The sequence below is a fragment of the Cyanistes caeruleus genome, chromosome 4 (genome assembly GCF_971803275.1).
Source record: "Cyanistes caeruleus chromosome 4, bCyaCae1.hap1.1, whole genome shotgun sequence".
Lineage (NCBI taxonomy): Eukaryota > Metazoa > Chordata > Aves > Passeriformes > Paridae > Cyanistes > Cyanistes caeruleus.
This window is the reverse complement of record NC_141704.1, coordinates 77,578,304-78,078,702: the sequence shown is the minus strand read 5'-3', so window position 1 is coordinate 78,078,702 and position 500,399 is coordinate 77,578,304. Positions and strand designations below refer to the sequence as shown.

The following is a 500,399-nucleotide window of genomic DNA, read 5'->3' as shown; positions in this document are numbered from 1 at the left end:
GAGCTAATGTGATCACTTGATTGAGAGAGCTGCAGCTTTCAGAGAAGAGCAGACTGGAAGATTTGTGAGTAATGAAGGCTGATAGAAGATTCAGAAAGTCAGTTCAGTTTGGATCAACTCCTGAAATCTTGGCTATGGGTAGGTCAGTAGTTCTGAGGTAATGTCATTATTGCTGAAAACCCCCCTTTAGACAACAAAAGGGAAGTGCAAAAGTAACGAGAAAAGGATGTTAAACACAGGTGTTTAAAGTGTATATAACATTTATCAGGAACTCAATTTGAAACAATTTATATATGTATTTATTTGTAATCGAGCCATTTCAAAACACAAAGTTGATTGGCTGCCTTTCAGAAAAAAAAGGTATTTTCTTTACTAGTGCCCCCTATGGACCTGCTTAGGGAGCTCTAGTGAATAAAATCTACACTTTCAACTAGTAAAGAAAAGAGCACATTGATTGCTCTTTCTTCAGGCTTTCACTCTGGAGCTTTTTATCACATTGATGAGTAGTAATTAAAAAAATAAATAAGTTGAGGGAAATTGAAGGAATGTTGGTTTTTCATGCTTTGAAAAATGTGGCATTTTAAGTCAGATTGCAACAGAAGAAGACAAGGAAATTAAGATCTTCCAAGAGATTTTCCTTCTCAGCCGTGCTTGTGCATGGTGTTACAGTGAAATTCCCTAAACTAGGCTGATTGCATACATTGGATTGACTGAAGGCTTTTATAATTTAGTGTAAAAGTCAAGGACACTATGCACTATTCTCCACACTTTCTCAACTCTTTCTGCCACCTCATGTATATTCTGGCCTTTAAGGACACCCTTTCTATAGCTAGTGCTTTGTAGTATGTAAATGTTTCAGCAGGTAGATGAAGTCTTTGGGCAACAAGTCAATAAAACTTGCTGTGAATCTGCACATTTTCTATTGCATTCAACTTTTATGCTTCCAGAGTGAAGATGATTAACTTTTAAAAAGTTTGGAGAACTTGACTTTAAACATTGTTGACAGTTTCAGGAATCATTGGGCAGCCTGACATAATGTTATTTATGATGAGAGTGCTGTCAGCACAGATCAGGAGTGATACCAGAGAGAAATGTAAGGCAATATTTTTGTTATAGGTTGTGGGGATTTAGCTGTGTGACTTCTATTAATAATGGGAGTTCTGCAGCTAATTTCCCAAGCATCATCTCCCCCCAAATTTGCTGAAGACATGCCCTGTAGTGTAGCTTGAATGAAATTTTATGTTGGTTGTTGTTTGGACATTGAAGATCATCACATCTGAGCAGTCACTCTGCTTCCAGTTTCCTTCAGGTGCTGCCAAAGAGCAAGTAGGGAATTAGTTGTGCTTTAACCCCAGCTGGCAACTAAACACTGCACAGGCTCCCATTCCCCTTCCAGTGGAATTGGGAAGGGTAAAAGTGAGAAAACTCATGAGCTGAGATAATAACAGTTTAATAAGTGAATTAAAGTAAAACAATCAATTGCTTAAAAAGAAAAGTAACAGAAAGAGATAAAAATAAACCCCAAGAAAAACAAGAGATGCAAATAAAAAGCAATTGCTCACCACCAACCAAATGATGCCTGGTATGTTCCTCAGCCTTTGGCCAACTTTCCTCCAGATGTCCTGGTTGTGTCCTCTCCCAGCTTCTTGTGCACCTCCAGCCCCTTTCCTGGCGGGACAGTGTGAAGAACTGACAAGTCCTTCACTTAGGTAAACACTGCTTAGCAAGAACTAAAACTTCAGTGTGTTATCAATGCTACTCTCAGCCTAAATCCAAAACACAGCAGTGTACTCACCAAGAAGAGAATTAACTCCATCCCAGCCCAAACCGGGACAGAACTGCTGTGGTGGATGGAGGGAGGATTTTGTGGTTTGCCATCTCTGTCACTTTCTGTGCATTTAAAGATCAGCAGATAACCCCTGTCTGCCAACAAAGGACATTGGGCAGATCTGACCTATTGGTGTTTATACACAGCAGGACTGGTCCATCAGGATTCTGTCCCCCACACCATAGTTGCACAGTTCCATTTGACAGAATTTCTGAGTGAGTTTCTGTTTGGACCTTCCTTTTCCTGGGCTATATATTTTTGCTGAGTCTCCAGCATATTGAATTGTATCTTGCTTCTGATGATGCAAATGTTATTGATAACTGGCCTGGAAAAGTCAACATGAGCGAAATGAAGAGATGATCTACTCAGCAATCATTTTCTTTCTCTCCAGCCAACCACTCTCCATGATTATGCAATGCTTGGGACATTAGGCAAAGGAGAGGGCATTTTGTGTGAGGAGTACCTCTGTGCTGTCATTCCTGGTTTTGTACATGGGTCAGGGAGGGAATGATCAGCAAACCTCAGTAATCAGGGCAATCCACAGTAAAATGTCTGAATTTTCAATTAGTTTATTTCTATTCCTCTTTAGAGCCTGTAGAAATGCAGGGACTTTGGGAACTTCTTTCTCCAGCAGCAGTGTGGAAGAAACAAAGAAGTGAAACAAGTTTAAAAATATTTTGTAACTGCCATTGCATACCTGAGTTAGTGTATTTCCATGGCAGAAACAGCCATGCCATAAAACCATGGTTGTGCCATTAGAGAGCTCACTTGTCTGGCTGTACATCTCAGTGGTGAATAAAGCCATTGGTGTTGACTAGAAACCCAGCCCAGCAAGGAGGTCCTCATGCTCATTGTCTTCAAATGTAAACTGGTTTTTTTTAGGACAAGACCATATCTCTGTGTTTGTAAACTGTGCATTATTTTGTGATCACTAATGTAATAGAAATAGTAAAAATGACATTTTCAGATTTTTTATGGCCACTAAGTGTTTTCTGTCTGTGTCCATAATTATTTTTTTCTTTTCCATACATTTTTTCTCATTACATTTTGATGCAATTTGGGAAGGGGGAGAATACAGGAAGCAGAATGTAGTAAACCATCAAAATCTGTGCTGAAAATGTTTGCATGCTTCTACTGAAAGATCTTACATCTTAATTTTAACTCACAGCTTCAATCCACTCTTGTTTCTGTTTGCCTTTAAAGTATTTCCAGTCATTGTATACTTATAAAATAATTAGCATACTTCAGAAACTACTGTTTTTGTAAAGCCAAGGTTTCTATGGTATGAATTTTTCCCAGCTGTGCTAAAACACTCTTGAAATTAACATTAGCTTGATGAGATTTATATGGGACTTAGTAAACAGGAACAGCCTTTGTGCTGAAGTTACCTCAGCACTTCCCAGTGCAACCTGAGTTTCCATTTGATTGCTTTGGCTGCCCCCACACCTGTTGCAGTGCTGTTTATTGTACATAATTTCAGGGGTTTGCAACCCTATTAGATTCAAATTTAAGATATTTGAATTATTTTCTCCTAGAGCGTTTGGAGTTTTTTTGTTTGTTTTTTTTCCCCCCCTTAATATCATTATGCAGATTTCCTTTCTTTTAAAGCAATTTGTTAGACTCCCTGGCTATTACTGATGTCAGTTACCTTCGTTTTTGTATGCACATCTCTTAAATATTTCATTGAGGCTTGATCTTGGAACGTCCAGAGTAGTTCCATGATTAAATATGAGTGAGTGTTTTGTAGGACCTTCAGTGGGAGCCCTGTAGCAGAGCCAGGATGAGCTCTGGGCTAAGGACTGCCACTCAGTACTTCTGACAGCCAGAGAATCACCTCCTGCTCCTCCTCCACCCTCACTTCACTACAGAGTGGATGTGGGAACATTTGTGTCCCTTTCTGCAATTTTCTTTGGTTAATCAACCGATGCTTGAAGAATTCTGTGAATTCTTATAGAGAAGTGCATATTTGACTTTGTTTATGGGTGCTTATAAGCATGCAAAGTATTTATTTATTCCAATTTGATGGGGTGATAGTCCCAGCTTGACTGCAGATGTACTGCAAAATGACTGAAAAACCCCTTTTTAATGCATCAGACACTGTAATGTGCAATCCATGTCCTACCCTTTAAACTCTTACGATGCTAAAACTTGGAATCGCTGCAGAATGCCAGGTAAAACTCATATTTTCATATAAGAGTTTAAGACAGTTATACATCTTTATGCTGATTATGAACAGTTCCAGCCTCTGTGGCAAATGTTTTAATTTACAAAACTTCTGAGACAAACTTGAACTGTTTTTAAAAATGCAAATACAAAGGAGCTTGGTGTTCTTCAAATGCTTCTCCCCAGGGTAAGGCTGGGTAACCATTGATCCTTAAAAAACAGAAGTGTGGCTTCCAAGCCTGCACTGTGTCACGGGATCAGCCACAAGGGCACACCATCACAAGGTCTGAAAGCAATCTAAATCTGGCATTACCAGGTGTCTTTGGGATTCTAACACACGCTTAGCCCTATTCTGACACGGCACACAGCGCTGGGACTCCTGACAGAACTCTGCCGTCTCCTGTCTGTGAGCTTCTCCTCTCTGTGGCTCTGCTTCTCTGTGATAAAAGTGCTGAGGATCCTGGCCAGAGAAGGATTTTCTCCCCCAGCTCTTGGGGGCAAGGTCCCAGCCCCCCAGCAACAATGTGTGTCACAAGCAGAGGAACTGACTTGGAATCCCTTTTATGTTTTTATGCTCAAGGAGAGCTGGGATTCTGACTCGTTAAAGGCTGAAGCAGCGCGTGCATTTCTTTTGAGTACTTTGTTGTGGCCTGTTCAGCTGATCAGTTTTCCTGGGTGTATGAGAAAATGGTATGATAGAGTCTGACTGCATAAAGGCCCAGGGCTATGGTGTTTAGCTTGTTATATTGCTTCTCATAATATAGTTTCGCTCCTGTCTTGATGAACAAACTGCCAAAAGAGCCTTAAGTGTCAGGAGACATTCTCAAATTTCATGTACCTGGTTTTAATCCTATTAGCTAGCAGCAAACTAAAATTCCTGACTTTATTTTGGTTAGTGTCCAGGGGATAAAGAGAATGATTCTTCCACCTACACCACACAGGGCTACATGACAAGGTTTGTGTTCTGTAGGGTTTTCTTCCCTCTGGCAGAACACTGGTGTTGTACATGAATTAATTCTTTAGCCTTGGATGGGTTTTTTGGGTCTGGGTGATGATGTGATATTTGCAGGCAATTTTGGGTGGTTAATCCACTTGCAATTACTGCACTCAAACTGGATGCATCTTCCCCCGAGACCAAAAGATAACCTGCAAAAAAATCTGCTTATATTAATTCCAAGTGAACATGAGGGTCTTTGTAATAAATACAAGATACAATGCATTAGGCACTAAGGGTTTCCTGTTGTTGACTATACCCTGCTCAGCATTTGTTCCCTTCCTGCTGCCATCCTAATTACCAAATTTATGCAGATATTTACTGAAGTTTATCCAGGTACATAGAGCACTGAGGTGTGTGAGTTTATATTGTGGAGTGACTTGCTTAGTGTCTCTTGCTGAGGACTTGGTGACACAGATTCCTTGTACCACATATATTCATTTCCTTTATGCTTTTAGCACAACTTGTATTGAGCTACTAATTCAATAGATATTAATGGTTTTAATCTGGCTATGAAAAGCACACACATAAGGCAAGTTTTTAGTCTTCAGTTCATATTGGTGTACATGAAAGATAACCCCCACAGGGGTTCTGTCTACAAGCACTAAGGACTTCTCAGAGGAAAATGTACTGACAGATCTCAGGTCAATACCATAATCATCCCTCACAGAGATTGATTCCAGACATACCGTAGGTAATGGATATATTTTTGTTCTGTTGGGATTTATGTCACTTTGTGGTCCAATTGTGCTAGACATTTTGTCCATCAAAGTGGGAGCATCTACACAGAGCAATAAAATAACAGCTTGTCTCCTTGGATCTAACAAATAAAATAAAAAAACCCCACAAAAATACTTTCTGATCATTCAGGCTTTTCCAGATCTGTAGCACTACAAAAAATTTATTGCAGTAGTGTTTATTGGCAAAAGTTGGCTGCTCGTAGCTTCCTGGATTCTGGAAAATGGTGATAGTTTTACCTGGCCCCTTTCTGATGTCTTCCCCTCCTTCTTCTGTACCACAGTGCATTGCACATTGCTACAGAGCAGCTGCAGGAATCTAATAGTGTGACCAAAAAAAAAAAAAAAAAGAAAAAGGCAAACTGCTGGCATGAAAATAAACTTCTCAAAGTGTTAGGTCTGAAGTTAAAGATCTTGTGTGGCCTTCATGCCTCTGGATGTAGTGTAGGGGATGTCCTTGGGAAAAGTCAGTCTTCTGTCTGGCAGGAGAATGGCAGAGAGATCTGTGAGTATTTATGGGGCTGGATAAAATAAGAGATTGAAAATTGGATGGATTTGGGTATGAACTCAGTCACAGCTCAAATTCTTGCCTTGTCATTCCTTGCTATCAACACGTCCCATGCTTTCCTTTAACCTCTTTCCTTCTGCGTTTCCATTTTGACTTCTTCCAGCATCCACCTCTGCATGGCAGGTCCTCTTCCTCTTTCCCTGCTTCTTTCTGTCTCCCTCATTTTCTCCAAGGAAGATCCATTTTGTTGCTATTCTTATCTAGCCAGCAGGAAGACGTGCTTCCAGTGCTGGAAGTTACTCTGGCTGTGGAGCCATTTGATCTGGCCCATGGAGGTATCCAGGAGAAACACTTGGTATGTTGACACAATAAGATGAAGTTATCATGATGGCTCTTCAGAATCACTGGCTGATTTGACTGTGCTTACTATCCCTGCAGTTTTGGGTGAAAAGCAGACCAGTGTGTCTGGGGAGTAAAGCTGCAGCCTGTAGCCTGGACTGTGTGCTCCTAAAAAACCCCATAATTTTACACAAACACAGTGAGATAGTTAGCCATCGTAGAAGGTAACATGTTAGTGATCTGTGATAATTTTCTGAGGATCTTAAACATCCAGGCAACTTGTAGAAAGTCTTCACTTGTTAAATCAGAACTTTTTAGGCAAGGATAATGTATTTTTAATTGTAAATATTCCCTGATAGTAGCCAGATATCCAAGTAAAATATACATATGTGGTATATTGTAAATAGAGCAAATACTACTTGTGAAATAATTTTCCTCTGCTTCAAAGAAATAACATCAATGCTTGAACAGGCTAATGAACTGAGCTCCAGGGACCAAGTTCTCTGTCCATTGACAGAGCTGTTATACCACACTCAGCAGCAAAGTTCAGCCACTACAGAAATGCCCTGATTTTATGATGGATTTCTGATACCTTTACATAGGTAGCTCTCAGTGTGATTCATTTCTTGGCCCATTTAGTTATTTGGACAAAATCAGGCTTTTCAGGCCCAATCCTGAATATGATTTGCTGAATGTTGCAAACCAGCAACTGTCCTATTGAAATACTACTCAGAATAGTGATGTATTGCTTTGGTACATTTCCCTGATCTAGGAGTATTCTTAGCCAAGCTTGCTCCCAGTCCTGTCACTTGTGCAAGATAGTTTCAAGAAAAGAGCAAAAGCTGCAGCTGAATGCTGTGTCACATCTTAATTTCTAGTACAAGCCGTGTTTCTTTTTCTCAGTCCTGAAAAAAAAGATCTGAATCATTTGAACAGAGGGAATATCTAATTAATGTAATATCAATAGGTAATACAAATCCCTAAATGGTGCCAACTGCAAATTCCTGCTTCTTTTGATGTGTTACTTAGGCATAATTTCATTTCAGCTGGAAAAAAAGGGAAAGGGTCAAATTGTGCCCTTACAGGCAAATCCAAAGGCAACATTTACATCTAAATATACAATTAGGTCATAACAAATCACTTGATCAGTCAGTGAGCTGCCTGATCTTTTCTGCCTGGCAATCAAAGGGCAGATTCTGATACCATTTTGGTAAGTAGCCAAATTGGTTCCATCTACATGAACAGATTCACAGGAACTTTAATGTGAAGGAACTTCTTAACTCACATTTCATACATGCATGAAAGCCTGTGGCTCCCTTCTAACTTGAGTTCTCAGATCTGAGTATTGAAAAAGTGCTCGAGTCCTGGCAGCCCACAGAGCTTCATGTGGATATGAAAAGTAGCTGGGACTGCAGCCCCCAGCAGTAACACCTTACATCATAAAAAAAAAAAAAAAAAGATGTAGATGATTTATCCCCCAAATTCCCACAGTTATTTTGAACAGCTCCCAGTTCCAGCTGCACTTCCAGGGAGTTTCCATAATTCTGTTGACTCTTCTGTCAGTTGCTGACTCTCCAGCTGTTGACAGTGACTTTCTCCTCTAGTACCCATCCAAACCAGAACCTCATAGTACATTTTAAATACTTTCTTAATTGCTCTTTCATGCTACTCTGACACAGAACTCCAGTGAGGGCAATCAGAAAACCAAGGCTTCTTATCCTCATAAACCTCCCGGCGTGCCAGCTACTACTCTGCTATGTATTGCTTTAAAATTTACAATGTTTTATAATCTGTTCAGCTGCATGGTCTCCTGTGATCTGCAAACATTAAATATTTACGTTAAAAATCTAATGCACATCACAGGAATAAGAGAGGCATGTTAAGCCCTCACAGAGCTAATTGCATGAAGTGGTTGGGAAACCTTGGAGAGTGTAATAACCACAAAGACTTTCCTCCTGACTTTTCTTTGGGACCAAGTGGATTGTCCAGACTTAGAGCACTGTGCATGCAAAGTAGGTACAAAATATTAGCTGTGTAAAGAGTTGCCTGCTGTGTCAGTGGACTTGGCCTGTGCTGGTAGGATCTACAGGAATTTAGCTGGAAATCAGGATGTCTTGCCTGGCCCATTGAGGTCACAGGGATTGCTTCTCCTGAGTAACACTGCCACTTTTTTTTTTAATTGGAAGGGTCAACTTCTGGAGCATAACATTTATTAAAATAGGCAAATATTGCTACAAAGTGAGTGCTCTAAAGGGCAGTGAAAATATATGGCATCCTCAATTTCCTACCTTTCCCTTCCCGATGCAATCCATTACGTGGTATTGCACATTGGCTGGTATTTCCACATTTTTATTGTATTAGCCATCTCTCTGGTTGAGATAAACTTCATATAATGCTTTTCAAATGTGATGCTCTTGATCTGGTACATTTTATATCTATTGTGCATTGGCCACTGACCTGCCATCATTCAGCTCAAATGCCTCAGTGCCCTTTCCATCCATTTTTGTTTTCTCTGTGTGCGCTGAGAATGGGATTTAAAGCAATGTGCCAGTGATTAAACAATTACTCTGTCCTGCCTCTTTCATATCAACAATTTGAAAGAGAAAAAAGCCAGCTATTCTTTTGTGTGTTTGACTGTGGCCTCAAGCTTTGAATCTAGTCTATGGCAAAGTGGTGTATGCTTAAAAAATAATAATAATATTGTAACACATGCGGCCTTTTCATTTCTATTTGGGGACCTTTAACCATCCTAAAACAAAGAGAGCAATTTAATGCAGACTCTGATAATATAATCTTTGGTCACCTTTTAATTAATAAACACGAAAAGCCGGAAATTGCATAGATCTTCCAAACTATATAATGGCAGCAATGGGAACTCATTTTCAAAGACAATTTTAAGGGTATTTGAAGGTGAACATTACTATTTAGGAAAAGGGATGGGGTGACCAGCTGCCAATTAGCAGTCAGTTGTATTTGGGCTAGGAGTGCAGGGCACTGATATTGTACTGCTCTTCATGTTAGCAGCTGTTTTATGCTCTGTAAGAACTAAGTGGTAGGAGAAGTTTATAACTGAACTGAAGGGAAGCACAGGGTAGCTGACTTCCCTACCAAGTTGGAAGAAGGATTGGCTGGGAGCCTGAGACATGTCTGGTGTATGTCTTCTCTTTGTCTCCACAGACCTCACTGAAGGGTACTGCTTCTCCATCTGCTCGCTGTGGAGGCAAAGGCATAATCCCTGCTACTGGAGCTCATATCAGGATATGCACTGCCCTTTTGGTTGCTGTTAGAATAATCATTCCAAGTGGATGAGAGTCCACAGAGACTGCATGTTGTTTATGAGACTCCAGGGCTTTTGTTTTGTTTCCGGTATTTCTGGACTCCATAGCAGCTCTGCTTCTTGAGAAGACCTGTTCCCAGACTTTCCCTTTGTGGGAATAAGGGAGGGAGGACACAAGGAAAAGCAGGATGGCTGTGACACTGGAAATTATTTCCCATTGCTTTTGCATTTCTCTCTTGTACGAACTTGCAATTGCATATGCAATGTGTAACCCAGACAGAGCTTAGGTCCTGGTATTTTGACAAATACAAGTTTAGTGCAGGTTCCTGCTTTGAGGTAAAACACACAGAGGATCTGCAATGCGACTAGGAAAAGTAGAAGCACTGTTTCAGTTTAAACAATTCTGAAGAAAGGATGTTCAACAGCATTAACTGGAATATCAAATGCTGATTATGATTATCAGGGTAACTTGTCCCTTAACAATGGCAGTACTGTAAGGCTTGTTGTATTTCCTATTACAGGTAATCAGTGTTTTCCCATGTGCCAAAAAAGATGGCACTTTAAGTTGTGAATATCTTGCAAAACTCGGCAAAAAAGTATTTACATCCAGTTTTTAAGTGCTTCAAAATTTCTGTTCATTCTTATCACTGAATTCTTCAAACTACACAACAGAAAATCCATCACAGTCCATCTAATTGGACAAGTAGTAACCTAAAGTGTGATCTTTGCATCATAAAGCTCTTCTTTTGATCTGGAATGGGAGAGCTGGTGCCTTTTCCTATCATGGCCCGAAGAGGATCAATTCCATGCACTATTAGGGAAGCAGATGAAGAGGTCTTGAATACACAACTAGTAAAATACTTGTTGCCAGTTTTTCACCTTTCCAAAACAGATATGTTGAGTTTGAATCCATCCATTGACCAAAGCTGTGAGGTTTGCACACAGGGAAGGTTTGCCTTGTGTCAAAGCTGATCACCTCAAGTGGGCCATCAGTGACCCACCAACCCTCTGTAAAATGTGGGATAAATGAGGCTTTGTTTGTAAAATAAGCAGGAATATTCTCTGGTGACTGTATTTGCCAGTTGGTTTCAAAGTAAATACCTTTACAATTCATTATATTAGACTAAATGACCAATCCTTAAGGAGATTTAAGATTATATCCATCTTTGGGGCACCCAAAATAAGAAGATATGCTAGAGCAAGTCCAGAGAAGAGCAACTAAGCTGATCACAGGACTGAGAGCACCTCTCCAAGGAGACCAGCTGAGAGAGTTGGGGTTGTTCAGCCTGGCAGTGGAAGGGTCCAAGAAGACCCTAAAGGGGCTACAAGAAATCTAGAGAGGGACTTTTTGCAAGGGCCTGTAGTGAAAATACAAAGGGGAATGGCTTCCAGCTAGCAGAGAGTGGGTAAAGATTGGATATTAGGAAGAAAATCTTTCCTGTGAGGGTGGGGAGGCCCTGGCAAAGGGTGCCCAGAGAAGCTGTGGCTGCTCCTGGATCCCTGGAAGTGTCCAAGGCCAGGTTGGATGGGGCTCTGAGCAACGGGGACAATGCAAGTTGTCCCTGCCCAGGGCAAGGTATTTGGAATTCAATGATGTTCAAGGCTGCCTCCAACCCAAACTCTTCATTGATTCTGTGATTTAAATTCCTGAATTCTACTAATTTTGGTGGAATTTAACACCTGACACAGTGTTAGCGTGGGTTTCTAAGTGACTATGGTGTTGATACTTATAGTACAGGTTTCATTTCAAATGGGAGGTTGTTCTCTGCCTGGGAAGAATGAAAAATAACAACTGAGTAAACCCAAAGGAGGTGCTCCTACAAGAACATCATCCACTCCCACTAAAAAAGAGGATGCTTTATGTCTCACAGCCTTGAGTTGAAAGTGTTTCCCAGATATTCAGGAGTGTGATTGGTTCAGCTGCTGATGGAATATAGAAGTGAAGATATCATGGAACTGAATGGAAAGGCACAATGAGCTGAAGGGAAATGCCCTATCAATTGGAAGTAGCAGGCACAATTCAAAACCTAGATTTATCCCAGCAGTGTATCTCCTGGTACTACCTGCATTCCCACTGGTGAATTGGCAAGAACACATCCCAGAGTAATCCATTTGTAAGCATCTTTTCTGAAGTGAAAAAAAGAGCAGTTAATGCATATGCAGAAAGGAAAATATTCTTATCTCATTAACAGACTTTCTTTAAGCTTGCTAAGATTAGAATACTTAGTTATTTCAAATTGGTAAAACATGCATTCATTATAAACATGATTATAATGATAACTTTGTAGATAATAATCAATTATTTAAATATGAATTATTTCCCTACATTAGAATCATGTTTTCAGCTATAATCACCTTGGGTGTTCAATTCCTGCCTCCTTTACAGCACCTCTGGCTGCATGTGGAACATTAACTGTTTGCTTCCAGACATAGGCCAGGAGAATGCCAGATACAGGAACAAAATTTACTGTGTCATCCTCACCAACAATTTAAACATGTGCCTCCTTTAGACTTTCTTAGGTGGGAAAAAAAAAATCCATGCAAATGGCCATCTTAACTCACAATTTCCCCCCCCTTTCATTTTCATGAAAAGCTTGCAGAAATGCACCAGGAGCAATGCTCATGGGATAAGTAAATAAAAAACTGATGTCCTGGCTGTTTGGAAACACATGCAGTCATCCATTTTTAATAGGAATTCTGGGAAGATTAGCACCCTGCAACAAGAGCTTCATTTATGGTGTTGCCAGGCTTAGTGGCACAATCAGCTCTCCTGGCTGGAATATGCTCCTTAACTCCAGATGAGAATTTAAGCAAGTCCTTCCTTCTCCTCGTGGTGTGGAGAAAATCCACCTTGAAATATTAGCTCTCCTGAGCATGTGTAACATGCTAAACATTTGTAAGATAGACTATTCACAACATTTATGTGCAGCCAGTGGAATTTAATCTCTTTTATTTCTTGCTCCAAGTCTTGTCAGTTGTTTCTCCCCATTCTTTAGTAGTCTCTTTAATATGGTTTGCACATACTTAATATATTCCCTCTGAGGTTCTCAGCACACTTCCAAGAGCTACTTTTGCCTTGCTATGACTCTGCAGCATATCTAGAATGTAATAGCACTATAATATACCTTTTTTATAGATATATAAACTGAAATATTGGGAAGTTAAATGATTTGCTGGTAGTTACGTTCAGAGTCAATGATTGGAAGGAAAGAATTCACAGAACTGGACTATCAATATCCTGGTTTAACCTCCAGACACAGTGGTGCAATTCATCTCACCTAACTTCAGCTGCCTTTAAAGTAGGTGTTGTGGCAAAATGAGTTACCTCTTCTTTCTTCCTGGCCAAAGCAGAGATGCAACTCACGAAATCCTTTAGTAGTTACTTAGGAGGTGTCAAATTAATTCTGCCCTGTGAGATGCCACGTCTCTCTGCTAACTATGAATGGAGCCTAGCTCTGATATTAACAGCTATGCTGAAGATGTGTAGTATTAGGTGAGACAGATCCCATCCAAGCTTCCCTTCCCATAAATTTTAATTTTGAGTGCTAAGTGGCTCTTTATCAAGGTTTCAAGAAGAATACTTTGGCAATAAGATTAATTAAATACTTAAAAGGGAAAACTTGGCTGCTACCAGATTTAGCCCAGGAAGAAAAGATTTACTGTCACAGAGCAGTGAGCTGCGTTTGGGGAGAGGAAGAATTTTGGAGCGAAGTTTTTGGCAAGATGGGTCAGCGCCTAAGTTACTCAGGGAGGTTCATCTGGAATTTTAAAATGTGCTTAAGCACTACGTCTGTAAGCAGTTTTGGATGCTACAGAGTGATTGTCTAGTTACATTTGAAGGCATTTTTTAGAATCTTGTCTGTAGCTCGCCGGGCCTGGAGGGTCTGGCCAGTTGCTACCTCGGGATCCTCGGTGAGACAGCTGCAGGAGTGTGATGAATAAAAGAGAGATGGGCATGGTTTAGTGACCCTGAAAGTAAAGCTTTAATCACAAAACAACAAACACACAATCCAAACAACAGTATAAGGTGCACCAAAAAGGCCAGGGTAGAAAGTAATCTGTACGAGGTAGATTGAGGGCAAGGTTTGAGGGGAAGGAACCGATAAGAACCAGGGATTAGGAATATGCAAAATAACGCACCGAATTTTAACCAATAACAACAAAGAAACCATAGAACTTTCTAGCAACATTTACATACACCTATTCAGGGGGCAGTGTGGGTACTATTTTACTCTCCATGACTAAGGGGATTTTCCCTACGGCCTTAAGTCAGAGTTTTCATCAACCCCAACATCTGTCCCCAGGTACTTCAGAAAAAACCAAAAAAAATCTATGGACATCATAAGGGAGGTTGAGCAAGAGAAATTCATATTTCAGAGGGGGAGTTAAACATACTAGAGAAACGGTACTGCATTTGGGCCCAGTGATTTATATGCTTGTAGGGATTAATAACTTCTTTACTTCATAACTTCTTCATAGCACAGCTGTGTCTCTCAGCCTGCACTCTCAGCTTTCAGAGTAGCAGTGACAGCCCTGGCCACAAGTCTATTACTGCAGGAGGTGAAATGGTGCAGTTGAGCCATTCCCAAGCAATAATCCAGAAAACAGTGGTTGTCTGCAAAGCTTGACAGAGAGGTGTATGAAGTTGTTGAAACTCTGGCTGGACTGATAGTTTGTCTTAATATCTGAAATAACTTGTTAGGTCTCTGTGAGACCACTGTGTAGTAATCTTGAGCAAATGTATTTCATTATTTCCATACTGCCACAGTCTAACTGCTGCCTCTTAACTTGCCAAATGCCTGGGGCAGGAACTATGATTTTTCATAGTAGCAGCTACCATCCACTGGTGGCTGAGGTTCCTAGGCACTACCATTTTAACAGTTCTGTTCTGATAATTGCATAGGTAAAGAGGCAGATGCTCAAAATTTCATATATTCCTAGGTGGCTTACTGAATTGCAGGAATACAGAGGCAAAGAAAAGAGGCAGGGTGGGGGAAAGGAAGGAAGGGGAGGAAGGGAAGAGAGTTAGTATGTATTTTTTTCATTTTTTTTAACAGTGTCAATCCCTAAAAATAGGCACTCATCTTTAGAAAGTCCAGGATTCGAGCAGAGTTGAGAAGGATCCTATGCTGATGTCTGAAAATGTTTCTAATGGAATTTGGCTTGTTTTAACAGAATACAATGATAGGTGTGTTTTATGGTGGGCTGGGAAAAGAAGGTAAGAATTTAATTATGAATATCTTTGTAAATAGACCATTTATCATCATGATGGATATGAAGTCAAAAACATGGCAGAGCTGGCAAGCACATTCCTTAAGTGAATCTAACCTGAACTTAATAAAGAAATGCCAAACTAACTGCAGAACACTATTCTGCCAAGATCCAGGCTCCAGTCAATCATCCTGCCAGGTGACACTTTGTTTAATGCTGGGACAATATATCACTAACAATCTCAGCTGCTACCAGCTCAGCAGAATTAGACTATTTACTGAACAAAAGCCAGGGAAGTACTGCCAGTGGCACAGAAGCTGGAGCTGCTGCTATTCTTAGAGGAGTGTGAACCACAGCCAGCATGGAAAAGGAAGTAGGAAGAAGGGAAGCAGACAGCCCTGCTCTTAGATACCCCGAAGAAGACCTGGTGGCAGCTCTATCAGTTGCATTGCTACTGAGTTTGGCTGGAAGGTGTAAAACTGAGGAGAGCAAAGTTCCGTGCTCGTACGGCTCCGCGGGCTGACAGCAGTGCCGCTGGTTATGCGCGCAGTTTGTAAGCCTTCCAAACATGACAGCTACTCACTAAAGATCTGAAAGAGGTGGGATGACTCTTCTCCCCTTTTACAGTTTTTTGAATGAAAGAGTAGGGATGGTAGTTTTTATGTCTCAGTTAAGCTCGGAAAGCTGCCTTGCCAAAAACCTCAGAAAATTACTGTTTGTTTTCTCAAGCATCTTTAATTTTAAAATGTGCGGTTGCTTTCCATTATCTATCCTACTCTAACCACTGTGTTGTATTTATGTGTTTTTACTCTCTGACTAATGGAAAACGTTTGTCTGCTCCCGAAAGTGAAATAGGTATGTGAATTTGTATCAAGTGCAAGGGCATATGTGATATTTTAGGTGTTTCTTTTCTCTAAAATGTGCATTCAAGCACTGGAGTTGCCCACATTCTTATAGACAGAAATTCAAGAGTTAAAAATAAACTGGAACAACTGAGGAAGTTTGTATTTCCTATGACTTTGCAAGTTTCAGGGAATGTTAAATGCTATTTTTCCTTTGGTCCTTTACCTCCATGCTAGAATCAGTGCCCAGGGTGGATTATGGCTTTGAATTCTGGACAGATTTTTAAGGGTAGAAGCTACGAGCTGCCCACTTAAGGCATCAAAAGGTCAAATTATAGGATGGCACATAGGAAGGTGAGTGCAGGAGGCACCTCAGAGAAGCACCAGCTCCTCCTGAGATCCCGACTCCCCAGGAGCTCAGAGCTCCTGCCTCACACAGAGGCAAGACAGTGCCAATCAGCTGATTGGCAGCATGTCGCCTCTTTGAGAGGCAGCGTCTGTTGGCTCCTGCAAAGTTCCTGCCAGCATTCTTAAACTCTAATTTGGGAAAGAAAATTACAATCTGGCATATCCCTGTTGGAAGGTTGCCGACCCCTGCTCCAGACTCGGAGAACAGTGGGATGAGGCTCCCTTTGTTCCGTGCATCAGGAGTGGGCATCTGAACGTGGCTCCTGCACAAGGCTGCCTGGCCCCTCTGAAGACAGACAAGGCAATGGAGCTGTCCACGTATTGACAGTGAACAAATTGTCTCTGCCTATTGTTGCTGGATGAGCCACTAGGTAACCAGATTGATTTTATGATCCCTCACTGAGTGTTCAGGACTGGTGCTTGAAAAAGACATCTTTTATCTGTCAGCCAGTAAATCTCACATTGAGTTGCAAACATACTGGAGAGCTAGAATTCAGCAATACAATTTTTATGAATAGAAACATTTTCAGAATAGACACTCTCCTGAACACACAGTTGTTTTACAGGAATTAAAGAAGTCCTTATGCTGGATGGATAAGCCAACTCCAGATAAAATAAGAACCAGTCTATACTTTGATCTGCTGTTTGAACAGAACCATTTTGAAGAACTTAAAAAGTTCTTAGTTTTGTTGATCTTTTTGCCTTCTTCCTTGCTTTTCTCTTTCCAGGTTTAATTTGAAGCAAATGCTATACAATACAAGATAAGAGGCTTGTTTGGCCTGTTATTGACATGAAATCTATCAGATTTGCAACAAATGTTTTTTCTGGTTTATCAGCATTACTCAAGATCTTGGATGTTTGACATGCATACAAAGCAAAATGCTCTGTTGACCAAAATCCAAATACCACACCAAAGAACATGTCAGCTACACAGACCACCACCATGAGCCTCATCTTTTCAAAACAGCCATAAATCCCCAAGAAGGCAAACTAAGTATGAGCAAACCTTGATTTGATTTTTTTGATTTTTTTTTTCCTCAAATGAATGTTCACAACATTTCCAGGTCATCCAGTAAGTAGCATTCCATCACTTGCACCATCTCTGCCATTTTGTTAACAGATGATTGATGAGAGGACATCAGAGACAGGTGCAGAATATAGTTCCACTGAAATCCACTCCAGTCTGAACTTTTCTCTTGTTTTCTACGTTCCTTGCTGGGTATTAGAGAAGTCAATAACATACTAACAGACTCAAAGAAAATAGCCTCTCAATGAGAGAAATTGTGGCTATTGAAACAACAGTTTCACCAAAGATCCATTGGTAAGTTCTTGTAGCAATTCTGTGCACTTATGCACTAGTCTCTATTTTGAAAGTGCTGTAAAAAAATTAACTAGTCTTGGAAACCCCAAAAAATAACTACTGGCTGTTTTTTTTAGGATTGGGATGCTTAGTGCTGGGACCTTAAAGATCTGAAAGGAGCTGGACCAACAGTGGCATTGTGAATCGGGGAATTGCTGCCCTATGGTCACCTGTTTGAATTATTAGGCAGCTCATCTTTACCTCAGTGATGTTTTCTGTATCTAGAGATGACATGATGTGTATTTTTGGTGATGCATATTGAAATCAAAGAGTGTTCATTATGTAGTCACAATTGTTCAGAAATTTCTTTGAAGTGTTGTTTGAGAGAGAACCCTGATAATTCTGTGGTACTTAGTTCATGCACATAGTGCTGCTGTCTTATGTTGTCTTGGCTGACTGTGTTGTTTAACTGGACTGCAAAAAACATGCAGTGAGTCCTGTACATATCCTGGTGTGATTTGGCAGTAAAACTTAACAAAAATTAACTTTTGCCACTCCTTGAACATCTGAGTGGCTTTGGGCAGATATTAAAGTTGTAGCACACCTTTATATTTTTCAGAATCAAAGGCACTAATTCCAAGAGATTGCTAAATGCCAGATTCAAACTCTGGAGTTTACATGTATTTCCAGCCTGTTTCCTGTCAGGGAGTTTTATTCCAACCATATCCATTTTCTTTACACAGAGAATATCTTGTTCCCTTTAACTGGAGCTGCACTTAGGCTCAGATCTGCAAGTGTTTAATGTGAACAGTGACAGAGCCTAAGTGCCTAAATGAAATCTTGTGATCCCAAGAACCTCCTCTTAGGTTCTGTCTGCCCTGATTGTGCTGAAACTTCCCAATTGTGAGAGATCCTTAACTTAGAATAAAGTGCACTCAGAAGTGCTGCTTTCTTGGTTGAAATGAACAGCGTAGCACTTATCTGCCTCAAAGATCTCTCTGGATCCACAGATGAAGTGCTGCTCTGGGGGGGTTAGTCTCTCCTCTTGCCACAAGGGGATAAGGTTGTGTTTCCCACTTTTGAGGAGAGTGGCCCAGCCACCAGAGAGAAGGGGAGGCTGGGGCTGGTTGAGATCTGTAATTTTTTTAATGAAATTGTTCAAACTGGCCAGAAAGAATGAAAGAGTAATTTGGCTGCAAAAAGATATTTCTCTTCTAGCTTAATGAATTAGATAATGAAACAATTTTAATGCTTCATCCATGGTCATTTTCATGTAAAATGAAGAAAGAGGCCATGGAAGAGAGTGTGGAAAGTGGAGGGCCATCTTCTCAGTTGTGTATTTTACTTGCAGTGCTAGTAGATTGTCATTGTGCTCCTTGAATTTCCCATCAAAGCGTTCTTTGCACTTTGCACCAGTTTTTAGACAGACTTTGGGTAAGTAATTGCAGCTTCAGTACCTGGTGGTTGGAATAAGCCTTTGGGAACAGGAAGGCATGAGCTTGTAGCCTTGAGGCAGAGGAGGGCTGGCCCCAGCTTCTCCATTCCCTGTGTGTCCTCACTGAACGTCACAGTCGTGGAGCGTTTGGTGTGTGGGGCACGCACAGCCGTAGGCACTGCCCTCCCTCCTTCCTCCTCTGGCAGCACTGAGATGAACAAGGTGATCCCTTTTCTTCTCCTAAAAGCAGCAGCCTAATAAGGTCCAAAGGGACAGGATAGGTTTGAGCTGTGAGGTCCAAAGACAAGGAGCAGTCTCTTGGCAGCAGTGAATTCAAACACCAGTGGGGGTGGTATTTAAATTCTGTCCCCATGCTCTTTAATAAGCTTCCTTCCACAGATCAGACTGTATAATGTCTAAGACACCTAATACAGTGTATAGACAGCTTATGTGTGTAACTGGGTGTGTGTTCATGTATGAGTGCCATGTTCCCACTCTCATCTCCCTAAGAAAGATGCTCATGATGTTGATTTTTATTTACTGTAGGTACTGGGGGCTGTTGGGTAGGTTTTGTTTTGGGTGTGTGATGATGTAGGGCTCATTGTCAGGGTGCCAACAGGGCCTGGGGCTATGGGGGCTCCCCCCAGGTGGGCTGTGGGGTACATCCACAGAGCCAGGGTGTGGGGCTGGGCAGGTCTGGCAGGGCTGTGGGGAGCTGGAGCCTGGCCATGCTGTAGCATCCCTGGGACAAGGGCTGATGGCCCTGGGGCTGAAATGGGGTTCTGAGCCATGGGTAGGGTGGAGAGAGTCCTGGGGGTGGGCTCCAGGCCCTGGCACCTGTCTCCAGTCATTGAGTTAGACCTGATGGGCAGCAGCTCCACCAGATGAAAATGGTTAATTTCTTGCTGCTTTAAATTTTCTGAGCAGTCTAACGAGAGGTTTGCTTTCACATCCTTTGAGATTAGTCTTTATTTCAGACAATGCTTTCAACACTAAAAGGGTCATAAAAATAGACATTTCCTGAGAGCTTAGAAAGAAAAACTGTTAGTCTCCCATCCTTCTCCCTCCCCCAAATTATTTGATAATGGAATGGGAAGCTTTCCCATAATCTTTTGCTTGATTTTTTGCTAATATGAACCTGTCAAAGATCATGGCATTTCCTTACTGTGTGATGTGAAGCCAGCTGGAACCAAACAAGCCACCCACGTTTTTCATCATCTTTGTATTCTGATAGGAGCTACTGCTTAGCAGAAATGAGAAAATACCTGTTATTCCTTTCTTGCTGTCATGGTGGCCGCATTGAGGCTGTTTCCTCTTGGCTGAAGTGTGACTAAACCTGGATAAACGTGACCAGACCAAAAAGCAAAGGTTTTCTTCCTGGAACTAACACCGTACTTGTTGCTGATGGTGGAGGCAGGAATACAACAAAACCCACCAATGTTCCTGCACAACAGCCCACTTTATTGAGTGCTCAGTCCCCAAAGGCTGGGCCTGCTACCCATCAGTCCAAACTGGTCCAGTTACATAACCTACTGGTCACATTATATACTCAAGGTACTCATACAATAATTTATGCTTCAGTTATACAGTTAGGAGAAATTATAATCTTGAGGTCTTCTGGCCACCACAATAAGGCAGTTCAAGAGGAAAGGAAATTAAGAAATTACACTTTCCACTCACTGTCCCAAATAAATATTTGCTGAGATGAATAAGGAATGTTCCTCCTTTGGCTTGAAGGTACAGAGATTTGGGTCTGAAAAAAACCCCCTTCTTTTATCCTTAACCTTCTTTTCCTAAGGAAAGGAGAACTTTCATTGAGCACCTGGACCTGCTTACCAGAGAAAATGAGTAACTTCTGCTCTTATATGAATTGTACTCTTCTTAGCAAAAGCCATCTAAAGAATGGGCAGGCAGTGCAAAATACAGCTCCTCAGCCCCTTGGTTTCCAGGTCTGATGCCTCGGCAGCTGGAGGAAAGAATCTCTCCCATTTCACTTTCCCATTTCCACCTTCTCTCTTAGTCTATATTGCATCTGTTTTAATCATCAGTGTTCTGCATGTAACATCTCTCAAAGTCTAATCCATTGCTATGGACCCACCTAGTGACGGCTTTATAGATCCTTTATATTCATAAAGGCACTTTCTAAAATATTTTCATTATTTTTATTATGCTTGGGTGGTTTGGGTTTTTTTTAATTTTTGGTGTTGAAATATATCTCAATACCCAAACCTAACACTTTGAATACTTCCATCACTGAGAAAGCAATGATACTTATGTGGTTACATGTGAATAAATGCCTAAGTGCAAGGAGTGTGGTCACACTTTTCAGAAAATGACCACAAATACTATGTAAAGAATATCATGACAAGTAAGAATTGTCTGTACTCTGAGGAAGCTTTTATTCATTGGTATGGGAATGGAAGTGATCAGTCCAGTTTAGAATGATGCTGAGAGGCCTTCCAGTGCTCCTGGTCTGTGCTGGAGCCTGCTCAGGAGATGTTCTCAGCCTGAAACATCTCTAGGCACACCAACTGTAAAGAATTAGCAACATGCTATGGCTTTCAGAGATAATCTACTGCCTTTTGCTTTGTTCAGTGATATCTGTAACATTTTTGGACAGCCAGGAACAGCTCAGCAACACCTGACTTCAGCGACTGATGCTGAATATCTGACAACCTTGGACAGGTGCTCCTGGTTTATGCAGAGTGGTTATGTGTAGCCAGGCTAATGAAGCAAAAGTGCACAGGATTCACTGTTCATGTGGTGTGAGATCCAGTTCAGTGTATGTCCTGTGTCTGCTGCCTTTGGGCTGCCCATGGAGGTGGGAGCCTCCCTCCTGCCATTCCTTGGTGTTCTTTAACCTGAGAATCTGAGTACTCAAACAAACTCTTTCTCAGAGGCTTGCTCGCTGTACTCCTCCTCATTTAGTAAACTCCCTGTGTTATATTAATAACTGAATATTCACTCATGAGCATTCATTGTGGTACACAGATCTTGTGTGTAACAACCCTTAAAAATACAGTTCTAGGAGTTATTCCCTGACTGACTATCCTGTGTTTTAGGGATAGGTTGCAGGCCCTGTATGGACATTGGAGAGAGTGGCAGAGGTTGTGAATATTTACCAGTAATGAAACTGTGTTTGCAGGTAAAATTTCAGTGCAATGAGAAATTTTGTAAGGTTTATAAGAAATATGTCTTTATTTCAATTAAAAAGAAAAACCCAACCTGTATGGTTTCAATCAATACTGAAATTCTTTCATCCTGGTTTTATATGTTTTCTCTCATGCTTATCAAAATAATCAAGCCATGCACAGTAGCCACACAAAACTCTGTAGTCGAATTTGTAAATGCAAGTCACTGGATCATTTCAAAAAAACCCAGTATTTTTTCTTATATGGACTAATCCAACCATGTGCAGAGACTATCAAAACTCTTACATGGTACAAAATGTACATCTTGTACAATCCCTGGTCCAATTCCCAGTTGGAGGAACCTATAGTTCCCTCAGTTCTGGAGAGCTGATGCCATTTCATATCATCTTTAATATGGCAGACAGGCTCTGCTTTTCTGGATATCCTTGGTATCAATGCATGGTTAAAGTTCATTAACCCCCAAAGGCTTCCCAAGTCTGGAGTATGGACTTGGCTCCAAGTTGTTGGAAAACCTGATTTTCACAGCTCAGTATGCAGTATTAGGAGAGGAAATGTGGCATTGGAATAGGTATGGCCTAAAACTGGAGGACAACAGGAATATCACTGGCTAGAAACGTGGGAAAACCCCATTCAAAACAAGCTTATTGTTTTGGAATGTGCTGAAGTTACATGGAATAAATTCAGGTGTTTTCATGTCACATTTGTAAATATTTTTTCCCTCTGCACTGTAACACAGAATAATAGTTAAGGTTTTTTTTCCTTGCTACTGTAACACAGAATAATAGGTAAAAAGGGGGACAGGTTTGCTGAAAAATAAAATTATTTCCTGGTCATATTCAATTGTATAAGGCTTAAGAGGGAAATCTAACCTGTACCCATTCTTTTGCAATATTAAGGATTGGCTACTGTCAGAGAAAAAAGTGAAGGAAAAGCAGATGCTAAACTCATCAAATGAAGAGCAACAGAGCAGTGGGTAAAGTTGGACATATCAAAATGTGCGACTGGAAATTGATGATGAGCTCAAATAGGGCTGCTAACTTAATATGTATTCTTTCCTTTTAATATTGGCTTCTAACCTGTAAGGTTGGAGAAAGCCATTTTTCTGCTTCTCTTTAATTGAACAGTAGAATTGATGCTGAGAATTAGTCTAATGACTTTTCTTTCCTCACTTGATAAATTGGTTGAAATGGTAATAAAAAATAAAATTAGGAGACATATAGATGAGTGTTCTGATACAATAGCTATCCATCAACATAGCTTTTGTAGAGAAAAAATTATGCATAAAGATAATTGCTTGAGCTTGTCAACAAATAATAAAATAAAATCATTAGATTTTTTTTTTTTCCCCTTCAATGGCAGTTTTTGAAAAAGACCTTCACGAGGTTCTTGGATAGACTGGCTTCTATATGAGGAAAAAGCTGCAAGACTTTCTAGAGAAAAGTTAAATAATAAAATAGAAGTTTATTAAATAAAAGAAAGGGTGATCAGTTACTTTTTATTTTTTCAGTTATTATAATAATGAGTCAGTCAAATCAAACACACAAAATAGGAAACAGTCCTCTATGTAACTTATAATTTACTTTTGGCTGAGAAGTAACATGTATTTGGATTTATATACTTTTCTGAAGTAATAAAGCAGTTAAAGCATTCAGCAGGAGATGAGGGACAGGAATAAGTTTCCCCCCTCATTACAGAACACTTGTCCAGTCTGGGCCCACCTTGTTTGAAGTATCTAGGAGATAATTTAATGAAGAACTACTTTGATGCAGGCTGTACTTTGTGTCTGAGGCAGAGTCCTCACTTCAGTTCAGTGGTGATTTTTCAAACTAACATAAGAAAAAATTGCTTTTATTAAATGATGTACATTTTTTTCATGCAATGAAGCACAAATCCTGGCAATGTCATGTTTTTGTGGCCCTATGTGTCATGGCCCACAAATCACCCTAAAAGCTGTGATCTTTTTAGAGATTATAGGCACAAAGCTGTTTTTGTGCCAAATGCCTGTCCTGGCTGCATACAGCAGGTTTTAACATTGACTACAGTATTGGGACCCTTCTAAAAAATTTATAGCAAGTTGTAAAATAAATGAAAAAGTCAATGCCAGTTAAAAAAAAAATAAAATTAATGAATACAAAAAAACAAACAAAAAATCCCCACAAAAGCCCAAACAAACAAACAAACACCTGAAGAAGAAAAAGGTAGATGTCTCCTTTAGTTTTCCACCCAATTTGCACTTCTGGAAACACCTGCTGCCATTCTATTGCTAGCTCAGACTTCCTTAAGAAAACAAGTTGCAGCTGTGGCATTCTCACTTGTGAAATCCTTGCCCAGATTTTGAACCACATTGCTCTCAAGAAAGGGTAGTAGCCACATGCAAATGTTAAAAAGGTAAGTACAAAAGTGATTTCATTTCTTGAAAAAGTGTCAAAAGACTATCTTATATCTGATGTGGTGACATTACACTGTTTCTGCATTTTGATGTTTTTCTCTGTATGGCTCAGACTGTTAACATTCAGAAGTTGTCTAATTTATTTTATTTTATTTATTGGATGGGGTCAGGCACTTTGTAAATTATGGACTGAATTCTCAGTGAATCAAAATATTTAGGTTGCTTGTGTAGTTCAGTCCTTGGCATCATGTCACTAATTACTTTAACACAACTCTGAAATAATGACAAAAAGAAAATGAATTGAAAAGAAATAGAAATTAAACTTTGTACAACAAAACAAAAGCCACATTAGAAATAGAAAATGTTATTGAAAGCAAAAAGTGGGTGACCAAATGTGCAGTCTGGATTCAGTACAATGTTACATGGCAAGAGAAGAGACACTCAGCTCTGGATCTTCTCCAGGCAGAGGAAAATTTATGACATAAATTTTCTTTGATAAACATTCCTAAGAAGTTCTTTGTATTTTTATCTTAATGCATGTCTGTCTGTCTCAGTCCAGTGGTCTTTTTTTTTTTCCCTGTGTTTTTGTTTATTTTTTTTTTTACATCTCCTTTCTGATTCTTTTATATTCTGAATATACCTCAATGGCAACTGTTGAAGATCTGTCTTACAGGCTAATTGGTACTAGAAAGTAGTCAGCCCTGTACCTGGGTTGCATTAGGGCTTTTGAAGAGTGTCCCCAGATATTCCGATTTTCCCATATTTATGCTTCAGAGCTCTGTGGCAGTATTTTCTCCATTTTTCCTGTACAAGGTACAGAAGCATTCCCAGGGGCCTTTAGCATTCTGCCCTGGCAATGTTTCTAGGCTCTAGCTGTCCCATGTAATGAGAGATGAGAAGCAAGAGTTAAGCCTCCATAGAAATAGCAATAACAAGCCATTGGTCTGCTTTATGCTATGCTTATGTATTTATTTCTCTGTAATAGTGGCTGAATTGAAGTCTGTGTGCTGGAAGTAGGAGTTTAGATTTTTGCTTTTACTCAGAAGTGGAAAATCACTTATAAAACTTCATCAGAGCACCATTAGAGTAAATTAAGGGTTATGTATGCTTTTATAACTTTATAAATGCAATGTAACTCTACATACTCACTGATTGCTCTTCACTGTTTTAAGGTGTAAGACGGCAATGTGTTTTATATCTCCTTCCCTTGCATTTAATGTCATTAGAATCACCACTTAATTTAGAGTTTGATCTTCACAGTGACTTGTATAGTAAGTTAAATATCAATGGACTGCATTTAATAAACACTGATTTGTATTAATCTTGTTATAGACTGTATACATAATGTGGGGATCTCATGCATGGCATACAAGAAAGGAATGTATTTCCAAATTTGTTTTGAATTTGACATTTAAGTATTTCTATTTATGAAACATTTTCTAGATAGCAGTTATGTGAGTCCTTATTATTATACTGACTAAAAGAGAATAGAATAGATAAAGAGTTTACAGAATGTAGGAATGTTACCTCTTTTTGTGTTCCTTTGTCTAATTGCAATTGCAGTCAAAACTGTAAACTGGTTCAGATAGAGGATATTTCTTACAAAAGACCTGTTTCTTCACTGTTTCTCCAGTAAAAAGTGAGTAACAAATGGTAATATTATTTTTGAAGAACTTTATAATGCTACTTTTCATAATCCAGTGAGGCACATAAAATGGAGTGCATCCATGAATGAAACTCTGTTTGAGTAATGCACACTTGCAAGGAGTTCAGTCAGGTTAGCTCAGAGTGGCTGTAGTTCTGTGTTAAAAGTGTCACAAATGATGGTGATGGCACTACAAGCAAACCACTTCTAGTAAGGAGAGCAGACAGTCAATGTATGTGTGGGTGGGGAGAATTTGGATGGCAAACACCAGAGCAAACCTCATGACCACAAGAGAAAGGCTGGAATGCCTTCACCAAACACAGAGGACTGGGTGATGTGGACTATTCCAAAACACCCTTGCACTTCTACTTGCGTGTTGCTTGGTGATCACTGAAAGCAAACCTGTTTGTTTTAAACCCAATGTCCTTGGTCTTCAAGTTAGAGCAGACTAGAGTGGAAAAAGCAGTGATATTAGAAATACAGAGACAAAATGTGGTGACTGGTCTTGTTCAGTGGATCAGTCAAAAAAAAAGAGACAGAATTGTTGTTGTGGGAGCGATAAGAACATGGTGGCATAAGAATTGTGAGAGCTATGAAGAAAGGCCGAATGGGGCAAGCAAGACAGTCTCAATTTCAGTGCATTTGGAATCCCACTCGACAATAATTACCTACAAATAGATCAAAGTTGTGGTTTTAGGATACTCAGGCTCAGAAGTTTGTGTTGCTTGTAAAGTCTTGCAGAAGCACCAGGGAAGAAGGGAGCAATCTCCCTTTGCTAGGAGTCGGTTCTCTGTGGGAATGTGTTGGGGTCAGGGCTGTGGGTATTGTGGCAAGCATTTACATGTTCACAGCAGTCACTGGGAATGCCACTGAGGGAGAACATTCCTGCTGGCATTGTCACTGGGGAGGCTGAAGGTTGGATGGGCACTGATAGTAAACAGACCTGTCACTGAAAGGAATCGTCCCTGTGAGCGGGAAGGAGGCAGAGAAGGGACACTGGCCTAAGGTGAGGCTGTGGGCATCACTCAGGATGGGATGTTCTGTGCCAGATAACTACACTGAAAAAACAACCTTAAGAAAAAAAAAGACTGGGAGCAATAGGTTCCTATTTTAGTAACATTTTATGTTCAGAACCTTAATGAGGAACTGTAAATTTTAAATCCAGTTATCTTCTTAAGTAATTTCAATCACAGTTCCTATCCATGGGTATACTCTATTTTTATGACTTTTTTTTTTTCTAAATGGTCCTGGTTTTGTTTATTTTTTTTTTCAAGCTACTTCTGTGCAAACCAAGGATACTAAGATAAACAGTAAAGAGACCTTGTATGTAACTGAAAGTATACAGAAATAATAAAACAATAATAACCCCCAAAATAGAGAGGGGTGGGGGAGTGACACAGAACCCAGATTGTGCCATCACACTAATATTTCTCGGTTTTACGATTAAAAGTTACTTATTGCTAAAGTAGATATGTAATTTAATTTTAAATGTGTTTACATGTATTATTTTAATTTCTAAAAATCCCTACTTATAGTTTGCAAATATATTAATCTTGAGATTCCTTTACCCTGGCTGATTCAGAGTGCACAAGATAAAAGAGTGAGTTTCAACCTCCTTTAAAAAAATAAATAAGGACTTTATTGTAATATTCAGGGAAGTTAGAATTTAGATGAAGGTTCAGATTTCTTTTTAAGGATAGCATCAGTCCTTTTTTCACAGGGAGGGTTGCAGATGGTAGGGCCTTGCTAAAAGTGCAAGTGAATAACTGATAAATGAGGGCTTCCCACTTACAAATGAGATGGTTTTACTTTTCCTTGAAGAAATGCAGTAAATTGAAAAACTCTAAATAGCACAGAAATTTCAGTCCTCCAGACCGCCTTCTCCTTCTCAGATTTTGCTATACTATATTCAGCATTCAGTTTTGCCAACACTGAACATGCCTGATATGGCATTTACATTCTTTAAAAAAGGCATAGATTAGTTTTATTTCTAAGAGTTAACTTCTCCTCTTGACACATGTACTTAATTCCCATTAATGGAAATGGCAGCTAGGCATGCACACTGGAAGGAAAAATCTGTTCCTAAGCATATGATCCAAACTGCATTGTAGCTAAACATTTCCATGCTCTGAAGTAAGCACTCATTATTTGCAAGATATTTTTCATAATAAATGCATCCACCCCGCTCTATTCTCCCTCCACTCTCCCATAGTGTGTTGCAAAACACCCTTTCTTAGAAGTCTTACAGATTCATTCTTAATGCTGCAGTTGTTTTGAGTGTGTGCCTAAAAAAGAAAATCCATTTAGAATCTTCAGAGTTTTGCATATTTTCTGTGAGAATTTTCCAGTGAATCGTTCCATGGAACATCTTACATTGCCTTGGACTTCGCAGGTCTCTATTATGAAAACCTACAGTGAAGATACAAAAACCCAAAAAGCTCTTTTTTATCCCCCCCCCACCAGAACTTCCTTTACTTACAGTATTGCAGTATCTGCCAAAAGCAGATAGACTGAAGTGATATCGTTTAAAGATTAAAATATATATATATATATATATATATAATGTTTCATTTAAGGTTTTCCTTCTTCCAATATACTTGTCTAAAGATTTGAGGATTCTGCCTATGCAGTATTCCAGAGTTATAGTATTCCTAAATTGACCTGGGTGGGTAACTGATTTTTTTTTTTGGTTCACCTCTTGAAGAACCACAATAGCAAAAAAAACCAAAAAAAAACAGTTAAGCACAAAAATTCTCACAGGAGTTTATGATTTCAGTTGTATCCCTTTATCCAAATGAAAATCAGAGCTTTTTCATTTAGTTCAACCCAAATTGTCCTCTTTTACTGGGACTTTTTTTTGTTTTGGGCACTCCTTAAAGGAAGCAGATTCACTGAAATGCTAGGGGAATAGTAAGGGGGTTTTCATTTTTCTCATCATTTAAAGATATTTGTATCTGAATTCTCAGATTGAGAAGAAAGAATTGAGAGCATTAAATGTGTATGCTGGAGGTTGCAAGTGAGTTTTGGAACTACGACTCAGTAAAAAGGGGCACCAGAGCTTCCTATCACTAGTCAAAATTTGAACAAGATAAAATTTCTCATGTTAAAAACTGTACAATTGCATGTTACGCACATTTCCTTCTTTCTCAGTGGCTATTTATCCAAATTTCTCAGTTTTTCCACTTTCTGATGTGCTAGCAGACTTTGTGACAGGTCCTGGCAATTTCTAAAAAGCAAGCTAAAAGTTCATATGAAATGATTTTAGAAGGGTTTCAAGATCCCCTCAAACCGCTTAACTTGCCTTTTCTCCATCTTGCAGTTGCAGCTGAACTTATGAGAAAGTAATTTTATCAGGAAGTCTATATTTAACTGTCTATATTCCTATAATATATACACATACATATATATATATATTATCCATATAATCCAGTATAGTACAAGGATACTGTAATGCTGTATTACTACAACAGCAGGTTAGGGGTTTTTTTCCTCTTTGGACACCACTCTGTTTCCCCCCAGTCATCTGGGAGCGGTAGTTGCAGAAAACAGAATGAAGGTAATGGGGAAGAAGGTACCTAAGCACAAAATTCATTGGGGTAAAAGTAATTGTAAACTAGGTTAAGTAAAAGAAGAGTTCATGTCAGAACCATTCAGGGGAGAAACCTCTGTTTCCTTCCTTATTTCCATTTCCTCTCTCCTTCTCAGCTCTCCCTCTTGCTCAGTTAGATTAGTTTTCTCTCCCACACTTTTGTTTTTCTTTTTTTCTTCCTTTTCATATGGTTCTTTCTGCTTCTTCCTAGTCTAGCCCGTGTCTTCTATAATCCCTGATGTTGATGGTGGTTGCTTTTGGTTTCTAATCATATTAGCTGGGAGCCAGCAAACCAGGAGCCCCAGTGTGCTAGGGATAATACCAGCTTGGGGGAAGGGGGATGTGATCATTGTCCTAAAAAAGCTCAAATAGGAAATGATTGGGGAAAGGGGTAAATACATCAGGACAGACAAAGGAAGGACATGGTAGAAGAAGGGCAGTTGTGGAGTGGAGCTGAGTGTCCTTGGTGAAAGCATATGAGGTTAGAGCTGAATGGAGCTAACATGCAGTCAAAATACGGAATTCCTGTTCTATCCAAATGGCTGAGATTTATACTTCTTTTAATAAAAGGTGGTCTTAATTTTCTTCCAGATGTGGCTTCTGTGTAGCTTCACTCTGTAAACTTCTCCCAAGGCCAAGAGTGAGGAAATAGGGGAAGCAAAGCAAGAGCTGGGACAGAAGGAACAGCATTTATGGATGGGCAGTGGTGCATCAAGGGGAAAATGAAACACCAAGAAGAAGGGCCCTACAGAATGTGAATACAGAAATGAAGCATGTTTTAAACAAAACAGTAAAAGTAAAAAAAAATCTGGAGGAAAAAAGCTCAAATATATATATGTATATATGTTTCAGCAGCATAAGGGCTGTTGTGGACTGTGAGGCATGCGGGGTCTTTGTTTTTCATCCTTTTGCTGGAGTTGACTAACTGTGTCAACTTGGGCAAGATACTAAGCCTGCCTGCATCTCAGTTTCCTTATTTGAGGCCAAATTCTCTTACTAAGTAGCCTCCTACTCCACACAGAGATTTGCTGATTTGAATGGAGCCCCTGCAGAGCGAGATACTTTTCAATACAAATAAAGTTTTGGAATCGGCCCTAATTATATTTATTACCTGCAGAGGAGTAATGTGAGACTTAACATGGTTTGAGACCCTCAGATGAAAGAGAAAGTATTTGGAATTGTTCTTTTTAATCATCTGCTGCCTTTTCAAAGTCCACTTCACGGCTATCCTAAAAGGGATAGCTCCTAACAAACAAATGAAAAATCCTTGTAGGTATTAACAGGTTTGTCGGGCTCCGGTGGACGGACCTCTGTGGAAAACATAATTTGCTGGGGGCTAGGGAAGGAAGCTGGCTTACCCTGCCCCACAGTGAGGAGCCATTAGATCTCCCTCACGCCAGAAGTTGACAGATTGTGTGCGGCTCGGCTGTGCTGGTGGAAGGCAGGCTGGAGGCTGCCTTTGCAGATCCTCCTTTATGAACCAGAGCGACGGCACCTTGGCAAACTTGGCTGCGGCGCTTTGTTCCGTGCCTGGGCCGGGCGCTCCTCGGTGATGATGCGCACAAGTTGCGAGTGGGTTTGCTCCTCGTGATTAAAGCTAGCAGCCGACTTCCAGCTGATAATGCCTTTATACCAACACCGGACTGATTGGCCTCTGCATGAGCCTGCTGGTTTCTAACATATGCACTGAGAGCGAAAAGCAGCAAATTAAACAGTGTAGCTGTTGGATATTAAAAATAATAAGCTTTTCTATTTGGCGTTTTTCTTAAGCCAGCGGGCACGAAAACGTTGAAAGTTTTACGGATGCTCCGTGCAAATACGTGTACGTATTTCAAAAAGTAAACTTGCTGTCTCCGTGCCACTGGGAGGCAGGGATGAGAGGGGTGGCAATGGACCTAATGGAACTCTTGTGGGGTCAAAACCACGTGGGTTCTAAAGGCCCTTAATGTTGTCCAGCTGCAGATCAAGTGGGGGGAGAGAAGGGGGAAGAGAGAAAAGAATTAGGGCAGGGGAACTGGAAAGAATGGGTTATAGATAAGTGGTCCTGTGTGGGTGTTGTATGCACGTGTGTGTGAAAGAACAGGCAGCCCAAATTTTTTCTCTTTTTTTTTTTTCCCCTTTCCCCTGCCGCGGCTTCCAGCGAGTTGAGTGCCAGGCCGGACACGGCCGCGCACTGTGCTGGGGCATTGTGCGCTCCGCTTGCAGAGCAGCCCCGGCTGATCCCCGCGGCTCGGACGGGAACTGCCCCGCCGGGCGGGCTCGGGAGCAGCCCCTGCCTCCGCAGCCGAGAGGGATGCGGGTGTCCCCGGGGCGGGATGCGGGGCTGTCTCCGAGCCCCGTTACCTGCTCGCCTTCCTCGCCGGCCAGATTTTTATCTGGATAATTGAAGTGCGGCGGAGGCTGCGCTCCGCCAGCCGAGGGGCTCTGCAGCCGCGCCTCGTCCACCTTGTTATCAGGGGCTGTCTGGGCAAGGGAAATGAGAGGAAGCCACGACCGAGGGACTTCTGCTGCTCGCCCGGAGAGTGGGGGGGGGGGGAAAAGGAAGGGGGGGTGTGTGTGTGATTAAATAGAAAACGAGAAAAGCCCTAACAGATGAGCGGAAAGTTTATTTTTGTTGTTGTTTGAACATCCGTGTGTGTGCGTTCGTGTGCGCGCCCGCTGTTTTGGCATGTGGCTACCTTTTCCCTTGCACACAACGGGGCTGTTTGATGGAGTTTGGAGCCCAGGGAACTTTGGGTTTGTTGCCAGGACGGTTCGCAGCACTTTGTGGAAAGCAAGAGCTAACAGTGAGACCGACAGAGTGAGTGACAAGTTGTTTACAGGTTTCCTTGAAGGGGCCTCTGCTATATTTCAATCTGTCAAAGTTGCTTTTCTTCCCTCAGAACAATGCCTGATTGTTGTGTGGGGTGGGTTTTTTTTTTTTTTGGTGGTTTTTTTTTTTTTTTTTTTCCCTTTCCCCTACCCAAAGAGAGAGAGAGGGAGAGAGAAAGCGAGAGACCGGGAAGGGTGGGGGAAAGGAATGAAAATTCTTCGGAGCACAAATGCCTTTGGTAACATTTTTATGTGTTTAATCTCTTCTCCCCTATTTCAACTCCGAGAGTTGACAACTGTTTCAATTTAATCAGTCTGCTCTTGTTTTATCTTCTTTCTCCACTGATCTTCCTCAGCGTAGGGGATTTGCTCCTGGTTTGCCGGTTTAGGTGGATTGTCGGACCGCTTTTTGTTTTTTTTTTTCCCCTCCACCACCCCCCACCCACCCCACACCCCCCCCTCCTTATCCCCTCCACCCCTCCGCGTTTTTTTAGGACACTGAAGGAGTTGACTTTTCCCGTTTGGCGGCGGCGGGCGAGCAGAATTAAAAGGAAAGGACAGGCCCCCGGAGGTCGCGCAGCGCGGCGGGGGGAGCTGCGCGCTCATCCTGCTGCGAGCGCGCTGCCCCTTTAAGAGACTGGTCAAGGAGTCCTCGCTCAGAGCGAGCGAGCCGGGAGGGAGGGAGGGAGAGGGAGGGAGGGAGAGAGCGAGCGAGAGAGAGAGAGAGAGAGAAAATCAATCGGTTTAGAAGGTTTGGACTCACTTGACAGGTTCAGTTGGAGGCGACCATAGGTGGCTGCTGTGACAAAGGGAAATTGTGCTTTTCCAGCATGCTAACTGACCCTGATTTACCTCAGGAGTTTGAAAGGTGAGTCGAGTTGTTGAGGCGGGGTGTGTGTATGTGTGTGGGGGTGTCTCTTCCCTTTTTTTTTTTTTTTTTTTTTTTTTTTTGTTCTGTTTCGTGTTTTGTCTGTTATTGTATTCTTATTATTTTCACGGTTATTATTTTTTTTTTTAATTTTTTTTTTTTTTTTTTAATTTATCGGAGCACGGCCGTTCGCGCGCGTGTGCGCGGATGGGCAGAGCGGGCACACGGACACGCGGGGACGGGCGCGCAACTCCGGCGGCCGGGGAGCCGCTCTCCCCCCGCTCCCTTCCGCGGCTCCTCGGCTTCTCCAGCGCCGTGTCAGTGCCCGGGCTGGCGGCTGCAGCCGAGCCCCCGGCCCCCGGGCGGTGCGCCCGCGGCGCGCAGCTTTGTTCCGGGGCCGCAGAGGCTGCTGTGCTGTGTCCTCCTGCACACCCTGCCCGGCCCGCCGAGCCACCCTCCCGGGCACAGCCTCCCCGCTCCTGCCCGGGGACTCCCCGGAAAGCGCTCGGAGGATGCCCGGTGGCGGCCGGGCGGGGGGTTCAACTTCCAACCTCAGGCTCCCGTCAAACTTGGGAAGGCGCTCTGCCGAGCACATGACCTTTTGTTGATCTAGCAGGAGCTATTATTTTTAGGCAAGTTAACATCCCGGCCCTCCGTCAGGAGAACATCTTTCTGCCTGGGAAGGGGGGGGGGGGGGGGGGCTGAAAAAAAAAATAAAAAAACCCAAACAGAAAAAGAAAAGGAAAAAAAGTGAAACTCTTGCCTCCAAGTTTTGGCCGTCGCCTCTCGCGGAGTGTCAGGAGCGGGGTCTGGGTATGACGTAGATGTGCCCGTCTCCCCCTGCCCGAAACAGGAGCCTTCCCTACTTGGAATCAAGTTTTTGCTGTCACTAGTGATGGCTTGTGACCTCCGAGAGTTTAGTCCTTATTTCATATGATCTGGTTCTCCTAAGATGTTGGGAAGCGTTCTCTCAGGCGCTTGTACGTGCGTCCATTGATGGTCTCGCATCCCTCCCCTCCGGCTTCTTTTTTAAAGGTTATTAATAGCCCCTTGTGCGGCTGCAGTAAACAATCCAAACTTTCATTTCTAAGCGGTAAATGAAAGAATGCCAGGGTGCGCCTTACTGAGGTTTTTCTCATCTTCGTGAAAGCTACCTCCTGTATAAACATTTGGTTGTATCTGACTATGCAATACAAGCTAGGTGCTAGACCAGCTGGTTAAAAATATGCTAAGTCAAGCTGTTCATCGTTCAAACCTACTGAATTTGATAGTAAAGGCACAGAAAAGAAGGCAAGATAAAAACATTTTAAGTGGGCTGAGGAACACGCATGCAAAGGAAGGACAGGAAAGAACACTTGAATTAAAAGATCGGAGAAAATTAAAATTTGGAAATGCAGAAAAGAACTATTTTAACACTTTCAATCCTTGTTCTGAAACTAGAACGCTTCCTTACTAGAAAGTGAAATTGGCTTGGTTGCTCTGTTCCAAGGTCGTCTTTAATGCAGTTAATTTTCCAGACTTGGAATACTTGGCGTTTTCCTTTGGTTTGTTAGCATTACAATAATGGAACAAAATTGGTTTTGTTCACGTGCACTAAGTATTAACTTAGTTCAACTACCTGAGGAAACTGTTACTGTTTCTGATGTCAGATTTGATCTGGCATCATGATCATGTATTTGTCTTTTTCATGCAGTCGATAGATTCAAGTATTTCTTGTGTTTCCCTAAGTTTATACGTAGAAATTTATAAGCAAGCAATTTTGATTATTCTTTGAACTTTGGGATGAACACAATGCTTGTAAACTCTCTGAAGCAGAATGAAGTCCTTTCATTTTCCCTGCTGGGGGACTTCTTTTTTTTTAGCTGAAGTCTCTCTGTGTTATAAATACAGATATTTATATAAATTTTATATATAAACAAGTCATTTGGGGCAACCATCATCCTTAGAATGAGCTTCTCTATTTTCTTATTTTTTTTGCCCCTAGGCATGCGTTTTATTTTCAGAGATCCCAGCTTTGCTCTTGTAAACATTCTAGTTAAATAATCAATACGCTGCTCTCCTTTTGCCATGCAGATAATAGCAAGCAGTAGAAATGGGAAGCAATAAAAATGAACCTCAGGATATGCAATCTTTTTGAAAAAAAAAATATATTTTTTTTTGAAGAATTTTCCCTCTGCAGTTGAAATTGGGGATACAGACCGGTATCTTTGTTAATCATTACCATTTGTTTACATTGTGTGTGTTTGACTATAGTTACACACACACACACAGACCCAGACACTGTCCATGTAGTCCATGTGTGTTTGTCAGGGAACAGCCAGGAGGACACACTTTCTCTTGCACAGAACTCCTCAGACCCACAGATGCCTGCAGAGTTGACGTGTGTGTGTGTGTGTGTGTATGCACGATGCGCAGATCATTGTTTTTTAGATGTTTATGGCAGGTTCTTTTCTTGGATTCTCAGTCAGCACAGTTCTTGGAGCACATTTCTGCAGTCGCTTGGAGTCCAGCTTGTCGTATCTGCATGTCTCACTTCGGTTTTGTTACCATTATCCGTCTCCCACTATTTGTTTTTAAACTTGAATAGCAAATGACAAGGAGGTAAAGATTTGTCAGGCAAAGTTGTTTGCAGTTCAAATCTCAGAGCATCCCTGTGTCTCTCAGGAGGTTCCTCTTTCCCATTGTCTTTCCTGTGATGTTTCAATGTATCTCAGTAAACTGCAAACACTTGAGAAACTTTCAGTCACCCCAACGGAAGAGAGCTGAATTCAGGGCTTCTCTTCTGTGTCTGTGGCCATTAGCGGGGGGAATTTACGGTACACACTTAGAATGAAAATGATCCTCAGTATCAGACAAATAAACACTCATTAATTCATTCAGCATCATGGGTAAATTGCAGTAGGTTTGGTGAATCAACATGTATAATTAATTACCGTGCCAAAATGGTGAGGATTTTTGTCCTTTCCTAAGAAGTTCCTTGCACGCCTTTATTTCTGTTTGTGGTTGTTCAGCTCCTTGATTGAGAGGAGCATCAGAATGCGTACGGTGAGGGGGATGATGTTTGCAGCAATATTGTAGGGAGATATTATAACTGGAATCCACTCAGTGTGTTACGCAGGGAAAGCTTCTGGGATGTACTGTGTGAGCGCCTGTGGCACCCTGAATTGGCTCTAAAGGTCTTGAAAAGAATAAGTCTTATGTTGTTTGATTTCTCTCTCCCTTTTTTTCTCCCCCCCCTCTCTTTTTAAGTTGGGTCATTATACTTAAATGTATAACAAGTCTGGCCAAAATAGAAAGAAAGTTTACTTCAGTGAGGATAAGGTAGAGACAATGCAGCCGGAACCATCGCGGACAGCTGGGAAATTTACAGAATGATAAAAACTCAGAAATGCCCAACATAAAGTTTTAATGTCTTAATAAAATCTGATTAATGAAAAATAGATAAAGTGACTGCTTAACAATATCCCTAGTGTATGGAATGTTCTTAAGCCCAAATTAATTACTACATATTTGCATTTCTCTGTAGACTGAGAGAGAGGCTATGCTAGGCATCCAGACAGAGTGACATCCTTTCTCTTTTTCATTGTTTCCCTTACTTCTTTTTTCCATTTTTATTTTAACATGCCGGTTGAAGGTAAAGCGGTATGCAGTGCTTGTAGAAGGAGGATGGGTGGGTTAGTGCCACTGTAGGGAAAAAAAAGGCAGAGCTAGAAGAGACAAAAGGCATGGATGGGAGGTAGTGGGGATGGGAACAGTAGAACAAGTTCAACATTTGCAGTCACCGGCAGTGTGCTCTCGGAATGTTCTCTGTTCTAGTGAATAGCTTTTAGAAAGGAAAGGCTCAAGGATGTAAAGCAAGCCTCTGCTGGGAAGAAAAAAATATACTTAGCTGCTTTACTGCTGCACTGCACGAGTCATTTCAGACTCCCACTGAATTTATTTTGGGGTTGTACCAACACTGTCAAATGGAGAAGTCATTTTCTTAAAAGGAAACTTTGCGTATTCCTAAGTGCTTTTCTTAGCTAAAGTTACCCTAAAAGCTTTATTCTGCTGCATTTGCTGAGAATTTTGGAGAAAGAATAATACCTTTCTATTACTCGGCTTGCTCAGAATGATGTCCCACTCGCCTAAAATCTACCTGTAGAAGCAGATTCTTTCATTTAAAAGATTGCTTTACTATCAGGCTGAATAGCTTTTAACTTCATTGAGACATTTTGGGAAAAGAACTTCATTGCTTAATTTTGTGGTTCTAGGGATCTGGGATTTGAAGAATAAATAGAGTGCCAGCGTAAAGTTGCAGATACTAGTTTTTTGCAGTGACGAAAATTAACAGTTTTATTTCTCTGAGATAAGTCTAAAGGAATGAATGTGTTTGTAGACTGTTCATTAATGTCCTGTACGCACTAATTTAATTTGTTGTGCTTATGTTTGGCTAGGAAGAAGTTGACTGTTACAGATTACAGATTTTAATGAACATCTCAATAATTTACCAGTTGCTGAAATTGTGAACTAGCCTTGGAAGGCAAAAGCCCAAATGAGAGAGCTGATGAGTGACACACCAGCCTGCACAATTCGACTGTTGTATTCATTGCATTTGAATCAAATTGGGAGTTTGGCATTACTAATTCTGGGTGGCTGGCTCATCACATGCATTCAAGGAGTTAATTAAAACACACACAAACACATACACAGTCTCCCACCAAGCATCTTGCGGTGTTTATGTGCATAGTGTGTTTGATTGGTACCTTTACATAGGCGAGGAATTGTTTTTCCTTCTCTTTCTGTCCAGAGATCTTAAATATATAACTAGTTTACAAAATATTTACTACTTCTCAGGGAGCTTTAATGAGCATTTATGGCTTTATCATTTAGGAGGCACGGAGTATCTGGTTGAGTTACTTAAACGTGAAGCTCCCTGATAGGATAGGAATATGTGTCTGTGCAGTGTGATATATCTGTAGGTAGATGAAATACACTTTAAACAATATTTTTACAGGAAAAAAAGTGTCTCCTCTCAAGGTACAGTTACAGTTTCTTCACATGCTTTTCATACTAGACTTGAAATATAGGGTAACTTCATGTTTATGTGAGATACCTATGCCTTCTCAACTGTTGAAAAAGTCAGTCTGACATCCTCTTGACTTTCCATTTTTTTTTTATTTTTTTAATTTCTTGCTCAGGCCTGGTTATAGTATAAATAACTCATAAGTGGAAGGGTAAAAATGTTGTCGCGTTTTACCTGTACACACTGGAAATATTCAATGCCTGTGAATTCTGCTACTGTAGTCAAGAGAAAAGAAGTGCTCACAGCAATTGATCAATAGCTGTAGTGCTTCTCTGATGATGGCAAGGAGTTTGGTGTTTAACAAGTAGCATCCTTAAAAGCAAAGAGTGTTTCCCTCTTAAAGTTTCTATGGATTTTTATCAAATGTGGAAAATGTGCGAAGTCCTCTTCCTACAAAAGGTGAAATTATGTTTCATATGATTATGTTAAAACCCACAAGGCTGCAAAGTAAGCAAATCCTCATCAGATTACTGAATCACCCAAACCAGAACTTCTGGAACTTTTGAAATGGGCTGTTTTTCCCTGGAGCTTTGGGTGGCTCTCGCCAGCGGGCGAGGGCAAGCGCTTGTGGGGATTTATTGACGGCGTTTGTCCCGTTCCCATCTACTCCCACAGCCCCGTTGTCAAAACACCACCGCCATAAAGTTTTCTTCCACGCCCTTTGCCGAGGCTGATGGTGCTGTCCCAGCTCTCCCACACCCTCCAGAGGGGCTGCCTTGCTCCAAGTGGCCCTGCCTGGGCAGGGGGAGTCCAACGCGCTGTAGCCTCTGCTTGTGACCTCCGCACCGAGCCCTGCTGTGCCAGCTGGGAAACCAGGAGTCTCCAAAAGTTGTTCCCGAGCCCACATGTCCTTGTGACAGCGTGAAGTTCCGTGTAGTTGTTGGGAGACAGCAAATTTAGACAAGGTCCTGGAAGAATTTTAGTGAGCAAGCGCTGCTTGCAGGGGCCATGGGACTTGAAAAGAATGTGAGAAGTGAATGGAAATTGTGAGGTGTACAGTAGTAACTCAGAGAAGCTGCCTGTATTTTTTTAGGATAGGTGCAAAAATTTATTTATTAAATTGTTTTAAACAGACAGGGAAGGAAATGTTGAATTCCATTTGCTGGAATTATCAGATGTTAATATGAAGTTCAGGTGCTTCCCATGGTGTTGGGGGAGCTGTTTGTTTTGAAAGAAATCGGCAAACATTTTCCAACATTCTGGTTTTGATCTGGCTTGGCACTTCAACTTGTCCTTTTGTCACCTCGTGTAAAGGGAAAAAAAAAATAATAATTCCAACACGATGATATTATTTTTGACTTGTGGAACTCAGAGGTAAAGTGAAAATGAGGAAAAGCTTGCGGCTCGCTTTGGGAGTTTGAAATGGCGTTGACCTTGTTTCCCTTAAAAGTACTGTGGGATTAATCAGGTAACATTTCTCAATTCTCAAATTGTGTTTATATGTTGCTATTTTTTTAAAATTTATGTTTAGTGTTCCAGATTTCATTTTCATGCTGCTGTTTTTTTTTAAAGATCAAGTATTGAAATTCATTTTGGCATATGCTTTTTGAGATCTGTAATAATTTTATTTTATTTTGCCATGCAGTTCTGGTTTTGTGTTTTCTCAAGTTCATATGGACTGTCTTAAGTTTTTTGGATTTTGTTTTTTTTTCTAGGATGTGGGTGTCTGACTGCTATTTGACCTAAGCTACCATAAAATGTTGCCTTAGTGCTAATTTTCTTTGTGATTGTATTATAGTCTTATTACTACTCATTTGTTTCTGTCTTAACATAATTCTGTTACATTTTGGGGGCAAAAATATAATCAGAGTCAATTGATATTTCATTTTCTTCTGTGAATACTCAGAATTCTTTTTAGTGGTGAGAAACTGGTGGGAGAGGTAGGTGCTATTTTTGTAGTTAAGAGCATTGTCTACATCTAGTGTTCTTCATGGACCTTTGTAGCTCTAGAGAAAAAAAGCCCTAGGAATGTGGTTCATGTAAAGAGAAACCCGTACAGTTTGTTATCCTCTTGGTTTCTTTGGTGCTGGGCTTAATTGTTTTAAGAATGTGGGAATGAAAAAACTGACCCAAGTTTCATTGATTCATCTCAGAGGTTGGGCATGGCCGAAGTTCATGTATCTGACAGTGAGCTGGATTTACTTATTTACCATTGCCAGCTCAATAGATTACAGAAGACCAGAGTTAAAGAATATATTAATAGTTTGAAAGCATTTTTAAAGCTGTTACTCCATTGTTTTTTTTTTATTTTTAACCTTTGTTACGTGAAAATATTTCGCCCAAATTTTTTTGCCATTTGAAACAGCAAGCCTCCCAAAATCTGAGGAGTGTGTACCCATCCACACAGACCCATTTGTGTTTACCCTCTGTGGTTTGGAATGTCTCTCTGCTGGGGTGCCTTAAGAGACTACACTTCAGCAGAGTGTGGTTAAGCTAAAATTCAGCACAGTCTGAAAGACCAAAGTGCATCTCTGCACACCATTTTTATAAATTTGGAAGTGTTCCTTGATTTAAGAGAGAGAATGCTTAACGAAGGGCAAGAAGCATGTGGTGTCCCCTCACCTGTAGGGGTGGCCTGCCTGAGTCAGGACTAAAGCCCTTGAGCAGAGCTTTGTGCTGGGAGGGAGCTGTAATTCTGAGTGCTGTATTAGACTGCAGAGAAGTCTTCTGTTTCCAGATAAATTCCCTTAGTGTCCTCATTGCATTTACTTCGTAAAACAAGACTGAAAACATTTTCTCCCAAGAATTAGTCAGGTTTCTGTTCATAGGGTTTTATCCCTAAATTTCGATACCGTGGCCTCACCGGGGCAGAGGCTTCTTTGGATAGACATGAGATGTGTGGGAAGGTGATGGTTGGTAAGGGCGGAGGGAAGGATGTTCTTACCCATTTTGCATGTCTATTAACAAACTGGGTCATTTTGCTGTGTTGTATTTACATGACTTGTTCCTGGGCTGGTGTGAAATGTGAATCACCAAAACATGATGATTATTTAAAAAAAAAAAAAAAAAAAATAGGCTAAATGAAACATAACTGAAATAGAACTGAAAGGCTAAATGAAATCAAGTGAAAACAGAACATGCAACATTATTCTTTTGGTACAGTTTCCTTCTGCAGTTGCTGAGTAAAGCCAAATAGTTCTTTTTTTCCATGTCTGTTAAAAATATCTAGGCTTTTGAATTTGAATATAACAGGGACACGGAAAATACATTTCTCTCTTTAGGTTCAGGCTTTGATTTGTTTTTTGCTCCTGGGTTTTGGACAGTGAAGTAGAAATTTATGGTGTGTTTTAAAGACGCTACTGGTTCTCATCTTTGTCAGAACCCCAAGAACATCGAGCTGATTCTGGTTTTACAGCTGAGATTAGCATTTGGCAGAATTTCTCAGTGGAAGGCTTTCCTCCTTTGCTTGTGTTTTGTAAGTTTTGCTCACTTTTCCTGTTCTTGCTTAGAGTCTGAAATGAATTGTGTGACTCGGGAATGCCCATGAGGCGTTTGCATGAAATGCCAGGCAGAGTATAGGGAAAATGCTGTGCCACTCTCAAGTATGCCATGCATCTCTTTTATAGATAATCTTCATGTGTATTAGTGTCATTGATTTAGTGTGTTTTTGTAGAGTGCAAGCATCCTGAATCAGGACCCCATTATGCTTGTCACTGTACAAACACAAAAAAAGAAGGTTTCTTTCCATTCCACAGAGCAGCCTTTGTGCTTAGAGCTTAGAGTAATATAAATGTGTCTTTGTATGGGGAAAATTCAGAAACAGGGAGTAGGTAAGAGATCCCTAGCATGGTTCATGAATGAGATTTCAGTCCTGAAGCCATGCTTAACAATTTATAAATTGAGCAGTATATGTGTATGAGTACTCTCTCTCTGTTTTTTTTTTTTTTCCAGACACACGTATGTAGAAGTTGCTTTACTGTTAGAAGTACTGATATTATTAATAATAGATTCATACTTCCTATAAAGTCTTTTGATTAGGAATTCAGAGCATTTCGTAAGCATTGATATACAAATCATAAAGATTTCTGTGCTTTTTAGATTGAGAAGCACGATTATCCTCAACCTATAGATGAGTAAACTGAGGAATGCTGTCACAAAATCTTTTGCATGTGTGGGTTTAAAAAGTAGAGACACTGACTGATAGTCCTGTTTTTTATCCTCAAGACACTCTCCTTTTTACCTTCTTGAGATCCTTAGACCCGTAAATTACAGACTTCTCTCTGTCCAATTATAATTTCTAAAGGTCTCATTCTAGCAAGATGAACTATAGTATTCAAATCACTTAAGTATGTAAAATAGGGACTATGGAGTACAATTAATAAAATAAATTAAAGAAATGTTTTCAGCCACAGTTTTGTGGTTGAGGGCTGGGAGGGAATGCTGTGTGTAGACTCTCCAGCTACCTGAAGGTGCTTCTAAAGCACCTCCTTACCTGGAGCAAGTTTGGATAACAGGGGTCCGGCAGCAGTACCTGCTGTGTTTAAGCGCTAATTTGGGGAACAGCATGTGCTGAGAACAGGTAAACTTTGGTCCTGGAGAGCAGTTAACATCTTCAGCCATATGTAGCAGACCTGTCATGTGTTTTATAACCTAAGGACCAGGCATGAGGTGAGTCCAGGAAAAAATTGTTCACATGGAGAGTTTTAATGTGAGGAACAGACTCCACTGCAAGCAGCAATGTAGGCAGCCACAGTGAGCAAACCAACCAGCCTAAAAGCAGAAAACCCTGCTGCAGAACACAAAATGCATTGTGATTCTTATCCAGATATTTGACATAGGCTTTTTAAATGAGATCCAAAACGAAGGAAATGTTACAGGATTATTTAAGGGGAGGAATTATTCTCTTACGTTAAAAGTTCTTCTAATCTGTTTTAGTGTGGGTTTTTTTTTTTGTTGTTTCCAGCTGCACATCCAGTAAGAGTAGAGCTTATACTCTAATGAACATGGTGCTGAGGTCTGCAGGTAGCTTTACATCTAGCTTGTGTTGCATCCTTTACTACACGCTATTGAGAAAATGGGTATAAACTGAGGTACTCCTGGGTGGATTTGATCTCTGTTGCTTTTGAGTATCCTGACTAAGATGTTAAGTTTTTCTCTTTGATAAGCTTTTTAGGAGCGACATTACTTTCAAGATAATGGATTATGATCTGGCCAGTTCCATAGTGTTTCAGTTGTAGTTTTTCAGCAGTGTGTTCACAAAGGCCTGTTTTGTGATAGGGCCAGTCAAGGCATCCTTTAAAAAAGTGCCATTCATTCTGCGTAGCACTGGAGTTCAGTGTCAGGTCCTAAAAGTGTAGGCCTAATTAATTAATGTCCTGTTCAACTCTATGAAAAAGGCTGATATTCTTCAACTCAGTAACTACCACGATGGCATGAAATAGTGACTCATGAGGGGATCACTGAGCAGAATCCTGACTTTCCTTAATCTGCAGCAAACTTCCATGGGTTGCTATGCTGCCAGAGTTTCTAAAGCATCGGGGGAGATTTCTGCAGGCTTCAGCAAATCTGGAGATTTCAGGAGTTCTGTGTTGCTGTGCTTTGACGACAGGTTAACTATCTTTTTCTCCTAAACAACATGTATGCCTGGCAGATTAGAATGATCTGAATGCCCATGATGAAAATGTACCTGAATTATGCCAGAGCTAACATCTGGACCTTAGCAGACTTGGCACCGCACAGAAAATCAATCTTTGTTTTGAAATTGTGTGTTTCCTAAAGTACTAATTCCCAGTCATGGCCACCAAGGCCTATAGACAGACAGCTGCACAAAAATGCCTTCTTCCAAATATACATTTTGTTTGATAACCCCAGTTTTCAAAAGTGTGACCTCTGTTAATTTGTCACCAGGAAAATTATTGTTACCTGTTCACTGATTCCATGAGAAGCCCAGGCAGACAGCAGAGCCCCATGCTGGTAAGCATTTCTGGTTTTGCTGTTTGTGGCAATTAGAAATTGAGTGAGGTACTGCAGCTGAGGTGACGTGCATGGGTTGTCCAGTGTAGCAGGAACAGGTTCATCTTGTCTGGAACTGATTCCTCTAGAGTAGCTGAGCCTATCTTACATTTGCTTTTTAAATAAGCTAAATGGTTATCAGATAAGAAAGACAAAGTCTTTCTCTTAAAATTACCTGCAGAATTTCCTGCTCAGTGTTTCTTAGAAAGATGAGAACGAGATGAATGGAGTTTCTGCTGTTGTATTTGCATAGAATTTGATGTGGAAGCCTGTACTTTCAAAAGCCGCTATAAACACGTAGAGCGTAACAGAGCATTATTTTAAAAAGGAGATAAATACAATAGCTTTTTACATACATGTGCATACATACATTGAAAGGCCATCCAAAGCGCTGATACCAATTTAAGATGATGATCTTTTGCCTTAGTTGTACATCTGGGAGGTGTTAGCTGAACATTTTGTGGAGAGCTGTGAATACCTTAGTTGCCAGTTGTCTAAAGTGCAGCTAATGACTGCTTCAGTGCCAGTGTTTTGATGGCTAGAACCTAGGCCTGAATATAAATACAAAGAACTCCATCTAAAAAAAATGTGTGTGCGCACACACTTTTTATACAAAACAGATTTCAACCATCTGCTTGGCACTTAGCTTTGCAACTATAGGCTCTGATATGAAAGGGAGCACTGTCCACATTGTGAAGGGTATCACTTTCATTGGCACCTTAGAAAAATCCCAGCGTTTTAGAAAGCTTGTTTGTCCAGTGGTTTTCTTCAGTGGAATAATGAAAACAACACCCTTAGCCAAAATTTCCTATCTTTTCGTTATCATGTCTCTGATGGCTGCATCTCCCTTTCCCTCGCAAAAAATATGTTGCAGTGAGGAAAAGTTTCTGTTCTGCACCTCAGCATTTCCAAGTGTATCAGAGGAGCTCAGATGAGTGGCCCTTGGAACTGACACCCCAGATGGTTTATGACACTAAGCACTGTTTGCTTAGGAATACGTTGTATAGCAGAGTCTGTTGCCCAAGCACTGCAGAGCGTGTCAAATCAGCATGGAAGTTAATGGACCAAAAGCTCTTCTGAATTTAACACTTTCCCATTTGATCGGAATTTACAGGTTTAAATCAGGACCACAGTCTTTCTTCAGTGGTGCAGTGGTGGAAAGTGAAGTTAATGCCATAAATTACAGGAATATAATACAATCATTTTGATCCAATTAATCTGTTTAAAGGATGACTAAAACCGTTGGTAAAACTCTGTTTATTAAATACATAGCTATATAAAATAAATGTTGGAAGTTAGGAGATTTGGGTATGTGGGAATTTGGTACTCTGACCAGTTTGTGTTTTACCCTAAAGTTAAGCGGAGGAAAATCCACCGTACAAGAGAAATAAATAACCTGTGGAGCTTTCACTCTTTGTTAGCAATTGTCCTTAAAACATACAGGACAAAACAGTTTCTTCTTTCCTTTTCTTCTTTGAAAGTCCCTCTTTGGAAGGACTTGATAGTATTTTCCCTTAGGTGCACGTTTGGAAAAAGATGGCAAAAATGCAACCTCCTGTGTGTAACAAAGCCTCTGTGTTTGGCCATCCATTTAGTGCTGTGTTACATTAGTCCTGCATTGTTAACACCTTTGGACAGGGCTAAAGGTTCCTTGCTGCTGTGTCTGGAGAGCTGCTTATGTCAGTTCATGTTTCTGGATGCTTTCTTCAGTAAATGTGCTTCTGATTTATAGGTAGGGCTGCACTGTTTGCTTCCAAGATATCGGGTGGGTGAATGAAAGGACTGATTGATATTTACGTTCTCATTTTGTAAGAATTTAATTTTCTGTATGTTATGTGGTCTCAAGAAAGTTCTGCTTTAAACTATAACATTTTATTAGCCTGAGTCTGGCTTTTTGTGGAGAAGATCCGACTTGCTGAAAGACAGATAAAGTTGGATTTCTGTGGATAAAATGATGATAATATTGGAAACTTAAAAGCTTTTGCATAGTTTTAGTTGAATCATGTGTGGACAGCAAAAATCTGACTCTTTTAAAAAATGTGAAATAAGCCTTAAGAGTATTAATGTTTCCAGTCCCAGCAAGAGAATAGATTTGCAGCCCTCTCTATTATACCCATCCTTTTCTCTTCCTCAGCTGTTTCCCTTTCACATTCTCCCCACACGCAGTCAGACTTGCTTTCTACATTTTTATGAGGAGTCCTGTCATTTTCCCAGGTATCCCAGGTAGGGATTAAAACAATAAAGCTGTTAAGTTTAAGGAAATTCTGAGGCCCTTTAAATGATGATACAGATGGAAAGAAAGCCGGTTCTCCCACCACGGTGTCACCATGCCTCCCTATGGCAACTCTACTGGAGCTGCTTAACCATCTGATTAATGAAGCAGTTCTTCATGTTGCATGCCATAAAATGGGTTTCTTCAGGAGTGGGAAACAGCAGCCTATCTGCCATTGAGCATTAATGATTGCACAAGAATAAGCTCCTGTATTCAGGGATGGGGGAGAAGGAACTCTGTAAAAAAGCAGTTTTGAGTGAATTCATAATGAGACCTTTGCTGTTCAGCCTTCATGTTCTTTGAAATTTTAGAGGGGAATGTTTTCTTGACCAGTGTCAACAATTTGGTTATTTTTGTTGCTTCCCCTCCTCCCTTGAGGTAATACAATCGTATTTATTGTCAGTTTATTTTCTGTAGATTACTCTAGTCCTCTGTGGTTGGGAGGGAATTCTGGAGTGACTGCATGGCAAGGTAAATTAGAGATGGCAGTTGGTGGTGTGGGAGGAAGGGTTAGGAAAAGGAGGAGGCAGAGGGTAGGAGAATGCAGCTACAGTTTTTAAACAACTTCCCAATTGTCCCCCTTTTTATTAAAATTGTAGCTTTTTAAGCCAGACCCCTGAAATGTTTAATTTGATTTACACTGTTAAGGCTAAGTTTCCCCTGTGCTGTAAATACGAGATGAGCAAATATCTTGCCCTCTCCCTTCTTTTTTTTTTTTTTTTCTTCTCTTTTTCATTTATTCTTTCTTTTGCTTCCACCACTAAAATTCTAGTTGTCTCTTTCTGGTCTGTGTTGGTTTTAAAGAAACTGCTGCATTCCATCACCCTTCCCACTAAGCTCAGCCATCCAACCTATGGAAAGCTTGAGGTGGAGAGAGGATGGTTTTCAAGGAGAGGATGCTCTTGGTATGTCTGTGATTTTCAGTGGGTTTGGTGTTACCACTGGGTCACAGATACATCTGCATTAAAGCTGGGTGTGAATGACCGGGTTTAATGGTTGGACTGAGCTCTCTTTGTGACCTGTCTTTTCATAATCCCAAGTAAAACTGAGGTTTGCAATGTGCAGGTGCCAAATGGCAATGGAATATCAGCCTGCCAGTTCCTTTGACTGTAGCTCCAGTGTTTGAGGGAAGGCGAGGTCAGGCACGTGCCAGTGCAGGACTTTGGAAATCCCTTGGAGCATAAATGCTGTTTGTGTTTTAGGAAGCCCCAGATAGATAAGATTTGAAAGGCTTCAGAAAAAAGTTGTCTTCTACATTTCAAAGGCTACATAATGTAGCAATGGAGAATAAAGACACATGGACCTCTCTCTTTGAAGAAGATCATCTATTGCAACAAACCAAGGCTTTTTATGTTCTAAAGTTAGCCCAGAACAAGCATGCATAGTCTTCCTACCACTGTGGTGTCGTTGTTCACACGTCCTCTTACCCAATCTGATTTTTGGTCACAGGGTGTCCACATGTGTCCCCAACCAATCTCTGCCCCACTCATGAGGTGACCACAGCCCATTCTCTGCTTACATGACCAGTTCTTTACCTCGCTGCTAGCTGAACCTTTCCCAGGCTGCTTTCTGTTGCTCCCCAGAAGTGAACAGCATTTCTTATCTCCCAAAACATAACATCTGTACCTTCAAAGATTCTGATGTTATATTTAACACTGAAAGCAGGAGGAAGGGGTGAGCGTGTGTGTAGGAAGAGTACGTGATTTTCGTAAAGAAATAAAAAAACTGTTTGGGAAAGCATTGCACGTGAGCCAGCAATTACAAAGCATTTGGGAGTCCTTTTAGAATTGTGGGGCACTTTTAAGTGTTTTTAATAGTTTGGCTCGTGCATCCAGTCTCTCTGGAAATAGACCACTTCCTTGGATGGGTATTTTGGGGGAAAACGAGAGCGCATTTTTCCCTCTCCTTATTTTTATCTGTATGAAACATCAAAGTGAGTGCCTGAAATAAATTGTTTGCCATTTTTAAGCCCTAAATCAGGTGAAGTTCTGTAAAGCAAGACAAGTGCATTGTAACTGAGAACTGTCATACAGATGACTTGTTTTTCCCTTGAGATGAAAACAACCCAGGTGAGGAGGCTGTGTGTAGCACTAAGGCTGGGTCTTGTATTGTGCTTTTTAATTTTACAGACACTTAGGGAGAGTAACAGGTAAACGTTTAATTTCACCAGGCACCAGTTTTCAGCTCTTACAGACAGTTTTAGAAAAGAGAACGAGGTAATTCCAGGGAGCAGTGTTCACTTCTACCTCCAAAGCTTTTATTAGTGGCTCTTCAGCAGCTCTGGGTAGTGGGAACATCCCGGGAAGTTTGTTCTTCCTCTCCCTTTGCAATATCGTGGTGTGAATAAACAGAGGCTGTGCTTGTCACTCGGCCTCCTTGCACAAACCTCACATTCATGTGTGATCATGAGGCTCTGTCCAGCTCCCACTGAAAACAATTGTGAGACTCCCATTGACTTCGCTTGGGTGTTGGATTGGGCCCATTAGACGGGAAGAAAATAAAGTGCAAGTGTTGTTAACGATGCCTATTGATGCTTTTCCTGGCACAAAGTACTGCAGATAATTGTTTCTAGATGAAATGCAGTTGCATCTAAGTATTACATTTATTAGCTTTTCAAAGGAGGGATAACCAAAGTGGACATATGGGGTATTTGAAGTGTGATTGTGTGAGACTAAGATAATTTCAGGAGAATAGCTTAAGTCGCAGGATATGTGTGATGCCCTTTGTATACAAGATGTGGGATTGTGGAATTTATTTTGCATGCACTGGTTCTCACTGAGAGGGAATCCAGAATACAAATATATAGTCATATTTAGAATATATGAGGAGTGCAGCGTCGCTTCTGTAGACTTCAAGACCTGTTAATCAGGCCTGATAGTGATGTGATCTCTGGAAATACTTCAGTTAAGTAGGTTTAATCCTTATTAACAGTAAGTTGCTTGAAACCATTTTGGGTAAAGTCTGGGAAGGAATAGAGTAGATTGAACACATAAATAAAGCCCAGCCCTGTTAGGCTTTGAGTGACTTTGATTCCTTTGAAGTTCTGTAGGTTTTGGACTTGCTAAAGCAAAAGGCCACGAGCAAAAAGAATTTTCACCTCATCTTCAAATTTTTCTGCTGTAATTTTCAGTGTTATTTTCACATTAAAATGAGGCACTACTTACGTTTCTGGTCTAATTTAGGTGTTTCCCCAGCCTTCACCATGACTTGGTTAAGGCATGTGAGACAGGAAGATTAAACAGTCTGTTTTTCTAAAACCTTATTCTGGAGTGTTCAGGTTAAATGATGTATGCAGTTTCTCCAGGTTTTGGAATGTTTCCTGTTGACTTCAGTGTGATTTAGCTGTGGATGACTGTGATCCAGAGTCTCTTAATAACTCAGAGATAGGAGAGGGCAGTGCTTGTTTCAGTGCTTCCTTCTCATCCATCACGGGGGTGGAGGGAGGGAATGAAGTTACGGCTTTTGTCGCTACTGTTTTTTGGAAATGTTTTCAAAGAACTATTTTGGAAGATGATGGTGAGGTTGTTCCTACTATTTGCACTGCATTGCCAAAACATTGTACTCTTGTATGAGGTAATAGATGTGGTTTGTGGCGATATTATGAAAACATTGGTTTGTTATGATGATTGCAGAAAAAATCCCAACTACATGGTAACGTATTTGTTATATTTTATTGAAGTGAAACGTGGAAAATACAGCATAGCTTGGAGTCCCCTTGGAATGATTTCATGTTTCGGGAATGAAGAAGCAATTGTGAAACACTGAAATGGGTGTACATGACATCAGTTAAAGAGCAGATTTTGGGCCATTTAAGTATAGTTTAGGGTTTTTTTCTTATTGTTTGTGTTTCTTTCGGTGTGGGGTTGTTCAGGTTTTTTTAGTATCCCTCTTACATGTTAATTCAGTGCATGATGCACTTTTACATGGCTAATAATCCAAATTAGAATGCATATTTTTATTTTGTCCTGTGAAATACAGGCATTATCACCTAAAAGATAAAAAGATAACTGCTGCTGTTGTAGAGTAAGGAATAGAGACATGGTTAACACCTAACAAGTTATAGAGTGTAGTCACTCAAGGATGTCCAAGTAGGCAGATGGAAGCAAGAGGACCACAGACTCATTCCTCTCAACATTTAATCTTGAGGTAAGGCACTCAGAAAAGTAAACAGGAAGAGATTCATGCTGTTGCTTCACACACTCAAATTGGACAGGCTGAATTCCTTGGTTTCCCAGCTATGCTGACTGAGGGGGTTGAAATTATTTTTGATTTTTTGTTTTGGTTTGGTGTTTTGTTTCCTTTTTATTTACACAACCTGTTTTTGTTTCTTACTTGTTTTTATGCAATGGACATTACTAAGTCTGAAAATTTGAACCTTTTATTGATTTTTTATTTAGTTTACTAAGGGTATACGATTAAAGCAAGCCAGGGCACTTGAACATCCTAGGTGTATAAAACTGTTATCCTATTTGGAAAATTTTATATGCCTGCTAGGTGTGTGAATATTTAAGTTCTAAAACTCCACTTCATCTGCATTTGGGATCTTCCATGGTGTTCAGATAATCAAGTCAGAATCTCTAAGTGTTTAATTAGGAGTGATCTGCAAGAGAGCACCATTAGGTGCTCCAGGAAGGTGTTGTATATTTATATGAGGAATAAGGTGCTAAAAGAGGTGCACTGGAACAGTATAACACTGAACCAGCAAACCAGCACTGTTATTTGCTCCATCTTCCCTTTTTTTGTGTGACTTTTTTCATCTTTTTTATTGTACGCTGCAAAACACTAACATATTTATCACTCAGAGAGCTAAAACTTCTACAATATTTTCTTACTGCCTCTTGGTAATGACATGTCTCCTATAAAGCAAAGCAGGATCTACAGCAGAGATATAATGAATGACCCCAGTCAGTGACTGTGATGTGCAATTGATTTCTGTTTTTTTGAAAATATACCCTTAATAATTAGTCATTTGGCTGAACTACCCTATTCTTCTTTATATGAGTTGTGTACAGAAAGAGGCATGATACATGTTATTACTCATATAGCTGTGTCAATAATGATACAAGCTATATAGATGTGAAAAACAGACTAGAATAAATAATGGCAGAGAGCTGAACTAAAATATTTTCCTTTGGGTAAATAGTGGCACTTTTTGGTATGTTAAAAAACCACAATATCAGAACAATTACATTAAAAAAAAAAAATCTCAGAATATGTTATAATCAAGTCCATGGGATGCTTTTTCTGGGTGCCTCCTTTACCACTTTATATATAGTGATTTGACCAAACGTGCATTACATTTATTCTGTGAAGAAAGTGGTATTTGGGTTCATGTTCTGTTTGTACAGGAATGTCTTTTTATAATGTCATAGGTAATACCAGACTAGCAAAGTAGAACAGACTGACAAGGTGTGGGTTTGTGGAAAATCACCACAGATTAATCAAAAGGGAAATATTAGTAATTTATTTTCCTGATGTTGTCAAACTCAAAATTAAATGCCCAGAGTTTCTCTTGGAATCAGTGGTAGCTGGAAATGCTGAGATCTTTGCAGGGTTAGGCATCCTTCTCCTGTGCTTCAGAAGGTGCTGAAGTCAAAAAGAGCTTTTAACTCTTTGAGGTCATTTGGCCTCACTGTCACAGAATCACAGAATGGTTTGGGTTGGAAGGGACCCAGAAGATCATCTCATTCCAACCCCACTTCGAAAGACAGGGGTGCCACCTGCTAGATCTGGCTGCTCAGGGCTGCATCCAGCCTGGCCTTGAAGTATGAAATGCTTGTCCTTGGAACATCCATGGTCTTGTTGGGGAGTGAAAAGGGAAGAGAAGAAGGAATTGACACAGGAGGGAAGTGGGGATGGGATGGGACTGCTTACATGGGGGAACTTGCATGAGAGATGTGCTTTTTGTCTCGCTTTTTGAATTTTATATGGAAGGTGACATGATATTGGGCCCTTTGCTCTTGTTCTATTTTCACTTCTTTTGGGGTTTTTTGAGTCATGGCAGTGGGTCATTTAGAATTGCCTCATTTTGTGCTGTAACCAGGGTGAAGGGGAAGCTTAGATTGGCAATTTATAGGCTGGGGAGGGTGCTGCTGGAAGTATATAGGAATAGCAAAAATGAAGGAGAAAAGTGAAACAAAGATTGTTATAGCCTTTTTAAGGTGTATGGCTATAGACATTTTTAAGATTCATCACCAAGTGTAAAAAAGTGAGAGACCAAGGGAAATTATCCTGTTTATTTGATTAGGCCTTCCCTTGACTCTGTAAGCTATAATCATCTTTATGCTAGTTGTCTTTCAAAGTATAATTAGCCTGGAAGTGAATGTGGTTGGTGGGTGGTATGGCAAAGTATTTTTTCAGAAAAAAAATAAATAAGGAAAAAACGGGCTGCTGAGGAAAAGAAGTCTTGTGTAGCTTTCCATTTTTTTTTTTGGTTTGGACAGTGTGTGCATGTAACTCCAGAAACCAAAAATGTCCTGAGTGGAGGTCCAGGGAGACTTCACTAGGAACAGTGTAATTGGAACATGCCCCAGTTTATTATGATGATGGTAACGCTTTGTGCTTCTGTTGTGCCCCATGTGCTTTGGCCTCAAGGTGCTTTACAAATATTAAGGGATTAACTTGAGCAATGCAGCTGAAAAATAGGTATTATTACTGCCCCTCTTTGCAGTCCTGGGAATTGAAGTACCAAGGAGTGCAGCAGCCTGGCTGTGCTTTTGCCTGCAGAGAAGAACTCACGTTAGGTCACCCCACTGCAGCAAGAGGCTTGAATAGGTCAGGAGGAAAAGTTGGTTTCTGCAGACTCTTGAGTGTTTGCAGCTCTTCACTTCACTACATTCAGGTTGGACTTGGTAGACAGACTTGCAACCTTAGAGGGACAGGAGGCAAAATTGTAATTAATTCATCCCTAATTGGCATAGCAGTAAGTAATTCTGCTTAATCCATTCCTTGCTGTGAGGATGAAGTAAAGCTAAACATTTGAATTGTGGAGAGGACAAGGGGAAGAGGGGGAGTAGGCAGTGAAAGATGGACAGAGGCAGACATGTCTTAGCCACATGGTGAGAAATACCTATAAAAATAAGAGAGCTTTCTTATTTTCTCCTCAGATTGCCTCTTGACTTAATTAGGTGAAATGCAAAGAAATAGACAATTAATTTTTGAAAAAAATCACTAAATTTTCTCTTCCCCTTCTTGTCTTTCATTCGGTCCATGAGAGTCTCTGGAGTGTGAAATGTGAAGACACCAAATTGGAATTAATTTTGCTTTTTCATTTAACAGATTGTGTTACATTAACACCACACTATTGCCAAGCAGCAAACCTTTCTTTTCCTCAAATGTTAGCTACTAATACAGACTAAGAACTGCTGAAAGAATGGGTATACTGAAATGCTTTATTTAAGTTTCTCCTCCCTTGTGGCTCGAGTGGGCCCTGATTCTGCTAAGATGTATTCACATGAGCAGGCTCACCGAGTTCTCTTTTATTGCTTCCTGGCAAGTAAGCTGGATTCTATTTCATATAATGTGGCCCAAGTTAGAATTTCAAAGCTCACTCAATCCTCAGAGAGACCTTTGCAAGACTCTCTTCTCCTGTATCTAGACAGGCACTAAACACACTGAGGGCACAATTGAATTAATCAGGACTACTCATGTACAGAAAATCAACCAAGATTCTGTTTAAGAGATGACAACTTAGATATCATATTGTTCATTACCAGCCAAGGAATTGTTACTGCTCGTGTAACTGGATTATTAAATTGTTTACTGATGACAGATCTTGTTTCCCATTTTAAGCATACATTGAGAGTCGTGGTGTAGTTCTCCTAAAAGGAATTATCTATAAATCACGTCACTGGATTAATTTTATCTCCCTAAACTGTGTTTTACTTGCTCTTGTGCTTCTGGGCTTGTTCTTGATTATTTTCAGTCCTGGGAGTTGAACTTAGGATACGACAGGCAGTTCTCTGACTCTCATGTGTCCAGTGCTCGGGGCTGTTTAGTGAGGTGGTGCCATTTGACATTGCCCCTGTCCAGAGCAGAAGCACACCTTAATAGTTTGGATGGATTCCTTTGTTTCCTTTCCTCAAGATTAAAGTTTTTATAGCTCAACCTCCTGCAAGCAGCAGCAGCCCATTCACTGGCACCATCTCACTGATAAAAATACTATTCCCTTCTTTTTTACCAAATTTGTGTCTCATCTCTTTGTAAGGTTCTATTCCAATTCAGGCTTCCTGCCCTTTGAACAAGAAATTTCACGTATATTATTTAAAAGCTCCTGTGCTGCAACTGTAAACCTAAATTATTTCAATTTGAGATTATCTGAGCAAAACTGTCTTTAAGGGAAGGTGCTTCTTTCAGCTGTGGTACTGTTGTGTTTTTCCATCTTTATGACTGTAATCCCATTGCATTTGGAATTATCAGGACTCAATGTGGAGTTGTTACCAATGGACAGAGGTCATGAACCCAGTGAGCAGTCAGTCCTTTTAAATGTGAGCTAAACTCTTTTACTCTGTGTGTGTGTGTGTGTGTTGTGTGTGTTTTCAAGATGATGTGGCTGCACAGCTATAGAATTAGCCTGCATTTCAAATTTTACAAAACCAGAGAAATATATTGCAGTGCTACTGGAATTGCCATTCTCAAGTGTAAAAGGCTTCAGCTGCTGCTGAGTTATACCTACAACCCATGGTGGTGGCATTTCCCCTGTTTTAGGGTATTTTTACCTGTAGACCATTTTCAAGCTCAAGTAAACTGTATGTGTGTAACCATACAGCCTTCTGTGGATACTATTTCCAGACATTATATTTCTAAAAAATGTCATTACCTGCCCATATCTTCCATCTAATATTAATTATTTGCTTTCTTTTAACTTTAATATGACAATACACGATTAAGTGGCTGTCAGACTTGCAGTTTATTGTGGTCCTGCTTGGGATCCTCATTGTTTTTTAAAGTATTGTTTGTCAGATGTGTTTGGTCTCACTTAAGGTGAGAAGTGTGTGACATCCATGGCTGCTGCAGGAATGTTAGCTGTGACTGTCCATTAAATTAAATTAGGGAATTAGAGTAGGAACTGTGAGAATGTCAGATCTTGTACATTGGTCGCAGTATTTCCCAAAATCCTGAAAACTCTGTTTAGTGCATATACTCAGCAATTCTGGAGAACAGTTGGCAGAATATTTGCATCAAGGCTGATCTAGGTTTTGATGTGCAAACTCTTGTACAAAAAAGGTCCTGCTCTGATTCTGTGTGATGTGGACCTGAGGTGGTGAACACATGGTCTCCTGCAGAGTTCATTTTCACAAAGTCTGGAATGATCTTTTCAAATTTCTGCTGTTAGATTGTAAGCATTGACTTGCAGTAGAAGAAAATCATAAAACTGCAAAGGGAGAGATGAAGTTAGTGTATGTCAGCTAGAGTTTGGCAGTACAAAACAATGTGCTCTTTATTAAGCACAGTTGAATGGGTTTAAATTAATTGTAGCTGCTACTATACATGGGAGGGTATAGAATGTAAAATATATAGCATGGATAACAAATGCTTTCCTTTTGGTGGATAACTAATTTTTAAGCTGCCTGGAAAATGCAGTGGCTGGACAGAATTCAGTTAACAAGGCAGCCGCCTGCCCTGGAACTTTGCTGGGCTTAATAAGGGCTGATTACACAAGTGCAGTGACAACAATGGTAGATTTTCTGAGAAATGCATTATTTTCACAGTGCTACTGATGGAAGAAACGCTTAGTAGCAGCTGATAATTAATGATCAATTTGGAGATTATCACCAACAATTTACAAAGGTTGACTTTTCCTTTAGAAGTTCCTTTGGATAAACTAGATGGTAAATTACCTGCCTAAGGCTTTTACTTTACTTGTGCTAATAAGATGAAAATGAATATGTTTGAAGAGCTCTGAACTGAACTTTTCAGACTGCCTGATAATCCATACAACTCTTCTTTAAACATCTTAAGTGAGTGAGCAAATAGAGAGTATAATAAAATTGAAAACTGTCACGTGAGCACGTTACCACCCTGTCTAAGTAATGGGGCATGACAAATAAGAGGCGCTGCTGTAGAGTTCGTATTTTCATTTTATGGCATGCATTAAATATTTGATCATCAGCCAGCAGAGAGGAACAATTGGGCTAAGAGTATAATTTGCAAAGAGATGGCTGAGATTTAGGCTGTCACAGAGAACAGGATGGAGAACTTCCATATCTTAGTCCATGCTTCAGAGGTTTCTCTTTACTTTGTGGTGTGCAGACCACTTCAGACCTGGTTCTGTATATCCTCAGACTGGAAAAAGGAGTTAGTAATAAGTATTTACTTCAGAGGGGATAATAATCCTTACTTACTTCACAGGAGAAGGGAACGTGAAGAGTAATTAGTATTTGTAAGTGCTTTTAAGGATGATGAAAAGGGTAGTGCAAGTACAGAATGTTTGCTAATAAATTGTGTACAAGAAAGGAGTAAGATGAGGTTTATAGAGCCATGAAGGTGCTTGGAGACATAGATGGTCCCCCAGTCAGATTTACAGAAGTCTATAGGTATCTTAATATTTGAAACATATTTTAAATTCTCTTTAACAGCAAGACAAACTATGTTTTTGGCACTTTAATATCTTTTAAAATCTGGCTTGTGCTTTATATTCATATGATGTGGGGTGGGAAGGAGGTAGAGTGAAGTCAGCAGTGCAAAGGCTTGGTGGCAGCTGCACTTTGTGCTCATCCCCTGTAAAGCAAGTATGGAGATGGAGGATGAGAGAGAATAGAGGAGAAAGGTAAAAACCTTTGCATATCTGATGAGCTTTTGTAGAAGGGAGGGGTTTACAGACTGCTAAAAATGCCAGCCAGTGAAACTGGACAGTAGTGAAAAGGATGCAGTGACATTCTCCTGCTAAATGCTGGGTTTAGGGGTTTTCATTTATTTAGGGGCTTTCTGGGTTTGGGTTTGGATTTTTTTTTGGCTGGTTGGGTTTTTTTGGGGTGTGGGGTTGTTTTCTGTTGGGTTGTTTTTAAAATTTTGGTTGGGTTGTTTTGTTTCAATTATCACTGCCCAAAAAATAGGGTTGAATACATTTTAATGTAAATATACTAATTAGGTTAAAAAAACCCCATTATTATGTTCTATGGCCAGGACTCCATGTAGGAACTTCCTTGATAGTTGGACTCAATGAATCTTGTGTGTCCCTTCCCACTCAGAATATTGTGTGAAACTTAGTTCTGCAGTTTCAAAATGCAGTAGCTGATGAGAGAACTTAATTTTTGTCATCACTTAAGTGTCAGTGCACACAAACCCACTGGGTAAATCAATGATACAAGTAAGTAAGGCAAAGAGCAATCACCAGTGCAATGTTTCCTTTTAAAAAAGGAAAATCTGAGCTTGCAGGGCATTTTATAAAGGCAGTTAAACATTCTTCTCTCTTATGTAAAAATAGAAAAACTGGGAGCCAGAAAGGTTCAATAAATTGTATGGGATCACACAGGATGTTGCTGTCTTCTGAATTCTTAATGTTGAGTCCTGGTTTCATTGTCCATCCTGAGGCAGGGAAGGCATTCAGGAGTAATCAATCTGGTCATAGTTTCAGTGTTTGTGCTTCTTTGGCAATCATCAGTGCCAAAGGCCATTGCTATACTTCAGAAATAAATTTCTCTGATGTACTGCAGCCAATCCTTTCTCCTAGGTTTCATTCAAGCTCTAGTACTTCTTGCCAGGTGACCACTTACCCAAATCGACAGCTATTTACTGGCTTCTTCAAATTAAAAACAGGACAGTGGACCTTTCCTTTTGTGTTTTATATCCAATTGTGGCTGTTAACCTTGAAAACTTATTGTTAGCTTGTGATACAGAGATGTTTGTTAACACACGGTGCTAATGAATCCATGATTTTTCTCCATGCCCTAGTTTATTGTGACTGTAATTCTTCCTGATCCATTACTTTGGCTGCAGCAGGTATGCCACAGAGTGACTAGGCTTCTTCCAACAAAGTTTTCTTTCTAGTGTTGCCTGCAGATACATCAGAAGGCTTTCTGTTGCCCATGGACTGCGTTTTTACGTGCCTGAATTGTTCTCACTGCCAAATCCATGTAGCCTCATGTAGGAAAAACAAAAAGTGATGTGTGTGTGGGGAGTGTAAAAGAAAGGAAAGTGGGATGTAAGAAAGTTTCTTGTTCATTTTTGTTTAAGAAATAAGTTAATTTTCTGGGATGCTCAGCACCTACACCTCTTCTGCCTGAAAGAGTCCAAAAGTCCTCCTTCTCTTGAGGGCCAGAGGTGCCTTTGGAATGCCTCATTTCACATGCAGTGGTCATTTTCCTCATGAGACTTGTGACATACGTTTTAGATCTGAACATCTGGATTCAGATTCACTTATAATATAATTAAGTGTATCCCCAGCAGGGAGATGGCTTTTGATAGAAAAAGTCTTTTCAAGGAAGCTATTATACCACTTGTTATGGCAATAACAGCCAGGTTTACTTTTCTGTAATGTATATTTATTTTCTTCAGAAGTCTACTGCTGTCATCTGAAGTTGGACTTCCATGGCAATATGTTCCTTAGACTGCTAAATTGTTTTAATACATCTCAGTAAAAGCAGTTTTAGGCAAGAGCATTTTTAAGTCTGTTTGAAGGCAGTGTGTGGAGAGTGTGATGTAGGGGGGGAGTCAAATGTTTATTTGAAGATGTGTTTGAATGAATCTTCCTACATAAATTTGCCAGTGTTAAGAAAGAGGGTCTCTGCCCCTTTTAGATCACAAAGGCCTCTCAGTGGGGGATGGTTTTGGTAATGGAAAAAACAAAAAAGGTTCCAGTATGTGGTGGAGGAGGTAAAATAAACAAACACAATTGATGATTACTTCTCTCCATCAAGGCTTCTTTATCCTTGCAAGCTCAGTCAGTGGTTAGCATGTTAGCCACCCCTCCCTGTTCCATCCAGCCCTGACCCATCTCCTTTGACAGCATTGGTTTGTACAGCTGAGGCTCTGCCGAGCAGCCAGCCTGAAGGTAGGCAGAGCACCCATGGAAGGGGGAGCAGCACCCTCCCAGTTTCCTTGGAGGGAAGGATGTTACTTACAGGGCTTTTCTCCTCTCTGTGCCATTCCACAGAGCTTTTTTTAAGTAGACCCCTTTTTGCTGTGCCTGCTGCTGCAGCCTTTCTAAAGGAGTATTTGGGGAGCCTTGTGGTTCTTAAGGTCTGTTCAGAATGGTCTCCCATTCTCCTATTTGTCAATTTGTTTTTACCTTGTATGCCAATATGCACTGGTTTGTGCAAGGATGGATGTGTGTTACATGAGGAAGAGCTGTATTTTTCTTGCTTGACGGCTCCAGCAGTGTCTAGAGTTAGTTTGTTAAGCTGGGTAATTATCAGCTGGTTATGATTGTTCTTCTCTCTTGAAATTTTACAGGAATATCTTAGAATCAAACAAAGGAAAACATCAGCTTTCAGGCAGCTGAAGTCTGTCCATTTACCTACATGAGGAGGAGTGTTAGCACATGCAAGAAAGTTCTGAAGAGCGTCCAGTAGTGCTGGAAATGGAACATGGATGCTCAGAAATCAGAAAATTACAGATGTGAAAGGTGCTTATGCAGCACTACTATGAGTGATTCCACCACCCATTTTTTAATGTAGATTTAAAATTCCTGCATTTTTCTGAATGAAAACTGTGAAAAGAGTATAACAGTCATAAGACAACTGAAGCAGACCTCACAGTACAGTGAGCACAGCTAGTGAGGCAGGAGCCCTCACATTGTACCATAAATTTTTCCTGTTCTATCCCTCATTTGTTGGGCCAGAGATGGAATGACTGTGGATCATCTGAAGTAGGACATAGAAATGTGAAACTGCCTGAACACTTGAAAAAAGTTCATTTTCTCTCTTGGAATATCAGAACATCTGAGTAAAATTATTTTTATTTAAACAATTTTTGTTTTACTCTATTGGTATTTCAGAGTAATTTTCCGAGGCAGCAATTTTCACTAGTTTCTGAAAGGCAACATCTGGGCTTTGGAACAATCTCTTTTCAGCTTTGAAAATCCTACCTCAAATTGCTTATACGTTATAAATGTTTGAATTTTTTTTGTGTTTTTTTTAGCATAATGGAAAGGCAATAATGTATTTATTCCCTGTGATTTTATCTTCAAGTTCAGTTTGATTTTTCTTTCTTGGGGTTTCTAGGATTATTTGTTCCTGAGCCAAGAATGCACCTGTCATGTACAAATCCTCCAAAAAGGGAGGAGCATGCACATGGATGTGAACAAAAAAGAATAATAAAAATTGTTGGGAAGCTGGAATTAACCTGTTGGAAAGAAAATGTTTATATCCATTAGAGATATTGCTCTGCTTAAGTATATTTTTTTTTTATACCCCCCCAACATCACACACACAGATGGAAAACCAATTTCACTGTGTCTGTAGTTCTTAAAGGCAGATGTGGTTTCTCTGGGGCCTCAGTTCTGCTCCTGCTAAACTTATTTAATTTAGAGGCCAGGTATTTCAGTGATGCAGGTTCATGCTATCAGTGATTATCTGCTTTACTGGCATGATCAGTTTTGCCAGGAACCATACAGCACACCTGTGGATGGATGTGTTTATGTGTGCTTGTGGATTTTTGCATTTTTTTTTTCCTGCAAAGTAATGGGCATGGTGCAGATGTGGAGGCAAGTGATGGTTGGAGCAGGAGTTAGATAATAAGGAAGAATGATACTGCAAATTCAGATGTGTAAGCACCAGTGAGTACCTTGAAAATTATTTCATAAATGGAATTATATGTAGGAGGGAAACACACATGCAGCATAAAGTTCTTACTCTGACCTTAATAGTAGGGAAACTGAGAGTTTAGTGGGAAAGAATAGAAACTTCTAATAATGTCCACGTTTCTGGTTTCTTTGTGATTGCACACAAACTCTGCAGAGGAAATCTTGCTTAGAAAATTCTTAAAGTACCATTTGTTGAGTTTTAAATTTAAATAAAGAAAGGGGAAAGGAGTGGGGGGGTTGAAGCTCAGTGGTTGTTTGGCACTCACATCAGACAGTGGCATGATGGAAGAGTGGGAAAAGCTGTGTCATATTCTACCAAGATCTCAGTCAAAATAGTGGCTCCTCATACTGAAATCTGGGCATCTTCTGGGAGAGAATTTTTATTATTAATGTTGATTCTGAAAGTAATTCATCGTTTAGCAATGCTTGAAGAAAAAATTTTATCAGTTTAATTAGACAAATACTGCGAATGACCAAGAATAAGCTCCCAGAACTGAAAAAAAGTTTTAATAGTTGCTAACTTTTTAAAATGAGCCCATGCTTCCTCCAATTTCTTTGGAATAAGTCTGCCATAATTGTCATAATTTTAAAGCTGTTTCAACTCCTAGCCTTCATTTCACTCAGTGGGAATTAGGTATTCACGTCTGTGTGTGATGTATGGGTTCCTTGTGCGGCACAGCTCTCCCACTTAGTGTCTGGAGAAGGACTGATGACTTTTCTGTCATTTTCAAGTATTAGTTTGTACAGTGAAATCTCAAGGCTTGGAATCTCTAGTTATTTGACTAGATCCTCTTTGTAGTTCAGCAAGCAGAATAGTGGTGATTACCTGATGTCACAGTGATTGAGACAGTGCTTTTAGCAGCGAGCATTTCCTAAAACTTTTAAGTGAAAATAAGAGCAAAACTCAGCTATTTTTGTGATGGCATGATAAGAAATTTTAAATAACAAATAAAATATAATAAATAAATGAATAATAAAAAAGAAAGATTCATGAAGAGCTGAAGAGTCAGGGGAGGTACATTTCTGAAAGGTTGGGGGGTGGAGGGGAAGGAAGCCAGAGTTAATTTGAGGATGCACTGGAAAATAAATGAGCTTGTGGATTTAATTCAGAATCATCCAAGCAGAGTCTTTTGCATGAAAGAAGCCAGTGATCAGGCTCAGTTTACTTGAAACATCAACAATGACTGCATCCTGCTGTTTCAGAGTTTGTGCAGATAGATGCTTATCGTCTTTGACACTGCCCCACCACAGTTGTGCGTTGGCGGTGCCATAACCGTGTTATCGCTACGTGCCTCTTCTGGGTTTAAGAAGTTCTCAAAACTCACAGGTTTTAAAGTTTGGTGTCTTAGAAACATGCTTTTCAGAAACTAAAATCTCATCCTGTAGCTTCTGGTTTATAAATGTCTTACAAGATTTTTGGCTCTTTTAGTCGATGTATAGATGAGTGAAAAGCAAAAGGCTGATGAACTTGACAGGTACTAAACAAAAATGATGAGAACACAGGTTCTCATGCTGAAGCTGATTTTGAATGTGTGTCTCTGGGTGAATTGCTAAATGTTCCTGCTTAATACAAAGCAGTGTGTGAGATCTATGAAAGAATTAGGTAATATTTGTTACAGTAATAGAATATAGTAGATAGGAGTACAATAGAATATAGTAGATAGGAGTACATTCATTGCCTTCCAGATTCTGTTTGGGATGAAGGCTGGTTTGTTTCAGGCTACAGTATTTCACTAAAAACCTAGTCATGCACAGTCTTTCCCAGTTACCTGCTTCAAAAAGTCCCTGAAAAACTTTGTGTAGCACATGTTGGGAATGTTAAACGTGAACTTTTTTTGACAATGGATTTTTACTAGACTTGATTTTGCAGTAGTTTTTTGTGCATAAATTCCTTGCAAGTGCAAGAAAACGGAGATGATAAAATTTCAGTTGATGGCATAGAATTTTTAGAAAGTGGTTTGTTTGTTTGTTTCATTTTTCAAATAAAAAAGGATTTTGTTAACGTTTTCTAGAAGTATATTTATAACAACTTCATTATTTGAGAGTTTAGATTCTTGTCAAATTGATCCACTTACCACTGGAGCTTGGAGCAGTAGCTTTGCTCAAAAAACAGTTTCCACAGTATGCAGAATATCAGGTTTATGAGATGGGCTGCTGATATTACACTATACTTCAAAATGGATTGTGGATAATGTATTTCCTTTCCATTTTATATTCAGAATCCTCTAAACTGGAGGACTATCAAAAATGGTTAAAGTTACCCCATACAGAGAGATGGCATCTGGAGAGCTAAAGGGAGAAGGTGGGCTGGGTGAAATGGAAATTACTGGGTGCCCCTAACCATAGGATTGCTTGTGGCAGCTCTAGTAGACAACAATAAACAAAAATATTACACAGGTCATGCTGTAGTGATCTTGGTTTGTGTTAACAAAGTTGACTTGTTCACCAGAACTGCTTTTGAAAAGCACAGCTTCGTCGTAGCATAGGTGTATTTTAAATGATTGATATGTTTTTAGCAATAATTAACAGATTATTCCACCTCAGTGTGAGTGACAGATGAGAGCATGCTTCATGCACAGTTTTTACTGATTAGCAGATTATAGAGTTTTGCTTTTTTCTTTTTTGGCTTTTTCTTTTTTTTTTTAATTGTGGAATTACTTCAGTGAAGAATTCCAAACCAGGCTGTAAATGACTCAAAAGATATTGCCAAATGAAGTCTGTTTTTAGTGGTATGTGTAGAAACAAGTCAGGCTTGCAGTTCCCAGTGGGACAAGTGTGTGGGAGTCTGCCACCCTTACTCATGTTGAGTAATACCTTATTACACAAGTAATCTTGTCAAAATGAATAGAGTTGGGTTTTTTAAAGGTACTAGTTATTCAGTGTACATAAATAATTAATTACTTTGGGGCCAAAACAGAATGGAAACCGTGGTTAGTGTTAAGTGGCACCTCTTGCCAGGGCTGTGTGTAAGGAGAGATCATAGTTTCAGTAAACCTGGGAAGAAGAACTGTTTTATTAGCATTAAACGTGATCAGGGATGAGGCAGATAGATGCATTGCTGACATTTTGTATAAGCTTGTGTTTATAAATCTATATGTGTGTGTGTGTATGCATATACATTAGATATATGTAGTAGTGCTGCTGTCTGTAATCATAATTATTTCCTGCGGAAAAGCAGTCTGCAGCTTTCCAGCAAGTACTGTAATTAGAGGTAAATATCCCTGCAGAGAGTCAGATTGAATCCCATTGAAGTTTTTGGGCTGTTTTAAGCACTTAGTGTTTGATTTGGACTCGGGCCGTGTTCAGGAGCGAATTCCTGGTGCTGTTGGTAGTGGGCTGACGCTGCACACTGCTGCTGATGTGCTCCTCTTGCCCTCACGCTCTGCTCCCACCTCTGACACACAGGACTGAGTGGTTTAAGCTCTGTCCATCAGAAGGACTTGGTTTGTAGCTGCCAGAGAAACTCGAGAGGTGAATGTTTTCGTGCCGATTCAGAAACTGGCTGTGCGACTCCAGTCGGGCGCTGTCACGCCTGGTTGTGGTGAGAAAACAACAATGCCTCTCTTGATAAAGGAAAAAAGGAAAGTCTTGCACGGTCAGAATTTTGACATACAATTTAAATCATCTTTCTACATCCTGTGGACTTGGAGCTGTCAAAGAGGCAAAGCCTGTGTTTGAATGGAAAAGCTTTTTATTTCTTTCAAAAAGTGTACCAGCTATAATTATCCATAACTTTGCAGGCCTGTTTTAATGCTGTTTTATAATTACAGGTCCTAATGCTAGATTATACAAAGTCATTTATAAATAGTCAGAACAGAGGGACTTGGAGAGTTTTTAACCTGTAGATGGCTGTGGATTGTGGCAGCTGACGGGATTTTACCTGTGTGTGTATGGGGTGAGCTGTGTAATGATTGATGAATCCCTTAATTAACTCCCAACAAGTTAAGATTTATGGCCTCATATCTTTTTCTCCTGACACATCTGTGTTTGTCACTTTTGAAGACATGGATAAGCCCCTTCTCCAAAAGCTTTTGTAGGTATCTGAAATGTTTCTGAGGTATTTTGCTTAATGTAACAAGATTAGAGTTTTATGACAGAAAATTTATTAAATTTTATGGCATGAACAATCGAATTGGAATGGATGCAGGTTGTGTGCTAGAGGGCACTATCTCCTTGAGTACTGAATACCACTTTAGATTTATTTTGGGAGTACAATCATGGATGAAATGAACTGAAACCAGTGAACAAATGGAAATGTAGTGGGGGACACTTAAGTGAGGTTCTGTTAAGAATAGTAATAATAAAAAAATACAGCTGTGGAAAGATCATGGAAAGATCACTTTTGTGAGACACTGAATTGAAGGGAAAAAACGAACAAGAAAAATAGTCATATTTAGCAGCCTGAAATTGTTTGGATGGAACCAATACGTGTAGGAAACAATTCATGTGGATGTAGTGTAGCTCTTACTTGCTACAGTGGAAAAATCCAACCCTGCTGAAGTCAATGCAAAAAAGTCTGGGATCAATAGACACAGGGTCTCAATTTAAGCCTATGAAGAGTCTGTTACAAATTGAAGAGCAGTAAAGAAGTATTTGGAGAAGCTTTTGTAATATGAATCACGTAAAATGTTTGTTGGATAAGAGTGAGTTAAAGCAATGAGGTTTTTACTTCCATGAAAAACCAGTCTTGCTACCAGGTAAAGCATTTATTTAATGAAAATTTAAGGAAAAGGGTGTTTGGGTTTTTTAACTGCAGTTTCTGCATATTAAGAAGCCTTTCTGAAAACAGATCTCTTCACAGGGAACATCATCAGAACTAAATCTTCAATTCAATCTGAACCACTGATAAAATCAAATATAGAGATACATTTCATAATTACAGCGTGTCTGTGGAATGGCCTGTGTTCCAGTGCATCAGAACTTTGCAGATTTAGGTTCTCTAAATTGCCACCTACCTATCTGAATTCAGTAGAAATCATTAATGACATTTCAAAATGCAATTCTTCCTGAAACAATTAAGTTGCAACAGATTTCATCTGCAGTGACACCCTTTTATGTTTGGAATCTGGTATGCTGTATTGCTATTTTCCTGAATTAAATTTTAGGATTTTGGGGTTTTTCTTAATCCTATCCATAAACTGATGTTTCCTTTTCCATTGTAAATCTTCTTTCAGAGCAATGTAATTGAAAACCATTCTGAGTTTAAATTTGAGAAAAAGATCTTGAAGTCATGTGAGCTGTTAACTGTTGTGTTATCAGTGAGGGCAGATCCAGGATGTTTGTGGTCCTTTGTTAAAATGGGATAATTCCAGGGCTTCATTAGATCTAGGTCTGCTTAAAAGAGCTCAGTTGTTACTCTGAATTTAGCTGTTTCCCTTTCCTAATTGCTTATGGTGAGAACTCTAGTTGCATCTTAGATATGGAATCTGTTAAGACCTGATATTAGGTCAGTAGGATAAACAAGATATGTGGAAAGAACAGAATTAGAGGATGCATGATGTGGGGGCTCATCAAATTTGGGAAATGGACTAATAAAACCGTAGAAATAATGAAAGACATTTATAGATGACTTTCATATTTTCTACTTGGAAACCTCTCAGAGATTTGATCCTTTGCTACCATAGACTTTGATAGTTGCTATTCTTTTGGAAAAAATTTCCAAAAGTAGATATGGATCTATTCATTTATTTATTTAAATCTTCCGTTTTCTTGTGGAAATTTCCCAGATGTTCATGAGGACTAAGAAATTTCAGTGAAACCGATTTTTGCCTGACTCAGGATGGCGACAGATAGAGCTGCCTAAAAACAAAACACCTTTGATGTTTGAGTTGTCCAGGTTTGTGTATCCATTTCTTTGAGTGTCCTTGGAAGGCTAATGCAGATTAAAGCCTCAATTTCGCTGCCTTAGCCATTTTAGTAATTTGTTAGTCTTCTAGGATGGTGATGAGCACGTGGCTTTTCATTTAAACTGGATGTTTTAGAGACAAAGGGAAAAGTTTCTTGTACCCTTTCTACTGTCACTTCAGTTTGGCCTACAATCCAACCTCTAGGTTTTCATTTCAGATCAAAAGCAAAATAATCTCTGTTACTGCAAGTGCATGGAGGTGGACACCTCTATTATCTTCCTTGTCTGTTTATATAAATTCCCTGCAGAAAATTATTTCATCCCTGTTGGGAACAGTGACAAGCAGAAGATGATGATCTGTAACTATATATTCGCGTATAAAGTTAACAGAAGAGCTTTATTTCAGCGTGATATTCAAACTTTCCTTGTGAAGCAATGTGACAGAATCTGTGTTATTCTAGGTTAACAGCAGCAGGAGTTCTTGACACAGTTTGAGTATATAATGTATAATCCAAATCATCAATACAAAGCAAGGCATCCTCTCTCTCTATAATTTATTGTCAGAGTGAATTGCAGTGGAGACTTTTGTGCATGGCTTACAATATTTTCAGTCATTTTATCAAATATAAATGTTCTAAAGTATAGAAAATTACTGTGGAATAATTGACTAATGATCTTGTGTCCCTCCCTTTTTGTTTGCCAAAACTGACACAAGTGCTTAGTGCTGATTTTCAGAGAGATTTTGTAAAAACTCAGGCTTCTATTAAAGTAGCGTTAAAATGAGTAACCAAAAAACTTAAATTCAATAGCAAATGTCGATCTTGGTGCTGCACAATGCAAAATATGAATAATTCACATTAACTTTAGAAGGGAGTTGTATGATTTCTGCACAAGGGCTTGAGATCTGTCACATCAAACATAGCTGCAAAATGCTGAATTCAGTGGGCTAGTAGAAAACTGCCAGTAAGAGTCTATCTGGTGATCTCTGTCTTTGTACATATGCTTTGCTGCAGACACGTAGGTGGGAAAGCCTAGAAGACAGAATTCAGGTAGGATGTATGAAGTGTTAGTCTGTTGGACTAAGTCAAACATTAATAGAAAATACAGATTGGTTCTCTAAGCACTGGCAATAGGTGGTGTTCAGAACAGGCAACGTGCAGCTGCGTATAGGTTCTGCTAGGGATTTTTTGTCTGAGTTTTTGTTGTTGGTTTTTCTGGTTTTTTTCCCTTTTTTTTTTTAATATATAATCTAACTTGGCTCAGGAGGCAAGGCTCAAAATGAGATCATTAGAAGCAAAATAAGTCTTAACAAAGGGCTGTTTAAAGTCACTGTTTGTTTTCAGACCCAGTTGACTGCTGCTAAGAACCATTCTGTGCTCAATATGCCAAATCGTATGGACATGCTTCACCTCACAGCAGCCATACACATGGTTCAAGAGGCTGCTGGGCTTTTGAAATGCAGTCCTTTAACTATGGAGTGGAAAATAAAAATGGGGTAATTAGAATCGTAAATACAAGATTTTTGAGGAGGAGCAATATTACTTCAGCCTTTTTTTTTTTTTTTTTTAACTTTTGCATACAAATAGTCTTCAGTTTCCTTGTTTATGACTTCTCTTTTTTTTTCCTGTGAAACATGTCCCTATTTTTCATTTCTTCTTCTGGCTGTGCCTGGAGGATTTATTCTCATTCCACTCCTAGCAGATACCCCTGGTTAGCACAGGGTTCATTGTGCCATCCGTGGATGTACCCTGATTTTTATGAACAAGGTTGCTGTAATTAACCCCAGAATTTGTCTGCATTTTAAGGCTTCACTGTACCCCCCTCTGTTTTAGAGACCAAGCTGGAAGCATTCTGGGTTCTGTAAGAATTTTAGTAGCGCTTGGCTTAAATGATACTTGAATTTACCCAGGAATTAAGTTGCTTTCAGTGTTCATAAAAGTTGGAGATAAACACATCCTATCAGACATTATCAAAAACTTTACAATGTAGGCCTGAATTTCAGGTCAATATTTCTGTTGTTTTTACAATGTGTACTGTATATCTCTTCCTTGTGTATCCTTTTTTTATGTAGTTATAGATGTAAAATTGCATTTTCATGGGGGGGGGGGGGTCTGATCTAGTTATAGATAGGAAGAATTTGGTATATAGATAGAGAGATTTGATAGCAGATCTTCATTTAGTCAGCGCACCCCTGACTTTATGTTGTCAAAAAGCTTAGATAATTAATGTCCAAATGTTTATTTGCTTAACTAAACCAGATCTGCAAACCTGGAAAGATCCTTGCAACATGACTATAACACTCAGTTGCTCACATGGGTGAAATTTTGTAAACACAGACATTTTGGCTTGCTAGCAAGTTCTTTTATTGTATTGTATTTTATTTTACTTTATTTTTTTTTTATCAATTGTGGCAGTTAATGACATGCAGATGATTATTCCTTAAAAGCTAAGTTGACAATAGCTTGTATCGGGAGACATTCTATCTTCATAGAGTCCCTTGCAAATGCAAAACTGGATGGGTATTTTTTTAAAGGAATTGCATTTCATTATGCAGTCTTAGGTGAATTTTCATGTTTAAGAAGCTCGAATACAAGAGAGTGTTATATTAGTGTATTATTCTCACAACAAACAAGCCACTGTTCTGTTGCTACCTGCTTGGCCATTGTTCCCAATTGTGTATGCTTTGCAGTGGTATTTGGATGGTTTCCTGCTCTCTGCCAGCACAAAAAAGGCATTTCTGTTACAATGGCCCCTAACCACACAATGACGGCATTAAGGATTTATTTGGAGGTTTCATTATTTTCTCCTCTTTTGTTCCTTCCAGGATGTCTTCCAAGCGACCAGCCTCTCCGTATGGGGAAGCAGATGGAGAGGTAGCCATGGTGACAAGCAGACAGAAAGTGGGAGAAGAGGAGAGTGACGGGCTCCCAGCCTTTCACCTTCCCTTGCATGTGAGTTTTCCCAACAAGCCTCACTCTGAGGAATTTCAGCCAGTTTCTCTGCTGACGCAAGAGAACTGTGGCCATAGGACTCCCACTTCTCAGCACAACACAATGGTAGGTTCGCTTATGGTCTATTGTGGTTGCATCCATTCTTTGAATTCTGCCTCTGCAGTAGTTTGGCATCCAGATCTGTACTTTATTGGAGTGTACAACGCACAGCTACACGTACAGACCACGCCACAATAATGTGTGAGCTCTGACCTAGCTGGGCTGCCTCTACCCTCCACTGCAAATGCTAAATCGCTTGCAATGCAGACTTTTCCTCACCTTTGCCTGATGGCATTTAGGGTGCTAAAATTTGTTAGCTGCACTGATGTGAGTTGGAAGTGTATGTGTTCAGCAAACAGAAAATGGGTTTGGAACACTCTAAGTGAGAGTCACGTTTGGCATGGTGTCTGAAATATCACCCTAATGCCAAGTTTGTGCAACAGTAAAGCATGAAAGTCTGCATAAAGGGTAAAAAAAAAGAAACTTTGAATTTTGATGACTTAAAGAGTTACATCTGATGTGTAGTTCACATCACAGATACCTACGATAAAATTTACTGTGCTTATGAAATTAAATCGGCGTGCTACTTTTTCACTCATGAATTTCCACTCCACAACTGAACACTAAATTCATTACATGCAGCAGTCCAGGGGAAGTCCAGAACTCGCTGTATCTTAAAGAAGACAAAACAATGGCATGTTCCTTGCTGGTATTGTAGTGTTTGGGCCCTTCACATGCAGTGCTGATACATTTTTAGAGGTTGAAAGGTGCGTTGGAGCCCCAGGACTGAGGCACTGGGACAAAGCTCTGTTGTGAACGTGCTTGTACAGCTCTTGCCTATTTACAAATTGGCTGTAACTTTTCTGTTAGTCTGCCACTTTGACAAGGGCACTGATAATTTCACTAGAAGTGAAGATAATAAGTGGACCTGCATATTTGAAGGCTTTTAAAAAGGCATTGCAAAATAGGTGATAGTGTATTCTCATAAAAGCCTACAAGAGCTCCACATTGGCATTTAAGCCCTTACAGCTCATTATGCATATGTAACAAGCCCTAAGTAAAAAGCCTTAGGGATTATTATTTGTCATAGGACCAAGTCACTGGGTATTCACTGAAGCTGCTCTCCTAGACAGAATAACTCATTGATCCTGATCCATTTTCCTCCCTTTTTTGGGCTAATGCTTAAGCTCAGACAGTGGTTTGGAATACATAATTTTAGTTTGTGTTATTGCAACTTTACATGGAGAAAGAATATCATTGGAGAAATTACTCATGGGCAGACAATGTCATTATCTTTTTTGAGCTTGTTTATTTCTCGACCTTTATCTTATGTTTTATGGAGATGAAATTCATTAATGTAACAGTTCCAGCCAGTGGGATGTTAGGGTATGTAACTAATGTATGGGCTTTGCTGTATTTTGGCCTATTTTAGAAGAGTGTTTTGGAGATAAGGAATTGTTTCTGGCAACATTAAAGTCAATAGATAAACTTGTGATGGCATCAGTAGTGTAGAATCAGACCCTAATGAAATAAAAAACTGTTTTCTAAGGAGCCCAGCAGGAGTATTTCATCTACACCTCACTGAAATATTTAACTGCTCTTTAACTGGTTTTAACTAACTTCTTTGTTCATTTATAGCTTTTAAGAACATGAGGTTTAGCTGATCATCTAGTGTAACTTCCTGCTATGAAGGCCATATTTAATGTGATATCAAAACAGTGTGTTCTGTCTTTTTACTGTACAAGATACTGAATCATGGGGTGTTCTAGATAGTTTTGCTGTAGCACTGACACACTGCAGGCTTACCTGAGGCAGTGCTTGGGGGGTTGGAAGGGGGGACTAGTTTTGTCTTCATACATGTTTAAGAATATTGCCAATCTGTATTAATGTAACATTTCAGTAATATCTCTCTTTTAGTGAGGACTGTGTTATAAAAATCATCACTCAGGTAATTCAGAAAGGATGTAGCCTATATGTCTCCAGAAGGAAGGAAGTGATCAGTCTAAATAAGTAAAATACACATAATCACTCCCTCTGCTGTTGTGGTGTGTAGTACCACAGTATGTGGTATGTGGTATTCCTTATCAGAAGGAAATCACTGTATTACATTTAGATGACTTCAGTTTGTGCACTTAGCAGCGACAAAAATAATTCCCAGAGGGCATTCCCTTTATAACATTGCAGAGGACATTTTTATACTGTTTGAATTCACATTTTGTTGTTCCATTATCTCTGGGAAGCAGATCCAGGTGTGTGCTGGTGTGCCCACAGCACCACAGAGCCCAGTCTGATACGGTTTTATTGCTAAAGCTCCAGGAGCTCCACACTTCCCAACTTACACTTCTGAAAATTTACCCTATTGCACTTAACCAAGTTTTAATGACTGCTATCTTAGTGAGACAATTCAAAATTCTGGGTAAACTTCTATAAGAGGAGGGCAAAGTTCCTTTAAAGACATCTTCAAACCTAATCAAAATAGGCAAAAATCCGCAAAGCCCATCTTCCCATCGAAATGAACAGGCTATTTCTGAGGATGTTGGAAGTGCAGCCAGAGAAAGGTTAGTGCAGGGGACACAAACTGAAATGGAGGATCCCTGCAAACATCAGGAAATTTTGAACTACAGGAACACAATTTTTTTGTGTGTGTGAGGGTGCTGAGCATAGGAATGGGTTGCTTAGGGAGGCTGTGGAGTCTCCCTCCGTAGAGATACTCAAAAGTCATCTGGACATGGCCCTGTCTGGCTCTCAGTGGCCCTGCCTGAACAGGGGGATTGGGCCAGGTCTCCTCTGGAGATCTCTACCAGCCTCAACCAAGGCAGGGGTAACTCCATCTCAAACTCTCTCTTGATAGAAGAAACTATATACTTACTTTAAGTAGGAAAACTCTTCTCCTGATAAGAAAAGAAACACTAATTTATCAGACCTAAAGCAGCTGCTCAGTAGAAAATAAAAGACAAATGATGTGACCTAGAATATATCTGAGAATCCCCTTAGGACATTCATAGCAGGCCATAAGCTTTGCAGGGAAACACTTGAGGATTTCAGTATCAGTCAATAGCTCTTTTGAAGAAACCTATTAAAGCTGCAGTATTTGGATAGCACAGATAGTTGTTAGCTCATCTAAGTTACAAATGTTTATTTTACTTGTTTCTATTTGCCTGCATTTATGTTCTATTTGTCTGCTTTTGCAACTCTGAAGATCACTGATCTCACCAATGGTGTCTGTGTGTTAAATTCTGAAAAAGAGAAATGTCAAGGCTAAAAGTACTAATTATAGTATACCACAGGCATGGTGTGTTTAAACTAGACCATTCTTTTTAACTATAGAATATCAGTGAAATGCTGGATGGAATTAAAAATAAAATACAAATTTAAAAAAAAAACCTACTGAGAAAAGGTCAAACTGGTAAGCTGTAATTTTGCCACTCCCTAGTTGTTCCAAACTGATGACTGTGACTGGTAGCCCACGTGTCCTGCACTTTCAGTGGGATTTAGAATTTATTTTCAGTAGTGCTTTAAATTGATAGGAAATGTTGTGGTGCACTGTTCAGTAGCTTTGTTGCTTGAGACTAAAAGAAGTTGTGTTTCTGTGGTGCATGAAGTTACTCCTGTGTAACTTGGGAACAACATTAAGAATAGCAGTGCTACTGGCCAAAGAGCGTACTTTGTGCTTTTCTTTGCTTCGTGCTTTTCCTCCCCTTGTCCGAAATAAAAGGGTGTTTGATGCTTCATTTGAATTCTCTTATCACATCTATCCTGGCCTCGCTTCACCTGTTGGTCTGGAGTTGTCAGCATATGAATGGTGGTGGATCAGAACAAGCGGCTGGAGCACTTAGCTATTATTCAGACCTTCCTAGGAGAATGGAAATCTGAATGCATGTAGCTTTTTAAAAAGTCAAATAGGACTCTAATTATACTGAGCTAAAGAATGCATATTTAAAAAAAAAAAAAACCACAAAAAACAAACCTCACAGTGGTTCTGGAGAAATTTTAATTTCCAGTGTACCTTTGAGCATCAAGCTTAGGATAAGTTATTGTGATGATACAATGCACAGTGTTGTGAACACCAGTGCCTTTACTGTGCCAGCTCTAATAATGAGAATTTCATTGTTTGGGGAGAGCAGTCTCCTACACTCTAGACAAAAGTGTAATTACTTTTGAACGATGTGGAATGTGCTCAGTTTAATAGCATGGAGAATAGATTCACAAAGATTCAGATAAAGCTAGCTTGGAAGCCATATGTGCAGTGTGGCAGTATGAAATTGTTAGCAGGCACCATAATTACAACACACACACACACACACGCACACAATTTCACAGTTTAAACTATAAACTGTTGTTTTTGTAAGAGATAGGCCTATCTGAGCAAGACTAGTTCAATTAAAATAAACCAGAATCAGTGGTGAGTTTGCATTTGTCTGATGTTCTTTCCTTCCTCTCTTAACGGTAAATTGATATTTATAAGATGATGAAATTACATTGTTGCAAACATTGCATTATAAATGTCATCATAGAAGTAGCACATGGAAGCAGTTTCCACAGGTACAGTTTTAGACTTTTGCTGGAGTTTGATCTTATACTTGCACTGTTTCAGGGAATGGCTGTGTGAGCTGTTAGGAAAGGGAGCAAATGAAAAAGAACCAGTCAGCACCCAAAGAGCTGTAGAAGTTGCCTCTAATTTAGTCTGGAGAACTCTCTGAAGTCCTTGAGAATCAGCTGTGATGGAGCCAGAACTGTGATAACTCTCCTCTCTGCCTGACAAGTCTCCTGCTTTCAGGTTAGGCTGATCTGCTTGTCCTCCTTGTCGTGATCCATATTCTCCCAGAGCTCCTGTCCTGTCCCATCCACATCAGTCAAGCTTGCATTACTTCCCAGCTACTCCATCTGCAGGTCCTGTCCAGGGCTCATAAAGAAACAAAAAAGGTGTCTCCATTCTTCAGGTGAGTCAGGGATCAAAGCCATAGTGTAATTCAGGAGCAGTGTGCTTTTATGGAAGTTCCCTTGGTTTATTGTACCACCCTCTCAACACAATGACTTTTGCATACTTGTAGCCATGGAAAACCAGAGTGGATACATTCCCAGCAAAATAATGAATAATGAATAATAAATAGTAAATAATAAATAATAGCAGGATAATCGATGGGCAGAAACACCCGCTGAAGTTTGAGATGACCCATTGCTGTTTTTAACAGGCTTTGAAAGGTCCAAAGGTTGGTTAGGGACATTAAGTAAGTAATGAAGTAGGAAGACTTCTTTTCTTCATCCCCAAGCAGGAGGATTAAAACTACATTTAAAGCAGTAATTTGACAAATCAAGACCAGGTTTATAATATATAAATTGCCTGGAATACAGGGTGCAGATGACTGTAGTTTCTAAAGGCCATGAAGAGAAGTGGAAACAGCAGTTGTTTGTTTTTGCTGAAGATCATCTTACTGTGAAGCAGTCATGTTTTTAATGGATTCATTTGAATGCAGTTAAGCAGAAAATAATCAACAGAAAAGTAAACACCTTTGTTTTATGGAAGTGCTGGGAACTTTATGTGTCCATTGTTTACAAGTGATTATGTGCCTAGACATCAATTCACTGACTTAATACTGGAAAATATCTTAATTTAAACTTACTGGATAAATACTAGTAAAATCTAATTCAAGTGGGTAACTGAAAAATTCTACAGAAAAAAAAGGTAGAACTGTAAAGCCCACATTTGGTAGGAATATAGGAATATTTGAACCAGATGGTCTCTCTTATGAGGAAGAGAAAGAATGATTAAATGCCCTATCAAAAAACTATAAGAAAAAAAAAAAAACCCAACCAACCAAAAGAAATCAAACTAACCAACAACAACAACAAAAAAACCCCAGCAAAGAACCCCCAAAACAAAGCAGAAAAGCAACAAAAAAAACCCCAAAACCTGGTCATCTTTCCAAGCAACAGCAATAATTTTAAAATTTTGTTTCAAGTCTGCGCTATCAATTTGAGGAGCACTGGTAAGGACTGGGATATGGAGAAAGCTCCACTAGGACTGAAAGACCATTTTATAGCAACAACCCAAAGAGACTGCATTGAAATGTTCCTACTTCTTGATGCATCTTCTGCTTCCAACAGTCACTCCCTATGTGTGACATAACATCTATGGGATCTTGTCCATCCTGTTGGAAGTCAGACAATAGCTGTGGAATTTGTGTCGTTTCTGCAGTCTGGGTCCATCCCCTGTGGCACTCTGCTCAAATTTATTCTGAAACTCTTACCTTTCCTTCGGTGGCAGTGATTCTTTCTGGTCTTGTAGTGAGACACAAGCTCTGTTCCCAGTTAAACACCCAGTTCTCTTTGTTCTGGAAACAGAAGTCCAGAGAAATGTAGTTTTAGATGTTTGTGCTTTTCCTTTCAATGAGTGTATGTTCTTTGGCCAAGCTGCTGCACTGTAGAGAAGCTTTTGGCCTTAGGCTGTCAGTGTAACCATTATCAGAATAGAGAGCAGCATGCCAGGCTTCCATACTCTAATCTGACATGTGCCTCAAGGCAAGGCATGTGGGAATCCCAAGTTGATTAAGTTTTGCCCCCTATGGCACAAACTCCTACTTTGGAGCACCACCTTGACTCATTTTTGCTTCAGTAGTTGTTAATTCATTTTAGAACTTCCAGAACAGTTTCCCTGTGTGCTTTGTGTTTGCTCCACACACTTTTCATACCCACAGTACTTCTTCTGAGCAGCTGGTGTGGTTTTCTCCCTTTCTTTTCACTGCAGGTGCGAATTTCTCTCTATTTCCAGCCTTATAAGAGCCAATGTTACTCTATCAGTTTCTAACTGCTTGCAGTTGTCCTCTGAAAACCTTTTTCTTCTTCGCCCATTTTCTTCCTCTGCTTGTAGTCATATTTAACTCAGTCATTTTTATTATTTAATCCATTCTGAAACCATCTAGTAAATAGCTCATATGAAGATGTTGCACAGTAAAAATAAGTGTCATGCTATTTGCTTGGACAGAATGTCAATAAAGTAGGGGATGGTTGGTTTTTGATATGCAGCCCTACTTAGTAGAGATATACCAAACCTAAAAGGCATTGTGAAGTGTTGGTCATGGTTTCTTGAATTTCAGGGCTGCAAGGAATCCCTGTGGTTATAAACTCTGGCTCTTAGAAGTGCCAGAACCTTCTGCACTCAGTACTCACAGTCAAGTTTTACAGTCTCTTCTCTCACTGTCAGATGTTTGTGTCCATAGGAAGTTACCCATTGCAGCTACAGGTTAAAACATTCCTTTATTTTCTGTCCCTTCAATGGGTGAGTGAAGCCCTCATGGTTTTTGGATTGTCTCTTTAGGTATGATTTTTCAGGTCATACAAAATCCAGTTGGATTAGGCTGGGTTGCTTTCTCTGATTTTTCTTCCCACTGCTAATGCTTTTTCAGATTCACCAAAAGTAGAGCTGGTTGTAGTGGGAATGAAAACGTGGCTCCAGGCAGTTGCTGGCATTTAAAGTGTCGTGTCATCCAGTCAGGTTTTTTTCCCCTTTCACGGAACTAACTGCTTCCTCTTAAGTACATCAGTGAAATACCACCGCCTTCTCCCTTGTAATAAAAGGAGTTATTAATTTTCTCTAGAAATTCATGGCTGAACAAGGACCTTTGGCAGCTTAGGCTGCAGATTGCCTCGTGTGTTTACTTAAGAATGCACATCTGCCATTGGTAGGTCAGCTCCTAAGAGGAGTTCAGAGACCTCCCTACAAGAGGAGATTGATGCGCTGCAGTGTTTCTGGACCAACCAATGTTCCAAAGTGTTTAAAAGACAATGAAATGGAGGAAACAGACTTTCTTAAGTAAAAAGAGTCCTTTATGCCTGGGGTAGCAAGCATGTCTGAATAGTTTGGCCGGCCTAATTTCCAGATTCTCTTTAGCACCCTGAAGTTCTTTGTTCCTTTTTCCGGTTTAGTTGCAGTTGTGTGATCAGATAAGGCATTTTTGCTCTTTGCAAAGGAGAAGCAGACTTGGTGAATCCCATTAATTTAGCATCACTAGATAAACCAACAAAAGTAACTGAGTGGAGTAGGGCCCAATTTAACTCAGGATAGCTTTTGCCAGAGCAGTGTAAATAAGACTGTAATTATACATGGAAATAGTCTGCTTCAGCATCCTTTTTTATGCTTTTAAAACTGAATTCACCCCAAGGAAAAAAAAAAAAAAGAGCTCTAAAGATTAACTTTCTGTAGTCTGTACAGGCAGCAAGCAAATTACATAGATTGTCTAAAGCATAGACCAGTAAAATCTAATATCAGACTGTTATTATCTTTATTTATATTGTACCCAGAGCATGATTTCTTTTTATAGAGACAGAAAAAAGAAACATTCCTGCCCCAGAATGCTTAGCTTATGACCCTGTTCCTGCAAAATAATCTGGTTGATTGGAACCTAATGCTGATGGTTGCAAGAGGGAGGGAAGGAGAGGTCACTGACTATAACTCCTTCTCCACATAGCTTTTTGTAGGATTGGTGTTTGATGACAGAAAATAATAAATATTATAGCAAAAGGTAAAATCCTTCTGACATCTCAAGTCTGAATTACTGGGGTAGATTGTATGTGTATCTCTAGAATAAGTCATGTCAGAAGTGGAAGCTTGCATTGCTTATTAATACTGCAAGCCAGAAATAATGCAAAACATCCATGCTTCAGACTCTCCTCTATGCTGATTTTCAGATTGAATTTAAACTGTGTGTTGTTTCATCTCTGTAAGTGAAACTTTCCTCTTTCCTGTTCTTTGTATTTTAAATTGCTGCAGTTGTAATCAGGAGATCTGCTCAGCTTTGTATCCATCTGTGTTCAGAAACAGCAGTATTTGCTAAAGATGTGCAGGTTTCCAGAAAACAACCAGATACAAATGCAGAGTTTAGCATTTAGGATTTAGGGATCTGTTAGGAGCAAGTTAGTTTCTTATACAATTCTCAGTTAAATTTATGGAGTCTCAGTGATATATTTCTGCTGATTATTGGTGTAGCATGAGGACATTTTGGCTTTTTTCATAGAGGAAAGAAGTTATTTCCTCTCTCAGAATGGAGCTGGCCACTAACACAATACAAAGCCACTTAAATCTTAATGTCGCTTTTGGTGTGAAGATTCAAGTCTCCTCAGACTGTATGTTTAAAAGTGTATGTTAGAAGTGAGTTGGTACATTTGGCTTTATAGTTAATGGAAGTAAATAGGGAATAGTGGAGCATGATTCATTTTGTCCTAACAGATCTTCTAAGTAGGTGAAGGAACTCACACCCCAGAAGTGCCTATTTTTCTTCAGAGGTTACAGCTGGAGCTTAGGGTGTTAAGCTCAGCTGTTGAACCCTGTAGTTTATAAATCTGTGGTTAGATAACTTCAACCAAAAAAGCCTTGAGTGAGAGGTAATTGCCCAGCCAGAGCATTTAATAATTCGTTGTTCATAAGTAAAATTCTGCTTTATAGTGCTTAGCTCTGTTGGGAATAGAAAACATTCTGCATCTCAGAGTTCAAACCACTCAACTCACTTGAGTTTGTGGCCTGCATCTAACTAATGATACATTGTGAGTCCGTGGTATGTTCTTTACTTTTATAAATACAAACTCTGCAAACATCTCTCGTCCTCCTCCTTTTTTCCTTAAATTCCTAAATTCGTATTGTCTTGACAGAGACAGTAGCAGAGTGTAGGGGAGAGCATATTGATCAGTCACAATAGCTACATGTATAAGACCTGTTTAAATTCTCTTTAAACCAATTTGATAAACTCCCCTGAAAAACAGTTTCCAGAATTTCGTCTATCTACAAGCAGAACTGCAAATTGCGTGATTCAGCCCTGCAAAGAATACATCTGTGGCAGATGATGTACTTTTCCTGTTTGCTTGTGGCCAGTGTAAACTTAGCTTTTGGGCAGTGACCATAGCTTCAGTTTTGAAGCTGTCAACATGACTATTGGGTAATATAATAACACAGGGCCCAGGTGAATTCCTGAGCTTTCCCTATGAAGAAACTAATTTGTCTGAAATACTTCCTTTTATATTTAGGATCTGTATCTTCATATTGCTCCGTAAAATATCACAGAGTTGTTGGAACTTGTAATTTGAAAACTGTTAACAAAGATGGCAAGTTTTCAGTTTACTGGGTGAAATTAGATGGTTTTTCCAGCTTCCAGGTTGTTGATTTATCATGGGCCATTAATTTGTCATCTATGCCTGCGTTAGTATAATGGAAATTATACTTGTCCTTCATCCATGATGGTCTGTGATCTGTCAGAGTTTCCACACTCATGGAGGTTATTGAATGCTGTAGAGTGAGATTGGGGTTCAGTTCACCAAAGTTTAGGCACATAAAAGTTAGGTGTTTGGACTGTCTTCACAGTTTGTGTAAAAAGATAACCACCCGCCTAGAACAACATTTCCAATCTTAAAATAAGCACCCAGGACAAGAAAGATTAATTACCCTCTGAAAGTGCTTGTCTATTGACTATAGAGGGAGCCTTGATGACTAGTTTAGACTAGGTGTCTAATTTGGGGCAAAAATTAGGTGAGAGTAATCCCATTCACAGTACGTGGTGTTAAAGAAATAACACATGTTGTTTCTTTATATCTCATTTTTCTGTAGAAGTAACTATGTTCTAGTTCATCCTGTTTTTGGGGAGGGGCTGGGGAGTGTTGTGTGTGTGTGATATTCTATCAGAATTCTTCTTTAATTCTTTTATGGTGTTTTATTAAAACCCACTGGGTTTTAAGAATTGGATATTCCTTAAAAGCAAACCTTTTGTTGTCTATCTATTGAGTAGTGTTAAGTTCAAATAATAAATAATGTGTTGGTTAGCAACATCTATTGGAGAATAAAGAAATACAGAACACCTTAAAAAGGCTATTTTGGGGGAGATTATCTTAGTATTGAAAAATGGCATTAATTCTAGTGGGTTTCCCCTTTACAATTTTGGGAATTATCAAATGTTATTAGAAGTTCAAATGCTTAATAAAGCATTTTTCTGTCTTAGTATCTGCTGCAATGAACACCAGATTTTATTGTTAATTTTAATAGATCTCAGAGAATGTATGTAACCTGTTAAAGATTTGATTTAACCTTGCTTGACCATTTTTGCAAGTCCAAATGTTATGCAGAGGCACAGTAGCTAAACCTAGCAATGCATTGGGTAAGAAACTGGTTAAATTCCAGCCTTACTCTGTAGAAACCTGTCTGGTGTGCGTGTTTTAATTCTACTTATGTCCTCCTCCGTGTTTAATCCAGAAAATGGGTATATGTACATGTGCACAGCTTCACATTTTGGCACAATGTTTGGTATATTGTGTGCTGTGACTTGTATCGTGCCTGCAGGCCATAGGAAAATGACACAAATTAAATGTGAAATAGAAGGAGACATAATTTAAAACTTGCATGTTCTAGAGATGCAGTATGGCATCTGAGAGTTGCAACATATTGCAAAAAATTCCCCCTATTTCCCCAACAAGAAGCTCGTGTTTTCAGCTGTGCAGGCTGCTGGAGACACAGGCAGCTTCCCTGGCTGTTTGCTGGGAATAGCTGTCACTGCGTTTTATTTGAGGCGCTCTCATGACCACTGCTACACGTGCTCTGTCTCCTTCTTGTTCCTGTCTAACTGCACAGGTCATGTTCTGCTCTGCCCTCTTCTGTGGTTCTGTAATTATATTTACTTTACATAGACATGTGAGTTCCCTTTTCTCTTTTACATATGTTGTTTTCCTTCATGCTGAGAAAACTCCACAGCCTGACAGGGCGCTTTTTTTCTTTCCCTTTTTTTTTTTTTTTTTAAGCACTCCAAATTCTATCCAGCTTTAAACTCTTATGTTTATAACCCTGAATATCTCTAAAATGTCTTTACCTAAAACACTTTATGGTTTTATTACCAGGTTTATGCCAGTAATAATATTCACATCAGCTTTCTTAGGGATAATCTTTAAGCAGAACCTAGCAAGAAAGGCTTTGAAAACTATCATTCCCAGGAACGCAAATCTCGGAACATGAAACATCGGTTTAATCGCCCTCTCTGACAACTTAACACGACAGATTGAAAAATACAAGCCGATATGGAAGTGGGATCAATGGATTATCAAAGTCCTAAACATCTTTTCTTGGAGGGGGGGGGGGGGAGGCGGGGAGCTTTGGGGTCCATTGGCATGCGTAAAACATGAAGTTTGCATGGCTTACCACAGATCCTCTGCTGTCTGACTGGCAGGGAAGTTGAGAGGAAGAGAGAGAGATTTACATGAGGGAACTCAGGGGGCTTTGTCACGGCAATTGTATAAAGTGATATACAGTGCAAATCGACTCGAGCATGTCCCTGGATAGCAGGCGGTTTACAGCCTCTTCAAGCAGAGATTACTGCTTTATCTTGTCATACTAAATTAACGTGGCAGCACACTGTTAAACAGTGGTGACCTCTTCATCTGTGGAAATTGCTGCCTAGAGGAGAGATGGTATTTAAGACTCTCTTTCTCTCTCTCTCTCTCTCTCTCTCTCTCTCTCTCTCTCTCTCTCTCTCTTTTTCTCCCCTCCCCACTTTTTCTCCATATCCTCTTCCCTTCCTCCCTGTCTCCCTCTCTCTTTTTCTTTTTTTTTTTTTTTTTTCTGTTGGGCCCTGAGGCATTTTTGGGTTAGGTTGTAACATTAAAGACAAAAAGAAAGAAAGAAGGGGGAAGGGAGAGGCTTTTAACATCAAGGTGACAACAGCTATGTGTTAATTGGGCCTTTGTTGTTTGATTAATAGCCACTTTGGTGTAGAATATTAAGACAGTTGTTTGGACAACTTTCTAAAAATGACATGTCCTTTCAGTAAACTGGGATTAAGCGATGTTCTCTGGTCTGCACATTTTAACTCCTTACTGTTAATGCATTTAGCCCTAAACTTGCTGCTCTTTTGGAGTGAGCATTCCATCCAGCACTCCTGGCACCATCCTCTGGTGACATGGAATGCAACAGGTCTGTCCAGGGGCACTCCTGGAGCTGCTCTGGGACTGCTGCTGCTGAGGGTCAAGGTGATGAAAACACCTCTCAGTGTGATCCAGCTCTCGTGTTGGGCTGTATTTCAGACTGGAATAATGCTCTGAGATACGCAGTCGAGTGGGAAAAGGGAAAGAACCATTTTGTTGGGCTGGCAGTGCGGTACAGAACAGGAAAATTAAATCCCACATTTCCATCGTTTTCAGTAAACTCAGTCAGTTGAGGAGAAGATGACATTTCAGACCAGGTTTTCCTTTCTTGATTTTTCTATTTACTATGCAGTGCTTCACTGTGGGTCCAATCCAAAGCTCTTTGAAGTCACTATAAAGACTGCTTTGTCTTTAATAGGCTTTGGATCAAGGCCCACATGACCTTAGGCAAATTATTGCAAATCAGTGTTATGAAGTGCTTGGAAATCTGCAAGCATACATGTCCTAAGTATTAATTTTTGATACACTTTAAAAAACAGTTGGGAGGCCAGGTGAAATCAAGTTGGCCAGATTGGCCTTGGAGGTATCCATATGTGCTAAAATGGAAATTTTATTGATGGATGTTTGGGTTAAGGAGGCTTTCCCTACCTCTTCCTGTGCTGACTAATGAGTGTTTAACAGGTTCTCTTCCTATGCTGTTGGGGTTGCCAGTTGACAAGAAAAAATGTTTTCAATTCCAAAACTCAGCACTGACTCTGGGATGCCATAGGACTTTGACTACTTCAGTCATATGAAGATGGCTGTAGAAATTTAATTATATGAGATGGAAAAAGACTTGAAGATGATCTATCTTGGATTTTTCCCTGCTGGAGACAATTGTTCCTTACTGTGAATTTCTTGAGCTGCCACCTACACAAAGATTCATGCAAAATTCTGTGCATTTTGTATGTAACATTTTCAGAGGCAAATTTTTATTCACTTCCCTGGGATGCCAGCACAGCTTATTTTTGCAGCAGAATATCTGCCATTTCAGATGCAATGTATCTGTGAACACTGATGTTATCATTGTTTTCTTTGGTTGAATTTTGAAGGCCATCGAGCTAAGCATTTCTACTAGAGATATGGAAAGGACTGGCTTCCTGATTTATTATTTGGAGAAATCAATGTGTTTGATAATTTATGTACAGCTTACAGAGGCCACATAAGTGGCTCATGAATCGATCAGCAGCCAGCAAAAATGAAAGCTAACGAGCTCGTTTCAATAGCAAGTTGCTCATTAGCAGGTAGGCTCACTGATTTTTCAGGGTTTCCAGTTCAAAGTCACATGCTTTTTCCATGTTCTCAGAAGAAGCAGTTTTCCTTGCAAAGAACAGAAACAGAAAAAGGAAGCATGGCAAGGTTTTGAACATTTTCTCTTTGCTTTGACATGAATGTTTACAGCAAATGCTTGATGCTGGGCTAGAGGGGCAGCCAAATATTTAATGGTCTCAGCCCATGCCTATCACTGTAGTGACATCAACTTTCAGCCTCTGAAATTGAGTTTTCTAGGAAATTAACAGTATATATGGGAAGAAGTGGCTATAGGCATTTTCTCTTTCTGCACAGAAATCTCTAGATTACCAGCTCAACATTTTCAGTCCAGATTTTCTCCAGCTCAGAAGCCAGGATGTCCTTTCCTCCATTCCCAGTCAACCCATCCTGGTTAGATAACACCAGACCTGGGCCTTCCCCTCTCCTGGTAATATTTGATGCCTTGTTTGAAATACTTAGGTGTTTCCAGGAGGACTTTTTGTGGGGTACACAAAAACTTACCTCGCTTAGCTCAGCTGTTGCCCTTCTTGGTAGAGATACCAAGCACCAGAAGAGCAAGGAATGAACAAGAGCACTGAATGAACCTTCTAGGAAGTACTCTAAGGGACAGTAGTGAGAAGTAAGTTAGATTTTACGTACCAAGGCTCAAAAACATGCCTAAGAGCAGGGAACTATTTTTAGCTTTGTGCATTAGTAGAGTATTCTGGTGTCCAGCACTACTATTTTTTCTTTTCCTGTAGTAAAGAAGCAAGTTCATTTTTAGCCTTTCTGAAAATTAAACCCACTGCTTTAATTACCAAACTTCTGATAGAATGTTCTTGAATCCTTATGTTGCTTGTATATATAATTATATATGTAAAAATATTTAGGTGTGTATATACAAACACATGTATTTCAGCTATCTCTTTTAGACATGAGGAATACACCACTCCTAATCAGAGTGAAAAATCCCAAAAAACCAGTTACTTGACAGAGTTGCCTGAGGCTTTTGCAAAAGAGGGACTCTCAAAACATATTTTTAAAATATTTTAAAAAAAGACAGATTTTCCAAATCTCAGGAATAGATTTTCAACTGCCTGATTTGGCTTGAAATGAGTTGGCTGAATCAGTTTCTTTTTCTTTTAAGTAAGTCTATAAAGCTTTGATGAATCTGGCTCATTGTTTAGCACTTATCTCATGAGTAAAGCTTGAGAGGTTTGGCTTGAAACTTACCAAATCACATCTTTGGAAAATGGCCCAAGCCTATTGATTTATCTGAAAAAAAAAAAAAAAAAAAAAAATCCAGAGCAAAAGACAACTAAAAAACCCTGATCCAGCTTAGTGAGTAAGTCCCTTGCAGATCTGTAGAGCCCCTACTGAATGAGCACATCTATTTCTCACCATTTGTCAGCCTTGCACTTCATGGAACTGTGGGGCTGAGAAGGACTGGGAGAGGTCATCCAGTCCCAGTTTCAATCCAGGGATCAGCTGTACCACTGTAATTTCTTTCAGATAATAGTCTGACTTCTTGAAGTTACTCAAGACAGAAGACTTAGAACCTCACAGTCTGTCTGGCCCAGGGTATTGCTGTCTCTGCCTTCAGAAAAAAACTCCTGTGTAGTCTTTCCTGCATCAGTTTTCTCTCATAAATTCTTGTCCCAGCCACAGCCACAAAAGGAAATATGCTCTTTCTACAGTAAATGTTCTTGTATTTGAAGAGTGATATCACATTCCCTTGTCTCAAACTTTCTTTCAGTATATGGGACTCTTGCCTCCACCATGTTTTTCTAAAAGTTTTTTACTGTTTTGTTGCTTCTCTGGAGCTATTTACAGTAGAATCATTCACATTTTAACAACTGTATCACCTGCTTAAAAACAGATGCTTTTCCATTAACAACAGTGATGTCTGCAGCAGGTGCATCTGAGATGCTACTGAAAAGCTCTAATCCCTAGTGAAAACAGACTCTGGGTGGCTCAGACACCATTTTATAAATGGTGCTGTGTTGATTTGTTCAATTAACTTGCAGTTAAATCCTCCCTTGTGCATTTTCTGGTGGAAGGAAGGCTTTGTGTGCTGCTCTCTTTTGCCCAGGTAGCTGGCAGAGGACAAGTTTTGGGGCTGCTTGGCTTTGCTGAGCTCTGAGGACAGAGCTGTCGAATAGCAAAATGGATTATAGTGCCTCCTGTATATCCGAGGAATTGTCAGTAAAGTCTGGCTAGAGAATCTTTTCTTAGTGGGAGGAGGAGAAGGAAACATGGAGTTCCCAAGACAAGGTGTTGGCAGGGGGGAAGTCTTCGAAATTTAAGGCATTTGATGTAGAAGTCAATGGGAAAAAATAAACATTAGATCTCAGGATATCAATTTTATGAGTCAAGTTTAAAAATTACTCAGTCCCCTAAATATGATTATTTTAATATGTGTAAGGTAAAGTATGCAACAGATGTAAAATCATAATCCATTTCCTTTTATTATCCTTAAGAAATAAACAGTTTGTACAAGCTGAAATAAGGTAGCTAATATAATGAGGATTATGCTTTTCTGTATGTTATGAATGTAATAAATCCTCTGTTAAAAAGGCATTATCAAGTCAATCTTTCTGCTTTATTAGATGACATTTAGTAGGAATTGACCTTGATGTCGGTCAGCACTTTCTGTTCCCTTTACTGTGTTTTGGGCTGCTTGATAAGAAAAAAGCTTCTTCCCCGTTAAAATTATTTTTTCTCCCTTGTCACTTGATTTTTTTGGAGTTCTTGCCTTGTGACCACCAGAAAGAAGGCATGAGCCAGCTGGGTGAGCCGTTTGTCTTCATGAACTTGATGCATTTTTATAAAGTAGTGAAATAATCTGAAACGGAGAGCAAAGAAGATGGTTCATTTGCTGCACACCACTGATTTTTTTTTGAGCTCTGCTGTAATAACTGCAACTCCAGTGGTGAATACTTGGTGATTTTTCCTACCTGTGCATCTGAGAGAGGCTGGAGATCAGCCTAGGGTACAATGCAATAGAGGGGTGTGCCATACTGCCAAAGGAAAACCACTGTGCAAGACAAGGTGGGCAGTGATGGACAAAATTTCTGCTTGATTATGATAGAATCTTCATGTGGTAGAGCTGTTTTCTTTTCACTCTCCCTCTTGACACCTTCCAGTATAGGATTTTGAACAAACTTCCCGATATTTGGAAGTGCAAAATGCCTCTGCAGTCAAAAAGTCAAAGTAGTTGATGGCAGATGACAGCTGCTGATGTACAGCTCAACCCCATGCTTCAGTGCAGAATTTGGGTAGACTGTCACAACATAAAGATGTTACAGAAATTTTACAGGATTAGCAACCACCACATGTCTTGTAATAAAAGAAATAAAGTTCACATGGTGGTGGGAAAATGATGGTCACCTCACCAAACAGGAATATTGGGAACAGGCATCATCCTTGGGGTGTAATTAAAAGTGCAAAAGAGTAGGTAGGGCCAACCTCTTCAGAATTCTTCTGACTTTTCTGCATACATTTCTGAGGGAAGTCTTTGAAGACTCCTGTAAATACAGGGTATTAGCATGTAGTATTTTTGAGAAAGAAGATGGAAATTTAAAAAAAAAAGGCAAGCTCTGAGATTTTGTCAAAGCCAATGTGAATTAAGGTGCAGTCCTTTAAAATGGACAGCTGTGTTAAAACTGACTGGAGGACTTGCCACAGGAATTGTGGTAGGAAATAGCTCTTCATCACTGGCAAAAGATCAGTTTGTACCATTTCTTTTTTTGCTTTCAGATTTATCAGTTCTCTGTCGGGTAGTCTTTTGAACTGTTTTGATAAATAATTGTACTTGTGAAGGTTAATGGAGTGTCAGTCCCTTATTTACTCTCAAGTCAAATGTAGTGCATGCTAGTCAGAAGTATAGGTCATGCTTCATGACCAGCCGACCTTAATGCTTTAAAGTGTGGTTATAGTCAGATAAATGACTGTAAAAATGACATTAAAGGATCCTATGTTTTCTGTCTTGCTGTGGCTTTTGAGGTCAAATTTAGTTGCATAAAAATATGATATTTCTATTAATTGCCTGTAATGCTATAACTTAACCCAGGGTTTGAAAATATGCTGTGTCTTTTTTTGCTTCACATCATCCCTAGTAATAAACACTTTGCAAATGGTACTTAACTATTTTGTTGATAATATGCCTGCAAAGCAGAGTCCAGTTCCTTCTTTTGTAGCTGTATTGAATCCTCAGTGCTTAGGGCAGTTAAAAGAAATAGTCATTAAAGCAAGCAGATAGACATGACTCAGAAAATACATGGGGAACAAATATGTTGAATATAGATGACATTTTTGTCTTGGGTTGCATTCAAACCAAAACAATTTTAAAGTCATTGTTCTGTTTACCCCCATACATAGTAGGACGTTCTCCTGTTACAGAAACAGAACACAGATACTTTGATCTAAACTTCTCCTGATCTCTGTCAAATTAATTCAGCCTTGCAGTCAGAAGAAAGACCAGCAATTTCCAAAGGTGTTTGTTGCTGTCTGTTTTCCAGTTTATTTTCCTTAGTGTCTTCACTGGATATTGTGTTTCTTTGCAATAGTTGTAATGCCCTAAAATAAAATTTAAGAGTACCTGCTAAAATTTGAGGCATTTTAACAGCTGATTCTGACTGTATTTTGTTTATCACTTGTGCATAATCTGAGCTCTTAATCCGTTACTTCCAAGGAAGAAAGTTTTACTTTATATTGAAGTGAATAATAGCTGACATAAAATTTAATAAACACGAGGGCTTGGAATCAAATGTGTTCAGGAAGTGAGATTTCTAGAACAGTTCAGTCTTCTGAAAATGTGGTCCCATTGTTCAGTGAAAATAACTTGTGGAGTTAAATGCAGTTTGTTCATGGGGATCTTCTGAAACTCTTGCTGAGTTGTTCAGTGTTCTGGCCAGCTCCTGTAGAAAAATGTGCTGAAATCTGGAAAAGCATGTTGACGATCAAGATCTTAATGGAGAAAAAGTTTACAAAAAGATTGAGTATTTTAGGCAGTCCTCAGAAGCTACTCATTCAGTCACTGGAAATACAATGTATTGCTGTTTGATTCCATGGACCTTCCTATCCCAGGTTTTCTCCTCTGAAGGGTGTGTTTTGGCTGATTTGGGTAGGTGTGATTTATATACCACCACTCTGGATGAGCATGGGGCCAGGTTCAGACTGGTTATGTACGGTTCAAACTGTATCCAGCCACATCAAACCAATTCAGACTGATTCTGACTAGTTCAAACCTGTTTTGACCAGTTTGAACTGCTTGGATACAGTTTAGATGAGAAATTGTGACACAGTGTCATTGTAACATCTTTTGGCCCTCTGTTTTTGAAAGTTGCTCTGAACCTGAAATTGCGAGGCGCTCTGTAAAATTTTAATACCAAATCAAATCAAAGTATATTTAGAAGAGCATTATTTAAATGTGTGATTGCAGCCTCTGGTACCATCAGAGGTGCTGTAAGGAGGATTGGGTGCCTCTCAGAGGGACCAGCCTTACGTGTCCTACCTCCTTGTAACATACAAATAAGCCCTCAGCATAATTCCCCTGTATAATGTCATGTGTGTGTGATTTTCACATTTACTTCATATAATTCAATCTGTTCAGGAAATTTACTTTTCAAATAAGTCATCCCCACATACATGTACATCTGAAGATTAAAAAAGACTGAAATCAAGAAATTTTATGTAATTATTTTGAGTATGCTTAAATATGTATATTGGAAGTACAGATACTTGTAGACCAGAATAGAAGGGAAGACAAAAATAAGAAAAACCTTAAAAATGTACTGTAATTTCTTTTAATGTGTATGAATATATATATACACACACACATGTATATAAATAAATATATATCTATGAAATGTGACTCAAAACCAAATGCCCTGTCTTTGTATTCACCCCCTGTCTGTGCTCAAGGTCTCTAGGTGCTCAATAGGAGCTTTTTAATTATTTTTCCCTGTTTGATGTTGCTGTGTATAATGACTGCATTGGAGAGAACTTTTTGTTAGAAACCTTCTGTACATCAGCTTAGTGCTCGTAGGCACAGTGATACCTGGTTGGATCACATCATGAGACCCAATTTTAGTAAATTTAAGAGAAGAAAGAGAGATTTTGTATAACCATGCTCTGTTAGTCAAGCAATGCTTCCTCACCATAAAGCAGCCTTACATTCTTTCCAGTCAAAGTGGAGAAAATTGAGCCTTTCTTTCTTGGGTTGGGCAATTCTGTGGGTTTTTCAGCATCACTTCATGATGACTGAAAACTACAGGGAATACTCAGAAATCAGTGATTCAAAGAGAAATTTGGAGAATAAAGGCTATTTCCAGCAAAAGTTATTCATTCTCTGCTGATGGTGGGTAGTTGGCTGTGACTATAGAAGAATTGATGTTCCTTGGGGTTTTTTTAGTTTGTTTGTGAACATGACGTACATCACTGCACAAAATTAATTGTTGAGGAAAATACATTGTGCACTTAGTCATCTGCAGGAATTTGATTTCTTTAATGAAATGGTAAAAGAGAATGAGAATGAACTGCTTTAAAGGTAATAAAGATCATTTGTATTACTCAGAATAATTTAGGTAAGTGATGAGAAAGGGGAGAGAAATTAGCATTTCTGTACAGTTTGCTTACTGTGTAATTCTTAATCAGGAATGTCACAACATCCCTTGATATCATCTTATCACAAAGGTCTCTTCATAGTAGGAAATGTATGCTGATGATTGCAGTTTACAGAAACAGAAGAAAGAATAACTCATGTGCAGAGTGAGAACAACTGAGAATCTTGTCGTAAATCAGAATTTCTTCAGGGTACGTTGCATCACTCAGCCACAGTCTAAACTGGTGAGGTTTAAACTTTGTTTAAGCTCTGCTTGGTTGAGCTTTAGAATGGAACTGAAATGGTAAAATGACATCATGCTGCTCCCTGGAGTAGACCATAATGTTACCAATTGAGGTGTAGTAGGACCCAGAAGAGTGAATAGGGAATTGATTCTTGAGAACCCTTGGATGCTGAATGTGCTTTGCCTTTCCTGAGCTTTGGAACCTGGCAGATCAGCTCATGCCATTTCCTGACTTTTCCTGTCTACAATATCACAAAGGTATTTTGTAGGGATTAATTTTTAAAATTCTGAATAGCTCTAACCCATATTATGTTTATTTGTCAGTGTTACATTGATTAATGTTATATTATTTTTAAATAATTATCCTCATATATTTGGCATTTTTTATGAAATATTGTCCTTTGAAGTGTGCAAGATCCAAATAAGTTTGATTCCTGCTCTGTAAGCATGTTCTGTGGAGGTGTCTTTCTGTGAAAGGATTTATTCTCTGTTTATAAGCACAGAATATATATTTTCCTTTTCTTTTTATATCCTGTGTAATCTTTCCTCCAAAGGTGAGAAGAAACTACTTTGGTTTACACCAGAATTCCAAATTCTGTTTCACTGAAATTATGTAATGGTTGTAGATAGGAAGAAAATCAAGTTATAAAAGAGCAGAATAGGTGAAATAAATTTCAGAGGTAAAACAAGTCTGTTAATAACTGTTAAAGAGGATTAAACTAGTTACTGCTTGGAAAAGTCTTAGAACATTACTTAAGAAATGTAAGAGAGTTAGTAGTAGACAAAGTAATTGAAGTCTGTGAAAAGCAGGTGTAGCAGAACAGAGAACTTAGGTAAAAGCACATCCATGACTCCCTTGGGCTGGATGATATTCATTGCAAGAATAAATGAAACTAACATTCTGAACCAGAATAATTTATTTTTTAAATCCTGTTCTTATGCTGTAGTAAACTCCAGTGAAGATAGTGAGGCTATTTCTCACGTAGCTATTCCATTTTAATAAAGTTACATTTCTGGCCCTTCTTGGAAATGAAAACTTCCAGAAGATTGCTTTCAGAAGAAAGAAATAGTGTGGTGCTAATCTCTGTGGAGGCAAAGAGTATTTTGATGGTTTTCATCTTGTAATTCTCGTTATAATCTTTTGTAAAGCAAAAGAACAAGTATAAGGTAAAAGTAGATAAATAAATTGAATTGAGAAGGCTCATGAAAAATACCTAATGTGTATAAAGCAGAACACGATTATTTTGAAAGTGTAGTGAAAGTTTAGCCACATACCTGCCTTTCACAAAATCATAGCATGTCTTGTGTTGGAAGGGACTTAATGACTGTATTCCAAGCCCTGCCATGGGCAGGGACACCTTCCACTAAACCAGGCTGCTCCAAGCCCCATCCAGCCTGACCATGAGCACTTCCAGGGCTGGGGCATCCACAACCTCTCTGGGCAGCCTGTGCCAGTGCCTCATCACCCTCACAGTAAAGAATTTCTTCTGTATGTCTAATCTAAATTTCCCTTCTGTCAGTTTGATGCCATTAGTCCTCGTTCTGTCACTGCAGTTCCTGATGAAGAGCCCCTTCAGATACTGAAGATGCTTTGAGGTTTCCACAAAACCTTCTCTTCTCTGGCCTAAAGAGCCTCAACTCTCAGCCTGTCTCCACAAGGGATGTGCTCGACTGCCTTTATCAAATTCATGACCCTCCTTTATGCAGGATGTATGTAAGATTCATTATAATACATGAATGGGCTAAGACATTTAAAAGGATAAAGAACTAATGATTATAATATAATATAATATATGTATAGATATGTGTATATGTATATACACACACACATATATATATATATACACACATATATACACACACATATATATAAAATTCCATACAAGTCTCATGGATTTCATTGTGGAAGTATGCATGCATTGAGCTGTGCTTCCTTCCTACAGTCTTTTAGGCATCTCATTTGAATGTTCCAGGTAAAGTAGCTATGAAAAAAAAAAAAACAAACTGTTAAAGTTACAAATTTATACAGCTGGAGCAAGTAATCCAAAATACAACAAAAATCTATATAATCAATGAGAGGAAGGCACTTGGAAAGCAGTAATGCTGAAAAATGCTTAGGTGTGTTAAAAATTGGATATGAGCTTCTCTTGTAGCAAGACAACAAAAAAGCCAGCAACAAGGTAATTGTCCTTCTCATAACTCTGCTGAGATTGTATGGGAAATAATGTGTTCAGTTCTGGCCATGCTGGAGAAAGAGGTAAGCTGGAGGGATTTCAGATGCAAGAAATATATTATTTAAGAGCTGTAGGAACTGACCTGTGAGGGAAGACTTGAGAGAGTAAAGCCTAAATATGGTCAGTAATAACAAAGTTAATATGTGCTACCTGTTCCAAAGACAGGGATGGTAGAAGCTCTAAGAGGGATGAAGAACAGTCCATTGCACTGGAAGAAGCAACTGTGTAAGAGTTGTGAACAGAACTGTTCTGTTGTTGAACAGAAGTGAAGGTGAGGCAGTGTTTCAGAGCAATAAAAGTCTGTAGAATATTTGTGGGGAGAATGGGAAGCCTCAGTGTCTTCTTGAGACATTTTGCTAGCCAAATTAAAACATCTGGGACCCACCACCAAAACTGTGGGCACTCCAGGTGTGCCCTTCTGGTACAAACCTGCTTTTGGTATTTGCAGAATCACCCTGCCTTAGCATGAACATGAGCCTTTGAGGGTGCAGGATGTTTGCTTTTCTTTTGTTCCCCAGTTTGGAGGGTTGTTCTTTCCAGACAAGATATCCTCCACATGGGCTTCAACACAGAGAAGGCAGTTTTAACTATTTCATATAGTTACTATATTATTATATATATAGTTATTTAGTAGGTGGCTTTTCTCTTCTTTCCTCTCAGCCACCCAACCAGAGGAATGAAGTGAAATAATCTGTCTGGTACAAGTTTTTGTAGGCTACCAGAGAACAGATGAAGTAATCTGACATCCCTTTCCATCTGAGAACTGCAGTGAATTGAAGTGTGAAAGCTGGGAACAGTCCAGGAGCCACTGCTGGCCTGTGGCATTCCTTTTATCCTGAGTTCTGTTCAGACAGTCCTCTCCCCTTCTTGCAGGGAATTAGCACAGACAATGGGTTTGTTTCATAGTAACAAAGCTGGTCATCAAACTGGCTTTGACACTCAACATAGGTTTTATTACACTCACAAGCCAGAGTTGTTGTATCTGGTTAGTAAGCTTGTATTTTTACAAAGATAATCGTTTTATACTGCATGATTTCCAAACTATTAGAAGGATTTAATGTATGCTGAAGCCTCTACCAAGCTGTTTTGATAAGCAGCCTTATTTTTGTTTAGCAAGGTCTTACGGGCGATCTTTAGTCCCTCAGGGAAGAGCTCATAAAAGTCTTAAAAGTGCTTTTGCAGAGCTTTATTTATTATTTTTAAGCATGAAGATTACTAGCACAAAGATAACAAGGCTCTTATAGTACAACATGTTCTTTGTTTTTGCAGGTTATAGCTAACATATTAGGAGTTCTCAGAATGCCAGTTTTGTTTGCTAAGTGTTTTGAGAGCAAATAGATGTAATCCTATATTGCGTTATTTTCTTAAAATGAGTTTAAGCTGGAGAAAGAAGCAGTAGGAGAGATCTGGTCTGAGTATGGGAGTCAGGAATCATGTCACTAACCACATTTACCCATTACCAAGTACTTGTTACAATTTTACTATATTTAATATCTAGGGATTTACCAATTACTTTCATATATGGGAAACATTTCATTGCAAGAAATGGGACAAAGAGGTGGGCTAAAAATAGAGCCAAAATATAGACCTGTCCTGGGGTGACTTTGTAATGCTTGTATCCCCAACTGTCTGTTCAGTTTGTGCTAAATATTAAGTTCTACATCTTTAAGACTGGTTCTGATAGCAAAGGAGGGGAAAAGGAGGCGCAAAGAGGAAAAGAAAAAGAAACCACAGAAGAAAATAATTTAAAAAATTTCAAATAATTTAAATTTATAAAATTTTATATATAATATAAAATTTAAAATAATTTAAATTATGCAATTTTATATATAATATAAAATAGTTTAAATATTTTAAAATAATTTTTTAAACCCTTGTAATTCAATATAAAGAAGTTCTAAAATTTCACTCACAACATTTTCTCATATATTTTTATTACAAACAGATCCCTGGTTTGCATATAATTCTTTGATTTTTAATAAATGAAGTAGAAATGATGGGATAAACAGTAAGAAATACTAAACTTGCGCTGTATGCTTGGGGTAGGTTGGAATGCAGAGCAGCCAAAGGAGAAATGTTTGTTTTAAAGCATGGGTTATCAGATTGTGCTCGGTGCTAGAGATAGTCTGGTAGTGGTCTGGTGAAGAGTCACCCAGTCACACTGTGCTGCTTCCACCTCTTTGTTTTCAGACACTTAGAGTGAAGTCAGTGAGAGTTAAATGAATATGTTTATTATTGTGTATTTTCTGAAATCCCACTAGGCACCTCCTTCTATCTGTAGATACTTAATTCCTTGAAAAATCTGTTCCTATGCTCCCTAAATCTCAGAGGATAAAGTTAGAAGTCAGTGCAAAATGGATTATAAGTTACTCCTTTTGTGTGAATGTGACCAAACAGTTTCTTGCAATTCATCTCTAAGCCTTGTAAGTGTATGAAATTCCCTCTTGCTCCTGCAGTTGTGGCAGCAGCCTGAGTATGGTGGTATTTGGAAAAAATCAAGGTACATTTCAGTGATCCTGTCAGATATTGTGGGGTGGCACTTGATATATGAGAGAATTCCCAATTTCCGGTTCCAGGTGATTGGGCTGTAGTGCCCCATGGAGTAATGTAAAAGTAATATAAGGGCTGAGTATTTATTGCATCAATAAAAATGAAAACACAACTGCTCTGAGGCTTTTGGCCAATAATCTCTAGGCTTTTAATATCAATTACATTAAATGCCTCAAGCTGCAAGAAATATTCATTAATATCTCAGTTTACATATGGAGGAAAAAGGTAAAAGGAAGGAAAGTGTCTGATGAAGTAGAGTTCCTATGGCACATGGTTGTCTTTTTGAGCTTTGAACCATTTTCAGCCAGGTTCATGGATATCAAACACTGAAAATATCTCTTAGTCTTCCCACTGAAATCTCTACCTGTGTATCTTCTGCTTCATCAAGGTCATTAATTAGATACAGCACTTGATGTCAGATAAATACAAACTGAAGGACAAGAGCTGGTAATGATTACTAAAAGAAAATAAAATTCCATTACAAAGGGAAATTTTAACATTTTAGAGTGAGAACAAGATGTCATCAGGATTATGTAAGCCTAATAATTGGTAGTACCTGCAAGTTATGGATCATGGAGTTCCAAATACATTGTGTCAGTAAAGCCAAATTAATATTTGACTTGAATGTATTTCTTCTGATGACAGTAGCATGGTCACAATAAAAAGAAAAAAAAAAAAAGTGCATCTGTGTTCATTATGTTTAGTTCACCTAATACAGGTAAAAGTCTAAGTTCTCTGCCACAATGGCCTCTTCAGCTGGCTCTTCTGATCTATTCTCTTACTTCTTCACTCTCTACTGCATTTGATTTCCTTGTCATCATTAAAACCACAGTCCTAGGAAAATATGTAATTGGTGTAAGGATAGTGGTTGGTTTGCATGGATCTAATTGCAGACCCAGAACCTTTGGATGTTCATCTTTGTATGATGCCCTTAACCACTTTGGGTTCCTGTCAGTTCTTAATTCCTAACGGTGTATTTATCCTCTTCCTCAACCTTCTGTACAGTCTCCTGTTTCCTTACTGTGTCCTCCACTGCTTCCTTTAAAATCTCCTTGGGGTCATTCCTCTCCAGCACTGATGAGCAACTCTACTACACGAAGAGACGAAAGACCTATTTAAATACAAGATAGATGGAAGGAAATTCTTACACATCAAAAGCACAGCATCCACTGGGGTGCCTTGTGGAATATGTGTTTCATCTTCCTGAAGGTGCCAGGTTGACAGCCACCATAAACCACACAGGTTGGTGGTGATACCTTCTCTGCAGCCCCTGTGACACAGAATGTAGAAGGAGACAGTTTTCCAAATGGCTTAAATGATTTCAAAATACGATTCCCATCGAAAGGCGATGGCAATTACGCTTCTGAAGTAAGTTAATTGCATTAATTAAGGCAAAGATTGTAAATGGAAAATTAAGGAAAAAATTAAAGATAATTCTTGCTTTGTGAATATTGTGTGTCTGTTTTGTTTCTTTTAAACATTAAAAAATACTGGAAATGTCAAGTTGAGTTTTCTTATAATTGCTGGTGGGCCTCCTGTGGGCAATGGAAGTATTTCTACAGCTTCCAGATTTTCACTTGAAGTAGATGTGCTGTTGGATTTACACATAGATACTCATTTCTTAAAACATGATTGGAGAAAATAAATCTTTAAAAAATAGGAAAAAAGTGCTAAATTTCTGGAGAATCATTTCATTCTTCAGAAGAGAGGAGTATTCTGTTTTCTGATTATCTGTTATGTCATACCAGCTTCCTGGTCACTATGGAGACTATAAAATAGATAGGCCTACATGTTTAATGTAGAAAACAGAGAAAAAAAAAAACCCTGCTTTTGGTCTTCTTTACACATTCTAAAAGTGAAGTATGGGCAAAATTCCAGCTTTGCAAAAAAGAACCTTTTCGGTTGCTTTTAGGATCACAGGCTTCTTAAAAATCAGACAATATCTGTGCTTGTTTTAAAGACATGAGTATTTTATTCCAGGTGTTTTTGGCTGCAAAACCAGCAGCTTGAGTCTCATGATATCTTTTTTTTTATTTTTTTTTTTCCTGCAGATGCAGACTTCATGCATACCATATGGTGGTAATTAACAGTTTCAGACTTAGTTCTCAGTTTTCTTCTGCTTCGATTCTTGGTTGGTTTGGGACAAAATTTTAATGTCACAGAAGCAGAGTGTCTGAGTTTAATTGCAGACAGGAATAATGTGCATCTCTAGATGAGGAAGGAGAAGATGAGATCTATTTAGAGCACTAAGATATTTTGGAAATCTCACCGAGTACAACCTGTTTCTTTTCATTAAGCCTTTAAATGTTCCTCTGTAGAACTGAAATAGGCCTCCCTTGGACCCTGGAAACAGAGGGTGACAATTTGAAAGATACAGCTGGAATGAAGAGTTTCTTTCAACAGCACAATGTTTGCACTTTTTATGAGAGCAAGGGTAACATTGTGTAATCTTTAAAAAAGATATTGCTCAGTGAGGACAAGTCCATTGTCCAGTGACATGACTTTTCCTGTCAATCACAAAGGTGACAAGGGGGCTAGATTAAGTAAAGCTTGCCCAAGATTAACAAAGGAAGATTATTGACCTCATCCCGAAAGGGCAGAAGCCTGTTTTATCGTTAAACCTTGGAAGAGGTATTTCCTCCATAGGTGGAAGGCTGTTTAGCAATATTGAGGCAACTTTCTTGTAAATGAACAAGTCTTCCTGTGGATTCTAGCTTGGAAGAGAAGCAGAAGACACGAAAGGTGGTCTGGTCCCTTTTTTGTTGCTGTTGCTTGTGGGGGAAAGAAGGGCCTAGAGTGTTTGCTTCAGCAAGATCTGTGTAGGTGCTGGTCTGCCTTTCCGAAGTGGGAAATCAAGAAGCAGCAGCATCAGGTGTTTGGTGAGTATGATCCCAGCTCAGAGTTGGAGGAGATGTTGGGCCAGCACACATTAGCAGAGCAATTTGCAATGCAAATGAACAATAGAGCCCCATCCACCAAGCAGCTGCTGCCTGCATAAAACTGTTACCAGGATTAACAGTGCTAGAGGCTGGAATGTAATCAAACTTGAACAGGTGAAATGGTTACGCAGCTGAGAGAGACTGTTCTCCAGGAAAAGTGTTTGTCTGCTGTTTTAGGGGCTGAGAGATGGGTCTTGTGTGTGGCTTGATGGACTTAATTGTAAAACGTCAGTAGTAGACATTGATGTTTCTTAATACCACTTTACAGTGTTGTTGCTTTTCTCTCAGTTAAACTGAAGAAAGTCACGTCAATTTGTCCTTTTAAAAAAAGAACCTGCTAAATCTCGCTTGTTGGGAGGGAACTTCTTCTCAGGGGATTAATTTTAAACTGTTGCTGACATATCTTTCTTGCCATTAAGGATTTCTCTGAGTGTTTTCAGGGGAATAGTTAAACTCTTGTGTGCAGTATCGGAGGATTTACTTTACTTGAAGTTTTTGGCTTTATGACACGAGCAGGTTTTATGTGGTGGAAGTATCCTTTCTTTTTACGTGCTAGTAGTAAAAATCCAGACCCATTGAGAGCTTTTCCACGTCTCCAAGTAATGGCATAAGAAAGAACAAAATAAAAAAGAGGGACATGAAGTGAAAGCCAAGATAACTGTTGCATGTTTTGCATTGTTGTTGTTGTGAATGACAGAATAAAAGGATCCTGGGCTTGTGGGAAAGCAGATTCTAGAGCTGGTGTGCTGGAGGATACACGTAGAAGTGTCATCAGCAGCAGAAGCTGGGGTGTGCTCTCATCCAGCGGTACAGAAAGGAGAGGATTCCTCTCGGATTGCAAATCACGCAGTGGATGTGTGATTGCTACAGATCTTTCTGAATGAATAATTCACTGGTGTACTGTAATTTAGCCCACTGAGATGTGATTGCAGCTGTTCCCCTACTGTATATGTGTTTTGATTGAGTCTTAAATCCCACAAGTGTATAAATAGCCATGTATGTGATATGCAAACACTGCATACATGCACACCTAACCATGTTGTCTAAAGAAACTTTTCTGGGGGGGAATGGTTTCTTGATTGTATATTTTACTATATAACTTACCTTTTTTTTAAAAAAAAAAAATCTGTGTAGAAGACTTCCCTTTCCTTTCTTATCTAGCTATGAAGTCTTTCTAACTGTGGTATTACAAATGCTTTTAGCCAACATTGTAGTACGAGGGTATCTCTGTTATTAAGGAATTTATCATTCCAGGACATTTATAATAGAGGAGATTACTTGTCCCAGTTTTACAAGTAGGAAACTGAAATGCAGGGAAGAAAATTGATATTTTCTGTGGTTTCACAGTGCACTGGAAAGAACTAGGAACTGAGTATTCATTCCCCTCATGATGCTTCATTCACAGACCACTGCATTGTCCCCTCACAATTCCATTTCCCCAGAAAGCAAGACAGAGTCTTAAAAATACTTAAATTAAATACTTCAACTCATGAAAATGAGTTTCATTTGAAAGCCAAGCAATTTGTGATTTTGAAAACCATCTTATATTACTTTACATAATCTTTCAGTCCTTGTGTTCTTTTGCTTCTTCTCTTATAAAAAAATTATTTTATACTCAGAATATATTTTTACATAGAAAAACACACTTGCATGTACCTTAAATATACATGGAAACAGTAGTGGTGATACCTGAGGTTTAGGTGATTTTTACAAGTTCTGTGTGTCTGTGACCAGCATGTGACACACAAAAACAGGAGCAAAAGGCTTTGGAACCTGCTTTGGATTAAAACAAGGAACTAGTTCCTGGTAAAATGAAGAAACACACTGTTCCTGTACATGACTGAGGCATAGGTAGATTTAAGAACTGTAACTAAGGATGATATTTGGCTTATCTGTCTCAAAGTGTGAATAAGAAAGCAGCTTTCAAGATATTTCCTCTTTTAGCCTTGTGTGTAGGAAAAAAAATTGCCACTTGGTGATTATGGTTTGAATTTTAGATAAAATCTGAAATGATGCTGAAGTTAACCATTTTTCTTGTTTAGATTGGTGTTAAAAAATCAGTTTATTCAAGTCTGTATGTGGAAAAAAAATTGCATTTGGCTTCAACTAAGTTTTGAAGTCTGGTGTTAGCAACTAGGAATTTTCCAAGTGCAGAACAAAAATGGAGGGAGTTGCAAGGAAAAAAAAAAAAGGAGCACTTCTGTTGATCTGAGTTGGAAAATTTTTTAGGGCTTGGTCAAAAGCTCATTGACGTCAGTAGAAAGTCTCTCATTAACATCACTGGGTTTGGGTTTTGGGGCATATGATGGCCCAGATTGTAATCTCAGTTAAATCCGATTCTGTTAGGGAATTTATTCACTAGTATAACACATTCAAGCTGCTCAAAACTGTTTGCATTAAAAGTTTTCTTAACCATAGGTAATCTTTTTGCCACAACAAAGTAGCCTGTGAAAACAAATGTATTTTCTTTATTGCATGTTTTCCATGTAGCTTTACTCAAATTTTATTGAAATAAGTTATAGCAATTTGTGTTCTATTTATAAAAGTATATATTTTTTTCTGGAATGCTGTGATTTATTAGAGCAGAGACATCAAAATTTCTCAAAAAAATATAAAATTATAACACAAATCACTAAAAAATGTATGTGTGCATATTTATAGATATATGTATCACCTTCATACCCTCTGAAATGAAATGAAAAAACGAAAACAGTTTAAAATTATTAAGACTTTTTTAACCAAGTCTGTAACTCATATCACAAGATGATCCAGTGGCCTTTTTAAGAAAAAATACTCATTAAACAGCTGGAGTACAAAAATGTAAAGTAATAGGATAGTGAAAAAAAAAAACCAACCTGGAGAATCACATCAAAATGAAAACTATACATGTTTACAGCATTATATTTTGTGCAGTGTATTACTCTGCTGCAATCTTTCTTTGGAGACATTGACCTAAATTTTTCAGGTACAGATGGTATATATTAGCAGAGGAGAAAATGGGTTTGGGAGATGTGTACAGAAGGGTAGAGTATAACAGACATGAAAGGAGAAGGAATATGTGCAGAGAACGTTGCTTTATGTTGGAGGAGAGGTGGAGGAGAAGGCTCTCACATTAATGAAGGCAAGTCTGAAGATGCTGGAACCAGTTTTGCTTTCCATTAAAATTAATGAGTAGACCTCTGTGGACTCTCACGTGAGGAGGGTTGTGTGAGTGTTCCAGGAAGTCACAGAGTTTTGCCATTGTGCTGCCAGGGAAAGTCATTAGGACCACCTTTGTGAAAAATAATGTTTCTACAAGAAATTAAGGTTTAAGACAGGAGAGCATAGAATTAGAAAACAGAAAGAAATTGCTTCATCCTTTATAGATGGGAGAACTGCTTGAACTGAGAGTAAAAATATGTCATATGGTGATGGACATTTAATGTTTAGTTGCTATTTTATTTCTTAAAACAATTAGCCAATCAAGGCATTAAGTACTTGAAAAAGTCAGGAAATTAATGGTCCTTGTAAAAATTGAAGTTCTTTTTAGAAAGTGAGCTGTAAAAGAACAAACAATTACAGGTAATCAATACCATTGTTATTAGGAAACCTATGAGAAGAGCACTTCTTCTCAATTAGGGAAAAACTGTATTTTATGTTTCTCTCTTGCAGGCTGATCTTTGTTCACTCCAGCCTGTAATCTTGGTTTATACTTTATAGATAGGCTTTGTTCTGGGTGTTTTTGAAGCATTGCATGCCTTTTTTAAAGGTTTCAACAGAAGAACAAATAGCAATGAACTCAAAGAACAAAGGATTGTTCTCTCTTTCTTTCCGTCTATTTTTTTCCCCCTTCTTTAAGAAAAGAAAGGAATGTTTCATCTTGTTTTTCTCCCCTTTCAGGAAGTTGATGGCAATAAAGTGATGTCTTCATTTGCGCCGCACAACTCATCTACCTCACCCTTGAAGGCAGAAGAAGGTGGGCGTCAGAGCGGAGAGTCCTTGTCCAGCACAGCGCTGGGAACCCCGGAGAGGCGCAAGGGGAGCCTCGCCGATGTCGTGGACACCCTGAAGCAAAGGAAAATGGAAGAGCTCATCAAAAACGAGCCAGAAGGTAAGGCCTGGGAAGCTGGCCAAAATTTTCTGTGTTCTTTTCTTTTTCCTCCAGATCCTTTTATATATATATATATATATACACACAAAGTGCATATACTTTTTAATCGTGCCGTTTTCTGCTCCGTTTGCTTTTCCTTGCTGGCAGAATTAAAGATCTTACAGTTCTTTTCTATATTAAAGGTGAATTTTATCAGTGTCCCATCATAGCTAACGTTTTTAGCTTTTCCCACAAAAAGAGAGTCTAGTGGTCTTTTTGTTACAGTTGCAACCTCCTCGATATGCCTGTGATAAGCTAGTTTTAATCACCTGGGGGCTTTTACACCACTACTCCCTTCTCCCCATTTCTAGAACTAAGAGAGACCTTCAATGTCAGTGTTTTTGTCCAAATGATCTGGCGTGCATGCCATTATTTGAAAGATAAGGAGTTAAATTGGGAATTCATGAAAGCTTTTGTGTGGGACACATCATCTTCTGTTTATCTACAGACAAACAGAAGTGCAGGTGCTCTACAGACAGAGGAGGGAATGCAGGTGTTCCCTGCATTATATGTGCCCAGCAAGTTTCAGCTGTGGCTTATAGGTGTCATTTCTGGAGAAGGGGTGTCTTTTTGAGACCCTCTCTCCAGCTGGTGGTGATAGGACTTGTGTTCTGTGGGCTGAGACTAAGGCCAAAGATTAGGATTTTTATTTTTTTCCTGTTTTGGGCAAAGTCCTGACTTTGGAAGATGTGTGAACATACTGAGCCTTGTTTCCCAGTGCACAGTAATGAGACTATTTTCATTTACACTCACCTATCCTGTCATGGAAATCTGTTCCAAATGTTTAAAAGCAGGGCTCTCAGTGCTGAAGCATGAAGGGACAGCACCTACAGGAAAATTTAAGGACAACCTGCATGCTGGAATGAAAGCATGGACACAAACACACTGGCACATACAGAAGCATGACAGGATTGTAAATTAGGCTTTTCTTGACTGGAGCATGCAGTAAGGGTTTGCTGGGAAACAAATTTTTTGTCTAAGCATTTTTTTTTAATATTACTTACAACATGTCTTCTGCATTTAGGTTGCCATAACATACCTTGTGCCTTTGGATGGAAGAGATGGTGGGGGGAATAGGTGGGGAGGAGACCAGGCTTTTATCTGAGAGAGGAAGGAACAAGCAGTTCTGGGCAATGTATAAATACTCCGTTGAGTATGAGGTTGTACAAGCTGCAGGACTCCATTAAGGAAAGGCCACAGATAGACATGAGAATGGTTACAGAGCTTGTGCATAATCTCAGCTCTACTAAAATGAAAATATACAGTACAAACAAAAGATCTACAGCTTTGTGAAGAGATTGGGAGAGAGAGGAGGGGGAGCAACTGAATGTTGGGCTTTGCAAATGCGTGCAACAAAAAATCTTTTCTTCCCTCTAGCCATTGTTCTATTGTCTTTCAAAGGCCATTAAATTGAACAGCAGGTTGTGATGAAAATTTCATTAAGCCCTAGTTAAATCATTATGAGGGTGCCATATTCATGTCTCTGCTTACTCCCCATCCAGGCAAAAATGAATAGGAAAGAGTTGAGCTTTTTTTCCCTTTCTCCTTAAAAGCGAACTAACAAAAGTTCAGAAGTTAGAGGAGAATGGGAAATGGGACATGAAACAAAAGGAGGCCAGAGAGGTGAGCTGGCTAGGAAGAAAATTAGACTTGCATAAGAGCATTGAAAGTTGGTGAGGGACAAATGCATCATTTTGACATGCCTCCCTCCCCCTTCCCTTCAGCCAACATGGTTGTTTTTAGAGTGGCTAATTAAAAAATAAATATTTCTGGGTGCAGATGGCTGGACTGTTCTTAGAAGTCCTCCACAAATATGAGTCCTTTTCCCTAAATGAGTTATATACTGATGCAACACAGTGTCTTCTCTGTTTGAACTCCAGCAGAAAATTATTGCCATGTCTTCTTCATGTAGTGCTGGAGTAAAATTGTCAGTCATCACTGGTTGCTAGTCAGGTAATTAGCATATTAATGAATTTCCCTGTGAATAAGGTGTTACAAGTGGGAATCTTTGATAGTACATGTAGGTAAAAATGCAGCAATTTGTGATAAATGCATATTTCAGTAATGATTATTAGTCTTGCTAGTTTGTAAAGCTTTGTGGGATGAAGATCAAGAATCTTGGTTAAGCTTTGCTGCATTATGTCAACAAGAATAATATAATACTTTATTTCCCTTCGGGAAAAAAGGGAAACATTTGCACCAGTAGTTGAGGTTTAATTAAATCAATTTCCTGTGAATCTTTCAAAGACCAGATATGAGCCAGATTCCCATTTCTCTATGTACTCAAAAGTTTATATATTATTTAACTTGTACAATGGGCTCTGTTTGCTCTCTTTTTATTGTTTGAAATAGTCTTCTGAATTGCTGTGGGAAACGTGCTTTTCAAGTATTCTCTCAAATGGCCTGTTTCTTCAAAATCAGCAAAAAGGGAAGGGCTGCACAGACAACTTTAGGTCTCAATTCAAACCCCATATCAGTCAGGGAAACGGCTTCTCTTTTCTGAAGCAGGCTTTAAGGACAAGTGAGATATTCCAAAATACTGATAACAGGTTTTGACTCTTTCTGAGCAACTTTATTGATACAAGGGAAATGGTTTTCTTCAATTATTTTTGTTAGAAGATAAAAGTTAGTAAATTTTGTCAGTAAAGAATTTTTATATTTTAAACATACTGCTCAGAGTGCAGCAGTGCACACCTGTACACGTGCACATACTCACACATCAGCTGAAAAGGAAAGCATCACTCCTCATATAAATGGTTTTCATGTAGATTTGTTGTCTAGATACCCTTGGTTGATGTGCCCTGTAGGAGCCCACACTACTACTTTTCCAAAAGCTCATCACTTCCTTTTTCCTGCTTGGCTGTGAGCTGGGGTGGGGTGGGGGGGTGTTTTTATCAGGGCTTATACTTAGCTCTAAAGCTCCTTGCTCTTTTTCTTTTACCCTTAATTTTGCCATTTTCCTGCTGCTGGATGCAAGTATGTGATTGACAATGAGTCATGCTGACACAGAGACATAAGTGTTTCAGCGAATCTAAAACTTGCGGAATTTTACTCATTACTAATACAGTGCTCATTTCTCTTCTCTCAAATTCTGTGGAAAATCCTTATATGCAGCTTTAGTATTAGGCCCCCAAAGGCATAAACCTATTACTGAAGTCACACAGTGTTATTTTACATGAAACATTCTGTCCTTTCTAACTTGAGCTTCAGAAGAGGAGTCAGTCCCCTTTTATTCCTGGTATACAATAATGAAGATAATGGAATGGGTTTGGAGAAGCCTTATACACTGTGACAGACCTCAAGCCCTTGCCCTGAGGGTCGTCTGCCGACCAAGCTCCTTTTGCAGCTAAAATCATTAGGAGAATGAGATACAGGCATGTTTTTCTTCTGTTTTCTTCAGGCATCAGAGGATGGCAGAGGCTCTCTGTCTGTCTGTTCTCCTCATTTGTAGAAATGAAATGGAAATCTCTTTGAAGTCACTGAGCTTGACACAAGTTTATGAAAGAAAAGACCAAAGCAGCCACTTAGCTTTTCATTGCACTATTAATGTGATTCGATTGCTGTATTTTAATTTATGGCCCGTGCTTGTGGAAAATCAAATATCTGAAATCTCTGTAGCCTTTCCCCTAAATGTATGGCTTGGCTTCTGGAAAAGAAAGAGACAAACAAGTAAATTCCTTCTTATTTTTAGAATAAGCTAGAGTATTCTTTGTCTCTTTACATATCCTAACTTTTCATTAAGGATCAATCTTTTTCCATTTTGGCAATATATAGTTTTAACAGGGTATGCATCTGTTCATCTTTAAAACCTTTGTAGTGGCTCTTCTGAGGCCAGATCCATGTTGTTGTGTGGAATTTGTAGCAGTTCTGTATAAAGAAGGATCATTTGAACACCTACCTGATGACAGAGACAGAGCACATGAGCTTGTGTGGGTACAGTCATTCATGTGCTTGGCTCATGGCTCATTCTTCCTTGGTAAAGACCTCTGAAACTCAATTCAGTTGGGCTGTTTAAAGGAATACTTTGAATTTTCCATAAAGACACACACACATACATTCATTCACACACACTATATATAATGTAATATATATAATAAACATATAAACACATAATTATATGTGTTCAGATATAAATATATATGAACACACACACACAAATTATTTATTTATTCTGTTTAATATTTTTTCCTGCTCCAAAATTTTGATCTTATGGTCCTTAGGTCTTCAGAGGGGGAGCAATTAATCTCAGCTGTTTAGTAAGAAGGGAATATGTGTGTTAGCAGAGCTTTAACAGGCAATGTGAGTACTAGAGCTTCATGTATTATAGTAGGCAGCAGTACTATAAGTAATTACTTGTCGTGAAAAAAGGAATGAGAAGAGCCTCTTGGGCATGATTTTTGTCTTCTGAACATCCCCCAAAGGCTATTTGTATTTGATGTTTAGGTTTACATTATAAATCACAACACCTGTTAATGTGGTAATTCAAATGACTGTTGTTTAAGCAGTTCTGTAATCTATAAAAGTGAGCCGCACTGAATTCAGGCTCTCTTGTTGAAGTATCTCCTGACATTATCAAACTTTTAATCAGCAAAGCTTGTAAAAAAAATCAAGATGTCTCCCTCTTTTTAAGCCATAGATTCCAAAGCAGGCCATTCATGGGCACAGGAAGGGTGGCCTTTGAAATGCAGACTCTTGTTTTTAAATCACATCTGATGAGATGGGAAGAAATAAAGTGCACAGATTCGGGAAAGGCCTAAGGATACTGTAATTGGTTGAGGTTTAAAATTCTTTTATTTGGTTCTTCACTGCCCCTTTGACAGAGTATGTGTTGAAGAGGCTTTGTAATGCTTTTCCACTGAAGGACAAACAAGGGTACTTTGCAGTTGAGTACTTTCAAGTTTTGTTCTGCGCTCCTGCTGCTGTGGAAGGATGCTTCAGGTGCCTTGTGGTTCCATGTTCATCTCTGCAGTCTGGCAACAGAAAATGTGTCTTTTCTTGTAGAGCAGGCCAGCATCAAACTTCTATGTGCTTCTTTCAAAGACCCTGCCATGTTGGGAGTATGCCTTCATATGCTGCTGATACAAATAAAAAATAATTAAAACATTTGAAAGTTTATTTGCAAAATAGGCCCTTGTGAAGAGAAGGCCCTGTTAAATACTGTAGCTTAAATTTTTATTAACAAGTGCTTTAACTCTAGAACAGAGGTAGCCTAGTTTGAAGCCTTGCCAGCTCTGACTTGCTCAAAGTTAAGTTTATTCATTTGTTGCCTTCAGTTTTTAAGTGTTTTCCTTCCCAACAGTTTAGCCTGATAGTCACAGTTTATTTCAGTGGATGTTTTCAAAATTTGCTTAGATTTCCTTCCAACTCTCTCTTCTTATATCCTCAAAGGCTTTTTGCTTTTGGATTTTTCTTCTTCCTTTTGAAAAAGGCATCTGAGGTGCTGATACAGCATCTTAAATACAGAAGAAAGCATTATGGTCAAGTGAGATACAGGAAACCAGTGCTTTTGGAGAGAAGATGCAGTCCCTCTCCCCCCTCCCTGGTTCAGAATGAAAGTCTTCTCTGATGAATCTCTACAATTAAAATTTCTTTCTAGGTTATGTTCACTCCATAATAGTGAGCAAGCTGGAGCCAAAGCAAAATGCTTTCTCTTTTTACTTCCCATCTTTAACTACACGACATGTAGGTGGTTCAGCAAGGCAAAAATAATTATTTGAGCTCCTGTCTGCCTTTTATCCCTCAGGTAGCCAGACTCCTCACCAGCTGTGATTCATTTCAGTAGGGGTTTTCAAAATTTGCTGTCACTTTTGACCCCATGTCATTTTGCTGTGCGTTTCCCCTGTTGTATTCCACCTAGATCAATTAGCAGCTCGCCTTTATTTTTTTGTGTGTGCTCTTTCTCTTTTTAATGTTTATTATTATTATTATTATTATTATTATTATTATTATTATTATTATTTTATTTTCATTTCCCCCTCCCCTGGAAAAGCCATTAGCCTTCTGACCTTCATCTCAGTCTTTGGATAACTGCTGGAGAAACCTCTGCCCCGGACTGCAATACCCAGATGCACATGGTGGAGCGTGCCAGCTCTTTCTGCGCGCTCGTGTGCCGCAGCTTTCGGGGATGTCATTTATTCGAGAGTGAAGAGCAAGCCACCTGTTTCTCAGGCCTCTTGTCCCTCATATTAGAGGTTCAAGCCCTTGCTGAATAGTAACATCTTAATCTGGGCAACATGCACACCATTTAGCTGAAACCTATTTGTTGAGCTAGCAGGATTTGTGGGATTTTTTTCCCCTTTCTCTTACCCCTGAGGCACTTGTCACGACCGTGCATTTTAAAATTAATCAGACCTCCCAGGCTTGTGTGCTGTGCGGTTTAACATGAAGAAGTGGATATCAAGTATTTGCCCTAATTAAATAGGCCTGCTTGGTTTTGTTCCAGTGGATGCTTGGTCTTTTTTTTAATAAGAGCTGCTCACGGAGGAGGCACGGCCAGCTCTAGAGTTAGTGGAGAGCTCACTTCAAAGTTTTGCTCACCACCTGCGCCCGGGATGCTGAGACCTGGAGGGCTCCCTGCGTTCTTTCTTAACAGCACAATTTGTGGGAAGCGAGTGGAGGGGGAAATGCAGCCAAATGAGTGAGAGAGTAATGTGGGAAGGGGAGGTGAGGAGCTGGGACAAGCATGTGGATTGGCTTTTGAAGTTGATTAAGATGACCTGTCATCCTGTCTGATTAGCTTTAGATCTCAGTCTGTGCCATGAGCTATTCACAAGGCTGTCTTGTGTCTTCTGTTTACCAGAAGCAAGGGAAAGCCTCTAGTAAGGCAAGGAGCAACATTTGCAGCAACTCCCACTTGCTTGTTTAGCTAATGAAGTAGCCTTGTAAAAACACTCTTAAGTTTGGAGCTGTTGCTTAGTTTTATTAGATACATGTCTGTTTAACATTGATCTTTTTAAGGTGGTTTGAGGGTTGCCAGCTTTACACATCTGTGTACATCTCCTGCATTTGTACATAAGCTGTACTGGGAAGAATTCCTTTCAGCATCTTTCCTTCTCCTACAGTTTAATTGTGTTGTGGTTTCTGCATTGCCTGAGGAGAAAGCGTGCTATATGTGTATGATTTCTGTAATCTATGAATTCAAAAAGTGATCAAAATCCAGATAAAGGAGAGCTGGGGGGAACTCTCTTCCCTAAGCACCCTAAAACCTGTTACACGGTTATTAAGGACTGATTGCATTTAGCAATTCAACAAGTTAATTTTAGCCAAAAAATAGTAGAGAATTTGGAACAGTCAACATTTTTAGACAAAATGTTTCTTTGGAAATGATATTTTTTGTTTTTAAATGTTTAAGATGATTAATCCGAAAGAGAAATGAAAACATTTCAATTAGGCTTAAATAAAACACTTTGGGTCAGGTGGAAACAGCTTTTCCCCTGACTTGGTTTGGCAGCTGAAATGAAAAAATGCAAACTAGTCAAACAAAAATGAGTTGAAAAACCTGGTGAGGTTTTGGGGGTGTTTTTGTGTCTAATGACCTGAGAAGGACAAATGAACAGTTGTTTTCCAGACACTCAAATATATCTGAATTTTACACACTGTGCTTTTGAGGGCAATCTGTAATATTAGTCAGAAAAGCTCTCAAAACTTGATTTCCTCCAAATGTCCGAATTTCTGTGCCTTCTGAAGCCTCAAGTCCACAAAGTTTAGCAGCACCTAGGGCATTTCATTCTGGAGCAGATTTTGGAACATAGATGTACTTGGCCTCTCTTTGCAGCCAAAACCTTGGAGTCTGTTCTTGAGGGCCTAGAAATCTGCAGTTGGTATATCCCAGGATTTTACTTTGCTTTCTATAAAAATTCTTGCAGCCCAGTACACAGCAGAAAGTAAAGCTCTATTTTTTTATTTCCATAACAGATCAAATTGCTGAAGTAAAACCCAGCAGGTAGGATGATACTCCATCAATTTAAAAGTTCATGGTACATCCATGCACTAACTCACTGCCATCTTTCTCTTCTTCTCGCAGTATGATTATTATTCCTATTTTATTTTTAATTTCAAACCTTGGCACAACAGAAATGTAAAGAACATATTGACACTGCCAAGCATCTGTCTGGTGCTTGACAGCATCATAGAAACCCTTCCAGTGTTTCCTCTGGGTTGCTATTGGTTATTTAACAACACAATGCGAACGGTGCAGTGTGGGTGTATGTGAAAAGGAAAGAAAGGTTGAGGTGGGGGAAAGAAGCCCTGCACGAGTAAATACGTCTTTCATCATACCTTTTGTTTGGTCTGTTTGCTGTGTGCTATTCAATAGTCTATAGAAGTTGTTTGACAGTTCTGCAGAAGGGTAAGAAACCTTTTCTCAAACTTTTATTCTTCTGCTTTTGTCTCAGTCCATAAAGTTTTCTGCTTTTGTTTTTCTTGCCCCATTTTTTTTTGTCACCTGTCTGTTGTTGAAGGAGTTTCGTTGCTGCTGTTTGGCTGATGTGAGGTAAGCTGATGCTTAAGAAACGCTCCTGATTGGGGAGGTTTCTTGTACAGGTGAAGTGGACTTTAGAGAGCTTATGAAAGATTTGCTGTGCTGGTCTTTGGGGCAATAGAGCTCTTTCAAGCTTGCTTTTTAATTTATTTATTTAGCCAGAGGATGAAAGTGAAAAGTGACTGAAGAGAAAAATCAGGCTGTGGTTTCTGCTGAAGAATGCCCTGTTAGCACTTGTGTGACTTGGAAAGGCTTTCTGAGATGTTTAGCCTTGATTTAATTTGTATTTAAGATTTCTCCTCCCAGCACATTAATATAATGTCAATGTAGAATGCATTGCATGGTGTAATTACTGGAGAGAGCAGTAGTTGGGAAAACAGACGGTAATTGAACACATGGCTGTTTATTACAACAGGACAGTGCTCCTACGCTGGTATTTAGGGCATTAATAGGGAAGAATTGATTTGTTGTTTTAAGATGAATTCAATCACTGTTGCTTAGGCCTTTGTTTGTTCAGGCCGAGTTATGCTTTGTTTGTGTTATGTGCCCAAGAGGTTTGCACACCACAGCGTGGCATTAGTCATGCAGAGGGCTTGGGAGCAGAGAGCCATTTAAATGAACAAAGGACATTTTTCTTTTTGGCTCTGTTTATCTTCCTCTCCAGTTTTGTTACCCTCTAATCTATCTCCATCTCTCCCTCCCTCCTTTCCCCCCTCTCCTTCCCACCCCAAACATTTATAATCAATGCAGAGGTCCTCCCTCTCTCTTCCTTCCTGCTCCTCCTGATTGACCCTGCTGGAGACAAATGGAGCTGTGACTGACAGGTGGCAACACAGGGTTGTGGCATGGGCTAAAAGGTGTAAATAGGAGTGGTGGCTTCAAGATCTTGCAAGGAAGTGCTGGGGCTGGGGGCTGGGGGGAGCAAGGATTGCTTCCAAGGTGAGCAGAGGGGAATGAGCTGTACCCTGCACGTCTCCAGCCCGCGAGTGTTGTGTGATGGAACCGCGTGGACCCTTTGTGGGTCCTGCGATGTGCAGGGCACATCCTGGGACTGAACGAGCACCCTGCCCTCTGCTCACTGATGCAGATTGGAGAGAGGAAGAGAAAGGCATCTGACTGAAGCTGAATTCCTGTTGTGAGCAGCATGGGTTGTATTTTAGGCTCATTGTGCTTGAGAGGAATCTCATCTTGATTTATTTCTGAGTGTGGGACAATTAATGGACACTTCAGGGTGATGTGGGCCAAATTCTGCTCTCAGATTCAAGTTCATCAGTCCCACTGAATATGCAAGAGCTTTAGGAAGGCAACATTTGACCCAATATAGGATTTGTAAAAACCCAGTGTAACTTGTTTTTTCTGCCCCTCTACAGACAGGGATTAGATCTGTTCCTAGAAGGAGCAGTCTTAAAAGAACTGAGAGGTAGCAACAAGACCAAAGTCTGTGGGTCACTAATTGGTAGAAACTATTACAGCCTAGCTGGTAAGATAGTTGTATCTAAGTACAGTAGTGCAGAATGATTTATCCCCAGACTTGCCTTTTGAGGTACTGGCTTAGCACAAGGAAAGAGAAGCACAGATTTGTAACACAGAGAGTCAGGTTCTTCCTGTCAGGGAGAAGAAGCAATTTCATACACTGCAGTGTGCAAGGAACCTCCATTGTTCAGCTGAGCCTTTGAGCTGTAATTAATTAAATTATCTGCAGATAAATAATAGACACACAGGAGTCTATGAGATCTATGGATGTGAAGTCCAGCAGGGACTATTGGTTGTGTATGGGACATGCTACTTGGCTACTAATTATAATTTTTTTCTAAATATCAAGGAATTGCAGTTGCTAAGGCCAGCCCATATGCCCAAAGGAAAATATGATTTCCATCTCAAAAAAAAAAACAACAACCAAACCCAAATAATTATTGTATTGCACTGCCAATAAACAAGAATGATAACAGCCAAAGATACAAAAGCCTCAAAGTTACAAGCAGTGTCCAAGTGCTTTATCAGAAAGGAAGGTGTCTCTCCCAGCTTGGAAGTGGTTATCCTAGTGTCCTGTTTTTCCAGTACAGTTTGGAATGTTGCATTAGTCTTGTACTGTAGATTAGCTCACACAATCTTAAGGTAAATAGTCTAGAGACAAAGATCACATGGAAGAAGAAAGCCTCTTGGGTTTTTTATGCACCCTGGTGTTTTTGTGCTAAACTTTTTCTTTTCTGTTTTGCCCACAACACATATCCCATTTCAGTAACTGAGCATCTTATCTCCCACAGAGTCAGGCACCAGGGAAAAAAAAAAAAAAAAAAAAAAGAAGCAAAAAAGTCAGCAACTAACCAGAAAAAATAGTTTCAGCTGTAGTGATTACTGTGTATTCATTTGTTCCTGTAGGTTTGCTGGCTTGCTGCAAAGTGTAAAGCATGTTAATGTATTTTTGCTGAGGTATCTATATACAAGACCTAAATAAAGCCATGTATTTCCAAATAGTTATATTTCCTTGTATATGAAATTAATATATGAAGATGAAACTAGAGGACAGCAGGCTCTTGCTAATGATTGTCAGCTGCAACAATTCTGGATTCCACACTGATCTCATGTACAGCTTTAATCAGCAATGTTGTTTAACTAAATATGGAGACATTTCACTGAAGATTATTTTATTTTAAGTCTTTTTTTTTGCTTTTTTTTAATGCATTTCCTTTTGCTGTGTCATCTAATTGATTCACAGCTCCTGTGAAGCTTTTGGGTATGGGATGTATGGGATGCAGATCCAAGCAAAATGCATTCTTCTCTTACTGGTTTGGCCAAGTCAATCCTGTCTGAGTTCAGATGAATTAGGGAGCTTTCATTGATAGTCATTCTAGAACTAAGCATAAAATTATTAGATTAATAATATACATAACATAGCATTTAGGACCTTGTTCTTTCTGCTGAAAAAAAAACAAACAAAAAACGATGCAGTCTTTTTGAGACAATCATGGGGCTTTTTATTATTATTATTTTATTATTAGGTTACTGGGTGGGAGAACATGGTACCCAGTGGATGCTACAAAGTATGCATGACCCAGTATTTTAAAGTAATGGGGCTCACAAAGACAAAATAATGAGAGGCGCTTCCTTCAATTGCCAGGCTGCAAATTTTTCCTAATAGTTCTGTGTAAACTCGTTTTGTTGGTTGTTGCTTTTGTTCTGGCCTTATGCCATAAATATAGCATGGAGCAAACTGCCATTAAAATGCTGGAGAGAGTTCAGCTGCCAGTTCCATTTCATCCTTGGTTTCTCACAAGTTGGTGCTAGCAATTGATCTGCTTATATTGGACATTGTAAATGCTCACCAGAAATGAGACTGTAGTTACCAACCACCACACTCCTGAGGGTTTTCAGGAGCACACAGGATGCAGTATGCCTGTTTTTAACTCATCTGCTTCAGCTGTGTTAGCAGCCAAGTCCCTGTAGACATAAAGGCAGGTGAAAAAGCATCAAGGAGAGAAGAATGGAGATGCCTGCTGTATTTGCATAGTCTGGCAACATTCTGGGAAAATGGAACAGGGAGAAAATCTTTCCAAGCTTTTCAGTATAAGGAGGTTAAAAGTTGCGCTTTAACATTCTTCAGACCTTCCCTTTTCCCTTAGAATACACCTTTGCAATCTGATTAATCTTGAGATGGGCAAAATACTAGTGGAGATGTGTTTGTTTGATTTTTTTTTTAATATGATATCTTGATTTTTTTGTTTTTAAATTTTGTTCCTACTTGGAGAGGGCACTGGGATTGTTTAAGCAATGCCAGGTAGCTTTCCTCCCAGGCTAAATGCAGTCCATAAAGCTGTCAGTTCTGTAGCTTAATACTGGGTCTTAATGTATTAATTCAAGGCTTTCAGTGATCTAGGACACATGTGCCAGGAGTGGGAACTAAAATTAGAGGCAGACTTTTGGCTGTAGGAGCTGCTTGAGGCTACTTGGAGTGAAGGAGGAGGGACAAGACCTGATGTCAGTCACAGTCTGAGGACTGTGAGATGTCCAAAGCATGCCCCAAAAGCAGATACGGGTTTTTCTGCAACACACACTGTGGTGAATGACCCTTCCTTTTTCTGTCTTATCCCACTCTCTGATACAGCACTCAGTGGTTCATTTCACACTCCAGATCCATGTTGAAAGTTGTCTTAGTTCACCTGTTATGCCAAGAACTGGACTTTGCTGAACTGAGATTGTAATTCCCACACCCTCCCTCTTTCTGCTCCTCCCTCCCTCTTCCCTCCCCCCCACTTACATGGTAGCTAATCTTCTATAAAATGCACCTTAAAAAAAAGTGAAAACACTGTGAAATGTGAAACAAAGTGAAATTCTTGTGAAGGATTCTAAGTTTTCATTCATAGAAAGCAGCCCCTGATGATGTAAAAAAAAGATGAGGCAAAATAGGGCTGAGCAACAGGAAAATTGTTTCTTCCTCCTTCACTTCACTGGATGTATTTTATTATGTAAAATTTTATGCTCTTGGCTGAATGCAAGAATCATTTCCCTATAATTTTTTTTATATATCATAATTCTGTTAAGGACTATGAAAGAGGAATAATTAGGCATTATTGTTTGGTTATGTAGATTCTCTTGTGATTCTTTCTTGTTTACTTCGTTTAAACTGCCGATACTGTTCTGGCCGCGTAGAAATAATGACTGTGTTACTTCATGAATATGAGATTACAGGGACCTTGTTTTAAATTGCTGTGGCACTCGTTCCTCCTCTGTGATTATTTCAGGCTATCTGAAACATATTCTTTCTTTTTGAACAGAGAAATACCGAGAAGTGAAAGTTCATAGACATTTCATCTTTACTAAAGCATCTTCAGTCTTTACCTTATACTGGCTTGTCTCTTTCTAATAAAATGAAGGCTGCACTTTGGCACTTCTGTGGGATTCACAGAAACATAAGAGGGGGGCCTGACTCAGATACATAGAGATAATTCTGCAATATGAAAATTTTGCCTTATATTCAAACAAAGAAAGATTTGTAAGTTTTTAATGTTAGGGGAAAAACACTTCTCCTCTGAAATCTGTACTGTGAATCTAAACTCTGATATTTTGCTCCTATTCATGTGCAGCACTTTCTTTGATGACTGCTGGAGTTCTGATCTCACAGAGAGCAGAGAATATTGGAGTTGAGATTTCTTGAACAGAGCTGAGAGGATAATATTGTGTTTAGTTTGTTTCACTAGATGCAAGCTAATCAGAGAATAATTAACAGTCAAAATGCCAAGGTCCTTGTTCATGTAAAGGATCTGGTATTGAAGTCCTCAATAAAGTAACACTCACATTGAATTCAATGAGACTTTAAACTGAACAAATGCTTCAGGATTTGTCCCCAGCTTTTTTGTCCCTGTCAGTTTTTAATGAGCATCCCATAAAAGTGTTTAACAATTGTACTGACTTTGATTTTTCAAGGTTTGGAAGAAAATTGCTTTCTCAAGTTGAAAAAAAAATGTTGAAACAAAAAAAGCACATTTTCTCATCATGTTGTCTAACATAGTGTAAGCAGATTCAAAGACTGTCTCACATCATGCTTTCTGATAGTTAAAGATATTATAGAGTATTGTAGAGAAAATGCTGGGAGGAAGAATTACAGCTGATAGATGGAGATATTTCAGACCACATCCTAAATTCGTGGGATTGAAATAAAATTTAGGCAGCAAGGCAGTTCCTGATGCAGGTTGTTTGTTTGCTTTATAAATGGAAATGGGAAAAAAAAAAATACCACTTCTAAGATCACCATATAGAGACAATGGTGTTTGAATCCTATGGTTTTGTGTCAGAGGAAGCAGCTTAGTGTATCTGGATTCATCCTTTGCCTTGCTTTCCTTGGTTGTCACTGAGAGCTCCCAGGCTGAGACAGATGGCTGCTGGTTTAGTTGTGTGCGTGGGAGACAGGAACTTCCACATGTGATTTTTTACCATTTGGTAGTAATTAGTTTGTTGTATAAATTAACATTAACTGAACCATTCTTCAGGCATTGTTTGTAATTATTCTTTGAGCCACTGAGTTGGGTAAAGAAATAAAAAGTGGGGAAGAAACCGCTTCTTATTTTGTGCAGGGAAAGGACTCTATCATTAAGCAGAACACAGCAGCAATTATCATTGCATGCCCAGTAGACTGAAAACTTTGAAAAAGCCCTCTAAAAAGCGAGATTTTTTTATTTTTTTTTTTTCTGGAAATATTAATGGAAATTAATGATTTAGATGTGCAGGTAGGCTTTATAAAATTTGTAAGAATAAAGTATGGATGTAAGCAAGGGTAATCAGACCTTCCTGACATCATCATTATTACTGCTAGTACGGCTACCACTGCTGCTACTTTGTGGTGTATTTACAGGGAGTAGAAGATTTATTTATTTTTTTAAATATATGTACTCTCAATATTATTCCATTTTCCCCCCATTTTTTGAAACATTTCCTGATTCATTTGTGGTAGGCAGTAGGGATCTTGTGCTGCATATCGGGAGATGAACTGTCGTTAGTGCTGGTTTTCCCTGGAGATTTCTGTCATTTCCAGCAACCAGCCAAATTGGAATTGTCATGAGAACAGCCTCTCACATGTTCCTTGGCACTTCTGCTTCCAGACTTGGTCAGAATCCAGACATGCAGAGGTTCATGGACATGAAAAATAACAGGGAAAATGCCCTCTGGTATTAGCCCAATATTTTAGGAACATATTGGGAATCCCTAGATTCATTCGCTGGAAAAGTTGAATACTTCAGCAAGTAAGAAAGTTTTATATCTCATTTTACTGAAGTTTTTCCCTCTCTTACCCAGGAGTAGCTGAGAACTAGCGTTGGTGTCTGTCTTTTAATAGAGCTCTCTTACCCTGGGTCCAAAGAAATGGCTAGATGGGCAGGGTGGCCCTGTGCATTAAATCCTCTCACACACAGACTGGGTTGCAGAAGTAAAACTCGGGTACAATCCATCACACAGTACTCTCCAGCTTCATTAAAATTAATTTAGTGGGCAAAGTACACCCTCCAGAGAAAGGTTCATGTGACTTGAGTTTAAAAGTGTCCTGGTATTTTCTTGTGAAACAAAATGAAGGCAGTGTTACACCCAGACTTGAAACTTGTCTGTATAAATTGGTGTTTGTTGTGGTTTTATTTCAGTTTGGTGCATACAGGGCTCACACACAAGAGGTGAGTTTTTATCTTATTTCTTCTCTTAGAATTGCCATTAATATTTGCATTTGTCCAGGTAAATAGTTTTGCCTGGACAATAAATGCTAAAAGAGGACTTGAAATCCTGAAATAAGTAAATAAATGCAGCTTAGTTAAGAATTGTTTTGTTTTTCTTGGCACAGTGATTCAGCCTATATGAAGCTTTGTGCTGTTTGGGGAAGAGGAAGGTGGGAGGGAGTGTGTGGGAGCTTTGGTGGCTGGAAATATAAAGAGAATACAAGCTGAGTACGCTGAAACCTACAGCTAAGGGACAGCCACCATGGATGGTTTTCTTTCTGTCCTGCTTTCTGGCAGTGGTTCACGCTGTAACTGAAGGTATCTGCGATTCTCCAACTTTGGATATCAATGAATCAAACATTTCCTGAACCATTCTATTGAATGCTTTTTTTTTTCTCCCTTCAGCTGCAAAACCAGAAGGTGCCAACCGTGCTTTGATGTTGGTGTGGTGGTTGGGTTTGCAGTCAGCTGAAGCGAGCACATGAGCTTTGCAGCTCCCTTTCGCCGTGCTGAGGGGCTGTGGGGCACAAAGGAAGAGCTGAAGGCTTTGTTGTAAGAAGTGTACAGCTACAGCATGGTTGTATCAGTTGTAGGACTGGGGTTCTTTCATCCCTGGAGGCATGCAAGCAGAAAAGATCAGTCCCACGGTGAAAAGCACGGAGCAGACTCAGAACACAGTTTCTTCTGGGTTTTTTCCTATGTGGTGTTTTTTCACAGATTGCCACATGAACTTCATTCTCTGTGTCCAGTTTCTGTGGTTTCAAAGCATGGTTGATAGTGATCGTAGCTGTGTGCTTCTTCACAGCGGTGAAGTTTAATTTCTGCTCGGGAGACGCAGCCTGACAGTGGTCCTGCTTTACAAGAAGGGACTAGATTTAGATCTGAGGAAGCAAGCTCTGTGGAAATACTTGACTTTTACAGCTCAGCCCCATTTGCATAACCAGAAATGAGATTGCAGGTTGAGTTTGGGAGTCTTTGGCCTGGGTTCAGTAGCAGAGCTCACTTTTGCCTCAATGGAAATGCTGCAAGTGGAGCAGCTGCAGAGCCAGGGCTGTAGGGTTCTTGTGCCATAGGAATTCAGCACAGTGGCCCTGTGTGGTAGCTATGCTACTTGGAAAAGATGTGGTTTCCATAGATTGTCCTAGATTCTCCTTGCTGGATCTCCTGGAGCTCATACCCAGAGCAAGGGCTATGCTGGGACATGCAGCTGTGGTCCTGGGGACGTGCAGCCCTCATGGCACAGGACTCTCTGCAGGATGATAGCCTGAGAAGCAAAGATAAAATCAGCCCCTCCTTTCCTGCCACATAAAAATCTCTTACTGTCTCACATACTTCTCCTCACACACCTTGTAGAATTTATTTATTTGTTTTGTGGACATGCGAGTTACGAGCTGTGGCATGGCAGGAAGGCGAGGAATTTTTTTGTTTTGTTTTTAGTTTGGGGAAGAAGCGGGTGGGAGGGAGCGTGTGGGAGCTCCAGTGACTCGGAGCTCAAAGAGAATGCATTAATTAACCCAGGGGGATCGCTGGGATGCAGGAGTGAGGAGCTGCAGCTTTAAACCCAGTGATCTTTATCCATTGCTGGGTTTGGGTCACGGACCTTGGATAAGAGAAGGGGGAAGCAGGGTGAGCAGGAGGGTGGGCACAATGGGAACCAGATGTTTCAGGCTGGCGGGGGTTTGGCCTCTCTGTTATTGTGTGACAAGGCACCGCTCTCCCCCGCACCCCCAGACTTCAAAAGTATGTCATTCTTCTCTGGAGTCCTTCTGTCCTCTGCTCAGGGAGGGGGAGAGGCTCACACATGCAGACATGCTCACATACATGGTGCACACATGCCCACACAGACAGCCCTGGCTCTGCTTTTTTCCTTTGGCCTACCTTTTTGAATGGCCCTGGAAGACTAAACAGGTGTTATCTACTTTTGATTTCAGTGCATTTAAATTAATCCTGTCAGCTCAGCTGTTAAAACAACTGTCATCTCCAGCTGTTAGTAATTTTCAACTGGGCACTTTTACAGGTTGCCAAGTTCTGAGCCTGCATTGTGAATCTCTCGCTCCCTTTCTCTCAAAGCGCTATAGTAATAATTTGTATTTTTTTTTAAAGGGGGCTTGCATTGCACTGTTTTTACAGCAAACCCTGTTTATTATATATTGAAATAATATCATCACAAAACCCAGCATCATCATGCCAGACTTTGGAATAAAGAGCTAAACCATGTGTGGAGTGCGGTGCATATCAATCTTCTGTTGCAGCCTCTCTGTGCATTTTAAATTTGAATGAGAGATGAATCAACCTGAGAGTTTGGGAGGGAGGAAGAGAAGGGGCTCTAAATTTTTATTGCCAAAAATAAAGCTTTCATTTTAGAAGCACTGGTCTCTCTTTTCCCTTTTGTCTTAATGTGCATTTAATTTTCATAAGTAAATTAACAGGAGGTACCTTGAACTGAAAACATTTTAAATACTTTTCAGCTGTTAGATTAATGACATGCACGTCATAGCCACAAGAATTGTAGGAGAAAAAAAACCCTACATTGTATACATGTTATTGATTTCAGTAGACACTCTCTAATGTGACTTATTCCTATGTGGTCAGGATCTATAGTTCATTACCAGTGCTGCAGAGCCAGGGAGCACTTGTGGTTTACACAGACCTGAATCCTGGCAAGGAAAGCTTTCTGTGCCTTTAAGGTTTCCACTTATTGCAGTTGTCTGGCCACATTTTCAACTGCTACAGAGCTGGACTTACATTGCAAGCTGTCCTTAAAACACTGGAAAGAATTATTCAGGCATTTTTTTGCCCATTCCTGAGAAAATGTTGTACTTAAGAAGTGGCTATAGGTAATCTTTTTCTCAGCAAACCAAGCAGCAAAAAAAATGGAAATCTTTAAAAAAACCTCTTGTTTTATATAGTCTATGACATAAATAAGAGTTGTGTTTCTATATCTTTTAGTAAAATAAAGACTTTCTATTTAAAACCTCATTTCTTATGATTATCTTTTACTTTTGAATGTCTTCAAGAAAATTCTGCTGAAATAGGAAACACTCCCCAAATATTACCAGAATAATTGTTTTCCTTTCACTTTTTATTCTTGTGCTTAGACAAAGGATTTTATTTTTTAAAAAAAGAAACAAACATAAAACCTCCTTTAGCCATAATGTGAAAAATAAAAATATTCTGAAGTACCATCTGATTCAGCAGGGCAGGTGCTGATCTAATTTCCACCTTAAAATGTACCTCTGCTTCTTGGCATGATCTGTAATAGGGAATTGCAGCTATCTGAGCAACATCTGAAATTCCAGCACAGTTATGGCTCTTTCTGAAGGCCCCCACATTAATATCTTCTTGTAAAAAATTTATTCTTTATGAAATAAGTGGATTCATATGCAGCATTCTTTGGGTGCACCATCATTATCTTTCTTCTCATACAGTGGTACCATTTAAGTAGAACATGAAGCAGCTTCCTCGAATTTCCCGTTTCTTAGTAAAACATAAAAAAAGCAGAATTTTTCAGTTAAATGGGAAATGTTTAGTATCCCTCTTAGTATTAAAATCTGGAATGCCAGCTACAAAGTGCACAGTGTGGATATGTAGGACCAAATTACAGACGTACATACATCATACAATTGCTATTGCTATGGCTTTTAGCAAGAAGTGTGGTTGCTCATCTTGAGTTCTTCTGTGTCTCTCACATTACATGGCTAAATACTGGAGTTACACTGGTACACCAGACCTTTTTCTGTATAGCTGAACATTTCCTTGATGCAAGAATTTCATCAACAATATATTAATCTGAAATTTTGGTTTCACAGAGGCTGCTGCTGGGCAGGAGTGTTGTTAGATCAAAGTCAGTACTTCCTGTAAAAAAATACTGCTTTTTTGAAAAACAAACTGAAACTACTGAAAATTCAAATAAAAAAAAAAAGATACACTAGGATGGACTTCTCCACAGAATTATAAGCATTTTGTTTTAGGGAAACTAAAGTGTTCAGGCCCTGATGTAGTTTCATGTATAGTGCTTAACACTTCATTGTTTAAATCTGCATCAAGCCCTTCTGGAAGAGACATTGCCAAATGTTCCTGCTTACAAGGATTTATCAATATAAGTTTAGCTTCTGCTTTGCAGGAAGTCCCCAGTTGTTTGAAAAGCAGCTGAATTTTGAAGCCAGACATACTCATGATCTCTGAGGTGGACTGCTGCTTCCTTTCTGCTGTCACCTCCATGTCTCATCCCCACCACCAGCCTCAGGTTGATTTTGGACTCATGGCTTCTGCAACAAGCTGTTACCATCTCCTCAGTGCCAAATACTGTTAAAGGTACAGCATTTTTTAAGATTAGGTGGTGGTTAACTGAATGCTGCAAAGTCTAATTTGTACATATTTTCCTTGTCATCTTTTCTCTTCTGCACATTTCTTTCCTTGCGGACACATAGCCTCAATCTCCTTTGGCATGGCCCCTTTGTAAAAGTCAGGTAATTCCAGTGACATCAGTGAAATTACCTGTGTGTAAAATTAAAGTGAGTGATAGTGAACCAGATCCCAGTATCTTCAACATCCAAAATGTGTGTCTGCTTTGCTTGCTCAAATTAAACGGTACTTCCATACCTTTGAGAGGTTTGTGCAACTTGAAAGATTCCATTTATCTTATCTGTATGCAGTAAAACCTTGTCCATTCACACTGATGATTCTGGGAGTTAACAGGTAAGCACATTTTTCAGCTGGCTTTCCCGTGGGTGAGGGACTGAACCTAAACTCTTGACCCTACACATCTAAATTTAGGGGTATTCAAAATCTGAATTTTGCAACTCAAGTCAATATTTAAATTTCTTTAACTTTGTCTGTCACAATTTTGGCCAACTGATTTCTATTTGACAATCCAAAGGTGTAGGAGATATCTACATAAGCCATAATCTCTTAGAAGATAGGCAGAGCACACATCCAGAGGGTGGAGGCTCTGGAATGCCCTGGCCTGGCTGAGGAGGAGTCTGCACGCTCACAGATATTCGTGCTGCTGAATTTGGAAACCTTTTCCCATCCCTGGGGACCAGGGAAGCCCTTCCATGGCCCAGAACCCAGGGGACCTGTGATACAGGAACTTCTTTCATCCCTATGTTTCTTTCCTGTGCAGCTGGACTAAGTAGGGGAAGATTTACCTGAAGTCTTCCATTTGAGAGGAGAGGGAAGATTGCTCTATTGCTTTTCACCATTGACTGAAAAAATATATAACAGGAGGAAAATCAGGCTCTGTTTATGTATTCCTCTTCCATTTATGTTTTCCTCTTTCAGTTCCATATCTTACTTTTCCTTTCTTCCTACTAACTTTTCCGGTTTTTCCACTTGTATTCTCAAAGTTCATTAGGATCTCTTAACAGGATTTCATGAGAATGTACAAGCATCTCGAAGGCAAACAAGGAAAGCAACAGAAATAGCAAAAATGATAGTGAAGATTTGATATCAACAGGACATGACTATGTAAAGTGCACCACAATGTCAATATAGTGTAGAATATTGATAGGCTTTTAATTAAGCAGTGATTGCTGTTAGATGAGATATTAAATACAGTTCTTGACTGTTTTTAGAGATCTCTAACCCCAATATACAACAAGCTGTGATTCTCAAGTTCCTATGTTCATAAAGGCAGGAGAGCAAATTTAAAATTATCAGTATATTGTCATGACCCATTCATTGTGTGGTTGTTCTTATTTTGGTGAAACAGTGACATTTTCAATTTAGTTTGTTGTCTAGGAGTAACTTAAAAGTTGAGCTGAAAAAAATTCCTTCCTTGCATTCAAGGCTATAATGGTAAATGTATTGCTCAAGTTGATAAAACCTTCCCAAGTAAACAAGCAAGAAATTCTCTGTCCTGCCAGCAATATTTCACAGATATACCTCAAAGCACCTGCATATTTTCACTTTTTTGGTTGATTTGATTCCAGCATGAGAAAAGAGGAGATTTTTCACTTTCCATAATAAAGCAGTTTTGGTACCTTTGAACAAAACTTCCTTTCTGTGCTGCTGTTGAGTGTTCCAGACAATACAGTTTGGTATTTCTGTCCTCTCCAGGGGGACTGTCCCTGGTCATGTGTGTGGATTTCTCTGATTCCATCTCTGTCAGGGAAGATGACATTTTTCAGCACTTTTGGAAAAACACAGGAGATAAGCACATTTACGTGGCACTGGTGGGCTGTCCCAAACAAAGTCAACAGAGTTAAGATTAGGACTGTGTGTTTTTCTGTGTGTCTACACATATGCATGTGTTTATGTTCCTCTGAGAAGCTGATGTAAACAGATGCCTATTCCTGCTTTTCTGTGGAGGATAGGAAAGACAAAAACCCCACATTCACATTATTTTTTAAAAATTACTTGTTTTAGATTTGAGGCAGAGATGATGCTTACTTTATGTTTTCTTTACTAGAAACTATAATGTTAGTGTTATAAAAATACACCTTACCTCACATAATGTGTACCATAAAAGTAATGCTTCTCTATGATTTTCTTCAAACTTTCGCTTTAAAATTTTCAAAATCGTAACATTTTCTGAACAGTTGATGTGACAAAGAAGTACTTGAAGATTGCCTTGAATATTATCTTTTTAAGTGGATTGTATTTTCAAATTGTGAAGAAGCCACAAAATACATAATTCAAATTAACTTTTCTCCCAGTCAATTTTTGTCTACCTTTTTCCACAGACAAAAACTTTGGACTTATCCATAAAATATTTTTCAATAAGAGAAATGCTTATAAATATTTCACCTCAAGGTAGTTAGAGCAGACAGTTTTATGCTAAGATAAAGGAGTAAGTGCAGCTTTTTCCCTGGTGAGAAAAACCACTTTAAAACAAGTTCAGTGTATAATTACTGCTTTTTCTTTTTTTTTTTTTTTCAGAGTATGGTTATGAAGAAGTTACCATGAGATAAACTAAAAATAAAAATTTGCAACTTGTCAGCTATTTCTGATTCTTCCCTGCATAATTTGTCTGTAACTATTGTAAACTGGCATAGTGTTGTGTCCTTCCAGGGGTCACAAGCTAGGCTCTGGATAAGAGGGGTGTACAAGCACTTTCAGTTCAGTTCAGTACAAGTTCAGATGTTTTTCATTTGGACAGCATCCATGTCTACTTCAGGGATATTTCCATTTGAGGTTGCTGTGAGATACTAAGTCAAGCTGCTATCCTAGCAAGTCAACCATATGAACCTTTCAGAATTTTATGCTGCTCTTCTTTAATACATTCTTCCCAGTTCATTTTTTTTCCTGCTAGAGAACCAGTTGGTTGGTTTAGTTCTGTTGTGTAAAATATTTCCTTTCATTGGAACACTTTACAGTCGTCACATCTTTGATTTTAAGGGACCAAAATGTTTGTGGAACATTCTGAGAGCATTTTGATACTCTTACAGCTATAGGGAGTGTGGCTAGAACAGAACACAGTTTTAGGAATCTTAGTTAGTTGCTAAAGAAGAAATTTAGGAGGCTTAGTTAGTTGCTAAATAAGAGATCTGCAGCATTGCTCTTGAGTGTCAGTGGAAGGAAGGCTCATGCAAACAAGAAGGTTGATGTGAAACTGTGAAACACAGGAAATACAAACAGTGAAATTTAGGAATTTTGCTTTGATCCTTTTCCCATAACTGTGTAACAGTTTGCAAACTGTCTATTCAGAACCCTCACACTGTTTTTTTGGATTTAGCTGAAAGAAATGTAATGGTAAATAAAAAAGAAGTTACAAGCCCCTATCTAGACCTGAGCTTCTTCCTGTAGAACTGCCCCCCTGCCCTGTTCTTCCTTCCTTCTCTCTACTCCCATTACATTGAATCAAAGTAATGGCAATGGTTTCTGTGTGTCAGGAGAAGCCATTTAATACATTTAATACTTAAGCATTAAAATCGTATGGCTAGATGAAGATACTTCATGGAAAAACTTCTGATATTTTGTTCCATATTTCACTCCCTTATTTAGAGAAGTATATTTATACTTCTAGGTGTCTAAATCACGTGGGCTAATTCAAATTCTGACAACACCTGCCCGGCTTCATGAAGTCCATGTGAAGTTTAGCTTGAAGTTCCTTGATACCAGCTGAAGTGCACAAAGGAGTCTGAAGGAAGCAGCCTAAACACACTTCTCCCATTCAGTCGACCATTATGAATCATTACTGTGATTCTGAACTTCAAATTTGCCCTACATGTGCACTGAAAATGCAGATTTTGCCAGGCAGACCAGATAATCTCGGCCAGGAGAAAACGAGAGATCGTGAAGCCTTCTCAGTTTGATGCATTGTGCTGTGGCATTTCGCTGTGCCACGATGAGACAACGCTGTGATGCAGGCACTTTGACTTTCAAGTTTCACCTGCTGGGCAAGCTCACCATGGTGCAGCTTCCCCTGCCACATCCCACCGTGGTTGCAGGACACAGCCACCCCAGCTCCTTAAAGCCAAAGGCAGAGCTCCAGGCACCAGAGCACTGCTGCTTGTGCTCACGTCTCCAGCTGGCATAGGGAGTTCTGGAGCATCTCACTCCTGGCTTGGATCCCTGGGCTTGCTTCTGTCCCAGCCCTGCTTCTCCATAGAGATTGTGATGGGAAATTAATTTTTGAGGGACATGTTGAGACTGTGTGATAGAAATAATACTACTTTAGAATCCAAAAATACTGATTTCATGAACTTTATTGTCATTTATCTTCCATAATAGGTGATTTCAGATAATTTGTTGAATATTCATAGCATTAAAAGAACTACAAAATATTAAATATACCCGTCTGTAAGTTACCAGAGGGCACAGGAAGTTGGTTGTATTGACATTCTGTGGATCCTATAACTTTTTTAGGGGAAGGGAACAGTGAATATTCAGGAGGGATTTTTGTGTTTTTATTTTTCACTGGTCATTGGTGACAAAGAAACAAAGCAACCACAGCCTAACTGCATTGCATAGAATGACAGCATCATGCTGCCTTGTGGCACTAAATAAAGAAATAAAACCTTAACAGTCCAGCCTGTTAGGCACACTTGTTGGCAAACTCTGAAAAAAGGGAAGAAAATGACCTGGAGATGCTGTGGTGTGTCCTCCCCTTCGCTGCTCTACTTCAAAGGTGCTGCCCGACATTAGACTGATGTTAGGCTGTTTTTTCTGCAAGAATAAAAAGAAGAGTTTAATCCTTTTAACACTTTCAAGAATCCAGCAAACCCAGAATTTCTAACCTTTATCATATTTAGTAGCCGTCTAAGCCTAACAAAGTCAATGGATATCAATGAACTTGGGATCAGAAGCCCAGATGGTCTCCTGCTGGAATTCTCTGGTGTTGCATGCAGGGCTCCAATATCACTGAAGCTGGAGAGTTTCCTCCCCTCTTCGGAAGTGTTTTCTCTGTGTCAGGGGTAGAGCCTTCAGCCAGAGCATGGTTCATGGAATGGTTGTGTTATACCTGTGTAAAGCCTGCTATGGAAAAGCTCATGGCAGGTGACATGGACAGATTCCAGGGGTGGTGCTAAGATATAATACTCTGTCTTAAAAATAATTCTGTGCATAAATTTTCAAGTCTGATCCAGTAGAGGTCTGAGGAAATTCCTGGACAACTGCACTCTGGAAAAGTAGGTAAATGCAAATAATGGGGGAGGCAAGACCTTGAGTCTTGCTTTGAATGGAAATGGCAGTGTGTGTAATTTCAGTTGAAAACAGCATAGGCTAATTTTACCTAGACAGAATTTAGCCAAAATAAGTTGTAGTTAAAAGGATTTAGGGTGCCATTCAGAACAGATAGCTAACAGTTTGAAGGTTTACAAGGTTTCTTTTAATGTGGTTATGCTCAGACTGTATATCAGACAGCTTCAGGCTATTAAATTACACTCTCCTTGCTAGCACTCACTTCTCAGCTTTTAGAATATTTTCCTTTCTGTTTGTATATTGGTTAAACACCATCTCAGCAATTCGGAAAGCCAACGTGAACCTTTTTCTAGAATCATGTTGTGAGAAGGAGAATTTAATCCAGGGATAGATCAGTGCTTCATTTTGACTTTTTCCGGAGCATTTTTGTTCTGTTTGGTCTCTGTCTGCATGCGTCGTGCAGTAAGTCCCACTGGTGTGGATGTTGAATCTCACATCCAGATCTGATCCACCTCATCCTGCCTGTACCACAAGCAGTGGTGACCCCCAGGTTGAATGGCTTCCTTTTCCAGTCCTGGGGAAGAAAACTGGTCAGCACTGGTGTCCTGTAAGGCTGCTCTCTCCTTTGAAGACCAAATCACTAGGGCAGCTTCTAAAGCCCCACGTTCTCCTGGTGCAGTGGTGGGACTGTGCTGGCGCAGTGCTCCTGCATGCAGGCACACAAAGACTGACCATCAGTTTGCAGCAGAGTGACATTCCCTCCTGAAAGCACAAAGGATATAATGCAAATAGCTTGATTACACCCTCAGAGAAAAGAAACCGAAGAAAAAAAACACCTAGAACCTCAAAGGTAAGAAAAATGTGTGAGGTGGTGTTTGTTAAGTTTTTTGAAAGGAGGTAATGATTCAAAACTCTATGTCCAGTTTTTAGGTTAGGCTAATGGGTGTATTGAAGCAATTTCAAGTTTCAGTGCAACTTAGGACCAGGAATATTTACTTCACCTTAAAATTGGACTTGATTTCCCACATAATTTAAATATTCTAAAGTTACATTCTAATAGTTATTCAGTATTTCTTTCAAGCAAAGTGCAACTTTGTATTCAGCTTACATTAGAAAAATAAACAAAACTAATATTATTAAAATATCTATTTTAAAAAATCCCTGTTTTAAATCAGCACCATTCTAGAAATGTGGTTCTGTCACTCGATTGTTTAGCCAGTAATAGGATATTACAGTAACTCTGTGAGGTGCAAACTTGGCCTGGGATCCTGTGTGCCAGGTCTTATATGGAAATGTAAAGGCGTTTCTTGCCTCAGAGGCTAAAAGAAGTCTGGTGTAGATGAGAGCTGGGGAACTGGACAGTGTGGGGACCTGAGTTTGGATCACCTCAAGCTCACTCCTGTATTTTGGCCAACACAGGGTCTTTCCAGATAGGGATTTGAGCCTCACAGCTTGGGCTCACACCTAATTAAGTCTGAATGTGGCAGAGTGAATTAGTGTGTGGGTGTACATTGTCACATGTGCACCAGGGGCAGCGCTCTGTGTTACGCTAATTAACCAAGTTTTGTGAGAGGTGACAAAAAACAACTCTGGTATTTTTGTCTCCTGTGCACTTGGAATTTAAGTGAGAAGAGTAAGACAGTAATGTACATTGAATAATTTAATACTTGACTTGCTTGTGGTTCACATGTGGGTCACTTTTGTCTTGCAAAATCCGTTTGTCTGTGGTGCTTGGTTGATGAAATGAATTGAACTGTGGCATTGTGGGTAGAAATAGCACATCTCAATTCTGCTCTTCTTTACTCCTGTTAGTTCCATTTGGAGTCAACAGGAGGAAGTATTTAACAAAAAAAAAAAAAAAAAGCATAATTTACCCAATTCCTAATGTGATGGACTGGAAAACCTGTCCATATAATTCTTCTCTCTTTTTAATACTATTTCCATAAACTAAAATTTAGTTTTCTAATGAGAGTTAAATCCTCCAAGTCCTTCTTCACAAATGTACAGCAGTTTTAGGAGAAGTTCTTCTTAAAATACTAAAATGGTGCTTTTCACAGCACCTTTCTAACAACCAGTTTAGATCAGTGGTTTTGGTTAAAAAAAATTACTACAATCTTAGTGTAGTATATTAATATATATACTACTACTACTAGTATAATATCATGTGTATTTTTCACTTAAACTGGACTCAGGTCATGCTTTACAAAGGTGGATTTAGGGCCATATTTCACACTTAGCACATCCTAAATGAAGTTATGAATTTGGGCTACATAATACTCAACAGTAAGAAGAGTGGTGGTAGCTATTTTCACATGGTGTAGAGAATGTTGAAGAATTAAAAACTGAACTGTTCTACTGAAATATGCAGTGTACACATTTCAGTGGCTACAGTAAAAGAAGGACTTTGTTGGATTTATTTTAATTTTGAAAGCAGTAGATTTGACATATTCAAGTTGGTTATCTTTCACCTGCTGGCTTTTGCCTCTGGTAATAGCTAATAACTGGAGATGAGCAGAAAGATCTGTCAGAGAAGAAAACTGTAAGGGAAAAGAAGATGAGATAAATGCTTAATGGGCCTATGTAGACATAGATGCACTGGTTTGTGTTAGTGGGAGGAAATCCAAGCTGCTCTTTCAAAGGAGTCACTCTATGTCTAAAGCATCACTCCATCACTTCTAGCATAGCCTGCATGTCACCAGATATTACCCTTGGCCTTAAAAATTCCTAGAACCTTTGGGCAGCCTTGCAGCTTCAATGTTTTACTTTGCAGTGTCTCATAAGTAGAAGCCAGGTCCTTCCTGGACAAGGAAGTAAAAGCTAGAGTTGAAATCCATACATAAAATCAAAAGCTGCACCCAAGATCAAGGCACTCAGTACAAATGTTGCCGTTTGTGTTTATAAAACAGATTAAGGCCTATGTGTCAAGTTTAAAATTGCAAACTTCTGGTGGTTTGTGTGTAAACACAAAAGTAACATTAACATTGCTTTAAACACGGTTTTGTTTGCTTTAATATCCTATAAATTTTAGTCTGACATTAAATGTGTCAGTGAGTGTGATGAAGCTGGAGGGTAATATCTCACTCAAGTGCCATTTTTGTCGTCGTTCAAAACTATGGCAATGCATTTGATGATTCTTATCTGTTCTTCGGTGTCTGTGGTTATCTTTCTTATTTTCATTCTCATACATGTCTGAGATATGTAGTCTAGATCTGGAAGACTTGATTTGCTGCCTAAGTTGAAAGAATAGAAAAATTGATCCTCTGTTTTTATTTTATTTTTCTGCAATCTTGTAGACCTTGTAATTGAGGCTGGCACATACGTAAATATCAACTTCTTCCCTGGATCTTTTGAAAGTTGATTTTCTCCACAGGTAAATTAATCTGTGATTCTAGCAGTGACTGTGACAAAATCAACCCAGTGGGGTATGGATTTAAGGATTCTTCAGATTTCTGTATTAATATTTCCACTCTGCTCCTGTGCATGGGTCTGTCACTCAGCTAGTTGGACTTTCTGGACTGACAAAGAGATTCTGACAGAGGAGTCAATGTTTGGGTGGAAACTGAATGAATACTCAACTCAGTCCTGATGCTAGTTTAATTGATCACCTGCCTATCTCTAGTAGTTTTTTACTCTGTTACGAAATCAGGTACAATAATTCCACAAAGCCACAAAAGATTATTTTCAGTCATAATTCTTTTTTTGTAAAATGTTTCCTCATTCAAAGGAGCTGTATTACCCAGCTTGATTTCTGAAGTCATTGTAAGAACAGAAAGTTTTTTCCATATACATACATAGACATAGTGATGCACTTTAGAGTCTCAGTGTATGAAAAAATCTATGGAAAACATGTGTTTTTTACAAAAAGCCCTCACATTTTCCCCTCTTGTTCACATGGGATGATTCTTACTGTAGTGCAAGGGCAGGATGTGTTACAGTTACTAAACCCTTCATGTTGGAACAGAAGTACATATTAGCTTTATCTGTCACGCTTACACTTTCCTTATTCTTGGTGTTAAATATTGATACTGCATTGGAATTGTGTGTGCAAATTTTGGACAGAATAACAGCATGAACCTTTTTGAGAATTAATAAAGTTAGGAATGAATGATAAAAAAGCTTCTGCATTGCACTATGCATTTTGTGCTGCTTCTATTCTAACAGCACAGCCACATGTCAGAGTAAAATAACATTTAACATTTCCCACGTGGAAATTTGTTTCTGTCCCTCAGGTGTCCCCACATGCATGTTAAAGTTGAGCCCTGCTATGCAATCACAAGTTGGTCATCAGACATTTGGTCTACTTAAATTCAGATTCTGATGTACGTATATCCTGTCAGTTTGGCTCAAGGCTTAAGACAACACTGGAGCCAAACTCTGTAGATCTCTGTGATTGTGTTTCTCCATTTCATTCTACTCTGGAGGAGGCTTTCTCTCCAGACATGTCAAGGATAGGGCAAATACTGTTTCTTTCAAAAGTTCACATCAGCTGGGTCTAGAACAGTAAGACCTGACTCAGACTGCATCCCTGAAGAAAGAAAGAAGTCTCAGTTACTGTAACATTTACTGGACATATTTCTGCTTGGTTTGCTATGGAATTATGGAAAAACGCTAAAAAAGTAGGGACCTTTCATACAAACCCAGTGGCCACCTTTCTTCCATCCCAGTTCACTGCTCCTTAGTTCTGCTTCTCCTTCCTCCTTGTGTGCAGGGCATTTTACTTCTTGACTCACCTTCCCACAGCAAACTCCTCATACCTGTCTGCTTCCCCAGTAGCAGCTTTAGCCTGACAGCCTGTTAAGTTTCTTTTGGAGCTTGTACCTTGTGTTTAGGATTTGGGATGCATCTTCATTTGTTTTGGGAAAGCATCCAGCCTTTTCTTTGTGTTGCCACAGTTAAAAATAAAGGAAAACCAAACGCTTTGTTGGTTTGGGCAGCATTGTTGCCCATACTTCGTTAGATAGCTATGCAGCAGATCCAAAGTTCTGCAAACAGGACAGAGGCTGGAAACCTTTTCCTGTGATAATATGCATGATAGTTATTGGTAGTGATTTATATTTTGATTTTTTTAATCTAAATACATGTTCATGGAAGTGCTTTTTAAACATTTTTAGGCAAATGGTAGTGGAGGGCTTTTTTCTGAAATACTTTATTGCTTACCAGAATCGTGCTGCTCTTTATGAATAACTTGCAATTGCTATGTTAGATTTTTTCAAATGTTCCCTGAGTAAGGGATAATAATACCTGATGGCCTGGAAGACCCCACCAAGTGCTAATGTTTGTATGTGGTTACAAAGAGTAGAAAATTCTGCAAGTTGTCAGATTTACTCTGTGTGCTTCTGAAGGGCTTTTACAAGTCCCAGGGATCAATGACCATACAGAATATTAGAATATGTATTGCAAATATTTAAGCTGTCTGCAGTCTTCTAACTTCCTCTGAATGCTGAAAGAGTCTGTACTCATTTAATCTTCACTTGACAAAATTTGGCATTCTCAAGCAGTGTAGCTGTCTTTTATAAAACATTTGAAGGAAGTTAGACACTAGAATCCAATGCTAATTTTGCTCAAAAATGGCAGCTTAAACTGTCAGATAGCAAGAAAGTAATGTTGCCCTTGTTACTCCTGTGTTTTTGTTTTTTTCCCCTAGCTCAGAGGCTAAGCATTCCTGTGTGGACAGTCAAAGTTTGAGAAGTTAAAAGCAGTCGAAAACAGAAGGATGGAAGGGGAATTTTAGGCAGTCCAATTAGTATGGATTATTTTCAGCATCTTGTGTGACATAAATTAAGTTTTTCCTTTGTTGGCACTTGTGAAAAAATAACAGCTATTGATTAGGCCTGTCGAGCCCTCCTGGCCTGACAAGATATTTTACTGTAGTGTTGTGGGCACAAGCTAGAAATGATGCTGAGAGAGTGAGATCCTCTACAATCATCTTCTCTCATTGTTATTTTTAGTGGGCTTTTTTTTAGATGTACTGTATACAGTAGAACCTTATTAAAGCCTCACTTAAGATCCTCAGATAATCACCCTCAGCAGGCTGCTTCTGAGAAGTTTTCAGGAAACCATTTTTAAATGCAGCAATATATTGATTTCTGAGGGGGTGCAAGTGGGAGGTTGCTAATCTGGGCACTTGGGTCAAAGCTAGTGTTCGTGTCCCCGATTCCTTATTTTAGTGGGAGTGGGCTGCAAGTGTAGGCGCATCTCTGTCACTGATTAGAACTTGGTTGTTAGTTTTTGGTGCTGGCAGTCTGAAGAACTGTGAATGTTGTCTCAAATGTAGAACAGATGTAGATTTTTACTCTGATGAAATGAAATGAGGGACCAACACTGACAGTGGTATGAAGAAGAATTTCAGAGGTGACAGTGAGAAGATGCAGTGTTTTGTTTTCGTTTTCAGACCTGAGCTGAGCAATAAATACTGTAATGTTTGCAAAGATTTGATATTATATCAAAGATAATAAGATATTTTTGAGGCTGAGTGTAAACAGGGTGAGATGAGCAAGTCTAAAGACTTCAGGTAATCAGGTGAAACAGGTGGGAGAGACAAAGTCTTGAACAATTTGGTTTCCTGATTTTTTTGTTCCTTTTAGTTTAGTATCAAAACTGGTAATGAGAGGAAATGTTGTTGCTCTGTTTTTTGAATGTGAATTATGAAAAAGCATGAAAACTATGCTTTTTACCAGCAAAGTCCACATTTAAACCTAGCAGCAGCTTTTGATACATGAGCAGCAACTGTTAAACCATCAGTAATCCCCATACAAGGTGGATGATGTTGCTTTTGGGTGGTTCTCTATTTTCTTTGTTAAATAATCCCAGACAGTTGTGGTCAAGAGATGTCTGGAATTTCCTTGCTGTTATCTGTTCAGAATTCCTGGAAAACCATTTGGAGATGGCATGTGATAAAGACCGCAGTATGCAGACTGAGATTATCAACATATTGGTGGATAGTAGAATTCATTATATTATTTCTACTTTTTCTTCATTGGGGTTCAAGCTGTTGTCAGGAATGATGACTTGTGTCGGAGAAAGTTTTGGTTGCAGTGGAAGGATGTCCAGCTCTGGCTGCCAGGACATCTTTGTCTGTGGTCAGGGAATGCATGGAGTTAAGAATAAACCCCCCAAACCAGCTCTGATGAGAAAGCAGCAGAGGAAGTGATTTAGGTTTGGTGGATCACAGAATGGTTTGGGTTAGAAGGCACCTTAAAGATCATCTCATTCCAACCTCCCTGTCTGATAGAGACACTTCCAGGGACTGGGCATCCTCAGCTTCTCTGAGCAACCTGTGCCAGTTCCTCACTGAGGAGTGAAGGATGGTTCCCATCCCCCTTCATCACTCATGATGGTCTTTTTCTCTCCTTTGCCAAGAAGTTCATGCTTGAGATGTCTCTGGTCCATTGTCTCCTTCTGGAGTTTCAGGTGGCTTTAGTTTAGTTTAGTTTCCTTTGCTTTTTTGGCTGAAAGATTGCAGCCTTACCTTTTGTATTTGGACCCTACATCTGTAATCTCTGTCACTGTGATACGTGACTGAAATTACTACAGCACAATGAGCAGAGGGATGAGCTTTAGACTCTGCAGAGAAAATCACTCTGCTGAATGCGTTTCAGATTTCTCATGGATGGCATTAGCCACAGAGGGACACACTGGACCTCGTTTGGATGCCTTTTTGCCACCATTGGCTTCTCATTACATCTGCTGTGTGGGGAGTGTATTGTGGCCTATTTGGGCAGGGCTCTGTGGGCAGGAGTCGGGATATGTTGTGACAGTCTGCAGTGGGATGCAGGGAAGGGCTGTGGGAAGCTGTGAAGAGGAGAGAGGCCTTGGGGAGAGCACCTGAAGCTGGGTCTGTCCTCACCAGGGCATCTGGGGGCCAGGGGGACATGTCCTGGGTGCCTCTCTCCTAAAGCACCCCGGGATTCTCCCTTCAGACTGCGGTTGCCACCTGCTTTGGGGGAGAATTTATTCACAGGCAGGATTATTAAGCATTGGAGCAGGCTGCACAGCGAGCTGGTGGAGTCACCCTCCCTGGAGATGTTCAGGAAACAACTGGACATGATGCTGAGTGCTGGGATCTGGTTGACAAGGTGGTGGTCCAAAGATTGGACTTGATGATCCTGGAGTCTTTTCCAACCTGAATTGCTCTGTGTGTGACCTTGGCTCTGCCACTGTGCCCTCTTGGGTGGCTTTGGGCCAGATATTTATTTTTCTGCCTTATTTTTCCCACTTAGGAATAGCGATGCCTTTTCAACTAAAGCTGGAAAATTGTACAACTTTTAATATGTACAAAATTGTCATGAGATTCAAAAGCATTGTCTTGGAGCTGCAGGAGAAGATTTTACCATGTGCTGCTCTACAGCTCCAGCTTCCCTAAATTTGCTGGTTATCCAAGATACAGTGCCTAATCCTTAAGTTTTCATATCTGGAGAATGCTTGGAGTTTATGAGTTTGCTTTATAGGTTTTGAGAGGTATAGTAAGATACTGAGCCAGGATCCTAGAAGTTATCTAGTGCAACAGTTAAAATATATTTATCACTAACCCTCTTGGTTTCACTGCTATTGCTGTTCCATGTAAGACTTGTTTCCTTTCTGTCCTTTCAACTACTTCCTTAAAATACTGTATCCATACCTCTCCTGCTGATATTTTTTTTGGTTGGGCTCCTTTATTCCTCTCCCCTGTTGATTTTCAAACTCAAAAGACTAGATTTAAATAAAAGGGCACGTCTTTGAATTTAATAAGCTTTTAATAAAATCTGAAAAAATGCCACCAATGCCCCTGGAAGAGCAGTTTTTATGAGGGTTTGCCTCCCCACTCTAACCCCTCAAGACCCCACATTCTGAGAGACCTGCTGCCCTACACACCTGGCCGTAATTAAATGGTCTTTGTTTTTCTTTCAGTCTTACTCTTGTTTTACAAAACATGGTGTAATGTAGTATTGGGGAGAGCTTATAAAAGTATTAAAGTAAAGCCTGACTGCCTGGTAAATGTGCCACCCAGTAAGAGACTTACTTATTTCAAGGCAAGCTTTTGAATGTTGACTCTTTTGAAGCTTTGGCTATTTCCCTCTGCAGTAGGATCATTCATTTTCTTTACCTTTATTTTTTTATTATTTTTTTTTATTCCCCTTCCTGATTTTTTGTTTAATGGGAAGTTACAAGTAGATGAGTTTTCCTGCATACTCCTAGAAATCTGGCCATTTCAGGTTGAACAGGAGATAAACTGCTCAATAAGAACAAATCCCCCAAATTAAAACACTTCATTGGCATTGGATTGAAAAGTCAAAAATGAAAAAGAAGGAAATGCAATATGGACATCATACATGATCTTGCCTTTTTTTCAGGTAGGAACAAGCACAGCAGTTTTTAACAATCAGCCCTTGTGTGTTTGTGTGTTTTCCTTCCCTCCATGTTGTTTCACAGTTATCTGTTAGTAACAGCAGTATTATTACACACAGATTAAAAGACAGGCAGCTTTTAGGCTCCCTGACAGTTGGCCAGAGCAGAGATTAGAGATAAAAGTTAATCCCGTGAGGTAATAGCAAAAAAAGAGTACAAAGACATGAGATGAGCCGATAATGGTTTGTTTAGGTAAGAAGGCTTCCCTTACCTTGGCGATTGGCTCTTGCTCAATGGTGCTTTTAGTGATAGCTTCCCAAATCCTTTCGAAGGTTTATAACAGTTAGCAGTGGGCTGGGGAGAGAGTTAGAGGGAAAAATATGGGAGCCAGCAGTGGTAAAACATAATGAAATCATTGCAGCCATAAATGGAAGGTGGCGGACCATGGGGGAGATGAGAGATGTTTTCTTCCACAGCTGCAGAGCTATTAGTCAGTTAACACTTGGACAGAGGGAGGCTGAAACAGTCTCTTAAGTCAGGGTTTAAAATATCAAAGGATCTTATGTTTATATTTCTTGTAAAGTGGAAAATAATTTGAAAAATGTAGCAACATGAATATGACTTCAGGGTGGTTAAAATGTTAATAACCTGATATATTTTAAGTTACATTTCTCTTAAGTTTCATTACACTTCTTGCATGCTCAGAGAGAAAAGTTTGCAGAGGCTTCTTGGACTTCGTGTATATTTAGGAATCCTCTTAAATCCACTTTGACATCACAAATGAAATTCAAATAAATCCATCCCTTTCTAGTCAAGTCATGAAGGGGTATTCAGCAGAAGATTAGGAACATGAAACAAGTGAGTCGTTACTTCTGCACAGCCCTATCATTTTGCAGCTAACACAGATAAATATGTGTTTGAAATAGAAGCTATCTACCAACCACTGCTGGCAATCCGGCACTGCGCTGCAGTCACAAAATTGAAGAGGTGGAAATTCATATCTTTGTTTTTTTAAACAAAGATTGATGAAAGCAACAGCATTGTGATTCTTGAGTACAGTAATAATATGATTCTGAAATAACCAATTAGCAAGCTACAATTACTATACCTGCCTTAAAGCTGGCTATTGCTAACACTAGGCTAAGAAGTAAACTGTAAAAGAAATAAAAGCCTGCCTTATTATGGCATCTAGACACTAGAATTGATGGAAGAAAAAAATCTGCCCTCACATTTCCTTCTTTGTCCTTCTCTTTTGATGAGGGCAGGGAAGTAGCATGAATACCAAAAGATACAATTATAAATGGGGATAATTCCAGAGTGACCCTAAGAATGAGTTCCATAAGATATAATTTGTTCTACTCTCTGAATGTCTTCAGTTCCCCTAAGAATCTGTTTCAAGGAGTCAGTGAATCAAACTCTGCCTTATTCTTCTTTTCTGTCAAGGATTGAATAGGTAGGTATTAATTACTATTTCACTTAGAATATTAATGAAAATTATTTGTGTGCTCACAATATGGAGGTCTTGAAGGAAAAGAGAGGAGAAGGTTGGAAACTAGCCAGTCAGATTTTGTCCTCAAACTTAGAAGGAAGTAAAACTACTGTTTTCATGATTTTTTTTTTTTTTAATATCATAACAAAACAGTTTGATCACTCACTGGAGTGTTTGCCAGTGTCTTAGGCTCTGTGAACTGTGGGACAGACAGGGCTTGTCAATTTGTGGATTAGTGTTCAAATTCATGAATTTTCAATTGTGCTTATTCATTGTTCAAGAGAGGTCTGAGACAGAAATATTAGTTAGCAATCAGTAAGTATTGTACTGTGTTCTAGTTTCTAGGTTATGCATAATGGAAGTGTTTGCAAAAAGCCACCAAAAAGCGGAGTGAAAACAGCACTCGACAAATCAGCAATATGTAACATAAATGTTTTTCCTTGAGAGGTGCAGCATCTTTCAGAGCATATCAGTTCTCTCCAAATGCTGAAGCACAGACTGGTTTAGGTACATTACAGGGCTCTAGACTATCATCTTCTGGTGTATGAGATCCCAGAACTGCTGAAGTAGCACTGAGATGTCACAGAGATGGGATATCCTACAGAATGCTGCATCTGGCTGGGAGTGTCTTGTGTGGTGACCAGAGCTGCAGACACTTGCAAGGTGCTAGTTTGTGAATCAGAAGGGGTGATAGGAAGGAATTTTCCCTTTCAGAATTTCCTCACAGAAAAAAAAGAACACTTTTATATTTTCAAGTTAGGCCTTTCTTCGTTGTGTTTGTCCAAAATATGATGCAGTTTTGCATCCTTCTCTGCCTGCAACCCTGTAAACTTGCCAGGGTATTTCATGTCCTGTTTTTTCTGTTTTGGTTTTGGCTGTAGAAATTCCAGCCCCATTTTCTCCTTTTTGTGCTTGAATGAGCAGGAAAAAGAAGTCAGAGTTTGGCGAATGTCCTTTTCCAAAGGAGCTCAGATGAGCTGTTCTTCCTTGAACAATTTTGAAGCTCCTGGCTTCAGGCTTGGTTAGATTAGTACCAAGTCAGGTCATCAAATTTTAAGAAGTTGTAAGAAACTATGGTAACAAAATTTAGTGTCAGTTTTTTTCTTTAGTACCATTAGACAAGAGAAGGAAACAGAAACCTCTCCACTTGGCAAAGGAATTATCACATTCCTCTCTTCTGGTCAGAGGTAATTCCCGTTTCTGGGTAACAACTTGCCATAGCATTCATAAACAGTGCTAATATAATTTGTTTCTAATAGAATTTCATGGTGCACAAAGCTTGCAAATAATTGGTTTAGGAGTAAATTGAGGGGAGGGTTTTTCTCCAATCTTTTTATCACTCACTGCTACCGTGTGTCATTCAGAGTCCAACTCAATCAAGAGTCTATTACTGATAGCTGAACAATGTGGTGCCTACAGATCTTTTATGATGCAAAAGTGGGCAGTTGCATTGTGAATCTTTCAAAAGGCATTACATAAAAAAAAAAGAACAAAAGAAAGGACTTTACATACAGGCCTTTAGATAGGAAAGTGATTCATTGGAAATAGATTTTTGCTGTAATTTTGTTGTTTGGAATCCTAAATTGCGTAATGGGACTTCTTGAAGAGTTTGACTGTTTTACTGATAGTCAAAGAAATGATGTGAAGTTTGGGTGTCTCTCCATTTAGTGTGTCAGGACTGCTGTGCTCCTCTAACTCTGCATCTCAGTGCTTCACATATCCCTTACTTTTCCCAGGCTAAAGGGTGAGCAAATAAGATCATTTAGGCTCCCTGCAGCACAGTTTGGTACCATTACGTGAAGTCGTCTATGCGAGTATCAAGGGTTGATGAAAGAAGCCTGTGCCCTCCTCAGAAGGGAGATAGATATTATCCAAAACCTGGATAATAGGTTTAAAAACCTGAGGTTTTTAAAAAAAGTAAAGCAGAATATTTTTTTGAAAGTCTTACCCCAGTGAATGACTTTGTCTTGACTGAGTGGGACTAGTGTACAGTGCACGTGAAGAGTTTTTCATGTTCCTTTTCAAAGAGGGATACTGGGAAAAAAATGCTCTTTTTTCCATTATTGCAGTCAAACTTCACATACTGATGATCAGTTGATAAAGCCCTCAGCTTAGATGATTTTCAAATATTTGTGCACTTTCTTGACTGATTATCAGTAAATAAACAATTAGATTCTACAAAAGTAGTCTTTTTAAAAGCATTTTGTCTGTGTCCATGGCTTTCATGGTCAGACACCAAAAAAATTAATTTTCAAGCTGCAGGAAATTGAGAGAGAATGAAAAATACCCTCAAACTCTTTACTTGTCAGGATCAAATGATTTTTTCTGAACTGCCCTACTCCTAACTGTAAAAAGCCAAAAAAAAGTTAAATGAAAATCAGTTTTTATGATCAGGAATGAAAGTGGGCTTTGTTAAATAAATGTGACTTCATTGTGTTACCTCTGGAGGTCTCCTGTTGTACTGATCATCTCAGAAGTTGTACCTTACTCAAAAGTTGTACCTTTCTACCAGTGATACCATGTATGCAAACAGCCGTCATTTGTGTTGCATAAAATCAAAATGTAAATACTTGTCTTTGATTTATTGCCCTATTTTTTGTTAATAGGGCAGTAGAAAACAAAAAAATTAGTAAGTGGCATGACTCCCTTTATCTCAAAATTGAACCTGTAGAAGATTTTGAGTAATTTTCTTTCCTTACTGTTTTCAGAAACAAAATGCAGAGGTGATCAGTTTAATCAGAGACAATAATCTTTTACAAAAGAGAAAAATAACGAACAACTTTAAGCAAGATGTCTATCAGTAATTCACAGGAAGATGTAGAGAATTTTGGCTCTATTTTTTTTTCCAGTCTTTTCCAGCCTCCTACGCGTCTGGATTGTAGGTGGGGTCAAGTTGGGAAGTGTTAAAAATCAGAGAACAGTTAGTGGTATGTTTAAAGTTTATCTAGAAGGAAGAAAAGCCACTTAAAATACTTACTTAGCAAGTGAACTTTCCTGATAATTTTAAGAGACCCAGGTGATTGCGGGAGTCTCAACAATGTCTGCAAATTTAAGCTGATTCTCTGAACTCCTGGAGTTTTAAAGGTTATTCCCGTCACTGGCGGTACAGAGCGCTCACCATGACTGGCAACTTTAGGGAGCATGCAGTTTTTACTCTATTGACTCTTGGCTACCGTTTTGTTCATGCTCTGCTCTGTATTCTTGACAGCAAATTGATTTAACTTGCAGCAGGAAAGAGTGTACGAGTGTGAGTGAGCAAAGCCCACAGGAGAGGGGGAGAGAAAGAAATGTGTGAATGTGAAATGTAGCAGGGAGCAAGGCGAGGATACTGAATGGCAACATTTAGGCATTGACTGTGACATTGTATTAACCTTTTTAATGGATGTATGTAATAAAGTGACATGTAAATGGAGCACAAGGGGAGATATGACACTATATCTGGAAAAGGATAAAACAGTCAGTGAATACTGGGCTATTATAGCAGTTTGCAAACCTTGGATAAACTCAGTCAGCGGTTGTATAATTGGTTATTCAATCCCAACCCTTGTTCACAGCTCAAAGCCAGGAACACCGAGACCTGTTGCCAATTTGAGTGAATGCAGTGACTGTACTCGGCCGGAGCCTAACACTGGAGCCAGGCCTTTTCCTGTGGGCCGCTTTCCACCATGTCTGGGACTGGCGCAGTGACAGTAGCCCTTTTGTTGTCAGAGCCTGGCTGGTACTCCCCTCCTTTGCAAAATGTCTAACAGCTACACAAATATAAGAAAATAGGAAAAGGGACTTACTGTAGCTTTTCTCCTACCGAGTTAAATGCAGGGGCTTTGAAAAGGAGGCAGCATCCAAGCAATAAGGAAAAGTGAGGCACGTTATGGCCAGTTGAGGAAAGCGCCATCTTCTTCCAGGGTATGATACGAGCTGTGGGCGAACTTGTTCGTCCTAAATCATGCTCCCAACCTATGCTGAGCAGCCTGGGAAGTGCTCTTTGGAGAAGGGATCCCTGCCAGCCCGCTGCAGTGGTCGCTTGCACAAGCACGGGAGCTCCTGCATGGACCCACTGCGTAAAAAGTTCTGAAATTGTTGATGTTGTTGTCATGGGTTTGTTTGGGAACCACTGGTATGGAGGTTGTCTCTCTCCAAATATGGAGGTAGCATTATATCAGCCAGCTGGAGATGAACAGAGAGAGTGTTATAAGTATCCTGGTTCCCTCCACCCTCATCCCTACACACACAACTTTCCAGTAAAAGCAAGGAGATATTTATGGAATGTCCTGACTCAGAGGCCAGCTGTTTCTCTTCTAGTAAAGTGGTAGTTAGAAATAAATCAGAGGAAGGTTTGATTTTGCTTGATGAAATAATGAATATTCAGTAATATATATAGAAGATGAGCCTAGATGAGCTAATGGTCCCTTCTGGTTTCCAGCTTTTTGTGAATGAATCAGCAGTGCTATGAATCTACAGTTTCTCTTCTGCCTTCTTTTTTTCCCCACTTTTCTCTAGCTTTCAGTAGTGGGATCTTGCTCCTTTACAAGCCTTATAGTTTCTGAATGTACCTGGGTTACACTGTAGTATTTTTGTACTGTTGTCATTCCCTATAGAGGGAAGTGAATTATTGACACAGTAGATTATGCACAGGCTTTTTAAGTTACAAAATTGAGGTAATGGTTAAATATTATATGCCTCTAGATCACAAAGAGATGGGCTTGGGGGCTAATCTCTTTGCTGTCCTGATTTACTCTAGTTCAGAGAAAATAATACAGAGTGCCTGGTTTAATGAAAGGCTGCAGTTCAATCAGGGGGTTCTGCTGAGGTCATATAATTTAAATAGTTACAGCACCTCTTGACTGAGTTACAGCCTTGATAATTCAGTACTTTGTTGTTATTTATGAGGGTAACTTTTCAAAGCAGTCTGCATATCTCCCGCTAAAACCTGCTTTGAAAATTTTGTACCATGATGTCATTGAAAAAGAATTTTTTTCTCTCGGGAAGAAAAGGGAAAAAAAAAAAAAACCAAAACAACAAAACCCCACACCAGCAAAATGAGAGGGGAAAGGAATGCATTGTTTTAGAATAGAAAATTAATCACTTGGAAATGGACTGGTTATTGTGAAGCAAATGCAGAAAGAGTATTGAACTTTCGATACATGAGAAAAACTACAGAAACTCCTGCCAAGGCTTTTAATGGAAAATACACAACACATTTCATTATAAACACAGCTTTGGGAGTGAAGAGTTATAACAGTGGACAAAAAAGGGCATTGTGGAAATACATTTTTTTTCTTATAATCATAGTTAATGTAGCTCAGCCTTAATTGAAGTATTGTATAGAGTTGCAGGAACACATTGTAGTAGTGACTGCTGGAACAATTTGGGTGTTTGGGGTGTTCATATAAAGGATGTAGTACTATATGCTGGTGAACCTAGAATGTTTTAGTCGTCAGGAGAGCTGCACCAAAGTGATTTGGAGCCCTTCCCTACTGACATTGAAAAATCCACTCAACGTACACCTCATCTTCTTAACTCCTCCAAATATTATCTGTGTTTTGCATTACAGTGTAACATGGTCTGCAAGTATAACACACTGATGTCTCCCTTAGGTCAGTGTTTCCAGTTTAGTGAATTGTAGGTGTCTGACTGGAGATTCCACACTCTCCTGAAGAAGAGTGAGTGCTTAAGATGCTTCAGTAATTTAATGTATCTAAGAGACTGATGGGGTTAAAGGAATTTGTAGTAGCCCCACAGAGAACTACCCAAATGTAATTTAAATAGGATGGAGGAAACTTTTCATGCCTTTATTTTTTTTTTTCCCTGAGTTAGAAATATTCAAAACAGTAATAGCTGCTTTTGTATGTTTAAAACTCTTACAAAAAAAGTATCTGTAATATATATATGGAAACAAGTGTTTCAGTTAAAGTCAAGTCAGGGCTTTGCAGAAGCCTATCTTTTTGTGCAGAGCTGTCTAGAAATGTGCACCTATGTTCATCTTTTTTTTTTTAACTCTGGCAAAAGGAGAGGAAAGAAGAATAAAAAGTACAACACACTGCCTACCAAGTAAACCACAAGTCACAGCTGAGCTACATATCTCCAGCCCTGAATTCTTGCAAGTTAATTTTTCTCTCTAAATTGTTTTAGAATGGAATATCATTCAAAAGACTCACAGAGAATTTTAGAATTTCTGTAGCTAAATTTAGAACCAGCTAATAGGTTCCATCTAGGTGTAGTAGGAATTTGAGGATTAGAGGCTGAGTTTCATAAAGATCTGGAAGAAGTTTGGTTTGGGGATTGCTGCATTAAATTTCTACATTTCACTTTTTTTGCCTGAGTTAGAATGAGCTTGAGATTATTTTCTTCTTAATTAAGAATCTGTTACTTCCATTAAGAAATTATGGGTAACTGAGAAATGTATATTTCTACCTTTTTTCCTATGAAAAAACCTCCAGTTGCTTTATATTCTCCTTAACACTTGAAACCATATAATAAATGATATCCTGGCTCTTCTGTTATTTATAAAGACAAAGCTGATGGTGTCACTTTTAATGCTGCTTACTCTGCCATCCTTACAAGGAAAGGTATAACATATTCTGGAAAGGTATAATATATTCTATATTATACCCTAGAGTGTGACCTTTACTTTTTTAATTCAGCTGTCCTTTCTGTATTCGTGATTCAGCTTGTGCTAAAAGTAACTGAAAAAATGCTGTCTTTGATGTCCCAGGACCCTCTAACTCCATCATCTGCTTTAATAGGGCTTAGGAAGTGGGAAAGTTCCCCAGAGGCACATGATGCTCAGGCAGAGACTTGGAAGGTTAGCCATCATTTTGCACCAAGCATTCCTTACAGCACTTCCATTCCTTCAGCAAGGAAGCAGGAGCCTGTGTAAATCAGTGGTGTAGTGCTCAGTGGCTGTACTCACAGAGCCAGGAAGCTCCAAGATTAGCTCAGTAGTTAGAGCATGGGAGAGAAGGTAAGCCAGCACTGAAGAATTCTTTCCTTCTGATCTCTACCCTGTACCATTGTGTTTTAAATGGCATTTGACCACGTCTGTTTGTCATTCATGTGACAATTCATTATTCACCTGTCTGCCCGTAAAGTACATTGAAAAATTCTGTTGAGAAAGGGGGACATGGGAGAGCATGGCTGCAAGAGTTTTGCCAATTGCAAAGTCTTAAGACTTTGCTGAAAGCTGCACTCATCAGTGTGGTTATGTGATACAGAAATTTACTCCATCAGCTTTCAAGGTACAGACTACTTTTATTTATGCCTTAGCATCCCCCCAGGATTAAGTCATTTGTTTCCCTGGCATTATCTTAAAGCCTGGTCACGAAAGAGAACTTCCTGAACAATGGGCCTGTTACCCTATTCAGCCTTTTCTGATCTATTAAATTCCCTATTAGACCATTCTGCAACTAATCCACACCCACCTTCCCAGACACCCTGTTCTCAAGCAATCTGGGAATTTACTCTTGTCATTTTCCTCACTCCACAGGAGCCCCACATCCCTCTGTTTCAGTCCACCACTTTTGATATTGACTCTGGGTCCTTTTCTGGCATACTGACATGTATCTGGTATGACTCTCCTTCATATCTGCATACCAGAGGGACATATATATATATATACATTTATGCAAAGACTTCTCTATCTTACTCAGAAAGAGGTGGGTTTAAGAGAAAATATTTCAGTCTCATCCCTTGTTTTATCTCAGCATTGAAAAAGAAAAGCTGAATTGCATGTAGTTCTTTTTTCCAAACATCTCTTGCTAGATGTGAAATAAATCTCTGTAAACTGCATGTTGTTGAGCATTGTGTCTGAAAAAAAAAGGTAGGTACCACACTGAGATGCCAGTGTTAGTCACAAAATTAAATCGCAGAAGATATGATTCCATGTAGCAGTTTGGTATATTTTTATATATTTATTTATATTTATTTTGATATATTACTATTCACAGTTCATGAGCACTAGCTGTTTCATTGTTAAAATTGAGGTGCAGTTGATACTGGACTTGGATTGATTTTTTTTCTCACAGCTGCACCAACAGTTACCTGACTGAAGTGATTTTCATGCAAACATTAAAATTTAGCTGAGTTTCTTAGGGACTTTGAGGTGGTTTGAGTCAATGTTCAGAGTTGCCCCACAAAGACACAAAGAGTTAGAGCCATGAATCTCAGCAGTAGAGCTGCACAGATCCCTGCACAGATCTGCTCTTCGGGTTCTCTCACGGATCTTTTTTTGTGCAGTGTGCTCTCCATTTGCAGATTTGATCTTTATTTGAAGGAGTTGCCACCCCCAAAACCCACCCACTTTTACTGTCAGGTAAGATTGCATTCCTGAGTATGGGTCCAGCTCCCTGTAAAGATTTCTCTGGTTAACTCTCAGGTCATGTGTTACTCCACGTGTCCCAGTTCTTTAGTCAGTTATAGCCTGGTCAGTGCTTGAGATCACAGTCATAGATGGAAGTTTGGGGTTGGGTGTTCTTTCAGCGTGTCCCACTGAGCATTTTGAATATGAGGCCAAGATTCCTAGGAGAGACACCTTGTTCTGAAACAGCCAGAGCTGTTTCAGAAGGCACCTTTTTTCTTTTGTGGTATGAAAGGTAGAAATAATGAAGGTGAGAACACAAATATGGAGATCATCACTGATACCAGATTGGTGTCTGATAGAGCAAAGTGCAGCTTTTACCCATTCACAGCAGAACCTAGATGTCTCTTACCACCACACCTGCGTGAAGAATGAGTAGGATCCTGAACTACAGATGTTGCAGAGAAGGTGGTCTCTTCTAAGAGGTTCTTTCTTAATCTAAACTTGTTCATTCTGCTTCAGTTTGGTTTAAGCTTCCCCTTCACTTATATTATTAGGACTACAAAGGTAAATGCTTTAGAATTGCAGAAAGGAGTTGATTCCTAATTTAAGTCTGAGGACCAGGCACTAGAGCAGGCCTGCACAATAGGTAGTTGAGAAATTTATAAGGATGAGTACATATAGTCCTGCCTTGTTTTTAATGAAATAAATTAAGTCCCAGAGTGACATGGAGAAGTTTGTTGGACAAAGAGGGAGAAGGCTAATTCTAGGTGGCCATTGATGAGATTGGTAGTGCAGAAGTGAAAGAATTGTTTCTTGTTTCAAAGTAACTTCATCAGAGGAAATGTTGACATCTTCTGTGTGTCTGGGGTCTGTGTTCTTTTAATCAGGGGTAATGTAGTGCCTCTTGTTTGTCATCATTGTGTAAAGAGCTGTCCAGTGAATGACTTTAGTTCTTGGGAAGTTCCTGGGATTCTGTTCCTGCCCTGCATTCATCTTCCTGGTCCTTGGTGATTCATGAAGCCATCCTGAATGCAGATGAGTCTTCTTGTGGATCTGGACAGCTATTTGCAGAAGAAGTTTTATCATTCTACGATGAATGAAGGAAGTCTTTAAGTTTTCCAAAGTAGTCTGAAGAAGTTCTGCAGGGTATGAGTGAGATTTCCTCTATGATAAAAAAAGCTGTTTTCTCCTTGGCGTGCTGGCAGTAATTTGAAGGCACAGTGTATGCCTCAATCAGAATCCTGTTGTTTTTTCTGATCAGTTCCTGTTGCAGCTGTTTCAGGTTTTCCCAGGCTGCTGCAGTTACCTGTTTGATGGCTGGGGAATGGCTCCGTGTTGGTGAGAGTTTTCAATAGCAAGGGAGTGGCTGCAGAGTTGTCCTGACTCTCCTGCTCCTTCAGTGCATTGTGTAACAATGTACATTTTAGATTTGACAAATGAGGCCCTTTTCTTAGTCTTGTTCTTTCCTTGTTCTCAGCATTGTTTTCTTAGTCTCTCTTCTCTTTTTCCCTCTTTGACTTTCCTGCTTTTACTTTCTGACTTTGCTTTCCCCTTGTCTAGAACTATTACGTTAAAGAGCTGTGCATAATAGACTTTCTCTGATTTCTCTTCGGGTATTTGGGGATTACCTGTCACAGCTGTTACATGGCTGAACCACCCATGTGTTTCAATGTTATTCCCTAACTCAGGAAGAAAAATGCTTGATTAAAAGAAAACCCAACGTATTTCCTCACCCTATTTATGCTGAAAATAACAGAGTCCAAAAAATCCATGAATGGAGACAAGTGAGAACAAACAGAATAAGTTGTCAAGGCAGGTGGAATGCTGTTCTTCAGTGGAGAAACCTGTGTGCAAGTCATGGGAGATTATTTTAGGATAGTCCAAGGTTAACATTAGCATTAATAATGATTACCTAATTTGATGTAATGATTTCATGGAAATACCATTTACATCACAACTAGTAGTCTGATTTACTCTGAAACTACCTGCACTTCAGAAGCTTTGATTTATCATATACCTTTTTAAAATGTTATTATTAATATTATTGTTCCTGTCTTTCTGGCATCTGGCAATGGATGATTGAGATTTTGTATTCCCAAGAGAAATTCAGGATATGTAATTATTTAGCATCAGGTGTATGTGCTTTAATTCTCACTTCCAGTGGTAAAACAGCCTATCAGACTTTGAAAAAGAATAGAAATCTGGGCCTACTGTGTGGGGGGTTTGTTGTTTCAGGAGGATATCCTTTTCAGTTTTCTGTTTTCAGCTTTTAAAATTCCTTTAATGGTTTTATTAACATCCCAGATGACTGTTTTCTGGTTCTTTCAGTGTTATCATTAGGTTCAAATTATAATATTACACATTTTCTCTAGGAAGGACATCCACAATCTGATGTCTGTAGCCCTTTCACTACACAGTCATGTCAACTTATAATTTAAATAAATAGGTCCAGATGATCAAAAGATGTACATACCTCAGTTTGATCAATAACACTGATTCTAAACCAACCAGTTCCACAGTATGTCAATATTTTGATGGTTTTTAGCTTTACATTTTCAACTTTCGAGTGTATTTTTGCTTCCAGGTCACTTGCTGGTTTACTGATTTCATTTGGACATGGAACTGCCTGATTTTCCTTCATATTTACCTGGTTTGCCAGGACAGTGGCCACACAGGACTTGCATTTGATAGGGTTTATCTGTTGCATAAAATTAATTGAGTAACCTCATCTAATAAATATATGTGGATCAGAAATATATTAGGATAAGAAAACATTGTGACACAATTTTCAATCCTGGCAGTAACACTTCTGAGTGCATTGTTTAAATGGGTTCAGTCATTTTCATTTAAGGGAAAATTAATTTTTCTTCCACCTGCCATTGTTCTCTGAAGAGGATTATGATGCAGTCAGCAAAATGCTAAGGAGAGAAAAGAAAAATTGCATCGACCTCAAAAGAGAGAATGTCATATTTATCTGCTAATCTTGTAATAATCCTGAAGAAAAAACCCAAATACAGGGTGAGAGAACCTCTTCATTCCGACTTCCACCTCCCCATGCTCTCGTTGTCACTCCTGGCAGAGTAAGTAATGGCCATATCTGGATCCAGCCCTCCCCACCTCCGCTCTGCTGACATCATAAATTATCCAGATATAAATGGACAACATTCATTAGCTGTGCACTTTGCAGAAAGAGCCAGCTCAGGAGCTAAGCGCTCGCCCATTTTTATTAAAAGTTAAAAAGCTCCTTGCTGTCACGGAAAGGGGAGGTTGGAGGAGGTACAATGGAGGACAGTGCCACACAGCTAATAAATAAAAATAATAACTATTACCATTGGTTGAGTGACCCTGGGAGAAGAGCACTACTGAGCCATTTGTTGTTCCCTTTCACTTGTCAACAGCAGTGGCTTAAAAGCCTTCTCCATTGTTCAGAGCCTAATAGCACCTGTTGGGAAGATAGGAAGACAGCTGTCAAAAAAAAAAAAAAAAAAAAAAAAAAAGGAAAAACAGGGTGGGGGAGGGAGGGTGGAAGCTGGTGATTATGCCAGTAACAAGCACAGCTGCAGCAGGATATTTCCTGGCTTCCATTGGGAAGCGGGGCTCTGGCCCTGCCAGCTCCCCACCCTGATGCTGTCTGGGATGGGCGCAGGGGGAATGGCCGGGAGCTGTGTGGCTCTGTTTCTGAAAGCAGTGATAGTTAACCCAGAATAACCCCAAACCCCAAGCAGGCCTCCAGAGTGGAAGTAGCAACTTTGTGACAAGGGTGCCTGTTTAGCTTACTTTTTTCATTTTATGCCTTTTTATTGCCCTGTTGCGTTGCCAAAACTCTTTGTCAAGACATGTAAGGGGGACCAAGAGGTGAGCAGCCCCAGGGATCAACAGCTCCCTTGGCAGCCCATCCTCCCAAGGCCAGAGCTGCCTGGATTTTGGCGGTGGGAAGTGATGGCAGTGGCCAGGGCTGAAAGATGGATTATTTAGAAAATTGTCTCCTCACCTTCATCACACATAATCCTCTTGGTTTTCATTTTGAGGAAAATTACCAGCACTTCAGGACTCGATTTTTTTTTTTTTCCATTTTTAAGAAAGTTGCTCTAAGATTTTCAGATAAGAATGCTGTAGAAACTGTATGTGAATGGTTACACTGTTGCTGTTGAATTCAGGAGTTCAGAAGTGGAGTGGTTGAGCTTTGCAAGGATTTTCCTGGAATTCCAGCCAAACACTGTATGTCTCAATTTATGTTTTATCGTTATTTAGATTACATACTTTTGGAGGCTCTTGGGGCTTTGTTTAAAGGTTTGTTTGAGAAAGCATTTAATTACTTTAAAAGTGACAGATCAGCATAAAGATCTTCTTAGTCAAAGGACAAACCATGGAATCTCCCTAGAACATCCTTAATGATGTGTTGATACCTAGAAAAAGTTTGTGTATAGTCATCTCATTGAATGTCTTTCAGAAATCCCTCTTACTTACCAAGGATGTGCTGAAGATGTGAAAAATTAGCAGACCAAAACCATGGCCTTCTGTTAATACTAACAAGATATTATGGCCCTTTAATTAGAAACTGGCTCTGTTGGTAGCGCTAATACAGAAACGTATTTCAGGGGAATATGTATTCTGGTGGAGTATCTCTGTCCAACTGAGACAGAAAAACAAAACTGAAATGAAATCTAATGTTATTTAATTCTAGATGTCTCTGGTTTTATGCTGTTACTCTTGAAATAGTCTGTGGAAATATTAAAATTTTGTGGTTTAAGAATTTCAGTAAAGCTCAGAATACCACCTCCTTCTGTCATCTGACACACGTTTTTTTGCTGGGTGGACCACTGAGAAAATCAATTCCTTCTTTCATTTAGAGATGCCAGGAATTAAAGGGGCATTAGAAAGCTGAAGAACACAGAGTTAGACAGAATTCTTTTTTTTCATGTGTAGGAGAGGGGTTTTTTATTTCACTGTTGCCCTTCTTTTCATAAGAACTCCTACTGGTGGAACGTCAATTAAAAAGGAAGGGGTTGCTGCTCAGGTGTTTGAAAGTGAGTTACTCTGTTTCATGTACTTATTTTTTGTACATCAGGAACGTACTGGGCACATTAAAAAATTTAACTTTTGTTTTATTTAAAGTTTGATAAACTTCAAAAACTTACTTCATTCTTACATGTTAATTTAATTAGGGGTGAAGAAAACGGTGCTAGCGGGGAGCTGGACTCATCCTAAATATTGTGAGCGCTGAAAAAGATGTTCAGCAACACTTGTGCCAGTGAAACGCCTCATTTGGCAGAGTGCATTCTTTGGGCCAACTCCCTGGCCTGGATCTCCAAAGGCAGCCAGACCCTAATTCCTTTCCAGAATGGGATTTATGCTCCTGAACGCCTTTGGGGATCCAAAGCAGCGAATCCCAATGAATTTCAGCGACAAAAGATACATTGTCCTTTGCGTGCCATCCCGCGCCATTCACAGAGCCCTTCTCTGGGGGACACCGCTGCTCCGCCGCGGAAATGGGAAGGGCAGATTCCATCAGTTCTCCAACCAGCCCTATCCTACTGCGTGGGTTGAGGACAGATATTTAAATGGGGAGTAACTGAGCAGCGACTACAAGCTACACTTTTCCGGGTGTTTTTTCAGGATAATTTGGGGTTGTCCTGCAAGTAGCACAGCCCCACCTGCACATAAATCCGAGGCGACTAGCAGTGGCTCCAGGCTTGATGTGGAAGGCTGGATTAATGGAGGTGTGAGTCCAGCACACACCAGCTGCCCTGGCACTCAAATACGATTTCTATACCCTCAGCAGTGGAAGGGGTGGCAATTATCACACAGCAGCTTACAGCCCTGTGCTTTGGAGAGTTATCCGCCTACACTTTGGAGCCCTGATATGGAGTCTGTGGTCACTAAGGTAGTAAAGGCAATGGAGTATACACTCTACAAGTTAGCATGTTAGACATAACAGAGATAGAGCTGGAATTACCTGTTTGAGGTGAGAGCAGGCTCGTCCCCTGGCTCAGGAATGTGCTCATGAAAGAGGTGGTTTTCTCAGGTGTTTAGGCCTCGGATGGGCTTTGTGGACATCTCCTTGTCAGTCCAGAGGAGTGTTTGCCAGAGAGACTTTGAGAAGCACCTGAATTTTTCACACTCTGGAAGCAGGCTCTGTCCTGAGGCTGTGTATCAGTAGAGGATGGAAGCTGAGAAAATCTTGGGTGTGGGCTGTGTAACCCCCAAATGAACATGGACTCTTCTGCTGCTGGGGGCTGAAGGACTGGTGCACGCTGCACGTCTCCATGTGGAGTGTGGCACTGCTCCTGGAGTGGGTGGCTGTTCAGTGAAACAAGACAGCCTGGAAAGCACACAGGTAATGGAGCAACTGCCAGTGCATTCAGGTGATGGGGACTGTAAAAATTTCGGACAATGGCCTGGCTGTTCCTGAAGGTGTCATTGATTGAGGTGCTAGTTTTGGCCTCAAATCTAGCTGAAGTCCCTCTGCTCTTCCCCTGTCCTGCCTAGCCATGTGTTCCTGCCTTGTGCTGTGGTTTGCAGGTTCCTTGCTTACATCCAAAGGGATGTAATTAGTTCAACAACTGGTAGTTTAGTATATCTGGACTACTCTAACCTTTTCTTCCTAATAGACATCCCCATGTTTTTAGGTAACTTTCTTGTGAGACTGGCAGTAAGCATTGTGAAAATTATTGCTTTGTATATTTGTGGGTAGAGTGGAATCATGTTTCTGGTGGTAGTCATAGATTATTGATTTGGATATTCAGATCTTAAATCATTTATTTATGGTGCTATGGTACCTTTTCTGGCTATGTGAATTTATTTTTTGAACACAAAAAGCAGTGCTCATTTACCAGAAATTACAAAATGTCTTATCATTCATTCAGCGTATACTTTATCAAAGCAGCATGATGGGTATTTCAAAGAGAGCAAATAACTAGAAAACAAATGTTGTATTTTTGAGCATACACAGAACTAGGCACTATGTGCAACAAGAATGCAATGGTACCCTGATGTCATTGTGCACCACAGGGGACTACGGTCATCTGTGGGTACAGAAGTTGATTTTTTCCTCTGAAGTGAAAAGCAATGTGAGCTAACATGTGGCCAGGATGGGACTAGAGATTCCACGAGCAGGAGGGCTGGTTATCCCTGCCAGAGAAGGGAGCTTTTTAGTAGGCTTGGAAGCTGCCCATGGACATATGTAGCCCAGCTGTTTTCTGCACAGTGGTTGTGATGGAGTGGTGCAGGAAGAGTCACACTGTGGTGCACTGGCCAGAGCACCGCAGCTTCCTAATATTGTAACTTCAGTGTTTGGTTCAGCTCTGTGAGTTTGTGCCCAAGGAGTAAAAAAAACTCTGCGTATAAAAAAAAACCCCAAACCCACAGAAGCTGACAGGACACCACTTTCTGTCCAGTCAGAGAAGCCCCAGGTAGTATTGTACTCAGCACCGCATTTTTGCTTATCATGCCTAAGCAACCATGTCCTACATTTGAACAATATTTACGTTTATAGAGGTGTTTCCTAGTGTCTGCTCCAAAAGTTTAAACTGCTTTTAGACTGGTGAAAAATTGCAGTACTTCCTGGAAGGCAAGAGAAAAATTTATGTTTTGTGGTCTTTGATTTCCAAATTTAAATACATTCTGTGTTGTGCCTACTCATGATTCATAGTGTCTTGCCTAGCTGCAAGTAGTTCCCTAAAAGCATGATTCTTTTGATGGAGAACCATATGTGTATGCAGATGCTGCATGTCTATGTAACCTGCTGATACCAAGCATTTCTTCATAATAGTTGCTTTATTTTCCTTGCTATGAAAATTGTTTCTGATTTTGTGTAGGTAAGAGCTTCTTAATAAAAAATGGGGGCATAAAAAGAGAAATCTCTTCTATCTACGTGTTTCTCTGCTCTTTTGAAAGAAGACTGGAAATCTGCCCTTAATCTTGTTTCCTGATTTAGAGCAGAGAGGGCTTGTTGTGGTGCACGAGCAGAGAGCAGAGTGCCAGCGGGGTGGCATGTTGATAGGTGAGGGTTGTAGGAACGCTGAGTGGAACTGTGACTGACAAGTAGAATGTATTTATGACCACAGCAGAGGAAAAAGGTGAATAATGGGTGCCAGCTCAGTGTTTGCCAGTGCTTTCTAAATACAGAGGAGGATGCTTGCCAGAAGTGGAAGGTGTATCAGGCAATGTTGAAGTTCATTCACGATAATTTCTGCCGACCAAATACTCCTTCCTCTAGGAATAATACATGTTGGCAGGAAATGTCTGGTGGTCTGGCTGGGCATTGAGCAACTCTTGGCTTCTCTCTGTTCTTGCTACACTTCATGTCATCATCCTTGCCAAGGCCAAACATCTTTCTTTTACTTTTTTTCTAAGAAGTATCTCTCTTTCAGCCCAGGGCAAGGTCTGTTGGCTGTAGTTACAGAGGAGAGAACCCCTTGGGAGGGCACCTCTCCTTGGACATCCAGACACCAAGCGAGTGGGAGGCTCCAGGACTCAAACTTTTCCTCTTAACTTGTAGCCAACTTACATTACTCCTACCTTTGGTCATAGTTGGCTCTTTATAACATCAGAGCTTTCTTTCCCATTTCTTCTTCAAATTTGGACTCACTTTTGAATCTCTTCAGATTTTGAATCTCTTTTGGACATGCCACATGTGGAAAGCTCCTGTTCCTCACCTTGTTACAGCATGTTGGAATTGCATGCCTTTCTCTGGAAGCAGGCAGCTGCATGAGACCAAAGTTTGCTTTCAGTAAATAATCAGCAGGAGCAGAGAGAGGTAATAGAGATTTGGCACCAAACACCATTCTAAGCTTGTATAAGTGGATTTCTAGGACTGTGACCCTGGAGCATGGATTGAAAAGAGCTACTGGAGAGGCTAGGCCTGAAGGGAATGCTGTGCTGTGGAACTGTGTTTTGGGGAGGCTGCTGAGGCAGGTCCAGGTACGTGTGCATCTGTGCTGCCACTGAATTGAGAGTAGGATTAGGTCCACTCCCAAAGGGGACTTAAAATACTTGAAAAAAATGAATTTAAGGAAGTAGACTAAATTCAATAGAAGTCTAGCAGACAGTGATAAAAGTTGTGCCTCTCTCCTACTATGGCTTTGTTTCCTCGTCCATTTCCTGGAAGCAAACCGCTCTTTTCCCAGTGTGAAAACTTTAGGGCTGTTAAATAAGTTAATGAAGCTGTATTCAAGTATCAAATGCAGGAGTAGAGGGACAGTGACACGCTTATTAGCATACCAAAAATTAGATTAAAAAGCCATTCAATGTTAATTTACTGAGATGATTTGCTTTCCAGTAGTGCAAGATCAATTCAGTGGATGTACAGATGCATGCATACACGCAGATCAGAGCAGTGAACGCGGGACTCTCACAACTCCAAGGAAAGTGGTTTCATTCCATGTGCTGAAGGCCTGTGTGAGAATTGCTGGCTGCTGGCATCAGTCTCCAGGACTCATTGTTGTGGATGAGGGAGTAAGTCTGGATGGTGCTTGGCACAGAGGGAGAGTGGCGGGACTGGGGGGCACCGAGGAGCCAGGGAGCTGCTGGCACAGGCGGAGGCATTCACCAGTAGGCGCTGCCATACGCAGTGATGCGGAGAAGCATATGTAAGCAACAGAGGCAGGGGTGAAAGAAGAAAAACAAAATGTGCCATAAATATCTCTAGAACGAGCTAATGACTGATAAATGGTGTTGAATAGAGACAGCAGAAATCATTTTTGTGGATTAATTTGTATCTCTATTGATTCAGTCAGGTGCCTCTTGGCCAATGTTTAGTTAATTATTCCCCCTCTTCTTTCCATCTCTTTGGTGCCCTATCCATAATCCTCTTCTGCAACAACATGTAACACTTCTCTTTGTGTGTCTGGAACAAAACTGTTTCCCAAACATCAATGAATTACTGTTCACAAACCACCTGTGAACAAGTCCTGTAGATGTATTCACACTGTGCTGTGTCTTGGGATTGGTTTACTATGTGCCATAGGACCTACACTGCAAATAGGTGATGGGGGGGGATTCTTAGCTCAAGTGGGGCTTGGAAGAAGGAAATGGGGTAGTTCTGGGTTCTTCTCAGAGGTCGAATTAGGAGGCATTATAAATCACTGCCATACTCAGAGCACCATGTGTAGCTTTTTTGGAAATACAGATCATTGTAATACATAGCTGTCCTGATGAACATCCAAAATCTGTCACAATATAGCTCAGATTTTGCGCGTAGAAAACGTGGTTTTGGGGAATCCAGGAGGAGAGGGATGGTTGGAGTAGGGATCAGGAATACAGCAGTTCCTATGTGCAGGCTACCTTTCCCAGTTTCAAACGGCACATTATATGTGCAAGCATAAAAAGTTTTACTGACTTTCCAATGAATCCAGAGAATGCCTGCATTGCAAACAAGAGATAGTGTTTATTTCTTCTCTTAATTTGAGAGGATGATCTTCCCAATGAAGTCTAAAAAAAGCTGAACAAAGGATGACTTTGTCTCTGTAATTCATGGAACCTCTACTGTCATAACCTTTTAAACAGTTATTTTTATTTAAGATGTGTAAATTTCAAATCTTTTTTTAATGGGGTACATAAATGACATAATAAATGTTTCTTTCCAAGATACGGTGCATAAAGTATTTCACAAGCAGTTACTGAAATGTGATAGGCTGAGTATATGAATAGCATATTTTATGTAAGTACAATATGTTAACATGGTATATAATAGAATTAAACAAGCTGTAATCTAATCTAGCTCTTTGGCTCCATAAAGCTATAGGGGTGGGGAAGCTATTGTCTTTAGGAATTAAAGTTATTTTTAAGTATTAGCAGAAGGACGATTATTTGCTGATTCTGTGTCAAAATTGTGTTGAAGTCTCTTATGTAAAAATGGCAGTTCAAATCAAGAGAGGTTTGAGACTAAGTTAGGACATCAATTTAATATGATTGCTTGGGGGTTTTTAAAGGAAAAAAGTCTATATAATATTATTTTGAATAGTTAACATACAGTATTTCAACAGGGGAAGCACTAATTAGATCACCACAATCTATTTTATGCCATCAGGATTGCTGAGGGGGCTTATAATTGTGTTAAATTTTCATATTACTCATATTCACACATTAACGAACAGATGCATTGTTACTATTGGGATTTTGCCATTTGGCCTTTCACATCTCTAATCATGATTTCCTACTGAGATCTTTACCGTTCTCGCAGAAATTCAGTCATTGATACATGGCCGTCCGCCGCATTCATTACTCCCCCGTTATTTGTCCGCGGCTCTCCCGGCACCACCGGCGGGCTCGGCTGGCCGGGGTGGAACACGAGCCCTCCTCCGGGCGGCTCCGGAGCTCGGGGTCGCCCCGGCAGAGCTCGAACCCCCCCGGGAAAGTGACACCGGGACCGTCCCGGCGCCCCTCCCCGGGCGGCTGCGGGGCCCGGCGGGCAGGGGAGCCGGGAGCGAGCGGGGATTGGGGAACGGGGAACGGGGATTGGGGATCGGGGATTGGGGAACGGGGATTTGGGAACGGGGATTCGGGAACGGGGATTCGGGCACGGGGATTCGGGCACGGGGATTCGGGAACGCGGGGATGGATGACTCGGGCACAGGGATTTGGGAACGCAGGGATGACTTGGGCACAGGGATTTGGGAACGCAGGGATGGATGATTCGGGCACAGGGATTTGGGCACGCAGGGATGATTTGGGCACGCAGGGGTGATTTGGGCACGCAGGGATGATTTGGGCTCGCAGGGATGATTTGGGCACGCAGGGATGATTCGGACACAGGGATTTGGGCACGCAGGGATGATTTGGGCACGCAGGGATGGATGACTCGGGCACAGGGATTTGGGCACGCAGGGATGATTTGGGCTCGCAGGGATGATTTGGGCTCGCAGGGATGATTTGGGCTCGCAGGGATGATTTGGGCTCGCAGGGATGCCGGCGGGCAGCGGGGCTCTGGCAGCCCCGGCGAGCGGCTGCTGTAGCTTTAAGGCGGCAAGTTAGACAGAAGACTTGTGTTTCTTTACGAGCGAGCCACGGCGAATATTTTGTCTAGCCGGGGGGGAAAAGCTTTGTCGTGGACTTTGCTGACAATGGACTTAAAAGTAAGGCGGGCTGCTTTTGGTGCCTGGAGGCTCTGGAGCCCATTGTCAGCTCACAATGGATCCCTATTGCCGCATTCCTGCTTTGCAAAGGTTTTTTGGCTTTTAATGACTGACAGCTCTCCGCCGCAAATGCCGCATTTGCTCCGGCCTGTTTACACGCTGTTGCGGAGTTTTCAGGAAAGCACAGAGGAATAATAATTTAAAAAAAAAAAAAAAAAAAAAAAGTAAAAAGAAACAAGGAAAAGGGGCAGTGTTTATCTGACCTATTCACGTTGTGGGGAATGGTTTCCTTGGTGGGTGCTTCGAGGGGACGGACGGAGTTCAGCAGAAGCTGTGCGGGTGCCCGGAGCCCGGCGGCCCCGGCGAGCCCCGTGCTCTGCGCCGCGGCTTCTCCTGCCCGCAGCCCTGGGACTGAATGGGATTTAGGGAGAAGTTCCAGAGATTCTGGCAGAGAAACCTCACTCGGGCGAGCCCGGGGTGATCGGCACAGGGAGCGCCCGCGGGTGCGCAGGAGGAGATCGGGGTGGTGCAAGGAGAACAGAAATGTCACGGAACAAAAACACCCTCCTGTGCTGTCGGTGGCATCCCAAGGTTGTCGCTGCTCTCCCGGCGAGATGCGGGCACGGGGCCGTGCCCGGCTCGGCTGTCTGTCTGTCTGTCTGTCCTCGCGTTGGTCTGAGGTGCAGGACAGCATCCCTGCGGCCGGGGCACTGCAGCAGGCTGTGCATGAATGGTGCCCCGGCAGCGGCGGGGGCTCTGCGGGGACAGCGCTGCCCGCACAGCCGCCCCGAGGAACCGCAGCGCCTCCGAGCTCCGAGCTGCGGCTTAAGAAAGGAGGTGGAATTAGCCAAACGAGATAATGAAGGTTGCTCATAATGGTTTTTACTGTGGGGAAAGTTAACCAGTTGCTAATAATTGCATGGTCTCTAGGCCAGACGGTCCCTTTGATAAGTTAACATGTACTCCCTTTATGCTCCTGGTAGGGGGTAAACAAATGCCTGAACAAATACAAATACACATAAACACAAATGTGGAGAATAGCAGTATATGTCTTAGATCCAGATAATAAGTGTGGGTATTGTTATTTAGATGGCACATACTGGGACACTTATCTTTTAGTACACTCCATTTTCTAACTGAATGCAGTGCTAATCGTGGGATTGAAAGCTATTGTAATTGTGTACCCATCTAAATGCTGACAAGAATATACAATTACATTGTTTGGAATTGAGTTTAATGTTCTCTGAATTTTATTAGCATTTATATTTACTTATGCATTAAAATTCTACACAAAAAGAGGTCAGAACACAAGAGTTGCAGACATAAATATCAGACCCATCCACACCCTCGCTGTATTTTTCCTGAAAATACTGAACAAATATATTTTTATTTTTTTTTTTTATTTCAAGGAAGTGATAGAATCTGAAATGAGCAAATAATGGGTTTCCATTCTAAGCAATGCCTTTTCTCCCTCTGGATTTTGCAGTCTCTTAGAGCTTTTTTTCCATACCCAACTTTTTATTATTATTTATAATGCATGTGTTACCGGAACATCTTTCCACAGTGTGCTTACCACCACACGATGTTTAAACACACATTATAAAGTGGATGTAATTGTAAAGACTCAGAGGGATATAATTACATGTAGCAGATTTAGGAGCTAATTCTTTGCTTCTCTCTCTCTTTCTCTCTCTCTCTCTTTCTTTACTCCACATTTTACCAACATAATTATTCTTTGACTGCAGACTAACACCCAGAAACTGACAGGCATCCATTATAGGCAGCAACTTGTTCACTAAATTGAAAAACAATGAACTGCAGGTTTATATGTGCCCATTGTAATACAGAATTACCGGAGCTTTGTTCCACTAGAGGAAAAAGCTAATGGTTTTGAAACAGCAGGTGACAAAACACATTCAGGTTTTTTTTTTTTTTTTCCTTTTTTGTTCCCCCCCCCCTTTTTTTTTTTCCTCTTCCCTCCCTTCTTATCAGTTTGTTGATGAAGTCATTACGAACTGGGGCCCAGAATAGGGTTGGCCTTATTTTTAGCAGATAGACTTTTAGTGAGTTCTAATGTGGAGACAGTCATGTTGATTTGCTTACATTTTTTTTCCCCCCTTCACTCAGAAACTCCCAGTATTGAAAAGCTACTATCAAAGGACTGGAAAGACAAGCTTCTTGCCATGGGATCAGGGAACTTTGGAGAAATAAAAGGTAACGCTGTTTCTCTGCTAAAGGAAATTAAGAATGGATATACAGATACAACTGGCTTTATAGAACTTTGTCTGCTTCTCTTCCCCTCCCCTTCAAACATGGTAATTTGGGGTTTAAATGAAATGTATGCACTCCCATCTGTGATAATATAAATCAATGAAATGGTATATTGGCCTAAGTGAATGAATTTACATTAAGCTTTTGTTGCATATATTGTTCTCTATTATAAACGAACACATCCTATTGCTGGATTGGGAAAAAAAAGTATCAGACATATGTGGTATCAGTTTCTGAAATTTGAGGGTGATCTGAATTCCTTGTTTATTTTTGGACAGATTTTGATGATGTAAATTTTTTAGTTTTTATTTTTTACTTTTTTTCGCACGTAGGGAAAAATAAAAAGAGCAAAGTTTGTGTAATGATACCTCTAGGTACTGAAATTAGCCAGTGCAGATTTTAAAAGACAGCGTACAACATCTGTGCACTAAAGCATGTTCTTTTAAAGCCGTACTCCAGAAGGAAAATGACAAAATTTGACCACTCTCCAGCAGCAGTAGTTCCTGCTTTGCCAAGATATTTCCCCATTTTATATATCTGAGGTCATTTTAGGGAACCTGTGGTTGTTTGTTTTCATGTAATTTAATATTTTTATAATTCCTCTGCAGTGCTTATGATGAGGAACTCACTCAAAATACACATGTCAAAAATTGTAAGTTTTCAGAGCAGCCATTATCACTCTGAAAAGAAACAGTGACTCTGATTCTTCTCTCATTTATATCAGTGTACATCTGGAGTAGCAAAATCCAAGTCAGTGCTGTTTTGGAAATGTGAAAGTAGGATGAAATTAAAATGAAACTCTTTTCTGGTGTTTATAAACTGGATTTAGTTTCTCTGCATTTTTTTGGTATATTTACTTACTAATGTTGTCCCTGATGTAGGGATCCCCACTCAGGCAGGCTCCCAAACCTCCCAAGCCCAACAGGTTTAAGGACCACATGCACAAGAGGTTGGCAGTATTCAATAAGGCATGCAATACAACATGCTCTCACAGGTTAATGGGTTGGTGCACATGCAAAAAAAGTGTTATTTTAATTATATGGGCCTTCCAGCCTGTCACCGATAAGCCACCAGCATTAGCTTGTGCTATTCCACTGACTTACCCAAGCAGGAAAATATGCCACTTGTTTCCCCAGGCTTCTCCCTAGGAGGCTGTAAATCAAAAATATATATTCATTACATAAGTAGAATAACTTAGAATATGGTACTCCAGCCCGCAGTAGGCTGAGATGATGTTGTTGTGGTGGTGGTGATGATGATTATTATTGTTATACAGAGGGCAAAACCCTGGGTTCTTCATTCCTGCCCCATGTGTGTGAAGCAACAGGTCATAAAGAGGAAGAGCAGCCACGGGGCTTACCTGGGAGTTGTGGGTTTTAAAAGCACATTGTTTCAAAATGACATCATCCTTTGCCATGAACTGATGAATCTTTAAGATGTTTCAGGGACAAAGTATGAGGAGGCATCTTTCATACCCACTTCTGGGTATGTATTTCAGCAGACCTTGCACACTGTATGGAGCCTCTTTAACTCTTGACACACTGGAACCTTTAGAAGGACTCCCAGTGATTCTCCAGTGCCTTTGGACTCAGTAGAGCTGCTCTGAAGAGTGCTGTGTGCTGAGAAGGTGGTCTGTTCCCAGCGCCTATGATCTAGTTCTTTTGGAGGGCAATCTTTTTTCTCCTTTCCTCTTTTTCCCTTTCACAAGCTGAACTTGAAAGCAGCAGCAGCCTATATGCTACCACGAGAGAAATTCAACAGTCCTTTCAGTCGTGCCTGGGGGAAAGGATGGGGAGCAACAGCACAGCCTCAAAGAAGACTTTTCTTTGCTTTAATTTTTGGTTTTTAGCTTTATATTTTGAACACAAGTCGAGTTATTGTTCTGTAGCTCTGTTCAAAAGCCTCACATCTAAGGCTTTTTAGTGCAACCGTGGTTCTGTGGTTGGGGGCATGGTTATTAGGTGTTTGGATCAAGTTTGGCAGTAAGCTGTGAAAACAGGCACTGGTTTATTTTTCCTACTGACTGCCGTGACAGTTGCAATTATTGTCCATTGTTCCTAGGTGGCTAGAAAGGAGGGAGGATACAATGGAGCATTGCCCTCTGGGGGTAAATGAATTTGACTTACAGATTCTTGGGGGGTCAGGCAGGCTGATTATTTAGTGCCCAGGAATGTGGTTTTCATGGCACCATCAGCCTGTGAGCAGCCAACAAACAATGGCTCAGCTGTATTGCAGCTATATTTAGTGAGGCAGCAGCAAAGGTGTGCAAGTTGAGCTGCTCTGTACCCACATACACGTGTACAAACACACATATATTATGCTGCAGAATTATTCCGTCATTCTATAGTTACGAAGTTTTCCAGTAGTGATTTTTAAATTAACTTCTTTCTCTGTATTTGTCCTGGCAGCCGTGTTTTTTCCGCCCCTCATTTCTCTATTAGTGATATTTGGAAACCCCCACTTAGGCACTGTCTTCTTATTAATAAGACACCCTGGAATGTGGAGAGCACTAGGAGCTGTACTGCCCAGCTATCTTACCCACTGCATAGTTTTTTCCATTTAACTGTTCAAAGTTTCATTGTGCTTTTCATTAGGTCTGGGGGAGTTTTAGTACATCATGTGTGAAAGTCTCAGCACTAGGCTACATATTGTTAATGCCCAAGTCTGTGTTATTACCACTGAGTTTTATTCTCTGAGAGAGATTAAAAGAAAGGGAGATGAAGAAGAAGACTTTATTTTCTATTAGCGTGATTTCTTTTAAGTTAGAAAGCAGTAATATTTTATTAAAGATAAAGAAATGGGTGAATGGTTGGAAGTGACCAGACTCCCATGTTTTGTATTCAGTTGTTTCTCTTGGTTGCTTTGTTACCTTTGGCTGCTGCTTTAAACCCCCCTTTCTTCATCTGCACGCCTGTAAAGCAGAACCATCACTGAGTATCTGCAGAGTGCCAGCTGCAAGCTTCAAGATCACAGTTAGAAGGATCTATATATTTCCAGTTACTAATTGAAAAGGAAATGTATTGTTTTATTCCACAGATGGACTGAAAGGTACTGCAAGGGAATGCTCTTAAAATGAGGCAAAATCTAGAACCTTTCGTATCTGTAGAAATTATAACTCAAATACCTGTGTTTGTTCAGAGAGATAGTCTGGGGCTAAATTGCAAGTTTGGGACTAGAGATTTCTTAAGAAATTCTGTTTTGATATCCATGGAGTTTTTACTCTGCTCAAAACAAGTCACTCTATAGCAAAATCTACAAAATGTGCTGTTAAATTGAGGTATTTTAAAATTAAACTGTAAAACTGTATGTTGAATTGGTTAAAGCCTGTTCAAACTTACTTATATCCATCATATTCAAAACCAGGGCTCGAAAGGCCTCTGGATTATTTATGGATAATGCAGTTTATTGGATTCACTGGAGCAGAGAGATCTTCAGGTCTCAAACTGGTCATCTACAGGAAGGAAAATCATCCCCCTTTTCTGCTGTCAGCGTAACTGCCTTGTTAGCTGTGCATTGCAGCAGGAAAGTAGCTGCTGTCCTCCAGTGTTACTAGGAAAAGGTATAAAAAATACATTTATTTCTTAAATATCAGTAATCATTCCTAAATATATAAAATCAACATGAGGCTTCTCTTTCACTGGTGCTGGGCCTCAGGAGCAGTACTGGCCCCTCAGGTGCATTGTAGGCTGTCTGGCCTTGCTCACACTGGGGTGAGTGAGGCAGCTTTAACCATGATGAGAACTCTTCTTAAAATCCCCTTGGAGTGCACACTTGCTGCTAATCTTGTCCATCTTTCTATTGAAACTTGTCAAGACATAATAATGCGTATTTTATATGTTCCCCACTTAGCTAATTTTGAATAGATGTGTGGAACAAAAGGTTAAACAGACTTTTGTTTCCAGTCTTTCTGAGTAGGTTTTCTGTTGAAGGCATTGTTAACAGTGATTATGCCCAAATCTCTCAAGAAAGACTGGGAAAGTCTGAATCTGATATATTTTTATTGTTGTTTGAACAACCTTTTCTATTATGCAGGTTAGTTTGTAAACAACTCAGGTGAAGTGTTTTCTGCCCTCACTGTGAAAGGGATTGTCATTAGGTTTAAAATCAAATTCAAATTTGATTAAAATTTGGTTAAAATTGAATTTAAATTTGGTTAAGTTGTATCCACTTAAGTCTAGGTGACTCCAGAGACTGTGTTAGAGTAACCACAGATTTATGGATGTAATTGAAAGCGAGGTCAGCCTACCAATCCTGATCTTCAACTCACGATAATACAGACATTTGTTTTGCATGAGAAACTGAGTTCCAAATTCCACGAAGTGTCAGTGCAGGTATTGTGTCAGGCTGTGTTTGATGTGAGATGTGTTTGCTGAAGACTCTGATTTTGCTCATGTGCAGAGAAGATGGGGCACGAGAGAGTGCGCTGTGAACGGTTTTAGGACTGCCAATAATGGATAAAGAGAAATAATCCATTCAGCGATACTATAGCTCATCAGAGCCCATGAATTAAAGACATATGTTATGTAGATTCAATGTATGGATTAAAACGGATAATCTGGTAGGTGACACACAGAATCTTGAGATAAGTGAGCTATGCAGATTCGGTATATGGATTGTGACGGATAATTCCATTTAAGTAATGCTGGACAAGTTGAAGACAAGTAAGCTTCGGGTAGTGCTCAGGTTATGTGCAGTAATCCAGTGAGTGACACTTTGGATCACATAATCTGTAAACTAAAGACAAGGAAGCTGGGGATTCTGCATTTAGATGTGGACAGGAGGAAGGAGGGGGAGAGGGAGAAAGATTATTCATGGGGAATACACTGGGTTTAAACCTTTGACTAATACACTGCAGATCCCCAGGAGATGTGTGAAAGCTGCACGCTTTCTTAGGAGCTGTGTGAATTTTACATTTGCAAATTAATGGTTCAAAAGTGTTTGCAAACTTGTGTCAGCTGTGGATGCTCTGCATTATTTCTTTGTGGGTAGTATTGTAAGTGGAGTGGCAAGAGAAGGAGGGTGAGAGTCATAAGTGAAAGAGGTAAGATATGTTGGATTGTCAGCTTTTAACTGATAAATTCAATATTTGTTGCAACCTGCTTAGTATCTTCTTCTTTGTGTTTATTTTTTGAGGGATTTAATAGTAGCAAATTGGAAATTGAGCTTTAGTCCTTTGTTAACATTCCAGAAGTGCTGGGGTGCATGGGAACCTGCCCAGTTGCACCCAGGGAATCCTGAGTTTCAGGAGGAAATTTGGCAGCTGCCAAAATCGTGGAGGTTGATCACAAGGCGATGTGATATTCTCAGGCTGCAGGGAAGTAGCCAGTGCTAGCTGAGCCACACCAACGCAGAACTTCTGCAGGCCAAAAAAAAGCCCAAGGTAGAGACTGTGACTGGATGGGGCTGCTGCTATTTGACCTAGAATGGGAGTTTAGTTGAGGGTTGTGTATATGGGAAGGGAGGGCTGGAGGAATCTCTTTTAAGGCATTTAAAAATGTGGTTTTACGGCAAAGCAGCCAATTAGAGGTTGTTCCAGATTTTCGTACATAAAGGTACTTAGTTTGATCACAAAAAGTCAGGTTCTAGTTTTATTTTTAAGACGTGATTATTGATAGAGACAATAGAATAAAATTGAACTAATTAAGGTAGCAAATGCCAGTGACTTTATTGGAAAATATGGGGTCCAAACAGCTGTATTTAAAAATGGTTTAGAGAGTTGGTTGACAAAAGGGTCCTAAAGCTGTGGTTGTGGTACTAAAATTACCTGAAAGATGTGCTGGTAGAGCTAAATGTTGCTGAGCTACAACTGCCAGTTTGTCAAAACAAAACAAAACAAAGCAAATACACACACACACACACACACACACACACACGTGTGCACACACTTTTTACTCTTTTCCTGCTGCTGCATAAAATTCCAGCAGCAAATACTATTTTCCTAGCCTAGTTCTAACTTGTTGTCTAGACAGTAAAACAATTAATAACTTCGGAGAAACAGTCTCAATAGAAATGTTGTCTATTCCTTTTGGAACCTTGACAATAAGTTGCTAACCTGGTTGAATACCAAGCTTTCTTTGTGGTGTACTGTACCAAAACTTTTTTCTGACAGCAAATAAAGAGTACTCAGTGACAGGCTCTTTCCAGGGCTGCGAAACAGCAGAGAGCTGGTTTGTTACGGGGCAGACGGCTGAGCTTTTTTTCCCCACAGAATATGAGTTCTTGAGGATAGTAATGGCAAAAGAGGGTAATTGGTCATAATTTGCTTTTATTCATTCTTCAGCCTTGCATTCAAACATAAAATATGAAGAACGTCGGTGTGCTGAAATAAATACATTCCTTATATCTCGCTGTCCTAAAACGGATTTTTATTTGTCAAAGAGGGAAGATTCATTACATAAACCTGCAGGTACAGGCAAATCAGTTTGAATTGTGCATTTTTTCTTTCCTTGTTGCTTTTTCTGGTGGCTGTCTTGCCAAGTAAAAAGCAGTCAGAAAGTTTTCTCTTATTATGCTGACTCGCCCCATCAGTAAGATGAAATAATTTAATTTTGCAGGGTGGGTAGTTGTAAGATGCCAGTCATTGTGTAGCAAAGTTTGCTTAAATACTTAATGAAAAATGCCAGTTTTCAGGTGTTTTTGTCCTGACAGCTCCAGGGTTTAGTGGCCTGAGAAGCTGTGTTTTCTAGTCCATAGTAAAGCACTCTCTGAAGTATTGATGAGGGAAGCATCAGGGGAGTCAGCACACATTCACAAGCACAGACCCACATCCACCCACCAACGCATCCCAGCAAGTACATACCCCATTGCTTGGCCATAAACATTTCACATTGCTGTTCAAAAAACAGAGGAAGGAAGATGTTAAATTCTGAACTTACCTCAGGCAGTTAGATCTGTTTCTCAGACTACTTTTCCTGCAGGAAACCCCATCTCCCCATTGCCTCACACATGTGACTTCAGCAGCACGAATGGGAATACTCCTCTTCAAATTTATGTTATAGATAGGTTTTTAAATTTTTATTTAGGGAGTGCATGACACAGATTAGTTTGCTTTAAAGTAGAAGAAGACTAGGTGGCCTGTCTGTTTTACTTTTCTGGCTTTCTTACCGAGCAAAGTATTGTTGGGTTTAGATTTCTAATATGTCAAGGTTAAAACTGGAATGAGGAGTGAGGATAAAATAGTTGACACTGGGATAAGAATGATACTCTGGAAGAAAGATACTGTAAGAAAATCCTCTAGAAAAGATACTTATTTTACGAAGTACTGATAATTTTATTTATTCTTTGGATTTGGTGCAGTTAGGACAACTAGGATTTTACTCTTTCTGAGGATGGCTTAGTTAATAGACTGTTCAGTTTGAAAAACATTCCTCATATTTGTATGAAAACTGTAGCCTTTGCTAGCTTAAAAAGTCTACTGAAAAAACACATAATTTCAGGAAAAACCTGGAGGTGACTCAGTCTTTAGCTCATGTATGGGCTGTAGCTCAGTCGTTGTCACACTGTTGTTACATCAAAGTTACACAGAAACTGTGTTGTGGCAGGGTTCTGTTGCTCGGTGAGTTGGATGACATCAATAATTGGTTCATTCATAAGGGTCCCCTTGGCTGAAACCTTACCTAGTCTCCAACTGGGTCAAACACAGACTTAATTATCTATTTAACATGTATTACTGTTAAAAGTCAGTGGGGAAATTGTTGGCCTTGATGAAATAGTTCTGCTGGTGACTTCATCGAGGCCAGCAATAAAACCTCCTACACCACATAAAGTTTAGAATGACTTTCGGCAAGTTGCTAAAAAGCTTCGTGCCTTAGTTTGCTCTTGAAAAACATAATGCATACCATTACCTTTCTACCTGCAAACAGTCTTTAAGAAGATCAATTAGGTAGTGCTTTGAAATCTAAAAATGCTTTATACTGCATGCTCTAATTATTATTATACATCTTAACATTATTTGAATACAGAGTACTTCAAAATATTCTTATTTCCATTTAATGATTTTTTTTTCCCCATAGAAAACTTTGTAGATACAGGAGGCTTTTTTTCTTTTGTAACCACAGTTAATGATATGAACATAATACAATATTATTATGTCTTCCAGGCTTTGTACTTGCACATTGTTTTCTTTGATTTTCCTTTGAAAGACAGATTCTGACAGTTCAAAAGCTATTTACACAATTACTTTGATAGTAAACTGACTTGGTAGATAGATTTCACTGTCTCCATGGGTGAGGGTGCACACAAGCACCCCTGGTTGATGCCATCCCCAGCAGTTTAATGGGGACATGGCAGAGGGCTTGAGAGCCTTGCCATAGCTCTGCCCCTGCAGAACACACATCAGTAGGCTTGTCTGGGAGCAAACACTCTCACTGCCTGAACATTTGCAGCAAAAGCTTAAAATGTCTGTCAAAGAAAATATTGGCTTTCCCAATTTCTCATTTACATTCTCATTCTGTCTAATAAATTATAATAAAGTATTTACTGTTTTGATCGCAAAAGCAGTTTCTCTGCCTTTTTTTTGCTTTGGTTCTGTTTTGGGTGGGTATGCCAAGGTTTCTCCTGTTCGTTTTCTCACTTTAAGTGTGTCATTTGGTCATATTGGTGTCTTCATTCTAATGTTTATTAAAATGTTACTGTTACTGCCAGTCTGAGACTGTGAATCAGAACTAAGAATGTGTAATAGTTTATTTCACATTTGAGTAAATTTCTTCTACTACTTAAACACTATTATGGGTAGTGTTGATCTGAGATGAAGTTTAGGTTTGGCGATACAGAATGCCACTAATTTGAGTCTTCTTTTATTGCCATCTGCTGTGGGTGTTGCATCCACAAACATAGGGTTTTTTCTGAGCCTTCGTGGTAATAGAGGATTAAGCTGATGCATCTGGAAAGCATCTTTTCTTGTGCCTTTATGCACTTATCAACCTGCAGTGTGTACTTGGATGGTCCTTTGCCTGAGTTGTTTTGATCAGTTGTGAAAAATCCATGTTTTGCCATGGCAGTGAGAGAGAGCACAGGGAGCACCTACAACAATCTCCTGAAAGGCAGGTGGCCTGGTGGTTAAAAGCTTTGTTGAGCATAAAATGTGCAGTATCTGTTTGTTGTGGATCTGATGGTAATGAAGAGTAATTCTTGAGGCAGTCACTGTTTCAAGGCACTCTCCTTTTGCTCCTCACTCAGTACTTCTGTGGTCTAGCTTGCTGTCAAGCTGTAGGCTGCAATAATGGACACTTGGGGTTTTTTCTCTCAGCCCTGCTGCCTGGCTGGAGTGAGAGCACTGCAGTGTGTAAAGGCCAGCTCCAGAACCATTCCCAACTCTGTGCTGCTTGGAGCAGCTCCCAGGGAATTTAGGAAGGAGGCAGCTGAAGATGGCTGCTGGGGTAGAGGTTTGCACCCCCTCCCAAGTCAGGGTTAGCAGCCATGTGGAGAGTTCATTAACTCAAGAGTGGCATAAACTGCCTTCATTCTTGTTGTTGGTTCAGTTGCATAAAATACTGACATGTTTTGCCCTGTAAGCTACAGAATTCTTTAGATGGAAATCCCTTATCTGCCAAGACACTTCACACAATGATATAGGTTTATAGATCTCGTGCAGGTTAACTGAGAGAAAATAGTGAGGGTAGGACAAAAATCCACCATCCTTGTTTACCCCCAATCTGTGGCATCTAGAAAAGCATCAACAAATAACTGCAGCACTTAACTCATAATTTTTAATACACCAAGAAAAATTCCTATAACCAATTGTACTTATGTAGTGACCCCACTGTTGCCCTCACCTCACCTCACCATTAAATAAATAAAACTGTCCGTGCTTTGGCCTTCATATGTTATGCAAAGTAATGTTTGATTGGCCATGGCAACTGTGAAATAGCACTTTAGTTGACCATTTCCATGAAGGTAATTATAGAGAAGGTGTGCTAGGTAATAAGGCTAACATAAAAAATACTAAACTTAAACTAAATGTAAACACTTAACATTATTATCAGGATCTGATTCAAGTATTTCCCTTGTTTTTCATTTTCACACATTTACAAGCCACCAGTGACCTGCAAGGTATGTTAGAACTATGATTCATCATCAGTGGGGCTTATACAGATGTGTGAATAAGACAAGGGGAAATCTGCACATAACTCACCATCTCTCATTAGAGCCACACATCTGATCTTTTTTTGCCTCTGGTTTTCTGCAGGTCACTTGAGAGTATGGCTATCCAAGTACTTATTTTGCAAGGAATTATTACCTCAAAGAATTGAAATTATCATTAAATACTATTCCAGTTACTGGAAGGATGGCTTAGTCCTGTGAAAAAAAGTACCTACTAAGCCATGTTTTCCAGGAAGTAGTCTCCAACAGAAGATTTTTTTATAAAGCTGATGCTGATAAATTTTCCCCTTTGGTTTATTAGCAAACTGAAATAGCTTGAGAAATATAATGCAAGAAGTCTGCCTTTTGTCAGACTACTCTCACTCCAGCTGTATAAACCCAAGGAATTATGCATTGTACTTACTAAGTAGGATATAAAACACCCCTTGTGAGCATTTCAGATTTTCTTTAAAAAACTGGATCATTATGAAGAGACTTGAGTCGATTTGTCCCTGGCTGCATGGCTGCAGTGTGCCTGTGATTCTGATGTCTGCATTGGTACTTCATTGCACTGCCTGCTTACTCTTATTTCACATAGTTTGGGTTGGGAGGTCATCAGGTCCAATCCCCCTGCAATGCACAGGGACACCTTACACTACACCAGGTTGTTCAAAGCCCTTTCCAAGCTGCCCTTGAAAATTTCCAGGGATAAGGCATCCACCACCTCTCTGGGCAACCCATTTCAATGTTTTACCACCTCCATTGTAAAAAATTTCCTCCTTATGTCTAAGCTAAATTGACCCTCTTTTCGTTTAAAACCATCGCCTCTTGTCCTGTCACAGCAGGCCCTGCTACAAAGTTTGTCCCCATCTTTGTAATCTCATTTTAGGTACTTGGGAGGTGTCTCTGGAGCCTTCTTTTCTCCAGGCTGAACAGCCCAAACTCTCTCAGCCTTTCTGATTCTGATAAGAGAGGTCCTCCCTCCAGCCCTCTGATGATGTTTGTGGCCTCCTCTGCTCCTCTTCCAACAAGTCCCCCTCTTTCCTGTGCTGAGGACCCTGGAGCTGGGCACAGCTCTTCATCTTTACTCTTGGAATCCAGAGAAAGCTGCCCTTTTCCTGGAGGGGAAGTTTTTTTGCTGCCCTGTGGGTCAGTGAGGCTGCAGAAGCAGTGCAGGAGGTGGATGTCCTGCCTGTGTCTGGTGCCCTGCTCAGGTCAGTGGCACGTGGAGTGTCCTGTTCCCAAAGCCAGAGCTTTGGCGCGCGGGGTTGGCTACCAGCACGTCTTTTTCTGCCTAACTCTGTGATCTCTCTGTCTGTCAGTTTACACATATGGAAACGTTTTTCCACCTTTCAGATTAATTTAAAGATGGGGATTAATTTAACTTTACAAAGTGCTTTTTGATTCCCAACTGAAAGCTACTGTAGTAGCTCAAAATACACGGATGAACCAGCACTGGCTGAGGAGCTGTGATGTGTGTTGGTGTATTTGACAGTGATTTCTTTTTGCTTACCCTGACTCAAGAACTGAGACAATCCTGTGTATTCCTTCTTTCTGTAGGACCTTCCTCCCCTCTCTCTCATGCTTGCATCCACCCCTCAGTAAAAGTCAGGCATAAAATAGCTGCTGAATAAATAAATACAAAATATTTTGTTTTCAGATGTTTCACTTCTAGTGGCAGTATCAGTGCATGATAGTCTTCATTAGAGGGGCATTGCAGTAAACCCACATGGACAGACCAAGGCAGGGGCTGCCTTCTAGAATAATTCTTCTACACCTCTTGGAAACACTGCACCTTTTTTCTGGGGAAAAACAAATAAAGGATGAAGAGTGGCAATAGAAACTTCTGATTAATTCCATGGCCAGGTGGCAAATGCATTACTTGTAGCAGTTCTCTGTCTCCAGTGTTGGAAGGAAAAATCATAGATAGAAGTGTTTTCTTCAGCCGTGATAGTGTTTTAGCGCTGGCTTCCATTCTTTCTCACAGCTTTTAGCAGAACAGGTTTAAAGTCCTATGGTTTCTGTTTCAGTGTGTTTCTCAAGTTTCCAGCTTGTACCACAGTTTTTCTGGAGGCTTTATCTGAGAATATTCTGCTGTAGTTCTTTGTTATGTGGTGAGAATATTTTCACAGAAATTTCTAGAACCCTAATAAAAAACAATTTAATTACATTTCTTCTGTCACGTTTTCTCCTGGTGATTCTTTGTGGTTTTCCGCTTGCATATGGCTGTCTACAAATGGATTTGGACTTGGCTAATGTAACAAATGGGATGTTGCTTGGGATCACATCACTGAAATTAAGTGAAAATAACAAAGGGAAAAAAGAAACAAAAAGGTAAATTAAGGTAACCATCAAGCAAAGAGCCCTCCCAGTGGTACCTCAGAGGCTGTGGCACAGTCTTTCAGAGCAAACAGTAGATGATTCACCATTTCAGACATTTCAATCCAATCTAGAAAGCTGTAGTAAATATATTATAGGGAACATTCCTGCACTGGCAGGGGGGTAGACTAAATGAGCTATTACCAGTAGCTCTTTTCCATGTCTGACTGATAGTTGGCTAGGAACATGTTTGCTGTAGTCGCCAATTTTTTTTTTTTTTTTTTTCTTTTTTTATTTTTTTTTTTTTTTCACTTGGAGAACACTAGTGACATTGGCAGAAGAATGCTTCCAGTGTTTGAAAGAGGTTTGTATGGAAGGGTGGTCCCAAAACCAGGCTATTTTCAGAGGAGGCATTAACACTGATAGCCTTAATCCTTTCCTAAAGGCTTTTTAGAAAGGTTTTCATAGGATCTGACTCATGTGAGAGGGTGTGGTGGTATTGGGGATATCTGTGGATTAGCTGCTACACATATTTTCAAGTCTTTTAAATTCACAGTCAAATGATTCTACATATATTAAAAGTGCCCTTTTTTTTGGTGGGATTTTTTTTTCTTTTTCTTTGGTTTTTTTTTTTTTTTTTGAGTATGATTCATAGCTTTTGATTTTTCTTGGAATTTTTTCTTCCCTTCCCTTATAACCACTGTCCTTCTGGGTAGAAAAATAATTTCTTCAGCACAGTTATGAAAGTGAGATAGTGAGTTCCTCTGTGTCTGCTGAACTCTTATTAAAAAAAACATCTAACAACAGTACAAATGAGAGTGATGGTGAGTTGTGTTTAACTCAGGTTTTCAGATATGTTTATAAAAGACTTTTTCCTTTGAAAGTGCACCTTGGTGGCAGCAACAGCAATAGGAGTTATTGACAATTTAAGTACTATATAATTTAATCCTAATCAGGGATGTAGGTGATATAGCAGGTTATAGAGGGATGTTAATACTTATCCTACATCAATGCTTTGACACTTACAGAAATCATACCTTTACCTAAGTTTCTGACATAAATATAATTGTCTTAGAAACCTGGAAGGGTTGATTTTTTGATCCTCAGTGTTTAAAACTTGAAACTTTCTCAAAATAGGCAGTATTATTTCACTTTATTAATCTGACAGAAAGGCAGTGGGAAACAGATGAAAGGGCAAAGAAACATTGAAGGGGTACACCAGATCAAAGCCTGCATACAGATTTATCCTCCATGGCTCATTTTCCTCTAGAGAAACAGGTCTTAGTGTGCAGCATATTGCAATATGCTGCTGCTGCTGCTGCTCTTTGGTTCTCCTAAAACTTTGCTTACAGTAAAGCTGCAAAATGAAGAGCTGGATTGCTCTAAATTTCCTCTCTTCTCCTTACCCCTTTTTTTTTGTTTCCCCCCACCATATGATGCCCAGGGACTCCAGAAAGCCTCGCTGAGAAAGAAAGGCAGCTCATGGGTATGATCAATCAGCTGACCAGTTTGAGGGAACAGCTGCTAGCAGCTCACGATGAACAGAAGAAGCTGGCTGCATCTCAGATCGAGAAACAACGCCAGCAAATGGAGCTGGCTAAGCAGCAACAAGAACAGGTGAGTGATTATGACAGTGGCTTTCAGCTTAAATCATTTCCTAGAAAGGCTTTCCAGTAGTTTATCTTTCAGGCTTCATACTCTAAAAGTTGTTCTGCACCCGAAATCTTTTCCATTTGTTCTCCAAGGTGAAAAAGTTTGAACAAAAACATATCAGAAGAATGATTTAATTTGAAATATATCCATCTTGGAGTTGTTCAGAACCTGGTGCCAGTAATGCCAAGGTTGTGAGTTCAGCCTTTGCATGGGCCATTCACTTAAGACACTTGACAGTCCTCGTGAGTCCCTTGCAGCTCAGAATACTCTGCAATTATATATTATCTTTCAATACTTTTTTTGGGGTTTTAAACTATCTGTAAATAAACAGGCAAATTCAGCCCTCCTGAATAATCTGGTGAAGCTGCTTTAATTCAGTAATACTGAATAGGTATAAAAAGAACAAAATGCAGCACTTGGATTGTAATGTGAGAAATGAAAAGGTTGGGTTTTGCCAACTGTGGAAAAAAGCAAAGAATAATATAAAGTCAGTGAACAAGTGTGACTTTTATTCTTCTGCACTTGAGAGGCTTGATTTTCAGTTCTTGCAAGTATGCCCTTCACTGGAAATGCAAACATGGTTTTCACATGTGATCAGTTCCAGTGTGCATACACGGACATACAACGTTTTAGGCAAAAACATAACTTTTCTCACAGATTCCACTGTGCAGATTTTAACAGAAATTAATGTCCACTTTTGTACTTGAACATGAGCAGAGAATATTTAGATGTTTAGTCCAAAATTTTATCACAGAATTGCAGCTATGTCTTATGAAACTCACAAAATTCTTTTAAATCTGTCATAGTTGTCATATTCAGTGTTGGTATTGTGCTTAAGCAAGGCTTAAGATTTCTAAACCACTGCTGATACCTTCAGACATTTAAGCCTTGGTTTTCCCTGTTTTTAATTATTTAAAAACCTTATCTTAAATAAAGGGTGTTTTGGCCTTATGCCTGAAATCCCACACAGGGAGAACAGAAGTGACTTACCTTGGGGAATTCGTATCATGCTGTTGTTAAAACAGCAAAGGTGGATGAAGGAGTGAAGATGGAATTGGCAAGATTCTTTCACGAGGAGACATCCTGTAGGAGCTGCTCCTTTTATCCTGCCTTTTAAAGTCACTAGTGCCACAGGATGGCTGAGGGATTTGAAAGTGAATAAGAAAATGAAAACAATGTAAAGAAGCAATAAGAAATTAGGATAACTGGGATTTCTTTTAATTGAAGAAAACACATATACTTCTGTATTATGCAGAAATTAAAATATCCAGACTCTGAAAAAAAGTAGTGATAAAAATTACTTTTCTTTCTTGAAGAAAGGCTCCAGAAAGAAAACATTTATTTCATCTGTTAGATGTGGAGCTAACTATGACTGAGTGTTTCTTATGCAAATAGTCTAATAATAGAAAGAAAAGAAAACACCTGAGGGGAAGAAAGCACAAAATTTCTCCCAGTAAGTATGTATAAGTTACCAACTGACCCTGAGTTGTGTACACATAACACAGGGGAAGAGCAGAGCTCTCTCTAATGTTTGTACTGCTGCACTGGCCGTTCATGAGAGCAGAGCTTTTGTGATAACTTAAATGAAAGTTTTTAAAATTTGCTTTTTAAGTTCAAGAACGGTTTGTCTGCCTCCAGCCTTTAGAACTCTTTAATTCCATTCTGTTAATGTCTGCTTTTTTCCTTCACAGTGTCTAAAATGTGTCTATGGCAGCGTTTGCAATCATTTAGCAGAGAGGGAGGGTGGAAGTCCTTAGGGAAAATTGCACTTGGCTTTGAGAGGAGACTTAGAACAACTCCATCCCCTTCCATAAACGGGTTTCAGTGTTGAGCTTTGTAGCCTTAGTGCTACTGCCCCCTTAGTTTCTTGCAGCTGATACACACATTGAAGAGTCAGTGATTTTTCCAAACTCAGTTCCAGTCTCTTTGTGCCTGTTTCTACATTTAAAAAAACAAGAAGTACACTAAGAACCTTCCTCCATGGTGTCAGATTGCCACTTTTTTGGAATTTTTGAGCAAGTGGTGCCAAACAGAAGAATATTTCTGGCCATCCTACTTTTTTTGCCTTTTCCACTTTCCTCCACTATTTTTCAGTTTCCCTGCCAGTATTGTTCTCTCTCCTGGGGAATTTTAGCAGTGCCATTTCAGTAAGATTTTTTTCATAGGTCCTTGTCTTCATTTCCAGTATGTCATTTTCTGTAAGATTCCCTTTCTCACTAGTATTAGCAATGAATTGTTCCTGAACATGTGCCCCTTGCTTCAGCAGCAGTCTCCAGGCTGCTGCCTCCTGCCCTTGAAGGTTTCTTAGCTCAATGGAGAGGTTTAAAGAACTAAGCAGGGTCGAAGCTTCCAATGGATGGAATCTGGGAATGGTTATCCATATCTCATGTTTCTTCTGTGCAATTTCTTCACAGATTGCAAGACAACAGCAGCAGCTTCTGCAGCAGCAACACAAAATTAACCTTCTTCAGCAACAGATCCAGGTCAGAGACACGTCTCCTCCCATGCCCCTGTTACCTCTCTTCCTTTCCCTTTCCCCACTCTTTCCCTCAGCCATTATTGCCACAGTTTCTTTAAGAATCTCTGCAGTTGGCTGGCATCTTGTTTATGGAAACACATGAGGATTTTACCTGTCATTTAGCAAAAAAGGTTGGTTTCTGGAAGGCCTTATATGATTAACATGGGTCCTGTAGGGTCAGGAAGATGTTAGAGGAGCTGGTCACTCAAACAAGCATTTGCAGGACCAAATCCTCTTTCCTCAGGAGTGACAAAAGCATTGCCAGAAAGAGTTTGTTTGGAACTGATGTCCCACAGCTCCGTTTTTAAGGATTTGCTGAAGCAGTTCTCTTCAGTGATTGATAATGTAGTGCACCTTCTTCCCTCTGCCTGAGGTGTTGGAAGTCTGGGAATTTTTATTTGTGGCGAAGTATTGTGTAAGTGAGAAACTGGTCAAAAGGTTGGTCAGATTCAGGAGAGCAACTGTGTAAATTCCAGGTATCTACAGTTTATTTCCAGTAGTAGAAAAAGCTGTTAAACCAGCATAACCAGTAAACTTTATTTAGCCTCTTTCTTCCTTTATGTATTCAGAAGTTCCTTTTCGTGCTATTGACTGTAGTTGATTACTTTTCTCCCATGTGCATGCTTCTGTTTTGGGAACAATGCAAATCAGTTTGCCTGTGAAGGTTTCCAAGGAATAACAAAGGAGAAGTTTGACTTCTTGCTGATATCTAGGATCAGGGTAAAATCTCTGTTTTTCTGGTGATGCAGTTTGTACAGAGCATTGCAAGTTGCTGTAGCCTGTTCTGTTCGTTCAGTGGCAACAGCATTCTCCTTCCAAAGCTTTTCGTTGCTATTTCAGAGTGAGTTGCCTAAAATGATTAGTGACAATTGTAAACCATTTAAGAAAACTTAATTCCAGCCAGATCAGAGGAGCTTCATACTAGAAGAAAACTTGGCTCTGTCATTCCAGAGGATATTCTGTCCATATCAGGACTTGTGCATTTATGAAAAACTCCTGGGAAGGTCCACCCCTCTGTTAAAAGGCAACTTCTGTACAAAATGTGCTTTGCTGAAAATAATTTTGAGATTGGTAAGACTTGGTTTGGCCTTGACCTCTGTATTCTTTTCTTCTTCTTTAATTTGTGTGTGGGAGGGATTTTTCTTTATTGCTGCATTTTTAATAAGTTTTTAAAAGAAAAACAATAGCAAAACCTGTACAATAGCACAGAAGATATTTATATTTTTAGCATTTAGCTATGGCAGCGAGAGAGGAAGTTGTTTTATAAGCAGTGAATAAAAATAAATTGAAGTAACATAATTTGACCCCAACCCTTTTAAGTTTTAACGCCTTGTAGATAAGAATGAAGTATGTTGTTTTTAGGGTAGTGAAGAAAACCCTGGTTATTGATAATGAGATATAGAGCCTTTCATCTCTTGATCTCTGGTCCAAGTTTGACCTAAGTCAGTAGTAAATGAAAGTCAGCCAACTACCATCTGATAGAAGCTGCAATCCTTAGAAATGATTTGGAGGTCGGTCTCAAGGGATTTCAGATGAAATACTGACCCTGCTGAGGTCAGAATTTCACCTCCAGGGTCCACTTCACACAAACCCCATGAGATTTGTGGCACCCTTCTTTTGGATGGTCAGGCAAGAATTGAACAGGCAGTGAGACAATACTGTTCTCTCATTCCCACAGAGCTGTAGTGAAATTTTGGTTACACTGCACAGGCAGTCTGGACAGTTCCATGCCCTTATGATCCTCAAGTCTCATGAACCCATGAGTTGCAGCCCATAATTGTGAAGGGAAAAAAGTTTAAAAATAAAAAAATAATCCTTATCAACATTGAATACAAAGCAAAATACTTCTCCTCAATTAGTGACTGTCAGAGAAGAAACAATTCTTAAAGAAATCATCTTTTATATATAAATTAAGACAACGAAGTCACCCTAACGTGCCCATGTTTAAAATGGTCAGTGAGTTTACAGTCAGTTTATGGGTTATGGTAGGTGGAAGAAAACTGTGACAAGAATGCAGCTCTGAGTTCAGTTTTTCTGACCTTGCCCTAATTAATCTAAGAGGCTTCTGTCACACTGGCCTGAAGATTGAAATAGCATTAGATTTATTGACAGGGAAATACTCCTACAAAGAGTGGATAACTCTTGGACTTATGTGCAGTTGAATGATTATGCTGTAGTTATGTACACAACTTATTTATGACAAAGGAATTGTTTTACTTGAGCCAATTTTTTTCTAAGCTTGTAAGAGTTGCCATAATTCCAGATAAATTATTACACAGAAAAAAGCTACGAAATATTGGATTGAAAGCATCATACCCTAAGGTTAAAATAAAGCATAACCTGGCTGACCCCATGATTTATGAGTCCTTTCTCTCAGTGTGCTAACTTGGAAACAGTTCCCTCTCTCCTTACCCCATCACACAATCACTGAAAAACAAAACGTAACCAGGGGGAGACTGACGTCTCTCTCTGCCTTAGAGAACTGCAAATGCTCAGTGTAACTACAGCTCAATTAAACCAGCACTTCTGTGATGCTGGAGAAAGATGCTTTAGTTCCTGGAGCTCAGAAAAATGTACCTGGCATGTGAGTCTCTAATTGACATGTCTTTTTCAAGCCTGTCTCTTCTGAATTAATTGGAAGGTGGTGTCACTAGAACAGAAAACAAGTTTGTATGGAAAGTTAAGTAAACTGGAGAAAAGTTGCAGATTAGATTAAATGTGAGAATCTGGATGACCTCAAAATGCTGAAACAGGTACTAGATGGGATTTTGTGTTTTGGCAAATGTTTGTAATTTTTTTCCTACTTTCCAGGATGTTCTAGACCTAGTTTGTGAAGAGGTTTGAGTTTCTCTGAATAATTAACTAACCCTCCCCCATTTGTTTTTATGCTACTTTGGAATGCATCCTCCCATGCACACTGCTTTCTGTTCTACCTAATCTTTCTGTGTAAGGTTTTCACTGGAGCAGTTTCTGCCTGCTGAGTATTTGTGGTCTTCTCCCCTGCACCCCTCAGTCGTCCTGTTGTACCGTAGATGGAACTGGAGCCTGTGTTTTCACAGCTCTTGTGCAACAACCACCCCAAAGATTTCAGGTTGTATTTTAGAATGGTAGTGATTTGCAGCTGTAGAACAGGCTGACACCTAGTACAGCTCAGCAAGTTCTTGGCTTCAGTTTGGTTTTGTCCTTCAGGGCCTCAAGGGAACTGTCCTGGTTGCCTACTCATCTTTTGCAGGGTCGTAATCTGCTTCCTGGTGCCCTTACTCTAGAGCCTGGGGAAGTCTGAGGCTCTGTAGCTATCATGTCAGCTGGGCAGAGAGTGGAAGAACCTTGGAAGATGTTTCTCATGATGCTGAGCTTGTCCCCCAGTACACCCTAAAGGTGTCCTGCTTCAAAGGCTGTCTCTGAAACACAAAGTTTGGAGGGGTCATGCAGTTCACTTGCTCAAGAGAAAAAGTCTAGCCCAGGATGATGATGGAAGGGTTTGCTTTGAAGCTCAGTGACGAATGTCACTTTAATTGAACTATATTTAAAATGAAATATGGTTGTTAAAATTCATAAAGTAATTCATATTCAGTAGGGCACTGTTGATAAAATAGGTCAACCTTGCAGCCTAAATTGTGATAAAACTGATACTGCTAATCTCACAATTTTGTAGAAAACCTGACAATGGTTTATATTTTTTTCCTCAAGCCCCAGCTTTTGGAGTCATGTGATGACAAAAATGCCAGCTTTCATTTCTCCAAAATGTAAACTTCCAAGTCTCATATTTCCAGGCAAAATCTGAAACCATGAGCACTACAAGTTCCAAAATTAGAAGGCAAACAAAACAGAGGCCAAATGCTGTTTTCCAGTCTGTTCTGATTTTTAGACAAAAAATTTTTTGGGGAGCCCAGCTCAAGATCTTGGAACACTTCAGGTTGCCAGTAATGTAAAACTAAGCTCTCTAAACAGCAGGAAGCAAAAATGCTGCTTTAAAGTGTTTCTAGCATTTAGGCCACAGTTTTGTTTGACTTTTTTGGTTTAATACTGTCAGTACTTGCTTAATAATTTGTATTTTTTTCTGAGTGACATACTTAGCCCAGGAACCGAGTGCTTTCTGAAACTTGAGGGCAATTCCTGACAGACAGTAACCATTTGATGACTGTGTGTTTTAGGAGAGGGTTTTCATTTTCCTTCAGTTCTAGAGCAGATGTTTTAACAGGACCCTTTTTTGGTGAGAAAGTTTGGACCACTGAGAAGTGGGGGATCCCAACTAAATTCTGATGCAAAGCTGTAATGAGTGTCTCTGGCCTTCTCCACCTGTTACCAAGTGCCTGAAATATCGGAATTAATTTCCCCAACACTGAAGAGGTGTTAAAATAATTTCATTCAGGCCTGAAGGTGCACGCAGGAGATTCTAAAGTGGGCGCGTGATTCTGCAATAGGGTTATTTATGTACAGTCCCTCTGTGCATAGAACAGTTAACCTCATCACCACAAATCCCACCCCAAGTTCCCAGAGATTCAGTCCTTTGTTTTGTCTATCACTGCCTTCCTGGGCCAGATGTCTTATTCTTATATCCCAGCTGTCCTTGCTGAAAGCAGCTTTTGCAGGCCTTCTTTGCTAAAAGTTTCACAGGCACAGTAAAAATTGAATTAACCTGTTTTGTATCACACTTGCCAGGTGGGATGTGGCTTTGCCAGCTCCCAGGTGGAAAGTTTGCTGTGGCCTCGATGGCCTCAAGCTTTGCAGAGCCTCAGCAGCTTGTCTAGAAGGAGGTGTGGGCACCAGAGCCCTCCGGGCATCATGCTGCAGGCTTTCTGGCTTTCAGAATCACTCAGCTGCCCTGCATGTCCTCCCAGCTCCAAAGGAGGCTTTCCTTTGTGAGTCTGGATCCAGGTTTCCATCCTCCCACCCGAAGTCAGCTGGCTGTGTCCCTTTCCCCATGAGCTGTGTTGGTAGATGAAGGGACCTGGCTGCACTAGTGTGTTCTCAAACCAGAATATTCTCATTCTCATTACCTCCTTCTGAGGTTTAAGATGTTGTTCCAATTTGGAATGTAATAAAATCTTGAACTTTGAATATCCTGTAGGATGGCTAGTCCATTTTTCAGCCAAATCTATTTTTCAAAACGTAGCTATATTTTTGGGGGAGGAAAGAAGGATTTGGTTTCTGAGTTACACAGAAGTTCAGCAAAATATTTCTTGAGCTTAACATGCAAAGTTTTGAAATGACACAGTTGTTATTGTCAAAACTTTCCAAACAGCAAGAGGTTCTGGATTGACTCCAGTCTTCCAAAACAGTGGTAGAGACCTGCTTCCAAAGTGCTTTAGATACCACAATTTACCCACGCAGTTATGGCAGTAATTTTTGTTGTTTACATTTGTTGTTGTTTTGAACTCCTCAGGTGAGCAATCATCTGTTATCCAGAGCTGGCTGCGTGATATCTAGGCCTGTTTGTGTTCTTTTTGTTTTGTTAGATGGTACCAGTTTCTCACTCTTGTTGAGAGAAGACACAGATTAATTGACTGTACAAAAAGAAATGTGAAGATTTTTTCCCTACCCCAACAAGTTTGCAGTCTTAAATTATACTTCCGACATGACTAAGCCCTTCATTTTCTTTCTTCTGCTTATAAAAAAACTCCAGCAGGCCACTATATGAGCTAAATACTTGGAGAACTTTGAGCTTTTGTTACAATAAGGAGGGTAGAGGTCCAGATTCTCATCTTTGCACTGTCAGAGTCTCCTCAGTGCAGCCACAAGGTCTTGGGGCATTTCTTTCCTGTTTTCCAGCATCTCACATCTGTAACCAGAGTTCTCTCGAGGCTTTAAAGGGATGGAGAGAAGAGTCCTTCACTGGAGACACAAAAATGAGCAGCTGCTACACCAGGGCTTGGTTACAGATTTAATAATGCCTGTTGCTTCTGGATTCCTGTTTTCCCCAGGAATTCTGCTGTTACGAGAAGTCAGTGACAGCAGAGCAATGCTTTGTGGTGCTACAATCGCTTTGCAAGCCCTTGCAAGGCAGAACAGTATTAGTTTTTCTATAATTAGAGTCCTCTTTGCATGTTAGAGAGAGGTGAGGACAAAAGGTTTCCTTAGTAAGACAATAAAGCTGTTGAAGTGAGGGCAAGTGAGGGCCTGATCCAACTCCCACTGAACATGGAGAAAAGGCTCTTGTTCATACTAGTGGGAGTTTAATGAGTTTCTTCAGTAGGAAACTGTGAGAAAGTATCTTCCTCCTCACTCTCCAAAATATTTTTAGAACAAGCTCTGTCCACTGAAACGGTTTGTTTTTTTCTTTTGTTTTGTTTTGCCAGTGTGGATATGACAAGCTATGACTGCACAGTCAAACTGAGCAGTCTCGTGGATGTGGGGACATTTTGTCCAAATTTGTCATGTGTCAGGAGCAGCTGTTCTCCCACAACTTATAAACATGGGCATACTGCATTCAGTGAGACCCAAAAGGGAGTCACACTACAGCCTTTCCCATGACTTTGCAACCTCTTCCCAAACCACTGACGTTGCCAGCAAAGAGGCAAAACAATTGTTCCTCACAAAGCTCTGCAGCTGATGTCCTATCAGTTATCAGAATAACTTGCCTGTCCCTTGAGCAGGAAAAAATCCCCTGGGAAAGGAGTAATTCAAAACCACACACATAAGCATACACAAAACCAAAAACAAACAAACAAATAATGCCGAAGACAACAACAAAAACAAAACAAAAACAAACAAAAAACCCCACAAAACCCCCCAAAAAAGCCAAAAAAACAAAAACAAACAAAAAACCAACAAAAAGCAAAACAAAAAGACAAACAAACAAAAATACCCAGCCTCTAAGGTTCAGGGTGGAAATAGGAAAAGGGAGGAAAAAAAGAGAAAAAGCAGTCAGAATGAGCTAATTGCTTTCTGTCCTCTCAACTTCCGCTAATAACATTTGTGTTGGGCTGGACTTTTGAGTAACCTGTGGGACTTCATTTTCTTCCCTTACCGGGAAAGTTAAGTTATGTAAAAAGCTGTTGAGGTCTTTATCTGTACTTCTTTCAGTGCAGAGTATCATTTTGCACCATGGTTTTAACTCCAAAGATAACCCTTAGCAAGTTTCTACAGGTAGTTTAATCTCAGGCATTTTCTTTACCCTTATGCCATCCAAATTTGTTGACTGGTGTAGTTGTGCCAGTTCAAGCCAGGAGTATCTGCTTAAAACTTGCATGAGCTCAGTAGGTCAGAGCATGGGGCTAACTGTGCCAGGGCTGGGGGTTTGATCACCAGATAGGCTATTTCCAGAAGAATTGAACCCTTGTGGGTGGGTCCCTTCAAACTCAGAATGCTCTCTGCTTCTGTGAACTTGAATTTACTGAAATTGCAAAGGGCATGTTTGATTGAGGTAAATCAGCTTTTTCTGCCTATGCTGAGCTACTTGACTGCAATAGCACTTGCTTTCTCCAGTGTTACTGGTCCAAATGTTCTCAAATTATAACATGTTTTGAACTTCATGCCTTTTTTTCCCTTGCCATTTTAGCATCTTTTCTTAATTTATTTTCTGTTACTGAGCTTTCAGTGTTCCCGTTTTCCAGTTCTCTCACACAATCACAAGGGAAGGCCAGAAACTTTTTGTTATTAAAAACCAGAACACTGAAACACCCCAAATAATCCAGCATCTAAGGCTGTAAGGAAAAGGCCAGCAGTCCAATCCAGTCAGCGCAGCTGGCAGTGTTGTGCTCCAAGGCCTCATCTTGGTCTCTCTCTCCTCAGCAGGCATTTCATGGCCACATCTTTTTTTTTTTGTTTGTTTGTTTTCAGATCCCCTCTCCAATTTCTGCATCTCTCACCCATCAGCTTTGATGATTTTCTTTCACTTTCAGCTCCCTGGTACTGAGTTTCTCACGCAGCTGCCCATCCTCTCCCTCAGCAACTTCTCCTTTCTGCCAGCCCTCCCTTTCCCTTCCCCATCTGTATTTCCACGGCCTTGTTAATGGTTTTGTTTGGCATTTTATTGGCTGTGGAGCAGTGGAGGTCATTTTGTGGGTGTTTGTATTGAGAATGGGTGGCGTGGGGTGCCGTGTGAGCTCCGTGCATGTTTGTGCACCCATGGAGCAGAAGGTGTAAGTGTGTAAGAGGCTGGAGAAGCTGAGCATGAGCTCTTTGTGGCCGTGCTCTTGTCTGTGTGTGGAGTGTGTGTAATCCTGAGCACTTCTGTTGTACAGCCAAAAAAGGCTGCTGCTGCTGCCTCTGCAGTAAGGTAAAGCAGAAGATAACAATAAATTTTTTACTGCTGGCTGGCAGAGGTGTTTAGGATGTGTTTTCTTTATATCTTCATCCGCCCCTAATTGAAGATGCTTTAAAATTGAATGACTAGCAGTCAAAACGTGTTTGCTTCAAGCTGAGAAGAAAAATGCTGGTGTCTCTTCTTCCAAACTGATTGCGCTTTGTACACAACTGACAGCCACAGTCACTTTGAGTGACTGATAAGTGGGAAGCTTTGCCACTTATCAAGGAATGCACGCTGAAAAGAAAGGACTGGAGCCGTTCAGATGCTTTGGCATGTTCAAAATAACATCTCACATCAGTCAGGCTCAGAAGCACTAAGAGACATTTCAAAATAAACTTTATATCTATCTATCTATCTATCTATCTGGAGGCAAAAATTCAATTTAACAGACAAATCACTGTGTGGCATCACATCGGCTCTGAAAATGAGAACATCGTTATAAGGGTCACCAGTTGCAAAATTACTCAGATGGCTGTGTAATTGGAGAGCATTTATTGTAGGGTCTCACCCCACAGAACAAAACAGATTTCACAAATTCACAACTGCATGTTATTCTGGTGGTTTCTCTAAGTTGGGGGGTTTTGGCCCTGTTGGCCAAGTAATATTTAGTTTATGTGGCACAGGACATCCTGAAGGATCCCAAAGAGAATGGAACTCTAAGCTAAATTCAGATCCCATTTATTTCCTCTTCAATTATTATGGAAAATGCTTGGGATTGCATGGTTCTTGCTCAGGAAATGGTTCTTAAGGTTTCTTTAGGTGTTTACTGTGTTTTGTAGCGATGCACAGCACGAACAGAGGACGTCATTTTTCTGGTAAATGTTAATGTTATTTTTCAGTCGTATGTATATTAGGAGATTGTGACCTGCCAGAGTATGAGGGTACATTTTCTTGTCCTGACTGTGATGACACAGGGTGTAGGGTGGGCTGGGTCACTGGACAGGAGTCTACCTGTTAAATATACAAGCACAGATACTCGGAGCTGAGATGGGAATCTCCAGTTGGAGGATAGAGAGACACAAACAAGCAGTGTGTAATATCCCAGAGTGAAATTTGGACAGAAGGTGGTGTTGATCTGCATCCATTAGCACTACTCAAACAAAAAAAGCATCCATTAACACTACTCAAACAAAAAACCTGCTGCCAGGTTTACAACTCTTACTCTAACAACACTGGGACTGTTGATGTATAAGGCCCATTATCTTTTATTATGATTCTAAGCTCTGGGCATCTCAGTCTGCCCAGCTGATTCTATCTAAAATGGTTGCTTTTCTAGCCAAAATGGCTGTATTTGAGATACCAAGGTTGCCACCAGCATCCATACCTGTGTCAAGAGGGAGAGATTGGAAGATCATTTAGTTCCTATTGCCAATGACTTGCTTTTCTGCTTCACCACTTGCCACGTTAAATGGTCCCAACTCTGTTTTGATGGCTCATTCAAAACAGAGCACTTCAAACTCTCTGCTGGAATAATGGCTTTAAATGATTCAGAGGGAAAGGGTGGTTCCACCTACCCAGTCAATACCATTATCTTCACCATCTTAGATTTTCCTTGGACCTGTGCTGTCCAAAAGCTGATGATGCCTTACTCTTCTTGTCTCAGGAGACAAGGTGAGCTCACTGTGCAAGAGGCCAAGAGGAACAGTTTTGTTTTAGCTGTCCTCTTTCTGTCCCTCACCTGATGCTGAATTGCAATGTCCAAATTCAAGTGGAAGGCAGTTGGTTGTGCTTGGTGTTTGTAAGAAGAGTAAATGAAATATTTTGTAGTTCCTTGAGGGGCTGTGATTTGGAGGGATGGTCTGAGTGACTCCTGAATTAAAATTCTGGAGAACGAGAGGGAAAGGTACAGTTGTTTTGTGGAAGTCTCAGTTGAACAAATGTTACCTGGAGGGTAATTTGGTTTTTATTTATTTTCATTTATTTTATTTTTCATTTATTTTCATTTATTTTATTTTTCATTTATTTTGCATCTTGTGTAGAGTCTTCATTTAAGTTCACTTTTCACATGAAAATTGAATAAAACTTGTAGCAGTTAAATAATTTTAAAGAATCATTCCAGATTTTTATTCAAATTGATTTAAAATATGCTTTGAAGAGATTTAGAGATATATGTCAGGGTTTCTTGTATTTAAAAGTTAAATAAATAAAAGAATTTAAGTTCCAAGATAAGAATAATAAAGTTATAAAAAATAAAATGAAGACTTACATGGAAAGTAATAATAATAAAAAGAGACAAACTTAATTCACAGTACTTGGAGTTCATAAATATTTGGTACAGTGAGTGGACTAATTTTACGATGTGTGTGTTTTAACTTTTTTTTTATCAATTAGACTTATTTAAAAGATGATAGTGATCCTGTTCAGCAAATTATTCTAAAGTTGGAACTTGGATAGTTTCAACAAAATAGCAATTTAAAATGGATTTGGACAGAAATGATTGAAATATTTCTATACTGTTGTGTGCTGTGAACACTGTGTGCAAAGAAATACGTTTTTTGGGTAACAAAGTAAGGCATTTGAGAGTTACAAGTGCCAGAATTAAGTGAAATAGATACCTTTATTTTATTCTCATGTATCTCTGTCATACATGTTGAATAAAGAAATTGTATTCCAGAATTACCTGATAATATAATTTTAAACCGTACTCAAAAGTGGGAAAATTAAAATTATATTGACAACCTTAATTCTGACATTCTCTAACGTTCAATTCCTTGACTTTTCATCCAGTGTAGCATTATTTTAACTGGTTTTCTGTGTGGTTTTGATGACTGTAAAAGCACAGGATGCTGATACACCAACCACTTACAGTACATCTATCTGCAGGTCAGTGTGAACCCTGAAATGTCAGCATGGGAGAAGTGCCAACTGGCACTTGGGTTACAGGAGAAATCCTGTGTACTCCTGCCCAGACAGAGCAGTTCCCTGGCTGTGGTGGATAAGAGCCTGTACTATAAAGTCCCCTCTTTTTCTGTGTCACATTTCCTTTCTTCCTTCACTTTTGAGTTTGGTTTCTTTTTAGTTTTGGTCTCCATCAAAATAGAGAAGACTTTTTATTTTCCTATTGCCATCCTCTTCACAAAGGTAGATGAGTGATTGAGTACTTTTGATGAATTTGGGCTGGTTGTGTTGAAAATGGAGTTTGATTCCTTTTTTTTCAGCACCCTCAGCATTTGCTTCTTCCATTCTCCCTCAGTGGGGCTGGGACTGGATCAGTTTGTGCCACTAATCACTTCTTTTCTCCTAATTTACCACGTTCTTTGTACTTCAGCAAAAAACCACCTGAGGCTGATGGTGCAGTGTTTGATGGAACCTGTGGCAGCATTTGTCCATTTAAAGCTGTGTGTGGTGAGAATGTTTTCTTACCTTGCAAAGTGTGTGTAGAGTCTTGCCTGCCATTTAAGCACTTCTGAGCTGCTGTGAATAAGCAAGAGGGACTTTTTCATGTGCCATATGTAAGAAGTTTCAACTTAGTAATAACCATAAGAATCACATACATATAAATAAGGCATAATTTTCATTTTCTTTAACCCCGGGGTTCTAATTTGTAGCCCAGGAATAAAAAAGCATCTATGGGACAGCTCATTGGTTACATTCTCACCTTATACACAGGTGTAAGCTGCCTTACACACATTTTTGTGCATGCATTTGAAATGCCCCCCTCTAGATAGCAGTTACAAACCTGACTACTTTACTTTTCTGAACACAGATTTTTACTGGCTCTAAAGGAATTTAGAGGGTGAAGGAAGGATATTTTTCCAAATGAGTGCTACAGGTTATGAATACTTACTAAATTGCAATTGATTGTAGTTGTGAATTTTTCAGGGCTTTCTGAATTCTTCAGCCATGCTGGCGATTCCTCTTCATCTGAGATCATGGCAAATAGGGAGAACCCTAAATTTAGAGCAAGGTATATAAAAAGTGTTCCCCAGTGATGCAAACAGACTGATGCTTATAAAGCAAGATGCAGTATAAGCAGAAATAGACTCAAATTACTTCACATTAGACAAAATCAGGAAACAAAACTTTCAGACTTCTTCTTTTTCCCATCTGTGATTCTCTGAACATCCCCATGGTTGCAGACACCCCTATAAATGTTGCTGCTGTTTTTCCATAGAACCTGTTTCTGGCAGCAGGAGGTTTCCCTGGGTAGGATAGCTCACGTGATAGATCCAGGAATTTCTTTGTCATTGTATTGGTAAGCAAATTTTTGGATAGCTGATATATTCTAGTGACCAGAGTTAGAATTATGCTCTATTTCTTGCATTTATTCTTTATTTGAAATGAAAGGCAGGCTTGAAATTTTATTTTTCAAGCATTTTAGCTTTCTGTGTCGTGAGTTTCAGGGTGTCTTTTAAGTCTACTTCCCTTGCATTATTTCTTAGTGCACAGTTCAGAATTCCTGTCTTTTTGGTACAATCAGAATAAAGAAACTGGAATTGTAATGAATATACTGACATAGAAATCTGTATCCTTTGTTAAGAATATTTGTGTTTCTTATTTAAAACGTCCATTTTGGGAATTCTTCACATCCCCTTTGTGTATCTGGATTTGTGTAAATCACAAGTTTACTTTCTGCACCTTTTGAGTAGGTTGTTTGAGCTCAGTATGCTCTTAGCAGAAACTCTTGCAGAGATCCCGTGGGAGGAAAATTGTCCATTGTGTTCCTTTGAAATCTGGCTATCTTTTTTCCTGGAGCTGGGCTCAGGCAAGTTTATTCTTCCACCCAGAGATATCTTAGGAGGTTCCTGTCCTTTCTGGTGCCTAGGAAGCAGAGCTCAGATACATGTATTGTATTTGTTGCCATCATATAATCTCTGCAACTTCCCTGCAAATATAAAGAATTATGCTTTCCCCAGCTGTTCATTTGATAGGATTCTAGTCCTTCATTTAGAGAAAACAGTGCTTCTCCAATTCCCATTGTTTGAACCATGGCCTCCTTTCTATACCTATTGTTTGTTTTGTCTTTCTTTTTTGTTTTGGGTAACAGGTGTTTCTTTCAGGCAGTCCAGGCAGCAAGGCAAGGGCTTCCGTTGTGGCAGATCTCTTGAGACTTTGATTAAACTCTTCTTTGTGATAAGAATGCCACTGCCTTCAAATGAATTGCAAGTGAAATCTGTATTTGCACGAATGCCCTCCATCCCTCTGCCCTCTTTGCTTCTCTGGCTCTCTTTTGGTTTGGGTGTCTTTGCCTTTTCTCCTGTTTGCTCCCCAGAACCGATTCCTTCCCTTCCCAACACCGTGCTCCCCTCAGAGCCTGGATACAGCTGTGGGAATGGTTTCCAATGAACAAATGTTTCTGCAAAAAGAGCTTGCTTTTTCCCCTTTATTGCCTTCACAAATGCCATCACTGTGCCTCAGAGAGGCTTCCTCAGAGTTTCTCAGTGGGAACCATGGGTTAGAGAGTAAGCACTTTCTCTGCATCTCCTGAAGCAGCTCTTGCTCTAGTGGCTGATAGGCACCACAGATACTTCTCTGCCTGCCTTGCCTTTTTTCTTTCACACAACCTCACCTGCTGTCGAGTAGGAGGCACTGCTGTTCATCTGGTTTTGCTGCTTAGTTGTGGGAATACTTCAGGGGCAGGAGCTTAGGTGTGTAGTAGGCAGAATGTGTACATAAATCAGTACCTGATGCCAGCTTCTCCAGTGTACATTTAATATCCTTTCAGGTTTTTGTTTAGAATAGGACTGGAACACACCAGTATGATCTTAGTGACTGATTCTCTAGATGTTAAGAAAGGCAGGGAAGGGAAAACCAAAGAGGAGAAAGAGGCTCGTGCTGTGTTTTTGGCTGGTTCATTGGCTCATATTGTTCAGGTGTCCTGACAGAATATTGCTGACCTATAGCACATTATTTTCATGCCCTTCTCTTCATGCCCAGACATTTATTGGTTGGAAGCCCCAGGGGTGAACTGATACAAAGCTGTGTTAGTCACAGGAGATGTGATGGATGTCCTGGGAGCTGTGCCAAACAATTAAGAATATAGGCATAATGATTTACAGGGTAAGCAAAACCTCTAGAGAATGTTGCATCTGTACAGGCTGCCATGTGAATCTGCAGAAGTTGAATAATTTGCACCATTTCAGTGTTCAAAAGACAGTGCTTATCTAGGGAATGAATGTAGATGGACTCTTGCTTTCAGCCTGAGACAGAACCTTCTGCTGGTGACTTTCTGTTGCTTTGATCAGTGGTTCAGGCTTCCAAAACGTCACCTACAGTGCCATCAGATGCCCTCTACACAAATTGTGTTTTTCCTGCTGCAGTTTTCTGACTGCACTTACAGTGGCAGGGGTATCAGGACAGCCTGGATGTGACATGAGCATTGGATCTGTTTTAGTGCTTCACTCAGTGGCAGTGGCAACATCTGTGGAAAATGTGAAGATAACTGTCAGAAAGCATGTTTGAAGGGTGTTTAATTTAGAAACATTAAGTCCCCCCCAGGCTGACATTTGCTTTAGCATTCAGTAGTTAACAGTGGAAGGTGGGACTTTAATAATGCTATTTAATACTATTTCCTAAAAGGCTTCTTTCTCATGCAATATGTTGTCTGGTTTTGGTGGTGTTTCATTACTGATTGACTCAGTGGAGTTTTATTTGATTTTACCATGACATGTTGATTGCAGGAACCCGAAATTCCCTCCTCTTGTACAAAACATAAAATCCAAACATGAGCATTTAGAGACACTTTGTGCTGAAATAAATGACCAAGATGAGGAGAAGCCTAACATGATATTACAGTTTTATCAAGTTCCACATGGCTTCTTCTCTGTATTAATTTTCTTAACATTTAAGGAATCTGAACCACTGTTTTAATACTTAAATACGAAAAAGACAGATCATTTTGAGAAACCAGACTGTTCTGAAAGCAGCCATTTCTTAAGTTCAAGCATGCAAACTTCACTCAGAGTGTGGGCACACGTTCTAAGAGCCTCACAACATTTTTTTAAATTTTTTTTTTTTTTTTGACGTCATCTCCCTGCTCCTTCAGGAGCTGCCCTTTTGTGGAAGGTTAAGCCTTCTTTCCACCAAAGGGGGACTTGAGGAGGCTTCCTTGGAAGCCTGTCATTGCTGTTCCTGGATTTCACAAGGCAGAAATGCTTCCTGAGACATGTGTGAAGCTCACCTGCCCAGGAAGATTGCTACTCACCAGCCTGCTTTAAGACGGCTTTGCATGCAAAAGACTGATTTTCTTCATTTTGGGACTATCACTCAATGGAAATGTCAGAAATACGGAAGGATAAATACCGAGTTACATTAAACAGATAAAAAAAAGCACTCTGAAATTATCTCCTGGCTCCATGTTTTCTGAGGTTTTGCATTAGCAGGAACGAAGTCACGGTGTGTTGACACAGTCTAATGTGCAATGACATAATACCTGGAGTATGGAGACAGCAAGAGGCGCAAAATCAAACTTATCTGAGTTTTCACAGGAAAAGAAGGGATTAAACTTTGCTGGTTAAAATATGGATTTTTATTTTTTTTTAATAGAAACTATCCTAGTTCGATTGAGATAAACCTACTCAGATCTAATTCTATCCAGTCCCTGGGAAAAGTGGGCCTTAAGATGTTGAGCCTATTTGCCCAATCCCTTTTTTTAGAAATAAAGATTAGGGTAGGAAGTTTGGTCCTTATCTCTAAGGTTCTTACTGCTTCAGAAGGAAACTGAAATACTTACATGAAGGACACTTTCTTGAACTTGTGATTTGTCTTCACTCAGATTATTTCAGAAGCTTTGGCAATGTAGATTTCCCACAATGCTTGGCTACTTTTGTTTTACACCTCCTAGAGGAACTATGATAAATTGTTTCTGCCTATTAAATAGTAGAAAGAGATGTCAAAATACTCTAGTGACTTGAAATTCAAATGTTACTCCCTGTGCATGGAAACTTGCTCTGGAAGCATCATCCCTTATTTCATAACTGCCAGGTACGATTCTTCTCTGCCTTTTCATCCCTTGTAGTTACTTATAGCTCTACAAAATAACATTAAATCACCAAATTTTACTTGCATTTCAGTCTATTTGAACAGATATTTGTGTATGATCCAGATCTTACGTAGCACCGTCATCACTGGATCTTGGAATATTTTTATTTCTCCCTCTTTTTTTTTTCCTTTTTTTTTTTTTTTTTTTCCCTTTCTTTCTTTTTAAAGCATCCTGTTTTTCAGACCAGGGGAATTGAGGACAGAGGGGAAGCAGCTTGCACATTGTTAGGCTGTAGCTCACTGCCAGAACCAGGAACAGAACCCAGATTGTCAGGCATCTCCCATTGGGCCACAATACAAAATGTGAACTGAAGTGCAGAGTTATCAAAGATTCAGCCCGTCTAGGTTTTTATCTTCTGTCTTCGCTTTTGCTGTTTTTCTATAGAATTTCCCATTTCACTGGAAGAAATTGAATGCAGACTGCAGTGTTTGAGGGGGGAGAATGAGGCAGGGAAGCAGGCAGAAAAGACTCTCTTATTCCCAGAGTCAGATTTATGTTGGTGCCATTCCACTGAGTCACATCAATAGAGTTTAATGCAGAAAAACTGATCTGCTCCATCAGTAAAATGTAAGTGAATAAGTGGTAAAAAGTTTATGAGGGTCTGTTTCTGTCCTCTTCAAGGTAAGAAAACAATTTTCCTTGCATTTTTAGCATTTGCTGTGCTTCAGTTTTTCCAGACCCATTCATTGTAACAAAGCCAAGACTCTGTCAGCACATACCTTCCTTTTTAAGGCACCTCTTGATTCCATGAAAACTGCCTAAGCAAATCAGGATATAAGGCCCTTACCAGGCACTATGCATGAGCCCTCTCCTCACCTTGACCACTGCTAGGGTTGTGTTCCATTCTGGCTGTACAAAATTCCAGTGGGATACTTGCCCATGTGCCTTTTTTGTCCTGGACTGGTCTGCTCCAACTCCCAGTGGTTTGTTCACTGCCTTGCTTTCTTCTCATTTTCTGGTACTTACCCTGCTTTCATGCCAGTCTCAGGGCTCTGGTTACCTAAGGCCAGCTTGTTGTATTTAACAGGCACGAGCAGCTCTGCCTCAGGCCTGCCTTTCCCATCTCTCCCCCTTCTTCTCCTGTTTTTCATTTAATGGCTTGCTAATAATGAAACCACAAAAGCGACAGTAGGGGCGGCATAAACACATGCTCACCTACGGGTGAGCTGCTGATGTTTTAGAATTAAAAAACAAAACAGGATTATTATGATAATAAAAGCCAAGGCAGGTGCTGGGCACTTTGTTTATTTGCTGATTAAAACAGTCACAGTGTGACATCTTTCAGTCTAATAAACTAAAGAGGGAGGAGGATTATTGCATCTCCAAGGCACTGAGAGTACTTGAACAGAAAATATTTGAGGGCCATCTAATTTTAAGGGACATCATAAGGTATCACTGCATGCTGGGAATACACCTGTGTGGCACGGTGGTGGGCAGGAAGTCAAATATTCAGAATGATCTGTCAGCTGCCAAGGCATTCATTTCCTTCTAATTTGGCTTGGTCCCTTGTTAGGACCCCTAGAAACAAGAGGGAGGTGTGTTCAAAGCTGTGCCTCTGCCACAGAATAGGAGGTCAGGTAGTGGAAGCAAGATACTTGTTGCCTTCCTTGTTTCCATCTCCACAGTAAAATACCCAGCTTCTGTTAGGCAATTGTGAGCCCTTGTGCTTTCTTACATCAATGTTATAGTGTTCTGGATTAAGTTTGAAAAATCCTTAATCCTGGTCATCCTCCTCTGAACATATTGTGCTTGTATACTTATAAAAATGCTTTCCTAGATTTGTCTTTCCTGTTGGTGGTTTTTGGTTTTTTTTTTTAATAAATCTGTTAGTTCACATCCAGTAGAATTTTATTTTGCAAAAACATGTTTTAGCCATAAGTGCCCTCATTTTTCTTTAGATTTTTTTAGACTTGCATGAAGTTTTGCGTAGAAGAAACTTTGCTGTGGTGGAAGTTCCATCTTTGCACTTTCCTGTGTGTGTGTGTGTGATACAAATTCTCTGCACTATGCAATTAACAGTTTCTCCTTGAGCCTGATGCTCTAAATCTGCAAGTGCAGTAGATACTTTTCCCTTTGCCAGGCTGCTTCAGGCTAAACATTTAGACTGCCACTCTGAGTTAATTAAACACCTATTTGAAGTTAAGCTGTTGAATGGCAAATAAAATAAAATGGTTGTTCTAGCCCTGTGAAATGGTTATTGAGGTTGACACTATATTTTCTGCTTTCTTCCTTTATGCTTTTCAGTGTCTCTACTTGCTCCATATGCTGCTTGTTTAGGAAGGAGCACAATATTTGACAGACAAACTACCTTTAGCACAGGTAGTGCTGGCTGATGTTTCAGAAAGTATGGATGCAGAAATAATGCTGATAGTCTTAGGCAAAGTTTGAAATTTTGCCAGTGGAAAAAAAAAAATCCTTCCTTATAAGAACATCACAGTTTCATCTCTACCAACTCCAGCTAAAAATACCCATCAGAAAAGGCAGCTATAGATCTGGCTAAAACAGTTCACTCTGTTACCCCTCTGGAATGAAAGAATACAGTGGGCTTTGCGTTTTTCCCCTCATTTTTTTCCATTTTCCATAGTTATTCTAATCTTCTGCTGCCATGGGAAATAGGTATTCATAGGATAGGCAGCTCTCTTCACAAGACACCTATGCCTGTCTTGCTTCTTGTAGAAGTATTGGGTTTTCTTGGGGGAAAACACAATTCACTGTGGTTGTGTAGGAAATTGAGAGATTTAGCATTTGTTTTAAAATGGGGTGATAATCTAAGACATAAATACTTGTTGCATTGATGAACTTCCATTTTTTTTAGTGAAACACTAATATTTTTACCCATAAGTGTTTCAAGCATGAAGTCTTAGAAAGCAAGGAATTGTTACAGCACTCATTATGAAAGCACTCGTTATAAAAGCAGTAATAAAATCTTCTGCATTTAGAAAATGTTGTTTCAGGAAAATAAATGTCTCCAGGACAAGTGGGCAAGGCAGAAGTCTCTGGGTGTTTGTTAAAGATCATCACTTTCTTTAACTCCTTTGTGTTCACATACAAACATACTTTTCTGCATTTTGAGAATTCACTGAAGTTGCTTTACAAAATCTGATTATTTTATTTAGCAGCCTCACATACTGGAGAGAGGTGCTCTTGGACTTCAGAGGAAAAACAGAATGAGAATTAATTTCTTGTTCAGTTAGTGTCTGAAGCAGCTAGACATACGAAAAAAAATTGGAATCTTCTTAGACTGCCTGTTTCATTTTGGAGGAGGCTTAGAAGTTTACTGAAATTTCCAGCCTTATAAAATTCACTTGTGAGTGCTTTGTTCATCACTGCCTCTGGAAAAAAGTACATGTCACCAAAAAATAATGCGGTTTTTTTCAGCTGGGCTAATATCTCTATGCTGAAAATTTCATGTGTGTGCGTGTGTAAATCAGCACCGACAATTCAGCAAGGCACCATGGCAGAAATAGTTTTGGTTCTAATGGTTTTCAGAGTGTATCAAGTGAGGTTGACTTTAGTTTTTCCTTAGATTGTATCCTAGTAAAACTGTAGTTGGTTTTGTTCACATGACTCTAGCTTCTTTCTGCTAAATTCTGCAGGGAAAGCATCTTCTTATTGTACTGCTGCTATTACATGGTCCAGTTTGGCTAAACATTGTGCTTTTGCAGACCAGGTTGCAGCCAGCTCTCCCAAGCAGTTCTCCTTAGAAATGCCATCTGTAAGTTAACAAACACAAACTTGGATGTGAGTTTTGGGTGTTTGCAAGAACATCTCCAAAGCCAGTAGATTTCACACTGATCAGGAGAGCCCCATTGTCTTCAAGTGTGTTTGCACACATGCACAGAAATCTAAAAAGGCAAAACCATTTTTAACTTCCCAGACACCACTGTGCATAACAATTATACTCACACATATGTGAAGGTGAAGTTTGGAGGAGTTAATGATTTTAATTTAAGATATGGAAAAATGATTCTTACAGTTAAACAAGACAAGACCATATCATTCCTCTAAATGATCTCTGAAGGAGCTGTTTTACCATCATTCCTTTTTGTCAAGCAATATGATCATACCATGAGGGATAGGGGTTAGAAATCATAAGGCAGCAAAATATAATATAATAGAATAGAATAGAATAGAATAGAATAGAATATATCATCATAAATATAAATAAAATTTATAAATATATAATATATAATGTATATTATAAAAATAATATCTAAATACAATATTTAATATTTTATAACTATAAAATATAATAAAAAATAAAAATATCTTTCCATTAGTTCCATTGTTGCTTTTTAATGACATTGTAAAGAATTGATATATCTTCCCTTTTTTCCTTGAAATACACAGAATATTCTTTAATAACATTTTAATCCTATCCAGACTGCGGCTTGCAGCACATTACAGCCTCTGTAGAGTCTCAGACATTCTGAACTCTTAATTATTCAATGAGATACAGGTTTAAACCAATTGGATTGTGTACTGGATAAGATACCAGTTTAGTCCTGTCCTCACCCTATAATCAAAGTTTATATGGTACAGAGTTTATCTGGCATTTGACCTGTGTCTTTTATCAAATTTAGATGGACTCTGTAGACAGCTGTCAAGGTTCAGTTTTAGGCCCCAGTCTGGAATTCCAGGTGCTTTTTCATGGCCAGTAAATAAGAAAAGTGATAAATTAGTTGTGATTCAAGTGCCTTAATCTCTAGAGGGAACATAAATCTTGGTTAGAGTCACTAACCTCAAATGAACTCATTAGATCTCTTCCCAAAGCTTCTCTGACTTTCCTGTTCTTTAGCCTGTAGAAACATCATCTTCCTTGCTGTCCAGCAGATCCTTATTCCAAGAAACCATTTTGACTGCTTTCTCAAATCTTCTTTTCTAAAATCCAGCTTTTTATTCTGCCTAAAAATTTCAGCCATGTTTTTTGTCAGTCTTAAAACTTGATTACTGAGTCTTCTGTTGTCAGTCTGTGTCACTTCCATTATCTCCCTGTTCTCCTGGCAGGACATTCCCCAAACACCATCATCTCTTCACTTTTGTTGATATTATTGGACCCAACTCTTTCCTTCAGCCTAGGCATTACTCCTTGTTTTCATTAATATGAAATTACAATTTGGAGTTGTTCCTCCAAGGCTCTTCACAGATATCTTCTTTCACTTCTTACACAGATCAGTTCTTCCACTTACTTTTCTTCTCTCCATAGTTCATGCCAGTTCTGGTCTGCTGTGTTGGTGAGACACACACACCTCATTCTTTTGTTTATTCATTTTTCTTGTGCTGTTTTATGCTTTATTCCAAAGTACCTCAAGTGGATCCTTGGAGAGTGATGCTTTCCAGAAGGGTCCTTCCATATTGCCCAAAACATTTATCAAATTCTACTGCTGCTGTGGCCTGCAGACAATTAGCAAGCTCATGAAATCTAAACTAGATCCAAGCACAGAACCCTGGGTAGTATTGGTAGACATCTACTCCTTTATACTATATCATGTTTTCCACTTGTGGTATCTTGTCCTAAAAAAAAAAAGATATAAAACATGCAGGACTCTCTTTGATCATGCACAGTCAGATGCTGGACCTCTGGAGTCCTTTGAACTTCCTCACAGTCTAAGTAATATATGGTGACAGTAATAGAAAGATTTCATTTCCTCTCTGAATCTGCCTGCATTCTGAGAGTGTTTCAGTGTGAAACACGGGAGAGCCATGTGATGATGAGAGTCACATCCCACCAATTACTTGCTACTTTATTGCACAAATTCCTGAAGTTTTTTTCTTCTGATACTTAATTACCCAAATGAACTCCATCTACATACTCACAGGTCAATCCATCCGTGTACGTTCAAGGCTTTTGACATTATTTAGGTTGAGGATTGCTATAAAATCTGTACTCGGATTTGGTCTTGCAGCATCAGTTTCTCGCTGCTTCCCACCATCTGCTCACTAGAATTTATGTTGCTACTAATGCCTGGACTCAGGAGTGCTGAGGAGCACAGGAAGCTTTTCTTCTCAGAGAAGATGTAACCAAATTTAAACTTCCTTGTCCCATTCCCATTCAGGATGGGCCTCATTGCAAGTGCTCTTTGAGTTGTCATCCCTATCATGCACAGCATTCATTCCCCTTATGCCACATGAAGCAAATAGTGGCAAAAGGCAAGCTGTAATAAACCCAAAACCCACCTGATGTTATCTGTTCCCTTTTTTGAACTCCTGCGGCTTCCAGAACATTTGTGTGCAGCTGAGCCAAAGAAAGGTAGCGATGGGATCATTAGTGAAGAGAGCAGCTTAGGAGAAACATGAAAAGGGGACCAGTTCTTATTCTGATTCCTTTTCCCATGCAGTTAAAAGGAGAGAATCGTTTAAACATGCTTCTATCAAACTCCATTCACTGGCCTCTTTTTCTCAGCAAAGTTACCAGCAGTTTCATTCATAAGATGATCTTGAAGGTTGTTTCACTGTCACTGGGATGTAGTTAAAGTATTTTGTAAAGGGTAGCACTCAAGTGTAAAGACGCCTGGTAGGAAAAATAAGGCCCTTGCAGAAAAAGAGCAGCAGCCCATCAGATCTTGCTTTTTCAAACCATGCAGGTTCCCCCTTGGAAAGATTAATTACATTCAGGTTTGGAAGACAGCCTTGCTGTGTTTTTTTGTTTTTTTTTTTTTTCTCCTAGCATTAGAAAAGATAAAGGGCGTGATTAGTGTGCACAAAGCCTCTGATCAAACCAGCACTGAGTTTGTGACAGGAGGTTCAAACACTTTATGGATCACTGTTGCTGACAGGTAGGTCACACAAGCCTTAAACAGATGTTTAGCAAGTAGATGAATGCGTGAGATCTCAAACATGCAGGACTCCTTTGCCTGGCCATAATAGGCTGTGAAGCATTTAGAAAACATTTTTTGTGATTTTTTTTTGTTGTTATTGTTGTGGGTTTTTTGGGGTTTTTTTTTTCTGTTTTTATTTTTTTGGTTTTGTTTTTTTTGGGGGGGGGTGGTGTCAGTTGGTTTTGGATTTTTGGTTTGTTTTATTCTTAACTGCCCCACTAAAAAGGTAAAAGGGAACCATTAACCAGCTTCCATTAAATTTTGTATTTTTTTTTTTAATTGAAGTTACATATAGCCAGGTCCTTGAAGCTGTTTAACTTCTTTTAGAAATGAAGGCTACTCTTTTGGGATGTATGATCACACTTTGCCCTCTCTAGGAAACTGTTTCAGTGAGGCAATGACTGAATGCTCTAATGACCAAGGTGCATGTGAGATGCTCAATTGGAATAGAGATACTTTCAAATTAAATTATGAAGGTCTCTTTACCAGGGAGCTTCAGAGACAATGGCTTTTCATGGGATATGTATTCTCTGTAGGATACACTGCATCAGCAGAATGACTTGAAAATACAGTAATTATGTGAGGCTTGTTGAGCAAACTGTATTTACTAGACCTCTTTAAACATTTTGAGATGTTGATATGACAGGAGGAAAATATTGCATCAGTGCCATTTATTACAAAAATTCAGAAGTTCTGGGCACGATTTTTAGTACCTTCTCAAGAGAAATTATCTGTGGCCCTGCCCTTTGTAGTCACAGAATTCACTCATTTGGAGGTGTGAATGTCCTGTGTGGGGGACAAGCAGAGACCCTCCCTATCTAGCAGGATATTAAGATCTTGGCAGAATGTCTGATGAATGTCAGACACCTGGAGGGATCTATTCAATTTAGAAATGGGCTCAAGCCAAAAAATTCAGAACCCAGTCTCAGATTTAAACACTCCTGAGTTCAAGGATTTTTTTTTTTTTTTGCATAAAATGTTTAAACCACTCCGTATAATTAATCAAATAGCAGAATTTAGTCTGGGCATGGATTGCAAGCATCCCTAAAATCCAGTAGTATTATTTAGGGTTTTATTTAGATGGTCTGGAAAGCCCCGATCCAGGGTTTGACCTCTTTGTCATCAGCCTTAAAAGAAGTTGGTTCATAAGTGTGGGGGCTTTTTTTTCTACTCTCCTCTCCCATTTACTGATTTTTTAGTTCTTTTTAAAGAAGTACAGAAAGAAAAGGTGTTTGTAAGTAACTTCCCAAATTATTTTTGCCATCCACAAGTTTAGAGCTGCCTGTTTGAATATTTCCCAGAAAGTATTGTTCTTATGTGACAACAGGTCAGAAAGACTCTGCATTAATTACACTAACATATGGTTATTAACAGATTCTAGCTCAGGGAGCAATACTTTACAATGTTATCTTCCACATAGTCAGATGTTAGCCATATTGTCAGTGCTGGCAGCTATTGTTTCACTCATTTACTTCACAGAGCTAATTACTCCCTAATAATAACTTTACCTTGGAGTTTTTCACTTGCTTGTGCCAGCAAACCTGTTCACACTACATATGCTAATTATTGGCACTTATTCATTATGTTAAGATAGCTTTAAGTTCAAGCTGTGCAGCCTGGCTTTCGGTATGGAGCCAGCTGGCTGCAAAGTTCCACCTTTTTTTTTTCCTTTTTTTTTTCCCTTTCTTTTTTTTTTTGACTAAAGTCGTTAAAAGTTTTAATATGGGCCTATCTTGTTCTCTTTACAAGATTCAGCCATTCAAGAATTCAGGCTCATATTTGGTTACTCATGGACAATTCCAAGTTTATAAGGAACTCCTGGTTTTCTTTAAGTATTTCTCAGAGCTTGCAGCGAGATCTTTTCTGTTAAGTGGATTTGCAAATTCATTTTTAATTTGAAGTACAAGGCCATTTACCAAAATGGCCATTAATTTTGTTCCTTCCCTCACCCAGTTCTATCTCCATGCCTGTTCCATCACTCACTACATTTTTCCCCTGGAAGTCCCAAGGCCTTCTCAGTGCCCAGTGATTTTGGTTTGTTTGTCTCTGTGCTTTTGGTGTCCAAGGGCCTAAAACATCAATGAGCTTTGTATGGATGGATTCACTGATTTGTCCTGGGATCAACGTAAGTACAGCAAATCAGATCATTCAGATTTGCAGCCTAAACCAGACAATTTTCATGGGATTTGGTCTATTACATCTTTCCAGAATTTTCAGTGATCCTTTTTCACACCCTAGAATAGAGCATATTTTCATAAAACCCAGAGAAATGTGGTGTCTTCTAAAGATAAAATACTGTCCTTGATTTGCATGAAGAATTTTATGAATACCAACTGTACATCTACAGGGGAATCAAAGACAATTGATGGCTGATCCTGGTTAATGTTGTATATAAAATATGGGATGTTAAAAAACAGATTGCTTCAGCTGTAACTCCTAAGGAGTCCTGTGTCACATCATCATCGAGTGCTTTTCCACTATCTGGTGAACTGTCTGACATTTTGTGAAGTTCTTAAAGAAACTATTTTTATCTGAGATAAGGTGAACCTGTGTAACATCCCATTCATTTTAGATCAGTAGATAGAGGAGACTGAAATCTCCCCTGTGTAAGAATTTAGTCCAGAGAGGAAAAAATTACCTATTTCTGCCTCCCTGGAAGCTAAGAGTTTTGTATTCTTTTGTTGAGCTACCCTGACATTAGAACTAAAAGGGTTATTTTAAGCCGTGGTCTAGCTAATTTATTAGAAAAAAAAATGTGCAGAAAACTGCTATTTGGCCATCTTATCTTTCTGGTATGCACATTGCATACATTAGGATTTCTCTCCATGCTAGTTGCATGGAGAATCGAAGAAAACATGGATAAATTAAGATTATTTCACAAACAGGAAAGATTAAATCTCTCCTCTTCTCTACAAAATGTGTACTTCCCTCCACTGTCAGTATGATTGGGTTTTGTGTACCTCAGTGCAGAATTTGGCCATAAAATAGGAGAGAAGAAGCAGGACAACCAAAACTGAAAGATAAGATTTAATTTAAATAAAAACATTGCTTCTTGCAACATCCCATTTTACAGCCTTAGAGCGTTACGTTGGATTCTGCTTCAGTACAATTCCAGTATTACCAATAAAAACTTTGAATACAATTCTTAATAAAGCTGAAGTAAACAGACTTTTGGTTGAGCCATAATAGCTGAACTTTACAGATTGTATTGACATAAAGAAATTACTTATTATGTTCAGAGAAGCTTTGAACCAAACCCTTCAAACTGTGATAAAACTTTTTCGGGAGCTGACCTTTTATGGGAGGCCAAGCCTAAATGCCAGATCTGATTTCACTGTGGAGATTAGGATCGAGACTTGGAACTTTGTGGCTTAGAGGTGTGTTAAAAGTGTGGTACCAGTGCTCAGGCATCTGCTGAATTTTTACCTTAGTGGCCTCCTGCTTTCTTGATAGACTTAAAACATGAAAGTAGCTGTACCACCTAGCAATAAAATATTGCTACTTTATCCAAGGAACTGAAGTGGGTTGTGGCTGAAGAACCTGTACTGGGAAGCTGTTGGAGTATTACAGGGTTGTGATTGGGAATCCTGGTTCTAAGAACAATGGGAACAGGAACCTGGAGAGCCTCTGTGGGCAGTTAGACTGATCTTCATTAGTTTTGCAGGATTAGGCATGGTATTTCAGCAATGGTAAATGATAGCAATTAAGAAGAGACATCCAGGAAAAATGCTGCAACAGAACTCTTAGGAACTTGTTTATTTTAAAGCTGTTTCCTCAAGGAAAACCTAGAGAGAGCACTTTTTTTTTTTTTTTAAATAAGAACTTAGTTCCTCCTCAGATATTTGGCACTCCTTAAAATCTGTTGGAGCCTGACGGACTATTCTGATGTTTTTAATGCACCTGAGAGTTACTTCCCAAACATGCCTTTCCTTATGCTAGATCTTGCCAAGATTTTTTGTATAAACCTCATTTGAAGTTTCTAGGACACAGTAACGTGGCATGAAGGAGCCCTAGAAGAATTTTCAAAATATGATTAACACCTCTTTCTAAATCCCGTATTGCAAAAAGATCTTGGCCAAATTGCCTGCAATTCAGCTGAAAGTATGTTCTTTGACAGCTGACCACCTGTAAAGACCTTGGAGGATAAATGACCTCTCAAGAGATAGGGGGAACTAGTCAAAAAGTGTTTAATCTAGGCATTTATCTGTGCTTTGAACCATGCACTCTGAATTCTTGGGTTAACAACAAAAATCCAATCCTGTTTGTAGCTGTGGGCAGCCTGTCTGTGTTCTACATAATGCATGTGGGAGACCAGGAAATGTGCACTGGACTGATGCACTGGGGAGGGTTTATTGACTTGCTTAGGAGAGATGTGTTACTTGCCACTTGTGTGTTTCACTTGGTGTCTTCAACTAATAGTGTAATGAAACCTTTATGCTACCTTGATATTTTATGGGAAAGGAGCTTAATTTAAGCATCTGTTTAAATAGGTTTTGGAATGTTTTAGAAGAGTTATTGGGGTACATTTTTGAGTCCTTCTACTGTTAAACTTTATTGTATCATAGTCAAATAAACTTGCATAACTTACATGGATTAGCTTTTCCATAAATAATGTTCTGATAGGAGTCTAATGTGTGGAGTTCCCTCAAGGCTACATACACGTGTTGTGGGCCACATTAGGCAGCTCTGAAAAGTCCATTTCTTTTAATAATCATAGAATCATAGAATAGTTTGGGAAGTGACCTTAAAGATCATCTGGTTCCAGCTTTCTGCCATGACACCTTCCACTGTCCCAGGTTGCTCAGAGCCCCATCCAACCTGGCCTTGGACACTTCCAGGGATGGGGCAGCCACAGCTTCTCTGGGCACCCTGTGCCAGGGCCTCATCAGCCTCACCGGGAAGAATTTCTTTAAAATCCAATCTAAACCTACTCTCTGTCAGTCTGAAGCCATTCACCCTTGCCCTGTCACTACATGCTCTTGTAAATAGCCATCTCCTGCTTTCTGGCAGGGCACTTTATAGAAACACTTTTATTTTATCTCTTACGGGTTACAAAACAGAAAAGCTCTAAAGTCCCTCAGGACTGGGTATGGGTAGTATTGGGTGAGAAGTTGGGAAGGAAAAGGTGTATGTCTGTCAATGGGCTGCAGAGAAAATACACTTCCAAGAGACTTGGGGTTGCACGATTCCATCCCCATTCAGACAGGAGAGCGTGTGCTGTGCAAGTGAAGCTGTCAGATGTATCTGCTAAATGCTCTTTGTGTTCTGAGTTGAATTTTCCCCTGGGTAGCACCACCTCTCCTCTGGTACATGCCTGCCTGCTCTGCCTGTGCGTGTGGACTCCTGTGCACGGGGCATCTGTTTCGTGGGTACGGTGTGTATAAATATATGTGTAAATATCAGTACATGTGCACATACACACACATTTACATTTTGAAATAAATACCAGAAATGAGGTTTAGAGAGAGCTTCTCTCGTTTGCTTGTGTGATGTGTGAGACGTGTGCACACACATCTACTGGAGAAGCGTGTGTGTTTATGTGTCTGTGTGGGCACAGATGATGTGTGTGTGGATATGGAAACAGGCAAACATGCATCACGTTGTAATGCATTGGATGCACTTGAATCTTTAAGACTCACTGTGATCTTTTATTAGGATATCAGCATAGGCTTCTTGTAAAGATCATTAGCTTAGTTATTCTTGCATTTTTCTGACTACATATTGAGCATATTGAAATGTCATGGAGGCTTTATCCACTGGTTGAATCTGAGGCAAGTTAAATCCCTGGGAAAATCAAGGTACACGGCTAGACCAGCCTGTGGGTATGCTCTGCTGGTCCTTCTCTACTATTCAGTCATTTCAAGCCAGGACAGACATTGTCAGATCATTCTCTTGAGCAGATGCTGTTCCAGGACAGAGCCAAATCACTGCAGCTCTTGAAAAAAGGCTTCTAAGCTAAACTTAAGGCATTGCAGCCCTTCCAACTATAAAATAAAGTTATTGAAACCATTTGATTAACTGAAGATGCTTCTTCATGATTACTTAATGGCATGGTGGGAGTTTGAAGCTTGTCACTAATATTGTCATTTGTCTATGAAATGCCTTGTAAGTGCTGCTTGGCACAGAGGTGACTAAGCAGCGTATTTTCGCCCCAGCCCGTGTGTCTCGACACATTGTTCAATTCGTTGCGTCAGGACATTCTGCCCTGCAGCCCTGGGGGACCCCATGAAAGGCATTTGCAGGCAGGAGCTTGAAATAAGCACAAGCTCAGCGTAATTGTAGCCAAACGGTTCCACAGAAGGAGAGCCTGTGCGCGGAGCCGGAGCGTACAGCTGTTCCGAGGAGGATTACCAGGGCTTTAATGGAGAGCACAGATGGAATCACTACCATTGTCCAAAGTATTCTGGGGCAGAGGCTAAAGTGTGAAGGATGATCAGCAGAGAGCTGATTGGAAAGGAAAAGGCGGGGGGGGGGGAAAAAAGAAAAAAGTAAGGAAAAAGAGGGGGAAAATAAATTCCCCTTGTTCTCAGAAAAGCGAAGGGATTGATGTTGTCCAATGGTGAGGGTGAAGAGGAAACGCTTCCCGAAGCTTGCTTTCATGGTTAGCAGGCATTGTAAAGATGGCACAGGTCATGTGTTGTGTGCAGCTGTTTGGAGGTTCTTACAGAACTGTTAGAGACTTAGCAAAGCCCATTATTCAAGGCACCAAGGCAGTTTTACTGGATATGGACTAGTGCAATTGTATAAGCTCTCCATTGTGTGAGTACTAATTTAGAGTGCTACCGTAAGCCAGCCATACAATCCATGCTGCCCATGAATGAATGAGTCATCCTGATGAAAAGGCTCAGAGCACAGAGCTCTGACTTTTAGTCTTAAAGGGACCTGATGTGTTCAGAATGGATCCCATTTTAATGAACAAACTGGCTGGCAAAATATTTTAGGCTCAAACTGCTAAAATAATCCTTTTCTATTTGGAGAAAGGTACTGAACCCAAAGACTTTGGATAGTTTTTCATTGGCCTTTCCACACCTTAGACGCACCTTTACTTACTGATTTTTTATGAGATACTAAAGTGTTGCTGATGTACCTGTGTGAACGTAACAGGTTTCAAGGCCACTGAGTAAGCCAGCAGTTAATGTCCTGAACCATTCCTTTAGGTGCCAAGGGGCTCCATGATTGTTTTATTACAAAGCATTTGACTGCAGGAAGGCAGCTGGTTTTTTTGTCAGGGATGTCCATGCACAGATACAAATGTGTTGTTGTATTGCATCACTGTCCTTTGTAATGTCTTTGCTGCAAAAGATATGACAACGGTGTTAGGAACTCTAACATAGTTGTAACTTTTTTTGAAAGGTATTTTCCTGTAGAGTTCTTATCTGTGTGGCTTACAGTAACATGAAAAAAGAGAATCTACTCTCTGATAACAGTGGTCAGACAACCTTTGGGAACATCCAAATGGAGAGACCCAAAAGCACTTCCAGACTAGAGTTCCCATGCTTGTCTTGTCCAGATATCCTTTAGACAGACCCTCTATGAGCCTTAGCTCTGGAGCTTTTAGGGTATCTAAACATACACAGCACCTGCTGGTGTGATCTGAGTATTTTCTGTGTTTCTCCTCTTGTGCATGCCCTGGATCTGCCCTGGGTTAAACACCTGAATGCTGAGCTCCTGCCTAAGGGTCATCGCTGTCCACAAATGAGGCAGAGCAACATTGGCAGCACCCGAAAGGTGCTTGAAGCACAGTGGCAGGACTGTGAAAGGTAGTGGCTTCCTTTCCCACATACAGCAGTTAATAAAGGGGGATAGTCCTTTTTATTTTTCTTTTTTTATTCCCTATTTTTTCTTTTTTTTCCCCTATTTTTTCTTTTTTTTTCCTATTTTTTCTTTTTTTTTTTTCTTTTTTTTCAGTGAAGTATCCTGGTGAAAGCTCAAGAAATTGAAAGAACTGGATTGGGACTTTTCTGTCCTTAATGCAATTCCCACTGTGTCTCCCCCACCTCATGAGAGACAAGGCCTGTCTCCACATCTGCTGAAACTGGGCTTTCAGCAAAACAAGATGTACTGCTCGTATCATAAATGGAGGAAAAAAAAAAAATAGGTGTCATAGCTCAGTGTCCTGCTGATGAGGACATTTGAACCTGAGTTCTGCTCCACACATGCCTTGTGCTTTTTTTAATTTTTTTTTTTTTAATTAAAGTTGGTTTTTTTCCCATTGTTTTTCCTGAGTACCATCAGGGTCTATTTGTACTGACTTCAGCAGAGCAAGACTCAACACAAAGCTCCTACGGGTCAAATTTTGCCCTTTAAAAAATTATGATTATTACAAAGTCCCTTTTCTGAGCTGAATACTTCTTAAAAGCTGAAGGCATTTTAAAAAAATCAATTATTACTTGATGTTTTCATCACATTTCCTGCTGGTTTCCTTTTTCCTGATCTAACTATGAAATTAAGTTTACTGAGTCAGTTTTGTTTAATTAGTTTAATTTTACTTGTTCAGCAGCATTGCCAGAGTTGTACTTTTCAGATTCACAGCTCTGAATGAAAATATTCCCAGTGACTGGCAAGACAAAACACAAAAGTGGAAATGGAATTACTAAAATATTTATATTTGCTTGGGTAAAATGCTTCCAGAATTGAAATTTGGAGCAGAAAATTCGTAAGGATCCTGGTAACTTGGCTTACTAATTGAACTCTGTTCTTACTGAGGTCTCAGAACTTCTGTTCACTTTATTGTGAGTCAGGTCTACCACACAAAGCCTGCTAAGTGTTTCTCTATCTGTTTGCATCTATTTGTAGAAACAGTACTAGGAATGAATCAATTGACCAGAAAATTCCTTTTATTATAAAAGAGAAATGGATGGTTTAAGAGCAGAACTGAAAAACAAAGCCTGGGTGCCCAAGGTTTATGCTTGGAAGAGATGGATAATATCACTGTAGTAATTTTGGAGCTTTTTACAGTGCTTCCTTCCATCCTTCTGTCCCATCTACTTTTCCCATTAGTATGCAAATGCACAATTAAAAGCACTCAACAGGTAAAGATGAATATGCTAATATAGTGTGCTGCTAATAATTTATTTTCATTGATGGGGAATATGTGGGAGGACCCCAAAGAGCAAAGATATGTTGGAAAGTTATAATAGATAAGAATCTGCTCACTGCCTTTATGTAAGACAATAGGTTTTGTGAATATTCTGCTTCCTCTCCAGGCAGTGAGCTAGTATGGTTAACCAAAATTGTTGAGTAATTGTTGTGTGGTTGAGAACAAAATGCTGAATTAAACTGTTCCCAGCACAATAATTGTGTGATTACAGCATTTATGTTGCTGGCCAAAAGAACAGTCATTAGGTTTGGAAGACTTACCAAAACCACAGTCAGAGGAAAAAAAATGCAAATCACATGTAAATTGTCCTCTAATACCTATAGTGGCTTAAAAATTGATCCAGGAGTATGGTACGTGTGTATTTAAAGGCAGTCAAGCCGGAAAAGAAAAGATTGTGCATTCAAGAGCTACTTCAGACTAGGAAGAAAAATACCCAAAGATTATTCTTTTTCATTATGCTGTACTTTTCCCCCTCTAGTGAGATGCTGCTTTTCATACATTATGCATGTGTTGTGCTTTGTGAATGCTGTTCTGTTTTCCCCTTCTGCACACCCATCAGGAATTGTCTGGGATTGTAGGGAAGGTGGGGCTGCCACACCCAAACACACCTTGGGCCAAGCCCATTCAACCAGCAAAATCAAGGGGAGGCAGGCAGCAAATATTTATCTGATTGTTGTAATCCAGCAGGAAAATGAAAAACTGATTGATGATGATAGGTGCCCTTGTGAGGTAGGCAATTTTCTTCTCCATTGCATGGTCTACAAGTGCCAAGAAAACAATTGCATATAGACTTCTTTTTCTTTTTTTTTTTTTTCTTTTCTCCTTTTTGTGGTTTTCCTCATATTTTTAAAAATAAAAGAGGTAGAGGAAGACAAGGAAGAACTGAAGGTGACAGCAAAGGAAAAAAAGATGCAGTGTTTTGGGAAATCAAAATATTTGTACCTGCAATTTAGTGGAGTAAAAAGCGGCAGAATTTGGCTAGCTGCTTACCTGGCTGTACACAGAAATCAGATGATGAGATGTCTAAATTTTATCATTCTATCTACAGTTAATTGTGCTTTAACTGTATTGCTGTCACTAAATTGTAGGCACAAAATTAGAGACTGTCTTCAGCCCTATTCAAAAAATGTTCCCAAACAAAAATTGTGAATAACGCTTTTTTATGAGGATTTTGGTAACAAGGGTACCAAAAGCACGAGGACATGAATGGAAGAGTGGTGACATGTCTGTGTTGAAATAGTATTTGTTCTGCAGCTTGAATCTATTTTGCTTTTGAAATCAAACTTTTGGTGGTAAACTTGAACTCTGCTGAGGAGCAATTCCACTGGCAGAAGAGACAGTCAGAAACAAGTCTGAACAGCTGAGAGATTGAAAAGAGGTCTTTATTATGCATGTCCCTGGGCAGTAATTAGAGGCTATCCAATACTAAATCTGTGTTTGCTGCAAGGATTTCTAATAACATGTGCTCGGAGTTTTCCTGGCCATTTGTTCATCATGCAGGGATTTTTAAGATCTTATAGGAAGCAATAAAACTCAATATACAATAGTAATAGTGATGATGATAATAATAGTGATAATATATTGCCTTCAGGAAAGAATGACACTGAATTTTTGTAACTACTTGTGCTCTGAAACAGGATGGCACTGGAGACCACATTTATCCTGAAATATGTATCTGATTTAATAATAATAATTTTAAAATTATTAAATTTTATAATTATATAATTTTAAAATTGGGGGAAAGAGGAGTCATTCAAAGGGTTTAGTCATTGGGTTCTAGTCTAAGATTTTATGAGCAGACCCAGTTCTGCAAGAAGGATGTTTTTTTCCCCCGTAGTTCATTAGATTGTATACAGTTTTGTTAACTATGTGTCTCAACCTTTCAATTTAAAGAAAGCAAGAGGAAGTAATGACTTTTTGTCCAGACACAGTTTTTTTTAGTCCTTTAAGTCTATTTTTTCTCTCTTTCTCTAGATAGTATGATTTTGAGTGGATGACTTTGATAAGACTTTCTTGTTTGTTTATAGCATTGCCACTGTTCAGCAGCCGAATGGGTTTTGAATTTCTGCCCACTGCATGATATTAAATAACCCCTGTTTCTTCCCCTTCGCCTACACACTGAAATTGCTGGATTTTTTTAATTAATGATACTCCATTTGTCAAAGAGATACCGAGTAAAAAATACATCTTGAAACCTTAGGGGTTTGTTTGAAAGAATACCCTTAGCATTGTGTCAGAATCAAGATCATGGAACTGGCCATCATCTCTACCCCATCTTAAGTGCAGTGGTTTCCTACTTTGAACTGTTCTCTGAACAGGAAAAATACTGCTGCAATTTGTACATCAAAATTATTAGTTACTGGTGTTTGAATATATTATGGAAAAATCAGCAAGGAGTAGAGGGGGAGGTTTAGCAGCTGGCCTTAAGACAGATGCCTTCATAATAACTTCAAATGACAAAAAATACCACTTTTTAAAGTTGTAATGGTGTCAGCCGTGCTCTTGCCACCCATTTATTGATTTTTTCAGGAAAATGCACTAAAGAAATCTTTTGAGAATAGGCTCACTCCCCAAAAGCTGCATTACTGCAGTCTACACTGGAGTAAGAACCATGGTTAGAATAAATTTAGAGAACATTTAGAAACAATTTGGATATTATTTTAGAAAATTACTTAGAATGAATTACCTAAGCTGCATTCTCAGCCTGAAAACCATTTTGGGCAGTTTTATAGCTGAGCATATGGTCCTGTTTGCATCCTTTGTACAAAAACATTCACAAGAATACTTTGGTGACAGTATGAGCCCAAAGGTGCCTTGGAAGCACTGAAAAGAGCAAGGTGGGGCATTTCTCCTAGGTCACAGAACTTACCTGTCAGAAAATAGCCAGGCTTCTTGCTTGTGATGTAACACTAGAGTTTATTTCCTGTTCATTTACTTATTAATTTACTTATTCTCAACTGAATCTGTTGACTTCCAGCATTCATGGAAGTTCTTGTAAAGTCATTTTTTGATGATTCCTCTTCCTCTTCTCCCCCTCTTTAAATCCCATGCCAGTTCTGAGCCTCCCATCCACTCCTACTTGTTTTTATAGTCTAGCCATTGATTTATAATTTTAAGATTTGCAGAGTCAATCTTGAAAAAACCCTGTGTTCTTACAAGAAAAGTCTTCTTGATTCTACATTCCTCTCTTGACCACTCTGACATCCTCAAATAGAAACATCCCCTGTTAGCAAAACTTCCCTGTTTGCTCTTCCCTGCCTCCTCTGCAGCAGTGCTTCCTACCAGACCTACTTTCCAAAGCTCTTTTGACAGCAAGCGATGATGCTGTTGCACAAAAACTTTGGGTCTGGTAAAATCAGAGCATTAAGTCACCAAAGAAGTGACTCTGAAAAGAAAGGGAGCTGGGTTAGCACACACATGGCCAAACTCAGTCACTTCAGTCCTTTTTAAACAGAAAATCAGAAGGAAAAAGTGTGCAGATGACTTCTGAAAGGCTGCTGTGAGCAGTGACAAGGGAAGTATATTGCTTTGTATGCCTGATTCTATCTGGCATGTACAAATAAGCCCACGGTTCATTATATTTTGAATAACTGAACCTATCTATCATAGATCAGCTAACTGTAGAAAAGAGTACACGTGCTGCTCAAGGAATTACCCTACATGCTGTCTTTTAAATCACATCAGGAAACCTCACACCTGTTTTCTTTCCCCTGACAAATGTTTCACTGGATAGCTTACTGCTGGAGCCTTCAGCACTAGTCCAGACCTCGTTGAGAAAAGCATTAGCCATGCATATGGAAACTCTGTGCTCTGTCATGATGCTGCAAGGTAGCATCAGGCACTAATGGAAGTTCAGAGATTTTCCACTTTGAGGGAAATGACTTTGTGGATTAACTCTTGCTCGTGACAGTTGCATTTAGGAGCAACTTGCTGGTAGCCAACAAAAACACAAGTAGAGAACAATACAGCAGAGAATAAATCAGCAGTTTGGACAGCCTTCAGAAGTTTGTGGCAAATTTCTCTTACAGTCCTGGTTTATTCTTCTAGGAAGAGTGCTAGCATTAAACAAGGTGCTCAGGTGCTTGGAAGCTATGCCATGAGCAGCACAGTGTTTGTGTGAATATTAATTAAGGTGAAATAAGACAATTTGGCCAAAGCTGCGATCATCATACCTCGAAAGCCCATTTGCTAACTTCAACCTCTTCATGAAACAAGTAGCTCAATCAACCAAACAATGAATCTTTTTCTCTTATAAAAATGAAAGAGCAAATTATTTTTAGTGTTACTCTGGAGTTGGGATTAAAAAGGATTCTTTTGAGAGCGCACTTCAGTCTTCCGCTGTAGTCGTTAGCTGAATTACAGTCACTTGCTCTGAAAGTCCTGATTTTGCCAGAGAACCCCACTCACTGGGGTATTGTATAGTCTGGAGCAGCCCTTCCTGTGTGAACTCTTAGGCTTTTGTCTTAAAACAGCTGCCTATTGGAATGAATTCCAGTTTATGTTCTTTTTATTTCAGGCAGTCTCTTCAGTTAGGCTGTTTATCCTAATACCTTTGTGGCAGAATTGTCCTGGAGATAACTTCCATGCTAAGTTGCACAAGAGTGAATACTTGTTAAACCTCATCCCAATGCAAAAAAAGTCATCTTACTGCTTTTCTCTCCTGTTTTTTCTGTACTAAATCAAACATTAGAAAAAATGTTTTGAAGTTCTTTATTTTAGCTACGGAAATGAAGAAGTAATACTGCCTTTTTTCCTTTGGGAATGTCCAAGGGTTGTTCCTTAATGTGAAAGGTCCTTTTGGCTTCTGTCCTGCAAAATGCTGCTGGAAGTCTGTCTCTCAACATTGAATTTTGTTCTGTGGCATGAACTGGAGGAGGAAAGCCTTGGAAGAAAGTTATGAACATGAAAGCAGCTACTGTCTGTATTACTTGGCACTTCAAGGCACTTTGCTGCACTTTAGTTAAAAAGGCTAAGCGTGTGTTAATTTACAGCCTTTATGATGAGATGAATTTGAGATGGATGCTGGTAGTGACACCTGGGGTCTCTTGCAGGACTGAGCAATGGTGGAAAGTTTACAGCATGAAAAGCCTTGCTTTCTTGAAATGAATAATGCTTATGTATTCCCCTGAGATGCATTTCAGTTTTCCTGAAAGTTTGTTCCTTTCATTTTCAGTGTGTCAAGTTGCATACCTCTTAGGGATTGTCTCTGTATTCCATCAAACTAATAATTTCATCCACACCATCACTCCAAATAAAACTGTCCTGTGCTAGTAGAGTTGTAATGGGGAGGACGTGTTAGGTGTGTGTGGTGGGTGATGGAGATGTCTCCCTAAATCTCCTCATTTATTCTCCTTATAAGATCACCACTATGAGAACATGTTTTTTGCCAGCAGCATCACTGTTTGCAAACAACTGTGAAAACTGGGAGAGCTGCTGAGTGAACCTAGGTGTTTGGACAGGGTAAGTTTTTGTAAGTTCTGGTATGAATTGTGTAAGCCTCATACACATTGAAGGGAAGAATAATGTTTAGGGCCTAAATCATCCGCTGCAGAAGAATTTACAGGTGGTTATTAGGAAGAAAAAATGCATCTCTACTTCATGCCATCCACCTTCTGCTTTGCATCCTGAACGTTCAGTAAGCACCCCATAAAAAGGCCCTCAAACTCAGTAGGGAGGGATCATTCCATAACCTGGAATGATCTTCCTGCTGTATAGGTTCAGGACAATGGAACTGATTTAGGGAACTGATACAGAGAAGAGAAAGAGAAAAACATTTTCTTATTTTAAGCATCACTGAAAGGGAAAATAGCAGATTGTAGTTATATGGGGACATATATTTTTATTTCCCTTAAGATAGACATGGGGAAGGAGGTGAGGTAGAGAGAAAGAGGGCCAACACATGTGCTAATTAAAGAATCCAGTCCTTCAGCAGTGTGTGTTACTGAGAGCCAAGTGTTTCTGGAGGAAGGGGGACAAATGCAATTAAACATGTCATTTTTGAAGGACAGATTTATGTTGCTGCATGTGAAATGTGCATTGCATTCTTTCCTATACAGTAGAAGAGATGCTTAACTTATAAACAAGCCATAAGCAAGAAGATATTCATACAACAGTTTGAAGTTAATCATATAATTCATGGGCATACACCATTCTAGAAATGTAAAATCTGAACTTATTTGAGGCAGCTTAGAATAACTAAAATGAAAATAAAAATTACCTGCACTTCTACATGAAGAAACCACACAAGAGTCCAGTTCAGCAAAGATGCTCATGAAGCTCCTGAAGGGCATCTTCTGAAAAGTTCAAGAGTAAAGTACTGTTCAGAGTTTTGTCAGGTTGTAGAGAAGAGAGTGTTGCTTTTAGCAGCTGTTCTTGCCCACACTGAGTAATCTGTTATCCACCACCAGTCTCACCAAAATGAATAGAGTTGCTTCTGAAGAGCTAGAGGTTCTTCATACTGCATTAGCAGTATTTGCCCCTCTGTGGAAAATGTTATATATATATATATGCTGGGAAATGCATTGAGATATTTACCATGGAGAGAGGAAAACTTGTATAAAAGTTGGTGCTAATAAATATGTAATGAGCAGCTGTGGAAATGAAATTGGTGGAAGTGCATGAAAAGAAAATAGATAAAACTAATAGCAGCTGCTATTTTGGGGGCTTAGGTTTGCTGAAAGTATGGATCTGTGTTACTTGAAAAATGGTATAAGCCTTCTAGATTAAGCGAGAGTCATGTGCAGTGGGAAACTCAGAATTTTAAAAATTCTGTGTGGATGCAGGGGCATAAAGGACCAAAATAAGGTCATACATGCTTCCCTGATTCTGGCATTCCCTAAGCCACGAATGTCTAACTTCGCAATCTTAATGTTGCTTTAAACTGTTTTCCCTGTGTAGCTATTTACATAGTGACCCAAAGCACACATGACTTTATACAGAAAATAGAACTGTAGTTGTCAAGTGTTTGCAGTCTAAATTTGTGGAAGTCACAACAGGAGTTAGTAACAAACAGTAGGGGTAGCTGTTAAAAACATACTGCTCGGTGCTTAGGTAGCTGTGGTAACCATAGTATGTTCCTAAAAGTAGATAGGAGAGCAGAATTTAGGTGGAAATACTACAATTATAATGAAGCTGAGAATCCTGGAAATATTAACTGTGACTATGTTGAATGCAATGCCTTTGTGTGATTGGATTTGTTATGGTCAAGTCATAAAGGACATGCACAGATTTGTGAAGATGCTGGCCCAGGCTTCAACAGCTTGAATTGGTTCCAAGTTTGCCAACAAATTTCCTTTGATATGATAAGCCATTTAGGGTCAGATTTTTCAAAGGCACTGTAACAAATGAAGTTACATGGAGGAACTTTTCAAAATCAAAAATCTCTTCAGGCAACTGTGGGTGCCCCAGTTTCCCACTTGGACAGTAGGTGTACTGTTAGTTGCTGGTCATGTGCTCATACTGGTTTTTGCATTAAGTTCTTAGGATGGTCTCTTTTTCAGATTTTCACTGGAAACCATGAAGGTTTCCTGGTGTCGTGGTTTGACACTGTCCAAACACCAGGCACCAACTACAGCCCCTCGCTCACCTTCCCCTGCCACAGCTGGGCAGAGGAGAGAAAAAAAAAAATAAATGAAGGGTTCATGAGTTGAGGAGGACTGGGAGCAAACACTCCATGGGCAAAACAGGCTTAACTTAGAAGTGCAAAGGGAAATTATTACTAACAAAGTCAGAGAAGGATAATGAGAAATAAAATAAGCCCCTAAAAACACCTTTTCTTCCCCCAGCCCCTCCCTTCTTCCCACCAGTGATGCAGGGAGACGGGGGGTGGGGGTTTGGTCAGTGCATCACCACTGCTCAGGGAGAGGAGTCCTTCCCCTGTGAGACCGTGGGGTCCCTTCCCACAGGAGACAGTTCTCCATCAACTTCTCCAGTGTGGTTCCAATCCCATGAGCAGCAGTGCTCCCAAAACTGCTGCAATGTGAGTCCCTCCCACATACCTGTGTCTGCCATATGAGTCCCTCCCACACCATCCTCCCATGGGGTGTCCTCCCTTTGCAACATGGGTCACTGTCCCATGGGATGCATCCTCCAAGGACAGGCTGCTCCAGCCTGGAAGCAGAGCCCCATCTCTGCACTGGGTCTCCCACTGGATCACAGCCTCCTCCAGGCATCCACCTGCTCCAGTGTGGGCACCTGCCCCAGGGGCTGTGGGGGGATCTTGGCATCCCCCATGGATCCCCAGGGGCTGTGGGTGGATCTCTGCATCCCCCATGGATCCCCAGGGGCTGTGGGTGGATCTCTGCATCCCCCATGGATCTCCATGGGCTGCAGGGGCACAGCTGCTTCATCACCAGAGCCTGTGGAGGAATCTGATCTCTGGTGCCTGGAACACCTCCTGCCCCTCCTTCTCCACTGACCTTGGTGTGTCCATGTTGTTTCCCTCATGTTCTCACCCCCTCCTCTTCTCTGGCTAGAAAAAACTGTACCCCACTTTGTTTTGATTTTCTTCTTAAATATGTTGTCACAGAGGCAACATTTACAATTCACAGTTACCAATCATCTCTCACTGGCCCAGCCTTGGCCAGCAGCATGATCAGATTCCATCAGGGATTGGCTCTGCTGGATGTGGTGGAAGCTTCCAGCAGCTTCTCACAGCAGCCACCTCTGTGTCCCCCCAACCCCCTGCTAGCAAAGACCAGGCCAAGCACAACCAGCACACCTGGGTTTGGTTTTGGCTCTAGGTTACATTTGGTTGGAGTTTCTCATGTTCCTAAAAATACATTGCCATTAGAGAGGATGATTAACTGTCCTCATTATGAATGAAAGAACCTTGACTTTATTTGGCTGTTTGAGCTCTTGTGCATCTGCTTCCTTGAGGGGTGATATTTCTCATAAACTAAATGGCAAGTGGTGCTTCTTTCATTGTAACAGGGGCTTGCCCCTTAATTCAATTAACTTGTCAGAGGTATGAAAGTACGGATTCCTCGACTAGAGAATTGATTGCATAGAATGTTTTGGCTCTCATGAGATTTGGTACCTTGTTATTTTCTGTGCATTATGTGCCTTTACTGTCCATACCATACCCATGCAGTTTTTGATGCAGCACAAGAGTATTCTAGTTACTGTGGCATGTCAAATTAATAGGAAAATAAGAGAACAGTGTGATCAGTTGACACAGTGGCAATAGTATGAAAAAACAGGGCCTTGGAAGATTGTATCTGTATCATCCAGACTAACATCATACAGTAGATAAGAAGTTACAAGGTGAAAATGTAGCTCATTCAAACCACTGGGAATTTTGTGAGGATTTAAAATACAGTTTTCTCCTTTAGGATATTACAACTGAGAAGAGGTCGTCACGTAGAGAGGCTGGCCAGTGGAAAATTTTGGCAGCTGTATGAATTATTAGATTGTTGAAGAGGTATTTCTTTTTATGGGCATATGCCCATTAGAAGAACAAATTGAAGGGATTTGAAAATACTGATTTGCAGTCCATTATATTCAAATTATAAATGCAGTATCAAGAAGTTAAAATCCAAAAAATATTGAAAGGTATGTAAGCTATGTAAAAGCTATATAATAAATAACATTTGAGTGGTTTAACTGATGTGGTAATACCTTGAAAAGAAAAATAAAATTAAAAAAATGAGAACACCTTAGATGTAAAACTCAGAAGGAGGGCCTGTATTCAGTGACACTTGAAACAGTTGTATCCTAGCAATTCCAGTTAATAATAATAATAAACATAACGAGTTAAGATGTAGTAGTTAAATGAGCCATAAAAATGAAGAGTCCATAATTTGTATGATATTGTGTCAGGTAATCGGATTAAAATAAACTAATGTTTGCATTTATTTGTGTTTAGGAGAAAATGAAGTGTAGCTGAGTGCTGCTACATACATTCCATCCTGGAATGAAAATCATATTGTTTTGACTGCGTTATTTCTATATCCATGCAAACCATCCTCATCACTCTATAGTTTTTACCTCCTTAATGCAAATGGGGTTGTGTCATTTGAAATTAGGGGCTATAAGGCCCCTTGGAGAGTTAAAGAGGAGCAGCAATTTGTAAAAAAAATGAAATGCAGCAGTCAGATTTAGGAAGAAAGGGCATTTTCCTGGTAAATGTTTTCGTAAGTGGGAATTTTTCACTGTGGTGTTTTGCTCATGTGTTTGGCAGTCACTTGGAATCAAGTGCAGACTTAAGCTACATTGTGGGCTTGGCAATGACAATTTGTGTGTGTGTGGTGCTTTAGTTATATTAGCCCTGGAGGCAGAGTTAACACTTGCAGTGGGACAAGAGTATTTGCAGTCATCAGAGAACTTTGCAGTCAGCTTCAATAACATCACTCCATTTTTTTCACTTTTTTTTAACATTTTTTTTGGCAGCAAAGCACTTAGTAGAACCATCTGTCTTTCTATTAGTGTTTTTGAGTCCTGTTTTGAAGCTTCTTCGCTTGGCAAAGTCGCTTTCATCCTTGGAAACCATTTAAAAAAAAAGTTCTGTGGCTTTTTGCCGAAGAAGAGTACTATGCAAAAATTCCGCATGGCTGTTCATTTTTGTTCTAAAAGAATACAGTTACTTTGTCTTTGTCTTAAAAAAAACAAACAAAAAACCCAACCCCCCCCCAAAAAAAACCAAAAATAAAAAAAAACACCAAAAAAACTCCACAAAACCTCAAACAAACAAAAAAGCACATGAAGAAAAGACAGGTATTGGACAGCTCTAGGATAATTGTGTGCAGATAGAGAACCAATCACATTTTATGGGGGTTTTTTTCTCCCATAATTCAGTTGAAAATATGTATGCCTTCTAATTATAACAGGATCAGAATATAAAGAAAAATATTGAAGTAACAAAAAATGGATCAAACTATGATCCATCCACAGTGAGAGCTACATCTACTCTATCTTCAGCCCCAATCCTAATCTCCCACTGCAAGAATTTCTGTCAAACAGTGCTCTTGAATCCATCCTTGAAAATTGTTTCAGACAATAAGGATGCACTCAGCACACACAGGGGTGTTGACAGCTCCCAGCATAAATTAAAAGGGATGGCAATCTCAAATTTTTATTAGTACTATGCCTGGTAATGGCGTTGGGTGAACCAAGACATGGCCTGGTTTTTAAAGAGATTAAATGAAAATAAAGTTAGGTGCAAATGGTGTAATCTGAGCAATGGCAGCCAAGGACTGGTGCAGGTTCTCTTTTGCCAATTCTGTTTTCCAGGCAGTAATGAAGGGAGTAACACCTTCTTGCACCCCTCAGCATAGAAGGTTGTGTATTGATACTCTAATTGTCTGAGTTACTTAAGGCTACAGACCACAAAATAAATCACAGTTTTCAAAAGCGTATCTATCTCCAAAGCCTCAGCTTTACGGCGCCATTAAAAATCTAGATGAGCTCTCTCAAAAACAGAGACAAGTCTTTCTTTACTGACTGATCCGGTCAGTACAGTGGGGGTTTTAAATTGAAACTAGTCATTTAGCATTTTAATCCAGCAAACTTTGGGTTTCTCATCTGCATGAAATACAGAGACAACTTCCATTTCTAGCAATTAAAAAGTATTAACGGAACTGGGTGAAAGCAACAGCAGTAGACATTGTGCCGTGGCCCATTTCCAGCTTGGATGACTAATTTCTGCATGTCTTAAGTCCCCTGCAGTATCCACTTACAATATAATATTTTCCACTTCCTGACTTGCATGGTTGTGTAGAGTTGCTGTGCAAAGTTGAGCGCCTAGCACTTCAGACATAGCTGTTCTATTTGTTTTATTTGTGAATAAAGTGTCTCAGCCTTTTTTTTTGACCGTCCTGGAGACTTTATCTTTTCACATGTGCAAGTAAGTGCATGTGTATGAGCACAAAAGTAGTACTGGCTGTGCTGTGTGCTACATATGCACTTATTTTTCCTTCTGAGGAGGTGTCTTTGTGTTTGAGCTTAGAGTGAAAGCTGCTGTCCGAGACAGATACTGCTACACAGTTCAGTAAAAGAGAAGAAAGTACCCCACTACAGTCAGAGATAAGCAAGTCATCTTGAACTTTGGGGGAACAGCTAAGTGGGATGTAGATATACCTTTGTGAAATATTTCAGTTTATTTTGGATTAATGTAATTCATATGAAGTGTTTGGTAATGGAGATGAAGCTCGACAGTTGATGCTGCTGGAACACCCCAATGTGAAGAGGTGTATTCAAACCAGACCTCTCAGATCAGAAGTGAAAGAAAGCATATTACCAGACATTGTCCCCCCCAAAAAAATTCTGTGTTTGATTTTCCCTCTCCTGTTCAGCAGGTCCAGGGTCAGCTGCCTCCATTAATGATTCCCGTATTCCCTCCAGACCAACGAACCCTAGCAGCAGCTGCACAGCAAGGATTCCTTCTTCCTCCTGGTTTCAGCTACAAGGCGGGATGCAGTAAGTCCTGTAGATTTTTTTAGCTGCAAGTGGTTATAGGGCACAATTTCATGCCAGTCTGTATAAAAATAATACCTCATCAATGGAGAAAGCCATTAACTTGCAGAGATGAGTGTAAAACAGAGGATTAGTTGTTACAGTATGAGAAAAGCTTGTCAGAGATGAAGAATGTGTTTCAACATAACAGCCAAACATCTCACACAAGAGGTAGATTTGTGCACCTTCTCTCTGACAGGTCTTTCTGACAAGTGAACATGTTCATGACCACAAACTTGCATCTGAAGAGAAGCTATTTGAAACTTCCCAATAAATTTCAACACTGTTGTAAGAAAACATGTTTTTTCCCCAAGCAGACTGATTGCTATTTGTGAACTGAGGGCCTATTCTTCGCACAGAACTCACATTAATCTCAACAGAGGTTCTGAACAGAGATCAAAGATAGCATATGCCTTTCAGTTTGATGGACTAACACAAACTCTGAGGATATTTGTAAGAGCCTAACACTAAAAAATATAGCATCTACTTTTTTAATCTTTGAAAGATTTGTATTGTTCTTTACACTCTGTAGATTTTTTTTTTAAAAAAAAATTATTTAAGCCTTCTATAGGATTTCATGTTCCTGTCAACATGATGAGAATAAATTCAAGTTAAGAAATAATGAAGGAACTTTATTTCCATGAATAAACTTACCTAGAACATAAATTTCATAGACTTGTTTTCATGCACTTGTATAACTCTTCTGCCATCAGTTTTCTACTCAGTTATCCAGGGCTTGCTTGTTCTGCCCTTCTCTGTCTCTAGAATTGGTGTTTGTTATGTCCGTGTCACTGTATCCATCTGTATCATTGACTAACTCATTAATTCATCAGTTGGTTTGAGTTACTTGACACTGCTGCATTTTTGTAAATCTAGCACATAAAAAAGATATCTTTAGTTAAGCTGGCTTAGCCCACACTTTCAGATTTCTTTCAGCTTCTGAACATCATAGACACAGTACTTGAGGACTCAGTTTCTTTGGCCACTAACAACTTTTCCTGATATTTTAAGACTGGGACCACTATTGAAAAGTACTGCTCCAGAAACTTCACATCCCTTAGCAGCTGCAGTGCCAAAACATAGTCTCATTCAGTTCTTCCAGTGATTTCACACTCAGTCTCTCTCGACTGGGAGAAGCAGTGATTCACATTACAGAATGTGTAACTGTAAGCCACACTGAATATGAATGCTACCATAACTGTAGGTCTGGAAAAGGTCAGGAAACCACTGTTAGACATATCTGGCAGATTTCATTAGTTCCATGTTAATGAAGTCCAGTTTGGATAGGGGTTGAGGTGTTTTTTTCCCTTCTTTTCCCTTCTTTATACTACGTGCACATTAGCTCCATGATAATTCTGTAGTTCCTCACATCTATGAAATGGATATGACATTACATGTTTGTGTAACCTTGAAAATTAAAAGGCAAAAAGAGCAAAGTTTCTGCTGCTTCTGGCAGTAAGGCTTGGAATTAACATTATGCCAAGATGTAGGACTGAGCAGAAGCCAGTGGAAAAAGACAGCTCTGTGTTTGGTGATTGCCTGGCATGTTTGGCTGAATTTGACTGAGAAGCTGAGGAGAAGTGATAAGTAGTCCAAAGGGTTTCCTTTCACTCACCATCTAGTGTAAACAAAAACACACACATTTACTACACCTAGAAAGCTTCACCCAGCTGCCTTACACCTATTCCTTCAAACCATAATATGTCCACATCAAGTAATGTTTTTGACAGTCTATTAAAACATATTTTTCCCATTTTTTTTCTTGCCCTACTGCATGTCAGTCCCCTTGGCAAAGGGGACTGTAAACCAGAGAGCTTTGGATAAAATTTTGTTAAGTGTCTGAGTGATTTAGGAGACTAAACCTTTCTCTTAAGAGTGACAAAGACACTAGGATCTAAGTCTTAGGGGTATTTACCAAATTCTTCTACAGCAAACTTAGTGCAGTCACCTTTGCTGGTTTGAACTGAGCTGAAGTGGGTTGTTGTAGTACCAGTATTGCAACAGAGAATGTACAGCAGATTAATTTTCTCAGCATCTAAATGTGTTAAATGCCTAATTTTCACTGAGTTTGCTTTTGGGAGCAAAGCCTTTCTAGGAACTTCTGAAGACCCCAGTAGCATCATCTGTACATGGCTGCCATTCTGTGTTTTAAAATTAATTTATGTGCCAGATGAAAATGAGATCTCGCTTCTGCATCTTCGCAGTCCTTTTGGAAAACCTACCCTTCTTTCTGGACTGATTACATTTTTCAGAATTGTTTTCTGTGGCTGATGGATAGAAATTCTCTAGTGATGATTCTATTATTTATTAGCATTAACAACCTGCACATGGGAATGATAAAAAACCTCCATGTGACAATTCAGTTTCAGTCACAAAGAACAAAAAACTCTGAAAGTTTTCACATACTGTTCCTCAAAAAAAATGAGATTGGAAAATTTGGGGGAAAAAGGAAGAGAGGACTATTGCAACAAACAATATTTTCATAACTAGCTAGTGATGCAGAGTTCCTTGACTTTGAATATCTGTTGGAGACACTTTCAAAGGGACATTTATACTGTTCTGCACCCTGCCCCTGTGAGAAGTCAGACCTCCAAAATGGGACTAATGGGCCAAGCTTCTTGGTTAAGGATTCTCAGACTTGCTTCTGTCCAGGCTGGGACAACAAGGACTTTCTGTTAAAATTGTTCAAGCTATGGTGGTTCTTTTTCATGGAAACATGTTGGGGAGGGATTAAAGAAGCAGCCTGGTCACAGAGTAACCTTTAGCAGGGGACTGTGGTTGGAGCTGGTGGGTTCCAGCTATAGCTGGAAGAGAAAGTGTAATCCAGCCTCAGGGTCAGCAAAAGAGAAGAAATGATGAATAGTTGTACTGCTAGTTTATTTTCATTCAGCTTAGATAATAAAACCTAATTAACTTATTCAGTGCTTTCTGATTCACCTGTACCTCCCAAGAGAGCATCAAATGTAAGTCTCCCAGTGGTTTCAGAGTGTGTCTGTAGGAGGATTTCCTCAGGCAGTGCTCACCAAAGCACTCGTGACTTACCAGACAGAGGCTGGAAAGGAAGAGTGCTGTTTTCCCTACACATACTTTGTTTTCTGAGCATTCAAGCTGAAGATAACACAAAAATAATTTTAACAGTTAACAGCAGTGGTCCATTTAGACTCCTGTCATGGCAGATACCTAAGGAACACTGGAAGAGCAAGGCAGAAGTGTACTGATACTTTATCACCCATCCTTTGCCAGGTTCCAGGGACTGAGGACTCAGGGACCTTCTAACCCAGTGGTGGCATCATTCTGTGATACGTTATTGAAAACAAAGAGTTTTTCTCTGCTTGTTTCCAGCCTGATTGAAAACATTCTAGAGAGATGAAATGCTAAAAAAAATACAGCAATATCAGTCTCTATTATGTGCAGAGCAAATGATTCAATTATGCTTTTCCAAATATTTTTCAAAATTGGGTAAATAAAGGGAGGAGAGGGGTAAATATTTTCTCTGTGGTTACATGGCAGGTCATGGTCTTTGGCTTCCAATTTGATGTACTACATATCCTTTTCTTTCTTTTTCTCCATAGCAGATCACGCTTGGGAGTGGCTTGGGTTTTCATTTTGTTTTGTTTTTTTAAACAGATGGTTTGCATTACATAAGGGACAATTTACACAAGTTGACACTTCCCCTTTTTTCTCTATGGCATATTGTGTGGTGGTAAAGTTGGCAGAGATGAAGGGAAGAACTTCTATTAGGATTATATCTCAATTTGAGAAAAAGATTCATAATCTGTGGTTCCAGTTAATGTTTTTTTAACCTCCATACCTAGATAAAATTGCCTGTATAAAATATTTAGAATTATTGTTTACAACCGAGGTTCTTTTACTTATGAAAAAAATAAGTTGGCAGTATGTGATGGGCTATATTGTCCCCAGTTAGCAAGGTAAATTCTGATTACATACTTACTAGCCCTATACTTACTTATTCATGCAGTATGTGCTATTTGAAATTTAAATTTTTCATGCAAACATCTTTATATGTATTTTATTATATGCATAATATGTAATTTTTAGATAAATATATAATGCACATCTTTTTATTTAAGAGCTGATGTTTCAAGGTTAGTTGTTAACTAAGTTAGTGAGTGGCAGCGTGAGCAAATTTTAGGAGTTGACTGCCGTATCCCAGCTATTTAAACTGGTTTTAGCAGCAGGTGAGCACCTTCCATTTCAACTGATGCTGAAATCAAACAGGGGCTGATTACTGCATTTCCCAAAGCTTCATTTGGGCTCCACAGATGGGCTCAGGTCATTTAACCCTTCCTTTCTTCTCATCCCATAACCTTATCACTCGTTATTCCTGCTGTTGCTAGTTCAGCTGTACTTATGGTACTTACCAGATAATAGACACAACTCCCAGGATTTTAGCAATGGCAAGGGAAATGTCAGCTCTGCTGGGGTCTGAGGAGCTGTTGCTGTTGACTTCACTGAAGTCAAATTTCACACCAGATGATACAGATCTGCTAGGGCCACTCTTAGAAATAATTAGAATTTATTTAGTGCTAATTAATATTTGAGAAGTGCTTTGAAAGCATAAAAATGGTGCAAGTGATAGAAGAGAAGAAGTTCTGTATTGTGCCCTTTAAAAACTGCATAGTTCTGCCCCTGAGCAAGCTGCTCGTCAGCCGTAGGTAGTATGATCTTTTTATTAATGCACATATGTATGGATTTGTATGTGGAATATTAAGGCATGGCTGTATCTCCTGTATAAGAGATACTAAAGGGAATGAAATAAAGGTTTGGGAAAGCACGGAGGACTGCTTCTGGGGACTGAGATACAAAAAAGGCAGAAGGAGTTAGGATGAGAACAGTGTTCTCTGGTTCCTTTTAACTAATCTAAGCATCAGCATGGACCAGGTCAGAATGTTTCAATGCTTCTCCATTTGCAGCACTGCACAGAGTGGCCCAAACTTGGATGGATCTTCCCTATTTAGTGATGCTAAGCAAGATTAATTTAGGAAACTGCACTCCAGCACTTCTTAAAACATTTGATCATCCTTTTAAAAGGGAAAGGAAATGTTGACTTGTACCTAAAGCAGTGTGGTGTGTTCCATCAGTCCTGAGGCTGTTCAGGATGATTGAAGCTTCCATAAAATTTCTTCTGTAGAAGATGAAGAACAATGTGCCTTGTTTTCTAAACTAAGGTGTGCAAGAAATTGAATTATTTTCAGATTTTTAGGGTTTGTTTTCTTTTTTTCAGGAAACAATACAGTAGTTTTTTCAGGAAACAAACAGTTGACAAGTCTGTATTTCCAGAAATGGGAAGTACATTTTTACAGGTTATTGGCAAATTCTTAGGAAAGCTTCTAGATAGTCTTTTATTTGCTAATATCTCTGTTATTTTTATGGTAATATGACAAATTTTAGAAGCAAGAACTGGGGGTTTTTTTCCCATTTGTCCTGTCCCCTGTGTATAATTTGTTGTAACAAATCATAATTGTGTTTTCAGTCAGATGTCATCAACATGAGGTTTTTTGAAAGCACTTTTATCACTATTTCAACCATATCCAATTGGGGGGGAAATATGAGTACACAATGGGTACATTTTATATGTCTTACATATCAGTTTGTTACTGCTGGAAGTGTTCTAAATAAAATAATTCACAGAAAGTTATTGATGAAATATCTAATTACCTCTTAAAATTGGCAAAATATGAGAGATTAACAAGTCAAAATTTAATAAAATTAAAATATGCTGAATTTACCATTCATCTATGTTCTGAACAATAATTCTGATGTCTGAGAAAAATGAAGCTCTCACTTAATTGGTTCCTCACATAATACAATAAAATTAATGTTTAGGAGTTAAATACCATAAACTTCCTTGGGGAGAATTGCTGATGTGTTTCTGTTTTTCAGCAAGTCACATGTTTCATTGTTTAATGAATTATCATGTGGATTGTCTTATAATTTTACTTGTGCTCAGTGTCCATGTTTTTGTCTTCTAAAGAGACTTGAGTGCTAATTTCTGATTTAACTGTGTCAGCTGACATGCAGAGGTCATTGACAACCACTAAATCACAAGAAAAAGCTATTGGCATTGCTGTGTTCTTATCAGAATTTTATCAGAATGACAAAAGTAGTTGTGAAGATCACATACTGCAGCTTCTTTATAAAGATGCTAGTTGTCTTCCAGGGCTACTGTTCATGCCTTGGAAAAAAATGAGCATATGACTAAACCCTCATATTCCCCCCAGGATAAGGGAAGAGTGGAAGGCATTGTGGATGGAAGCAGCAAGAAGGAGGAATTGTTGGTAACAACTTTGCCTCTCAGCATCCATGAAGATTGTGATGGTTCTGTAAGGATGCAAAATATAACAACACAACTAAAGACTGTTTCTAAATGAAAGAATTCCTTAGCTCCTGATCTCTGTGTGGCTTCTCCTAATAATTCTGATGAAAACAAAGCAGACAAGCAATACGGTGGGGACCTGTAAAAACAGGCTAGTAGTTTCAACTCATTTTCTAGGCCATGAAAGATGTCACTATTTTTGTCATTCTGATAAAATTCTGATAAAAACACAGCAATGCCAGTGAGGATGTTACTTCACTATTATCCATAGTTAGGCAACAAAATAAAGTCTTGATTTTTTAAATTCATGAGCATGTACAAACCTTTATGGAAGTACTTTGGCTTTCCTTGGAAACTGGAGTTTTTGAATAAATGTAATTTATTCAACAGATACAGAAAAAAAGATTAAGAAATGTGTGCCCTGAAACAATAGAAATATTCTAGTTGGAAGGGATTTCAGAAGACTTGCAGTCCAACCTCTTGCTTCATGCAGGGTCATTAAGGAGATAGGATAAGATTACTCAGGACTTTATTCTGTTGGGGCTTGCAGAGCTCCAAGGACACAGTGGATAACCCTGTTTGGACAGCTTGTTTCAACATCTGGCTGTCCCTGTGGGGAAAATCTGATCCTCTCTTGATTCACATTATGTCCATTGGCTCTTGTCCTCCAAGCAAAGCCTACCAGAAGGAGCCTGGTCTGTCTTGTTGATCACCTTTTGGTGGGTGGAAGGCTGCTTTCAGATCCCTCCAAACCTATCCCTTCTGTAGGCTGAATTGTTTCTCTGAAACGCTAAACAGACTAATCTCTCAGTCAATACTGTCCAGAGCTATCCTCAGAGAAAATCAGGGAACCAGTTTGGATTTCTTTTTGGAAACCACTGGTGGTGTCTTCTTCATACTCCTTATTAATTTAAATCCATAATCCCTAGAGGCAGAAGTCAGGAACACTGCTCATGTCTTTCACAGCCTCCCATTACTTTCAGTGCATGTCCAGCATCACACCAAGAAAATTAAAGGAAAATGAGGTTGAGAATAAATAAGTGGGGAGAAGAGATGCAGTACCTTACCTGTCAGTTTGCCATCACCTGTGATTATTCATTATAAATAGACTTAAGTGATAAAATAAGTGTAAAATTATTGTGACTTTTTCTAGAATTTGTCAAAAATGGGGGGAAAAGAATATAGAATTTCTTTTCATTCAACAGAATGTGCTATAAGAAAGTAGTTATTTTGGTATTTTTCACGTGATTTGGTTTAGCATACTGGTCTTGGAAATTCTAATTTAAGAGTTAGTTTTTCACAGAATCACAGAAACAAATCCCAGAAACATGGGGTTGGAAGAGACTTTCAAGATCATAGAGTCCAACCCATGCCCTAACACCACAACTAAGCCATGATGGCACCGAGTGCCACATCCAGTCTGTTTTTAAACACATCCAGGGATGGTGACTCCACTGCCTCCCCAGGCAGACCATTCCAGTGCTTTATCACCCTTTCCGTAAAAAACTTTTTCCCAGTATCCAACCTGTATTTCCCTTGGCACAGCTTGACACTGTGTCCTCTCATTCTGTCAGTTGCTCCTGGTGAAAGAGACCAACCCCACCTGGCTACAGCCACCCTTCAGGAAGTTGTAGAGAGTGATAAGGTCACCTCTGAGTCTCCTTTTCTCCAGGCTAAACAACCCCAGCTCCCTCAGCCGTTCTTCATAGGATTTGTGTTCCAAGCCCCCCACCCACCTTGTTGTCCTCCTCTGGACGCGCTCAAGCGTCTCAATGTCCTTCCCAAACTGAGGGGCCAGAACTGGACACAGAACTCCAGGTGTGCCCTCACCAGTGTCGAGCACAAAGGAAGAATGACCTCCCTGCTCCTGCTGGCCACGCTATTCCTGATCCAGGCCAGGGGCCATTGGCCTTCTTGGCCACCAGGACACACTGCTGGCTCATGTTCAGCTGGCTGTCACCAGCACCCCCAGGTCCCTTTCTGCCTGGGCACTGTCCAGCCACACAATCCCCAGCCTGTAGTGTTACAGGGGGTTATTGTGGCCAAAATGCAGGACTCAGCACTTGGACTTACCCTCATCCATGTCATCAATAAAAACATTGAACAGGACTGGCCCCAGCACGGACCCCTGAGGGACACCACTGGTCACTGGCCCCCAGCTGGATGCAGCACTGGTCACCACCACTCTCTGGGCCCGGCCATCCAGCCAGTTCCTAACCCAGCACAGAGTGCTCCTGTCCAAGCCATGGGCTGCAGCTTTTCCTGGAGTTTACTGAGGGAGACAGTGTCAAAGGCTTTGCTGAAGTACAAACAGGCAACATCCACAGCCTTTCCTGCACCCACCAGGTGGGTCACCTGGTCATAAAAGGAGATCAGGTTGGTCAAACATGACCTACCCCTCCTAAGCCCACACTGGCTGGGTCAGATCCCCTGGCCATCCTGTAAGTGCTGCACGATGGCACTCAGGACAAACTGCTCCATTACCTTACCTGGTACTGAGGTCAGGCTGACTGGCCTAAAATGACCAGGATCCTCCATCCCACCCTTTTTGTGAATGGGTTTCACATTGGCCAGCTTCCAGTCATCTGGAACCTCACCAGTGAGCCAAGACTGCTGGTAAATGATGGAGAGTGGCTTCACAAGCTCATCTGCCAGTTCCCTGATGACCCTGGGATGGATCCCATCTGGGCCCATAGATTTATAAACATCCAGATGGCTCAGCAGTTCTCTGACTGCCTCATCCTGGATAACAGGGGGACCACTCTGCTCCCTAACACCATCTCCCAGCCCAGGAGGACAGCTGTCCTGAGGACAAGCCGTCTTCCCACTCAAAACTGAGTCAAAAAAGGCATTGAGCACCTCTGCTTTCTCTTCACCTGCAGTTACTGAGTTCCCTCTCGCATCCAATAGAGAACAAAGGCTGGTCTTACCCTTCCTTTTACCATTAATATGTTTGTAGAAACATTTTTTATTATCCTTTACAAAAGTTACCAAATTAAGTTAGAACTTTTAAGTTAGAACTGAGCTTCAGCCTCTCTAATTTTTTCCTACATGCCCTAGCAACCACCTTAAATAGTTCCTGAAAGACCTGACCCTCCTTCCAAAGATGATACATCCTCTTTTTATTCCTAAATTCCTTCAGAACCTTGTTGCCCATCCAGGCTGGACATTTGCCTCATTGACTCGTCTTTTGGCACACAGGGACAGTCTGTTCCTGTGCCCTCAAGATCTCTATTTTTCAGCCCACCCATCTTTCATGGACTCCGTGGTTTTTAAGTGCTGCTTCCCAAGGAAATCTCAGAATAAGTCCCCTAAATAGGCCAAAGACTGTCCTCCAGAAGTCCAATATAAAAGTCTTATTGATGTTCCTCCTGATTTCACAAAATACCGAGAATTCTATAATTTCATGATCACTGTGCCCCAAGCAGCCTCCAACCACCACATCTCCCACCTGCCCATCTCTATTTGCAAACAACAGGTCTAACATAGTCCCTCTCCTGGTGGGCTCTCTCACCAGCTGTGACAAAAGCTGTCCCCAACACACTCTAAAAGCTTCCTGGGCTGGCTCTTTTCTGCTGTGTGAAGTTCCCAGCAGATGTCTGGCAGGTTGAAGTCACCTACAAGAACAAGGGCTGGTAATCCTGAGACATTCTCCAGCTGCTTAGAGAATAAGTTGTCCACCTCTTCTTCCTTGTTGGGTGGACAATAACAGACTCCCATTGGGATGTCAGCCTTGTTGGCCTTCCCCTTAATTCTTACCCATAGACATTCAACATCTTTATTACTTTAAATACTGATAGCATCAAAAGCCTCCCTAATATAAAGTGCCACTCCTTCACCTCTTCTCCCTTTCCTGTCTCTTCTGAAGAGCTTGCAGCCATCCAGTGCAGCACTCCAGCTGTGTGAGTCGTCCCACCACAATTCTGTGATGTCAGCTACATCATGGCTTTGGTGCTTCACCATGGCCTCCAGCTCTTTCTGTTTGCTACCCATGCTGCATGCATTAATATACATACACCTCAGCTGGGCTACTGATTTCACCCCTAACTCAGGCTGACCACCCTTGGGCCTGTTTCCAGACAGCCCAGCTGCAACCCCTCCCCGCTTCAGACAAAGTTTAAAGCCCTCTCAATGAGTTCTGCCAGTTCATGAGCTAAAATCCTTCTGCCCTTAACAGAGAGATGTTCCAGTTCCAGCAGGCCAGGTGTTGAAAAAGCTGCCCCATGTTTTGTTTCATTCTCTCCATATTCTTTACACTGTTTTCTTTTCTTCCACAATCTCCAACTTTTTTTTCATTTGCTGTCCCTGAAAGATAGGTAGGAGAAAAACTGTGATTTTTTAAAAATCATGGGAAACAAATGCCCTACTTCTCCTCTTCAGGTATCCCTTTCTTAAGAGAAGAAAATTTCAGGGAAAAAAAAAAAAAATCAGTATTCTATTGTTTCATATAATCAGGTTCAACTTTAAAATCCTGTCAAAACATTATAATTTACATTAGCATGTAACTTGATTTATATAGCAAGTAAGACAATTGTGCCTGCTCTGAAGAGCTTGCAGCCTGTCAGGAGACAAGACAAGACACTAGGGGGGATTACACCATGAAGGAGAATAAATGAGATGAGTGACAGAAAAAGGAATACAAAAAACATCTTAAAGAGTTTTGGTGAATGGTGCAACAGACATAATGTTAACTCTGTGCTTTATCTTCATTTTAAAAAAAAGTCTTAATGTTTTTTAACTTTAAAAACTCCTTTGATAAAATTTCGCAAAACATATAAAACATATAAAGAGCCATTGTTATATTTCCACAGGTACAGAATCATTTCATACACATGTAGCCAGTCAGTTGAAAATCAAGTTCCTAAAAACACAGCTTTTATTTTGTGTGTTGGGACAGGATGTCCACTTGGCTCTGTACCACAACTTAACTTTTGCAGAAAGGTGTTTTCAGTGCAGGATCATAGGAGAGTTCATAGAAAGAGTGGTTTGAAAGTGAATGTACTTCGTGAAAAATCCTCTCGTAAGCAAGATCTTGGAAGATTATTTTGGGCAAGGATGAAGGTGTGATTTGAAATTGAAAGAAGTAGCAGTGCATAAATTATCAGGAAAGAGGTTCTGGGTATGTTTGTGGAAGACGGACCAGAAGAAGAATAGAGAAATAAAGTATTGGCACAGAATTGAGGATCCAGCCTTGTGTTCTGCCCTGATCCACTGGCTTTGTCCACAGTGGGCACCAACACCTCTAATATTCCCCCTCAGCTCCCCCAGGCTGACATTTCCCCTTCCCTTCTTTAGCTGCTGCATCACCAGTGCATAAATCCTCTGTTCTCTTTATGGAGCCAGTCTTGAATAATTCTGTTCTTCAAAGTGATGTCACCAGCTAGCTGGGAAATTATTATATATTAGGCAATAATACATCAGCTAATGAAATAACTTCTACCTTGTTGTCACCATAAAAATCTCAGCCTTTGATCTGCTCCAGATTTTACCATATGGCCTACTAAAGAAAAACAACAATAAAACTTCTCTCTGATGCTTTGTTTGTACAAAAAGTCCACACATAACAAGAGACATAGTTTGGAACACAAAATGACTGCACAAAATATTTCTTTCAGTAGCTGAAAGATGCTTCTGCCTGCATGCATTTGATTAATAATGAATTTTGTAAATGGAAATGTAATATAGTTGGTTGAGATTTTATTAGTGTTTTCAGTGGTACAGACTTGTGAGTGGCTTGGGAAATACCTGTTTCTAAGAACTGTATGACTTTTCTCACATTCCTGAAATGTTCCTAGAGATTGGGGGAAAAAATGTAGCCACTTCTTACGTCTAAAAATAAGATATTTACTGATGATGTAATGAAATAGTTAAGACATGGATTTCCCAGATATCAGAATTAGCTGAAGCTGCTTAGTCAATAAATTCACTCTGATGTGGGAATAAATTTAGGGACAGTAGAAAGATGCAGTATGTTCTAGAGTAACAACAAAAATGTGTATGTATCAGATAAGACTTCAGCTGTGCTAGTATTTTGAGGGCTGGCAGTTGCTCCTGCACCATGTGATGTCAATATGTGAGTGCTTGGCATCTTCAGAACCTTCCTTGGGTCTGAAATATCTGAAGAGTTGTCTGTGGGTCTCAATCTTGGCTCTTCCACTGGGCTATTGATGGAAATAGTGGGATTTATGAAGTAGCATGATGGAATGAGCCTTACGCATGCGTGTGGAGAGAAATGTGGGAGAGTGCATGGAAGATGGTCTTTTAATATATGTCTTTTAATACAAATCATTCAAAACAAGAAATTTAATGTGCTCTAAGAATCAGCATCCTACTGAGAAACTTTTCCTTTGTTCTTTTTTTTTTTTTTTAGTTGAAAAATTAAAAATTTTATCTTCTTTCATGGCTGTTTTTTGATCAGAATGTCTTTTTTAAGAGAGACTTTTGGAATGATGCTAAAATCAACCCTTGGGCTACCAGTGGCGTGGAAGCAGCTGAACACCATTGTCCCTGACTCTCTGACCACTGTTTCATTTTTCTCTGTGTCTTCATACATTTAAGGCCCACTGCTTAGGTCACAAAATAGAAAATGTTGAGTCAGAAAAATTTTTGATTAGGTCCATGATAGGAAAAGGAAGGTGGGTGCCTCAGAAAGTAAAATAAAATCGGAAAATGCAAAACAATGGCATTTTCTGGGGAAGAAAAAGAGTGCCAAGCATGTCAGGAAATCTGTTGTCCGTTGACAAATAAATAAATGGAAGTGTTGAGGCCTGAGGCTGGTGCCAAGACACTTGGGAATGGGAATGCCTGGGTGGACATTTTGGTTTGCATTGCTTGGCTGGTCAGCCTTGAAAGACTGTGATGCTTCAGTCAACAAAGCATTACTGAAGATGTTTTTAAATATAAACATGCACGGTTATTTAAGTTAAATATCTGTTAAGATGTTTTGCCAGCCCAGTTTCTGCTGGTCCTCCATTACTAGAAGTTGTGGTATTTAATTCTTAACAGGATGAGATCAAAATCCTTGAATAAAAAGGTCTGAAGAAGGTTACATTATAAAAGGGGAAAATAAACATTAGCCATTTACCTGAATGTGTATACATCAATACAGCTTATTTAAAAATAAATATAAATTAAAATATTAATTAAAATACTAATAGTTAAATATAAAAATAATTAGATAAGTTTATTTGCCTTTGTTTTCTGTTTGCTGTAACTTAGGCTTGATAACATTTGAAACTTTACTTCAATAATAATTATTAATGATTGTACAGAACACCCTGCATTAATTGTCCTTAATTGTCTTTTTTATTTTTTTGCCCAGTTAATTCAAAAAAGCACAATAAAGGGGAAAACTTTTAATCTGCCCTTTTAATGAAATGCACAGCAACATTTAGGCAGAGTCTCCTTAAAGAGTGTTCTGCTATTTCCATAGTCTTATTTCCAGTGGCTGTTTTTGTGCTGCAGAAATCAGGCATGCCACCACTACATAGGGACATAGAAATGCTCTAGTGAGCCTTATTTTGGTGGAAAGTGTTAAAACATTTTATCACTTGAAGAAGCAATATATGTAACATTTCTTATTGTTTTTGTTAGTTTTCTTAATAGATTTGTGGATAGGGTAATATGAAGGTTTTTTTAGCAATCAGATGTGTTAGAAGAGAATGAAAGCGAGCTCTCAATATCATTAAAACGTGCTGGTCTCCATCTTAATTTTTGCTATTTCAGGTAATTTTCATTTATAAATGCCTGCAATTTTTCTTCAAATCTTCACTGGCTCCCTTTATTTCATTAAGCACAACACAGTTCTTACTAAAACTGAAGTAGTTTTCCTTCAGAAACAAAATTGAATCTCAAGTCATGAAGTGGAGTTGGTGCAGGGATTTCAAAGGCTTGTATCTGATTTCCTTAGCTTCACGTGCTTTTTCCTGTTGTAGGATCAAGCCCTGCCACTAAAGTGAGATAATTTTTTTCCTCACCTGAAAGAAAACAGTAGTCAATTGAGTACCATTTCTACCCTGCGTGAGGCTCAGTTTACCAACAGTGAGCAGAGTTTAGTTAACTTCATATTTTGGACAAGCTTGTAAATTTGTTCCCTTCTAATGCTGTGATCTTATCAAGGTTGTACTGTTTTCCTTTTCTTCTCCTCCACCCCCATCTTCTTTCTTTCCTTTTTTTTTGAAGTGCAGCCTTCTGATCAATGCGCACATTTTTTTTCCATTTCCCTAAATACATCATGAAAAAGGATGAGGTTTCTGCCTTAATTGCTTGTGCCTTTTATTCACATTCCTCTCTCAGCCAGAATTGTGAAAAGAGTGTTAGTAAAAGGCTGCACAATAGAGCTTTTCATTAGGCCTCAACAAGGCACACAAAAGAAGGCTTTTGGAAAGAGTGAATGCAGGACTTTAATTTGCAGGTGGAGAGTAGATAAAAGGTGCTGACGCCTCTATTATTCTCTTACTTAGGTGACCCCTACCCCGTTCAGCTGATCCCAACTACCATGGCAGCTGCTGCCGCAGCAACACCGGGCTTAGGCCCACTGCAACTGCAGGTAAGTCCCAGCACAATGTAGAGGAGCAAAGGTTAAGTAAATATGAAAACCAGTTTTCTCTTCCTTTGGAACACAGTGCAATTAACAGGGATTTTTGGGGCTCTTCTCTTCACATAAAATTTGCATCTGAAGCAAAAGAGTCATCAAAAGAGTCATCAAATGATAGCACGTTTTCCTTTCACCTTGCTGGGAGATTTCGATACTTTTTTTGTGTCTCTGTTGTCAGTTTAACTGCTTTTAGGTCTGTACTTTGAATTTCCTCAGAGCAGTAAGTTTGCTTTTCTTACTGACATGGTTTAACCCCAGACAGCAACTCAGTACTACACAGCAACTTGCTGACTTCCCAAAAGTGGGATGGGTAAGAGACTCGGGAAATACAAGGTAAAACCTGTAGTTTGAGATTAAGAACAGTTTTGTAATTGACATAACATAAAATACAATAATAGTAATAGCAACAATTGTAATGAAAAAGAGAGAAGAAAAAGAGAGAACAATTGCTCTCCACGTGCTGACCAGTGCCCAGCCTGTCCCCAAGCAGTGGTTGACCCCTCCTGAACAAGTTTATAAACAGAACATGATGTTCTCTGGTATGGAATATTCCTTTGGCCAGTTCAGGTCAGCTGTCCCAGCCTTGCTGCCTCCCAGTGTTTTTGTGCAGCTTCTCACAGACAGAGCATGGGAAACTTGAGAAATCCTTGATTTAGGGTAAGGACTACTTAGCAACAACCAAAACATCAGTGTGTTATCAAACATTATTCTCATCCTAAATCCAAAACACAGCACTGTACCAGCTACTAAGAAGAAAGCCAATGCAATCCCAGCTGAAACCAGGACACTTTTCCATTAGATTGTTCTCATGCAGGCTGTAAAATACCAAAAGGAAATGGATTGTCAGGCAGAAAAGCTGTATCCTGACAAGCACTTTTAAACTGCTTAGAAGTCGTTAACATGATTATGTCCTTTTAGGCCATAAGCTCTTCAGAGCAAGAACTGGCCCCTCCTACTGTGTTTTATGGTACCCAGAGCATTTTAGGCACTGCTGTATTGCAGATAATTAGTGATTATTCTAATTTAACATAGACAATTAGAAAACAGGTGGGAAGATAGTAAAGGGTTTGAGGTTTTTTTCAGCTACATTAAAGAGTTGACCTGGTAGCCAGATGTATCTGATTCAGACTGTCAATATTCTGAATTTTGGAGGCACTAGGGTGTCCATGGGTCTTAATGATAGCAAATCTTTGGATTTTCATGATCAACCACACAACTCTTGTCAAGTCATTGGAATTAAGCAAATGTCCATTGCCACAGTGTGAATTTTGCTACCTGTTGTGTATGCTTGGCTGGGAGGATGAAGCCAAGTAATATTTGGGACTGAGAGGAAATCAAGATCCAAATCATCTCTAACTCTGCAAAGTCTGGATTGCCAGTCTTTCCTAGAAACATAAAGAGCCCCAAGCTCTCCATTGCAAACACATCTCCCTGCTCATTATTATTTGCCAAGTCACGTGGCACAGCAGAGATTTATACCTGCTTGGAAGGGCTCAGCATTTACAACTGGGATGCATGAAATGCATTATCCAGCTCAGTTTGGCCTGCATCAGTATGAAGTAGACATCAGATATTTCAATTGTTTGGCCAGTGTACTGGAGAGTGGGACATAGTTCCGGGGAAGATTTTTTTTTTTATTACTACTTTTTTTTAACACAGCCAGCAGAAGTTAGCTGAGTTTCACAGAAATAGCTGCCAGTGTGTAAGCTGAAACATTCCATGCACCACAGAGGTTAATACATTCATTCCTATTGTGCCTTTGTATGAAAAGCAACATTGTCTGTGTGTTAGTTTCTGATTCTCTGAGTTACAAATACTGTAGGCAGCTTAAGAATCCTGGGAGCCATATAAGTCATCCCTCTGAAATTAATTTTGAGGCGCAACGTCAGTATTGATAAAGTGCTTATAATAGCCAAACACACATGAACATCCATATGGAAGAAAGAGGGAGGGAAAAAGGAAAAACAAACATGGAGCTAGCTAGCAATGTGAAAACAAGTCTGATTCTTAGTTTTGCAGTCGCTCAAGCTAGTCCTAAAATAATGCATCAGTGCTCCGGTAAGATGGTGGGATGGTTTACTTTCATTTCACCACCAGCTTTGGACTGTATCTATGCATGCTGTGGGCTGAAGTATCCTGATTAAAATAGGCCTTATCACAATAACAGTTTTCTTGTTGAAAGGTGGGCTTTGTGCAAAAGTGACAGCAGTCATAAATGTTCTAGGATGAGTTTAGGTTATGGAAAAGTTGAGAACCTCAAAGGCCTCTTGTTTCTGTGCAGGGAATGTTAAAATGAAAATATTGACCAAATTCACCTATGTTGTTTTGCTACATGTCTAGAATTAGAGGGAGAGTTTGGCAGCCGGTCAGTGGGAGAGGCTCAAACTACTAACTTAGTAGACTTTCTTAAATTTTTCAGATCTGATCTCTTTAAGGGCATGTATATGCTAGAAATAAATTGAAGCTGATTTTTCTTCATGTCTTAACAGTGATTTTTAGCTATCATTGCAATCTACCTGATAAAAATTGGACATGTCTCTTAACTTCTGGTGCCATTTGAAAGAATCAGGCTAGATTTGCTTCTGGAAAGCTTTTACATACAGGACTCAAAATGGATGCTCACCTATGCTAACATGAATAGAACTCAGCTTAGTTGCTAAGCTAGAAAGACTGTGCCTTCCAAACTCTGTTCAAATTCAGTTCAGCTCAGTGATGACTTTGTTGAGTCATCAAGAAAGATTCATTATGTTTTTGGTCCAAACCCACCTTTAATTGGCTTTGCAGTCTCTTTCAAGGAGGAACTCTTCTTACTTCAGACATTCCCCTGTAAGTAATTCCTGAATTACTTACAATTCTGGTGTTCCCTACACACCCTCTGTCATCTGGTCATCAGACAGGAAAAGGTCAGAAAAGTTGAATGTTCCTTCTTTTCTTCTTTCTCGATCCTCCCTATCACTCATCTTTCAGACTTTGTGTACTTAAAGTGGGGGAGATCAAAGGACCTGACACAATGCTCAGTTTGTTGCTCCCAGCAAAATTCGATACACAACATTATCTCAGTGAAGACAAAGCCAAGGAATTTTTCTTGTTTGTTTATGTAACAATAAACATGTCTTTGTTATTTCACTAGAGAATTTTAAGTTGGGTCATGGCTTTAGTAGTGTACTGTGAGATCAACAGGAAGTACTTTTTTTATCCCTGGTTGTCAAAATTGAATTTTTGTTTTCGTAAATGAAATGCACACTGTTATTTATAGAAGAAGAACTAGCACCTGATTGTTTTTCTGTGGCAAAGAAACTCTTTGTCAGTGAAAATGTAATCTCTCATTTTGAAATCCCCTGTTGGTTCGCAGTGACAGCTTTGTAATCCGAAGCTCTCCGTTTCTCTCCCCTCCTCTTGAGTCCCCACTGGGGTGTACAGATTCTGTCATCTGATATTTGCCACAATTAGCCATGCAGGATTGCCTTGATTTCCAGTATCCACAGAGAGACTAATGACTCAACAAGAATGGAAGCTAAAGCTTACATTGTTAGATGTTGTAAAGGAAGTAGATGGATGGGGCCATGTTGGAAAAGCTGGAATAACACAGTTCAAGCTTGAACCTGTCCTCTGATAAAGTACTAGCAGCCCTGTGTATTCACTCATTCCCACTTTTAATGACAAAAATGCTGTTTGGGGGGAAAAAGTTGTTTTAGCTTTCCTCTTTTACTGAGAAAACTCAGTCCTGAACATTACTGAGGTGAAATCCCTCTGGGTGAGCACATGGATTTCTTACGTCAGTTTTTTCCCCTCATAAACATCATCTGGTCTTGTTCTTCAGGAGTGGTGCAGGATGGCGATTATGTTTCAAATAAAGGAGAAAAAGACTGAACATAAATTGTCACTGTGTTTTACTGAGTAAGGCTAATGACTCAAAAGTACTGCTGTATGCCTTATATGAGCATGGTGTTTTCCTATATTGCTCAGCAGACGAGGGAATTAAGTTCCTCCATCTTGAGGATCAGCATTCAGAGCTGTAAACATAGATGTTGTGTAGCAAGTTTTGCACAAACTAAGCTGAAGGGTTTATTTCTGGTACCAGTCATCTTGGGCATGGCTAAGTATAAAATAGATGTTTTCATAAGTCTGAGCAAATTCTTTATAAAATTGTATCTGAAAGTTTCTTTTCTGATAAGAAGTATTTTGTGAGTAGTTTCTGAGCATTGGGAAACAAAGGAACTGATGACAAAATGTGAAAACTGAGAGGAATCCGTACCACTGGGAGTGGGAATGGTTCAGATTTCCCAGATTGCTTGTTTGATAACCCGATAGTGGCAACAACTGATTAATTGGCAGTAACACAAATGCTGTATATACCCATAACAAAGATAATGCTGGATGAATAATGGCAGCTGCCTGTGTAGTCTTACTGTATGGACATTTTGTGGTCTGTCAAAACAGTATAGCAGTCTGATGTAATACAGACTTCCTGAAAACATCTGCTCTTGGAAAAAAAACACCCCAAAAAGTTTGGTGTGACAGCATGCAAACTTTTTTTCCCCTCTTCATCTTAGCATGAAGCAGGACTTCATAATTATTCGTGGTTGTGTTCAGCATCATGTCCAAATCTGTCACTGTATGAATCAAGAGAACCTCCCATCAGTGTCTAAGTGTGAAAGCATCTTAGCTGGGTCTCAGTTCTGAACACTAGTCATTAGGAGAGTCCTGTATTCTCTGTTTGTGTAAAGATGATGAGCATATTTAAACCTTAAACAGCCTGACCAAATTTTTTAGTCTCTACTTCCTATATTAAGTACTTGTGTCAATTTATTTTTTCTTACTACAGACCTGTTCTCTTAGTTGTGGGGTAGGATGCATACCAAGGACTGAATTTAAATGGCATTCTAAAAACTGGACCACAGTTTTGGAAGTCTTTGGGCCTCAAGCAGGCACTGATGTAAGACAGCAGATTTTGAGTTTGAGGGCTTTGCAAAGTTGTTTATCCTGCTGTATTTTGGCGTCAAATCAGTAAAAATTTTCCTTTGGAAAAACCTTGCTTCTGAGTGTCTTAAGGACCCATAATCACTGGAAAGAGACTTTAACAAGTGTGCAGTTACTGATCAGGAGGCAGAATGTTCCAGTGGTCATGCAAAGAATTCCATAAAACATCTGTTGCCTATGAAACAAAAGTAAAGCATGAATTAAAAGTAAAATTAAAGCCTTCTCAATCAAATACCTTTTTGTTTTTTCTTACATGCCAGCTTCACGTTGGCTTCTTCACCATTGCAGGGGTGAGCTACGTATCTCCACTTGGCAGTTCAGGCTATTTTTCTGAAGTGGCTTCTTAAGTTTTGTTTGAGATGTTGCTGAGGACAGAACTTCCCCCTGCTCTTAAAGAGATATTATCATATTGTCATTCATTAATTGTCAAGCATATGTAATAACTGGTTTGGTTTTTTTTTACAAATCTCTTCCTGTTTTCTTGCTATAATCTCTAGATATAACTGGTTTTTCCAGATTAAGCAGTTGACCATCCAGTGTTACAACACCTCAAATCTGTGAGAGAAGACAGATAAAGATGTACAAACACTGTAGTGAGGCATCTGAATATTGAAAACTTTATTCTTGCCTTGTTTGGGGGAGTCAAGTTGCGAGAGCTGCAAAGGCACATTAATTATTTCTGGTGCAGGGAAGTCTAGCACCCCATTATTGTCTCCACAGAATGTAGCCAAGAGATGGTAATACTTCATCCATTATTCATTTACTCTGCAGTCTGCATTCGTGACCTCTTTGGGATATTACTACAACCAGTCCTTTGCTTACAAGAAAGTAAACTGTTTCTTAGCAGTGCAAGGTTGTTTTTTCTATTTTCTGGGTAGTGTCTTTCTTTAAATACCATCTAAGCTGGCTTTCCAACACTGAGAGTCAGTATCCTTTCCCTGTTTGTTTTTTTACTTTACCTGTTCTCATTAATTTGACTCTGATGTCATTTGTGGAAATGTGGGAATGAATCATTAGTGCACAGTTCAATTACAATATTATAACACTCATGAAATCCACTTAAGTATAATCAAAAAGTAGAATTAGTTTTTCACTGTGAGCACACACATCTGGGTAAAAAAAACCAACCACGTACATGAAAAGCGACATTTCTCATTAGCATAAGCAAAAGGTGGCAGTTGTCCATCTACCATTAGCTCAGTGTATGGCTGTGCTGTTTCTTATGGCCATCACAAATAACAATAATAAGAGGAGTAACAAAGCAACATTTTTTGTTGGATGACCTTTTAAATAGATTTTTTTTAATTGTTGCATTATGCAGATTCTATATTCCCTACCTCTGTGCAGCACTTTTTTCTGTCTTTGTGAGTTAATATGTTGGCCACTAGGTATTTGCCACCTGTACTTCACATGGGTAGCCAAGATGGCTATTTCAAAAGAGATCAGTGAAGACCAAGGTCCTTCAGCTAGAAGAATGTGGGGCCCAGAACTCTTTGTGTAAAAGAAGCTACAACTGCTTAACTAGGGTGAAGATCTCTATATTGGTGTGGGGTAAGTTGTCTTCAAAAAATTTAATCTTTCCAAGGTTTCTTGGTTTTTTTATGAAGTCTTAGTGATGATTTTAAGATACTCATTAAACTATAAAAGTAAGATGTGGGGTGAGAGGCTGTTGATTGCCAAGAGCGTCTCTGAAAAATGCCTACATTTTTTAATGGAAAAAATTCCTTTCAATTAACTCAAAAGCAAGGCTTGCAACACCAGGACACAGCTATTCCTCAGCTGCTGGAAACTAGAAAAACTAGAGATATTGGTAGATTGTGTAAAAGCATGAAGCACAGAACACAGCTCAAATAAATCTTGTTCATGGTGGGTAAATGTGCTTTGTAGTTGGCATTTAAATAGCCAATCCTTGCCTTTGATAGAATCTTAAACAATGTTATGGGTAAACTCAATATATTCCATTAAAATAGATTTGAATGAAAAGCTTGATCACATAATTTTATCAGAATCCAATCAATTTAGAAAAAACAGTGATTGCAGGAGAATACAGAGAAATGTTTTGTGTTTTATTGAGCACTGTGACTATCTCAGCACACGCACAGTGGACGTTTACAGGCAGTAAATACACATGGTAAAACAGTATCGTGGCTACTCTGTGGGTTGTCAAATTAAAACTCCCTCCCCCCTCCAGGGGAAGAATTAGCAGAGGTAGCATATTCATTTTACCTAGATTAACAGTCCTTTCTGCATAACCTTCAGATTCCATCCGTATCTATGAAAAATGAAAAAAGACTGAAAAATGACCAGCCTGTCTGCCTTCCAGTTGTAAGTCAGGCCTGCTGTTTGCTAGCAGACCTCTGTCTGCATGAGTGAGTTTTCCTCTAGGTTAAAGAGACTGAATTCCCTCTTCCCCCTCCCTCCGACCCTGAGCCTGCAGGGCAGACAGACAGAAGCACACATATGATTAATATAGCACAGCTGCAGGAGTGACTCATTTGCATATGTATTAATAGAGGCAAAAACAACAATTCAATTACGTACAGAGACATTCTGCATACTAAGGAACATATGCAAATAGCCTGGAAAAAGTGCAGCCAGCGTTCTCTCTGACTTTCCTGAGCTCACATGGACGGCCAGAGTCAGAGCCCAGAAGTTTTCAAGGAAGAGGAACCTGTTACGAAATGCTTATACAGCTATTACTTCTGCCCACCCCCTGGGTTCCTAGAAAACATTTGACATTTGGGCAATGGAAATAGCACATAATTTCTGTGTTATTTCCTATTTACCAGCCTTCAGCTACATATTGTTGTCTCTTTACATACAAGCCCCAGCATGAGGACAGCAAATCTTTTGCCTCATCTTCCATATGTAAACATTTATCCTATTTTTCTTTCACCTCACCCCTTGTGTAGTTTCCATTTTGCTTTGTCCTTCTCTGCCACAAGTTTTCTCTTCTTGTGAGTTAGCACAAGATAACTATTTCTGTGCCTTTTTCATGTATATCTGATGATAATATAATTCTGTGATTTTCTGCTAGGCGACCATTAATCCTTCTTACAGATCTAAAAGGTGTCTCAGAGAAGTTAACCTGTTTTAGGTAGACTGTTCTATCATGATACACTGGTCTTTGCTAAGAAAGCTGTGGAGGTCTCAAATGGAAAAGATGAAAACTCACAGGTGTGTTCAGTGGTTCGTACTACAGATGATGAGGATCTTGGTAACTGGTACAGAATCTGATTCTAATAATAGAAACAGATGTGCTCTGAACCTTACAGGAATTTATTAGGGAGTAGTTTTGAGCAGCTTTCAAAAACAGGTTGGAAGTATTGCAGCATTGGAAATTAAGCCATAGGAACACTTAAGCTTTAAGTTAAGGGTTTTTTAGCTGTAAGTTATTCCCTAACTTTGTGTTTTAACTAAGAAAACATCTATATACTCAGTATGCTTTTCATACAGGCCATTCACACACTGTAACATGCAACAAAATGTTAGGCTATGATCCACACCCAGTATCCTAATTTTTGGGAAAGCAAGACATTTAACATTGACCTTCATGGACTAGTTAAATAGAGCTCTATTTCAACTTGAGAAGAGATAACAAGTCACTAAAAACTTTTGGAAACCTGACAAAGCCATTAAGATGCCCAACTGTCTTGGGTGACAACCCTCTGTGTTTCAAGCAGCCTAAATTACTGGCTATTTGTTTGAAACATCTCCGTGGTGTGAGCAGGGAAAAATAGGTCATGCAGGGAAGAGTGTGTAACTGTCTGGCAAGCATGCTTGTGAGGTCAGGTCATCCTTAATTTCTTTTCTCTTGCAAAAATATTACACTTGTTTCTTTTTGGGGTTAGCCTGACAGACGGAAGCAGATTACTCCTTGATTATTTATAAGGCATTAATTTTAGATGAATATTGCTGAAGTAACTGACATCCTAAGTAGTTTTAGCAGCCAGCAGAAGAGCCTGTTAGCAGATTGGAATATGACAGTCTTCACTTATACAATGTCCTAAGACAAAGTCTGAAGTGTTTGAAAGAAGAGACAAGGAGTGGAGGCATCTGTATCAGTGGGACTTTGTTTATGCTTCCGTGCGATAAAACCGAGACGTCAGATCACTGGAATTGTGGCGTCAAAACTGTGAGTTCAACCAGTTCTGAAACAAAACCAGTGTCAAAATAGCAGAGTGGCAGCACCTGCCTGGCTGTGTTTTAAGCTAGGGTGGAGAAAGAACCATCTGAGAATTCTCACACCACCCCAAAATAACTTTTGTTGTGCAAGATGTAAATAACAATCCTTGTGCACACCTTGAGGTACTTCTCTTCCTATACTGGCAACAGTGCAGATCTATGAGATGTTTGTGTTTCACATTGTTTTATGGCTTACATTCATTGGGAATTAATGCTCCTGGGAAAGGTCTGTGTGAGAAATCTGGTAACAGAACCAAAATACCTTTTTATTTCCCCCCCTACTTTGTGTCCTTTGCACATTCCAGACACTGGGTTTTGAAAGAGTTGGCTTATGCTACTGGTTTTCCTATTATGTTGTTTGCTCTTTTCAGAGGGATGTTGCTGAAAAGAAGATTATATAATCATGCAAATCAGATTGTATAATCCTGAGCAAACTGTCCGGCGGGGGGAGAGGAGGGGAAGCCACACTGAATGGAGCTTGGCTGGCTGTGGGGGAACTCGCTCTGAAACCACAAACCGGGGCCTTGTGGGGCTCCTGCAAAACATGAGAGCTGCAGTCAGTCTAGGAAATTTTTTTTAATATTTCTGGAGTTCATTGTCTTGATGCTGAACTCTGCCAGTAGTGTGTATTTACAGTCCCCCAGCAGAACAGCACGACACACAAACACAGAGGGAACTGCAAATCAGTGATGTGCTCGCACTCCAGTGCTTGGGGAACAGTGCTACAAATCAGAACAGGGAGAGACACTGACAAGCCTAGGCTAACTACTCACTGATGCATGCTTACTTCTTTAGGCCCCCTAATAAAATTACAATTACTCATTCTAAAACATAGCACAAGAAATTCTTGAAGTCTTGCTCTTTCTGTTGTACCTAGATCAGATAATATAGTTTGCTGTTAGATGCAGATTGGTATAATATATGAATGTGTAAGAATTTTGATGTATATTTTATTTCTTACTACAGTCTATTTTATGACCATTCTTTCTTGTCCAAAGTTTAGGTCATTTCCAATTGACAAGGCAGAACAGGATAGAAGTAAACAGAATAGGAAATGTGTGCACAAGGAGTGCATCACTGGCCTGTGATATAAATCGCATGTGGCAAGAACAGTGCAAGCCTTTAGAAGTTTCTGAACTATTACCCTTTCTTTTATTAAGTCTGATTCCTTGCCAGGCTTGACTGTTAGCAGCCAGGATATTTGATCACCCTTTTATGAATGGGGGCTAATATTAGGCACAGTTTGAAACTATGAAATACCTAATTACTGTAGACTGTAGATCAAAGCATTAGACAACAAACCACTGAGGTCAGGAGGCTTGTTCTGTTTTTCTTTCCAAAGTCATCAATTGAACTTTTCACAGTAGAAGATACTTAGTAGCTGGAGGTGTAGCTTTCATGGTGTTAAACTTAATTATTCTGTTGTGGCTGGATAGCATAAGCTTGTTCCTGAAGTTAAGTCAAAGTGCATTTTCTTCCCTAATACATAGGCTCAGTTTCCTCAAATTTCTTCTCTCTTTTCAGAAGTTCTTAGTGCTTTCAGGTCTTGTGAATTTTTTAAGATCAATCTGAACAAGAAGATTTGGAGGCAACAGTACCTGTAGCTCCTAGTAGTCCTCAAAACTAGCTGTTAAATTTTGAAATCTGTATGAGCTCTTCTAATTTGGTGTCTGATTCCCAGACTAGCTTTTGAGTAGCCCTTTCACTCTGCATGACTGCTTATTTGTTTGCCATTTTTACCAGTGGCCTGTTTCTGTTCCATTCATTGGATAACTGAGGAGAAAAGTACTGCAGACTACTGGATTTACATTCCTTAACCCTTACCCACAGAGACTGGTCACATCACTGATGAGTTACCTGCCTGGAAATATGCTGCAAATTTGTTAAGTCATCCATCTCCGAGGCTGACAGAATCTGGAATTAGAGGGAGCAGGGCTGTCAGAAAGCTACTGTGTGAGTTGTCTTTCCTTAATGGGCAAACATACAAATCCAGCTAAAAAGCAAGGGAAAAGGCATATATGCAAGAAAGAAAAATGGTTTTTAAAAAGTGTGTGTTTTTAAGCTGAGGGAAGCTTAGAAATCAGTATCCTGCGATTATCAATACAACAGAAAAGCAGTAAGGAAGTTGAAAATGCCGTCATGGTAGTAGAAAGTGAGATTTTCAAAAGTGTTTTCCACCTACATCTGCACCTCTGTGTCCTGCTGTTTAGAGGTTTTTCTCTATTTAAAATCTGCATTGCAGCAGAGGCTTCTTGCTGTATTGCAAGCTGTACTTTGCTTTAGGAACCACAGCTGTGCCACATCCTGCACCAGCAGCCACTGACAGGGGCAATCTGTTTGTGGCATATTGAGGTACTCAGATTGTCTTTGGGGACTGCTGTGGAGTGGCTTTTTCCAGCTCCTTCCTATAGGTACAGTATCTGTTTGTCCCAAAGGGGCCTGGGGCTGCCAGTTTGTGCTCCAGGGGATGAGGTTAATCCTTCAGAGACGTGGGGAGCCAGGAGGGGTGGTACCTATGCCCCTGCCTGATATGCTCAGGGGTCCCAGAAAGCATCATTCCTGTGTGTTTCCCTGGAGATGCTGGGCTGGGGAAGAATGGTTCTCCCTCAGCACACCTGGGCAGCAACACCAGTGGATCTCTACCCTTCTGAAGGTGAAGTGTCAACTCTGCAGGTTACTCCTCTCCCCGTGCTGGAGTGTGAATATTGCACCTGGCAACAAATCCTTTTCTCTTTCTTGCCCCTTCCATGGCTCAGAATAGTCTTTATAAATTATAACAGTGTGTTCTCCATTAATTCACCAAAACAGTACAGCTTGTGATACTGTTATTAAAGTGTTTTAGGCCATTACCATAGAATACAGCAGCATATTTATTTTGTTAAGGGAACCAAATGGTTCTAGCTGAATTTGGCACAAGAACATGGCTGAAGTCCTAGTTTATCTCTCATGTAGATTTTACCATTAAACTCTGAACTTCCGAAAATTAAAAAAATCACATCAGAAACAGGTTGTGTAGTGTAGGTGTGCTACGTTTTATAGAAGGTTAAACTGTCCTTAAAAATCTCTTACTTTCTCCACAGTAGTTCTGCATTACTGTTTGTTCAGTATTCCAGTATTTTTTTACAAGCTAGGGTTTATTGGTGTTGAGGGTAAGCAATACATGGAATCACAGAATTGCAGAATGGCCTGTGTTGGGAGAGATCTTTGACATCACCTATTTCCACCCTGCTGTGGGCAGGGGCACTTTCCACTAGACAAAGCCCCTTCCAACCTGGCCTAGAACACTTCCAGAGATGGGGTAGCCACAACTTCCCTGTGCAACCTGTTCCAGTGCCTTACCACTGGAAAATTCCTTCCTAATATCTAATTTTCACCCACTCTGTCAGTCCGAAGTCATTCTCCCCTTGTCTTCCAACTATGGGCTCCTCCATCTTTCCTGTAGGTTCCCTTCAGGTACTGAAAGGCTGCATTTAGGTCACTCCAAAACCTTCTCTTTTCCAGGCTGAACAATCCCAATTCTCTCAGCCTTTCCTTGAGGAGAGATGCTTCATTCCCACAGTGAACTTCGTGTCCTCCTCTGGACGCACTCCATCAGCTCCCTGTCCTTCCTGTGCTGGGACTTCAGGGCTGGAGGCAGCTCTGCAGGCTGGGTCTCTCCTGAGCAGGGCAGAGGGGCGGAATTCCCTCACTCAGGCATTTGATTTAACTCACTCTCCTGCTGTGCCTAGGAACACAGTTCCTTTTAGGGCTACCTTCCCTACTTATCCCATTATCATGGCAGCTTTGCTTCTTGCTGTACACTGCTCTGATACAGTGATGATGAGAGTAATTCGGACAGTGTGTATCAGTGTGTGTTTGGGAAAGATTTTTAAAGAGCCCTGAAGGGATTTGGGAGCCCAGCAATAATTAATTTCTTACGGCGGCTTTGAAAATGGGATATGAAACATTCGCACTTAATCATTCCTCCTTTCTGCAACTATTTGATTTTTTTGTTGTGCGGAAAAGACACAGTCAGAATTCTGTTTGATGGTGAGGTGGTGTTCATCTGCTGACACAGTTTTCATTGGATACAATGAGAGACACAAGTGCTTAGCTTTTCCTACCTCTAGTCCAAGCTGGCCAAACTCACATTTGTGTGGTAGCTTGCGTTTCGGTTCTCGCTTTCATTTCAAGTGGGGAAAAAGAGAAAGTGAGCCTCATTTCCCAGCATTTCACGTTGTGTACTAGGGTGTCATATCCTGCATACTTGTTCTTTAGAATTTTGTTATCACGTGGGTGTGGGACTCCAACCAAGCTGAGTGCTGCCCCAAAAAGCAGCGTTGAGGATTCTTACCCTGCCGTACAGACATGGGGAGATGGACCTGTGCACATAAACTGAGCTCAGGCAGAAGAAGTCAGAACAGATTCTAGAAGGAACCATGGCCTACCCAGTTAAAACTCATGGTATTCTGGTTAGATTTAAGCATTTCTCAAGTCTGATTGCTTTTATTTTATTTTTTTTTTTTTACAGCAGTTTGCTCAGATTACTCCATTTCACTTCCCGTTAATTGCTCCTGAAGCAAGTCTTTAAGGGATGTAAGATAGGTAGATGCTTGCACAGCAAATGTTTCTTTCATATCACACTGGGTGGCATTACAGGTTTGTTTTCACTAAAAGGTATTGTTACCCATCAAGTGTGGAAAGAAATTATTACTAAAAACTGAGGAAATGTTCCATTTTTTTTAAAAAAAGCTGATTTCTCACTTTCCTCATTGACTATGAACTGAATAGACATCTAACCCTTAAAATACTTTCTCCCCCCTTTTCCTTTTTATTGCCTGGAATCTTAAGAGCTTTATCATTTGCAGTCATAAAATGAAAATATACACCAAACCCTCAAAGGGCAAGTATGAAATTAAATTATATTTGGGCAGCTGTAACCTTTTAAAACGATCAGATTCCAGTTAATGTATTTCTTCCTGTTCTGAATGCTGCCATGGTGTTTGATGGTGGGAAGCAGTCCAAAGGGCATTGGGAGATAATAAATTCACTGGAAATTTCACCCTGAGGCGAGCCTTGATACACCAAGGCTTCCATTTAGCAGGACTGACCTAAAAATCTTGTCACATCCAAAGGTCACTTAGGTTGGGGTTGGTGTGTCCCATCTATCTTTCCCTGGTGCAAAGAATGACAGCTGAGCTCATAAACAGCCATCAGAATATGGAAGACAAGCAGGGGGGAGAGGGAGGAAGGATAATACTGCTGACAACTTCTTAGATTTCCTAGGCCAGTTTTCTAGGCCAATGAGACCAGATGCCATCGGTGGGGCTGCTTGTTTCAGCTTCTTCACAAATGGCAACTCCGTTTGAAGAGGTCACTCCATGGAGGTCTGGAACGAGGGAGTCCCCCCATGTCTGCAAATGCCATGTAATCCTGCTAGGACACATTATTCTGTCCCTGAACACTTCCTACTTGCTACCAGTCTTGTTAGTCAAGACGATTTACAGTTCATTCAATGCTGTACTTTCAGGGAGGGTCAAAAGTGTAAAAAGCTGTCAGCGGTGATAGGTGTCATCTGTAAGAACAATGACTCTAAGGGAACAATTTGGCACTAATTACAAACAATAATGAGAGATAAGGTATTTTCAATCTCATGAGAAAATTTCTGATGTACATCCTCTAGGATGTTGCTTATCCTAAGCTTTTTAAAATCAGTATAATCCTCTCACACAATAAATTAAAGCAAAAGGCCCTTCAGGATGACTGTTGTCTTTCAGTCAAAGTTTCTCCTTCTGCAATTGAAAGCTCCAGTGGATGCTTCCTATGTTTGCAGTATATTAAATATTAAGGTCAAGGCTTGGAGTTGCATAATAGAAGTGTATTTGAAGGACAAAGGACTAACTTACCATAATCGTTCTTCCTTAATTGGGGATGAACCCTGCAGCATATGTCTGTTGTATCCTAGTGGTGTGAATCTCCTTCTCAAAATTCCCTGAGAGAGAGAGACAGACTGCCAGTCGCTCCTGGGATGCAGGAAGACAAGATTCCCTTTTCTACAGCCTTTCTTGATGGGAAAAAGAAGCTGTTTTCAGTGTCCTTCTGGAACATGGTAGCACCCCAATGTTGGAAGGAAGATACTGTGTATGGTATAAGCATTGGTATGATTCTTTGGGAAACATTAAGTTGAAGATAAAAATTAAAAATAAATAATTAAATAAAACCTCTGTAACCTTGGACATGCGAGAAAAAATAAATCAAATTAAATACACAAGTTCTAAAATTCACAGGATATTGACTAAGTTAGGTTTTTAACTCCTCCTGGAAATTTGCTGACGTCTCTCATGAATTTTCGTAAATCAGATCCTTCTGAGGAGGATTGTAAATTGTATGTTACTTTGCTTGTTAAAACTAAACAGAGTATAACTGTTATTTTCAGAAGTATTTCACACATTCTTACAAACATACTATATTTGAGGCAAACACAGTAAAGAAGGGCAAGATTGGCCAGCTGTCAGTGTTTGTCTTCATTTTCCTTGGGTTCACACTCTACTTTATGTTAACATATATGTTCTCCACACAAAGCCAAAGTAATTTGCAAGCAACTTTGGGGGAGTTACATGCCCTTCCCCACATGTTCTGTCCTAAAAATGCAGCTCTGTGCCTTACCAGTTGGATGACTTTGAGGAAGACAAAGTCACTTTCCATCTGACTTGTATAACAAGAAAAAAAGGAAATGTGTATTTTTCATGAGATACAGAGGACAGATATATTTTACTTTAAATTCAGCTGCTGACACTAAATTTTTAAAAATTACATAGATGTGCTGAGCACAGGCTAGCTACTTTCCTTTTTTTTTTTTCATTCAGGATGGTGGGATGAGAATAACCTTTAGCCATGGATGCCTAACATGTATAAATCATCTGGCATAACATTGCAAGTTCCATTCTAGTTTTTATAAAGCGAGATGAGGGTGATTAGCTCAGACTGTTCCCACTTGGAGTCACTTTTCTACTGTGGCTCAGTTTCCTTTTTCATTTTCCTAGGTAATTCGAGTTAGTAAGCTAGTAATGGTGGACTGTAAAGTCAAAATATTTCTGTGGTAGCTGGTGGGGCATGGGGCAGCAAGACCGACTGATCCTTTATTTCTGCAGCAGTTGGAATTTGGGAAAGTCACTGAGTTGGAGTCAGTGCAGACTTTTAACTCCCTGTGTCAGTAGAGTTTTCCATCTTTGGGAAGTGTGGATTTCCCATTGTGCTGGTCTTGGTACATTTCTTCCCTATGTTTTCACAGCCATATTCTTTCCATTTCATGCCAGATGACTTTGGACAATTGTCAGTGATCCTGATGTTAATGTTGTTAAATACACGATAGAAATAATAGATGGTGAGAATAAGCATTGTATTTAATAGCTGTGATATTGGCAAGTGCTTTTTTGCTACTTCAGATGTGGCTTTTATTGCGGCAAATGCGATCACTTTGAGCAAAGGCCTGTCCTGTGCCATGGTGTTAACTGAAGAAGTTGAGAGATATTTTGCAGTTGCTGACTTTGGCAAAAACAAGGAGTATCCCTGCGTAATGGAGGACTGAACTGTTCCTTGCCTTATTCATGCTTCCCACGCTGGAGTCACAAACACTGGGGAATGTTAAAATTTGTCACGGAAAAATTGAATTGGCAGAAATGTTTCATATATAAACAATAGGAGGGAGGGCCCAGAGACCTCCCCTCTTCTGGATTGTTCTGGATTCCTTATCCCTGATTTATAAGGAGAGGGACTGTATGCAGGGTATTACTGCTATTTGGAGGGAAGCAAGGAGAATCCCTGCTTGTCATTCCCAGTCTGGAATTGGGATAAATTTACCAGTTGCTAACTGAGGAAGCAGTGCAGGGTGCAGCCAGTCCTGAGGAGCACAAAAAGGGTCAATCAAATAGGTCGTACATCATCTGGGGAGGCAGATGTTAGAACATATTGTACTGGGTTGTTGTGAGGATGGCTTATGGAGTACAGGGGTGGGAGAGAGCAGCTATCAGTGATGCTTTCTGTCACAGTCACTGAAAATATCCAAGTTTTGAGGAAAGTCTCTGAACACAGGGAATGAAAGCATTAGCATTCCATCTATGTTAGACTCGTGGGCAGAATGATGGAGGTAGAAAAGGAATAGAGGTATGAGTTCCTCTGTAATACTCCATATAATACGAGTATTATTTGTGCTTTGCCAAAGTCACTCTTAGCCTTGGAATGTGTGAGTATTTTACCTGAAAAAAAAAAGTTACTGAGCTCCAGACTATATTAAACACAGAACTGTCAAAATAGCTTCTATTTTAGCAGCGCCCCTAATTCACACCCACTCAAACACCTCCTCGCTCGTTAACCCCATCATCAGACCCAAGTAACTCAAGTGAAATGAGATGGCATTGGGAATGTGGTAATAAACAAAGACTTCTGGATAATGTTATTACTTCATGATAGCAGCTCTTGTTAATGTGACTACAGTAAAAAGCTTCTTGCTGTTTCCATTACAAACTCTTTGGTGCTCCCACTCCTTCGGCTTTGTAGACAACTACTCAGCCAGAAGCAATTTAAAATGTGCTTTTACATCAATTTTTACTCATTTTTTATGGTTTAAGAAGAGTTTCATGTATTGATATTTCATTATAAAACCTGAAAACTTCTGGGGTTTTTCCTCCTAATCCAGATTTTCAGATGAACAATTTAAAGGTATTGATTAGCTATTTTTATAACCTAGCCATATTAATGACAATTGAGAAATGTCTCCTGAGATAATTTCAGTATTTCATGCTTTTGTACATCTTTCTGTTAAGGAAAATTCCATACTGGAAATTGGTATGGAGGACACTTTTCAAAAACCACTGTTTTCACTCAGAAGTCTATTTTCTTTTTTTTTTTTTTTTTCCCCAGTTTGCTCAGTCCCTCTAAAAAAGTTATGGGAACCAAATTTAATAAATAATCATGGATTGATCAGGTGTACTAACGGATTATAGAGCTTGTTGCTAGTTAATCAGTGTTAATATAGTTACTGTGGAATGTGTGGCTATGTGGAATGCTTTAAGAGATTATTTAGAGTTTGTGGCCCTGTTGCCAGTGGAGGGCATTCTTTTTGCCTCAATAATCAGAATCCAGGGGGATTTATTTGTGCATTCACTTTTGTCTAGTCTTAAGAGAAAAATGTTGAAGAAGTTGAAGAAGTAGAGAGTGGGCACTTCCTTAGGGTAGCCCAGATAAGATGAAGCAATGTGGGACTTAGCGTCTTGCACTAGGATGGCAGCGGAGAAATGTGGAGAAGGCTGCATTTCCCATGGTTGGATTTACACTAAAGACAAAGCTTCCTGCTCGTTATGGGAACATGAGGTTCCAGCAGTTCCTGGTTATCCACACAGGTTGGTGAAACCAGAAGCAGCCATATAAAGTTCCAAAGTTCATCTCATAGATCCTGTTGTGCTTGAGTGATGCAGAGCACGAGAGGGACATGAAAGGTACAGATATAATTCCCTTTGACTTTCAGTCACGTTATTGTGCTTGCAGCTCCTTAACCTCAAGTACAGCATGTGCCAAAAGGGGAATATTGCAGTGAGTTCCAGGCTTTTTGTGCATGGTTGCAGTTGGGCCACGCAGCGTGACTGGACCTTACTGTCTGCGGTTTCTTGTAGTGGGAGTCAGAAACTGAATCCTGAGGGATTTCAGATGTTTTCAGAGACCACTTGGAGGGAACAAATTCTCTAAGAATTAAAGACTAAACTTCTGTACGTGTCCTAATGGAATATGCAAAGTGTCACTTTTCCCATTACATCAGTGTAAGCATGGAAATAGTGAGATGAACCAGAAAACAGCTTCTTATGTTATTTCCTGAGAAGTTTGCCAAAGCTTCACGGAGGTTTCAGGCTCTCCAGAGTTTTATGGGCTCCATTGGAGGGGGAGTTTTGCAGACCACACCCATTTTAAAATAAAATCGAAGAATAAAAAGATTGAACAGCTATCGAGATGTTTCTGTTATTTCATTTTGTTAAAGAGGGACTTTCCTACAATGAAGCAAACTCCAAAATTATGGCGTTAATGGAGTGCTTTCTTCTCCCTCAGCAATTCCCTTATCAAATAATGGCACTCCTCTCTACATGCTCCAACATTTCCTCTTTGTAGCCTGTCCTCCCCCAGGCTCAAGCATCCCAATTAAACAAACATGCATTTGTGGTTTTAAGTACCCAAGTTATCCAGCTTCTCACAATGGGGCTAATTTGAATTTAGGCACTCACATGAGTTTTAAGTTGATAGGACTCTGTGTTGAGAACATTAGAGGTCTGACCATAGTGAAACTCAGCTGATTTCTGGTTTGGAACATAGATTTTTGCTGATACAGTGAGGCTTAAAATATTCTAGTTCAATGGCTTTCTTGAGGACTTGTGGAAGGAGATTTTAAAGCAATGAACATGAAAAAAATAAATGTGAACATGAAATTAACATGAAATTATTATTAACATGAAACATTAACATGAAAAAATTAAATGTGAGGTAAATTTAGTTGAACCTATTTGAAAATTTTTTGTGGCACAGAAACTTATAAACTGGAAAGGTAACACTGTAGGACTGACATTCTTCTCCCCCAGAATAATAACTTTGCTCTACTTTCTCCACCTCCAAAAATAAAATAAAATAAAATAAAATAAAATAAAATAAAATAAAATAAAATAAAATAAAATAAAATAAAATAATGTACACAACTGAATAAAGATGCCATGTCACTTTCTACTAGTGTTCCTTGCTAAGAAAAAAGGGAAACAGAAAAATAAAACTCTTCAGAACTATTTCTAGAAATCAGTTTGGTTTAGTTTAGCTCTTGGAGCAAGTCCATTTTCTTCTCCAGCTTGGATGGTGTATCCATCATTGGCCTCTGCCTTTCAATATTCTTTTTCTATCTGTACTTCCTCCTTCATGTGTCCTTTCCAGGGAAGCTTGGCATGATGGAAGAGGCTCAAACACAGTCCTTAGCTCCCCTTTAAGGCACAAACATCACATTCTTTCCTCTCTACCCAAGCTGGAAGAGAGCAGCCTTATTTATGATGGACTGAGAGTTTGTCACTCTCTACCTCCTGCATTTTTATCCAGACCCTTTGACCATGTAATACAACTCAGTTCAAAGAGCAAATTAAGTTTTTGAGTGAGCTGAGTAGATGTCACTGAACTCCTGTATGTGTCAGATAAATGAGGAACAACGTTAATTTATCCCTCCAAGGACAACGGATACAATTGTAGGACACTTCAGGTTAAAAAATACTCATAATGTTAAAAAGGAAACTGACAGCAAAGGAAATGTTTCTCATTTGACTGTTTGATATCGTAGTTAACATATGAAGATACAACTACAGGGGGGCGAAAAAATATCCAAGTGTAAGTTTTTACATCTGTTTCTTTTCCCCTCCAACAAGTTAATTTGGCAATGTGGCATTGTTGCTTCTGGTAGGTGATTATCATCTCTTTACTGCTTTAAAGAGAGACTTCAGTATTGTAGGACTCACTTCTTATTGCAGCTTATCAAGAAAGTTTCTAGAGCAGGCTGAGTGCTGTGGTGCACATGTACTGCAGAATACCTATTTCACTACTTCATGACTGAAGAAGAGGGACAAGTCACCAAGGAATCTTAAAATCATCAATATATAAGAACCTGATATCATATCAGCATTCAAGTCAGCAAATCCATGTTCTCAAAATAAGAAATGCAGTTGACCTTAATCTCTCTACTACGAGCTCTGCTCTTAACTTCAGGAGACACAGAGTATTCAGATTTGAAGTAATTAATTCAGTATCAGTCCTAAAGCAGGCACAGATTTTCCCTGACTTAATTCCCTGTTGAATACAACAACTTAAAATGCAAACAGAAAATCTATAAATAAAAACTGGAGAAAGAGTTGCTTAAGGAAATGTGTGTAAAATAGTGAAATGCCTTAATTATAGCTCGGCAATCTGAAATATATAGAACCTTATTTACAGTAATTCTGCTGGCAGTGCTTGCTTGTTAACTACTCTGGTCACTTAATGGATAACAGTGAATGATTATATACAGTACCAGTCAAGTAAAGCAATGCAATATGAAATAGGTATTTTGTGAAACGGCCGCTCATAGAATTTTGGTCTCTCAAATGAAAAATTATACTTTCTGAAGTCAGGTGCTCTGAGCTAGTTGCCAAAAATCTGGATATATGTATAAAAAAATAAAGCTCTTGGGAAGCATACTTGTGGTAAACAAATAGGCAGTAGTGAGGTTTTTCCTATGGAGTAAAATGTCTGGGCCACTTTACTGACTTCAGGCTTCTAATTTGCCAAAGCTGTACTGGAGGAGCAGTCTCCATGTGGAACCTTCATTCAAACACTTCATCTTCATTACAGAACAGTCAGCTCTATTCTGCATTATGGAATAGTTGGTGATAAAGGGAATGCAGTTTACAAAACAAATACCCCTTCTTAAGCTGCACATGCCTGTTGCTTGTCAGTCCTCTACATTACCACTGGCCATTTTACTGTATAATCCATAAGGAATACGATGTCAAAAGTATGTCCTTACTTTAAAAAAATTATTTTGCCATTCTTTCTAACATAAAAATTCCATAGGCATAAAAATAATTAATACTAGTGGCAGCAAGAATACATTATATTCTGGTACTGCACAACGAACTATAGGAATAAATTGTTGCCAGCTTATTTTTTTATTTAATATTTTAAAATACATACAATATTAATTACTTTCCTCAAAGGGGACACTGTTTATCTGCAGCATTTCATCCGACAGGCTTTTTCCATAAGACATTATCAAATTTCCTCTCCAATTGCATTCCATATAGTCACTCTATTTCAATTAGTGTCATATGGTGTGAACATGGTATGTATGAATATGTAGGCCACTTGGGCAGTTTTCCAGTTAAAATCTCTTTACTTGTAAAGAGCAGACAATCTGAAATACACAGTTTGCAATGATATTTTATCACAGAGACTAACAGATCTTATTAGTCTCTGATAGGAAGTGTCTATTGATAAGTTCCTACAGTTACATCCTGTAGAAGGATTGTCTTCTTGTTAAGGCATGGGACAAAGGAGCCATGAGGTCTAGGCTCTAATCATGAGTTTCCTACAGTCTTCCTGTGTCATCAGGAGCTGTCAGTTACGTTGTGGGTGCTGGTTCTCACCTTGCTAATACTTGAACAGAATTTGTCCACTGGCAGAATTAAAGACTGCTTTCCAAGGAGAATTGCATTTATTCCCATTTGTGGGTGTTCCAGTTCGTGCCTTTCCCATAAGAGCTCTAGAAATACAAATAGAGTTGTACTTTAGTTAAAATGTGTATCTTATCCATAAAAATTACATCAGTTTCTAAGAAAACTCAGAGCTACCATAAATTGTACGTACATGTTTTACTTTATTCACCATTTCTGTTCTACAATCAAAGCAAGCATTGTTTTGAAGGTACTGCAGTGGAAGTCTTTATTACATCAGAACTAAACCTAAAGCTGATTGAGTTTTTCAATGACCTGGATTCCAGCCTTGCTTCTGGATGCCAAGGATCCCCAGTTGGTCCAACCTGAGAAGTTCCAAATGAGGAAAGAACTAATGCATTCATTCATCCTGGCGCAGGCAGAGCAGGCTTGTTGACTACAGTGGGATTATTCTCAGGAATGAGTGCTGCAGGCCTGGAACCCTAGAGATCAGCTACCAGAATCATATTTTGTGGAGACTTGTGGTTACTGATTCTAAAAGTGATGTTTTTCTAATATGAGAGAGATGGTGGTTACCAAGGCTGTGCCTGTGTATAAATGGAGCCTTGTTCTGTTTGTGAATGCTTCACAGTTTTTCTAATGAGAACTTGTTTTTCTCAGTATTTCCTTCTAAGTCTCAGGTTTTTTTAAGGCTAGAGAGACTATTATATTGTCTAGTCTGACAAAACAAGATGTAAAATATTACTGAGCACAATAAATTTTGTTTAAAGTTCACCTTCGTGAAACACATCTGATCTTGACTGAATCATCATGAATCAAAATTTCTCTAGGCAGTTCCTCCAAGTGTCACCAATTCTCTCTGATTAAAAGCAGTTATATTAATTATCTATTAACTAGCTCAGTCTCAACTTTTGATTATTTATTATTGTCCCTTGATATGTGATTTACTTACCCATCGTCTTCTTTCTTAGGGTAAATGCAGAGAATAGCCAGAACTCCTGTTGTTTTCAAATAGTTGGCTGGGTTTTGAGGCCATGGGAAGGAGCAGTGCAGCTTCTCAACATCTGGCATGTTTTTTCTAGTCCTGAAGTCCACAGGTTTGGGGTGAATTCATGCAGCTTGCTATTTTTTGCTCGGTGAATAAAGGAAACATGAGTCCAGACAAGGTCCTTTGCCACAGTCTCTGCATACCTCAGCACTGGGAGCAGGGCAATTTCCTGTAGGAGTTGGCTGTGATAAAGGCAGATGTTAGGTAGAACAGTAATAATTCTCAACTGTGTTCAGAATTCTGTGAAACAAAACAAAATAAATCCCAAAATAAACCAAAAAACTTTTAAGTGCATCTCAGGATCTTGAGCTCTATTGTCATTATCTGAAATTATCCCAAAGTGAAAGGTAGCAAATTCACCTTGCAATGTGTTCTTTGGGCAAGTTTGTTAAAGGAGCTTACTGTCTTTGTGTTCAAATTTTATCTTTGCTTTCCGAATATCTCCCATTTTATGCAAACAAGGGGCACTTAAAAGCCTTTGCTGAAGTTTGAATGTTCAAATTAGTGTGTCCCTTTGAAATATTTGACTACCAATCTTTGAAGGAAACTCAGACAAAAATAAAATCTGGCATTTCAAATATGTAAATGAAGAACTTTTTTTGTGGAATATCTAGCAAGCATTGCTACCAATCACTAATGAGTGCAGCTTTAATTCTAATTTCTGTAGCTTTTATCTATTTTGCCAGTAGTTTAAAAAACCTGTGTAACAGTAGGATGTATATAAAATGTTTGTTTTCAGTGAATTCTTTTTCTTACTGAAAAAACACCTGAAAAGATTCAAAATTAGGCAAAATCGCAAAATTCTTTTTGCCTTAATCAAAGTTTTCTTTGATTTCTTTTCATGCTTTATGTAAGCATAAATGTTGAGGTAAAGAAAAATTAAATTCATGTATTCTGAGTCTCATTTTATAGCATTTCCCTCCCCCCCACCCCTGATTATGCAAAAACAAAAAACAAGGAACAAGGCCATTCATGTGTATATTTTTAATGATGGGTCTCAGAATGACAAAGAAATTGAAGTGGTAGATCAGTCAACAGTTCAAACACTCAGGCACAGTGGTTTGTAAATTCATCGCTGTGGTATCTTCACTGAAAAACCACTTTATCAGAAACGAATTTATTGCAGCAACTGATTCAGTTCCCACTACCACCTGTCTCTCTCTGTGTTTTTTTTATTAACAGCTCTTAATCTCCACTGTTCTCTAATAAAAATATTTTAATAAGAGATAATACTGTAATCCAAATGCCTATAGGTGCTTGAATCAACTATTTCTGCCTGTGTAATTGCTAGCACTTTTTTCAACCCTTTTTAAAATTGCTATTAAATCTCATTCTCATTTTCTGTATTAATAGAACAAGAATTCATTTTTAGTGTACCCTCCAAGCAGTAATGAGCATTGTTAACGTGTAACAACAATGCCCAAGGGGAACGTTCGCAAAGCTGGCCTAACCTTAAGGCTTTGCTGTTGATGTACTACAGAGTCATCAAGCCAAGAGCTCTTAGAACTAGTCCATTTAGAGAGTTCAGCTGAATATTTCTGCTTAATATGTTGGAAGAATTTTAAATGGTTTAGGTGGTGACCTAGGGAGAAAGGGGATTTTCTGTTTAATACCTTAAGAATAGAGGGGCAGCATTAAAAAAATTAACGGTACCGCCTGCTTATTTTAAAGTGTATCAAATTGTGCTTTTGTTCTGATGATTGTGCTTCCTTACAGATTTTCATAAGAGGTTAATGAGAAAAGATTAACAAAACATGCAATATTGCACATGGGCAGGGGAGATGAAACATAATCATTTAGTTTTAAACAAACATTAGATGTTACTTTTTAATTGCTTACTCAGAAGCCAAATTTTGCCTTCTTGAAGGAGTATTATGTATCTTTTTAAATCCGGAATATTATCCTTATTTATTATGAATAGCAAAAATAAAACTTCCTAAAGCAGTAGTGCTTCCCTGATTGCAACTGCATGCCTCGATCACAATAAAGCAGTCAAGACCCTACAGATAAAAAGGCCAGCGCAGCAAAACGACCTCCTGGAGTGCTAGAATTTGACATTGAGTCTTTAGGTTAGCTGATGGTGCTGGAAATGGCTTAGCCAGGCTCTGTTTGGGGTAAAAATTAAGTGGCTCAAACCCAGTGTATTACAGGAGTGATACAGAATAACATCATTTTCCTTGCACTTTTTGAGGTCTTGGTTCCATTTGCTGTGTAGGATATAAGGGTACATTTTAGATGATAGTTGAATATTTCTACAAATCTGAAGCCAGTGGGAAAGTAGGAAGCATGTTCTTTTGTTGGAGTTCAGTTTGTCTGTTAAATGAATACACAAATTATTGTCATTTAGCCATCTTGTTTCACAGCACTTGGTCACACCATTGCCCTTTCCTTGGGTATAAGCTAGGGATCATCATGTCCTGAAACACCTAAATACAAATAGACAAGTTCAATAATGCAAAAGCTCAAAAACAGTGAAAGTTGAAGAAATGTGCTGTGTGTTGTGTATTTCTTTCCATTTTTTGAAATAGTAGAATGATATAGGAGTAATCTTACTGGTTAAATAGGTTTCAGACCCTTGCAATTTCATAAACACATGCTTTTCCTTTTAGAGCTGGGCTTAGTACTGCTTTTTCTATACAATAGTTGGTTTGTGTTGCAGACAGAGACTTTTAAGAGAGGACTCTGAGAAGGGACCTTTTAAAAAATTTTACTTAATGTTTGCTTTTAATTCTCAAAATAAATCAAATTGAGGTGAGATGTTGAATCTGATAACAGGACAGAAGGTTTTAAAAAGCATGAATGAAGGCTTTATAGATTTTCTTTCATCCCTCCTTCCAGGTTACTCCACACCATACTGTATGTTTCATTCTCTTCAGGTATGTCTGTCCCTGAAGTAAAAATAAGGCATACATTTGAAATTCTATATATTCCATTTTTTCACCTGAAAATAAGGCTTTCTTCTGGGCTGTTGCATAGAGAAATTAATTCCCAGTGCTTATTTAGTCCTTGCACACATTGTCAGAAAGGTGGCTGATGACAGTACTGTCAGGAAGAATCGGCTTCTAGCCATTGCTCAAAGACCACTGGAATGTGTAAGATGTGCAGATTATTGGACATCATGTTGTGTATGTATTTCATGTAGTTTATTTCCTGGACTCAACTGAATCACCTTTGGATACAGATTCATTTGGAAAAGTCTTCCCCCACAAGAAATTTCTGTGAAGTTCAGTCCTCAGCAGGCACTGTATGGCCCATCAGGAATCTCCAGTTGGATCAGGACTGCCAAGTGTCCAGACTGACTGTTATTTTTACCATGTTTTATGTGCACTAGACATGTCCTCTGATATCTAATCTATAGATTAGCAGCAAGCTTTAACCTTCCCTGCCTAATGGCCATTTAACTTTTGTCTTTTTCCCATAGTTGCCCAAATTTATTTTGCCAGTTTTTCACCAGGGAGCAAAAGAAAAGGAAAAGCTTTCCCTAGATCTGCTCTGTCACCCCCAGAGTCCCATTTGAGCTGTTCCCTAGTCATGTATCCTATTTCTTTAACAACCATTGCCCCTCTGATAAATTAATTCATACATAAAGTTGACTTGGTTTTCACTGAACTGCCTGCTGTAGTTCTTCCATAGTTCACAGAGACCTTGTTCCTTTCTCCCTAAAGAATTTGGACTTCTTTAGAAAGAATGAGTGGATATGAGCTTTAACTGATAAATACATGCACTTGAATCTGTGACTTATTTGGGGCTGGACTGTTTTTGATGGTTTTATCTGATTTGCCTCTGTTTGGCTTGGACTCACTGGGGTTAAATGAATAAATAAATTTGAGGAAATAAAAGAGCAGATGAATGAATGGATGATAGGGAAAGAGAGGGAGACTAGGCAGAATGGAATGGTGATGAAGAAGTATGGAAAAATAAGGATCAAGCAGTGATCGAAGTAGGGAAAATAAATAAAAAGGATTAAAAACTGAAAATAATAGGGAGGCTGAAAAGAATAGAATGAATAAGAAATAAGAACTTGTCTGATTACACTTAAAAGAGCAGTGGACTACTTCTAAATGTGTGGAAGGGCTAGGACTGTGCACCAGCAAAGGGCAGAGTTTGTGCAGGTAATCATGGGACGATTCACAGCCATTTGATCAAGTTAAGGGCTTATGCAGTGTGAGCTCATATTAGCAATGTCTCTGCACCTTTTGCACAGACCCTTGTGGAATAATCATGCTCCTCTTTCAGACTTGCTGGTTTGGGTTGGCATTTCTTTGTGCCCTCCAATCTTCCTTCAGTAGAAGGAAAGAAAATAAAGCTTATAAAATTAACTGAGAAACAACAGCAAAACAACTAAGCACTACCAACATGACTTCTTAGACTTAGTCATATTGAAGCCACCATGTTTCTTCACATCCAGTTCCATATTTCTGTATGTTATCCCTTGTCATATTGCATCTCAGAAGCTCTGTTAGCACCTGCAGGCAGGGAGTATCTTCGTTCAGTGTTACACATGCACTGCACAGCACTACTTAACACTAACAGAATCACAGAATTAGGATGAGTCCTGGAAAAGGGTGCTGGGGCTGAGGAGGGAAAACCCTTGTTAGTACATTCCTGCTCTCTTAGGCTCCTGATTTGGCAATTCCTCCCTGTTCACAAAGCAGGAACAATTGTTGCTTCTCTTGCTCACCACGTTTATTTTCCTCCAGGTTTTATTAGGAAGTCAGGGAAGCTTCCAGGCACTCCCAGTTTGCCTACTTCCTATCTGCTTTTGACCCCTGTCCCTTAAACTCTTCCTGTAGTGCTTAACTTTAAACAGATGACTGTGATTATAAATATTTACTTGTTAATAATAAAAATACGTATTTAAAGTGCCTTACTGGTGTAGTTTTGAAGAGAAAAACATTTCCATTCTGTGTCTGGATTGGATCTATCACAGAAAGGGTTCTTAGAATTAACTGGGGCTTCTAATGGTTAATGGAGAGTACATTACCACTGATATGTCTGTATTTATGTTGACTCTAGTGGTTCCCCACAACCCAGCTGAGAGTGGACTCCTACAATAATTACTAAATAAAATTTTGACATTCCCCATCCCAGACACCATACAGCCTGGGAAAACTGGGGAAACACAACAAATAAAATAAAGAAACATAAAATGGTTGCACAGGGACCAGTAGCATATGTGTTTCACAGGGGTTGATGCATATTACTGGTGGAAATGCTTTGATGCCTGTGTCATCTCAGGAAAGGAAGGATTGTCCAGTAGCTCAGGTAAACAATGGGGATTAACTTCTGTTCCCTGTTCTGAATCCCTGTACACACAGGGAAGCTGGGACACTTCTCAGGGTGATGTCTCTCGTTCATCCCTGGAGGAATGAGTCACAGGAATGAAGATGACAGTTCATTTTCTCGAAACATACATTTGCTAAATAAAAAATACCCATTGGAAGGAAAGCAGAATATCTGCCGTAGGAGAAGTTCTGGGAAGATTATTTATTTCTTGATTATTTCTCTCCTGTCTTCCCCCCCACCCCAATCTTTTCTTTTTTTTTTTTGTTCTGTTTTTCCAGCAGTTGTATGCTGCCCAACTTGCTGCGATGCAAGTGTCTCCGGGAGGCAAGATTCCTGGCATTCCCCAGGGGAACCTTGGTGCTGCCGTGTCCCCTACCAGCATCCACACAGACAAGAGCACAAACAGCCCTCCACCCAAAAGCAAGGTACTGTACCAGGCCCGTGCCTCTCGCTTGCAGGAAGCTTTGTTCCCAGGATGTCTCCTTGAAATGGGGGGATGTTGTTGCAAAAACGACTAGGAAGAATTTAGCTAAGGAATGCAGGGAGAAAGAAGTTCTATTTAGGTGACAGTGAGAGCTTGATAAAAATGTGTCCTTCCTTTTTGTTGGTGCCCTCTAGCATGCTGTCCATGTCCTTTATCACGTCAGGAGAGATTCCTTGAATTGACAGTAGTGTCTTGTTTTTGCCCTAAGAGTAAAGAAGCACAGATTAAAAATAACCAGACAAATAAATAATACCATTGTCAGCTGAGTGAGATACATGTTCAAAGAATGAAAGACATGGCTTGAAATCAGTAGCTGCTGTGTTGATGAATCAAGCTCTAGGTTGTCTCTTCTCTCGCCCCTTACTGTAGACTTTCTGACTTCCTGTGGCTTTTCCTTGGCTTGGTCTCTTCTCTTAAAGCAAGAAATCACAAAGCTGTGATTGTACTTGATGGTAGATTGTTGGGTTTTGGGTTTTTTGAAAAGTGTTTAGTTACCAAGTTTGTGCATTTTACAAGGGGGGTCTTGTGTGTGGCTGGCAGCTTGTAGATCTACACTTAAAATCTCAGTGTTGATTTTGCTTCTTCTGTGCAGCAGGAGAATTTCTGATGAGATCTAAGGGGCACAGTGTGTATTTTGTGGCAGTTGCAGGATTACAAGGCCTGCCATATCTGCTGATAGCATTGAGCATAACCAATTTCAACTGGCAGCTGTCAAGATCAGCTCTATTCTCTCCTTTGTTTTATTGCTTTTTCATATTTTTAGGTGTTCTAGTGCCTTTGGCTTGCAGTTCTGTAGGAGACAAACAGAACTTATTTTGCAAAGTGGGGGAAAAAAAATAAACTAATAAAGTGGGCCAAAAGGAAAGGAAGGGGGCTCCAAAAGGCTGTAAAATTGTGCAGAGTAAGTCCTGTGCTGCATGCTGTTTTCAATCTGCTGTGTGCCAGTTGGAGGCTCTGAGAGAGCGCGAGAGAAAGGGAAGGGATAATGCTGAGAAATGATAGAGTGGCTGTGACCTCCAAGCTCAGCCTGGAAATCCAAGACATTGATTTCACTTAGCATTCCTGCTGAGAAATCCGGCAGAGTTCAGTTGTAATAAAAGAACAAGATTCTGTTCTAATGGTAATGGCGTATGACAGACATATCACTTTGTCTGTCCTCAGCACCAGAGAGATGGGAATTGGAGAAAGGTCACCCGACCTGCCTGAGCTGTTGTGCAGGTGCTGTTCTGAGCTTTGAACCCCAGCCTGGAAGCACAATTATTTATAATACTAAATGATAAAGAAACCTTTATCGAGCCTACAGTAATTAGAATAAAGCTTACACAATAGTGCAGTGGCCTGGCTCAGAAAACACATTGGCAAATCCATTACAATGGCAGAAACTGAAGCTTGTGTGTTGGAACTAAACACCTTCGTTTGTGTCTGTGTGGACCCTTCTTTGCTTTTTCCAAGCTTGTTTGTGTTCAACAGCTCCAAAAGTTTATTTTCTTTGCTGATGTTTTTTATACGTAATTTTTCTAACTGTCATCAGGCAATATGTCTTGAGTTTCACAGACATTTTTTAAATTTATTTTTTTTAAATCCCCATTAGCAATTCGGTTCCTGAAGTTAGTTTGTGGTGATCTTTCTCGCTCTTACTGTACGTCAGACCTCCACAGATGAATAGTTAATGCCTCAGAATAGCTTTCAATAGATGCTGTTTACTGAATCTCTATTTTCAGCCCACAGTTTACACTGGCACTGCTTTGGTAATACACTCAAGTGTTTGGAGACAAGGAGACAGCCTTACCTGAGAGTGTGTCAAGCTACTGGCAAACATCTAGGTCACTTCTGAAAAGCTGTGGTTTTTTCTTGTCTTGTGTAGTGTTAAAGTTAGTGTGCTGCTCTTTGCAAGGATTCTTCAAAGTCAGCCTCAGCAGCAGATGGAACAACTGTTGGCTCTAGAAATGCTGAGAAGCATCAGGGGGAGTTTGCCAAGGATCATCCTTTAAATCTAGTAAGACTTGAAAACATCCCTGAAACTCCTCTAAGACCTTGGCAACTCCTGTTTTGGCAAGGCTTTTATCAGTGGCCCTCACCAGTGTTTGAACACTGTGCTGGACAGACTACCCTGGCATCTCCTGTCATCTTGCTCGCCTTTCAGCAGATGTGACCTGGAATAGTCAAATTCACTTCCAAGGGTTCTGTACTGTAACTTTTAGGAAGCCATGAAGTAGAGATGCCATTATGCTGTGCTGCACACATTCTGTCAAGTTTTGGTTAGGAAACTGAGCTGGTGTCGTACATTCTTCCAAGAAGAAACCCATGCCAGAAAAACTGATTTAAGAAACAGAGCTAGTGGAGCCTGTCCAAAAGAAAAATGCGTGTGTCTTGCGGAAATGGATTTTAACACAGCTTCTTCTTGAGCAGTTTTAAAAACAGCCGGTATGCTAATCATACCATTCAAATTTACCAAGGCCTCCTCCACAACCCTTTTGAAAGGCAACTATCTTTGAAGTTTGCCAAATTGTGCTGGATTTCCAAAGTCTGTCTTAAGCACATTTTGCCTTTGATCATGTAAATGCTTGCATGCTGCCCTGTTGGGTATTCAAGGTGGTTGCAGGCTCCCAAGTAGGAGGAGAGAGCAGGCAGAGGTGCAGATAAGGACCAGGCAGAATAACTTCCCAGCCCATCTTGTGATTCACTGCAAGCCTTTTTCTTGAACAGGGCCATGCACAAGATAAAATAAAGCAATGTTGTAGACACTGTGTTTATCTGAGCTGTGACCTTTACCATGCTACCAGGACTCTCACCTGATAGCTCCAGTCTTCACAGGCTTCAGATCAGGTGCTTTATACCCTTGCATAAAGACAACAACTTCACCCTCACTTGTAAATGGTCAGGGCCCTGTGCATTCCTGCCTTTGTTTCTTGCTTTTTATGTGGCATGGATAAATATAGCATCTAGTGCCTGCATGCTGCAATGTTCTAGCCCTTTCCATGTAACCTTTCAAGCACAGTAATTCTGGAGTGAATTTTCAATGTAGCTTGTAAATGTAGCTAAACGATTCCCCATATTTAATGGAGCACAGTGTATTGTCTGTAGCATCTGCTGTAAAACAGGAGCAATTCAGTGTGAAATGTGACAGGAGAGAATTCATGGGCACTTTTCTTTTAACCTTGTTGTGACCTCAGCCCTAACCCTACTCACAGTTGTGTCTCCATCAATGACAGGAGCACACATATTGTCCAAATCAATTTTTTTTTGTTGTTCTATTCAAATACTTCTGGCAGTGATGCTCAGCAGTAGCACCTGGGAGTTGTGACAAGGAAAGGAAATGTGTTTCAGACAAGCCAGAAACAGCACTAAGCAGCTGGATATACACAGTCAGTTTCTCCTCAGCTACGATATTCAGACAAATACTGATCTGAATCTTTAACTGAAGAGGGTGCTTTAGTTTCACATTATCTCGTCACCAAAGTGTACACTTCTGATGGAATTTTCTTCATGTCACCTATAGGCACCAATTAAATGGGCTTTGAAAGTTTAGTGCTTGTACAGATTGGCTTTAAGGTGGCTGGAGTCTCTCCAGAAGAACTACTTCTGTTTTTGAGGAGTGTCTGCTGATGGAGCTACAGTTGTTGTCAGGTGCACCAGCTGTATCTGGCATCCTGGTTATAGTATGTGAAGGATAGAAAGGCAGCAGGGTGTGCTTGCTCCATTCTCATCCAGGGAAAGTCAGGGAACTACAGAGTCACTGTTGACTTTCTTACCAAGTCCATGTGAGACCAGGGTAAAAATAAAGAATAAGAGCCTTTGGAAATGGACATTTTAATTCAGACACACCATCAGCTATGTTACTAGGAGAAATAAGCAAACTATGGGGAGCTGGTTGTAGATTTCCCTGTCCCAGTCAAAACTGATGATGGCATTACCTAGTTTTAGTAGGAAAGCTTTCTTCACTCCAGATAAAAATATAGTGGAAAAAAGAAAAGGAAGACATCTGAAGGAAAGAAGAAAGAAAAAGGCCCTAGAACAGTAAAAAGACCCATAAAACTCATCTGTGTGATATTTCTGATTCTACTTCAGGCAAATTGTTGACTTGAACTTCATTTTCAATGACTACCCTAAGCAGCCCTATTAGGTAGGGTGCATTTGTCTCCCTTTCTCTCATCTCTCCCTTTCATATGATGGTGCAGAATGAGGAGTTTTATCCTGGGGAGAATTGGGGAAAACATTAGTCCCCATTATGTGCACAGCTGCATCAACTCACTTGCCACATCACTCTGACTGCGGCAGAAGCCTGGCTGAAAAGTGGACATACAGATTTCCTTGCACCCTAAGAGCTGCTATTTTTGACCATGTTAATGGAAAGCATCTAATTTAAATTAAAATAATAAAATGGCTGTGTACAGGTGATCAAAGGGCATGATTGTGTTGGATGGGGACAAATTCTTATCCCTGAAGAGTTGAGAAGAGGAACCTGTGTGAAACTAATCCATGGCACATGTCAGGCCCTGTGTACGAATGGCAGTCCTTGTCCTGTTTGTTGGTTGGAGGGCTCAGCAGCTGCTGAATTCCTGTCCAAGCAACAGGGAAATTAAGGCATCCTCATTTTCATTAGAGTACTGAGGTATTTAAAGTGATTTAAGGCACAGTATCCCTGATAAAACACAGGGGCTGTATTTACAGAAGCTTTATCTCCAACATTTGCAAGCTCTTCTATTTTTGAGAGTTTCCAGGCTGGACACAATCCTTTATATGCCACTGATTTAAAAAAAAATCCTTGCTAAATTAATCTATTAATCTTTTCAGCATCAGAGTAACAATTAGCAGTAGAATATTACACATCAGTACATCCAAAACATTTTTCAGTGATTGCATTTCCCAATCCCCTTGCCAGAGCATCAAACAGGTCAGAAATAGCTATAGGATAATCAAGGAAAAGTTTACAGTACAGATGCAGTGATGAGTAGGGAGCTGTAAATTCCCTCATCTGTGCTATACTCTCTCTTCAGTCTCCCTGTCCATTCTTTAAGTTAATAATCTCTTTACCTGGGAGCCTTTCTCATTTGCTGCCCGTGCTTTTGATCCTGAATAGTAAAATGTGGAGTTGGTGACAGAATCTCTGAAGTTGTTTTCCTCTTCCTTGCTCTTCTTCCTGTATATCACATGCAGGCATATAAACAATGACTTTTTAAACCATTTGCTGGAGCACAGTGAAGTGATGAGTATTAATGGAACTTCATAAGGTGCTTTTCTAAAATAGTGAATGTGTTCCAAACAATAAAAGCAATGTTAATGGCAGTATTTAAGCAGCAGCAGTAGAGACCTGCACAGCATTCTGCCTGCCTGAGACCCCTTCTTACTTTCCTAAAAATAAATTAGATATGTGGAGGGGCTCCTAGGATGCTTGTTCAGATTAGCTCTCCACAGCTCTTCTTTCCTGATATCATGTCTCTCTGGCACGAGCATGTCTCGCAAGCAGAGTTGCCAGGCAATTAACCCTTGTCAGGCTCAGATGGCAGTTTTTGTAGTGAAAACACAGAAGAAAATATAACAAAAAGGGGAAAAAAACCCTCCAAAATCTCTGATCAAAAAACAAAAGTGTGATACACAAATCAAGCAAGGCTGCTTTATTCCTGAGAGAGAGGTCCTCAGAAATCAGACAGGGAACAACAGAGTTGTAAAGGAAAGCAGTAAAAAACAAGCACCATGTCCTTACTAGTTCACTGCTTTTCTTTGCTGTTAATGCCTCCTAAACCTTATATAAATAAGTAAAATTGGTGGGGTGGGCAGCAGGTAGTAGTTCTCATTATTTCTGTTTCAGTGACCCACATCACTGGCTTCATTCTGAACACCAAGGTATTCCAGCAGGCACTGTGACTTTCAGGAGGCTGTTTCCAGAATCCCTCAGTGTTCAGGAGTGCTGGGATCTGGCATTTGGTTTCTGCTCAGTGTCTTACCCTGTTACTTAGAAATACCTGAGCATTAACTACTCAAAAGCTTTTTGACAGAACTGCCCTTCTTCTGTCACTTGGAACGAAGAGCTAGAATGAGAAAGAGCAAGAAGAGATGGGATTAGTCCCAAATAAGAAAACAGTGTCACAAAGTCAAGGGTTTTTTAATGCTACTGAGAGAGCTGTTGAGCTGATCGTGCCAGTTGTCCACAAAGTCCTAAAAATAGCAGTAAAAGGGCTTTAGGAGAGCGTGCAATCTGGAGCTGCATAATACAACAGAGAAAAAAAAAAATTGATTTTTCTGGTTGCAGTGGGTTTTGCTGATACTCCTTGTGTTTGGATGGCCTTGGTCTGTGAGGAGAGCTAACAAATATTACGGAGAAGGTCTTTATGCTGAAGAAAGGGAACCAGCCATGAGGAGAAGTACATGAAGTTCATTCTTCACTGGGGGCTGCTGAGTGTAGCAGCACTGAAAAGATGAGAGACCAATATTAGGTCTGAGTTAAATATAGATAACAAACCAGGAAGTTATGCCAATATCAGATTAATGTATAGTTTCCTTCAGAATATGAAATTCTTAATAAAAGTCATCCTTTATTCCAGAGATTTGTTTTTTAGACTCTGGACTGTTAAGAGTCTCTAAATCAAGAGATGTGTTTATTCCAGGAGCACAGGCTTGTGCAAGTGACAGTAGTGTAGGAATGTACCTATCTCATGGATTAGGAGAGAGCTTGAAATGGAGCAGAAAACTCTCACTTTCCCAGACACTTCTAGAAAGGATCCAGGTGCTTCACATCAGGAATTAAATCTTCTGTTTTGCAGCTTCAGATTAAGTGTTTGAGTATTTCATTGTGTGTGTTAATGGTCAAAAAAAAGTGCAGAGTCTGTGTTGACAGGCCTGTGTTGTGGACAGCAGCGTAGCCACCTTTTAGAAAACATAGAATTCCTTTTCAACATAGAAAAGTGAATTTCTGAGGTGATCAAATAAAGTTCTAGTGTGATCAGTCTGACAGCTTCCAGAAACTGCTTGTTTTGTCTGCAGAAGGGTGGTTTGTATCCACTCTACATGCTAGATTTGAAATTAGCTCCTCTTGACATGTTCTGACAGAATGCAATTCAAACTAAGCAGCAAAGAAATACATTTTCCAGTAAGTATTCCTATACCCGCAGCTGAATGATAATCATGTAACAAGGGAGCTCCAAAAATATTTTAATCTGAAACATTTTAATCTCTAATCCCTGGTATCTGTGGATAGCTGAAGAGAAGCAAAATTTAGCAGCAGAGTGTAAAAATCTTGTTTTATTTTCAAATTCAACAAGACAGTTTCTTTTTAGATTAGTATTAACTTTAGATTTATGTGAAGTGCTTGGCAACTATTTCTCTCAGGTTTCTCAGAACTACACATTTGTTGTACAGAATGCAGGTTGAATTGTTCAGTGTAAAATGAGCTGTTGCAAAAGAGGGATTTAGAGACATTATGTGGAAAGCATCACTTTAGAGTACACATATTTTTCAAAGCAGTGTGGCTACGTGTTGTGATTTTATAATGTAGCCTCCTTAAGGTCCAAGGTCCTGAAGTGTTGTGAGTATGTAAGAATCTCATTTAAACAAAAATCTTCATGTTGTCATGCCTGAAACTTAGAGATTGGTATAAATGTATCTCAAAGGCTTAGAAAGCAGCTAAGAAAATAAATCTGAGTTACTTTTTTATTAAAGTGGGATTAATTTTTAGTCTCAAATCTTAGAAGATTTCATGTTGAAAATTCTGCTAAGGCATAAATAGTTCACAGCAAAATTAGACTTTTTAGTGTAGAATCTCCCAGTAAAATTGCTCCAGTGGCATCCAGAGAGAACATTTGGGAGTATCCAAAGAACATCTGAGGCAGACAAACTGATGTGACAGGATCTAACATATGAAACTGGTTTAAAATTTCAGTCTCAATCCTGTGTCTTTATCCATTAATGCTGTCAGACTGTGAACTCAAATGTGTATGTTTTGTGCTAATGAAGGAGTTTAGTTTCTGGTTGTTTCATTTCAAGTTGCTACATTTTTCAGTGCTGCTTTTAATTAAAAGGTAAGCTATTGTCAGACTGGTAAAAATAAAAAATATTAGAAAAAAAAGTGTTTGATAAAACATTTCTGAGTATCTTGATGCATGGAGGGGAAAACCATGTCTCTAATGGGAACAGTGCAGGGAAAGTTTTTCAGTTTAGAATCACGATGTTACGGAAGTATTTTAACTTTTTTTAGTTATTTTCGTAAGTCACAAAGAAGTTCCTTCAGCTTTGATAGTGGCTGTGCCAGCACCTGCTTGTGGGTTGGAAGCAAGGGGCCCGTGTGTGTCTGTGGAGATGAGGCACAGGGGTTTGTCACAGCTGATGTGCCGGGCAGTGACATCTCACGTCATGGATCAGCCACATTGTGTTATGTGACTTGCAGCTAACACAGCACAGCAGGAGCTGCGCGGTGACAAACACAACCCAACGTGACATATCCATGGGAAAACTGGCACAGAAAAGCTTTCTGAAGTTGAGTTTCCGGGGTGAATTTATTCGTCTCCAGAATGCTCCAGAGAAAGCCGTGAAGCAGTGTACCATAAAAGGCAGGAACACGGTGACGTGATTAGCAAAGTCACTTTAATTCAGTGTACAATTAGGAAGAAAACATACGTATGTAGCAGTTCTGGAGAGTGTTTTTGTTGTGTGGGTTCTTGTGAATTTCTTTCTTTCGAAAGGTAGCTCTCTCAGGGGGAGCAGTCATTCCAGGTCACTGATTATTTTTATCTTTAGCCATGCTAAGAGCTGTATACACTTCAGGTTACAGATGTAAGTTAATGTATATTGAATTTAGCTTGTTGGTTGCCTCAGTCAATCTTGAGCTCTGCTAATCTAAACTCTTGGGGTTTTTTCTGCTTTGCTTGCAGATCAGAACGACCCCTTTTTGTGCTTTTTTTACAATATCCTTATTCTTCTCTAAAATTATCTTCTTTTTTGGGTACTCTCCTAATAGTTTCAAATGTTCACAGAAAATTGTCTGTAAGTAAACTCTGAAATTAATTTATCTCTATTTACTTATTATTTTTCATAAATGAGTGGATAGCCTGTACTTTCAAGATTTTCTGTAAAGGCACAGATGAAATTTGAGATCAGGAAAATTCAACACATGCACACAGACCTTGTGCACACTCAGGCTAATGTTGAAGTTGAAAACAATCTCACATTTGGACAACTGTCAGCAGTTTCACCAGCACAACACCTGAAATTCCAAATGGATGTGGTATGTCCTGCTACTGCTTTTCCTGTGCTGTTGTTCCTCACCCTCAAATGATTCTGGTTCCATGCTGGGTGGAAGGATTCCCATGATGGTATCTTTGGGACTCTGGGCTCAAGCAGAGCAAAATAATGCTGTATAAATACATGTTATTACTGGTGAAGAGATAAAATTATCTTATGCTTACCAAGTGTCCCAGTGTCTTGTCTTGATGATAATTAACTGGTGACATACACATTGAGTCAGTGCTCTAGGATTTGTGCCCAGAATAAGTCACAGAAACATAGCAGCTCTAGTATAGGAGAAAAGGGTGAAGGGGGATATTTTTTTTTATTTTTTTATTTTTTTTTTTTCTTCTGGATAAGATATAAAAACTGCCCAGAGCTGGCCCTGTTCAGAAAAAGCAAATCAGCCTCTTGGAATTCTCTTTTTTTAAGATGTCAACTTCCCTCCTGTACACTTCTGTGAAGACAAAGAATGCCTTAGCATCTGTATTGAAGTCATCATTAAAATAAAAGGAGATCTGTAGACATCAGCTATAAATCATCAAGAAATAGCTTGTGGGTAACCTTTGACACAGTTGAACCTACTTGAAATGAGCTAGAGCTGGATTCACTGCCTTCAGTGAAGCCAGTAGGTGGACTAGAGGTCTCTTCTCCCTCTCTGTCTCTCTTTCCATCTCTTACAGTGTCAGCTTCTGGGAGGTAAAAGTGTTCTGGCTGAGTGATGGAAATGCATTTGGAAGTGTTCTTAAATAGACATTTGTTTTATATCTGAAAAGAATAGTTTGGTCTTAATAGTGTGGTACTGGGGGATTTTAAAGGTATTTTGTGAGGCAGTTGTCTTCTTTCAGAATTACAAAAACTATTTTAACCAATTGTTTGGGCTTGAGGAACAGCATGGAGTAGCTATTGTGTGTGGATGTATGCATGTTCTCCAGAATTAACAGGGAAATGTCAGATAAAAATCTGCCTAATTTTGCATAATGGAATTTTAGCATTCCTGTGATCTGACTTCAAATTCCTGCTGAGTTTCTACAGTGTAACAAAAATACTAGTTTGCAGTTGTTAATTTTAATTTCTAAGATGCAAGGTTTTAAAAGGAGCTGAAAGTATTCAGCATCTCATGGGGACAAACTATGAGTCTTACTAATTAATCCAGCAATTAGTGGTTCATTGTGCCTGCCAGCAATTTGGCCCCAATACTGGTCCTGATGGTGATTTCATTTCTGCTGGTGTGAATCAGGAATAGGATCTGAAGTCTGTGCACCAAGGGGGGCTGAATACTTCTTCAGCACTCTTTTGCTTGTATTCTGCATTCAGCAGCAAATAATAATAAACATAGGTAGAGTCAATATGGATAGATAGAGATAAATATATAACATCAACAGTAGTTGCTAAACTTAAAGATTTGCAAATGGTGGTGTTCCCATGCAGTTTCATAAACATGACTGATGTATGTCCAGTTTGCATAGAATCTGCCCTTTTCATAGGTGAAAGGTTGCATTGTCTCCAGTTTTGTGAGAGAATTGAGACAAAGGGGTGACCCTTTGCTTTCTGTAGCCATGTGCTCTTGTGCAAAGCACTAGAATTTATATTTGGTGATACTTTATGATGACTTCACAAAGATGTTAGTGACCATGTACAGAAGGTTGGATAAGGAGTGACTCACTCAAATTCACTGAGAAAGTTTGTTGTAAAGTCTGGAACTGAACCTGAGTCTCTTTGGGATGACCTAAGGAATCAGCAGTTAAAAAAAGGCATGACTGCAACAATTCCCAACCATTCCCATCAGATGTTCTCTCAAGTAGTTGACCCCACACATAGCAGCATGGATGGGGTATAAATATTAAACAAATTATTCTGTGAGTGCAGTATTTACTGAAGGAGTATATGTTGGCTTTGAACATTCCCTACAGAACCTCAAACTCCCTCAATTTTCTGCAGCTGCTGGTTAGATTTCATCTTGCTGCTAAAAGGAGGTGAAATGTAAAGATATCCAGCAAGACCAAGCTGTAAAATCATTTTGATTTTAGTGATCTGGGATGTTGTTAATAGCATGCAAGCATTAAAGACAGATGAGCTTTGTGTTGATAGTTTTCCTTTGAAAAGCTATTAGTTGGAAAAATAAATTGTCAAGCAGTTCATATCTACAGTTGCAAAATGTATTTTGACATTTTTGTTGCAGTTGTGTGTATCTATAAATAAATACAGTGTATATTATCTTTGCACTACATATTCCTAGGGCTGTACTTAGTGCCTCTCTTAGTGAAAAATCTACCTGGGCTACATAGAGATATCCAAAGTCAGAGAAAGCACAGGTGTTTATTGAAAAGGAATTTCATAGCCCCCTGCCAGTTGTCCAAGCTGTTTGAAATCTCTTTTCTTTCAAGGTCTTTGGACTTGCTTCTTCTAAAGTTTTCAACAGCTGGGTTGTTTTTTGGTTTGGGTTGTTGGGTTGTTTTTTGTTTGGTGTTTTGTTTTTTGGGTTTTTTTTTTTTGTTGTTGTTTTTTCAGGGGGGGTGGGGGGGCAGTGGTGGTAGTGGTTTTATTTTGTCTTTTTTCCCTTTTTTGAATCTTAGCAACTATGAGCATCTTTGCCTCTTCTGTCTGACCACAGCAGGATGAGGGGTCTGTTGCTAATTTGTTTTGATATGGTTTGCTTTGGTCTGTATTCTTTTTGAAATTAATTCCTTTTGCAGGTGTGGGGTTAGAGGTGGTGGTGTGCTCCCAGCGAAGGTGTCATCCACCACAGAGAGGAGGTGGGAGGCTTTGATCAGTGTGGCTTTTGTTTTCTCGTTCATTTAAAATGTACCAGTTTGTAATGCTGTTTGGCTTTGCAGGTCCTTGTTTTATTTCCTTCCAAGTCTTTCCCCATCCTTTCAGGTTTGGGTGTTTTTATTGCTGTTCATTCTGCATAACATTTACTGGGGGATGATTCATTGGAAGGCGGTGACTCGAGGTTCAGTTTAGGCTGCAACAAAATCCAGTCCAATGTCTATTTCCATTTTTTAAACAGCCTTGTTATAGGTGGAAGAGGGCATTAATACAGATACAACTCCACACATTCAGCCTTCTGGGCATTATTGGACAGAATTACACAGAAAGGATTTTTAAAAAAACAACAAAATTAACTGGGGCACAGGCCACTACAGTTTCTACCCAGCACAACTTCAGGAACACATAACCATAGATCAAACTGTCTGACCTCTGTCTACGTTCTTTGCAACTTCTTTTGAAGCAGCTGGACATTGTAGGAGGGTCAGGATAGTATCAAAGAAGCTCCCAAACACTGCTCTGAAGAAAAGTGGCTCTGTTCTTCTCAATGACTCAGCTGTTTACTGTATGAGATTAGGCAAATCATTTAGCCACCTTGTGCCTTATTCTTCCCAGTTGTAAAATAAGGCAAAAGCTGTCAGAGTAATTATGAGCTCTGATTAATTAATAATTCCTATGGTACGCTGGAGAAGTATTTTTTTCCCCCTTCTTTTACTGTCCTGGTTGCCATGTATTTCAGTGGGGACAGCTTGGGAGAAGCAGTCTTCATAGGAAGAATCCTTTCCCTTCCTTTTTCCCACGATTTTATGATCCTCTCTAATGTTTTTTACCACATGTGATGTGATTTTCATGGTTAAAATTCTGAAAGATCAGTTGTCATTTTCCCCTGCAGATTTGCAGTGGCTGCATCAGTCCCTTCTGACCTGTGCCTAAATCACTCCTCCTGCTTAGCCTCTGACTTGAGCCTCTGACCTAAGTACTTCATTAATAACATGACACCAAATAAACAGGTGAAGGAAGTAGTGATGTGAGAAATTCAGCTGAACAAGTTAGATGCAAAAAGCTAACAGCAGGACCCAAGTTTGGCATGATGTACAGACAAGGAGAATCCCAAGTGAATAGTCGTTTTGCACTGGCTCATGTTTTATCTTTACTCAACATGGTCCCTTCTCATTTCAGGACCAACCTGGCAAGATTTGCTCAGAGGCAGCTTCACTCAGGCTTTTTTGTATATGAGGCTGCTGAGTTAAATTTTCTCTCACTTAGAGATGCAGAATGGGAAGGAGGTTTTTCATTATGAGGTGCAAGTAAATGCTAAAAGCCCTTTGTTCCTGTAGTTTATTTTCATGCTGTACTGAAAAATCCTCTTTCTCTTTCTGGGTTCTTTCTGGGTTCCTCTTTCTCTTTTCTCTTTCTGGGTTCTCCCAGCAATGTGGTGATCAACTCTCACTTCTGCCAGTTCCAGTCAAACAGAAGAGCAAATGCCCAGTTAGAAGAATAATGGTGATAGGACTAAGTAATTTACTTCTGTGTGGATGAAAACGAATGCTTGAAGTTTGGATCTGGATTGGGATAAGCATCCATAAGTCATCAGGTTTCCCTAGAGGTTGGGATGGCTGAAAAGTCGTGATCAAGGAAAATTAGCCTAGAAATCTCATACTGGCTGCTTTTCTCAAACACATTGTGCTATTTGTCTGTGGAGATTACTAGCAGAGTTCACAAGGATGGTTGGGCATTTTGAAAGTCTGAAGCCAGCCAGAAACTACAAGCGTGGTTTGGAGGACGTGTCTCTGAAGATTTGTGAAACTAAACAGATGAATTTTGGGTAAACATGTACCAGTCTGTTCATTCTGCTAAGCTGCGTGTCCTGGTGTATTCTGTTGGCCAAGCAGCCTGCCTTGTGCTCCATGAGACCCCAAAGGAAAAGGTCCAAGTGCATTTTTTTCCTGAAGACCTTTAAAGAGTTGCTTCTGTGTGCAGAGGTCTGAGCAGATGCTACATAAAAGGAAGGCCTTTACCCCAGGTCGTCACTGGATATAGGTTGTGAAGAGCAGCTCCATAGTTCTCTCCCTAGACACTGCTTTAATGCTGCCCTGCAACTGAAACATCCCACTCTTCCATGTCTGAGACAGCAGGAGGGCTAAAATGATCCTATAATTTTGTATTTCCTCCTCTATTATTTCAGCATCTGTATTCCATGGCTTACAGCAGAGGTACTGTGGAATGAGTGCTGTGTGTCACATACATAGGTTGTGGGGTGAGGGGGAAGGAATCTCTGAGGGCCTGCCATGTTCATAAACAGATCGTTTTGCATGCTCCTCTTCTGTTCTTCCTCTGTCTGTTTGGGAATTCTGTGTACAAATTTGGGAAACAACACTGCTCAATACATAGTGAAAACCACCCAGCAGCTCTCTGGTTTTTACATGACAACATACAGACCAGACAAAATCAAAGCTTGGGGTTTTCAGGGCAGCAAATTAGTCTTTATGGTGGCTGACTTCTTTCCTGGAAACTATACTTCCTGTAAAAGAAAGGGAAAGAGGAGAACATTAGGGATCTCTCTGAGAGGAAGAAGTCCCCAGAAAATACCCTGAGAGTTCCTAGTGTTGCAAAAGAAGACTGGAGAAGTCCTTTCTGCCCAGGTGCTGCAAAACAGATTCACTTGCTATGTTCCTGCACCACTTTTTTCCATGAAGAAGAATGGAGAAAACAATCCTCCCAGTGTGTAAATCAGACTTTGGGAGTAATTTTTTCATTGAGTAGCTCCCTATAAGCAGAACAAGAAGAGTATTTGTCACAAGTATAAGGCAGTTCAGTTTCCCCCATTGTTTTGAGTCCCATGAAGAAGAGTATTTGGGCAGTATCAGTAAAGTCCTAACTTTGGTTGGATAACATGCCCTGAGTCCAGAAAGTACCTGTCTTCTGAGAGAAGTTCATTCAGGAAAAGAATGCTCAGCCAAGCAACACCATTTAAAAAAGCCAAAAAAAACCCCAACAAAACAAAACAAAAACAAACAAACAAACAAAAAAAAAAAATCCACCCAAAAAAAAAAAGCTGCTCTGGGTATAGAAAAAAAAGAGATTTTTGGAGATTCTGTGGTGGTGCAGAAATTTTTCTGCACCATCAGAAGGAAAGAATGCCATTTTTCCTCATACCTGCCCTCATCCTTGTTTTTAGTGCCTTTTTCTGTCAAACCAGAGTCTACTCGTGCCTTCTACTTTTGGTGCTGAAACTTGTGGGCAGGAATACGATAGAATGACTTCTCTGAACCTGAAGAATAATTCTGTTGTGTTTATTACTGTATCATAACCAAGATACCTGTTTTTATGTCTCGTATATGTTTTTCTACGTAGTTAGAGAAATTTCCACCTTTGCAGGAAGGGACACATTATTCTTAATCAAAACTTGAGAATGTGGCAGGAGGAGGTACAGCTGCAGATGAGCATTATCTAATTCACCCATCCTGTCATGTGAACATCCCTGCTTAATTTAATACAATTATTTCATCAGTGAGGATAATATCAGCAGCATGATTCATTTATACGACATGTTATACAACTGCCTTTACCTCTTGGCTTCTTATTATCGCTACAGATAGCTTCACCATGCGTGGCTTCAGAGGAAGGGGAGGGGATGCCAGTGTCTTTCTTTGTATGGGTGTGTGGACAGCTGTAGTCTCAAGGGACTCTGGTTCCAGAGAAAATCCAGAGGATTTTCTTTGCATCTCTGCTCCTGCACCTCGGTTTGTTACGTATTTTGGTTAGACGTTTTTGGATAAGCGGGAGGCTGGATAAGCCACTGAGTGGCTGCATTGTTCAGCGGGCAACAATGCCATCATTGTCTTCTGCCCCAGACATGCCAGTAAGTGCTCCATATTTTGCATTTCTATTGAAATGAAGATCTCCAGGAAACACAACCAGGGTGAGGGAATGAGGTTTTGTTTCTGTTGAGGTGGCAGAGGCAATCTTGTAGAAATTTCCCCCCCGCTCCCTGGCTTCTTACTTCTAACTCATTTGGCTGTAATTTGTATTGTCAAGGTCATTTAAATAGGCAGCAAGATGTGGTGAATGTGTTCCCAGAGGTCATGAAAAGCCTCTTTAGTAGAGCAGGCTGGGCTGTGCTTAAGCCAGGTCATTTAAGCACATTTGTATTGCCAGTCAGATGATACCCAGAGTAGTTCATGATTTTGTAATAAACCCTGCAACCTGGACTTTCAGTGTGTGCCACAGTGGGATCCAGCACTTGGATTTAAATGACAGTACAGTAATTCAGTAACTGTATTTTAATAGTGCACTAATCTTAAAATATGTGAAAAGGAGTGAGATTATCAAATCCTAATGAATCGTCTGGGTTCTTCACCACCCCTCCCCCCCCCTTTTTTTTTCATTCTCTGAGACTGGTTCATCCATGTGGGCTATCAGTCTTTTATTCAGCTCTTGGTGTTGAAATAGTGCCATTTTTAATAAATGGTTTAGAGAGTTTCTCAAAATCAGATTTTACCCCCTTCTTTTTCCATATCTATTCTCCATACAGATGAATTAACCTTTTATCCTAGGAGGAAGTAAATAGAGACAGCATGATGGAAAGATTAGAAAAGACATCATTTCAGCCAACTATTTCAAGATTGGTGACTGCGAGTCCTGGATCTGTCTGAAGTTCTGCCGCTGTCACTGTGTGGCTGTGGCCAAATCCCTTCCTTTTCCCTCTCTTATTTTTTCCTCCCATGTTAATAAGCACTTTGTGTTAACCTATAGCATTTTACCTTTTCAAAGGGCCACGCAAACCTTATAAAATCAGCATGATTCACGCTCAACTTGCCAGCAGAATTTCTGTTTGTGTTGCACGTCAGGCACTTAAACCAGGAGATTTTCTGTGTCTAAAGTTTAAAATATGACAGCTCAGAGTTATACTAATCCAGGTTGAGTGATGCTGCAAAATACATCTCTTGAATATTTTATTTACCCCCCCCAAATTCTGGTTTAGGTGAAGGATTTTTTCTTTCCTCAAATACCTAGATACAACCTGGAAGAAAATCTAGAGGAAATCAAGGATTTAAATTTCCCTGAATTCAGGTTTGGGTTAATGAGTCTTCCAGTCCTGGGAGGAAAATCAGTTCTCCCTAAAACAGCAACTGTTCTGACACAGCTGTGATACAGGGGATGGGAATCTCTTTGCCAATGCTTTGCTTTTTGTGGGTACATTTTATTGGCCCTCCTTCATGTGTTTTGGCTTATGCTTTATTCTCTACATTTATTTTGTGCGTATGTGTATTTTGTTTTTTAAGACAAATGTGCTACTTTTAAAGAGGCATTTCATAACCTTTAATCAAGATCATATTTTATTTTCATCACATCTGTGTTTATATTATTACAAGCCTTTTGGGTCTTAACATCTTCTAGTCTCAGCATTAATTGTTTTGGCTGATATATAAATACATGTTTGACTTTAATTCTTTAGAAAATACTGGCTTGGGAAAAAAACCCTGCCTTGTCAATGTCATCTTAGAATAGCTGCATTACAGAAAAAGGCAGAGACCAATCCATGCTTTCTCTAATAAAAACTGATTGCATGAAGTAATTCTAGATTCTGTGATCCACTGCATAAAAACAAATCTCCTGGCTGTTGAAAGATACCATCTACCTGAAGTGAAGATGCTACATCTGGCTTTTTATCTTTTGTCTCTTACTTGCCCGAGCTGTCTTACACCTAGCTCTGGCATAAGTGGGAAAATTCTGCTAATCTGTAATGTGGCAGAATGTTAACTGGGAGGTTTTATAGTCAAAAAATAAAGGTAGACTGACACCTGATTCTTGTTGGGGTTACACAGGCCCATATCAATAATGGAGCCAGTACAGTTCTTGGTTTAAGCTAGAAGGGCAGAGGATTCTGAATTTATGGCTGCAGAAAGGGAAAAAAGTAACATGTTTCACTGACTAAGAGTGAAGATCCTAACAGTCATCTTCACACTTAACACAATTGTATGTTATTACTTGTCCCCCAGATATTTTTAGATTCCTCTGGAATAAATCAGTGTAGTTCCACTGCTGTAAAAGAAATTACTGAAGTTATTACCAAATCACGATGCAACGTAGGATTTTTAATGCATTTGACTTCCAGCGAGGATTTGAGAATGCTCTTTGAAATAACAGAAGTAAAAATGTTAGGAAGACCAAACAGTGGAGTAGTATCATTTTGTAAATATATATAATAGCTGAAAATTATTTACTTATCCCCCCCTTTATGAGAACCAAGCTTCTGTGACCTCCGATTAATTTACCCTTAGCCTGAACACACAATGAAAGTGAATGAAGGGGCAATTTGGAATGACATTTATCAGCTCTGGAACTGTCGACTTCTATTATTTCCACAAGGCCTTATATTTCTTGGCTTCAGAGAAGGCTGTGCTGACTTGAATGAAGAAGAGCATTCTTACTACCGAGAATAGTTACAACACAAACAGCCTCATTGCTTGATGCCTACAGTGGGGGGGAAAACTCCTTCTCTGTTTGTATGGTGGACTTGGACAGGACCTTGCCTTCACACCAGGTTAAAAAAAAGGGAACTGAAGAGCTGAGAAAAGGGAGAAGGAGCAAGAGGGGGGAAGGAAATAAGGTTTCTAGGGATAGGATAGCTAAGGGACTGAGGCAAGAGGATGAAAAAACCTGTCACTATAAGGATGTAGATTGGAATCCAAGCTGCCTTTGCAGCTTGTGAGAGCCATTCCTATCAAGGACTAGCTGCTGCTCCTTCTGAGCTGGTGCTGCTCTCAGTCAGATTTCTTTTGGGCAGAGAGCATGATGCAGCTTTCAGTCCCATATCTGACACTAATCAGCCCCTTTTGTTGAGACTTACAGCAGATGTCAAGAATCAAACGTACATGGAAACCAAACCCTCTTGGATTGAACTGAAACAAGTCTGTGGGCAGGTTTGCTTGGCTTCTCAGGCTGTCTTCCAAATACATGAGTTTGCTATTCAGGGATCCTTGTCTGGCACAAGGTCGCTGTGTTTGGTTGATTTGTTGGCTCATTTGTACTTAAAACTTTCATGCAACTAACTCAGTACTGATTTCACAACATTATAGTTGGACTGTTATGAGACTTCTTTATTTTTTTGTTGAAATCAGAGGAGCAGCAAGGCAAGTCCTCTTCCATTTGGCTGGTATTTTATTCTATTTTTATTTTGTCTTTTATCTATTTAATTCTAATACAATGGATTTGTATTTCTGTAAAGTAACAAATCCCTTCTAAAAATGTCAAATGCCGGTTTTACTGGTGACATTTTTAACCCTGCAGCCTACATCTCCTGGAAGATCAACAGACCTCTGCCATCTAGGTACCTAATTCACTTCTGAGAGTATAGTATGTAGGCTCCTAAGGCAATTTCATGCACTGATTTTTTTCCCATTTATTTTATGCACAAGCTGCCTCTAGGATGGCTTCAACATCACTTTCAGGATGACAGCTTTGTCCACAATCCCTCTGATAATGTTTATCTGCTATGACTGTCACAAAACTCTGTATAAATATAACCAAATGTAGAAATAAAATCAAGTATAACAAAGGTGCTTTGCTCAGAGGCAATGGAGAAGTTACATGGCAGTGCTTTGCAGAATTGTCTTGGGTTTGGAGACATCTACATCGTACTTCCACAAGCAATAGGCAGCTGTAAAATTCCTTCCTTGCTGCAGCACATCCACCTGTGTGGAAAAGAATCGCTGTTACTTGATAGTTACAGAGACTTTGGTGGTAACAGTAAAACACTCAAACACAAAAAAACCTCACAAAAACCAAAAGCAGAGTCTAGTCTCACTCAGCTTTGCATTGTTGTAAGCCAGGAATAATTTTATAAAGCTAAACATACTTGAAATTTAGGGAGACCAGAATCAGTTTCCTCAGTGTCTAGAGCTGAAACCCAGTTGTTTTAACCACCACACTGATGCAGCACTTCTTGCAGCTAAAGGATGACTTTCCTAAGTCACAGTGTCAGACAAGAGCTAAGCTGTTACGTGGTGATTTGATCTAATATCACATCCATTAGTTCTGCTTATTTAAAAGTCAGTTAAAATCACTTCTAAAATACTCCCCTTGTTGAAAATCCTTTTCTCCCATCTCTGTTGTTTTGGTTTTTTTCCTTACTGTATTTTACTTTGATCAAGCAAAAATACATTACTTGGCATTTTAATGTTTTTTATAGCACTGCCTGTCACTCTGTGTAATCAAGACAGGTTTAGGAATAATTCCAGTTACCCCACAAAAAATATCACCCAATTATTGTATTTTCACATAATAATAATAATTGCTGAAATCTAAAAGTTAAACTTTGCAACAGATAAAAACATCTAAGGGTATATGCAGAATTATCTATGTTACTGTCTCAGATTTTGTTAAGGTGGAAGAGAAGTATTTATTTACTGTGGTGTTTTTGTGCTTGGAATTCTAAGTCTGGGAAGTTCAGGAGAAAGTACAAGTTAAAACACAGCAAAACCTGAAGAAAAGGCACATACACAATAAGAAACCCAAAAAAACCAAAAAAAAACCCCAAAAAAAAGACCATTAAAAAACCCAACTGAACCCCCCCATTCACTTGTTTGTCCAGTTTGGCTAGTGGTGATTGAGTTTTAAGTGAAGATGGTCTTCAGTTTTGACTTCATTAATAAATCTAAGGTTCAAGATAAAATATAGCTGTTAAATTGCTCTTTATTTGCATGGTAGAAACAAATGACTTGTTGATGGGAATAATTTCTTCAGAGACAACTCTCACACGAAGTGCAAATGGATGATGTTCTCTGATCATGTCACACTAATTTTCCAGTTTATCTATCATTTCAGTTCCAAACCAGAGTGACAAGATGATATCACATTTGATCTTCATATATATGATACAACCTCTCAGGTTTAGAAGTTCATATGAGCTGAAACCAGTGTCTTCGCTTGGGCGGTGTTGTGCCAACAGCAGTTTGGTGATAACATTCTTTTTCTCCTCTGCTTTTTGCAGGATGAAGTGGCCCAGCCTCTGAACCTTTCAGCCAAACCCAAGACATCTGATGGCAAATCTCCCACATCACCCACCTCTCCTCACATGCCAGCTCTGAGAATAAACAGTGGGGCCAGTTCGCTAAAGTCCTCCGTGCCAGCAACATTAGCGAGTCCTTCGGCCAGAGCCAATACAATAGGTGAGCTCTGTCATGATTATCCCACTCATAACAGGGGATAGGGGATTATAATAATAATAATAATTTGGGGATTTCCCTAATGGAAGGGGGGCTGTTATCAGCCACTGCCAGGCAGTGGGCCAAGAGCTGTCACAGGTTGACCGTAATACTCCAGTTGGTTGGTGTCAGTGAAGAAATTCACTTTCAGGAGGGGTATCTTAGCTTTTTCAGACTCAGAAAACAAAGGTCTGGGTTATTTCAGGGGCTGCTTTAACTTCTAAAAATGCTCTTTTTTAATGGCACACGTTAAAGACAGTGACCTGTCTAATGGTGGGCATTGAAGACCCGTGATATTATTCTACTTCATTTAAAAGTGATGGATGGACTTTCAAAAACATTTCTTAAAGTTAAAAGCCATTTTTCCATGTGTTTCCAAAATTACAAGTTTAATCCTTAGTCTGTCCAAATGCTGAATGGAATGTTATTTTACCTTGGTGTAATAAGCAAAGCAATCACCCAGTTCATTAAAGGAAATCCCAAATTTGTTTTTCTGTGTTGCAAAAAGTCTTGACTGGCTGTTTTTAACATCGTTCCAGAAAATAGTGATAATTCTTCCTCCTGCCAAAATTATGTCTTTGCCTAAAGACCATCTAAATAGTAACAGTTTTATTGATAATTTCATAAATCTGATGTGTTAAAGGGACTGTTCTTTGTGTGTGTAAGGAAAATGTGTACACACCCCATTCTTGATCCTTCTAACTGAAATGTTGTATTCCATGAAGTGATTGAGTATAACCTGAATCAAGATTTCATTATGTAAATCAAGCTCTGTTTTGGGAATTGAGTGAGGCAGATGTACTTTTTCTACTATCTGTTGTGTTCCTCCTAAAGCATCTCCTGCCTGGCCACTTTCAAGGATAGCACAAAAAAAACCCCAAAAACACCATAGGTCAAACCAGTCTGAAGATATGTCTGTGATACAGCAGTGCTATGCAGTAAAATTTATTTGGTATGACACATTACAATTATATAAATATTTTTTAAATATCACATTACTAAGTGTTAATGTCTGTATTGTTATTAACCCCACACTCTTTAACTGTGATACATAGTAATGTGTTTTATCTTTAATTTGCTTGACCCTGCTGTTCTCTATGCACAATGCATTGAGTTTCATTTTTTTTCACATTAGATTTTTTTTGTCCTTGGGTAGAGGGAACATCATATTTCGATGGGAAGTTAAGCATCTGGCTGCATTTCGGTGGCAAGACATCTCTGTTCTCCCCTCTCCAATCTTCTTTCCCTAAACACATGACATTTTCCATAGGTTTGAGACCTCTGCAATTTACTTCTTTTAACAAGGTGCAGATTTTGAAATGCTGTACCTTTAATGAGTGATAAGGTAATTGGATAAAAGCTGTGAGGATGAACAGAGCTTTAAAGGTCACTCTTGTAAGAAGAATTAATGTGTTATACCATTAATAAACCATGGAAAACTGTGGAGCAAAAGATAACATACTTAAGTTATTGTTAATGACATAGAGTTCACTGCTGTATATCTCTCTGCTACAAATATAGAAAGTGACTTTTTGAGGTTGCTGAGCAGTATCATTGTGCATGCTGTATATATAAGATAAGCTGTCTTTAACTGGTGCAGGAGCTGCATGGACACAATGTATCTCTAGCCAAGGTTTATCCTTTAATGGAGGACTGCAAGAAAGAAAAGTTCCTGAACACCCTACAAAGTCTCCTGCTAGCTGCTAGGTCAGATCCAACAGAAGTTACATCAAGTAGGATTCATTACCCTGATGTCACTATTTGGTGATCTTGAAGTGAGCATGAAATTTCATGTCTCCCTCCAGCAGGAGCTACGCCATGAAAGATTTTGATAGCATTTTTAGCTAAGCTACAAAGGTCCCTAGTAAGGTTGGGAAACTGGATCACTTTCTCATCCTCTCCAAAAAGCCACTGGGAAGCCCTCAGTCATCTGTCAGAGTTACCTCCAGTACTGGAATGATTGGAGCTGTCAGCACAAGGCACAAGTTGTCTATCCTAGGTGTGCACAGCCCACCTTGCTGGGATGCACCTGAGCTGTCGCTTTTCACCCCCATTAACATCAAATTAAAACCTTTCTCTGGAAGCAGTTCTTCAGGCTGTTTGGCTCCCATGACATGGGGAAATGCCTGTGTGCTGTTCAGTTTTCTTTTGGGGGACATGAACTCAGAGCCTCAGAGATTGTCACTCAGGCACACAGCTCCACAGCCCTTTCCAGAGCTATCCCTATAGCATATAAATTGTGCTACAGACTGAGCAGTCACAAATGTCATGGCTTCATGTATGACTTTAAATCCAAGCATTTCTTTTTGGGAACAGGCATATGTCCGTGTACTAAAAACAGAAACAACTTCTCTTTGCTCTTTGCCATTATCTGCAACATCTCTGTGCTAGTTTGGCAATCCTTGGAACTAAGTTCATTTTATGTAATGCAGTTCCCCTCTCTGTCAATAATTCACCACCTACCCTAAACAACAATAATTTACATTCAACTCGCTTCTATATTAATCATTTCCCTGCACACCAGCATCTTGGCAGCTACTGAAAAACATAAGGAGTGCTTGCTTTTATTCACTGTCATGTGCCAAACTGTCTCAAAGATAGCAGTATTCAGGAAAAGCCAAATAGTCTGGAGAAGGCCATGAATTCCAGTTTCTAGGCAAATTTGGCTCTGTTACAGATTGAAAGTATTATACCTAGACAACAGCAAAAGCAGCACTAATACTGCTGTTTGTTTGTTTATTTGCTTCCTTTTTAATTTATTCTGACTACATGCAAGGTTGATCAGATGCAAAGGTTAACAGATGCAAACTGGGGAAGAAACCAAGCAAGTTGGTAGAATGGAGATTAAAAAAAAATACAAAAAATCAGCTGGTAGCACTGTGCTAGTAAAGGCTATATTCTTCCTTACGCTGGGAAAACTGGAACTACTGGAATTCCGTTGGTTGGGAATTACTGAACTGGGTCATTTGATAAAAGCAATGTGGATGAAGTTATTTCATATAAAACTCTCAGGGTTCTTGGGGTTTTTGCCAAAACCTAGCTGTTAGTACAGTTAACCAACAGTCAAACTGCACAGGAACTTTTCTTCCTAGCTTTTGTTCTCCACGGAAGATGGGAGTACCAGTCCCACTCTGTCTGCAGTATGAAGAAAACAACAATAAAACCCCAAACCAAACTAAAATCCTGACAGCAGCACAGCACTGAACTAATCTGACATCAGCTTCTTCCCCAGAAATGTTTTAAGCTGCAAGACAATGTCCTACGTTTTTGGCAATCAGCAGATCAGATAGAAGAGTCTAGCAATACAGCAGGGATGTGTAATCTGACATGATTAGACAAGGCTCTTTAGGAACAGAACATTCATAATTGAGACAAAGAAAGTATTAATAACACTTTCCTAACACGGCAGTTAGCCATTTTATATTTCCTTTCTTTAATCTTAGTGTTTTTCAACAAATCATGGGATTTAATAGCGTGTTTTGGCAGATTAGAGGATTTATGGCCCAGATGTTTTTTGTTCTAAAAATGGATTAGGGTGTAAAGTTTGCTGGAATCCATGGAACATGTTGAGGCAAGCCGGTCATTTTGTGTGTGATTAGTGCCTGCCTTCTGTCTCACAGTCCCTCCATCTGTCACAATTCACCAATGGATCTGGTTAGATTTAGCCTCATGTCACAAACAGAAGTCCCTTTTCTGGGCAATTTAATATTACAGATTCATTTTATGCCGTTTTTATGCCCTAGTTAAAAGACAGAAAGAAGTGTGTGTGCGCACACGTGTGGGATGTGGAGGGGGAGAGGGAGATTGATAGATATTAGCCTCTACTTTAATATCTGAAAAATACACTGGGGCTTGGAGTCTTCCATCAGTATTCTATCCTACAAATCACATGCAGATCATAATAAGTATAATCTACAGTACACTAAAGGAAAAAAATGACAAAGTGTCACATTTAAAATTAAATAGTATTAGCCGTGCCGGTGATTCTTGTAACATTTTAAAAGGAAATAAATCAGTGACTACTAAGGCTAAGCCCTAGGCTGTGAATTTGCAGCAAAACAGTGGACATTTGACCTACTATTAGCAGCATGAATAGGAGTGGGAATGTAGGTCCGTGTAGCTGTGGTTTCTTGTACATTTATGAATGACAGGTGGTGGTGGGGTGTATTCAGTGGATGAGGTTTTTCTTCTCAGCCATTATGCATTTCATATGTATAGCAAACCACCGCCACCTGTGGTTTATTTTAATGTATTCACAAGTTTTAAGAAGGGGAAGAATGAAACGGTCTATTTTTAAGAGTTTGGGATTGCTGGCATGATCAAAGCTTCCCCTAACTCTTATCCGGTTACATCCTGCTGCATACAAACCACAGGGCTAACCTCTGCAGTGTCAGGGAAATATTGAAATTAATGGGATCAAATAGCAGGAATGAGGATTTTGGCACTGAGATTTCTCGTGCTTTATGTCCAGGTGGCTCTATCATAACAACAACAGAATCACAGAGCACAGACAGGTTTGTGGGCATTGCCTTTTAACTCTTTCTCATTAATAACGATAAACCGCATTCCACTGGTGAAAGCTACAGTGTTTTCTTGTAACTTCCTTATTTTAAGACATCCTTTCTTCTGTCATGCTGTCAGGTTATTTAAATGACCACGATGCTGTTACCAAGGCAATCCAGGAGGCCCGGCAGATGAAGGAGCAGCTACGGCGGGAGCAGCAGGTGCTGGATGGGAAGGTGGCCGTGGTGAACAGCCTGGGTCTCAATAACTGCAGGACAGAAAAAGTGAGTTTCCCAGACTCCTTCTGCAAAGGGTCAGAGTGGTCGTTTGCCTCCCCCCACAGATACACGCGTTCTTCCTCCCTTCTCTTCCTCCTTATTCTATTTTTCCTTCCCCGTTTTTGAAGCAAAATAGTTCAAAAGAAGTGAAAAGCAACATGGAAACCGCAACCAAAAACTGACATGAAAGAGACCTGGAGACCCCTGGGGGAGAGTGGGGAGGAGGCAGAGATAGTTAAAGCCCTCACAAGAACTTTGGAGACCCCTAATTCTCTGTTCCAGCCTGTCAACATGTATTAAGAGAAGGTGATCGTAGAAATCTCTGGGTCTAAGTGGAAATCTTGCTTTATGGAAATGCTTACATGTGTTTGTGAGATGAGCTGGATTTGAAAATATTCAAGCTTCTTTAGGAACATAAGCTTTGCTGATACTCAGGCTCAGCTTCTGGGTATTTAGCCTTGTGAGGTCGTCATATATGATATTTTGTGACCATTGCAATGTAGCACTGTCATGTCATGTTAGATGACTTAACAAAATTGAAAAGCAGAGAATTGACAACACAAAGTGCACCAAATATTTGCAGTGAAACTTAGAGGCAGCAGAACATATGGGCCTTACCACCTTCTGCTTTTGGACTGGCCTGTGAAGCTGTGCTATAACACAAAATACCAACAAAGTGGATACTCTCTAGTAAAATTTGTGTGTTCTCTAACAGTCACACAAGGTTGTGGTTTGCTTCTTTTCTCCATAAGTGCCTGATGTCTTTCTGTGCACTACCTTGGCTTATGGAGGATAAATAGACCTGCCAGTGCCTGCTGCCACATTTATAGTGAGCTGTCCTTATAATGCTGCCACCTAAGATACGCATCTCAACTCCGGCATGCATCTCAGCGTCATGGGCTTAGCAAGACTTTCTCCTGTTCTTCTCCTTCCTGCAGTATTTTCTGAGGTGATACAGCCATCCTTGTGCAGTACAAGGATCCCTGTTGTCACATTTGGTGTCAACTACATTTAATTGAAACCACTTCTACTGTAAAGTCTTGTGCAGTTCACTGAGACAGGCAGATAAATAGATTGAATAAAAATGATCAGCTATTTAGCAGAAACTTGAAATCCAGTCATCCTAGGAAGCTTGTGAGTCAAACAATATTGTCCAGAATGAGCAGATTGCTAATTTGGATAGCTTTCCATTTTCCCTGGTTTTAGATGGAGTTTGATCAATAAGCTGTGAGAAGCCAGCAGCCTGCATAATGAATGTTAAATGTACATGTGAGTCTCTCACCGCTGTACTTTTTTCATCAGCCTATCCTGGGTGTCAGTGATGTAGAAATGACTCCAATTTCATGCACTTTCTGGAGAGGAAGGGGAAGGAAAAAAGAGGTCAGTGTAATAGGTATCTGGCAGTACATAGACTCTGTCTCAGAAGAATAAGGGTGCTGCTATGGGGAGAGAGAAAGAAAGAGAGGGATAGAGCATGTTTACGGCATTTCACAGAGAAGAGCACCAGAAGGGAAAAGGGAAAAGCAGAGTGTCAGATATAAGAAGAAGTGATCACAAGCACAAAGGAATTTATATTCAAATATTTAAGCATTCTTGAAAGGATGCTCGGAGCAGAAATTCCTTTTCTCTGCTCCCCATGTAGAAATGACTTTAACACTCAGCCAGATGCTAATGCAAAGTGACTCAAGCTATTCCTCGCAAGCATAGCTAAATTGCCGTTATTTGTTAAGCACATTGAATTCAGCTGTGGATACAGCAGTTGGTTGCATTCAGAAAGCATCTGTACCCTTTTTTTTCTTTTTCCTTTTTTTTTTTTTTTTTTTCTTCTTTAAATCCTCCAAAGCAGAGACAACTCTACCTATCTCCCCCCTCTCCTCCCTTGTGCTGGCTGGGAATTGTCAAGTGACAACCGACCAAATCCTTTTGGACAGGAAGCCTTCATCCTGAGTTCTATATACTTGCAAAGCAGGCCTTGTGGTTGGATCAGGAAGCCCATTAAAAGCACTTTGATGGTATGGAAATTCATCTTCATGAAGCACCCAGGCCCCTAAGCAGCATGCTGTTTAGCTGTGGTTACAGATCAGTCATTCACATCGGAGGGCAGTAATTGTGCTGACGGCTTGTTCGGCAATGGAAGCACATAATATAATCCCAGGCCCTCCACCATGGCATTGCGAGTTAATCTTCTTTAATACAGATCAGCTGTTGTTCTAACACATGACTTTATGCTGGCTCTAGTGACTCTGCACAGCCTTTTGATTAAGTAACAGGAGTGGAACCATCTGCATTCACTTTATTCTGTTACTTTCCTATTCTTGGGATTCTCCTTATTCCTTCTGTTTTCACTTCACACCCTCAGCCTCAGTTGAAGTTTATTTTCCTCTCTAATTCATACCTCCTGGTGGGCTCGTGGAGGGCAGACAGGAGTTCTTTTACAAGGTAGCAGGAAGAAAAAATGGTTTGCTCAACAGAGAATTTTTCTAAAGAAACTGAAGGCTTTTGGGGTTTTGATACAGTTAATGCCAAAACTTTATTTAGGCTCACTGATTTGAACTCGATGATCTCGGAAGTATTTTCCAACCTAATTGATTTTGTGATTTATTTTAATATGTGAACTTCATATCCAGACAAACCAACTTCTCTAAAGTTTGTGTCTTTTTGCTCTAGGACTTTAAGGCTTTTTCTCTGAGAGAAAGATTTGAAAGGAAAGCAAGGATTGCCATTTTTAATTAAACTTTATTCTGGTTTCCTCTGTTTTCAGAGGCAGAGAAGGAGCTAGTTGGGAATGTGGTTAGCAAGAAGTAGCGTTACAGTTTTATGATGGAGTTTCCTTTTTCAGAAGCTCAAGGTCCCACCATGGGATTTAGTGGCAGCCCCTGAACTTTTCAGGCATCATGCATGTCACTTTTGCTTCCTGACCAGAGAACTGGAGATAGGGGGTGGAATTAAGAGAGCGTTAACCTAATGTTCATCTGTGTATCCCTGGGCATATTAGTACTTAGAAATGCACATTATTATTTATAGGTAACAAACACTCATTTGGGGCTATCCCAATTTTTTTCCCTTCTGTGCTGCAGAGTGTAGTGTACTTTTGGAGACCTGTGATCCTCTGAGACCTGCTGAGATTTTTGTTGTAAGAATTGCTTCTGCAGCCTTTCAGTGGAAGTGGGCTCTGCACCATTTCCAGCGTATATGGGAGACTCTTGGTGGGGATTTGTCTGCCACGGGTAGCTGGGCAGGCTTGGGGCTGGAAATCATCTTTGGGAGTCTTAAAGCTCTTTGGGCTCTTCATATATGTCCTGTTTTCTCGCTCATATTCCCAGCTGGGTTGATCCCTGTGGACAGCCAGACATGACAGCTAAGGCAGTAGTCAGACAGGAATTTTGTGGAAGTAGAGCGAAACTGTATAAAAGGAGTCATACATAAGAAAAGATTTTTAAAAATGGCTAAGATGATTTGGGTGAGTCACTTTTTGGGCATCCAACTTGGACCAGCTTGACGGATTTGATTTTCAGAGGCTTACAGTAAAAACTTAGAGCATCACAATGCTCAATTTTACTAAAACCTATTTTAATTGCAAATGCAGTAAAACATATTTTTACATTACTTTTCTTGGAAACATTTCCTTGTATAAATGAGAAGAGTGTGTTTTTGTGGTTTCTTGGAAACCCGAGAGCATAGCTTTATTTGTAATTGTCATCGACAGTTAATTATAGCTTGATACATACTATACATAAACCGTGTTACCTCTTACAGCTCACGGCTCAGGTTGTCACTTGGGGTAAACACCACAAAAGGCAGCATCAGCCAGGGAGCTCTGGCCTGTCTGTTCAGCCCCAAAACTGCAAGGGAAATGTACACAAACACAAAGAGCCGGCGTGTGTGTGCAGGCATCCCAGCCTACAGTGCACTCCTTCAGGGATACACGACACAAACATGCGGAACGCTAGCCAGTAACTCCCTGCCTGCAGCCAGGCTCGGGGATGTGCTCTGTGACAAAGGAGGAGCAGGGTACCAGCGGTGGCTGGGACAGCTGTGGAAGGACACCCAGCCACAGGAGCCTTGCTGATGGGTAGGGATGGAGTCACACTCCAAGTTGAGGACATTCCAATGCTCACCCATCCCACCCCTCCCCGTGCTGGGGGTGTGTCTTAACCTGCGGTTCAAGTTCTCCCTGGTATGGCTTGGAGTGTGTCCTTTTAAAAGGCTCTGACATGTACTTGTCTTCTGGGTTGTGACTAAATAGCTATTTGTAACAATATTTATTCCAGCATTGTAAGCAGGAGCCTATTACTCATGCTTATGGAACACCGGGTTCAGGATGTCTTTCCTCCCATTCCCACTCACCCCTCCTCCCACCAGCCTTCCCACTCCCACCCCCACTTCTCCCTCTTCCCCTTAAGAAAGTGCCAAACGTGAAATGACAGTGACCAATGTTGACTTAATGTGGATGTTTAATAATGAAAAAAGTGTGTCAGTTCCAGCATTAGTTACAAATGGCAGAAAGTATATCTGGTGGCAGCCCTGTAATAATTTTACATCCATCATTCCTTCTGATGCCTCACTGGCTGCCTGATGGATGGGGATAGCAGAGTTAACTCTTAAGAAACCACTGTGATCCAGTGAGCTGAAATGAATTTTGTCCCTGCTCTTCCCTTGGAAAGAAGGGGAATATTAAGAGTCTCAAACTCACACTCCCTGCTGCCTTTGAGAAATAAAACACTGGAGCTCACTTAACTAAACACATAAGGAGCAGTTGGTTCAACACATGACATTTAAATTTTTCTTGCAGTAGAGAATTTTGAATTTTGCTTCAGTAACTTTTTTTTCTCCCCCTAATGGTTAGATTTGAACCAGAAAGTCATGAGAAAATTGGAGGACAGGAGGGCAGGCAGGAGAAAAAAAGAGAAGGGTTGGTAAAACAGACTAACCCTGTTCTCGCTGCAGACGCCGAGAGTCCGTGGGTCAGGCTAGACTGAGTAGGTTGTAATGATTGAAAGTGGGACCTGGCACAAGCCAGGAAGCCCACTGCAAACTAGTCCAGAGGCACAGTACTAACATCAGAAGCCAAATCACTCTGCAAGAGTTGAAACCTGCCCAATTTCATAACCTCTGTCGTATTTTACTGGAAAATTTTACTTCAGCATTCTCAAGGACTAGCAGAGGCTGTGTCACCCACGGATGTTACACACATCCACATTTCTCCCTGCAAGTTCAGCAGACCTAATAGATACATCCTGTAGCCCACTCTATTCCTCACTGGCTTGTAAAGCTTCAGCAAAGCTAACCACTGTAATGTTTTTGTTCTCTTCTTGCCGTGTGAGCAGAGATCTGTTTGGACTAATGGTTGTACAATGCGAGGACCAGACAATGACCTGTTAGAGTCCCAGAGCACGAAAGTTAATGTGTTATCCTAACAACTGTACATCCCCCTCTTATTACACCTCTCCCTACTCCCTTTCTAAGCTTGTTTCACTGAGGTTCTTTGCCAGCAGAAGTTCTTGTGTGGAGATTGCAGTACTCTTTGTTCAAGCTATCAGCACAGAGCTCCAAGTTTTCAAAATGTGTGACAAGTCAAGCAGGTATTATGTCATCACGCCTGCATCACCCAGATGTCAGACTTCCAGTAAGCCCAGTCAGCAGCCTCAACAGGATCATGCATGGTCAAGGAGTCCTGTTCAACAGGGCTACTGTACCCACTGCAATTTCTCCTGAAACTTTTCATAGATGTAATTTAAAAAACACAGATCGGGCTTGCACGCTGCGAAGTTCAAAATTGGTTTTGCCCAGCACTAACCAATAAACATTTTGATTTACTTCGGCTGAAAGTTTATCCACTTATTATCTGTCCCACTCTTTCCTTTCCCCCCTTCTTTTTTCTTTTTTTTTTTTGCCATTTGCTTTGTGGAGATTGTGTATATTTATATTTACAGCCTCTGCATTTAATGGCCACATGCCTTGTTTTCACAGATGGCCAGTAGAAGAACTCCCCTCCCCCCTTTTCCTTTAGTAAAGCCTGCCTTTGGTTTTGCTGCTTTTGTCACAGTGCCACTACTCTCAGTTAGCAAGTGCCTACGCATAAGAGGGAGAGATTCTGCAGTGAAGACTTTTTTCATTTCCCCCAAGGATTTTAGCTCTTCATTTTAAAACACCACTTTTTTTTTTTTCCCCCTCCTGATTGACCATCACTTATTAAATGCCCAGTTCCATTTTTCAAAGACAAGATTAAGTATGGATATTTATGTGTGTATTTATGTCCTTAGTGCCTTGTGATGGCAGGGCTGCATGGGCAGGGTTGGCTAATAAAAAATGAATCCTACAGAGAGAGGGACAGATTCTGCCCACAGATGTGTGTGTGTGTGTGTGTGTGTGTGAAAGTCCAGTTGAAATCATGGAGAACAGGAGGCAGAAAGGCAAGGGAGGAACCCTAGACCCATGTAGATGCTGAAGGCTGAATGGGAATTAAGACTTTGTTCACTCCAAAGGGCGGAGATTGGAAACATTCACAGCCTAGTGGATCAGGGAGGACTGCAGCTGTTTATGCTGTTGTGGAAGTTTTATGAAACCCAATAAAGATGGATCAGCTTCCTCCTGAAAGAAAAAAAAACATACAAGTGAAGTGGAGTTCTTCTAACAACTTCTGAGCTTTTTGAGTCCTTGGGTTTAAGTTCTAAGCTGTGCCCCACAGCCATGAGAGCTCATTACTTCCTGAGATTTTTTTTATTATTTTTACATAATCACATGTCTCGAGCCACTGGGGCTTTCAGCACATTCATGGACTCCAGCATCAGTGGAGTACCTCTCTTCAGTGTAATAGAGGCTGGGCCTGATTCTTCTGTGAGTTGTGTCCATTCGTGCTCCTGAGGAGGGATCAGCCTGCCCTGTTCAACAGGGCTGGAAAAAGTGTAAGCAAAGGTACATCAGCCTTCATAATTTGAATACCTTCTAGGGAAAAATGGGAAAAAAAAGTAGTCTGTAGTGACTGTATTGCTTCTATGCAGTTGAGTCACCCCATTGTTTATTAAACAATTGCCAGGAAAGCAGAGACTGTGTTCTTGCTTTCTCTTTGCATACATGCAGACCCTCCTTCCCAGGAAATCCTGTGTGGGTTGTGATTTTCCTCTTATTTCATTTTTAGTGTGCAACCTCTCTCCCCCAGTTAATGTTTCCTTTCCACACTGATCAGCTGTACCAGCTTTCTGACTCGCTGTGAAGTCCCTGATTAAAATTTACATGGCACATTTCATCCAGAGACCTCAAAACTCCTCACAGTGGTGGGAAAGGATCGCTATCTCCATCCTGTGGAGTTCAGGAAATTAAGGTGCAGTGACTGAACAATTCACAGAGAGTTACAGGCCATGTCAGCCCAAGAAGCAGTCTGGATGAGAAACTGGGTCATGGAACTCTTAACCTATTTGCAGTCAGCAGATTACAGCTGGATCTGGTTGAGGTCAAGGCCTGTGCCTGTGCCGTAACAACTTTCCTAAGAAGGAAACAGCATCTCATCATTCTGCTTTGATTTCCTTTTCCTTTTTATTCCTTCTTCAAAATAATGGGCTGGGTCAATCCTGCTTGCATTTTCATGTAGAAGTCCTGACTTGCTCTGTCTCTCAGAGATGATAACAAAAGAAAAGCAGGACCTTAGTGTCCTCTAGAATTGCTACTTCCCATCAGTTTGTTTCCAAGCCAAATGATACACTTTATGAATGAAGTAAATCTTTTGTTCTTTCTCAAGTAAAGAATTTTAAAACGTAAAAAAAACCAAACCATGTTAGAGGCCTGACCCTTGCCAAGTTATTGAGGATTTTCCTCTTTTTGTTTCAGTGGACTCTGTCATGCCTTCAGTGCTTTTAAAGATACTGACTTCAGAACCCTTAGACACTGAAGCCCTGTGTCCACAACACACAACAAAGAAAAATGACTGTATAAGTTTCAGCAAATTCTTTCTGTGAATTGGTTTCTGTTCCTGAGAGAAGAGTAATTAAATGCCTAGGTCTTTGTAACCATTCTGGTCTTTTCCCTGTAACACCTCATAAGGAACCTCTCTGCTGAGTCTGTATAACACTTCATGTAGATTGCAAATCAGATGCAATGATTTCTAGACAGTATTAAAGCAATATGGATTTTAATAAATACTGTAAATGAAAAGATACAGTTCCTCTGCCAACTGATGCAGCCCCAACTTAGTCTGCATGGCATAATTTTTAAAGAAGTACCATAAAATCAGGAAGAGCCACAAATAAAGAATTTTTTTAATTTATTTTCTTGTTTCTAATGCTGCTTTTAGATTCTGTGGGTGGATTGTTCCATGAAAAATAGAGATCTTGGATAAGCAAGATTGAAAGAGCTGAGGGGGTGGTAAATGCATTGTTTCTTCATACTCAACTTTGATGCAACAACAAAAAATTCTCTCAAATGATAACTTGCTGTGACATTATAAATAATCTTTCATCTTCTTTGGTGGTCCACAGAGTTTATGTAATTGGAAGGCTAAACCCCTTCTTTGTTGTTTCTTGCATTTTCATTAGTATAGTAGAAGACCATAAAATTGTGTAGCCAGAAGGGGTTTAATAATTATTGAGTCAACATTTGAAAATCTCACTCTATTTTATCATTTATGCATGTGCTTTTTATGAGTTTTACAGCCCTGCAGGCGTTACTTAAGCAAGGTCCATTGCAGTGGTGGATCTATAACTGCTTTATTTTTATTTTGCTTTCCTTGGTACCTTGTGCCATCAGCAAGAGTCACAATTCCAGATTCACAAAGAAATTGCAAGCTTTGAGATGTAATTTTTTGGTAAGGTTCAGGAGTGCTGATTTCAGTTAGTAAAACATTTGTCAGTCTTACTAGGGAACGTTCGGCAAGTCCCATAATGTGTGACTCAGTTTCACTTCTGGTAAACAGTTAATAGCCCTGCCTTTCTTTGTGAAATGTTGTGGCTAACTCACTCATGAGTGAAGAACACTTGGGCAAGGTGACACAGAAGAACCCAAATCTAGATCAAAGATCCCTCTGAAAACAGCTGGAAATTCTCTTACAGCAGTTAGAGGTGTAACAGGATCTGGGCTATAACAAGGTTTGGACTGGGACATAGACAGCATGCACAGTACCTATTTTGATGTGCCATGGCATTAATATGCAGGAGCAGAGTCTGAAATGCAAATAATTCATCATGTGCAGACCTCTGGGCACAGCTCTCACTATTGCCAGTTGTTCCCCTAAGTTCTTCCAGCTCTGTCATCTGTAAAGCCTGCCTGCCTCATGTTTTCCACATTTGGTCAGACTGTGGATGAAAGTTTTCAAACTCGGGCAATTCTGGTGTTTATTATTACAAGATGCAGAAGGATTGCACAGAAAGATTACTTTTGCAAAGTCTTCATTCATGTTAGATGGAGCATGAGACTTTTTACCTTCTTGGTGAGTTAAGGAAAATACCACAGGTTTGGATGGATAACACTGGGTGCCACCAGCGTGTTTAATAAGTAAATACATTTTTCTGTCATAAAGTGAACTTTTATTGTGCAATCATAGCAATTAATCTGCCCAAAACTTTAAATTTTGGTGCGTATTGACCAAGGTATGTGTTGGAAGGGTTGATATTTACAGGCCCTTGCTGGGGGAGGAGATGTGCCTCAGTGCCACAAACCATATCAGATACTGTCACAGGTTCTGCTCATCAATCTAAGATAAAAACTACCTCAAAACTCAAATCTATTTGGAAAAACCACCTTTAGCATTTAGATACGGGAAATAGCTGGACAAACTGTAGTTGGAGGGGAAGGGAAGAAATGAGACACACAAAAGGATAGTAGCAGGCAACCATCTGTTTCTTTCTAATTTATTGACACTGAGCAAAGGTAGCGGGCTGTGTCCATCTGTATGTGTGGAATTCTTAGGTGCAAGAAATGATCAGCAAGTTTCTCCTTGCAGTCTGTAGATAACTGTGTTTGGCTCTCTCCACCTTTTCTTTTCTTTCTTTTTTTTTTTTTCTTTCTTTTTTTTTTTTTTTTTTGCCTGGCCTCTTCGTTCCCTTGGACTGTGAAAAGCGGGAATGTGAAGTTATGTTCCTGAACACTCCTCCTCTGGTATTCTACATTGGCTGTTTCTCTGCAGGCATCAAAACTGAGAGGAGAAATATTCCTGTCAGGGAAAATGGGGGTAGGGTGAGGGGAGCAGCAAAGTGGAGAGTGGACTGCTTCAGTAAGAGTGCTAACCTTGAATTATGCAATCGGAAAAACAGCTCTTGCCAAAATGCAACTCTAACGGAGTTCAGAGTGCCGGCAGAGTTTGCCAAATACCCCAGCCAAAAGGATGTCTCAAAGAGGGGGAGGAGGGATCCACTGCCATATGCCCAGCATTCATAGTACTCTGCAAGGACCTTGGAGTCCTTCTGGAATGTAGGTGTGTAAATGGTCTCAGGTGCACCCTGGGACCATGAACCAGTGCAGGATGGGAGCAGTGAGGGCAGAGGGCAGTAGGCAATGTTTTTTTTAGATGTTTTTATTTCTAAAACATTCCAAGGTTTTGCTTCACTTTTATGTAGTAGTGGGAGGAGTTCTGGCAAACAGGATCAGGATGTTCTACATATGTTTTGACTCTTCTTGTTTTATGTTTCTTCTATGAAAGAGACTGCAACCAAGTTCTTGTCATTTTTAGATCAATGTTTTGTTAAACTACGACAGCTATCCATGACAGAGAGCCAGCTAACTTTTGCAGCTGACCACAAAACTGAGTCTGACTTGTGGTGCTTAGTCATTTTTAATATTTTTTTTACATGACATATTCCATGTGTGTATGTGTTTTTGTTCTTTTAAATATAATTAGAGCATTTCTAGGAGTTGTGGTACAAGTCAGTCTTCTCTGGCAGGGTAATTTCTTTGATTTATAAAGTTTTAGAAATCTCTCATCACATTGCGGCTATTGATGAAACCTTTCTGGCTTTGCTTTGGACAACTGTGCTATTTGGAGATTGAATGCTCTCTACAATATTATCTTCTCTGGTTTACCCATTAGAATTTTAAATGATCCAGTCAACAGAGTTCTTGCTGCCCCTGTAGAGAGTCTCTCTTACAATCCAATAGGAATGATGATTAGGAAGCCCTTCATGAAGAAATAAGATTTTTATAAAATGTCTTTCAGCCTTCTGAGGTCTGATACAATATTCAGAAATTTGGAATCACTTCACGTTTAGCAAGAGATGGCTGTGTTTTTTCTCCTGGAGGACAGGACAGGACAGGATAGGAGTGCTCCTTGCTGTTTGTTTTTGCTGCTTTGTGCTGTCTAATTTTTAGAATTGCTTGTTTCACAAGCAGTTCTTCATAACCTCTTTCCTGGGTTTGGCCCAACCTTGCCTGTTGTTCCCAGCAATATTAGTTCAAGGCTGCAGTAGATGCCACCTGGCATTTGTTGAATAGCATTTCATACCTGAAGCAAAGGGATGTTGTGCTGGACCCAACGTACTTGTACCCACCTGTTGTCACTGGGTGAGGCCTCATCTTGCTCCTGTTTAAACAGCTAATCCAACACATCAGAGTGGTGGCAGTTTTGGGAGCATGTAATTTGATTTTTGAATTATGATAATGATGATAATGAGATCTTGATTTTTTATAAATTTCAAACAATTGTGAATTTCTTGTCTGAAGTTGTTATGTAGATGACCTTGTCTGTTGTGGGTTGGAAGGGTGCATTTGGAACTGGTTGATTTTAAAGGTCCCTTCCAACCCAAACCATTCTATGATTCTGTGAGTGGAGGCTGCAATAGCAATATAAGCAGGTTGCCAGTTTATTTGGGGTCAGAGAAGAAAATAACTTGTCCTTTGTTCCTCTGGAGGTTCCATAAATATTTGCCCATAGACTGAAAGACTCTGTAGAAAAGGTAAATAGGTGCTTCCATCAAATGAAGTAAGTCATCAACTGAAGGCTTTCAAGCAAAACAACAGAGGTTGCTTAGCCTCTTTCAAACATTTAGTGATTGTAAAAGTGTTTCTCTGTGTCAAGATTGGAGAAAATCAGCTGGTGTGTTTTTAATGGCAAGAGTGTAGGACAGGAAATCACAGTGCTGCTCACCTATGGTCAGACTTTTGTATCCTGCCAGGGTGTTGCTGATCTCTTCCTGCTCTCCTAATACTGTTTGGGTTTTTGAGGGGGGCAGTTGGGTGGTTTGGGTTATTTTTTAATGTCTTGAGACGGAAGATATCTTAAAGATCATCTACCTCCAAAACCCCCATCATGGTCAGGGACATCTTCCACTAAACCAGGTTTCTCAGACCCCCATTCAGCCTGGCCTTGAACGATTCAAGGAATGGGATATTCGTAACTTCTCTGGGCAGCCTGATCCAGAGCCTCACCACCCTCAGAGCAAAGAATTTGTCCCTAACATCTAGTCTAAACATACTGTCTTTAAGTGTGAAGCCATTGCCCCTTGTCTTCTCACTCCTGGCCCCTGTAAATAGTCTCTATTCGTCTTTCTCGTCAGCTCCCTTCAGGTACTGAAAGGCCTCAGTTAGATCACCCTAAAACCTCTTTTCCAGGCTCAACAACCCCAACTCTCATAGGAGATGTGCTGTTGCAGAGCAGGAGGAAGAGTAGGCCTTAGACTTGCTATTGCCTTTGTGCTTTTTAGACTTAAAACATTTCTGAACATTAACACAGAAAAGTACAACTGGCTGCTTTGATCCTCTCTTTCAAAAGCAATGTCATGCAGAAGTTCCTTTTAGCTGCCATTTTATCATTGGTGATTGAATTACACATTTGAATAGCAAGGAGTAAATTGTCACTGTGTTAAAAGGATGGTTTCAGTGCTTGTGTTGCAGTTCTCCAGAGAGCCACCTCCATGCTGCACAGGGCAGCCCAGGAGCTCCATGCTCATCTGGCATTCCTTCACGGCCCCCTTTCCATCACATCTGGGCTTCCTCACGTCATCCAGTGTGGCTGTAGCTCAAAAAGCTGAACTCTGCCCAGGATGGAGTGTGGCAGAGCATCCACTGACCCTGGGACTCAATCAGATCCTGTCAGTGGAGTGTGGCTGGGAATGGAACCGCCTCTACCTCCAAGAACTGCATTTACTGCCTCAAGAAGAAGCTGCTGAGCCCTTGCTCTTTGTGCTCTCAGCTGTTTTTTCTAAGGGCTTTACACATGCTTCAAAAAGAGTCTGCAGCAGAGTAACTCCCTTTCCCCACAATATACCCAACAAGAGAAAATGTTCTTTTGCATTCTAGCTTGGTGGCAGTGTTTTAAAATGATTCCTGACATACAAACTTTTGAACTCTAGCACTATGAAGTTTACAGTAAATAGGTTTGTGTTTTGTTTTTTTTTCCCGAGGAAAAACTGTTCACTTCTATTATATATCTGCAATCGATTTGGAAGAAATACAAAGTCAACTTATTCCTGACTTTTTGACTTCTGACAGGCTGCTTTGGAAATGAGAGCTGAGTTAAATATGGTGGATCAAAGAGCTTGGTAAAAGCTAAATGCCTGAATACTTCAGGTGCTTATTTGAAGCTTCTCCAAGCTTTCTGGATCTGCTGTGCCTCGTAGTGTTATGGAAATCCTTTGCTTGGGATGGGCTGAGTCTGCTGCATGAGCTTTTCCTGCAAAAAAACAAGAGGATAACTCATCTTGCATGCTTTCCATGGTGAAGTGTCAGGGTATAGACAGAGCACCAGGAGTGCGAAAGGGATTCGTAGTGAAAATGAATGTGAGAAGTAGGAAAGTTAACCTCATGTTCCCTAAACTCTGTGAGCATACAAAGTTGAGTAGATTAGCCTTGTTTCTAACTCTTGAGAAAATCTTTGTGCAGTGACTTACATGAATTTGAACCATTCTTTGAATTGCAGATGCAGGGACATCACTTTGCAGGAAGAATTTCTGTATTCGCATTGTTCTCTTTTCTGTTTTCATAAGTAACGCAACCCAGTGACATTATTAGGCTACATGGAAGAGTTGCCACGTGAAAACTGGAAGTTTTTTTAGTTTATTGATCTTTTACAGTTAACAGGAGTAGAATAGAGCAAGGAAACATAAATCTTTTCTTTCAGGAAGAAGCTCAAAAGAATTTTTTCAGCTGGAGCCGTTTCATTATCATGCCATATCATGTCATTTTCTTAGCTTTGCAAAAGGCACAGTGCCTGAGATTTTGAAATGTTAGTATTGCTTCCCTGAAAGATTTATTTTTAAACATATGATTAACATATGTCAGGAAGATAGAACGCTCATGAGCAAAAGTCATTGGGAAAACAAAAACAGTTGGAAAATGGAACACCTCTGCATTTGTAAAGTCAAACAATTCAGGGGGAAGTGAGGTGTTTTGAAGAGAACATTGGAATTAATTGCCCTAGCACGTTGTTCTGGCAGTGTCTTCAGACACTGCTGCAGCCTGACAGATTAATTGGCAGCACACACCAGCCTGTTGCAATCCAGGGTTCACAGTTAGTTCTGACCAGATGAATGATAGACGGGGTGTTAGTAGGGCTGGACAAAACAGTCTGGACAAGAACACAAACTGCTGCCCAGGGATCATGCTTAATTCAGGCTGAACCTTTCCAAAGGCCTGAATAAGTCTGAACTGGTTATTTTTTTTGCCCTATGAGCTGCTTCCTGAAATACTGCCCTTTGAAAAGGAAACAGAGGAAAGGCATCCATGTCTCTGCACCCTGATTGCAGGCTAGAAATAGAGTGAAACAATAAATGCATTGCAAAAGAGCATGCATCACCTAAACTTCCAGGCCAGTTTTGCAGTCCCAAGAACTTAAAGAGCTGGAAGTATTCTTCAAATATGCAGCCAGTTTTATCATGCCTGACTAAGCCAGTCTTTTCAACACTGTGGAGTTTGCTTATCACTAGCTAATAAGCAAGTTTTAAAGAGGACTTTATGATGGAGTCTGTAACCCTATCTCTTCCAGAAAAAGCATTGTTACTTATTCTTCAATACATGGCTCAGTAAACCATTGTGAATAGTTACCCAGCTTCCCTGTTAACCTCCTAAATAACATACAAACTTTGGAGTCGCAATATTTAATTGTTTTCCTGATCCAAACCCTGTCATCTTGCCCATGTAGGACAAAACAACATTGGAGACCCTGACCCAGCAGCTGGCAGTAAAACAGAGTGAAGATGGGAAGTTCAGCCACGCAATGATGGATTTCAACATGAGTGGGGACTCTGATGGTCAGTACAAATGGCTTTTCCTTATTTCCAGGTTTGTGTGCGCATATCAGTGGGATCTGAGGGAGAATCCAAGTGCTTTGGGGGCCCATGAGGAATATGAGCTGTTAGCAATAAGTGGCTATGAAGCAAGGCAGGAAGAAGTGATTCATTGTGGGGTGTTTTAAGTCTGGAGATGACTTTTAGCCTTCCCTCTGTCCGCTGAAGGTCTCGAGATGGGTCCAGAAATGTATTTCTGATGATAATAAAAGGGACTAAAGGTGGCAAATATATGTGGGGTAAGTGAGGTCACACAGGGAAGCCATGAAGTGTAAACCTGATCCTCCATAAGTTCTGTGTGTTCTGCATCTGTGGGAGATTTATTGGTTTGATGAAGCAAGAGTAGTGTTTATTTGTTTCTCTGGTATTGCTTATATTGTAAGGAGATGTAAGCAGAAAAACAGGCAAGTACATAAATATTCATTTGCTAGTTAGAGAATTGCTTAAGAAATGCCCAGTATTCCCATCTATCACCCCCTTTCTGCCTCAGAAAAGGCAGAAGATAGGTGATATAATATGATCAGCATTCTGTGAGGAAGAAAGGAAGAAAATAAAAAGTAAGCCTGCATTGATAAGTATATATTTGGTTTATGTAATTAAGCAGTAAAAGATGTCTTAGAAAAGCAGTTTAATACTTTGTATTTAAAAATAATCAAAACTCCTTATCAGGTCTATACTGTGTGATACTGAATTAATAGAATAACTAAACCAGGCAATATGCAATTATATATTAACCATTAACCTGTTGTGAATACCGACTGATTGAATGTGCAGCACACCTAACCTAGGTCACTGATGGCAGAGGAAGCTGCATACTGACACACAAGCTGGAAATGTTTTCCTCTCTGTTTTTAGGAAGCGCAGGAGTTTCCGAGTCTCGGATTTACCGGGAATCCCGAGGCCGCGGTAGCAACGAGCCCCACATCAAGCGCCCGATGAACGCGTTCATGGTGTGGGCTAAGGATGAGCGGAGGAAGATCCTTCAAGCCTTCCCTGACATGCACAACTCCAACATCAGCAAGATACTAGGTAAGAATGATAGAGCACTGCTCTTCCAGAGCAAAGCTTGGGAAGATTGACTGAGTTTAGCTGAGCACCTGACAGAACAAAATTGCTTCTTTCTCTCTCGCTCTTTAGTCACTGCACCAAGAACAGTGATAGGAGTTTCCCCTGTGCTGCCCAGCAGCATGTATTAACCACAACCTGAATTATTCTTGTATCTTTGTAATTATTGAGATTGTGGTGGTGATTCTGCCATGCACAGAAGAGAGATGGAGTAGCCTGTAGTTCCTGGGTTTTCGTTTTTAAATATGGAGGTTGCATTTCTCCTTTTCCAGAGAGCAGTAAATTCACCAGACTGCCACAACTTCTCCTATAGGACGAACAGTGGCTTAGCCAGTTCATCTCTCAGTTCCCTCAGGTCCAGCAGATGCATCTCAGCAGGTCCCATGGATTTGTGCACCTTCAGGTTCTTGTACCTGACCTTCTCCTACAGTGGGTGGTTCTTCATTCTTCCGCATATTGAAAAGAATTTTAAAAAAACCCTGATTTCCATATTTTCTGCTCTTCACATCCCGATCAAATTTGTCATGAACATCATCTACTGAATCTCATGCCAAAGTCTTTCAACTTTTCACTATTTGATCAGATCCTCAGGACCATGTTCTGTCCAAAGTTACTCCTCTGTGATGTGCTAGATGATACTGTGGGTGACTAATCAGGCTCACTGAGGCCAGTGAATCAGTTTTCAGCAGAAAAATAATACATCTGTGACCAAATTAGAGATACTGCATTTTTACCAATGAAAACAGCTACAGGACCTAAGCACCCCTCAGGCCAATGGCTAAGCAGGGAACATGTTTTCACCTGTGCTGCAGATCTCAGTGGTTTTTCAGGCTGCTGAAGAGATGCAGTGCAATTATAATGGACTCTTAACCAGCTGCAGGGCTGGTAAATATGCCAGGTTTAGACTGGTCAGAGATGTGAGGCTTACCTTGATTAGAGGGGTATTATGAAAAGTTAGCAGGGGGCAAGTGGAAATGAGATAAATTGGTTGGAGAAGCAAAATGTATTTCCATGGATGGCAGATGTGATGATATTAGCCCATGATTTAAAGGGTGGTATGAGATGATTAGATTAGTTATGGGAACAGGATTAGAAGGCTAAATTGTTTATGTTGATGGCAATATAACCTTTTACTGGTTAAAAGCGATTATACTGGTCAGAGGTGTATGATGTGATTAGCTGGGGGACAGGGCAGTAATAGTTTTGGTCTGTTTCTAAATTGAGAGTAGACCTGGTTAAACCTGTTTTTAAGTAATCAGCTTCAGAAATCTACCAGATCATTCTGAATGGCCCTTTTCATATAGAAAGTACAAAGAGAGCTTGATGTTTTCCCTCTTAACTGATTGTTTTGGATAACAACCTCCGACAACACGCTGTTAATTCATTCTGCTTAAAACAGGCGCTTGAGCTGGGCTGACATTTTACGCAGTCTCTGGGGATCCTGGTTGACATTTTAAAGGGCTTCTAAGCATTTTATAATACCTTAAAATCTGGTTTTAATAAGCCATTCTGCTGAAATTGTTAACATAAGGAATCACCTTTTACTATTTGGCGCTAGATCAGGGAGATATGGAGACATCTTTTTCTGATTAGATATACAGTAGTTGGAGTAAAATGTGCAAATTCATTACAGATCCTGTTGAGGTGACAGACAGTATAGCTGACTCCAAAACTCTCTGTTTTGCTGCCAGATACGGGGAGAAGCAAGGTCTGAGACAGTGAAAGTGATGTTTCTATTTCTTTACAGCATCACATTTGATTTTTTTTTCATTCTACGTGTGCAATAGAGAGGGATGTCCTGGCATCTTCCCTCTTGACAGAAACATTACAAAGTTCTTCCCTCAGCTGCAAAAGGCCAGTCTTTTGAAGTCAGCAGGGAGCTGTCTGTAACTGGCATAGGGTGACCAATTAGAAGCTCACAGTTCAGCCAGGTATTAGGTGTCCTTATTAGAAAGCCACAATTTTCCCTTCCCATTCTTCCAGCAGCACTGCTACACATTGAGATCACAGAGCTTGTTGTCACACAGAGTAACTCAGACAGAGTTCTCACCAATCGAGGGTCATTTCTGTAGTAAAATGAGAGGAGGTGCCCTTCCCAGCACCAGAATTCTCTAGGGATTATGTTTGACACTGTGGTATTATGTTTTGAGCATAAAAATTAGATACATGGATTTGTCACTAAATTCATCTGTGCATACGTTTGTCATCCATCTGTTCATTGCAACTTAAACTTGTGGATAATGGTTTTTTTAGTAAATTGTTAAAAAAGTGCTAAAATGTGAGTGCTGGACCCTATCAATTTAATAATGCATTGTTTATAGATTTCAGTAAATATTTTAATTAATTTCACTGAGAAATCTACGTAAAGATTTTAGGAAAAAATGAAGTTAATTACCAGCTTCAGAAATTCCCTGAGAATGTGTTTATGCAAACATATACACATACCTATACATTATACAAGTGTTTGTCTATGTGAGAATGTTTTCTAAACATAAAATCTGCCTGATTCAGGTACTCAGATTGAAAAAACGTCAGTCTAACGGACTGAAAGTTAGAGAATATTGCAAACAGCTTGAAAATTCTTGTCAGAGAAGCTTGGCTTGAAATCAGCAGTAAGCAGAGCTCTGAACATTGCACGTGTGTGCCTGGAGCACAAGTGTCTGAGCATGGGTGAGGGCATCTCTCCTCTGCCCTGGACTCAAATATTTGCCCTCTCCAGATGTTTTCACAGTCACAGACAGCTCTGTGGGCACAGCTCTGACTGTCCTAGCTCAGATTAGGGGTAGTAGCTGTGTGTGGTGCTTTCAATTTGTTGGGTTTTTTTTCCCTAAGTACATCAGGGAGAATTGTGCTAGAATCCTGCCCGTCTTTTTGCACCCATTCAAAGCTTTCCAAGTCAGGTGGTGAGCAGGAAGCTCATTCAAGTCTGTAAATCTTCAAAAAAGAAAGGTTTCTCAAGTTTCTACAATCACACCTTGTTTGAGCTGAGTTTGGTGCTCTCCATAGGTACCCATGCCTGCCTGTGTGTGTTTATAGACACATAAAACAATGACAAAGCTATTAAAAGCATATTTTGTCCAAATATAAGGCATTATAAAAAAGTTTTAATCTGTTGATTGATGGTACTCACTCATAGCTTACCCTGTGGGTGGAAATTCCAAGGTCAGAATTACATATACTTCAGAATTTCAAAATTTCAGATGAAGACTGTGCAGAGAATTGATTGGATTATGTAATTTACTAAGAAAATACGTGAAGATAATCATATGTAAAGAACAATGGTTTATCATCAGAAAGTGTGCCCTTTTCTAAAATTTATTTTGACAGCATTGTTTGTTTAATTATGTATGATACTTCAAAACACACTAGTAAATTGCATTTAGTATATTTTGTAAAAACAGTAAAGTTGTAGTAAGAGGAGGTATTACTGCAGAAGTCAGCTATTAAAAATTTGCTAGGAAGAGAGGTGAAACTACCAGGATTTTTGTTGCATTTGAGTGTGGAGGCTCAGGAAGAAAAAACATAACAAATGACATTTATGTATAAATATTGTATGTATTACTGTATGTAGAGATAATATGCATCAAAATGTCACATTTTATGGCCCTGATCCTGCAAAGGCTTGTGTTGTTTGCCTGACTTTACCCACTACTTCTTGTCACATGAGGGGCTAGGAATCTGCCTGCCCAGATCTGACTGCAGGTTTGCAGCAAGTGAAATGGCACAGGGGAAGAGAAAGTGTGCTGGAATAGAGCATTTTCATGGTGATTTTGCAAGATCTGGCTTTACTGTTCTGTCCATCTGTCTGTTTCAAAATGTATGAGTCCCTACATTGCAGATCCCTTGACAGCACGTAAAGCAAATGTCAAGATTTGTTTAAAGACCAAGGTTTTCAACGTTTCTATTCGTAAAAAAATCCTTAATGCAGCATCAGGAAAAGGGGCTGGGGCTGTTTTCCTGGGTCATTAGGACTTCAGCAGTGATTAGACAACTCTAGATTTAGGCTAAATCTTAGGATTTTCTTTGCTGAAACACCAGTATGTCAGTGCCTACACGCAGAATTTGAAAGCACACCCACATCTGGGCATCCTGCAGAGCTCATCTGCTTTACCCTGAATTCTTAACGTTGTTCAACACAGGCCCACTCTGTATTTCCATCTTACGCAGTATTAGCTGGAGTGCAGTGTTTTGACAGTCATGTGTTTATCACTGTGTCATTCATCCCCAAATCCAGGAGGTACTACGTGTGGAAAGTCAGTGTCACTTTCCTAGCCACTCTCTTTGCCAGAAAAGGCTTGGGCTAATTTCTCTGCAAGGAGACAAAGCTGCTGAAAAGGATTCTGGTCACAGGGGCGCTGCCCTGTGTAACACAGAGCCCTGCCACAGATCCCCAGGCACAGACATTACCTCTCTATGGCATGAGAAGTGACGTGCAGGAGTTTCACTCCAAACCCTAAAAGCCATCTAGCCATGCATTTATGGTGCTGGGCCTAAGCAAAAAACAATGTCATTAAACTCTTTCCCATTCCAGGACTAGCTGGGGGATCTCTGCATGCTGTGTGTTGTAAACATCATGACAAATGATGGGTTTGACTTGAAAGCAATGTTTGCTAAGAAAGGCCTGCCCATTGCCCCTTTTCAGGACAAAGACATCGTTGATTTTGCATTGCTTATCTCTGGATGTGAGGTCAGGTGGTACCTGCTCTTCTCTCCAGAAGCCCAGACTGCAGCAGGGAATAAAGACTCAAAGAGTAATGGGGGAAATGGTGTCACTAATCAGAAGGGGCCTTTCTAGAGGGAATGAAACAGTTTTCTTTCCTGGGGAAAGGATAACTGTGCTCTCTGTACTGCAAGTCTTGGGGGTACAGTGGGATAAGACCAGCCTGAGTAATAGCATGAGCTAACCATAAAAAAAGGAAGAACAAGAGGAAGTCAAGTATGACATATGATGTTATGAACCCATTAAATTGAGAAACTATTCAAACATTTTTCCAGTGGGAAACTTGACTATTTTCCAATAAAGTTTTCTTTCTAGGCCACAGGTTTCACAGCTTGAACTATTCCTGTTATTTAAAATATATCTTACCCTGAAGCACTTCTGTATTTAATGGAAAAATAAAATGGGGCAACTGATTCAAGAACCTTTACTTTCTGCTCCCATATTATATCCTTTAAGAAATACTAGTTTATAACTTTCAGCAGTCATTTGAAAACTATTTTGAAGCCTTTACTGTATCCCTATCTCAAATCTCCAAGTTAACACAGGCAGAAAACAAGGCTGCTGGCAATGCAGCCATAGTGCAACTCCAGGGAGAAATGTGCCAGCACGCCAGTGCTTTTCCCTTCATGACACAGTAAATTCTCTAAGTTGGGGCTGGCAGCGTTTCCCAGGACTTGGTCTTGGAGTTAAAGCCCCACTGACACATAGGGGATAGTTTATAGCTTTTAGAGGCACTGCTTTAGGGTCTTTGAAGGCTCCTGTACCTGACTGCAGAGCATTTACAGTCAGTTCCGATTCTGCTGCTCACCAAGCGGGGAGCAGAAAGACCCGGTGTTTGTCAGGAATGATTAAGCTGTGGACATGTGTATATCCAGATCTGATGCCTTGGTCCAGCTGTGGATCACAGTGACCAGACAGGAGCACGTGGAGCAGAGCCTTCTCTGAACAGGAGGTGTAAACAGACACGTGGCCAAGGGAAAGTGTGGGGACACAGCAGAGCAGACCCTGGGTGTCCATTCCTCCAAAATACACTGCCTTGTGAGAATGGTTTTACTGCCCACCTGAAGGGCATAATAAGGTAGATAAGTTTCAGTAAAATACTGAGTCAAAATTTCCAGTGCCATCTCTCTCTCTGCATCTTGGCCATACCCAGGAGGTTTATGAGTCAGATACAAACAAGACCAGAACCCTGTCTAGAAGCTCTGACAGATTCCCAGCCCAAAGCGAAATGGCCTTAGGTGCCTTGTTCTGGGTGACCTACTTGTTTTTCTGCCTTGCAGTGTTCGGGGATGAGTAGCATCTCAACTTTTTTTATTTTTTTTTCCTTTTTTTTTCTTTTTTTTTTCTTTTTTTTTGTTGTTGTTGTTGTTGGTGACAGGATCTCGCTGGAAAGCTATGACAAACCTAGAGAAGCAGCCATACTATGAGGAGCAGGCCCGGCTCAGCAAACAGCACCTGGAGAAGTACCCAGACTACAAATACAAGCCCAGGCCGAAGCGTACCTGCCTTGTAGATGGCAAAAAACTACGCATTGGCGAGTACAAGGCCATCATGCGCAACAGACGCCAGGAGATGAGGCAGTACTTTAATGTTGGGTATGAGACCTTTCAAAACTACTGCTCATTTCATCAAAAGCAAAAAGTAAAAATCAGGGAGAATTCTTAATTGTAATTTATTGGCAAGAACGTTGGATATTGCTAATGGAAAACGAGAGTTGTGCTTGATAAGAAAGTGTTCCAGGAGGAAGTTAGGCAGTTTTAGGGATCTTTTTGTTGGCTCTGTTTTATGCTCGTGTGAACACCTCCTCCAACTGTCTCATTTCCACTCTGATCAGGAAAAAAGAGGCTTTAAGATTTTCTAATGAAATGTAAGTCTTCTAGTAAAGCCTTATAACTATTATGAGGCCTCAGAGAGAGTATCTGGATGAATCTGTGGTAGTGCCTCTTGATCAAAAAGCCAAAAATAAAAGTTTGCACTCAGTGTGATCTGTGGCAATTGGTCTGCAAAAGGACTGCTGAGCACACTGAACTTGAGCTGGAATATTGATGTGGCTCAGTTGATTCATATCAAACTGTGTTCATATCATCTCTACATTGTTCATTTGTCCTTCCAGGGAGCATCTTACAGTCCAGCAAGTTAAATGCTTTCTGTTGAGCAGAAATTTTAAGACCAGTTCTGATAAACAGCTAATGATCGCTTTGATACGATTACAATAAAATATGCCTAGAAGACTAGCATATCTTTTCTTTCTGCAGATATTCCTTGCTGTTGGTTACAGCAGATGGAAAAGAATCAGAAGTAATCAAATATTCCACAATATTTCTGTATTCACTTGAGAAAATTAAAAGCTGCACAGTGATCCTACTAAAAAAAAAAAGGAAAACCAGCAACAAGAGTGACCCTCTGAAATAATGGAATTTGTGTTCTGTTCCATCTTAATTTGGAATCCTTTTGGTATTAACTGGGTTGCACATCTCTTCAGTTAATGGCTAGAAGTAGCAATAAAGGAGAGAACATCTATCTAGTGCCTGTTAAGTGTCATCAGACTGTGTTTTAAACAGCTACAGTGTGCATTGTTAGAATAAGCCGCTCAGCAGAGAAATTTGAGCTGCTTAACCCTGCGGTGCTGGCAGGTCCAGTGATCCCAGTGGTAAGCACTGAAACAAACACAGGGAAGTCAGCCAACATTTGGCTTCAAGAGATTAAAAAAAGAGGAGGGGGCCTTATGGAAAAAGAATAGGTGGCAACAGAGCCCCCAAAACACTGCTTATCTGGTTAACATGCATGCCTCATCATGGGGGAAAAAAATTAACCTTGTAACATTCTGCCTACAGAAATTCAGCTTTCCAAACAAGGCTGACATTGAAATCAAGACATTTCTGGAGGTAATTTGCACTGGGGCACCAGTGCACAAAACCTGGGGCGAAATCTTTATGGAAGCAGCTGGCAGAGTGGCTGCAGTGGGGCTGGTGTGGTGTCCCCAGCCACAGCACCACAGTTGCATTCCTGGTTTAAGTTCCCCATCTGTTGCATGCACCAGTAGAGGTCATCTAGGGCCAAACTCCTAAACACCAGCCCAGCTCCTGCCTGGGCACCACAGTAAGTGCTTGGTTTAGCAGGAGCTGTGGCTGTGCTGGAGACATCACAGTGGGAAGGACTGGGAATTTTTTTATGTTCCCCCTTTCCTCATCTTCAGTGGTAGCATGGCAAGTGTGGACTGCTGAGAGCCCTAAATACATTGCCATCTGAGGACTGCTGCTAGGTCCTCTAGGCTGGACATCCCACAGAAGTGGAAAAATATTATTCTTAAATTATTTAATATTTGAAAAGCACTCTGAAAAGCACCGTTTAAGTGCAAAGTGTTTCCATTGTTAAATATTAAAACCAATTTAAGTGTGCTGAATCTTGTTGCAGAGATGCTGACTCCAGAAAACAAAAGCCTTCCTACTGAATTAAGAATAAAATGCAAATTAGATCTGCTCCCTAGTTTAAGAGCTGCATCTTCAGCTGAGACAACTTGAGTTGTTTCAGAAACACAGAAATAAGAGCTCTGTGGAGGGAGGCCTTGCTCGGATGGCAAGCAGGAAGTATCTGAAAATGCAGCAAGCAATTCCAAACAAGTATAAAGCTGTTTGGCAGAGGAAAGTCTTTCAGGATCACTGTACTGTGTGAGGCTTACTGTGCAGCCAGGGCACAGGCAGACAGGGGAACAGGGAAGGGTTTCATTCTTAATTAAGAATGTTCATCTCAAGAGACTCTGCCCTGTCTCCTGTGGCAAGGCTTTTCAGTGCAGATGGACACACCACTGATGACATTACAATGTGCAGCATGTACTGAAGAGAATTACAGCAATGGAATTACTTCATGCAGGAAGGAAACAAAAGGAGCATGAATTTTAAACCTCTAGGCTTGTTGAGACTCTGAAGCTTCTCAGGGAAACAAACACTAGTATAACACAGCTAGTGTTCTTGATGCAAAGGGAATTTCTGTGGCCTGGAATAATTCTTTCATTACTGCAGACAGGTTTCCAAGGCTTAGATGCTGTATAAAGGAATCCTGTAGAAGATTTTCTCAAATGCTCATGTTGTTTCCTTGCTTTTTATTTATTTTTAAGTAATGCCCATTTCTAAGTCTGCCTTTTCCCAATTTTATCCTCCTTCCTTCAAAGAACCAGCTTTTCACAAGGGCCGCTCCCAGTGGAAACTCACCTTCCAGAGGGAGACCTTTAGTGATCCATCCTATAAACTCATGTTGGCTCCAGAAAGCCAGCCATTCCTCTCCCTAATAATGACCAGGTCCCTGAATTAATGTGGAGTAAGCATTGTCTCTGCTTTCTCCTCAGCCACTGGCATTTTCCTGCGGCACCTCCCCATTTTTGTGCCGCATACCGAGACCTTGCTGCCTCTCTACTACTGGCAATTTATGTCTAGTTACTGTGACTTTTATGTTCGGTCCTGATAGCAGGTGGGATTTTTTAAAAGGAAGATTATCAGAATATTAAGCTGGTTTTAAGTTGGACCACAGTTGGCAAGAATGTTTATTTTTGGCTGGCACCAAGCTGATCCAAAAAAGAAGTTTCCCTCACAAGGAGGCAAGCTGAAGCTGTGTAGTTCAGCTAGAGATGTTTACATAGGCTGGATTTTCTTATCAGTGGAATTGATTTGGGTTTGATGTTCATTTGTGCAGCATCATTTGGTGAGTTTTGAGCATTGATATAAGAATTCCTCCGCATGCCCAAGAACGTGTGCTGTTGAGCGTGCCCTCCCTTTATTCCGTGCAGCATTCCAACAGCCTTTCACTCTCTTCTTCCCGTCAGGCAACAAGCACAGATCCCCATTGCCACCACGGGCGTAGTGTACCCAGGAGCCATCGCCATGGCAGGAATGCCTTCCCCACACCTGCCCTCGGAGCACTCCAGCGTGTCCAGCAGCCCCGAGCCCGGCATGCCCATCATCCAGAGCACTTACGGAATCAAGGGCGAGGAGCCGCACATCAAGGAGGAGATGCAGCCCGACGACGTCAACGGAGAGATCTACGATGAGTACGATGAGGAGGAGGACGACCCCGATGCAGACTATGGCAGTGACAGTGAAAACCACATTGCGGGGCAAGCCAACTGATTCGGGGTCCCAATGTCTCGTGACCTGCAGGACTTCAAGGAAAACAAGAAAAAAAAATAAAATAAATAAATAAAGCCCCATCTGGTTTATCCTTGCCAGTGGCCAAGCACATTAACTTTCTCATACACTGACTGTTACTTTAACTGTTAGTCTTAACTAGTTGGGACATCAGCTGACTAATAGACATCAGCCTGCATCAGAAATAAAAAGGCTCAGAAGAAAGGAAACAAAGACAACGACAACAACAACAGAATGATATAAGCTATGGGTAAAATAATGCCAGTAATTCAGCTGCTATACCCAAGCACTGAAGTCTTACCCGTTGACCTTTTATTATTATTATTATTTTTTTCAAATAAACTTTATGGCTGTTTGTTCTACAATGTTCTAGAAATTCTCACTCAGGTACACAGTGCCAACAAGTGGCTTGTGAATGTGTTTTGTTGTTTTGTGCTACAGTTTAAAGAGAAATAATTTTTTTTTTTGGTAATGCACCTGACAGGAAAAAAGAAAAGATAAAATTCCTTTTAACCCCCTCTGTCTCCTCCTCCTCCTTCTGCTCTTCTTCCTCTTCCTCCTCCTTCTCCTCCTCCCTGTCAAATCTGGGTCAGAAGTGTGTGTGTGTGCGTGCCTGTGCGCATGGCTGGCAAGGAAGGAAGTGGGGAGTCTTTCTGTTAACCCCAACAAGCATTTCCTTTCAAGAGAGGACTTCTCTTCATCAGTTGCACACCATACTGAGTCTTTGAGCAAGTGCCAAATTTGTACTAAAGCGCTGAACAAGTCCAATTTGCTTTTTTTAGGTTGGTCTCTTCTTGTTTTGCTTTACTTTGGCTTTTCATTTTCTTCTTGCTCTGTCTTAAGTTAGGACAGTGTTATATCTTAGACAATCCCTTGAAGAACCTGATATACCAGCAGCTGGTGAGATTAGACATATATTTTTGGTTTTGCTTTTGCTTTTTAAAGGAAACTGTAGGTGCTGTTCTCAGGTGAAAAAAAAAAGAGAGAGAGAGAGAGAGAGACATAAGAAATTTAGAGAAAAAAATATTTTATGGTCTTGGATTTTCATGTGTGCGTGTTTATGGTACTAATAAGAATTATCTTGGACTATCGTGAGCAAAAAACATGTTCCAGAATGAAGTCCTGCACCCTCCAAATGACTTGGTCTCTAAGAAACCTTTACTTTTCGTTTACACTTCAAGTGGCAGCATAAACAACATATGAAAGGCTTGTCCAAAATGTGGTTTGTACTGCACAGGACACAGCAACTGGAAATGTTACCTCCTCACTGAGCATAATTAAGTTACCACCAACCGGGTCCAGTTCTGATGAACTCGTACCTTCAGGGTGGTTGAGTGCTGATTTCTGATTCAAAAAGCAAATTTTTTTTTAACTGACTTTTTTTTTTTTTTCTCCTGTGCACTGGCAGAAATCCTTTTATCAGTGAGATGTTTGTGTAGGAAGGAAAGCTAATAGCTATGAAGAGATTTCCATATTCATAGTGGGGTTATAAGAACTCAAACCTTTGCAGTGCTCAGTTTCCCTCCCTGCTGCCTCTCAAAACTGAAAAATTATCCTCCTGTGCTAAAATATTTTCAGTGTTGTTGTAGAGCACTTACATTGCTTGGGCAGTTTTGTCTTCCTTGAGCAACCACAACCAGATGAGGAAGCTGCTGTGTGCCCTGGGAAAGGCTGGTCTTGGGATTGCGCTGAAGCAAAAACCTTCCTTGGAATTGTTTTTTTAACTGAGGATGCCAACTTCATGTTGCTTCCTAGAAAATTCCTACTCCCAGAGGGAGATGCATTGCTGTTGTTATCACCTCTAACTTGCAAAATTAGCCCCGTGCATCCTGTTGGCAGTGGGATCCCAGCCCGAGCACTCAGCAGAACCCTGGTCACCGCTATTTGGCAACACTGATTTAGCAAACAGTCCCTTAATCAGGCAAATTCAGCCCTCAGTGCCAGGTGCAGGAGAAACAGGACAGGTAGGAAGGGGAGAACGCCTTTCTTTGCCTCTCAAAATCCCACTTGAAGTGTAACTTAACCTCTGCAGACCTTGTGCAAAGCAAAAAGCAAATGCCATTGAAGACTTAGGACAATACTCCAGTGAGTGGTTTGGGCATGTGATAGTTTTACCCTGCTACATCTCTGTTCTTTTTCTTCTGTTTTCCCTGTTTTTATTTCCACCTCTGCTTTGAAAAATTCTTTTCTATTTTCTCTCTCTCAGAAGATTTGCTCTGAAATTATGCTTGGAGTAGCTGATCATATCCTCCATGACAGAGAGGGTTCTTTTTTGTTTGTATTTTATGACTGTGTTGGGTTTTGTTGTTTTTTTTTTCAGTTGAACTGCCTCTTCTTGCTAGTGTTGAATGGTAATTATAATAATAATAATAATAATGGTCAGCTGTTCCCAGATTAGTAAATTATGTATAATTTATTTACACCCCCCCTTTTTTAACTTTATTTTATTCTGTTCTAATTTGGCAGTGCAGCAAATGAAGCTGTTAGGCTATTTAAAATGGATACCCCTCCCCACCTTACCTTTTTATATATATATAAATATATATATATACATATGAAAACAAATCACTTCTTCTTCTGCTCACACCATTTCTCTTTCTTTTATTTTAATTTTGGCCCCAGCCATGTCAACTTCTGATGTTTATTATGATGGAGTGAATTAATGGGAGTGTTGTTTTCAATCTTAATTAACTTCTGCTCTCTCATCACTCATTTTAGTTATTTAATTACACCAGTCATCTAGAGCCAATTTTTTTTAAGCACTCTGTTTGGATAAGAAGGAAAAAAAAATAGACAATTGTTTTTATATCATTATTATGTACAATGTGAAAACAGATATTTGCTCCTTTTTATTTTATTTTTTTTAAAACTTTTAAATTTTTTCCCTGTCTTTGTGAACAAATTACTTCTGACTCTTGTGGGTTCACCTCACATTTGCTGGATGCTTGATTTCCACCACGGTTTAGAGACTCTCTGGTTTAATTGTGTCACTTCGGGCTACCGGAATACTTTGTTTTAGCTCCAGGTAGGTGCCACTGTGGCAGGTGGGAGCAAGTCTTGGAGGCTTGGGCTGGGAAAGGCCAGTGGGAAGGGGGCCCTTGGACTTCAGTGGGACCAAGTTTCAGTCCTGAATTCTGCGGGAGCCGCTCCTGGAGGCAGCCTGGTGTCCATGGGCACGGTGGGACAGTGCCCTTCTCCAAGAACTCCGTGCTTTTCACACCACCTCACCCAGGGCTCAGCTGGAACAGCTGATTTTTTTCTGTACACATTCCCTTCGGAGAGACTGTGCCCCAGCCTGGCCTTTCCCTGGGCTTTGGAAATGGGTTGCTTTAGCAGACTGTCCACCTCCTCTACATTTGGGATGTTGAAGCTGTTGCAGAAATGTTAAAAAGAAAAAAAAGAAAAAAAAGAGGCCAAAAGATGAAAACAAAAATTTTTAAAAATTGGTTCTGGGGTTGCAAACCAGCAAAATACTTAATGCCCATGCTAATGTTTTCTTAGGTCCAAGGATGAGTACCCACATATCCATCAGCAGTAGAAGACCGCATTTAAAAATAGGGTACTGTTTGTCCCACTTGAATTTTCTGGGGAAAATAAAGAAAAAACTAAAAAACAACAACAACAAGGCAAAACATGCATTTATAAAAATTATCTTCTTGTCTCATTTCTTTCTTTTTTTTTTTTCCTGGGTTCTGTGCCCTGGAGCATGTAGAAAAAACAGGTTAGAAGAGATTAGGATTTATTAACCTAAAAGCTCATTGAGGCCCTAATGCCATGGTGAGCTGTGTTCCCCTTTTCCCTGGGAACCTGGAGAGCCAGGATGCTCCTGGGGAGCTGCCTGGGGTGGGGTGTACAGGCCACCTCCTTCTAAATGGGGGGTAGCCACCATGCATCTTGTGATCTTGAGAAAAAACATCACCAGCAGTGGGGAAAAGGGGAAAAGGAAAAAAACTGAAGGCACTTGCTTCTAAGCTCAATTAAATAACACAGAGTATATCCTTTTTTCCATTTATTCATGCCTTATATTAGTAAAATGGGATTTTTAAGTGCATTTAACATCTTTATCTAACCGTTCCGCTATATTAATCAGGCCCCCAGAAAAGAACACTAGCTGCTATTATAGCATTTAATTAGTTTTGTAACCAAATCCTCTTATTATGAATGCATATGGAAGAAACTCTTTCTTCGAAGACATTATTTCAAAGATTTGGTTACTGCAGTAGACTGTCTTTAATTAAATCATTTTTTAGAAAGTAAATTGTCTTTAACCTTTTTACAGCACATTTTCAGAGCTTTTTCTTTTTAATCCAAAGAGATGAGCTGTTATTGTCCCCGAAGAAGCCTCTGACATCACATTTGTAACATCAAAAATAATTATACTCCATGGAAATGTAGGTCTTCCTTAGCAAGAATTCATCTGCTGTAAAGAAAGGCAGCTGTGTGGTATCTCGGACATTTCAGGGCATGATGTGTGGGATAGGAAGTTTCTTTGTCTGACCACTTCTCGGTAGAACCATCCCTTCCATTTTGCAAATAACTGTAATTCACTAGATGTGGATTCAAGTGTATCCTCAATTCACAGGGCATGGGCTGTCTGTTTAGCTTGGTTTATATTTACATTTTTTCAACTTTATCTTAACTTCTCAGTTTCCCAGATTGAAGAACATGTCAAGTTCGTTTTTTCTACTGACTGATTTCTCTACTCCCCAGTGTTTTTTGTCACTGGTGTGCTGAAACAGTATTTATATAGCTCCATTGGCTCTAAAGCTCTTACTCCTCCTAACGTTTTGGATTTTACAAGTGAAATGAAAATAGAAAAGAAATAGAGACAATCAAATGCCTGGAGCTTAAAACAAAGTATGTACAACCTACCATCTCACTTGAAATTTAATAAAAGAAATAATTATGTAAATATAACATAGAGTTATAGATTTATATTTTGTTCATAACACATAGTGTAATATAAGTTGTATATTTTCATGTTTTGGTTTTATGTTATCATTCATGCCACAATAAATAAAAAAAAACAGGACTTGATGTACTCTTTAAAAAAAATACAATGTGGATTGCCACCATCCTGGGGTTTTTGTTTTGGTTTTTGGGTTTTTGTTTCTTTTGCATTCCCCTTTTTCAGTATTACTGCCCTGCAAGGCACCAATAAAACAGCAAATGTGTTCTTTACCTATCCTGTGGTCCGTTTGCCACTTATTACAGCAAAGGGTGTGCTAGCAAACTTTACTGTCAAGAGAAAACAGCTGGGCTCAAGGGGCAGAAAGTGCAATTTAGATTCAGCTTACCAGTCTGCTCCAAGATTCAAGATTTTCATAAAATCACAGGACAAAAAGATCACCCCATCTTTCAAATACTAGCATTAAAGGAGAAGATGGGCCCAGTGGTGCAGTGCAATTTCCAGTTCATTGTCAGGACAATAAACAGATGGCCAAATCCAGAGGTTTGGCCCATGCCCACCTTCCCGAGCTGTGTTCTCTTGCCACAGGCTTGTCTGCTCAGACACCAAAGCACGCTCAGGGAAATACCCAATTATAAACACCAGTGACACAAAGCTATGAAAAAAATAGCTCTGCTCATAGTTAGTCAAAATGTCCCAACATGCTGCCTAAACAGTTCATGAAGTTTTGACAGCAGCATATGGCACGAAGTGGGATGAAATGAATTTGTACCTGTTTTTGACAGTAAGTTATTCTGATGGGTGCTTACTCTCAAGTGCCTACGGCTTGACAGATGCCACTCTATGGTTCCAGATTTCCTAAAGGGAAAAGGCAATATTTGGGAAAGCAGGAGGTAGCTGGTGGAGATCCTATGAACCTGTCCCCACTTATTTGGTTTGCCAGGTTGTCCTCTGTGCTTTTCCTGTGAGTGAGGTGGCACCTGAAACATCCCATCAGTAAATCAAACATCTGTTCCAGCAAGGAACAGACACAGCCAAGAGCACCTACAGAGCACCTGTCCAGTGCAAGTGGAAATGGACTTGAGGAGAACCATATGATAGTAGCTCAGGCCAATAAAAGTCAGAATCATTTAACCCCTCAAAGTCCCTTTTTCTGATACTGTCAGCAATATGTGATGAAGGGAGCCCCTCTCTGGTGCTGACAAGACACACACTGCCCACCTGAATCTGAGCATGACTGAACAGGTGAGGTCTCACCACCCTACACAGAGATGGAGTGACTTAGATTTTTTATTTTTTTTTCTTTCTTTTTTTCTGGTGGGGCTGGTACCTGACAGAAACAGCAATGTTCCCTAAATCTCTGGTGGAAAAATGTCAAGGAGAACCTGAAGAAATCTAAGCTGAAGATACATCTAAAATGTAATATGTGTGGATAAGGCTGAGCTTTTCAAAACCAGGAACAACAACTAGTTAAACCCTAAGTAGGCAGCTGAAGTTAAAAAAAATAAAGTTTCTAGTGTCCTTAAGTGATATGGCCCAGACTTGGGAGTGGTAACAATTCCCTCCCTAGACAAGTTGTGAGGGGGTTTGGGTTGGGTTTTAATTTTTTTTTTTTTTTTTTCAAAAACTTCTAAAACATTCCAGCAATTGCCTGTAGCAGGAAGGAAGAAAATTAGGATGATTATGACATTAAACTATTTAAAAAAGAAAGACGTGTGACAATTAACGCATTCCTACCAAGAAAGTAACATACCATGCTCTGTGTGTGTAGGAAAGTGAAAAGACCCCCCGCAGAAGCCATGGAAGGTTATGGAAAGCGTATGTGCCTCACGAGGAAGCTCAGTGCTGTGACTTTGGCATCAGTGAGAAAAGGGTGCATGGGAGCTTGTCAATAAGCTCCCAGTTAATAAATATTCAGCAATACTGTAGGAAAGCAGTGTGGGAGAAGAGCAGGCAGCGTCTGTCGGGCCAGCCAGTGGAAAACACATGCTGTAAAGGTACAGAAAATCCTGTGAACATACTTATCTAAGTAATCTTAAGTGCCTGAGACCAAGCAAGAGAGTTGGAGTAGCTAATTTCTGATGATGTTCTGTTGATGTCTGGTGCTGTAACAGTAGCACTTACACACTGGAATCAGAGATTCTTGTAAGATAGCAACAAAGACAGGAAAAAGAAACAAGGAGTGTAGCATCCTTGGCCTAATTCAGGAAGGCTGGTGGTCTTGGCAGCCCTGTGAACATCAGCTGTGCCCCAGGTGCACCACATCCCTGCAGGAGCAGCTGTGCAGGGGTGGCAGCCTGCCTTCCCTGCTCTGGGATGGATTTGCAAGGCACTGCAGGAGTTCCATGCTTGTTTTTCTCCTCTAAATAAATTTGATCTCAGTTAATGAAGAAGAAATCCTGCAGATTGCCAGGTATTATTTGGAGCTGCTGCTGTCCAGCCTTCATTCATGCAAACCCTGCAGTCATCACTGCAGCCATGGCCTTATGGCATTGCTCAGGTGGGTCACACGTTCCCACTGCCAACACTCACCTGGGAACCTCCCGCCTTCACTTACACCACATCTGGCCTGCCCACTTGGAAATCCAGCCTGGGGAGTTGTCTGTCTGTATCCAACACCCTGAGAGATCAGCCAGTGCTTGGTGGTTTAGGGGTTTTTGGGGTTTGGATGTGTTTTTTCCAGCAGGTCTCTGTGGCCAGGGAAGCAGAGAGAGGACCAAGTGCTCAGATGGAGCTGTCCTCCATCACAGACAGACTCTGCTCAGAGCACTGGATGTCCAACAAACTCAGCTGTCACCACCACTCAGCTCCATATGGCTGAAGAGGACGTGATGGGGGTTTCCCACCCACTAACCTGATCAGAGCAAACTGCTTGACACGAGATTAGTAATTTCTTGATTTTGGGCTTGGTTATTTGCAGATTTACAACAATTTGCCTCTTAGGACGCTTCTAAACTTGCTGTCAGAGGCACCACAGAATGTTACTTTAACCAAAATCAGGCATGCCCTTCACTCCTTCCTTGTGGAGGCCAAGCCTTTAGGAAGAGGTTAAAGTTGCACCAAAATGCACCTCTCCACAAAAAACTGAAATACTTCAAGCAGGGAGACTTTCAGCAGAATTGGGCCTAAATGAGAGTAGAAGGTACATTCATAATTGAAAACCTAATTAAAAGCACGAATTTCAGGTTTAGCGAAAACTCTGTGTGGGAATTCAAGCTGCAGTTTGAATGGCTTTTTGAGATAAGTTAGACTTGGTTTGAATCTTGACTGTGTGTTTCATCTTAGTTAGCAATGTCAGGAAGGAGGGAGGAGGGCTGGTGTATCCCAAATAATGCATGTCAGCTGCTGGTACAGGCACGGTTTTAGCCATAAGAAGGACCCTTTTTAGTGCAAATCATCACCCCTGGAAAATGTTCCTCGTAATTCCCGGCAGCATCAGTGGTGCTGCAGGGCCTGGGGTGAGTGTCAGCTGTACTGATGAAGCTGTACAGAACTGAGTGTGTGTGCCTGAAGATGGGGCTCAAGCTAAGCCCTGCAAAGCCCCTCCTATGCCCCCACAAGAGCATCCCCACACAGGGATTTGTGTCAGTTTAACTTCACATTATCAGCACAACTTTCACAGGCACTGAATGCCTAACCCACCAAGGATAAATCAATGCCTCCCCTTGTATTTAACAGAGATATGACTTAAATACAGTGAGTAAATCAAAGTAATTATTTAAAATTAAAATGATTTAAGAGAGTTAATCTGGGAGAATGGCATGGTGGTTACAGAAGCGGCTGAGACACGGGACTTCAGCAGCTATTCCTGACTCTGTCAGGGACTTGCTCTACAACTTCAGGAAAATTACTCAGCCCATCTCTAAGACTGCTATAATAATGCCTACTTCAAAGGGGTGTTATGAGGTTTAATTCATTAATGCCTGCAAAGCACTTTGAGATCTTTGGATTAAAGGCACTACAGTGCAAAGTATTATTAGCTACAGGAAAAGCTCTCAGACAAGCATGGCATTAAATGTCTGCAGTTAAAAAAAATAGGAAGAAAAAAAAAACCCCAAAGATGAGCAAATTGTGGGTGGTTTGGGTTTGTTTATTCTCTGTGGCCAGGTTTCCATTATTCAGATCTGTGCTTTGCTAAACTGAGGCCAGGGATGGTACAGCTCAGGGTCTGATTTCATTGTCATTTCTAGAGCTCCCATATTTTTAACATAACTGTTTGGATTTGGGGCTTTTTTGGGGGCTTCATTTTATCAAAATCCAGATTTTGTGAATCAAAAGCCTACTCAACTTCCCTCTAAGGATATATTTACCCACTGAGTTAAACAAGAAGAAGAAAATAATTTTCCTTTGTATTGACAACTTAGGGTTTTTTAAATTCGGTTTTTGTGTTTACTTTCCCAATGAAAAGTCTTTTCCATTTGATTTTAAAGGGCTAAGATTTTCAATATTGGTAATTATCTGGAATCCAGAGGGATTTTTATCACAAAACAGGGTCTTTTATCTCTAGTAGAGCTGACCCACCTAATGTGAGTGTAATTGCAAACAGACAAATTGGGATTTGGGATTTTCCAGAAATGGATTAAATGGAGGATTTTTTTTTTAGTGACTGCCTTGCTCACAAGTATTAATTTATTTCTGATGTTAAGTTTCAAGACCAAACAGCCAAAGGTAGGAAAACAGGTTGTTTCTGTAGGTCCATGCTTAAATCTTGTCTGATCTTCTCTTTCACTGGGTGCCAGTGGATCAGAGCCTCACAGGGCAGGGATGAGCAGGATTTCTCCCATCAAAACCAGGCAGCAAAGGTGAGGATACAAGAAAGGTTCCAAAAACAATGAGCTGAGGAACACTCTTATAGCTGCCACATCTACCTTGTTGCCTGAATTCATACTTATCTTACTTATTTTTTATTCTTTACGCTTTTGAAACTTTTCAAGTGGAACTTATTGACTTAAAAATAAATATAACCAGCAGCCCATCCTCATCCCCCTAAATGAAAAGACAGCAACACAACAGCTTAGAATTTATTTTTTTTCAAAGCATTTCTGACTTCAGTTAGGGAAACCTTTTAACTTCACTTTGTTTCCTGGTCCCATTGAAAGAGAAGACAGAGGAAGTGAAGTATAAGTGATTCTGGCTCCCAGAGATGCTTTGTTTCTCTTCTGATAGAATCTGAAACTTCATGTAGGTGGTGGGTAGAGCCATTGTAACCTGCTTTCTTCTGACTGAATGAGGAAGGTCAATATATTATCGTATCAAGGAAGAAGAAATTACATGGGCATTCCCCCCAGACAATAAAGATGATTCTGACAGCATGATCAAAACAACTGGATAATTTTTTTCTTTTCTTACAGACACACCAATGTTTAAATGACAGCTTAAAGCAGATGATGGACTAAACACATTATTCTCTGTTCCATGTACTTTTTTTGTAATAGAAGTATATCTTGAAGACTATATTCAAGTTGATCAAATAATAAGTCAATTTGTCAATAAAACAGATTAGGCAACCTGTCTACTGAGATGATATCTGTCAAACAACATATTTTTGTTAGCACAATCTGGAAGCAAATGTCTTCACAAAATACAATGCATAAAAAACCTGCAATGCCACTTTTAAGTTTATTGAAACAGAGTTCTGCCTTGTTTCAGTTACAGACATTTAGACTTTCTTTAAGTTTTAGTTGCTAACTTACAAACCACATCTTGGAAAAGACTGGAAACAAGTGTTAAGGGCCTGGTGGGCGCTGTCTGCTGCCAGGACGTGGATATATTCCCAAGTCTCTTGGCAATGTCCACTCTGTGGGCACAAGTGGGGTTGGTGCAGGGGTATTTCCATTTCTCCACTTGCTGTTTTTTCTCCCCTCACCCACATTTTTCCCTGCTGTTGCTCACTACTGAGACATGTCCAGCATCTGACGTGCCTTGTCACATCATGAGCGCTGTCACTGCGCTCGGCAGATTCAGGCACGATGCTCTGACATGTTGTGTATGCTGAGGCAAAGAATCCCTGCGAGGTGTTGGGCCCTGATCTGGGCTCAGCAGCATGGGGGGATCTCTCAGTTTGCCCTGCATGACAGAAAACATGACAAGAAGCGCTGGAAAGGAAGCACTGACATGCACAAATGCACAGAGTGATCAAACACGGGTAATGTGGAGATAAACCACATAAGGACATGTTGCTGAAAATATGTATTGATGAATCTCAGAGAGCTTGAGTTGTCCAATTTAAGGTGAAATCCGTGCCTGGAAAAGGCTAGAAAACTGTTCCTTCTGAGCATGGGGAAACTTAGATCAACCAGCCTCAGATGCTAGTGGGTTTGCCTGGTGAATTTTGAACCAGGTGAGTTCATTTGTGTGGTTTTCTCCCAGTCTCTCCTTGTGCTAATGCCATGTCATCCGCAGGAAAATGAGACTGGTTCAGAAATTCAAATTCTTCTTGCCCAGCTGGGGGGAAACTTGTCATATGCACTAATAAAAGCTCAAGTAGAACTGCTTTGGGTTTGATTTATGTTTTGTTGCTTGTTTTTTTTTAAACAGAACTTGGTAAGTATTTTATTGTTCAGCTGTCTGATGCAAAGGCTGAGGAAAATTGAAGCTACTCCAAAGTGTGAACAGACTGTAACAGGAGGATCAACTGTGGTGCCTGAAAACCAAGCAAACAAACAAAAAGGATTAAATCCTGACAGAGATTTAAGGACTTCCCCGCCCAAGGTTCCCTTTACAGATTCAGGCTGCTGTTAAGAATTAATGAACTAATTTGCTATTGCTCTCAATATTGCATCAACACCTCGTGGGACTGAAGAGCTTCCATTCAGAAAAATCTTTCCAAAAAACCCAAATATAGAAACTATATTCTGAAAGGTATAGATGGTTAAAAAATAATAAAACTCTGTAGAAAATATTTAAAGGCAGCAGTAGAAAGAGATGAGTATTAGAAAAAAAGATGTCCAAAAATTTACATCAAAACATTATTTTTTGTGGCCAAATTATTATAAAAGTCAAAAATACTCCCATAAAGTCTGCTGAGGAGGTCATTCAAGTTCTTGTAGTGGAAATGCCCATTTACAGAGGAGAATGGCAGACCTGGTAGGAACCTGAGCTTCCCATTTATTTCTCCAGCCCTCTGAGTTTATGTGATCACATGGTGATGTCAGGAATGTTAATTATGCACTCAGTCCTACAAACCTTGAAGCATGAGATAGCCAGCAATCTACTCTCATTCAAAATAATTCAGAATAGTTTGGCATGTGTCCACATTGTAAGTAACCAGTGTTACCCCTAGCAATTGCTCTTTAAAGCAAAAACATGTGCAAAATATCTTCATTCAGCCTAGTAGTATCATATGTCAATCAGATTCAGGATGCAGAACTGGCCAGCAATATCCTAAAAAAAAGAAATCATCTCTCTTGTTTGAATCACTTTGAATTAACTTGACTCTGTCACATTACTGGCAAGAATATTCTCTCTTGAGCATCTGATTTCTATTTTTTTTTTTTAATTTTTATTTCTGGTTGGTTGGTTTTTTGGTATTTTTCTCTGGATTTTGTATTTGTCTGCAAGTTCCAAGGATCTGGTTTAAGATTTACAAGACCAAGTTTTCCTGGGGCTTTGGCAAGCATATGAACATTGTCTGAAGTTCACTGAGGCTCACTGACACCATTCAGAACCTCTGCAAGTTTGAAAACCAAGCAGTAGTTCATTCTACAGAAATAAAAATGGTTTTGTGAATTTATGCAAACAGAAATGAGAGGTATTTATCATAACATTTGTGTGTACGTGATTTTATTTAAGTGCCATTAGCAGTTTGCTTTGTGTCTTAATGATGGCATTGAAACTTATTAAGCTAAACCAAAGACAATATTGATCTAATATTCTATCAGATTCTCAGACTTCTTCTTTTTAACAAAACAAGTGAGCTGTTTTTGCTTTTGACCTTAGCATCCAGGTCTTCTGCTTCCTTGCTCCTAAAAGAAATGACACTGCTGACACCTGATGCTAACATGTGGCAAATCCCAAATACTTGCAGCACAGCCTTGGTGTTATTTTCCTGAGATTTCCCTGAAGAATTTCTCCATTCCCAAATCCAGTTACTTTTTCTTTCTGTCCCAGATGACTTTATTAAGATCCACAGATGTACAGAGAATAACACCAATTTTACAGTGTTTCTTCCAGGTTTGAGGAAAAGATAAGGCCCAGCTAAGACACCCCTTCCCCAGCAGGAAAAAGCCATATGTAACCAGCAGAGGAAAAGGAATGCTGCTGTAGTTATCAAGAAATCAGTAAATGGTTCTATTATTAATATGCCATCAGCCACCATGATGCTTTCATAATCCTCAATATAAACTGTTTGTGTGGGCTGCTCAGAGACCTCAGGCCAAGGTGTAAGTGGGGTGGCTGATACACCATGGCACTGATGTGTCAGGAGTCACCTCGCCTGGAGCCACCACATAAATGGGAGGGAAAAGCCAAAGGCAGAACTGGAAAATAAAATATCCCTGTGCTGTGAGAGATCAGGTGTGTGCAGTGTCCCCAAACAGGCAAGGATGGTGGCATACTGACAGAAGCAAAGCTTCAAAAACTGGACTATCTGTGCAATCTGTGGCTCTCCCCAGGCACATGAACTATTTATATTTAGTCTCTAACGACATATTATTTGCTGTTTTTCCTTCCTGTGGCCCTGGCTTAGCACAGAGACACAGATGTACTGACTTTCACACAAATCTGAAGTCCTTGTAGCTCACTGCTCCAACCATGTCTCACAGCCCCACAAATGTATCCCCCTCTTTTGGCCAATGCATTGCCTCCCTAACCCTGGTTGTGTTATTTGATTTCTTCTCAAATGTTTGCTGTCTTCAGAGCTCTGGCAGGTCAGAGGGTAGGATAAGCATCGTTTTGCTGATGAATTCATAGTAAATTAAAGGTAAAAATTGTGGGTGATTTTAGGCACACAGGTGGATAAGCCCCAAAGCTGGGGCTGGTTAGAGCAGTTCAGGTCTGTCAGCCTGGCTCCTTTGGTCTTCAGCTGCTGCCCCAAGCACGAAGTCTTTCCACCAGGCAGGTCAAGACCCAGATTCAGAAAACAGGGGCTATACAACAAGTGGCAAATCCTGCCTGTTCTGTCAAGAATAGCTCAGGTGGGTAAAGAATTCAGACACCTCTTTCTTTATTCTTGCACCTGCTGAAAATCTCTTCTTCCTACACCCCACTGGGACCAGACTCTGCAGTATGGGAGTCATAAATCCTTCTTTCACCCCTCAACTGGCAGCAGATCAACCCCACAGGTTTTGTGGCATTTCCAGGGGTGGAGAACATTATTTATCTTTTAAAGGTGACAGTTACTTAATTTGCTGTACCTTGAAGCTGAACAACTCTTTGTCATCCTTACCAAGAGATGACATCACTGAAACTTATTTTTGTGTCATTATCCCCACCTGAGGTAAATATGGAATGTTGTCACACCATTTTGTGATGTAAATATGTCATCATAATTTGTCTTTACACATCATAAATATTTTATTATATGACATTATTACACTTCCAGATATATTTTTCCATATGAATAGTAATTACTCAAAGTATTTACTGTAATTATGTCACTTGATTAAATTACAGTAATTACATTGAAAAATGATAGCCCATGACTAATGAGTTAAAATAGCATGGAAATTCACATAAAAAAATACATTAAAAATGTTAAGGATCTGAGGCAAACTTACAAAAGCAAAGAAATTCACAATTGAGAATTTAATTTCTAGTAACATTTCAGTGTGTGTCCTGGGGTAACTTTATGTTGCTTGTATCAGTCACCTGTTCTGTTTATGTTATATATATAAGTTCTGCACCTTTGAAACTGGCTCTGAGAGTGAAGGGGGAGTGAGTGCTGCTTCTGAAAACAAACTGTAAGACTTTACCTTATGTGGCAGAAGAAGGAAATGAGGGGAAAAAACCAAAAAAGAGGTATTACCTGAATAGGAATAAAGTGCAAAAGGGAACTACTGCAAAGCATAACCTGTGTATTTTGCATAGGGTGCACAGCAGGATAGGCCAGTGCTGCACAGAAGCATTCAAAGGTGTTTCATCAGAAACGAAAATCGAAGGACTGAAGTCTGAGTTGAGGTGAAGAACTGTCACCCAGGGTGAAGTTTCTACCCAAGAACCATCAGGGAACATAATTTTTTGATAGGTCAGGATAAAATCTCTGGAGGACTGCAGTGCCAAACGTAGGAGCAGGGTGGCTGGCAGGTCAGGAAGATGTGTGAGACCCTCAGCAGATACAGAGCTTTGATACCTAAGCTGTGTTCACAGCTGCTGTAATGCCACTTCCTTCTGCAGCAAAAAAAGAGTATTTTCACAAGCCTTGGTACCCCAAGCAGCCATGCAAGGTGCTGCTCCACACCCGTGCTGTGTCCTTGCTGCCACTTGTACCTCAGGGAGGAACAAGTTCCTCTGACAGAGAAGATTCACAACCAAATTTTTCAGATTCAGACCTTCACAACAAAAAAATTATTCTTCTTATATTAATTTGTAATTCCATTCTTATTTTCTGCATGAAAAGAAACTATTCTGTGGTTAAATGCTGGTGCTGCCTGAGAAGCAAAGAGGAACCACTGATGCTAATTTTGCTTGTTTGCTTCCTGGTTCAGGAGTGAGCCATGAACCTAACCACGAGAGGAATTCAGGGCTGGCCACCTCCTTCCACAGCTGCTGCTCCTGTTGATTCCAGAGAGGCACAGACCCACCACGGACCTCACTCATTTTGAAGTTGCCCCCAAGCTGCTTTCCAACTGAGGTGCCCAAATTGTATGTTTCAGCAGGACAGGAAACCATCACTGCACAGGAGAAGAAAACTTGGTTTAGCTGAATTACAAGACAGACAGACAGACCGGGGTGGGGAGGTCAGAGAGACAGGGAGAGAAAAGGAAAGGAAAGAAAGGAAATAAGGAAAGGGAGAAAGCGAGAAAGAGAAATTCTGTTTCCAGTTAGAATACCCAATAATAATTTAATATATGGTGCCATTTTAGAAAATGTGCTATTCATATTTATGAAAGGCTTAATAGATGCAGCTGCATCCTTTAACAAATTATTATAAGGCATGGTATGAAAGGCATTAGTAAGAAATGCTTAACAGATGATGCTGTGACAAGCTGTTACAATGCGTGTTATAAGACGTCAATATTATTAAATCTATGGGCTTGGTTAGCACATGAATATAAATAATTTTTATGCATGCTACAAATTGCCATGTTTTATTAATAATGAAGTGTTTATAAATGGAACCTTACTGTAAAGCATTATTAAATGCAGCTACTCAGAGGACCTTGGAGTAATACTGTAGTAGAATTATCATGCTGAGAAGCAGACTAGAAAGGCTGCTTTATTTTACTGTCTGAGTCAACATGGGTTCAAACACACTGGGCTTTGATTCCTGAAAACCCATGTGGTAGGGCCACCAGTAGTCACTGGTTGAAAGCTGCTGTTGTCACATTCTTTGTTACTCTGAAATCATCCAGCCTCACCTACATGGGATTTACACCAATGTAAGTACGAGCACCAGTTGAGTAACTCCTGATTTACCCTGCTGTAAGTGAGGCATGCTGTGTGCCACATTATTTTCCTTCTCGAGTGAGAGCTGGCTGAAAGGTAACTGTGTGTTGTAAGACATTCTTCTGGGGGAAAGGAAGAAACAAAAATAAGAAAAACAGCATGTATATTTGAAAAGGTACATTTCCCTGCTTCTCAAATTCTGCCCTTCCAACAGATATCTTCCAAAAGTATCAAAAAGAAACATCTTTGCAGGACTTTTTACTGCACAAAAAAAATAAAAAATAATGTTTTTCCAGAAGTTACCATGACTCAGCAACATGCAGGAGTGGCTTCATTCTGAGCATCAGCCAGGAAAGCATTGTTAGCTTTTATTCTTTTAACCATTTCATGCCTTCATGATTGATGTTTGAGTCTCCAATACCCCCATGGAATGTACCAATCTCCACACAGAGAGAAAACCATAGAACATATGCCTTGGCCTGCAGAGAATAGAGCTCCTTTAACAGAATGACATACTGTGTAAACTGATGGTAAACTAATGTTTTACATTCTCAGTTACTTTTTTTTTTATTTCCAAAAGCATTTTAGTTAATGTTTAAAGTGGAGGAAGGAGGAAGAGGGGTGGTTTTCAATCATCTACCTATTCTACCTTTTAAGGCTAAAATTTTTTAAAATAGTTTTTCACAAACCCCATGTTATTTTGCTGATGGGACCTGAAATATGGTGAGAGGGCCACAAATGACCAGATGTGAGAAAGTGTGTAAATGTCCATTGCTGGGGGTTTCAGTGGAGGCAAAACCATGCAGCTGGTATCATGTACCATCTGGAAAAAAAGGATGTGTGAGCATCACTCAAGTCCTGATGCAGCAACTGGGCAATCCCTCCTCTCTTCCAGCTCTGTTCCTTTAGTGCCAGCAGTGAGAGCAAGGGGATGTAGGCCACTTCATGTATCACCTCTGTTATCACCCAGGAATTGAAAAACAAACCAAAATATTACCTAACTGCATGAAGCTCGTAAGTGGTGCAGATGGTTTCATTCTAAGTTCTGGGCAAAGGTTCAAAAATTTAAAAGATTTTTTTTTTTTCAAACAGACACATACTTATACTGACCAAAGACTTAGCTCTCCCTTTTTTTCTTAATTTTTATTTTTTTTTTTCAGTCCAGTGTTTCATGGCACACACAGATTCATTTAAAACAAGCGTGCTGTGGGACTTCTATTTATCTATTAGCCTTGATGTGATTGCAATCTCCTGTATTTTCATGCAATAGTTTCTGGTCTAGTTTACAGTTCCTCCTGCTATAATTCATCTCATATCACTTATTTTCTTTGTTTCCCCATTCTTCATCATTAATTTCTGAGCCAACTTTTTACTTATTCCATGACTCCTGCACCCAAAACATTATTATTAACCTTGGATGTGGAACTGTGTCCAAAATCTTCTCTGAAGTATAAACAGCTCTGCCATTTCATTACAAAATTTGCCATTGTATTCCAAAACACTCCTTACTATGAATTTCAAGGTCACTTCCATCTTCCCTTGTGAATGTTTCCGCTCCAGGTGGAGCCTCCCCTGTCACGCCAGGAGAAGGAGATGTTGAAACCACAGGAGTCAGTGCTTCAGGAATCACACCCAGCTTTCCAGCTTGGCACTGGGGCTTTGCTTGAGGAAATGTGGGATTTCCACATCGTGCTGCTGAATAGGAACAAAAGAAAAGGCAAAGCTGCTTGTGGGTCAGACAGCCCTTGCTTGTCCTTCCAGGCTTTCCAAGTGCTGCACAGGGTTCCCACATGAGCTTCAGGGATGGGCAGAGGAAGAAAGGAGGCACAAGTCCTACTAAATGCACAGGCTGGAGCCAACTTGATGCAGCCCCAGGGCCTGAGGCTAAGGGTAGGATGTGGCATGAAGGGGAAAAGCCCTTCCGTGACCGGCCACATGCTGCTTGCTTGCCAGCCCCTACCTGCTCTCTGTCCCCACTGGTAAAACTACAGCAACAGCAAAGCAGTCTTTGATGCTTTTGGTGCACCCCATGGGTTTTTCAACTCATGAGTTGATTGATAGCCTTATTACTTAGCAGATCTCTATATCTGTAGTAATTGCAGCAATCAGCAAAACAGCAGACAACTGTATTAAGTACATCTGTGTGAAAAGTGAAAATAACACCTGGCATTTAGCACAGTTCATCAAAGGATCTCAAAATGCTCAGCAAACTTTAATAAAGACACATGATGCCCAGTGAGTCTGGAAATATTGTGACAGCCAGATTTAACCCAGACAAAGTGAGAAATCAAGGCAGGCTGGAGCAGCAGCAGGGTTGTCACCCTGGGGAATGCCCTGCTGGGGTGTCACCTCCACTCCCTCTGCCACGAATCCTGGGAAAGCCTCCCTCTGCCCAGCACTGCCCTCCAAAACCCCTGGCTGCTGGACCAGATTTGGCTGCTTTTGATCCCTCCTGCATCCCACAGGAATTTACCTGGGAGCATCAGATAGTCCCACACACCTCTACTGCTGGCTCTCCACTCTTTTCCTGTGCCATGATGGACAGACTGGATCACAGGAAAGCAGGGCTGACAATGATCCTGTGTAGTCTGTATTTACACACTCGGCTCATTCAGCATTTCTGTTTTATATGTTTCTCTATTTAGATGATGTGTGAATTCCTTGTACACTTTTTTCCCTCAGAGTCATGCAGCGAGTGTTTGTGCATCTGTATTGTGCTCTACTTTTCCTCATGTTCACAGATTTTTATTAAAATATTTCCATAAAACAGGTTGCTACCAAAAATAAATGAACACATACAAATTAATACATAAAAACAGATGAGTTATATAGAATATTTACAAACAATGGGATAGAATTCAAAACTTATAAACACAGCATACAAACAAGCATATACATAGCCCATGTTTACTAGCATTTATTTTAAGAGTTCTTCAGTAGTTCTGAGGTAGACTTAGGCTGACAATTTTTCCTTTCCCACTGCAGATTGAGGGGAAATCCAAAAAGATCTTAGTTAACAGCCAAATTAAAAAGATCTTTCTTTGTGCCCAGCTTGTGTTTCCTCAGCCTGCAGAAATAAACACACAATGTAAAAATTGGGCTGGAGAGCAGCACTGACATGACCAAGACTCAGTCTTCATGTGTGATAAATGAAGCTCAGAGCTTCGAGTGCTCTGGCCAGAGTTAGGTAAGTGGGAGGTCCCTAGGTCCTCACTGCTGCCATCTGTTTGTTATCTAAAAACTGGAAAGAGATAAATATCTTGGTGAATAAGAAATACCCACAGGACAGCATTCAGGGAGCAGGTATGCCACCAAGCTCTGCAAAGGGAGAAAAACCCAAAAAGCTAATGACTTTCCCAACCTTCAGTCCAAAATAAAAGTTAAACAATAACAAGAAGGGGTTTGAAATGCAATTCTGGCTTTATGAAATCAGATCCCCAACTGACTTATCAATTCCCAGACTATTCACATGGTTTGCCCCACAGCCTAGTGCTGAAGTGCCTTGGTGGTACTGAGGGCTGGCAGGAGGTCAGGGACTGTGACATCTCATGGCTGAGACTCAGTCCCGTGTTTTCACCATGGGCAGGGTCCAAATTCCATGCTGAACCCCTCTGCCAGCACTGCTGGATTTCTCAGGTGTGAGGTGAGTAGTGCAATACTGGCACCAAAGCCAGCACAACAGGCCCGTGAGATTGATACAAGCAGATATTGGCACTTCAGATCTCCAAGCTGCAGAGGCAAAACCAGACAGTTCTTACTGATGGTCTCCTGCCCCTGCAGCACAAGATCCCTTTCTGCACTCCCTAAATGGCAGGCTTATTAAAGCCAGGAAAGGCAGGGCTGACTATTTCTCCATTTCCAAGAGGAGTTGTTTTGTCAACATTTTGCCAGAGTCTGGGAGTGTGAAATTGGTTGTTCATGTGCTGCCTGCACAAGTACTGTAGTTTTAAAGTGAAGGCAATTAATTTTAGTTGTTGACTTAAACTGCTGTTGAAAGGTACTTCATTTCCCAACTCTTCCTCCTATAAATAGATTAAGGGTTACATGAGAGTCAAGTTGTGCTCGTTTGTCCTCCCTCTAGATAGATTTCCCATGGCTGCTTATCTATCAGCTCCCCCCTGGCCCTTAATACAATTTGTTTCTCAAATTAATTTAGCTCGCTCACTCTCATTGCTCCATAGCCAAAAAAAAATTCTCCTCCTTCCAAAAAAACTAATCAAGAAACCAAACCAAACCACAAAAAACCAAGCAACAACAACAAAAAACTCAAACCAAACCAAAACAAACAAAAAACCCCACAAAGCAAACCACTTTGGAACCAATATTTTCTAGAAGGGAGATTGAGCAATGCGTGTCTTGAACTTATGATTTATAGAGAGTTAAAGAAAATGTGTCTTTTGGACAGATAAACATTTGTGTTAGCAATCTGGAAGGAACTACCAGGGCTGGGGAGCTGCAGCTCCATCAGTGCTTCTGGAAGCTGTGTGTGCCCAGCAGCTGCACTGTAAATCCCTCTGTCTATCCATCAGCTATTATTTGGTAATTTTTCTCATTATTACCTATTCATGTATTGGCTGCATTTCTTTTTCTTCCTTTCTGTTATGACCCAAGAAGGCAACCATGAGATCTACAGCAGCAAAGGACATTTATTTTCCTATGGAAGCTTACTTGCAAGAAGGAGTATTACCAATGCTCAGGATATTTAAAGTGTTCAGCTTGAACACACATTTACACTAGACAAACAAAGCTGGTGGATGCACACTGATGTGCCTGGAGAAGTTCAAGCTCCATCCTGTGGTTTAATGCAAATTAATCAGAGTGCTTGCCCATGGGCTACCTCATCCCTTCCCTGCATGACTGTTCCAGTCCCAGGACCTATGAAACACACAGCAAATATCTAACATGAGGGTTTGGAGGACACTCACATTTTCCGATGCAGATAAAGACATCTGGGTAATATGAATCACTGTTCTGAAGGCAACATTTGTATTTTTCATGGAGTGCATATTTAAGGAACAAGAACCCCTTAATCTAACACTTCTGTGGTTGTCTTGCTGCCACTCACCTGATCTCTGATCTGAAGCTGCAAAATTAATTTACTCCTCACCATATAACATAGAGCTGAACAGAATTAGAAAAGGTCTGTGTCTTATCTCTGAAGATGCCAAATCCTTATCTGCTAACACTGCACTACAGAGCTCTTGACAAAAGGGGAGGAAAAACACCAGTACTTTTAAACATAATAGTGTATAGCTGGAGATATCTAGGTATACTTATCTTTCAAATAATGGTGTTCAGTGGCATAGGAATTTGTGCTTATTCAAGGTACCCAGAATATTTTGATAACCCAAAATACAGGCTGATGGTTTTTAATTTGTGAAAGGACTGTGCCACACAGTTCAGAGCTATCACACAGATGGGTTCCCTGGTTGCACTTTGACTATTTGTGGTGTTAAAATTAGAGATTTTTATGTGGCTGTCCTTCACTTTGACCACAACCATTGCTCCCACTGCACTGCCAGCTGTTCTGAGGTCTAGGTGATAAAATACAGATCTTGCTTAAGTATTCTTGAAGACAATAAATAGGAGTGTAAGGTAACGTGGTTTTGGGGTATTCCTTTTCTTTATTTAGATGGAATAACAGGAGAATACTAAGCAGCTGATAAGTTAGTCAATGAACTGTGCACCCATATGTCTGTAATTCTATGGTCCAGATGTAACAATAAACATTTGGTGGGAAGCTGCCCAACAGAACTATTCATGAGATGCCCATGTGTCTTTACAGAGAAGTATTATACTTAAAATAGGCATTGGTTTTATCCTTTTGTTCAAAGTGCTGAAATAAGTCAAACATGTCAGGCAGCCACTACACAGCTAAAGATCCCAGTCAAAGCACAGATCCAAGAGGATGCTGAGTATGATAACAGCTCTATGCAGAAAGAAAGTGGAAAGCCTGTTTTTTAAATAAGGACTCATCAAGATAATAAACAAATAAAACTACCATTTAGCTGTCACGTTGCATCATATTATACTTCACCCAATGCTCCTGTAATTGTTGCCAGTGATCCCACACATGAATTGCACGGTGGGGCACATAAAATTGTTAAGGTAATAGGTCAGGTTACATCATTGCCACCATAGGTTTTCAGGAGCTCTCAAGCCCTGTTCACCAGAAGTGTGCATTTAAATGAGGCTCACACTGAATTTCAGAAAAGCCTACTTTACTCTTGCTGGTTCAAAATCCCCAGTACAGAAAATAACATCAAATTCAACATCATAAATTATTTTCAAACTGATTTAGGTGACCTCCATACTCTTCAGGTTTAGTATGCAAAGTTTCCCTGTATCTTTGCTCTGTGAGTTGGTTATTGGTCTGTTCTGTAGTAACTATTGTTATTTTGCTCCAGCTGGGTTTAGGTGGTTTTTTGGAATTTTTTTAAATTAAATTTTACTTCAGAAAGAGGTTTGTTCCTTCTTTCTTTTTAAATTATCCTTGCAGTGATAAATTGAGATTCCCCATAGACCTGACATTTTGAAGCTGACCTCTGGCCTTCCCCAGCTTCTTTGCTTTGCACAAAAGCATGCAGTGACACCCAACTTACACATTTTTCCTGCTGGTCCATGGCTGCCTCTTTGGCACTTGGCTTTAATGGGATGATGCTGCTTTCCTTTTCAGCTAAATCTGAACTCATTTCTTGCCCTGTGTTTAGCCTATACGCTGAGCTTCAACACAAAGATAATTCTTGTGGTGCTACAGTTAACCTGATGTGTTGAGGACTGTGTGAACAACTGGGATAACTCCACAACTGAGATAATGCTACACTCTTTTTTCCTTCAGTTTGCTTTTCTGACCACAACACCTGGCTATTTACAAGTGCCTGGAGTGACAGGACCAGGAAAAATGGCTTTACACTGACAGGGAGTAGGTTTAGATTGGATACTAGGGAGGAATTCTTCCCTGTGAGGGTGGTGAGGCACTGGCACAAGTTTTCTAGAGAAGCTGTGGCTGCTCCACTCAAGGGGACTTTGAGGAACCTTCTCTACTGGAAGGTGTCCTAGCCCATGGCAGTGAGGTTGGAACAAAATGATCTTTAAGGTCTCCTCCAACCAAGACCATTCTGTGATATCTAAAAAGGACAAACATCACCTTAGTTCCTCTCTTTTTACTGTGGTACAAGGTACAGCTCCATTAAGGTGTCAATGTCACTGCCAGGAGCTACATGAAAACACATCTGGGATCTCCCAAGCAGGCAGCAAACACCTCTCTCACATGGCACCCTGAGTCCAAATTCATACCATGTAATAGCAAAGCAAATTAACCTCTTCAATACACCTTTCCTTTTTTTATGTCTTCAAAGGGGTTTTTGGGGTTTTTTTACAGCTTTGATAAATACTGTGTTAGCAAAATTGAGAATTGTTCTTCCTCTGGGCTGCACAGCAAGTGCTACAGCAATGTATATCAATTAATCATCAATTAATATAGTTTTCACATAGCATAAAGCCATACCCATTAACACAATACTAAGTTCTATTATGTGGTTTTATTAACTCATATAAGTAAACACAGATTGCATTAAAAGCTGTTTCAGTTTTATTTTTTAAAATGTTTATATTTGAAAGAATAGCCCAAACTACAGAAGTCAGTTATTTTCTGAAACTACAAAAATTAGCTGCCTGCAGATCAGCTTAATTTAAAGGCATTCTGTTTTCTTAGAAAAGGTTAGGAAAACTGTGGCCAAAGAAGACCTTGTGAACCTACTTATTAAGATTTCAAAGCTTTTTGACAAGTTCCCATAAGATGAGAGCACGAAATAAAATAATTACGAATCAAATGATAGAAAAAGCTCATAAAGAAATTAAACCCACTTTAAAGTCTGACAGTCTCACTTTGTTTTAATCATTTTCTGCCACAGTTACATGTGGCTGCAGTAAAAAAAAAGAAAAAAATCAACTACTGTGCAATGTTGTTTCATCTGGGCTTCAGGCTTTTGTATGGAAAAGTTAATTCAAAAGCTTTCCAGACCGTCTTAGAAAAAGAACTAAAAGGGCACCATCTTGCTAATAGAAATGTTTTAGAGGAAAAAAAACCAAAAACAACAGTGAAACAAAACACAACACAACAACAAAACAAATTTAATTTGAACTTTAAATTTAGACTAGCAAAGTGTCACACACAATCCGAATTCCAGGCACTGCTGTCACCCACTGTGAGATGTCTACATCTGCACACTCTGCAGGGGAATGGAGCTTGACACTGTCTCAGGATTTGGGCTGATAGAAGAAATAATGCCCTGTACATATGCTGAGATATCCAAAGACACAGAGGGAACTGGAAAGACAGCATTCATAAAAGATGCTGCATGTTTGTTGTCAATATGTTGAATGAACATTTGCCCTCTGGACTATATATATTTCAATAGATAATCATCTTTTCCAAGCATTTCCATTTTGCTGTCAGTATTGTATATGACAAGTTTTTATTTTGCTCCTGATGATGATAGTGCCTCAGTCTGTGTTGCATTTCATGGGAGCAAACTGTCTGCAGCATAATGAAGGCCACTATGGCTCAGCAGACGATGGACAGATACAGCTTTTACCAGCACAGTAATTCATTAAAATATGAAGTAGATACTAATACTGCTCTGAAAGGCAGGAAAAGCACATTCCCTTGTATTCACTGTGGACTTTTTCATTAATTTTATCTGGAAACAATGTAAAGGTATACAGATATGCACACACACAATTACTCTTCACATAGTCACAGTCTCACTGCAGGGACAATGTCCTTGGTATGGAAATCACCTTGACGAAGACAGATAAATGATTTCTATGCCTTGAAAAGGCTTCCTTGCTTAGAGAAAATAAAAAGAATTAACACCACCTTTCTGTTTACCAGATAGAGGCAATGCATTATAAAACTCCAGAAGCCTTTTCAAAATAAAATTATGTGAGCTTTTCTTTAACCCATGGATGCACACATCCCTGAACTTTTATAGTACTTCACATGTGCTAGAAAATAACAATATAGTATTGCATCCACTAAATTCACATTTTCCACATCTGCATTTTCACTCAGTATATCACCAGGGATTCCAGTGCTGTCAGAAATATCTAGGCCCAGTGAGATGCTGCAAAATTAATCTTAAACCCTGTTTCAAACCAAGTGTTTTGCACACCTGTTGCAGAGTGAAGCCAGGTTTATATTCCACACATTTCCATGGACAGATGTGCCAGGAGACAAGACTGGGAGGAGAAGTTCCATCCTGCAGTGCACATGCCAGCACGGACCACAGATTCACTGGGGTAACTGATAACACTCATCATTCACCAGATTCACAGGTCTAACCTCATGCTGACACCTTTTTTTTTGTTTAAGAATGCCAGCAAGACTTGAAATTCATTAAATAAGAGAAAGCACAGTTATAGATGTATTACTCCATCTAAGCTAGTAAAATTTTGATCATCCCACTAGTTATACTCTTAAAGCACACCCAAGTTAAGAAACCTATAAATGCCTAAGAGAGTACCTCTCTGTGATCCTCCAGTAAGACATGGAAGCCAACTTGTGTTATGAGAGCATCCTGAAGCCTGGCTACAACTTTTAATAATTGGTGTAAAACACTGCTGAGCCCTGCTGAGATGGAACATAATGAAATGCCAGACAATGTCACTGTGAGTCTATAGTGCAGAATACAGGCAAAACAATGTCAGTGGATGTCTGCATAGACAATGTTATGATTTGAGGAAAGGCAAAATGCTGTCAATGGGAGTCTATATGCTGTAGATAGCATTACCACAGTATGTGAATAAAGGCAAAATGATGTCAGGGCAATACACAATATGCTCAAGACAGAATATATTTAGTCTGAATAGAAAATCTGTCATGTAAAAGAGCTGCATTGATTCTCATCTTCCACAGTGATGTGTTGTCATTTTTTACACTGACTGTCTTTTTTATTTAGATTTACCCTATAGTCTAATCTGAGGGGTTTTTCACATTAACACTTCTCTTACTTGCCATAAGCAAGCCCACTACCACTGACTTTTTAACCTCTGGATTATGTTATTCAAAAGAAGAATGGATTTTATCCAAAATCTCAACTTAAAAAAAAAAATCCTCAGCTATATCCACACTAGAATAAGCAGGTCCAAGAATTGGATTAAAGAAATTAAACAAACTTGCCTATAAAATATATGACTACATAAACACACATACGTGTACCCAGACAGAATTCTAACCACCTCTGATCAGGGGAAGTAAAGTTATTGAGGGGCAAACAGATTAATTTTTATGTTTTTTAATAAATACATAGTATTTATGCCTAAAAATTCTGGTCATAACCTTGCACGATTCACACTTCTATAAAATGTGGCCTCATATCCAAATTAATTTAATCGGTATAAATTTCATTTTTTTCTTAAATTTAAGATTATTAAACTCCGGCTCCAAATAATTTCTTGTTTTTCCCGTGGTCCTTACAACGTCAGTCAAACCTTCATGTCCTAAACTGTCAGGTAATTTCTGTCAGGGCAGTGATGCTTCAGCTGCCAGGGGAAATGAAATTTAGCCTTTGAATTTTGGGCCCACCCTGCCCTCTTCACAATGGAGGTGCAGTCTCCATTTCAAAGATTTTTTAAGCAGCCAGTTTCATTCTGACTCCAAAGAAAGATTTGGGAATTGTCACCAAGTTCAGACTCACCTGGTGTACTTAGGTTGAATGTCTGGACTTGATATTTCAGGACACCTTCCTGGAGGCACTGCCAGAGCACAAAATCTCCAGAGCAGGAAGAGAGCAAAGTTTTGAGGAGCTTTAAACTGGTCCTTCTCCTCCTACCCCAAATGCTGAAGAATTCAAGTTTGGAAAGAGGAATCAGGGTTTTTAAATCTTGGTTGGTATGGGAGTTGGGTTCTGTGGAGTCATTCAGGTGCAAAACTGACAGCATCCCAGGAAAAACTGCCAGGAGGGTTGCAACAATCTTGGGAACTTGGCCATTCAAGTGGGCTGCTCAAGTGGTGGGAAAACAAGTTATCAAGGAAGAAGGCCAATTTTAGACAGAGCTTTGGCTGTATTCTAGCCTTCCTGCACAAAGTTTATTTTGGTTAGCAGAATTCTTTGGAAAAGATAAATTCTGTAGGACTGTGTAGTGCTCCATCTATATCTTTTGCAAGGATGCTTCAGTGTGTTGAGAAAAAATACAAATTCAGATCCAGCCATGACAATCCTTAAGTTTTTGTCTAGACAATCTTAGCCCAAAATTTTCTTACTTTTGCTGTTTTGAATTTCAACCTTTCCATTGCAGTAGCATAGTGTTCCCATGCTTAATTTGCTTCTCATCTGGATAATGATAATGAGCTGTTATTGACTGGCATTTCTAGTTCAGTGCTGAAAACATTGGGTAGGATTCATAAAATGCTCCTCTTATGCCAGCTGAAATTAGTAGTGGTTTTGAGGCAAAAGGCCAGATTAATCAAAAGGAAAATGGGCAGATATATTTTTTGTTTGGTTTTTTTAGAATTTTAATGACCAAATTGCATTGCTATTCTTTGTTTATCTATTTTTGAATTCTATCAGATAGCTTTCGTGATAGCTACCTAATTTCTGTATTTATAGGAAACTGGCACAAATTGAGAAAACAGAACAATTCCATGTTTATGAAGCATGAATTCTCACAGTAAATGTCAATATAATGTGCATTAATACGAAAAATTCTACAGTAAATCACATATATATTTAATACGTGATTCTTCTGCATGGAGCATCCAGCTTGGCTATTTAGCAGTGTAGCTCCCATCTGCAATGATGCTCCAGGAATATCCAGAAATCAAGAAGCTCCATCCATTTGGGGAGGTAAGAAGTTTTGTCTGAGCTGGCTTTGCAGGGAAAGATGATTTGGTGTAAAATATATCATGCACATGTATATTTGCAAGGTAAGTGTGGTCTGTGTGTGGTGTGTTTACCAGACTTACAGAAAATAAGGAATGGACATAATTTTGGCAGTTTGAGAACTCCATTTGTGGTATGTGCATCTTCTGCCAGTGCCCACTTGTATCTCATGCTTAAATTTAGCACAGAATTTCCTCTCCTGGTGAATGTCTTGGAAATACGAGAAAATGTGGGGTTTTTTCACACTAAAATTGTTTTTGAAACACACTACAGATCATCTTGAATTAGGCAGCAAGAGGACTGTGCCTGCTCAGGTGCAGCACCAAGTGAAAGAGTCATTTGCCACATACAGGACCAGCCTGGCCTTTGGAGGCTGCAGAGGCGCAGAGAAAGCTTCTCTTAAAAATATATATATTAAAAGTTTCAGTCAAAAGCCCCACACAATCATCTTCATAACAGCATACTAGCATGAAAATCACACAAGCACACAGAAGTACACAGAATCACAGAGAATCAGATTGGAAAAGGCCTCAGGTATATCAACCTATGACCCAACACCACCTTGTCACCCAGACCATGGCACTGAGTGCCACATCCCATCTTTCCTTAGACACCTCCAGGGACCGTGACTCCCCCACCCCCCTCAGCAGCCCATTCCAGTGTCTGATCACCCTTTCTGTGAAGAAATTCCTTTGATGTCCAGCCCAAACCTGACCTGGTGCAGCTTGAGGTCATTTACTCTCAACTTGTCACTTGTTACCTGGGAGCAGAACCCAGCCCTCACCTGGCTACAGTTTTCTTTCTGGTAACTGTAGAGAGTGAGAAGATCCCCCCTGAGCTCCCTTTTCTCCAGGCTGAACACTCCCAGCTCCCTCAGCTGCTCCTCACAAGACATGCACTCCAGACCCTTCTCCATAGTGTGCTGGTTCAGGACTTAGACTCCTGCAAGCTGAAGCAAAAATATTGGAGGGTAGGTCATCCAGAGACTTAGACCTTCAGTTATTCATCCTTAGCCTTGATTTATTAAAGTCAAAATCTTTTCTGCATGCCTTATGTGAGGCTAGCACTTAATAACCTATTTGTTCTGCTTCATGGAAAGATGGCATCTCCAGACTCTTCGTGTTCCAGATAAGAAGACAGAAATTATGTCTGGATCACAAAAAATCTCCCAGAGAATGTCTACCCAGGCAAAAGCCTGGCACTTGTAGCTCATAGCACAAATGTGGCTTCTCCTGTCTGGAAATCTGTTGAAATGAAGACTGTGTCAGGCAGAAAAAATATTCCACCCCTTAGGTGAAGAGATGGCAGTACATAAGGCACCTCAGATGAAGAGACATGAACTGTGTCACATTCTCTTCTCTTCCCTGATATGCTCCACAAAATCCTGTAGCTTTCACTGTTCTCCCCTAGACACTAAACTTCTGGTGTCAACAAACACGGCGTGACAGAAAGAAGGGTCCAGAGGAAGAGTTGTGTGAACTTTGGTCCATGTGTGATATGGAGTGATTTTCAGGAAACATCATCTGAGATAATCCACTGGGAAATGGTCTTTTGGCTTAATCACTGTGACCTTGTGTCCTCCTGCCCAGGAAAACATTTGTCACAGCTGGAGTTTCTGTGCCATCACTGGGGAGGAAGAGCACAGCAGCAAAACCTGTGCTTGCCAAAAATGATGGTTTACCTTGATCAAAGAACAGCCCCAGGTTATGTGATCATGCAGCTGTCATGCTGGTCCTAAAATCAGGAATCTTGGAGACAGTGGTGAAAATGCTTCACTGCATGACTCTGCACAAGCCTTTTTGATTTGCTTGTTCCTCGGTCTTGTCACCTGTAAAGCACAGTTAATGAATTCTTTACTTTTCCTCTCCTGTTTGTGGGGATAGTGAGCAAAAAACTCCAGGAATTTCAGCACAGCCGGTCAAAACCTCTCAATAACTGCAAAAATTAGTCAAAGCTGAGGAGAAGTTCTCAATAACTGCAGAAGTGCTGTGTGGGTAAACAGTTCAGTCGTTGGTGGAGAACAAGCTGAGCAGAAGAGTCAGGAGTCTTTCTGAAATGCCTCCTCACAGCTCCATCCATCAAAGCTCACTGAAGTTGCAGGCATATGGCAATTCAGAACAAGGGTGGGTGAACATGTTTAACCTAGTTAGAAACTCCGTGGAAGACTGCGGTGTCTGAGGCATTGCTCAGCCTGCACAGAGCTCTCAGACTGCTCAGGAGAGATTCAGGAAAACAAGCCTGAGAGACAAGAAAAATTGCTGGTCAAGGAAAGGTCATATTAAGCACAGCAAGAATAATTTCTTTAAAAAGATCCACCCCCCTCAAAACGTCTAACACTTACAAGGGATATTTGTTCTGCAGCAGAGACGTGCAGCCCTGAGTTAATCTGATGGTTTCAGGGGATTCTTTTAGGCTGTTTTTGTAATTAAATCTTGAAAATAAGGCAAATATAAAATAAATTCAGAGGTTCATAAAACTCCTGCCTTCCTGAATGAGGGTTACCTTTTCTTAATTTCAAAGTGTGCTCTTCTACCTTCCTGTGTACAGAAATGTGACTGTGAGGGATATATCAATCCACACATCTCCCTAAAACAAGGAGCTGGCTGCAGTGCAATGGGAATCTGACCCATTTAGAAGATTTTTGTGCTACTTTTCTGTAAAAAAAAAATACTTCAAGATAAAATGCTCAGATTACATTTCAAGAAACATAAATGCTTCACTAAGGATTTGAATAATAATTGTAGGAAACAGTTTAGTTTTTTGGCTGATTATCCTTTTTACTCTCACTTCTAGGGAAGTGCTAACTGGATATGACTAATAAATTGTGTTATAAAGATAACAGCTTCAGAAATAAAACCTTCTGAGTGTTTTTAACCTCTGTCATGTGTACACAGTAGTTTTTGGCAATTAATTGGTATTTACTGAGATATAGATATTGCTCTGACCGAAAACCAGTAGTTGTTATTTTGCTGTACTCTCTATGCAGCATGTCCATGGCTTCATGGCAAACTTTGGAAAACTTTGCTGTTTGCTAAAATTCTGCCAGAGTTCCAAGTATATTCTTTATTTTTTTTATCCAAGAGTTTTGTTCAAATGAACATTTTTTATGTGCCCTCAGAGCAGTTTCCTATTTACACAAAAAGGCCCCATCCCTCTGTCCTTGCAAGACCATGTACATCCCATCTTGTCATCCCTTTTCACTGCCAGTGCTGGATTTGCAGGGAGGAGAATGAGACTTTCAATCTTTGTGACATCCTGATACCTTCCCCCAACACCTGCTTAATTCTGTGTGAAAATGCTAAAGTTATCAGCTGTTTGTGAGGATCTGCTTTCTGAGCACCAGCTGTAGTACTTTGTCTTAAACAAGGCCCAGATCCTGAAAATAGTTATTTTGGGGTATATATTGGATGTGAGAGCTGCCATTGAGAAATTCAGGTTTTAACCAGATTTACCTTGTGGATTAGAGAGGTGGGGTCCCAGCCTAACAAGCTGTGGAAGCTAAACAGTTTAACACACCATTTTCCTAAAAAAGAGAAGGAGGCTAAAAGCTATAGACCACAACACAAAAACCTAAATATTAAGTCTTTGAAGTTTTAATTCAGACCTCTTTCAAGTGTATACATTTATATTGCCTTTATGTATACAATCAGATTCCTATTTTTCTAAAATACGTAGTTCTTCCACTCAACTGTAGATGCTGAATATTTTCCATGGAGCTGCCCAGCTAAGTGCCTCTTAAAATCTTCTCTCTTTTGGCAGGGACAGAAGCAACAACCAAATTTCCAGGAAGTGTTTGACTACGTAAAGCACATTTTTTTCCTCCTTCTTAATTCCCATGCCCACTGCTCTTGAGCTGGTGCCTTTCAGATTCAGCAAACAAATGAGCCCTTCTTCACCACAGGCTGCACAGGTCCATCCTGTGCCCTGCATGAGGCCAGACCCAGTGGGGGGAAAGAAATCTCTGTGTGATCACATAATTAAATATAGAATGTGACAGCAGCTTATACACAAGGTGGGGGTCTAGTTAAGGCTACCAAAGTAATTTTAATTCTGGAATTTTCCAATTTTTTCCACTCCAGCCCCTACTGCTTTAGAGCTTTAGCTGCTAAAGACTCACAATTCTCCATTAAGCTTTAGTTTTAAATGAGATTTTGGGGGTGGGAACAGACTGATATTTTTCTGGGGGTACAGACAGAAGCAGACCAAAGGATTCACTGGATGCTTGGAATCTCTACACCAAACCAAAGCGTTTTTGGACAAAGTGCTTGTAAGAATTCTTTCAAATGGCTAAACCATGGTGTTCTTCCTTAATTGCATTTTCAGAGCTGTCTAAAGTAGTCTAGCTGAAATTTTCCAGAAAAATTTTGCTTGAGACACCTGGCATGGAAAAAATCAGTCTAAGTAATTTAAAGCTACAAAATCATAAGCAACTAAAAACAAAGTCTTGTAATGGGAAATGTAAGGCAATTTTAGGTTCTGATGATACTAACAGCTCTGTCTATTACAATGTGAAAAATAGAGACAAGAAAAAATAAAAGACAAACAAAATTATAAATTACAATAGAAGAGAGCTTGCTTGCTGGAAGAGGTGGGTTTTAAGAGATTTTTGGATGTGAATAAAAGGATGTTTGACAGATGAGGTCATGGAGACGGTTTAATGTGTTAGGAGGCACCAAGAGTGAAGGCATAAAGCTGAGGGTGAGTAAGGGGAGGAAAAGAGCAAGATAAGGCTATTGGAGGGTGCTCTGAGAAGGCAGAAGACAAAATGTCCAATAGTACCAAAAAAATGGTATCAGAGTTCCACTGCTACGATCATTAAGAAAAAATACATGGAACAGCATCTGGTTCCACTTGGTATTCTCTGGTACTCTGTTGACAGGTAGGTGGATGAGATGATTCCTTCTTAAGAGATATCCTACTTAAATTCTCTCTAAATCTAGCTGATCATAAATATCAAAGGGAGGGACAGCCTGAACTCACTTCCCATAAATCATCACTGCTGCTCACTTCTAAATAAATTTTTTTCCCAAGGTCCTTATTCCTACTAGTTACTTACTCCAGTGGAATCCAGCGAGAAGCAGAAAATATCTCAAAGGCAGAATCTGACTTTGAGATTGTTTTTCAGATCCCAGTGCCCAATTCTGAATTCTTTCACTTCTGTGGAACCTTTTGAAGATCTATGCAGTGCAGAATCCATGCCAGCTGCCACCTTAAATATTTCTTGACTTGCAAGGGTCCGGTCCTTCAGGCCTTGAGAAGTGGTTTTTATTCATTCAAGAAGTCCTTTCAACTGAGGTCAGTCATGTTTAATTTTGTGACAAAAGATATGAAGAACTAGCCTTTATTCTCCTTTGTTTTCCAAATATAAAGGCTTCAGACTTAACTGAATATTGAATCTCCTACTAGTTTTCATAACTGTTCTACCTGCACCTCTGGGCCAGGTGCTTTGAGCTACCCATCACTTACAGAAAGCACTTTTACTCCAGTAACATGCTAAGATCATATTTATTTGGGAACTGCTTGGAAATCTGTCATTATGGTGCTTGTGACAGCTTGACAAGGCCTGTTGCCATGGAAAAGATTTGTGATGTTGTATAAATATATTCCTAGGTCAGAAGTTCTTTGTGTTGTTTGGACATGGATGTTAAATGAAAAAAAGAATGACTAAACATTTTAAAAAGCAGAATAATAAAAAATAACCACAATAACTAACATTTGATATCATATTTCTGCCCAGTAACGAAACAAACAATTTCTAAAAGCATTTAATTTATGCTGTAGCAATCCTGCTAGCAATGCAAGTTCATTTATTCCCAAGGTTCACCCCCATCCTTAAAATATCCTTATTACCAGTCATTTTGCTGTATTGATGCCTCCTCTATTAATAGACTAGCAGACAAGGAATCTATTATTCTTGCCCTCTATCTGTTATTCCATTAGGTAAGGCTGACATTTTCTGACTGCTTGCAGCTTTATAACCTGTTGTGTGCTCAATCCACTCACTAAAAATCATCCTCACATGTTGATTTTGGTGAAAATTGTGACAAGATAGAAAATGAGACAACAAAAACATGGAGAGAAATATGAGTATAGGTTTCCCCCAACAAAGAGCAGTATTTTTTGACTCAGACAGAACTGAGGAAATGTTGGCACAATGACGTGCAAAGTCATCAGAGGCTGTCTGTGCTGTGTGTCCCTTCTGGTGACTGATGCCCCAGGTTTTAGTCCCAGCCATATCTTCGTGCCCACACTGGGGCCACCTTTCCAGCCCTTTTTGATGGCTGTAACAAAGCATCACTTATGCTTCTCATAAGGGGATTTTTAACATGGGCAGGCCCAGGCTCTGCTGAGCCACAGCCCCCTGTGGGCATGAGCCTCCTTTTCTGAGTGCAGGCTCAAGAGTAGACTCCAGTCTCTCTCTTGTACATTTAAATCCAGAGTTTCTGCCAGGATGATGCTCTTTGTGACTGGCTCAGGAGCACACTGTACACAAGGAAAAGCTGTGACCAGGTTTCCTCACCTGCTGCCTTTCCCACCTGGAAGCGTGTCCAGCTGTAAAACGAGCCAGGGAAAGGTGGTGTTCTGTGGTGCATTAGCCAAAAGCAGATGTCCTGTAACTCGCCTGGTTTCCTTAGTCATCTCCTAGGACATAAGTGGTTTGCAAAAATAGAATTGTAATCTCAAAAAAAAGATCAAGAAGAATCACGAATCCTCCAAATTTGCTCCTACCCATAGACATTGTTGATTAGCCAGTTCTTTTCCCACAACAGGAGTTCTCTCTGTTCTATTTCTTCCACAAGGTTTTTGGCTTCTTGTTTGGTTTTTTTTTTTTCTCCTTAATTATATACCATCAAACCCTGAAGTACTGTTTTTGAGATCCTTAAACATCAAAATACCGTATATTTTTATTTAAAGTTCCCTGACACCTTATCCCAGTTTTTAAGTTCTAACTTAAAAGAAGAGGGAAATGTCTCAAAGTAGAGAAATGAGAATTGATCTATAGTTTGAATCCAAGCCACAAATATGCCATGAGAATATAGACACATGCACATAGTGCCATCAAGAAAAATATCCCAACCCTCCCACACTTTTTACACATTACAACATATTAAAAATTATTTCTGGACATAGTGAAATATGTTAAAATTTAAAAAAAACCCTAGAAAGTTGCAAGTGCCTCCAGAATTTTCTACAGTAACACTGAATTAAAAGCATGCTTTTTTTCTCAGAAAAACTTCCATGACAGTTCAGTAACTTAACCTTGGCTTTCAGATGCTGTGGTCTACCAAAAAGGATGTAAATTAAAGAGATGGAATTAGCTTGGAATTACCTGCTGTAGTGTTAAGAACAGCACATTTATAATCAGAATTAAGATACCACTGGGCAAACCAAGTCCACATCAGATGCCTGAATGCTGTGGAGCACTAAAGGATCATCATTTTACTGCACATTTCACGCACTTTGTCACTGTAGTGACAGCTGTGCTGGCCACCAGCTCAGGAACATTCTTAGGGGCAGTTTTAGACAAGAATGAATGGGAGCCTTGGCTGGATAGCACCAATGACCACCAATATGGGATGTTCCATGCAGATATGCACACAGAGAAACACATGAAGCCACACAGGGAGGATGTGGCCCATGATCTTGTGGGATATGCAGCATGGCAAAGGTTTCAGTCCTCTTTAGAGAGGTGTTGTTATATACTACACTGCTCAGCAAGCACACTGGAAACCTCCCCTGGTAATTTATCTTTCAGCTTGGGATCCATAAAAGCTTTTAAGCACAAAATTCTAAATAAGGAACCAAAAAATGTTGCTGTTTCTCACTGTAATTGTAAACTGAAAATAAGCACTTATACAACCCAGCCCAAATATTTAGTTAAAGAACAGGTTTATAACTAAGGATACCTTAAAATGTGTTTGAATTATTATATACACTACTTAAACTGTTAAACTGTCAGCTTAGACTTTTGTATATCTACCTCATTAGCCTACCTCCAGCACCTGTGGTAGGTGGATCTGCATTTTTAAATTTTGTATCTTTTCATGCTTTATGCATCCTGTAAAACGCCTTGAGAACTTTATGAGGGATGTTGCATTAAAATGTGTGATTATAAATATGATTTAAATATCTGAAACATTACAGTAATTATTGTACAATAAGGCAGCATTCATAAAAGGGTTATCTGCATGCTGTGCTTAGGTTTCCACAATATAGTCTAATGAATTGTTCAATATAGTTTGCATGCTATTTGTCTCTGTTTCTTCCCATACTCCAGAGATGCCTGATATGCAGGGCTCTAACAAGGCTGTCATAAATCGCTGAACAATAAACAGCCCTTGGGATTTTGAGATAGTATGTGGTTAGTATGTAATCCATCTCGAGGAACTTGATTTAATGCCACAAAGGAACATCCCTGACAATGCTCAACATTGTTTTAAACTGCTGCTAAATCAATTAGCACGTGTGGGAAATGGCATGCTCCTCCTGCTCCCTGCTCCGCGCCGGTGGCCCGGCTGCTCCAGGAGAGATTTAGGGATTCGTGCTACCGAGGGTTCCCTGGGAATGGCTGCACAAACCCAGCTTGAGACACCGGTAAGTAAGGCCTCCTGAAGTCTGCACTAAACTGCACAACTCAAACACCATTTGGCTGGATTGTCTTAGCCAAAAATTACCCAAAAATGCTTCCTTTTGGATCATTGCTGTGTCATGGAAGAAAAATAGCAACAACTCACTAATAGCATTTGGTGCCTACACAAAGATTGTTGTGTTTGGAGTGTGCTGCATATACCCACTGTTTTTCCCTTGCAACATCCCAGTGAGTTGGAGAGGTGTTTCTACTCTTTTTCAGGAATGAGAAGCACCAATTACTCAGGCAGCAGAGGTGGGGGGGTCTCATGGGTCAAAGATGAATTGTGGTGCTTTGAATATAATGATGTTACAAAGAGTGACCCGAATAGTTAAACAAGAGCAAGGCCATTTTTATTTTTTTAATGTTTTAGTCTGCTCCTCTGCTGAGGTGATTGCTGGGGACACTGAAGGCAAAAGGAGATGGCACGTCATATCTATCTAAGCTGCAACCTTGCCCTCCTGCTTTGGAGACATAAATAAGGATTCCTATGCAGTATTTTCTATATCCCAGGAGACCACACAGGAAGATTATTGAGATGCAGTTATTACAATAATAATGTTATGACATATTTCAGGAGCTATGACAGTCTCATAAATGTCACTCTCATTGTGAGAAAATCAGACTACAGGGAGGGAATCCTGAGATCAAGATAGAAGATCACAAACTGTTAGCAGGATTCATTACTGAGAGCCACATGATCTAGTTTCCCAAGGATTAATATACTTTCATGAACTGTACCTTAAGGATATCATATCTCTGCCAGGGGGACAGTGCAAGCTTGCCTTCAAATTCAGCATTCCCTCCAGGTTTTGGAGTTCTGCTCTCCTCTTTAACTTGTGTCCTTAGAGGACTGTGGAGTGATGGGTCACCTCTTTTCCTCACAAACAGCATTATTTCCCACTGGTGCCAGACTTCTCACCAAGTGAATCTGATCAGGTATTGATCTTTAATCTACAGCATTGCTGGGAATGGCAGCCAGCTGTAGCTGTGAAGAAGAACAACAACTGGCAGACACTCTGGCTGGTATTGGCACTGGCCTTCACTGATGAGATCCAAATTCCTGGGAACCAAATGTTCCTGTGATTCTGGCTTTCTGCTGCCAATAAAGCTTATGATACAAAGCTAATTGCCTTGTAACTTTCCTTGGAAATCTGAAAGGGAAATGGATAGCTTGCCTTTATTTATACACTGATATGCCAAGACTCTGCATTAAGATAAGGGGAAAAATATATACAGCAGTAGCCATAAAAAAGCCAAAGTTTACCCATCTTCACTACAAAGTGATTTCAGAGGCATATAAGTAGCTCTTATTTCATATCAGCTTAACAGGATTGTAAGAGTTCTTTTGGCCTCTTTCATCAGTGTGAAGAATAACAGCAGGCAGAGCTCACTGCAGAAGACTCTTTGTATGGGCTCCTTCAGGGAAGGACTTCATTTGGAATTTGGTCCCTTTGTACCAAAACTGTGGCCAGTCAGCACCCAGAAAATGGGAACTAAATCCTGTGTGAGAAGAATGATTTCTATTTTCATTGACCTGTGAGTAAAGGATAAGTTTATGACTGAAGAATACCTAAATTTTTCTTTCCCTGCTTCTTCCCAGCCAGTCTCCTCCTATCAGCTGACAGCTGACAGTAACAGCAGTAACATTTACATCTTCCATGGATAAGAGGAATTGTTCCAGCCTTAGAAAAGTTGCTTTAGATTTGGCTATCATGTTAGGATAGACTTTTGCTAAAAAAAAAAAAAAACCAAACATGCATGAGGACCATTTACTTTTGAATACTGTTTTAAAAATTCTAAGAACAGTCATGGAAATATAAAATCCCTGTAGGATGGAAAGAATTAAGATTAAAATTCTTTTGAAACATTTGTGGCAAAAGCCAAATAAGCTACTACCAAAAGTTGGTGGGTGAAAAAGCACATTTTCCTGTGAAGTGGTTTCTCCTGCTATGGGCCAGAGTCAGCTTTTTTTACCCATGTAACTGGGAGCAGTTTTATGGGGTTTTCTGGAACGAGAAGGGAAGCACTTGAGTTGTTGAAGAGCAGATATGTTTTTAGTCCTCCTGAAGTGGTTGCACAAAGCCCGTGGACCAGATTGAGAGGACACAGGGAGCTGGATCAGACCTGGGAGTCTTCAAACATTTCCAGCTCCTCCCTCCACTACTGCTCTCATTCCCTTACTGATTTCTCTCTTTCAAAAGCAACACAGAAGAACAGAATCTAAACAACATGAAGGGGTTAAAATCCCACAGTTCTATCTTTCTTTCACAGTATCTATCATTCATGGGTCTTTTTGTTTTCTAGTTCTTCTTTTCCTCAGAAGAGTATGCACATTATTTTTACCTTAGGTGTATCTGCTTCACTTGTTTTACTTTTCAGACAGTTACCTGGCTGTAAGCCAGCACTGCAAAATCAAACTCTGCCATTTATTTTAGGATTTGCTTTTATTATTCTTTCCTGAATTTCATATTTTTTCATTTCTTATTGCTTTATGCCATGCCTCTTTCTTTCCCCCCCTGCTTTTTCTTTGCTAGCTTTGTTTGGTTTCTGTCACTTACCGTTTGGTAGCTCAACTATCAAAGCAGAATGAAAAAGCTACACAGTAGCACAAGTTATAGATATATTACTGTCACTTCCCTACCACTGAAAAATGCAAGCAGCAACCAGAAAACCAGCAGATCTGAGTTAGGTCAGCAATGCAGACTCCAGTTCTTCGAGCTATGCCAAATAACATGGAATTTGGACTTGCAGATGCAAGAGGTATTGGGCTTTTTGTAAAAAAAAATAAAAATACTGTGTTTATTGAAGATGAAAGCAATACAATAACAATGAGAATAAGCATGGACATGATGAAAAGCAAACAAAAGGAACCCAAGTCTCAGCCTTGCTGTAATATGCACATCAATTCTTTTTATTCCTAAAAAGAGCAAAAAAAGTATTCATAACAGCTGGTCTCAACCCAAAAGTTTGTTTGGATCACTGAATCATGCTCTCATACTCTTTAGGACTATACACAGCTGTCACTGAAATGATCCTGGAAAAATCCCCATCTAATGCTAAGAATTATTTATTTTTCCTTGCTGCTAAACATATCTTGCTGTTAAAGATGTACAGGGAAATGAAAAACTGGTGGAAAAACAAAGGTCAATTTTCTAAAAACGGACACTTAAAATTAGTTTGTTATACTTCTAAGAAGCAGCCTGATTTTTCACAAGAGCTGGGCTTCTGTCAGCTTCCAGTGTGCTCTGGGGATGAAAACCAGGGAGCTGTGGACCCTCTGAAAACCTGCCAGGTGTCTGTGTGCTCCTTGGACAGCTGCGTTCCCATATTCCTGCTGCTGCTTGCTGGGTGTGCTGCTCCGAGGATAAAAGGGAAATCCAAGTTAAAGCTTCCACTTGGAAAATTTTTGTCCCAGCTTTTCCTGTGGTCCAGCTGCCCACAGGAGTTCCATCCTGCTTTGCAACATGGACCTGGACTGGCCAGATGAGACAGAGACCAGCCCAGGGGGCTGCAGGATGTTGCGTACCATTTCCATCAGGAAATAGGGACAACTTTCCTAGGAATGTTTTGATTGTCTGATGTCCTCAAGCTTTCCCTTACTTGTCCTCGATTTTCCATTACTTTTCCTGTCTTTCCAAGATGCTTTCTTCTCTCTAGTTGTTGGAATTCTCTTTGGAAGTGTATAGCAGATACAGCACCTGCATTTCAGACCCTCTTCCTGACCATATAATATCCCACTTACATGGAGGCAATGAAATCTATTACTGCTATGGCTTTCAAGATTTAATTCCTCTTTCTGGGATAATTTGCCCTTCTTATGAATGCTAAGTCACTCATTTCAACCATGTGTAGTGCAGCTTTCCCTATGTCTTGAGAGAAATGAAAAGGGTATGGGTGGTTGGAACAAAAGGGTGGGAGGTAAAGAGCTGTCTCCAACCCTCCCTGGCAAGGAGGCACTTGTAAAATTTAACAGCCAGAATATATCTGTATGTGTGCCACTCCACTCCCTGTCTCTCTCTGGGCTATTGACTCATAACTCCTAATCAGGAAAATCTGCCTCTGAACAGTTTTGTAAGCAGAAAAGAACGATGCTTTCTGTCCTGCACTTCCTGACCTTATAAGCCATTTTAATATGCAGAAGTATGTCAAATGCCATTTAATCTTCATAATCCAAGCAGATTATGCTCATAACTTCACCTCTATTTGGTCACAGCACTATCTCCTTTCAAAAATTCCACACGGCTTTTTTTCGTCAGGATTCACCCTTTACAGGAAAAACTTCTTTTTTAGTGACCAGATCTCACATCCCACCTGCACTGGTGCAGGCCAGTGCACTGTATGGATTTCCACAATTCTTGTGTGCTCTTCTCAAAGTGCAACATGGTAATGCTATTTGCCATTCTGAATTTGCATTTTTGAAATCTGAGGTAGCTGAAAGCTGCAGTGGGGAAATGGTAATTAGTGTCTTGATTATTGTTTTCACAAAGTAGAAAGTTTATGCCTCCTCTTTCAAAATAATTGTCTCAGTGGCTAGTTTTAATTTAGGAGGCACCTAATTCCAGAAGAGGGGCAGGAATGCAGCAAGAGCAAGGACAAGGGATTTCCCCCTTCAGTGTCATCATTTTTTTGCAAATTACTGCCAGCCATGCTTGCACAAAAAATTAACAATCCCATTTAAGAACATTTCTGTGGTAATATAGAAAACTTTTGTCAGTGAGTTCAACTGCAGCAAGTCCAGGTACTTAAAGCCTTGAAATCCTATTCCTTTTGGCTTTCTCATGTATTTAATCTTTGCTGTGAACTGAATGAGGCAATGAACCTACAGAAAATAATGTATTGTCACATGATTATAGATTGCATTATATGGTATATTCATTATGATGGCTAAACTGAAGCTACACAGACAGCCTTAATTCTGGAATCTCCCAGTTTATTGATGCTAGGCTTTACATTCTTTCTGATGGCCTTTGAATGAAGTTTGCAGTGGTAGCTAATGTAATCAATCATTTTGATGCAGTTATTACAACTTTCCATTGTTATCTCATGGAGAATTTCACAGCTGTGTCCTTCATAAACAATGAGGATAGAAATTTGCCTTTCTGCATGTTTAAGTTGCTGAGTTTTCATCAAAGATTTTAGAGTTCTGATTACTTTGGACAGCTCTGTCACTGCAGTTCTTTCACTGTGATTCAGTAACAAGCTGCATCACTCAAAATAAGAGCTGGGTGTCTAATTTGGGTGGACCAAAGCTGGAATAAGCTGTTCATGAACTGGACTTTTTTTTTATTTCTTTTTCAGAAACTTAATCTGCCTACACACACTTTTATCTCTTTTTTTTGTCACTGCTATTTGATGGTTTCTTGCACCCTATCTAGTGCTGAAATGCTGACCTCTGAATCAGTTTAAAACCTACACGATTTTTATGAATAAGTATCATTTTAACAAAAAGCTCATGTCCCATTTTCAAGGCAAAAAAAGTAACAGGGATTTCAATTTAGGTGTGTTTAGAAGTTCTTGGGGTTTGGACCTTTACGTAAATGTGGATATGAAGGTCATCCTAGTGACTTCTAGGTTTCTAAAGCGAAGTCACTCTAGATGTAATATTTAGAAATGACATCAAGGGACCCTAATTTGAGATCATAGCACTGCCATTCATTTCTTGACCCTATAGTAAAAGATACAATAATATAAATAGTAAAATATACACTGTTAATACTCTACTGTGTAGGATAATGAGGTACATACATATGATGCATTAAGTAAAATATCTCAGTTACGTAGCTGTCAAATTAAATTTTATTCTCACAAATCTGTTGTCCCCTACTCACACAATTATTAAAAGGAGAAGTCAAAACATCAGGAGAGAGTGTTAAATGTTCATGTCATACTAAGTTACAACAGTGCTATTTGTTATAGCAAATAACATGACAGAAGACAATAATCTTACCACCTGCTGGAGAAAGTAATTAAAGGAGAGTAGTATTCAATAGCTGTTCTTTGCCACACCATTTTCCTTGATGATACATTAGACTGTGAGACAGTTTACTTTGAATGAAATACAAGCTAAACACCCAAAATTTCAAATTCCTTTAGTTTCAGGCACAGCAAAATTTGAAGAAATTCAAATTATTGTCATTTTGCAGCGGTTCAAAGGATTATCTAGCAGAAACTTAAAAAGTCTTGAAATAGATTAAATATTACTTTAAAATCTTGGTCTCAATATTTCACTAGTTATACTAGTATTATCCTACCTTTAGAATAATTTTGCCTGTGGACCACCCCCAGTGACAAAATTGGTTTTCACAGCATTTCCATTATTACATGTGAGAGAAGTTTCCAGAGGTTTAAAAGTTAATTCATAGTAATGTTACTGCAGGTTAGGAATGAATTTAGAATGTCCCTTTCCTGTACTCCTTCCTCAGACATTTTTAACATTGAAATTGGTGGTATTGCCTATGAATTGGAGAAGTTTTCCTCGGTTTAAAATAATCAATTTCCTTGGTTATTTTCAAGATATGAAAAAAGGAGAGGATAGGCAGAGGGAAGGGAAAAAACCTCAAGCCCTGCTTGACAGCAGTTGCTGTGCCAGCTTTTGGTGGGATATATCCAGGAATATACAACACCAAAGTTCAAGCTCAGCCCCCAAAAGTGTTGCCAGTAGGAGCTGTGGCAGCATCTTGCAAATACAGATGTATTTTAAGTTAAGAACTTAAACCAAACACAACTTCTTCCTGAATTAGAAAAATCAATGTCTCTTAATTACACTCTGTATGCAATCATCTTTAAGAAGTCTCTGCTAAATAAGTCCATGAACAAGGCTGGGAGCCTGTGGTTGCCATGCTGCAATTGCCATGTAAGGTAATAAATTCTAACAATCCTTTTTGGAGGAATCTAGATCCATTTACTTTTATTTAAATCTTCTGTGACTTGTAGATTACTAGTTATACTTCTATTCTTAATGACTATCCAGCAATTATACATGTATTTATAAATCATTTTGCATTCATTTATTCTTTAGAATTTTTTTTAATAAAAATGAGAGGAAAAAGTCATGAAGAAAGAGTGTTTTTACCCTTGGCTAAGAATACCAGATGTACTGTAAGGACTACACAAGGCAGTACACTCCTAAAGGCACCAACCACTTCCTACTTTAAAAAGTCATTAAAACAACTCTGTAGAGCTCTTCCCCAGTTTTCTTTAGTGCAGCTTTGCTAAGTACACAGCCCCAGCACCTGGGCCACTCTCATGACTGATGCATGCTTGATGTGACAAGGACAGGAGGGACTTCCATTCCCCAGACTCCAGGATGGCTTTGGATGGTTCAGATTGCCTTTGGCATCAGTTGTCCAACACTGCAGAGCTCAGCTCAAGGGGGTAAATCGGGAAGAGATTATCTTCAAATTCCTACTTGAGAGTGGGCACTTAGTGTCTTTGGAAAAAGGAATCTCTACATTGGGAATCTGACTGTAAATGCCTTACCCCGGCTGGAACCAAAATGTTGTACTTTTACTGCTTGTTGTACTTTTGGGGACAGACAGATAGCACATGAATCTGTTTTTAAATGCAGAAAGAAATTTGTTTGTCCAAGCTTAGAGAAGGTTTGCTACTAACTATACTCTCCTCATATCTGGTCCAAGGTTCTCAGCTGTTCCTCAGGTTCCAAAAGTACTAAAAGCAAGGAAAAGGCACACAGACTTTGTGCACAGGTTTTGAATACATGTTTCAGTGTTGCACCATCTTTGCTAATTGAAGTGGAACTCGTTTACGTCCATGGCCTAATCTGCACATACATAGGACAAGAAGAAGCTGTCTGTGGAAGTGACACTGTGCAGAAATTTGTCTTTGGAATTAATTATGTCTTATTTGTCCTCACCAGCTGAAACATATATAGATCTCATGGGAAATGGAGATTTGTTGCATAGATTATTTCTGCTATCCTTTTTCCAACATTTCTTAGCAAAGAATTCAGTAGGTCTTGACTACTGATGCCCCCTACCCAAATATTTCCTCCTGTTGAATGCTATGCTCAGCTTTACATCCTTAACATTAATTCTTGTGCTGGATCCTCTACTGCTTCTCTCAGACCTTTTGTGGTATTTCCTAGGATGTGATGAAAAGTGCATCCATCCTGCAGCTTTCCATTCTGCCAGGGTGGGCTAATTACAGGACACACTCTGCAAATGTCTTATTAACCATTCATTCCACAGAAATGCAGACAGATGGCCTGAGAATCATTTCAGCAGAGTCCGAATTTGTTTTTTTTCTCTGTACCTAAAGTTGCCGTGGTAGTTTTTTCAGAGCCAGCTCTATGTTAAGTCAGTACCTCTCCAATCTCTGGTTCTCTGCTTTGAGCAACAGTTTTCAAGGTGATTTCCTGTCTGTTCAGAGGGTATGTGCCTCTCCTGAGATCTTAGTAAGACCTGTCTGATCACTGATGCCTGAAATATCCAAAGTTTGTGCTTGGACATGTGGTCCTAACATTTCTATGAAGACAAGTCATTATTAATGCAGTCTCTTCTGGAAATCAGTGCATGCTTGCTTCAATATGTGCTATCAGTAGCTATCAATCGGCGACACTGTTCTGCAAGACAGCTGACAAACAGACAAACCTGTCCAATTAGCACTATCTGGGTATATCCAACTCTCCTCAAGAACAGCAAGTACCCATTCACTATCTGCTCAGACTCACTGAAAACTAGGTGCCTAAAAGTGTGCTTCAGTTGAACTGAAATGAGAAAGTTTTATTAAGTTTCTCCACTGTGGAATTTACAGGCTGCCCCTGATTTTATAGTGTATCCCTTCACACTTTTGAATCTGAGTATCTTTATTTTTTGTCTCCTCAATGATTCAATATACTGGGGATTTTTTTTTTCAGCATGTAGTTTTAGGGAATTAGTCTACACCAAGACTTCTCCACATTTAGGGTAGAGATGGATAAGCAAATAGCAAATACCCAGAGGACTCATTTGTACACAGCAGATTGGCAAGCATGGGAAAAATTCCACGTGCATAATTGGCATTTCAAGGTAGTGTTGAAGCATTCAAAGGTTGTTTTAGTGTGTGAGCAAGGAAACATCCAAACCAGGCTCTCCAAGCACTGCAATCCTTTGTCCTTCACCTGACACTAGTGACTCTTTTGTTGTTCCATGTTGCTCTTCAAAGCATTCCCCAGAGGCTTTTATTGCTGCTACCTTGAGAAGCTGAGAAGCAGTGATGTATCTCCTTGGAGCACTGTCTCCTCAAGTGTATCACTACAAGGCAGCTCACCATACACATGGCAGACAATGTACCAGCTCCTTCTCCCAGGCTGACTCGAGCTGGTGAATAAAAAGGATTGGATTGGCCTATTTAGTTTGAAATTTGCCATCTCCAAGTCAGATAAGCTCCACATTGCCTCTTAAAGACTAAAAAATAAATAGCAGGGAAATGTGCTCTGCTGGATGGATTTCTTTCAGTAGGTAACTGCATAAACTAAATCTTGGCAGCAGAACTTCCAAGTGAATGAAGTATTATGGTTGATGGGCTTAAGCCTTTCTTCTGCTAATGCTGTGCAGGAAAGACTGTGACTGAAATAGGTATAATTAGTAAACCGTGATTGAATTCTCAGCATCAAGAAGACAACAACTCTTTCACAGTTTCTACTTTGATGTCATCTCTCATCTGTAAAGCTGTTCTAGTCAGAACCACTTGAAGGTATTTTTCTTTTGAATTGGCTGCTTTAGACTGTCTTTAGTGCTAGATTATATGTGTCAGGTTTATCACAAGCTGTCTGGATGCAGGATGACTTTTCTTTTCATGGTAAAACATAGCATTCTTCTAAACTCTGCTCCAGTTTATGATGAAGGTGCTTCTTGGTTGAATCTTCTGTTGCTGATTTCCAAACACCCAGAATCTGGATCAACAATCTTACAATCTTCTGCATTGCTATTTTTGTTTTATTTACACTTCACAGTAACAACTTGGGTGATAATGACTTGCTACAGTCACTGTCTCTCTGCTGACAAGAGCAAAGATCTGTCATCATCTTTTATCTAGTAGCATTTTGCACTTTTGTATCTGCATGTATAGTATTACCAGTACATCACAAGTCCTTAGTCTCAAGCACTTGTTTTTTAGGGTTTTTTTTTTCCTGGAAGAGATATTATTCACCTTATATGTTGCCTCCTCCACTCTGAGCTTTTATTGGTGTCTTCTTAGCAGGGTCTTCTGAAACAGAGAGCTGGGGATTTTTGCTCTTTTGATGTAATATTACGCAAAAGACCTTCCTTGTAACTATGCTGCAGAATTGTTGATAACATATGTGGTATTTCACCAGCATGCACGTTTCTGCCATATCCACACCTTGAATGTTGAGGAAACCCATGATTTTATTCCTTAAAATATTATGTTGGCTTGTTGATCTAAGTTTTTGAAGCACACACTGTGCACGTGTGTGCTTGGAAAGGTGCTGACTGGTATCACCTTATTTTCCAGTTCTCTCTACCTCTGCTTCAGAACTGCAATGAAAACTGCAGAAATTTGTGCACTATGAACAAAAATTCAGCAGTATTATGGAAGTAGGAGCACTGGTAGCAGGCATAGAGAGTAACTGATATTGTGATATCCAAACTCCATTTCAGCATTCATTCTGGGAAAGCTACTTATGCAGAAAAGTTACCACATATGAAAAAATGGTATGGCAAATGTTAAAAATACACATCCCTGAGTCAGAATTCAACCCCTCCTTAATGTAACCCAGACTGGCTCATGGATGAAATTATTAGATTCCAAGTGGATATGTGGATTGGAAGCACAGAGTTAACAGGATACATTTCCTGTTTGTATCTGAAAAAAAATAATCTACTAATTTTCTGCTGATCATCTCTTAAAGAAAGCTTTGACATCTAATTAGTTATTTTCTTTTTAAATATCATCTTTTGTCTTTGGAGTATTACAATGTCCCTGTGAAAGACAAGAAATCTTGTGGATTTAGGAGCTTTGTGAATGAGGGAAATAATTAAATTAGGTCACCGTGTTGATGCTTTGTAGCATGACATGGAACTAACACCCACTTCTTGTTTTTTAGAGAACTAAAAAAATCCTTAACCTAATTAGTTTCTTTTATCTGGCAAGCAAAGATACCTCCTCTCCCTTTCTTGTGAATGCAACACCTTGAAGATCAGAAATGTTCCATGAGGGACAGTATTAGGCTAATTGAAATAAAGCAAGAGAGCTTCGAATCAGTCTGTCTCTGCTGAAATCAGGGGTTTGCACTTCAGCCTTCTGGTACTGGCAGAAAAGCAGCCCAGGTGAACACCTCCCAGCACCTCTGAATTGTTCTCTTCCATGCAAAATGAAATTTATTTGTGCACTGGAATCAGCTGACAGTGAGTTTGGATAAACTAATTCTTTGTCTGTGTAATTTGGAAAAATGTAAGTAGCAAAGTATTAAAATGAGGAGGAAAGAGCTGTCTATGCGAGGCCACAGAAAAGCCTAAAGGCAAATTTGTGTGGAGCTTACACATAATTCTGGAAAACGAACATTAGGCATTGCACACCCACATGAAATGAAGTCCCAGGTTTAATTTCCCTTCTCCACACTTCAGGGGGGATTGTCACCAGGTGGGAGATGAAAGGCACATCTTCCTACCAAGTACAGTTCCCTTCACTCTCCTCTCACCTTACATCCTCTGTTTTACTCTTCTGTCCTTCTCCTTCTGCTACTCCTTTTCAAGGGCCCTTTTTGAGGCAGAGGACTGGGGAAACACAAAGTCTTTCTCTCTCTGACCAGGGATCCAGGTATCCCTGGCAGCAGGAGAGCAAATGGATCCATCAAACCAAGGAGGTAAGAAGAGAAGGCAGGGTAGGGGGGTCAACCCTGGTGTCTCAGCAAACTCTGCTGCGAGGATGTGCTGAAATCATCAGATAAATCAAAGGGAAATAATAGTAAAAGCTTCTTTCCCAGTGCTGAATTCACTTGTCCTACTGGCATTCCCAGTACATTAAAATGATTCTCTACTGTTGTGATAAAGATTTAACAAATCTAGATTTTAGCCATGACTAGAAACTGGATGCCTCAGAATGTGATTCTTCTTTTTTTTTTTTTACTGGCTTGGGAGAATCTAAAATTCCACTGAAAGCATCCAAATTTAATATGAGTTTCCTTTATTAGCAGTAAAACTTTTAGCTTTTTCTCTCTGAAAGGATGGAATTTATCTCTCCATCAAAAAAAACCCACCAAACTCCAAATTTGTTCACAATTTTGGTGCCAAGAAAACACAGATTGTGGTTGAGAGGCTAGAATGAAGCTTGCAAAGCCATCAGAGCAGAGAGCTGATCGCTGCAGCATTACAGCTCGAGATGAGGCTCATGATTCAAGCATATTATCCACAGCACAATTATCCACAACTCAAATCTGCACCTGACTTTTGCTCCCACGAGGCCATCCTTCAAATTGATCCCTTTAGGTGTATCATGGTAAAGGTCATGGGACAGGCACAGGGACAAAACCAGCCTACTACACCTCCAAAGCCCAAAGCTAAGGGAAGTAGTAGCAACACTGAATTAAAATTAAAAATATATATATAAAATGAAAGCAAATGTTTCCCAGATCCAAGCACCCCCTCCACCTGCCTGACACACTTGGAAGCCGGGGCAGAAAGCCCTTGGCAGTGCCAGGGAGGAAGTACTGCTGAGGTGCAGCTGCAGACAGACAGACAGACAGACAGACAGACAGTCTGGGAATCGCTGCCCCACACCGGGAGCTGCAAAACTACTGTGACATAGAAGGATGGCTATGGAATAACAGATTCCTCCTGCTGCTCTGGTGGCTGTCACATTTCACACCATACCTCTCTCCTTTTCACAGGCACTCTGGCTGGATTAAATGGATTAAAAACTGGTTGATAAATATGAATGGAGTTGCAAGTTGATGTGGAAAAAGGTTTTCACTGTTTCTTTCTCTATGAATGAATCATGAACCGAAATTTCTTCAAGTGCATTAGAAATTAATTCCTGGAGACTCGATTTTTTTTCTCCTCAGGCTGAGAAACGGAATACCCAAATTTTGTAATGGGGGTGGGGAGGGGGAAAAGGTGTTTTAATTTATCTGATAATCTTTTGCTTCAAACCCGAATTTCTAACTGCAATATTCACTATGAAGATTATTCCAATAAAACATCATAACAATGCAATCTATTTCAACTAAAGGGATCTACTTAAAGTAAACAAATTTCAGATTTGATAGCATGTTTTTGCTGTATCAAATTACTCCATCTGATCAAGTCTCCCCAGTGCTGTACTGCATGTTTTTACTGGTCTAAATCTGGGAAAAAATGATGATAAGGAATTTGCCTGCAGGTTTGTTTTTTTTGGGGTGGGGGGGTGCGTTGCTGGGTTGTTGTTGCTCTTGTTTGTTGGCTGTGGGGTTGGGTTTTTTTTTTTCATTTTTTGTTTTTTTTATTTTTTAATTTTTTTTGTCAATAGCAGGCTGCTGTCCCAAAGTTTGAAAATGTTAGTTTACACTATTCATAAACTCACAGTAGATCTTACACATGTGGATATGTACATACAGACATTTATGGATGTATACACTGCAGATCTAATTTTATTTTGGATGCTCCTTACAAATTCATAATTGTTTGGGTCTAACTGCATGTGTAGGATGGCCAGTCACTGTAAACATGTCTTGTTGTGGAATTTGTTCATTTTCTTTGCACTGAAGGTATGTATCAATTGCTGTCTGGAAATAAAAATACCACGAGCATAATCACAAACTTCAGACAGTTTCTAGCATGTGCAAAGAAACTCACATATTATGAGCAAAATCTTGGGAACTTTTGGTCTTATTTTCTAAGAGAACGGGGCTTATGTCATTGTCCCATATATGAATCTGTTCAGTTGTTTGTCTGTCACCACCCCCACATCCTCCCCCAATAAGTTTTGAACACATTACCCACTGTCAGCCTGATCTGTTAGAAGTCTTAAAGATTGTGAGATAGGGAAAATCAGCAGTAAAGCCATCACTGGCTGTCAGATCCAGTGAAAACTTCTCTTTTCCACACTGCAAATGGCATGGCAGAGCTAGGGAGACAAGGGGTAACGCATACACAGGCCAAGTGAGCACCAAACTTGATCCAACCCCCAGTGTCCCTTTGAGTGACAGGAAAAAACAGAGGTAGGAGACCTGGAGGTAACCTTGGACATTTTATATGCCCAGGGACAAGAAGAGAAAATACTCATGTGGTATGGGAGAGCAAAAAGATCCTTGTGGCACCGAGTACAGAGGCTTCCAGGAAGCCTGGAGGCACTTGGATAACAGGGGCAGTATCTGGAGAGAAGGGAAGACTCCAGGTTTTGTGGGAAGGAATGCAGGAGATTGTACACAGACCCTGGTAAAACTGAGTTTGCTATTGCTTGGCTCACAGTATTTGCCTGAAGGGAAGAGGCTACCCCTTTTTAACACCTCCAAACTCTCTAGCTATAGTAGCTCCAGGCCCCAGTGGAAAGGAAGTCAACCTCAGGATAGTTTAGTACTGTCTGGAAACCAGCACTTGTGGAAGACTTACAAGAAATCCTTCCAATTGATACAGTATATATGAAAAAACCTAAATCAATTCAGCAACAGAAATGGTCTGACCTGTACAGGTGAGCTGGATTTCACCTGTGAGATGGCCTTGTAGCCTCTGCTCAGAGTAAGGTGGTTTCAGCAGTAGAGACCAACAGAACCAGTTGTTAGAGGAAGAGGAGCCCATTACCTAACACTGGGAGCCTGAGCTCCTACAGCTCTGCTTGCATAGAGAAAGCCCTGACCCCACTGGGGACGTATCTCCCACAAAACCTGCTGGCAACTACACAACACAGCTTTTTCCAACACAGCTGGAAAAAGAGGCACCCACAGAGCCTGGAGCAGTGTCACTGTGTGGCATCCAGGTTGAAATGCCCAACCAGTTCTCTTCTGAGGTTTGCTCAGAACACTTTTGGCATTAATGTTCTACCCAGGACAAAACCACAGCAGGGAAGGAAGGTGTTAGTGGTGAGCAGGGCCCTTGTGTGGTACACACTGATAAAACGCAAACGCAAAATTGCATACTGACAAGGGATGTGTATGGATGCCTCTCTTCCATATGCTGCTATGCAGGCAGGAATTCAAAGTGCACAGGATAAGTAAGCTATTTGAAGATTTGCAGTGTGCTGCCTCACACAGAGCAGCACTTCTGTGAAGAGGACAGCAGAGGAAGAGTGAGTCAGGATGTGGATTTGTGTCCCATTAGAGAGGCTGCAGTGAGTCCATCTTGGACACTCGCTGATCTCTCACATCCCTGCAAGAAAAGAGAGCTCAAGGCAATTCAAGAGCAGCAGCTGATGCCATAGGAGAGCAGTAAACCCTCATCCTCACTTTCTTCCTGGTAACAAGTCTGTGTAGTTATATCCTTAATGTGCTTTAGATAGAGTCAGCCACAATGCAATTAGGATGTCCATATGGAGAGTCAGCGCAGCATAGCTAGCACACAGTAAATTCAGATCCTCGCTTACTGAGAATTAATTATCTTGTAGACAAGCCATGTGCCAGTGAAATCCGTTTATTACTGTATAGGATGTGTGGTCTTTGAGGAAGGCTGGCCCAAAAGAAATGGGGGACTGAAACTATGATTGGCAAAGGAAATACATTGGTAAGAAATGCAGTTTTATCAAATGCCAAGTCAGTTGACTCAAAACAATCTGGCCTGGTTTTCAAACCCATTTTCCCCCCAATACTCTAATCTTGGTCAAACAAATTAAAACAATAAGAAGAAAATAAGAATTTTTTTTATTTTGGTTTTCTATAGGAAAAAATAGACTTAAAATTAGAATTTAAATTTTAATACGGAATTTTTTTGGTGTATATGTCTCATGTAGAAATTGGTTCTTCTGTCAAAATAACGTTTCTATAGAAATTTTTCATTTGGTTTCACTTAATAAACCTGACTTATCCAAACTTGTATCTGCTATACCTTCACAGAAGTCAACAAAGTTGAACCAGAATGAACAATCATCTTACACAACATGCTTTGCAGGAATGACAGACTTTTCTTCCTCCCTAGAATCAAAATACCACTGGAAGTAAATCTGTGTCATTACTGTACCTCTATAGCAAGCATTGTCTTAAAAATTCTTATGATTTGAAAACTAGGTCAGTCAATTGTCCAAAAATAACAATAAAAAAAAGAAAGAGAGAAGAACTGCTGGATACAAATCCATATTTCAAATTTCACTTATACTGCTCTTGAGGTAGTCAGGCTTGGGTATAGTTAATCAACCTTTGAGATGGAGATTGGGTTGTGTGTCTCTTATCTTCATTCTCTGTGATTTTAGAAAAACATATGCATGTGTGAGGGCACTTCGTTGTTTCTCTGATGATTTATCATATCTTTGTGGGATGGTTTTGTTTCCTGCTATGAAATGCAAATGTAGCTTGCAGTGCTCCTGCTGTCTGTATAAAGGTTAAAAAGATATATAGATATACATTTAATGCTATTCTTGCCACTTTAAGAACTGGCTTTGAATGATGATTCTCTCACCATAAAGATTTTTCACTGTCTACATTTTCTGATTTTACAAGATCTTTTAATTACCTTTTTTTGAAACTTTGCAGTTTCAATTTTAAAAGCATAGCCCAGCAGCAGATAGACAAAGATTGTCTTGGTTGTGACAAAAAGTGGAAGCAAAGTTATGAGTATTGAAAAGGATGAAAAGGAGGTTTTTATATATCCTATGACCATCCTGTGGACAAATGTGAACACAGATTATTTTGTGTATCAGCTGATCATATACATTCAATTTTTTTCCCCACTCTTTTGCTTGTGGGTTCCATGCCAGTGAAAGGGGATTTCTTTTTTTTGATTTGTTTTCATTAATCCAGAGTGGGTTTTATACCAGTCTTGCTCTTTGACTTCTCAACAGATACAGATGAAAAACGCTTATCACTTTCTTTCTCTTACAAGATGCCTACTGGTAGTCTAAATCATGCATCTGTTCTTCTAGGTTTTTTTTTCTCCTCTGACTCATTTTAACACTTACCACTCACAGTTGGCTTGCTGTGATTTGGGACTGGCCGGGCCAGTGGCAATAATGATGGAGGGATGGCTAAAATGGAGTGCCCAAGATAGGTTTTAATGTTCACATGGTCTGAGGGGCAGCACCCAAAGATCCAGGGGCATGGTGAACTCCACAATGTAAAGGGATACCTGAGGGCAAAGGTCCAATCACAAGTGTGGACCAGGGACATGACCTTGTAAGTCTAAGTTGGGATGACTCCATCAGCATCCTGCCCCACCAAGATTCAGGTTTATTCCCTCTGTCCTGGAACCCAGTTCAATGCATGATCTTTCCTAGCTGATTAGGTTCCCACACTTACCAGCTTCAAGTTCTGTATCTCCCAAAAATCTTGAGAATGCAAATAAAAATGCCTTTCTCCAAAATCTCAATTCTTTACTTCCTATAATATAGAATATATTAATATAATAATATTATATAGAGATATAGAGTTAATATAGAGAAGAGGATAAGCTAGGAAGGAAAATACATTTTCTTAGAATGGCCTGACCATGTTCTGAGGCTGATTTTTATCTCATGTGCCAAGATGTGGCAAAGACAAGCTATAGAAATGAAATCAGGATTCCACATGAAAAAAAAAAAAAAATCCCCCATCTTCTAAAACAATTATTTAGCCATTTTTAATGTTTAAGCTCAGATAAGACAAATACATCCATTTCATTCACATGCCAGTAGAATTATGTCTCTGGTGAAACCAGGTCAGTGGGAACAACTTAAGCAGAGGGGAGTTTGATGCAAAGAACCACACTTGTTGCTTTTCTCATAGCAAATATTTTTTACAAAAAATTAATTTTATTAAAATATTTATAAATATTTTTTCAGAGTATAAACTTATACTCTGAAAAAAGTGTACTCATTAGCATCAGGGCCCCTTCCACATGGGGTTCTCCTTGGAAAAGTACCAAGCGAGCAGGACTATTAATTCCAATCAACATGGCACTCTGATGGAGAATGGGAAGCATCCCTAACCCAGCTAACCATGCCCCTGGTAAAAGTTGTTAGAGCAGTGTGTCACCCGTACCTTGCCTTTCTCTGTTTCCATTATCCACCAGGACAGGCCATGAGGGAATGCCTGAGAACTGTGTGGCTCCCTGCAATAAGCCACAATGCTAATGAGGCATAACAAATTGAGGAAGTATCATGTATAATCCTGATCCCTCATTGACACTATTACCGGTATAGATTTCAATTCACCATTTGTTACATGCTTAATACAGACAAAGTGGGAGGGTGTAGAAGAATTACTCCTTCAGTCACTGCATTTTTTAAACAGTTGTCATCCTCCAAGACAAAACTCTCTGGTAATTCCCTCTGTTTTTGTTACTGCTATTTCTCAGCAGGATTTGCTGCTTGTTCTTGCAGGGGGGTCAGCCAGACTTTGTCTTTCTCACAGTTTCAATTTCCTACTAGGATTAAGGGTCTAGCATATTTCTGCAACAAATCAACTGAACTGAAAACAAACAAACCTACTGAACAACATGGCTCTGGTACATGTCTGCATTTTTGGAGCCAACTGAAAGTCTTTTGTAAGGTGTTCCAGAGGGAAACTGAGGCAAATGCATGGTTTTAGTAAATTCTCATCAAAGTTATGGCATATTTTGTACTTTATGAGGCTTATTTTTTAGGATGTGAACTGTTTCTTCAGATGTGTTTTTTTCCAGTCATGCACTCTGATTCTTCCCAGAAAAGTTACTTTGCATTACTTTAAAGAATCCCAGGGTACCCTGCAGACAATGAATAATAATTTGTCACTGCAAATTTATGACAGAAAACAGTACAGATTTCTCTGCAGATTGAAAATCCTAGATACTGGTCCATGATATTTATTTTCATGCCTCCCTCTTTTTACCCCAGTAGCTCAGTGATTGTGCTTTTTGGCCTGTGGACTCTCCCCACAGGCAGCTCTTCCCTGAAAACCTGGTCTTACTGACAGTGGATCTCAGAAAGGTGGCCTGACCCCACACTGTGACCAAAGGGATGGGGACAAGAGACAGGTTTTCATACAGCTGGTGAGCAGATGCTCAGTCTGACCACGGAGGGAACTGCCCTAGAGGTCACAGTGTCCTAGGCAGGCCCTTTCTGCTCCCTGCTATGGGGCTGATATCCCCCTGGGCTTTCACAGCTCCTCAGTTTTCCCACAGCTTCTCTCTTTCTTCTTTTAGAGGCTCTTCTGCCTCTTATTACTGGAGGCCAGGCTGAAGGCTCACCTGAGCAAACAATACTTCTTGATCAGAATTACTCACAAGTGTCTGCTAAGAAAGGCAGAAACCTCCCTTGAAATAAATAAATTTTAAACCCTCCCCCTACCCCTTCAAAATATTATAAACTTGAAATCAAGGTGCTCTCAGGCAACGATATGGGAATAGGAATATCAGTTCTTTACTGGAGAAATGAAAATAAAAATGCAATAGTACAAGAAAGAAAAACCACCAGACAAACAACCCACTGACAGAGTCAGAAAACAGCCTGACACCCTGTTGGTCAGGGTGTTGGTAGCAGTCTGATTAAATGGTGGCTGCAGCCCTGCTGGAGTGACAGATGTGGTTCTGTTGAAGCAATGATCCTGTAGAAGGGTGTCAGTTTCCTCTGAAAGGTCCAGTGGTGTAGGTGGGTACAGTCACTCCTCTGGGATCCAGCAGAGAAAGGCTTGTGGGGTTCTGAGTCTCTAAAGATATTCAGGTAGGAATGCTTGGCTCCTCCCCCTGGGTGGAGCATCTCCCAATGGGATGATGTAATTTTATCAGTCATGCAGTGAGACTCAATGGCCCATTAACAGAAGATATCCCCCAGTTATGAGGGATGGGTCATGGAAGAGATAAAGAACACTGCCCCACCTGGTTTTCACAGATGGTAATAGAATACATACTTTTAGTTACATCTGCCATTGCAACCCAAGACACACTGTTTTCAGACAAGAAAATAACCTGCAAACCAAGACACCCAACCAAAAGAACAATCTCTGTTTTAGTCCTTCATTAAAAGACGCTCACAACAATGCAACACTATTATTCATCTGAATCACAGTTTGCATGCATGTTTCAAAGGACACATATTACCGATTTAATCAATAAATAGAGAATTTTTTGAAGTGGAATAGAAATGTCTCCAAAGTGCTGAATGCATTTGAAATGGGAAATGAGGTGAAACTTTTGCAGAGATGTGACAAAATAGAAGACTGGTAAAAGAAATAAGGTGTTTGGCAATGAAATACAAAGTTATTACTAACACTCAATTTGGAAGATTTTTATTAGTCACCTCTACTTGCTCCTCATACTAAAAGTGAAGCCATATAATACCCCTATAATGATGGCCACTACACAGTAGTATTGTGATAGTCATGGTGAATGTGCTGGGTAAGAGAAAGAGCACTTGAGCCTCTTTATTAAACCAGATCTGATTAGGAATTGTACTCCAGGCATGCTTGTGTTAAGCTGTGTATAACTTTCAGGTCAGATATTCACTGTGCTGAGAAGCTCTGGGGTGAAGAACTAGTTCCTGTTCCATTCAGGATTTTATTCTCTGGACAAATGTACCAGTTTGAGAGAAAAGGTATTACATTTGGTTCAGACATAGCTATTTCCATAGAAATGTACCAAATTTGAAAGGTCTTTGATTGAAGATCCTGACACACTTTCAAATGATCAAGTGTCACAAAAAGTGGTTATTTTTGATCTCATTAACTAGCTAAGTGAACGACATTTTAAATGTAGAATAACATTTTCATGATTCAAATTTTTATCAGGCCATTTCAAATTGAAAGGCTGATTAATTTTGATAGGACTTTTACCATAAGTGGGAAAACTGTCCAAATTTTGTTACCAATACATTTTTCACTTGAAACACTCTAAAGCAAAAGATAGTTGATCAGGTAAATAAAGCCAAATTAAGCCAGTCTGTACTATTAGCTGCTGTCTCATTCATAAGTCTCCCTTAAATTCATTTTGAAATGATTATGAACAAGCAGAGATGTTCAACATGAAATCTCACCTCTTCATGTAAATTTGTGTAAACACTTCGTTATTCATGTTAGCTATAAATTACAGCTAATTTGAAGTCCCGTTTGAAAAACTTTGTTACAAAAGCTGTCAAACATTAGTTTAAAAAAAAATAAGAGAGAGGAGAAAAAACTCTCTTAGATTAATGTCACTGAATTTAATAAAAAATGTCTACTGTTAATAGATAGAGACCTGAAGAAGCTGCAGAATTTTAAGACTTGATTTCTCCCTTTAAAAAGATGGGTTTCTATTGGCCTGACTGTGTAAGGTTGTCCTCAACTAAGCATAATTTTGACCCAGAAAATTTAAGGGGTTGAAATAAAAGTGCAAATCTAACTGCTGGACTAGTAGCACAAAAGGTTATTTAGAAGGCAATGAAATACTGAATATTACATTGTTATCTTCTTATTTTTATTTATTTATTGGAAAGTTTTGCTCTTTCTCCTTGCTTTTCTCCCTACCTCCCTTTTCGTTACTTCAGTGGTTCCTTTTGTCCTGAAAAATAACTGAAAATCTACTCTGTTTAGTATGAGTCAATAATCCTGTACCTACTTGAAACACAAAGACCTTTCCTAATTAGAAAAGAATAGTTTGTGTGTTGTGTCCTGCATTTGGATAACAATAAAAAATTCATAGCAAGTCATGAAAGGAAGGTAATATGTAGCTAATATGTTTTGTTTTGTAAGACTTTGAAGTTGATCAGTTTTTTAAAAATTAAATCACTGACATCTGTAGCAATAAATGATCAGATCTATTACACATAATTAACAATCACTTATTATTGTCCCCACAATAATTCCACACATAATTTCCTATTCATTATGAGCTATGACAGACATTCAGCAAGTATCATGATCTGCAGGGTGTCAGCTTGTGAACACAGTTACACCACCAAGGTAGATTGAGGAGACTGGAAACCAAAACCCCCAAAGTTTCTTCAATATATGGTTGAGTTTGCATTACACTCCAGATTGAGATGCATAAATTGTGTGCCCCACTTTCCTCCTCTGGGTTCTGATAGTAACAAAGCCTGCCTTTCTGAAGGGTCTTGATAGTTTTGGATGAAAGACTCTAAGTACAGAGTACTATCCATTAGAGCTGTGGTTTCCAAAGCCTTTGCTGGTTAATAATGAAGTGTGAGCTGCTGGAAATTGAGAAAATTTGCTTGCAAATAATAAAGGATGTTTGCATCAGCAGTCTTATCTCTCCTCCTCTTCTTGTTTGTCATTCCAATGGTAGGTATGGATATGCATCTTTGTTGCTTTAGATCAAGAGTTATTTGCCCTTTCCATAAAAGCAATGGATTATTCTTCAAAGTTAACTGAAGACAGCATATGTTTTCCCATTTATGCTTTTCTTTTTTAAAATTAGCTTGGGAAAACTGTGAGATTGAACATAAACTTGCAGGGTCTGCAGACATGAAATTCAATGGGGAAGCAATACAAATAAAACCAGAGAAAACAGAAGTTCTCTCCCATGAACTAGAACCTTGCAATGATGTTTCTACATTTTAGTTGTTTTAAACACTGATTTCTATAGAAAAGTGAAAGATATTTAGAATGGCAAACAGTAAAGAGAAGATCAAATCAGTAAAGCCTATTCTACATACAGAGATCTTCTAGCTGAAAGGTAGTACAATGTCAAAAATCATTTCAAAACAGTGCCAGAACATATGCAGAGTCACAGAAGGGGATTGGAATGAACTTCCAGAGATTATCTGCTCCAGCATCCCAACAACTAAAATCCAGTTCCCCACAATCATGTCTAGGAAGATGTTTAAGAATAGGAACTCCATTACCCCTCTGGACAAACTGTTCTTGTGCTCAACCAACCACACAGCGAAAAAGAATTTCCTAATGCACAGATAGAATCTCCTGTGCATCTTAAAATTCACAGGTTTGTTAAATCCACTCAGTTTCCAACTGAATTTTATTACCTCGTTGCTGTACTCCCCCCTCTGTTAATTTTATTTTAAAATAAAAATTCTCTGTGTAAACAGTTATCTGATTTCCTTGCAGCTACCAGCAGCTTGAGCACTGATTTGATTACATAATGGGGAAATAGATTACCCATTATTCAACAGAAATAGTCTCCATACAGCAAGTGGAATTCATTCAGGTAAAGCTTCCAAAAATGATACAGCTCTCAGCACTCACCCTTTGACTGTACCCAGCTGAAATATTTTCCCTGGTTTATGAGAGAAGGAGGGGTCCAGCCTTTTTATTGGCTGGGAGAAACAAAATGAAATATTCCCTAAATAGGTTTTTTTTAGTTTTTATAGATAGATAGGGAGTTCAGCTAGGACACAATCCTCAGAAGTTTTTCACCTGCCGTAAATGACACAGGAGAGCTAGTCAAAACACTTTTTGGATTATTTCTCTGTGCAGACCAAGGAAAAATCAACTGTTAAACACTCTGAAGATGTGTTTTTCCCCTTGGTCTGTCAACTCCCATTGCAGTTTTCATGGTGTCCAGTGCTCCAGTCCTTAGAACTTCAGAGAGAGGGATTTGTAACATCACAGCCCAAAAGTGTGGCAACCAAGGGGAAAAAACATTGTCTCCAGGCCATAAACCAATTTTCTTCTGCTCTGAAACATGAAGCATGATTATCCTGGCTGTGCTTCCATGCTCTAAATTTGGCAGGTGTTCTATAAAAGTGGAGGCATCCTTTATCTTTTCTGGAACCTTGAGAGTACAGGTCACCATGTGAAGCTGCAAAACTGGCATTAAAATTCATGAGAGGTTTGGGTGTGACTTCAGCTCAGCAGGCAAAAAAGGTTTCTTTTTTTTCAGCTTCTTAATTCAAGCACATTTCTATATTATTTGGCTAAGGGAGGTACATACTCTAAATCAATCACAAATACATAAAGGCAGCAAAATACCTACGTTAAGTCTGGAAAATAAATACCTTTGACCTGTTTTTAGTCCTTACTGGGACCAATTCACAGCAATACAAGGTAAAGGTCTGAAAGTGAGTGAAGAGAACTTTACAGTCCATGCACCCATTGATAATTCTCATCCTGTTCTCATACCCTAAAAATAATGTATTTATAAATATATCTTACTTTTAATTGTCAGCACTCTCATAACACAGCTATTTTAAAAGCTAGCCAGCTTCAACACAGGTTTTCCTTGAAGTCCTGAAAAACTTGGTAGAAGAATGTGAATGATTTAAAAATGAGATGCTTTCATCTCTTGAAATGTTTGAAAACATTTCAAACATGCTGAAAAATAGATTGCAATACTAAAAAAAAATAAATATTTAAAAATATTTTAAATAAGTTCATTTTCTTTGTGCTTGAATTACTCTGCAAAACCTGAGACCTAGAACTCCTTAAAGTACTTTCATTGTAATTTCTTGCTTATATTCTTTCAAAAGAAATCCCATTTTCACTTAAAGTGTGTCAAGTAAATATTTATTTATATATTTTAACAGAAAGAACTAGAGCAGGCAGCAAATAGAATAAAAACACCTGCAAACATTTCAGACTGCTATTCTTCTTACTTGAATTTGAAATAATCACCAAGAACTTGTTAAAATTCAGCATCACTGTCTAGCTCTGGCTCTATTTTAAGAGTAAGATTTTCAACTTTCCTTCTCTTCTTTAAGCTCAGTTTCCAGAGTCCTTCTGCTCTCCCATAAAGATTGAAGCACCAGCCATTCATTGAATTTGTGGTACTACTTTTGTCATATGCATTTTATTTTTAATTCTTTTTTTCATATATATGGCTATTTTAATATATATCAATATATACATATACATACACACACACTTAGCTACCACTTTGAAATGCTACATGTCTTTTCCCAAGACTCTGAGAGCAAAATAAATTAGTGAAGGGGGTTCCTAAAAGAGGATGGTTAACAACCACAGCAGACAGAAATTTGGAAAATCAGGATATTTGGTGGCTTCAGTTCAGACTTTGATTTTACTGTTGGAGCAGTTTTGGCATGTTTTGATTTTGCTTTGTGTCCTTAAGTGTGCAGAAGGAAGTGTGTCAGGGACGGGTTCCTGAGGTGTTGGACAACAAATGGTAGGTGCATGAGAATCAGGAACACGAGAACTTGGGCAAGGGACTGGTGACATTTTGCCAGTTTGATTTTAATACCTGGCACATCTGTGGCAGCCCCAAACAGCCTATAATTTAGCTAAAACATCATAAAGATATTCAGTGTCATAAAAGCAACATTTTATTTAACCTTCCTGTAACAACTTTAAGAACAGTAATCTGTTAGAGTAGGCTGCATGTCTGGCACATGATAGTGGATGAGAATGAGTAATCAAATCTTAAATATGTATTTGTAGCAATATTGCCTCAAAGTTTTTGCAAATATGGCTAAAAAGTATGTGATGGGAAGAAATAAAGACAGAGAGAGAAAAATAAAATTTCATTGTCCTTAACTGGGAGCTAAGAGCTTCCCAGTACATCAACACATTTTTCATTTGTTGCTGCATATCACTGTAAGCCAACACAAGCAAAACCAAAGCCACAGTACCCCAAATTTAAGTAAAATCTTATTCCACAGTAATTAACACACAAGGTTTAAATAGGGAACTAATTGTATTTTATTATTAGTTTAGTTTTTCCTGATTGTCTGGGGTTTTCTATGCCTTTAATATCTACTTGATTTATTCTTCTGTAAAGTAAGACAGACTAAATTATATCTATACCTCAATTGTTAAGTACAGAAGCCCAAAGAAAATTAAGAACCTCAGAAGAGGACTTTTTATAGTGCTGAAATCCACACATTGTGGGTTCTCTATGTTATTGGCAGATTTCCTGAATTTCCTCCCTTATTGCTCTGATACATCTCAGTACTATTTGCTGCAGTTAAGTTAGACATCCCCACTCCAACCTCATCCCAAATTCATGAATCCTCAAGAAGAGACCTCCAAGTGCCTACAACGGGGCACACCCATGTTCCCTGGCATTGAACATAGCCACTGGATGTATCAGAGGAGAGACTGAATTACCTTTGCCTTCACAGGAAACATTGGAGAGGCTTCATCAGGAATACAGGAGACATCTTTTGGCCAACAAGATCTGCAAAGCTGATCTGAAGTACAAGAAAGACTGACAGGGAGATGAGGGAAATGAAGAGCACACCATATGAACAAAGATTAAGATCCTAATTCTTTCTGCATTGCAAGATGATTCTCTGAGGTGATGACTCCTTTCTGCCTGCATCTCAGGATAAACACTAGGAGGGAAAAGAGTTCATTAGGTAAATGATAAAACTGATACAGTGAAAAGTTGCTTCAGTCTGGCCTGAATAATTTTGGGCTGAAAATGAGAAGATATTATGAACTCTCAGAGCACTGAAAGTCTGGGCACTTAATTATAATGACAAGAGAGCTAAGATGAAAAAAAAGAAGACAAAAGCACTGCATTTTTAAATGTGTGACTATGGGACTATGGATCATTCTTCTTTCTCATATTCATAAAACAAAGACAAAATCATGTCACAGCTTTGAAGGGTGAAAAGAGTGTCAAGACCTTTTTGTTGTGTTTTCATCTAACTACTATTGTGCTCAAAAGCATGTTTGGCTAAACCTGCCTATTACCTGGGACGAAGGAGATCAGCTCTTGCACCATCTCACACTGGTTGGCTGGCATGAAGTTGTTCTTTCCCAGACTTTTCCAGCACCTTGGCTTAGATCTCTACAGGTCTAAGACCTCTACAGATAAAACTGTTGTGCAAAAGTAACCTAATCTTCATAGTGATGACTGGATTTCTCCATGACATAAAAATGCATATGATCTGGAACACGACATTTTCTGTGTTTGAAATAAGTGCCAACTTTATGGCTCTACAAAGCTGGCTGATGTGAATTTATCTGCTGAGGAACTGATGAAGAAAATGTGTTAGTGACTACAGCAAGGACTGGTATCCTGGTTTCTTTCCTAGGTTTTTTCATGGACTCACTAGGGTGCCCTCTGGCATGCCTAGGTATGTTCACTTTCATGTCTGAAAAATGGATTTGTATTTCACATCCATTTGTATATCACATCCTGTTGCAATACAAAACCTTTAATATCTGTGAAGGAATTTGCACAACAGCAGTGTAATGGAGTACATGCTCTTGTGATAATGGGTTATTACCCTATAATGGGTTAGGGTTTTATTTAATTAGAAGAAATCCAAAAGAACAATAGTGAATCAAGCCATTTTTTAAATTTACTAGTAACTTACTAATTTAACTAAGACTAGAATTTGCCCCAGTGTCAGATTCTAGAATATTCATAAATAATGACATAAATAGCAACCACAGAATTAAGCAATTAATGAGCTCTTTTTACCACATGAAAGGCCCTGATACAGACCCTTTATCTCTTGCTAATGAGAAAACCAGACAGTTTCTCCCACAGGCAGTCTGTCGGCTTTCTTCAGGCATTTCATGAATTTTGGTCAGAGCACCCATGATACACAGTAGGTGCACAGAATGGCAGATCCACTCCTCGGTGCAGAAGAATACCTAGAGCCAGACCAAGGCTGGCCACCAGACCAAAACTTTGCTTCACAGTTTATCAAACTTAGGTAAAAAGGACAAACTCACAGAGTCTTTGGAAACAACATTTTTTTGTCGCTTTAAGTTGGTCTATATGAGATTTTCCTTTTCCCCATGAATCCACTTTATGAGAACAGACATGAGCAGAAGAAAGCCAATTATTTGACAACTTAAAAGGTGGGGGGAGCTAAAGCTGTTGCTAAACAATAATGAAACTAATGTTGAATAGCATTCAATTAATATTTATAACATGCAGCAATATTAACAGCAGAATTAACTTATTTTTGTATGTCTGACAGCTCTCTAGTTGATTAAGAATTGCATTATGATATTTTGCATATTTCCCATGCAAATACAGTATTATTTTCAGAATTATTTTTATCCTTAATTGAGACTTTGTTTGGAAATCACTGTTTTCTCCTCTGCTGAAGCTCTGTAAATGATCTTATTAGGGATGTGATTTTTTTCCCTATCACTTTCTCACACAAATTTGTATTAAAAAAATTTACATATCATGTATATCTAAAAGTGCAAATTACAGTCTAGTCGGGTTTGTGGAAAGAATCAGTCCAGAGGATGTCTAAGTTCCATAGGAAATCATGGGAATTGGTGTTCAGCTTCATTTCCATTAAACATGTCCTGCATCTTTACACAGCTAAGAACTTTATTACACCTGGTTTCAAGCAGCTTTGTGAAAAGATGAAGGGAAGCAGAGAAAGGGGTTGGAGCACCCACCTTATGCAGTCATAATCTCCATGGAGTGCTGTGATTGTCCCACAAGACAATCATTTCCTAGTAACACATGTGCCAGACCAGTGGCTCGCAGTGTGATGAGCATTTGGCAGTCTGATGCCATAAGGATGACACAGCCAAGTCCAAACAGCCTTTCTGCCCCACTGCTTATCAGTACAATTTTGCACATTCCACTTGCTACAGGGAATAATTTTCATCTCTTTTGGGTCAAACTTACCTGCGCTACTTTCTGGTTTCAGTTTTAAAACCATGTAGGGATTTGACTGAATTATTGGGTTAGGACAATGGCAGCCAAAACCTAAATGAAATATGGCTGTAATGGCAAGAAAAACTAAGAATAATAACTTACTTCATCCAAAATATAATTTCAGAGGAGGAGTGGAAGCCTCCATGACATAAGTCATTTCAAATTTCCCTGGCAAAAGCATGAGGCAGTAAACAAGTTGAATCCTGTACTGATTCAGTATGATATCATAGACTTTTCTTTCTCCCACTGTGGAAAACTAATTAGATGGGAAAGATCATACCTGGGACTGGGTTCCTGAGATGGAGGGAATAAACCTGAAGCCCTTGGGAGGCAGGATGCTGGGGGATGCTAATGGAGTCATTCCTAAATAGGTCATGTCCCTGCTCTGTGTTTGCAATTGGACCTTTGCCCTCAGTTATCCTTTTACATTGTGAAGTTTGCCATGCCCCTGAGTCTTTGGATGCAGCCCCTCAGATGATGTGGTCTCTGTGAACATTAAAATCTTTCCTAGGCACTCTATCATACCTGTCCCTCTACTTGCCACGCTCCCTAGCCAGACTGGTCCCCAGTCACAGCGAGCCGACTGCAACATGCCACTCTAATGATTCTGTGCTAAAAGTCTGCACTGCTCTAGGAGAGAAAACAGGATAGAGGTGGAGGGAGACAGAGTGAACAGAGAAGGAGGCAGTTCACTGGTGGTTTTAAATATTTTTCCACCTTCATCATGATCTTTTCACTTACATCCAGCCCTGCTTCCAACAAGAAGGACACAAAAAGGATGAATGTGGCAATGAGAACTTATGTCTGTCTCTACTTTCTTACTTTTCTTCTTGGATAAAATTCAGATGCTGGGCTGTGAAAAAAAAAAAATTACAAAAAATCTTCTTTTTGCTAGTTTTTCATGCACTCCAGAGACAGCCAGGGCGGCATGTTTTGGATCTACATCTGTATTTTCATGCTCTTTTGGCATTCCTTTTCTTCCAAGTAATTTACATTATTTTAGATTCTGTAGAAACAATAACTACCAAGCTATTTAGAATTTTCTATTAAGGAATAATAATCAGATTTTCTACAAATCACAGGAAAAAAACTGTAAGGGGGAAAAAACAAAATCACTCAGTTGACCCTGGCAGAAAAGTATAAACTCAAAAGAGCTGAATTCATGCCCTGGTCTGTCAAAAATTTTATTTGTGACATTGGATAGACTATAACCTCTCTCCATCTCTGCTCCCAGACTGTAGGATAGGAATACTATGAACATTTCCCTTTTTGATTGCAGTGGGCTGGGTTAAAGGAAACCTTATGAGCCTTACAAGAAATCAAATCTGCTTTCTGCAGGACAAAAAGAACACCATGATAAAAAATGGTATTCAGAATTGTGAGGCAATAGGAAACTATTGTAATGAAGACATGTAAGTACCAAATTAAATTACTGGTCTGGCCGTAACAGTTTTACCTCTGAAGTCTGTTAAAGCATATTTGAGAACACAATATGCACAACCTTGGCTTGGAATAAATGCAGTGCTGCTTTACTCTTAAAATATGGATGGAGTGACTTCTTGTATGTATATCCACATGCAATTGAACATATGATCCAGTGAACAGCTCCCCTGCACCCCACAGCTTAATTTTCCTCAATATATAAATAATTATTTTAAACAGTTTTCTTCTGACATTTGTGTGCGCTCTTCTTCCCCTCAGACAGAAAAAGTTAAGCTGGACAATAGTGAAAAATCTGGAGGTCAAATTCTGCTTTGAGCAATACCTGGGACACTTCAGACAGGATTTTCAAAGGAGGTGAGAGGCCAGGCTATCCACAAACACAGCAGGAGAACATAGTTGGTTACGACACCCCTCTTTCTTCTCTTTTCCCAGTATCCCAGACCAGCTACAGCAGGAATTGTTTTGTGGCAGGAGGCAGTAACATACCTCTCCACACCACAGTCCTGCAGTGAAGCAGACACAACTGCCCCCCTATTCCAAAGAAAGAGGCTAGGGGAGACTTGCACAGTGAAGGAGAAGGAGAGGCTCTCCCTCTTTAGCACTTCGACTGGGTAAGGGGGAGAAGCCCTTTCCAGTCAAACATACTAACATTTAGGCTATATTCTCATATACACTCTTATTCTCTATGACAGCTATATAAAAACACATGTATAGTATACAATGCTTATTGAGAGAGATTCTGTTTCCCAATTATTTTTATTATTCCCTCACTAGCTTTAAACTGCCCACAAATGTGCCCCTGAAAAATCGGCAGGACCTCTCCTCAGAAGTGGCAGCATGGGCTGCAGCATCCCTTAAGAGTAAGAACAAAACTGAAAATAAATTTTTAACACCATGACTGAGTACTTTCATTCCTGACCCAGGGAATGGAAGGGGGAAGGGGGAAAGCACCTCCTTTACTGACATTTGATGAGCATACAGCCTTGATGGCTGTGCCCTTCACCGAGGTCTCCTCTCCAGCCACTTACTGGGAATATCTGCCTGCACACACCTCCAGCTCTGATCTGATATTGGGAATGACATAGACACAAAGCAGGTCAGCCCAGTAAAATCTCAGGAGCCCCCATGACTGAGAAAAAGGTGGATTTGGAGATATCAAGCTCAGTGGTGAGAAGGGAGGTGCCTCCAGGACCCCCTGGTACCTAAGTGAGAGCTTGGTTAATGTTAAAATCTTACTGAGAGGTTTTAAGTTCACAGGCAGTCCCTGCAAACAGCTGTGTCAGTGAGATGTGCTTGTATCCCATGCTGTAACATGCTGGAGAGGTAATCAGCTGGTGCTTCCTCCTTCCCTTTTCCCTCACCCAGGTGGCACCTGACTGCAGAGTTTTTATGCCTGCAGGTTAAAGTAAGTCCCTCTGCCAGGTCCCCAGCACAGACCCCTCCTCCAGACACTTGGGAACTGGGGATAGGCAGGATTTTGCACCACTGTGGCCAGGGCTGTTTCTTATCTTCCTAGTTGGAGACTCACAGGCTTCTTCTGTCAGCCAGATGCATCCCCAAATTCTCCTTTTTGTTTTCCTTTACTGAAGAGAAACCAGGCTGGGCAGATGTCTGTGGAGATGGCAGAGGATGGGGTCTGTCACTTCCCTGCCCTCCTGCAGGTCAGTGTCATGGCAGTCATGAGAGCCCGAAATACACCCCTGATTTAGTGGTTTGACTACTACTTCAGGAATCCTATTGATTTAGATTCTCAGGCAGGGGCAGAGAGAGCAGTGGCTTGGGGGAGAGCCATCAGAAAGTCCTTCAGGCCTTAACAGAAAATCCTGGAAATGTGAAGAGATTCCCAGCACCTGCTGCTCAGCCCTAGAGGACTGCATCTCATTGGAGCACCCAAGATGGGGGCTGCTCCTCTGAACTGACCCATATTTAAAATTTTGAGGGTTCCTCATCCTGCTGCAGCTTGAGGGCAATGTGGGCTTCTTCCTTCTTCCAAAAGAGATGCAGGATGGGACAGGGTGGCCAGGGAGCAAAAACAATTGTGGGAGAAATGTTAGCTTTAAGAAATTGAAGAAAGCACTTAGATCCCTTTTTGGTCATGTTTTGAAAGCTAAATGAAAGAGGCAGCCTCCTGATTTAAATTGTTTAAGAAGAGAAATAGTAAGAAAAGTGCACTGTGTATACAAAAAAAAAAAATCTCTAAAATTTGCCTAAGTATGCAAACGAGTTCAGAGTTTTCCAAATATGGACTCTGTGCAAGACAGAGGGGCATGAGCCAGGTCTCATGAGTAAACAAAATAAAAATACCAAAGGGAATGTTTTAATAGCTCCTTTTAATTCCCAGTTCAAATAGATTCCTTGCTTCATTTGTTCAAGTGAAGCCATGTCAATTTGGTGGCTGTTATGGGTTTGTCTTACTGAATACACCAGCGCCTGATCCCAGCCTGTATTACTGTGAGTGTACACCAGCAAAATTTCCTGGCTCCAGTAGGGCTACAGGCAGCCTGCACACCAGCAAGCCAAAGAACCAGAACCATTATTCCCAACAGGCTGTTGTGGAAATAAACATTTTAACTACTGGAAAATCACTGCACCTCTGACCACTGTGAAAGCACAAGATTTAAGGTTTTGTTAAGATCATGTATGTTTTGTTAAAATCTTGTATGGTGAACTTTCCCAGAAAAGCATATTAATCTGTCAGCTAAAGGAATTCCAAAAAGGAATGTTGACAAGATGCTGAACAGAGATTTGGGATGCCCACACTCAGGTCCTGGCCTGGCTCTATAACTGGACCACAGCAATTCCAGACCTGTCTTTTCCCGGCATGGTGCCTCAGTTTCCATACTCATACTGGACGTGATGTAACTGTAAAATGGTTGGAGATCTACTAATAGCAAATTTTAGCAACAGTGGTGAAACCAGTGCCTCCTAGAAAACTCTCTGCTGTTGGATAACCAGATGTCTGTGTGCAGGTCAATGACCTTTGCTGGTCCTCAATGCAATCTCTTTCCAGTTGGACACTTACATTTTATCCACTGTGCAGAATACTAGTAATAAAAACTTACATTTTCAAAGTCCTTTGGAGGTATTAAGTACTGAAAGAGATCAATCAAATCACCACAAAGAGCCAGAAAGTTGACCACATGCAGCTAAAATTTGAGGTACCAATTCTCATTCAAATTGCTGCCAATTTTCTTAACTGAAATGAATTTTAGCGACCCAAACCTGACTGAAAAACTATTACTTGTGAATGGTAAAAACACCTATGGTTTTTAAACCTGATACCTCTCTTTTATCCATGACTGTTTGACTAACTTTCATTTTCAGTTAAATTACTCCAGAGAGCTATATTTCCACCTGGCTCCATGCCTATAGATCCGTTGTACAGAAAGACATTTAGTTAGTAAACTCAGTGACATTTCTTTGCGGTTTCTGAAGAAAGACATGTAGAAAAGAAGAAAAATGCCCCAGTGACATGAACTACTGCTCAAAACTCATAAATAATATCTTCACCAGGACCTATAATTTAAAGAGGAAGCAATATGAATTATATTTTGTCTCCACCCCACTCTAATATCCTCTGTTCCTCAGACATCTTTTTACCAGGTGGACAGGCAGGTTGGCAATGGGAGCAGGACTCTGGCTGAGATCTGGGTTTTACCTTCATAGCTGGATGAATTTGGTCAATTTATCGCTGGCAAATCACCAAGCAATTCCCAGCTAAGAAAATGTCACTGTAAGATGATATATAGGTGAAATGGAGAGCAGTTCCTCTCCCCAATATAGCTGCAGACGGTGTGGTCAATGATAGGCCTTTTTGGTGGAAAATAAAATTCAGCCATCTAGGAGGCAGCTTCCACCTTGTTTATGCCTCCCGAATTGAAACATTTTATGTGTGTGGCCAATGAAAGCTATTTTAGAAGCATTTAAGTCATGTAGAAGGCAGAGCTTCACTTTTTAAAGCATTCTGAAAGAGATCTTACACTGAAAATTTTACCTTTGTATTCATAGTCAAGGGACTCGTGTGTTATAAAGATAAGGGTCTTTACATATGAGTAAGACCAGGTACCTGGGATGACTTCACAAATTACTAACTTGGCATTAGTCCCTCAGACTTGTGAGTGCCCTGATCTGGGGGGGTTCAGCACCCTGGCGGCAGTGCTGGGGAGAGTAAGGTATCCTCAATGAGATTTGCTCAACAAACAGCACATCTAAATCAGCCAGTAAAAAAACATGGCCTTAAACTTCTGCCATCTCTGCAATGACTCTGGCTGTTGGGGAAAAAGTATTGCTGTATATTCCAGGATCAAACACTAGTTTTGAGGGTGTCAGCTCTGGTTCTCAGCCTGTGGCTGGTCATGTAGGCTCACAAATGGGATAAATATCCCTTGTCTTCTACCTCCTCCTGGTTAAAGCCCTCTGAAAAAAGCTCCCACATTTGCTGTGGGTACAGATGAATAAGTAGATCTGATTTTCTGGGAAGTTTGTTTAGCTTAGGACTGCTGAATTCAGCCACAAGGAGAATGGGCACAAGGTGGGCAAGTCAGGCAGATAAGGCATTCTGTCTTCCTTTGGGAAAGCTCAGAAGCTAATCCCTTCCTTTCCAGCAGGGCCTGCTGTTACATTTTCAAGTGGTTGTGGCTTTGCACATTTCTTAACTACATAGAAAATCTAATTCAGCAAGAACCACTGGAAGTGCCGAGGACACTGGAAGAAAGGTAAGAGAATGATTTGACCTCAAACCAGGAAAAGAAATATTTCAGGATGTTTCTGGCAGGAATGGCAAGGAAAAGAAGATCTCGAGAACTTGAAACTGCTTTTTGCATGGATCACAGTTTATGTTTTCTCTGTTTTCTTTTCTCAATGACTGGACAAACAGACTTCCACCCCACAGTCTGCCTGAAGATTTGATCATAGCAAACACTGTGGAAGGAGCATGTCATTCCCAGATGCCAAATGCTGCTGAACAAGCACAAAAGAAAGCTAAGATGGAAGAGTCATGAGGACATGAGTCACTAATTTCTTTCAGTGCTCCTTTCAATTACTTCCTGTCCTTTAACAGGAAAATAGCTACCACAGAGTAAATGCAGGAACATCCATGAACAGAGAGAAAGCTTGGAAGACCACAAATATTATTTAAGAAGTATCTGCTGATTTAAAGAAATTACATATTATTTCTTGTATATTTGCTTATAGAACATCATAAAGGAAAATTCTATGTCAGCCCCAGTAAATCCTGCACCACATTCCTTTTTCCAGACCCACCCCACTGGTGCTGACAAGGGAAGAAATGGTTCTTTCCTGTCTTTACCATGAGGAATTCCTCACAGAACTGAGGATTAAATGTGGCTCTTTCAAACAAATTGCCTTTTCTTCAAATTGATGTTAGTTAAACAAAGCTATCTTTTCTTATCACAATATTTATGCTTGCTACTGGCTCTTCTCTCTCCAAGTTGCTTGCTAGTGAAAGGTGGTGATCAGAAAGGAGGAAAGTCTATGTTTTGAGACTCTTTTATTTATGAAAGTGAATGGAAGAAAGATGAAGTAGCATTAATTCATCTTACAATGTTTTCATAGCAGAAAAAAGAGTTGGCAAAAACTGTATTATACAAGCTCAGTCAGCCAGCTCCCAGGGTTGTATTGCTGTTTGCCCTAGGCCAATTATATTTTACATGATCAGCACACCCAATAATTAAATAATTAATTGGTTTCTTTTGGAAACTCTATAAAACGTCATGGACCAGAGACTATTTATCTTGCCTCTGTGATTCCTGCTGAAGAAACATCTGGTTCTTTTTTCTGCAATCAACATGAAACCTGAAGGGGCCCGAATTCAAAAGCAATTATATTTTATGTCATTTATGTGCATTACAGGCTGACAAATTTAACTTGCTGGAATATGTGATCCCACCCTCCCTGTCCAATTTATGTTGATTGCATTTTCAGACAGCCATGGAAAGAGCTGTTGCAGTCTGATAAAAGTTGTTGATCCATCAACTCCTGTAACTTCTCCCCAGAGTTTACAAAAACAAAATAGTTGTTCTAATATAAAAGCTGCTGCTAGACTCTGCTTCCCTTCTATGAGGATTATTGCAAGGGAAAACCCAAGGAAATATCTCTTTATATGTACCTTGTAGCACGTCCTTCAAGCACTCTCACCCCTCATCTCACTTTGAAAGAGGAACTTGTTTCCTTTAAAAACAGGTTTTCCTTTGAAAACAGAAGACTTCTGTGAAGAAAGTCCACAGATACAGGTTCTGGATGGTTGAACTTTCCATTTCTCATGGAAGTCATCTTTTGATACTGAATCTTTGCTATTTCACATTTCTCTAATGTTGTTTGTAAGCAATAAGGCAGGTATATTTGGGCATATGAATGCCCTTTTTAGGGCAGCTGCCTGCTATGGTAGCAGGAAGTTACCCTGGGCAGGACACCCTGTGGTACCTCTGGTGTCACTGCAAGAGGTGGTGGTAATTTAGCAAATGGGAACATTTCTTGTGAGCTTTCTTTGAATCAAAATCCTTTCACTGGACTGTGCTAGGAAGCTTAAATAGCATCATGACAATGCTCTCAGTAATGTCTCACATATGTGGATATAATGTCAGGCTGCTACAAGTACTGCCTTTGGGAAGAATAGAAAAACAAATGCACTTAAGTCTTCTATAAGCATTGTCATGTATGAAAAAAAGACAAGTTTAGCCTTCCCCAGTTCTAACAGTGGATTTGAAAATTCATAAGAGTTAATAACAATAAAAAGTAATAATGTGTGTTGGGACAGCTATTGGGATTACTCCACCATGACTTTGCACTTTTCTCCCAGTCATCAAAAACTAACTTAAAAATTTCATCTGCCTTCAACAATGTGTTGAGATGTGAAACAATGCAGCCAGGGCTTGCCACCTTGTAAAGGGGATGTCTGGGGAGAATTGGGAAAATCACTTTATGAGTCACTTTATGAGTCTTACAAGTCAGTTCCAGGATGGATGATTGCATTTGTCAATGTAATATCCATTTTCAGTTTCTGTTGTGCCATTTTTCCTTTCTAGTATCTTCTAGTGCTTAACTATAGAGGGGTTACAGTGTTGGGGAAGATGTGGAGGTGGATAATTGAATTCAGACAAATGCATAAATCAGTTTCTTAGCTTTGGAAAGTATGTAAGGATTTCTTGTCTACCTTTCTTCTCCATGTATATGTACAGATCACTTACATTTACTGAGAAATCCCCATGATTTTGCTGTAGCTAACCTTTAGCAATGCAAATTACATGCAGATGAGTGATCTGCAGTTAAGCCTCAGCTGAAAAAAATTGCCTGGCTTGCTTGCTTCAGCCTTCTGCCCTTTCTCAGATGCTCAGATGATGCCACTGCTACCGCCTCTTCCCTCCCTCCCAGGATCCTCGTCATCTCCTTTCCACTCCTGCCAGATCTGTGGTCTGCTCTGGCAGATCCAGAGCTGAGCCAGACCCAACACACCCACCCAGGCCACGGTGACACCCTCAGAGAGGCTGGGATGAGCAAGTACCCCATTCCCCTGGGGAGCTGTGCCGGACTGGGGTCCTGCCCCTCGCCCCCGCTGCAGTGTGCTCACACTTGAGCACACTGAGTTGCCTCACCACTTGGAAAATGCTTTGCCAGGGAGTTATTGAAGATGAGACTTGGCCAAGGATCTTGGCCATCTCCACCTACTTGCAGCTGCAGGGCTATACATCAGCTCCCAGCATCATATAGCTAGACCACAGTGCTCCTTGTTTCCAGTCTCCAAACTGTACTAAAAGGCAGCTAAAAATACCTTGAATACTTTCCTAATGTTCCTTTTCCACATAAACAACTTCTGTGGGAGGAAGTGGCTTGCACATTTTTGTCTGGTGGGGTGGTTCACACTAAGAAAATATTTAAGAACGCCTATATGAGACCATACTAACAGATGAACAAATCAACTGCCAAATCTGTGCTAAAAAGAAGAAAACTAGGTACGCCCTGTATATCTGCTGAATTCCTGAAAGGTTCTTGAACTCTACAAATAACTTTTAGGCCATCCTATAACTGGAAAACTTTCAGGAGAGTTAAGTGTAGAGGTAAGAGCTCACACAACAATTACCTCTTGAGAGTGTCAGCACCCACTGCTTATATGCACTAGCAGGGATTGATGGTGTCTCAGCACCTTTCAAAATAAGGTCCAAAGTACCTCAGGTTGGTGTTCAAAAAACAGAAATAATTTCTACAGTCTGTTACTTAAACAAACACCAGTTTCCCAAGTAAGCTCTGTAAGTACAACACAAATGAGACATCCTTTTATACAGAGAATTTGCAATAGTAACACAGGCAACCTACCTAGGCAGGGCACTAAGCCAGCATTCCTACCATCTACAGAATATTCCTTATCTCACCCTCGGGCCATATGTTCCAGCCAGTCCCTGTAAAGACTGAAAGACTACAAAATAATTGCAGCAAATGTTTAAAATAATGCAGGACTTTGTTTTACAGTCACTAACATTTCCTGTAACCATTCTGTATCAGCCAGAATTTTTGCTGATGTTAATTCTTAATATAGGCAAGCCACTGCATCCTTCATTGAAATCAATGGCCACATGCTTCCAGACTTTAATGTGATGAAGTATCTTTTCAAAGTATATTCAGAGAGGGTGATTTTTTTTTTCATTTTTTCATTTTTTTTTCTCACTTAGGACCTCGACTTTACAGACAATACTCATCTATTCTGCTATATTTAGCTCATCAGGTACAGTCTGGAAGAAAGTCAGGCATATTTCACACTGCCCATTTGTGGGCTAAACTCTTCCAGAACAGTTTTGCCAGGCAACATGTCCACATTCCCCAGTAGCTGTTCCAAGTGACTAAAAATCTCAGTCATTTGGTGGTTCTTGGGATCCTGTAGGAAACAAGCAGCTCCTTTGTTCCTGGTCTCACTGGACACTTGTGTGCAGCTCAGCTGGCAGCAATCAGGCAATGTGGTAGAAGCAGGCATACATTCAATTATTTTTAGCACCTCAGGAGGGATTCTCAGACTAAACTTTTGAACCACAGTGGCAATTTAGGTGGGGTAGGCTTGTACTAGTTATGCCTGTATTGCACCTTTTCTATACACAGAACAAAAATCTCCACAAAACACAAGGCCATTCCTAATAAAATAAAAAAAGTCTCCTTCCACAGCAGCTTGAGCTATATGGTTCATTTTGGGGGATAAACCATTCTTGTTGCTAAAAAAATCTTGGTATATTTATTCTAACACCTATCAAATGTAAAAGAAATCAGAAATATCTATTAACTTGTTCTGCAAACCAAGAACTTAGAGACAGAGTAAGGTTCTAGACAGTTTTTTCCTGATTCAGGTGTATTTTAACAACATACCTCTGAAACACCAAACCCAGAAATTACCACTGGCTGACCAGTTGTTCACACTTCTTACAGCATTTAAGTTCAGTCACACTATCTGAAACTTCTTAAAGCTCTGGAAGCTGAAATTTGCCTACTCCAAGTTAGGAAGTGCTCACAGAAATTAATGAGGGCAGTAACACCAAAAAAAAGAAAGAGCAAACAGGCTAATGATGGCAATCTGTTACAGTACACAGTTGTTCCTTAAATTAATATCTGTCCATGGCATAATGTCAGACTTTTGATAGGATTTAGCTACTTGTATCTTGCCTCATTGCCTCTTTGAATGATGGAATCTCTATCCACAAAAATCTCCTGTTGGCTACTAGCTCTTACAATTTAAAGGCACACAGGTTGACTAAGTTTTTCCCAGCAAATCTGCTCCATATTTGAAAGTCTGCTTTACACTTTCTTGGAACTTCAAGTTCTCACAGCAACAAACAGCCAAGCCTTCTATAGGATCAAGTTCTGAAGACCTCCTCACCCTACAGATGGGGGTTTGAACTCAGATGGCATTTTGGAGCATTTTTCTTGGATTAAGCTTTCTCAAGCAATCCTTGGAAAAGCTGAGAATTCCAACTTTTCCCCAAATACCCCATAAATCAGTGGTAAGGGGTATCCACCAAGGCTTTAGTAACTTCAGATTTATTTCTCACCCCTGTTTGGGAAGAAACCCACACCTTCCACTGTGAATTCTCTAACCAGGGGATGATGTTGTAAAGAAGGGCTGTTGCAAACTTCTTTTGAAGTGCTTCCAGTGTGCTTGGACTAATGAAGCATTCATTGGGCCAGAGAGAATACAAGAGAGAAAACAAGCATGACTCCATTGCCTGGTGATTAGGGCATTCCCAAAGGGAGGAGACCTAAGTTTAGCTCCTGCTTTAATAGCTATTTAATGTTCTATCATTAGATTATATCATATTATATCAATATTCTTTATATTACATATACACATATGTATTCAAATAAAATAGAAAACAGTCATTTAAGTGGGGACTGAGACACTGATTTCTTCCTCTGACATCCTTCTCACAGGGTGCCATAATTACTGGCCTATGAAGTCATACTTATTCTTTCACTTTCTCTGGACAATTAGCATTTAATTATGGCAGACCAGATGAAACATTTTTGATAGGAGGACTTCAAGTTCAGCTGTAACCTGGTGGTGAGAATTCTATGGGTTGCGTGCCTCTAGGTCAAGGTGTTTTCACCCTTCTGGTTCTTCAGCAGTGCCTGCTGCTGCTTGAGCTGACCCTGGCAGTTCCCATCTTCAAACACCTCCTCTCCTCCCATGGTGTGTGGGCAGCACTTCACAGGCCATCAGGGAACCCAACACAGAATTACAGATGCCAATATATTGAATAAGTGTTGGATGTTATGTTGCCTGAGACTATGGGAACTGAACCAGCTGGGATGGATAGTGGTTTAGCTCAGGTGACAGAAGGCATAAACCTCAGACCATGGGAGGCAAGATACTTAAAATATAGAAATTAGGATGCTACTGGGATCATTCCATAATAGGCCATGTTTCTGGTTCTGGCTCTCAGTTGGTTTGGGACCTGTCACATATAAGGTCATGTCCCTGGTCTGTGTTCACAGTTGGACCCCTGCCCTCAGGTACCCCTGTATATTGTTAAGTTTACCATGCTCCTTGGTCTTTGGAGCTTGCCCCCAAAATATGTGGTTTCCACAGTTTGTTGTTTTACCATCATTAAAGTATTTTGAGCAACTCTATCTTTCCCACACTCACCCGACCGGACTCAAAGTCACAGAGAGCCAACTGTAACAAGTGGTGCCAGAACAGGGACTTCCACACTAGGAGACCTCTAGGGATCAGTTAGGCTGGGTCGTGGCCAAACCAGTAGGACTCCTCTCTCTGCTGTGGGTTATTTTATCAGGCCTGACACTTTTTGGTGACAGATGGCCATTGGAGGATGACCAGCTGTCTTGGAGGACACCTGCTAGGAATGCAGGTGAGCGGAGAGGAAGAGCTTTTCCCATTGCTCCCACCCCATCCAAGTTTTGCTGCTTCGCAGGATGGGTTTAAGGCTTTCTACAATAGAGAGGGATGTATATGGATGGTACAAGCTACTTTTAGCAGACCATGGGAAGGAAGCTGGAAAAAGCAAGGTGAAAAACCTGCTAGAATGGGTCTTGCACAATTTCCCAGCTGCCACAGCACCATTCTGTGCAGCGCCACAGGAGACCACTCAGACTGTGGTATCTTCTCTGTGGAATTTTGGGACTCAATAGGAATCAGGTTGTATGAATTAAAAAATTATTTTTGTGATTTTTAAATTCCAACTCCACCCTCCAACCCCGGATGGCTTTTAATCTTTCAGATGCTGGGGATCATGAGAGATGCCTGTCAGACACAGAAGCCCATGCAATTTGTATCACCTGTCCTTTCATGTTCCCTCCCTTCTCCCCCTTCGGACTACCCTGGAATGGGATACAGGGCTGATATTGCCGGCAGGGTTGGAGGAAACATTGGTTTTCCCTGTTACTCCACTGCCCTGTTACTCTGCCTCCATCTCTTCCATGTGGGGCCCAAGATGGTGATGGCCATGCCACCCGGGACCCTTCCACCTCCACTCTCCTGGCACCTTCAGTGACCCGTTCCCCTCCCTATTCACTCCCACCTGCTAACGACCCTCCTGCCGCCCTGCACCCTGCCTGAGCCATGCTGTCTCAAGTTTCCTCCCTCGGCTCCACACCTCTCACCCTGGGTCCTGCTGCTTTCTCCCCATCAGTCTTGAGCCAAACTCCTCCTGGGGGGCTGGAACCACTCCCACCATTGCCAGAGACACCTCTGTTCAACATGGCAGTGCCCATGCAGCCTGTGCTGGTGCCAGAGACCAAACGTTGCTGCCACCCATCCAGCTACAAAGGTGTGCTTGTGCCCTCCCCTCCTACTTGGAAGAGGACCTAAGCCTCTCTGCATCCAGTGATTCCATTGATCCATGTAAGAAGATCCAGACTAGTGAGGGGGTTATGGCAAGCCAGCCTTGGGAAGCTTCCAGCACAGCACAGGACGGCCCCACGCTATGACAGAAATACCTCAGCCACATATACCCGTGACCACCAGAGGCCAAGTAACTCAGAGCTTCAACATCTCATCCCAGGGCTACCAACAGCCTTGCCCCCAGGTGCCAGGGTGGAGCTGCAAGCGCCAAGCCAGTAACACTGACTGATTATTTTACACATACCACATCTACAGGCCAACCTGGGCCTGAAGATCGGCCCTGTGAACTGTTAATTTTGGGGAACTGTAGATCAAGGACTGAGGGATTTTTTGTGTTACTGTTTGTCTTATGGGTAACATCTCAACAGGAAATCACTGTATTGGCTATGTGTCCTGACCTACCTTGCTTTATCCCTCAAGGACTGGTAATTTCTCAGGCAATTTTGCTCCCTGAACAGGACTCTAACAACACATCAGAGTCCTTGGTATTGTGGACTAATAAGCCACAGCTGGCCTCAACTAACCTGCACACTAGAATTTAACACCAAAAGGATTATTCTCTCAGGACTCACTGACACAGGTGCAGCTGTGGCAGTCATCTCACAGTCCAAGTGGCCTCCTGAATGGACTCTTACACCTGCTCCAGGGATGCTATCAGGAACTGGAGGTAACAGCATCAGCCTGAGGAATGTGTAGCTGATCAAGTTCGTGGGACCCGAAGGCCGTATCGTCAGCACCAGAGCATTTGTGAGACAGCACCAGCCATTGCAACTAAATGAGAAACCAGAGACACTCCATGATTTACAAAAACTGTTAGGAACTACTAATTGGGTTAGACCCATGCTGGTGATAACTTACGAAGGTTTGGTTCCATTGTTTGTTTTGTTAAGGGGAGATTCTGAGTTAAATTCACCTAGGCAGTTGATGGACAAAGCAAGGGATGCCTTGGGAGAAGTATCCCAAGCCACTCAAACTCACCAAGCACACAGAATGAATCCAAATTTACCATTCCTTCTAACTATTTTGGGGAAGGGACCTCAACTCTATGCTTTAATTTTTTTAATTTTTCAATGGGACCCTGAGACATTTGAAAGTTTCTTAATTCTAGAATGGGTTTTCCTGCCCCATGAGTCAAGGAAAACCATATCAAAAAAGCCAGAGATGATGGCTCATCTTATAATCAGAGTCAGATTGTGTTTATTTTCTGTTGCAGGGGAAAGACCTTTCTACCGTATTCTTGCCCACAATTGCTGCATATTTGGACTAGCTATTGCAGCAATCAGAATGTTAGAAAATTGCACTTGAAAATCTTACAGGGGAAATTTCAATATATTACCCTAAGCATAAATTATTGCATTCTGCCTTTAATTTAATCCTAAAACCATTAACAAGTGATGTGCCGTTGAATGCACTCACTGTCTTCACAGATAGATCAGGATAGTCCCATAAAGCAGTTACAACCTGGCAAAACCCTGTGACACATGAGTGGAAATTGGACATCCAAACAGTAGATGGTTCACCCCAAATAGTTGAATTAATTGCAGTTGTTAGAGCTTTTTCTATGTTTACATGCCCTTTTAATCTGGTTACTGATTCTGCTTATGTTTATGGGTATTGTCGAGAGAGCTGAAAATTCACTTCTAATTCACTACTAATGATCAGTTCTATATGTTGCTTAGAAGTTTGATTTTTATTCTTACCCAGAGACAGCACCCTTATTTTGTCTTGCACATCTGTTCCCACACCTCACTGCCTGGACCTCTGACAGAAGGTACTGAGCAGGCTGACACACTTGCCATGACAACACAGATAACACTGCCAAACATTTTCGAACAGGCAAAACTCAGCCACTCATTCTTTCACCAGAGCGCTCCTGCGTTACATCGCGTATTTAAAATCACTAAAGATCAAGCCAAGACAATTGTTACCACATGCCCTAATTGCCAGAGGTACTCATTACCATCCATCGGGGCAGGAATAAACCCCAGAGGGCTTCACAGTTTATGAATCTGGTGAAGTGATGTAACCAATTATGCATCTTTTGGTAAATTTAAATATTTACATATATCAATTGACACTTTTTCAGGAGCAATCTTTGTCTCTGCACATATAGGAGAAGCAGCCAAAGATGCCATCAAACATTTTTACAGGCTTTTGCGACATTGGGCATTCCACAGGAAATAAAAAGAAATAATGGGCCAGCTTACATCTCACACAAATTACAACAATTCTTTAATATGTGGGGAATGAAACATACTACAGGCACACCCCACTCCCCCACAGGACAATCAATTGTAGAACAAACCCACGGGTCTCTCAAAAGAATTCTAGAACAATAGAAAGGTGGAGTAGAGACCCTGTCTATTGTAGAGAGGCTCAGTAAGTCACATATGTTTTCACTTTTTTGAACAACTCATATATGAAACCTAACCCCTCAATCATCAGATATTTTTCAAACACTGCACAAGCACAAATAAAGGAGAGACCACTGGTTCTAATCAAAGATCTAGGAACTAACAAAATTTTAGAGTCCTTTCTGTTTATTACCTGGGGGAGGGGATATGCTTGCATCTCTACAGACAAAGGACCTCAGTGGGTTCCAGCAAAAAATATCAAGCCATGCCTGTAGCCTCTAGAGGAGCACCAAGAAGGTCAACAGGAGGAATTCTGGGAAGAACCTGCAGAAAATACACCTGGAGGCTTGTGGACAACCTTCTCTTACCTCTTACCCACTGCTGTTTAATACCACCAGTTCCTTAACTCTCTAACCATTATTAATTTTTAAGTCCTATTGGCAGGTTATTCCACCAAAGACTCCTAAAGGACTTTTTTGCTGTACCCATCCTGACCCATGCCATACTCCTCACTAAAACCTGGGAAGTCCCAAAGCTGAAGAAAAATGTCTGCATTACCCTAGCTAACATCACCAAGCAGGAAACCCTGTAGCTACCCATGACAACCCCTTTTCCACTTGCTTAGTTGGGTTACCAAAGGATGTGTGATCACTCACCAAGGATGCCATCCATGTAATGCATCCCCACAATGAATGGATTCACAATCTTGTTGATAACTGGTATTACTGGGCCAGGAATTTACCGCATGCACCACTAGAACCCTAAGAATTGGAAATTCTGGGCTCTGTAAAAATGGATTTTTGGGTTAAATTTCATTGTATTGAAAAGACTCCTGAATTAATGCAAAGTAGCAATGATGTTCAAGCTATAACAGAGAAACAAAATACATGATGGGATCTTTCCCCACATAATTCGGTCTAGAAAACCAGAAGCACATGGTGTAACTGCACCTCACCCATCTCCTCCTGGTCCAGTGATTCCCTGTTACGGGTACCATCTGGGACATTTCTCATTTGTGGAGACAGAGGATGGCCCACCACTTCATCTCACATTAAGGGCAGACCATGTATCTTGGGGTGTGTAAGCACCTGAGATTGCCATAATTCATGACCAAAAAAATTAGGCATAAGAGATTTTTTCATCAATTTGAATCCAATTGCAAAGACAAGTTTAACTTTTGGAATAAAAGAAAGAGAATAGCAGCCTCAATATTGGCACCTGGGGTTGCTGCAGCAAGTTTTGAAAATATTGGACCATCTAGGGTGTTGGCTGAGTAGGCAAACCAATGCTGTGTCCTGGGAACTGGCTGAGCTATTGACAGATGTTGATAGCATCAAGCATGCCACCCTGCAAAAAGGAGCTGCAACAGACATCCTGCTATTAGCCCAAGGACATGGTTGCAAGGATTTCAGAGGCATGTGCTGCATGAATCTTTCAGATCAAAGTGAGTCCATACACAAAAGTATCCAAATTCTCAGGGAAGAAGTCAAGAAATTGCAAGTGAAAGATGACAGGGACTGGTTCAATGGACTATTCAGAGTGGAATTAACCTGGCTGGGTTCTATCTTTGGTTAAAATGGGTTTACGGATTTTTGTAGTTGTGTTTATGTTGTTACCCTGGTTTTTGGGTTGTCTGTTAAGAGTTTTTCAGAAACCTTTACAGAGGATTTTTATGGTTCAGCAGGAAGGGGGAAATATGGGAACTGAACCAGCTGGAATGGATAGTGAATTAGCTCAGGTAACTTGTACAGAAGGTTTAAACCTGAGACCATGGGAGCAGAATACTTAAAGGACAGAAATTAGGATGCTACTGGGATCATTCCATAATAGGCCATGTTTCTGGTTCTGGCTCTCAGTTGGTTCAGGACCTGTCACATATAAGGTCATGTCCCTGGTCCATATTCAGGATTGGACCCTTGCCCTCGGGTACCCCTATGTCTTGGTTTGAGAGGTGTCTGCTAGGGAAGGCAAGAGCCCTTCTTGGAATGAAAAATGTAAACCCCCTCCCTCTGAATCATTATAATTTTGAAATCAAGGGGCTCTCAGGCAGAGATCTGGGGATAGGAATAACAGTTCTTTACTAGTGTGTATAACAAGGCACACAAACGACAATAACTACAGCATTAACAACAAAACAGAACCAGGGACCCCATGACAGCTTTCTCAGCTGAGATGGGAAAGGATGGAGGAGAGGCTTCACAGACCCCCTGCTCTGAGGAACACCCAGCCAGAACAGCAGGAATGAGCAGAAATGCTGGGCCAGTGGACAAGATGTATCAGAAGCTCCGTGGCAGAGGCTGTCACTGCAGGACATCCCGGCAGGAAAAGGGGTGTGAGGCCCACAGAAGAAGCAGAAGCAGCAGAAGAAACAGAAGAACAACATGAAGCAGCAGCACCATCACCATCTGGGTTATGGCCAATTCCTTTCCCTAAGCAACAACAGCTCTGGGTGTGTGCTGCTCTGAAGCCAAAGAATTGAGCCAGCCAGAAGCTGCCCCTGCCCTCCCTTTTACCTGCCCCCCCTTTCCCCTGGGCCCAGCCAAACTCCTTGTCTTCTCAAACACTCAATAAGTCCCAGCAGTCAGGTTTCCCCAAAACTAATGGGGAAAATTTCATAGGTGAGAAGGAACAAAAGAAAGGACACCTAATCCCTGACACCCTATATATTGTTAAATTCACCACACCCCTTGGTCTTTGGAGCTTGGCCCCAGAACGTCCGGTTTCTACAGTTTGTTATTTTATTATCACTAAAGTATTTTGAGCAACTCCATCCTTCCCGCCCCCCTGTTTTGCCATGCTCACCCAGCCAGACCGGACTCGGAGTCACAGTGAGCTGACTGTGACATGAGACATTTTCTGCATCCAATTCAAAGCTACCTGCTTGGTAGGTTTGGCCAGTCTATTAAGCCAAGCAGAGTCCTAAATTTTGGACCAGACTTCCTTATTTTTCTTCAATATCCCAAAATAAGCAATGTCTAGCTAATAAGTAGATGGGCGAGTTCAGAGTAAAACTGAAGTGATAATCTTCCTAGGAGTTTCAAAATTATTTCATAGTGGTTGCAGTGTTTTACCAAAGGGTATTTGTAATCATGAAGGTTATGATTCATGATTAATATTATGATGTTGTCAGGCTGAAAATTGTCCAGTCTTTGCCCTAACACAGACATTTATAGATGGGTAAGCCAGGAACAACTGGATATCAACTGGGAGAGGCCTTCAGACAGTGGGTAGTTACTAAAAGCAGAACAAAGGCATCAAGTAGTGAGTGTGGCTTTAAAATAAATGCTTCACAGGACAAAGGCCACGGACATAAAAGTTAACAGAATAAAACCAGACCTTCAGGTTAAGAATGCAAAACTAAAGGCAAGGTCCTTCTATCAGTGAATAAATCACTGCCACAGAAAATGAAGGCACACCAGCAGTATTAACTTCAGCCCAAAAGAATATGCTGTTGTTGTGTTGCAGGAGAGAGGTGATGAAGCACAAGCACGGGTTTATTTCTTGAGCTACTGAAAAGTGATGCACATGGCTGCTCTGCAAAATCTGCAGGTTTTGCTTCCTTACTCCTACGTTGTTTTGGTTCAGGGAGTCTACCACGGCAGGTTCATGCGTTTATGGAGGTTCTTAGAAGAAAAGTGGTTGAGTATGCTTCTTCTTGAGGATCTAGCCCAGAGAACCAGGACTCTCTGAAAACCTAAAGCTTTTGTGGGTCTGGTCACCAGGATTCTTCAAACAGGCAATATAACTTCCTTTAAAAACTGCGAAAATGAGATCTTGAATGAACTGGAAGTAGGGCATGGGATACTTGTGCTTCCCTCAGCTTTGATACACACATTTTTCTATTTCTTTTCTTGGCTTTGTGAGAGCTATGAATCAGCCCTGCTATGAATACAGTCTAACAAAGAGGTGCCTGTGTTTTATTAGGGGGGGAAACATATGTCTTCCTACATCAACTCATGGTTAATGCTAACAAAACTGCCTAATGCCAATAAAAATCTATTCATAGACACATAGATATACAGAAACATTTTTGAAAAACAGATGAAAAAAAATTTAATTTTTTTACATAAAATTTCAACTTAATAAATCCTTTGCAAAAAGATCTTCATCGCTCATCATGGACTGCTGCATCCTGCTTATCTTCCAAAATTTAAAATGATCTTAAAATATAAAACTATCTCCATGCTTAGAGGATAATACTCTTTTTCACTCAAGCAAATGTTGATTATAGAACATTTTTCATTACATATTGGCTGAGTTAGTCTTGGTGATGCTGCCCCTGACACCTGTAAATCAAAGGAAAGATGTGCAGGGCTCTGCCGCTCTGACACCTCATCTCTGTCACATTTTCACCTGCTCATTGTGTGAACACCAGCTGGGTGCTGCCAACACAGCTGGGCTCAAACTCAGTACTAATCTGAGCCAGGCACAGATCCTGCCTCCGTTCAGCAGTGCTTGGTCTCCTGGCTTTGGGTCACTCCTCCAGTCCTGATCCTGCACTCAGGCCACGCTGCAGGGATCTCAGTTCTGGGCTGAGTGTGGATTGTCCTTGGATCTGCATCCCTTTATACAGTTTTTCTAACACTATGGGAAAGATATATTTTAGTAAGTGTATCATGAACTAAACTCTTCTCTGCTTTGAAAGCTATTTTTAAATATTATACACTAAGAAGTTATTAACTTTCACTTAACCTATTCATAAACTAAAAATTCCAGAATGTAGCACCTACATAAAATAGTTCTTTTTAATTGGGTAGAAACCAGACCTAACCTGAACCCACTGTACTCAGGATCCTTTTTCTTCATGAGTGCACCCTGAATGAATCTTGAGTAATTTTACAAGTACCTTCCTTCCTTACTTCTCAGACACATATACACACATATATACCCCCCACTTAATTTTTTTTAAATGCAGATTTGATGCTGCTTCAAGCTACAGCATTCATAACCCTAAAATCTTAAGAAATGGGAGTTTGACATTCTGCCCCCTGATCAGTGTATGGATTTTTTTTTGTTATAGAAAAATTTTACCAGACTCCAGGCCATAATAATTTCATGTACATTTTGTTTAAGGATTTGCTGTGTTTATCTCATGAGGCTGATAAACCCTGCTTTCAAGAACCTTCCTATTGTATTCTCTCATCTCACTCATCTGAAAGTCAGGACTGACATGGGACAACATTTCACAACCCCTCCTCCTACACCGTGGCCATGTATGAACAGTCTTTAACTTCTTCATGCGGAGAGGAAAAAAACATGTCTCAAGTACAGCAAGATTCTTGAATGCAGAAACATCTGTCTACTAGAATTTAAATCAAGAACAAAGCACATTTATTATAAGTTTTACCACCACCAGCAGCAAGCATATACCGTGTTTCCTGTCATGATGACCTTTATCTTTGAGTAAGAGAGCAGCAAAACAAGGAAAGAACAAACACAGAGTTCCTAGAGGAGAGCACAGCATGTCCTGCCTCTACCACACATTACAGGACAAGCAAGAATTAAAAGCCTTAAAGAAAGATATCACAAAGGCAGATGCCAGGGCAAAAGCAGATAAAGCTAAGGGAAGAAAATAAAATTAAATCATTCAACCTACCACATCCTCTGAAATACCTGTTTCCGTGTTCAACAGCAGTCTTGGGATTTCCAGGAAGTTTAATGCCATCGTGTGTGGTAAACATCAACCTGGACACAGCTTAGTAGCAGTAGAGGATTTGTTGTTCCAGCAATTGTTGCTATTATTTAGAAAAACAAACTTAGAAGAGATGAAACAGGTCCTGGGTCTGTGCTTTCACTGAAATGGGAGACCACAGCTGAAGGGAGGGAAATAAAAGAAAGCACAGAGAAGCAAAAACCCACAGAACTATAATAATACTAAAGACACTGGCAGTAAAAGAAGAAGCAGACAGGAGAAAAAGTCTCAGAAATAAATAAATCTCAAATTCAGAATCTTACTCTTCTACCAATTTTTGGCGGTGTTTTTTTACTGGTAGCTTTCCTCCCTGCTGAGAGTATTCCACAGTAAGCCTAATATTTAGAGTATTGTTTTAATATTGTTCTCTAAAACAGAGAAAAGCAGCTCAGTAACAAAAAAGCTGTCATTATCTGAGGAGAAAACATATCACACCCTTTTGACAAAAGGCAAGAAGCTGAAACAGAGGCATGCCCTGCTGTGGTTAATTCTCCTTTAGTTACCAATAGCACAAACCTTTGTGTGAAATGATATACACAATATATAGAAACTCTCTACAAGGCCACCTAATCCTACATCAGGTTACCCATTTTCAAGATTAGAGCCCAAGCTCCAACACTCCTTCATGAAAGCTCTCTCTATTCCAAGCTTGGAAAAAGTGATGCTGAAGTTGTCACCAAATACTCCTCTCAGGCCTGTGTAAACTCACTGAAATCTACTGTACTTGCAGCAAAACCTGACTTCATTTATCCCCTGAAACAATTAACACAAACCTTTTACTGTTGTAGGTGGGAGGGGTATGTGCAAAAAATGTTTCCAAGTAATCTGATTTCCAAGAGTACCAGCTTGAAATCAGTCTTTGCCACAATCTCTTCAGAACTTCGGGAAAAAAAATAAATTATGTTTTTAGGTATCAAATTCTTAATTTCAGAAACTAAATTCAGGATGCCTTTCTTCTGGACCTTGAGCCAGTGAAATGCTGAATTTGACCATCAGTTATCACAATGCAGCCCCTTGGCCATGTGGAGGTATTTAACTGAACTGCAAGTGCGGAATATCTTAAATGTGCACTACTGGGGAATTTAAAATTTTTTTACATTTTGCAGATAACTCCAGGTGCAGCCAGTCTCTAAGTTTAGGTAGAAGAGATTCCTATGGAAAACTTGAAAGCAATAGATTTACATTCAGCTGCAGGGAAAAAAAGCCCATGTACTGTGATAGAGTTCACTTTTCACACCTACTCAATGTCAACACCTGTTTAGCTGTAGGATTTTGAAAAAGCAATTACTTACCCTAACATTGCTGTAGAAGTACTTTATTTCTACATACATAATTTATTTTAATTTTATTTCATATTATTCAATATAAGCTATTTCTAGTATATATCTATAATGCATTATGGGTAGAAAGAGAATCTCTGATGAACACATAGCATAGTGAGTTCTAGAGAGGCAGATAATTTCCTTCACTTAATAATAGTTTTCTTTCCTCTTGGCTGCAGACTTTCATACTAGCACCATGCCAAACATTCGAAGATTGGATTATGGCCTGTCGTACTTGATTATTTTTGTCAGCATGCTGACCCAGGGTGCCCTTTTCTTGTGTTGTTCCTTCTGTTTCCATTTTTCATGTCATCCAGCTTTTCATCTTGTCAATCAGCTTTTGACTTCCTGATTAAAGTGTCTGTCACACGAGCAGCCTGGTCTCCAGTCAGTTGTTTAATTTGTTCCTCATGGCATCCAATTGAGTTATTCATCTGGCCCAGCTGTTCCCAAGTGCTTCCAGCATCACTTATTCATGTGTTTGGGTTTAACCTCTATATCTATGTACAACAGTGTGAATCGTTCCATTCATTCTGTTGACTGTGGATTGCTTTGCCTCTGTCTAATGCCTTGACATTGCTAGGAAGGCTGCTACTGTATTCTGTGGCTTAACCAGCTGAGAGAAAAGCACTATTTCACCCTGGTGTTATGGTAACAAGTACAACTAAACACACTACTTCTCAAGTATTATAGGAGGCCCAGTCTTTAACAATTAGGAACACGTAATGGAAAACTCTGCTCTCAGGGATCTGAATCCACCCAAAAAATAATGTTGATGACACTTGGCAGGAGGAGAGAAATGTTACTTTGCCAGGAATTTTTAGCATTTGCTTGAAATCAGTTTGCTTCATTATCATGAGGGCTGTTTGCTCAGTGCCAAGTCTAGGCCTGGTATAACCCAGCCATAACTCCCAGTGACTTATGTGGGAGTTGCACAAGCTCACAGCAGGGCTAAATTTGGTGATCTGACTGAAGATGTACAGGCATCTTGTTGAAACAATGGAATTTAAATCAATTCAGTGTCATCACAGTTAAATGCTTAAATCTTGTTGTGTTGCTTTAATTGCTGCTTTTCAGTAAGAATTAGGCAAGAAGGATTAGCATTAAATTCGGACTCCAGTCCATGATTTCTCTCCCCTTTGAAATAGTAACTGTTATGCCTCAGTTTCCCTACAGGGTATAACAATGCACACATTACATCGGGATGAAGGAATAGTTGTTTATTAAATAAGTTGAAGATGACAAATGCTGAGTTTCATTATTTATGATTACTAGAAGCTAATCTGAGAAGAATGCTGGTGGTTTTGAATTATATATTACAGGGGAGGAAGACATTGTCTGATAACAAACTTCCATATTTTTATGGAAGTCAACTGAAATCCATGCTGTAGGGCATATGTTGGTTGTTTTAGGGTTTGGGAAGAATGTCTCCTCAATTCCTCTATTGTTTAATCTTTTTGCCCTGTCTTCTACTGCATCACAAAATATTGCCATCTGCTACTAGCAGGATGACTCAATTACCCTTCTCATATAAGAAATCCTCTGCTTTAGTGTGAATTTATATCACATTTACATAAGATTTATCTGATAAAAGTATAGAGCAAAAAATTTCATCTCAAGCTGGGTAGATTTTCAGCAGATTGCAGCCTTTTTTCCCATTGTGCTAACACAAGTTTCTCCACAGACACACCAGGATTCAAAGTGCTGATTCCATAGCACTGTGAGTTTTTAGCAGAGTTTTCTATACCAGAAGAATTTTATTAAACCGATATTGACTCAGTCAGGTCCCAGCTGGATGCCTGTCCACATCATAAGAGCTGCTAGCTTGACTGGCACTCACTGGCACCCATGTAGGAACTCTCAGTGGGGAAGCCAAACTCTGAATAGACCTGGGTCCTGGAGTGCCCTTTCATCCCTACAGGTGGTGCCAGAGCTCAGAAGTGAGGAACTTTTTAGAGAAGTCCTATACCTGTTCTGGGGATAAGCAAATTACTTCAGCTTTCACCACCTTCAGACCAAAACTTTTCAAGACTTACTTTTTCCTTTTCTTATTCTCTCTCCCTTTTTATTTTTTTTCTTGGATAAACAACCTAAAGTTTTGTTTGCTTAAGAAAACTTTCCAGTTGTAATTTTGCATTTATTTGGAAAACAAATGTGTACAAAGGATCAGAAAATATCTCCAGCAGCATTTGGAGCTTGAAGCCATGATGCATCTAAAAAATTCCTGCTTTCCTCTTACTTTCTCACTGACCCTGTAGAGACTTTTTGACAGAATGCAATCTGGCTTTAATAGTACTAAATGGCTTCCATTCTACTAGAGATTTGTTTGAGAAGGACTGGTCCTGAAAAACCCTGCTGTGAAATGCATGTTATTTGGTATGAGTTTCTTTTTTCTAGCTTCTCAATATTTTAGCACAGGTTAAAAAATACGACAGAACAGGGTGAATATGTGCACTCGGCCAAATAAGTTCATATTTTCTGTCAGTATCTGAGTCTTTCCTGTGTGGAAAAGTAAAAAAAGAAAGAGACAGGTATGAAAAATAAGCTGCATCCCTTGGCCACATGCAACAGACCCATTCACAGTAGGCTGTGCAGTTAGTTATTACTGCCGAGCTTGCTTGGAAACTTTGCCCTAAGTCCTGAATTTAGTTGTCTTGTACATTTTCCATGTAGCTCGACTCCTTCTTGGTTAGTCAAGAAAATAATTGCAGGATGTCTCAAATCTGCCCTTCCCCCAGCATCTTGTATCATAAAATAACTCCAGGCGCAATATGTTATGCAAGTCTGTGATCATCTCTCTAATTTCTTATAAAAGATATGACCTCGTTATCAATGAAGATATTTTTAAAGTACTGATCATCTGAGTTAAAACCTCATGGAGAGAAATGCAAAATGCATTCTTATCTCTCTTAAAGCCCAACTCCACACTGGTTGCACTCAATTCAAATTCCATGTGGTTTTCTTTGCAACCAGAGCCAACTACACTACTTTTGGAGATGCACAAAATAAAAGCTGAAATTCTGTGGTGCAGCAAAATTCTTGAGAGGTTATGCTACAATATTTGAGGGTGTACTGACTTTACTAGCACCTGAGAATGAAATTTTTCTGCCAGGCACATATTTTTCAGGCTAATTCTAAAAATTTGAACTGTATAAATTATAAACCAGGGTGAGCTATTCAGCTGCATTTCAGGAGCATAACTTGAGCGGGTTATGAAGGAGAATGTAGTTGTCAGATCATGACACCTTCTGGTTTGTGTATTATCCACTGTACTTCTGATCAGTCAGGAAGACATTTCATTCCCAATGCTCAATATGGACTGCAATAGGAGTATAATCAATACACTTCCACAGACATTTTACATTTATTCTCTTTCTTTTTTCTTTCCCTTTTTTTGTTGTCTTCAGCCTGAAAGAAAGGTTTCTTCAGGTAAAGGTACAGCTATATGTGTATATTTTGCTCTTTATGTACCTAACAAGAGAGCATTTATGCTCTAAGAAGACAGAAGATCTGCAGCCCCCTCATTCCTTTTACCTTTGATGTTTTCAAGAAGTGACTGAAATATCAATGTGTTTACTGAACACAGAGGTGAAGTAACTGGTTTTAGGATGGCTTACAAGAACCCCCTCCATGGAAGAGGACGAGCTCCAGGGCACATATAAATATGCAATATATACATGTAGCCATCCTCCCAGCCAGAAGAAATGCTTGTGTTTAACAAGCACATTTCATATGCAACCTGGTTTAGCTTCTGCTGCACTAACAACTCCTGCAATTAAGCTATGCTGGTAGCCAATTAACTCACTTTTTTTTCATACTGAAGGAGCAAACATAGGCAGGTATTTAACCCCTTTTGTGCCCTTGGGCCATCAGCATGCCTAACATGTGGGAGACTGTAATTGTAAATCCTCACAGATAGTTTTTCTTCTGTTATATTAGGAGGTGACAAAATGAAGCAGCATGATTGAATATTGAAAAGGCTGGAAAACTTTACGGGTATTGCTACTGCTAATAGCCACCTTATGTTTAAGTGAAATCTTTGCATGGGAGGATCTAAAAACTTCCCAATATGCATATAAGGATAATTTCACTTATCACTGAACTTCTCTGAGGCAGCCCTAGTGCGTGAAAAGAAGACTCCATCAGACACACAGCCAGCCTAGCACTCAGTGAAAATCCTTAGTACTACTCTATAACCTGTACATCAAGACATATGCTGTGATGGGGAGGTGATACTGTGTGGTCTTCCCCAGGTTATAAGCCACTAATTGTCATCAGAGTTGTCATCTAAAGGTATTTTATTCTCCTTTGTTCTTCCTGAGTATGGGCATCTTGTTGTCAATTTTTCTAAAGCTATAGAATTTTAGAATTATAGAATTCTATAGCTATATATATTTTATTTTATTTTTTTACTCCCATCTTCAGTACATTCAGTTTCAACATATCATCCCATACGTAGCTACCTATACCAAATGTTGGACTAGGTGCTGTTTTCATGCACTCTCATTTCCATTTAAAATCCTACTGGAAAATTTTGAAATATCCTTTTTTTATGTGTGTGAATAGAGCCTTTAATGCTTGAGGTTAAATGAATGGTGTAGTTTTTGGCTAGATGTCAAAGACTTAACAGAACTTGTACTATAGTCTTCTCACAGGAAAAAACAAATAGTTTTACACTGAGGTATTTGGAAACAGGTGTGCTGAACAATTACAGAATGTTACAGCTCTTGGAGGCAGCCCTCCAAGAAATTAGGTCTGAAAATGTATGGCAACACTATCACATTGATAAAATTTCTACTTCCAAATTTCCTCCGCTGGATAGGAGAAAACCTGAGTGGAGCACAAGGAGATGTGATCACTATTATGTCAGGGTATGAAGCAGCCAGAGTTGCTGCCAACAGGTCTGAAAGGAAAACAATAGAAAAGCTTCTTTTGGGGTGTGGTTTGGAACAAGAGATCAGCACTGACCGCTCCCACTCCCAGAGCCACCACCCCGCCTGGAGCAGCAAAATGCCCTCCTTCATTCAGCAAAGTGCTTGATGGAGCCATCACCACTCATTTAGTATGTAGCTACACAGATCTACAAACTGAGCAGCAACTCTTTTTGCTGATTCTCCTCTTTCCTAAGCACCCCATCCACATTCCCATTTTACCATATTTCCATCTCCTTTCCATTCTCTTCTGAAAATCCTCTCTTCCATGTTTCTCCTTTTTGGTTATGATCTAAGTTAGAAAAACTCTTTCATAGAAGTTGTAAAGCCAAGATTTCACTCCGACCTCTTGATTTCTTGAAAATATCCAGGAACAAAAGCAAGCATTTCAAAGTTGTTATAGATCCACAAAAAATGAATGCAGCCTTTAAATCACCCCCTGAAATATGCTCCTGCTTTTACAAAAATTATTTGTGTCCCCAGGAACATAACAAATCTTTACCAGGATCTCCTAACTTCCTTTGCACTTTTGTACTTTGAGAAAAACATTGTCAGAAACTAATTGATCTTGTCCATCAATTCTGATTTATCTTCACAAGGTGATCCCACTTCTCCACCCCACAAATCCACCACTTTATGTGTGCAGTGCTTTCATGTGGCGTAGAAGGGAATTCCTCCCTGACTCTCTCCACCTTCAGGTTATGGCCCTATCATTATTTTAGTATCTGTAGCTATACATTTTATTACTGGTCACAAAATAATTCCTCTCCATTTTCAAATTCAGCCACTCTGTTTGACTCTGTGCCCTCCCATTGCAGTGGATCCCAGAGACAATTCTCTGTCTTTGCCAAGGCCACAGTGGAATGTTTAACGTCGAAGGATGAAAACACATTATCTGATCTTTGATGTTTAAAGAGAGGGGAGAGACCTCAGGACCTTTCTGCATATTATACAGTGCAACACATTTGTATGCTCTTGGCAGAGCTGGCATGTCATATTCAAGGTCAGCTCTGCTCCACAATCTGGTCAAGTAACCTCCCTCCCCAGGTTTTCATATTTCAATTGCAAACCAAGTTGCTAAAATGGGAAGCTGGGCTAAATCAAATGAGCAAATAGAACCAAATCCTAATACTTTGTCCTGCTGCTGTGTTTCTCTGAAAAGATGACCTTAATAGCACCCTACATGCATGGACCAGAAAGAGTGGTGGGAAAGGTGGGCCGATGCCCTCCCTCAGCCCCAGAGCTCAGAAATGCACATAGTCACATAAGATGGGGCAAGAAGTAATTTTACTTTACAACCTAAGACTGCATCATCTGCCACTTGAAACACCTAAGAGACAGAAAAATAAAAATTTCAGAAGTATCCATGATCCTGTTTGGGCTTGTCAAGGGAAAGGATGCTCCCACCAAAGACTGGTAAGATTTCCTGATCTTATTATGGCTTCTAAAGGGGCAGAGTCTTCCTAATCATTGCTTTATATTGTGAATTCTTATCAGAGGGTGTTGAAAGAAAAGTATCTTTTTCTTGAGAAGACCATCCTTTATTTCTAAAATAAACCAAAACGTAAGAGTACTGTCCTGTTTTGTGCTAACTAAATGGCTTTAGACATTATTTCTTTAAAATAAAAATAATAAAAAAGAAAGTTTAGCTCTCAATCAAATGATATCCACCTACTGTGTTTGGTAGTTCCTCTTTTTGGATCTGCCATTCCAGCCAACCTCACATTCAGTTGGAAAAGTGCCCACCAGGTTTAGATTTCCCACTGATTTTGTTGGCAGTGATCACAGAATATTCCTAGCTGGAAGGGACTCATAGGGATCATCAAAGCCTAACTCCTGGCCCTGGAAAGGGCAGCCTCAAGAATCACACCAAGTGATCAATTATGTGATGAATTGTTAATTTCTTTTGCGTTATTGGAGGGATGGAAACTTAGTGAAAATGGAAACTCAGTAACAACCATGTATACATACACAAATATACACACACACATAAGTTCTGTTGCACCAGTTCTTTAGCAATCTTTGTTGTATGTAAATGTAAGTCATTATAATCCCCATACAAAATTAATTACAGTCAGAAATTCCCACATTTGTATTTTCAGAGGGTTACCAGATAGGATTTTAATTTGGCTCTACTGTCTTTTCAAAATAAAAGCTCTTTCTCTAACATTTATGAGGCCTCTAAGATTAATTGCATTCATCTTTATCAAGTCTTGAAACTGGCTGATATATTTAAATGAGCTAAAATTAAAAGGTTTGAGGCAACTGAAGTCTCTTCAATAAACTGAAGAAAATTTTCCAAAAGACTATGGAAGCAGTGTTGACCAAATCTGTAAAGAACAAAGATTTTAAACTAATGAGTTGCCAAGTGGATCCTTTTCTTAATTATTCTTCCTTCCAAAGAATTAGTGAGTGAAAGGCTTAAAGAAGATGAAGTGAAATTTGCATGTTACCCACAGTTTATAAATAAGACTTAAACTATTCTTTCATTTGGCCCATGACAATTCCATTATATATCCTGCCATATTCTAATATCTTTGTCTCACCTTTCTGTGGCTCTCCACTCCCAAGAGATGTGATTTGGACTACTGGAGCAGACCTGGAATGTGCTTCAGCCTATAAAAAAGATGAAGTACATTGGTACTCTTCTCCACTTGTTTTTTTTGGGAGGTTTTTTTGGTTTTTGGTTTGGTTGGTTTGTTGGCTGGTTGGTTTTAGGGGTTTTTTTAATAATTGTTCTTGGCTCTCATGCTTAAATGTTGTAGGTATTTTAAGGTGTACACTTGGAAATGGTAGTCAGGGATGGTGGGTTCAGCTCTGAGCTCTGTCACAGCCTCAGGAGAGGATGGGTGGAGGTGGCTGCTCTCCCTGGGGCCTAACCCCTCTGAAACAGTCACCACCAAGATGTGGTTTGTGGACTCCTGAGGCTCAGAGAAATACAAATATAATGTCAGGCTGTACCAAAAGCAGCACCACCACTAGGAAGTTGCTGGAGGACTCTGATCAGAGACAGATTGTCATGTAGGTCAGTGAAAAGATCAGCAAAAGAAAATACCCTCTTGTGGAATGAATGGCCTTTTATGCCTGAATACTTTAATTTTTCTGCATCTGAATTCCCAGCCAGAAAAAGAGATGAAGTAGTGGGAATGCTGGGGATGTTTTCCACTTTTTCTTCTCTTTTTATTTTATAAACCAATAAGCCCACATATTCTTTCTACAGAGTTTCTTCTATCTCTGCAGGCAATGTTGCTCTTTTATCTGCTGTTATGAGGAGCATTGAAACAGTGATCACTGGTGATCACTCCTCCCTTCAGGGTTCAGATCTCCAAGCCATAATCCATGGGTCTGAGCAGGGAGAGAAGCTCTGGCCCATACCATGTGTTGGAACTCTGGGGTCAGGTTGTGACAAGATACCAATAATTTAAAATAAATGCAAAATTTTGAGACACTCAGAGTTCATTTCTTCATTGTCCCAGACTCTTCTCCCAAGTGAATCTAGGGCTAGAACACAGCTGGGCCTAAAGGGCCAAGATTTACAGGTCTTTATCAACCCACTCATTAGAGGCAAGGAACTAACATTTCATCTCAGAGCTCAATATTGCTGTTTTCTACCACACAGTGTGGTCCATAGATGTGCCCAGGAAATTCGTCTGGTTCCATAGAACCAGGAGACATAAAAGAGTAGCTTTAATTTAAATCTGTGACAAATTCACACAAGAGCTGAGTTTCTCTAATGGCTGGAATGAGGAGGTACAAGCTATGGCAGTTCTAGGCAGATTCTTATTTTGACAGAAGCAATGACTCACTGTGTGACCACGGACAAACCGTTCAATTTTCTTATGCTTTAGTCAACAAAACTATAAAATTATTAAAGACAAAAAAAGAAAAACATAAAGTCCCCAGATTTCACTGAAAAACAAATCCTCCTCTGAGCTCAGCTGGTGAATAAATGACAAAAACAACAAGATGAAATATTGGGTGTAACCCACAGCTTTGCCAAATATACCACAAAAATATGGAGAGGTAGAGAGGAAGAAAAGGCAGAGGGAAAAAAAGAACAGCAGGCACACTGAAATGCCCCACAGCACATGAAATCATATGAACAGAAACAAGTCCAACAAAAGAGAGTATGGATGCCCACAGGGTGGTGAGTAGGAGGATGCATTCCAAAGAAAAACAGCAATCAAATGATCTAATGCGCTTTTCATCACAAAGCAGCCTTTAAAACTAGACAGTGGTTGTCTCATCCTTTCATGGGGTGCAGTGTGACAATTATTTAAATGTGTCTGGAAACAATGCCAATCAGGCTTTATCCCAGCTAATGTGTGAGGGTTTGTCCAATGGGAGAAACATGGGTGCCTAGAAGCCACCAATGCTAATCAGTGATGGTGTCCCATTTAAATCTACTCTGTGACACCTTCATTGCCAGGGCCACATGAGGAAACCAGGGGAGCTTAAGCATCGCTCACACTGAGCAGGTCCTTGGAAAGAAAGCAGGAGGAGGATGCCTCAGTTCTGGCTGCAGTACCCGAGTGGCTGTAATGGAGTGAGAACATGAAACAAGCAGGAAAACAATGAATAGCGGAAAAGTCAAAGTTAGGCCTGCAGCAGAAGAGAGGCTACAAAGGTATCTTCAAAGGGTTTTCTGGGGGATAAAAAAAGGAACAGACAACATAAATATTAATGAACCAGAAACAATATTGAAAAACAACCTATTATCCTTACTCAGATCAAAAGAACATGAAGATTAACACCTCAGACATCAGACCCCTGCAACAGGAGAGTGGGTTTAGCAGCAATTCTGCTTCTCCCATCTTCCTTTGTTTTTGTGACTAGGACCAGGCAATGCGGGGATAGGTTTGTTTTGAGGAGCAAGTGAGACTACAGCTGCATAGCAGAAGGTTAAAAAAAAAGGTATTAAAACTGAGAAAAGACTCAGTAAAATCTCAATTAGCATGGGAAGAAGGTGAAAATGAAAATTATATGGGCCCCAGTGCAAAGACAAGATTGCCTTTCCTTGCTTGAGGGGAGTGCTGGAGAACTCAGGGAAAGATGTGGAATTACTTGCACACTCCTCACTAAACAGCCAAAAGGCTTCCTGGTGGCTGCCAATCTCCTGTCCCGTCTTCCCTCCACAGAGCCTTCCTCTCCTACAAGCCTGTGAGGCTGCCAGGCCTTGCAAGAAAAAGAGAGGCCCATAGTGCTTCCCACTGAAAAAGCATTTTTGTCTGAAAATCGGAGCCATTCTCTGCTGGGGATTGTATACATTTGCAATGGGAATGGCTCCATGATCAGACAAGTTTTTTCCATGTTTAATTTCTTTCATAGATATAATAGCAATCTGACCAAATTAGATTTTTGCTTAGCAATTTTCCACAGTACAAACTGTTATTTAGGGACTCCTACCTGGTACATGAAATTCTTCCTGCACAGCTAAGGCATTTATGATAATGAAAGAAGAGCTACTCTAGAAGGGGTTACAGTGAAGGAAATGTACCTTTATGATGGCAACAGAAGCACATTCATTCTCTGCCACAGACTTCATGACAAAAATCCTTCTTTCTAGACACCTATCATCACTTAGCAGCTCACATTTGCTCAGGGCATTGAACTTCACAACATCTTCCTCATTTTCTGCACTCATTTTCATACATGCATCGATGAAAAAATAGGGTCAAAATATAAAGTTAGAATTGAGCACATTTTTCATCCTATGATGCTTCAGAAATTATACAATCTGAAAACAAACTTAGGTTTGCCACAGATGGGACTGGACAAAATTTTTGCCTTCTTGAATGCAACAGAAGTTTTTGCTTATGGCAAAGACTTTATTTTATGTGCAGGATTGTTTAGGTAAGAAGTATTTGTCTTATTTTTGCTACCCCCATTTTCATCACTCCAGACATTTAAAAGCTTACCCAGACTTTTCCCAGCTTTGATAGGAAAAGAGTCACTGGTCACAAGGTAGAACATAGGAAATTTCAGATAGATTTGAGGAAGAGCTCTTTCAAGATGAAAGCATGCAGCCACTGGAGCAACAGGCCAGGCAAACTGTGAGCCCTCCATCTCCTGAGACATTAAAAACTCTTTTGGGTGCACCCCAAAGCAGCCTTATCTAAATAGAAGTGTTTGAAGCAGGACACTGGGCTAGATGAACTCTGGAGGTCCCTTCCACTCCAAACTGTTGTGTGGATCTGCATGCAGGAAGCGTGGTAACTTACCACATAACTGCACTGTGTGGATTCTATCCCTGCCCTTACTAGTCTTCAGACATTACTAATAACAGTGGTAAATAATAAGAATAAAGCCAGAGCTGATTAATAAAATTGGAACCACTTGCAGGAAGATGCAGACTTCGGTTCAAAATGTTATTTTGCACCATAGAAATGCTGTGTAGAAGTGCTAAAAGACTCATCATTTAACTAGACCCTCATATATTTTGCTGAAACTATGAATGGGTGTTGTGAAACCTACTCCAAACTTTTCTTTTTGCACAACAATAAGGTCATAAAAAGCTTTGGTTTGCCATCAAGAAAGTGGATCAAGTTCTGGGTTGAGCTTTACCTTCAGCATCAGTAGTGATCAAATTTCATAGACAGTGAGGAGGGACAGGACCTGTTCCAGTGCTTTTCAGTCTTGTAAAGCTTCTTCCTCTTCAGACTGAGTGGGAAATTTTTGCATGAACAGACTGATGCCTGACATTTCTAATGATTGTTGGTTAGGCCAGATTTGAAATACCAAAGCCTTTTTTGTAGTATTTTTGTATTTCTATTTCATATTCTCCCCCTCTCCAGATTTTCTTACCTTCTTTTTTCATATAATCACCCTCTGCCTCACTCCTAAGAAGGTAAGAAAGAAAGATTTAGGAATTTGCATTACTGTGTAGATGGGAGGAATTAGCAAACAGTTTTTAATTTCCCATTCCTGCTGCAATCAAGACTGTTCTAGTTTTATACACAAAATCAGCAGAAGCCATTTTCCAGTCTCTCCTATACCAGTAGGTAGGTTTCATATGCCTCCTGAAAGCCACTCAAACCACTAAAGTTTTCATGAATTAACCAGTCAAGAATCACTATTTATTCCATTGTGTTTAAAGCAAAAATATATAGAAAGTGGTTAAGTGTATGATGGAAAATAATGAAAAAAGATTCAAGCTTAAAATGAGTTACAACAGATCATTGTTTCCTAAAGTCTGAGACATATCCCCTTGTGGGGCATGAAGAGCTAACAAAGGGTCACAGAAGATGAATACTTTATAATGGGTGTGTATTTAACAACGTGGTAATTCAGCAGGAGAGGAAAATGTTTTTTTCTTAATGCAGCAGGGCTTGGTTTTCAAAAGTTTAGGAAACAATATGGTACATCATGGTCTGAGGCAGTATGTTGCTCCCAGCCCATGGTTCAGGGAGGCTATTTCTATAGCAGTTTCAGAAAATTTTTGTCCCTAATGGAGGTTCCCATGATCACTGAATAATACAGAATAACAGTACAAAAATGTAACCCCAGTCCTCTGACAAAACACACAGCTACTTTCTGAGCTACCTGTGAAGTGAGAAGGGGAAAAAAAAAAAAAAAAAAGAAAAAAAAAAAAAGAGAGTGGTTTAAAAGACAGATGGGAGGGATGATTTCTTAACATTCTAAATGGAATAGGAATTCTTCCCAGACTTCAGCGCATCCATTACTCAAGTGATGCAGCTCACTTAAAAAGTCCAACCGCAATTCCTCTGACTCCCAGGCTGTGGTTTCAGAATGGGCCCAGAGGTTAAATGAGCCAGCCCTTACAGCTCATGCTTGAAACTCAGCAGCACTGAAATTCCTCCTTAAAGGCTGCATTCAAACAGGGGCTCAGACCCATTAAGGAAGGGCTGTTTCTATGCTGTTGTTCAGGAAAGCACCATTGCTCTCCAGTGCAAACTGTATTTCTGTATAAAATATGTTGTATCCTCCTGACATTAGTCAGGAGTCAGAGTTTTCAGCTGCCTCCTTAGAATGTATTTTTGAGAGCACCCATCCACAAATCAACTAAAAAAAATGATCAGGTTTTCAACACAAGCAAGAGAACAGTGCAAAGTTTTCTCTCAAACAAGGCCAAAAGTCTCACAAGGACTGGAGACAAAAGAGTTCTGATGAAAAATGTGGGTCCACTTGTGGGCATCAACCCTAGACAGTCTGGCACTCCAGTGCATTAAGAATATTCTCTCTTTTGTCCCTCCCATCTATAAGCCTCCAGCCTCACTAGCAAAGACCATAAGCTTGAACTTAAAAAAATTAAAGTTAACATTTACTTACACTTACCAAGTTCTGTGTCAGATATGTGGAGACGCTTAAGTGTAACACAAATTTCATTCATCCTACTACCATGAAAAGAGATCCTTCTATTCTTTATTGTTATCCTAACCCAGGTGTAATTTTCTGTAACTCCTATAGCTGGTCTATAAACTGCACAGATAATTCAGCTTAACAGATGCCAGCTCAGCCAGCCTAGCTCGTTAAGAGAAACAAGTCCCTGGACATGATAACAATAGGACAGATTCAAACCCAAACAGGGGACCTCAGCCAATTCCTTTGAAGTGCAGGTGCACCCATATCATTGGCCAGTGAGCTGGGTGGAGTTGAGACCTTTGACCAATGATGTCTGTAAGCATGGGAAATTGAAAGTCTTATAAAAGGAGCCACCCAACAATAAAATTTAGCTGTTGCTGCATGATCTTGGTGTTTTTACGTCGCATCTCTGTCTCCGACATCAGCGACAATTTTCAAAGCTCCTAAGTCATTTATGGTGTAGGAAATGTAAAGGCCAAATTGTGTCGGTCATTTATTTCTGAAGAGAAAAGCTAATCAATTCCTAGTTGAATTTAGTCCAATATAACAGTTGCAAAATATGTTCTATTGGCTGTTAGTACTCTCTGAGGATCTACCATGTGGTCAATATTTTGAGGTTTCTTCTTTCAGCTATGAAATACTTCACTAAAAGTTAACTTTCAATTAAAAATAGAGACATGTAATTTAGGTCAGCGACTAGACTGAGATTAAGAAGACTGGAGTTTTGTTTTTGGTTGCACAAATGATCTCTTGTGTGGTCTAGGACAAGACACCTTCTCTTTGTCTGGCTTATTTTGCTTGCCTTTTGCTGCCTTTTGCCTAGTTGAATAAAGAACCTTCAGTGAAGTAAGTCATGTCTGACCAATTTCACTGCTTCCCACAATAAAATGGCTGGAATTGTGGAAAAGTACAGAGGAGTAGATGTCAGTTACCTTGACTTCAGCAAGACCTTAAGCACTGTCTCCTACAGTACATTTGTATTCAAGTTGAAATGCCACAGCTAGAAAGCATGGACAGTTTGTTGGCTAAAAATTACGTTGGATGTTCAAGGCTCAGAAGGTTATGAGCAATGGGTCATCCTCTGACTGAGTGCCTGAAATGGGATCTGGACTGTTTAACAACTTTATTAATGTCATGTTGGACTGACAGTGCAGATGCTGTGTATCTGCAAACTGAGTCTCATTCAGCTCATTTCATTGCACACACATTGAATATGTGAGTAGGTCACAACACACTTGAGAAACCACCCTCACCAGGATAGAGTTGAGAGGCTTTGCTCTGCCATGTACCTCTGTGCCCTCACTATCTCCTGACAGAATATTCAGGGAAGTAGCTCCAAATCCTTCCTGAGAGCTGTTCTGTGTTATTAAGAAGCTAAAATATTGCAAGGTGCTTAAATAATCACTGTGCCGAAGAACAGGAGCAAGCTGTGGAGAAAAAGGCTCTTTAGCCAGATGGCTGAGGGATCTGCATTCCTGCAGCTCCAGACAACCTCTAAGAGAAAAAAAGAAGAGACACACACACAGGGCTGATACCCAGGTGAAGCAGAAGTGCTTGCAGGATACAGAGGTTCACATCACATGCGGAAGGAAACCTGACTTCTTCCTACTGTGTTGTGGGCACAAAGATGCCCTTGGGAAGAGCCTTTTGCCTCTGCAAATCCTGGTTCTCTGTCCCCGTGCTAAGGGCACACAATAAGATGGGGGGTCACTTCTCAGTTAATAGTCATGTATATGTATACAGCATTCCCCATACCAGCTTCTAGGTAAAAAGCTGTCACCTCTGAAAACCTGGCAAATCCCAGTCCTTTATTTCCTTTACTTTTCCTCTTCATGCTTTAAAATGAACATTTTTGTTTTGGATGAAATGGAATGTATGTTTGCATTTTACACTAAATAAATGTTTTCAGATTTCCATTTTGGCAAGAAAAACAAAAAACAAAGTTCCATTTGGTTTGACTCTAACTTATTTTTTTCCTCCCTCTTTTTTAGTTTCGGCACTCTAGCTGAAAAAATCACAATTATTCTCACAGCCTTAGTCACACGTTTTCCAGGCAGTGCCTGAAATGTTTCCTTTCAAATCTTTGCAAGCATTTTATAGGTTGTCATTTCACTGCTGCTTCAAGAACAAGAGACTGCAATTCTTCCAAGTGAACAGCTTCGATGACTTTCCTGACTGATGCAAATGTGTTACACTGTTGACAAATACTAACCATGAGAGATGACTTGGCTATAGCTGTTTGCTGTAACTGGTATTTCCCCTGAAAATTCTCTCTTCCCCCTTCCCCCCCACCACCTCCGTCAAATAGAGCATTCTGTTTTAACAAGTTAGGGTTTAATAAATATTTTTGTATGCCTTATCTTTTATCTAGACAAATAATAACTAATTTGTTTACGTATAGTTTGTGACTTAAATGGCTATAAATTATTCCCTGATGAAAGGCCAGGCACTGAGTGCATGTTGAGACCAGTATATCTCCTACCATTAAAACACACTGAAACACATGGACAGGGTAACATGGATATTTCAGCTATAACTCTGCATATCTTAATTTCAGAGAAGAAACAGTGAATGCTTTTGATACCCCAAGAATGTCAGTGTTCAAGAGACACAGTGTTTGGACAATGCCATTAATATGCTTTAGCTTGATCAGCCCTGAAGTGGTCAGGCAGATAGAATAGATGATCCCTGTAGGTCCCTTCCAACTGAAACAGTCCATTCTATTTATTTCCTTAAGCATTGCCAACAGCTGTAGCCCACAAAGAGCCATGTAGTTCCCAGCCTGAGGAATTTGAAATCTAAATTAACATGGCAAAATGTGAAGAGATGCAGTGGATTGCAGAGACAAAAGTCTCAAGCTGTACTAAATGCAATTCTGCCCCTGCTCCCTGGACAAATGCTTGCTGGGGGAAATGCATCTATACTTATGGACCCAAGTCCTGAACCAACTCCTTAAAAAACACAGATTAATAAAAAATTAACGGTAGCAATTTGGTCACTGTGGTTTAGCTGCCACAGTTAGTGCTAACAGGCTTCAAGAGGGGCATATCTGGTGAATCTCAACTCTGAGTCCATGTTCAGAAGTGATTCTCAGTCACGTAAAAATTACTACAAGGGAAAGGATTAAAACAACAAATAAATTACTTTTTTAGAACTACTAATCCACATGGATTAACAGCCATAACTCAATTTTAGAGACATGACTGCATTTTCATAACACATGCAGACACACAAAATAGACATCAGGATATTTGGGCTCAGTTAAATATTTAACTAAGATCAAAATAAAATTAAAATAGTTTCTGTATTTCATATTTGTGTTTTTAATTGACTGGAAAATGGAAATAAGACATTGAAATACTGTGTTAATATCTATGCTATCTCCAATGGCTACACAAAGATTTGCTTCTGATTTTAAAGTTTCTCAGCTCAAGAAGATGTAGATTTTCTTGGCAACAGCTGCTGTGTAAAATATTCTGAGATAGAATTTTTTATCATAATTAATAATAGATGAAAATTTCTGCGTTTTTGATGTTCTAAACTCTATGCTGTTTGATTTACGATGTCTTTATAGTTGTTTTTCTAGTAATTCTATGCCTCTTTCTGTTGGTATAAGGGTGGTAGTCTCTTTTATTTCCCTAGTGGAGTTGGTACGGTACTCTTTTCTTCCTTCTCTCACCTTCTTTTTCTGTAAATATATTTCATAAAGTTCTCCCTTCTTCCATAATGAGACTGATTCCTATGTTCTCTAAGTTTGTTGCTGTGGAATTTTTCTTTCTATTTTTTCCTTTTTTTTTTTTAACTCTGCACAGAGCAGTAATAAAACCATGTTGAGGGCTATTGAAGCAAGGAGCATGTTCTGCCCATATTCTGTCTAATGAATATTTCAAACCAGATGGTGACTGAAGGGGTGCAGTTTGGTTTGGTGGCTGGGGTTTTTTGGCTTGCATTATGATTCTTTCCTTTGGTATTGAGGCTTTAGGGATGTGTGCTTTGCAAAATTTACTGGATCGGGCTCCGTGATTGGTATTTTATGCAAAGCTGGATACAGGTGCCTACAGGTATTACTGGGTGAGCAAGACCCAGCTCTTGTGACAGTGCACCTTTCATAGCTGGGGTGCTATTGATAGCTGCAGTTAAAGGTGTAAAAGAGGTTCAGGAAATTTTTTTGTGTTTTGAATAAGCCTGACCAGTTGTTGATATGTGAGACTAATAAAAAAAAACAAAGGAATCAGGAATTTTCTTCAGAACTGTATTGATATGAGAAGTAGTAATGGGTTCAAACTGAAAGAGGAGAAATTTAGGTTAAAAATTCTTCCCTGTGAGGGTGGTGAGGCCCTGGCACAGGTTGCCCAGAGAAGCTGTAGATGTGCTATCCCTGGAAGTGGTCTAGGCCAAGTTGGATGGGGTTGGAGCAACCTAGGATAGTGTAAAATGTCCCTGCCAGAAAGGGGGGTGAGGGGAGTGGAAAGGGATGATCTTTAAGGTCTTTTCTATACCAAACTATTCTATCATATTATAATTCTAGGAATAAAGCAGCTTCAGGGGAAAGTGTTAGATAGAATTGGGAGGCTCTGACTTACTGCAAAACAGCTCAGACAAGTTCAGCCCACTGAGGACAGCCTGGGCAGGGTGGGTATTCATAAATGCAGGGAATTTTTATTTATAAATAAGCAAAAAACCTCCCTCCAAATCAATTCCAAACAAAAATAAAAAATACCCTCTCTGGTCCTTTCTCAGCTTTATTGCAGCATGGAAGCTCATAAAATTTCACTAGAGATGCTACTGCTGTAAGTGCAAGGTAGGAGTAAGAAATTTCATCTTTTCTCCTGCGCTGCCTGCTTCCCTGCTCCAGTGCCCAGCAAGTTTAAAAGGCCATGTCCATCCTTACTCTGTAACACACTTTAGGCAGCATTTGTGCATCATGACTGCAAATTACCTCAGAAGCATCTGCAGTAGCATCACTGTTGGATAGCTCATTCTTGCTATATATCCATACAAAAGAATAAGCTTTGCCCCATATATAATTCAGCTTCTGTGGTCTGGGTTTTCTTTTTTTCTGTAAATAGTATATATTTTCCCATACTGCAAAGTGCCATATGGGTGTACTCATGGTAGTGTGGCTTTTTCTACTGACTGCATTTTTATTTGTAACACTGCACTTTCCATAAAAGACTTTGGCAAAGGCAATGGAGAATCATAGCTTAAATATAATAATATTAATTTACAATCCTTCCTTTCTTCCCTTCCTGTCCTTTTTCTTTTTTTTTTTTTTTTAAATAATTATAAGTTAACAAACAACCGCTAGTGCAGAGACACTAAATTCTTCCTCAATAATCCCAGGAGATAATATTCTGGCATTTCTCAGTAAACTGGGCCTTCTAAAAGCTATGTCTGGGTCATCCATGACCACCTTTCTAGAAGCAGGCTGTTCTCAGGCAGCATTGTTTTCTCTTTAATAAAAAAAAAAAAAGCTGAGAAATATGTGTTCTTCAAATCAATGCAATTTTCAATGCTGTCCAGGAACTAAGAGTTAGGATTACTAAATAGCATTCACTTTAATTTTAAAATTATCACTACTGTCTCAGAACTTGACAGTTGTTACCTTATACTGTTACTTGACAAACTGTTGATCCCTTAATTTGAGAAATGTTATTACTGCATTAATACCTGGCATTTATACAGCATTCCTCATCCTGAGGGATCTGTTCATGTTACTCAGAGCCTGACCAGGCATAGACTCATCTCCAAGAGCAAACTTCCCAAGTGGGTTCCTGTACATACCTCAGCATTTTGCAACAAGTTCTGTGCAAAAAAAAAAAAAAAAAAAAGAAAGATGGGGAAATCTATCAGATGCATATGGCAGTCTGAAGCATTGGGAACTAATTGAGGCCACTAAATACTCCAGGCAAGGATTGGGCCTCACCCTTTGTGGCAGTGGAAATACAGTCATGCATCAAAAGAAATTACTCTGTCTGAATGTGGTAAGAGAAAATTCTTTTTACACATGACCACAGCCTCTGGTGTAACGATAGCCTAATATTTCTAACAGGGATGAGTTTGGAAAAGTCTGATCCAAGCAGGCAGGAAAGGATGATTTAAAATAGGTACTAAGTATTGTCTACTCTCACAGCCCAAGACTTCCAGCTCCTTCCTTTTTAGCTCATCTAAGAGCAGAGGACCAAACTGGGCCTTACACTTCTTTACACAGTTATTTTCAGCCTGCTGGAGAATACAAACAGAACCAATCCACAAAAAATGGCCTTAATTACTAAGGTAGGAAAGACCATGGATGAAGCAGGTCATATTTGTGAATCCTCCTAAAGATGGCCCTTAATTTCATGGTGTAATAATATCAGCAACAATAATACATACTAATAATGACAAATGATCACTTCTATAAAAATAAGAACATAAGCAACAAAAGTTATATATATCCTTACACCAAAATACAGTAAAAATTAAGTATATTAAACCATTGACTACTGCAGCTGATTAAAAGTTATATGTATCTTTCAAAAGAAAGTAATTGTTTATTAGCAGTCCTGGCAATAACTTTATAACACTGATTCTTAAAGTCCGAAGAAGTGGTGTACAAGCAATGTACATTACCATAGCTGCCCCAGGGGTTTTCTAAACCTGATAAATATGCTTATTAAAGGTAAGTGCTTGAGGCACGCAAAGGCCTTAAGAGTGGCTCACCAATCCAAAAACCTTCTGAGCCTCTGGCTTAGGAGAAGAACAAGGAGAACAACCTTGTTGAAATGAGAGGAACATAAGCAGAAAAATAATTCCTATAACAGAGTTTAGTCAGGTTAGTAGGACGTCCAAATACCCCATGGTCTGTAATAACCATAAAAAAACATAAGTTCATCATGTGTTTTACTTGGAAATGTACCTTCCTGGTAGTTGCAGATCCATTGATATAATTTATTCAGCAAAATATTAGCTTACTACTGATTCAGAAGGCAGGTCAAAGATTCATTTGGCAATCCTCTGTGTGCATTATCTAACCTCAACATTCCCTTAAAATTGCTCCATTTACAAGTTCAGATGAGATAACCACCTAAAATAGTGTGATGGATGCCAGAAGAATTCCAGAGGCGCTCACTTTGTCATATATGTTTTGAACATAAATTTTAATCAGAGTTAATAATATTGAGAGCATAATTCTAACATTCCAACAGTTTATAGATAAAAATTGCAGGATTTATCAATAAATGTGGAAGTTCCATTTGTTCTATTACACCAACAGAAACTACTTTTCCATGAAATAAATTTTTTTATGTGTCCATTAACATAAGATAGGAAGGCAACTCTTGAGTCATCAAGGCCAGCCAACCATCCAACTACCATTAACAATCACATCACACTATCTCTTACACAGAGATAGACTTAACTGCATTTTACAAGCAGCTCCAATTTTATTCCAGCTGCATCCCAGAAGATGCTGCTCAAAACTTCAATAATTTAATGTTTGAGAACTTTCTTTTGTCTTCTAACTTCCTGAAGCTTTTGTGTCTGATTAAATGTATTTAATTGTTTATCCTGGTACTGAGTTTAATTCCACTAGTTAATTATTTTGATGCTCTAAATACAGAAATGATAGAAAGACCACACAACAAAAACATACAGTCCAAAGAGCATCTACAAAGCTCTCCATCCCTCTTCCTTTTAAATACCAGTGAAGAGGAGAACATAGCAGGGAGGAGTATAGTCACTCAATCAGTTCAATCATTCTTATGTTACTTCTGCCCTTCATGCAGAATGATCACAAGGAACTTCACTAAAAAACTAAATTCAAACGCTTACCAAACTGCAACAGAAGGAAAGCAGAATAAAACAAATCTAGTCAAGACTAAGGCTTAAAAATGCCAAGAGCCCTATTAACTGTAAAAAGCTTATAGTGTCTATATGTATGCACTTCCAAGCACAAGAGAGAAATTATACACATAAATGAAAAAGAGAAGGAATTAACAATCCATGCTGCTTCCAGAAGATTGTGCACTTCATTCTTGAGTCACAGAGAAAACTTGCCTTAAAAATAGACCCACATTCAAGAATTTAAGACCTTCTTGAGCTACCATCCAGATTAGCATAGGTAACAAGGCTGATCTGGAATAGCTATTATCTCTCAGAAATCCAATGATGATTCAGTGCATGGACATGTATTTCTCCATGGATTTAGTGTGGGGCCTTACCCATTAGGAGAGAAAAGCATTGCACAGCATTTCTTGTCCTCATAAATACTGGAAAAGTTCAAAGTGCAAATTAGCTAGAACTGGCAGGACCCATATTTGTTACAACATCAGATTAAAAGGCTGCAACTACTGGCAATTTTATGCATCATGCTGCGCTAATATTTTGTTAATGTTTTGCTAGGGTGGTAGAGAAAATAGTTGTAAAACTTTCCTGTAGAAGTGTACACTTGTACCTTAATAGAAAGCCAGGGAAAAAAATCAAGGAAGGAAGCAACACAACCAACTACAGGAAAACAACCTGCTAGAAAGAACATTGAGGACACAATCACACGCAACCATTTCTTTCCTTGTCATCCCACCATTCTGAGCTGTTTCCATGCTGCAAAATAAGAGATAAAGAGAGGTTTAAAAGGCTCTGAGAGGTGGTCAGAGAAGGGTAAGCTCTGGGGAAAGGGTGTGAGTTGATGTGACTGTCTCAACAGTGGGGTGGGATGGAAGCAGCCTGGGTGGCTGAAGATCCAAATCTTGAAGAGATTTGGCAATATCAGAAGCAAACACACTTTGGTGCTTTAAGGGGGAAAGTGATACAGAGCTATTTCTGCTAAGGCACAGTATTTAAGATAACTGGCCTAGGTAAGGTAGAAGACCAACAGGACCATAGTATTATAGAGACATAGAATGGCCTGGGTTGGGAAGTACCTTAGAGATCACCTAATTCCAAACTAGGAATTTCAAACTAGACCAGGTTGCTCAGAGCCACATATAGCTTGGGGCACCCTGAGCACAACTTCTCTGGGCAACTCCACCACCCTTACAGGAAATAATTTATTCTCAATATCCAATCTAAACCTACTGTATTTCAGTATGAAGCCATTCCCCCATGTCCTTTCACTCTAGGCCTGGGTAAATAGTCTCTCTCCATCTCTCCTAAAGGCTCCTTCCAGGTACTGCACCCTCGGCCCATGAGGACACAGACACCATTCTGTGACCACATCAGGAACAAAGTTGATTAAAGGACATTAGAGCAAACTAGGTATTTCTGCCAGGGCTCTTTTTATTATTAAATAAAACCATGTATCTCATTATAAAATTTAAAATAATAATTTTTAAAAACTTGGGCAAAAAAAGCCAACTATGGAATGGTTTTTCAGCTGTGAACACATACCACTGCTTTTCCTCAGCAGGTTAACTTGGTAGAAGCGTCCTTCCTGAGGTAACATAACCCAATGGAAAAACACTGTCAAAATATAATTTAAAATTACATCAGAAGGCAATTTGGAAAAGTTCTATATGTTGCAGGATGTTCATGAGAAAGTAATGTCTCTAAATAGCTATTTTTTCAGAAAAAAAATAAAAAACCTTTACCTCTAATATTTCTTGGGTTTCTTAGTTGAAATAAATTATAGAATTTAGAGTTTTAAAGGACAGGAAATATTAAAATTTTAAAAATAATATAATTTTTTTTTCAGCTATTGAAAGAATGTATCCAGCCTTACTGCTACATTAAAATCCTAAACAGTCTCTATGGCAATTTTCAGTGTTTCTTGTCACTGAAAAAAATCATATTTTGAAAAAAAAAAAAAGGTGAAAACAAAGTGTTTAAAGAGCTACATTAAGCAGATTACATCCCTGCCACTAATTAACAGCACAAGTAGTAAATACTTAATAAAGGCATGCTGGTTATGTAAAAATGCAAAACGGCTTAACATGAATTGGTACATTTAAGGATTATTGATGAAAACTCAATGGACTGAATAGGCCATGTAATTTTATCTAGTGATTCTTGAATCAAACTATAGAAGGTTCAAATTAAGTTGAACATATATCTATGTAAATATATAATTATATTTATAAAGATGCATGGATTTAAAGCCTTTAATTAACAGGAAAGTTATAACATCTCTAACTTCATAATTTCAGTGCTCATGAAATAGAATTTACACCTTGTGAAGAACAGGCATAGAAGAGACATAGTTCTAATTTGAGAAGAACAAAAACTTTCATGAAATCATGCTTCAATGAGTTAAAAGCTCTGGTCATAAATCTGGAGGGGAAATTAGCGTGGTAATTCAGAATAAATGAATAAATTTCAAGGCAATGTGTTATTTGTACGTGTATCACCAGTCAGGAGAGATACTCTGTACAAACTGCCAGTGCTAGAAAATCACTGCTAATGCATCTTTGCTACATCATATTCTCATAATAGTAGGATGAAACATCTTTTGACCACGAGGTTTTTGCTTCCATCTCACCATCAAAACTTCCTGAAATAGTTGCTGAAAAACTGCTTCATCGTTATTAAAAATAAATCATCACTTTTACTTCTTTTTCATTTTATAGACATACACATGATAATACTTTGTTCTCTCCCACATCCAAATCTTCCTGCCCAATAATATAACCATTTAGCAGGGTGTCTACTCATTCTCAAATGGAAGACACAGTGTACTTTTTTCAGCTGTAGTTAGATTTCACAAGAAGTGGCAAACTATTTTGAACTAAGACATTGTTTGGAAACATATTCCATCCTTTTATAAAAACATGTTCTTCAGCTAAAGCCACAGCTATAACTATTATACAAGACTAATAAAAAGCACATCTTCACAGAAGTTTTCCAAGTGCAAGGGTCCCACTCCCCATACTTATAACTTGTTGGAAAATGGCAACTCTAAGTTTTCCCAAACCTCATTTATTTAAAAATAAAGGTTACACCCAGGACCAAGTCCAACAGTGAAATCAGCAATGTAAACAGCATGGAAAAATCAGTTATCCTCACATATGGAGAGTTAAAAAAGGTATGTGACATATGGAATCTGTATTTCAGTTAGGTCACAGCATTGCTCTAACACTTTATTTTACTCTTTAACCTATTAAGAAAATGGTTTTCAGTCAAGGAGATGGAGACCAAAAAGAAAACCTATTGACTGTTCAGTCTGAAGCCTTCTGAGGACAGGATGTACCCAAGAAAGATGTGTTAAATAACAAATACGTAGTGTGGAGGATAAGTGCTTGGATTAAAAAGCAAACAAATAAAAACTTAGAAAAAGTTTATTATGGGAAACTACAGGTTCTTGTATATTCTGTATATTCATGAGAGTAGGAAAATATGACAATTCAAATTTTTGTGGGATGGGAAAACTGTTTCCTGCCCATCTTTGACCTCTCAGTGTAAAACTGCTTAGCGCTTTGGTTTACAGTACAAATATTTCTGGATATGGTATCCATCTGTTATGTATTAGTAAAATATTTCTGATATATTCAGCATTCTTTTAAGCAGCACTATTACAATTTCATCGAGAAAGGTTAATAGCTAAGTAATAGTCTGACAGGTTTACAGTGGATGCTATTTCTGGAAAGAGTATTTGCTGTTTAGCATTTCTTAAGAGCTGTTAAAATTTCAACCAAAGGGTTCCTGAAACTTCAAGATAATGTATCATATGTGGGGTGATTACACAGAGTATTACTCTTTAAATGTTTTTTCAAGGAAATCTGACTATTTTTAACACTTAACTAAAGACTTTTAATAGGTAATTTTGAGTTCATCATAGTTATCCTTAAAGATAACTTGGTATCAGTTTTTGAAATGTTCTTTGTCTTGGCTACATGTTGATTGAGGTTGTTTATTTGCACAGTAAATATTATAGTCCTTACAGTAATGGAAGAGACACTGTAATCTTAAGAAGTCAAAAACCACACAGAACAAGAAAGGAAATGAAGAATCCCAAACTGAAGACCTCCAGGAAATGTCTGCTAAACCAGCAAATGGGTCCCATTCCCATTCCAACTCCTCTCTAGCTACATGTGATTACAGAGCTGAAACTTTTCTTGCCAGGCTTTCCAATCTCATGTGAATTAATAACTGGGAAGCTGTTTTCCCAGATATGTACACTTGAAGTAAAGCTACCCCTGACTCAGGGCTAAGTCACAAACTCAGATGCTTCAGAGCCTTTCTGTCAGGGGCTTGCCTCTAGCTTGGTGTTTATTCTGAGGTCCTTATAAAATCTTTAAATACTTAGCTCTTTGTCATCATCAACAGATTTTAGCTCAGCTCACCTTTTCCAAAGCAATCTCTCCCAATATCCCTGGTGATGCCTCGCTGTGGCCTTTTGATTCCCCAGAGGCAAGAAAAAGGAGACATGCAGGCACAGGTTGCCCAGGAAGGTTAGGGAGGTTCTATCCTTGTATAGATTCAAATCTGACAGGACATGGTCCTGGCAAACCAGCTCCACCCTACCTGGGCAGGAGAATTCCATCTGGAAGCTGAGACAGAGATACTTGCAGAGCTTTCCTGCTTTAAGAAAGAGAAGAGAGAAGCAGCTCAGGGAAATACATCCCATTCACCCTCTCCAGCCAAGAGCACTGCTCCCTCTCTTCCTGAGCATGCTGGAGCAGTGCAGATCAGCTGCTTATATCTACCACAGGGCACCTGTAGGCACAAGAAAGTAATCTGGGTAGCATTTGTGCAGATACATAGACATCTCAAACCCAGGGCTGCTGGGGACAGCAGAAAAAGGTCCTAAATACCTCACTACCACTTCTGCTCTAGGGACAGGGTAAGGACTGTCAGACAGAGACCATAAGTGGAGCTTCACAAAGGACTGAAGAAGAGCAAGATCCCCGGAACCAGCACTGGTTTGTCAAAATATCTCTGTGTCTTTGCTTCCACTGTTTAGTTGTATCATAGGAATTGATGACATTGATATGCCTTTTCTCCATCAGTACTGCAAAAAAGTCCAGCAGCGCTGCCCATCATCTCCAGTTTCAGGTTCAACTGAAAATGAACCTACTGTTTAAAAGTTTCTTGAGAAGCTTTGATTGAGAAGACATCCCCCCACAAGCAGGCCCATCTTTATGCAAAACCGCAGTCACTTACTTTTCACAAGTTCTGCAACAAAATGTTGGCAAGGCTGACATACAGAAAAACTCACATGCAGGATTTACAATTTTAAACTAAAGAGAAACCTTGGTTTAAATGTACATAATTTTAACCTGGAAATAAAATAAGTGAATATGGCAAAAAGAAGAGCTCACAGATAGACTGCAATAAATAAATCTTGCATACAGAGAAGCTTGTCTGGATAAAAAAAACATTCTGAAGTTCAGCACTAGATTTGGGACCAATACAGCTTCATATGGATGCAAAAAAGAGTCAGAATTAACCTGTTGCTGTTGAACAGTCAAGGCAACAGACCTATTTCACACAAAGAACCAGCTAATCAACCTAGACTGCAAACCCAATGTGATAGACTCACATATCCACTGTGAAAAGCTGTCCATGTGCTTCTGATTAGGTTGGCTGAATACATACAGAACTCATTGGGAAAGAAAATTGTAGCTGCAAACAAAATGTATGGTCTGTCCCACTGTGTATGGCTGAGCATAAGACATATCATAAAAATTAAGAAAAAATATTGAAAAATACTGAAAAATATTACAGCTGCCCTCTATATAGCCATGAACCTGACAAAAGGCAGTAAAGAGTAACTACCTTCAGTACTATGAGAAACAGTTTTGGCTTCTGTAAGACGCACTCTTCAAAAGTGCATTATACCCACCAGACTCTTTTTCATCACTGCTCCATTTCCAGTTTTCCCTCTTGTCCCAAAATACATATGAAAGGTATCATCAGTGAACTTCTTTCATCCTTAGGGCTTGACAAAGATGTTTGGGTAGTGGCACAAAGCAGAGATGGATCTGCACATGGCTGAAGCCACTCAGCTCAGAAAAGAAAGTGCTGTAAAGAGCTGAAAAATGGCATTTACTGCAGGCATTTATTCCCCACTCACTGGGGCTTCTGAAGCCACAGGGAATGTTTGGTTCTCTGCTAAGCCTGGAGGACAGGTATCCAGGAATACCTTCAATGAGGCTGTGAAGTGTGGATGTTTGAGACCAACCCCTGGGAGACTCTTGAATCACCTCTTTCTAAACTGGATTGCTAGCAGTAACATCAGTGTTGTAAGTGATGAAGAAAATGAAAATGAAAATGAAAATGAAAATGAAAATGAAAATGAAAATGAAAATGAAAATGAAAATGAAAATGAAAATGAAAATGAAAATGAAAATAAAAATAAAAATGAAAATTAAAATTAAAATCAAAATCAAAATCAAATAGCACTGTACTTCCTCCAGGAAGAAGAAGGAGCTGCCTGCCACATGACAAGCTCTGCCAAGTGTATTCTCCTGTCACTTTCAGGTGGTTTCTAATGCCTATTTAATGCTTTGGGCTCAGTCTTTAAAGGCATGAGTCTTCAAAGATGAGTGAAATCTGGCCTCTGAACCAACGTGGTGGATGCATCCCTGTGAGGAGCCAGTTTAGTTTTTATTTGTCTCAACACTGATTGTCAGAGGTGTTTGGGGGAGAGGGTGCACATGTGCCACATGAAGGAGACAACTAGAAGATGGGGGAAGCCTTGTCTCTGGGGAGACTTTGCCTGGAAACCATTTCGTGTCTCGCATGGGACAGCAGGAGACACTGTGCTCCCCAGAGAGGCTTCTCCAGTCAGACGGGGAAAGGTCTCCAGCAAGGGACTGCAGTGGAAGGTTGGACTGGGCCAGTGCTCTCCTGCCAGCAGGCAGACTTGGGGACGGGCCAGGGGGCATAAAAAGTAACTGCATCACAAGCTCTGGGGTGTTTTCTGACTTGTTTCCTTGGGGCTTGGTGATCCTGGGGCTTTTTGAGTTGGGGCTTTTTGAGTCTGGGGGCCTTTTGAGCCTTGTGTTTTTGCTTTTGCTCCAGCCTGCTGAGCTCCAGTCCGCACCTCTGCCCTAGCCCTGGCCTGCCTTTTGTCCTTTTTCGCCCAGGCTCCAGCCTGCCTTTTGTCCTTTTTCGCCCAGGCTCCAGCCTGCCTTTTGTCCTTTTTTGCCCTGGCTCCAGCCTGCCTTTTGTCCTTTTTTGCCCTGGCTCCAGCCTGCCTTTTGGCTCTCCTGCCCCTGCTGGCACTCGCTCACTCCCACGTACTCGCCTTCCCTCTGTCTGAGCGACTGGCGGGACACCAGCTGACCTCTGAGCCCCGTGTCCAGCCTGTATCGGGCCTTACCCGTCCGCCCGTCCCAGTTACCGCCTGTCCTGCCTCCCTGTGTCCCTGCCTGAGCCCCCGGCGTCCAGCCCTGGCTGTCTCCGGCCCGGGCCGCTGCCGTGACACCCCCGTGCCCCTGTCCAGGGTTCTGCAGCTCCTGGCCGAGCGCTCCCCGAGTGCGGCCGCCGGGAGCCGCGGGGGCCGGGCCTGCCGGGCCGCGCCGCCCCGGGAGCTGCGCGGGCTCCCCGGCGGGCAGCGTGAGGTGACCCGGCCGCATGGACAGCGACAGCGCTGCCCATCCTGCTGTGGGAATGCCCGCTTTCCTTCTCTGTCTGCCGTCTGCCCTCTCCCTCCCCATTCATTTTCCATTTTCCTTCATATTTCCCTGTCTTTTCTAGCCCTCTTTAGTAGGGCAACTTCTTTTTTATCGTTGTTTCTTTTGGTTACCAATAAACAGTTCTCAGATACAAGGTTGTCTCGGTTGACTTAATTTCATTCTAGACCATCTAGTTTTAAAAGAACTTCTCACAGTTCCCCACAGTGGAACACGACAGTCCCCCTGTAGCCATGTGGATCACAAAAGGACAACACAAAAACTTGGACAAAAGATATTCTGACAAAGTTTAGGAAGACATTTTCCAGAGTGTTATCTAGCACCTGATCATCTTAAGGAATGGTGGAGAGGTTTCTTCTGAGAAATTCTTTCATCTCTAAGAGAAGCTTGTTTCACATGGACTGTACTGAGAATGAGAAAACATTTTCATAATGAGACTGATTTCTTAGGAAAAGAACTTTTGTAGAAGTACAGGAGACAAGCTTCATAGTCACGCTTATTTTCCTACTCCTAAAAATCATGCTCTTCATTCAACTTCTGTCTTTGAATATCAAAACTTCCTTCTCCTTCCACATCCAAGTTAGCCCTAATCAGACTCCCCACAATACTCACAGGCCCCCATCATAAACAGTTTGTATCCTTACTCCAGACAACATTTTAATGCTAAGAATTGAAACACATAGAAACACACATGTTTTTATTATTTTTGTCTACAAATTCTATTAGGGCTGATATCTGCTAAGGTTATCATTAGGATGGCCAACAACATAAAACATAAAATGGTGCCCTCGGAAGTCCTCCCCAGCTCACTGCTGTACTTCCAAAATAGGAGCTACAGATAAGAGGAAGAGGCAAAGTCCCTGAATGTATTATACTGATAGAATTTCAATAATTTCCCTCTTCCAAACAAAAGCATAATCACAAACAGATAAAAAGCCAGTTTTTACTAAAGAACATACCAGTGTTCACCACAAATCAGCTGGAAATTAGTGTGTGAGGTCCTGGCAATAGGAATAGCATAGACAAAAATTGCAGTCCACTCTGGGGCATCTTTCACAAGTGTCATCAAAAACACTTTTGATCATCAATATTGAACATCAATATCAGACATCAATATCTTTCCTGTTATTTCTCATCTATCTGCGGGTCATTTATAGGGAGGTCTCTCTCATTATAAATGACCCACAGATAGATGACAAATAACAGGAGAGACTGAGACAGAAAGTACTCCTCAAAGTGACAGATTCAAATGTCTTGTTCAAAAATTAGAATTTTTAGAATCTTTAGAACTTTAAGAAGTCTTCAGTCTTTTATTAAAGAATATAATTCAGGTACTTTCTGTTTTCTAATTGCATAATAGAAAAAAAATATAGTTTTAATCTCATTGTATACAAAAAGCAAGCAAATGGTAAAAATGTAGATTTTCAAGCATAAAAGTCTTTCTTCCAAAATTTGTGCTACCTTTATTTTTAAGATAAGTTTCCATCTTAAGCCTGAGATTCCACTTATTAATTCACCTTCCTGGTCTCAGAGTAATTCAGGAAAAAGAAGTCATATTTCTGTGACACTGACTGTGAATATCTGTTATTTATTTCTTTTACACCGCACTTACCCACTCAGACCTCAGAGTACAGACAACAGAGCTGCAACTGGTGGAGGAAGGCACAAGTGGGGAAAAGGAAATGAGACTAATAATAATCTAAAGGTCTGTTTGTGAGTTTGTGTGATCAGTGATCTCTGGTGGAATAGACATCTCATCCCTTACACATTTGCTGTCTACACTTGGGTGTACAATGACACACCACCAACTCCCCCTTAATTTTCCTGTGACGAGCTTCTTGTGCCCTCTGAGAGCTACTTTGTTAGACAAGGCTGAAAAAAACCCCACCTTCCTACTTGCACAAGGTACTTCCTACTTTTACCAGTTGCAATTTTGATATTTAAATATTAATTCAGGCTGTGGGGATAACAGGCATTGGAAGGGTTTGGATTCTTTTTCTTTTTCCCAAATGGTTCTCTGGAGAACAAGGCACAGTGGGCGTAGGTGCTGGCATTGCCATTGCATCTCAGTCTTCCAAGCTGTTATTCTTCCAGACTAAAGCTGTCAGTCAGGAGGGACTGTGAGAAGTGAGGCGGTGCTTCATGATGTGGAATGAAGTTCACAAGAGACCAACTGATTTGCTCTTTGTGACCTAGCACAAATTTGAAATTCCTGTCTCCAGAGGTAAAAGGTTAATGGAATAACCCATTTCTCATCTAGCTCCCTACTGCAGAACACCCCTTTAATTATTGCTATTATTTATTGATTTATAAAGTAACACGTAACATAAGGTACTCAGCAAGGAAATTATGAAGCATATAAAACACAGTTAAAATGATCAAAGAGATGTCTGATCTGAAGAGATCTGTGATGACAAATATGGAAAAGCACTTCTCCATCTTGGAGACAAGCATCAACTTCACTGTGTCTGGTTATGCAGACACAGAAAATACACACACAAAAGAATCCATCTGTAAGTTAAAAAAAAAAAAAAAAAAAAAAGAGAAGGATGTTAAAAACCCACACTTGTTTAGAAATGTGAGAACTGTCATATTAAGAATCCAACTATAAGGAATAGACATTGTAATTCTTAGTACAAGTCAGATAACTGTTCAGTGACCCAAACTTCTTTTAGTGTCCATAAAAAGCACTTTGATTGTTTCAATGCCACAACAGTTGAAGCAGCATTTGAAGCCACATTGCCCTGAAGTAACAAAGAACAAATTCCTACTGGAGTCAGATGTGATCACCCAATGCTCTGATCCATATCAGGGCTTCTACAGGGTGCAAAGGTATCACAAGAAACTGCAAGAACTGGAAAATATCATGGATGTTGACGTGTGCTCAATGCTATACCAGTAGGAAATGGGAATAGGGAAAAGAGAAGAGCTCACTGTGCTGGAGACCTGCTCCTTTTGTGGGCCCCTGAATTCCCTTGGCTCCCACAAGCACAGTGGGTGCCCCCAAGTCCAGTGTGCAAACACAATGTGCTTCCAGCTTCCACACACAGTGTTAAGGCTGCATTTGATGTTTCCCTAATGCAGCCTGGAGCCAGGAACTTCAAAGGATGCACATCAAAGCTGTTATTCACAGCAGAGAAGAGAGTGTGAAGCCGGGTGGCATTTTTTCTCTCCCCAGTGAATATGAAACTTTAGGGGGCTTCCCAAAGGACATATGAGTGATTAAAAAAAAAGGAAAACTCTCCTTCTTATCCTAGGGAAAGAAGGGTAGAGACCCTATAGAGGCAGATGGAGGAAGAAATGAAAACTTCTATCTATTAATACATCTCCTGGATAGCCTGCTATGCTGACAAGGGAGGGGGAGGGTGGGGGAAAAAAGAACTAAGTTTCATCTTTGTTTCATTGGTATTTTTCTTTTTTTTTAATCTTAGTCACCAAAGCTTAAAATGATGAAATGAGCATGTGCAGCCTGACTGAGAGAGGAGACAGGCAATTACTGAAACTCTGGGCCACAATATCAGCTGCCTGCTGACTCCTGCGATTGAATTAAAACAATCGTAAGAATAGTGCAAGGACTTGCCCTTGTCCTGCTTGTCTATGTGTTTATTTAATTTTCTGTCCAACTGACTCTCAAATAAATTGGGAACAGCTGCCATTTTTTTGATTCAGTAGCTCCATTACCCCCCAATGACATCATTCTGGGCACACTCACCAACAATAGGTCATTATGCAGCAATTACTTTATTGATTTATGGAAGTTTTTAAGCTCCAGCAGGAATATGCACATTCAAGGGAAAAAAGGACTTTCCCTTCTGCACTGTTATAAGTAGTGAGTTGCTGCACTAAGCAGGAATAGTATTATGGACACAAAATAGAATTTAGATTACTAAGGGAAAGGACATTTTTTGCAATTGTTTACATTGTCAAAGAAAAAAGAAGATAAGATTTCAGAGAAAGATCCTGCTGTGAACTGATGTTTAGAAACCATGATTTAATGTGGCAATTAAATGCATGATGCAAATAAAACTATGTAAGAGACTGGCCATAAAAACATGCAATATTTGCTATAATGGGCTGATGTGTGGCCTTTTTAAGGGACTGCAAAAACCATTTAAGACTTATTATCACATGGAAACATTTACTTTCTTCTATTCTTACTGATATATTAGATCAGCCATCCTTTGTACTTCAGACAGTATTCTAAGGGAGAAATTCAAAAACAGTGTAGTGATCAGTGTTATGATCTTCCAGCTTTTAATCATCTGCTTGTTTTGAAATCAAGAAATTTTGAAGACACCTGATGCTACAAATTAAAATGATTTGTCATCTTCTTTATTAAAAAAAAAAACCCAAACCTGCTGAAACACACCAAAAAAGTGTCACTGTGGTTAATAGAGGTAAACAATGGAAGAATTTTATAATCTTTTAAAATAGAATGGACACTGATCTCTATGGAACACAGATAGAAATATCCCTTTCATAAAACTTTTAGAAGAGGGCAAATACCTGTAAAAACTTTGTCTGAATATGTATTTGAATATTTGAATGAGGCTTATGCTTACACCTCTCAATATTTACTTACAGAACTTCAGTCACTTGCTTTTCTTTGCACTGGAATCTAAAAATGGCTCACTGCAGTCATCAGGAGAATAACTGGAATTTTCAAAAATCTAGAGAATGATGCCTGTGCACCACAGTAGTCAGCAAGAGGTGAGTGCCTTAGATGGATATTGAAACTTCACTCTTTTTTTCTTTTCCTGTTCCTGACTTTGATGCTTAAAATGTTTCAGTCATCCACAGAGAGGGAAGAACCTGAATCCTGTGCTTTACATGAATCATTGCAGTGATGCACAACAGAGGCTCTGATCTTCAAGGGCAAATAAGTGACAGCAGCAGGTTCCTAATTCAAAGGTTGATAAATGCAAACCACAACATTTCTGCAATGATTCCAGGTCCTTTTGAAGACCTATCCTTAGTGGATGACTGAAATGTGCAAGTTGTGAACATGACGTAGTCAGACATTCTTCACATTAACTTTTCTATACCAGTTCCACATAACAGAGTCAGAGGAAATAGCCTCACCTTGTGAATGATTCATAAAGAGGAAAAAACGGGTTAGATAGCTTCATTATAATGAAAAAAAAGATGATTTTTAGAAAACACCTCAGGAAAATGTCTTCAGGTCTGCAATCAACACCACATGGGTACATTACCGTGCCTAGCAGACTCTTATATTATAACTTGCAGAACTGGGGCTTAGATGTAGATTACCATTATACCAAAGTATTGGAATAATATTTGTGATTTTTTCAGTATTTTATAGATGCATTTTACAATCACTTCATTTGTTGTGATATATCCAATCATTCTTTCCACATCAAATATATGCTAATGTTTGAAAAGTTGGGTGTTTTTCAGCAAAATTATCCTGGATGAAAGAAATATCCTAATTTTTAGGAGGTCATGCTTTGAAATGCAAAAAACCCTAAATAGCTCATTAGATCTGCTGGTACCACATTAGCAGGAACGACATAAAATGAAGTAAGATATTATGATTAAAATAATAACATATCTGTATTTGATAGTATTTTTTGCATCTCATATATTAAAATAAATATGATCAAATTATCTAGACATTCCAATGGCATAAGTTTAACTCCTTTCTTTTTCTACTTGTGACATTGCATGAAGGGATGTGAGATTCCTTCTCCACAGTCTGATTATTCTTTGAATTTCTCCAATGCAACAGTTGTATTTTACTTGCGTCATCACAAAGACTTTGTCATGAAGTCAGACATGACTGTTTTAGTAATGCCCTTGTAACAGACTTGAAGAACAAGCCTGGACTCTGTGATCTCTCCTCAGTGGCCATACAGTTATATAATTTATTTTTATTTTTATTTTTTTGCTTATACTATTTTTACCAAATTCAATACAATTGTGAGATTTCTATGTGGCATTAATGAAGCCGTAACAACAAATTGCATTACTCTGATCTTTCTGGTTTTGTTAACTTTGCCAGACTTCTCCTATTTATAAAATCAACTAATGAGAGATCACCCCTTGAAATCGTCTGGTCAATTGCTACAAAAATTAGCATTTAATTTATCTAAGGAGCACTTTCAATACTACAACAAAGCAGATAAGTTAAAAAGCTAAACTTGAGAAAGAGCTGTCCACAGAGATATCAAGGGACCCCACTCTCATTTCTACTGCACATGCATCTCCCATGGGCAGCACAGGAGGTTTTCCTGCAAGTGGAAGCTGCAGTTAAACCACAGGTATGGAAATTTAGATTTCTCATTCTGGTCACAAAGCTGGCCAGGAGTGCAGAAAAGCAGGACAGCAGGTGTTCACTCTTGTGGAGGCAAATGAACCAAGAATGAGGACAGCACAGACAGAATGTCTCCAACAGTCCCACCCCATGGTTCCCTGAATGCTGTTTCTGACCCCCCCTGGCATGTGAGGTCACAGAACTGTGCTGAACCTCAGCTGAGCTGTCAAGGGGTTGATCCAGCTGGAAGGGAAACAGGACAAATCTGCTGACCACCCATGGAAATGGAGAGCGGGGGCAGGGTGACACTGGGTGCTAAAATCCCCCTTTGGCTACTGGAAATCCTTCAAAGCCAGAAAACTGGCGTGCCACCAAAACCAATTGCTAGTGCCAGAACACATTTCTATGGTACATCAAGTGACAGATTTTGCAGTCATACCATAAATAATGCACCTTCTCCTCAAGTGAGATGAAATGTGGTTCTACTGAAATTAACAGCACTAACTCAATTTATTGTGGCAGAGAATCTGTTCCAGCGATTTAAGGTCTCCACTGATGTCTTCCGGGTTTAAGTTATGGCTCCTTAGTTTAAAAATTCCACCTGGAGTTATCAGTAATGAAAAGGAAATTCCTCTGTCTTCCTGCTGGTATTGAGAAGGCTGCAGAGGTTAAAAACTACTCATTTTGTGCCTTTGCAATGAGCAGGTTTTCTCATGAAATGGACATTCTTCCTGACAGTAGTGACTAAGATAGAACCCCACTTTCAGTACAGGGCTTGGAACTAGATTTTTAAGGACCATTCCAACCCAAACCATTCTATGATTTCAACCATTTGATGTAATTACCCTGTATCAGTGGTGAAATGTTAAGCTTCCATAATTCCCCTGTGTCATTTTTCCACCTTGAAACCTCAGGTAAACAGTTCTCTACATCATTATTTATCCTTAAAAGGCAGAGTAGGTAAGAGAGACAATCGTTAAATGAACTGCCTACTGCCACAAAAGGTCAGTGCCAGACGTAAGATCAGAAGTCAAGTTCTGGATCTTCTAACAAAATTCTCTATATGTAATTACATTCACCATTTGCAGATATTAAAGATATATAGACACTGAAAAATGTCAGGAAAAAAATCTTCCTTCTGTAAGGGTATCTGTCTCATTGTTTCCAGAAAAACACATGAAGCTACAAAGGCAAACAGCCAGTTAGATAATTATAGACCCAGCCAAGGAATGCATTAGCAAAAATAATCACTGCCTGTCCTCAACCAATGAAGATTTAAATTTTGCTCCTTGGCCTAGACAGCCTGGCTTGTGGGTTTTTCTTCTCTCTCTGTACAATTTCCAGTTGCTCTGAATACTTTCAGCACCTTTATGAATGGCATTTTAACTTCACAGCAGACTGTGGGACAGGCGTCTCCCTGGACCTGGGGTCAGACACCAACGCTGGGAACCACTGGGGCTGTCACTGGTTCTGTGGCCATCCCTGTGGCTGGTGGGGCTCAGACATCACCATAAACACTGCTTCATGTGAATTGGCAGAGTGCTTTCCACCCTGAACATAGTTTTTCAGCTGAACTTTGCATTCTATGGAAATGCATTTTTGAAAACTAGAACTGAGCATAAAATTCCATTATTTAAGTGGCATGTACTAGGCAGGTATGGTCTAAGAAACCTGGCAGTAACTTACTCTGTTTGTGGCTTCTACTTTGTTAGACTCTGAGGAGCCATGAATCTATCTTGTCCTTAAAAAACAGAAAGAAGGGGCCTTTAAAATGAACATAATGCTTAATTTATATGCCACAGGAGCAGCATATCAAGGCCTCTGTGCTGATTAGACCCAGATGTTGGTAACAATGTTAGTGTTATGGACCAACTGCAGGTGTGGGAATAAATCCCTTTCCCTGGGACCCTCAGCAATCAGACCAGTGGTTTCTTCTGGCTCTCAGCTCACAGTTTTTAATTAGCACTACAATGGTATTGTTGTTCTCTAACATTAGATCATATGTCATGTAAATGAAGTTGAGTATACGCTTTAACTTGACAAGGTGATTAAGGCCAAGGATACATATGTTCACTATTACAACATGATCAAGGTTAAAAAATAATAATAATAAATAGCCCTGACATGCCATAAAGTTGTTATTATTTTGGCTTATCGGTAGATTTTCACATTTTATTTTCATAAAACAGAACATAGTGCAAAGCAGGGCTAGAGAGGAATTTGACTAAAAGACAGATAAAAACATTATATGTGTAAAATTCTATATGTGTGTGTGTGTGTGTGTGTGTGAGTGCAATGCTTAATTATGGACTTTCATGTTTTTATGTGACAGTTTGACATCTGAAAACCTGGATCGCTCTTTACTTCCTTTCCCAGATTTCTGTCCACTCACCTTTTCCTCTTTCATGTCAATGAACAGTGCATGTACAGCTATTTCCACAGGAGAAGAAACAGAAATATTCCTGAAAAGCCATCTATGTTAGAGCAATGAATCCAGCTCATCAGTGCCAGAGGTTGTTTTCTCTATCTCCTTTGGGTTTCATGATATTTAGAACACCACCATGGATCACTAAAACATATTAAGGGCTCTGGTAAGTAAAGGGGCCATACTCCTCTTCCACGTATGCATAATTCCCATTAATGTCAATGGCCATTACCTCTGCTAAGAAGAGTGTATATTTTTCTTATATGTTCACTTTCATCAGGTTATTTTTTCGCCAGAGCTGTGGGACTGTGTATTATTCAGTGGTAGCAAAACAAAAATAAAAGGGAAAACCTTGTGAAAGTAAAGAATGACATAACCAGCATAGGGACGTGTTCTGATACATTGTTTGCAGGACAACAAGATGATTTCTTCTTTTCTAGGGGTACAAGGGAATTGCAGACACAAATCCTTTAGAAATACAGGAAATATAAGTGGTCCCTGAGGTTGTCAAGTATTACCAAGGGTTATCAAGCACCAACTACTTGCAACCATAGGCCATCACAAAACTTACTCTGGGACTTAGCTCAGGAGAAAGTGTACAAGTAGGGCAAGACCCCACTGCTATACAGACCCAGTAAACCTCAACACAGAAAACTGCATTTACTCTCTTAGAGAGCAGAGCTCAAGAGCTCAGGAGTTGATTACAAGAACTATCATCTTTTCTGCCATTTGCTTACACTCAGCAGTCAACAGTGTATGTGCTTTTGGGTGTTCCTGGGCAATTGGACATGAAGTCACAAAGAAATAACCCAGAATGAGGTGCAACTTATGACAACCATGACCTGCAAATCTTGGATGCTACATTCTGTCCCAATCCTTTGTTATTCTGCACATCATAACCTCCTATGTGTCCCGCCTTGCAAGAAAATGAGTACAAGAGCTGACAAACAGGAATTATCTTGATGCACTTTCACCACTTCCATACTTTAGAGCACAGAAGCCAAAGAAAACTGCACAGCACAGACCACATAAATATTCAATGAATAAAAAGAATTCTGTGAACTTCTATCAGTAACAAATATTTTCTATATCTTGTTTGATTCCCCAGTAATTCTAAAATATCTATTGTGTCCACTTCCTTAGGTATGACTCTTACTCTTGCCTTAAACTTTTCCTGCCAAGTCCTTGTGAGAGAGACTGCATTTATGCATCCAAAGGCTGTGACAAGAATGAAGTACCAACTCTCTAGGTGCTATTGTTATATATCTACATACCACTGTTACTATTCATAGATTCACAATTTGGTATCCCAACTTTTCTTTCAAAAGCATTGAGAAACGTGTTCTAACTATGAAGAGTAATAATTCAAGATGGCCAGAGAAAAATAAATATGTTTAGTGTAGGACTAATATGGTTAGTGTAGGATTTGAGAACTCAACATTTCTTTGCTGCACAAGTTTGAAACAAAACCTAAGGTAACTCATGTATTTCTCTATGAGGGGTTGCAGATCCTAGGAAGTCTTGGATTCCTGACTTGGAGGAAGACAGGGGAGAAAAACAGCACAGAAGTGGCAAAATTAAAAGCACAAAAATCCCAGAAAGAGAACCAGACCAGAAAGTTACCTGGGATTTATTAGAATTTACAGTTCAATCCTGGGAAACCTTTGAATTTTCAGTTCAGTTGTACTGAAAAAGATGTTGTCTGACCTGATTCAACTATTTCTGGTTATAAAAATGGTAATATTTTCAGTCTATATATATATTTGAAGATAATATGACTAATATTCTATCGCGCTGAAGTAATCTAGAAACTTGCCTCATACAGTTTTATCCACCCTGTATTAACTCAAGACACTGAAAAGTCCTAGAACAGGTAATGTGGGAAAAAAAATACTTCAGCTTTAATGATTGATTAATGTGGACCACGGGCATGCTCACTTACAGGTGACAGGTCTCACACAAACAATCTCCTGTTTGTGGCTTTTACATAGGAGATGTATTAAAAACCATTCACCTCTGTTAAAAAGTACTGCCTTGGTAACAATGTCAACATAAATTAACTTCAACAGAACTGTAAGCAACAGAAGTTAGTAATGATTTTAACTTATAAAACTTACAAAAGGGCTTCAGAAATTTGTACATTTTTGAGGCAGGAAACCATAAACTTAATTTAGTGACAGGGTTCTTTCTTCTGGCTTTGTCTTCTGAATGTTCCCTCAAATAGTGTACCCTGTATGGTTAACAAGTCTCCTGAACAAAAAATAATCCTTGCTGACAAATTTGTCAAATGTATTAGAGTAATCAACTTAACTTTCAACAAGTTATTCCCAATTTACCTGAACAGAGGCCTTTGTGTACCATTTTAGCAGTAAATTATCATAATAAGAGTGCTCACACTGGTATATAAAAATTGTATTAATAATATTTGACTCCTGTGTGGAAGCTTTAGAGTTCAGAGGTTGCAAGGATTTTCTCTTCTCTCATGAAACTGGGCATATTCTTTGAACTGGGGAACGATGAGGCAATTTCTACACAAGATTTGTCTCTAGCAAAGATGTTCAAAACAGGAGGGCTCCTTCAGGAATTCATTCTACCAACCTTAAGAGAAATCTTAAAGTAAAACTGAAGGTCAGAGGAGGCAGTACAGAAAGTACTCAAGAACAAATGAATCTCAAGTAACATGTCTACAGTGAAAGACAGAGAGAAAATAATGTAGAACTCTTAACATAATTTCTTTTCTCGGTTTTCAGCTGTTCTACTTTCCTTTCACTTGCTACTTTACTCGTTTTCCTAGACACCAACTCACCTTTTAAACTCATAGAAATAGTGACCATAAAGGCAAAGTTAAAGGTGTAGTCAAGTAAAGTAGCAGCATGAAGCAAGTCAAGGCCAAGCCAAGAGTTTATTGTAGCAGGTGTAGATTCATGGCTGTTATCCTCTGGGAATAAAACATAGCCAAGAAGTATGCCACTTAAAGATGACTAGGTATGCCATTTTTCCATTGATTTGAGGAAAGAAAACCAATGGTGTGGCCCCTTCTCCATAGCAATCACATCCCAGGTATGGGAGTGTATTTTAACAAGGCACCAATTAAATGGATTCTTCTACTGTTACAGCTCTGATGATGATCTGAGCAGTTTTGGTTCTGAGCAAAAGCAATGGGCTCATTTGATCACAATCCAGTTTAAAAAAATGGCAATCTGTAATTTAGATCATTCGAGGCATGTGTCAAAGCACAGAAGTAGAGAACTTAGGATATGTAATAAATTTAGGCCATGAGAATCTTGTGTAGCTCTCATCCTGAGGTCTGGATCCTGTTAGCAAGGGAAGCACTTAGGAGCAAGGCCAGACTTTGCATTCTGGGGAGGACAAAAGACTGGAGAAATGGAGAAGATGCTGTTATCCAGTTTTTCTGCTGACAGGAGGTTAGTGAGTTCAAAGGGAAGTCTGTAGAGACAAAAGCCATTTGTATTGTTAAAAGAAACTCCCAGCTCCCTCAAACTCCTCTGCTAATAGTTCATAACAAAATGCAGGAGTGGTTCAAGCTCTTAAAGACTTCTAAGTGTAGGTAAAATACCTTTCAAATCAAATACAAGTACTCAGATGCAAGCCACATGCACAGAAAGCACTGTGAACAATACTTACATAGAGTGGCTTTAATAAGTCATCTATCAAAGGATTAGAAATATGCACCTCAAAGAGACCCCTCCCAAAAATCACTAAGCTCAGTGACTGAGCTGTTTACACTAAAGACCATTCTTTATTCTTTATTCATGTCCTAACAATGAACAATAGCAATATTATGCTGAAAAGTTGAGTAAATCTATCCCACCTTTCACCAACACCTTCATGAACCAATGAATCCATGGGGATGGATAGCATTATTCCACAAAGTATTGTTAAAACAGGCAGCATTGCTAGGTCCACAGTACATTACTGATAACCAAGTAGAGTCAGAGCATAAAGGAACATGTTACAGGTGAATAAAAGAGAAGTGTTCAGCAAACACATGTAGAGGAAAGAATATGCTTTTTGTGCTGCTCACTCACAGTTAAAGCATAACTGATTTTCACATTTAAGCAACAGCTTCCTAAATATAACCTTGACAAACATCTGCCTTTCCTTCATTTTTCTGTCTGTTTCTGAAACAAATCTGACCACTGCTAGGATGAGGAATTTAAAATTAAATATAGGATGCTTGAAAATTGCATATGTTTGGTAGCTATGCCTTGATTGGACTAGGAGATCTTGCCTGAAGGTCAAGCATGGCTGAAGTTGCAAGGGGTTTCAAGGGGCTGCAAGAAAGGATGGAGAACAGAGTTGTGATGAAGGCAGAGGATGGGACTGAAGACCTTGCACAGATGTCTTGTTAGTGCAAGAGCATCTCTCACTGGCCAAGATGAGGCAATGACTTAGAATAAATTTGCCTCTCTTCTGGATGAAAAACTTAGTCCTCAAGCCACCAGAAACTTCTTGAGACATAAAAAAAGTGATATAAAAGCATGGATGATGTCTGAGCAGCTACAAACAATGACTTATATTAATGCCTCAGACACTGCTTGTGTTACTGAGAACACAGAGAAACACATGACTAGCATACGTCATAGAGAGAGAGAGTGAGCATACTGTTATTTCTATTTATATTATTATTCTATTTAAATCCAGTAATTGAATTTTTGTTTTAGATGCTATATTTGACTTTAGTCAATTAATCAGGTGCAGATCAGGGTCTAGATTTAAGCTGTTACCATAGGATGAACAGTAAAGTGACAGCAGCTGTAACAGCAGTTTAAACACAACTGTTCTGGAAACGAGCTGTAACAGTTTTAATGTAACTGTTCTGGAAATGAGCTGTACACACAACCCACACTGTCCATTTCCAGTCTAGGGGAGGTTTAGGAGTAGGAAACATAGATTAAAAGGGTCTTACCATCTATTCATGCTAGCCACCTTACATGGAAAAAATGAAGTCTGGCTAACAGCCGATAACCTCATTTAGCTTTATCTTACAGTAAACCTCTCAACTGCAGTATCCCCCCTCTGTCATTTATATCTACTGGACATATGTGCTGAAAGTGAGCATAAAGTAACTACATCTTACTCAAATGTCATACACCCCTTAAGTGCAAATTAACTAGGCCCTGTGTTTATTATCATGCAGTTTTCTAGACCTCCTTGGATTTAGGGTCAGTTGGTGCTTCTTTATGAACCCCTTTTATGAAAGTTTTCAGTGTTTTATTGCTCAGCCATTAAATTTTGCCCCAGGCTGAAGCCTCTTACAAAAGGTTTAATTCTAGAAGCTTTTTTCAAAATACATTTTCAAAGAGATCTCTTTGGTCATTTTTAAAACATAAAAAAGGTAGCGCAAAAAAAAAAAAAGTTAATTGGTTTTAGGCCATCTTTAGGGCTCACCATAATCCAGAAACAACTTAGAGCTGGCTATTTTTTGTGTTTGAAGCCTGTCTACTGTGTTTGTACTGGGACTTTTTATTGCATTTCTAATATGCATGTCTATAATAAGTAATCCTACACCTTTTATAGTTATTACAGTTTCTTTTTCACCCCCATGGGCTGAAATACTGCTTGCCTGACTCATGGAAATAATCCATACAAATATGATAAGCAGTTCTAGGCCACCATTTTTAGCAATTAAATTCTAGAGAACTAAATGTTTGCTTCATTTAGTTGTGTTCTTTACATTTCATATTAATATAAAATTTCAGTAGTGTTAGATGCTGCTGGGCACTTCCGTGTTTGTGTTGAAGTTAATTTCTGCCACTGTGATATTTTTAATTCCAGTTTTAGGAAGACATGCTCGTTAGCAGTGCTGCCTAAACCTGGTCCTGCTCAAACTTCAGGTTTCTGGTCCTGGAGTCAGGGAAGACCACAGTTTGAATCCCAAACCACCCCCTGACACGTGACTAGCACAACAAATCAAGAGGACCAGATTGTCCTTGGAGCACAGGAAGGGGACCAGGACTGACATTTGATCTCTGCGTTCTGTGTGAGCCTACCCACATAGAGGAAGAGCTCTTCCTTCCAAAGAGCTATAAATGAAACCAAGGCACATTGACAAAGCATCTTTGTGAATATCCACACTGAAGAACTTGAGAGCAAAAGGTGTCTAGAGCTGTACAAAAAACATCCCTAAGTCTTTTGACTTTGGATCTGGAGACTGTGAAACCCCCAACATCAAGTTCAGCTGTCCCAGTCCTGGCGTAATTTGTACATCCTTCCCTCATCAGCTCCGTCAAGGCACAAAATTACATTTAGTGCAGAAAACTGTTTCTTTTAAAATGGTTAATTTCCCTCCCTCTCATCTGGGAACCAACCAAGGCCTATCTTCAACTGGGCTTCCCCTTTCTGGGGAAGATGTCTTCCAAGTCCAAAGCTCTTTTACACATTATACCTAATGTCAGAGTGACCCTGACCTCAGTCAAACAAGGAGAGTCACACTTGAGTTGTCAGCATTGTTATGCACATCACATGATCTACACAACCGAGCAGCAACAAAGAAAACTTCCTGGTAATCTATGGTAAAAGAAGAAACACATGTTTATAAAAAGACAAAAGAAGCAAGGGAAAATAAACAGAAATAAATTTTTGCATGCTCTATTTTTGGTAAACCTCAGGGCAAAAGTCAGGTTTGAGTAGGAAAAAAATATCTGTTCCATAATAAACTAAAATCTATGGTTAGGACAGCTAATATAAAAGTAAACCTATACTTCACCTGTAAACTTAAACTTTTATTAGATGGTTTCATCCTAGGGCTGAATCTCTCTTTACAGCCATTCCTTCAGGTCTTGTGTCTCTCTAGCAGATTTTTTTTGCATAACAACTCTAATATATAGCTCTTCCCATACACTAATCACAGCACATCTTGATTACTGCAGCATTCTTTTCTTAGCCTTGACAAAACCAATCATCCTCCCATCCATTAAACATTTAAGATATGCCTGGCAAAAATTATTTTCTAGCCTGTTTCTTTTAACCATTTCACTCAGTCTTTTAATTTTCTTCTATTGACATAATTTTCATTTTACATCAAATATAAAACTACCTGTTGCTGTTTTTAATGACCTCATAGCTGATCTCACTCACACTTCCTATCAGCTCTTTTTCATTAATGAGTTGTTTCCTCCTGTCTGACCTATAAAAATTTCAAACACTTTCATGCTTTGTCCCACAGGTTGTCCTCACGGTCCTCAAAACAAAAAGTTTTCATAGTCAGAGATAATAATAATTTCAATGATCTTAAAAGTTCTCCTTAAAACACCCATCTCCATGAAATCTGGAAAACCTTACCAGTGGTTAAACTCAGAGTGAGCTGGAACCACCACCTACCAGTCTATAATTGTCTCTTGGTTCCTGTGGAATACCCTCACTTATGTCTGCAGCTGTGTGATGTCTCTTGTCTTGGGCTCAAATGCAAAATCAAATTGCCACATGTTAATGAAGGCCACATGTTGCCTGAGCCAAAGTAGTAAAGTGCAATTTTAAGTCACAACACAGTGGTTAAAATGCACCAACTTAAACCCCAGTGAAATGGGTAGAAGGACGTAACTTTGCATCCTGACAGCTGAGAGTAGATATACAGAGTCATCATGGAAACATGTTAGACCATTGCAACTTAATTTTGTCTGGAGCTTTACACATGGAACTGTGTTTGGAATAGAACCTGGGAGTTTTTTGTTACAACTATGAAGCATTTAGATGACTTGACAGAGATTCTAGGATTTACTAGTGGGGAGTGAGTAACTACAAGAAATGGCAACTACATAGAAGCAATGTTATTTTGTGAACAGACAGGTGTGCTGTTCCTGAAATTGTCCCTGTTCTTATGACACCTCCTGCTGTAGTGTGCTTCTCAAGAGCTGATAACACATCACATTGTTTATGGATCAAATATTTCTCTCTCAAAGTAATTTTGTCCATGCATTTGACTTCCAGTTACATCTTGCTGTCTTCTTTCTTCATTTTTTTTCCACGCCTTCTAGTTCATCAGTACCTAAATCACACCTTCAACAAACTTTCTCCTCTTCTTCCACCCCCCACCTTTTTTATCCTTCTTGTTTGTAGCAGAAGCCCTGAGTACAAGAAACTTAAGAAGTGTTTTTCACCCTCAAAAGCTCTTGAGATTTGGTACTGCCAATGTGACAGGGGCAACTTCTGGAATAAAAAAAAACTTTTAAAACCATTTTTATGTCAGAGTTCCTATTGTTTGGGACTTGGATGCATTCTCAAAATCACAGAAGAATTTGTAGCCAAGGTCATGCCAATACATAAAAGTACATTCTTTCACTTGTGATAATGAAGAGGACACAGGCAGAATTTGAAGACGTCTCAACAAGAGTTACTGAACAATTTGAAAATATCAGAGGATAAGGTTTTTTGAAAAGGAGATAGTTGCTAGGCTTTCATTGTCCCTTACACAAGGGCAACCTTTCAGCACTTCTACCTGGTGTATCATTCTCTCTGCCTATTTGAGCCTCTAAACTGTCTGAAGAAGGAATCCTGGCTACAGTGGTATAAACATTGCAACTTTATACATAATCCATGTACCAGGGAGAAATGAGAAAGTTAATGATGAATCCCTTGATGAGCAGGAGTAGATAGGAACTGGCATAGTGGTTTTTAAATAAAGAATTCCCTCCATCAGCAATACAGGCTTGTACAAGCAGCTATTAAATACAATTCTCAGAATTCTCCATGGTGTCTCTGGAATAAAGTCTAACTGAAACGGATTATTAAAACTTGTCTCCTAAATTTTTTAGCCAGAAAATGCAGCCAGAGGTTCTGAATGCATAAATGAAAGCATATGCACATGTTCAATTTCAGACACTTTCAGAGAAAAAAAAATTAATCATCTCTGCAATCCAGTGAAGCAAGCACATAACCTTGTGAAAGCTACACTATCAGGGGGTAGGAAGACAGGGAGAAAGACAAAGAAGAAGAATCAGCCTGGCATGGTTAAATGATTTCTTCATGAACAAGATCCACCATCAGATTTAAAGAATGACCCAGCTTCCACTGAGTTCCAAAGAAGGAATTTAACACAACAAGTGTGTGATCTTTATGTACCTGTCATTTTTAATAGTTCTTTACATTGATCCCATAGTTTAGGCTAAGAATCAAAGTCTATTGGTTTTGTTATTGAGGCTATTTTCTTCCAATATCACTTTTTAAAAAAATATCAAAGCAAATATTACAAGAAGACAAGTCAAATAATTTTCCTTCCTGCAAACAGATTAGCCAAACACTGATAATGCCATCACTCTGGATTTCTATATTAAAAAGAAAACAAAACAAGCAAACAAATAAACAAGAACCCAAATTAAACCAAAATATCCCAAATCCTTAAATGTGGCTGGTTTGAAAGCAACTTGGCAAGCATGTGCTTGGGTGTTTTCTAGATTATGATCACAACTGTTGCTACAATTGCAAATATTTAGATCTAGATCCTTCCAGCTTTAATTTAGTATTTCCTTTGAGGAGGGGGAAAAGGTAACTTCGGCTTTTTCACCGGTTGAGGAATTTTCTGAGGTGAGGAAAATCTTATTTTCCACTGCAGTCTGTTTGTAGTATAAGAGACCACCCCTCTAATTACGTGTTTTATATTTTTCTAAGGTTCTCAGACAATTTATTTCTGCAGAAAAGTGTATCTTTAAATTGTGAAGATCACTCCATAAATTCTGAGTTAGAACAGTCAAGGTCTGATACCTTATCTGTGCTCTTACTGTGTGCAAGGTCACATCATCAGCATGTAGATGTACAGAATATTTCATGAACTATACAGTGTTGACAGGTCATTAATAAAAACTGCGAAAGTAAAAGCCCTCTAATTAGCTCCTGAGGTAACTTTGCGTATAACATTTTCACCCCAGATTCAACACCATTAAACAAAATGACTAGTGTTTGCTCTCTAATGTAGCCAGAGAGACATTCTACTGTAGTTAAACTCAGCCAAATTGAGGGAAACTTACATAGCAATATGTTGTGATTTATTGGAATAAAAGGCCACAGTCAAATCAATATAGATAGTTCCCACATAAAAAATTATGATGTATGTCTGTAACAATATCAAGGTTACCTTGAAAAGAGCAATGTGGCAGCCCAAAAACAGGACTAAAATAGGGTCAATGCATTCTCTTTGAGAGAAACTCTCATTAATTTTTGAGCAATTGTGAGAAAACAGAAAACACAAATAGGTTATAATTAGGAGAGTACAAAAGGTTTACTTAAGCAGCATTTCACATGGTCGATTATCTCAAATTAGAAAGAAGATATTACAATAAAGATCCAGCAACGGGTTTGAGAAGAGCTTACAGAAAGCCTTTAAAGAAACACAGGGTAAGGTTCCTAATGGTTATCACACTGACTAGAAGGTGGGCTGAGAGCAAGGAGCCTCTTCTTTTATGGACTCAGTTTCTCCACTGCATTACAGATGACTGAAAGCACATTTTCACGAGCAATTTGTAAGACAAGGTAAGGCTAAGTATCCAGGTGTTATCAGACAGAAGGCAAAGTGCCTTTTTTTAAGGCATTTTAAAAATAAGCTTTTAATATGAAAGGTAGGAATACAAGATTGCCTAGGTGAGAGTGGCTGGGTTGAAAAGGAGGGAGAAAAAATATTTCAGCCTATATTTTGGTGAGTGTATTATTTTTTACTGTATGCTATTTGATATTTATAGTGATTGGTCACCTCAAATGCATTTGCATTGCTTCAGCTTTCTGGATTATTTGAGAGAAAGAGATTAATGAGAATTTGAGATGACCAGACTAACTAATCCAAAGTGAAGAGATTAGTATACATAGATATGAATTACATTCTGTAACCATCTTGTAATCTGAAAGTTCTTAGCATAAAAGTAGTACAAGGCCCTTTACATCAGTATCTAAACTTGAATGACATGTTGAAAATTCCAAACAACTGGAATCTATTTTAAAGCCAGCTAATAACTTAATATTATAGAGAAAACAATTTTGTCAGTTTGCAGCACTACATTTTAACACCTTTCCAGCAGATAATCTAAATTATGTGTGGTTTTATGATTTTAAATCTCAAAATTCTTCTAAATTGCAACATGAAATCTCAGGTCCATTGTTTTTATATCCACCTCAGAGGGGCAAGTTGCCAGTCTTTAAATTAGACTCCTAAAATCACATCCCAATTGCTACTTCTGCCACCCCTCATACTTCAGATATGTTATTTCCAGTGAGAGATGGTGGTCTGGAAGATGGAGCATAAACCAGGTCGAGCTGAAGGCACGGGAGCCTCAGGTCTCACCCAGACTCTCATACTGATGCCCACACACCAACAGGCAGGAAAGATGAACAGGAAGAGCAAATTTTCTTCTATGTCAGTGACTTTTTGTGACAGTAAGGCAAATCTGAAGAGTTTTTAAAAAGACACAAAGTAATTGCTTGGTCCTAGGCAAGGTATAGTAATGGAAAGTGTATTCCTGGGAATCATTCTGAAGTGGCCCAAAGAGAATTCAGTGCAAGACATAATGTCTCTCCAGCCAACTGCCCTGTGATTTCTTGCTACTCAGGCTTAATAGCTTTCCTTATAAGTTTTTTAGATGAACTACAGATGAAGCTGGTTTGTTACCTTTTTTTTTCCAAGTGGTAATCACCCCAGTTATACTAAAATAGAGCTATTATCACCACCAGTGAGGTTGTTACCATAGCTCCTAAGCAGAAGATTGCAGTAATATCCCAAGAGAACACCGGTCCTGGGCACTCAGGTTGTGTCTAGAAGTAAATAGAATTCCTTCCTACCATGGACTTGGTGGCAATATTTGTTGAACCTTTCCCAGTATGTAAATGGTTAACAAAAATATAACCCATCTACATAAAATGCTGTCAGATCTACTGATCACAAAAACTGTATTTCATTCTTGCATAAATACAGTTGGACAAAAAGAAAACAAAATTGGTATTTATTGCTAAATGTTTAGCCTAGGTAGGAAACATGGAATTAGGGTACTATAAGAGAAACTCATTAGGATGTTATCCAGATATGATGGAGAAGGTAACTTCCAGTATCTCGGAATATGAGAGATACATAGAAATAAATACATATTATTAGAACTCAAGTAATGTATTTGAAGGAGAAAATGCTAAAAACACAGGGATTTAAAGTTCAATAACTAAATTATTTCTGCATTATTATGGTATTAACTTGTTAATCATATTAACAGTTTTCTGTTTTATTAAATACATAAAAGTCCTATGCTGATTGCATTGTCAGTGTTGTCTGTAGCACCCATACGAAATACCAACATAACAGCAGAAAGTTAGTGTGTAATTTTAAATTAAAAGACATTATAATTGACTAGTTACTAACTGACATGCTGAAGGTTTTTTTTTACTAAATGTAATTTAGGTAATGACTAATGTATAGATAGCATCACCACATTTTTGCACAATAGACAGCTCTCATTTGTGTCCTTATCCAGACTGAATCATAGAATGGTCTGGGTTGGAATGAACCTTAAAGATATCTCTTTCCAACCCCCTGCCCTAGGCAGGGACACCTTCCACTAGACCAGATTGCTCCAAGCCCCATCCAGCCTGACCTTGAACACTTCTAGGGATGGGCCAGCCAAAAGTTCTCTGAGCAGACTGTTTCATTGTCTTACCCCCCTCAACAGAAAGAATTTTTTCCTAACATCCAGTCCAAATTCACTCTCTGACAGCCTGAAGCCATTCCCCCTTCTCCTGTCACTCCAGACTTGTAAATAATCTCTCTTCATTGTTCTTGCAGGCTCCCTTCAGGTACTGGAAGTGCAGTCAGGTCAACCTGAAGCCTCCTCTTTTCCAATCTGAACAATCACACCTCTCAGTTTGACTGAGGTCCGCGCTTCCAGGTCTCCATGATTACAGCTGTCCCTCCAGACCCAGCACAGGTGGATCTTTCCTCATGATAGCAACCTTCAAGTACCATCCAATGAACATGATATGACCTAAGCAGATGATCAACCATGCTTTTTGTCACCAGACTCTGTTAATCTGTACCAAATTCAACAGAGGGAGAAACACTAATAATTTTCAGCTTATCAATCAACCTCATTTTACTTCATGTTTTGCAGACACGTTTAGATGGTGTTGGTTGCTTGATGAATATGCACGTATATTTACTCCAAAGTTTGCAGCTTGATGTTCTTTGATAGGCACTTCCAGTATTTTCTATTCAAATGAACATAACTCTTCTATAAAAAGTAGCCTAAATGTCAACTCAAAAGCTGATTAAAAAGAATGTTAAAACAAATTGTAAGCTTTTAGTGAAGAACTAGAGACATACACTAGGACTATAGTCTCTTCTACTGAACAGCTTTTTTTGTCCTTCTGGAGCTACTCAGGTCCAGGGATCCTCAATCTGACTGTTTCACTGATGAGCAGAGGCATTCTTTCTTTATGTGTTTTCAGTTGCCCAAACTGGACATCTGACTGGTTTCCAGGGCCCTCATTTCTGCTTCAATCACTAACAGAAGAATGATCTTTAATATGGATAAAATTCTGAGCAAAACTAGAAGACAAACACCACCTGAGAGTGATCTACTCAACACTGTGCATTGCTCTTGACATCTCATCTGTAGAGATGGTTACAGGAAGAGGATTTTACAGAATTTGATAAAGACAAATATGTGTAGAGCAGATGCAGACATATTGTGACAATCAGATTCAGCCACAGGAGGCAGCCAACCAAGCTGGATAGAAAAGGACCTTGTCATGGGGTGACTTTACCTTTAAGGTGCTTTTGAGAGCTAAGGAAGTTGAAGTTGCTGGTGACTGATAGGAGCCTTTTCTCCTGACTAATTATCAGTCATTATTGGGAATTGACAGCAGTTTTGACCATTGAAAAGTGAGATCAACTTGTGAACCCTACCTTAAAATGTAAAGTCAGGGCACTTTTAGGCTCTTTGTTTCCTGGCTGTGAAAGGTAACAGAGCTCCAGGCCTCCCGTTCCCTGCCCAGCCCATGCGGCCCGGGCAGGGGCTGGGCTGGGCCTGGCGGCTCCCGGCCGGGAGATGGGGCCTGCGGGGCTTGCCCCGGGCTCTGGCTGGGCCAGGCCGGTCCCTGGCTCGGCTGCAGTTTTTGCTGTGACTGAATTCACCAGAGACTGCCGAGTGAAGAAAGAAGAAAAGCTCTGGACCTGCGGCAGGCTGGGGCGGCAACTACACTTTCCAGAATAGCCATGAGGAATCTTCTATTGAAGACAGCTCCAGCTCCTGCACCGGCAGAGATCACAGAACCATCTACAAAGCCTGGGCAAGATTTTAAACTTTTCATTACCCAGATGAGACTTGCAGATTAATCCTGTTACCCAGAAAGAAAAAAAGAGAGTGATCAACATGTAAAGAGACTTTATAAAATTATCAGAGATAGTAAAGAGAAGAATTAAGTTTCAGAAAAGGTAGAGAATAAGAAGATGCTTTATGAGCTGAAATACCTTTCTGTTGAGGCTATGAAAATAGACAATAAGGTCTTGAAAAAACTCCTTTAATTCATGACAGTATATAAAGAGGAATAGAGTGTTCAAAGTGTAAATTTTGAGTAAAAAGTAGAGTGATTGTGATATAGTGAAGTGCTGAAAACAGTGAAGCGAAAATTTGAAGCCTTGAGGGGCAGTGAGAAAAACTGTTTTCTAGTGAAGCTCACAGAGACAGATGAAGAGAACTTTTGCCTTTGAAAAACTCATCCTTAAAATGCCATCCCTAGGCTCATGGCCCAGACACACCTCAGAGTGATGTGAAATGGGAGGAGTGAGCTCTGATAACAGCAGCTCTGGGCAGCTGACATCAGGGCAATAGAAAACTATAACAAAAATAGTTTTCTTGTGAGAAACTCCAAACTAATAAATTAACAGAAAGAAACTTCTGTTTCTCTACAAAGACTGGTGAAAAGACTATAGCAGGAATTAGGACTGCTTTAACCATCAAGGTTCCAAAATTTTTATCTCTGTTGTCATGTGAACAAGGGAATAGTGAGTAGTAGAGGATAAAAAGGGGTTTTGTGGAAGTTTATTCTGGTGTTCTTATTATTGTAGTTTGTTAATAAACTTTCTTTATTCCTTTTAAGTTTTATGCCTATTTTGCTCTTGTTCTAATCCATATCTCACAGCAAGAAATAAGTAATCTTTTTTAGTTACTGGTTTAAAACCACGACAGACCTCCACAAGTTTTATCTCAGCTGGCATTTGTTCCTTTCTCTTTTTTATTTTTTTGGTTATAGTTGAAAGAAAAGTATTGCAATTATGGAACACCAAGAGCCAATTTCTTTGTCTGGAGGAGCTGAGTCCAGGTGCAGAAATGCACAAATACAAAACTCTGCTATAATATGCAGAAGAAAACAACATGCTGCTCTCTTCACCTAAATCTAAGCCTTCAGAGAAATCTGATGATCTTATTTAGTCCATAGATTAAGATCTCAGCCAAAATGTAATAAAATTACAATAAAGGTTATGTATCAATAAGGTGTCAGTTGTGCATAGGGATTAAGTATTCTAGTCATAATTAAATTTCAAATGTAATTATCATTTGAGGAGTCCTTTTAATTACATTTCAATATTTTGCTTTTGTAGGAAGATGATTGCTATAGCATCTTTTATCTGTAATTTTCTTTTAATTAAAAAATGTAAATAAATCAAAACCAGCTACTTAAAATACTTACATCTTAAATGAAAAACAAACAAAAAATGCAGGAATTTCACCATCCAGGTTTTATCTACTGAACCACACCTAGGCATAGTATGGAGGATGAGAGGGGGGTGCCTAACAAAGTGGTGAATTTTACATTATCACATATTTCTTTCACATAACCAGAAATGGTCAAATTACTTTGGCCAAAGGAGGAAAAAAGAGCTTCCTCAGAGCAAAGAATGTCTGACAAGATACAAAACCTTTTCTTCAAAAGGTGTTGGGACTGTAGGGCTTCCTTTGAAAAGCTGCTGGTGGCTGCCCTACACTGCACTCCTCCTGCCAGCCCCACCAGCCTCAAGTGTACAACAGCAGAGCAATTCCAGCTTACTCTGATTATTGGCACTTAGAAGCATCTTTCTGCTTATCCTCCTTATGTTTCTTTCAAGGACTTAAGCCAGTTTATATCACCTGTCTGGGTGTGAATTTTGTGTGTTGGCTTAAGTAGTTCCTTTTTTTCCCCTGGTATTAGACTTCCTGATGGGATGGCTTGAAAAGAAAAACGTTTCTTGGCCTTCATTTCTCTCAGAAAAATATGCAAGTGTCTTATAGTCTTTTAAGACAGTCTCAGTTTCCCTGAGCACTTCTGTTGGTCTGAGTATGTCTTTGCTGCATAGAAGACACAAGAATTTTGTCAGGAGTAAGGAATGCCAGGCAGATTTCCCAGGCCTTCTGCTGGGGCGTAAATCTATCACTATTCCTATGATAAATATCACTTTTACAATGTATTAAGACCAGTTTTCCCTTCACCACAAACTTCTCATATAGGAGGAGTCATCCACAATTGTTTCCAGGTGACCCTGTATGACTATGCAGTACTGGGTTCTGACTGTAAAATATTCCTGCTATGGTTTTTTTTCTCATCAGCATGTTTTATTGCCACATTTTATACAAGAATTACTCAACCAAATCAACCCAACACTTGTAGTGGAACTTCATTACTTAAACTAATGACTCCTTTTCTATGAAAAACTGCATTTTTTTTAAAAGAAAGTTCTTAATTTAGTCTGGCATAATCTTTTATAAGCTCATGTTATATTCTATCCCATTTTCTATTTTTCTTCATCTTCACTGTATTCTACAAGCTTTTCTTTAAAGCCTGACTCACAACTGATGCTGGACAATTAGGCTTATAAATGTCCAGATACTCTTTTTCCCCTCTTAGGATACATGTATATTGCAAATATGCATGTACATTGATATGTGAAGACACTATGGAATTATTAACTTTTTACACAGTACTGTCCTGACTGGGAAGCTGTTTCTGCCACAACACATGAGAAATCAGATACAATTTCTTTGGAATAGTGGATTGAAAGTTATCTGCTACCTCAAGACTTGAACAGGTTAAGAGCTTTTGGCCTTGTGATAATTCTGTGTGATAATCTCCACTTTCATTTCCATTCATTTGTTCATACTAGCTGACCTGCCTTTGCTTTCCTTATTAAATAATAATTTGGTTAATAGCAAAAGACAATTTTTTTTTTCTTTCTTTTGGGAAGATATTCCCACAAAGTAGAATAACTCTGTTTTGTCTTTCTTTAGTCTCTTCCTATTTATATGTTTGGGCAAAAAAACCCTTACTACTTGTTTGAATGTTCTTTGCAAATCATACCTTTACTACTGGCAATTCTGAGTTTATCAATACAACTCCTGATAAGACACAGTTTTTCTTGCTCACTCCACTCTTTTTTGCTCACTCGGCAAAAAAATATTTCCCTTTTTGCTGAGAAAAAAAATTCTTAGCAGATTTTGAAATGTGGATTAAATTATATTTTTTTTTCTGTGCATAAATCCATACATTCTCAGCCCAAACCATTAAAAAAACCACATTTATTAGATTTTGGTTTTTGAACTGAACCTTATCCAGTCATTTAATTTAAATTCTATCAAATCATGGTCACATTTTGAAAGGGTTATTTTCCCTTCAAGTCTCAGTTAATACAGATTCTCAGGTTTTCAGCGAATTTCACTGAAAGAAACAATCTTTCTCCCATGTAGTCTCTGGACTCCAACAGATACACACTCCCGACTCCAGGGACATGGAACACCAGTAAGAAGCTGGTTTAGCTGACAGAGATCACTGGGGTACTGCAGCATTCCAGACTTTGCTTTTTCCTTCAGACCCTTTATTAAAAGTTACAAGTAACTTATATTGGATGACTGCAGTGCTCCACTTAGATAAATGAAAGTATTGTAAATACTGTTAGAGTTCATGTTAGCACATCACATGACCTTCACCAGACAATTTAATTTGTAATCAATATCTCAACTTTCCTGTTAATAGCTCTGGGCTGATGGCTTTAACTTTAGGACAAACATTTTCTAATTTTCAATTGCAGTTTATGTTTCTAATGTAACATTATAATGTCATTGTACACCAACAGCCTATGTACAACCTGAAGGTAATTTTAATAAAGTCCTTTACTGTGACTATTTTTGAGGGCAGCTTTTGTTACATGAAAATCTTGTTTTCATATCAGCAGAAAAAGACTGTATACTGGCATTCATATGCAATATGTGTTTTGAAGACATTTCTGTAGCATTCATGAACCATTGGATCTCACAAGGACTTTAAAAACTCTGCTTGCCTTGAATCAACAATAAATTAACATTTTATATTTACAAAATCATCCACAACCAGCAAAAACTTTAGTAACTGAAATAGTTGTGTAACCAAATGAAAAGAGCCAAATAAGTAAAATATTTGACTTCTACATTTGGTATATATTGGCAGTATCTGGCCTTGGAGAGAGAAAAGATTAGGCCAAGCTTGGATATTTTTGATTAGATTCCTCAATTTTTCAAGAAGTCCGAATATCTGCCTCTGCCTTGCTCTCTCTTCTAGAAGCAGTTTCCTGATGGTGGTCAGACCTGAACAGCAACAGCACTAAGTTATTCTTCAGCACAGTGCCATAGGAAAGAAATGATCACAATTATTTTTGGCCTGGATGCCTCTGAAGCTGTTGTCATTGCTGTCAGATGTTCGCCCCTACCCTGGCAAAGGTTATCAGCTGCTGAGGAGCCTGCAGGAGATGTGCTCCTTGCCCACAGCAGCTCAGGGCATTCAAGGAAAATGCCATCATCTTCCTTTGACTTCTGTGTGTGGGGCAAAGACAGGGCACTTTTTTCCAGTGCCACCACCGTGGAGGGGAGGTGACAGAGCTGAGGGCAGTGCCACACCACACGCAGCCAGGCTGCTCAATCAGAGCAGTCAGATGGACAGGTACCACAGTCACTGTCACACTGAGCCCAGTGAATTCACTGTCACTGCTTGAGTGGATGCTCTATGGTCTGATTGATTCTGAGTGTGTTTCTTTAAAAATACACTGTGTTGGTGTAACATGCACTTTAAAAAAATTCCTTTGAAAATTCCCTAAGGCTTCAGCAGAAGCAGGACTAGGCCAGAGCCAAACACATCTGAAAATCTGCCCTTTGAACATGCTGAGCAGGTCAGGGGTAGGAGAGGAACAGTGTTTTACACTTACAGTGTGACCATTTCAGTGCCAGTTTGATAACACAGTTTTCTAAAAGTGCCATCTTTACAGAAATTAGCTTGCTTTTATTTTTATCTTTTTTTTCCCCCTCTAGTTTAATTTGATTTTTGTTTTTTTTAATGTGCCTTTTTTTGGACCAGAGAAACAGTTACTGTAGTGCTCTTTTGCAGCTTGGCTCTGGTCAGAGTCTCTGGGTGCTCACAAAGTTCATGTTATGCTGCAGTAACTCCCATCCCGATGCACACTGGGATCTCAGCCCTCTCTCTGAGGAGCTCAGGAGTTTCCTACACTAATTGTACCCCTGCCAGTTGCCAATTTCCCTGCAGCAGCACAAGCCAGACTTTTTTACAGGCTGTTAATATTTTCCACTCCAATATCCATTGCCAAATTCTCCCACGGATTGCTACAAGTTTCCTGACAAGATACGCTTGTAGCACGACATACAGGAGATTCATAAAGACAGCTGAGGCCAGGTTCCCACTGCTCAGGACCAAAGGAGGTCCTGGACAGCAAGGTGGGACCTGGCCAACTTATTCTTCCCAAGGAACACCTGGCCACGGTGGGTTTGCACCAGTGTGACAGAAATCAGAGGCACAATGCATAATGTCATGATGCTTCCTGGGAAAAACAGACAAGGGTGTCACCAGCAGCTGTGGTAGAGCCAGAGCACAGCTCCAGGTGAGCAGCAGTGACTAAGCCATGCCAGGCCCAGAGCAGCCCAGGGGACATGGTGACTCAGAGGCACGCCTCTGGCTCCCCATCCTTCCCCCTCTTTCCTTGGGGCAGACAGGGTTGGCCACAAACAGCAACGTGCCCCCACAGGTCCCTGAGGACACACACTGTGCCTAGAAATCCTTTCCTGGACTCGTCTGCCCACATCTGGAGCTGCTGTGGGGGTGGGCAGTGGTGGAACACAAGCCAGCCCAGGGGAGACAGCCAAAAGGAGAGCTCAGAGCTGCCCAAGCCAGCCCTGTAGTTAAAAACTGATCTGGCAGGAGACAGAAGACAGCAGAAACTGTGTCTTTGCTGGCCAGGAGACAGAGAAAGGGACAAGCCATTACTGGTGCTTGAGAGGAAAATAGACCTGAGGCTACAGCAGTCTGTGGGCAGCTAAAAAATTCCCTGCCAGAACTGTGTGGCTGCAAATAAAGGGGACAGGCAATATGAGTCACTTGAGTCCACTCATTCTTACTGTAACACAGAGGGAAAAGAATAAGACCAAAAGCTGGTTTCAGAAGTTGCATTATTATTTTCCCAAGGAAGCTGGGCAAAGTGGTGATCTGCACATCAGCCAGTGAGAGATGATGCCTGGTGCAGATGCAGGACCTCGGAGGGTTGGTGTGGAGCTGCCACCAGAGCCTGCCACCTCTTCCATGGCCATGACAACACAGCAAAGCTCAGCTGTGTTTTCAAAAACTCACCACAAACCTCTGTGAGCCCTGAACACCAGAGAATGATGGCAGAGGCAGGCAGAAACATACCCAGGAATGGCACAGACTTTGCTGATAATGCTTTTGATGATGCAAGACTTCAAGCCCTGAGACCTGGAGTTGGGTTTCTGAAAATACCAAAAGGCTTGCATGTTTAACCTACAAGTATTTAGAAAGGTACGCACAAAAAAAAAGACAAATCCACAAAAATCCCAAGCTAACCAATTCTGTAAACACTCATGACTTTTAAATTGGCCTTGAAATTTTTAGGTGGGTTAGCTAGTGATACCACATACCAAAAACACCTCAGAAAAATCTTCAGCATACACTACACTCATTCTTCTGCCAGTCAAAAATATGTTCCTTTTTAATAAAAGCAGTAAGGAAGAACTGCACATCCTGATGGAAGGAATAACAGCACTGCATGTTCATTTTGCTCAGACAGTCCCATCTTTCTCTGTCATCTGCCCCAGGGATGCTGGTGCACATATATACATATATTGCCCCCCTGAAGCAGGGGAGCCTTGCCTGTTCCCTTCTGGATCCAAGCTGGATCTGGGGGGTTCCATCAGATCAGCATTTAGTGAGTAAAAATGAGCTCCTGGAACCACGGTACATTCCACCCCTCTTAATTAGAAGTAGCCCAAGAGCAAGTACTTAGTAGGTAACACATACTGTTTTGTTGTATATTTCCAAAAAGGATTACCCATTTCTTTCTGAATCCTGGATGCAGCCTGATCATCACAGAGCCATTTCCAGTCTGCCACAGCCTGCTTGGTTCAGTAGTTTCCACAACACCGTAAGTGTCAGTTTATCTTTGCTGGCTACATCACCCTTCACTTTTTGTTTATGGATCCCTTTCCCAGACGGCTCCTATTTTCCATGCAGCAGAAGCAGCCTCAGCTTCTCAAACTTACTATGACTTTTCCCAGTACCATTGTCTGTGTTTGCTGCTGTTTTGGAAGGGCACAGCTTCTCCTAACTTATTGATTTCCCTCCATTCTTCCAGATCTCATCTCATGTAATGTTGCCAATTTTACTGCCGGACCACTTGCCAAAACACTTGTAGCTTTTTTTCTTTCTTTTTGCTTTTTTTTTTTTTTTTTTTTTTGTGCTGCTCTGCAGAGGTTCTGTGCTTTGGTTCTGTACAAGCCTCTCAGTATCAATTTTTTTCCCCTTGTCCTCTACCAGCCAAAGATTATCCATATAAAGCAATTTAAACACACCATTAAAAGGCCTCCTAGCCATAGTGTTCCCAGTTATTTTAGTTTTAGGCTTCTATCCTAGATTACTATAATATTTTTTTAAGTTCATTTTTCCAAGATCAAGTCCAAAAATATCTAACAGGCTATTGTAGAACACTGCAGAAATACCTTCACAAAGCTCAGGAGTAACTGGATGATTTACAGCTTTTGTTCCCTGTTTAGTTCAATGTTTGGAAACGCTGGGATCTGAGCATTTGATCCCAGTTGTTTTTGCTAATTTGATTCACAGCCCTTTTTGGCAGAGAGTTTCTGCACTCTCAGTTCAAAGGACTAGTCTAGTTAAAGTATTGACAGATACTGACACTTCCAGAAATCAGGTTACTTGGCACAAAGAAATACTTAAGGGGTGGAACATGGCAGCAGTTTCCCAGCTTGGGCAATGAGTAATTCAAGCTCCTGAGAGAACTTGTGCTAACATAAAGACAGACCAGTGGCTGGAGGTGATAAAGTAGCAAGGTTACCCAGGCTGTCCAACAGAAAGTTTTACAACACACAACACCCTGAGCCAAACTGAGCACCAGAAGTGTTGTTGATGCACTGGAGTGGTGTGGTGTAATGATAAATAACACTGCTGCTGGAAATTTTGCTGTCCAAAATGCTCTGCACTGAGCCAAGTGCTATTTTGAAATTTTGTACCGTGACCCCAAGCTTTGTAGCTGTTGAGCTCTTCAGATCAAATTTAGACACTTAATATATCCACTGAGTTAATTAAGGGAGGTAAATTGTCTCTGGTTGTTAACTAGAACAGGAGAAAGGGTTGAGGGAACAGGGGACAGCAAAGGGAATGCATTGAAATTACACAGGGATTTTATTTTATTCTCGGAATAAAGCTTGTTTTAACGAACAAAATGAGCAAGGTGGAGACACAATGTCATTTCATGAAAGGGTTGAAAGAGAAGACCGAGCTCTGGGCAAGTATCAACACCTTGATCTCTGAGGTATTAGACTGCTGGTCTTAGTAGAACAGAAGCACCTGACAAAACCTAAAATATATTTTAGGATCACGTAACAAAGCTATTAAGCTGGTACTGAGCGATCTCTAGAGTGAAAAGGACCTGGTATCAGGTCATGGCCAAGAACTTGGTCTTCAGGATCATTGAGGAATATATTTAAAATGTTGATTAATCCTTTAGGTCCCAAGTGTAGACTCTGTTCCTTTTGGCATATGTGGCTTGCATCTTTGAATAGGTAATATGGTATATTTATGTATGAGATTATCAATTACTGCATGATGAGTGATTAAATTTATATGTTCAAAACCTGATGGACTTTGACTGTTTTCCATTTAAAGAAACCCATGCTTATATGGAAAACATAAATCATCAGCCCATTCTTAAAAGGCAATGATTGCAGAATAATAATTTATAATAACAACATTAATATCAATTATTCTGCCTGCAAGAACAATTCCTGCATACACTAAAATATGAATGTGAAAGCAATAAGATTATATGTTCTTTTGCTTCTGACTTGCAAAGGCTCATGAACTGCCATTTCTGAAAGGGGCAAAAGCTTTTATAGTCACATCTAACTACACTTCTGATAATGCAAATGTCACACACTTTGACATTTTACCGCTGGATACACTGAATTCAACAGTGTGTCCAGTCACTACTGGTAACTAATCTGGAATTGGAGCAAGACTGCAGAGGGAGAGAATCCAACAAAGAACTTTGAACCAGTAAAATAATGCAACAGAATCCCACATAATAAACTAAATCTCTTCTTTTCAAGAGCAACCAGTAAAACAAGTGTATGTATTGATAATTCACTAGGACTTTTTGGTTTGTATTAGTAAAAAAGCCTGAAAGATTATAAATTACCCCAGACAAAGCCTGTGGTCATTATTTAGTCCCTCTTCAAGTAAAGATTCCCTTGACCTGAAAGTGGGAAGTGCTCTGATGTTAATGGATGGTATCTGATAGGAGGATATACACCCTTGGCTTGTTATGATCACATTAGACACTGGCTTGGCAAATATGTTCTCAAACTTAAACAGCAAAGCTTCAGCAGAAAAAAAGTACAGCCAAGAACCATGTTGACTTAAGAAATGAGCATGTTCACATAAAGTAAGAACTGACCTAAACCAGATCATTATATTTTCCAAGGTTTGTGAAATAAAATATTTTAAAAATGGTTTTGTATGTCTCTGCACTTCAACACTCACTGGAGAGACTGCAGTTATAGGTTCTTTGGAAATGCAAATTAGACAACAGCGCCTGATTTTGCCTGGCACAAGAAAGGGAAGCGCTAAAATATTTTGTGATGGGTCTGAGCCAGAAGTCTAGAAGACTAGATTTAAAGCTAGAGGTTTAGATTGATCTTTAAAAGAAAAGCTATTGTCACAGATTTTCTATTCTCACTGAATTCAGGACATACTGAAATCTCCTGAAAACTGATATTCTCTTGAGATTTTCTACCTCCCTTTTTCCATCAAGTTTGTACAAAAGCACTACCTCATTTCATGGCTAATTTTGAAAACTTGCATAAGAAATGTGAGACCAAACCACAAAGTTTGGATAGTGATCTGTACTTTCTGCAGCTTTGCAGGGGTGACTATTAGAATCACAATTGCACCATTTTGAATAACTCCCACTAGGTCTGAACTGAAAAATAAAACTAGGCTTGTCTCTAAACACTGGAACAAACTCTGGTCCAAGTTATGTCCAGTAAAATAACAGGGGGGTGTTATTGGCATGTTTTTCTCTTCCTCCTGGGACTGTTAAATAGATCTCTTCCATCACTGAATATTTGCAAATTAATGTCCATCCATTTTGTAATACTTCCCTAGCTTCCCTGTACTTTACGTCAGCACGCATATTTCTATTCAAGAGATCGTTACTATTATTTTAAAACAGATGGTTTGAACATAGTCCACATAAATAGTAGATTGGCAGTGCCAGTCATGATGGCATGTGTAGAAAAGAGCTGGCTGATACAACAATATTTAAAGATTAGCAGTCTGGGACTCTAGAAATGACAGTGTCTCTTGCCACTGAACCTAATGCTTGTGCTGTGGCATTCAAAGAAAGGCACAGCAGTCATCGTGCCAAGAGATCTGGTAAACTCACAGATTTAAAAAAAAAAGTTTGAGTTTTACTGTAGCTCTTTGCTGAAAACAGTGGGGAGTGGCACAGAGCCCTTCATAAAAAGGTTTGAAACTCACACTCTTTCCTGTCCTTGTGTTGGCATCAACAGATGGACGGCTCACAAAAATCTGTGCCTTGGCCACTTCTGTGAACATGCCAGGCATGGCTTTGACTTTTTCTCTGGGACACTAGGAAATTACCATTAATATAAAATATGTTATTGTTTAAAATTACTTATAATCAGTGTCCAGTAGAACCTGCAAAAACACCATATATTTTAGAAGCACTCTCGGTGTCTGTATGCTCTGCATCTGACCCTGCTGCAGCTGTAACTGTCCCAAGTTGAAGCTGACAGGAGGAATGTGACATCACTCCAAGCCATCACTTAGTCCAGGACACTTCATCAAAATATCCATTTAATAGTCCACCTCTCTACTGCATGGCCAATTTATTCCCTCTGCTTGAGATGCCACACTGACTCATCTCCCACTCCTAAGCTTGTGCATATTCATGAAATAACAGAATGGTTTGTGTTGGAAGGGACTCTAAAGACCATCCTGTACCAACTCCCTCCAATGGGCAGGAACACATTTCATTAGACCATGTTGTTCAGAGCCCCAACCAGCTTGAACACTTCCAGGAATGAGGCATCAATGACTTTCCTGGGAAACCTGTGCCAGAGCCTCATCTCTGTCACAAGGAAGAATTTCTTCCCAATATCCAATCTAATCTCTCTCCTTCAGTTTAAAGCCATTCCGTTTTGTCTTGGGTCTTGCTTGCTTGCAGGCCTGTTAGGTCTTCTTGAGCAACCAAGGTTCAATTTTTTCCTAGCTACAAGATCAGCTAAGACCTGACTGGATTTTTCATTAGGTTTTTGACACACATGTCCTTATTTTAGCTGCAAGGGCAGCAGTCTCACTGAGGTCAGGAAGGACAGCCTAGACCCACACAACACCCCATAAATTGTAAAAAACAATAAAACTAGCAAGGCTGTCAGTGTGGTTTCCATTGCTGGTTAAAGGGAAGGGATAATATGCTGGTTTGAACAACAGAGCTAATAAACGACACATTTTTAATTTCAGTAGCTTGTCGAAGGACTAAAAGCTTCAAATGCACAGCAAACCCTCTGAGGTGTTACACGTGATGCACATTCACAAGTCATGAAGTCTGCCCACAACTCTTGTTTAACCACATGACACTTCAGTGGAACAGCCAGCCTCATTTTCAAAGTACCACTGTTGCCTTTCCGGCCACGTGCTGATATGCCTCAAGGGGATTTATCCAGGATCCAGGGGAAAAAAAAAAAAGATAAATTGGTTGAAAACTTCACTTGCAGGCTCCTAGGAACATTACATCATACGTGGAAATGTAAAACAACCTCTTGTGCAAGCCATAACATACTAACTAGAAAAACCACTTAAAACATCTTCAAACTATCAAAGCCAGAGATAATTTGATAGAACCTCACAAATCCCATAATCTACTGTAAGTAGTAGCTAAGACTTTGGCTTCACCCATGTGTCTGCAACTGGGGAAGAAGCAGGAGGATAATTTATCCAAGTCTGGGGTAATGAAGTGTTAACAAAAACCGTATGAAGTTATTACTACAACCACAGGTTGCAGAATGTGAAGGAAGGAGGATCTCAGGAGACCTACCTATTTTCAATCATCTCTTGCTTTATAGTTCATCCAAAGGTGTACACCAAAACAGGAGGCAAGCAGCAGAAATTAAATGATTCATTAGGCCTAATGAACAATGCTGATCATATCATCTCTAAAATACAGTCTGCTGACATTGATATATACATAGTTTAACTCATTCTTCCCAACTTTATTAGGTACATATGTCTACAGCAGACACAAATGGAACATTCTACAACTAGGCTTCGAGCCAAAAACTAATTTATTCTTTAATGTGGCAGTGATTACTTGGTGGTTCCTTGAGCAGAGATGACAGGTCTGAGCTAATGGAGTTGTACTGTAAGTTAATATAAATCATGACAGAGCAATTAATTACAGAAACTACTGTAAATCCCTTTGTTAGTTTTCCCCATCACCAGAAGGATTTAATAATGTTCATTTTGCTAAGTTCCACTGACATTTACAAGTCTTAAAACAATTTTTAATCAAATCAATATCTCTGGCTGCTAAATTTAGTCATGCTTTGCTAGCAAGTTCTGGAATGCATCAATACTAATGTTTCCTACCTTCTGTTCAAGTAAATTGTACTGAAGCCCCACACTTCCTCGGCATTTCTTTTACATTGAGTAATTGGGATTATTTTCTTAATGAGCAACATAAGAAATAAGTGCATCCAAAGGAATTAGGAGACAGTGAGCTAGACAGATATACAAATATCAGTGCTTATGATGCATCTCACAGTTCAAAAATTTAACAAAATTTCCCTTAATTAGCAGAAAACTCTCCAAACCAGTGAACTGTGATTTGTTTGGGAACCAGGGCACTCCAACAGAACTATGAATAAGACCACATGGCAAAGACAAGATACAGGGAACAGTGACCTCTTTCTGTCCCTAAATCTAAAATTTCCCAAGTCTTTTTCAGTGTGAAGACACCTAAATACCCCCACTGGATGTGGGTGGTGATCTCACACATTGTTTTGCAAGGAAGAATCTCTCTTTCCCTCTCTGTAGCCCACATTTATAACTACAATCTAGGGATAATCATACATTCTCTGTTTGTCATATCCACTTATATTCTAAATCCTTTGAGGCACATGATTGTCTGTATTTTTTTGTGATTTTATGTCTAACAAAAAAGGGAGTTTTGAGGCCAATAGCACTACAAGGAAATCAGTAGCATTGTCAATAATAGTCCTGCACGATTATTTCTAGGAACTTTTGGCAGGTAAGTTACTGTACAACACAAATGCAAAGCAGTTTGGAGAGTGTCATTACAAACATCAAGAACAATTAGGCCCGGTCTGTGTTTTCCTAAAATGGTTTTAGTTTTGAAATGGGCTTTTGTAAGAGCAGAATTAAAACTATTTTATTTTAGTAGGGCTCTTCATTTATATGGGTTTTTTTTAACATTATTGACATCAGCCCCCCACAAAATACAGCTGGTTACTACATTTTTCAGCGAAGTACTTCAGCAGAGATATTTAATTTTGCTCTACAAAAACAGAGGACAGAAATTTACCAGCTCTGGATTGTTATTTTGCTCTGTCCTCAACAACAAAATCTGGGGAGCTTTGACATTGTCGCATTTAGATCAGTCCCTTTTTCTTTATACCTAATGAACACATGCACAACAATAGCTCTCAGATCTCGGACATCCTCTAGGGACTGCACAAAGGTCATGGACTCTGAACACCAGCATGGAATACTAATAATAATACAAAAAAACCCAAAAACAAAAACAGAAGTAAAACTTCAAAGTCACTGCTGGCTGCAAGGTTTCTTCTTTAGAAACCTTGTAGCAAGTTGTACCTTATTTATTTCATTTCAAGTACTTATTTAATTCAGTTGGTGGGTTTCAGCACTAATGTAGTAATACAGTTCCTTGGTCTATGACCTGTATGCTATTCCCCATGGACAGGAATGAATTGTTATATCTCTTTCGTTGTTTATTTTTTCTTCAAGTGTAAAAACAAAACAAGATCTAAAGAAAGAATAAGAGAGAAGAAAAGAAAAATCCAGACTATAAAAAAATAATTACTCTTACTGAAGTTCAAAGGATGAGCTGATACAGAGTTCTTCATCTTCAGTTTCCATTTATGTTGGGTCTTTGTGTAAATAGTATAGATTGGTAACTAGAGTTTCATTTCTTTTGTTCTTCCTCTGGACAATTGCTTTCCATTTTACCTCAGATGACACCAAATCATTGTGACAGAGGCCTCCAAGACCTTGCTGTGATTCTGCAGCAACTTAAATTCCCCACTTTCCCAGAGTGCACTAACACATTAGGCTTTTATATCTATTTTATGCTGCATTAAATCCTAATGGAAAATTTCTCTTCTAACTTAAGAACTACCTTATCCCCCATGAATAAACAATGACAGCATATGGATCAAGAATGACCTCTGACACATCTGTCTTTAATGCAGGAATCACTGTAAAAATTGATTTCCTTTCACCCTCAAGCAACGAGGTCTTCCCTGTGTAGAATTAAACACATACAAAGCATAAAATGTATTCAAATGCAGTCTTGTGAGTAGAGGCATTTCATTCAATATGCAGCTAGGCTGGAGGCTCAGACCATTCCGAGGTTCAATTTGTCTCATAATTATAAAAATAATAATCCTCTAATGAGAATATTTGAGTAAATGTAACTGTGCAGACATGAAATTCATTCTAGGAAAAATACCTAAACAAGCACAACTGATTTTCCGTGGGGAGTTTAAAGGAAACCAAAAAAGTCAAAAAACAAAACATAAAAACATCAAAAGACCCATACCACCAAAACCTAAAGAAAATCAAAATCTGACCTTTTTTGAAATTTTGTTAGTTGACTGTGTGCTTTCTGAAGTAAACAGTAAAAGACATCCAAGCAGGAAATATATTCCCTTTTGTAGAAGGACAGTATACATGGCATGAGCATGACTTTGCTCTTACAGTAATGGAAAAATCATGTTCAACACATTGTTGGCTAAACACAACCTAACTTCAGCTAATTAAAGTCCATGCAACCATGCTCATTTTCATCATGAACAGTCCTTCTCCAAAACTGTACTAAAGCCAGGACGAATCTTGAGCTGCATCCAGTAACCGTCCATCTCCCACAGTTTTGTAAAGGTGCTAGAATTTTTCTACAGTGTAAGGGGAACCTATTGTCCAAGTCAACATTGCATTAAAAAGGAGGAGTTATTAACAGAATCAACATTTGTTGTCATTATTGCTGCTACTGCTGCTGTTGTTTATCCTTCAGTAAAGAAAAACACAATGTCTTGGAGGAAAAAAACAAACCACACCTCTAACATAAAGACTAGAAACTATTAATATACCTCCTCTTTTTTCTGAATGGAAAATGGACCAAGAAGCAAAACTTTTTTGTGCCTTCTAAATGTAACCAGTAAATAAAAATGAGCTGAAATATCATGTCCTTCTAAACAGCTACTTTTTCCTTTTAATGGGAAGTATCCCATTAAACCCCTCCTCCCCCTATCACAATCTATGACATAGTAAAAACCAGTTAAACATTTACTACTAAATTGTTAGAATATTTACTAGGACTAACATTTTTCTTTCTTCATGCTCTTCTAGGATCTTGCCTTCAAAATATTGTGGAGTAAGGTATCAGCCTACACTAGAAATAAATTATGCCACATTCTCTTTGTCTAGCAGCAGCTTCACTTTTAATTCAAGTTTATATGTACCAGAGAAGAAGGATGATGGCTAAGCTAAAAGGAACAGAGACAAAAGCATTCACACACAAACCAGATATCAGCACAAATAAATCCAGAGCTCATTTTTGAAGGATACCTGTGGCCACATCTGGAGTGAAAACTGCAGCCAACACAGCATGTGGCTGAAAGGGAAAAACAGCCTGACTTCCTCCTTTTCTTAATTCTTGCATTGTATTTTAGTGCTTCTCCAGGCAGACTGATAGCTGGCTTAGGCAGCAATGTACTGGGGAATATTTTGAAGTAATTGATCTTTTTATAGGCTTCATTATTTGATACTTAGTTGGCTTGTATAATTTCAAAGAAAGCAGTCTCTCCACTGTCTGTATCTTCAGTAACAGCACTTGGATTTAACTTCTGTGTAGATGATTTCCAGATATCAAGTCTCAGCTCCTCCAAGGGAAGCTAAGGATTATATTTATTAGCTTGATAACCTTCTTTTCTAGATGATGCTTGGACACCATAGGGATAGGAATATTATGACTGTTTAAATGCTTTTATATCTTTGGTATCACACTCTGTCATTTAATAGGTATTTGTGCAGCAGAGAACACATTGGGCTGCCAGAGCACCTGGGAGCCCAGGCCCTAGTTGAGAAAAGACCACAAGTATGTGTCTATCAGCAACCTCCTCTGAAAGTGGCAGCTCACCATGAAATCAAGAGGGATCAAAGCTGGGATGCAGCTCCAACTGCTAGCTGGAGTGAAAACAGCAGCAATGGGAGCAGCTGCTCTCCAAGCAGAGGTTGTTTGCATAGACACTTCTACAGGCTCACTGTGCAAGGCTGAACAAACATGCACACCCTACTGAATGCAGAGCCTGGCACTTTTCTTGCAGGAGGAAAGGTCTTTTCTCCATGCAACCAGCCCAAAAAATACAGCCCCAGCATTTAAGGAAGCTTCCATAAAAGCACTCAGCAAAGAACAGTATTACAATTTACAGTGACACAGACTTGATCAAAGCCAAGTTGAGTAATGGGCAAGGCCCTCCCTTCATTTCAGAACTATTTAGCTCTGGTTTTGGAGGTAGCTTATGGCAAAGTGGATGATGAAGAACTGTCACAAAGACAATGAACACTCAAAGGAAGAAGGAAACAATTTTGTGAGGCCAGATCTGACCCACCTCTTCTGTGATTCTTTCTTAGCATGGCAAATTGCTATCTCTGACTGACAGTACTTTAACACCTGTCAGATAAGCAGATAAGTTTTCCTCCAAATAATAATACTGCACACCTGAATAAGTTGCTTGTAATTAGGTTTACATTTTAACCTTATAACACCTTTTTTAATTCAAATAGTGCTGACCATTTGAGGGAACTGAAGAATTCCCATATCCTAGAATACTCTTTGATTAGAAGTGGTTGTTAAATCTGAAGATCAGAGTGATTTCTTCTGCTCCTTGCTCATTTTCCTGCATTCTTGCTTTACAGGAAGCTCATTAATAGATCAGTTTGCCCAGTTTGTCATCTGTTTCATTATGCAAAATACATTGGTTTCATTTACCTTTCCTGTGAAAAAAACAGTTCTCTTCAGCTAGATAAAATGATTTCTTTGGGTTTCTTTTCAACCCCTGAACAGCTCAAAAATCTCTAAAATCTCAACTGGTGGTAAAATAGAAGGGAACCCTGATGTGTGCCAATTGCAATGTAATGATCTTTAGATTCCCATTTAAATGGGAAGTGCAATAGCTTAGAAAGGTGACCACTAGGCAAACCTTACATTGACCTGAAAGGAAAATAAAATAGTTTAAAAGCTCTCTGAACATTATGAAAAGATCTATTAGACAGAAAAACTTCAGAAGGAATTCCTAAAATGAAGCTTTAATTCCCAACTCTTTGGTTTTACAATATCTGTGGGAATTAAGTGCAAGAAGATTTTTGGTTACTTGTCTTATTTCTTGACCCTTTAAGAGAAGTTACAGTATTTTCTACACTAAATAGATCAAAAACTCCTAGGCCTATAGATCTGCTTCAATATTTTTCTGAAATTAAAAAGATCACATCTGTCCAGCCTCAAATAAACATATCAGTGCCCAACTGAGATAGATAGTAAGTTGTAAATAGTGCTGTTCCTTGGAGATACAGTGCAGACTCAAAAAGATGCATGAAAAAAAAATATATTTTTAAAATAAAAAAAAATTCATAGAATCATCGAATGGCCTGGGTTGGAAGGGGTGTTGAAGATCATCTCATTCCAACCCCCTGCTGTGGGCAGAGACACCTTCCACTATCCAAAGTTGATGAGAGCTCCATCCAAGCTGGCCTTGAACACTGCCGGGGACAAGACAACCATAGGTTCTCTGGACAACCTGTGCCAGGGCATCACCACCCTTACAGCAAAGAATTTCTTCCTAAATTAATCCCTTAACTGATCATAAATTAAGTTCAACAAAATATTTAACCATCAATTTTGTGCAAGCATCTTCATGATGACTTCATGACTACTGTAAGAGACCACCAGTATGATGAAATTCAGTCCTTGCATGTAAACCTAAAGATGTGGTGGCTTTGGTCATCTTAACTCCTGATAAAATCCAGCCAGGCGTTCAAAGATTCTTTGGTTTAAAGTCTTAGTCATGCTGATAAGTGTGTATGAAATAAACTCTCATGGGAATACCTCCATAAATCCAGTATTAATTTCTTTCCCACTTGCAAGACCGAGGAGGAAGACAATAACTAAAGACAGGAGAAGACTGAAGTGGGGAAGGACAGAATGAAGTCAGTATATTTACATGTTCACTTGATTTCAATTGACCCATCTGTAAGGTGACAGGGCTTTGCTACAATCAGAGAAGGTATTTGTTGTCATATGAAGCCCCTATTGCTGCAAATTTATGCATTTCTAAGAGTGGTGGAAATGGGGACACAGGACAATTCCTGCTGGCAGTCACATGCCCTACCACTTCCAGGGAAACTCATAAGAGAATAATACCTTGTGTAAGGAAACTATTAAAGTGCAGTGCTGAAAAAGAAAAACATGTAAAGTGAGAAAATATTAAATTGGATTCTACTCTTAACATTAAACCACTAGATTTCTTTTGCTTGACTTGTTTCACCCTCAGTCCCAAAAAATCTGTTTCATACAATAAACTATTACTAAAGACATCTTGAGCATTGCAGGATGCTTAAGCTCCACCTTAGATCTGCACTGCCCAGGGACACCAGAACAAGTTTTCAGAGAACTCTCTCAGTCAGCAAAGAGATCAAAGTTCTGCCTAGAAGAATATGCCCCATTCCTATCCATGATAACTAATCATTAATATCTACCAGCAGAGTTAATCTTCCTGATACCTCCAAAGTCATTTATTTCAACATCACTTTAACTGCCTCAACATTGGGCCACAAAACATGCTCCAGAACTACATAAAAGAGCAACTCACATGTGCCTTTTTGCATTTACATTCTGGGAATGCTGGGAATTTACTGCTTTTCACAGAGTCACAATACTGGAGCAGCTCATGGTTAGACAGAGAGAAGGCAAACAAATAATTGTCCTGCTTTTGTTTCTCCCTTTTACCCACAGAAAAGCTTCAAAAGGAAATTTTGTCTAACAGCATCCTCTTTTTTTTTGGACTGAAGTTCTAAGCTGAAACTCGTGATTGTCACTGGAGTTGGCAAGATAAAAGACGTGTGTGCTAAAGAAACCAGAGAGAAAACTCCATTTGATTCCATATGAGAATATCCGTTGTTTTTCTGAGGTTTCTATAATCCACAAAAGTAGTGCAAAATTCATGTTAGGATTAAACAGTTAAATGGTTTTGCAACAAAGTCAAACATTTCAAGATGCAATCTCTTTACGTTTTAATGGGGAGAAGATAATCAAATGACTTCTGTAACTTTATAGAAAATTGTTCAGTAAACTTTAAATATAACCTATACGTATAAACATACCCTTGACTGAAAAGCTTCAGGTGATGAACTGTAGGACCCTTATATAAGTTGTTGCAATGGCTGACCTTCTGCAGTGCAAATCTCATCAATATTTGGTTTGAATTTTCTAGCTACTGGATCTTGCAGTGCCATTTGTTCAGTTACTTTATTAGATTAACACCTATCTCCTAATATTCTTTTCTTTAGACAGATGCTCAGGGCCAAAAATCTCTCTTAGCCTTGTTTTAAATAACCTGATAATTTGTGAGTCTGAAGTTTCTAAGAAACATCCTTTCCAGACCACTTTTTAATTTTTTTTTTTCCAATTTTAGTCTTCCATCTCACAGAGTTTTATTTAAATAGTCTCACTAATTTTGGATACAATGGCAATTTCAGATTTCTATTCATACAGAAAAGTTTGGGCATATAGAGCCAAAGATAATTTGGGTTTTTTTACTTAAGTTTCAAATAAGCCAGTTTTAAATTATTCTAAAGAATTCTTATTGCCGTTGTGTGCTGCATAAAAGACCTTGTAACTGTAAACATGATTAGCATTAGTTTTGGACAAAAGAACATGTATTTAACAGTATGAAAAGGCATGATTGTTTAAACATGTTTGTTATGTCAAGTTATCCAGCTCTCAGTGTAAGAGGTGGCCTGCTTGCCTTTCAGGCAAGTCAGACAGGACTTGTTTTGTGTTTTCCAGACAAAAGCTACCAACTAACTAAATCCAGCTTTATAAATTCCTTCTCAGGGTGGAAATGCCCATTGTTATTTCCTTTTGAGAAAATTTTATAAGATCCTAATTAGTTTTATATGGGTGAATTTATTTAAATTAATATGACTTTTTTTGTGGTTGTGCTATATGTTTTCCTGCAGGACCATGTCAAATATTTATAATTACTTTTGAATCAAGACAACTATGTTCTTTTAATAAACAACAAAATTAAGAGAACATCAGGTATGCTTGAGAAAGCCTCTTTTTTTTACATACAATGATTCTGACAGGCAGTAATAAGTAATCCATCATTACACCCTTTATTTGGCAATGTCCCCTTCAGGTTTTCCACCTGTTTTTCCAGGTTCCTTATCCTAACTGGCCTACTCAGCCTATTTTAATTTATTTGATTTCTTTTTTAATTAGTCTAACCACATTGCCTTTTTTCCAGTACTCTGGCATTTTGCCCATCTTTAGAGATTAATTCAGTGTCCACAATTTTACTTCAAAACACTCCATGGCCAATTATTTTAATAATTGGCTTTAACTATTGCTTTTGAATCTATTAAATATTAGTCGAAAGTATTTCAGTATCATGCTAAAATATAATCCTGCTTCTTTCCAATTATAAAATATCTATTTATTACATCTTGATGTACATTACTAGAAAATTTTGTCATCCTTATCCAACACGGAGATATCTACTAAGATTCATTTTGTTCATTGTGTGCTTCAGACATTCTTTCCTGATTTTTGCATCCTCTTGAGTGCAGAGTGGTCTTTATTGATGCATTTAGGTTTTTTTTTCTAGCAGTTGACTTTCTTTCTTAAATGTTGGTTTGTGTTCCCTATGATGGGCTTCTCCTCCTTTCATTTGCTACATACTGTTGTTACGGGGTTTCTTATATTTTCATAAAGAGGTTGTAATTTCCTCCTCCTTCTATTTTAGCTAGATTATTTTTTAGCCATATAAATCTTTCTTGATTGCAGAGTTGGGTTTGGAGTTTGGTTTGGGTTTTTTGCATCTAATAAAGCATTCCTAAACAATTCCTAATTATCATCCATATTCTTGTGTTAAAATTTTTCTCTCACTCAGTTTTTCCCCAGTTGTTTTCCTCTTTGGGAAACTGGGTGTTCAGAACGGTTTATATAGGAATACAATGCTGTATTGCACAAAACAAATAGAATTAGATCATGATTGCTTGAACCTAGGCTACCATCTAGTTCAGTGATCAATTCATCTTTATCTGTCAGAATACAAAATTAGGAATGTCCCAGCTGGGCTGTTGTGGCGACTGCTAGTTTTTTAAACCAACCTTTTGGAAGGAGCAACAAACCAGTAGAGAAGTTCTTTGCAGGACAGAGAGGTGGTTCAAAAATTGCCTCAAACACTTATTTCATGTATATTCACTTCATCATATGGTCTGTAACACAGTTCCTTTTCTCTGCATCATCAGCAAGACCCTCATTGTCTTGTTCACTTTCTTGGGCCCAAAGATAAGAATCATAAACAGACAATGCTATAATACCTAAACTGAAATTGTAATCAGGACATGATCTTCTGGGGACTGATGCTATAACAGGGATCCAATCCAGCCACTCTATATACAAGGTTCAGTATTCCAGATTTACTCATCATTTATTTTGCCTCCAAATATGGGAAGCATTGTGGAAAGTTTTCTTGCTATCATGAAACACAAACTATCTGAAAACTGAGTATTTTTTGACCCATGTCTGCTTCCCAAGACTTCCTCATCCATTAGAAATGCAGCTTTCTGCATTGCCAAACTGCAACTGTGTAGTTAATACTTCAATGGAATCAACTCAAGGCAGAGTGCAAAACTCCCATTTTCCACAGAAAAATCTCAATAAGTTGGAATCTGTCACATCTGCATCGCGACCTCAGAACCGAACCAGCTGGGAGCGGCAAAATGAAATAGGGATGGGAATGATGGAGTAGCCTGGAAAAGAACTTTAATAAGGGAGTAAACAAAAGAACATAATCCAAACAGCAGTTTTGGTCAAACTCCAAAGACCCAATAATGAGATAAGCATAATGATATATAGGGTACTGCCTAAGGGCAGGGGACCAATCACCAATGAGAATAAGAAACATTACCTTATATGTAACATGCTATGAACCAATCAAGAACAGGAACTAGAAGCATAACCAAATGTGGAGTAACCTTATCTACATAACAAATCCATTATTCCATTCTTCTCTCTCTAACCTGTCTCCCATCTCAGTGTTCCATTTCTCAAGGCCTTAAATTGATGCTTCCCAGGCTATCTATCTATCTATCTATCTATCTATCTATCTATCTATCTATCTCTCTCTCTCTCTCTCTCTCTCTCTCTCTCTATCTCTCTATCTATCCATCCCAACCAATTGAACTCCCACAGGAATCTGCATCTTTCAGCTTTTTGGGTTTTTCAGACTTTAAAATGTATTACAAATGGAATTTTCCGCAGCAAAACCTATTTTGAAAAATACCTTGTTTTTATTTTTGCATTCAAAATCAGAGATAACCAGATGAAGAAATTTGCCTCTTCATTTAGTTGTAATTCTTGGTCTTTTCTTAAACTTGTGTTGCCAAGGCATTAATAATTCAACCACAGAGATTGCATAAAAATGGAACTCCCAACACATGAAAAATGCTGAAAAACCAAAAGCTTATCTTTTTCATTTTTTTTTTCTTTTCTTTTCCCCCACAAAGACAACTCTAGTTTGAAAATTCAAAAATATTCCCAAGGTAGAACAATCTCAACATAAATACACTACTCAGATTTTTTGGCTTCTGCTTGCCCAGCTGGCAAGACTGCTCAGCTCTGTACATTTGAGGATATGTAGAACCTAGGGAACAGTGCTTCTGGGAAAACCAGTGGTCCAGAGGAAGGATAACAGGCTGTTTCCTCACCTAGATGTCAGGTACCAGCTGATAGGAGACTGGGGAGTGCTGCAAGCAAGGCAGCTGCCAGAGACTAGGAAAGGTGATCTGTTTTGAGATATCCTGGAGGCTAAAAATGTGTAGTATGGGATGGGTCAGGCCTTGCCCTCGTGAGGTGGAGCCTTGTCCCATACACCCCATATAGTCTGTTCATCATGGCTCACTGGAGACAGCCCCCCAGCATCATCTAAACCACCCCTGAGTGGCTGAGAGATCGCAAGTCCCACCTGGGGCTTTAAGAAGCCTTGCCATGAGGCAAGCATGTTGTCCTTTAATCCTACCTTCATCTCAGAGCCTAACATCCTTGGAATCTGGGAGTTGCTAGCTATGTCTGTTTTTTCATAATTTAAAAAAAATTGTTTTTTCATAATTTTCTTTCAGTTTTGCTTCCTCTCTTTGTCTTCTAATCTTCTTGTCACAGATCATAACATTGAATGGGTTTCTATGTTCAGTAGGCTAAATCTTTGTTGTGATAAGTGACATTATATTGTATTTATTCTTTTGCAAATGTTCCTTAATTTTCTGTAGTCTTCCAGTAAACTTTTTTGTATTTTACCTCTTGAGAATACTTGGTTAAAATTTTCTCTTTTGGATCTACTCAAGCAAAAGAACATGGGTTTAGTCCAAGGTTTGAGTGACTAGGGTGTAACAGCAGCCCACCTGGTTATCTATAGGATTCATCAACAAATTTGCTTCCTGAAAATCTGGAGATAAACTATTGAATGGGATGCAGGGCTGGTGGAAAACTTGCTATCAAAAAACTGTGGTATTGAGAATCAAACACTAAATGCAAAAAATGCAAGAACTTGAGTGGTGAGGCAGCTCTTGCTTTAAAATACCAGAATGCAGAGAAGCTCCTCTGACAATGACTTCACAAAAAGCTGCAACGTTTTACATCTGCCTGAGGGGTATTTATTATTTATAGTTAGGTATGCATAGATCTTGAACATGCCACAATCTCTCTTACATCTGCCACCCTCCCAAATTAATTTTTATTGTAGAAATCATTCAGAGTTCATCACTGGTGGGGAGCCTGTTCATTGAAACTCATTATTGCTCTAATGAATTACATGCAAGAGCTGTAAATGATTACATTATAATAGTCAGAGTCAGCCATTCAATGAAAATTTAATTACAGAGTACAGAGACATGACAAAAAAAATCCATGCCTGTGTTCTGGAATGCAGCCTCCCCAGCCACAGCTGGCTATTGAAAGTCTTCTTGCAATTATGCTTTCTCTTAATCACACCCATGTTTTAAGATATGAAAGAGAAACTGAACTACACTGCAGTTGTAGAAGCTCCCCTGCCTATCCTTCCATTGGCAGCTCTGGAGATCTTTTCGTTCACCATTGTATATGGTGACCCACATATAATCTTTATCAACAATGGTGGAAATAACCCTCACCTTGTAGACAATCATAGAATGGTTCAGGTTTGAATTAAACATGAAGTTCTAACTCCCTGCCATGGACAGGGACAATTTTCGCTAGGCCAGGTTGCTCAGAGCTCCATCTAATCTGGCCTTAAGCACTTCCAGGGATGGGGCAGCCACAGGCTCTCCTGGAAACATGTTCCCAGTGGCTCACCACCCTCACAGCAAAAGATGTTTTTCTAATATCTAATGTAAACCTACCTTATTTCAGATTAAAGAAAAAAAAATAGACCCCACTCTTTCATTCCATAAATCACCTACAAGTCAGAATTTCTTCACTTCCCTTAAAACAAAGAGTTTCACATCAATTTGAATTATTGTTAATGTTATATTTCAGGCCAATAAGATAATATAATTCCTAACATATGCCTCCAAATGATTAAAGCTGTGTATGTTCCACACTATGGAGCGTATGTCTGATAGTAACAGGTCAGTGTTGCTGAAATAGAGGGGTTACAACCTGCCACTTTGGTATCCTTGTGGTGTTTCCAGTTTATTCTCTTTGATACATACATACAAATGCCCTCCCACACTGAGAACTCATATTGGCTTTGTCTCTGGGCACTTTAACAGCGTATTTGACATTACATATGCACATTAGGAACATCTCTCAGTGGTGTACCAATGATGCTCAAAATTAAATCACATCTCCCTAACATTACACTTGTCATAATCTGCAAAATAGAAAGACAAATTTACTAAATTCAAGTCACTTTGGGTTTACCTAAAGAAACAAGCCCAACAGAAAACCACTGTAACCATGAGTGACAATACAGAAAGTCTGGGAATTGGGAAGGTGTTACTGATGCACCTCATCATCAGATCCCCTTCTATTTTTTGGATTAAATGATCTTCAAGACTGGGCCTGATTTGCAATTATAAGTAGCACTTTACTTTAAATTACTTTTTATAAGGACAAAATTATACAAATGAGTTTCCAGTACTTGCTGGGTGTCAGGGAGATATTGCAAAAGTCAAGACTAGCCTCACCAAAGTCAGCTAAGAACTGCTTTAAAACAGGTTGAAGATTTTTAAGGTGACTGGACTTCAGCTGCAGCTCTGCTGAAATCACTTACAGGTATGAACTACTTTTGGAAGAGAATTTTTTTCATATGAAAACAAAAGTGTTAATGAACAAAAATTTTAAAAGCCAACATAACATATTTGCCTTCAGAAGAAGTTGTTCAGGTCTGTAATTCTCCTAAATAAAGGGCTAGAGCCTAGTGACAGCTGATCCCATATGAATTTTTCACAGAGCTGCTACTTCATTCCATGACTGCTGTCCACAACACCTGTAAATTGTGTGTATTTTGAATCTCAGTTGATCAAGTTAGGTATACGGCAGACAACCACCATAAAAGGCATTTAAATAAGGAGCAAATCTGCAGGTTACCAAGAAAGAGACAAGAAAGCTGAACTATAAAACTATGGTCTACAAGTGGTACATAAGAAAAAGTACATGTAAACAATTTCTACCAAGTGATATCACAGTATAAAAAGTTTTAGAAAAAAATCTTACAAACTACAGAAGAAATTTTTTTTGTATCAGTAAAATTATCATGACCCTTGAAAACATTTGGCTAGTGTTTACCCAGCTTGAGAGAAAGCAAAGGTATGTGGACTGTTACAAGAATATCTTCTACTATCATATGGGAATCTTAAGTTTGGATGATTTTCATATAAATAGGATTTTGTAAGTTGGTTGTGATCCAAAACAGAATAAGTGAACCACTTCACTTTGCATATGAGCAATTAATTATCCTTCTAACAAAACTGATTGTACCACAAGCACATTTTTTCCCCCAAGGAAAAAAAAACTCTACAAAATTTTAACCAATTAAAATTAAGGAACTAATAAAAACCATCAGCAATTAACATGTAAAATGTTTTTCTCTTTTAATATGATTTGCTCTGATACTATTTGAAAAAGCAATACAGAAGAAGTAAGAACTTTGCTGTATCTCATAGGGAAAGAGATATAGAAGAAATAAAGGAAGGGATGAATGGAAAGGATGAGCAGTTCATGTAGATTTGATACTGTAGTAATAATTTAGCTTGGTTTTAAGTACACTGGCCAATAAATAGCCTCATAAATGAGCTGGGTAAACTCTGAGGATACAGCAAGGAGCCATTTACTGCCTTGTAACCTCAATGGCAAGCTAAAATTATCTCCTAAATAACAGGTTTTCTAGTTGCACTGAATCATTGTGAAACAGAGGGACATTAACTTGCCTATATCTCTCCCCTGGTTACCAGTAAAATGAACAGCATGAATTAATTTCAGGTAACGTTAGTTGTCACTATTTTTAGCAAATTCAACCTAGAAAACTTTTTCAAATCAATGAAAGTGAAAACCAGGCTGGGTTTGGGGTTCATTCGTCTCTTAAAACCTAAAGGAATTGCTCCCTGCTGGTGACAGTCCATTTGAAAATTCAGCCATAACAAAGCTGGCACTTAAACTATGGGGCACTCTAAAATCACAGGGGAACAAGTGCTGCTGGCTGGGGACATCCAAGCTAGGGACAGCAGCTCGGTGGGGGATCCTTGCTGGTGCAATTAGTGTTCAGCCTGACAAAAATCAATCTGAAGACTTCATGAGATTTCTACCAATTTTTCTTCTCAGCTATATTTGTGTCTCATCTGCAGGAAACACTTGAGAGCTGTGCATATATTGGCATTATAACCAGGAGTTAACTGGTCTTACAAAATTCTATAAATGGCAAATACCAACAAACAGTGTAAAAGGGTAGAACAAAATGTTTTTTGTCAAATCCAAGTTCAAGTTTGCACTCAGAAATACACAAAGATCTATAACAATAATATTTGTGTCACTTATCTAGTATCTTAGACATTTTACAATGAAATTAAAATTAATTCCCAAGTCACAAGAGTAAAAGTTAGTCTAAAAATACAAGTTAGTATAAAAACATAAATAAAATCAATATAAAGTGCCAAGATCTTTCTGGAATGGAGATGTTTTATTTCAGAACAACTAATGCTGTGTTGGTTCAGAGGTCAAAAAGTCACACGGGCAAAAATACCAGCAATATGTCAAGCGCTCTTGAATATGCCAACTGTCCCCTTTCTTTCTCAAAGGGCTGAATATTAATATAAAACAATTTGTGCACTTTGAGGCTGCCTTGGCAACAGAGAGAATTGTAGGCCTCTCTGAATAGGAAGGTAAATCAATGGGCAGGTATATTCCTGATACTGGGAATGAACACATTGGAGGAGTTTCTAACCTAACTGGGTTTCCCAAGCTGCAAACACTGTTATGTGAACAATCACCAAGTACACAGCTTTTTTTCACGTAGCCTGCATGGATTCTAGAGAGCAAGGAAGGCAAGATAGGCCGTATAGGTCTGGTAGGATAAGGGAAAGATAACTAGCCTGAGGCACTGGCAAAAAGAAAACCATCTGTGAGCTGAATGTGCTGCTTCTGTTCAGAGGATCTGACTCTTCCCTACATTTGAAATACTAAGAAAATACACTGAATCCATGTCACTTGTTGGTAATTTTTTGCCAAACAGAAACTAACTTCCAAAGCTATAAATTATCTTTACTAATTAATCTAGGAAGCAAGAGTATAATGTAGTTGGAAATTACCAAAAATGTCTAGAAACAAGTTCTTTAAAAGACTGGAAGTTAAAAACTACCGTTTTTAAAACTGAACTCCAGCTTTGCAGGAGTCTCATGCCACTCTCCTGGCATACTGAGTTTCAGCACAGCCCTTCAGATATATTCTGAAAATGTAAGTGGTCTGTAGGGTCTCGTGGGTAAGAAGTGACATAGTCATTTTTCTGGCAGTAATATTTGTCAAGCCACTGGATAAACATAACACCCTCTAAATATGAAACACCTGAAGTAAAATGAAAAACTTTTACTTTTTACTAAAGTAAAAGTTTAGGCATGACATAAGAAATCTTAATAATTATTTTGGATATGCTCTGCCAAGAACTGACGGAAAGGCACAGAATGTGAAAGAGACTGAAGGAATACCATCCTGTGGATGCCCTGCCAGCATCTTCCAGAGTTACTGAGCAATAGCCAGTTTGTCCAGTATCCAGTACCATCTGTGTGATATCTTACTCTGTGTGAAAACCAGAGCCAAACTAAAGTGCTTCACTTCAGTTACTACCAGAACCTCATCACTCCACTTCTGATTTTGTAAACCACCTACCTTTCAAGCCACCTCCTCCAAAATTCCTGGCACAACACAAAAATCCACCAAGCAATAGAAAGTTTACTTTCCAATAAGAGAACTTGTAAACCAATGAACTGGAATTTGATGGTACATGTCAAATTCTGAAGTCACAGAGATAAAAATAATCTGAAACACAGTTTAAATCTGCCTGTTATAAAGACTTTAAAATTCTGGATATCCTCTTACTTAACAAATGCATCCATAAATGGATGCTATCAATATTGTTAAATTGGATAACAGAGAAAACTAAGAACATATTAGGGGAAAGTGTATCTTTTCCATAGTTCTGCTGACCTCAATGCTTGTTTTGACTCCCCAAGTTAAATGTAGCAAGTTATTTCTGTTACAGTCAATGAAAAATGTGAAATGACCAAGAAACGTTGTAAAAGACAGAAAAATCTTTTGAAAGGAAGTTTTTTGCTAGCAGAAGAATGAAAAAATGAATGGAACAAAGTCCAGTGTGTATCAACAGCACATTTCTTCCTGAAACACTTGATGAATCATATAGATTGCCTTATCATAACTATTAAATTTAGTCTGGCATTCAGCATACCTCTTTAATTCAGGAGTTTGACATACACATAATCTTTCTGGAGATGCAGTGAAGGTTTTGGGAATGCAACAAAAGACTCGAGACTGACCTCATACTTTCATCTATTAAAATAGTAGATGTTTGCCCAGCCACTTGTTGCTGGAAATTGTTGAAATTTGTATGCCACATTCAAAAGATCTTGTGTGACTTAATCTAGCAAGGCAATTGGAAAACAATTCAATAAAGTGAAAAACAATGTAAGGACTCATCAAGTCATTTGTTCACTTGATGAAAACGCCATTGAAAGCTTATTCTGGCACAATGTATGGACCTAACAGAGCAACCTTGTCAGAAAGTGTAGGTTTTGAAGGTCTGTGAGGAGCCTATACTTTTTTCCCATTTTTTCCAGTTCTCTGTTTCTTCAGCTTCCACCTAAGTCTGGTAGGGACATTGCTCCTTTTTAAGAGGTTTTTAATTCATCCCTTTCTCCATTTCAGCCCCTTCTGACTTGCCTGTCTTCTTTCCACACCAGAGGTTTGTCCCTGCGGCAAACTGTATTGGACACCTTTCAAGTGCTTTGTGCAGTTCATGTCACAGGATGGTTTGGGTTGGAAAGGACTTTAAAGATCATCTCATTCCAACCCCCTTCTATGATCAGGAACACTTTCCACTATAACAGGTCAGAGCCCTGTCCATCAGATGCCATTTTGGTTTTTGCCTTGTCTTTCTTATATATTCTCTGTATTCTTTACACATGTATTTGTAGCCTATTGTATTAGTGGCTAGTTTTCCCAGTAATTTTCCATGTCATTTCCCTAGGCAGAATGACAAAACAAATTCCAGGGCCGCTATGCGACCTTGGCTCTCCCTGGTTACCAGGATTGAGAACAACTCTTCAAGATATACTTTCATAAACAAAGTACAGCCAGTACCAAGCGGGGGCTCCAGAGAAGGGGCTTGACATGGTGGGGAATTGCATCACCACCTGTCCTCCTAATTGGTGCTTTTTTGTCAGTTATGTTAATTTGCCAAACTCATATAACTATAGGAATGGGCTTTTGTGGACATTCTTCCATAACTGACCCTGGAGCTCAAATCAAAATTCACTTTTATAGTACCTCCTATACTAAATTATCTTCCTGTAGGTCCAATCTAAACCTACACTCTATCAGTTTGAAGCCAATTCTCCCTTGTCCTATCACTCTAGGCCCTCATAAATAGCTTCCCTCAATCTTTCTTGTGGACGCCCTTCAGGTACTGGAAGAGGAAATTAAGTTGACCTGAAGCCTTCTCTTCTCCAGGCTGAACAATCCCAATTCTCTCAGCCCTTCCTTGTAGGAGAGGTGCTCCATCCCATATTTCTTCACTGGTATTTACAATATGATATTGGCACAGCAGCATAGAATGTGAAATTTGAGTAGTTCATATTAGTGATTCTCTAGTCAAATCTGTTGTGAAGTAATTTCCCTTGAAAACAGAGAAAATTGAATGAAGTTTGGCTTGGACAGCAAGGTGCCATCAACACTTTCAATGTCCATTTTGAAATTTTCATCTAGAGAATTTTAATTAACATTTCCTGAATGCAAATTTCTCTGCTAGGTAGAGCCTTTGACTTCCTCTAAAAAAAATAAAGTGCATTTCTTCCACACTTCTTGTAGGTGAACATTGATCCTTGCCCTCAGAGACTGCCAATTTTTCAATTTATATTGAACAATTCTGCATTCTCAGTTCAGTAAGTGACTTGGATAAGTCACTTTTCCTACTTAGGAAAAACTACTTACCTGGGGAAGCCAAATAAGGGAATTTGTACAAGATCTTCAGGTAGAAAATCAGTGTTATATGCAAAAGTCATATATAAAAGTATATATGTCCTTTTTTGTCTTTATCTATTTTTATGTATATCCATGGTTCTCATGAGCAATCCAAAAATTATGGAAAGTCCACTGAAGTCTGTGGAATAATTCCTCTGTGTGCAGACTTCAGATAAGCTGGTATAATGCAGAATTGTTCCATACACTTTAAATGCATCCACTTGCAAACAAAATGTTGAAATCAGAATGAGAGTGTCATAAGAATTGTAATTCCAGACTGGCCAAAGTCCAGGCATTGAGAATATTATCACAGAACCCCTAGTAAGAAGATGATACCTAGATAACCTTACAGAATAAGAATGCATGGCAAGAAGTTCAGACTTAAGTAACTTTACCTTTTTAACATAATGAAGTTCAAAGTATTTATAAAGAAAACAACATGGTCACTGCCCGTTTCTTTTCAGTTGAAATGAAAAGTATGAACACATTAATACATTAATTTATCCTGCCAATATAAAATTGATCATACCATGCCAAATCCAAAATGAGGATTAAACACTGTTATTGCTATTCTTTACCTGTGACATTTTATCCTTTTTTTTAAGCTCCTCTTAAAACCTTATCTCGAGATTCATTTCTTGTGCCATTTCCAGTCCTCACATTCTTTTTCCTTAGAACAAGGTTTTTAAAGCCTTCTTTCTTTCTATGAAAAACAAGACTTTACCTGACTCATTCTGACCTTTCAGTTGGAGTCAGTTGCTAATTTACTTGTATGGACAATTTCCTTCCCTGCTCCTCTTTTTAGCAGACTAAAAGAAAGCACTGGAAGCATTGAACCCTTAAGAGTTGCAATCAATTAAAAAATTAATACATGGTTTTCTTGCTAGGGGCTCACTAGGACAGCTGGCATCTCTGTCATCACCACAACACCAAAACTCTGCAGTCCTGGTGTCCTGGTAACCAGGACTGCAGGAAAGAAAAAAAAAAAAGAAGAAATCCACAAAATGCTAGATCTGAAAATCCCCAGTAAAAAAGACACTCTAATAAGTATATTGATCTAGACAGAAAGGAAACCTCAATATGAATCAAAAGGCATCCAACTATTCTGGCAGTTCTGTGATATAATAAAAGGCACAGAAAGTGTAGATTATCAGGAAACCAAAGCAAATTGAAGATTTGCAATATTTCAACCTGTAATAAGTAACTTCTTAAGCATTTTCAATGGACTTCTGGAAAAAATCTAATAAAACTATAATGGTTTACTCTCTCTGCATTGAAAAATTATCTCTTCCAAGATGATTTTCAACATGAGGAGTAAAACATACAAAACTGGTCCAGTTCTGGTTGCTAGTTACTATGGCAGATAAATGATGCAACAATTAAGAGCCAAACTTCCCCTCTGAAAAATGAAATGCAACTTCCCAGGTGAAGTCCAGGGGAGGCTTTGCGAGTATGAGGTGGCTATAGCTAAGCAAAATTAAATGGCATAAATTAAATTAGATGACAGACTCCCTTTCCTAGGGAGTTTACTCTGGATCAAACAAATGCTTAGCAAAACCCTGTTGACTTCAGGGGGCATTAGATCCTTGGATATGAGAAATACATATTCAGACAAAAATTTGCAGAGACAGATACAGATATATATAGATATAGATGCTAGAAAATAAAGCCCTTTATCTGAATTAAGTAAGGATCCAAATTTTTTCACCAACGTCAATTTTAAAAGGCAATGTAATCCCAACAAAATGTTGAAAATTGAACCACTACAACTTCATTTTTTAAGGCATTAATAAATACAAGTAAGAACTAAATATTCATAATGAAATTCTACCTCTTTGAAACTTGTTTTATTTCTCTTAAACACAGTTTCTTGCTTCCTATTGAATAGCTCAATAATACGGTTCAAGATTTTTTTAAATGTGATTACCTTTGTTCTATATGACTGTTGAAACTAAAGTCATTAAAAATCCCCTGCACTTGAGTTTTCCTAGTTGTTAATATCTTAACAATACTTTTTAGCCTGTATCAGGCCCATTTTAAGACTTCTGAAAGACAACAGACTTCCACAAAATGGATGTTAAGCGTATTTTAAGGGTTTCAAAACAGGCAATAAATTTGGGAATACCGAATCTGTAGTCATTTAAGCCCTTGGTAAATGGGGGTTGGTGAAGTGGCCACTGCTCTTGTTGTACAGCCCTCTAGGAATTCAAGATTCTACACCATAGTGTAAGCAGTGTACTCCTTGTTGCCATCAAGTTCTGCTGATCACAGCCCTGAAAGGATCCTATTAAGCCAATAATATCCCTTCTTTCAGACATCCTCGTTTGCCTTTGAGAAGAAAATAAGAGTTCATCTGGCATCATTAATTTTCTGTCCTGTTCAGCTGAAAATAAATGTGGCTTAGCATAGGCTCACCCTTTGAGTGTGCTCGAAATCTTGCTAAGAGAAGTATGGAACTTTTTCCTAATTCATCTCATCTGTGGAATTAATGACTGTTGGCAGTGTGAACATCTGACAGATATCATCCCTTATCTCTGCTGTTGGACCTCAGGTGAAAGCTGTTAAATAACAAGTCTCTCCATCTAATGAGCCTCATTATCAATGGATCCAGGATGCAGGAGGAATGTAGCAGAATGAATGCAGGCACTGTAGTGGCAGTGAATGGACTTTATAAGACTACATGCAGAGGTAAAAAATTCTCAAGAATCTGCCTGCTTAGCTCTAAAGCCAGCTCACCCTGCAGGATGGACTGAGGGTAGACAGCACCATACAAGAAGTGGAGAGCTGGGTGCTCCAACCCTGCCTGCTCAGAGAGAGCCTTATTCTGACAGGCACAGCAAGACTGAGGCAGAAAAGAGGGGCTGATACCATATATTCAGAGTTGAACAGGATTTTCAGGATGTTTCTGGTCTGACATATTAAGGACTTAGTTTAACTCCAGCTCCTTGTTTATCCAGACTCTTCTTCACCCAGAGCTCAACCAAAAACTGTCAATAGTAAATTTCTGTACTGTACAGTGGGGAAAGGTCTCAGGGTGCACCATAGCTCTGAACCTGTCATTGAACAGGAGAGGGAGAAGAGGGAGGGACATCAGCACACAGCTGCCTGGAGCATTTATTCAGGATGCAAAATGCCTACTAATATCTCAAGCAACACCATGTTTGGTGTTTCCAAAACTGTGGCTGGACAACAGAAGGGAAAAACTCCTGACAGACCCCAATCCATGTGACCTGAGGCAGAACCTCTTGGGTCCATGATGATTTGATCCAGGCTCCCTCACTGGGCATCACTGTCCCTACTTTCCTACCCTCGTCCTGCTGCTATGGGAAGTTGGAGAGCCATGGCTGAGTTCAGGTAACCTGCAGTGAGTCCCACACCCAGGACAGCCCCTGTTTCTGCTGAGGCTGTATTATCTAATGCCCCACACATGCCAGGAATTGTCCAACCACATAAATTCTGCTAGAAGCTGAAGGAGAAAAGAGAGATGCTTGAGCACAGATCCTCTTCCAAATGTAGACCAACAGGCTCACCTATAACAAAGGAAATAAAAACACAGAAAGAGCAGTGCAAGCATATTGATGGCAACAGAAACTATATAGCAGGTGTTAGAAGGATGCAATTAAAAAGAATAATCTTTCATTATGTATTTTCTGATATCTTCAGAATACAAGTTGATCTGTATGGGTGGTAATTAGAGTTCTGATTCTGGGATGATGAGAGAGATCTGAAAACACGCATGGGATGGACTCCCAAGACTCAAACACTCATCCTAATTAAAATATATTATGAAAAATCAGTATTTCCTTTTTCCTTTCTTCAAAGTTACATTAATTTGATGAAACAAGCATCAGAATTTTGAATGTTAATCAAAGAAATAACAGTTTCACAGGACAGATCTTTAAAATTCTCCCTCTTTTACTTTCATAGAGAAGACTGGAGCTGAAAAAAAACCCTGAAGAAATGTTTTTCTGTTATTGCTTAACAAGAAACAGGCAGCTAATCAAAAGAAGATGCAATGAAAACAAAAATACACAAAGCCACACATCTGCTATCTCAATAAGGTATCAGAAAAATCCTCTCTATTTCTCTGTAATGAGACAGCATATTTTAAAATACAACTGGGTAAATTTTCAAAGCAGCAAACTTATATAACCATACAGATCCTATTGACTCTACACTGGCCACACAGTTAAATTCCAAGTGAATCTTTGACAACATATCCTCAAAGAAGATAGAAGGTGTCAGCTGATTTTCATGTTAAGATATAGACTGCCTTGTGGAAAACCACATTGCAATTAAGTTCATTTTCACAAAATCATAAAAGTTAAAGTAACTTCCATTTTCCTTTCACAGAGGATCATTCCTTTCTGTGCACCAGGAGAGGCTTCCTCTGGGAAGAAAAGGAAATTGTATTTTTAGTTCCAGGCCACAGACCAGAAACTGACTTTGTCACTGACCAACTTTCTACACGAGATTTGAAACTAGGTTTTGTACCTAATAATGCTGCAGCTGTGATTAAATCTTGTATGCAAGATTATTAATGTGCACTTATCTAAGCCTACAGTGAAGTATCTGCCAGGGCTTGCTACAGTTCTTTCTTACTCATTTGTTCATATATAGAAGATGTAGGTTGTAATAATTCTTGAATATTATAGAGGTTTGCTCTTTGATGGAAGGCAGAGATGGCCCATAGGTGAGCTGCTATAAAGCACAGAAATCAAAGAACAGTAACAGTAATGATTTCCACAGCAAAAAATATGTCAAGAGTAAAGGAAAAAAAAAGAAAAAATAATGAAAGAGATGATCTTCTGGGTTTTTGACCACCTGTAGGGAAATATATCTGGTATTCCAGACATAGGGTATATGCCTCTTAAGATCCTGTGTGATTTTGTTTTCACAAACACAGTTCTGCATAATTATGCTTTGAGAACATTCCACGTAACTGTGTAAATATTTTCTTCAGTGTACTTTTTTAATGAATTTCTTACTTTGTAATTTTACTTCTAATTTTTGTTTTTAAAAAATCATGACGAAAACTCATTTTCCACCTCTGAAGGTTACCTGGTCTCACTTGGAATTGTATAATCAAAACCATGCCAAGCTCGATAGCTTGCAAATACTTTTGATCATTTGGGTTGAGATTCATGACTACATTGATATATGGTTTCATGCTTTGTTGTGAAAATATTCCATGATAATATATCAGAGCTGAGACAAGGAAGATGAGTTCTTAAATCCAAGACAATTATTTTAGAACAAAACTGTTTATCAGCTTATGTATTTTTTTGGAAAACCTTTAATTACTACAGCATAACAATAATTTTTAGTTTCCTTTCTCTTTTAGACCAGAGAAACTTAAAGTGGTAGAGGAAAAGTTCTTGATACATATTTTAGCTAGAAGTCAGAAAATACTGACTGATCACCTCTCAGGAAGGTACACTTTCCAGTTACCTCCAGCTCAGTTTTTTCACCTGTGTTCGAGGTACACCCAGGCCCACTCTCAAAGAAAAGTCAGCTCTAATCCCAAGATTCTAAATAGCAAGCACCAAGTTTTATGTTTTCACAGATTAAAAATACGCAAATAAAGGGAAGGTGTCAAAATAACAGCAAACAGAACATTTAAATGTCGGCATGCTACAAAATTTAAATGGTAAACAAATATTAAAAGTGGTGCAGAAGCTTTCCTTCACATAAGGGCTGCTAAATTACCACACTGCCCAATCTTGAAAACTGTAAAATAAAACTTCAAACTAAAAATAAGTGCTACCAGAAACACTGAATTTTGGAAATGAAAATGAGTCCAACATGTAAAGACATTTTCAAACCCTCCCACAGCTCCAATCCCCTCTGCAGGCCGAGTCCCCAGTTCCTGTCCCCAGCTCCCTCCCTGTAGAACATGCCCTGATCTGCCTGGACACTGCCCTCCTCTTGTTCATTCCAGTCCTGGACAAGGAGGGAAGGTGGATATCAAGTTCCATGGTCAAGCAAGGGGCAGAAGGTAGAGGGCTGGAGAGCAAGCTCAGATGTGCAGTTGGGAAGCAGGGGGTACCCACAGGGGAAGGGACTGCCCCAAAGAGACCCCAAGTGGAATAGTCATTCTCACAGTTCTGTGACTTTTAGGGGAAGAAAGGGTAAGAGATTTCCACCCAAATACTTTTATTTGTTTCCAATCACAGACATCCTAGTTTTTTCCTCTTCCACATATGTCACTCTTCTGGGTGCAAGGGGAAACCTGGTGTTAGACATTGTTTGCTCTGCTACATGCTAAGCTGTGATGCTTTTCTAACTCAAATGGTGTAATTTCTCAGATATTACATGGTTTTGGAGCTCTTCTAAGTCTAAAATTGTGATATCAACACAATGTGTTAGCAACACAAACGAAACCTTGCCACATAAATCCACTACGAAAGTAGATGTTGCCTAGTTTTTGAAAGAGAAAAGTCTTCTTGGAGATCTTTTTCCTCCAAGGGGTGCATTGTACTGCACACAGCCTTGGCTGGCTGTACCACACAGGTCACATATTGCCAGCATCTCCATGATGAAAATGAAGATTCCACTTGGAATCTTCAGTAACCAGGGGTGGGTGTTAGCTCTTAAGGAGGTATTTTTATGGGCAAGAACAGACAGCTGTTTGGGTCATCTCTGTTAGTGAATCCTTGCCCCTCTGAATGCCTTGTCTTCTTAAGCAGGTACCAGTAAGAAAAACCAACAGGCACATTTGCTACTGGTGTGTTTCCTCAAAGTCCCTGGGATTACAATAAGTGCAGCCTTGCAGTGACTCTGTGCTGCTCATAGGCTCTTCCTGCAGAGATCTCCCCACCTCCCCACAGCTGCTGGGCCTTTGGCAGACCTGCATGGGAATCAGTACCTTACTGACCTTTTCAGAATTTTGGATATCCTCAGTTTGCCTTAGCCACGAGTGCAAACAGCTCCCTTTAACATACACATGTACACAGTGCTTCCTTTCCCTTGGAAGCACATTTGTCAGGGTCATCTTATCCAACCACAAGTCAAACCATATTGTTTCCCTCTTTAAACACCCAAAAGAAAAAAAGTCACTTAAACATATAATTCACCTAAAATCTAAAAAGCCTTGGACTTTTGAAATTCTTTTCCATTGAAGTTCAGCTTATTCTGGGTGGCTTTGCAGAGAAAAAATCTACAGCTTTCTATTTTACAGCATTTAGTCCAAGTACCATTCATGTGTAGAGTGAAATCCTCACCATATCAAATACATTTTTAAAATTGCTAATAACTTCAACAGAACAAATATTTGGCACTTTGGTTTTAAGTCAAATGTTTCAGAGAAATCTTTTTTCCTCCTCCTTCCTAATTAAATGTTAGGAAGCAAAATCAAGCTTTTGAAAAGACAACTAAAATTTTATCACTTGTAGTCCACAGTGACTACATCAGAAGATGACAGGAATAAGCTATGATATTCATGTTAAAAATAGGGTCAACAGAAAAAGTAAGCCTTTCCTAATAGTTACATGGCAGAGTTTGTTTGCCACTAGCATTCTCTGGAGCAGTAGGAGTAGCATTGATCTGTATATATTGTACTGGTCAGTAACTGCCTTGTAGCATTGGGGTGCAAAGTTCATTTACTTGTTCACAAACAAAACCTCATCCAGTATTCCAGAACTAAGCTCATAAAAGGAGTAGATTCTCCATGCTAACTCTTCTTAAAATGTTTCCATCTGTGCCTCTCTTTGTGGAGAATGCCAGCTACTAATACTGCACTGGCAGATCCGGCTCTAATTTCTACAATTCTAGCTTTTCAATGTTTTAAAGTATTAACAGAGAGAATTTACAATTAATAAGTGGCATAGGCAAAAAAAAAAAAAAAAAAAAAAAAAGAAAAGAAAGAAGCAGCACATCCCTAAAAAGAAAATATTTATAAAATAGTGTATACACCATCACTTGGGCATGCTGAGTCCCAAAAGCAACACAAAGAGACAGCGTTTGTTTTCCTTTTCTTCTGCAAAACTACAATGAAGTGATAATGACCTCAGGAGTCTGTGTGTTTATTCCATCTTTGGCCCATTTGATGTGGTTTTGGCCTAAGGAAAAGTTAAAGGCTAAATGTATTTTAAGTGGGCTAAACCCAAGATAAACACATGTCCCTGAGGTCATTATTTCCATTATATGACAGCTTGCATAAAACACCAGAAGCATTGTAAAAACAGTGTAAACTTTTAAAACATATTCTTTTGTAGGCCAGCACATCTTTTAGAAAGTGTATACTGTTTCTAAGCAATTGTTTCTTCTATTGTCAAAGTTTCTTCTTCAGGAACAGAGAAACCAAAGTTTATTTGGACTTTGGCTATACATGAGATAGTCTGGGCTTTGTAAATCCTACACATGGCACTGGAAAATCCAAACAGTGTATCCAAGCATTAATCATGCTCATAACAACCCTGTACATGGAAATATCTATCAGCTGCACTGCAGCTTAGAAGATTTGATCTACATGAAGAAGATTGTTGGTAGTTTAAAAGCACACTAAGACTTGATTATGGATACACCAGCAATTTAATGGGCAAAAATCCATTCTTGTAACCAAGTAAATTACATCTGAACAATTTCATTCTTGTTTTTTGATGCATATTTGGAGGCAAGTGATAACAAGGGAGCCAAGAAAACTGTTTGGAAAATACCCTTCTTCCTCCACAGGTAAGCCAGAGGAGCAGGAAGCTCTTTCCCAGTGTTGGTGCTCTAGTTTTCCCCTGCAGATTTGGATTGTGCTGGCAAAGTTTGTCAATAGAGGGTTTATTGACTCCCACTCCCCATTTTCTTCTCAACTTTCCCAAATACAAAACTGGCATTGTCTCTACTGCTTGCTTTTGAGCAGTATGTCCTGCTGCTACCCTCTGTGTGTCATAGTGGATCAGGGTTTGAAATCTATTCTCCACATAGAAAAGGATGCAAAGATTAATTTTTGAGGAAAAATAACACAAAACCCCAGAATAATTCTTCTCCCTTT

At 39.6% G+C, this 500,399-nt stretch overlaps 1 protein-coding gene and 6 long non-coding RNA genes across 27 annotated transcripts; 2 read left to right on the top strand and 5 right to left on the bottom strand.

The window, feature by feature from the left end:
* The first annotated feature begins 24,482 nt into the window (after positions 1 to 24,482).
* Positions 24,483 to 319,700, top strand: SOX5 (SRY-box transcription factor 5). Of its 20 annotated transcripts, none has more exons than XM_086885462.1 (16): positions 24,505 to 24,582; positions 44,409 to 44,474; positions 70,198 to 70,324; positions 102,992 to 103,202; positions 161,809 to 161,895; positions 175,796 to 175,968; positions 178,419 to 178,487; positions 222,966 to 223,086; positions 237,922 to 238,007; positions 267,029 to 267,175; positions 288,218 to 288,395; positions 293,073 to 293,218; positions 308,271 to 308,379; positions 309,271 to 309,444; positions 315,579 to 315,795; positions 319,017 to 319,700. In XM_086885462.1, the coding sequence occupies exons 3-16, from the start codon at positions 70,199 to 70,201 to the stop codon at positions 319,318 to 319,320; spliced, it is 2,148 nt and encodes a 715-aa protein (XP_086741588.1). In that variant the 5' UTR covers positions 24,505 to 24,582; positions 44,409 to 44,474; position 70,198; the 3' UTR covers positions 319,321 to 319,700. The 20 variants fall into 20 exon arrangements, with proteins under 20 accessions (XP_086741587.1, XP_086741586.1, XP_086741580.1 ...); XM_086885455.1 differs by having other exon boundaries at positions 24,524 to 24,582; positions 70,198 to 70,429; positions 222,963 to 223,086; XM_086885450.1 differs by lacking the exons at positions 24,505 to 24,582; positions 44,409 to 44,474 and adding exons at positions 31,787 to 32,617; positions 33,399 to 33,496.
* LOC147653806 (uncharacterized) lies at positions 147,186 to 150,990 on the bottom strand. Its single transcript, XR_015285791.1, has 3 exons — positions 150,937 to 150,990; positions 150,481 to 150,525; positions 147,186 to 149,451 (listed from the first exon to the last, which is right to left on the bottom strand). It is a non-coding gene; the product is annotated as an uncharacterized LOC147653806 (long non-coding RNA).
* On the bottom strand, positions 157,978 to 169,153 carry LOC147653805 (uncharacterized). Its single transcript, XR_015285790.1, has 3 exons — positions 168,828 to 169,153; positions 163,056 to 163,104; positions 157,978 to 160,505 (listed from the first exon to the last, which is right to left on the bottom strand). It is a non-coding gene; the product is annotated as an uncharacterized LOC147653805 (long non-coding RNA).
* A 56,038-nt stretch (positions 319,701 to 375,738) lies between the features above and the next one.
* On the bottom strand, positions 375,739 to 382,579 carry LOC147653804 (uncharacterized). Its single transcript, XR_015285789.1, has 2 exons — positions 382,353 to 382,579; positions 375,739 to 380,096 (listed from the first exon to the last, which is right to left on the bottom strand). It is a non-coding gene; the product is annotated as an uncharacterized LOC147653804 (long non-coding RNA).
* Positions 382,580 to 412,596: 30,017 nt separating this feature from the next.
* LOC111923408 (uncharacterized) lies at positions 412,597 to 421,540 on the bottom strand. Of its 2 annotated transcripts, XR_002861066.2 has the most exons (4): positions 421,278 to 421,522; positions 419,787 to 419,821; positions 415,529 to 415,598; positions 412,597 to 415,312 (listed from the first exon to the last, which is right to left on the bottom strand). It is a non-coding gene; the product is annotated as an uncharacterized LOC111923408 (long non-coding RNA). The 2 variants fall into 2 exon arrangements; XR_002861065.2 differs by lacking the exon at positions 419,787 to 419,821 and having other exon boundaries at positions 414,977 to 415,312; positions 421,278 to 421,540.
* Positions 421,541 to 431,830: 10,290 nt separating this feature from the next.
* Positions 431,831 to 436,724, bottom strand: LOC147653803 (uncharacterized). The gene is made up of 2 exons (XR_015285783.1): positions 436,414 to 436,724; positions 431,831 to 436,347 (listed from the first exon to the last, which is right to left on the bottom strand). It is a non-coding gene; the product is annotated as an uncharacterized LOC147653803 (long non-coding RNA).
* Positions 436,725 to 494,026: 57,302 nt separating this feature from the next.
* LOC147653802 (uncharacterized) lies at positions 494,027 to 497,748 on the top strand. Its single transcript, XR_015285781.1, has 3 exons — positions 494,027 to 494,104; positions 495,344 to 495,477; positions 495,770 to 497,748. It is a non-coding gene; the product is annotated as an uncharacterized LOC147653802 (long non-coding RNA).
* Positions 497,749 to 500,399: the final 2,651 nt, after the last annotated feature.

Bases quoted from the DNA above. Each gene is read 5' to 3' on its own strand.
- SOX5 (XM_086885450.1), top strand. From the start codon at position 32,486: ATGTGGCTACCTTTTCCCTTGCACACAACGGGGCTGTTTGATGGAGTT. The intron at 178,488-222,965 runs GTCAGAGACACG...CCTGTTCAGCAG, and splicing joins TTCTTCAGCAACAGATCCAG to GTCCAGGGTCAGCTGCCTCC. The intron at 267,176-288,217 runs GTACTGTACCAG...TGCTTTTTGCAG, and splicing joins GCCCTCCACCCAAAAGCAAG to GATGAAGTGGCCCAGCCTCT.